Source organism: Chlamydotis macqueenii, chromosome 1 (genome assembly GCF_036417535.1).
Source record: "Chlamydotis macqueenii isolate bChlMac1 chromosome 1, bChlMac1.mat, whole genome shotgun sequence".
NCBI lineage: Eukaryota > Metazoa > Chordata > Aves > Otidiformes > Otididae > Chlamydotis > Chlamydotis macqueenii.
The window spans coordinates 22,610,799-23,187,514 of record NC_141556.1 but is presented as its reverse complement, the minus strand read 5'-3'; the positions used below and the strand labels follow the sequence as shown (position 1 = coordinate 23,187,514).

At 37.9% G+C, this 576,716-nt stretch overlaps 2 protein-coding genes and 1 long non-coding RNA gene across 5 annotated transcripts; all 3 read right to left on the bottom strand.

Annotated features, from left to right (window-relative positions):
* Positions 1-108,510: 108,510 nt before the first annotated feature.
* GRM8 (glutamate metabotropic receptor 8) lies at positions 108,511-451,615 on the bottom strand. 3 transcript variants are annotated; one of them, XM_086739982.1, is made up of 10 exons: positions 450,883-451,615; positions 387,900-388,116; positions 301,611-301,746; positions 300,992-301,146; positions 299,634-299,771; positions 238,529-238,729; positions 179,489-179,625; positions 158,343-159,278; positions 115,104-115,405; positions 108,511-109,963 (listed from the first exon to the last, which is right to left on the bottom strand). In XM_086739982.1, the coding sequence occupies exons 1-9, from the start codon at positions 451,390-451,392 to the stop codon at positions 115,109-115,111; spliced, it is 2,727 nt and encodes a 908-aa protein (XP_086596108.1). In that variant the 5' UTR covers positions 451,393-451,615; the 3' UTR covers positions 108,511-109,963; positions 115,104-115,108. The 3 variants fall into 3 exon arrangements, with proteins under 3 accessions (XP_086596108.1, XP_086596107.1, XP_086596109.1); XM_086739981.1 differs by having other exon boundaries at positions 115,159-115,405; XM_086739983.1 differs by having other exon boundaries at positions 115,104-115,299; positions 158,735-159,278.
* Positions 451,616-492,896: 41,281 nt separating this feature from the next.
* ZNF800 (zinc finger protein 800) lies at positions 492,897-507,576 on the bottom strand. Its single transcript, XM_010121678.2, has 4 exons — positions 507,499-507,576; positions 505,157-505,252; positions 501,374-501,517; positions 492,897-498,548 (listed from the first exon to the last, which is right to left on the bottom strand). The coding sequence occupies exons 1-4, from the start codon at positions 507,557-507,559 to the stop codon at positions 496,783-496,785; spliced, it is 2,067 nt and encodes a 688-aa protein (XP_010119980.1). The 5' UTR covers positions 507,560-507,576; the 3' UTR covers positions 492,897-496,782.
* Positions 507,577-539,995: 32,419 nt separating this feature from the next.
* On the bottom strand, positions 539,996-576,335 carry LOC147601986 (uncharacterized). The gene is made up of 3 exons (XR_015257556.1): positions 576,179-576,335; positions 561,582-561,745; positions 539,996-540,792 (listed from the first exon to the last, which is right to left on the bottom strand). It is a non-coding gene; the product is annotated as an uncharacterized LOC147601986 (long non-coding RNA).
* Between the last annotated feature and the right edge of the window lie 381 nt (positions 576,336-576,716).

Here is a 576,716-nt window from a genome sequence, read left to right as displayed (position 1 = left end):
ATTTGTACAAATTGACTCTGTTTTATACTTAGACCTCTGCTTTCTGCTTTGCCATCTGGCCTTTTTCCAGGATGAATGCTGGACCCAAGCCAAGATGAGTGTGAGAGGAGGCAGAAGGTCAGTGATGCCCTTTCACATTACTTGGTTTCTAGATTGAGGTATGTGGTCAGTCAGGAAATATAGTTTGGATTGTAAGTTCATCTTCAGTAAAAATTAATTAGTCTTCTCAATTCCAATAAAAAACTGAAAATTGGGTTTATCTTACCTATCAATCTACTTAAAAACGTATTTTGCTCTTGTTAAAAAGATTAAATAAGGCAGTTACAGTTTATTAAACTGTAAGAGAACTTAAGCCCTAGATAAGAGATGGGGGTCTTTCTTCTGTCCGTTCTAAATAATGAAAGAATTGTAAAATTATTTAGTTTAACTTAAATGTACATTTGCCAGCAGCTGTTCTAATGGTTCAGCCCAAAACTGGCTCTGTTGTTTTGTAATATTCTTTCAAATTAGTACTCTATTTTTTTTTTTTTTTTTTTTGGTGAGAGTTTATTAAGACTGTAAGTAGTTCTCTCCATTTGTATTTCTCTGTTAACATTATTTATGATGCTAAAGTCAAGGCAACTTTAAGTGAAGAGAAGACTGTGAGACAGAAAGGTTGCAGAGCTTTTCTTTCTAACAGTGTCTTTCAGTCACTGGAATACACAGGGTGATATAATACAACATTTGTGTTGCAAAATACTTTGTAATCCGGGAGTTTTATCAGTTTTAGTTTAGCTTTTGCTAAAGGTCAAGGTATGTTTCTCTGAACAGAATACAACTCGGGATCCTCAGACTGACTCAGCATATTTTTCATAGATCATATTATGGGATCATGCGTACTCCTCTTGCTACCTAAGCTCTGCCAAAGCCTTGAATAAATCTGAACATATCCATTTTTATACATAACATTATAAAAAATGAAAACATACAAAGTTAACAATAATGTTTCAGTAGCTCTCATTTAAGTATTTGCTTATATGAGCCCTCAAGAGCTAACTTGATTCTAAAAATTAAAACATAGACTGGTAGAAGAAGATGGCTTTGTGAAATACCAGCACAAAGAGGTACATTACCATTTCAGTGCTTTGTCTACTTCAAGTAGGAATTACAAATGAGTAAAATAACACAATCTAAACATAAATAATTTTAAATTTGTGCTAGTTTAGCCACATGGGTATGAGAATATGATGTGTGGGAAATATCAAGCACAGGGCAAATCATGCAGAAACTGTAAAACTCAGAGTTGATCGACACTTCTCTGTTGGATGTGGTCACACCTCACAGTCCACAGTCCAGACAGCACATTTTGGGTGGAAGTAGTGTATTTCTAATGAGCGATCTTCTTCAGCTGAGAAAATAACTTAGGCTGGATCTTTAAAGATAATTTGGCAACCAAAGTAGTGGTTGGCAAGCAAAATAGCCTTTGAAGTAGTCAAATGAAGAAGAGGTGTTATAAGCATCAGATTACCCATTTACTGAAACGCAGATTCTGCTCACTCACCATCCTGATCAGGATTGATTCAAAGGCTGGTGACTTCATTTAGATGTTTCACAGTCCAAAAAGAGATGGTGTGTTACCAATTTCTCATACTCAAGATTTTTCTCTCTCATAATTTGGGTATGAAGAAAACAGTTTTGCTGCTGCTTCATGGTTGATGTCCAGTGAATACTGGAAGCAGAAGCTTGTTCTAGTATAAATGCCTTTTCTGTCCTACAGTAAAAGTGTTCCTTCAGGTAACTCTGACTGCTCTGTTAAGTAAAACTTTAACATACTGTCGTAGTTCAGCCCTGATTGGGACCAGACTACGCAGTCTCTCTCTCACTCCCCCCACCCTCCAAGAGAATAGGGGGAGATGATATAAGAAAAATGGCTCGAGGTTTGAGATAAGGACAGGGAGAAAATCCTTAAAGTTACCGTTACAGGCAAAACACACTTGACTTGACAAAAATATTCATTTAGTTCTAAAACTAGCAGGAGAATGAGACAGGGAACAAGATAACTTCCCCCCCACCCCTCCCTCTTCCCTGGCTTAACATTATCTCTACTACCTTGCCCTCCACAAGCGGCACAGGGGGGAAGAGGGTCAGTTCATCACACATTGTTTCATGCCGCTGCTTCATCGTCAGGGGAAGAACTCCTCACATTCCTCCCCTGCTCCGTTGTGGGGTTCCTCCTGCACACCACAGTCCTTTGTGAAACTGCTCCGGCATGGGTCATCTCTTCCACGGGGTGCAGTCCCTCCAGGACAGCTGTCCCAGCGGGCCCTCCACAGGCCACAGCCTCCTTCAGGCATCCACCTGCCCTGGCGTGGGGTCCTCCATGGGCTGCAGGTGGATCTCTGCTCCTCCATGGACCTCCATGGGCTGCAGGGGGACAACCTGCTCCACCATGGTCATCACCACAGACTGCAGGGGAATCTTGGCCAGGAGCCACATTACTCCTCCCCCTCCTTCTGAACTGACCTTGGTGTCTGCAGCCATTCCACTCACGAGAAAAATTCTTCACAACAGGCTGGCAGACGCCTCTCAGGATCCTTTTACATCTCATTCACATCTCATCTCCTCTCCACTTCCTGCAGCTGGGCCAGGCCGGGTTGGGCCCAGTCAGCCGCCCGGCGGGAGGCCAGAGAGTCCGCCCTAGGCCCGGCTGCATCCACTGAACAAAGGGGAGCGACTTCCAGCAGTTTCCTACAGAAGCTACCACCTTAGCCCCCCCCTCACTAAACAAAACCAGAACATGTACTTGTTTGCATTGTTGCCTTCTGCAATATATTGAAATATATTTCAATAACACTTTTCTTTTACTTAATGTTTCATTCCCTTACAAGCGTGTATGTTCATTGCTAACATGAAATACTAAGGAATCAAATTCTCTCATTATTGTTGATCATTACCTTGCATATGTCCACTGTTTTACATAAGCATATAGGTATGTACACATATGTGGGTATGCAGATTGTTTATGGTAGAAGAAAATGTTTATTTGTATTAGAAAATTTATGTCATTATCAAATAGTACCTGCTCATCTTATAAACATAAGAATACCAAATTTATCAAAATATTATCTTGTGCAGTTAAGACACAGTTTAGTGGTGGACTTGTCAGTGTGTCAGGTTAACGATTGGATTTGATGATCTTAAGGGTCTTTTTCAACCTAAATGTTTCTGTGATTCTATGACTCTATGATTCTATGACTCTATGATTCTATGACTCTATTTCAACGTGTTCCTGAGAAGGCAGCTGAGGGAAGTATTACATGCCAAATTTCTCACTGAGAGGATACATGAACATACTTTAGAGTAGCAAAATCTTATACAAGTATTTCATAAGCAGCAAGAGCTATATTTCACAAAGAATGAGTTCCATCAAGTTTGTGGTTTCAGGTTTCAGGTTTTATTATCATCCTGTATTGATTTTTTTTTTTTTGGACATGATAATGATATATATCAAATTAATATGGATGTAGCAAAAGAAATTTCTTATTCATAGGAAATTATTAATCCTTCAAAATGTCTTTAATATTATGAACTTTCAGTGTGTTAGTGATTTGTATTTTCCAGCATTTTTTGTTAGTTTACAAACTTAAAAGAAGGTATGCACTGAGAATTTGTTTAAATATTGAATAAGTAATATTTATAATATTTTCTTATTGATATATGTTGATTATGTCTTTATAATATCTGAGTTTTATATTTTGTCTCCTTGTCTACAGCATTTAATAACTCCCTCTAACTCTATTAAATCAATGAAGATCTGTTCATCATTTACAGAGAATAGGATTCCATTTCAGTAAATAAATATAAAAATATGGGGGAATATCAACCTATCAATCTGTCTAGCTATCTATGGGACAGCTCCCAAATATCTTCTGGTACAGTCCTATGGCATCAATCACTTTGTCATGTGTGAAAACTGGAGCAGAAACCATATACATATATTTTAAAAATTCTTGTTTACTTCGTCCAGTTGTATTGTAAAATATCACGCTACATATAACTACTGTAGCAAGATACAGTGAATGCAAATGAAAAAGCAATGTTCTTTGTTGACCAAAGAGAAAAGAATTGCTGCAGGTAAGTAGTGGCATTGATCAGGCACCACATTCTTAGACCAGGGTCAATGCTAGAGCATTTCCTGTCTGTCTTTTTCATTCCTCCCTCCTTTTTGTAGAGATTGAGACCATCATTTTACTTCCTTGCTATTACTTTTGTTTTGGCAGCATATGTGGGATGATTTACATATGCTGCTTGTATGGTTTTTGTTCTCTTTGTCACACCGTAAACCAGCTCTGTCCAGCTTTCAAGGTTGCATTCCTTTAGTGATGGACTGTTTTTTTTATTTGCAGCTATATCCCCAGAGTCCCTGGTATCATCTGTGCCTGTATTCTCAAAGCTGCTGTTATTATCCTGTGCTCACACACTTAGAACACCATGTTAAAATCTATATAGTATCTATCTTGATAGATAGATAGGTTGTATCCATGTGTGTAAAATCGTAATTACAGTTTTCTTTTGCCAGTGTTAGTCTTGTGTTCTGTCACTACCTGCTGTGCTGTCAGTTTTGTCACAGGTACTTCTGGGCATAAGGTTGAGGCTTGAGCAAATGAAATCATGAAGAGAGAAAGGATTTGGGGGTTTTTGACTGAGCAGAAGAGTGTAGAAGGAGCTGATCTGTAGCATATGTTGAAACCATGATAGAAATGAAAGACTGGATTGTTTGCTAAGGGTGTCTTCAGACTGTGGAGAAGGTATGCAGACTAGCACATCCCCTGGAATACACTGAGGAGCCACCGCCTCTTCCTGCTCATAGTTTTCTCTTGTAGAAGGATTGAATACTGTCATGGAGTCAGTACATGGTAATAATCCATTTTGGGATCTGTGATTGGAAGCCAAGAAATGCTGCCCTGTCTCACTGCATGTACAGAGATTGACTGAGCAGATATCCTGTCCCATATAATGGACTACTTAGTACTCCATTATGGGGCCCTGCAAGGCAGCAACAAGGCTACGAGCGGGGCTGCACGTGCACAGGAAGGCCTGTCCGCAACGATTCGCGTGTTTGCTGGTGCAACGCCTCATGTTAGACGCAGATAGGTACATGGGCATAGGGAGCGGGTGCGTTCGCGTGCGTAGCGGGTGTACAGGTATATATTGCGATGTGACGCAGCAGTAAATTGAGAGCTTGGCATCCGTGTCTGTGTCTCTCTCCCCAGGATGGGATCCCGGTAGGGGGGTCGGTTCGTTGTCACGCGGCGACACTCCATCAGAAAATTAAGATGATTTCATGGTAACTAAAATTGGAAAAAAAATCAGGAGTTGACAAAGCCCTACTTTATTGGAGGTTCTGGAGCTATTTAGCCACGGAGTCATTTTATACAATTCAGGAGAGTGCATCAGCCCCTACTAGTGACTGGACACTGGTGTTGCATTCGTCCTCTCAATCTGCACCTGCAAAATCACCCTTTTTTGGCCATAGGGTGGAAAATGAGCTATTAGAAAAGTAATAACTTGAAATGTGGTTGATTTTCTGAACCTGATATATATATGCCCAGGAAAGACATTCATCTCACTTTGCCTCATTTTCTAATACTTTTCTAAATAATGTTAAACAGCACAGCATCAGGTCCAGAATTATACTATCACTAAAATTCAATTAAAGTTGATATGGAGACGTTAAAAAAAGAGTGCTACAATCCATGTAGAGTTCCAAAAAGGACTTTGGCATTGGTATTCTGAGCATTACAACACATAATTTACTGGCAGGTGGTCCACAGAGCAAGGTTCACAGCTCACAGATGTCCTCGAGAAGTGTCGACTGCATAAATACAGGATAGGAAATAACTGGCTTGGTAGCAGTTCTTCAGAAAATAATTTAGATTATGAGTCAACAGTATCATGATTTTGAGAAATAAAGCAAGCATCACACAGATGAATATGAACAGGAATCCATCCTGAAAAAAAAAAAAAAGGAAGAAAAGAGAGAAAGAGAGACAGAAAAAAAAAAAGAAAGAGAGGAAGGAAAGGAAAGGAAAGAAAAAAAAGGAAGAAATGAAGAAAGAAAAGAAAGAAGGAAGGAAAGGAAAGGAAAAAAAAAAAAAAGAAAGTAAGAAAGAAGGAAAGAATTTCCATTACACATAAACAGAGAGATGACTTCCAGTCCTGAAGATGTTCAGTCTTCAAGAACATAAAAAGGCTTTCAAAAAGTAATCTCTCATGGCAGATGGGAAATAAGAAACAGTTTAAACTGCAGTAAAACAGTTAAAGTCATGCTAATAATAAGCATGGTAACCATTAAACAGACTGCCTGGCAAAGTTGTTGTCTCTGTCACTGGAGCTCCTTAGGAATAGGTTAAGTTAAAATTTGAAAGAAAAATAAAATACAGAAAATATATGGAAAGAGACAGGAAAAGTAGAGATAGGAAGATTTCTAGATTGTATTCATTTGTGAAGGTGAAGTTCTGAGTAGCTCTGTATCTATGATCAGATTAAAGATTTCATAATTTCTAAAATAATATCCTAAGCATAATCATAGAACATCATTCTTTGCCTATTTCTTCTCCATGGTCATATGAATCATTAAATGTGTTTGCTCAAATGTTGAGTCATATGTATGCCCTCTCTTTAGCCCCAAATCTAGTTGTTAGGGCATTCCCATGAAAGACAGAGCTTCCATCTTCTTCCTTCTGGCAGAGAAATATTGGATTTGGTATCCCAGTATCTGAGGTTTTGATGCATACTCTAGATTTTTTTTTTTTTGTGGTATTGAGTTATGTAAGTCCCAGTTCTGTTATATTTATTTCCCCATTGATTTATTCAGTATTACTACTATTTCAAATAAACATTTTAAACACAAAAACATTTTTAACACTAGAACTGCTATGCAAAGTACTGATATTTTTAATGACATTTTCAGACTTTGCATTGAAATAGACAGGTTTGCAACTTTTATTAACACTATCTGAAATTATAGATTTGTAATCCAAAATGTTTTGACATCATTTTGAATAGCTTCTCTTTACAGATGCTCAAAATGAAAATGTAATATTTGTAAAGCAAAAATTTCAATACTAATTTCCATGAAATGTTGATGTTCAAATAGAATGCCATTTCCAAGAATATCTCTCAGCTTGAAAATAAGAAATCTTGCCTATTTTCTGTGACCAATATGAAGAGTTAATGCTTGGGAATTGCTGAGATAAATGCTTATTGATGGCTCAGTTAACATCTTAAAGTGAACAGAGAATAAAACAGATAAAATGTCTTCTCTTTTTTATAACTCAACAAGCAAGGGCATGCCATCATTAAAAAAAAAAAGGAAAAGGAATTAAATAAAACAAATAAAAGACAAACTCTTAGATTGTGGTGTAGACTGTGGACTCCTTACCTGTGCCAGTTTGTGTGACAGTTAAACATAAAAATGGGGAACTTATTTATATAAAACACTCCTAAAGTTTCATGTGCATCTTACATATATGAATGTATATTGCACCTTTGGAAATGCAAGATAAACTATTTCCAGCTAAGGTGAAGACTGCACAATGGCAGTGAACCCTTGCGCCACAGGGCAGACAGCCAGTGCTATGTGCAGCAGCCATCCCTGCCGAGACCGATAGATTGATATCTGCCGTGACCAGTGTGCTGAGCCCTCCCAGTCCTGTTGGGATGTGGGTTATGGAAACTTCCTTCACTTGAATTCAGACTCACAGATACAGTACTTACTAGACCAATGAGAGCAGAGGATGCCCAACTCCACGACAGCCTAACAGCAGCCAGCATTGCAGAGGAATTTCAATTAGTCAGGTGACAATCAGCTGCAATCCCCAAGGAGCTGGCTATGGCCTCTTCTGCACAGTGCGCTTTCACTGCTCCAAAAAGCTTAATTGTGACACCACTTATATAGTCGGGTGTAAAAGTAGCTAGTTGGGGCCACTTTTCATGTCTGCGTGCACTGATTTAAAAAAAATGAGATCTGCTACATTGTGTTTCCCTGAATATGAATCAGTTAGTTTGTAAACAAATAACTGAAAAAGATGAGTTTGCCATGGAGAGACAGCTGAGTCATCCTGTAATCCCCATCCCTTGAATGTAAATGTCTTATTTTACATAATAGCAACTATTTTAGCTTAATGAGCTCTGGGACTTTTGTAGTAAAATAGTTTCTGTAAGCTATTAGTCCAGTCAGTGGCTCCGCTTTAAAATTTTCTATCCAAGTTTCACTTCTTGCACACTATGAAGAAAAACTTAATATATTGTCTCCAGGAGCTTTCTTTTCTCTTTTTGTTTATTTTAATTTTAGCTATTTACTTTAATGAACAGTGTTTGAATTAATTTGAGTACATCTCTATCTTATGAAGATAGTGTTTCTTCATTATGCCATGCCTTCTACATCATTTACAAAGGTGACACTTTCAAATGTTGGTATTAAGTCTCTGGAGTTTTGATTCAGATGGAGAGGTTAGCATGGAAGAAGATTATTTCTAGTTTGGTTTAAACCAGCTACAATTAATACTAGAAAACATTACGGGTCTCAGCAAATATATGCACTGTTGAAAAGAGGGAAACTTTCTCAAAATATGAAATAAAATATCTTTTCCTTCAGCACTATAGCAATGAAAAGACACAATATGAATAAAGCAATAATGTTCCACATAAATTGGTATAATTTCTCTTCTGAGTGACATATTATATTTATTTGCTATATTGTACGTACTATTTGAAATTAAAGGAAAAGTCTGTCTTGTTAGAATATCTTACATAAATAGATTTACTGCTTTTAAAGGCTAAAGAAAGTTTAACATCCTCTAATAAATTCTTTGAAAATAAGTCAGTACTGATTTGGATGTGGATTTCCATTAAGAATTTTATTGCAGGCAAAATGGAAATCCAAATCTGAACATGTTTCCTCTTGTCATCATTAATACTATTGATAGTAGCCACGTAAGACACAGTACCTCAAAACAACTGACAATATTCAGAGAACAGGAGTCTCTAGGGTAATAGGTTACGGCATTAGTCAGCAAACACCATCCTTGGGTCTATAAATAGGAATGTCCAGTATAAAACAGTGATTTTACTGTGTTCACAATCGAGAAGCCCTTAGCATTTCAAATTTGGAGCAATGTAAGTTAAAAGGAACAATTCAACTAAGAAGAGTCCCACGGAGAGCAAGAGGCTTTTGAAGGGTCTGGAAAATCAGATATCAGAAAGCAGATGAAAAGTTTAAGTATGTGTAGACTAAGTAAAGGAAAAGACAGTAGCAGTGTTCGTATATATAATACATAGCTTTCAAGGAGTTTATTCTCTTCTCAGAACTCATTGGAGATCAGACAAGTGAGTTTAAATAATGGAAAGGAAGGTCTATGTTAGAGTGCAAACTGTGAAGTACTGCACCGGTTTGTTGGGAAGCTACGGCAACTCCCTCAGCTCCAGTTCCTGACAGTAGGTTGTAAAGGTGTTTGTTCAGAAAGGACATAGTTATAGCTGACCCAACCTTTGCAAAGGAGCAGGGAGTAGAAACTCTCTTAAAATTTCTTTCATCCTCATTTCCTACTATTTCTGTGATTTTATTTTTCAGATTTATTGTTCAGTTTATTATCCAGATAATAAAATAATGAAGGAATTAATTGGAAGTGTTGTAGTGATGCAAAATTTCTACAAAGACTGAAACACAGACCTATGTCCTGGACATCAGAAGGATATTCTTTAAAAATTATACTGTGTCTTAACAATATTTTCATTTAAATTGTACAGCAGGTATTTTCAGACTGAGCTAATATTTTATCTTCAAATGTTCTACTTTCCCATAATTACTATATTATTACTGTATCCAGTGATTAAGGCTACCACAACATTAGCAAAGTATTTTCTTTACTTGTACACTAGTTTATTTACAAATCATATAATATTAGTATTAAGCACTAATAACAAGATTGATAAATGCAGTTTTATGGTGCTATCTTGTGACAGTAAAGGATTTCCAAATTTCATGCCAATCCAACTAAACACAACAAAATATAGCTGTGAAGTTTTCTTTTGTTTTCTTTTTTTAATCTCCCTAAATATTTCACACTGCTCAATAAGGATAAGACAACTTACAAGTTCATTATAAGAATTATGATGGACTATAGTTATATCTTTATTATTCCCCATTTTCATTATTCTAATTATCCTGACAATAGGCTAATATAATTTTGCCTCATGTTCTCATGACAGTTTACCAGCAAATGCTGTATCAGAATGCTAATGTCTTGTCACATCCACTCTTTGACAGTTAATAGTAAACTTCAATGCTCTCATTTTTCCAGTGTTCAACAGTTTTGTTCAGTGGGCTTGTTTTGCTTTATAGTGGCAGTAACGCACATGGAAGAGTTAAGAATGGACTAGATGTCAAAATATGGAAAAGGTTGAACTCTGCATTTTTAAGTCTGTTAAATATTTAAAAATTTTTCAAATGACACTATAGGGCATCGCCATTCAGGTATATTGTTTAAAGCTATAATGCTGTCGTGGTTTCATCCCAGCTGGCAACTAAGCACCACACAGACACTCTCTCACTCCCCCTGGTGGGATGGGGGAAAGAATAGGAAGAATAAAAATAAGAAAACTTGTAAAAATAGTTTAATAGGTAAATCAAAAGCCATGCACGCAAGCAAAGCAAAACAAGGAATTCATTCACTACTTCTCATCAACAGGTAGGTGTTCAGACATCTCCAGGAGCGCAGGCCTCCATCACACATAATGGTTACTTGGGAAGACAAACATCGTAACTCCAAATATTCCCTCCTTTCTTCTTCATCTCTTAGCTTTGTATGCTGAGTATAACATCATATGATATGGAATATCCCTTTGGTTAGTCGAAGTCAGCTGTCCCAGCTGTGTCCCCTCCCACCTTCTTGCCCATCCCGACCTTACTTGCTAGTGGAGTGGTGTGACAGGAAGAAAAGGCCTTGATTCCGCGTAAGCACTGCCCAGCAATAACAAAAACATCTCAGTATTATTAATGCTGCTTCCAGCACAAATCCAAAACATAACCCCATACCAGCTGCTATGAAGGAAATTAACTCTATCCCAGACAAAACTAGCACAAATGCTAAAGAGAGACTACTCAATTTTTAAAATAAATTGTATCTAGCTATAAGGCAAGAGTTTATATAGAAAATGTATATAAAATCTTTGAGGTGTCGTATATTTTATCTGAAAATTATTCTTTTTCAATATTCAGGCCACCAAACAGTGCATGTGCTCTTAATCAAAATTTATTCCACATCTGTCTTGCAGTGTATTTCCTCAATAATCAAGTAGATTTTCTTTGGTTAAATCCTGTTTAGAAATATGGTATCTTAGGAAAATATAATAGCTTTAGCGAATACTAATATACTCATCTACACAGTCTGTATCAATCAGCATTATTTTACATATCCGTTTCAGCATACATATAACTGAAGCTGGTGAATAATCGTCCTACTCAGTAAAACATAAATATTCATTTGATTTTAAGTTCATTGACTTAGACATTCTAACTTCCTTAAATGTGAAAATAAGTTTAAATGCTACGCAGAGCCCAGAGGATTTAACAAGAGTCATTTACTCAAGGTGAAAGATAAAAATAAGAAGCTTGCTGCTAATCATCTAACCTTAATTACTATCAACCTCCAAATTCCCAAGTTTATGAGGAACAAGCTTAACTTTGGGTAAAGAATGAAATTACTTGCAGTGAATCAAATGTTGGTTCTTTCTCTGGATGAGTATAGATAAATTTATGTGTATGGAGTGGATTATTATCATTAAAAAAACAAAACAAAACAAAACAAACAAAAAAAAAAAACACCAAGAAAGAACCCAAAAACCAAACAACCAAAAAACCAAGGATAAAAACAAGGATTTGTGTTGGATTTTACAAAAATTATTAAAACTATAGAATTGGCAAAAAGAAACAGAATTACCTCTGATATATTATCAGTATCATGCTTCAGGGAGAACTCCAGCATGCTAGAGGATGTTAGCATAAAATAGAGGGATTGCATAGCAATGCTGTGCTGAGGAATTGGAGACAAGATAAGACACTCATCCACTTAATTCAGCTCAAGATACTGAATTTGATGGAGAAAACTCATCTGCCTAGACATTTGATACAAACATTTCATTTTATTAATCTAGTATTATTTGAAGAAAGGATGGAGTTCAGAGAGAAAGGAAAGATATTTACACTATTACAGATACAGGTCATAAACCTATTCTCCTATTTCTTGTTCTAACATCATTTACATTGGAATACAACTTGATAGTACTGCATTCAGCCCATTGAAGCATTTCTGCCTGTTGAATCCTGGATATCAGATGTAGCAGAATTTAATAGGAGTATGAATTAGTCATATTTCTGCAGTCATGATCGCATGAGCCTAGAGCTCTCTGAAACAATACTAGTGAAATAATTCATTTCCTTGATTTCTTTATCAGTTAATTAAAATGTTGATGGACAGTCACAGTTTCTGAGCTCATAGGGTCTTCAGTATACAAAGCTTCATGGTCTAGAACAGCCTAATCTGATTGAGGCTCCAAAACCTTGCAAACAATTTGGGAATTTTTAATAAAAGACATTTCCTAAGTATTGAAATAATTCACAAAACAAAATTTCTATATTTTATAGTCAGTTTGCAGATACATCCATTTTCTTGAAAGGGCAGGTTAAGTCATCTGCCTTCACAAGCCTACAAAAAATCATGCCACTCTCACCTAGGTATTTTAAATGTATATATAAAAAATACTGGACCTCACTGATTATCTTTCACTTTGTTCTATCCTTCATTCTTCCCTGTTTATCATTATGTACATAATAATTGGAGGTAAAATACATACCGAATCAAAATATGCAACGTTTTCTACATTTTATTTCTGCTATATATCTGCCTATACAGATACGACCTCTTTGTATATTCTGAAAATGTGGAAACACCAAGACAGTCACACTATATCGCATAATACATGTGATGCAGCTTTCAGAAAGTTTAAAAGAAATAGAAAAACCTCAGAGTCAGGAAGCATTCATCATCTCTTGCTAAAATTCATTTTTGTAGACCTCAATCACTTTATTGTAAGATCCTGCTTTTAAAATTTGTTTGAGAACTTAGCCTACATTATTCTAGAGTTCGGAATTTTGTATCAAGTTGTCTCAAGCAGTCTTCATAAATATTTTTTCCTGCAGATGCTAAATCTTTATAGGTATTGGGGGAAAAATGCCATGCAAATAGCAACAAGTAAATAATAAATTAAATCTAAAATCTACTTTGATCTAACAGGAAAGGTATAGTTTTCTTCAAAGGCTGGGAAAAAAAAATATTTACTGTAAGCAGCAGAAAAAACCCTGGAGATTGGAGATGGGAGTAAACATGCTTTAAAGCTGAACTGTGAGTAATGTCTGGAATACCTTGTGTGCCACAAATATTTTACTCTCTGTGACCCTTCAAGTCATGTCATAGGGCTTTCTGATCTGTGTTTTGACAAAGCACTGCACCCTACATCACTCAGTAATATCCATTTGGAAATCATTTTGGGTATATTTTATAAGTACAACTGGAAAGGCATGTTCAAATGGGTGCTACTTTCAGGTGACGATCAACTAATGTGTTTGATGAACAATATCATGTAGCATTGCAAATAAAATTATATTCTGTTGATTAAATAATCACTTCAGTAGTGCTGGATTTTCAGTTAAGAGAACTAATGAGTTATTGTTATGTATGGCAATAGCATTAGAAGCAAAAGAAAATGCAAACACTGCTTATTAACAACTTGATTCACTAAAACATGAAAATAAACCAACAATATGAGACAGTTCAAGCAACAGTAACTAAAAGTTACAGCACTAAATGTAGAATCCTGTATCAAAACAGAATAGTTTTGAAAATAGTGATATTTTAATATTTCAATATTTCAGATTAAACTGCAGTGCTGAGTTCTGTCATTTAGACAACCCAGTGTAAATATGATGGGGTTTTTTGTCACAATTTCTAAAGCAAAGAGAAGATAGACACATTATATAGTCCTACTCTGTGACATTTTTTGTCCTTTTATGATGTTTCATTTCACGTTATTCTGCATAATATGCCAAAGACAAAAAAGATATGCCTAGGCTGTTTTTAACTGTGTTCTGTGTTCTGTTAAAGGCAGAGAAACTTTAAAATCCAGATTGCCATGGGGAAGTTTGAACAAACCTGTTATTGAACACTTAGTTAAAAAAAAAAAAAAATTGCTCTCATTCCGCAATGATACAAGTGCTGTGTTCCTCATATATCAAATACTAGATATGTACTTCCAAAGTGAACTTCCTTTGCAAAACTGACACAACTATTTCTGTAATGATCACAATTTTTAAAAATATTTCAGAGTACTTTAATAAAATGGTCAAGATATTCTTACAACCCTACTCCACTCTCTATTTTATTTTATTTAATCCACTAGATGCTTTGGGCCAATTTTATTTAAAAAATTGACAGAAATTCTTCTGCTATGCAGTGAGAGATAAGTGATGCATGTGGGTGTTCTCCTTCCCTTCCAAAATAAGGGAACAATTAATTGTTAACTTCTGCTCCATCTGAATTGTTCTTAAATAACTCATTTTGATCACATTTAAATGTTCATCCTTCCAAGTTGTGAACTGCCATATGATAGGGTATGCATCAGAAAAATACCTGAATGCTCTCTTTAAGGGCCTCTTTTATCAGGTAGTAACATGAATACTTTCTTCTGGGAAAAGAAAAGAATTTTCTTTCTTACTAGACTTCACTTTCATTAATGTATTCTTCCACTAGAATTTTAATTTGGATAATTTTTCTACAAAGCTATCTGTGGCACGATGATACTATATCTTGCCTCTTCACTACACTGACTCCAATTATTAATTGGTATCTTTACCAGTCCATGCATTTTTCTTGTTTATAAAATTGGCTAGAAAACAGTTTACAAAAGCAAGCCTGAAATGCATTGGTAGTCACTGATGACTTCAGTGTGACTAGAAGTTTTGTTTACAATCGGGTTTCTACTTCTAAATTTATATTAAATTTGGTAAAAATTCTTTACCTTGCTTTTTATGACTTGGATCCTATTTGGGTTAGAATAATAATATAATTGCAAAATAACTTTTGGTTTCTGGAATATGTAGTAGACTGCATCAAGAAAAAAATGTTGAACTATGAGCCCCTCAGGAGGGAAAAAAAAAAAAAAAAGTCAGCAAAAGTTGCAATAAAAAAATTTCTTTGGTTAGCGGCAGAAACATCTTCCTTCACAAAAACCAAAAGAGCTCATCACCAGACATTTCTTTATTTTCTTATGCATTACCAGAGAAAGGGAAACCCAAACAAGCTACAGCTCAAATCACTTATTTGTCTCTTCATTTTTATCTTCTCCACCATTAATTCTGATTTTATTTCAAAATTTGTTTTCTGGTAGAGCTTAGTTATAGAGTCATAGAGTAGGACTCTATTTTGCTAGATCTCAGTTATAGAGTAGGACTCTATTTTGCTAGATAGACCTTACAGTATTGCATTAACAAATAGATCCTATCCAAGAAGAGTAAAGCAACAAGGATGTGTTCTTGATGGCAAACAGAACTGAACTATTTAGTTGATGTTTTTTCAAATCTTAATTATACTTTTCTAAAAATTACAGTTTAATATCTTATGGTTGTCATTTGCTAAGCTGTTTGTGTTATGCAAGTAATTGGTATTTTTATTTTTCTGGGAAAAAAAAAAACTTGTACAAATGAATACAAAAATGCTTTGCTTTAGATTGACAGTTTGGACTGTAGCTTTTCTAATTGAAATTGAAAACCTGTATGTTTAATTATGTTTATCATTCTTGCATTCGACACAAACATTCCACTTACACACTTAGTAGAAAAGTGAAAGAGGATTAAAAATAAAGGAGGATGCTCATCTCTTATTGAGTAGCTCTGGTGTCTGGGGATCTTATGACTGTTTTCCAGCTGACCAGTGTTTTTGCCAGTTTTGAGTAAATTTGCAAATACTTTCAGAAGAACCAAGCAGACAGTTTTGGTCATGTTGACTGTATGAGATAAAATTCATACACAAAATTTCTCATATCAAAGAGGTAACTTATTCTTCTATTAAATCCTTCTCTGATTGACCATGTCTACCTCCTTCCATTCAGCTTTTGAGACTGTTCTGCTAGAAGAGAATGAATCCCTAAGAGAATGTAATTCTGGGACCTTTAACGAGATTCACTTCAATATTTTGCTTCTGTTTTGTTTTGAGGAAGGCCTTACTGTCTCAAGCTGGTTTATTGATTTGTTCAGGAAAAATCAATTCCTGATTTAGCTCTGCTGTTGTGAACTTATGATTCAAATGAACACAAACTAGTCACTTTTGTGGCATTTTATTGCTGTTGTTGCTAATGTATTTACCAACTATCAAACAAACTTTACAGTGCTGTCAGGCACAGCACAGGGAGAACACCCCAAAAAAATGACAAGCAAAAACAGTGACTAAGGAAAACATCTTACCAGGTACTCTACTTCCTATTTCAGCTGTTCTTACGACTGGAATAAAGGGAGAAATACTTTGGTTTAGTTTTTAAAACTATTGTGCAGCAAGTCCTCACATGCAAACTCTCTTGTAACCTTGAAGGACTGAGCACATGCATTCTGCTCTTGTCTTCAATATTAGATAGGGGTGGGCAGTAAGAGAGTTGTGACTAGCTGATAAAGGAAAGTTAAGATATCTTAAGTTAAATATTTTCTTCAGAGTTGAAAGGCTTAAGTGCCTCTGATCAGGCACTCTATTTCGTTCCTTACTATGGCTTCAAGTATTTTATCCTTCTCCATACAGATCAACACAAATTTGGCAATACTTGTTGTGTTATCTCCATGTTTGGAGATCTTAAGCCATATATTAAGGAAACAAATCTCTCCTCAGAAAATACTAGAAAGTCTTTTTCTAGATTCAATCAGTAAGAAAAATATAGTTATCAGGAAGAAAAAAAAATACATTCTTTATTGAATTTCAAGTTAACATTTTGGTGGTAAGATCTAATGATAACTTAGGAAGCAGGTAATTACTAATTGAATGACACAGTTGATGGTAATGCAAAACAGTACTGCTCACTGTGCTTCTGTGGGGTGATTCCTCTCTTCCATTCCAGAAGATATATGTTTTACATAAGCGAAAAATTCTACAGTATCTACTAACAGTTTAAATAGGGGCAGTGAGAGGGTGTTATGAGCACTCATCTGTACACAGTAATTGTAGAAAAACAACTAGGTTTTATCCTGATAGCCTGTCTAAAAGCTACTACCTTAGCTGAGAGCCAGTCCTTTGTTGTTTGGAATATCACCACAATCACACTGGATAATGTCAATATAACAAAAAGTCAATTTTCATCACAGTCTCTTTTCATCTGGAGAAATTTACTCAGAAGAGATAACTTAACAAGGTTTTTAATTCTTATAGGGGCAGAGTGCAACCTTGTTTTAATCCTGCTCTTGGTTCTCCTTTGCAAGAGTCTAACACCTAGACTGAATGCTGAGCAGACATAAGTAATGACCATTAGTGCTGCTTGGGTAGCTCAAATAAATTAAGTCACAATTAATTGCCTTTTTTTCAATCACTTGTATATTCCTAGGATAATTTTTTTTTTCAAAATGTCATCTTTCTGTTCTTGCCCTATAATCAATAGAAATCTCTAGCATTTAAACTAGTGTCTGTGATTGATTAATAGCATATTTTCACTATATTATCTTCCTGATTTTTAAAATTTGATTTTGTTCTACTCCTCAACCATAAACATTCATAGAAAACTAGGAAGCTGATTAAAACAAGGTAAGTTAGAAAATGGTATAATGTAAATTACTTGAATTTTTAGATATGCGGTCAAATTACTCCAGTACTTATTATTTCTGGCAATATCTTCAAATAGAATTAGCAAGAAAAAGATGTGTTTGTATACATGTGTCTGTGTAGTGTTTATATAGCTGTATCTGTATAGTATTACCATGAGTATAAATACTGCACCACAGGTATAAACTGAATAAGTTCGACTCTCACATTCACAATTGCTTCAAAGACCATTGACAAACTCCCTGGGTGTACAATTTCCCCATTACGCCCCTCCTGCATGAGATGCAGGTGCTCCAGTTCCAGGGATGCACCATGGAGAGCCAGCCCCTACAATGCCAGGACACCGGTGTGGGTCCCAGCCCACCAGGCGCAGTGGCCCAGGGTGCCCCTGGGGACACAGCACTGCCCAGCCTGTGCAGAGCAAGCAGCACCCACCCGCCTCCTGCACCCTGTTTTCCTCTCAGTATCTCTCCTCCATTAAAAATATTTATACTTCTTTTATATCACTTTTCAAGTTGAACCTTTCTCTTTTTCTAAAGTCTTGTAATTCCCTGGTTAATGTTTAATCCAGTTCATGATCACCTTCCCCTTTTACATGACCAATTTGAGGCAAAAGTGTTTCCAGACAGTTTTGGATGTGCTCTTCTGAACACACTCACATTCCTGTCCTAAGAGTTGGTCATCTTTATCTGAGCAACCTCACAATAACCTTCTCATTTGTATCCTTTCACTGTAAAATCAGTTTTTCGTACATCAAAATTATCTGGCTGGTCAGGTGAATTTTGCTTACCTTTGTAGCGTCAAGTCTTGTCACTCAAAGTCTTGTTTTGTTTAGTAATAAATGTTTAATGAGGAAAATCCTCAAGTCTCCTAGTATAAATATATTGACTTAAAGAGCAGGTCCATGTAGCTATGAGGCACAGACCTATGCTTGTGATGTGTAGACAGTTCCCCTGCAGTGGTGTATGGGAAGCACTAAAAATGTTTTTTTAAAAATCTCCTCTGAGATCTGTCCTGGAGAAAAAAAAAGAAAACAGATGAATAATAGTGAATATTTCATGCTACTACTTTCTTCCTGTGTCCCCATCTAAGGAGAAAATAAAGAGGTAATCCACTTAGTTCCCTCAATAAAAGGTCTATAGTTGTGTCTGCTGTTTTTACAGTACACAAATTCATCCTTTTTTGTTTACAGGAAACAAACAAAAAAAACCAACTCAAAGGTCCAGTTTTGTCAAAATGGGATATGCATTTAAGGCTGGATTTACTTTGTACCTCTCTAATGGCTCCAGTAAGTATTAACTTAGGGCCTTCAATCTCCAGCCAAAAGTAGATAGGAACAGTGATAACAGCCTGCAATAGGAATGAGATTTATTCTTATTTAGCCTGCAATTCTTTCTCTCTACTTGAATTTTTTTTTTTTTTAGTAAAGATTGTTCTGATATTACACTACAGCTTACTTTCTCAAAACTGGACAATGTTGCCATAAAAACAATCAACTTTCCTTAATTATTTTTATAGGTAATAGGCTCATATCTCCATTGCCCTCTTGGAGATAAATCCTAATTAATTACAGAGCTATCACTGAATGTAGACAATGAAATAGGCAAAATTGTTCCAAATTAATTATATAGGCATGAAAGCTCAAATAACTAGTTTTATACCTATGCTGTTACTGAACTTCCTTATCTCCAGATAGAAAGTTGAAAATTTAATTTATATATTTTGGAAGATGTCTTGAAATGCCACCACTGAGTTAGTCAGACACTATAATAAAGAATTGTTGATGCTATGTATATGTAAGTGTTTCATCACCAATTGACCTGTTAAATATTGTCTTAGATCACCCATGGTATAGATGATTATTCTTAATTTGTAGATAGAAGTGCTACAGTACAAAAATGATGTCTTATTCTGTGTTAACCAATCCTTTGGTAGCAGAAGCACTAAGAGAATATATAGGAATTCAGTAAGCTAGTGACACAACATGTTCTTTTCCTATTTTACACATGGTATAGTGGTTTGGAGACTTTTTTTCTGTTAGTGGTATTGCTTATGTTAAACGATTTTGTTTGGTTCAAAAATTCAGTTTAAGAGACAATGTTACTGCACTGCAGTTGCTCTTTTAAGTTTAAATTCATACTATTTAATGTACAGAACTGATCAGGTGTACTGATTTAGACTCATATATTTCATTCACATAAAATTCCATTGCTCAGTTTGAATATATAGCTATAAACTCTGCCTTCAGTTTCCAATTTGAAGAAAGAAAATTTTGTTACCACCATCTGAAGACACATAATACAATAATTATGTGTAAATTCAGCTTTTAAACTCTGATCAAGTAAATGTCTTTATTTTATTTAATAAAAAGCCTAGTTTTTTATTCAATAGAAGTTTCTGTTTAGAGTAATTCCACCAGCAAATAACTACAGCACAGCCCTTCTACTAATTATATACTCACGAACCTTGATTTTCAGGAAGGAGAATTTATCACCCTGAGTCTAATTTACTCTAATTTGTTGCACGTTATTTATTTCTTCTGAAAATAGATGAAACTCTTAATCTGTATTTGCTAGAATACCTAACTGTGCCATTGCCATGCTTTTCAAAGTTGCAAGTAACAGAGTGCTAAACTGAAAAAGAAGAAAAAGAAATGTTGACATCCGTGAGTCACAGTTCACCTAAGAACAAATATTATTGACAGGAAATGAAGTAGCACTTAGATGCTGTGTGAGATGGAACAGATGAATCGTCACCAAAAAAAAAAGAGAGCTTCTGTGCATGTCCGTTCATCAGACTGGATGACTGAATTGATAGAGCTCATGTTGAATATAAGGCAATGATATATGGACCTATATACTGAAAAATGAGCCTTGTAATCAAGGCTTAAAGTTCCCATTGGTGCCATAAAAGAAATGTTATTTAGCTTTCCTGTGTTATCTCCAAGTGTTCTGGCACAAAATCATTTTTTGGAAGATCACCTGCATTTTCAAGTCTTGATTATGAAGAACAATATTATTATTCAGTTATATGTAGCGTATTTTGTATATTTTAATTTTTTTTGTGACATGTAGGTTACCAAAGTACATTTTCCTTGGTAGTTTTGCTCTTATAGAGGCAACTGAGAACCACAGAAATATTTTATTATTTGCTCAGTGTGTAACACAGGTGTTATAATATCAACATTTTCTAGTCACTTGAGAGACTTTCATGAAAAGAAGATGAAAGGCATGTTGACTAAGTAGGAAATGTAAAGCTATAGACTAAGCTCCAAGGAGAAAATGTGGACATTTGTCTTCAGTGATTTACGCTTTGAAAAAGATGGCACATCAAAAATGTATGGATTTATACGAGGACAAATTATACCCAAAATACATGTATGACTGTTTTACAGCAGTTTGTACTCTGTTATAAATTGTTTGCTGGCCAGCTGGAAATATTTGGGATTTAAAAAGAGGGTTTATGTCATTGGTAATCTCAGTTAAAAATAAATTTCATTTTGACAAAAATGGTAAAAAAATATTTCCTTCAAAATAGATGATTGAATATTCTCACTTTAGAAAGGTCTACATTAAAGAATAGAACCATTTGTACTTCTTCCCCATTTTTTGATCCAAACATTAAACAACTCAATGTAGATACTCAAATGGCTTCAGCAAAACCAAGTCTTTGCTTTCTAAAAGACAAAATGGGTAAATATATTTTTTTTTTCAGCATGTTGTAACCGATATGTGTTTGCCTTGCTGTTAAAATGCTTTTACAGTCTAATTTACTGAAGTCCACTGGAAGACCTATACAGAAAAAGATAGTTTGCAAAGAATTAATGAAAAAAAAAAAAGCAATTGAGGAATTCAATAGACCAAGCTTATGAATATAGTAATATTTCTGAGGGAGGGAACCAAATTTATATATCAGGAATGAATTAAGTTTTATTCATTCTTATTAAATGGATTCATTCAGTTATTACTGAATCTTTGAACATATGGTGGGCAAAAATAAATGATGAACACAAGAACATATTCAGCTTTACCCCAGGGTGTAGTATTTTTCTGCTTTTGTTTATCCTCTGAAATGTATTGTTGTCTTGAAATGTTCATTTATTCTCTAGAAAAGCAGAAACACTATGACAAAGCCAATCACTAACACTTAGTCAACTTGTACAATTTGCAAACAGTTCACAGATAACAGACCCTGAAAATAGTTTATCTGGATTATTAAATCAATATACATGAATAGTGAGTGCACTCACCTGGAACATTATGGAATCACATATTTGTAACAATATTCCGTATTGCAGGTCCTAAGAAATCTGTTTAACTGGTTTTACTTTCAAAATTCTTATATAGGCAATTCAGCTTTTATAGTCAACATTAATCCAAAAGACGCTCCACTGATTTTAGCATAGCTATGGTTCTGAGTGATCAAAGTCCACAAAATCTGGTGGAAAAGATTCTTGATTTCCAGGAAAGTCTGAATCAAACTGCATAAAGAAAAAAATATGTGCAGGCATGAGAGAAACTGAAGGTCTTGAAAGTTTGTAAAATTCTTCAAATGCAGATTTGAGGTGTTTTTTCTTTCTCAATTTTATAGTTTTCCAGCAAGAGCTAGTTTTCTAAATGTGTTCTTAGGTGAGGAGCTGTCTGTGTCATACTCGTGATATTTATCATTGGACTGTTTCCAGAGCATCAAGACAACAGAGATATAAAATTTGCCATAATTGAGTTCTTAAGTATAGATAACTTACTCTAATAAACAATCGATCTCCAAGTAAAAAAAAAAAAAAAGGATTCAAATATAAAAATTGAAACCGTGATTTGATTTAGTATTTTTAACATTCTTATATTTGATATTATTTGAATTGTGATTCTTCGTTTCTCCATTAAGATTGTTTGAGTTCTTGTTTGTGTATCTATAAACTACTACTCATAAGCTTGTCGAGATACACTTCTATTGTTAAATCTGATCAAATTATTTTTCATATTCCTGAATGTTATAGCTTGGATGTTACAAACCCAACATTCTAATTTAAATCATATGTGCACTATAATAAAAACACATTTTGTATTAAAAAAAAAAAAAAATCAGTAAAAATGTTTCTAGGTATAAGTTTTTTCTGTACAAGCAAACTTAAGTTTCTTTTTCTAGTTTATTTTTTAAATGGTCTGTGATATGCTCCCTTCAGCTTAACAGGTATTTTCCTGTCTGTTTTCTAAATTTTTTTTTTTTAATTATGTGTCAGGGATGTCAAATCTTTGTCAGAAGTGAGCACCACATATACCCTTTCATTTTGACATATCTCATTAAGGGAGTTAAAAGAGCTTTTGCAGAAACAGTTCTGTCTTTGGAAACTGAAAATAGATTTCCATCATCTTGGAAGCCGAAAATCCAAAGGGTGCCCTTAGGACATATCCTGAGACTATGACTGATGTTAACAGAAAAGGCTACCAGTATATCACAATACAAATCAGTTTAAAGCAAGTAGTAAGACTAATCAGACTGCTATGCTATCTCTTTTAGAATGGTTTGGCATTATAGAAAAGTCCTGCTTTTCTTTCCTAATTATCATGTGAAAAGATAAATTCAAACAGTTTCTCATCTTTAGACATTGTCAGCTAAAAGGATATATGAAGTCAGCCCTTCACAGTGATCATTATTCCACTGCTGGGAAAACATATGGAAATAGGAAATTACAAAGTGTGAGAGAGAGAGAGAAAGAAATTTAAAATGGATAAGATAAAAAAAAGTGAAAAAGATCAAAGCAAAATGATGCACCAATATTACATTATATGATAACTGTAAAAAGAAGTTACATAATCCTGAATTTATCAAAGCATTGGATATTATTTGATTTATGGATTAAATTTAAGTTATTATTCTTGTTAAATTGGTTTTAACATGTGTATTTACAAAGATAGAAAGGTAAGAAATATGACATTATCTACTAGTATGTTTTGCCGATCCAAGAAAAATACTGTAGAGGAAGATAAAAAATTTCTAGAAAGAGACATTTCAAGGAAGTTCCATCTTACAAACAATCAAAATACAGGAACAGTTCTATGATTAAGCTAATTTAAACCCTAACAAATGCAAACCAACATGATCTTCAGTTCCTTCTGGTGTGATAAGAGGATCCTCTTCATGCATTTGCAAATGACAGTTAATTTCTCTATACATCTCCATACATCTACATGCTTTCTTGATATCTTATATTTACTTTGGAAATAAAACAATACAAAATGCAATTGTACAGGCTGGATCCATGGGTCGAGGCCAATTCTATGAGATTCAACAAAGGCTCAGTGCTGGATCCTGCACTTGGGTCAAAACAACCCCATGCAATGCTACAAGCTTGGGGAAGTGTGGCTGGAAAGTTGCAGGGTAGAAAAGGGCCTGGGGGTGTTGGTTGACAGCCAGCTGAATATGAGCCAGCAGTGTGCCCAGGTGTCCAATAAGACCAATAGTGTCCTGGCTTGTATCTGAAACAGCATGGCCAGCAGGAGCAGGGAAGTGATTGTTCCTTTGTACTTGGCACTGGTAAGGCCACCTTGAATACTGTGTTCAATTTTGGGTCCTTCACTATAACAAAGGCACTGAGGTGGTGGAGTGTGTCCAGAGAAGAGCAATGAAGCTGGTGAAGAGTCCAGAGCACAAGTCTTATGAAGAGCAGCTGAGTTGTTTAGTCTGTGGAAAAGGAGATTGAAGGGAGACCTTATTGTTCTTTACAACTACCTGAAAGGAGGTTGTGGTGAGGTGGGTGTCACTCTCTTCTCCCAAGTAACAGGATAAGAGGAAATTACTGCAAGTTGTGCCAGGGGAGGTTTAGATTGGATATTAGGAAAAATTTCTTCACTGAAGGGTTATTAAGTATTGGAACAGACTGCCCAGGGAAGTGGTTGTATCACCATCCCTGGAGGTATTTATATGATGTGTAGATGTCGTGCTTAGGGATATGTCTTACTGGTGAAATTAGCAGTATAAAGTTAATGGTTGCACGTGATAACTTTGAAGATCTTCTTCAATGTAAATGATTCTGCCATTCTATGTTTCTAAAATCTCTTAAATGGGAAACCTGTTTATCATGATTGCCCAGGTGGAGACTAGTGACGAGTGTCAGGTGTCAGTATTGGGCCCAGCCCTGTTCGGCATCTTTATCAAAGACATGGACAGTGGGATAGAGTGCACCCTCAGCAAGTTTGCTGATGACACCAAGCTGTGTGGTGTGGTCAACATGCTGGAAGGGAGGGATGCCATCCAGAGGGACCTTGACAGGCTGGAGAGGTGGGCCTGTGCAAACCTCATGAAGTTCAAAAAGGCCAAGTGCAAGGTCCTGCACATGGGTTGAGGCAATCCCAGGCACAAATGCAGGCTGGGTGGAGAATGGATTGTGAGCAGCCCTGAGGAGAAGGACTTGGAAGTGCTAGTGGATAAGAAGCTCAACGTGAGCCAGCAATGCACACTTGCAGCCCAGAAAACCAATGGTATCCTGGGCTGCATCAAAAGAAGCATGGCCAGCAGGTCAAGGGAGGTGATTCTGCCTCACTACTCTGCTCTCATGAGAACCCACCTGGAGTAGTGCATCCAGCTCTGGAGTCCCCAACATAAGAAGGACACGGACCTGTTGGAGACAGTCCAGAGGAGGGCCATAAAGATGATTAGAGGGCTGGAGCACCTCTTCTATGAGGACAGGCTGAGAGAGTTGGGGCTGTTCAGCCTGGAGAAGAGAAGGCTCCAGGGAGACCTTACAGCAGCCTTCCAATACCTAGAGGGGGCCTACAGGAAAGACAGGGAGAAACTCTTCAGCAGGGCCTGTTGTGAAAAGGTGAGGGGTAATGGTTTTAAAATAGATTTGACATCAGGAAGAAATTTTTTTTACAAGTTGTAGAACACTGGCACAGGTTGCCCAGAGAGGTGGTAGATGCCCCACTCCTGGAAACATTCAAGGCCAGGTTGGAGGGGGCTCTGAGCAACCTGATCTGGCTGGAAATGTCCTTCTCCTTGTAGGGGGGTTGTACCAGATGATCTTTAAACGTCCCTTCCAACCCAAACTATTCTATGATTCTATGATTTTATGATTCTATGATTGTTTTCACAAGGTTATTTTCTTTTTCTGTAACGTTGTAATTATTACAACCATAATTGGACCACTTGAGGATTAAGATATTTTCAAGGGGTTTTGTAACAGTATCTTGTCTTTAATGAGAATATCAAATGTCACCTTGTGGAAACACTTGCTATTATTCTGGTTTAAAAGTTCTTTTTTACACAAAAGCCTTAAGATATTTAAGGCTGAGAGTACTAAAGGGCTTAGATTTTACAATATTAAGCACTGAATTAGGTAGGTAGGATCTTGATACTATGTATACGAAGAATTAGATACCTCCAGTAAGCAGTCACTGACATAAGCAAATTGGGTTTCATACTAAATGTTAAAAATGTTGAAAAGATGAGTAAGTTATAACTCTTATACCTCTAAGAAATGTGCCCGCTGCATTTCAGCCTTTAGGAAAGAGCTAAACATCTGTGCAGATTTACATTCTTTCATACATCCAATGAGTTGGACTGTCTACTGACTAAGTGTTCATCTAAATCCTTCAGAAGGTAGAGAAGTCCTTTCACTTATCACGAGAAAGTTCTTAGAATATGCATGAACTGTCCAAGTCCACAATCTTCTGATAATAATAACTTTTACTCACAAAGTAGCTTTTGATACTGTATTTGGAAGACATCTCAGTAATCACTAGTACTTCTCATGGCAGGAAATATTTAACTAAGGGTTTCTGTGAATAAGACTATCATAGTTTTAAATATTTTAATCTACTTCTCATACTCTAGTTCATAAAAACACTAATTAAAACAGCCTGTTATAGCCCTACTGCATTTACTCTCAGTTTAGCTTCATGCTAGTCCTCACTGTTAATTTTTCTTCACCCATAGAAGCTGGGCTACATACTACACCTGATTCAGGAAGCATTGCATAGAATCAAATAGTATATTTATTCACAAAACTCATAAATGGACTAGAAAATGGTGGAAAATAATGAGTTTATATAGTCTGGTGATGATCATGAGGAGCTGTAAAAAGATCTCCTAAAAATTATCACTAGTAAAATAGCAGATGACATTCAGTGCCAATAAATTGCAAATAAAGCATATGAGGAAAGAGTGCTCTGGAATAGGTATTGCCTCCTTAGGAAAAAAAATGAAAGAAAATTATTATAATTCTTTGGACACAGTTCAAAAATAAATAAAGAAAACAAACAAACATACAAAAAAACCCCTGCGAACACTGAGCAGTTAATAAAACAGGATAGAGAAAAAAATATAAAATGTTATTATACTAGTACTAAATTAATCACAGAGTAAATATTTTGTCCAGTTCTAACAGTTAATCTGTGAAAGTAAGTAATATTATTAGAAAGGTACAACTGTGGAGTGCTTTAACTAGGAGGAGCCAGGATGACTACAGCTATAGAGTGAGTTCCATGCAAACAGAAGTTACACAGATTCTGATTTTTTATCCCTGTCCTGGTTTCAGCAGGGAGTTAATTTTCTTCTCAGTAGCCGGTATGTCTTGGATTTCATGTGTGAAGAATGTTGTTAAAAACACTCTGATGACACGATTTGTTGTTAATGAGACCAAGGACACTGTCTGGCTTTCCAAGTCTCGTTAAAGTCTCGTTAACGTGCAGATGTGGGAAGCTGGGCAAAAGACAGACAGACAGAATAATTGACACAAACTGGCCAAAGAGAGTATTCCATGCCATAAACGTCATGCTCAGTGTATAAGTGGGGCTTGCCCATGGGAGGGGGCATCCATTCCATCCAGGTATCCATTCAGGCACCCTTGGAATCCTTTTCTTCTCTCTTGCTTGCTGGCATCATTCCCTCTACCATGCTAGCTTGCTCTCCCCCCTTTGCTTGCTGCTCGGTGTCATTTCCATGATTGCTGCTCGGACTGCGTCGTTCATTTGGGTGGTAAGAAATCGTACATTGTTCATTTTGTATATTTTGTATATATTAATATCCTTATATTCTGTTATTTTTGTAGTTTTTATTATTTTAGTAAACTGTTTTTATCTCAACCCACAAGTTTTCTTTTCTTCCAATTTCTCTCCCCCATCCCGCTGGGTAGGGGGAGGGTGAGTGAGAAACTGTGTGGTGACTCAGGCTAAACCATCAGAGTTCCTCTTGTTTGTCACAAAATACATGTATTGAAGTCTGAGTTGCACAAAGAAGGTGAAGAGAAATTAATAATTCTTGTTTCTCAAAGAATAAGCAGGAATCAAATCATATATTCCAGTAACAAGTTGAACACGAAAGGTGCACATTCTTCAACTCTGGAATTCATTATGACAAGACATTGTAGGCATGAAAAGTTTACACAGGTTCAAAAACTGATTGGACAAATTAAGGGAGGATGTTCAACAGAAACCTTTTTCTCAAGTGCTTCAGAACAAATTTTACAATAATATACTAGGAGAAGCATAACAGTCTGCTTGCCTTGTCCTGCACTTTTTCCTAGACATCCACTTATGACTATGCATCAAAAAATATCAGGCACACTCTCCAATAGAAGAAAAAAAAATAAAGAATAAACGTTGTGATATCAGAAATATGTTCTGTTTTTATTTATTTAGCTGTGAATCAGCTGCACTGTGCTAACTGTTGAGAATTGACCTCTCAGGCTTTTTTTAGCCACCACCCAGGTTAAATGCTTCTTGATGAAGTATTTTGTTGTTGGAGAGCAGCAAGGGCCAGCAGCTCCACAAGGACTGGGCAACTCCAGGTCACACCGTGCCCTCACCAAGAAGCACAGTCCCATGGGGTCTGGACACAGCAAGCAGCGTCATGTGGTGGTAACAGTGTCCATCAACAGCTCCAAAAATGGCAAGTGATGAGTCAAGTCCAGAGGTTGTCCAGGGAGCTGAGTTGAGAGCAAAAGAAATTAGGTCAGGAACCCAAATGTGAGGTAGTGTGAATCAGTGAACCCGAGTGAAAGAACTACAAGCAATGTAAATTTATCTCCTGGTTCAGATGGGATAGAAGAGAACTCGTTGCACGGGCTCAGCTGTTGACTCTAGATCTCAGCTCAGCCCTTTAGGTTTACGTATTTGTTTCACTGCTTTATGGAGAGTCAATAAAAGAACATGTCGTAGTTCAGCCCCGATCGGGACCAGACTATGCAGTCTCTCTCTCGCTCCCCCCACCCTCCGAGAGAATAGGAGGAGATGATATAAGGAAAAACGGCTCGAGGTTTGAGATAAGGACGGGGAGAAATTCTTAAAGTTACCGTCACGGGCAGAACAGACTCGACTTGGGGAAAAACACTAATTTATTTCTAAAATTAGCAGGAGAATGAGACAGGGAACAAGATAACCTCCCCCCACCCCTCCCTCTTCCCGGGCTTAACATTATCTATACTACCTCCCCTCCCGAGCGGCACAGGGGGGGAAAAGGGAATGGGGGTCGCTGTCAGTTCATCACGCGTTGTTTTACGCCGCTGTATCATCGTCGGGGGAAGAACTCCTCGCATTCCTCCTCTGCTCCAGCGTGGGGTCCCTCCCACGGGCCACAGTCCTTCATGAAACTGCTCCAGCATGGGTCATCTCTTCCACGGGGTGCAGTCCCTCTAGAACAGCTGCCCCAGCAGGCCCTCCACGGGCCACAGCCTCCTTCAGGCCTCCACCTGCTCTGGCGTGGGGTCTTCCACGGGCTGCAGGTGGATCTCTGCTTCTCCGTGGACCTCCATGGGCTGCAGGGGGACAACCTGCTCCACCATGGTCTTCACCACGAGCTGCAGAGGAATCTTGGCCAGGAGCCGCGTTACTCCTCCCCCTCCTTCTTCACTAACCTTGGCGTCTGCAGCTGTTCCTTACAACAGGCTGGCAGACGCCTCTCAGGATCCTTTTTACATCTTGTTCCCTTCTCGTCTCCTCTCCACTTTTTGCAGCCAGGCCGGGCCAAGTTGGGCCCAGTCGGCTGCCCGGTGGGAGGCCAGAGGGTGAGGCCTGCAAGGCCCACAAGGCTCACGCCTCCCCCTCTCTGCCCCCCGCTCAGCTGCTTCACATCTCTCCCCTCTTTTTTTTCTGTTTTCCCCTTCTTAAATACGTTATCGCAGAGGCATTATCACGGGACATTCTGCTACCAATCGGCTCAGCCTTGGCCAGCAGCGGGTCTGCCCTAGGCCCGGCCGAGTCCACTGAACAAAGGGGAGCGACTTCTAGCAGTTTCCTACAGAAGCTACCACCTTAGGCCCTCCCTCACTAACAAAACCAGAACAGAACAAAATGGCTGTTTTTCAGTATTGCAATGTACATGTGTCAAGTATGTATCTTAACATCGTACGAGTACAGATAGATTTGAAATCACAGTAACATTTGGCATTGATATAGGTTTATTCAGGATTTTAAAAATTAGTCAAAAAACATATTTTGCAAATATATGGAAGTGACACTTCAAAGATTACTGACAGCATATATTTAATTTAGCTTCTACAATGTCAAGAATGAGTCAAATTGCATCCAAATAGACTGTAAGAAATTATTCTAAACTTGAAAGAAGTCATATATAATCTTGGCGAGAAGAGGAAATTAAAATCAAATTCTCCATTCGAGTTGAATTGAAACATCTCAGGCAAAGGTGACAGAATAGATAAAATATTTATATTAAAAAAATGCCATGTTGCCTGAGGCTTATTGATAAATGCTGCTTTATTAAGCTTAGCTATTCCTGAAGACACGCGCATACAACTTCCATTTATTTCCTTTGGCTTATGTTTGGATAATCATTCAGAGTACCAGTGCTTCCTGACATTTCATGCTACTGAGTCAAATTTGCCTTACTGAACAGCCATAAAAACTGTAGAACCATTGAATCATTCAGACTGGAAGGGTCCTTGGGAAGTCACCCAGTCCACCTTCTTGCTCAAAAGAGTCAACACTAAATGTCAACACAGGCAAGCGATATCGGGCTTTTTACAGTAAAGCCTTGAAATACTCAAAGAACTCAGCTTCTCAGGGCAATCTATGCAAATGCTTAATCATTCTGATGGTGAAGTAGGGTTTGGTTTTGGTTGGGCTGGGTTTTTGGTTTTTTTTGTTTTTTTTGGTTTTTTTTTCCACAGCTAGGCAGTCAGAAACTCTTCTGTTTCAATTTATGTTCACTGTCTCTCATGCTTTCACTGGATACCTCAGTAGAAAGACTGGCTCCATCTCCAGTTACTTCCTTGTAGATATCAGAAGGCTGCTATTTACTCTCCTCCTAAGCTCCAGCACCCTAAAGGCTAGAGTACCTCTCCTACAAAGACAGGCTGAGAGGGTTGGGGCTGTTCAGCCTGGAGAAGAGAGGGCTCTGGGCAGACCTTATAGTAGCCTTCCAGTACCTAAAGGGGGCTTATAAGAAAGAGGAGGAGAAACTTTTCAGTAGGACCTGTTGTGATAGGCTGAGGGGTAATGGTTTCAAAATAGAAGGAGGTAGATTCACACTGGATATAAGGAAAAATTTTTTTACAATGAGGGTGGTGAAACACTGGAACAGATTGCCCAGAAAGGTGGTAGATGCCCCATCCCTGGAAACATTCAAGACCAGGTTGGCCAGCGCTCTGAGCAACCTGATCTGGTTGGAGATGTCCCTGCTCCTTGCAGGGGCATTGGAATAGACGACCTTTAAAGGTCCCTTCCAACCCACACTATTTGATGATTCTATGAATGATTCTATGATTCTATGATTCCTTCTTCAGACAAAAAACCGAGTCCCTGTGATGGTTTAGCCCGGATCACCACACAGTTTCTTATTCACCCTGCCCCTACCTAGTGGGACAGGGGAGAGAAATGGGAAGAAAGGAAAACTCGTGGGTTGAGATAAAAACAGTTTACTAAAAATACTAAAAACTACAAAGCTAACAGGATATAAGGATATTAATATCTACAAAATATACAATGTACAATTTCTCACCACCCGATGTCCAAATGACCGACGCAGCCCGTCCTGAGCAGCGATCACAGGAACAACACCGAGCAGCAAGCAAAGGGGGAGAGCAAGCTAGCAAGGTAGAGGGAACGATGCCAGCAAGCAAGAGAGAAGAAAAGAATGCCAAGGGTGCCCAAACGGATACCCGACAAGAAAAGGAATAACTGAAAATGATGCCCCCTCCCATGGGCAACCCCCACTTATATACTGAGCATGACGTTTATGGCATGGAATACTCTCTTTGGCCAGTTTGGATCAATTATTCTGTCTGTCTTTTGCCCAGCTTCCCGCATCTGCACGTTAACAAGACTTGGAAAGCCAGACAGTGTCCTTGGTCTCATTCACAACAACTCGTATCATCAGAATGTTTTTGTCAACATTCTTCACACACAAAATCCAAAACACACCAGCTACTGAGAAGAAAATTAACTCCATCCCTGCTGAAACCAGGACAGTCCCAGTAAAGCAAGATTGTATTCCTTCCTTTGACCTACTGACTATCGTCTTACTAACACAGGAGATGTTAGCTGTCTTTGCTGCCAAGGTACCCCTAGCTCATGCTCATCTCACTGCCCATCAGCACACTCAGGTCCTTTTCAGCACAGCAGCTCCCCAGTCAGCCCACCTCAGCCTGTGCTGCTGTTCAGGACACCATACCTGTGGGGAAGGCTGCGGAGAAGGCTGTGACCGCCAACTTACTAGAGGAACTTTCTCTAGCCAGTGATGGGGACTGAGCCTTGTGGTGTAATAGCACTATTTTGATTCTAGAATTTAGAAAATGATTTTTTTTTAATTATTATTTCATCGTTTTCATCATTATCATGCTAGTTTTGGCTGTGATAGAGTTAATTTCTTCACACTAGCTAGTATGGGGCAATGTTTTGGATTTGTGCTGAAAATAGTGTTGATAACACAGGGATGGTTTAGTTACTGCTGAGCAGTGCTTACACAGATGCAAGGCCTTTTCTGGCCTCCACCCTACCAGTGAGTAGGCTGGGAGTGGGCAAGAAGCTGGGAGGGGATACAGCCAGGACAGCTGACCCCAACTGACAAAAGGGATATTCTGTACCATATGACATCATGCTCAACATCAAAGCTGAGGGAAGAACAAGAAGGAAGGGGGAAACATTTGGAGTTACAGCATTTTGTCTTCCCAAGTAACCATTACGTGTGATGGAGCCCTGCTTTCCTGGAGATGTCTGAACACCTGCCTGCCCATGGGAAGTAGTGAATGAATTCCTTATTTTACTTTGCTTGCATGTGTGGCTTTTGCTTTACTTATTAAACTGTCCTTATCTCAAGCCATCAGTTTTCTCACTTTTACTTTTATGAGTCTCTCCCTCATCCCACCAGAGGGGAGTGAGTGAGCAGCCTTGTGGTGCTTAGCTGCCAGCTGAGGTTAAGCCAGAACACTTACTCCTTGTTTTGCCAAACTTAAATCAAACAACACGTGTACACACACACACACACAAATATTTCTTAATTTCACCTTGAAAACCTTAAGAATATGTTTTTAAAGTAGTCTTTAAAATTTTTATGTCATTTAACTAAGTCTAATAAAATGTGTGTCTTCACACAGGAAGAAGTACAGGATCAAGATAGATTGTTGTTTAAAATAATAAGACATTAGGAAGAAAAATCCTCTTGATGAAATGTTCTATCTAGTCAGGAAAACAGCAAAACTGCTATTAACAGAGATTACTGCTCTTTACTGCTATTAATGAGAGTGATGATTCCACTTCATCCCGCCGCATAAATCCTGTGTCAGCTCTTTGGCGCTGTAAAATAGGTTCTTGGGAAGCAGCCAGTAGAGAGTTGTATTCTGCCTAACGCTGATAGGGAAGAACTGGACAATCTAACCTAAAGAGTGTCCTCACATAAAGAGGAGGAGCTGGACCTTATGAAAAGATGGCACTACTTCAAGAGTAGCCTTCCTTAATGCAAAAGTCATGTCCCTGTATCTATCCCGAGTACACCCTCTGACAACAGTAGGAACTAAAATCTCAAGACAAGGATTAAATATTTTCAGTTTAAAAAAAGAAATCAGACTGCCAGGAGATTACACTAGCTTAAGGTCAGAGTTTCCGTATAAAATCCAATTATTTTTGTTGATGTATTTTAAAGTATTTTTACAAATATACTTTATTATTACAGGCTTTAAACATACATTCATATCACATTTTTTATAGGTGATAACATCCACATTAATGCTAGAAGAAAGAAAATATATCAGTCAAGAGAAAATTGAAAAAAAAAAGAACTAAAAACCAATCAGGTAAGAACAAGTTATAAATCAAATGTTTCCTATGATGCTTTACCAGCTAAGAATCAGAAATATAACTTCACTTTCCATTTGGCATCCAAATTTCCTGTTAATTAGCTAGCCACTTTCCCAGAACCTCAGAGGTCCATTGTTCTTCGTAAGCATCCTTTTCTCTTTGTCAGCAGTTGCCTATTGTTACTGCTACAATCTATGTAACTGAAGAGCCTCTGTGATTGCACAGCTGCTGCAGGGAAAGGTGGCTGCAGTGATTATGTTAATGGGATCACTAATTTCTTGTATAAACATAGCTTTAAGCTGTTGTGCTACTTCATGTGTCACTAGTTGGGTCACTGAAAGATCATGAGCAAAGTACAAAAATGTTAATAACTCAGTTGTTATTTGTTTGTATTTCAGTAGTACCTACAAGCCACAATAAGCTGAGACCCTAGTATTTCAGGCAAAAAAAAAATACCCTGTTCCATTGTAAAAGCCTATATAATCACCTCTGTACTGCTCTTCCTCTCTAGTTCACTCTTACGAGACCCCGGGTGCAGTACTGCATCCAGGTCTGAGGTCTCCAGTACAAGAAAGAGATGGACCTGTTAGAGCAGGTCCTCAGGAGGTCCGTGAAAATGATGAGGGGGCTGGAACACCTCTCCTATGAGGACAGATTGAGAAAGTTGGAGTTGTTCAGCCTGGAGAAGAGAAGGCTCCAGGGAGATCTTACTGTGAACTTTCAATATATAAAGGGAGGTTATAAGAAACATGGAGAAAGACTTTTTTTACCAAGGCTTGTAATGACAGGACAAGGGGCAATTGTTTTAAACTGAAAGTGTGTAGATTTAGATTGGATATAAGGAAGAAATTTTTTAAGATAAGGTTGATGAGAGACCGGAACAGGTTGCCCAGAGGACATGTAGCTGCCCCATCATTGAATGTGTTCAATGTCAGGTTGGACTGGGCTTTGAGTAACCTGATCTAGTGAAAGATGTCCCTGCCCATGACAGGGGGATAGGACTAGATAATCTTCAAAGGTCCATTCAAACCCAGATCATTTTATGATTCTGTGGTTCTATGATTCTATGAAAGACAAATAAAAGATCACAAATAAATAGCGAGATAATGAAAATATTTACCTAAAAGAGTAATATACCAATTAAGAGACCATCATTAAAATGTTGGAAGCCTCTCTGCCCCTATATTCATCATATGATAAAGAAAAAAATATTTGTTTCAACATTAACAAAAGGAAAGATGTATTTTAGTATGTAAAGTAGAAAACTTTCTTGACCATACAAGCTTCATTCCTAGGCCCAGGAGATACACACCATCTCTCTCAGAAAGTCAAGAGGCAAGAAGGATCTAGGACTAGTTCATACATGTGCTGACCCTGGGACTTGACAATATGTCCCTGGATATCTTTTTACGTTTCTGCAGATAATGTTAGCGTTTCTGGTTATTTCCTCCCATGAGAAGAACTCCAGTTGCCCACCAGTTCATGGACCACTGCAGACATATACCTGGCCATATGATGTAGCTTCTGCCTCAAAGCTTTTCTTGAATTGTCTACGTAGAGGCATGGATTGCTTATTCTTCTGGTGTATCTTTATTGATGACAAGAGTCTGCCAGAACTTTTGCCACTGAGTATAAATAAAAACTCAACTTGTATAGCTAGTGTGTCTAAACCTAAGTGACACAATATCCATATCTGTCTCTTAACAAGAGAGCATTGTGTTTTCTTATGGGCACATTTGCCTGTTAGCATGTGCCCAAATGCTGTTGTATGCACATTCAAAATACAGAAATCTCAGTCTAAGTCCCTTGGAAGATGGCAGCAGCTACAGTAACAGACTAGGAAACAATCAATCTTGTCTGTAGACTAGACTTCCAAATCTTTAGAGCTTTTGCAGTCATATCCTTTCCAGTTAAGCTTTCCACAAAAACAGGCAGGAATCCAGGATAGATCAGCCATAGTCCACTCTCAGCAAGAGATGTTACTTAGGCAGGCAGCACTCATGAGGTTTGGTTGGGTTTTTTTTGTTTGTTTTTTTTTTTTTTTGCATATTTTGAATATGTAGAGTGTGATGCATTTGCAGAACCCATCACAGAACTTTAGACAGCAAGTGTGACAAGCATGGGTAACCTAAGGCAATGTCCATATCCAAAGATGAGCCCAATGTCCTTGCCAAACCCAGACAGAAAGCTTTATTCTGGCAACTGCAGATCCTTGGATCTCTAAAGTTTTTAATCTTACATTATATAATGTGCAAAAACAAGTATGTATGTAGACATAATGCAAATATTATTGGTACAGCCTCTCTTCTAATAATGATTCTTTTCTACATTCTACCTGCACTTAGAATTTGGCTTTCAAAGGCTTCAGTTTGGCTCTTCAAAGATAAGATGCGATATTTTCATTGTATAGCACCCTGCCAATAAATTTGTGTAACAGCTGGTAGTACCAGTTAAGTGAGGAAGACACATACATGCTGCCTAGTCTCAAAGTAAATATGGAAAAATTGGAAGGAAAGTACCAACGTAGTGTGATCTCAGACAGCTGAAAAAGAAATGTTCTTGTAAAGAAAAAAGAAAAACATAAACAAACAGAATAAGCAAATCAGAAGACTGCAAAGGTCTACACTTTGGGTTATTTTTAAATTAGGTTTTTTAAAGATTGAAGTTGCTCAGAGATACCCTAGGTACCTCTGAATGAAATAGCTGGAGTGCTGAAGAACATCTGTGCTTCATGGCATTTTTCCAAAGTTATTTTACCCCATTTCTCATTGATCTCAATGGGAACACTGCCACATTACAGTATTAGCCAACATCCAAACTAAGTTGTTTAGAGCTAGGTCAGATCGCTCTTTTCAGCTCTGTGCTGACATCCTTCCTTACATATTTCATTTAGCTCTTGGCTAGACTCAGCATTTGCAACCATCAGTGAGCCCCCTAAAATCATATGTTAGTATCTCCATCTATGTTGCACTCATCCTTTGAATTAATCTTAAACTATGTCTCAAAAGGAATTTATGCTGAATTGTTTCCAAGCCCCTTTTAGGCACCGAGTGTGAAAAGGACTAAATTGTATTCATACAATATTAAGAAAACCTCTTCAGTCTTGAGCATTGTTGCGATCTGATTTTACACTGGCTGAGGGTATCTATGCAGCATGCTTGAATATGTAATTCCATTATATTTGGAAAATATATCACATTTTTCTTGTAAAGACAGATATCCTGTTAGAAATAAGAGTTGAATGACACAATTATCCATTGGTAAAGAAGTAACTTTAGTTTATACAATCCTTGCAGTAAATTCACATATGTAATTCCTATATAATCCTATAATGGGGACTCAGAATTCCACAGTCCATATACAAATATATTCTGATGAAATCACACAATTCAAGCTTCCAGAAGCATCTGAAATACAGAAAAAAAAATGTATTATTATTAACTGTAATTATTAATTAACTAAATCATATTTTGTCAGATTTATAAAGACAATGGAATTTAAAAAGTTAAAGATCCCTAACAATATTTTTACATCCAGATTATTGGCTATTTTAGTATGGTTAGTAATTGTTCCAGTTGAGACTTTTCACTGCCTATTGAATGACTGAACATTCAATGGAACTGAGAGAGAGAAGGAGAAACTGCAAACCTGATTGTACAGCTTGTTGGTTGGTGTTCTGTTCTGGGATATGGAAGAGTCAGGCTACAAGTTTCTGCTCCAAAATTCAGTTTAATTATTTATACAAAGAGAAATAGTGTCAATTGTGTACTGAGAGGAGTTCACACTAGGATGTCCAGTAACTTGGTGATTAGGATACTCCTCTGGGATGCTGGGAGACCTCTCTTTCAATTCCTATGCCAGTGAATATTTAATAATTTATACACAGTAAAATTGCTTCAAGAGAAATTCATACCAGACTGTCCAGGACCTCAATGATTAGAACACTTATTTGCAGTTCAAACAGACCTGATTTCAACCCTCTGATCAAATCAGAGCCCCAAATTAGGAAACACTAATATTTGAAAACAGATAAATCTCTCCTAGAGAAGTGCTTTGAACTCTGGACTGCAGAGTAAAATTAGGCAAAACTCTTTATCTGCAGGTTTTGTGGAGCAGAGGATTTGTGAGAAAACTGACCTGAAACTGGATATTTAGTTCCTGAAGAGGATTCTTTATTGAGAATATATAGTACCAAGTGTTAACGGTATCTGTCTCAGAGTGCTTCCATATCTTGGCATTCCCCTCTTGGGTAGCTCATGGTTGTTAGCTTTTGTGAATCCTACTTGTAGGGACCAAATTGTCTATACTATGCATAATAAGTCTAGCCTTCAAATTTGGAACTCGAGGTTATAGTAGACTGCAGTGTTCCTAAGGGTTATAAACGTTAAAATTCAACACCAGCCAACTTCATATTTATGCACGGAAGAAGAGAGAAAACACTCATTTGTATACAAAATGCTTGGACATCTATGTCACGGAAGACATAAGTTTGCTTCAAAATGAGTAGCTGTAGAGATTAGTTCCAATTGGTCCCCAAAAGAATATTTTACTTAAATCTATTGTCTGTGTAATCATATGGAAATGCTTAACAATTAGAAGTATTTGGAAGAGTTTATAAACATAGAAATAAGTGACAGGAAAGCTATGCTTTTTCTAGGGTCTCATTGCTCATTTAATGCTTATTATTTAGCCTTTATAAGGTAGATTCATTTATACAGTACGTTTGATGTATCTACAAGTATTCATTAGTGTATAAGGTAAAAGCACCAATGACCTTGTTAAACACTGGAAAACAAAACTAAGAAAAAAACCTACTTCTTGACTAAGGGGAAATTAATTTCTTTCTCTAGAGAATATTATCTTTTCAAGTGTCAAATTCATAGCATGCACAAGTCAATTAGAGTCAGGTGAGAATATCATACATAAATACGCTTATTCCCCTTTTACATCTATATTACTTAGTTATACATAAGATCTCTAAATTTCTCTGATTATCTGAATGAAGCTATTCAATCAGTGCTCAGAGCACAGGAAAAAGGGAACTTTAAGCACTAGCAGTTTGTAAAAATGACTGAAATTTCATAGAGAAGACCTTGAATTGTACTTTGCATTGCTGATACAGAAAAAAAGAGTCACACAGCAAATTATTATGCTAAATTATCACTATCTCTATTATTGTTATTGTAAATATTAAAAACAATAACACAAAGACAAAATTTGCATCATAATTTTCTTAATTTCTAGTAGGTGTATATGAAACTCCTAAGTGAAACTGTGAGAAGCAACTTCCAATTTTAATATCTCCCCTAAGCAATAAAATTATTCACTCAACAACAATAAAAATTGTAATTTATCACCATGAAACAAAATGTATCATCTACACTGTGCAGGGAAATAATTGTAGTTTTAATAATAGTTATAGGAATAATAATGCTACCACCCATAAAATGTATTTTCCCTTTACAACAACAAAAAAAAATCTCTAAAACTTGTTTACAGGTCAAAAAAGTGCTTTAATTTAACTTTTTTTTTCCCTTTTACATGCCTATTTTGTTATGTCACAGAAAGTATATAGCTATTTTCCTGTCAATTATTCTGTCACACTTTTTTTAAACTGCACGTGTATTACAGGCTTTGGTCATCATAGAGGTTAAAAATGAAACTGAAGTACACGGTAATTAAAGGTGGATATGATTCCAATACACAATATGTTCACATCAATTTTCAAAGTAGGCTATGTCGTAACATGCTTAAAATGATCTCTTTTATAGGTTTTACTCTGTGACCTTGTGACTGTCCAGCAGTTATACATTTTAGTGTCCACTTCCTAGGTAATCACCAATGGAAGTACCTAAAACTTATATTTACACATCTGACTAATGTGTGTCCAGAACAACCAGCAAACAGTTGTCTGAATTGAACACATTCATTGTGAAGCTGGCTAGAACTAACTGATGAGAATGAGTCTAAATACTGACCTTATGACATTTTACTAGTGGACCTAGGTGTCCATGTCCTTTGAATTCTGCATCTAGAGATGTAGAAAAATCTCCTGAAATTGGGTGTTTATGTTTCTTTTAATCATTTGAATACAGCTTAGTGTTAAAATATAGTCAGTAGTCGATACTGCCCTTATTTAAGCCTTTAATCTTCCACAAAACTTCAAGGGAGGTTTATATCAAGTAAATCTAACTATCTATAATTTAGGCATCTACTCAATGCCAGTCAAGTAGGTTACCTTTCCACTGCCCTTCAGATCCTCGGAAGCAAACCCAGCAGGGCAAGGACTTCATGGTATCTTTTGTATGGCCCAAGATTGATACCAGCTATTAGCTTATGGGGAAGAAGGCACTCAACACGCCATTTCTGCCTTAAAAAGAGAGTGGCAAACTGTAGCAAATCCAAGAGTTCAAATACTTGATTAAACACTGACACAAACATAGAACTCCCTTCCTTCTTCCTCCCATTATCCAAGCCCACATCATTCTTCCATGACAACATTCTTTCCACTATGTTTCCACCTACTTAGATGCCTCTCTTCATGGAACTCCTGAAACTCTCTGAGATCTGAGAGCTCAGTGTGCCTGACAGATTTCCTCATGGGTATTTGGCTCAGCTCCTTTAGATTCTTCAAGGGAGCACCCTCAGATACCACAGCTGCTTATTACCTGTATGACTAGCAGCACAGTAGCACAGCTGCAGAAGCTGCCTTTGAAATTCCTTGTTAAATCTATAGCTGACTTAGTTTAGGGGGTAGGATTAAACAGCCATCAAAAGATATGCATAGCCAGATCTCTTTCCTGGCAATGGTACACTATAAAATTATTATGGTGAGCCAAGAGGATAGTTTGTTTTGCTGAGCGTTGTCTATGCTACCCTAACAGGCAGCACAGACAATGAACAAATAAGACATCATGACAAAAATAGAAACATGAATGGAGCTTCAGTGAGTGAGGAATTTTGAATAAAAAATTTAAAAAGACTGTTGCTAACGCTAGAATATTCTCTGTAAAAAGGTTTTGGCATCGGATAGCTAGTTTATACTTAATTTCCTTTTCAATTAAGTTCAGTTTGGAAAAAGAGCTTCATATGGAAACAAAAACATATTTATTTTTTTGTGGCTTGTTATGTAAAGCATGGGAGAAAAGTAGTCCTTTACTTCTGCAGGTTAAGAAAAGGGCAGATCATCATGAAAGACTTGTTTAACTGTGGTTTGAGAGAGGCAGGTTACTAATACTGTTTAACAGCACCAGTCTTGTTAATTCTTTAAATTGTCCAATAGAAAAGGTACTTAACAAGTTGAAGTATAGGAGATGGAAAGTTGTTACTCAATAAGCATTGAAGTCCAATATATAGCTCAAGGAGTGGTTTGAGCTCGACTTTGAGGTTAGGTTGTTTGTTTGTTTTTTTTTTGCTCAGAAGCAAATTTTTCCATCAGTAAGGTGGTGAAGGCGTTAATTTCAAAAGAAAATGAGAGCAGGGGAAACTGTGAATTAAACAAAGAAAGCTTCAGTCTACAGAGGTAAAACTGTGTTTCAAGAAAAAACTTCCAAAATCTGTACCTCTTGGTAAAATTATTGTCCATTTTGGTAAAGATCTTGTATTGTTCCCGTACCTACTGTTACACAACATTGAACAGTCCCCAAGTCTTCATAGCTACATGCAAACTGATTTCTTAAGAAATTGTGGTGGTTTAGCCATAGTCACCACACAACTTCTCACTCACTCTCCCCAGCAGGATGGGGGAGAGAACTGGGAAGAAAGGAAAAATAGTGGGTTGAGGTGAAGACAGTTTACTGGAACAGGAAAGGAAAACTACAATAATAACAGAATATAAGGATATTAATATATACAAAATGAACAACATATGATTTCTCACCACCCAATGTCCAAATGACCGATACAGCCCATCCCAAGCAGTGATCACAGAAATGCAGCCAAGCAGCAAGCAAAAGAGCGAAAGTGAGCCAAAAAGGTAGAGGGAACAATGCCAGCAAGCAAGCAAAAGAGACAAGAAATGCTAGAGATGGAAAAATTGAGAAAATGGATACCACCACCCATAGGCAAACCCCTCTTATATACTGAGCATGACGTTTATGACAAGGAATACTCTCCTTGGCCAGTTTGGGTCAATTACTCTGTCAATTATTCATTTCTCCCAACTTCCTGCATTTGCACATTAGTGAGACATGGAAAGCTGAACAGTGTCCTTGGTCTCATTAACAACAACTCATATCATCAGGGTGTTTATCAACATTCTTCACATACAAAATCCAAAACACACCAGCTACTTAGAGGAAAATTAACTCCATCCCTGCCGAAACAAGGACAGAAATCTAATAATAATTAACAGAAAAAAAAAAATAGTAAACCTTAGATAAAAGTTACAGAAGTCAATAAAAGAGAGCTTGTAGAGTATTTAGGAAAATTGTCTGCTGTTTTAGCTGCTTTCTAAATTATTATCCAAAGTCATTTCTCTAAAAATTATGAAGTTTACATAGCATACTCATGCTATGATATACACACACAGGCTGAAAGTTGCAAAAAATATTGTAATAAAGAACTAAAAAAAAAAAAAAATCTTAAGCTACTAGGATTAATTTCATTATGAAATGATACAGCTAATTGAAATGCACAAGAAGAATACTAAAGTTATTTTCTTTTAACTTCAATGAATTTTAAATTGACTGTTTATATGAAAGTTAAGGAGACATCTTTGTTCCAGGAAAGTCTGCATGAAGCCATACTGAACTATAACTTCAGTAGCAATTTCAGAAGCATTCCTCTCACTGTATGAATCTTTGACTGTTTCAATTGTGCAACCTCTGTAAATAGAGATTAGTGTATGGAATATCCTTCCTTGTGTCTGGAGAGAAGTAGGACCATTGCAGCTCCTAGAATCCTTTATGCTATCATGACAATATTAGCTGGTTTTCATTATGCAAACTTCTTTCACAATGCATGAAAAGGCTGTGTGCCAACCACAACCATGTAAGACCTTAACAATAATTATTTTCACAAGAGCATCATGCACTCACAAGAGCAAACTGCACATTTTATATGGGTGTTTGTACGTGAGTTACAAGTGTGAGGGTAATATTAGCAGAATTCACCCATAAGATCTCCTCGAACTCTTTTTCCGTATATCTGAGACAACTTTGCAAATGAGACATGATCATATTACATCTACCTCGCAGATGGCTAAAGTGTAGACCAGTAAACCGATGTCTAACAGCAGTGCTAGGACTAGAATATATCACATAGCTTTTTAAATTACTGAATACATGTACTATAAGACACCAACCTAAGCCTCCCTTTAGAATCAGTGAAGAAGACAAAGAAACTCGCTCATCCCATCTACTTCAGTTGTCTAATTTACGATATAAATTACCCTGTAAAGCTGCCTTGCTCTCTAGCAACTACGGAGGGAGTCTACACAACTAGGTTAGACTGGGAGTCTACACAACTAGGTTAGACTGGATACTCAGTGTTTAGGCAGATAAAGTTGTTGATGGTTCCTGATTCCTGCTACAGAGGTTTTAAGTTCTTTGATGTAGTACTGAGATACAGTACTAGTTTGGATATTTGTATATTTATATTTACTGACTGAATATTGGATGGAAAACTGTTTAGCAGTTAGGATAAATTAGACTGAAACTATGCATTTGTATTTTATTTGATAATTCATCTTCTGCATCAGTAACACATTCTTTTATTTTAATGATATTATGTAGCTTCATACTAGGTAAATTTCTGTGACCTACTTTCTCATCCTGACCATTTAAGAACCACTATGAAGGACAGTGGGCTATAAAAATAGGTTTTTGTAAGTGTGTTTTCTGTGTTGAATGAAGGCTTTTGGCATGTCTCCTGTGTCCACTATAAGTGTTATTTGTCAATGTAAGAACTGAATCAAAATCAACAGGAAACAGAAAACTTGCAATAAGAAACACTGTCAAGAATAAAGCAAGCCAATAACAATTGACCAGTAGTTAATGAAAATGGATGGAAAAAAGGAGAAGAAAGAATTGACACAAGAAGATTGCTCATACTAAGGATAAAAAATGAAGTGGCATTCTTTATCTTCGTTTGGCTACCTATCTTTTAAGATAAGCCCCAAGGTTGACACTGTAAACAAAGAGAAAATATGAACCCTTTTTTTAAACTTGCTGTGTAGATAACATTGACTTCTGTTGTAGAATCTTCTATTCTCTCTCTTCTTTTTTCTCATTAAATATTTATTTCTTCCATATGTGTCACAGACACCCCCAAAGAAAAAAAAAGTTTTTGTGGGTTTAATTTCTGTAGAGAAAGAGCTATTTAGTTTTTTTTTTAAAAAGTAGTTCAGCTCAATAGTAATTTTGTAAATTTCCTTTTATCTATTCATTTCTTCAAATTTAAATTTCTCACCTCTCTTATCTTTCCAAACTTTGTTGTTATTATAGTTACAGTGAATTATTTAAGGAGGAAAATCACTTAGAAGCAAGCTGTCATTACCTACAGCCAGTTTGTTTATAAGTATAACTATATTAAGGTAAAATTCCCAGTAGTGGCAACCATTAAATCTAAAATCCGTTTGGTTCTAATGCTTCATGTTTCACATGACCTTATTGTTTCCCCAAACTAGTAAAGGAAAAATGTATTTTCCTTTTGTTCTTTACTGAGCATATAGCATTATCTCATTGATCAGTTATTCTGTTACTCTCGGTGTTAAGATCTGAAGAAATATCTGCAATTTTGCTTTTCCTTGTTCTACTATTCTATTGGTGCCAAAAATCAGTAGAAAAGGCAAACGATGAAATCACAGTTTTGTAATTTACCAGCTGCTATAGAATTAATCCAGTAGCTTTTCGTTATTGCTGTGCTCTTACCCACTGTTCTTCCTGATTTTAGTCTATGATCACACAATTTAAGACATAAACCACATCATAAATATGTTACCTATTCCTCAAACATGTATAAGGAATAAAGGTTTATTGTGAACTAATATTCTTGGAGAAAGAAGGTGTCTTCCTTTAGTTACTTATTCTTGCATTGACAGGAAAATGCCACTGCCTAGGATTTACGATCCAGATCCAAAGATCTAATAGGCAGACACACTTCCCTTGATCTCAGTAATTCACATCAGGTGAAGAGTAGGTCCAAAACATGGATTAATCTCAACTTTTTCTCTAAAATCCCTTAGGGTCTTGTCCCTAAAGGACTATAAGCTCAAAAATGAATCAGATGTGTCTTCTAACTGTTTTTTAAGGAGACCATAATAACTGCCACAAAATGCTTCTGCTGAAATACAGAATACATCTCTATTCCCAATGGAAATCTAAAATTATAAAGAAAATTATTTTTGACATACTGAGGATGTATTATTGGATACTATCAAATCCTATTTAGAGTCACTATTAAAAAAAAAAAAAAAAAAAAAAAACAGTGCTTTTTAAAAAATGACCACACTTGAGGTATGATTCATCTCACCTAGATTTTCCTGTTAAAGTTAGGCATTTTTTAAGCCTAATGCTGTAGTTTAAGTTGTTCTATGGTCCCTCAAAAAGCTACCTCCTGAAGATCATTCATCCTACCAAAGACAGTAGTTTAGGACAGTATGAGTCATCCTCTAGAGATGTGTGTGTTACTCTTTCCACTTTGGAAGGAGGCTAGACGAGTAGCTGACACAACAATTAAATGTCTAAAGATATGAGATGAGTGCCATTTCCAGTGACTCTTCTACCTCCACATTAGAATCAGAATCTGAATTGTGTGTTGTATTTCAGGCCATAGACACATATATGGGTCAATCCTTGGTAATTGATCTGTCTTAATTTTAAATTCAACAAGGATTAATCAGGAGTTAATTTACATTTAATTTAATATTTAATGTTAATGCTTACAACTACTGACCTTTCAATACACAGATTACTTCTTTCTCATACTCCAGTGTATGTGCTGATCATTCATGTACAGCTATCAATGACGCAATTTTATTCCAGATTTATGCCTCATGTTTTAGTGTTTCATTCATTTCCTTACAACTTGCATTACTCATGTTTGGTAGCTGCTGCTGAAAATGCTTGCTTGCTTTGTTTTTAAAATTGTAATAATTTAGACAACTTTAACTGGCTTTATTTGAAGAAGATAATACTATTAAAATGGAAAGTGAGAGTCTGCGAACAGTAGTTGAGTGAAAACTGATTTCTAATTTTGTTCCTAAAAGATAATTCCAGGGGTTTTTTTTATGATGATAAACCAAAACTTATCAAGAAATCCAACAGAAGATTGTACTGTAAAAATTTTATTTTATAAAAAGCAGCACAAGTAGTCTGCAGTTTTCCTAAGTCATAAAGTAGTCTTGTGGGTCTATTCTGACCCACTGTATAAAGGCAATAACATCTCACACAGAAATTTCTGTGTTCAGCCACAATCATCTTCTCCTCTTCAGGGCACAGCTTTATGACATCCAACCTGGATTTAACAGCAGCATAAAATGGTCTGACTTAAACCAAAATGAAGAACAGTAAAACCACAAAAGTATTTAAGTGTAGACTGAACTTTAAGGATAAAATCATTAATTCATTAGAATCAATTGGACTTTTGTCACTGATGCCTATCAGATTAGTACCTCTACAGAAAAAATTTCAACATATTTAAAGCCCTGTCAAGCAATTGCTATTTTCTTCCTTTGCATCTGAAGAAGGAAGGGAAGGATTCCACAGAAGTGCTCATAGTCTTGAAATAGGCCATGTCCCAAGTCTAGGAATTAAACTATCAAATACTTACTGTGGAATGAAATTGGTTCAAAGACCAGCTTTCCACTTCCTTCCCCTTTATATAGAATAGACTCACAGAATCAGAGAATGGTTTGGGTTAGAAGGGAACTTAAAGATTACCTAATTCCAATCTACCTGGCATTGACAGGGACACCTTTCACTAGACCAGGTTGCTCATCCAGCTTGGCATTGAATGTTTCCAGCGATGAGGCATCCACAACTTCTTGGGCAACTTGTTCCAGTGCCTCACCATTCTCATTGTGAAGAATTTCTTCCTTGTAACCAATCTAAATCTATACTTTTTCAGTTTAAAGCCATTAACTTTTGTCATATCACTACAGGCCCTTGTCAAAAGTCCCTTTCCAGCTTTCTTGTAGGCCTCTTTGAGGTATTGGAAGGCCGCTATAAGGTCTCCCTGGAGCCTCTTCTCCTCCAGGCTGAACAATACCAACTCTCTCAGCCTGTCCTCACAGAGAGTTGTGCTCCAGTCCTCTGATCATCTTTGTGGCCCTCCTCTGGACCCTTTCCAACAGGTCCATGTCCTTCTTATGTTGAGGGCTCCAGAACTGGATGCAGTACTCCAGGTGGGGTCTCATAAGAGCAGAGTAGAGGGGCAGAATCACCTCCCTTGACCTGCTGGCCACCTTTCTTTTGATACAGCCCAGGATGTAGTTGGCCTTCTGGGCTGCAAGCACACATTGCCAGCTCATATTGAGCTTCTCATCCACCAGTACCCCCAAGTCCTTCTCCTCAGGGCTGCTCACAATCCATCTTCCACCCAGCCTGTATTTGTGGTTGGGATTGCCCTGACCTATGTGCAGGACTTTGCAGTTGGCCTGGTTGAACTTCATGAGGCTTGCACAGGCCCACCTCTCTAGCCTGTCAAGGTCCCCCTCGATGGCATCCCTTCCCTCCAGCACGTCAACCACACCACACAGCTTGGTGTCATTGGCAAACTTGCTGAGGGTGCATTCTATTCCACTGTCCATGCCAAAGACAAAGATGTTAAACAGGGCCAGTCCCAATACCAGCCCCTGTGGAATTCTATTTGTCACTGGTCTCCACTTGGATATCAAGACTGTAATGCTCTGAGTGCAACCATCCAGCCAGTTCCTCATCCACCAAGTGGTCCATTCATCAAGCTGTGCCGCTCGAAGGGGGGAAGGTGGTAGAGCTAATGTTAAGCTTGGGAAGAGGGAGGGGTGGAGGGAGGTTATCTTGTTCTCTGCCTCATTATCCTACTGTTTGTAGTAATAAATGAATAGTTTTCCCCAAGTCGAGTCTGTTTTGCCCATAACGGTAACTTTAAGGATTTTCTCCCTGTCCTTATCTCAAACCTCGAGCCGTTTTTTCTTATATTATCTCCCCCTATTCTCTCGGAGGGTGGGGGGAGTGAGAGAGACACTGCGTAGTCTGGTCCCGATCGGGGCTGAACTATGACACCCAGCTAGCTATTTTAGATGTTACCTTATATATCTATTTCAAACTAGCAACATGGCAAGGACAAGTAGATAGGAAGAGATAGTAAAGCTGATTACTGCTGTAGGAGTTGTCTGAAAAATTTATGTGGTGTTACAGAATCACAACAGCATTTTTTGAAGTCAACGCTGTCATAAAAGCAAATTTTGTCTACTATTTAATGCAGAAAAAAACCACAGAAACTTCTAGAAAGATGGGAATTTCAGAACAAATAAAGATTAAGCCTTAATGCATTCAAAGGTTTTATATATTCACTGTCAAAGCTTAAAACTGATCTGAGAATATGGAAAGCAATCACTATCTAGATTACTGTAATGGTAATTAAAATCAAAGGTTAATAAGTCTGAAAGGCAGCAAAGAAGCTTCACATAGCAATGGAAAGCTCTTGTGTGTTTAAAACTATTCTGTAATTTAATTTTAGTAAACTTCAGAATACTATTTCTCTCAAAAAAAAATTGGATTTGTTTGGTGACCGTGCTCTGAAAAAAAGTTCTTTTTATCATTTGCAGGTCCTGTTTTGTATTTGTAAAAAAAGTTAAAAGAATTAATCATGAAAAGAAAAGTAAATAAAATGTGAGTACCCACTTTATTATAATACCAGTTATTATAATAAATAACAAGTTTATTTTAGCAAAAATTGAAAAAGAAGTGGAGATTGCAGAAGTTAATTATCTTCCTATGCTTTTTGTTTTAATAGAAAAGGAAGAGAGAAATCAAGTTAAAATATCCTTTAGTTTGCTTCTAATACTTTCTTATTTCATTGACTAATATTTAATATTTCTTATTAATTGGCTAATAGATCAGCCCCTACATTATTGACAAAATATAAAAGAAGACTGCGATAGGAAAAGATGAAGGGACGCTCACCCTGGAACGGCTCTCAGGAATAGAGCTTCAAGCAATTTTCTGCGTTGAAACAAGATTATTCTAAACCGTAAAATCATTACAGTTGGAAAAGACTTCTAAGATCATCAAGTCCAACCATCAACCCAACACCACCATGCCTACTAAACTATGTCCCGAAGTGCCAGGTGACTCCACCACTTCCCTGGACAGTCTGTTCAAAAGTTCAACCATTCTTTTAGTAAAGAAATTTTTCCTAATATCCACTATAAACCTCCACTGATGCAACTTGATGCCATGTCCTCTCATCATATCACTAGTTACTTGGCAGAAGAGACCAACACACACCTCACTACAGCCTCCTTTCAGGCAGCTGTAGAGAGTGATGAGGTCTTCTCCTTAGCCTACTCTTCTCTACACTAAACAGTCACAGTTCCCTCAGCCACTCCTTGTAAGACTTGTTCTCCACACTCGTCACCAGCTTTGTTGCCCTGCTCTGGACACACTCCAGCAACTCAACGTTCCTCTTGTACTGAGGGGCCCAAAACTGAACGCAGTATTTGAAGTGCGGCCGCACCAGTGCCAAGTACAGGAGCACAATCACTTCCCTAATCCTGCTGGTCACTTTCTTCCTGATACAATCCAGGATGCTGTTGACCTTCTTGGTCACCTGGCACACTGTAGCACACTGCTGGCTCATGTTCAGCTGACAGCCAACCAGTATCCCCAGGTCCTTTTCTACTGGGCAGCTTTCCAGCCACTCTTCCTCAAGCCTGTAGTGTTGCATGGGGTTGTTGTGACTGAAGTGCAGGACCTGGCACTTGACCTTGTTAAACCTCATGCAATTGACCTCAGCTCATGGATCCAGCCTGTCCAGATCCCTCTGCAGACCCTTCCTAGCCTTGTGCAGATCGGCACTCCCCTCCAATTTGGTGTCATCTGCAAACTTACTGAGGGAGTACTCAGTCCCTTCGTCCAGATCATTCATAAAGATATTAAACAAGACTGGTCCCAAAAGTGAGCCCTGGGGAACACCGCTTGTGACTGGCCACCAACTGGATTTAACACCATTCATCATAACTCTCTGGGCTCAATCATCCAACCAGTTTTTCACTCAGCGAAGAGTACACCTGTGTAAACCATAAGCTGCCAGCTTCTCTAGGAGAATTTTGTAAGAGACAGTGTCAAAGGCTTTACTAAGCTCCCTCTTTCCCGCTCTGGGGGTTGGGCTGGGGTACCCTCTCTCTCCCTGCACTTTGCAGTTTAGCCATGGTTTTACTACTTTAGGAACCATATGTTTTCTAGGACAACATGATTTATAGACTTCTAGAAGAAATTATAAAAATAAGAAAAGGAAGAAGGTGGTGTGGTTTGGCCCTAGCCACCACACAGTTTCTCACACACCCTCCCCCTCCCCAGCAGGATAGGGGAGAGAATTGGGAAGAAAGGAAAACTCGTGGGTTGAGATGAAGACAGTTTACTAGAATAGGAAAGGAAAACTACAATAATAACAGAATATAAGGATACTAAAGTATACAAAATGAACAATGTGTGATTTCTCACCACCCCAATGTCCCAATGACTGATACAGCCCATCCTGAGCAGTGATCATGGAAACGAAACCAAGCAGCAAGCAAAGGAGGGAGTCAGCAAGGTAGAAAAAGCTATGCTAGCAAACGAGAGAGAGAGATGAGATGTCCTCCGAGTGGGCAACCCCCACTTATATACTGAGCATGACGTTTATGGCATGGAATACTCTCTTTGGCCAGTTTGGGTCAATTATTCTGTCTGTCTTTCTCCCAGCTTCCTGCATCTGCACATCAGGAAGACTTGGAAAGCCAGACAACGTCCTTGGTCTCATTAACAACAACTCTTATCATCAGGGTGTTTATCAACACTCTTCACATACAAAATCCAAAACTGAGAGGAAAATTAACTCCACCCCTGCTGAAACGAGGACAGAAGGAAGAAGGAATGAAAACTTAGAAGCTTGTAATACTTTCTTGTTCTTTAGGTCAATACCAGAAACTGCTGGCTGTCTTGCTATGAAGAGCTTTCCTGTGCATTAGGGAGAATATTCTGAAATAAATAGCCATAAGACTCAACCATGAATAGCTGATGTTATTTTTTTAATGAAAAGCAAACTTACACATTTTGTTTATTCATTACAAAATTTACCATCATGTCTATCTGTGAAATATCTGTGAAATCAGGATAAATAATTTGACTCTGTTCTGTTTCCTTAACATTTTTTTTTGTGAAATAATAAGCATCACTTTTATATAGTGTCATTACAGTACATAGACAACATGTTCCTTTTCCATGGTTACACAACATATAAATTATTCTACTGCACATACTTTCTACTTTGATATTCAAAATTCAGATTTCACAAACAATTGCAGCTATTTTAAGCTCACTTTGTGAACATTTTCCAGCAAAACAACTAATTGGAAAATTTGTGAGCAGAAACACAAAGCAGTTTACAAATGATACAACAGAATTAATTTTAAAGTGCAAATTAATATTTGAATTTCTGTAAGTATGTATTTGTTTTATTAAATTTGTATGTGATGCATTTTGAGTTACACAGCAGTTATTAGTAAACTTTGAATCATTTTTTCTTTTTTAGTCTTTTTTTTGTAAATTATAAATTCTTACCTGTGAAGGAAAAACATAGCAGGTTGTTGTTTTTATGTTGGAATAATTTGTTCTTTCAGTAGTGCTCACAAGAATCAAGCACTAGTAACTAATACAAAAAATATTCTCTTAAACAGTGATGAGACCACTTTACTGAAAAGAATATCACTGTTTTAATTTTTTATCTTTTTTGGAGGTGGGGACAAATTTTGCCCTTGTTGTTAGTTTTCTGTTTAATATTTTATTAAATAGGATGCAATGCAAAAAGTTTTCAAACAATGAACCATGGAATTATTTATATTTGACAATACTGAAACTGATGCAAGAAGAAATAAAAGGAAATAGGGTACATTCTCACAGGCTAATAAGACTTCTATATATTTTGTCCACTATAAAACAATATTAAACCATATTTTTTTCCTCTGGATCCCAGTTGTTCTGTTATTTCAAATGAAACTCTGTTAGGTCAGATGCTTTCAGCAATAACCATGGCCTGTTTTAGTGTCAGCAAAGGCTATGCAATTCCTGTGGCCATAGAGGCTTTCCAATATTGTTTTTAACAGGAAAGGTTAACCACAAGGTTTTAACAAGTTTGTTATCTAATGCTGTGTTTGCTGTTATATAGTATTAAATATTGAAGCGCTTTCTACCCAAGGCAATGCTGACTGCTGATTTGGAATGGCAGAAAAATGGCTTAGTAAGAAAGTAACACTGGTCAACATGAGTGACCTATACACCAGGAATTTAAAATTTGTAAGACAAATGTTTTTTGCTTCAGCAGGCATTTGGATTCACTGAAGGACACAATGTAAAGGCTAACATGTGAAACAGAAGTAGATATTTTAGAACTACACTGTTCTGCAGCTCTTACCTAGAAAAATATTCAGCTGTCTATTCCCTTTGTTGAACATATCTGTGAAATTTAATGAGTGAATATTCAGTATTATTTGGGTTATGAAACAGTTATTTTAAGAATTACTGTGTACTTCTATATTAATCAATTCATAAAATCAATCTCCGGTTTAATCCGCATCTGTATTTTAATGATATCTTACCTTATAAAGTGTAAGACTGAAGGTTGCACACTCCTGACATATTCAGTTCGTAGGATCACGCTCCGCATCTTTAACAGCAACAAATGTTAATTGAGAGAATTAATCATTAAGAGCTCTTTAAGAGGGTCAACTGCAACTATGAAACTGGAAATAGAGTATTAGCTTATACTTAGAAGATGTCACATTGCAATCAGTCACTTATTAAAGCATCAGCATTAGGCATTCACAGCAGTGATTGAACAACAGGATTTTGCTGAAGTGTTCACAATTTCTTCTATGCACAGGCTTTCTGACAGATCATTACATTAGAGTTTTGACCCTTGACACATCTCATTTGAAATTGCAGTTTACAAGGAGAATGCAACACATATATTTTTATTATCACTTTCCATTTTTATTTTCAGGTGAAGAAGTCTTTTAGTTTAACCTTTGAGACCTAATATCCCAGTGCCAACTTTTTTATATACAGGCACCTACTTTTTAGCATATGCTCAGAAAAAAAAAAAAAAAAATTAAGACTTTCCAGTTTTTCAGAGTTAAAATTTATATTCACATTAATGAAAGTGGGAAGCCAACAAAAGGAAGAATTAAAGAAGAAAAAACTGAAATTTTGAAAACTAAGCACAAGTAATATTTTCACGTATTTTCCCTCTTTTCCCCTTCATCTTAAGAGAAAGGATGCATAGCAAACAGCTCTGATGTTTTCTTGGTTGTGTGGCAAAGTTAATATAAATAGATTCTGTTTATATTTTCCTTCTGAACTTGTGAGTTCATTGGTCACTCTAATGTCTTGCAGGAGGGCAACATCTGGCAGTAACTCTTTTAAAGGCTGTAATGAAGGGTACAGTGTCACTGATGTGCCTTGGGATGCCCACAAGTGCAAAGGCTCAAATCTGCAAAGTTCTGTGGAAGAAAGGATCTATTTGCACTCAGCACATGCTAAAGAGCACTCAGCACCTTGCTCAGAACAGAAGAGAAGATTAAATAGGATTTAAAAAGGCATTACTAAACCACAGCTCTTCTAGCACACACACTGTCAGTAGCAGTAAGCACTAGCCAGTAGCTATTAAACAGAGCATTTTTCTGTTTCTCAAAAAAAAAAAGAAAATATAGATTATTTTATTCTGGGAACTGTCTGCTCCGTTTCTTTGATAGAAACAAGGCATTTACAGCATAATTCTCCTAACACTAGTAACATTACAACAAATGCAGCAAAGCTACTTCTTTGTTTCGTATTTCTTAATGAGAAAATAATTGAGTCTATTTTTTTTTCCATTATATCCTCTGTCATTTTAAAGATTTTGGCATGAAATAAGCCAGGTAATTATAGACTTAGCTACTAGATGAAAGAATCTGGTGATCTGTTTTGGAGATTCTGGATAACCAGTGGTCAGTTAAATAAAGTTATGCTGTACTCCACTCTGTTCATGGGACACTGCTCTCAAGTTCTGATTTAGATGGTAGTTAGTGAATGTGTTCAATTCTAGTACCTTTGCAGTCCCACGCAGTTTACAGGGATTATTCAGGTACTTAAAATATTATGCTATCTTTAAACTACATGGAGAACGTAAGTTTTATTTACAATACACAAGTGGTTTCTAAGAGAAGGTTTCTGTTTTACGTTATCCGAATAAATAATGCTAACTTTAATCTTTGATTAATCCTGAACATTCAAAAGAGCGAATGATGGACTGCAATGCTGTTAAAATCACTACCCTGAAAAGTAACTCTGTCCAAGATATCAGATTCACTCATCAATCCACTCCTGTTTTATGCTTTTGTCTTTGTAGGTGAGGTTGAGTATTCATAATAATTTTATTTACTCTTGCAGTACCTTCTGTACTTTTCTTTTTTAATTCTTTGGATAAGAGAGCACTAACTGAAGTAGATTTGCAGCGAGGTAGCCTTGGTCTCAAACTGCTTCTTTTATGGCCAAGTAATCAGAATAATTGAGCTTCATGAGTAAAAGGTGTCTGTATCCTTGTCTCCTAAATTCAGGGATGTTCCAGTTAGTAGAACATTATTCCTCTACATCATTGTGAACCTTTGCAGTAATCAATGAATACTTGTTGTCTCCTAAATTCAGGGATGTTCCAGTTAGTAGAACATTATTCCTCTACATCATTGTGAACCTTTGCAGTAATCAATGAATACTTGTTGTTATTCAAATTTATCACTGAGAGAGTGTCTATCTCAAAAAATTCATAGAATAATAAGTAAAGCCATACATGTTTGGAAGGAAAAACAAGTGAAGCATTGGTTTCATACAGAAATGCAGTAGCTCCCTACTAAGGAAAGAGGATTTGTTAAGAAAAAATACTTTTACATTTCTTAGTTATGGAAGAGTGCTTCTTTTAAAAGAACATACTGGAGTGTTAGAGTGATAAGAGAAGTGAAAATGCCTGGGATTAATGAAATTAGTAAAAGATAGTGTAATGATTGTGTGTAATGATATCTGAGGCAATTGGAAATGACCATTAAAATGCTTGAAACAACAGATGTTTAGGCCTGAAAATGATCAATAACATGACTGTGAGACAGCTGGCTTCATTAATTGGAGATATTAGCTAACTGGTTGGGAACCTGCATCTGGTTAGATCAATTTAAAACAACTGATTGAATAGAAGGAGAATTGTGCTTCATTGGTTCAAATAAAATAAGTTTAGTAAAAGATTTAAGAAATCACAGATGTGTGTCTAATTAATAACAAAAACAACAACAAAAATGTTCTGCATGATTAAATGAGGAAAAAAGAGTTTGAGCAAACATAAGGGACCAAGTATATTGAGGCCAGATACCTGAGGACTTTAGGGTAAGGGTTTGGTTAATTGAAATGTATTGGATCAGACAATAGCAGAAGTGAATGTCTGTCTCCTGTACAGCCTTTGGTGTTGCTAGTTCCTCTTCTACTAATTAAAGAAAGTAGGATTTAGGAACATGTGTCACAGTCAAAAGTAATGAAAGGCAAGTTTAAAGCCTCTGCTAGGACACAAAAAGTAGATGTAGACACCAACAGCTTCTAACTAGAAAAATGCAATCTGTAAAACTTCATATCGTGAATTTTCACATACTAGTAACACGACAGTTAAGTAATTGTTTTTACTTTAGTGTGAAAAATGTTTTGAACAACAAAACACAAGCCTGTGTATTCTTAAACTCCAACAAAATTCAAAGATCAAGATCTCTGAGAGACCAAAGTTAAAGGCTTTGCACTGGAAGACAGCTGAGTATCCCTGACCTTGCCAAATCAAAGTAAGATTTTTACTGAAAACAGAAGTGGTGCAATAGGCACTGAAGGCCTATTGCAATCTTCAGAAGGAGCCTTCAGAAGTCAATAGTCATCTTTCTTGGCTGTAGAGGAGACTAAGAAGATGAGGAAGGAAATCGGAATCTCTCTGTGAGCCTGACATATACTGTTCAGTTCTTGCAGCATGTTAGTTGGGCATCTTTCCAGGTAGAGCAAATAGACTCCTGTTCTAGATAAGTTTAGCAGGATATAGACAAATGATCGGAAAGGTATCAGAAGCTACTGAAAGTGCATTCTTCCATGTCCAGGAATTATTATATAATGTCAGACTGCAAAATACCAATATTAATTCCTTAGAATCCTGCACTAACATTCAAAACCACAGTGCACATTGTGCCAGCTCATCAAAAGACAACATGGTGAGTCTTAAGGCTGCAAGCAAACAACTATACATGGTTGGAGGTCATGTTAATTGAGTAGAACACAAGAAACTACTGCACAGAAGAAAATAAATTGCTGAATATGTAAAATAACTCTATATGTGTGCACATGTGCATGTATGTGTCTACTCGAAAAATGTGCTCAGCATCACTACTGTGATGTAGAAGGCCAAGAAGGAGGAAATTCCTAAGTGCTTCTGTCCATCAGATTGGGACTACCCTGTCACTGGACACCACTGAAAAGGGCCTGACTCTGTCTTCTTTGCACCTTCCCTTCAGATATTTATATACATTTAGTCTTCTTTTCTCTAAGCCTCTCTCATCCTTTCCTCATATGAGGTGCTCCAGCCCCTTACTCAACTTGGTTACCATTTACTGAACTCTGTCCAGCAGCTTCATGTTTCTTCTGTACTGGGTATCTCCATAACACTGGTTACTGGCCTCCAAAAGCATTTTGTACCACTGCTCACCACCTTCTGGGTCTGGCTGTTTAGCTGCTTTTCAATTCATCTCTCTGTCCTCTCATCCAGCCCATATTTCATCAGCTTCTCTTCAAGATATTATGGGAAACAATGTCAAAACCCTTACTGAAGCTGAGATAGACAATGTCCACTGGTCTCTTTCCATTTACGTAGCCAGTAACAATTAGCAGTATTAATAAAGAGCAACAGTAGAGTCTGTGCTTCTCTGTTACTGAACTATGTATTCATGGGTCAAAATATTTTACTTATTCAAACAGGAATTGATTTTAAATGTGATCATATGGGAATTTGCCACTACACTTGAGAATCATAAATGAAACTAAATGGGAAAAAATAGGCAAGGATTATTAGATAAATGTTAGCCTATATCATTCAGCTACTCATGCGAGAATTATGCCAATGAGATCCAACATCTATTGATTGATTACTCTTTGTATTCTTAGGCAAGATGGCAGCAGAAATTATCCAAGTATATTTGAATGAGAAAAAGAAGAAAGCTGAAAACAAGAAGTGCACAAGCTATGGTTTTGAGCAGAATAACTAGAAAAAGACTCAGGTAAGACAGAATAGAAGAGAAAAAGCACTCTTGTATAAGCACAGAAAGTAGAAAAAAAAGTTTTATGCTGTTGAAGTTGTACACTCCTTATCCCACGAAGAAAATTTCAGAGGTGTACTGATAACCGTACTGTAATACAAGGATAAGGAATATCCATTGGCTAAATTTACTCTGAGGTACCTTTAAGGGAAAAAGTGAATGTCTGAGTAATTCTCTACAGTTACTAAATGAAGTCTGCTAAATGAACACTGCACCTTTGGTAGCTTGGTAACTTTAGTAGCATAATAATCACTTAGCAGTTAGGTAACATAAAGAAGATTAATTATTAACAATAAATTCCTGCAACTTGGCAAATTTTAAACATCAACAAAGAAAAGATTTAGAAATATTTATGTAGCTGTCTGTTGCCCTTATGAGTAGTTAGTGCTTGTGAGGCATGCAAGTGTTTTCCAGACATTAATTAAATATGTATTTAGAATACACGTAGAATATAGAAAATATATATAATACATGATACTATCTAAAAATATAATATTAGTATATAGAACCAATAAAATTGAAAAAGTGACAGAAATTAATCTGTTAATTAATCTGCTGTAGTTTCTATGTAAACAGATGACTAAAACAAAAAAAAAAACCTTTTGGAGTGTGTATAATGCTCAAATAATTAATTTTCCCTTGATATTTGGGACTATAGAAGGAAAACAAAAGCATATATTTAGTACTCCTCCTAATCCAGAAATAATGATGCTAAATAATCGAACAGTTGTAACATGTTCTTCTGATAGCTCTATAACTAGCTTCCATTCATATTAATTATCCTGGTAATTATCCTTATTATAACAACATGTATTTATAACAGCATTCTAAACACGTATCTCCTAAGGCCACATCACTATAATGAAGGTGAAGTGTTACTGGTTTTACCACAATACAAACACTTGACTTCAGACCCTACAAAAAGCCTTTGTATTCAATTAACCCTAATGATGAGATATCAGACTTATAAAATGCTGCTAGTTCTTACATTAGCTAACACAGCTCATGAGTCCAAATAATCAGCAATAGTAGAGTCTGATTCAGAACTTTCATTGTATATTGAAGCTTAATTCTGATAATTGTTTTTACATGGAATAGTCCTATCATGCTATTCTGTTCAAACTTGACTAGATATGAGAATTGCATTTTAAAATTCTGGTCTTGCAAAAATCATAGAAGCAACAGGGAACATTGGAAAAGTTTTATAACTCTTCCAAGATAAATTCTGCATTTGTACCTGTCAAGTAGGACAATAAGCCCTATGACTCACTTCTAAAACTTTTTAGGGACTACTGAGAATGTTCCATAGCCTTCAGATAACTTCTCCTACAAGAGGTTTGGAGGGAGATCTTCTTGAGGAGGCTAGGAGTGAGTAGGATAATTTTTCTATAGCTCTTCTCCCCACGTGTGTCTGCAAAGCAAGAACAGCAAGAGTCACTTCTACAGGGGGAACATTTATTTCCTTTTTTGAAGGCAAAGGGGAAGAAGGAAGAATTTTTCTTCTGCAGCAGGATCTCTGTGACACCATGTCTTTGGCAACTATTTCTAGAAAAATAGAGTATTCATTCCAGCCATTCCTTATTCCTATGAGAAGTAAAATATAGTATTGATGCCTTTTCAGAAAATATCAGCAGAAAGACAGGGAATTAAATGGAGGGTCTACACTCAGAAACTTGAACCCTGCACCAATTGAGCTCACCAGGAAAAAGTTCTTCCATTCTCTTCAGACAAGCTAGCATTTCACTCCACAGAAGGTATAATTATAAAGTCTAAAAGTACTACCTGTGTAACAGGGAATTTCATCACACAAAGTGAAATCTATTAAACAGTCCAGAGATCCTGCAAACAGGAAAAGAGAATTTATGTGTGTTGAATGTTGCAGCTATACAAAAAGACATACTTTGTAAACAAATACATATTATTGTCAAGGACACTTGGTTTATGTTTTCTACACATCCAGATATTTCTATTTTCTATTTTTCATCTTTGCTTTTATTTGCCTTCTAAAAATAATTTCGATTTTCCTACTGAATTTTCAGATAAGGCACCTAGTGTTTTAATTGGCACAGGCAAAATAATTTTACTATTTAATTTAATTCCTCCTTGTCTTCCATAATGGCTTCTCTGTCCTCCTTCTGTTTCTGTTTTTGAACTCTGAGATTCTTCAAGAGTGGAACAATTTTTTTCCCTAAGTGTGTAACTTTTTTTTCTTATCATAGCCAGGGGCTACTTTGGCTTTTCTAATCCTAAGGGGAATTAATATCTTAAATTTAAATATTAAAAACATTGTCACTTTTGATCTCATCTGTATTACTAGTCACATGTCAAATTTTTATTTTACCTTCAATAACAAAGCATTAGTTACTGGCCTAAAGGTAATTTATTCCCCATGTCCTATCTGTTGTAATATCTTTATTTTAGTTATTTCTCCTCAGACCACTGTGGATAACACTGTGAAATGTAGTTCATTAATTAATACTAAGTATTAACAACTATTGTTCCAACTAAGTTTTGCAAATGCAAACATAAAACAATTTTGTGTCTTAGTTTATGAGACAGGTCAGGTGAGAGATGGAGAACTTTTGGTGCAAAGTATTCTATACAAGGAGTTTCTGTATGAGAATAAGCATATAAAAACTGGAGTACTTAAGAAAGTGAATGACTTTTGAAAAAAAGTCATATATTTATGGCTGTATGATGACATTTTGACACACACACATACAGTTTTAACAAATATACTGAACTGTGTTTCATTACAATATGAATAAAAATTGTATAATCCAGTTTCTAAATATTAGTAAAGATCTATTGGTTCCACAGCATAAGGAGAAATAAATATTCCCTTTCTGAGGCTCAGGTATGTTGTTGATGTAGCAGGTAAAGATGTGGTGGAGGTTGCATAGGGCTCATGCCAAAGATGTCTTTGAAATCTGATTGGGAACAATCACATGTGTCCTGCTTGCATTCTCTGACTTGAAATGAGAAACTTGAAGTTCTCGTAGTAATCAAGTAGTGTATAATTATTGTAAGACACGTGTTTTCATTCTTGCTGTTATATTTTTTTTTTATTACCTCTGCAGTTTGCATGTCTTTTGATTAAGGTTTGGTATCTACCAGTGTATATAGAAACTGAGCTAACCACACTGTTCTTGGTTAATACTGCACATTTTCAAAATTGACATATAACATGAAGTTTCAGTGACACTGCACTCTTCTTGGATCTTCTGAAGCTATATGAGTTATATATGTCTTACATGTTTAAAAGGATACTCATTGGTAACTCCATTTGTCAGTTTAACAGATGTAATCCTTTTATATATTTAAATACAAATAATTTCCACCTTGATACTGGTGATGGTTTTTCTCCAGTTTTCTCCAGTAAATAATGGCAATAGAGAACACAATTTTGATTTCAGCAATCATTTTGGAAAAGTTACTTGTAATACACATCTACCTCCAGTTTTTCTAATACAAACAGTAGCAGCAATTATCCTGGATTCTACATCCCAAATACTAGACCTTTGTTTGAGCTCTCACTGTCAACACAGATGTCCTTGAAAAACAGCAAAGTCCTACAAAAACTTGCAGACACATAACTATACTGGTGGGTTCTGCAGTGCTATGATAAAGGAACCACTGCTTTCTGTCCTTTGCCTGACTCATTGATGATTTATTGCTTAAACATCAGAATTACTTAATTATTGTTCTCTAAGCAGGAAATTTTAGACACGCTAATAGCATTATATTCACTTAGGATAACATTCTTAATTAAGTAAGGCATTGGGAAATGAACCTTGAGGAGATACTTTGGGATTGATTTTCACAGGTATCTCTACCTGCATGGAACTACTTGCATGAAATTCAGTATGTGTGAAAGGATTAATAAGATTATCTGAAAGAGTCAATAGGGAAATGTTTTTAATTAACTCTAAAGCTCTTCAGAAAGGTATTTCTTTCTAACTTTTTCCTTTTTAATTGCTGTGGGTCCTTATAGGACTGATAATGGATATGTCAGCTGGGATTGGTATACAATCTGGAAGAGGATCTAGGTGGGAACACCAAAGAAAGATGCAGATCAAATATCTCTGTTCGTCAGTGCCATGACAGGATATACTAGTTACATAAGGATTTTTCCTTGCTGCAGACATATCTGCATATTAGTTCCTCCTGGTAATGACTGAAACAATCTACATACCTGCCCTAGTATGTCTGACTACGTAACACATTGCTGCTTAGCCTAAACCAACATTCCTTCTTTTGCAGTTCTCCTTTGAAAATCAAAGCAAATTTTATCCCAGTAAGGAAAGCAGAACTGACCTCAAAAATCCTGTAGTCACTTTAATTCTTCAATCTGATTACACTAAAGACAGATTTTGAATGTGCTCTATATATTTAAAATAAAATCAGGAAAGGGGATTAATTTTTATAAAACAGTTAACAATTGAAGCTAACAGCTTCATAGAATGGTATGAAGTTTTTAATTTTTAAATATGGCTTAGATAATAGAATATTAATCTATTCCAAGATTAAAAGGGTAACTAGCTATAAAGATACTCAGTAAAATTTCTTTACAAGTTATGCACACTTAGTTCGAATTAGTGCTTAAGAATTCTTTTTTGACATGGCAGAAACTGTGATTTTGATCGCTTGAAAAATGAATGACACTGATTTGTCATATAATATGAGCTGGGCTCTATGCCACTGCAAAAATATTTATATTTTAATAATAACATATATTTTAAGCTTCTTTTTTTTTTCTTTTTTCTTTCCTCTGACGTACATTTTTATGTACTATTGTACTTTATGTATTATTACAAGCTTTGAAGTCCTTACATGTTTTCATTCAGGTGTTCAAAGAACATGTAGATGTGGCACTCCAGGACATGGCTTAGTAGGCATAGTGGTGTTGGGTTGACAGATGGACTTGATGATCTTGGAGGTCTCTTCCAACTTTAAGATTCTGTGATTCTATGATTCAGGCTTCCCTCAATGCAACAGTCACTGTTAAGGATCTGCTAGTGGGCTTTCTGTCTCTTTCTAGTCCATGTTCTTGAGATACACAAAAGAACTGACACTACCATTAAATATCTGTATCCCACTATTATATTTTAATACACAGAAAGTGGCCAACAAGCATAGAAACAGGACTCAAATTTAGTGCATGCTACTTGACGCTACAGGCTATTTATCACTGCACAGAGACCTGGGCTGGGATAATAATGTGACAGACTTAATCTTCTCCTTACACCATCCTAAAATGCACTAGGCGGTCTGGTTCTAAGTCTTGTTTTCCAAATTGTAGAGGTGAAGACAATTAATGATTTTTATGCTTCCTAATTAAAAAATATTATTTGTATCTCCATAAGCCAGATAGACTATCTGTTAAGATTACATCTCATTAAGTCAAAAATCCCTAATAATTTAGTCAAGAATCATAAGGGAATTACCTTGGGAACTCTTTGCACAACTCAGTTTTAACAAGTCTTAGGAAACTGGAGCAATGCTAAGGAATTAAAACATAGTAACATATGTTTAAACTAATAAAAAGATAAAAAAGGATAAACCAGAGGACAACAGTTTGGTGTTACTCCTGTGTAAAATAACCAATGAGTGTTTTGACATTGTACCAATGAATATTTAGAGGATGAAAATAAAACTAATTGACATCCAGCAGGTTTCATGGAAGGCAAATTTCCTTGAGCAAAGCTACTGTTTTTCTGGTAGAGTTTTTTGACAGAATTACACATTGATAAAACTAGTTCTATTGCTTTGGCACACCTTTTTCTCCAAGGTATTTTAATTCTACATAACATTTTGATTAATAAGATTACATTAAGGAATTAATCAGTTACACATCAGAGGGACTGAAAATGGTCTTGTTGACATATCTCAAAATCTAGTTGTTACAGAGGAGGTGATAATGAGCAAAGACATTTCTGCTGGGGATCCTTAAGGGACTAATTTTTGTTTCTGCACTGTCTAGTACTTCCTGTTATAACATCAAAAAATATAGAAAATCTTAATTGGAAGAGTTTGAAAATTACATACTAACAACAGTATAACAAACGTTGAGAAGGACAAGTTACTAGTGCATACTTGGAGATCATTGTCTTCACTGACATTGGTGGGAATAGTTGGAAAGTAGAAATGTAGTAGCAGCATGTTAGTACTCTTATCCTTCCTCAAGTCATAACTGCGTTCTTGGTGTAGATTTTTATTGCCTCTCACTGAAGTGAATGGAAAGGTATTCCACTGTGAACTATTTAAAACTATTTTTTTTCCCCCAAGAAACAGAAGACTGTAATTTTTAGTTAAAATATTTGTCCAGTATGTGGAATTGGAATTGGTTTTTGTACTCGTGGTAGTCCTTTCTATCATAGGCCTCTGTGAATGGCAGAGTATCACATCCCTCTTAGCACTTCTCTACATGGGCCCCAGGGAGTCTATGATCACCCATGTTGCCAGTGAACTTAAAACAATCCCAGCTCTGCATCTGGACGATGGGTATCATCAAATTTTTGTTTCATGGTTCCAGCTAGCTTCTTGTAGAAGTCAGGATTATTTTTTTCCTTCTTTTCCTGCAGAACTGACTTGAAGTAATCTGTTGTTCTTTCCTTCTTTCTTTCTTTTCTTCTCCCTTTGAAACATTTTAGATTTCAGATGAAATAGACTCTCCTAAAGCTCATAGAGAAAGTAAACAACCGTATCTCAAGCATTTCATTCTGTTCACTGACTCAGTATGTTATGATCACACTGAGATCCAAATCTGGGATTGAAAACAATTTTTCCTTAAATTCAGATTGGCAGAGCAATCACCTCTTCAATGCCAAAGACTTGGATCATTTGCTTGGATTGTTTGGCTGTATCTTATTCCAAATGGTGATTTCATGGTCTCTGATTTTCTCTACCTATGGTGCAATCTAAAAGCTGAGACTTGACAGGCTTTAATTAAGGTAAAACCTGAATCACTTTATAGCCAGTGATATACACGAAATGATGATTAAAATATCCAGGTGTTCTATGCTTTAACTCCATGAAATAGTCAAAAACATTCTTGAAGCCCAAATCTTGTAAATCATCAGTCTTATGTTTAATTGAAGAAATTGTTTTGTTCGAAAGCATTATATTTAAAAAATGGGTTAAAAAATGGTCCATCCTTAATAAATTTTAAATATATGACTAGATTCAATTCTATAGAATATCTAAGATCCCCATTCAATCACTGGAGAGGGAATTATCCTTTTTGCTTGGGATACTTAACTAGAAGCCGCTCTCAATCGGTTATTTTGATGGGTGCACTCGACCCTCTGACCAGACCTGCGGTGGTTTGGTGCAGGCTCCAGAGGAGGTAAAGGCCTGAGCCATAGCAGGGCCAAGAACTCCTCTAGTTTCAATCTGTTCTCTGAAAACCCACAAAGAAGCAGAGTGATACAGTGAGCATCGAGGTATATGATCTTGGAATACCAATCACGTGATTAACACATGAATAGTGGGTGACTTTTCCAAGACTCATTTATCAAGGAACAAAGTAAGTTGTGGGTAAAAGGAGTCTTATGTATACCTTCCCATTGCATGTAATTTGACTATGAGTCAACTACTTTATGCCCAAGTGAGGGTTCTTTGAGCTTTCCTTGCTGGGCAGGGTGACTGCATGGTGGTGATCTCCCCTTGAGCTGAGACACCTCTCAAGTTTGCTCTTCGAGGCAGAGAGATCTTTTACCAACAGCTGCATATTAAAAATACTTTTGCTAACACCTTTGACAGTGGTTCTTCAAGCGATCTAATTCACCCATTCACAATAGTTGTGAAATCTGATTTCTGCCCCTACCTGTGCAATGAAGTTGGCCTGTTAGTAAATAATTAAACTGCTGTCAACTTTACAGCTATACATGGAGTATACAGGCAATGGTATTTATTTGTGAAAACTTTACAAATACAGAAGATAACATGTCCTCACCATCTCCAGCTGATTAAGTAATCAGTAAAACAGAACCAAATCTGAAAGTCCAAGTTAAAGATTTTTCAAATATCACTCTAAAAATTGAATTCAGTAAGCTGCATAAAATGCATGTCAAAGTTAATGGCATGTGTAGTAGAGGATCATAAACCCATATTAGAAAAGATACAGATGCGTTTAATGTTATAGGAGCTTCAGAAGGAATTGGGTCACATCAGTTTCAGGGAAGATGTCAGTTATTCTAACCAAGGACACAGTATCTCTCTGTGTGCTTGTCTGAATAAGCCTCTGGGGTTGAAGGTGGAATCCAAGTTCTCTGGTTGTAAGATTTCCAACGTATTTGGTTTCTTTGTAAAAAGTGGACACTCACTGTCTTCCGGTTTCATAGTGGCAGGATAGGGAGCAACATAACACATCTACGGTCAAGCTCTACAGTCCTTTCATTAGTTAACATGGATACAGAACTCTGAAAATGCAAAGTAAGCCAGCAACATATAGCATCCTTTTAAAGAACTTAAAGCAAATGTTTCTGTTACTTTCTGCAATGCAGAAAAAATGTTTTCTTCAGTGTTGCTTTTGAGCCATTTTGTTATTTGCATTGCTCTCAATGCAGTTTCCTGTGGCAGACCATTCTACTGTTATTTTTTTCTTGTAGACAGTGCTAAATGATGGTAATTAGTTTGCTGTAATACTCTAAAGGAACTAAAAAAGAAAGTAGACATTTTTGAAGTGATACATTTTTCTAAGATATTGAATGTTCATTAAAAAAAATCAGTAAGGGGAAATAACAAACAAATACTACACACACAACCCCCCACCAAAACAAAACAGAAGTCACATCTCCCAGGCTGAATCTATGCTGGATCCATGGATGAGTAATGCGTGTTGTCCTGCTTGACTCTGTGTCCAGCAGGTCACCAGCAGGTCAGCATCTCTGAATTCTAGTTCCCCACTCTTGTCCATACTATGAGACATGTGAGAACGCAACATCTCTCCTTCCTTAATGTCATTCTCAGTTTCCTTTGGAAGAAAACTCGGGGGCTCAGGGGCACAATGTGGTGATGCTCAGGGCACTTTGGTCACACCGTGGACTTGGGATATGCTCAGAGTGCACCAAGATTTCAAGTTTATTCCTGCTGCATATCATAGCCACAGCCACAGTTCTGAACAGTAATCTATAAATATCTCTGCTTTAGGAACCATCTATGCCTATGGCCTTTTAATATTATAGTAATTTCTGATAATTTTTTAAATATTTATATTATATTATTTTTCACAACATTTTTTTTCTTGGACAAGACAGAGGTTAATTCAGCATATTTAACATGGCCTAATCTGGCTGTATTTTTTCTTCACCTCTGCCTAGCTTAACCTTTTTTATTATCTTTTCTTTAAAGTCACACAAGTCAGTATTATATATGTGTCTGAAATATATTCAGAAGTGTGAACTCTTGACCTGTCTGTCTTGTGTTTGAAGTCAGTAACATAACTTTCATAGAATGAATTGAGTGCAAAATTAGGCAGCATAGATGTCACTAACACAGGGCTAGCACAACCAAGAGTTCTTCTGAAGATCCCTTAAACTTTTAAAGTTACCATTAAACTTCAAACTGTATTCACTCCTGGATACTACTTAAAATGACTGGAATATAATATTTTATTTTCCTTGTAACTGTAAGAAGATTTAATTAATGTTTATAGCAAATAATAATCTACTATTTGTCATAAATTAGAGCAATTAGGGGTTTTTTCCTTTGGTTGGTAGGGGTTTCTTTTTTTCTGCTTTTTTTTTTTTCCCCAGAGTGGTCAGTAAATAGCAGAGAACTGTTAATCTCTCACAAGTGACCTCAAACTGTGGTGCAGTGAACTTTCTTTTCTTTTCTACTTCATATATACTGGTCTAATTGTCAGAAAAAATAGACCATGTGGTGACAAGTATCCATACTCTAGCTATACCTCACACAAAAGGACAGCTTTAAAAAAAAAAAAAAGTGTCACCAAGTGATTAGAAGCTAGAATGCCTGCAGCAAAACTTTTTTTTTCTGAACTTGACCCTAGTGAGTCATCCAGCTGCCAGTACTGCAAATCATTTATTGATTTGTTGTATCCAAGGTTTTTCTTTTCTCCTCTTCCACCTGTATCAGAGAGTTCTATGACACAGCAAGTACTATTTTGAATAGCACAATGAAGGTACCTGAAAATATTATTGCACATCAAGTATGTTCATTACAGCATGAAAAAATTAAGTGAAGACTCAGCATTTGGAGGAAATTTTATTTACTTGAAGAAAATAGGTCTCATAAACAGTGAAAAACCCTCAAAACCCAGTAATATCAAAGAGTAAACAAAGCTCTCTATCCTGTTTCAGATGCCTAGTTTCTCAATGGAAATGCTACTTTCTGTTTTACTTTTTATTTTCTGATGCACAGTTACAGATGCACTGCATGTATGAGCAATTATAGATATTGCAGCTTGTTACAGGTGTCATTGCAATAAACTAAATACATGCATCATTTTATTTAGGTAGTTTCCTATAAGTATGCTCACCTCCAAAGAGTATTAAAATTATTTATAGTATTTCTTCTTTACAGATCTGAGTTTTCATATGTTTTAATTTTTATGAAAATGTGCCAGATTTTGCCCAAAGCAACTCTTTTATTTGAAAAAAGGTATGCAGAGAAGATCTATAGCATCACACTTTAATTCTGAAGTATAATGTTCCTTCCATTAGGTATAATATTTTGCACTTATGTTGCCTTTTCTACAAAACATAAAAACAAACCAATTTTATGCAAATACATTTGAAAAGTCTCTATCAGTCTTACGATTCCACATGCAGAAGAAATCTATCATTACATTTCATTGTGTAGTAACCGCAGGCTACTGTTAGTATTCTAATAAAGTTCACAACTGGATGTCATAATACAGAGAGCTATTCTTTTAATATCTCAAATTAAATCTTTACTCTTATTTCTGTGATAGTCTGAGTTTCATGTTGCATGGCTCAAGCCACAAAAAAACCCTACTCTCAGACTATTTAAATGGTTTATTGGCGTATCAGTACTTTTTTATTGATTTTGATACAGTAGACCAGAGACCTATAAATTGGCATTCTTCTTTTTGTTTAATCAAATTTCCAACAGTATGATATTCAACAAATTTAAAATAATACTTCAAGTAGCCAAGTTTTTTTCCTTTTCAATAAGCAAGCTGTAGTAAGCTGTTTTGCATCATGAGATTGAACATATCCATCACTACTTTTCCATTAATGTTTACATTAAAAATGAAGTAATGAAGTACTTCCTGTTCAGTGGTGTAAGTTAATTTTCCCATTCATTCTTGTCATCTGAGTATGTACACTAAAAGACCATCTTCTGTATTTTAAACACAAATGTCTCCAACTTGGCTGGCCTTACTTTCTGCCTTTCAAAAATTAACTTATTATCTAGTTTCAAGCACCAGCCTCACCAAATTCCTCAGTGACAAAGAAAGCAAATGTAATTATTTTGGTTTGCAATGTATTTGGTATAAGTGGCTTCCTCTGTAAAGCAAAAAGACTGTTTTCACTAATGTCAGAATAAGATTCAATTTTGCAAATATGCAACAAGGGACAAAATAATATGGTCACTTTGATGTCCATCTAGACAGATAGATATGGAAACTTTCCTAGCTATTGCTATGGATATATATAATAAAACAGTAGGCATTTACAGTATCTGGTGTAACCAGACACCTTTAAGTCTGTAATAATCCATAGCATGAACCTAATTCAGTATTTTGTCTACCTTTTGCAAATTCTGGCATGGGGTCAGCTTCTGTCCCTCGTAACAGTGGAATCATTTGCAAAATTGACAGAGTAGGTGCTTTGATCAGAAGGTGGCTATTATGCTTATTAACAGACCATCTACCTTTCCGTGGACTTTAAAGTCGCTAAGGGATGCTAAAAGGGCCACCACCTCTGGTGGGCTTGAGGCCCAGGGGGTTCCTCCTGCCCAGCCACTGGTGCCCAACTCAGGGTGTCCCGAGGTCCAGGGTTATCCATTCCAGGACAATGGGCACAGCTGCTACTTTCCTCTTTACAAGTCCAACCAGAAGCAAGGCTGAGCAGGCATTCCAGACATGCACATACAAACACACACAGAGGACACTTGACAAAACTGTCTACGTGACTGTCACAGCCAGGGCACTAGTGGCATTTAGCAAAACCCACATGCACTAGGTGTATGACAGTTACCAGATCTGAGGTAACATATAACCATAGATAACCAAGTCCTGTCCTCCTTCAGCCAGTCGCACCTGAAGTTCACACAAATGCTCCCACTCCCCGTATTTTCACACATACATATTCACAAATACCTTGAGCATCAGCATCCTCTCTCTGACTGCAATATAAAGACCTTTTAGTGAATATTGCACCTGTTATGACATCCTTAGTAGTTACACATAATATGTACAATGTAGCCAGGACTGTAGAATTTACAATTATGAATTTATACCTTCATGTAATTTTGGCATCAGAGAACTTTCCCTAACTACCTTTCTGTAGACGATGCAAATTAATCAATATTTATCTATTTTGCTCTTCTTTTCTGTCAATAACAAAAGTATTTCAGATGCAGTTGGTTTTCTGTATGTATGCCTTTTATAAACACGCGCTCCCTAAAAATCAATTAAAAAAATGCACAGGTGAAAATCTTGATACAAATTTAATGCAGGGACACTTTAGACCACTGCCCTGTGGTGTGTCCATGCCCTTCCTATACATTTAAAAAGAGCATTTCCAAAAGTTCAAAGAATTTAAAAAAGGAAAGGACAGAAATGAGAGCAGTTTGTCAAAGCTCCCAGTTCACACAGCTTTGCTAGCACACAGAAAGAAATTATCATCCCATGTATAATAATGATCTATTGCAAAAATTGTGTCTGTGGGACTGTAGCTTTGCCATACAGTTTGGATCTATTTCTCCCTCTACAATTCTGAAACAAAGACAGCAGCTTGGTTTTTACCAAAGGCGTATTTTTAGTTATAAAAGAACTGCAATAGCAGTGTTTGCTCTGGAATAGTGGAATAAACATTGACTGCATAATATTCAAAATATATATTGAGAAATAAAAAAGTTATTTCTTTTCAGCAATACTAGATTGAACCTATTATTATTTATCATTTAAACTGTAATCCCTTTTCTCTTTTACGTGAGTACTTGGGAGGTCTCTAATCACAGAATCCTGGAAAGAGTTATTACTGTGCTCTTTGAAAGCTTGTGATTATCTTCTGTCAAAGATAGTGTTGTATTTATCCATACTATATTCTGCTAGTTATACATAAAAAATAATATTTCAAAGTGTTGAAGAGAATTTTTTTGTTTGTTTGAAATAAACACACTTTAGTCCTTCATTACTCTATATGGAATACATTTTATTTCTGGCAGAGGAAATAATATGTTACTGTAAATGTTTCAGGCAATATTGAAATAGCACTGATTTAACATTTTAAAATTAAGTAGGAACTATAGACTTTCCTTATTCAAGACTTCTGCTGATTTAGAAATAGCTGAAGACACATGGCATGAATTCAGAGATTTAGGAACCGTCTCTTTGTTCTTAATTTGTGAAATAATATTTCACAAATACACACATTTTATAGGTAAAAAAAATTAATAGGTAACAAACAAGTAAATTTTAGTGTTAAGACTTCTCTGTGTTGTAGAAGATAGCAACATGAAGAATTTCTATGCATTCCAGCTACTACTACTTTTTTAGCATATGCATTATGATGATATTATAAGAGAATTGTGCAGACAATGCTGTGTTCACTTTCACAAGTCGTGAAGTGGGAAAGCAGAATTTCTTGAACATGAAAAGCCTCTAAGAGTTTAAACAGGGGTAAGAGAAATGCTATGTTTGAAGAAGACATTTCCAAGAAAATGAGATGGTAACTGATTTCACTAACTATAATATATTAAACAAAAAAAAACCAAAAGGCTCATCTGAAGCTGTGTAAGGAATGTAAGGGAAAGGAAGAAATTATGGGGTTTTTTTCCAGTTGTCTAGAGATTTAGACCACTGGCTAGCATATCAAAATACAGAACCAGAAAGTGCTAGTATAGATTAATTTAACATTCATAACAGTAGCATATGCTACAGTTACCATCAGACTCAGGAACCATGCAGAATCACGATATCTTTCTTTGTGCCTTACACACCACAGAAGAAATTGCATTGATACTTGCTCTTTAAGGGCATTAGTGGCAGCTTTGCTCTTGTCGTAGGCTGTTGTGCAATTGATGATCAGGTTTTAGTAGCATTTAAAAGCCCAACTCCCAGAGTTTCTGAAGAAAACTAAAATCTAAACTTAGAAAGGAAATGAGACAGGGGGAATAAAAGCAAAATACATAGCCTTGAGCTACATGTTTTATACAATACAGACGAAGAATAAGCTGTTTCAGAAAAAAGATCCAGCAAAGTCAACACGACGAGCAAGGACTGCTGCACATGGGAATGTGCTTTACCAACACAGTCCAGATGATGGCTTTATTTGGAGCCTGACAATCTTTCTGCCAGAATTACTCCACTCTGCCTTCCTGCAGAGACACAAAGGAGGACTGCACTCACTCCCCCAGCAGCTAAATGCCTTATCCTCCTCATCTGCTTTGCTGAGTGGTCAGAACCCTACCGACTCCTGTTGCATATATTTGAAAGGTGAAACTGAGGTCCTGCAACGGCGTTGCAGACTAGCCTTCTTGGCTGATGAGACTGCGTGAATCCTACCCCTCTCAAGGCATCTCAGAGCCTTGCATCTTGGAGTCACTGCACTTCACTCAGCACTTATGACACTCAGGCCTCCAGTGAAGGATACAGCCTAAGTCCTTTCTGACAAAAGCAGAGGTCAAGTGTTTCCTTCAAATCATGGCCAAGTGATTTTAGCCAACAGTTCAGCAGTTATGAGATTTAGATAGACAGTAGTATACCTGCGTCCAAATCCCTTCTATTCCTGACAGGAATTAAATTCATGTCTCTGACTCTCTAAGGTCAGTCTGAAACATTAAGCTCTACTATATTTCTAAAAAGAGATAAAACAGTTGTTCATCTTTGCTTGGAATATTAGAGGATTAACTGGAAGCAGAGGAAGAAAGAATGAGCGTAAGGACAATTGATTCTCTGACCTAGTGATAAAAGCATTTAACTGACAAGAGGACAAACTACATTCTATTTCCCACTCCTAAGAATGACACGTGCTTTTTGTAAGCTCTGCTTCTATTTTTATTGAATAAAAAATGCAGTAACTTTTTATACAAACAAGAGTAATATATACATACTGCAACACAAATTTGCAGTCCTCTTTGTTCCCTTACCAGGCATATTGAGTGAACTCAAGCTGACCCAAAGTCATGAAAAGAATATCTTTTTAACAAAGTGCTGGTTCATTTTATAATTGTAGAAGAGTATCCAAGATTCTTGTATTAATCAGAATCTACGTTAGGTGGAATAATAATCTTTTAAAGGCTTTTGCACTTCTTTATTTTAAGTCATAAACTGTTTTAGTGTCTCCTTTGCAGTATTTCTGTGCCACATATGCTTGATTTCATTATTGGACTAAGCAGATACAGCAGGACTGTTACATCAGTAACTGTTGAGCCAGTTCTGCTAGTACACTGGGGCTTTTAAGTGCCCATATCTGTTGTACTTAGTCCCCTCACCACGGTCAAAATGAGAACAGATGCATGCTCCTAAAATGCAACTGAGCATTCTTTCACTCTTTGCTGGAAATCTGTCAAAATAGCTACTCCAAAACAAGGACTTCCACATTAGCTTTTATTGAAATAATGACAGTAGAATAGATATTTCGATACCATGCCTGATGCAGAAATTCTCAGACTTGTATTAATCTTACATTTTCCTACTCCCTTTTAATTATTTTTGGTCCTTACTCCCACCCACGTCTGTTTCCTCCAAATGTTTTACCAATAGAGGGCTTAATACAATTAACATAATAGAGGCCTACAGACATCTGCAACCTACTCTGAACACAAATAACTTCAGGTTGTTTTGAGATCAGGAGGACCACAGGAGTGCAAAGAATTTAATTAACAAATCTTTTAATACTGCTAGCAGAATAGACTACCTTTAATAAGAATCCATCACTGATAATTATTTTCCAGTGTGAGTAAAAGCTTTGCATGTCATAGAATCATAGAATGTTTAGAGTTGGAAGGGACCTTTAAAGGTCATCTAGTCCAACCCCCCTGCAAGGAGCAGGGACATCCCTGACTAGATCAGGTTGCTCAGAGCCTCATCCAGCCTGACCTTGAATGTTTCCAGAGATGGGGTTTCCACCACCTCTCTGGGCAACCTGTTCCAGTGTTCTACAACTTGCATTGTAAAAAAATTTTTCCTAATATCCAATCTAAATCTACCTCCCTCTATTTTAAAACCATTACCCCTCGTCCTATCACAACAGACGTGTCAGACATGGTGAAACAAGCTTCTTTATCTATTATAATTATAATGTGAAGTAAATATGTTATTTTTGGCAATCAGACTAAGCACTTCTGCATAGTTCAAAATGCAGAATTAAGAAAAAAAAATGTAGGTTTTCATACTGAAGTAATCGAAAGGAAGACTTAACTTTAGCTATCTAGCTGTAAAATAAGTTATAATCTAAAAGATAAGAGAGAAAAACAAAAAGAAAAAAAAAAAAAAACATAACTCAGCCACAGGAACAAAATTTCCCCCAAACTCTTAATTGTATAGAACTAGACGATGCATAGTAAGCAGAGGACCTCTAGGACTCATTATGTTTTCTCAAGTCTCCCAAGATGCAGGGACACATATTCATTAGGCCACCCTTAAAAACAAACATACAAACAAACAAACAAATATGCAAACATGCTTTTTCTGTGCTCTTAATTGGAGCTACTAGCACTTTAAAGACTTTTAAGGTGCTGGCAGCAGCAGAAGTCCTTTGGAATAACTGTCTCAACCATTGGTTTCTCTGTGCTTTGTCTGAGTAAGTTACAGAAAACAATGAAGTAACCTCCTGAAGCCTGTTTTCTCATTTTGGTAGTTTCTCTAGCTACTACTGGACAAGGATTTCTTGAGAATCCAAAATTCATCCGCTCCTTTGAATTCCAGCAATGAAATAGTAGTCTGTGATTTTTTTTTTCCTTTAGGAAGTCTTGCAGTATTTATTTAATAGGCAGTTCTTTTCTTTTTTTTTTTCCCCCTATTTTTTAATTAATTCTGAAGAAAAGAAACGATTTACTGCTTCTGAAGCTGAGAATGTGCTGGGCAGAAAAATATACCTATCTCTTGTCATCTGCATCACCTATCCCTATGATCTAGCTCTTGTAACTTATCTAGTTAGTATTAGTTCTTCATACTGTCCTGAGCTGCTGGACATTCTTCTGAGTTCAAGACACATAGGCTTTTGATGCTTTTCCAGCCTCTTCAGAAAGGAGTTTGGAGCTAGAGGGTAGACTGCAAGAGTGTTAATCTCCCACTCCTATGTTCAATATAATGCAGAAAAGCAGGCAGCCGTGATTTTCTTTTTGCAGTGATGGATTAACCATGTAAACAGCCAGCCCTAAGTAGCAGCATACACATCACCTTGAATTTAATGGAAGTCAAACTGTTGTTTACCATTTTTAAATCAAACTTCCAATCCTTCTAAAGCCTGGACTTTCCCTTCTACCTCCTGTTATTTCTGCACAGCAGCAATTTGTTTTAAATTGCACTTGGACAAACTAAATCCAATATATGCTTGTCTTGAGTGTTTTCTTGCTGTTTGCAGTACCTGTTCCATCTCTGCTGAGATTCTCCCTCTGACCCAAGTGATTGCCTACCTTCATGTCTGAGTGCCAGCTAAGCTCTGAAAGTTAACCACAAGACGTTGTACCCCAGGAACTAGGCAAGTCAGTAGTTTTCTGTTACAATTACTGTGCTTTAGTCATTATTAAAACAGACTTCAGATTCTTTTGTGGGCAAGTATTCTTAGTGATACACCACCAGAAGATGCATGTCTCTAGCAGAGCATCCAAAAGTGGTCCTTCCTCTAAGAACATAAATAAAATGTGCTGGCCTGCCAGTAATGTTTTGGAGCATAGACAGGCAACAGTAAGCATTTTAGCAAGAAAACGAGAGTTAGTGTAACCCAAGTCCTTGGAGACAATGAAGGCTCAAATCTGCTAGAAAAGACAATTTGTATCTAGGGGGTTTACCACAGTAATTAATTTTCCTAGCCAGAAACTAAGTCCCAGCTCTCAAGCTTCCTTCAAAGAAGGGATGAGAGATTATTCTTTGCAGAGCTAATTGAAAAAGTGCCGCATAACTACAACAGCAGGAGAAGCAATGTCAGAAAAAAAGGTGAATGAAGTGCCCTATATTTACAAAATACACCCTTCTCAAGTTCTTTACAGAGACAGGAAAGGCTCCTTTCCAGAAACAGTGTTTTGGACTTTCCTGTTACTCCAGAGTCAAACCTAACTAGCTATGGTTTAAAACCAGCAGAACTGATGGACTTCGCTGTAGAACTGGTTTTCTGGTGCCTAGCACCCTTATAATTTATCCCATTGCTCATGACCATATCCCTACATAACCAGGAGTAATTCACCGTGGAGTTCTTTATACAAACAGAAATGCCAAGTGAAGGATCTCAGCACATGCAAGGAAGTACTTAATCTGCTGTACCAATTTGGGGTGAAAAAAAGAAACACCCAGACTGGGTTTTGTTTTAATGCAAAATACGGCATAAAGTCCTGGAAAAGTCAAAACACAAACTCCAACTTTATGTTTTAGTCTCAGTGAGCTTTTGATCTACTTCTAAGATACCAAATGTGTACACAGCTCTATTTCATTATCATGCTGAGGAGGAAATAACCCCCCTTGGCCCCTTGTGATGACCTCTTTTTTTGTCTCTCTCTAATCCTGCTGCTCAAAAATATGATGAAACACACCATGCTGCCACAGCAATCACAGAGAACACATCTCTGAACTTAAAAATAATCTTAGGGAGTTTAGACACGTTTGGAGTTTTCTGGCTAAATCTGTGGAAAACAAATATGGCAATGTGAGGGACAATCCTTGCAGAGGGCTCTAGGACAGGCTTGTAGACTTGTTTAGGTACAGAAAGAAGAGAGGGATGACACATGGGCCTTCCAGAAATTTCCTGATTTCCACTGATTTAAAGGAAAATTCTCTTTCCAGATTCCTTTGAAGATCTCCTATTTTGTACCTGACTCAAACTGCAGTTAAGCACTTTTGAAAATCCCATTAGATACTAGTTAACCACTTTAGGCATCTAAATTACTTCTGAAATCTTGTTTTACACCTCTTGCAAACTGCAAGGGAAAGGAAGTGGAAAATAACAAAAAAAAAAAAAACCAAACACCAGAAACTCAAAGCTATTTCAAAAGGTTACTTAACATTCATTGTATTCAGAGTCAATGTGCTCCATTGGGTGTTGAAATGGGGATAAGCGTTGACACCACTCAGTTTTGGACATCCAAATTATCCAGTTGCCTAGGCAGCCTCTGTAGGTTGCCTTTATCATCAGCAAGTTGAGGTAGGTTCCTCCAGAGGGTGGTTCAGAGGATCCTAACTGAGCTGCTTTGAACTACTCTGTGGAGAAGTGTTTTCCTTTCCAGTACATGGAGCCTGGCTGGTTATTTTATTTACCTAAAGCAGGTCTTGAAAGTTTGACAAAGTCAACAGACCCTGTAACTTTTATTTTTAACTATTATATAAGAACACGAGACTACTATTGTAACAATAGAAACCATTTGAGAATTTCCAATTGTGGGCAAAGCAACGCAGCATACTATGGTGATTTTTGATATGTGATTTAATTATTAAGGAACACCAGCATTATATTACCCATGAAGATTACTGAAAACACATTTTGAATTCCTCTCAAAGTGAGAAAGCTTGTTTTCAACACCCTGTTTGTACTTTTTGTCCATGTTTAGTTTATTTTAGGTTCTCCTGTGTTAAAATTCGGAGTTTACCGTAGGGATAATGTATTGTGTATGGAATACACAGAACTATGTTGCGTTTCTATGGAAGTAACTATTTTATTTCTTCTTAATCTCAACTATTTCATTACAAATAAATGGAAAATGTGGACAACATTTTAATTAAAAAGTAAAATGAAAAATGAACTGAAAACCTAATCTTGCTTCTACAGCTCTTGGCATGGACTCCTATGCATATCTACAACTTTATTACAGACAGAAGAAGTAAATGGCTTACAATTGATCCTGTGATTGCCCTTACTGAATTCCAGTATGGTTTTTTTTATAGTTACGTCTTGAAAGAGTAACAACTACAACATAAGTAGCGAACTAACTGAAAATTGAAGGAGCATAAGTTAATAATGTGCTATAATGTAGTTAGGATTTTATGTGTAATGCCTATTTTTCCCCTGAGTAAATAAAACATATTGTTGAGCAATGGGAAATCAGAATTTTAGTGAAATACTAGTAATATATAAAAGGGCCCAGCTTCCCAGAGAGATCAGAATGACTATTTAAGTATTACCCATAGATTGACAAAACTCGAAGAGGAGATAATTAAGGGTATTATGTCTCATAATACTCCATTTAGTTTACTTAAATGTAGAGAATGTAAGAAAAGATAGGTTCTGCTGCCTCCTGTATATTAGAGGAAAAACTGATTTGAACTTAGATTCTTCATTTCTGATGAATGGCTTAATTGTCCTTCCTTTTAGAAAATATCGAATTAGGTATATGAGAGATCTCCTGGAGTTTAGAACACAAAAGTAGAAGAGATGAGTTCCAGTACTTACATATTCAAATTATTTACATAGAGCAAAAAAGCAATGCATTTGCAGATCCAACAAAGATGATTAGAGCTACTTACCCAACACTTCCACAGAAAAAGAAGAGGAAGACATGGTGAGATGCACCTGGATGAGGTGGGTAAGGTGGGCTCAAGTATTAAGTAATAACTTAACCCTAGTTTATTCTAAGCTGAGCAAGTGCTCTGCCTTCTGAATTGCTGATTGAGAAGCATGAAATACTACTGCTTCAATCCAAATAACATTGAGACAACCAAAACTCTGTGTTTGATGTGGAATTTTGAGACAAATTAACCGTTCACTAAGGAAAAACAAATCATCCAAATCTACTGTGGCTACCCAGTATCCCAAGAATGCTGATTTGCTATTTTCTAATAGTGCTTAGTTGCCATTTGTCTTGGGATAACTTTCAGTGAGTAGTACAACTGTGAATTATGTAAACACAAATGCAGTTACAAAGCTCTCTTGCTAATGATGATTTTTTCTTAGTAATTGTATGTATCATTCCTGTAATTATGATGTTATTTATTATGTTAATTTAGTACAGTATTCCCATTAATTATTTCTAAATGTAGTTGGACTACTTGCTATTTCTGACACTTGATGCAGTTAGGAATGATGTGGCTCACATTTTAATTAATTTGTTAATGTTACTCTTGTTTGGTATGTTCTGTACTGTGTACTAGTTATTTTACAAGTTTTTTGGTGTTTTTTTCCCTGCCTTTCCTGGTGAAGTGGCTTGTTCTAAAAATGCAGCATAGAACAAAGACTATATTCCAATGCTCACCTCTGTATTTCTACTATTAGATGGAGCCTTAAAAAAATTCTAAAATTATATATATATACACGTTTATCTCTCAGACACCAGATATAAATTTTACAGTAGCACCAGCAGAAAATGACATTCCAGTTCTTAAATGTAAGATATTATTGTTGGGTTTAGAAAGGCTCTCGGGAAAAATACTGGAGGTGTTACTGAGCACTCTATTGGCAGGGTAGGGAGAGTGTTTACATCTTGACTGATTCTCAGGTAACTGGGAAAAGAAGTAAAAAGAAGACACTGCCTCAAGGCATTGCACTTTTCCATGCTTGATCCTGATTTTTCTTCTGGAAGTTATCTGGGCAATGCATTAGAAAATCAAGAAAGAAATCAGCAAGGCTGGACGAGCAAGCATAACTGCAAGAGGTGAATGACAGCTAAAACTAATTTGAATGAGCACAAATGGAACTTTTAACTTAAAGTGTCTTACTAAGCACAAAATATCTCTGGCCTCAAAAGCCCCAGAAGACCATATCCATGGCATGCCAACCTATTTAAACAGAAAGGTCAGATTGTCAAAGAGTCTAAACTGCCTCATGGAGCGGTAGAGCAGATGATGAACTGGGAGGTAATTTAATGAACTCCTCCAACCTCGCATCCTTCAATATTTCACACTTGGAAGTATTTTGGCTCCACAGTTAGCAGCATAACAGATATGAGCTTGCTGAGTTCCAGGCAACAGTAATTATCCTGAAGAAAAGTAAAGGGAAGCAAGCAACCTTTAGCCCCTTTGTGCCATAAAGACAACTCTAGTTTCACAAATAGTTGTCTTCCATAATCTGTTCACCTTTTCAGAACTATCTAGTGTTTCCTTTCAAAACAACGACCTTTGATATTGGAGGATGTCTTTGCTGCTGACACACAGGGAAGAGGAGAGCCACTGAAGGTGGAGCCTTCCAGTTACTCCCCCATCTCATCATTTCCCTGGGACTACATCTGGTCACTCGGTATGATGAACATTGTCACAGGCATTTCCAGATACGGCTCAGAAGTAATCGTGTTTCTAGCTGACTGGATATTCTATTTCCTCATAAGAAACACGCAATGAAAAACATGCAAGCATATTTTTTTTATACAAAAATTGAGGTCAGTGACCAAAAAGCTTCTTTTTACTCTCTGCTGTTAACTCTGATACATCTCATTTCCAGATTTAAAAGTCCCTTCTCATCAAAATTAAAAACAATGAAAGTTCAATTTAAAAGCACATTTTAATATTCTACCCTGCTTTTCGATTCAATGGGTACAAATATACTTGAAAAAATGAAATGTGTGTGTGATTACAACAAATCTTTAATCAATTACTATAATGAAATTAACAATGATTTACAGTATATTGTCTCACATGAACTAAGTATATGCAATGGTTAGCTATTATGGTGAAATAAAAAGCATGTTTAGGAACAAATATTCCAAATAGTCTCAGCTATCTCAGACAATCTTACAACCTCAGTTCCCTGTATCATTTAAAATATTCAAAACTTTTACTGAAATCATTGCAAAATTTTCTGTGTATACTTTGAAACTGACTCTGCACATCCTCTCCTATTTATTGCTTGTTTGCAGTTTTTAGCAACTTTTGCATTTGTTAAGAACTATGAATTTGCAAAGTAAAAATATCATTAGCTCTATCCTTCAACATGTGAATTGGAAAATAAATTGGAAGAACCATAGGATCTATTGTGTTCTGAACCTTCTGACAAGAACAAATCATTCATGCCACAAACATCTTAGTGTCTTACGAAAGGGTAAAAGCTAGTGTTCAGAATTAAGAAGCATGAGAGGTTGAGGCTTTATGTATCCTTCTGCTAAAATACATCCAATTAACAAAATTAATTAAGGAGAAAATAAAGAAAATGTTTGGGTTTTCTTTCATAAAATAGAGCTAGTCAAGATGTAATTAGAGGTGAGCAAAACTAATGAAGGGCAGTATTTTTATTATTTTATGTGTATTAATGTGCATTAGGACCCTGATCATAACTGTATAACAAGGCTCCATGCAGTCACTCATATCAGAGCAATTTGCACTATATAAAAAACATCCAACATCTTCGGGTGCCTTATCAGTTTTCCTGAGATTCTGCTTGTAGATACATAGTCACAAAGAGTCTTTGAAGCATGTCACATTGTTTTACATGTTACCTAATCAGTGGGAAATATTGTTATTCAGACTGTGTTGTAGAATCTGAAACAACCAGGCCACAGGGAAGTCAGACACAGAAGAGAGAAAAACTGACCTTGTGACAAAGACTGTGTTTCATTTAACCCAAGTGATGATATAAAGTACACAGTCGGAATGGGAAGACTGCAAGAAGCAGGGCAAAACAGAAGTAAATGTTAGCTGTCCCAGGTGGACATGATAAAGCCTCTGAATGATGGAAAAATTAGTTTTGCACCTTAAGTGACTGATGTGAGAACAGCAGTAGAAAGGAAAACAGAAGAAAGATGATTCTGACATGTGAACACAAGGAATCTCAAAAGAACTGATTTACCATTTATCAATCTGTATGATCAGATCACACCTAATTGTAAATTCACCTTGGCAGATATAGAGTTAATTTAACATGTTCTGTAGCTGCTGATATGTCACACAGTCAGATGTCAGTCACACTGTAAGTGATGGACAGTACAGTCTGTTGTTCTATTCACTCTATACATTGAAGTGCCAAGTGAAGTGGGAGAAGCTTTTGCTGCCACCGTAGGGCTCCCTTGCTGCCAATGGTCTCTAAGAACACAGTGCTGAGCAGGCAGCACCCTTTCCCTCAGCTGGCTGCTCTGAGCGATGAGCATCTCCAGTGCTGCTCGAGAAGGGAGGGACTTCTCACATGGCTTCCAGCTTTTTAACATCTATAGTGGCTCACTGACATCAGCTCTCTCGCCTTGCTGTTTGATTAGGATAGATTTTAGGATGCAAAATTTTTGCCAGTGTACCTTTTTGACAGAAGCTGAGATTAATTGTTACAAAGAGAGAATGTACAACAGTAAGCCTACTCCCACTATGATAGACATGGTTTATGAGATTTTCTTCCATCTTTTTGTTAGTATCTTCACAGGGTTAATTATCAGGCTCAGTTATATTGTATGTAAGATTAGGTCTGTTTAAGTAGCTAATTTGCCCCAGAAATCTTGCAAAACTATAGATGCTAAAAAATAAAATGCCTCTTAAAAATCAGATTTATTGTAGTATATAAAACAGAAGAAAATTACAGACAACACTCTATTTAGGCTGTAGTAGTAGCAAGAACATTGTTAGACAATGAAGAACATACTTGTTCTCCCACATGAATATGTTTGGTAATTTCTTCTTAATGAGCATGAGAATTGCATTATACACAGACATACAGAGCATGGTCTTAGAAAGGCTTTCAGGAAAAGCAGTTGTAGAATTTTCAGTTCTTTTAAAAATTGCTTTCCTACCATTAATACACTTCATCTACAGTACGGAGTTTGCATAATCAGTAGGCAAGAGTATATAGCCTATAACTGATCACTTTTTAACAACAGCAGTGTCCTCGTCAATTGACAAACAGTAGGTTCCTCCTGCCCGCTCTTCTCCAGGGGCTCTGAAGCATCACTATCCTCATTTCAACAGGTGGAATGGAGGCTTGCTTCCTCTTGTGTTACCTTACTGCTTTGTATTTAAAACACTTGAAAACTGGAATGTGTACTAACCTTTAAGCTACTGTAAAAACACCACCGCTTTCGTTCACCAAGAGCTATGCTTACCCCAAGGAAAGATTTTGCACAGTGACTAGGATGGAGTGAGTCCTGGCTAAGATGCTGAAGCAGAGGAGGTTCTTCCTCAGATCACACCCTGTACCAGTTGTTTCCCTCTGTCTGGGTCTAAGCAGCTCCCTGATCTGCATGCAAGAGCCACGAATCGCCCTGTACAGGCATCTGGCAACATCAGGGAGGACAAGTTACATCTTTCAGCCCCACGGAATCATGCTATGACAGCGAGTGCATGGAGCTGGCTGGGCTTAAGGAGCACAGGTCAGCCAAGGAAGTATGAGAGTTTGGTCTGAATATGGACACAGTGCCTCATACGCCACTCGAGATTCCTTGATGAGATGGATGGTGTCATATTTTGTGCATCCTACCAAAGATGTAGTGAAGTAACAGGGAGCATTGGTCAGTATTTGTATCAATTAACCAACAGAAATCTCTGGAGGGTAGGAAGGACTGTATCATCCTTCAAAGCAAATGTATGTGCCCAGTAAGGGGAAGATGGTGTATGGGGAGCATCAGGCAGAGCAGGAAGCAAAATTGACCCTGGAGTCTAAAAAAAAAAAAAAAAAAAGAGGTTTTGGTAGGTAGCAAAGTTTTGGACAGCCTTTAAAGAGAAAGAAAGACTTTTATTCTAGGAACCTATATATGACTAGGTAAATTTACTAAGCTAGGAACATTGTGAAGAAGACCTCACTCTGCCAAAACACCATGAGTAGACTGGTCTTAAAACCTCTTATTTAAGTAGTCTTACCAAGCAGAGCTGATTTTTTTTTTCTGTTTAAAGAGATGTGTTTTAACAGAGTGATAAGGCAGAGGAAGAAACAGATCCTTTGAGATAGGATTTAATATATATCTACCTGTGAGTCCAGGGAGAACGTTTGGGTACAACATCTGTATTTTTCTGCTATAAAACTCCTGATCAACTCCTCAGGAGGTCAAGTAAGCAAAAAAGCATCCACACTAGATAATACTGAATTAAGAAATTGTGTGTGACCCTCATCTATAGGTATATGTATACCTTAAATAGCACTTACTTAAACAGTAAATTTAAACAAGGGAGAAAGCTTTTAATAAATCACATTGAAGGAAATAATGTATGCAGCATAAGTAGTGCAAGAAGAGAAAAACAAGAATAAAAAATTGGATGAAAATATCCCATTCTTACTATATGAGCATATGAGCTGCCTTTTAGCATATTTTCATCAAAGAGTAGAAGAGCAGACAACTAATGATCTGAAATACCAATACTTTCTAGGCAAGTGTTTGAAACAAGAAAATTTCTTTCAAATATTGAAATCAAATGCTAAACATACATAAAATTATGTATAAAATTATAAAAATGGAGAAATTAATATGAGAAAGAGGAAAATACTTCAAAATATTTATTTTTCAAGCCTTGAGTCAAATAAAACACTATCAGATCACAGTAAATAATTACTAGTAATGGTAAGGGAAGGTAACAGACTAAACTAATCTCATAAAATATTCTATTTCTGCCTTTTATCACCTTTTATTATGCAATAATCTGAAATATATATGTGAAAGATTTCCCTTCTTCAGTAGCTAAAATCTTCTGATGCATCATTACAGGTTGCCCAGAGAGGTGGTGGATGCCCCATCCCTGGAAACATTCAAGGCCAGGCTGGATGGGGCTTTGAGCAATCATATCTAGTTGGAGATGTCCCTGCTCCTTGCAGGGTGGGGGTTGGACTAGAAGACCTTTAAAGGTCCCTTCCAATTTAAACTATTTGATCACTTTCTGATAATTCAACAGTATTACAGTTCCACTGTTCATCTGTGGCAAGGCACAGACAGAGTACAAATAGAAAGAGGACTTGAAGGTACAAGATAGAAAATGGAAACAGAGTGAAAAAGAGAAACTGCAGTTTAATGGTAATTGAACTTGTCATGTGCAACTGTTTGGTCCTATGTTGCCTTCAAATAATGCAAATGACCTATAGAGTAGCACTATAGGAAACAATTAGAATCTGCTGATAATGCAGAAGTCACTGAAATTGAGAGCCCAGTTATTTCAGTAAGCAAAATTAAAAAGAACTAGTAAATAGGCTGATGAGGCAAGTCATACTGAAGTGATTGATAAAAGTGAACAAGTAGACATCAATAATATGTCTAAAACCAAAACCAAACCTCAGGCATGCACTTAGATTGTTGAAAAGGTGAGGGAATAGACAAAAGCTCCCACAGAAGGGGAAAAACACTGCTCTGGAGGACAGCCAGTCGTTATGGAGATAATTTCATTCCATATGAGCAAAATGATGATGTTATTTTATTTGGGACACGTAATTACTGGATTTCTTGCAACCCAAATTCCCACAGCTATAGTAGGGACAAGTTGGTGTCATTTCTGTCTTTCTTTGAGAGACAAGACCTCCTCTGAATTCTTCTCTTTCAATTTGATTGGGTAGGGAGCGGGTAGAAGCTTCATCAGGTAATTATTCTTGTCTTCTATGAAGCTGAATGAAAGGCTACTTTCTGACCACCTTGCCAGTAGAGCTGGGTTACAGCATACCTTGGCATATACTTCAGCTGTTGTCACCTAAGTTAACAGAAAACCCCATATGCGTCAATCCTCAAGTGGAGAGACTATTTTACTGCCATAAAACTAGTATCTAATTTTCTGTGTTTGGTTTCTTTATTTATCATTATAGGGGGATAGAGGACAGGATAACAGGATATGCTATAATATGTTTTTCATTTATGTTCCAAAGAGCACATTCTTTCACCAAAGTGACAGAGCTCATGTCATTTTCTATTTCTTGGGCAATGAGTTGCCCTGTGAAGTGTCACATCAGGTTGTGTTAGTCACATTGCCTTGCTTAATACTGAAATGAATAGATTTCAACTGGAGTAGAAAGTCTGGAAGGGTTTTAAAAACAGCCTTGAGGTAACAATGAACTTCATCTTTACAAATACCTACAGAGAAAAAAATTAGAGGGGCTAATGTTCTTGCAAACAGAAGATGCACCTGTTCCCCATCACCCAAGACAATTTTCACATCAGTCATTATTACAAGCACGATTCTCCAACCATAGCCATTGTGTAGCTTTAGCCCACAAATCTGCAAAGCATACTGCCTCTGAGCCGTTTTGTAAGACGATCTATCAAGAAGCTGGATATAAAGATGTGTGTGTGTGCATGTAAGAACTAAAAGCATTCAAGTATTTTGCATAATATTGTTTTTACCTTATAATGAAAGAGTTACTGGTGTGATGAATTTAGAAATAATATGTGACATAGTGCCCCGTCAAACACTGTGGAAGTAGGTGCTAAATCATTCACTATGAAGCACTTTAATTCTTTACTCACTGTGAGCAGACTCTTAGAGTTCATCGGGAAGGCTGCCTTCTGAACATTCCACCTGTAAATCATCAAACACTAGCTGAATTATTTATTATGCGACCATAGAAAGAGACCTGTGGGTAAAGAAGGGAGAGGGGCATAATGTCTTCTTTTGCTTTGAAACCAAATAATGACCCCAAGTCACTTTTTAAAAGAGCAGTCTTACCCTCAGAGTGGGACTTGCATGATAGCATGAACATATACACTGAAGCTAATCATGTAGTCAAAGAAGACATATACATGTAAGTCATTTAACCCTTTTGGAATATCTTCTTTAAGATGAGATAGATTGGATCAAAATTCCTCTTTCTTTCCTTGTCATGAACTGATAAAGGTCCAGTTGTGAGAGGTGCAAATTTCTCGGTTACAGAATTAAGACACAACAGTGCCAAACACACATGTTGGTTCTTTATTTCATTCACACACAAAGGGTAATGGGGGGAAAGAGAAAGAGAAAGAGAGGAGAGAGAGAAAAAAAGAAAGAGAGGAGAGGAAATACCACCACGGAGAGTCAGAGTCCCGAAAGTCTGTCTTACAGAGTGGGTGCATTGGGTGTCCCAAAAGGGTGAAAATGCCACCACGGAGAATCGGCATCCCAAAGGTCTGTCTGAGTGGGTGGGGTGGGTGTCCACACACAGATTCATGCAGTGATCCTTTTTGTAGTCCTTTGTATCAGCCCCTCCTTCTTGATGTTTTGGGGGCTTTCACGGGTCCTTCCATCTTAGGAGGACAGGTGCTTTCCACCTGTGGTTTAGTTTGTGATTGCTGCATTCTGCTGATCTGTCTTCATGGTGGTGGGTGTTAGCTCCCTGCAAATGCAAAGCCCGCTTGTCCTTTGTAAGCCGTGCGGTTATCTGAAGTATGTTGTTACCTAATGTCCAGTAAGACAGTGTCCACAAAGTCATTTTGCATCCCCCAGAGCTGCCCTTCATTGTGCAGTCACTTGGCAGTGGTGTGCATGCTTGGTATCATCCAGGGTTTGAGCTCATGCACAAGGTCTGGATCTATTCCGGGGGAGGTGTACCAAAACAAGATATCTTGTCTCACAGTTATTGAAGCTTTTAGCAAAAAATAGAGACTTCTTTGGTAAAATTAGACATTTGCAGTTCATCAATGTTTTGTTCAGTTCTTTCCATCGTCATGCACGTGCTGCTGCTCCAGCTACAAAAACAGGGTATCTGTATCACAGTTATTGAAGCTTTTAGCATTGTGGTTCGTCGATGTTTTGTTCGGTTCTTTCCATTGTTTAGTGATGTTGAGACATTAATTAACCTTTTCAGTCTCTGACACTCCTTGACTAACAAAAGGAACCTAGTATGACTAGCACAGAGGTAGATATTCATATAGTAGATAACTGAAGTTAGGTGAGACTGTCCCATCTTTAATTCCTGGAGAGGGCTGCTGTGTGGATTCTAGTTATAGAAAATTCACTATAGTCAAATAAGATAAAATTTCTGGGATATTTAGGGTGTACTTATACTTCATGAAATTCCAAGGGTTCTCCTGTCTTGAATTTTGTAGATCAGAATAATGAGAACTACGTTGGGCATGGACCCCAGGACAGTGATAGCATCATGCAGCAGACAGGGACCTTAAATATATAATGCAGAGCTGTGATTTTTACTTTAAGGGCCAGACATTTACATTGCCCTTTGCCTTTGCTAAATCTTTTCAATTTCCTCTAAAAAACAATCTATATTCAGAGGACTGTCTTGTGCTAAACATAATGCTACATATAATATCTAAGCCCTACTATTGCCTTTGATATCTCAATGAACTACAATAGACTCCTGCAGCCTTGAGTACCTGGAAACTTACCAGAAGACATAACATGACTGAGCTGCTTAGAAGGTTGAAAATGTTTTGCAGAATGACAATCAAATACATCTAGATCTTCTGTGATAAAGGTTAAATAATTTTTATTATATGTTCATAAAATATATCTAGCTCAAGGATTTTGCTCCCCTTCTAGCATGTTCTACCTTTGAATGGAAAGGCTTCAGAATGTGAAATGTGAATGAGGTAGATAGTTTGCAGCTTAGAAATAACATTTGTGCTCATTATTGGGGAAAATGAGCAAAAGTGTAACACAGATGCTCTTCTATTTTAGCTTACTTTAAAACAAACGAGGCCACCACTCTGGGCCCATCTAATTAACAACAGCTGGAAAATGTTCTAGTCCAATTTTCCCATTAGACAAATAGCTGTAGGATTTAACAGAGAACAATGGCTTTCCCAGTATAAGACTGTAAACTGTTCTCTAGGGTGTACTGACAGTATGAGAGATGCTACTTTGGGAAGCAGTAGATATTTTAAACTTCCAGTGGAGCGCTTCTCTAGGCAAATAGACCAACACAGTTCTTGCAGGCATAAGAACTGGCATGGATAATAGTAGATTGGGCATATGTTTTCCTTGTCAAATAACTTATTTCCCTAGGGTCTGATTCCATGATGCATTCTATATTTAATTTAGTTAATTCCTAGTCTCTCATTTGAAGCAAACTAAATGGTTGCTTCTGGATAAAATTTAGATGTAAATCTCTCATTACTTTGCTCCAGGGACTATTCTGTATAGGGAAAAAGGAATGAAACTGCACAGAATTTCACTTCCTTCACTCTGCTTTAGCCTATAAGGCCTACTCTGATTCTTCAGGTTGCCTCACATCCATTTTTCGTCACAGAAAGGAAAATAGATACTTAACGTTATGCTACATACGCTTAATCTGCAAAACAGACACTATGCTACAAAAATATTGGTTTTGAAAGCCTGTGAAACAACCCTCTTTTTCAAGCACCGCAACTTCACCATGGGGCCAAGGGTGTATCACAGGGAATCTAGAAGACACTTTTGTAAAGCACAATGCAGTGTAACAGCAGTCCATTGAGAAGGGTTCATCATCAGTACAGACTCAGAAGCTTCTGCAGCTCTTGGCGTGGAGGCCTGGAATGACTCCCAGGCAGCATGTCTTTAGCAGTGTAAGTGTAGTCTGTGCATTTGTCACTGAGCCAATGACTTCCATGGCTTCTGTCTGTATCTGATGCCTCCATTCAAGTAAGGTGGAGATACTTTGTTCATGGCAGAGTTGCAGAAATGATTAAAAGATTAACTAAAAAGTCACACTGTGAAAGACTACAGAAATTCTACCTCTTTAGCTTAACAAGAAGGAAGTTAAAAGGTAACCTTATTACAGACTATAAGTAGTCACAAGGAGACCAGAGATGTCAGCATGCCATTAAGTCTAAGCAAAAAAAATAGAATATAGATATATTCAGTGAGGAAAAAAAAATATCATAGGTTTTTTTTAATAGTGAAGATATTAACCTTTGGAACATATTACCGAGAAGAGTGGTAGATTCATCATCACTCAGATTTTTTAAATTGAGACAAAATTTTATTTTATTTTTTTCAGATGACTTGTTCTAGTTCAAACAGGAATTAATTTAAGAAAGTTCTTTCCTTTACAGAAGGTCAGACTACATGACCCTGTCTTGATGGGTAATCTATGAATCTATTACTATAACAGAGAAATTTGCTGACGATAGAACTCAACCAGACATTTGTCCTGTTGATAGGATACATCCTCTATAACATTCAGACTTATGTTTATAGAATGTCACTTAATTTTAATCACAAAAATTCTTCATATTGGGCTGACTAGCCATCTCTTTTCATTGCATAACCCACAAAACCAGCAGCATCCTAGTTCTACTGTTCATACACATAAGACATTTATTTCCATATTGTTCCTAAGATTTGTGATATAATTACAAAATTAAATCTGTTTTAAAATTATCTATTTTGATTTACTGTGATTTTTATCTCTACAGATCAGCTTCAGCATACTTCCCAATTTCAGTTCAGGTGTCTGGCCTCAGTATTCTGTTGTACTAGTTGTATTTTCCATTCAATGTGCATCTTTCAATTAATTCTGTGTAGGTCTAATCTACCACACCTAGAATCCATATTTTCTTTTCCCTTCATGTTTTCTTCCCAACTTGATAATTTCAGATTGTCCCTGCAAGGTTCAAAATCATCCCGTCACTGTTGGGGATTAAAATAACTTTACTTATAGAATGTTAGAATTAATTGTGTAATGGCTTAGAGATAAGATAATTAGAATCAAGTGTGTATTTGCTTAAGATTAGGTTGAATTGTAGCTCGCTTATAGCTTAGCATGAGTAGGCCATGTTTAAAATTTAGCGTAAGTGAATTTTAAACAAACTCTGTTCATTAGCACAGATAGCTGCTCAGAGGACATAACAAAGGAGTTCAGGAGATCCTAATTTACAAGATAAGGGGGACCAAACCCATAACTCAAAGGAAAAAAGACCTTCAAAACACACAGCAGGTAATGAACAAGACCTTGGCAGCTTTTACTGAGAGGCCCTAGGAAACTAATGACCAGCTGCAAACTGTTAAGATATTGAGATGGCCTGCCTAGAGACAGGGAGGGGACCCAATAAGGAACGAGAAGACCCCAGCCCTGAAATACCATTGGACTAACTTTTGCATGGATAGCACGTGAAGAGTGCATGGGGGATGTGGACTTAGATTGTGAAGGGTATAATTGCCATGGGGTTTCTTTATTCTGGGTCACTTGTGGTGGGGCCTGAGCTCAAGCTGAAATAAATTGACTCTGTGACAGAATGTAGGATCCAAACTCTTCATCATAGCTGGGGCAAAGTCTGGATCCAGCCATACCTAGGCTCCTCCCTAGGAATGAGTTTAGAAAGTAAAGGGCTTCAGTCTGAATCCTGTGACTCAGCACAAGAATTTTCCCGGACTCTCCTTTAATAATCACATAGAAACAGAAGAATTGATGTCAACATTGGATTGGTACTTAATCTGGCACATTACAATAAACTCTTACTTTGCATGAATATTTATAGTTGTCTTTACCCATAACTTCTCTCATCTTTCTCAGGCAGAAGAGTTAAGGAAGCAGCACGTCTGAGTCTGCAGTAGGAAAAAAAATAAATAGATGAGAAGTTTAGTTTATTTGACTTATAAAGGCATATGTTGAACTGGTACTGAGAAATTGTTATTCTCCAACTTTCTTTCATATAATAACTTCTTGTGACTCCAAAAATTCAGTGTTTCAGAAATCTCTTTGCACAGCTATTTGTTTTCCTCTCCGATGTCTCAAAACACTCTATATGAAGGATATCCTACAGGAATTACCATTCTGCACATGGATTTGCCATTTTCTTGACAAAATAGATCAGCTTTGCCATTTACAAGTATCAGGGAAAACACAAAGAAGCTTTGTCTGGATTATTTGAATACCTCCTTCAGTTTCTGTTATAAATATAGCAATCAGGCTTGATTCTTCAGAAATCAGAATGGAGTGAATAGATTTTGATACTTGCTTCTGCTGCTTCACACTGTTCTACTCAGATAACCACAGCAAGAGGGATCTAAATTTTTGCAGGAATACTACATCAGTGCATATACTTTCCTTGAGTTTCTGATTGGTTTTCAGTCACAGTATTTCTGTCAATTGTTTTGCTATGAAAAAGAAATACAATTTTAAATTCTTTTGGTTTTATGATAGATGACCTTCTTTTTTTTTTCTCTAAGTATATGCATAACGTCATGTCCTATTACCACACCACTCTCAGATTTTCACAGTTATCAGTCTGACACATTGAGATGCACTTTATCTAAGGTGCTGATTAAAAATATGTCTTTTTTTTTATTAATACATCTCTCTATAATCCTGACTACGCATAATCTGCAGGACATGGATATTACATATTTCACAGCCTGACTACCCTTTTCACACTAGAGTAAACCTTTTTTTCTTCATATGCACATCTTCAATATATTTATTTTGTGAGGCAGATGTTCAGATGGTTTGTATTGCATTTCATTGAAGAATGATGCTATCAGTACTACAGACTAGATTCTTTCTTTCCCTTAATACATACTTCTTGTCCGGTATATTTTGGATCAGTGCTATGCCTGGCTTTGCTTCCTATATTCGTTTTGGATTGATGTCGATTAAAAGTGACTGTGACTTGGTCTTAATCTGTGCTCCAATGCTAGTTCTATGAAAAGGAGACAAAAAACTTCTAGTGTTTACTATCCATTGTTGGCATAGAAATAGTACTGAGGGATTGAACTTGTGAACTGAAATGTTAAATATGGTAGGTACTGGGCAATTGTGGAGCAACGATTCTCTATTCCAAAGCACTTAACAAGCTGAATATTAAATAGAAGACAATATGGGATATATTGAGAAAAGATATTTTGAGAGAATATACATTTACACTTTCAAGGTTCCACTGTGTGGAATCACTGGTTTCCATTGTCCATTACTCTGTCTCTGACTTTAGCTAGTAAAGATGTTTAAGGAGTGTTAGAAAAGAGCATGCATTTAATGACACCTCTCTAGAAGAATCCTGGTCAAGTTTTCGCTACACAGCCTTTTGATGAACAAGTGGTGTCTCTGCAGTTAATATTCCTTCATGAATATTTCTTCCATGAGACTATCCAGCTGTTTTTCAAACTATATACAGTTTTAGACATGAGATTGTTTTTAAGTTCAGTTCTTGTACAGATTCACATGTACCTGAACTTGCTACCATTTATTTTAATTTCTGATATTCAATGGCTCATTAGCTGATTCATTAACTTTAAGCTCCTTCAAACTATTTCTGCTGGAAAGTCCTACAATTAAAATTGCAAGGAGTTCTACAATAGAGCAAATGCTAGCTTTCAACTCCTCTTCAGTGCAGACACTGGGCACCATTTGGCCCTGTCCATTTCCTTCCACTCCTCTCCCTGTCTCTGTTATTCAGAATTGATGGACTGGAGAGAAACTGCAGCCCAAGGCTGAGGCTGGGGACAGGGCTCTGAAGCAGAGAATGAGGGATGAAGGCCAGGTGGGAAACATAGGAACACTCACTTTCAAGCCCTTGGTGAATCCATGTGTGCACAGTAATACATATACACATGGAAACAGCATCTGAAAACATCTGTCCTTGAGCTCATCATGTTTTTAGCTGAACTATAATTCTGGAGAAATGTTGCTGGTTTAGCTTCAGTTTGTGTTCAGTGAAGAATTTCAGTCCAGTTCAGGGCTATTTAAAAGCAAGTTGTAGGCTGGTTTGAACTGGGTTTTAATGGATTTTAATTTTCAGCCTGATCCTCTGAGTGCAGCACTGTAACACCTAAATTGCCTTGTGCATTTACCTCAAAGTAACAGCAGCTCCGTAACACTGCTACAGTACCAGGCACTGTGCCCACGTGCACGTCCTTGCCACATTTTTCACCTATTCGTTGTCTGCTCATTTCCCAGTTCCTCAGAAAATATCAGTGCTGGAACTGGATGTGTCAGGCAAGCTGTTGTAACAGCCAGGTTTATTTTTCAGAAGGTGATGGTTTAGTGATCTGGAAATTAGATTCCTCCTATTAAATTTGTAGCCTCCTGGATGTTTCACGGAGAACTAGATGCCCCCAACTCTCAGAACACACCAGTATCTTACAGGAAACCTTGGATTAACTTCACAGTGAGAATAATCTAGTGCTTATTGTTTTTCATAAATGATAGAGTTAGTTGCACTGTGGAAAATACATTTCTCTTTGTTGAAGACTTCTCAGTAAATCATAATCAACAACTGCCATTAGCCACAAATTCTATATAGATAGACACGTACAGGCATTTGCAAATAATGTCATATTGGCTTCTACACTGAACTATGGGCTTATCAGCTTTAAGAATGATTTTGAGCCACATGGTACACGTGAAGTGATGTATATATAGAATCTAAAGTTTCAAATTTTTTGCTTTCTAGAAATGACAGAAAACTAACAAAAAAACAAACTCCAAGCAGATGCCAGGAAGAACTTTTTCACTGAAAAAAAAAATTAGAAGTGTGTGGACCAGCTTAGTGGGCATTATCATTAAAGCAAAATCACTGAAGCCATTCAGAAAACAATTACATTAGATGACTCCCTGGGGGGGAACCAGAGGTCTGAAGGAGAAATAAGTTCCAGTAGGATGAAAAGCCTTCAGTCCTTAAGCTTCATATCTGTTAGAAATCAACTGCATTGAGTACACCTACAGATCTGAGATGCATACTACAGTTAAAAGATATTGATTTACACCGTCAAAGCACTGGCTACTATGACAAAGTCAATTAAAAAATGCCTGCAGCAGATAGATCACCCTGGCCTGACAAGTTTGGGTTGTTCCAAACAAACAGGCAGGCAAACAGACAGACAGGCACATATACACAGAGTGTAGGTCCTTACAGTGATTATCTATTCAACTTCTATTTGCTACTGTAGTGATGAAAGTTTAACAAAGGCAGAACCTATAGCATTATAGTATGGCATCCTATCATGTAGATCTATTGAAAGAAAGCTGTCAAGCAAAGTACATAGACTCATCAGGAATCTGTCACTGTAAAAACTCTTTAGAATACCTTAACAGTGTGGAAATTGCACTACAATTCAATTTCATTAAATTCTGCTAATGGAATATAAACAAAATATTAATATCTTGAAAGGCCACTGTAGTGCTTTTTGGTCCTGCTGGTTAAAGTGACATTAAGAATAATCATGTATTTAGAGGCTGAAATGCTGCTACAAACAGAAATATGATTCCTATTCAGAGGGATCCAGTCCATATACTGGAGTGTCCAGTGCCCCTAATTTGCACTTCAATGCTATGTTATTAGTTAGGAAAACTCCTAACAAAAGTGTCTAAATTTTCTCTCTGACAGTCAGTAGGAAATTATGATGACTTTGTAGTAAGATGATATACCCCTAAGATCACCATACATAAAGATGCTGCCAACACAGAAGAGTCCTATGAGAGGAAGAAACAGAACTAAGCCCATTTTGCCCATAACATAACTTTGTTGAAACTGTGCAGCCATTCAGAGCCTTATCACAAAAACTGACAAGAGGTTACTGTCACCTGAAGCCTGCTAGCCAAATCACTCCCACAATTTCACCTACAAATTTCCACCAAAAAAAAAAAAATTAACAGGCTGCAAGACTTATCATTTTAACTGTTCAAATAACCTGCTAGTTCTGTCTGGGAGACATTAAAGAGAAACCACACAACAAAATTATTTGGCCTGTTCAAGGTACCAACCTTATTTTGGCATATGTAATGTGTGAGAGCATATCAATTCTGCCCTATGGCAGCTTTTGACATTTTCAGTTTTCCATCCCACTGGGGACTTCCAGTCAACATCTTTCAAGTGTTTTCAAAGAAAAAAAACTCTTCAGCTCTAAACCAAGAGCATAGTATTTCACTTGAGAAATTCTTTAGTTCTGGGTTCCCTCATTATTTCTGATCACAGGCAAGCTAAGCAGATAACGCTGTTACAGACTGGAGCTGATGTATGCCAACTATTTCTTTCCTGTTTTCTGTGAATTACACACGCAGGGAGTTTTTCAAACTGAGTGTGTCTCAGTTGCAGGCTAGTGCTTCAACCAGTGGTTTAGAGAACGGAAGAATGTTTTCAAACACAAGTAAAATCCCAGATTATCCTCAAAAATGAATCAAAATTGGCTCATTACAGAAGTGCTGAATAATGATAAATGATCTGAGTGTCTCAATACTTTACCATTATCTGTAAGGGTGACTCACCAGTTGTGCTCCTCTAGATACATATTCTGTAAGGCCAAGTACCTTCTTCAGATACTGCTGATGAAATACAGATTAATATTCTTACACAACTTGCAAATTCTTAAACAGCAATAATTAGAATATGTCATCCTGTTACAGTATTCTATCTCTGAGCACCATGGTAAAAAAAAGATAAATGATGTATTTAAATGTTATGAACAGTGCATGCTGCATTTGATACACCTCTTAAACTTCTCCTTGTAGACTGTATTTTGTAGAACAGATAATATGGATGTATGTTCTTTGATTAGCTTCTGAACATGCAAATGGGAACTTCTTGCCAGAACCAGACCTTTTGAAGTGCTGATGGAGACTCTCATATAGAAAGCAAACACCAGCTTCATATTCCTGAACTCCTCTTTTGTTGTAGGTCTCTGAGGGCTTACTTGCACATGCTAATTTAATTTGATCATTATACAGAATCATAGAACCATGGAATGGTTTGGGTTGGAAGGGACTTTTAAAGGTCATCAGGTGCAACCACCTTGCAAGGAGCAGGGACATCTCCACCAGATCAGGTTGCTCAGAACCCCATCCAACCTGGCCTTGAACATTTCCAGGGATGGGGCATCTACCACCTCTCTGGGCAACCTGTTCCAGTGTTCCAACATCCTTCTTGTTAAAAAAAAAACATAGAGAGCAGTATCTGCCTGAAGTTTGTCAGTTTCACATGGATCCACTTCTGCCCATTTCCTGGGCTTCTGTTAGTGACAGTCAGTATTGCACTAGCTGTCATGAGCTAACAGTTTGTAAATGAGGAGTAGAACTGTAGTGGAAGAAAAAGTGGTTATTTTATTGTGATTAAAATATTCATCCAGTTCAGCAGTATTTTAAAAAAAGTATGGAAATTATCATGTACAAAATGCCAACAACCAGCAGTTCTTTTTAGGATATTCTAATTATTTATTTTCACAGAATGTTGGATAATTAGTTTTATCTTCATGCAGGAGACATTCCACTTTTTTTTGGTGCACAGGTAGTACCTCTGTAGACTCATTTAATTGCTCAGCAAAGACCTGGCTGACTGTACTTTGATCTCTTTACATGTCAGCACATTGCTACTTGCATTTTATATCTAAATAGAAAACAGAAATACCTGGTGTGTCAGTCAACTTCCTTTTTTGTCTTTCTGTCTTTCTTCCTGAGAGTCTGACTCAGTTTGCCCAAAAGCCAATGTAAAATTTGTAATGCTGGCTTTATATTAGATACCTGATTGGTATCAAATTCAGCTTTCAGTGGAAAACAGATATGAGTGAAGACATTGGGGATCCTTGGAAATTACCAGTCCCAGTTCAGTGTCTCCGAGCAACTATGAGTTCATTTATTGTAAAATTAACTTTGTAAACCACTCCATGCGGTTGGAGGGGTTTTATCTATTGGAAATTTCACAATCTAACTAAAAGAAAAACCACAGTCTACCTGTTACTGTCACTTTACTGGATAAACAGCAACATTTACATCCTGGGTCAGAACGTGTTGCAAGTCCCATGTTACACAGATGTTTTCTGGATGAGTTGCATTGCTTCCCCACACCAGAGAGCTGTGAGTCTCATTTACATCAGTAGCACACCAGGCCTTTGGCCCTGGCAGCTGGCAGCTCAACCCCATCATACCAGGCAGGAAAGCTGACATTGCACTTTGGCACTTCAGAAAAGGTCTTGTTTTGATCCCTGACTTCATATCTGTAGGAAATTCACCAAGATGGGAAATAGTTCCAGTGATGTTTTCCTAACGCAAAAAAAAAAAAACATTCTGCTGTTATTAGCGCTGCTTAGGGAAAGCCTGGCTTTCAAGCACAACCTCTTCAAACGTAGGTCAGGAGCTGTGTCAGGTGCCTTGGCGCTGAGAGGTACACAGTAGGAAGCAGTGGTGGAAAATGTGCAAGCATCTGCCTAGGAGAGCATCACATTCCTCAAATGGACACACAGGATTCATTAAAAAGAGACCTTCTACCTATGAATGGCTGATCCTCTTTATTCTTGAAAGCAAAGCATGGTGTGTTTTAAGGAGGCTTATTGCAGGGAATCATGAACATGGTTCGTTCAAAAATAAAAGAAACCTAGAGGAAGTCATAGTACTATACAAGAGATTTTAAATATGCGTAGCACTGCTCTGTACATAGAACAATCAGAAAGCCTGCTGTGATTACTTTTTGTGACTGTATTACCTGTACTGTCTCATTTCTGTTTTCTTGGCAAAGCAATATACATAACTAAAAAAAAATGCACTGAATTAATCAGACTTCCTGAGAAAACAAATTATTCCTTTCTTTTGCCTGTAGTATTTATTTTGTTGTTACTGGTCCTGTTGTTTCTCTCTTTTCTGGTTTTATATGTGGTATGTTTCTTGAAGTAACAGTTCATTTTTCTTAAGTGAAGAAATAGGTTCTGAAACATCATCATTTGAAACTATCTCTAGAACACACTTTCAAGGCACCTGTCCTAAACTTTCAGTGCTGTAGGCAATAATTTATAAAGTACCGTCAGTCTGGCATTTGAAATAATCACATTTTTGTTATTTTATCTTGCAAATTGTGCACTTCATAGCTGTCATCCAGTGAAAAATACCCAGAATTTCATATAAAACTAATCTTTCTGTCATTCCTTGTTCAGTGTCACGCTGGAGACTGTGGCAAAAGATGAAAATTCTCACAAGAAATGATAACTTCTGTATATCAAAATGATTGCAACTTGTTCTGCATTTTCAGATAAGTGTATGAACTATAGAAATGAAAAATATACAGCATATTGTTTATAGAAATGTCTATCACTTGTGATGAAATACTGTAGTGAGCCGGGGCAGAATATATGGACACAGTTATATTTACAGCTCTGTATCTTGTCTAAATTATGCACACAGTAAGAACTGCACATCTGAGTTAAACAGAGCAGGTGAGTAATATTGAGGTTTACTCTTTACAGTCTGCAATATGTAAGACATGGAAAAAAAACATAGAATGGTTTGGATTGGAAGGGACTGTTAAAGGTCATCTAGTCCAACCCCCCTGCAAGGAGCAGGGACATCTCCAACCAGATCAGGTTGCTCAGAGCCCCGTCCAACCTGACCTTGAACATCGCCAGGGATGGGGCATCCACCACCTCTCTGGGCAACCTGTTTCATTGTTCCACCACCCTTATTGTAAACATTTTTTTCCCTGATGTCTAGTCTAAATCTCTAAATCTAAACTCTTTTACTTTAAAAACATTACCCCTTGTCCTATCACTACAGGCCCTGCCAAAAAGTTTGTCCCTATCTTTCTTATAGGTGTCCTTCAGGTACTGAAAGGCTGCTATAAGGTGTCACCAGAGCCTTCTCTTCTCCAGGCTGGACAGCCCCAACTCTCTCAGTCTGTCCTCATAGGAAAGGTGCTCCAGCCCTTTTATCATCTTTGTGGCCCTCCTCTGGACTTGCTCCAACAGGTCCACATCCTTCTTATGCTGGGGGCTCCAGAGCTGGACACAGTACTGCAGGTGGGGTCTCATAAGAGTGGAGCAGAGGGTGAGAATCACCTCCCTCCACCTGCTGCCACACCAAAATCATCAAAGAAAATGTATAGCAGCCTTCCAGTACCTAAAGGGGGCTTAGAAGAAAGATGAGGAGAAACTCTTTAGCTAGACCTGTTGTGGTATGACAAGGAATAATGGTTTTAAAATAGAAGAAGGTAGGTTCAGACTTGATATAAGGAAAAAAATTTTTACACTGAGGATGGTGGAACACTGGAGCAGGTTGCCCAGAGAGGTGGTAGATGCCCCATCCCTGAGACATTTAGGGCCAGGTTGGATGGGGCTCTGAGGAACCTGATCTGGTTGGAGATGTCCCTGCTCCTTGCAGGGGGGTTGGACTAGATGACCTTTAAAGATCCCTTCCAACCCACACTATTCTATGATTCTATGATACCCCAGCCAGTACTTAAATAAAATGCTCTAAAGGGAGTACAAGAGAAATACTAGAAGCTGTATTGAAGAAAAAAACTAATCAGTCATAAATTAAAACATATCAGTTGGAAATGTCTAATCAGACTAGGAAAAAGAAAATTTGTAAATGAAATAAAAGTAGTTTATTTTCCAGAAGGTCATACTTATTTAATATTGACCGTCAATGATCACAAAGACAGTAAGGACACTGCAGTGAACTTGGGAAGTAGAGCAGGCTCCCAGAAACAGTATATGCTGTATCAGGTAAACAGGAAGAAAATAATACTTTGAAACTAGCATTGCATATAGCGATTCTTAATGACATCAGTCTTGCAGAAAAATTTTGCTGAATACTAAACTTTGGCTTGTCATTTGTTCGAAGAGCCTCCAAGAGCCTCCATTTGCATTATACAGCAACTGATACTGGCAATGCAATTTAGGTTTTGCTTCTTTTAGGATCAGTATGAAGTTGGGGTACTTGCAATGTTGTAGATAATAGACAACACCATGAAACTAGACAGCTTGTATTGTCCTTTGTGTGTGTTTGTAGGTGTATGTTTCTTCTACATCTACTCAATAAAGAAAAAAATCAACACCTTCTAACAGATAGTAATTAAAGTTATCAGACATACTCAGTAGAATAAGTTTAATATACTGATAAGCTGGAAATTTAGAGTTATTTTTGTTAAATATAGCATGTTCTAGAAAATAACAATTTTAAGTGAGAAAATTCAAATTTAACAGGGAATTTTTCCCTTTATTTTGGAAAATAATTTCCAGTTCCTTCTCAGACTAGCATATGATGGGCCAGGAAGGCTCCAGAGATTTTCTGAAATCCCAGCACTAAATTAGTCATTGACAAAAGAGAATGAGCTAATTCATTTGCAGAAAGACAGGTGGCTTATTAAAGGATATGTTGCAACTTTTGATGCCAGACTACATCTTGCAAATCAAATGTTAAAATATTTGTATTTGCACATCTTTGTAGAAGTTGTGCACATAATTTGGACATCATCATAATACTTTCTTGAATTTCAAAGAAAAATGAGTCTATATTATTTTTCGCTACCTCATCCAACATTAGCTCTGATGGCTCATATCAACTTTTTTGTCATGTTTGTTCACTGCAGTTCTATGGAGTATGTAAGATGAACACACACTCTATGGATAGCATGTGCCCTTGACAGAGGTCAACGTGGACTCTTTGGAGCTGTCATGGCATAATCCCAGCCAGCAACTAAGCACCATGCAGCTGCTTGCTCACTTCTCCCCTCTCCCCAGTGGAACAGGGAGGAGAATTGGAAAAAAAGTAAAACTCATGGATTGAGATAAAGACAGTTTAACACAACAGCAAAGGAAGATATAATAATAACAACAACAACAACAACAGTAATAATAATAATAATACATACTAGTGATGCACAGTGAAATTCCTTACCATCCACTAACCAATACTCTGACCCCAAGCACCGATTCCCTCCCAGTCAATTCCCCCCAGTTTATATGCTGCATATGACACCATATGGTACGGAATATCCCTTTGTCCACTTTGTGGTAGCTGCCCTGGCTCTTCACCTTCCCAGCTTCTTGTGCACCTCCAGTTTTCTTGCTGGCAGGGCATGAGAAGCTGAAAAGTCCTTGGCTTAATGTAAGCACTACTTAGTAACAACTAAAACATCTGTGTGTTATCAACATTATTCTCACCCTAAATCCAAAGCACAGAACTATACTAGCTACTAGGAAGAAAAGTAACTCTATCCTAGCCAAAACTAGGACAGGAGTTGACATAGTTCTTTGACAGAGCAACTTTCCAACATTTTCTGCTACTTCCAGTAGGGTTTTAGGTACTGTGATTCTGTCACTACTCTTTTTTTTTTCTTTCTTTCGTGTCCAGACTCCTCTGTACATCATATTGCTCCACTTCTACTGACAGACAAGTCATTTGTGTAATACAAACAAAAGCTTTGTTTGCCATTCAGGATATTGTGCATGTTACTGTACTTCTAACTTTGTTTTAGCTCTGGGGGACACGGCTGTTTTCTCTTCTCTTCCCCGCTGCTATGCCACTGAAAATAGTAAGTTCCTGGGAGCTAACCACCTGCTGTCATACTATAATGCCAAATGAGAAAAACTACTGCTCTTCATTAGTTTAGTGTTTCAATGTGATGGAAGAATTTATAGAGTTATCAACATTCATGAAATGTAGAAAGAATTCTACAGTGACCTTTTATAGAAAAACTTTGAAAATCTTCATAAGACTTTCCCTAAAACAAGTTTACCACACTCCTAATTTGTAGTTCATTTCCTGATTAAAAAAAAAAAATAGACTTATTATCAAGGTTTCCAATTTCCTTTAAGTTATCATAGCAAAAATGTTTGCAGATGAATATGTCTTTCACATCAGCCAGCTTATTTGCATTGCTGAGATGCAACAGATTATTTCTGCTGAACATATTTTGCAGTTCTCATGACCTTACTGGTAAACTTAAGGCAATTAAGAAGCTAAAATTTAAGCCAAATAAGAAGCTAAAACAAGACAATACAACTTACATATATTCAGAAGTATAGGATTCAGTCCTTCTTTTCCAGAGATAAGATCTATTCCTTCTTGAATTTGCTGTATCCCATTAATTGCAATCATTTACTTTCCCAGGAAACATAATAAGGATTAGTGACACATATATTTTGCTCTCCTATTAGCTACTCAAATTTCAGGAGAAAGTCAGAAACAAATTACTTCTTTCTGAGAAAAAGACCATTTCACAATTAGATTGCAGGAGGTAATCATCCACAGCAAATGAAACATGCATGTAAAATATGAAATGGTGTTTTCCGGATGCAAACAATTGCAGTACTACAAGTGCTAAAGGTACCATTAGATTAGATACCACTGAAACTGGGAAAGATAATACTTACCTCTTCTGTCACTGAATTTTACTCTTTAAAATTCAGCCAGAATATGTAGATCCATGCGTAATTTCTTAATTATACCACATCATTACACAGAAACTATTTGAAAGTGTAATGATAAGCTATCATTTTATTTAATGGCTGATGTGATGGTGAAATATGTTGGATCATTCATGTACATTTTCAGACTAAAGCATTATCAAAAAAATGCTGCAAGAGAGACATTTTCTCTTTATCCATCCACAATGCCGCGTCTTTGTCTTCTGCTTTCACATTTTGCCTTGAAGTGGACACATAAATGAGTCAGCAATGGTGATAACGCCTCTATCATAATGTATTATATAAGGGGAAAACAAAACAGAAGTGCAGGCAGAGAGGGGGAGGCGTGGCCCAACCCAGCCTGACCCAACTTAAGAGGCAAGGTGAGGAGAGGTGAGGCAGAGAGAGGGAAAGAGAGAGAGACGAGACGAGATGAGACGAGACGAGACGAGACGAGAGAAGAGACGAGAGAAGAGAAGAGAAGAGAAGAGAAGAGAAGAGAAGAGAAGAGAAGAGAAGAGAAGAGAAGAGAAGAGAAGAGAAGAGAAGAGAAGAGAAGAGAAGAGAAGAGAAGAGAAGAGAAGAGAAGAGAAGAGAAGAGAAGAGAAGAGAAGAGATCTGCCTCAGTCCAATTGTGAGAAATTTCTTGTGAGAGGAACAGCTGTGGATGCAAAGGTCAGTGAAAAAGGAGGAGGAAGTGCTCCAGGCACTGGAGCAGAGATTCCCCTGCAGCCCATGGTGGAGCCCATGGTGAGGCCAGCTGTCCCCCTGCAGTCCATGGAGGCCCATGGAGGAGCAGAGATCCACCTGCAGCCTGTGGATGACCCTATGCTGGAGCACGCAGATGCCCAAAGGAGGCTGTGGCCCATGGAGGGCCTGCATTAGGGCAGCCTTTTCCTGAGAGATTGCACCCCATGGAAAAGGACCCATACTGGAGCAGTTAATGAAGGACTGCAGCCCATGGGAGGAACACCACGCTGGAGCAGGGGAGGAATGTGAGGAGTTTCTGAGGAGAAAGGAGTGGCAGAAGCAATGTGTGATGAACTGGCTGCAACCCCCATTCCCTATTCCCCCTGTGACACTCAGGGTAGGGAAGTGTGGTAGTCCGGAATGAAATTAAACCTGGGACGAGGGGAGGGGTGAGAGGAAGGTGTTCTTAAGATCTGATTTTCTCTTTCATTATCCTATATTTTATTTTATATATCCTACATTTTATTTTTAATAACTTGAATTAGTTTTCCCCAAGTTGAGTCTGTTTTGCCCATAATGGTAACTTGAATGATCTCTCCCTGTCCTTATCTCGACCCTTGAGCCTTTTGTGATATTATCTCTCCCCAGTTCTCTTGAGGGGTGGTGAGGGTGAATGAGAGACTGCGTAGCTCCTGGTCCTGAGTGAGGCTAAACTATGACAGTTAGGAATGCTTTTCTTCATTTCTTTCCGTGGTTAGTAATAAAGATTATCTATTCTTTGGAACAGAGCTAATACTATTAGTTAAAAACCCTACTGTGGAAATTGCTATTTAGACATTTCTTGAAAAGGGGATTTTTGATAAAGAGGCTCATTACTTTTTCAATAGAACAGTTAAAGTATTGTCTATAAATTCTGTTTAATTTCTGGTTCATTGACCTGATACATAGAGCAATTCTGATCTCATTGTATCTATCCTGCAATCACAAAACAACATTAAAGACTTGTTCCTGATATCAGTAAAAGAAAGTTCTGTCTCCTGATGGAGCTGCTTCAGTGTACTCACACAAAAATGACCAGTTACAGCAATTTTAAAACTGTAGTCTACTCTGTGATCAGAACTAAACTCTAAGTTTGTACATTAAAGACTTTTTATAATTTTAGATGAAAAAGATGTTACTGTCCCTACAGAAAAGTTTTGTTATTAAACTTCAATATCTCAGTTACCAAATTACTGTGAAATCCGAGTGGATTGAAATTACTTGAGACAAACTCCTTGTTTAACTAAACTTTGATAATCACATTTTCAGACACTGTCTCACTAACGTGCATAAGCCATACCCTTCAGATTTTCATTGGTATAGTACTTCAGTCACTGTGCTTTCGGTATACATCTTTTGGTCTTGCCACTGGGACCTCATTCATAACAATGGTAGTTTCTTCTGGATAAAAATTAGGTTGGAATTTATTTTGGCATTGTGTATTGCCCATCTGATTTAGAAGTCATTAGATGGTTTCAGGTTACAGTCTGGACTAGAAATAAGTAGAATTATCCAGTCCCTCTCGGCAGTTCTGAATAAGTAAGTCTACTAAAAGACTCCTGTGAATTTCACTTGGCTTTTGACCAAATCTTTAGCATATGGTATATCTTTGGGGTCTGTTGAAGGGTATGGTTGACAGAAGAGAGTAAATCTTGTTAATGTATACTAAAACTAGTATGCACTAGATTTATATGATGAGACAGCTTCTCTATTAGAAGAAAGTGCCACTGACAGGGGACCTCACCCTGTCACCTGTCTTCAAGCTAGAGGCACCAATTCAGGCTTTGATTTGTATGCATTTTAATTTTACTACAATGAGCTGCTCACATTTGTGAAGTGAGACAATGAAAGTTTGTGTAACTAAGATTGCAGGTCAGTTCAAGATCTTCATTTATTCCTTGTTCATAAATGGAAATCTCCAAGATCGAGATCCTTTTAGGTATCAAGGTGTTTAACTTCAATCAGTCCTAAATAGAATTATCTATCATAGTCTATATTTCTCCAATGATTTCACAGTTTGGTTCTTTCCCCCTCAACAATCATGGTTTTACATCAGATTAACGTTATCCTCTGTAGCTCTAGTTGGTGCACACTTTCAGATACCAGGGAAGATTAGGTGATTTAAGAGTACTCAGTGTCTCAAAGTCAAGCCAATAGAAGATCTAGTTTAGCAGTCCCATAATATAATTTCATTCATAAAATCTGATTTGCACAGATCTTTTAGGAACACATGAGTGATTTATATACTAGAGTTACTCGTATGCATAAAGTATTTAAAGGATTATAATTATCAATTAAAAATAGTTTAAAATTGATGTGCAAGTCATGTAGCTTTCAGTGACAGCCATTTATTCAAAGCTAATAGTTTTAAAATGTTATAGTTTAATTTAATGATAAATCGTCTGATGCCTGATCTCAAACCCACTAAATTAAATGTAAGATCTTAAATAACTTGAATGTTTCTTACACTGGGGCCACAGGCCCTCAAAATATACTTTGAATGGAAGATATGTGAAAATGGATATTGAAAATTTGTATTTTCATATGAGTCTTTCTTATATTTTTTCCTTTAGTTTTTCTAATTGTATTGTACATAACTAGAACATGTTGTATTATGATCACTGTCTAATTTTTAAATTGTTATGATTTCCTGATTACATGTGCCTCGGGACTTTATTTTGATTATAAGCTTTTAATTTTAACCTACCTAAATAATTATATTTTTCCATTTACATTCTTTTGCATATACACTAAGACAATACATGCCAAGTTTCAACCTTCAGAATCTTTGTCTGTGTTAGATAATATAATTCATAATGGAAACATTGGTAATAGTTTAACTGTAGCTTCATGAATGTCAATGCTGTAAGATAAAGAGTAGAACAAGGTAGAAACAGAGGTCGTGAAAAAACAAAACAACTAAAAAGAACACCACAAACAGTGAGTTTTCTGTATAGAAAGATTAAGTGATGGCTATTTCAAAGACAGAGAAGAAAAATGCAGCAGCTGTATGAGTATTTAAAGGCACAATAACAACAGATTCTGCAGGGATTTCTCTTCTTGTTGCTGACTGAATTCTCCCAATCTTCTCATAAAAGTGGACCTTGCAATATAAAAACTAAAGAACAGTGGAAGCAATTTTTCTAAAGTTCATCCTTTTATATATTCCTGTTGCAAAATTATAGCAATTTCTCCTTCCTTTGTATTTTACAATTCCCTGGTTCATTCTTTATAGTAATTTATTTTTTAGGAGGTTGTTTTATATTATAATAGCTAAACTGGAGACAAAGCCCAATAATCTGAAAAAAAAAAAAGATGATTCAAACTAATTAGAATAGATAATTGAAAAATATTTAACACTTTCATCTGAACTCTTTGTGTTCAGTGGTGGTGCTAGAAAAGGTACATCTGTCTTGGTTAGAGGCTGTAGACTGCAGTCTCTTATTCAATAATCCCCCAAGTAGATCTCCAGTGGAGTCACAAAATTTAGGTCAGCTAACCTAGAAGTTAGGACTTGTAGAGCTGATGCACAATCTGTTGCACAAATGGGACTTAAAGTCACCTGAAGACACAGTCTTGGAAGCAGAACTCACAAATCAGGTTGCCAGAAAACAATCTTTGGAACTGCTACTGTCTGTACAGGAAAAAGTCTCCTAATCTGAAGAGAATGAAGTCGTCATTTCATTCAAACATACAAATGCATTTTTCTTCCGTAGTCCTCAAGGGATACAACAGAAGAATGTACTTTCGATCACAGTTAGAGGAGGCAGATATGCACCATTCTATGCAAATGCATAAACTGCACATAACTACTCTATAGAAGTGAAACCTGTAGACCAGTGCCGTTCTGTTGTGTTTTGAAAAGCTCAATTCATTACATAATTCATATTGTGTGCTCATTTATCTGATGAGTTATATTAATACCAGTGAGACTCATAAGCTTAATATATTCCATGTTTCAAAGAGAATGACACAGAAAATGCATAGAATAATTTGCATTTCATTTTTATCCTACTGTTCAACAAAAAAAAAAAGTGTATATTTGTCTCAATAAATCTGTTCTGAATAACTTTTTCTTTAGACTACTGTGACACTGGAAGATATTCATATATCATATACTAATCTTTATATGTATAAAAAATATGTTTGTGTGTATATGAAATGTATAAAGGCAATTCCTATGCACTGCTTTTTCAAATGCACGTCATTATGCTTATGTTATTATGTATAGACATTACAGACAAAATATTTGAAATTTCTTTTGTCATGGATTAAAAACTAAACTTTTCAAAGGTTTCTTGAAAATAAACTTCCAAAACATTGGTTTTCAGATAAAACAGACTCTCTCTCTCTTTCTTTCTTAGGAAATCTATTCTAGACATGGAAGTCTGTCTTGTTAAAACATTGATCCAATCAATCCATTTTCACAAAAACCCTTCAATTTTATAAGATGTTAGCTAATGAAACAGAACTAAAACTGTTTTTACAAAATTTTTTTACAGGTGTCTGTATTAGCTGCATTACTTGTGTGCTTAAAATGAAGCACGTATTAGTTTATGGGTTTGAGACTGATGTGCTTGTGGCATAGTCAAAAAAGGAATTTTCACACAATATATCACACATACCAAGCACACAATACCACACTATACCAAAGCAATCATCGGTTAATAATTCAGGCATTTAAATGCTTGGAAAAAAAATAACTATGTTTTGTCAAATATTTTGAAAATGGAAATTCACTGTCATGGATTTTGCTGACTGCTGGAGTTTAGATGTTGACGTTGTAATAGAAAGAGATTCAGTTTCAGATACTTCAGCTTTCATTCATGTAATTAGGACCCACCACAACTTCTTTAAGACATGTTGTAAGATACATTCTCCTTCGTGGAAAAAAGCACAAGGAGCCATCCAGGCTAATTCAGGAGAAATAACATTTAATAACCCATTGATTGTGAAGACCCATTAACTTGACGAATGGTAAGAAGTGTATGGAGTGGAAAAATCTTAAAGAACTTCACAGATACAGTAACAAAGTGGAAAGTCCCTAGCTGTCTTTTTAAAACTTCTTTGGAGGGGTTTATTAACATGACAGATATCTATATAAATTTCTCTTTCTCTTTGCATGATCATTTCTAACGCACACACAATCATTTGACATGGGAGTTAGAAGATGTGAAGATTGTAGATGGACACCTATTTCTTTGATTTTAAAGTGTTAATAAGGCAATAGTATCCACTAGGTTACTGTCAAATTCTCCATTGATTTCTCTCCTGTTATTTCAAAGTCACCTTTATTGAGATAAGCATCTGCTACATCCCTCTGTCAGAGACAGGATAGTATGCTGAATAGACTTTCAGCTTAAGCCAGTCTAGTTGTCATAAAGTCTTACAAACTGTAAGTTCCAGAAATGAAAAGGATAAAATTATTAGTGGAGGTTCAAAAATATAACACGATCATACAAAATAATTACTGCTAGGATTCCTTCACTTTACAAACATATAAAATGCACTTTGAGAGTGAGAAGGGGGAAAAATCCTTCCATTGGAAAATATAGTCACTAAGCTTTGAACAAATAAATTCACACACTGCAGAGCACACACATACACACGCATGCAGGCATGCACACACATACACGCACACGTGCACACGCACACACACACACACACATGCTTAGAGTTTACACTGCATTCTTCTGATGCCACGATTATTATTTTATTTGTACACTCACCTTTACTGCACATTCTAAACAAACAATAGACAACAGTGTAAGGACTTTTTTTTTCCTTAAAACTGCAACAAAACAAGTCTCAACATTTTCAAAACATTCCTTTATTATTAGAAATAAATTATTTTGTATAAAAATCAGCATGCGTTGACCATTGCATTTATTTTAGCATAACCCAGGACTTAATTCAGTCAGCCGTCACAAGAAACAAACTCATCTTCTTTTACGAGTTGAACAATGTAGGACAGGAAAGGAAATTGTCACAATCACAAAAAAAGTACTTACAAATATAACATCAGACATGATTTATTTCAACAGCATTTTTTTCACAAGCTAACATTTGTTTCCCTTTTGTGATTTGCTTCCTTTTGTGAACAGTTCAGAAGACTGACACTGTCTCTATGTTATAAAACTGGACTTTTCCTTCCCCTGTCTCTTTTGCCTTTTGCCTCTTGTTTAATCCTTGTCCTTTAGGAGACTGACTATTGATTTGAATGCAGTCTATTGATATTTCCAAGACTGAATTCCAGTGGTGGTAAAGTCTATGTCTGCAAGACTCCATTATGCAGGTCTTCGAGTGAATTTCATCCTTGCTCAGTTTGCCTGATTGCTGTAACTGACATAGGTCGTCTTGGTAGAAGAGGCTGTAAATAAAAAAAAAACAAAAACAAAAACAAACAACAACAAAAACCAAAGTTCAGGATTTTTAGAATCAAGAGAGGAGAAAAAAAAACCCAAACATATTTAGCATTTGAAGTCAGACAGTGTCTAACTATTTCCAAATAAATGGCCCTTGTTCATGGAATAAAATAAGAAAGTTTCAGCACATATATAAGCGGTAAGTTGGTTCTCAGGTTCTGTGTTCTTGATGATAACTTATTTTGTTTATGACTTGGGGATGCAGAGGTCAAAAGAGAGGAACAATGATGAATAGTTTTAGCATACCCGTAACAGAATTTTAACATACTATTTGTCTAGTATTACTTTGGCTGATTTCTGTATAGACTTTTTTTTTTAAATTTAGAACTTGGATTTTTCTCTCTCTTCTACTAGTTGAAGATGACTTTGCAGCTAGTGGTGGGCTGTCCATCTAGGAGGTGGCTTATGCTCCCTAAAAGGAGCAAAACCTAACACAGGAAACATCTTTCCAAGTTAGAAAAACTGAGTAGCTAGTGCCTACAGCACATATTCTCTGGAGAGCCTTCAGATACAAATCATCTGCATATAAGTGGGCCAGTAGAAATGCTTATCAGTGCCTAGGTTGTATTTTAGAGCTGCCAGCTATTATGGACTCCTTATGTTGATGGCCAGCTGATCGTGTCTTCCTTTGAGCAAAGCTGATTCCCCTGGATCAGAATGAGGCAATATGTTGAGAAAGATAAACATATTTACTATTGTAAAAGAGAACAACTGTCAATCTTATGTGGAAGTAGTCTGTGTCAGCTTCTAGCCCTTATATCTTACCCATTTGTTGTAAAAAATATGGCCCAAGTCTCCACTGTTGTGTTAATGTAGTGGTGGGAAGAGGGAAGTGGTGACATCAGGTCTCACAGGCAGTTTTAAACCAGTTGGGTACATGGCAAATCAGACTGCTGGGAGATTGAGTCTCTTTTTTATCTCTATAGTAAGGTTTATGTCACACTGCATAGAGAGGAATTTGACTTTCCAAATATATTTTATATTCTGTCTGCTACAGACATGTTCTACTTATGGCAGTGAAGACTGTAGCTGGCAGAATGAAAATAATTTGATGTCACAAAAGTTGTCTGGTCTATAGATTCAAAGATCTTAATTTATCTCCCATACCTTCCTTCCTTCACTTTCTTTTTTCTCAGCTGTGGGAACAGCTGAGAGGGATAGGAAAATATTTCTTCATGGTAACTCCTAAATCCAGCCCAACAATCAAATAGTTTGAGAACAAACTACAGAAACCAAGAAATGACAGTTTCTCTCTCCTGCGCCAAAGATTAAACTAAATCAAAGATCACTAAAATTTCTGCAAAATAATTCTAGCTAGTATAAATAACTGAGTTTGCTGCTTGCTTTTTCTTCATGTTTTCTTTGGGTTTCTAAGCAATTTTATTCTAATATTGCATTTGTCATTTTGTAAGATACGGCAGAACCAGACCATTATAATTCACATATCACTATAATTTTTGTCCCCTAACAATGTATATATAAGAATGACTAATCAAAAGGAAGCTGCAAAATGTAATATTTCTTATTTCCCCTTGCACAGATAGCTCCAGTACTTTGTGTCTGGACGAGCTAATTCATGACAGGATTATTTTTGGCATATTAATTAAGTCTTTCACATAATTGATCACAGTATTTGAGTATAAACATGAAATAGATTTATTTGCATGTATTGGGACACTTGGAGCAAATATATCCTCATTTACATCTTTCAGATCTTTGAGATGTGATGTTCTGCTCCCATCTGAACTCTCCGATGGTCCCACAGCTGGATTTCTGAGAGCATTCTATTTTTCCTTTGGCCCATTAAGTTCCTTCTGAAAATAATGCAGGACTGCTGAAATGGTACCAAGTTCCTTAGAGCATAAAAGGATTTTGTGCCCAGCTAAGAAATAACAAATAAATGCACATCTGCAAACTCTGTACATTTGGGAACAAAAGGACAGAAGGAGAAGAGCTTATTCTTTTTCCCTCGCCTTGAAAATAGGCTCAGATACGTGATTAGGTTAAGCTAGCTTACCACATTACCCTGTATCAGCTGAGCTCTATGATAACTTTCCATGTGTATGTTTTTAGCCCACAGCGATGTAACGTAATCGGATTTATCAAAACTCAGTAAGCTGAATTATGTGAGGACATTTGCAAGAAGCTCAAAATACAAAAATAGTTAGTTACTATACCTCAGCTGATTTAGAGTAACTTGTTAATTTGCTGTAACTTCCTTGCATATCTGAGACTTAAATAGTTTTGACAGAATTAATCTAGGACTAATCAAGAAACAAAAATTATCCTATTAAGTTCTGAGTGTTCTTACTTTAAAAAATGATAGCACAGGAAACTAGTGTAGATAGTAGTTTGAAATGTATTAAATCTAATCTCATCTTCAAACAATGGTTTTTGACTTGATAAATATTGCAAGTGTCTTTATAGTTAACTGTAATAAGCCTACAGTTTCTGTTTGGTGATGTGAAAGCTTCAACAGCTGGTGTCCTGCTCTTTAAGACTGTTAGCATTTCATAGTAATAACATGAACCACATTTGGCAAACAGAGATGGCCAGAAAAAGTAACAGACTTGGCTCAAAATGTTTCTGGGAATGAACACTCTTTTCTAGATCCAGTTACTACATTGCTGTTGGAATGAGACAAGAAGAAAAATAATAAAATAAAAGAGGATCTAAAGCAATTTAGAATTATTATTGTGATCTGACCTATGTGCATTTAAAGTACTTGTCATTGTTATGCCTTCTGTAATTGCATCCGGATATTTTTTTTTCATCCTCTTTCCCAGATACAATTTGTTTTGCACTGAATATGAATGTCTTTCCACAAAAAAAAAAAATATTACTATATCCACACAGGGGATAGCATGGAATAAAGTCTGCTACATGGAACAGGACAAACCAGATAGAGCAGAGTTGTCTCTGGGTGGGAAGCAAAAGGAATTACTTGACTGCCTCATCTTATTTCTTACCTAGTTATGACCATTGTTGTCACTACCAGTATTTGTGCTTGGGAAATGGTGGGAAACACTTATTACTCATTTCTGGCATACTAGGAATAGCCTGGTTTTTTTGTGATCAGCTTTGTATACTATCACTGAAAAGAAAGATCTACAATGGAGTCAGTGCAAGACGAAATTTTGCAATGTTGAGAGGTTGTTACTATTGACCTAGCAAAATAGACTTATATGGCATTGTGCACTGATGATTCACAGGAACCTCCAAAAGTTTTGACAATAACTATTTTGGCAGAAAAGAGGGAAGCTCATCAAAGCCAAATGGTACAGAACAATTTTAGGGAAGAGAGAACCCTATCTTGAGGCCAAGAGCTCAGTTATACAGGGACAGCTCTCTGGAGTGCAAATGAGTTGACTCTGAATTTTTGCCTATGAAGCATTACGATGTCTGGATCAAAGCCTAATCAGGACGTACTCCTAGTGAGCTCAGAATTACATAGATGTACTACTGTTAAAATCATGGTTAGAGCACAGTAAATAAGCATTACCATGCATATATCACACTACTGGGGAAGCAGACTTGCTTCCAATAGCAGCTGTTTCCATGAATTATGCATAATCATAGTTTAAGGAATACCAGGCACAGCATTTCCTAATTAGGTACAGTAGATAAACATCAGATACCCAAGACTTTCTTATTAACACTCTCTCACCCTACTGTGGAATCCCTCCTTTGACCTTTCCTCAGCAATGTATAATTTTCCAAACTCAGCAAAATCCACCTCTCCCTTCAGAATTTTCTTTTGGTGACTTTGAAGGTCCCTTCCAACCCTAACCATTCTATGATTCTATGATTCTATGACTTCTGAAGATTTGAGAAATTACGGAGTTCTTCATATTTCCATGTTATTATTTGATCCACAAGGAATTTCATTGCTTTTTCTCCTTTTGTCATTTGTTATACCTGAAGCTGTATAAACCCATAGCTCAATCCAGCAGATTTGCACATTTCAAAGGGTCGTGAGTTTTTAAAGTTAATTGGTTTGCACTCAGTATCCTCCATGCATCAGTAATTATAGTATGGTAAACTTATGGACTATTTTTATGTAGTTTTCAATCTGGCAAACTCTGTAGCATTCAGTGGGGGGTTCCACTTTCTGAAGTAAGTACAATATTTTTCTGCTAACTTGGTATTGACTTGTTTGAATGTATTCAAGAAAAATAATACTATTCAATCTCCTGTCAACATCATAAAAAAATAAAATAAAAAGCCCTCACTTGCAGTAAAATAACTGAAAAATTGTCTTTAACAGTAACAGCTACTGTCCATCCCATATGACCTCTAACTCTTCCATAGCAACCAGTTCTCCATTACTACTAAGCTTATATTTGATTATTACTATTGTGAAGTCCAGTTTATAAGACTGTGGTGGAAATGGAAGCTATAACCTCTGTTTTCTTCTATACCAAAACAATTTAGAGATGTGGCAAGATTCAAGAACTTTTCTGACATGGGAAAGAACTTTTTTTCCGTTACTAACCCATGACATATCAGACCATGTAATTATTAAGCTGTATATGAATTATCAGGATTTTATACCAAGATGAGTAAGACCACAATGAAAACCTGGATGGGAAGTGTTATTCTAGGAAGTGTTAGTACTTACGAGTTGTGATAAATGAACAAGTCAACAAATACTAAGTTAAGGTGGAAAGGTAAAAAAAAACATTATTTTCACTTTCATATCTAACTGTAAAATAAAAATAACTTTAATTGTTTTCACTATATTTTTTTCAACAATTTCTGAGTTTTGAATATACAATGATGACCATAAATAGACCTTATGAACTGTCAGGACATATCACGACTGGCACAGCAATGCACAACACATCAAATTAGCATTAGCTAAACCAGATAATTTTAAAAAGATGTGGCTTTCCAAAATCTGTTTGTGCTTTCTTTTTTTTTTTTTAAACTAGCCTCCTGGGAAAAACAATTTGTTTGAAACAAATCTAGGCATTCCTGCATTCAGCAGTACATGAATTCTGTCACATCTCTGGATTCATGCAGAACAAGGAACAAAAAGAATAAAGTTTATTATTAATAGAAAGTGCATTCTTGTGAACGTACATCTATTAGGAAGTGCTGCCACTCTTGACCATGGGAAAGTCTACAGATGACTTACTGTTGGTTTCAAGACTTTCACACAGTTCGGTTTTGACCTCTCCATTTGGTCTGTCATTTCCTTTTTGGGTCAGTTTGCTTTGCATTGTGGCAGCTGTCACTACAGCCTTGAAGCTCCGCTTCCGTTTTTGAACATTCTGCTCTGGATGAAAAATTATAATATAAACCTTGGGCATGTAGAGCATGCCCAGAGACACAGAAGCGCTTAAACTCATGGAGACAGTAAGTGTTGTTGTCTGGATGTACATCTAAAGAAGGAAAGAAACAACAGAAAAATCTTTGTTATACTGATTTAATACAGGAAAGAAAATAAAGTAATTCACTTAAAAATATTAGGTGGAAAAGGAACCAATAACACTTTTCCTTTTCTGTACATACATCAGAAGGACCCTTGACTTTGGTTCCCTTTAGTTTTAGTCAAGTATGGCCATTTCATTTCTTTTTAATCGTAAGAGTAGGTGGTAGAAAAAACATAATATTTATTAAACTTCATTCTCATAAAAGTAATCAAGATGTTGTAGCAACTACATTTTCTGGACAGGAAAAGAGGAGTGACAATAGGTTTCCCCTTGTGTCATCTACTTTAACACACAGAAGTGTCTACAACAATATGCCACGTGGTGATTCAGTAGTGTCTGCAGCATGGTTCAACCGGCAGCAAGCATAATACAGAATCTAATCTTTGATATATTCTTTGAGTTTCAAGCTTGAAAGAAAAAATAGTTTCTCCATAGTGAAGCTTGAATATTCTTGAGTTTATTGTAGCGGTTTTTGTTTCTCTTTAACATTTCCACCTTACTGTTGATTTCTAGTCACAATGCTTTGTTGGCACACAATAAACATATTAATAAGTTACAGTCCTAACAAAGAAATTGGAAAATCAGGGAACTATGAAATCATAACAAAAAGGACCTCAGTCCCCTACAGATACAAAGGAAAAGTCTGACATTTCTGAGTGAGTCTATCTAGTGTTTATTAGGACCTATAAAAAGAAATCAACTCTCGTCTTCCACAGTCCCATAAAAGAAAATTATAATGATCACTCCTTAAGAACAGCAAAGAAAAATTTCTATTTGGAGAACTATTCAGATAGTAAATAAGAAATACTAATGGTAGTTCTGCTCAACATTTATTTTTCCTTCTAAAATTATATTTCATTAGACATTTTATGAAACAACAATTTTACTTTACAGTTCTGTGTGGTTTCCTCAACTAAGTAGGAAATCTCTCAGTAATCATGTTATACCGAAAAAGATACTGAAGCAAAACCTGCTCATTGCCTTGGCAGAGGATTCACTGACATTGTTGTCAGGCATGATTTTAAGCACTGGCCAATACTATCACATTAAGTCAGAGATAAGGTAGTAAGTCTGTCTGCACTGTCAGCTTCTGATCATCTGTTTTTATTAAGTGCCCTTGGGTAACTTGGCCCTTGGCAGAAAAGTAAAGATATAATAGACTGGTGTGCAGGCACTATTATAGTTGAACATTTTTTAATGTCTTTCAGCTTAGAAAGTTTTTTTCCATTAGATACTTTCTCCTTAGAGATCACAAATAAACTGTGCTCTCACTTAAAGCAACGTTAGGTAGGAAATGTGACAAATGTATTTTGGAAATGTGGACTCCTGCTCTGAGCCAGCTTGCAAAGTATCTGTATAATTTTACAGAAAACTGGCACATATTACCATAAAATGAGGGACAGCCCAATCTACTCGTTAAGAAAAGACTGACAATGCTCCAAAATTTCTAAGAAACTGAACTTGTTTTCAGAGACACCACTAGACTGAAAAGACAATTAAAATTGTCCTCCTATTGTTCTGAGGACAGTTATAGGACCAACACCTCCCTTCATTTCAATAATACCTCAAGACGATACAGCAGGAAATATACACAATTCTCACACCAGTGAAGTAAGTCCACTCCTTTCAAGCTCCAAAACGACAGTGGTGTGCCTGAAAGCAGAGCTTGACCTACACTGTGCATGAACACCTCTAATGACAACCTCACACAGTTACATTGATGAGCAGGTTTTTCCAGATTTCTGTGGAATGACCTCTGTGCAGATGCATGTTCACATGGAAACAACACCAAAGACATATCCATTTATCTCTGAACCAAATTGGTTGATCTCAAATTAAATTGGCACAGCAGTGGCTTTTACGGTTAAGCATTGCATTAAGTGGTGTCCAAAAGAAAAAGTACCTTGGTTCCTAAAGATGCATATATTTCCTAATGGGATTTTCAAACCTTAAATCAATGGAAATAATACCTTTAACAAACTGTATTGCATATGAAAATTCCATTAAACATGAAAAAAATTCTTTTTTGAAGCCTTAACATTTTTAAAAATACAAGTCATGGCAGTTAAGTAGCTGAATCTGTAACAATGCCTGGCATTTAAATACGTATTTTTAAAATCCCTATCAAATACCCAAGCTGTTAGGTTCATCTTTCTCTCATTGTTCAGTATAAGAGTCAGACAATAAAAAAGGATAAAGAACCTCTGGATGTTATAGGGTAAAATCCATATATTTGTGTAATAGTACTAGTCATATTAGCAACAAATATGTGCATTATGGTAGATTTCAATGATTTTTTTTTTCAATGAGAAGTCTCACAGTGCCACGCTGTTATGAATACTAAAGAGAAACAATGTCGGCCTGAAGGTTTACATTCAAGTAAGCTTCATAAGTGAATAAACTCTAAATCTGATCATGCATTCACTAAGATAATAAAAGCCCAAGGATTTCAATGTACGTAGTGTCAGTATTTTGCATGAGCTATATCATTACATCTAATGTATTTTCTGTGGATTTAATTGAAATAACCAGCACAACAGCCTATTTAAAAAAATCCAAATCACAGATAGTTTCACATTGCAGATTACAGTTCATATGTAGTGAGATATATTTCTGCTGATTGTTGTGTTTTTGAACCAGCCACTATAATTACTGAAACATTAAACGATAGCAAATTGGGAATTTTTTGACAGAGCAGTTTTCTAATAGTGAATATAGTCTTTAGAGAGCTCAGCCTCAGGTATCCTGTTTTCCATGGATCACCCTTAATAGTTACTCTTTAATGAAGCTAATGAGAAAGAAGGGCTTCAGGAAACTTTCTAGACCTTGAGAGGAAGGCTTTGAACATATACTTACATGTACGCTGTGTGTGGCATGTACATGAGTCTTACTCCATACGCTAATGCAATTGTATACTTAGCTGCAGACTAGTTGTCAATGACAGCCTGGGCCTCATTCCTTTTCCTATTAGAATCACAGAATCATAGATCAGTTTGGATTGGAAGGGACCTTTAAAGGTCATCTAGTCCAACCCCCCTGCAAGGGGCAGGGACATCTCCAGCCAGATCAGGTTGCTCAGAGCCCCATCCAGCATGGCCTTGAATGTTTCCAGGGATGGGGCATCCACCACCTCTCTGGGCAACCTGTGCCAGTATTCCACCACCGTCACTGTAAAAGTTTTCTTCCTTAAATCTAGTCTGAATCTACCTTTTTCTAATTTAAAACCATGATCCCTTGTCCTATTGCAACAGGCCCTGCTTCCTTTCAAGTGGTCACTTGCAATCTGCGAGTCTGATTACAGGATAGAAACATCCCCTGCATCTAATCCTTCCCATCTTTGTAATCTCCCTTCTTGTAGCCTGATGAAGCACAAGTCTAGCAAACAGGTTGCCACAAACTTGGTTTGACTTTTGTCTGACTTTTTTATCCCTGACAAAAGGACAGTGATGTTTTATGGCTGTGCATTCTGGGTACTTTTATTATTCTGGGAACATAACTACCTGTAACTTTTACAGAATTAGCTGCTCTAAAAATCAAGAAGCTACAAAAGTAGTACAATTTAATAAGATGTGAGGTCTGAATAATTTTTCATGTGTCTCACAGTGGTAGCTCACTTTAAGTTACAGGAGAATAAAGGTCCCTTTCTCACAAAGATTCATAGTTACCCACAAATGAATTTCAGCACTACTCACACTAAAAACCCTTCTGAACTACAAACTTTTTTTCCAATAATGCCTTTCACAGATGTAACAAAGACTGTTATACCTATGCTCCTTGTTCTTGACTGTCAGAAGATATGAGACAGAAAACTAAAATCATGGTAACACAAGAAAAAGAAAAATTATACTATAGGAAAAACTTGAGGCCTAAATACCCTCCTATCTCTATCCCCCACCCCAAACCCACACCAGAACTGATATAGGTCTTCTTATGTACAGTTTTCCACTTCCACAACTGACAAAGGATCCCACGCAACAGACTGTGTCTCATGTAAATGATCTAGACCCCCACTCAGACACATGCTCTGTCTGTCTCACAAATGGGAAAGAAAGGGTTCAGGTCATTTGTGAGACAGACACCACAATTTGCCCTTTAGAAGTGCCTTTCTCCTCAGGCTAAAGAAACAGCCTCAGAATCAAATACTGGAGTCTGAACTATCCTGCTGAGACAGATACACCCAGATAGGCACTCCTGAATGTGTCCCACACTGCCAGTAACAGAGCAGAAGATTGAATTATGATTTAATTTTTCCCTTTTCCTTGTTCCCAAATACTTTATGTCTCTTATGAGAATCTTCTCAGCTCCTTCAGTCAGTTTCAATTTTTAAGGCCAGAACTGCAGCCAGCTTTGTTTCCCACAAGGGATTTTTGCTCTCATTCCCTCTCGCCACTCTTGTCTTCACTCTCAGCTGTTGGAAGCCTTTACCAGATCATTTATCGCCAGAAGATAAATGATATATCATAAAATAAAGATACATGCCATCTATCCACAGGCATCCCACAGACTGAGAAAGACAGCAAAACAGTCCCTCTCCATTTGTCGTAGAGAGAGCACAAGTCTTTTTAGTCTCAGAAAAACTCTGAAAGCGTTCACAGCCATCCTCGCTCTGCTGCAGAATCTAGAGGAGTTAGAAAAAGACAGTCCCTTTCTTCTTTTAAAGTCATGCACATGCCATAACACTATAATTGCTATTGCATGTGTTGCTGCTTGCTAAAAAGTTGACTGGATGACAACACTCACGTTTCACAGTTGTGCTCACAAATCAGAAAGAATTGCCATGCAATGGATTCCACACCAAAAAATCAGCATCAAAAAGGCTGGCTGCAGGCAAATATATTTAAACCAGGAGAGTACAAACAGGGCGGTAACAAGGCTGACAAGGTGCCAATAATTAACAAAAGGGCTTTGAGAGGAAAAGTCAAAGCTTTCTCACAAACATGAAAGTACAACATTCGTTAGGTTATTATCTCAAACAGGAAACTGAGGCTGAACTCTGTACATTGCAGAGAAAACTGAGAAAACAAATCTTCTTTATTTTTATCTGTACATTTCAGTTGCTTTCAGAAACTTAAAGAGAAATGAAAGATCCAATAACTGATTTCAAATGAAATATGTGCTAGATTTAAAAAGTGTGAACTTTCATTAAAGCTTGGATGAGAGAGGAGCTATATAAACTTGTAGCCTTGGTGGAATGTGTATATAGGTGCATTTCAGAAACTGAATTATGGTAACTATTTCACTGTTCAGATTTTCCACTTGTCTAACTCTGACCTCTCCTGCAATATTTATAAGTATTCCCCTTCTACTCATGAATTATTTTATGCAAAGAAAGGAATGGTTTAAATAGGTCTTTTTTTTAAGCATTGTATTTGTTATTTTAAGAGAAGCAGATACAGAGAACTCAGAGTTGTCAACTGCTCTTTGGAAAATGGCATGTTCCACAACTGCACATTGTAAAATTTGCATTGCATAGTTTTCCCTCCAAAGTGTTATTTCACCACATGCGCAAAATTAATCTTAATTCATCCAAAAATTTTCCAGTGACTTCTCCATACTTGATTTTACTATGGAGGTAGAATAGGACAGGTGTATCCCAAACAAAGACAACTCCTGAAACTCAGATAATGGGAATTTGAAGACAGTCACTTCAGAAAGATTTGCTAATTTGTCCTGACATTTGGGAACAACTTCTCCTTCAACCAGAAATGGTTGTCCAACTCTGTGTGTCTCTTCATTTAATTTCCTAACTATTTCCTAATTATTCCTTTGTCACACAGAGGGTACCAGGATATCATTGCAATGTATCAAATAAAAAAAATAGTTGATGTCTTGGGCTGGGAAATAACTAATATAATACTCTACCACTGTGTCTATATGGTAAACAATGAAAAAATGCTACAGTATAGGCCTGGGAACTAGGATTTTACTGCCTGCACTGTTAAACTGTTAGAGTGCTCCTGGCATGAGTGGGGCTGGGCCCAGACCAACTCACACTCTCCCAAACCATTCCCAGGAATTTGCCCAGTTTGGGGTGATGCCCACTATATAATGTTGATATAATCACACTGTTCTTGCTGAGAGATTAAGAGATTTTAATATATAAACCTAATGATGCTATAATAACGGGCTTCATGGCTTGTGAATATTCTTGACAATGTACGGTTACTATTTTAGAGTCTAATAGGACAACACAGGAGACATGCAGACCCATTGAAGAACTGATTGAGAGCAGACCTGCAGAGAAGGATTTGGGGATACTAGTGGATGGAAAATTGGATAGAAGTCAGCAATGTGTGCCTGCAGCCCAGAAAGTCAATCATATAATGGACTGGGCTGCATAAAAAGAAGCGTGGTCAGCATGTCTACTCCGCTCTAGTGAGACCCCACCTAGAGTACCGCGTCCGGCTCTGGAGTCTCCAGTACAAGAAAGACATAGACCTTTAAAGGTGGTTTCAGAGGAGGGCCACGAAAGTAATTAGAGGGCTGGAGCACCTCTCCTATGGAGAGAGACTGAAAGTGTCGAGATTGTTCAGCCTGGAGAAAAGAAGGCTTATAGCAGCCTTTAAATGTATAAAAGGGGCTCATAAGAAAGTACAGAGAGAGATTTTTTTACCAAGGCCCACAGTGACAGGACAAGGTGTAATGATTTTAAACTGAAAGAGGGCAGAATTAGATGAGACATAAGGAAGAAATTATTTTTTGTGAAGGTGATGAGGCAGTGGAACAGGTTGCCCAGAGAATCTGTGGATGCCCCATCCCTGGAAACATTCAAGGTCAGGTTGGATGAAGCTTTGAGCAACCTGATCTGGTTGGAGATGTCCCTGGTTTTTGCAGGGAGATTGGACTAGATGACCTTTAAAGGTTTCTTCCAACTCAAACCATTCTATGATTCTTGGATTCTGTGATTCATAGTAACATGGTACTTTCTCAACATGGTAGACATTAATGCCAGTTGTCATTTCTATTGGCAAATGTCACCTTTAACCATAAAACTATAGAAAATTGGTGCTTTTTTGCCTATTTTAATTCCTTGGGTTCATTTCTTCCTCTTCCCTTTGTTTGTTTCAGTATACCGTTTCAGATGCTTTAGCTCTTCTGTAATTGCAACATTTGAAAAAGCTTTTTGTTGATGCGTAACCCCTGTGGACATAGTCTGTGGTTTTACAGGTAACATCACAGAACATTGGCATCAGAAATTATGTTGTTTTGTGGCAAATGATGGAGAGATTAGACTGAAACAAATGTTGCATTATCAAATATTCTGCTTATTGGGAATGAGCAACATTTTTTAACGGAAAAAAAATGTTCAGCTTTACTTCATCTGCCACACTTATTACAATGTTTTATTAAGAATAGTAATAGACTAAAGTCTGCTTCTTTAATTTGGTCCATCATGAGGACATACGTCTCATGGAAAATGCTAAGCACTACCTTGCAGACCTTCAAAATAATTTAAAATACCGGTAGGTAATTTGATTCTTTTTTCTTCTTATAAGTTAGGTTAGAAATCTCACTATCACACAGCTTACATATACCACAGCACACCATTTATTGCAGTATTAAGGTTTTTAAAGGGCCATGTGATCCATTCATCTCATCAACCTTAGTATAAATAAAGCCACAGTAGTCAATCACTGAGCAATCTCTACTGTTTGTAATGTGTATGTCAGTCCCGAAATTCAGGAGTACTGAACTCCAAAAGCTGAACTAGAAAGTAGATACTCACAGTTTGTAAAACTAAGCTAATAAATCTCAAAATATCAGTAAGAAAAAGTCATTATTAAATAAGCATATTGGAAAAAGTCTGTGCTGCATGGAAAAACTGAAGAAGGAGATTATTTAAAAGTAGTTCTTATAGTATACATTAATTGAACCTTCAACAAAATGCAGAAGTAGGACTTCTATGGTATATTGTGTTACACTTAAGATTTTCTTACAGGCAAAATGCCAACCAAAGTATTTATTGTTAGTCTAATTAAAGTCTTTACAGCCTAATCAAAACTATAGCAAATATTATTATTAATCCCGTTACAATGATAGTAGCTTTTACTATTCAAGTTTTTTAATTATTACAGGAAAATCTCATTAATAATGTAGCTAAATCTGTTATACATGAACAATCCCTTTCCTCTGGTGATACACACCCTGTCCATGCTTCTCTGGTTCTTAAGGACAACAGATTCAGCCCTCTGCAAGCAGAACACAGGGAAGGGGAGGTTATGTTGCACTGACAGCATCCCAAGTCCTTCACCAGTAGGAGACGCATGATGTTGATGACCCCCCCCCCCTTAGTCTTGGGTCTAGCTGAGGTTACTTTTACACATTTTGTAAGAGTGTGTGCTTATTTGCCCTTTTAAAGAATGTGTTCCCATTTACAATCAGTCTATCTCCACCCATTAACTCCTTATTAATTGAAATTAAGTCCCAGTTGCTTTGTTAATGAGTGGCTTCAGAAGTTTGTTAGATCTTTACCATATACAGTATTCAGAGAGCTAAGATGAAACAAGCCAGGCAGTAGTCTGTCAACTGCTGTAAAATTGTTTTCACAACTAACACAAGCTCAGGACACAAGCCAAAATATATCCTGAAACCCACATTGACAGAACAATACAAAGCCCGTAGCCTTTTCTAGCAACAAAAAATCGTATTTATTGGCCTACAGCTGGATATTCTGTACAGCGGTTCATTTCAACCTTATTTCCAATTTTATTTAATTAAAAAAAAAATGCTTTTATTATAAGATTTCAAAAAATTTTCTACCAGAGTTATAGTCCAGTCTTCAAAACACTTTCATACACCTTCCAAATACTTAGAAAATTAAAACTCTCTTTGGTCAAATGCATTCTGATTTGCACAAATTAGATCAATTCATTTAGATAAGATGCAGCACAATTTAAAGAATCATTTTATTTTTGTGCTTTGGTAACTTTTAGCAAAACTTACTTTATATAGGTTGTTTATTATTAATCAGTCTTCAGTTATCTACTTTGAACGCAGATTGTATTGACCCTAAGGCTAAATCAACTAGAAAATCTGGCAGGTGGACAACTGTTCAAAATAAATTAATGTAGATTGGCACATCTTCAACTAGAATCCATTTGAAAATATGGGAGCTGACATTTTGGAACACTTAAAACTCAAGGAGCCAGTTGGCAACCCCAAAATTGTAACTTTCACATGCATATTCATCTAGTGATGAAAAAGGGAGAGAAAGTAAGCTGCCTTATAGAGAACTAAGGGAAGACGTTACCAGGAAAACAGAAAAAAAAAAAAAAAGTATGGCTTGGCAGTAATTCATACTCCAGGTTTAAATTTAAAACTACATGGTTTGCTATAACAAAGAGAGACCATTGTTGTTGAATGACACCATCTTATAACTAGAATATATTGCTGAGTAGAAAGCAATCTTTTTTCTGATCCAGATTTGAAATGTATAGAGTATTACAATCTCGTCTTTTAAAGATGACCAATGCTGCCTGAAGATCTATTTCCTATATTCACGAAACATACAAGAAGGTCAACCTTACTTGCTGGTTTATTATGCTATTAACCGCTTATTAGTTTCTGTTTTCAAAGTCTTTTAAATACGCATTATACCTGAGCTAAAGAGATAACTGTGCTCTTGAAATACTATAAAACAACCTCTAACTCTGTAATATTCAACTTGCTACCTGGTTTAGTTTTAACATGTGTTTATTTATTTAGTGCACGTGGCTTAAGTGTCAGAGTTCAAATACCTGATAGAGACAAATATTAGGCAAAGTACACTTGTTCGGAAGATAATTTTATTTAGCATCTTCAAGCAGGGCATAATTAAGTTACCCTGTCATACAAAATGATGGAGGCTTAAATAAGTAACAGCTGGTTACCCCAATGGCTGTACAACTGCAGGGCAGCCGTTGGCAGGAAGAGCTGTGTAAACACAACCAATACATTATGCTAATGGGAACAATGTAATGAGCAAGGAAGCAGCTAAAATGGAGTGACAAAAAGAAAAACAAACAATCAAACAAGTCCCTTCAGCCCTTAGCATGCATTTCACTTGCAATTTGTGAACAGAAATCTTACAATGGCTGTACTCAAGTATCAGCCTTATCTAGAAATGTTTGCTCAGTCCATTCCTTACGTCAGAATAAGTTCAATGGCAGCAGGATGAATCCACTGATTATTACTCCCTTAACTTCAATTAATTTACATTGAATTGCTCCAAGTGAATTGACCAAAACATATAAACTACTAAAAATAATTTTTCATTAATTGTCTCTCTGATCTTTTAGAAAAAGAAATTAACTAAACTGCAGTATAAGTGGACAGAATTAGACTGAATAATATGTACATTATAAAACTATTTCCTTCATGTTACGACAAATCTCTCAAGATTTTACTTGAGTGTTTACTTGCTTGGTGTCACTCTGATTTCTTTTTTGTTCTATAATTCATTGTGACACTGCTCCAGTAGTGTTTTTCTGTCAGATTTAATTCTCTGCAGAAAGGCCATTGTGAATTCCCTACCTAGCTCTGAAGCAGGATGAAACCCCCACTAATCTGAACTAGATTTTAGAACCAAGCACCAGGTTCCTAGCTGCAGTGCAGAGGGTATGTGGCATGTTGCACAGGATACATTCTGTGCTGCATCTAACCCCAGACCTCTCAAAGTCCACTCCAAAGAGACTTTCAAAATAGGACTTTTCAAAATAAGACTTTTCAAAGAAGACTTTTTAAGGAGCCTACACTGCTTTATAATCTAGCTCAAAAATCATAATTTAGATTACCCAAAACAGAAGCAGAGGACAGGAATTTCCAGGGGTGGAGACAACAACCTGGAAAAGTTTAAGGAGAGAGCAGAAACTAGGGGAGGAGAAACACCTTAAAAGTAGTTACCTTCTAAACTGTTGGAAGCAGCAGGAATACAGACAGGAGTCTCTAACACACATTTTTCCCTTGTATTTTTCACATGTAAGTACAACCAACAGTAGTGCTGAAATGCTGGTGACCCACCAAGCACACACAAAGGAACATGGTGCATATTGAAAATTATCACTTTAGGCAAAAGTCTAATTTGAACAGTAACAAAATAAAAAAAAATCTTAGGCAATATATTCACACCATCTATATCAGGAAGTGCACAAACACAGAACACAGAGCACTGCCCCAGCTCCACAGACTTTGTTATCTAATTTTACATAAGGAATATCAAAAATATGTCAAATGTTAGAAGACACTGATTTGGTAGAAACTATGAGAGTACAAGCAATTCAGCAAGCAGAACTTTGCTTTGGAACATTTCATGTTCCTCTGAGATGGCACATGATTGCTGTATAAACCTGACCGGATTCATTTACACTGGTTCCCAAAAATGTTTTTATTGGTTTCTAGTTAATTGGCTTTGCATGCTCTAAATTTCACTTTGACAGTCTTTCTCTGAGATCAGATTAATGAATATATGCAAAATCTCATCAGTTTTCACTCACTGTCTGTGCATCTATCATCTCACATGACCTGAGTCCACCAATTCAGAAGAGAAATGGACGAACTACCACCTCTTTTAGGCTATGTTAAAGTTAATCTGGTTTCTATAAGCATTGTTAGTATGGACTCCCTATGTTCTTCCTAGAGAGCAGAACTGGTGAAAACTCACCATTATTTCATGTGTCTGTCCAGGTGCAGATTTACCAAGGGGAAAAAACGTACACCAGGGCAAACATATAGTCATTTCTCCTATTGAATTACCTCAATAGCAGAGCCTTGTGAAGTGTCATGACTTTAGTTTGCCCTTTTGCCTGCCTATAAATCATAGTTTGACACATTTTCATCACAGTACCAGTATTTTCTTGGTCAATAGCTCCATCTCTCAGATACAGCAGAGCTTTACCTCCAGCAAAGAGCTGCATCTATCAAATAAGGGTCATGCATGGAAAGAGATAGGGGCATATTCTTAACCTGAAGAAAGTTCTGCATCAGGGCATCTGTTTAGTGCCATAGGACTAGTGCCAACCCACACACACAGTTGTTCCTGCAGGCACACGTAGGACTCTTTTATGATGCCATATGCATCCTCTGCCAAGTATAACAGTTTGTCATGTGACAAAGCACATCATCAGTTATATAATTTCAAGATAACCATAATTCTTCTCAAGCCCAATCCTGCCATTCTGCTACATGGTTCAACCCAGCTGTACCTACCATGACACAAATTGCCTCATTTGCTTCAGATGCATGTATCCTTATTTTATCTAAAACGTCATATGATGGCATAGAGTCCTGATGCTTCATCATCTGAAGCAATATCTGTTCAGAGTCCTACAGCTCCCATCTGAAGTATACACCTGGATTTTCTCTGTATGGAAACCTTCCTGGTGAGGCATGAAATGGGAAAATTGCAAACACAAAAACATTGGCAGAAAATCTCTGACTTGGCACCTGCCAGGGGTCCAAGTACCTGGATAGGTATCATATCACAATGCTTCTCAACCTCCAAGACAGTGACATCAATTTGATTACCAAGGTGTTTACTTACACCAGAATTCAGTAAGAAAATCAGAGTGGTTTTAATGTAGCTTAGCTAACTATTCTGCAAACTCCTAATTTGTCTTTGAAGTTTCTCTATGACCTACAGACTCTTCTTGGTTTCTTCAGCAGGTAACCACATATTTATGTGACAGATCTGACATAAACACTATTTTTACGTGAGAACTTGGATAGGCTTTAAATTTAATCTTTGTCTACCTGGATGATTCTCATGGAAAGGCAAGATTTTGCTGACTCCCACAGAAAATGCAGTATGAGGATATCTTAGGGGACCATCTCTGAGGTACCTCAGGAGGGGTTCTCAGAAGACCAACAAGGTAGAGCGGTGATGTCATATGTATCTCCTCCCCTTCCAATCCCCTCCACATACACATACAAACCCTCCTTCTACCTTTCACCTTCTTTTTGTTCTTTCCCCGTTCAGGGTATATCTCACTTCTTTGAACTATTCTGCCCCATTATATCTATATATATATATATATGTGTTGTTTGTTTTTTTTTTTTTAATTCAAGTGCAGCCCTCTCTAGTGAGGTTGCAATTACTTTCTCCTGGATAGTAATATATTGTGTAGTCCTGTAACAATTTTTATACATCATTATTGACAACTATTTCTGTATTTACACCCTCACCAGCTACAGTGTCATCCATATTTTTACTAGATTCAGCATTAGAATTGCTCTGATGTCAGTATCTGACCTCTGCTTTCCCCTTTGTCATTCCTAACTTTCAACAATTTTAATCCTGAAATAAAACCTATCATTTTAACTTTTCTGCAAGCAATACCAAAAGGTAGGAATTTATGTGCAGAAGGCATGCAGCAGTAGATGTGTCCACCACAAGATGATGTGACTGATTCAGGGCTGACCCTAGTATGCCTTGGCTGATAATACCCAGGGGAACTACGAGTGACCCAAACATTTATGTTATTCTCCCAAATACAGTTAATCTCATACAAGGTGAGTCTGGCACACTGGGATGTTCACATATCCGTCTGCTCTTGCTATGGTAACACTATACAGAGAAGACAAGCCAGTTCACTTCCCTTTAACAATCTGGGATATTTCCTGTATAGTCACTGTTATTATCTGCCACAAGAGGCAAGATTTGTTGTCAACCTGAATAGATAATGTCTTCAAGGTCAGACTAGATCTAGATTCAAGTAGAAAGTGAGGCATAGCTACTGAGATATTTCAGTTTCCTACTGTTCAAATTTGAACTCTAAACTTGTGAATATGTTGGCCTGAGCCATGAAAAGACGATGTAAACGCATCTCTTAACTTTTAAACAGCTGCAGTACTCTTTGATCTACTGTGTTATACAATGGTGTCAGCATTAGTGCTGAGAGGGAAATGGCTTGTCCCTTGTGTGAGCATTCTCAGTGTGAAAAAGAGTTTTTGTCCCAGATCAAAAACTGATTTTTTTTTCTCAAGCTGAAAATCCACAAGCACATACAAAAATCTGAATCAGTTCAACTGAATAATTTTGTTTCATTTATAAGTATAGTTAGTTCAGGTTGGAAGGGACCTCAGGTCTCTAGCCCAATATTCTCCTGAAAACAGGGTCAGCTGTGCAGTCAAACCAGGTATCTCAGTTCTTTATCCAGTCAGTCAGGTCTTGGAAAACCCCAAGGATGAAGAGAGACTGCATAGCCTCTCTGGGTAGTCAAACTTGACTTGCCCTCAGAGGGAAAAAATGTTTTCCTTTCATCCAGTTTGAATTACTTTTGTTCCAATTTATGCCCATGGTATCCTGCTCTCCTACCATGACCCACTGTGAAGGTTCTGGCTCCACTCTCTCAGTGACCTCCATGTAGGCACTAGGGGCTACTGTTCACTATGTCCAAAGCTATCTCTGCTCCAGGCTGAACAGGCCCAGCTTCATCAGTCTCCCCTCATAGAACAAGTGCTCCTGTCACCAGCCATCATGGTGGTCTTGTGCTGAACTTGATCCAGTTTATTGATGTGTGTCTTGTAGTAGGAGGCCAGTATTTCATATGTGGTCTAATGAGACCTAGGTAAAGAGGCATAATCCCTTCCCTCAGTCTATCTATCTGCTTCTGTTAATACACTCTAGAAGACTGTTGGCCCTGTTTGCGACTGTGGGACTCTTAGCTCATGCTCAGTTTGCTGTCTGCAAGGCCTCTGTGGCATTTTCCACAGAGTTGCTCCTCAGCCAGTCAGTTTATAGGCTGTTCCATTGCAAGGGCTCTGCCCTTCCATTTGCCAAACTTTACATTTGTCCTTGTTGAATTTTATGAGGTTCCCACTGGCCTATTTCTCCATCTTGTCTAGGTGCCTCTGGATGACAGTCCTTTCCTTTAGCATATCAACAATTTACCTCCAATTTGGTACCATCTACAAACTTCATGAAAGTGCATGCCATTACCTTCTACCGGTCATTGATAAAGATGCTAAACAAAACAGGACCCAGAACAAACCCCTTGTTACTGGTCTTCAGGTAGCGTATGACCTATATCCACGACTCTCTAAGCCCTGTCATCCAAACTGACTCTTACCTATTTGGTTGTACACTCACCCAAACTACAACATCCTAACGTGTACCAAAATATTGTGGGACACAGTGCCAAAACTTTACTACAATCAAGGTAAATTATGTCCCCAGCTCTCCCCTCGTCTCCCCTTGGCCACAAACCCAGATGTCCTATCACAGAAGGCAATCAGGTCGGCCAAGCATGTTGACTCTTCCTGGTAACCTTCTTCTTCATGTGCCCAGAAATGTGTTCCAAGAAGGGTTGCTCCATGATTTTCCCAGGGATCAAAGTGAGATGGACCGGCCTTCACATATACCTACATTTTTTTTCAGCTTTTACAGTTGTTCTTAAAATTGAGTACTACCAAATTACTTACAGGAAAATGGGGGAAGAGAAGGTGTCATCCAAGACATATAATAGTACTAGTGATAATTAGGAAATGTTACATTACAAGTCCTAAAATAGTAGTAGAAGTGTTGCTGAACTATCTGTAGTAAAAAAATGAGAAGTGTTGCTGAACTATCTAATGATTTTATTAATATTTTTTCTTTCTTTGTCTCTGTGGTATACTCTTGACATCTTGACCTTGTTCTGTATTCTTGAACTAAATAAAGAAGACTGAGACAGGGACCATATTTTAATTTGTTTTAATTTGCTTTAATGTGCTCCAATTTGCACACTATGGATATTTAAATAACCTAAGTAATAATAATATCAATAACAAATTAGTAATCAAAGTGAAATTATAAAATATGGTGAATTGTGTGTAAAGTACATGGGACTCAGGTCAGCTCAATTAATAGTTGTATTTTATATGGTATATTTTAGTTGACTACTTTATACAAATTAAGGCGTTCCATTCCTCAAGATATTTTATAAATGTTAATGATTAATACAAAGGAAAGCCTTTTCTTTAGTACTGTGTTTCCAGTGCTCAAAACCAACCCAGAATTCAACAGATTGCATGTTTTTAAGATGTTGCCAATGTTTTAAACAGAAAATCCCTTTGGTTTACATTCCCATATATTCAGATTGTTTTTGCACATCTGCTGTAATGATTAAATAGGACATTCCATCTCTGGAGGAAAATCAACTCAATTAAGTGAGATAACTAAAAGGTATTTTTTCCTTTCCTTTCTTAAAAATAAATTTTAAAAGTCACTTCTGTTTTTTCTACTTTGTAACTAATACCTGTCATTGTATAACAAAATGAAGAGAGCAGTTGCATGACAAAAGAAACATGACAATGCAATTACTAGTTACTAAATACTGACTCCTTGTCATTAAAAAAAAAAAAAAAGAATCATCACTAGATTTGTAAGTTATAGTAGCAAAGCATCTAAATAAAGGGACCAACACTCCTTGTTCTTGTAAACCAATGAGATAATATATTTGCTTCCCTTTCAGCGAACGTGATTCAATGTTCTGGAATACAGTCTGCAGCCTGCAAAATGGTAGCCAGACAAAAGAGCCAGCTTCATTGATTCCTTTAACTGCTTTCTTGGGCTATTCCAAATTAAATGCTTTATCTTGCCAGATCACCCAGTTTTTCAATGCAAAATGCAATGCTTGTCTAAACTAAAAAGCCTCTGCCACTAGCCAATCTGCTGGGGCCATGCTGTCAAAGCCCCTTGATGTATGCCAAGAAGAGATGCTCTCCTGCCAGCACAGTTACATCACCTCACTGAATGGCAGATGCAAAACTAACATTAGCTTTCCTCTACTGGCATAACCACACATTGGAGTTTTGCCAGTGTAACTATGTTAGTCAGCTTCAGTGTGTAAGTGTGGGTTGTTTTTTTTTTTTTAATTTCCACTCTTCCAGCTTTGTTGGCAAGTCTTTGCAGACATGGCCTAAGAATGTTACTATTAATTATCAAAACGTCAGCTGACAATGACTTCCATTTGTAAGGTATTTAACTTACTAAAATGTAACTGAACATTTAAAAAGTACCCTTGAGGACCATAGGCGTCTATTTTATTTGATTAGAAACAAACAGCTCATTGGAAATGTTTCTTCTAGCTGTTTGACCAGAGACTCCAAGAAGTAACAGTCTTTATCTGAAGTATTTCCTGTGTTGGAATATTCAGTGATTTATCCTGCAAAGGAGGGATTATATCTTACAGTATTTTATAAGGTGTAGTTCACACTCAGCTTGTTCCTCTCTTCTTTAGCTGTCCTACCTCCAGTTCTACATAAAAATTGTCTGAAACTGAATGCCAAACTATTATTTTCTTTTAATTTATGGTGGAATTAAGATGACTAGGGCCAGTCATAAGTAAATTCTAAGTACTTTTGATATACAGCTGTGTATACTGCCTATACTTTATTCTGTCCAACAGAACCTCACCAATCCCCATGCTAGCCTGGTAGATTTTACTGTATTTCTTTCAATTATTCCTATAAACCTGGAGAACTCAGTTGTTGTTGCTGTTGTTTTATCAGTGGTTAGTAAATCGGGCCTATATTGCAGATATGTACAACATTCATTTTCTGAAAGGAAGGGGATGTTTGTTTCATGATTTGCAAATCAGCATGAAGAGCAAACAAAGAATAAACATGATGCAATAAGATATATTTTCTTATTTTATTTATTATTTAGCTTTATAACTGTATAAATAATCTGGCCTGAAGTGGGAGCAGTCCAGTCAAATTTAGCACACCATTGTTTTTATGCAGTAGTGGTTTGTGTAAATTGTGTTTGTGACAGGTTATAATATTATGAGGAAATATTTTCAATGGAAATAACAGATGACCCATGACAACTCTAACTAAAATATATTATTGGCGTAACACATCTAATAAACCCATCATATTCCATCTATTGAGCTTCACTAAGAGGAAAAATAATATCTAGTGCATGACAAAACAAATATGAAAAGGCAAGGCCTTTTATTTACCAGCTACACAAATCCTCTAATAGCAAAAAGTGATCCTAACCACCGTCTCCCTGGTGAGCCTTTTAGAATAAACCCTTAGCTCACTTCCTTTGTTTCCCTGTATTCTACCTGGTAACCTCTTTTGCCTTGTGAGTGTAAGAACACTTTTAGATTTTTATTGTCTGACAGGTCGCCTACATCACTGACATAGTATTCTGCCTTAACTGCCTTCCCTGACTGGATGACCTAATTTTTGCCAGCAGAAGTACTGAATGAAATAATTATTAATGCCCTGAGAGTATTCATGTGAAGACTAAGAATACTTTAGAACAAGGGATATAATAGGAGAGAGTAAGTATAGTAACATTTAGGACATTAAAAATTATTTCCCGTCCTTTCCCACAGCCTCTCCCCTCACCCCTCCAACAACATTTTTTGCTTTTTGTGTGAGGTTTACTTTTGACTGTAAATATGAACGCTAGATTTTACGCTAGCTATGTTCCTCCCTCCCAAAAGCAAAAAGGGAGAGTGAAATATAAATCAGACACAATGTTTAGCAAATTTTGCAGACCCTTTCTCTTGCCATTTTCTTACCAATTAGTTGCTATTTCTGCCACCATTCTCAACCTTCCTTTACAAGTGCTGCTCACCCTGATGACTGGCAGCCCCTGACTTTCACTCCTTGGATATGTTCAAGGCACATTTGAGGGCTATGAAAAGCTTCCATGGGGCATTTGCCCTCAAATGATGAGCTCTTGTACCATACTGTTGAGGAAAGAGGTGATATACAATCTTGCTCTTCACAAGTAATTCTTCTATTGCTCAAACATATATGACCTTGTTTTTCCTCATTTAATGTTGTGTTGTATATATTTTCCTTGACAAATGCAGACATTTTGCAGTAATCTCTTTTGCTTACCCATATTACTGATAGCTTTTCTCCACTTCCATGAAAATGCAAAATCTACAAAAATGTAGGTATGCCAAAGAGGGATTGAAAGCCCATTTAGTCTTCATGTATATGCTCCACGCCAAACTACGTTTTTTTCTGGATGTAACAGAATTGTAAGGAAACAGGGAGAAGCTCTTACTGAATCACAAGTCAAATCGCATAAACAGAATCATAAATATATTATTCCACTGTTTACTCAGCTCTAAACTTGACACTTAACAAGAAACGTTTAGCCACATGAGACAGGAAATTGCATCTTCTCACTTATCCACATTCACGCTCTGTCTCTTGCATTTGATTTGTGCCACATTAGCAGAACAGAGTGAGGGATGAGGCTAAATTGTTCCTTCCTGTGCAGAGGGAATGCAGAGGTCTCCCAACAGCAAGTGGCTTTCCTCGCCATATGTGCTTCTTCATCTTGGCCCAGCAGGACAGGAAAATGAATTTGAGGATTTTCGACATGACACACATTATGTAAGCACTAGCTGCAGTGCTTTGCTCCATTTTTTCTTTCAGAGGCTTATTCACATACATTTCACAGAGAGTGGCTAAGCCCAAAAGTTAGAAAATATTTAGTATGTGTGGCAAGATCTATGGAACTCAAGTTAAAATTGTTACATGAGGGTGAAATTCAGGTTAGTACTTTACATATAATTGTGATGTAGCTCAGTAAGCAGGGCTGTGTTTTTTGTGCATTCAGCACACTTAGTCATCAGTTCCCAAGGCAGTCCAAAATCAGCCTTGCTATTCTCAGTGCTGATAAAACAATGGACTAATTTGAGACAATAGACTCACTTGAGACACAGTGACTGACTGAATAACAATGCATTTGGCTAATTGTTACAGAAGTTCTCTAGGTAGGGATTTTGGAAAACACAGGAGATTCTCTGAGCCGGTCCTGCCACCACAGGGCAATAGGCACCATTTGTATGTTGTTCCTATAGAAGCAGAAAGAGTAATGCAGGATAGTCTTTTGCAAATAAAGATAGTTAGAGGATGCTTTGTACATATTTCAAGATAATAATAGGAAAAGTTCATTCATTTGCCAGAGAGGTGAACTCAACGGAAAAAAAAAAGCTCAGGAAGTCTCATCCAAACCAGTTGAAAATGCCATTGCAAGGACCCAGACAGTGACAGATCATTCTGTTTGAGAGATGCAGTTCTCCACATGAGCATTACCCTATGCAAAATCTTTCCGTAAATTAGGGGATAATTTTCACATGCATTCTCTCTGTCAATGTTTGCAAAACATGAACCATACAGCCCTGAAGGACATTTTCTTTAATGATAGATTATCACGTTGTAATATCTTTTGCCAAAATACGACCTCCTCTCAAGAAATAGCATTTCGAATGCAGCATTTAAAGTTGTTTCTTTAAATGTTGGATGTTCAATGGGGGGAGGGGAGGTTATCTTGTTTTCTGTCTCATTATCCTGCTTTGGTTTTAGTAATAAATAAATGAATAGTTTTCCCCAAGTTGAGTCTGTTTTGCCTGTAACAGTAACTTTAAGGATCTCTCCCTGTCCTTATCTCACACCTTGAGCCTTTTTTGTTATATTATTTCTCCCTATTCCTTTGGAGGGTAGGGGAAGTGACAGAGAGACTGCATAGCTTGGTCCCGAGCGGGGCTATACTACGACAACATGTCTATACTGTTTCCATGAGGCTGCATGATGGCCAGCTTCCAATTAAGCACTGGTGAAGACATGACCATCCTTCTTTCCTGCCTTCATCGTATTGATTAGCGTTATCCATTACAAGGGTATATATAGTATTGCTACCAAAATGGATGAGATGAGGAAATCCCTGTAGTTTTGCCACCAGTTGTGAAGTCAATACATTTCAACCAGTGCCCTTGAAATTAGGTGATGTGCACTGCCTTCTGGAAAAAAAAAATGAACTGCTGGTCAGACAGTGTGATGCATTTTAGCCTTATATCCTGATCCAAGCAAAATCAAGCTGCACCATTAGCAGATACTGAAGCCCGTACAGCTTACCTCTGCAATCATGAGTAAAAAATATACTCCTTATTACTATTTTTATGAGTGTGTAAACAGAGTTTCTCAGAACAGAAGAGATCTAAGGGAATCTAGTTTAAAATGTTGTCCATAGGTACTTCTATGCTAATATATCTCTGTGTTACTCCATTCTTAAAAAGCAAAATGTAGTTTGTAAGTGGATGAAAAGACCTTTCTTTCATATTTTATTGACCCAATTTATACATCAATCAAATGTTTGGAAAGGTCTTTGTTACTAAGCTACTGACAGTTGATTTAGATATTTCATATCTACGTAATAGATTTAAGGCCTTCTTCCAAAGGCCTTAAGACTCTGACTTCTATCATATTATATCAGATGATCTTTATAACTTATAAACAGACCCAGAAAAAAAATTATTCACTGGTGTCCAGAGTAAAGGAATGCACCCTTTATATTTGTGAGTTTATGTTTTAGGTTGCTAATACTTTATAACTTATCCAACAAACAATGCCCCAGCCCCCCATAAAAAAAAAAATACTCTATGGTCACTCTTATTTTCACTGCTATACAAAAAAAAAAAAAAACAAACCTAAAAATCAAATGAATAGAAGTACAAAACAAGGCTAAGCTAACTACATATGCCTACATAACTACTAACCTAAATACATATGTCCCTTTATTTAAGGATTAGAAAGTTATATATGAACATTCTGAAATTTATTATTTGTAATTGTGGAAAACAGTAAATATTTCGGTGACACTGATTACCTGACTGAAGGAAGTGTGAATATAAAAGTTTTGATTTGCACCAATTAACTGAACATTGAAATAAATTTAAACAAAGCAATAAAGACAAAGTCTATCTCAGGAACATTTCGAATCTCAAAGTTACAACAGAAGAGTGACGCTATGCTAACAAAAAACTCTTTAAAGTCTCAACTGTAGATCTCAGTGCACTTCAAAATCACAACTCTCTCCTTTCTTCTCAATGAAAACCTTTCAAGTTAGCAATCATTTGAAGTTTTTCTTTTCCTATGAATATCACCCTGTGAGGGTTTTCTGCCAATGCCTTTTGGGAGGTGAAAAGTATCATAATTGTCATTCCTTAAAAAAAAAAAGTGACTCTGCAGCAATCAGGCTTTTCTGAACGCACGGGTAACCAAACCAGGAATTTACCTCCACGCTTCCCTTCTGCCAGCAAAGTACCCTTCTAGTATTCTCCCAAAGCTTGCTCATATTTCTGCCACCACAGTTCTTCCACCATTTTCATACATTATTCATTTTCCTTTCCTGTCAATACTAAAAAGTCAAAGATAACTCACAGCTCCAGACTATCAGAAGTTACAGGTTGTTAAAGGATCTGCTAATAAAAACAGGATTTTAAAGGCACAGATTATATGTGTGAAAATACGATTGACTGAAACTGTGTGTGGCATAAACTACTAAAAAAACTTATCATAGCAAAGTAATATAGAATATCAGAGACATGCAAAGACATTATATCTTCTGGAAGTCATATCAAATCATACACCTTCTGACAATCAAAAAGAGGAAAAAGTTGAAATGCTTCTTAATGCTAATTCTTTCAAGTAAAATGCATTCCATTTCCTCTGAGATAGAATCCATGAACCACAGTTGCATTCCCTGTAAAAAGTAGAAACTACAGAGTTGATGCTTATGGCTAGCACAAGTTGAAAAATTTACATAGCTAAGACATTTAGTAAAATTATTGTATGATAGAGTTAACTGTTTGCTTGTTTAGAAGTCACCATTACAGATCAATGAAGTGCTATGAGTGTAAGGACTCAATTTATTTTTTAAAATTCCTAGGTAATTACTATGTATTAGCCATTTTAGTCCATATATGACTAGCTTCTGTGCTACAGAAATATTCATTTTTCTATTTGAACACTCCCATATATCATATGTTCAGAGACACAACGTTTGATAAATACTGTGCTTGTAAAAGTGAAAAGATGACAAACAAGTCATTGACAGGTGGACACTGACATTTCTATGATCATTCTAAACATAGTTTCTAGTAAGACCATGGGTTTGGGATTCAGCATACTGACTAGAGGCCTAGGATGACTAGATTCACATATACTACATGTCTGCATACTGTCAAATAAATTCAAATAAATCCCAACTTAACTGTCTGGAAAGCAAATATTGACATAAGGAAACTGAATTGTCCAGCTCCCATGCATTGAGATCACTATATATATATATAAGAATATAATGTATTCTTTTATTTATTGTGCTCTGTCCACCAACTCCATACAAATACCCATGTGAACAGTCAGCAGATTTTTTTTTAACATCATTTACCTTCTTTGTTGAAATATACTGCAAACTGGTTTTGTTACAGTAATCATACATTTTAAATTTTTTTTAAAGAGCTTGTCAGCTTACAAGAATTTAAGTGGAAATGTTCTACAAAGTAAATTTAAAAGTGCTTCAGCCGTGAGAGAACTCCATCCAGAAACACAACTGTTTAAATGTGTAAAACATGTAACTGCAGAGTTTTAATCGATCAGTCAACACGGCAATACAATCTATTCCTACTACATCTGAGTGCCCATAAATTACACTACAAAATAAGCCCTAGTTTGCTCCAAAACATTATGCTGTTTGGTTAGTCTTCGATGCACATATTATGTTCTGCTTGTGGTTTGACTGCAGATTCTCCATGTGATGTGCACTCAGGCCATCCTGATATAGTGCCAGGATGCCATCAGATGCTATGAGACAGACATGTCCAGAAGAAAGGACATGTGAGGGGGGCCATTTGTCCCCATGTTACTTCCAAAGCAGTAACTAAGCAGGCTGTCCACAAGCCACGTAGTACTTTCCCATCAGAAAAGGCACCTTGTAGATTAGGAGCCTCCTCCAAAAGAAGAGGTACTTATAAAACTGTTGGTGCCACAACAGTTACATCAGATTAGGAAATTTCATCAGCTGCATAAAACCTAAAAGCTTCCACTAGAATGAAAAAGTCATACATTATGTATTTGAAAGGTATTAAACGCTGTGGTTTGCATTATCAGATGAAAGCATCTTGGAGTAATCACAAATAATTGAGTGACACAAACACTTGCCGTCTCCACTTAAAAAGTAGACTGTTGCTATGCAAGTGGAAAATCACAGCATGTTTACAGATGCACATTTTATTAGCTGCAGAGAATACAAATTCCAAACTTTCCAGGATGAAGACATGAAGAAATGAAGACGTGATTCTAATGAAGGAATGTTCTTCATTTCATAACCATAGCTACCCAAAGGTGGGGCGTGGAGGGTGTTTGTTCTTATGATCTTGCATGTAATGACTGACCATATCTCTCACATAAAGCAGAGTTGAAAAAAAACAGATAAGGAACAAAATTCAAAAGCCTGGACATCACAAAAGACTTGCAGAAGCTCAGAAATGCTAACAAAATTGCCATATTAAAGTAAACTAATAAGAGGAGAAAACTGGAAACAGTTCTAGACATTATACTATTTTACTTTTAAAAAGATATAATATAAATGAAAAATACTTTGTTTTCAAAACATTCAAGAATGTAGAAGTTACCAGATTAGATTAAAAATGTGATCCATGTGGTCAAATATTCTGTCTTAGTGTGGCCAAAGCAAGGTGCTTTAAAGGAAGGTATAAAAGAGACCTAGTTGCATGAAAATCTACTGTCACAAAGTTCTTATCTTAATCATTAATCATTAGAGACTGTATTAAACCCTTAAGTATGATATTTTGTCCCCTTACAAAAAAAAAATTCTACCACAGTAGAAACCCTACAAAGTTCCCTAAAGCTGAGGACCCAATCTGTATTTTTATATTCAGGTACATCTGGACTTTTGATCATGAAGCTATATCTAACTGTTTGGGAATTCAGGCATATAACAGCTTGCAACCATCAGGCAGAGTTGTGGGCCAACAAGCAGCCGCCTTGTCAGCGTATTTGGGGAGGACTGCACTGATTTCTGCATGGAATCACCAATTAAAAAAGATTATTGTCATACTTTTAATGTCACTAACAGATCCAAGGACAATAATAATTTCAGTGGAGATATCCTGAGATGTTCTTTATCTCCTGGGAAAGGAGCTGTGCATTTTTTCTATTCTAGTCATCAGTTTGCATTTACAAGTGATTGTAGCTGAAGGCCATGTTTCCCCTAAGGCTACTGCAGAATATTGTGTACAGCACCACCATGAAATAAGGACATAAGATAGTGAGGTCGAATCAATTATATACTTTTTTCCTCTGGTTTGGCAAATAAGCCATCATTTAAAAATTGGTTGGGATTGCACCAAACGCTATTTTTGCTTTGCTCACAAAAAAAAAACCCAAACAACAAAACAAAACAAAACAAAAACCAACAACGTTAATAATGTACACCATTTTTTATTAATGAATATTTTATTTATCACTGGATCATATATATTTATCATATTTTTCAGGCCCTTGAAAGAACAGTAAATTAAATCAAATAGAGATATCAGAGATAGAACAGATGGTGGCATCCTTTTACTTCTTAACTGCTGTTAGATATTGTTTTACCTTTTAACCATTCTTGAGGATGAAGGGACTTTGGCTCGTATTTCCCAGAACTGTAGCTTCATAACCTTGCTACAGAGAATCCTGGAGTTATATTTTGTGATACCTTCATATGGAACTTTGCTATATGAATGAACAATTAAAGATTCACTGAAACTAGAATCCTAGTTTTTCTCTTTCTAATTGGTCTTTCTTGCTGGTAGATTCCTTGGCACAATTAGCTCCTTTACAGAGTAGAATTCTCAGAGACAATGCTCAGGAGTAGTTCAGTGATAAAACTAACAATAATTTCAAAGGGCAGTATAGACAAAGCTTTGACAAATGTGCCTCTCTCCATTTCATACAATTACCATCCCAGCAGGAAATGAATTCACAAGTTCTACAAGTTTTCATGGTAAAGGACCCATATTACAGGGTGAGATTTCTGTTACAACAAGTTATCTCATATGCTGTATGCTCTCAAATTATTTCAGTCACTTTGAACTGAAAAAAATGCACAAAAAAAAAAGGTAGCAATTATTTCTCAGGTCCACAGATGCACCACATGGGACCCAGAAGAGATATATTTTTAAGTGCCCTGTTGTACGGATCTAGCCATTGTGGTTTCTATTCCTGATTTGTTCAGTCCTAAAGACGTAGCAAATAAGTCTTGTATACTGGAGATCTTCCTTGATTTTTTTTAAATTTATTTTTTTTGTTGATGATTTTTCCCTTTTTTTTATAAAGAATATTTAATTTCTCTGCAAAGATTTTGCACCAATAATTGGACAATGTCTTATACAATGTTCAGCTATCTAACCCAAGTGATCAACACCATGCCATTTCAGAGTACTCTGCATCCCACAGGACACACTATTCCCCAGAAAGTCTGTTCACCACCTTCGAGTCCTACTGTGGACAGTTTTATACTGATCTTAAAAAGGCATGGTAGGACTTAGACCTGCTATGCTCACTAATTTAGATTTGCTTTTCTACATTACCAGTGGTGGGAGATCTGTAGTTCATCTTCAGACAACCATATTTCTGTAAAAAGTAGCCCAAACTCAGAAAATTAAATTCCACCTGATGTTGAAGTAAGCAATACAGCTGTATGAAGGCTTCATAACGGTTCTGCAACTGCAGAAACACATGGCAGCGACTGACCATGCTGTAGGGACATGGTGAGATTCACACTCAGAAGTAATGTCTCCGGGTCTTTTCCTTGAATGCTGCTCTGAAAGGTACTTCAAGCTGCTCAAAGTGCTGTATAGAAGCAGCTCCTCTGGTCAGCTTAGGAGTCATATGTTCTACCTTGTTTTGCAAATAGTCATACATGTCTTCTGAGTTCACTGGAACATGGCAACCTCCTACAGCACAGGATAATCTTTTCTCTTATGAAAAAGGATCACCCAAAGCCATAATAAGCTTATCAGATGTTTCTGTCATCAGCGTGTCATAAGAGATCATGCACGCATTACGCACTCCCTTCAGAATTTATGGTATATGATCTCTCTATGCAGCTAGGCAATCCTTTTGCTTCTCCTATTCTGCTCTATTTTGGGTTTTTTCATACCCAAAATGTCAACTTGAATAGCATGTACACTCAAGAAAGGACACAAACTGATATTTTCTACTCTTTCTGTTGCACTCTTTGGCACAACTGAAAAGAAGAGGAAGCTACTTCAGGAGCTACAGAATCTGTGTGTCCCAGAGTGACAAAATTACAGTTGCACAAAGGCTTAAATTATGAAAATACCACATTTACAGACAGTTTTCTTTTGTATCTTTGTCAACTTGCATAGATTTTATTCTGAGGAAAATTGAAATTGAAATTAATTTGCTATAAAAATTAACTGAAAGCAGAAATGGGAAAATTAGACAAAGCATCTGATGTGGCTTCATCAAATAATTCAGTACAGTAGATGTGGCTCTTTGACTACTTTGAAATGTCCTGTGTGATATGAAATAGTACATAATCACTCCACACTTATTGCTAATAAATAAAATCTTTTTAGTTGATATGCTGACCTGTTCCATTGGACTTCACAGGACCAGAACAATTAACAGTATCTTGCTGACTCTCCAGAACTGTACGTTTGAACTTGGCCCTGAAGCAGTCAGGCAGATGGAATAAATGACCATTGTAGGGCCTTTCCAACTGAAATATTCTCCCCTCTCCCTCTCCCTCTCCGTCTCCTCTCCTCTCCTCTCCTCTATTATAGTAGAATACTCTATTACTCTCCCGTATATTACAGCAGAATATCTTGGACATATTGAAATTTTAAACTTCTAGCCCTTCCAAACCAGCAGATCCTTTTCTTAAGCTTCTTTCCAGTCTGCTCTCAAGAACCGGTCCAGAAACACAATCAAACCACAGTTTGTTAAAACATTTCCTCATCATTTGTTCTGTATCTGTGAAATACCTACAACTCCTTGTAGACAGTTGTTTATTCATCTGAAATAAACAGATATGATCTCTGAAACTGCAGACAAGTGGATTTTTAATAGACTGCAACAAGGGGTGACTCGTGTAAGCGAAGATACAGGACAACAAGACCTGTCTTTGAAAATCACATCTACTGTAGTTCCCTTAATCTTTTTCGACAAATCTAGCTACTTCAGGCTTTTAGGAAGCAACAGAGGCTTTTATTTTCTTTTTCTCTTTCTTTTTAACACAGATATTACTCACACACTTTAATTAGATTGTGAGTAAAATGCAGTCATCATCTAAAGAAGAAAACACGTACGCTCAAACCTCTTTAAGGAAAGAGCGTGTGATTCTTCAAAATAAGCAACAGAGGCCTTGGTTAAGGAAAAAAATAAATAGATAGAGAGACAGATGAATTGTGTATATACTGAAAAAGTTATTTCAATGAGCAGTCACTAAGGCATAGAGTGTGGGGGCTCTGCAAAATATCCTTCACCCAAGTGGATGGCTTTGTAGGAGGAAGAGAGTATTTTTTACCAGAGCTGAAAAGCTAGAACAAAAAAAAAAGAAAAAAATCACAGAGGAAATAACCACACTGGTGCTCTGAAATATATCACTGCTGGCTAACCTGACAGGTTATATCTAAGTTACTTGCTTATACTCTGTCATTCTAAACAGCATGGTACTGCTAACTGCAGTAAAAATAGGTCTTGGCATTGACTCTGAGGCATTACGTGTGTTGGAGAGGTGCCTGTGGTTTCATTTTGCAACCATAGGGGTCTGGTCTTCTGTCAATATGTGTGCACAACAACTTTAACATTAAGAGGAATATGTGTGTTCATCCATGGGCAAAGAGGCCCAAAGAGCTTGTGTTAGTATTTGGATGACACAATTAAAATCAGGCTTAATCCTTCTCATTCTGTAGATAAAAAATCCAGTATAATTTTACAAAAGCTTTTATTTCAGTCATGTATAGGAGACAGAAATTATTAATTAGGCTTAGAGTCAAACATTGTTCTGCAAGGTACTAGTATATTCTGTAAGATGAAACTGACAGCACTTAAAAATCTCTTTGTTGCAACTGAATGTCTGCTTACAGCCCAGAAAGCCAACCACATTCTGGGTTGCATTAAAAGAAGCGTGGCCAGCAGGTTGAGGGAGGTGATTCTGTCCCTCTATTCCGCTCTCGTGAGACCCCACCTGCAGTACTGCGTCCAGCTCTGGAGCCTCCAACATAAGAAGGATGTGGACCTGTTTAAGCAAGTCCAGAGGAGGGCCACAAAGATGATCAGAGGGCTGGAGCACCTCTTCTATGAGAACAGACTGAGAGTTGGGGCTGTTGAGCCTGGAGAAGAGAAGGCTCCGGGGAGACTGTATACCAGCCTTCCAGTATCTCAAGGGGGCCTACAGGAAAGATTGGGAGATACTCTTTTGCAGGACCTCTTGTGACACGATAATGGGTAATGGTTTTAAAACAGAAGGAAACAGATTCAGACTTGACATAAGGAAGACATTTTTTACAATGAGGGTGGTAGAACACTGGAGCAGGTTTCCCAGAGAGGTAGTTGATGCTCCATCCCTGGAAACATTCAAGGCCAGGTTGGATTGGGCTCTGAGCAACCTGATCTAGTTGGAGATGTCCCTGCTCCTTGCAGGGGGGTTGGACTAGATGACCTTTAAAAGTCCCTTCCAACCCAAACTATTCTATGATTCTAAAAAATTCTTTCCAGAGTAGATCTTCAGTCTACTGTCATTGTTTTGAAATACAAAGTACTTTTTCCAGCAGACAGGTGTAGAAATCACATACATCACACAGAACAGACCTGTTCAACTGCACTTTTGCCATTTCCTTGTATATTCTGATGACCTTGGGAGAAAATGGATATAGTCAAATACTAAAATGCCTTGCTCTGAACCATCTTCTCCAAGCAAGCATAGCTGGAGCAGTGCCAGCTGATAGTGCTTCCCTCTAGCCTACAATTTAGCAGGAAACCTGCCTGAGTACCATATCGAGCTACATGGGTACAAAGAAAAAGGCCAAAAAAGGAAACAAACAGCCGACGAGATCTGCATGTTACATCCCTGCTTAGGAGACAGGAGCAAGCACACTACATATTTCTCTTTCTTACGTCTATGCCTCCTTCATGCTTACAAATTTCGAGTGTAGCAGTAAAGCAATGTATGACACTGTTTAAGGACATAATGTATTTAGCACTTTTCCTGTTTTGGATGTTTAGAAAACCAGACCTGCCTGCAGTGTATTTTTGTACCATTCTCCTGGTGCGCACGAAAATTAAGAGACACATAGGGCTGTCTATTGAAATTATATGAAAGTACAAGATAGCTCAAGATAAAGCCAAGTCATACAGGACTTTTATTTTAGATAAACAATCAAAAATGCAGTGTCAAGTTCCCCAACTATATCCTTGTACAACACAGATGCACAAAATTCTGACTTACACAGGTCTCTTCAGAAGAGCTTCTAGCAGCTTGGAAAATAGATGGGATGCATACAGAGGAAGGACTAATAGAAGAGTTAACAGCAGTTGGGGCAGTGACATCAAAGGTTTCTTGACACCACTAGGCAAAACTCCCGCTCACTTGAACTGGGCTGTGGCTTTACTTGAACCTTTAAGAAACTGCGCACTAAACAAAAGAACTAAAACTTGGATAGATTTGAGAATACTGGATGTAGCCACATGGAAACAAAGAAAGTAAGCTTTGTATACAAGAGTGAGAACAAATTTTTGCTAAATTTAAGACTGAAAGTATCAAACACCAATAACAAAAAGCTAACATCAATGTGAGTGAGGGAGAGGAGGAAGAGACACAGGGATAAGTGCAAGGTACTAAGTCACAGAAATGAACTAAGATTTTGGATATCATGGAAGAAAAGTGACACTTGCTAGAATGACGGTTCTATCTTGGACAAATTATAAAGCAAGCAAACAGGAAAACAAGAGAGGAGAATACAAACAGCAAAAAAATGAAGGTTGATAAGGACAAAGGTTATGGCTTTAGTGGTGGTTGGAAACAAAGAAATTACAAGCCTCATTGACACGGCAAATTGTGCAGAGTGAATAGCAGAGAAATTTCCAACTTGGAAATCTGGAAGCCTTGATGGAGATATGAGATCTTTGTAGGTCAATAAAATTTCATGCAGTGTGATGGCTCAAAGGGACAGAAGGTGATGTGTTCTGGAGGAAGCAGCTTCAGACTGCTGAAGCATTGTATGTGTAGGACTTCTTCTAAAGCACAATTTCAGTAGATCAGCTTTTAAGGAAAACATATGGTGCAAACAATTCCCTTACAGAGACTGTTTGAAAAGCAGTTTTGGGCTTTGGGACCAATTTCTGTATCACGCCACATTGGTTTGCTTGTGTCTTTTTGATGACTAGATTAGGAGATAGATGCTTTGCCTGCTGTGAGCTCTTCTGCTATACCTCACACAATTACAACTGCTAGTTTACTAGAAGAGACACTTGCAAAATGTCATGTGTTCCTCAGCTTCAAAACTAAAATTCTTTTCCTACATTTGCTATCAAACACTGTCTTTATAGTAGTTTCCCGCTTCTCATCTAATCTCCTTCTGACCTTGCTGTTTTGTGATTGGGAAATGTTGTGCAGTACCTGTTTGAATGGTATTCACAATACCTGTGAATACCTACTGTTATTCCATCTGAGTTCAGTGAAGATAAAAAAAAAGGACAATGGGTCTTTCTTCTTGTGCAAAATATTTGTCACTGTCCCACATGACATCCTTCTCTCTAAACTGGAGACACATCGATTCGATGAACAGACCACTCTGCGGATAAGGAATTGGCTGGATGGTCACACTCAAAGACTTGTGGTCAACGGCTCATTGTCCAAGTGGAGACTGGCGATGAGTGGCGTTCCTCAAGGGTTGGTATTGGGCCCGGCCCTGTTTAACATATGTAGCTGGTTCGTAGGATTCCTATGCACAAAGTTTACCCAACATATGATACTGAAAAGCACAATAGTATTTATTGCTTTGTTATAGCCTTGCATAAGTGGTTAGTTACAGTTCCTAGCATAAGCAGTTACCAGCGTATTGTTTTCCCTTTACGAGAGTCTTACCAACCCAACTATGCCAGAGACACCACCGAACAGGAGGATGATGATCAGCGGGGTCAGAGCAGAGAAGGGAGGTAGGCACAGCACCTTCAGGGAGTCCCCTGTTGTTTGTAGAGTGTGCTCTGTGTCCTTTCTCTCTCCTCCACTCTGAGCCACCTCTGTTTATACCCTCAGCAGATTCAGTGGAAGAGTACTGACCAGGTGTTGATGCACACATGGCCAGCACATGCAACAAGGCCTGCCAAGTACGTGCCCTGCTGGCTAACAGTGGTTCCCAGATAGCAGCAACATACTGCTCAATAACAACCCTCCTAGCTCCCCTCTCCAAGGTCGCTTTCTCACAGCTGCGTGCAGCTTGTAATTTCCCACAGTGGCCCTACACGGACAATTACTGAAATCCTTCACACAACATCTTTGTCAGTGACACGGACAGTGGGATACAGTGCACCCTCAGCAAGTTTGCTGATGACACCAAGCTGTGTGGTGCCATCGACATGCTGGAAGGGAGGGATGCCATCCAGAGGGACCTTGACAGGCTGGAGAGGTGGGCCCGTGAGAACCTCATGAAGTTCAACAAGGCCAAGTGCAAGGTCCTGCACATGGGTCAGGGCAATCCCAAGCACAAATACAGGCTGAGCAGAGAAAGCAGTCGTGAGGAGAAGGATTTGGGAGTGCTTGTGGACGAGAAGCTCAACATGAGCTGGCAATGTGCACCCACAGCCCAGAAAGCCAACCGCATCCTGGGCTGCCTCAAAAGAAGCGAGGCCAGCTGGTTGAGGGAGGTGATTCTGTCCCTCTACTCCGCTCTGGTGAGACCCCACCTGGAGTACTGTGTCCAGCTCTGGAGCCCCCAACATAAGAAGGAAATGGACATGTTGGAGAAGGTCCAGAGGAGGGCCATGAAGATGATAAAAGGGCTGGAGCACCTCTCATCTAAGGACAAACTGAGAGTTGAAGCTGTTCAGTCTGAAAAAGGGAAGGCTCCGGGGAGACCGCATACCAGCCTTCCAGTACCTCAAGGGGGCCTACAGGAAAGGTTGGGAGATACTCTTTTGCAGGACCTCTTGTGACACGATAATGGGTAATGGTTTTAAAATAGAGGGAGGTAGATTCAGACTGGACATCAGGAAGACATTTTTTAAAATGAGGGTGGTGAAGCACTGGAGCAGGTTGCCCCAGAGAGGTGGTAGATGCCCCATCCCTGGAAACATTCAAGGCCAGGTTGGATGGGGCTCTGAGCAACCTGATCTGGTTGGAGATGTCCCTGGTCCTTGCAGGGGGGTTGGACTAGTCGACCTTTAAAGGTCCCTTCCAACCTTAACCATTCTACGATTCTATGATTCCATTCATTGTTCAGCTATTCTTATTATACTGTGGTACAGAGGAGCATGTTTTCTGAAAAAAAAAACAACCCAGATTTATGCAGATGCTGTGCCATCAGTTCTGTCAATGAGCCTGGTAACATCACTATAATCCCATCCACACATTTCACAGTATGAAGTAAATATGACTCTGATAATCACCGTGAAAACAATAATTTGACCATTCTACTAAGGTCATGTTTCTGGTATACTGACTGACTATGAAAGCACTCTCAAGTGTAGAAAGCACTATTCTAGGAAAAGAAAAATTCAAACTTTATGTACATAGTGAAAATGCATGTCTAAAGTTAAGAAGATATTTCATAATTAATAAATTTTTAGCTGGATTACTAGGAAAATAGATAACATTCTGGCCCTTTTGGCTTAGATCATACAGATTTCGCTATTATCATTTTATTCCTTGTTAAGAGCTTCACTGTAAATTGAAAGAAAAATAGTCTTTCAAAAAAATAAATGTATATAACCAATTGACATCTTTCTTTCGTAGAATGTAGCCATGTATGTATTAAAATTATTGCTTTTACTGGGTCTTTTAAACGATCGTTGTTCTGGTTTCAGGCAGGAAAGAGCTCACACTTATGTACAGAGAAATACTTGTACACACACATAGATATTCAGTGTTAACAATGTAATTAAAAATTTATTGCCATAATAGACTTAGGTTTGCTTTTTAAGAGTAGGCATAAAGCTCCATCTTTATGACTTATGAATTTAACATTCACTGTCGCCTACATGAAATTTTAGAATTTTATTGTACTTATAAGTTCTGTTACAAATTTTACTGGGTTTATATATAATTAATTTTTTTATCTGGATCTTGTATTTTATTTGCTATCCAACTTATTGACATATTCTCGGCTACACAAACTATGACAATTCTTAAACAACAGAACGGTCACAAGGGGCTGAAACACACATCAAGTTACTGTGCTTTACATAACTAACACTTCAGTTGAGTCACCATAATCTTCCTTGAAAATGTTATTAGTCTAAAGGAAATATACGGCAATGTGGCTTTGATTAAATGCTGGTCGTGAGTCAAGTTCTAGATACGGTATGTGATGAGCTTGTACATGTGTTGTTATTAAGGCTCAGCCTATGTATGGCAATTTACTAGTCCAAAGCATTTTATCATATTTGTAAGATCAAAATCTAGATAGTGTTATGAAACCTATGCAAAATTGGAATTATTGTAGTAGGAGATAAGAAAGACAAGCAGCTTAATATCTATTTAAAGCTAAGCTAAAAGCCTGTTTAATTTGTTTCTTCTGTCTTTCATACATATGTTTACTTGTTTTCAGTAAGGTAAAAGCACTGTTAAAGCTACAACAAAGGCTATTTTTGTACTGCTTCCAACTTGGCAGGAGCTAACAAGTACAAGAAGTCTCACAAGATCATCCCAGAAAGAGTTCCAAGCCAATTTCTAAATAGTGTTCTATTTAAAGATTTTCTATTTTTCATAACAAGGGTAAATGTGTAAAAGATAGTTGCAATTAATTTCTTACTCATAGATTTTTTTTTTCCCAGTAGATGGGTTTATCATATCATTTTAACTGAAAAAATCCCTTTTCCTGTATATTTACAACATATTCAATACGCTTTTCAGTAAGTGATAAATTTTGATATTTTCTATACAGATATTTTTTATATAGCTTGTGTTATCACTAGTTTTGCTTTATCCAAATTAAACCAGCCCTTCCAGTGCCCCGAGAACTGAAGAATTTATAAAGGGCAAGTCACTTGTTTTGAGGTGATGGCTAAAAGACAGGGTCCTGTCAGGCCACAGGGCAGCATTGGAGCTACTCACTGAGAGATTAATTGGTCAGTAACACATTGGCCTGCCCTGGTCTCAGTCTGAGACCAGGTTTCAGTTTGAAATGTACCTCTCAGTTACACTTGTAGGTGAAGCACAATTGTGAAAGTTTATAGCATCTTAATAACAAAGAGCAATCTCTTTTTTGCTATGCAAAGATCATTTAATACAACAGGAAGGATTTACCTTTAACTGCACTTCTTGAAGACAACTAAATTTTTGGCACTGAACAAATAAAAGCCAAAAGATCAACGTTTTTGTGAGTTGAATCTGATTTCTAGAAATACAGTAGATAAGGCATATTTTTTTTCCTGATTATATCTGTGAAGCCTTTGTGGTCTTTCACAAACTGCCCTTTGTGATTACTGATTATTCTTTGCTAAAGTAGATGAAGATGGCAGAGGTGTTTTGCTATCCATGCTTCACAAAATTGTTTCTGCTTCTCCGTTAGAATTAGTTACTTATCACAGAAGCCAGCAAGGAGCCAAAAAGGTCTATTTAAATTTCTCTAGCACTCCTTCCTTCTTCATACACCTCTTACCAACTCTCTGTCATTCCCCAGGATGAGGTAGGAAGCAGATCACAGGCAACTTTAATTTTTCTGGCAGGTCTTTCCTGTCTTTGGGAAAGAAGCTATCATTCATCATGAGGCCAGAAGCAAACATGTCAGACAAGAAAAGCGCCGCTGTTTACCATTATGTGACAGGTGCACATCTCTTCAGTGTACACAACTAGGTACGCCAGTCCAATGCTCATACTGGAACAGACATGCAACCATGCAGAACAGAACAGGGTATACAACCTTCAGGTGTGCACATGATCTTTTCACTGAACTGGAAAAAAAAAAAAAAAGGCTTTGTATTTTATTAACTAATCCACTTCCTTCTTAGAGAAGCTGACACTTTCTCTCTTCCTGACACCTTCTAATAAACTTATAATTAAAATCAGTGCTCAGTGATACTTAAAATGCTAGTGGCTTAATTAATATAAAAGTAAACAGAGAAATGAAATTACAAACTAAAGACTGTAGGCATATCTTAAAACAACAAAGTTGAGTCATTAAAATTATGTATGCGTTAGCTTTGCTCGAAGTCTTTCATTCAGCAAAGACACTTAGTGAAACTTGGATACACACTATGCTGAATAACAAAAAAAAAAATCTAAACAGGGACGACCATTTTAAAAAGTAGCTGCATTCCAGCCTCCACAAGATTCCGTTGAGTGGGCAGCACAGTCTGAAAGAACTCTTCCCCCTAGCTTTCATGCACTTTAAGCAGTCAGGTCACACCTACACGTCATAAGCAGGCAGAAGCAGAGCCTCTTCACTCTGAGAGGTTTTCAACAAATGTTTGCAGATGCATCTGACCTCAAAACAACTTGAAAGAACTTGGGAGACTTGCCTGTTTTTCCTCTAATCATTCTGGAGCAAAGCAGCTAAACAAGGGAGTAGACGACTACCTCACAAAGAATGCTATGATCTTAAATTATCAAAACGAGCCTGAACAGTATCTAAGTGAACAGAGCTCAAGATACCTTTTTGCACAGGAGACTGACTTGCTTGACTACAGTAATCCCTCCTGATTTCTTAGTTAATCTAAGGCAGTTCAGATAATTACACTATAGTACAGTTTAATTTCTAAGCAAGTCAGCACTTGGCCTGAAAGCTGGTCAGAAATGTTTTGACAAACATGATTTTAAATGCAAGCCTGGTGTCACAGTTAACAATCAGTTCAGACTTTTTTTTCAGATTAAGAAAGTAGGAACAGTTTAAAAGTCGTGAAACTATCATCTTGCAATATCAAAACCACTCTGCTTCCAAAATTCAATTTAAACTTGAAAACTGATGAGACACTTGTCTCATTTATTAGCTAGTAATCTCTTTTCATAATTTTCACTTGTGATTCTTGTGGTAACAGGGAAGCTCTTTCTAAGAGAATTCTTTTGGAATGAATTCCCACAAAGTAACTTTTGAAAGTAAAGAGGATCTCTATATTTAACTGGTTTCTCATTAGTGTACCTTTTGCAGGTTATGCAGCCACACTGGAGAAGTATGACTACTCCTTTGTCCTCTTGCACCAGCTCATGGAAGGCTGGGGAGGGACGAACAGATTTGTGGGGCTGCTGCAACCATTATCTGTTCAGCCAAGGACCCAGCAATGTCCATGACCTGCACTGCACTGAATATCTTCGCCAGCTGGAGGGAAACATGTCTCAGGGTTATACAAGGAGCAAGGAATTTCTCTCACAGAGGAAATGGGAGCAGAAGTTTGGGTAATAAATTGCAATTCAGTTGTATTCTTGTTCATGTCTTCTTTCCCACTCTGCTTCTACAGCAGAACAACAGTCTTAATTTCTGCTCAGGATTTTGTCACAAATCCTAGTAAATTATCAACATTAGAAATAATTGAGCTTATGAAATAATTATATTCAGAAAAACATGAACTGAGAAAACATTACAAAAAGCTTCTCCTTTCTTAAAATACAATTTCCAGGGATGTTTCTATCAGATAATCTGGTGAATTGTATCTAATTTTCTATATTCCAAAACATGTAAAAAAATCAAGTGTTGATGGTTTTGTTATAATACTGCAGGTCCTCCCATATTTAAAGATTCTGAAAAAATCAGCAATAGCACAGAAATTGAGTTTTGGACAATGATAAACTGCTGAGTGTGGAAAGCATCGCTTCAGCAGCCTGCTAACTTTGAATCCTGTAATAATTAAAATTAGAAACTGTTCCAAATATCCCTCAGATTAATCCTCATGCTATGCACAGTGTTGGCACTAGAGATTCTAGTTTAATCAAACCAAACATTATTTATAAAATGGAAGAAATACTAACATGATAAGTTGCCTTTCTGGACTTTTTCCTATGATGTGTACTGCATGGACTACCTGCAGAGCTAGATCTCTGAATATGATTAAAAGAGAATGCTTTGAGGTGAAGAAAAAGCTCAGTGTAGTCTGCTCCATTAACACAGTCCGAGACGTCATTAAGATATTTTGTTTTCCTACAGTCACATTTAGCCATTTAGCCAAAACTAAGGTATATTTAGCCAAGAATTCATAACATAAACACACCAAAACAAAGTGATTGTATAATTTTTGTAGAAATGTGGGGGAAGTAAGGGGTTTCTACGTGATTTGTCATTAGTAGTTGGAATTTTTTTTAAGCTAAAGAACGTATCTTATTAGACTGATGGAATTTCCTCTCCCTCCCATTGAGAGCTTAGTGTCTTCCTCTTGACATCTACATCAGTAGTTTACAGGTCAAATTAATACTGGTATATTCTTAGAATTGTTTCTACCTTCTTTTAATGTCACTAGTGAACAGCTGGATATAAGCATAGGATCCACATGATCAGTAAATCCAGGATTAAAACAGCTGGAACAATAAGATCATAATTATAATAATTTATGGGAAGATTTCTACCATGCATTACAACTTGTTTTGCCTTTATTGCAGTTATGAAAAGAGAGATCAAACTTGTCAGAATAATTTGAAGTACATTAAAATGTATTTGCCTTTCTAGATTACATCTTGTAATTCCTTACGGTGGAAGGAGAAAGAAGAAATCATTCAGCATTTTCTATGGTCCTCTTTCCTCAGCAGAAAGTGCAACCTATTTTCTTTCACAGTACAGGAAACAAATATTCATCTTCTCACTCAAAACAGAGTATTTCCAGGTTAATATAATAAGTGATATCTTTATTATCTGTGAATGAACATGATTCATCCAGCTGTCAAAACAGGTAAAAGGAAGGGAATTTCAAAAGTTCAGTTTATCAAATAGTGATGTACTTTCGACAGTTATCTACCCTCAGCTGGTTTTTATGCAGTCTGCCATGGTAACTTAATTTTATCCAGAGGTTCATCAAACATCTGTTTTAATCACTCAGCTAAATGCAATCATTTTTTCTGTGGCATTCCAGTCATCATGACCTTTCAGATATTTCTATTCCAGATGATCCCAGTACTTCTAGTGTTTTGCCATGTACGTGCGCATGACACAGATGAAGGCTATATTCACAGAATGCTTTCTCACAGAATTTCACTGCTTTGCCTCTAAAGCACCTCACTGACATTTGTGCAAGTGTCAGAAAATTAGTGGTTTATGTCTTAGGGATACATTTTTTCATTCAGTGAAGCACTGGAATAACTTAACTATTTGTAGTGGATTCCTTTCACAAAGCAGTAGCTGTCAGAACAGGCTTGATCATGAATGGACAAAATCATGAATTAGACAAGAAAAATCATACTGGACTTAAAGTCAATGCTCTTACTGTTCTCTGCAGAACATCTGTAGAAAAGACAATCTAAAAATGGTGTGTTTAATAGCACAGGGGTTTTATGTTCTGCTGCCTGATATTAAGGACAAACAATAAACACAGAGTTCCATAAAAGCCACCAAGTTTGGGTTAATCAAGGTTATTTTAGATTGGTGTTTTAACCTTTTGTTAATTGACCATAGGTATATATGATTTTTAGTTTATTGAATAGTATATATTAGTTTTCTCAATTTCGTATTAGTTTTAAACTTACACATAAATTGAGTATATGAGTAGAAACAGCATCTGTTAAAAAGGACTGTTAAAAATGTTACAAGACTATAAATCAACATAGATACCCCATCCCTGGAAACACTGGGCTGGATGAGGCTCTGAGCAACCTGATCTAGTTAGATATGTCCCTTCTCCTTGCAGGAGGCTTTGGACTAGATGACCTTTAAAGATCCCTTCCAACTCTAACTATTCTATGATTCTATGATTCTATATTCCCACTGAGTCTTGTCAAGTTACCTCAACTTTTACCATATTTTCTGTTATGGATGTGTCACACCATGAAAATTCAGGCATTCAACTCCACTGTATTAACCAGCAAGAGACTGAAGGTTCCTAATATGCACAGTGGAGAGAGAGAGAGAGAGAGAGAGTTTCCCATCCTGTGCTTCACAGCAAGAACACATCAGTAAGATTCACAGTTTGTCTGCAGAAAAGTACTTATGCTTATTTACATACCCTTCATCACACATATTTGAAGCTTGATGGACACCAATACTCAGTTTATGGACTTGTGCTGCCTGTACAGGCTTGTACTCCTCTTGGTTCTATCCAGAATCTCTTAGCAAATTTACAATTTTAAGAATTGATCCCAAGGCCACTAAAGGTAAACCTGGCCTTTGCATGATGATCCATGAGTTTTGGATCTAGACACCTGTTTTTAACATTAAAGGTCCTTTTTTGTTTTGTTTATAATTGGAAATATTTTGACAGTGAAATAAAAATAAAAGCTTCTCCATACACTTTCTACTTAATCTGTGTTCATGGAATACTTAATTAAGTAAATATAACCTCTCTTTCAAAAAACACATAATAACTTCTGCTATTGTTGTAAACAACTTCTGTATTGTTGGCCTAAACTAATGTTTAGGAAAACAGAAGTTCTTCCAAAAATTTTGGAAAAGTTTAACTACTCTTTATTCAAACAGAAGTGTGTCTAAAGCTAGTAGTTCAATGACTTCTAGTTGGAAATACATCTGGCTTGTAATGAATGCTATGGTAAATTCTATCACTGTCAACATTTAAAAAAAAAAAAAGGAACCATTCCTTTTAAATAGTACTTTAAGTTCCCTAGCTAATTGCTCCATTCTTTCTGAACAAACTAAAGCTATAAAAAACTAATTTCAGGATTCTAAAATCAACCACAAAGTGAGTAAGCATCTAAAAAAAAAGCCTATTTTATCTTTTATTTCTTTAATCCCCCAAAAATACCATAATACCAAATTTTAAATAAGATATTCTATAATGTATTAGTTTGTTTTAAGATGCCTCTTCTGGTGTTATTGATTAACTGAGAAATCTACAAGCAACTTTGAGTTTATTCAGACAATGTATCTATGTGTTCACAAAGATACAACATTTTTGTCCTACTGAGACAAGCGATTTAATTGTATGAATACATGAACTATTATGATGATATCCATAAGACTCTGTGTGGAAACATGTTTTTACTTACAGCAAAAAGTAGAAGCACTGTTGAAAGAATTATTTGAATTACAGAGCTACTGTATTAGCATATTAATTTGTGGGGTTTTTTTCTCCTGAAAGTTGTTATCTAAAGAATAAGAAATCATTTAGATAAAAAGGCAACTAACAAGTGAAATTTAGAGTTAGAAGCTGTGCAATTTAGTACAATTTGTGTGTTGAGTCTTGGGTTTCATAAAAGAAATGCAAAAGAGGTGTTCATTAATCTTGTCTTTGAGGTCAAAAGCAAATAATCCTTTACTACAAGCTAAGGTGAACCAATGGTGTAAATCAAAATTCACTGCATGGTCACCAGCCAAGTAATATTTTCTGTATTTCAATACTCAGAAATACATTTCTTTTGTTGTGGGTACTTGCTATAAAACTGAATGACTGCTAAAATAAAAAGTACCACATATTTATGCAACAAAGTTTTTTTCTAAGTTAGGCCTACACATACAAAAAAGTCAGAATTTAAATACAATTCACCTAAATATGTTTTCCTATATTAAACAGGATTTTTTAAAATCTTTACTTACTGTATCTATGATATGCCATTACCTTAGTACTAACTTCCCCTGACTTAATCCAAAAGGCATGGAAATCAAGCCTGATCCAATTCAGCAAGCCTGCTTACTTCAATTTGCAGTAAGGAAAATATTTTTCTTTCACAATCTCTCCCTCATACAATTCCTCTTCTTGAATTAGCAGGTATTTTATCAAGCTATACAGACCTGCTCTTTAATTCTGCAGGCAAGAGTGCCCTCTAAACCAGAAATAAGTCAAACCTGTGCACAATTATAAGTGGACACATGTTGACTCTTCCATTAAATTAAAACGTATATTTTAAAACATTTTTAAAAACACCTGCTAGAAGAAAAGAGGAAAGATTTTGTGTACAAGACCGATTACTTTAGTTTCTTATTTTTGAGATTTTCCAAATCTCACAGATTTGCAATTTTGAAGATTGATGCCAGTATTATTGCTCTTTCCTGCATAACTTGTCATTTTCACCACAATCAGCTGGATAAAAACTCACACAGTTGACATTTACCTCTGCCTTCCCATTAGAACTGAGAGAAGGACAGTTAAATATCTGACGTGTTTTGTATTGCTGACCATGACAGCAGGAAAGATCCATGCCAGTTAAAAAAGGAATAACAGATATCCAAGTATGCAACATATATTTTCTCATTAAAAGATCAGGAAAATGTTTTCATTTTGCTCTAAAATAATTAGTGAATTAGCTTTATATTATTTTCAATACACTCCATTCACTCGTTCTACTCTTTTTTTTTTTTTTTTAAAGTTATAATGTGTCAACCAGAGAGAAAAATAATTCTTTTCATTCTGCCCAGGCATTCTTCTTCATTATTTTTGACAAATGTAAGTTGATCTTCTCAGACTTTTGAAATGCAACCATTTCTATCAAATCTGTGGATGATAACAAAGATTTATAGTGTTTCATGTAACAGGCTAGAGCATCACTAAACGGTAATAATAAACATTAGAAGAAACAGTCATTAAGGATATATTGAGAAAATCTCAATATTATTATGACAGCCACACCACAACCACATTCAGTTTCTTGTGTTAAAATATAGGAAACCTACCTTTTGAATCACATATTTTACTATCTGTGAATTCCAACAGTTTGTTTGCAATTTTCATTCAGAATTACTTGTTTGTAAGAGAGAAAATACTGTAGTGCTCGAAGTATTGCAAGATAAAACCAGAAAAACTATAGTATTTGATTTGTAAACTTATCATCACTTACCTTCTCTGCTGACTGTGCCGTACCAAAAAAGATTGGAATAAAAGCTAACCAAATTATGCAGGTTGTGTACATAGTAAATCCAATAGGTTTTGCTTCGTTGAAGGTCTCTGGAACCCCTCTTGTTTTAATAGCATAAACAGTGCATGTGACCATCAAGAGAATACTGTATCCAAGGGAACAAATGAGAGAAAGATCTGAAATGTCACATTTGAGAACTCCCCTGGCATTTTCTGGTTCAAGTGTCCTCTGCTCTCCATAGTCTACAATGATATGTGGTGGATCAATAGCAAACCAGATGAAGACTCCAATAAGCTGCATGGATATGAGGCTGAAAGTGATCACCAGCTGGGAAGCCGGACTAATAAATTTAGGAGCTGTAACAGATTTTTTACCTTGTTCAAATATTCTGTGAATCCTGTTTGTTTTGGTAAGCAAGGCAGCATAGCTGAAACACATGCCAAGTCCTAAAAAGATCCTTCGAAATGAGCAGACCACTGTATCGGGAGTCGCAATCATTAAAAAAGTAATGGAGTAACAGAGAAAAATGCCAGTCAAGAGGACGTAACTGAGCTCCCGTCCAGAAGCCCTGACGATCGGTGTGTCGTTGTACCGGACAAATGTCACAATGACAAAGGTGGTGGCAATTATACCGAGAATAGCTATAAAGACAGGCACGATGGCCCAAGGAGAATGCCACTCCAGTTTGATTATAGGGATAAGCTGGCAGTCCGTACGGTTGGTGTTTGGTCTCTTATTAATGGGGCACAGTTCACAGTTGAATTCATCCAGCTGGTAATGGTACCCCTCACAGCGCTCGCAGTGCCAGCAGCAGGGCACTCCCTTCACCGTTTTCTTTCTTTCCCCGGCTTTACAGGGCAGGCTGCAGACAGATGCTGGATGAGTGTGTTCTCTATTAGCCCACTGCATGTCTTCTACCTGTGGGTATAAAAAATTAATGAGCCTTCTATTTTCCCCCATTTATAATATCCTAATCCTGGCCACAGGTTTGTCATAAATCACTGCATGCTGACAGTACAAATACAGTTTACTGTAATAAGAAACCTGTTTCTTTCCCTTGTATTGACTTTATAAAGGTGTTAAATGATTGTGTCTAATAACTCATTCATGCCACAGGCTTGATGAGTGTCATTAGTTTCTATTTACCTCTTTACTGCTGACCAAATTGATGTCTGTAAAGATATTTATTCACTCTGGGCTAGTTTAAAAGCAAAAAGCCCTGTACACAGTGCTTTAAAAGTTAATCACATGCAAATATAAATACCAGTAGTTCTCAGACATTTAATTACAAAATAAGGCTATGTGAGTTTCAGATAAGTTTCTGGTACAGTAAAGAAATAGATTACAATCTCCTTGCATCAGTTCTGGCAGAACAAAGAGTGCCAGAAAAAAAAAAAAGATCCGTGATGCCACCTCTTCCATGAATGTGGATATTTTATAATTTTCCACTTTCTAAGTCTTGAAATGCAAAAGAGTGTTCTGTTTACATTTCTAGGAGATAAAAATGAGTATATACTGCTTTCTGAATAATAATGGAAAAAGATGTCATGGCTTCTACTTTAGTCCTCCTCATTTAAAAAGTCCAAGGATCTTTTTGTAGTACAGAATAGATGCACACAGTGCAGCCTTGTTTTGTAAACCTCAGATTTCTCCACAGCAGTGCATTAACAAAATAGGTTTTTTTCATCCATTTATCTATTCTTCCTGCAAGTCCTCCAAATAAAAGCTGAATAGGAAACTCAAGGATTTAAAACATCTCCTGCTTAAAATTATCACTCAGTTTGGTCTCAGGTCTCCTTAGCCCACCCTCAGTAAACTCATCCTCTGCCAGAAGTTACGCTGAGTGAACCAGAGCAGTGTGGTGCTAAGAGCTACTTGTAGGTACCAGCATCACTGTGTTGCTTCCATGCTCCACCTTTCGTTCCTTTGTTAGATGGTAAGCAGTCAAGGACAAAGGACTTGCCTTGTTCTTGCCTATTAAGTACTTAGCACTTTTGATTCGTTTGGAGGCTTTATTTAGAAATGAAACAGCAGTAACAAAACCTCACCCCTCAGGAAGGTTTTCATTTCCTTCTGGAGGAGGACAGAATGAGGACAGCTTATCAAGGGAGGTAATTTTGACCTTAACAGTTTATTTTTCTAGCAATTTTTCAACAAATTTGAGAGAAAATCACAATTGCTGGCCTCATTTGCCTTCCTCAGAGAGCCGGAGCACTTGTTACAGCACAACACAGGGCAAAGAGAGCAGCAACAAGCAGCCAGGCTCTTTGTCTCCTGGGTCCGCTCCTCTGCACAGCCCAGGACTTTGCTGTTATTTGCCACTCAGAGGGGGAAACAAGGGACCACGCAGTAACAAGGAGACAAGAAACTCGCTCGTACAACCAGCTCTGTGAATCCCCACTCGCTTGAGGACGCGTTTGGATCCGTCCTGGACTTACAGAAGTTAACCATATTTTATATCAAGGACTGTGATAATTACACAAAATGCAGCATCTGGTGACTAACTAAAAGGAAATCGTTTAAGTAATTAGCTTCCTAAAAAACATAGCAATAACCCAATTGCATGAAACAGCTTTGATAGGGCCCTAGCCGAGCACTTGACACTCTAAGAAAATATTCACCTCTGTTACAATCCCCTGGTTTTAATCACTGAAATTCTCAAAGCCTGCATAACCTCTACTGTTTCATCTACTAGACAAGAGAGAAAACATGTTATGATGGAATCAGTGTGATAGCAAAGACATATTCTCCTTCACAGTGTTGTTAGGAGAATAAATACATCAAAGCTTGTGATTTAGTCAGATACTGTGGTAACGGGGACAACGGGAGGCCGTGGTCATTAATCCAGATCTGTGGATAAGTTCAGAATGACTCAAAAAAGAACAGTAAAGTATATTTACCAGATTATAGCACACAATACAGAATCAACAGGAGAGTACACAACACCTGATCCAGCATAGACTTAGAATGGCATGGACAGGCAACACCTAATCTGGCAGAAAGCCTGACAGAATAAAGCTAAAGTGTCTAGTTTTTTAAATACATTTGAACTAGTAAAGTGAGTTTGTACCAGATGAGCATTTAATATCATGAAGCTACAGTGCTTATTTTCTGTCATTAAGCATCCTAAAGTCACATTTACTGTATTGTGAATCCACAGCTTAGGTAGAGAGATTTCCTTTGTGCATTTCAGAGTTTCTACCAGAAAAAAAAAAAAAAGAAAAAAAAAAAAAGATGTTATTGTACAGCTACTTATGATTTCATATACTTTTGTCTTGATGGTGTTTTAATTGACTAAAAACATGCTTAAGAACTTTTCCTGGTTGGCAACACATTGTGCCTAAGGTTACATATCCCAATGGCAACAACTGATAATAAATTCCTATTTCTGAAGGTCACTAGTAAAGATTCATATTATGTTTTTCATTCTAATACATCTGATTCAAAATATAATTTCCAGTATGGCACTATAAGGTTATGAATGTTGGAAAACTCACTGTCTAAATAAACTTGAATCTTTTCTTTTTTAAAAAAAAATAATTATGAATATAAGCACCATTACCTGTTAGTGATGGAATGATTCAAACAAGAATGGAGTCTTAAAGCATAAAAAAAATTCTGAATCAATGTAGAGAGCAACTAGAATGAACGGCTGGTGCAAGTGCATTTCACAAGGTATACAAGTTATATCTTAAAATCTCTCTTGTCTGGACTACTTTTTTTTTTAGGCAAAACACACAGTTATATTTAGGTTGACTGACATTTCTAAAAAAGGTCTTAACAAAAATGCTATGAGTTCTTGCTCATAAGTTTTTTTTTTTATTTCATTTTCTATCTAACAAGAAAGAGAAGATATATTCCCGAGAAATGTTGGCCAGTATTTGAAATTGGAGATCCCCTTTAGGATATTTGCAGATCTGAGAAAATTCTGGCATTGTAGGATTTTTAATTCTGGAAGTGGGTGCAAAGATTACATTCTCCCACGAACCCAACCACCCTGACAACTCAGTTTACAGCTACATTAACAAGCAACATGGCATAGTAAGAGGCGGTCTGTGGAGCAAAGGTGTTGGCTCTGGAGACTTGATGTTCACATCAGTCAGTACTTGAAATTAGAATCTGGGAAGGAAGGCTATATTGAACTAATTTTGACTGAACATAATGATGAAAGAAGATTAGATGTCCTTCTGGATAATGATGAAAGAAGATTAGATGTCCTTCTGGAAAGTGTCTTCAGTTTTCATTTAAGCCAAAAGCAATCCAGTTCTCATAGCCTGAGACCCACTCCACAATGAGCAAGTGCGCTAAGTGGGAATAATTAGGAGCTTAATTTCAAAAGCAGACTCTTGACTGAAACTAAAATGCTAATGTGTGTACACCCTCAAACTGCTACATAGACACTACTGTAATAGAGGCAGAGCAAAGGGCAGGGGAAACTGTGTCTGAGAGCAAGCACTGCTTGCTTTTATTATATCTGAACAGGTCTGCTAAGGGTTTCTGTACGTGCAGCAATTAAAGACTGAAAAGCCATGCTGGTCATCTGGTTCATTCACAGGTATCCATAACCTGCAGCAGTCTTGGCCTGTAATGTATTTTTGAGTTATTATTTTGCATAAAATAAATGTAATAAGGAAATCCAATACAAGAGATAATTACATCAATGGTCTTAAAGCTCTATCAGTTTTCTCAATCACTGGATACCAAAAGACTTGGCTTCTCAAACCTGTGAAGAAGATTCACCCATGTCATTATTTTTCTATCCTTAGGTTATAGTGCTATTGATCTCACTTCTTCTCTGAGATTAACTTTAGACAATAAGTGATAGTAGAAACTGTTAAGAAACAAGAAAGTGAAGGAGGATCATTTGGGAATATAGACCCAGGGACATTGTATAATTTTTAGAACTGCTGAAAACCTGTAATAGTCATAAACTTTAAAGGGAGTTGCTGGATGCTCAGCCTCTTTTGAAAATTATATTTTTTATGTAGAAATAAACACTTAGCAGTGGAACTTTTAAAAGTGCCGAGGGAACTTCTTCAATTCAACTAATTAATTTAAATGGGAGCTAAGAGCCTTATCTGTTTAGGTGCTTTTGAAAATCCCCCTGTGCTTCCATCTGCAGTTTTCACAATCTAAACACTTCGGAGAACCTGCCTCAAAGTGATCTAGAAGTTCAAATGTTACAAAACTAACTTCAAGGGAGCTTAACTTGAGGCAAACATTTTTAAACAAAATTATCATGGGGGAAAGGAACTGACAAAGAAGCCAAAGCCTGACAAAAGAAAGATGGAAAAGAAGGGGGTTTTGACATTGAAAAAGAATGAAAAAGTTCTGCATCTCTTCAGTCGTTACTGATCAAAATATCTGTGTCTGCAGCACACTTTACACTGCTCAGAACCTGCTAAGGCTGGGTGAGTCTCAGATTATTAAGTAGCCTTAGGCAAACATAGTTTCTAGAAGACCTATTTTGTCACCTTCATTTTCATGCGACATCTAGCTGCTGTTCCCTACAGTATGATATATAAGGCAAAGTTCATTGTTAAATGTATCTGAATTCATCATCTAGGTCAGATGGACTGCAATAGCCTCACTCTGTGTCTATTATTAATAATAGTTTAAACATTATTATTGTATTTTTGTAGTAGCTTCTCTGTATTTAGAAAGTGTCTGATAGATTGATGTGCTATCATGAAGTACCTCACATTCCCCTAAGACAAGATTCCATTTTCTACTATTCCAGTACTTACTAGAGTGAAAACATCATAAAGAGTATGACAGCACGTCTGTAAGACATGCACTCATTTTGTATGAAATGCATCATGATACAAAAAGAGAATGGCTTCATTGCTATTTAAATAGACATAAAAATCATATCTATATCAGATATCTGCCTGACGGAGCTGCAATTTGCTTTAATTTGCTGCAATAAGATTCACAGTTCACTAAACCATTAAAATACAGACAAAATGCCATTTCATATCAAAACCAAGTAAACACCTCTATCCTTCATGAACATTACAAATGCAATTTCCTCTAATATCTAATAATAAAGCTAAAAATTAATGATGTGAGAACTGGGCTAAAATAAATGAGATTTACATGACACAGTACAACACATTCACATTCCCGGCACCTATGTTCTTGCAATAATCAAGCAACTCATCCATTTAGCAATGCCCTCAGCAAACAGAGGAGAGTGATCAAAAATGCTGTTAACAGGTCACATATCATTTCTGAACAATTTATGTGTACAAAACCACTCTGTTTCCCATTCTTAATGATCATGGAAAGATGTATCACTTACTCACATAGTTCAGCAACCAGTGACAATGTAAAGGCAGTTGGACAGCCTTCAGAGAGTTTATATCAAGGGCATTGGTGGACAATATTTTAATGTTTCTGATTATGTTCTATTATCACTTGCAGGAATTTTCACTTTTTAAATCTTACCTCAGAGCTAGATATTTATTAGAAGTAATGAAAAATACGTGTTTAAGCGTATTGTTGTAATGAATGAAATTATTCAAGATCTGGACAGAGGAATGCAAGTACTGCATGCTACCAGAGTTGTGGGAGCAGGAAAACGTCTTATTTGTAATCAGTCAATACTTTCATAAGCATCAAGGCTTTCACATATCAATTTATATGGCTTTTAATAGATATTCAGATTCTTAGTTATAGAAATGACAAAGAACAGAAGTATCACCTCCAGCTGTCACTGAGAGTTGTTCTTATTTTTGTCTTGAGTTCCTGGAATTATTTCTCTTCTGACAAAAAGGTTCATCAGAGGAGCATAGCAAGTGTGTGAATTAAGGCAATTTAGTCTAATATTTAGCTTTTTAAAATAATCTAATGCATCTATTCTCACAGTAAAGGTTCAAGTCTCTGATGTACCTTGTCCAATCAAGTCATCTGAACCATCAAAAACCAAAATTAAACTGAAACTGTTTCAACTAAAGTGAGTTGATTATGAGCCTAAATATAACAATCATTGCATTCAGTCTGCCAGACAGATTTTATCCCTCTAGAGAAAAGCTGGGTATACTTACAGACTAAACGTAAAAATATTTAAGCAGGCATATGCTGAAGGGAAATAAGTCAAGGACAAAAAACCACAAGTTTAAATTAAAACAAAACAAAACCAAACCCAGAATGAATCTAGATTGTCAATGACAGTATAAAATCACTATCATTACCAAATTTGCCATAATTACTGTAAGTGATTTACCTCATTCACCCCATACAGATGTTTTTCTAACCACTGAGATGTCATTTTGTGGAATTTCAGGCACAGACATTCCTAGGGATTTGCAAAGAATAGGGGATTATATCTTTGGTTTTACCACATAACAGTTGAAAATTAATGCAGTCGAATACCAGTTTGAAGAAGAGTCTGATCAGATGCAATGACCATTAAAGGATTAGTCTGAAATACTGCAAGGAAAATAATTCATTCTCTTTGTCTTTAGAAACAGAAGCAAAGGTTGTTGTTATGATCCAAATGGAAGCTGATTTCTCCTAACTGTGACTCCACCTGCACAAAGTTCCTCCTAGGCACACCACTTACCATCTCTATCTCACAGCTTCCCTAAAGGAAAAACAAAGACAGTGAAATTTACTGTTATTAAATTTGAATACCCATTTACATGCATGTATGTATAACTTAAAATGTCCTGGACTACAGGAAGGAAGGTGATACTGACATTATTTGAAAGCAGTTCTATCGACCGGTTAAACAACTTTGGTCTCTAAGCTTAGAGTTAGCATATATGGCTCTAACACAGTCTGACTTTCTCAGTGACATTGGGCAAATTATTTAACCTTCTTGAATCTCAACTTTGCAATTAGCTGGAGGGAAGCTGTCATGCAAACAGGAGCAGTGGAGACATTTAAATAAGTCTAAAATGTGGCTTTATGTAGGGATATAACTGATCTCCATCTCTCAGGTCTGGAAGGGGTTTTTTTTTTGCCCAGCAAGTACTTATATTCTAGAAAGCTTGATTAAAACAATTTTTCTTTTAAAACTGAGTAATATTTTTTCAAAGAGTTAGTACCAGAAACATCATAACAATTCTGTGCCTCCTCAGCATGTCAAAATATTTCTTGTCATCTCCAGTTTCCCAGAACTGCAAGATCTCCAATCTCTGGAATTACTAAAGCTAAGAGAATGTATTTTTAGTGTTCTGGCCATATTAACAAGTCATTCTCAGCTAGGGCAAAATAATTAAAGGGAAGGATGCTCTAAGGTAATATAAGTAAACAGAAAAGAATGGTGTAAACAAATACAAAGTTTCTACTGCTCATAAACAGAAAAGGTTAAATACTAGCCTTGCTTTGTCACCAGAAGTATGTTATTTAGCATGCTGAGACTGCGATTTTACCTCAAAGAAACCGACCTCACTACTTAAGTCATATAATTTATGACTGCTGAATAATTACATAGAGGAGCATACTGTGGAAACCTTAAACAAGGAATAATCATACCACTGTATCATAATCTACAGAGTGTTTATTAGTGCTATGTAGACCTTAAACCTCAATCTTAGAATGCTAGCCTTCGAATGGTTTGAGATCTGTTTATTTTACGTCTACTACTTTTTTCTGCATGTGGTTTAGTTGGTACTGATGGGCTACAGAAGTGTTGACCCTACAGACTCTTGGTACAAGGGTAAGAGGAGCTGCAATATATTCCTTTCTTCAATTTGCCAAACAATAAATCTATTAACATGCATGGAATACCTGGAAAAAAGCATTTTATTCTCAGATGCCTTGGGGAGTAAACTAGCACAAAGTGCAGTGATTAGTAGGTCATTAAATAAACAGTTACTGTTACTGCACTGTGTAACCATCAGATGGAATTTTACAGCAATCTAGTAGGCACTTCTATTCAATATAAGAAAGATTTTTTTTTTTTAATTCTTGGAAGCATGAATCACAATTAATTTTTAAGCACCTGTTTCTGGAGATAAGTTTCTTTATTTACAAATGAGAGAAAAAAAAAAACAACAAAAAAATAAACAACCCCCCTCACACACCATTATTTCCTTAATAGTTTTATGACACAGAAAGATAAGTTCAGTATGAAAAAAAAATACATTGATGGTTTTGTTTTAGCTTTAATCCTGCCCCATTATTTTTAAATTGTTTAATCTAGTTCCTATTTCTTGATCAGTGCAAAAGATGCTGTCCATATGAAACTGAAGAAGGAATGCCTCTAAATTCCAATCTGGACAACATTTCCTACAAAATAATACCAACACACAAATAGTATATTCTTTTTATTCCCACACTGCTCACAGACCAAGACCTCAATTGCACTGAGGGCTATACAAATCTGCAAGAAAAAAAAGTGATGGTCTCAATCTTAAAGAATCCATAGTCAAAACATAAGATAAAGGAGAGCAGAGTATCAGCAGAATACAGAAAAGGAAATCCTAAAAACAATAAGGCAACACTGATCAGCATGATAGACAGCAGCTGTAGCATACCTCCAAGCAGATGCTTTTTGAGGAAGTTGTAGCAAAAAAAATTTTAATGAAAGAATTGAAAGAAGAGAGCAGGGCAATTTTGCATCTATTTCCTGAGCTTTCCATTGAAGCATAAGTGGCAGCAAGACAAATTGCACAAATGCAATAACTCCATCCCTGACCTCTCAAAGAATAACAGAGCTGGAATATCCTGTGATCCTGTGCTTTTCAGTTTCTAAACAGTGTTCCAGCAAAGTGAAACACTTGACATTTTGAGCAAAGTTGCCCTCACCTCAGTAGCCTTGTACCTTAATTGACTGTGACACAGGAACAGACAAGCTCACTTGAAATGCCAGGATCCAGTTTTTTTTCCCGTCTCAAGAAAAGAGGCACTATACCTAAATCATTCCTGACATAGTTGTCCAACTTGTTTTTAGGAAAAAAAAGTTGCTAATATGCGTAGTACATTCCCCCCTGAAGCACTGCAAAATCCTAAACACTGAGATGTACATTTTGACATTACTTTAAGGTGGTTTTCTCCTGTAATAGCTCCTATGTTCTTTGCCAGCTCCTCTTAATGAACAGACAGATCTTTCCACGATAATAATTTTGAATATTCAGCACTACATAAACAAAAGAAAATCACACCAGCCCTTTAAACACAGTTCCAGCCAGCTAACAAAATCACATATAAAAAGTCTGAGAGTCTGAACTAGTTCAGAACTGGCAGAAAACAGACTGTGTTTTATACTGAGATTTTCAGCAGCAGGAGAAGAGCGCTCTCTGCCAAGTCTGTGCTGCTGCTCAGAATGAAGAGTCAATAATTAAATTGAAAGTTCTGCAGACAGACTTAGTGATCTAACAGGCACAAAACTAGTATGTTGAAGAAGTTCAAGCTAGTGAAAATACCACACAGAGTATTCAGTCAGAAACAAAAAAAAAAAGGGGGGGGGGGAATTCTTGTTACTAAGGAAAGAAAGATGAACATGTTAAAAATGAGAGTACTTCAGGAAGCCAGGGGTTTTCATATGGACTGAACATACTGAGATTTGTTCTACAACGTTTAAAGAACAGACTGAGGAGATAGAAGGCTTTTGAGACTTTATGGGGAAGTATGGAGAACTTGCAAATTGGAAACCTAATGCTTATGCTCAGAAAAGGACGTGAAAGAAGCAGCCAGGGAATTATCAATCATTCAGTTTGATTTCAATTCCCAGAAAAATCCTGAAAGAAATAAACAAACACATTTCAAAAACATGGAGAAAACAAACAAGACAAATAACAGCCAAAAGGGATCTGTCAACAATGAGCTGTCACACTTCCTTCAGTGAGAGGGGAACAGACATCATGGATGAGAGGCAAGCAGCTAGGCGTCATTTATCTTAATACTAGAAAGATTTTTGACACCATTTCAAATTATACTCTTAGTCATAAGCAACCTATTGAAACAGATCTAGCCCCTATCGGCTAGGTGCAAATTATATCAGAAAGCTGTGGGAAGGTAAAATTTGTCATTAATTCACTGTCAGAATGGAAGGAATGGTACAGGGTGGGGCCTGGAAAGGTCTATTCTTAGTCCTCTATTATTCAGTACTTGTAATAACCACTCTATGAATCTGGATGATAAAATAGAGTATATGGTGACCAAATTTGGGCAATAACACTGGAAAAGGGGGAAGCTACACTGAAGGTCAGGACACTTATTCCAAATGATACCGCAGAGAGTCTGAAAAAGAGGAGTGTGGAGTTTAACAGGGACAACTAAGAAGTAGCACATTATGGGTCAGGAAGGACAGAGAGAGAGCAGCTCTTCAGAAAAAAAAAAAAAAAAAAAGAGATCTCAGGGCTTTAGTGGATTTCAGTATCTTGAACCAATGTCATGCTGTTGCAAAAGGGGCAAATGCTATCCTGAGAAACGCAGACAGATAAAGTAATCTTTCCCCTCTACTCTGCACTTATGAATACATGAAATTATGTTTCTCCTGTACTCTGCGCTACTGAGACTTCAACCAGAGCACTTTGTGAAGGCTGGATCGTTGTGTTTCAGTTTGAAGGAGAATCAAATGAGGAGTCCAGAGGAAATCAGTAAAGATCAGAAGTGTGCCTAGAAAACATGATCTGTGTGATTAAATTGAACAAATTCAGGTTGTATAGCCTGAAGAAATATCTAGAGGGTAAAACAACAGTCTTCAAATACATGAAAAGGACGAGAATGTGTTCAATGTATACTGAATCAAATAAGAAGCAACGGGCTTAAATTATAGCAATGAGGAGTGAAGTCAGATACTTATAAGATACTTCAAAGTGATATGGGTAGTTAAAAAGCAGACGAGAATGCCTTCAGAGGTTGTGAAGTCTTAATCCTTGGAGTAACATAAGTATAGAAGATGCTAACTTCATGCAAGGACTAGATAGCCTCTTGAGATCCCTTTAGCTGTCTCTTATTAGTGGTAGGGCAGATTTCAGGTACTAAATATTTTGAGTATAAATAAAAGCCAAGATCATAATTGGACTAGGTAAATAGAAAAATTTCAAAATATTCTCCTGACAGCTAAATTCTTTAGACTGCCTTTTGCAGTTTTACAGAATACTTATTTAAGAAACTTTTTAATATATATTTTTATATGTTGATTATAATTAATGATGCATTTTAAATATTGTTATGGGTAGAGCTTCTGTATTGCTTTTGGTTACAGGGAAAATGTTTCTCTGAGAAATAGTAGGGAAAGAAGGTCTAAGTAAAAGAAATCACCACTGTCATAATAGTAAACTGTTTTCCACATAGACATAAAGGAACATAAATCAGTTTGGGAAGTATTAAGAAGTTCTCATGTAAAAAAAGTCCAATCTAGAGTCCTATATATGAACTGAAAACTCTCCAATAATTTATAAAAAAGCTGTCTTTACCTACTAATGTGATGCACTATCTGAAGCAAAAGTAACCAAGTTCATAAACTAATAAATCTGTCATGGCATTCTTCCAGAGCTCTTGCTAAAGACATTCACTCAGCAAACATAGAGTGTAGGAGTCCAGTATCCCTCCCCATATTTGCTCAAGGCACATAGAAAATCTACCTTTGAGGGGATTACTAGCAAATAAAACAAAACAAACTAACAAAAGCCAGAAAATTTAATAAATGATGGCTGAAGGAGATCTCAGGTGTACTCCTCCGGCCCCATGTCTGAACCAACTACGGAAAACCAGTCTGTACAGCTCACCTGCTCCAACCAGCCCATAGCACTGGAGATTGCCCAGCATCCCAGGAAACGCAGCCCAGTACTTAATTATCCTCATCATTAGACTCTTCTAGCATGTCTGCATTAAATGTCTCTTACTGTAATTCAAATCCACTACTTCTCCTAATAGTAAAATTCGCTATGACTAACAGTTTGTTCTTTTCCTGAATAATCTTTTCTGTATCAAAGGAGATTAACATAACTCCCCTCAGTTCAGTCTTCTCCAGACAAAACAATCCTCATTTGCTCAACCACTCCCTACAGGCACACTTTTAGGTGCCTGAATATTATCATTGCTTGCAGGTGGACTCTCTCCAGCTGCTCTACTTAGAATCATAGAATAGTTAGGGTTAGAAGGGACCTTTAAAGGTCATATAGTCCAACCCCCCTGCAAGGAGCAGGGACATCCCCAACCAGATCAGGTTTCTCAGAGCCCTGTCCAACCTGGCCTTGAAGTGAAGTCAGAGTTCTGCTAAGGAGGTCATAGCACTGGGGAAAAGAATGGATGGAGTTCACTGATGCAATGGCCTCCGGCAATGCAAATCTCAGTTAACCATTCCAAAGCCTTTGCTTAGCTTTATGCCTATGCTTTCCAGAACGGGGGTTTCATTTCAATTCATGGAGTTACTGGCAGCATTACTGCAATCCTCCCTATTTAATCCAGTCATTCGAGGCACATCCTATTGTCCCACTCAACAGTAAATCTGTTTACTGTGAGCTGAAGTTACAATGAGATTAGCTATGCATTCTTCGTTCCCTGCCTGAAGCTATACTATCACAATATCACGACTAAAAACAGTGATACAATTTTGGAAATGCGGAAAATAATTCACTCCCTATGCTTAAATAATTTTAAAATTTAAAAAATGTTTGGGGATTTATCAGGATGAAAAGTCCTGGATAAATATTAGATAACTATCCTAAAGGGATTAAATTGGAAGTTGAAGAGAAATTGCAGTAAAGCAAACAGAAAAAATAATCATAATATTCTGCTAACTGCTGGTTATTCTCTTTCATCATATCGTAACCACTGAACGTCTCCTTCATTTTCCACTTAATTATTTTCAATTTAGTAGTAGACTTCCATTATATAACACAAATGAACAATAATTAAAGTCATTTAATGCACCACTTTTACTTTTAAGCATGAACATTTTGCTTCTAGGTTTAAAGGGCAGCTCAATCTTCAAATTATAATACATATATAAAATTCTCTGGGGGAGAGGAGAAAGACAGAAGAGACTGGGGAAGAAACATGCTGCTAATCTGTGTTTCACACTAGTACCTCACAAAGCAATTCACTGCAGACTTCCTGCCAGCCATGCACAATCCAAACTACCTGCTATGCCCAGTAGCTGTTTGTCTATGCTAAAAGTCACAACATTAGTTGGTACCAGGGGAGCAGATAACCCTGCTCTGAAGTCCCATATATGAAGGCAGAACTCTCCAGGAATACATATAAAATCTCTTGATTTTTCATTGTTCTGTCACTGCGCACTTGTTTTTATTGTGAAAGAGAAAAGAAAATTTTGAAACACAAGTTATTTATTTGTCATGCATGGCAAAGCCTCCTTTCTGGTTTTTTTAATAAAGAAGAATACTCCATGGTCCTGTTGGCTATGGCTATTTAAAGAACAGTTCATTCTAATTATAACACTTCTTACAAAGTATGATCATAAAAACCTATACAATATCTTCCATCCATTCAAGAATCCTGTGACAAATTCACAGCCAAGTGTGCAACTGCAACCCCATGCTTCATTTGAGAAACCTAACTTTCACTCACCCTGACAAGGTGGGAAAAAATCCCTATTCATCCTAACTCTCAAGCAGAGGCTGTTTCATTGGCAATCTGGTATCATTCTAATGAAGAACAAATGGTTATCTAAGTTCAGAATACTTTCTTAACAGCTCTCTTTTTTCCTTTTTTTTTTTTCTCTAGAGAATCAGTGAAGATGTCTGTTTCATTGAGGAAAAAAAATACTATTAGAACCAACAAAGTAAGAAAGCTTCAGAAGGAAGACAAGTTGTTATTCTTCTTGGGTTCTTGTAAGGTCATTTGTTCTTGAATTCAAGTTCTGTTCTGATTGTCACTCATGTCTGAAATAGCATCTGTTCTACTACAGGCACATCTCAAAATCATTTAGTGCTTTTTCAACATTTGTATTCAGCTTATTCCCCCCCGTATCAAAGTAAGTAAGTTTTTTATGAATGATACAATCCTTTCAAAATCATAAAATCCCAGGTTTATTCCACATTTTGTGTATTTTGTTGGCTTGTCTACAATTTGCACCTACTGTAGCCTACTGTTGTTTTATCTCTTCAGTCTAGCATTGGTCCTTAGTGACTACACATCTTATCTTGACCTCAGCCTCTGACTGTAAAGAAGAATAAATCCCGAATCATACTTATTGACCAATGCTAAGACAGGACTAACTTCGTAAAATCTAAGTTGTCTTCTAAAAACCATAATAGTTGCTTTCTGCTTTTAGCCCTGTGTAAAATAACAGAAGTTAGCAGTATAATATTGAGAAGAAGAATAGAAGAACCTACAATATTTTTGCTTGTCTCATTGAGTTTTATTTTTAACCCAGCATCAACAATTTTCAGGCAGATAACATGGATGGAGTGTAAGTTTGAACTCTACTGCCCTGTTACATATGGGCAGAAGAACACCCTGCAGGCAGTGTGATTGTCATATTTTGTTTATAGATATAATCACATACAGCACTAAGTGCTCCTGTTGTGTATTTCACTGTAGTGTGTTCTTTCGTTAAACACAGGGTTTAGGTTCAGGAATTTGATAAAATCTATCAATTATATAATAGCTACCACAGGAAAAAGAAAAAAAGAGGCTCTCTGGCTTCTTTAATGAAATATAGTAGCCTACAGCAAAGCTTCAAACTTATTTGCTGCAGTTAGAGAAAACATCAGAAGCTTCTTGAATTATTTTCTTTTACCATGTCACAAGAAAGGGAACTAATGCATTGTGAATCTGTTACTTCCAAAAAGTATTTACTAATGTCAGTGTTGATAGTTTCCTTCAGGATTACACACATAATTTACAAGAGTCCTAGAAAAGAAGAGAAATCAAATACTGATTCAAATCTTTTTGTGATATGGCTGCCTGAAGGGAAGCTCGTTGTCAATGTGGGGTTCCCAATTTTTACTAGTTCACCAAACACTGTGCTTAAGGCTGCTGATGATTATAGCTGTCTCTCTGATAGTTCATCACATGGGTGTAATTTTAATGTATGGTTTTCTTAGTCATAAATCAAGACCATTACAGAAAAATGGATGCCTCGAGTAATTTATATCCTTAGCACATACACTCCATAAATCTGAAAGTTTATACATCCTGTTATTTCTAAGAGAATGTAAAAAATTTGTTATTGTAAAATTTCTCCTGCCTTTCTCTTGTGCTGTGGTGAAAAAAAAAAAAAAAAAAAAAGAAATCTAACACATATTAATTCCATCTTAAAAATTTCACCTTTTTTCACTTGGAACATATGGTGTTTTGATATGCTTTGGCGTTTTTTTTTTAAATAATATCACATAAATGGATATCCACTTAAGCTTTTTAATTGCATCAGCTAAATATCTGATTCCAAAATTACCAATAAGTCCCATCAATTTTTTGATTGAAGTCTCATCAATCAAAAATACTACCTTGGGAGAATATGGGTTTGGATCTACATATTTTTTCAGATTAGGATCTGTAAACCAAAACAATGTATAAGCTTGAAATGAAATCTGAGAATGGTTTAAACTATATTAAAGAGGGGGGGTTTTAAGTTTAGGTTTTAAAATTATTAAATATTTCAACTTTTATTTTTCCAACTGACTTTTTGGTTTCAAAATAGAACATTTTTAAAGAGAGGAAAAAATTCCCTCAGAAATGAACCAGAACAAACTGAATGAGTTCCTAAGGTAAGGAAACTGAGAAATTTATTATTAAAACTTTAGGACTGGGACTATTTCCATTTACTGCCGTGGACAAAAGCCATCAGTCAACATCTTGATGTAGCCCTTATTACAACATGTGCAATACAGAACACAGTTTCTAAGAGGGAAGTCATTATTAATCATAAAAAGAAGTTGATTTCAAATAATAAGTGCCAGGAAAAGCAGACTTGTTTTTAACAACTTTCCTCCTACAGAGATTACATGGTTGAGAGCTCAAATTTGCTAAACCCACACATTTGTAGGGAACTTTTACGTGTGACCTGGTATGCAAAATGCTGTTGCAATATGAATAAAACATGACTTTTATAGAAACAGCTACCTTTTCCTGGATTTTTATTCATTATGAAAACCAGAATACTTTTTGGAAGTAAGGATTTTAACTATCAGAGTTTCCTGAAGAATAAGTTATCTTCTTCAACTGATAAAAAGAAAATGAGGGAAGCAAACAACAGAAACCCCTGACAGTTAACATGTAGTCAGTGATCACAAGTTCTAAGGCAATTATTTTTTTTTCCTTCAAAGTGATAGTAACAATTTATAGGGTCTGATTGTTTCCAGTACATTAAGATTCTTTAAAGCCAGGCAACCTTAGAGAGTAAAAGGACTTTAAAAGGGGTGTAAGTTTACATTGTCAGAATCATTTAAAGTGATAATTGTATAAAAGGCAATCAGGTTCTTTGAGATTATAGTTTGATGTTTCTAAATATCTGCTTTCAGAGTTTCCTTGCATCTGTCAGTGACTGAGATACCTTATTCAAACTTAAGAATCACAAATAATTTAAATTTGGAAGATCATAACACTTTTTAAATTTAACTTCTATACTGTATCTCGCAGTATTGTCACGCACACATCTGTTTTGTAAGAATTGCAAGGATAGTACTGATCAGTAATTATGAACTTCCCATATCTGGAAGCTATAGCTGCTTCAGAGAAAATCTGAAAGGTCAGTCTGCCTGAAGGAGAGAATTAATGTTACTGAGGACTACAGGGAGAAACCAGCATCGCAGCTAGAAGGATCTCTGCAGCTGGTGAAGCCTGCTGACAGACAGCCCCTTGGGGAGCATGATACAGAGTCTTTATCTAGCCAAAGTCAGCACTTTCTGCCCAAAGAGAAAGCCAGCACTGCACCAGAAAAGGAATAAGGCTGAAGCTTGACCACAAGGACCCTGCAGAGTCAGTGAAAACTTTGAGGAACCAGAGACACCAGCAGAGGAATCCTGAATCCTGAGGGTCAGGGTCAGAGACAGGAGCAGGGCTGGGCACTGGGTGAGAAGCCATAGCCCACACATCTGTTGGCCCACAAAGAGACCCACGGCAAAAAATCAACAGGAAAAACATCAAAGAGCATCCTAAGGAAAAGGAAAATAAAAATGAAGGGAAAAAAAAAAAGATCAGAAGAAAAAAGGAAACCCTTTGATTCAATTATTTAGATGCAAGGCGTGTTCTAATCTTAGTTACATTAATTGCTCCAAAGGCTGAACTGTACTGCAAACCTGGTACTTTTGTGATTTATTTTTCTGTCAAATAAATAGATGAATAAAAGTGATACATTTTCTGAAGCACAATACTAACTGTAAAGATGAACACAATCATGAACACATCATAGATACAACAAGTTGCCACACAACCTGAGGAAGAAATATCTGTAAAAACAGGAGTAGAAGTATCTATAAAGGATATCTAGCTGACAGAGATACATTAAAATCATAGTTATATGTGTTTTCATTAAGAGGAAAATGCAGGAGAAAGAAAGATACAGTAGGAAAAGTATTATATTTTAAAAGTATCTCCCTTACAGAACAGCAGGGTAAAAAGTGCTCTGTCATCTTAATACTGCTTTGCCTTCAATAAATATAGATGTTTTCACTGAAACCAATGAAAACATCCCCTATGTTCTCATCAACAATCAAAGGCACTACCTAATTTCCAATATGGTGATTTGGAGTATTGGCAATCATTCACAGATTACTTGGTTTTAGTACATTTTGTCTAATGAAAGGAAGCAACAGCTTTGCTAGAGCAGATCATCATGTGGCATAACTACTGTCAGCACGTGCTAAGTTTAGTCAGTATAAAAACAGATGGAAACAAACTGTACCACCCCTATTACGACTTCTTTCTTCATTGTTATCGTACCAGCGCCTGCAGATGCTGATGGAGACCAGCATCCAGCATCTCAAGCCCTGACAAACTTTAAGAAATAAAGCCCAGTCATTCCTTTCGAAATCTTCCAGGCTTTAGATAAAGATGATGAGAAACAGGAGTGAAAGCTAGGGAGAGAAATATTTCCTTGCTGAGTCAATCCAGTTGCAGCGTGCACAGGCGGACTGAGCCCTGTGCGCTTGCTCGCACCCTGGGCCATCTGAGTAGGGCTTGTGCAGCAAAGCAGAGGGTGGTGGGACAAAAGTGAGTCCCTGGCATGAGGCTGGGAGCAGAAACAGCAAAGCAGTGTGCTGGCCCCTTCTCTCCACGACTCCACACGCTAGACGGACTCATCCACAAATGTGAACAACAAGTTGCGTCTGGCATGTGAGCTCATGGAGGTTAAAAAAAAAGCAATGCAAAAAAAAAAAAAAAAAAGCCAAAGAACAGGCTAACACATCTATTCTTAATCAGAGTTAACAAATCCTTCCCTGTTAGCTTTGTGGTCACTGTGGTTAGCATGGTGTGGTTTCAGTAGCCTGAGTAGCAGCTAATCTAATCATATTTCAGAGGACTCCCTGGAGTACACATACATCAGGCAGAAATAATGGGACTGAAAAGCTTAATGAAAAATTCAGCAGTTTAGGGGAGAATAGAAAAAAATGTAGATTGGAATGGAATTAAAATTGAAGCAAATTCTGTGATAGCTTTTAGCTACTTACTATGTAACTGCTATGTAAGTATAAACACTTGTGCAAAATGTGTGTGTTGTTTTTTCAACTCACATAATAATCACTATTTTTTCAGAAAACTGTAGCAATTATGAAGATCTGGAATGTATGCCATAACAGTTATGGTAAGGGTCTGACTAATGTTTCCCAGAAATTACTATTTAGTATTAATCTTTAAACTTGTTTAGTCTTTTTTTTTTTTTTCCTTTCGACAGGCAGGTATCAGGTTAGTGGAGGGAGATAACACTGCCACACATTCTGCCACACACAGTTTCTGTTGGTAGGGTTTTTCTATTTGGACAGAAGATTTAAATAAATGTGTCCTTGCCAAGTAGTTATAGATACTAAACAGTAGATATGGCAAAGTGGTTTAACAACTGTGGCTGAAAATCAGGAGCTATCATATGTGTTACTCTGTGTAGCACTCATACAATCATTGCTAAGTAGTCTCAGCAGGAGAATCATTTGTAAATATTTACTACACTGTCTTTGTTACTTTTCTTCAGGAACCTCTCACATGGAAAACCAGAGATGTCTGAAACCTGCTTTTTGTGGTTTGATTAAAGTGACTGAATAAACTCCCTTCAGTGAATCTAGTCATCAATTTACACTGTTGCCCTTCTCATCAGCCCTTAGCAAAACAACACTTTATATTTCACATTTACAGAGCTACTCAAATGGTTTGAGGTATGGCTAACACAGCTCAAGTGAACCCTGTAAATATTGCACAGCTGACAAGGAAACAGGTTAACTTCATTTTGCTTTTCTCATGACTGTAACTTTCCTCTTACAGAGCCATCTTCTGACAGAAAGAAGTGCCTTGGACCCCACAATTTCTCAAGTTGCAGCTGTGGCTTGATGCTTAGCTGTCATACAAATATTGCATATTATATTATCTGAATCTTATTGGGATTATGATTTTCAAAACAAATATAATTCCAGATGAGGATTAACTACCACAAACTTGCAGAATATATTAAGACAGCAATTACAAACGCTTCCTAAGGATGGGTAAGTCACTGTCTTTTGTTTCTTCTGCTATTAAGTAGTAAGGGACTATACTAATCCTAGTTAACTGTATAGTAAAACACCAAATTCTCCATTTCTATTCAAGAAATATTTTTATTGCAGTAGTTAATCATCTCAGTGTTTCCAGTAAATCAGAAGTGGTTAGAGTCCAAAATTCTGTTTTAGTAAGTACATTTCCATCCACTTACATTATTTGAAATACCTGGGCCATATATATATATACTCATAATTTTGTCTGACACCATGTTTTGAAGAATGAGTTACTATTTCCCTGCCTAACTTCATAAACAGTCTGAGGAATGCCAGATGCATAATGATTCTAGAATATAATTTAAAGGAGCAGGTAAATACACAACTCAACCTACTTTAAAATATAAAGAATTTGGTTCAGGTTATTGTGCTATCTTTTACTGTCTTCTCAATAAAAGAATGGAAGAGCTTTCTTCTGCCAATCGACAGAGAAGAAATCATCAACAATTCTGAAGTGTTCTGAAATTATGTAATACTCAAATGAGTATTCTCCAATGTCAGTATCATAATCAAACTAGTACTTACATTTAAATGAAGTTGGTTAGTCCACTGACCAATTACTTTGTATTCTGTACTCTTGTTGGTGATTTGATACTGAAAAATATCATAGCGTCCAGGAGCATCTCCATTTTCATTGAAGATAACAGGTGTTCCAGCACTCCCTGAAAAAAAAAATTAAAAAACCAGCAATTAGGATAAATACATTTAAAGCAATTTTCCAGAAAGTCTATTTTGGAGGAAAAATACTAATTAGAGATTGAACAGGTTCTTTGTAACGCAAGGCTAGTGTGGTAACAAAACTAAAAACCTCACAAAGAGAAAATGTGTGTTATTATCATCATCACAAAACGTACCCTATCTATGAGTTAATTAAAACAATTTTAAAAGACCATTTTTTGCAATTTCTTTGGTTGCTTGGTCAGTTGGTTTTTGTGTGTGTGCATTACAGAACGTTAGGAAGTTCTATGATAAAAGAGAAATGGAGAAACTCCTTTTGACTTGCAGAAGGACACAATTTCACTTTAGGATGTGAATACTGTGCAGTAGGCACAAAATAGCAATTTTGTAATGAACTTCATAAAGAAGTTCCTGTTAAGTATGCAAATAAAATGAATATCATAAACTTAGGAGCCAATGCTCATAAAAGACCTTGAGATGCCAATGGCTAAATCTGATCACAGTTAATGTGATAAGTTTCTAGCACTGACCACCTGTGTAAAAGTGTTTTATCAAAATAAATTAAGGAGAGCAGCCGTGCTTGTTATTCTCTCCTCTATACATGACACTGCCTGACAGAAAGGGCCATTCCTGAAGCTGTCAAAAGTTATAAATCGACACTATGTACTTACTTTGATCAACAAAATGTTCAAAGATTGAAAACTACACGTCTACCTTGGCAACCAGACCAGCCAAATTATAACATGTTTTGATGAATTCCCTCAAGGAGACATCAAGGATCTGCACTCCTACAGAGACTTTTCAAAAACTGCACAAGGAATGTCATTTTCACCCATCCCCCAAATTCAAATGTATAGGTGAATCATATTTATAGTCGAGGTCCATTGAAGACAAATTCAGGTATGTTACAGTTCTATTTCCATGACTAGAGAATGAAATCTATGAAACCAAACCACCACAAAACCAACTCCCCAATGTTTTCACATTTCTCCATATGAATAACCAAGAAAAGGAGAATAACCAGCTCATAGTAAATTCTTACAGTATGAGACTTAAGGTAGCACTTAGAGGTACTAAGTCCACTCTAAGTGGTTTCCAGAGAATGCCAAAAAGATCTTGAAATTCTGGCATACAGCAAGCAGAAACTAGCCAGTAGAACTGGAGACAGCAATCTACATACCCCAGAATTTTAGCATAAAACTTGTATATCCGTCTGTCTCCCACAAAGCGTTTTATTCTCATTTTGTATAGCAGCTTTCATACAAAACTGAAATCCAGTGAAATAAATAATGCTTTGAGAGTGACAAGTGGCACATTATCTACTGTGCCAATTTCACAGTTGTGCCAGCAAAATTCTGGCTGCAAAAATTAGATGTGAGCAACCATGGAAGAAGAGTATCAAAAAATTATGTGTGATAAAGACTTAAGACCCCATGAAGATACAAGAGACTAAACCTAACATTTCAGAAAGCTCTTCTTGCTTTACTCTGTCAATTCCTTGACAGAATGGAGGGCAAGAAAAATGCCAGTCTACAGTCTTCCAAATAATGAAATTATTCTTCACTGCTCAAACAGCAGGTTGATCCAATAAATTTCTTCCACCCAATAAACACATACTCAACTGTTGTTGGTATGGAGGTAATCTTCAAATTATTACTCTCAGGTAGTGATAGAATTAATCTTTCCACTCAGCAGCATTTAAAGAACTCATGGAAAGAACAGATGTCTTTTACCAACAGATATAAAATGTCCTTTGTATCCCTTAAGACCTATTGGAATTTCAGACACTCTTATGCTCAGCAATAACAGCATGAGCTTATAATCTATTGCTGGTTTTAGAAATATCATGTACAAAGAGATAGACTGTAGCACAGGTCAGAACCATCTTTCTCTTTGATATAGTGATGTTCTCAGCTAGAGTGTAACAGCATCTCATGCTATGCACCTCAGTTGACAGAGATGCAGCACCCTCCAAACACTGAAAAGAATGTATTATCCCTCTGTTGAAGATCAGATTTTTAGAACATACAATAACAGTCACAGTGTTTGTTTTAAAGTAAATTTGATAATATACTAGCAATGCTGCCATAACTAGTAGATACTGTGAGCAAGAAGTACCAGACAATTATTTTTATCTATATCTTATTATTTATATATGTCTTTCAGTTCATTGCTGCTTTGTGGAATGAAACATTTAATGGACCTAAAACAAGGAAGTATGCATGACTTGATTGTGTTAATAAGCCATTAGCTACATAATCAGGAAAGTAAACCTCAAAGGCATTTGAAGAAAAACTGGGGATTTTAGCAAGGATTCCCAAAATTATGAATGAAATATTCACAATTTTGAATGAAAGATTCAAGGCACAAGCCTTGAAAGTCTAAGGACAGAATGAAACTAGAGGCCTCAAGTACAAAAACAAATCACCAGTGGTTAATTAGTGTTCTTAAAATAATGTTGATCTCGTCTGAAGAAAAATATACCCTGAAGGATCATCCAGATGAACAGTTCGTCTGAGAATGGATAGTCCACAAAATTAAAAGGTTTTATATGAAAATATACTTTGTTGGGTAATCTATCAAAATAAAGCAAATACTTCTGTGGAAAAACTGATTAACACTGTATGGAGACCAGATAATCAAACCACGTGGAGAAACATCATACCTGACCATAACTAATAGCATAGGTGGACACATGTCTATATTCAGTATATAGCACTGTGACAAATTAAACTGAGTTGTACAAATGTCTCTTTTTCTGACCAGATAGGATGAATTGAGCAGTCTTGATATCTTGTACTGTACTGCCACATATGCTTATACTGTACCATTATCATTACAGGGAATTGCATCTTAATACTAGTTTTAGACATAGAGTGTTTAATAGCTCCTTTCAGTAATTGATGACTGGCTGCTAAACCTAAATGAGACATACTGTGGAGATAAAGTAATATAGAATATACCACTGACCTGATGTGCTGAGCCCAGCTTATATAAATTTCATCTTAGATAAAATTAATTTGGGAAACCACACTGAATAGTTCTTGGACAGGACAGTTATCTTAGTGAATGAACTTGGGTATCCTCATCCGAGAACCACATTTATGAGGCACCATCATAGGAAAAATGTTCCTATAATGCTAGCATAGACCACCTCAGAGAATACAAAGCAGTTCATGTTTTTTAAACCAATTTCACTAATTTCATAATCTTTTTATTTTCATAATTTGTCAGCAATCATTTAACAAAGTAGTTAAAGGGCAGTGAGTGAACTGTGCCTTTGGGCCTTTTCACGTTTTATTATCTGTGGTTATGTTGCAATGCATAATTTTAACCCCCAATTGTCTCAGATAATTGTATTCAATTCTGTCACGATCTTAAGTGAATTTTTAATATATCCTGGATGCCTAAAACAGAATTATGTGGTAGAATTTCAAGAATACATATAATAAGCTTGGTTAATTATTGAAAATCATATGTGAATCTTCATCATCTTAATCTTTTTTAAAAATACATGAACATAGTTACTAACTTATTTTGAGATCTGTTTGTGAAGTCTCTCTTTGCTGAGCAATTCAAGAATACTTTTAGAAAGTCTTTTTTTTTTTCCCCTGATGTATAAATGTAGACTGATACAGTGAAAGGAAATTTTCAAATTTCATAATGAAGCATTGTTCAAAAGGTTTACAGACTTCTTTTGAAATCACACTCTTTTGCAGTTAAAAAGGTAAAACAAGAGGAAAATGCAGCTCATTTAATGTCCTCAGTCTGTAAAGGAAAGACTCATAGTTCAGTCTCATGGTTAGCGTAGTGTGACAGTGTTCATTTCCCTCTACAGGAACTATTTAACCAAAAGGGACAAAAGGGATGATATACAGTGGGAAACATGTGGAGACAGAGCTCCATCCTTTCTTCTGCTCTTAAGATATCACAGCACAAAGCGATTACACTGTCCTGACAGCAGAGCTGTGGCTACATCCAATGGTGTGATTCAAAAAACAAACAGAAAAATATTGGGTTGTGCACTTGAACTGATGTCATGAGTTTTTCAAGTCATAAACAGAAATATTTGTCTATTACTGGACATCCTTTTAACAGCCACAACAATACTGTAAGTGTGATGTCATCTTCAAAAAGCTTTGAAGTCTTTGCTGTATTGCATACCAAGTCCTCTAGATTTTTTGAAACACTAAATGGCTGATAAATAGATCTTGCTTCAAAATCACTCCAAAATCAGACTAGATAAATAATCTTCTATAAACCCGAAGGATGCTTTGTAGAATAGTTCTGTTATCATTCATTTGAAGAAAATCCATATCCATGGCATAAAATCATAAGCTACGTTTTTATTAAGCCTAAGGACACATTTACTTATTGTAGATATAAAGTAATAATCTGGTACCGAAAGAAATTCTCCCTCCTTCTCCCCAGTTTACAGCCAGCAGTATTAAACAACCCTGGGTGTTAAACTCGCACATTAACTAAACATTACTGAAGCAACGTGTCTGTGACCTCAGCTGTTTATGAGCCTTTCAAAATGCAACATAAACTAGCCAGAAACATTATTTAGAGAAGAAAAAAAAAAATAATGAGGGTTTCAATTCAGAATCAAGGATGTAACGGATCCTTTTGAATTTTTAATACCTTACACTGGTGTCAAGGAGGATTCTTTCGGATAAACAACTGTTTATGACAGGTCCTTTGTGCACTGAGCTTGAAAATTCACATTCTTCTGAAGAAATCCTTAAACATGTACCTTGATATTCTCAAGATACTGCTCAGCAACTACCTTATCCTGCATGTGCCTACTTTATCAAGTTACACGTCACATGAATCTAAAACATCCCCGCTCCTAATGCAAACTGTAATCTTAGTTCCCGGTGAGCTTACAGACTACAGTTGCCCGGCTGCCTTCCAGTAAAGTTGTTCTCTTTACATCACAAGTAGTGGAAAAGAAATGGAATGACTGGAAAACCACAAGTTCAGGTGTAGTAATGTCCAACTGCATATTAAAGTGATTAATCTGTAATGTACCCTTAATTAAGAACAGTGGTGAGCCTTATTTAAAAAAAAAAATCTGTTAAATCAACAGTCTTGGATTTTTCCAATATAAAAACATTTAATAAAAATGTACTTATTATGAGGCACTGCTACTTGACAAAGGTGTAGAAAAGAGGTTGTGCTGATAAGTCTCACAACTGCCATTTACAGAAAATTCCAGCTGTAGTGGAGTTGATTTCATTATAAAGCTTGATATCAGATACAAATCTGGTATTTCATCAGATTTCAGTGGCTCGGTATCAATTTCATTTTTTAAACCGAAATGAAAATTACTTAAGCTAGGTCTTTATCCTTTAAGCTGCTCCACATAGCCTGTTTTGTCTGTTATGAATCCTAATGCAGTCAGCACAGATTCGAGGGTATGTTTAGGTGAATGGAAGTCAAGTAGTTTATTGTAAACTATAATACAGTTAACTGTTATGTATTAAAAACTTCAGAATGCACCATCTGTTAGAATTTGGCTTTACTGGAAGACTCTTTAGATTTATAAGATCAGCCCTTATTTCATTAATTTATACAATTAGTTTCAAGTGCTAGAGTTGGGGATTCTGGGTTTTTTTTTTTTTTTTTTTTTTTAAATTAGCATTTCATTTTAATTAGCTGTTAAAAGGAAAAAGTACTACAGAGATGTAAATGAATTAAATTGTTCCCAGTAAAGTAGAAAGAGGGAGAGTAACCATTTGAACTTTCAGTACTGAGAGTTCTCAGAGAGGAATGCATCTGTAAAATTAATCAAGAAATTTGTCACTGATAAGTACTGCAGTGAGATAAATTAAATAGAAGGTTGAAATTGAATCAATGGAAAGAGTAAATACAAGCTGTTAAAACATTTAATACTTGGGGGAAAAAAAAAACCACCAGAGAATTATAAACAACTAATCACAAATAACAAAAGTTAATTTGTGACTATTAGGCTGGCAGTCAGAGGAGGAATACACACTGTATCAAACTATGTAAGGTTCGTGCTAAATTAAGCCATTATCTGCTCAATCTCTGTACAGTAGACATTTTCAAACAATGTGCAATGTGGTTACTGAAATAACAAATCGTGATTGTCTTACACCTATTCAAAATCTGAAAAGACTTCCCTTTATGCTTATCCTAAATGTCTCAGTTCAAGACTGGGACAACAGAATAGGATTGCATCCAGTTGCTGTACACATAGGCGCTTACTGACATTTTAAATATCCTAAGATACTGGAGACATTCACACAGATATGCAGAATATGCATATGACAGAGAACCTGTGCCTTTCTGAGGCAGCAGCTGGAGGCCAGATGGATACCCTGGGGTGTCTGAAATGGCATTTGATGCCCATGTTTAGGCAATTTATCTTACTTATTATGGGGCAGATTCTGGCTGTTCATGTATGAATGCACAAAACAGAACCAAAGGGAAACTGAGATTGCTACAGGAAATGAATTATGTACATATTTAGGGTGTATGTGACATAAATTACAGTGGTACACACTACAAGGCTTATAAAGTAAAGAATTTGGCATTACAATAAACTGATATAAATCAATTCCAGGTCAGGCAGTACAACTTCATATTATTGAAGCTGATGGAAAAGAACTTTAGTTGTGATTCTGCAAAGGTGGGTATAATTTATTTGATGTCCTGATCCTCAGCACAGTGTATTATTAGAAATGTGTACTATTGTGAAAGGAACAGCTCATTCCACCGCTGCATGAACATCAGTCAGGGCGAGTATCATCAGCACGTAGTATTTAAAATAACAAATAACAAGTAGTACTTTTTTCTTCCAGAACGTATTAAAACTTCTTGCCACAGCAAACACAGAGACACGATGTCTCATAAAACTTACCCTAAAATTAATAAAATTTGAAGATGAGACTGAGTTCTTGTAGCCAACAGTATAGGTATCTTAAAAAAAACCAATTTTCTCCATCATTTCTTTGTATGTCCATCAGTGCTTATTAAAAGCAGTGATCTAGATGCAACTCTGGTTCATGCAGTCCTTCAGCTACTAATTGCAAGAAGAATATATAGGAGAAAAATTTGGCTATATTTTCCTTGTTTCCTACGTTCTCTCCTCAAGCATCTGCTATTGGCCACTCATAGCAAACATACTACGCTGGTGAAATTTTTGTTCATATCCTCTAACAAGTAATACTTGCTCCAGGATATAAAAGGACAGAATTCTAGCTCCTCTTCTTACAGCACCTTGAATCTACTAAGAGATTATAAGTATGCCTATAATGTAGCAGCATTAAACTTCATATTTTGTCAGATAAATAACTAAAATTTCTAGACACTAGTCCTGCTATGGTGACATAGTATTGTGAAGGCAGTTTTATATCTCCCAGCCTGGGCTGATTGTGTTCTTCTCTGTACAGTGAGTTATGCCTCTACCTTCACCTCTCCTCCCAGAAGAGGTGGGGCAATGCTATGTGAATGACTTTCCCTACTCCAGGGCTAACTGGGAGGGGTAGGAGACATAAGTGAGCTTCTTCATAGGTAGGCTAAAGCAAGGCAGGTATTACCACTGTGGCATTGGCAGAAACATCTGTCAGTCCTAGGCAAGAAGTGTGAAGAAGGAGGTTCTGATGGGGTAGGAGCTACTGAGGAACAGAAAACAAGCCCCTTTGGACCTCCCATGCCACCTTAGCTTCATTCCTATCACCTCTGGAAAAGGGACAGCCCTGTCCAGATGATGACACCATAGCAGAATGGGAGGGGGATACGGAGGGATGACAGGAGGCAGACAGTGAGAGAAAAAACTTGCCATTTCCTACACATAGTCAAAAAGCTCAGCGCTACCAGCATACTTGGAAGAATCCAGCCTGCTTTTATTCTGTACTCAGAAAATTCGTAGAGACAATTTTCATCTTAAAATCTACAGCATACATTGTGTGCCAGAGAAGATTGGTTCAGTTCTGCAGCTGAAGAACCCAGTAAGTCAAGAAAAGCCGATAGGCTCTGGGAATGGATATTGTATGCAATGGGGAACCAGAACTCAGTCCCTTAAGAATCAATATATGACATAAAATTCAACTGCAGGGTAAATGTTACACTAGTAACATACTAAAATAGTAGCAAAGTGGTATGACATTATTTAGTAAGCGCTTACAGCTTATACTAGAAGAGGAAGTTGTAAGAGGGTGGTTAGGTTTTGGAGGTAACAACTATACAAATGTGTAAATAAATGCATAAAGTTTTGTTCGCATGATATTATAGACTGGATAGTATGAAATATTCTTGGGTGAAAATGTTAATTTTAATGTTATCAAGTGTATGCTGATATTTTTTTTAAATGTTATTGTTGGGTATTTTTCTTTTTATATGTATTTTGCAGCACCAGTAATAGCAATCACATTTCTTGTAATCCTTCTGAGAAGAGTTCATGGTTATGATTTTCGACAAGAAAAAAAAAGAAAATAAGGTAACTTAAAGTGAAAATGTGAGGAAACTTTACCATAAATACAACTGCAAGTCATTTGTTTCAGTATTGCCAAAACGAATACACTTCAAGTAGATCTGCAGAATCACAGTCACCTCTGGTCCCTAGCAACACAACCACACAATACAGACCCAGCTTAAAAGGGTCTTCATATAATTTATTTCCATTCTCATTATTTTACAGGCAAAAGAACTCTTCCAAGAAGCTGTAGCTATACAGTGCCATTGGAAGAGATCAGAAGAGACTGCGGATATCCAGGGGTGCCCAAGAACTTCTGCATTAGTAGTTTTTTGTTACCTAAAACTCTAATTAACATGTTCCTAGGAAGCACAGAACAATTTGCACCTGACCATAAATCTGTCCATCAGCTTATCTCAGGGTATATAAGGACACGCCAAGACATATGTGAGAACACACATATGTGAGAACGTCACAAAGAGCTTGGGTGCACACTGCCTGCATCTGTCTTCAGCAGTAGCCAGTCTCCAGTGCTTCATGAGATACTGATGATCCTCCTTATTCTACCTTTTCCGTTTTTCCTGCTTTGTGACATTATTTAGGGAGGGTGTTATGGTGCTACATTCCACCCCACCCCTTTTTATTGTTGTTTCTGTTTTACTAGTCCCAGATGTACTTATTTCAGCACCACCAACCTCTGTCGCTGAACACACAGTACTTCCACTGGGTTCCCCTGCCATATTCACCAGGTCCTATCTAGGTGGGTCCTACCTAGGAACAGTGCATTATATAAGAAAGAAAAAAAAGTTCCCTTCCTGGATTAATGTTCATATATCATTCTACAGTGGTCCTATTACAACAGATACAAATACACTCTTCCCCCTCCCCCCTTATTATTTTGATCTTTCAAAGAGTTCTATCCAAAGTTTTGTGTACAGTTCTGGTTTTATAAGACTCTTTTTTTTTTTTTTCTTTGGTAATCAGCTTATTTCCTCTGGAATAAGCAGTTCTGCTCAGTTCTGCTAAAAGATATGCTTGCAGCATAGTTTCTTCTCTGCATGTCACTTTTGGCGCTCTGAAACATTTCAGGTAAGAGAGCATCAAGCTGACAACTGACAGAGTGTCTTTCAGATGGTACCAGACTTTTCTCATCAGTTGCTCTTACTGAATATGGGAAGGCAGAGATGAGTTACAGCTCTCCCATTTCAGACTCCAGTCTGAGCATTACTTCAGGCCACGATGAAAATGCGCCAAGCAGACACATACACACCTCTGTGGACTTCAGAAGTCAAAAGACACTAAGAAAAAGTTTTTCAGATAAAGAAGCAACTTTAGTGAATATCAGTAACTTGCAAGTGCCTGTACAGTCTCAGATTTCTTCCCTTTCCACTCCAGAACAATACCTCTGTCTCCAGGCTCTTCTCTTGAATTCTTCACCTGATGAGCTCTCTGTTTAGCAAAGCAGGGCTTTACATGGAGTTCCTCTGCACTACGGTCACCACATCTACTGAAGCTGGTGGCTGGGCTTTGACACACCTTCTGTCATCAGCTTCTTTTTCACCATGATGATATTTTTAAATATAAAGTTTGGAATCAGAGGCAAAGGGTAATAGGCATTCCCTTAGCTAACCGTGGTCACAGTTCTCAAATACCAAGATGTGATTCATCATCTTAATACTGACACTTATGGTGGTATTTCATGTCTAAGCTTTCATTCTTTTTCCAGAAATTATATATTGCTAGAATAAAACTGAACAGAAAACAAAAAAAACATTGTCACATAATCATAGTTGAAATAATGGATTACAAAGAAAATGAAGGAACTAAACAATTTCTCATCAAAGGCTTATACAAAGTGTAGCTGCTTTACAAAGAAAAAAAAGGCCCAACATACAAACCCACAACCAAAAGCCATGAACTATGAGGATATTCTGAAAGCATACAGATAATTTAAAATTTTTCAAACAAGACACATCTGCATCCTTAATTCTGTTTCATTGTGACTGTCATTATGACACAGGCATCAGATGATTACCATTTAGTTAGCAGACACCTGAAACATAAACGCCATTTTCTTCTCTGTCTAATCCAACTCCACTTAACACTTTCCTTCACGTGCAGCTTAGTATGACCAATGTTGGATCAGTCATCCGTAAAGCTAGTTCATCTTGCTGAACAAGAAACTATTTGATATCAAGCTATTTCCTCTTGTTTCCTGAGTGAAGTAAGCTGTGTGACAATTAAAATAATTAAGCAGGTTAAAAGTATATCAGGAAATTTCCTAATATTGATTTCTATCTGTTGACAGAGGTCACAGAAGGCCTTCAGCTGGGGCTTAATCTCTAGTGTTTAGAGAGGACACAGCTCCAAAGAGGATCTGTTAAATATCCATAACCCATTTTGTAGCTAGATTTCTTTTGTAGAGTCTACACAGAAAACAAATTAACTCATGCAACCATGCACACATGCATGCACACAGAGCTCAGGTCACGCTTCAATTATCACAAAAAATTTGGAAAAGCATCAAGCAGAGACATCCCTGTCTGAATCACAGCTTTAGATTTTCCAGTTTCCAATGTAATGTTATTTCAGCTTCATGACCTTCTAATGTCTTATTGCTTGATATTTCTAGAATGCAAAACTGTCTGATACAATTCACAACAAATACTACGTTACTCATTAAAGTATTATCTTGTGCCAAAAAGAGGGGGCAGAGTACAGAGCAGTTACTGAGAAGTCTGATTTGCTGCAGCAAGGCAGAAATGCCTGAAATTCCTTAGTCTTTCAACTCTGCATGGCAATAATTAATGTATTAAAGTCAAAGGACAACAAATAATTACAGCAACCATTAGTGAGTAACTGGTGCTCATTGAAAATTTACTCTGTTGCCATGGTTATTTCAGGTAACTGTAGAGCTATTAATCTCCAAAGACATAAAACAATATTAATGCTATACCTATAAAACATTTAAGAAGAAATTTTAATTTACAGTGTTTTACAATCTGTTTATGGGTCACAGCCTTATGGAAGAATTGACTTAAGTTTGGAAATGAATTCATTTAATGCACCTATAACCTGTTTGCTCACTCCCACGCTTCCAACTTTTTAAAGAAACTACTTTAGAGATCATACTGACCTTCCCGGAGGTCAGTCCATGGAATCTTGCAGTAGTAACTTATCAGGAACTTGTATAGCAATGTATACTAATTTTGTATACTAATTTTATACCTTTATGGTTGTTGTGAAAAAGTATACCTGAATTTTTCTTTTCATTTATTCCCTAGGATAAAAGATTACCTGCTTACATGCAGCATATTAGAAGTTGTTGATATCCGGGGAAGTAATTTACTTTTATTGAAGACAATTAGAACTTTTTTTTAACAGCATAATAAATTTGTATGAGAGGAACAATGTATTCTCTGAATGGCTAATCTCTCTATTCAAGGAGACTGATGATGAGTATACTTCATTAATACATTTTTACAGGTACAGCTTTGTATTAACATTAGTGAATAACGTAGGCCATATTGCTAACGTAGTAAAGCCTGACACTGTACATCTCAATCTTGCCTACTGCTATAAGAAATTCACATTCCAAAAATTACAAGTAGAAATGCTGACCACTAACATTTTTAGTGTTACTGAAATTTTATTGCTAATCTTACAAAACTTCTTTTTGGATCCCAGATACTAGGTTCATGAAAATGTGGGAGAATCTTTTTAGCTTTCTTTAAAAAGTTGTGGACCCAAAGAGCCACAGAGAAAAGCTTTCATATGCAGCCAAACTGCTATTCAAAAACCAGATGGTGCAAAAGAATTGCTCCAAGAGTATTTTTAATCTTCAAATTTAAAGGCTTCTTTGGGGGCCTAACTCAAGACATCTGAGCTCATAGTATTGGAATACTTAGTTATACTAAGTGATATAATGAAAAATGCTAACATTAGACATCCTTCAAATCTTGGCATTATCTTCCCTACATAACTAAAATACATAATGACTAAAAGACATATTCATCAAAAAAGTCTTTCAGTATCATAAGAAAGACATAAAATCTGTTTAACTAGTTACTTAAATCAAGTTTGCAACTGATTTGAATTGTGGGAACAAGAAAAGTTTTTTTTAAATTGCAAAAAACAAGAATAAGGTTTTATAAATATGTTTGGCTTAAAATTACTAAAATCAATCTTTATAGTTTATTGCTGTACAATGAGAATCACATAAAAACATAAATCCACATTTTTTTCTTTTGCCACAATTATGAAGGCTTTTAACATTCAATATGCTGATTTGATTTTAAATCCTAAAAAATATACTATTTTCACAGTTGCGCAACCAAAACAGATACCATTCTTCTCTTAACTGATACTCAATCATAGTAATGACACTCTCCTGATTACCTGCTTATCAAAAAGGGTATTTTTCATCTTCTTTAAATGTCAGTAGGCCTATAGGAAGCTCACGGAGTGCAGAGACCTGTTGAATTGCCTAGATTTGAAGTCATACATCTTGAGTTGGCAAAAGGCTTACCTGGCAAGAGGAATAAACCCAGCAACACTGGGTTGGAAAAAAAGACACATAAACACCAAAAAAAAAAAAAACACCACCAACCATCATCCCTAAAATAAGACCATCTTGCTCCTGGTGCTATTCAGCATGTGTGAAAATAAGTTTTTAGGACTGACTTGGAGAAAGTGTTGATCGAGTTATCAAACTCATCTGGTTATGCCCAGGTATCCAAAATCTAAGATTATAACATTTAAAAATAATTCATAATGGAAAGTTTGGTACCTAGAATCAATGCAGTAACTGGAATTCATACAGCCATGGGTTATCTCAGGTATTTAACATAAACAGTCTTCCTAATTGTTTGAAGCCTTGTGAAGGCTCTAATAATAGCCACAGATTACAGCATTTTGTGCTTACTTATCATCATGCCTAAGTCTGGTTTTTTTAATATGTCAGTAAATCCAGTGTTTTCACTGATAACTATGATGCAATATGAAGATTGAACAGCTACCATGAAGTATTTCAGAGACCACATTTAAAAAACCTAACTTGCCAATTGTAGCTCTACCTCCTTAAAATAATTTGATCATTTTTGCAGGTGGTTAGAGGAAATGCTGTATTATTTTGTTATTGCACTAGATGCATGCAACGGATACCTGCCAGATATAAACTGGAAAAGGTCTTGTATAGATTCACATTGCCTTTTGCTGTTTCCCTGTAAAAAAGTTGGACTTCTGTACTCTGCAAGGGTAAAAATCAATATTTGCCTCTGCAGCCTTCACAGCAGACCAAATCTCCTTACAAAAAAAAAAAAAAAAGCAAAATTTTTGGTCTAAATTTAGGTGTGATTTAAAAGACACTAAAACCAAAGTGTGATAGGGTGCATCTGTGCTCACTTCAGTAAGTGCAATGGGCTACAGCCTGTACTAATTATTACAACTTTCACAAGCTTCAGTCACAGTTGCATCCCTGTATCTATAGGTTGTGTTAAGTCTAAAGAGGTGAAGATTTAGGATTTGTTGACGCCTTTGTGTAAACTTCAGCTAACACTATACAGTGCCAGCATTTGAGGCTTTTAATCACATTGACCGATTTCACAAAAAGATGATTTACGGCCTAATTCCCTCCCAAATCTTTATGAGGACAAGATTCTAGATGTTGATCTTGCAGGAACTGTCAGAGAGTGCAAAAAACTGCTTCAAGGAAGGATCCTACCCCAGAGAAAGAATACTGTGTTCTTACCACAGCCTGTCAGATTTCAGCTGCTTTCTCTTACAGGAAAAAATCCATCAGTTCAGCCTACTTTCCATGCTCATATCACATACCCTTATACAATGGTTTTATCACCCATTAAAATCCCAATAAAATAAGAGAAACAAAAAGGTGATTTCCTATTCAGGAAAATATTGCAAAGCCTTTTCAGATTCTTAAAATAATACTACCTCTGCAGTTACCTGGAGCCCTTTCAGATTTGTTCCGTTTAAGGATACACTTGATTATATGAAACATGTAGTTGCAATCTTAGTAAGTTAAATAAATAAGTAACGCAGATAAAATCCTGTTTTCTGGAAACACATCTGGCCTTTTTGCTATTTCTACAGCCCAAGGAAGTCATAAGTCACATTTATAATTGTTGTAGTAGTTCAGCCCCGCTTGGGACCAAGCTATGCAGTCTCTCACTCACTCCTCCCATCCTCCAAGGGAATAAGGAGAGATAATATAACAAAAAGGCTCAAGATTTGAGATAAGGACAGGGAGAGATCCTTAAAGTTACCGTTACGGGCAAAACAGACTCTACTTGGGGAAAACTATTTATTTATTATTATTAATAAAAAGCAGGCTAATGAGAAAGAAAACAAAACCACTTCCCCCCACCCCTCCCTCTTCCCAAGCTTAACTTTTTGTTCAAAAGAAACAGGCTCCCTACAGCTACAATAAGCTCTATATAAGAAGATCCTAATTTGCTCCACTCAAGCTATGGATAGGAGCTAAAATCCATCTGTACACAGAAGCAGCACAGAGGGGGAGAGGGAATAGGGGTTATGGTCAGTTCATCACACGTCGCTTTACGCCGCTCCTTCCTCCTCAGGGGAAGGACTCCTTGCATTCCTCCTCTGCTCCAGTGTGGGGTCCCTCCCATGGGCTACAGTCCTTCATGAACTGCTCCAGTATGGGTCCTTTTCCACAGGGTGCAGTCCCTCCAGAACGACTGCCCCAGCAGGCCCTTCATGGGCCACAGCCTCCTTCAGGCCTCCACCTGCTCCGGCGTGGGGTCCTCCACAGGCTGCAGGTGGATCTCTGCTCCTGCGGGGGCCTCCATGGGCTGCAGGGGCACAGCCGGCCTCACCAAGGGCTGCACCACGGGCTGCAGGGGAATCTCTGCCAGGAGCAGCATTACTCCTCCCCTTCCCTCTTCACTAACCTTGGCGTCTGCAGCCATTCCTCTCACAAGAAATTCTTCACAATTGGCTGAGGCAGATGCCTCTCAGGTTCTCTTCACATCTCCTCTCCATTTCTCGCAGCTGGGCTGGGCTGAGTTGGCCCATATAACCCAGCTGGTGAGGGTCGTAAGGCCCAGAAGGCTCACCTCTCCCTCTCTCTACTCCCCGCTTCTGCTTCTTCACATCTTGTTCTTTTTTTTTTTTAATTCTTTTTCCCTTTCTTAAATACGTTATCACAGAGGCATTATTATTGAACATTCCATCACCAATTGGCTTGGCCCTGGCCAGCAGCAGGTCCACACTAGACCTGGCCGACTCCACTGGACAAAGGGGAAACTTCCTGCAGCTTCTCCCTCCCCACTCCCACAACACTGAAAAAAACCAAAACAATACCTGATTGTCCCAACACATCTAGGCAGGAAAGATTGCAGGAAGGTATGCCCTGAGCTACTTCAGAGAACCCAGGACACCCACATAGTATAGTGCATTGTAGCTTAGTGGCACAGCCTCCACAAGCAGCACAGCTTTGTTAGTACCATGCTGGGTCAGGTTCAGCAAGCCCCATGTTGCAGCACTGGCATAGTTCTGGGGCTCGAAGCAGTCACAGTGAACCGAAACATCCTCCCATCACTGCTTTCCACTGTACAGCTTGTGCTACCTTCTTACAGCCTTTTCCCTTTCTTTACCAACCACTTACACAACTCCCCTCTCCACCTCATGAAACCTGAGTGTGCGAACCAGGACATTTACCATAACACTGTGTATCACCTGATCCACTGTGGCTCATTACTTGGAACTGTGTCTCAGGATTTACAGAAATTTCACTCTTTAAAGGGGCTTTACTGACATTTATATTTGTTGAAGAAGATAAAGGTCCAGTAAAATAGTTTTAACTTGTTCTTCACTGACTGATCTGATTGAAAACATCTTCTAATAACACTCCATGCTATTATAAAAGCTGCCGACATCTTTTCTCCTCTCACATCCCTGGCTGAAAATATACTCATTAACTGAGTATCTCTCATTAACTGAATTTTCTGTAGAAAAGCAAAGGCAAAATGAAATAAAAGACTGTATATATGTATATTTTATATACATATATTTTTTTTTTCCCAAAAAAAGTCAGATATGCAATCTCTTCACTATTTCTCCAGCTCAAAATCAAGTACTTGAACCTAGGTGGGAAAGGAAGGGAGACTTAACTCCTAAAAAGGATTCTTTTGCAAAGTTGTGTCTACAAGGCTTTTTTTTTTTTTTTTCAAAAAGGATGTCTGGGAGTCCTGACAGGCCTCTCCAGCACAGGAGTTATCCTCAGCAGAGCAGCACATGACACCTCGCTTGTTGTTAATGACTGCCTTTTCACTTAGATTTTAAAGATGTTGCAACTTGTAAGTAAGGATTAAAATTTCCAAGTAAAATACTGTTTGGTTGGTCACAGCTGTGCACTGTCCTGCTTTGATATTCTACTGGTGGTTTGCAGTACATATAGCATAGCGGAAGAGGAGAAGCTGGTTCCCTTCCTTCTCATGGCTTACTCTGTGTGTGTGCGGCTTGTTCCCAGCACTGTTACTATCACGCCGTCCTTAACCACCCTTGACCCTGGGCCTGCTAAAATTTCCTGTTTGGATACCTGAAAGACTTTAAAGTAGTTGGGCCCTTGCTAGCTCTGTCAAATTCTTACAATACAGCTCTAAGGCAAAGATTTAATCATCCAGTGAGACCTCTGGTTATATTACCATGATCATAATTACTCCCACTTAGTTAACAAAAACTGGTGCCTGTTGCTGCTAAGGAAAGGTATTCTGTGCACTCCACACAAAGTAACCAGTTAGTTAGTCTTTCTGCTCTTGTAACTGATAATATCACAGGTATTCCTACATCACTCCCAATTATCTGCCAGCTTGTATTCAACAAAATTCTAAAGCTCGTGGTGCATTCTCACCTGCACTCTGATATCTGAAAGCATTATATGCAGTTCTGCAGGGTTCACAGGTTTTCTTGCAACCAGTGTGAATTCTCCAGGTGTACAGGTGCCAGACTGAGAATTTTCACCTCTCTTCTTGCAAAGTATATGCATTCACATGCCAAGGTTCAGCTGGAGTGGTCTCACCTAATTATGCAAGATTGTCTGTCATACTTGTTAGATGACATTTCACGTTTTGCCTTCTGTTGCTCTTTTTTCACTTACTTTCTCACTGTGACATTTTGTATCTTAAGATTACAAAATCTTGTTCAGATCATTGCATTCCTGTTATGCTCTGCCTTAATTTCTTGTTGGTTTTTTCTTTAGGATGGCTCTCTATTAGAAGGCCAAAATCACATCATAGGGTAGAGTTCAGCTTCAGAAACAGTTCTTGAATAAATACAGGTATAAATATAGGTAATCACCAAAAAATATAGGTAATCACCAAAATCATGAGTTGGTTTCTTGAGAAATGTTCTCCTGAAATTGGTGCACCTAGACTGATTTCCACTAGCTGATAATCTGATGGACTCATTTAAATGAATGAAGAATAGTGTTTCATTGAGCAAAGCAAACCTACTAATTTCTGATAGATCACTCATGAACCTTACAAAAATCTGTCCAGAAAATAGTATATTCACAGTATCATATTTACAATTTCTGTCCAGATGTTAAGCTGTTAAAGCAAAGTTAAAAAAAAAATCAAAACTCCTCTTCTTATTTTTGGCAACAAAAGACTTAGATCATTGAGAAGATTTTCTTTAGAGATATAACCCACCATATGAAAAAGTCTTTAGACCTTTTTGTACAGGCTCCCTACAGCTATAATAAGCTCTGTAAAAGAAGATCCTACTTTGCTCCAGTCAAGCTCTGCATAGGAGCTAAAATCCACCTGTACACCATCCGTTCCAGGACTGAGAATGTGAAGTAATGAACCACGTTTAGAAGAGCAGGATAATGATTCAAAACACCACAAAGAGAGCATCAGGCATCAGCATCAGTGTCTATGTCTCTAATGATCATTTCCTAATACAGTGACCTAAATCTAATCAGTGATGCATGGTAATATATGAAAACACAATCTCTACCACCTGCAGCAATACATCTCACCTGTGATATGTTGCAGGCATTAGACTCCAAGTCCTGTATAATTAATCACATTCTGCCTATCTAAATATTCCCCCAGTGTTCACATAGACTGTTTCTTTCTTCTAGGTCAAAAACTGACAACTAATGAATTTTAGTAATTTACTTCTGCTAAACAAATTTCACCCTTTTTCTTTAAATTGTCATGAAATGTACGTGTTAATGTTCTTCTTCAGAACTGCTCAATATCACGGTGAGAAAATAATAATCTTTAGCAATATATTTTAACTATAAAGTTCTCTGAGTCTGATAGCACAATATAAATAATGTAACCAGATTTGAACTTAAGAGATACTATTGCTAAATTCATGTATTCTAATATTTCTCTTTTTTGAAAAAAAAAAAACTCCTTAAAAATATTTTTAAAGATAATGAAATCCTATCAGATGACTCTTCATACCAGAACTTAAAAACAGAGTTAAGCAAAACATTCTTACTATGAAAGCTATCAACAAAAAATCTTTTAAAATTAAAATATTTTTTGTGTCTTTTCATTGAAAATTTTCATAGATCTTTTCATTGAAAATCTTAAAGGCTTCTGAATTAAAAATAAATGTGTTATAGTAAGGTAATATCAATTAATATAAAACTGTATGCATTTAAAGACCAAGAAATCAAGTTGAGTTAAGGATGGATGCACTACATAAAAAAAAAAAAAAAGAACTAAAAAACAGTGCTAACTATCCATGCTACCACAGCAAGAGATTTCACTGTAAAGCTTTTTTTCACAATAAAGAAGAATTGTTCAAAACCTCAGGAAAAAAAAAAAAAGCAAACAAACCAGATCCACACTTACTCTCTAGATTTCTAGACCAAACCACAGTGTAAAAAGTTGAGCTGACCTTGGAGCAAGCAGAATAAATTTTGGAAGTTTTCTTGAACTACGCACAGTATCTAAACCTTCCGCTCTTTAATTATTACCAATTTTAGCACCATTAGGCACTTTGTGTGAAATTTTATCAGAACATTAGTATACACCTTTGGTGTATACTAATGGCATAAAACTCCATTTATCTGACCTCCTAACTGCCCCCAAGGCATGTATTAATGAACTGTTAAAGCTGCTTGTTATGACCTGTTACATTAACCCACTTCATATTAATAAGTATGTCACATGCACCATATTTCTTTAAGAAATAAAAAGAAATTAAGCAATTTTTACTTTCCTGGTGTTGTGCAAGATATTAGAAGTGCCTCAAACAAATCCTGTTTCAGCTTAAGAAAACCATAAATTTATAAATTTTTTCTTCATTGAGAAACCCAAGGGTCTGGTTTACCAAGTCCGAGTGTCTGGTATTTTAGTGTCTGGTTTATATGCGGTGAAATATCAAATGCAGAAAATATGTAATCAACAAAATACAAAAACACAAGACATGTTTATCACTTTTGGATATGATTTTTTAAATACAGCAAAAAAAAATCCTCTTGTATCTTTTAATATCAGCATATTCTGATATCTTTTAGTGTCAGCATATTTAATACTAAATTGCAGAAATAGGCACACAAAAATCTGTGTAATAGTCACATAAAGGCCAATCAAATAAATCCTAGTTAGATAGGCTTCAGAATTCAAACTGATGATGGTTTGTTAAATCTTACTGCCTATTTCCTTTTTCCAAAGGGATTGTGCAAGCATAGCAGTACAAAGACATCCTTTTGGTTATTGCGTACAGTTTCAAAGACATCCTGTGGACTTTCTCTGTGGGTGTAATAAGGGACACACTGACATTCCTTAGACTGTGCTTTCTAGAGCTTACCAAATAAGCTAATGATTTTTTCTTGTACTGTCAATAGCTGGGGAAAGAACAAACACGCTTGCCTGGAGCTTTAAAAGACAAAGAGCTTTATACTGAGACTAGGATGCACTTCAGTTTCAATGCAGAGAAGCAGGTGGTGAATCCACATAGACATACACATGGAAATGATTAAGACTTATGTGAAGTCTGTACCATGCTGACTACCATCCCTGTGCGTTGATCTGCACATATTTTGACAGATAAGATTGCTCTACACCACAGCTGAACTGAATGCATTGACAACAATAATACAAGGACTGGACAAACTACCAAAAATTTATTTTACTATGATACAACATATACTGCAGATTTTTGAATAGTAGTAATTTCATAATAATTATTGTAATGGATAAACGAAACAGATCAGCCATTATCTTCCATTACAAGTTTGTCTGAATACAGAAATTGGGATAAATTGGTTTCTAAAAAGGAACTTTTGCTCATTTGGCAGTGTAGACTCTATCACAGAATGGCAAAATATGATTGTTGTACACCAACTCCAAACTGTGGACAGTCAACAGTTCACTGAAACATGAAAATCAAATATAGTTATATTTCACATCTAGCAGTCCGTATCAAACCTGCCATCAGAAGAAGCTTATCTAGGTAAAAAGCTTGTTCCCTTTGTTAGCAGCTTTTTTTTTTTCTCTAGGAACAGTCAAATAACTACAATTTAAAAATGAAAGCCATGATTTTTGGTGAGCATTTTTTGCATGCTTCCAGGGGAACGGAAAGAAACAAATATTTGCTACAGATTGAATAACAACAAGTTAATAAACTCTGTCTGCTGTACCATAAAATTTTAAGTAACTGTAAAAGGAAGGATAAGCAGAATGGTAGAAAATTTCACTATGCAACTAGGGTAATAATAATTCCTAGAAAAAAAAAAAGGCTTAGAAACCAAATACTTCCTATTATACTGGACACCTCCACATTTTTTGTAGTCATTTTGGATTCACATTGACTTTTGTCCCACACAAACCAATTATCCCAGTTCTTAAACAGAAAGTGGCAGAAAGGAAGACAGAATAATCTAACATCTTTTTCCATTCTTAATGCCTTCTGTAAAGTATTTATGTTGTAAATGACAAATCATGGAGTTAAAGCCAAAAGACTTTGAGTGAGAGAGAAGAGAGAAGAGAAAGTGTCGTAGTTCAGCCCCAACGGGGACCAGACTACGCAGTCTCTCTCTCTCACTCCCCCCACTCTCCAAGAGAATAGGAGGAGATTTGACAAACAAAAGAAAACCAGGAAAAAAACCAAACACGTGGGTTGAGATTGAACAAAAAGTAAATTTAACAGTAATGACAGAAGAAAACAAGACAGTGATGGAACACAAATACAGTACAATAGCTCACAACAGATCTCCACATCCAGTCTCTTCCAAGCGGCAGGAAACCTCCCTTCAGCGCCCTCCTCACTTATATACTGAGCATGATGTCAGATGGAATGGAATAGCCCTTTGGCTAATTTGGGTAAATTAACCCCAGCTGTTAGCTAATTAGTTAACTATCCCAGCCATAGGGGCTACCAGCTTCAGTTCTCCACCCAGCTCAGGTAAATATTAACTCTATCCTGGCCAGAACCAGGACAGAAAGCTACTGTAAGGAATATTGCCAAGAAAATTATTCTGGTAGTCTTTTAAAGTCCTTTATTATTTTATTTTCTCTCTCATCTTAAATTTTAGCCTGTTGTCTGAATGCTTACACCTCTATAGTATCAAAATTCTTACATCAGTGTAGTTAATTCATGGCTTTGTTTTTCAATTATTTTTTTTTCTTCCGGAAATAAAAAAGTTATTAGTTCATCACTACATAAAAATATGCAGAAGTTACAATTTTTTAACAAGAGATTTAAAATACTAAGTTATATATAATGAAAAATTGAGAAGATTTATTCAAATATTCTCTCTCGTACATAAGATTAGCTAAACTGTTTAAAATTTAGCTAATATATCAAAACAATTCTTCTACATATTGAACAGACAGAAGATGCAGTTGTTCATGAAGGACTCTTGTTCAATATCAGGTAGTTCAGGATGACAAGTGTCATTTTATTTTTATTTATAAACTCTAAAACTCATGACATTTTAAAATTAAGGAATGCCTTTAAATCCCATTTCTCATCTGTATCCACAATGCATATTCATCACATGAATAATTTTATTAACCTAAAGCGCTTTTAATAATCTTGAAGTCAACACAACCTAAATTCCTTTCTATTTATCATGACTATATTTTAGACACAGTCAACTATCTTGGCCATAAATAAATTATACATTTAGAACAAAGTATAATCTGCTGTACAACACTGTTGTTGACATAATTCAAAGTACACATCAGACACTAACGTGACAAATCCCTAACATACAAAATGTTAACTAATAAATTCATTTTAAGCCTTCCTCCTGTTAATCCCCCAAAAGGAATATCCGTTGTTTGGGGGTTTTCTTGCTGATGCTTTCCCCCTACTTTCTTTTCTGTTCATATGGTAAGGATTATAATTTCAAAAGTAAAATAAATTTAACTTTAAAATATTACTGCAAATTATTTTTTTCCCCAGAAAACACCTGTAAATCATGCAGAGAGAAAGTAGCAGGAGAGATGCTAACATAAACTTTCCCTTGTTCTTGCTGAACATGTCTATCTGTATATCTCAGCCATATAATGGAGAGAGATATCATTTTATGTATTGTATTGTATTGTATTAAAACAGGTGACCCACAAGTTTCACCATGAAAAATGCAAGTTTTTAACATAGCTAGATTTCTACTCGAGGAAGTCACCCACTTCCCACATTTCTCTCATCCCTCTGGCCATGCTGCAGGTACAGAACCTATGCCATAAAAAAAAAAAAAGTAACATTAAAGGATTACACTTATTATCTCGGGTTGAATGTTTCTGAGTCTGAAATATCATTTTCAGAAAGGATTCAGGTGACAAAATGTAAGCCCACTGAAAGAAGGGATTTGGTCTGCCTAATATTTCAAACACTACAGACTCCTTGAATTACACTCTCTGGTATCTCAAGGCAAGATGCAACAAAATAGTTCATTGTACTCACAGTTTTGCTACAAGGAGGTAACTTACAAGCTCAAACTTTGATTTGCCTTTGTTTGCCTTAGAAAAACAAATGGGTCTGAAGAACAAATGAGTAAGATGGTAATGCATTTATCTTAGACACAGCAAACTTCCTGTGGACTTATGTCAACTGCTGATGAATGGAAATGAGCAAATGGATGGCTAAACCTTTCTTAATCTGCTTATAATTGAGTTAATCTAGTTAAGTTAATTCACTTTTGATGTATAAAAATGGAAGCATATTTTTCTGGGATGCATCTATTGAAATGATCTACCGAGCCTGAGATGTAATGTCACAGGATGCACTACATTCTTCTCTTTTAGCTACAGTTATCCTGCCAAAAACATGTCTAAAAACAAAAGCAATGAAATCCTACCGATTTAAAATATCATTGTCTCCCACTAGAGCAACTTTCTGCTGAAAGTATAGGCCACTGGGCAATGTTCTGTAAGCATGTGAAGTTAAAATTCCTTAAGAAATGCATAACAACATAGAATGTAGTAAGAGCTATAAGCATCCATTCAACATATTAACGTAGTGCAGGAAACTCCTATATTCTGGAAGTGCCTCTGGGAATACCAAGTATGAAAATAATGGTGATGTCCTGTCTGAAAAATAGGAGCATATTTGATCATGTGACTCCTGCCTCAAATCTATAGAAGATCAGGTAGAAGCCTGATCTTGCTTAAGGAATTCAAGTGATGGGGAATTGCACTGGTTCTCACAGGCTTGTCCAACCAAGCACAGATATATAATAATATATAATATATAAAAATATATAATAATATATAATCTCTCCCATTGAACAGGCAAGTCCTTTGCAGTCAACCTATCCTGTCTCCAAGTGTCTTATTTACCTGTTTCTGCAAATTCTGTTGATGTCTCCTGAAGATCAGCTCCTGTACACATTTGCTTACCTGCAGACAGTCTCTGCTTTTTCTGTTCTTTCAGCCTTGACAGGTTTGAGGAGTGGACACATGTGAATCCCATGAGGGTCAAATGCAAGGTCCTGCACATGAATCAGGGAAATCCCCAGTATCAGTAGAAACAGGGGAATGAATGGATTGAGAACAGACCTGTAGAGAAGGACTTGGAGATACTGGTGGGTGGAAAATTGGATATGAGCCAGCAATGTGCACTCGCAGCCTGTAAGGCCAACCATACCCTGAGGTGCATCAAAAGAAGCATAGCCAGCAGGTTGAGGGAGGTGATTCTCCTCATCTACTCCACTCTCATGATATCCCACCTGAAGTACTGTGTCCACCTCTAAGCACCCAGCATAAGAAGAACATGAACCTTAGAGTATGCCCAGAGGAAGGCCACGAAGATGATCAGAGGCATCAAACACCTCTGCTATGAAGACAGTTGTTTGAGAGAGTTGGAGTTGTTCAGCCTGGAGAAGTGAAGGCTCTGGGGAGACCTTATTGTGGTCTATAAATATATATATACACACATGTGTAAATATATATATATATAAATATAAAGAGGGCTTATAAGAAAGAAAGAGAAAGACTTTTTGCCAAGGTTTGTAGTGACAGAACAAGGGGCAACACATTTAAATTGAAAGAGGGTAGATTTGGATATAAGGGAGAAAAATTTACAATGAGGGTGGTGAGACACTGGAACAGGTTGCGCAGAGAAGTTGGATGCTCCATCACTGCAAGTATTCAAGGTGAGGCTGGATGGAGTTTTGAGCCACCTGAGTGAAAGATGTCCCTGCCCATAGCAGGGAGGGTTGGATGAGATGACCTTTAAAGGTCCCTTCCAACCCACACCATTCTATGATTCCCTGAAGATCACATTTTCAGCTTCTATCTGATTGCTTTCCAAGTTAAGTACTTTCTTGCCATTAGGGACATATAAGCAAACTCACACTCTAAAAATATTACAGCATTTTTAGTTTCAGTTTGTCTAGCTTCAGCTTTTAAAACATGTCATGGTTGCAAAATTAAAATTAAAAAAAAAATCTCCTTTATTAGAGTATATTCCTTCATGACACAAGAAAGAAATCAAAAGATCTCTTAACTTTTCATTAGGTAAAGGTTCTCAAGTTTCTCATTGCAAAAAAAAAATGCTTGCTAAAAATCTTGTAACCCTTTTTTTAGTCTCTTTGCAACATGCAAAATCCACCATTTTTAAACAATGAATACTAGAAATAGATAATGACTTCCAGCGATAATACCACAAATGCCAAAGACAGTAATTTTAATTACACTTTTCATTGTGCTATTTATACACTCAGAATCACATTTGTTTCCTTAACAAAATTCTCCTCATGAACTGAGGTTCAGCTGAATAACCTACCTGTAGTCCTAAATTATTTTCTCGGTCCCCACTCATTAGGACAATTCAATGTCCATTAAGTGCATGATTTTTTCTTTTTGTTTAAAAAAAATCATAATTTATGTAGGGTCCAGAATATAAGTTCACAGACTAAAACACCAATGGATTTGCAGTAATTATCTTAGTTTTTGAAATTTTTTTCTTGGGCCTACAAAAGATGATAAATCATTAAGCAATGTTAGCAGTTAAGTAAAATTACTAATTAATTAATGCCCTGGTAAAGTAGAGGAAAATAGGGCTCTTAATACCAAAAGATGTAGAAGAAACATACACAAAAATGTTGATAGAGTCATTAGTTTGCTTGCTTGAGAAGTACTATTAACGATACTAACATGCAGTGTAATGATTCTACTGATGCATAATATAAAGGCAACAACTGAAAGGGAGCAAATATAGATATGCCTGTTCAATGCCCTAAGTGACTGCTTAGACACTTTTGATTCTGTTTGTTAGAGCATAACCAAAAATTCCCTCAAGCATGATTAGACTTGCCCTCATTTATGGATTTGCCTGTGAAATACAAATTAACTTTGCTTTACATGCTTTATCTGTACTTGCAATAGGGAAGTGTAAATATAATAAAACATTTTCTTTAACCAGATAATATAATGTTTGTATCAATCAAAGTCACATTTTAGATTGTTAAATATATAGTGTACCATAAACCTCTATTATTAGGCTATTAGTATATCATGACAAGTTCAGAAGTCAGCTCATTAAAAAGTTTTGTAGGTTTCCAAGCTTAGGGCAAGTTTAATTAAAGTCAGTGAAGAATTTTAAATTGAAAGAAAATTAAGGTAGTAGGAAACACAAAATGTAATCTACTGATTCATTTGGAAGTTTTCCAGAAAAAGTGAACAGGATCAGGTGTTAATAATCATTGATTAAAAGGGTGACATACCTTACAGTCTAGGTTAGAAATAGCAAAGAAAAGCCCACTTTGAAGAAATCTGCCTCACATATGTGTCTGTTGGGCTGTAGAAGAGGCATTTTTAATTGTATGATATGTGGTGAATTAGTTAAGAGAGCATGGACTCAGTCAGCATGGGTAGGATTCATTGCAGTTCACTTAGATGTTTTAAATTATTATATGATAAATGGAAAGAGATAGAAAGCTTAATTAATCTTATTCTAAAGTTGGTTTTAAATATGAGTGAATCACCCCTCTGAAGATTCCTAGATTTTTTTATAAACTAGAGAAGGAGCCTAAGTGGCTACATTAAACTAAATGCCTGGTTTTGCATGCTTAAAGTTAGCGGAAAAAGAACTGGTGCCTTAAATGTTTAGAGTATGTAACGAAAAGTTTATCATGGCTATTTTTCTCTAGACAAAACAAACTAACTGAAAATTATAAAAGTTAATCATAATGTACTTTTGGAATAAACAGCTAATTTGAATTATTCAAATTCATTTTCTTTTGTGTAGATGAAGAAAATATCTTCCATTCAGGAAGATACGGTTCAAATGTATTATAATATCTTCTGATTTCTTTTCTAGAGGATTTAATTTCAAAAGAGTATTTTTGAACTGAACAAATGTACTGATTTTCCTTATCAGTTAAAGACTTTCCTTCATCATCTATAGCAACAGTCACTAGAGTGTGAAAAATTCAGGTCTTGGTAATCATTAATGGAAAATCCCAATGTCATGGTTCCTACCCATTTTCTTTTTTCAGTTTAGTGAACTCCCTCAGATATTTATTTTGCCTCTGGAAACTGAAGCTCTTTTTCAACGTAGGAAGGGACACTTGGGGCCCAAGAACATATTTTTGTATCAAAAGGTAAACTTTCTTGACAACAAAGCTGATTGATAGTAACAAAAAATGTTTGGTGCTGTATTATTCAGTATGAATATACAAAAGTTGAAGATGCAAAAAGGAAAAGGGACAGGCTATTCAAATGAATGTAGCGCTGCATGTCCAGACTTTCTTATGTTATTTCATCTTGTATGGGAGATATATTATCAGGGCAATGTAGCCCTGCCCACAAATTGCCAGCCAGTTGTTATTGCCAATATAATTGACAGTTGAAGTTATCTCCAACAGCAGCTGCTTCACTCAGCTTTCTTAGGTTGTTCACCCAACTGGACCAGTGTTCATAGGTGTATTTTTCAGTGCCCATGTATTTCTACTGCACACATCTGTAGATTAAAATCAAGTTTCACTTTGAGATGATTGTATATATGTGCAACTAATTAAAACGCCAAGTAGCACTTCACTTTTTTTTTTTCCTATGGTGTTTCTTACTGTTTTAAGAGTGATCGCTTTTCTGGATAAAAAGCAGTAATCAATATAAAAGTCAAACCCATTGAACATGAAAGGCAGGACTAGGGTACTGCTCTAATGGAGTCTCACTATATCTGCTTTCTCCAGATGGACTGAAAATGTCTTCTGTAAGAAGGCAATAACTTAAACACTTTTAGTAACTTATTAAGAAGGCACAGCATCCTAATTCCTTTAGGATCCAAGCAAAGGTTAGTTCCCAGGCTGCTTTTAAGCAAGCTTACATCACAGTATTTCAGAAGTGCATGTTTTCTGATCTGTTTTAAGAGCAAATAGCTATCCCAACCTCAGACCTGCCAGTCAGCAGACTGCCTGGATATTTTTTCCTTGCTGCATATCTAAGAAAAAAGATCTGGGTAATATTCTCACAAAATTTCAGAACTTTTAAAAATAATCTAAAGGTAAGAATTTCAAGGCTAGTGTAATGGGATTCGGCTTCCCAGTCTGTGCAAGAAATGAAAGAAAATTATTTGCTACAGCTTTGAAACCACAAACTGGTGAACTATCATATTTATATATATATATATATGTATAATAAATTACTATAAATATATGTGTTTATAAAATATGCTAGGTGAGTGTGTACAAACACAAAGAAATTGGTTGGAAACATAGGCTAAGCACAAGACAAGAATGTTCCATTAATTGCTGTAAGAGATATTACACCATGCATCTCAGTGCATTTCAAAGTCATGTTGCATTGAGTTATGTAAGAAGATTAATCTAGACTTCCCAAAGTTAAGTTAAAAATTTATTTCATTTGTCAGTTCTTGATTCTTCCTTAAACTTCTTTCTTCCCCTTTTTGCTCATTCTGATTAGTACTTTTATATTTAAACATTTCTCATATTTTCTCTGCTTAGGGTAATGGGAAACTAATTCTGGCTCAAGAAAAATTTTCCATGCGAAAGCAAATTTTCAAGGCTCTGTCTTAAGCACGCCTCTAACATGCTTCTCCTGGTTGGCAGTGATCAAAGGTTTGACATCCAAATGAGAGTAATGCCACAGTAGGGTTGTGAAACAAGGGGAAAACGTTAAAAATTCAATAATAGAATATTGCCAGAGTTTTCAGGGAAAGTAATTTAAATATGTTTATCAAAAGACATAACCTAATTCTGGCCATAGTAATACCTGTGTTTCAGGTATTAGTTCATCTGACTTGAGTAGTACAAGGTTGTAAAGGTATGCAGAAAAAAGAGAGGGATGGTTTATAAACATGTTGTGATGTTAGTTAGTTAAAAAATTAACTGCTTGGAAAAGATTGTGGAATTCACAGATTTTTAAACAGATTTCCCCCGCCCAGTAATAGAAGAATGCACTAAACAACCTTGTGAGGATTCGCCTCACTCTCTTTTCTGACACCAGTATTTGAACGTGATAAAGGAAAAAGTCATTCATAATACAACAGACATTATCCAGAAGTTTACTTTTTCAATTTTATTTCACCTTTAGTTCATACAGGCAAACAGCCACTGCTTAGATATACTATCCATATACTGATTTGTTTTCATAACACTCAAAATTTCAGTGCTCTGTGTCTGATACTGCCTTGGATAGCAGTAGATGAATGAGCCAAAGCCGAATGGCAACCCATAAAGAAATTGTATCACAACTGCCAGTGTAAATACTGTCTGTATTAATCTTCCTATCTTTAAAATTTCCCAGGATGTCTTATTTTCAACATTTAGGAAAGCAGAGTAGCCCAAAGTACACATTAGTTTATTAGTGGGAGATAAAATTAAGATAAAGATATCATTACCTTAGGAAGAAAACACAACTGCAAGTATTGATCCTGATTATAATGTAATTTCAGGTATTGTTTGGGCAAGGAAGCACCTTTCAGAAAACAGGACTCTATTAGGAGTCAGGAGGAAACAGGAGAACAAAAATAAGAGGACTTTGTCCTCTTATTGCCATAGTTTGAAGATACTGTGATGCCCAAAGAAGTATATCAAACCTTACATTCTCAGAGGAAGTGTCGTAACTTCGAAAGAACTACGTATGGTTTGTAAGTAATTTTCCATATCGTCACTGACTCAACAAAACAGTGAAAAAAAAAAAAAACTTATGGAAACTACTTTTTCCAAAGGAATTCCAGAATGTAAACCACTATAAATTCTTTCAGTTGGTGCCCAAAATATGATCTTAGGTCATTAAAATGGTGATAACTATGAGAGAAAAAAATGCATCTATCAAAACTGTCATTAATTTGCATATCAGAGACCACAGCCAGTTTACAGTGATTGCATAACAATTTGAACATTTCTGTATCCAAGCTGCTCATTAGTATGAAAAAAAATATTTATCCACTTCTCTTGTGAGCTTTCTTAACATCACATAGATGAGGGAAGTAAATTAATTCTCATAACACCTTTCTCCATAGAAGAGAAAGGTGTATCTTGGAGACCTTGGCAGTCTTTAATAAAATGTAATCACATAAACAGTATATAAATAGATCAGGCAGAAAGCTAGTAAATTAGGTCTGTGCAGACATCATTCTCACTGAAATCACAGGAAGAAATAGGACAAGGTCAGGTCTTACAATCCTGTAACAAGCAACAACACTGACAATATGTTGGTATAACCATATTGATTTCAATAACTATATTTTTGATTTATGCTGGTGTCAGCTCAGAAGCAAGTCTACACACATTTTCATGTCCGTCTCAGTTTAAACAAAGCCCATTGACAGACTTGTCTGCACCAGCAGCTATTTCACACCTCTGCTGTGGAGTGCTCACTGCAAAAGTGACCTCACTAAGCCACCAGCAAGACTTTGTACTAACATACTATCATACCAACATATGTTAATAAAAAGTGGGTGTAACTTTTCAACAAGCAGCTGCTGAGATAAAAGACAGTCTCATATCTGAGAGAAAAAAAATCAAGTAAAATATGCAATGGCTGAGTTTTCTTCAGAGATTTCGAATTTGGAGAATTTAAAATTCAGTCTCAGATGGTGAATCATTCATAAAATTATCTTCATTGACATCCTTAACATCAGTTTATCATAATATTCCTTTCTTCATTACTTATGAAATCTATGCAATCAATGGCTATTACAGCTTTCAGTTTGGTTTTTAAAACACTTAGTAATTACTCTAGTGACATCCCCTTTCCTATCTGTGACACTGGGCTTTTACTTTCTGTGTAGTGAATTAATGACATTAATTAGCTCTATGCCTTGACAACACATAATTTCTGCCCAAGGGCTTCCTCAAACAAGAAGGAGAATAAGTGCAATCAATTTAATGTCTCTTGAAGACAAATGGTCAGATGTAATATATATGGCATCCCGAAGACCTAGACCCCACTCCCGAGTCAAAAAATTTCACTTCAAGTTTAGGCTCACATGATCAGAATTAGACCAGTTATATGGGTTTCAGCACCAGGGCAAAATTTGGGTGAAATGTACGTCTGGAAATAGATCAATTAAATGAATAATAAAAACTTCATTTCTTCACTACTGACTCTACTAATCCTCATAATTTATGATGACTATAGGGAAAATCTCTTGATTTTCCACTTAGAAGTACAGTTTCTCATCTGTTGCTAAATGCCTCTAAAGACAAAGGGTTGCTCAAAAACTAGTCTCTATGTTTAAGAACATAGATCTTGTGGGATGTACATATACAAATATAAAGTATTTGCAAGCACCTGCAAACTTGAGTGTGTGTTGTTCCCCTTGAGCAACACACATCAATTCTCAAGTGTGAATTCTGCAAATGCAAAAAATCAGGTATGCATTTGTCATGGTTTTGTTAGTGAGGGGGGGCATTTCTGAGCAAGAAGAGACAGTTTTAGAGAAACAAAGTAAAGAAACAGCCCATGAAAATTAAGCCCAAAAGACCATGCAACACAAGAAATATTTTTATAAATTACTACCAAAGTTGGATTTTCTGAGAAGAAGATTTTTGCTTCCAAATATTAATATCATCGCACAAATGAAGATTTCTAGTATGCAAATAGTGCACAAATGCACAACCCTGTGTGGACGGATGAGAATTTGGATTTAAATGTTCAAAGAGACAACAGAAGAAATTATAAATATGTTATGAGAAGTGTAGATTTATGATAGCATAACATCAGTCACATATAAGCATTAAAATGTTAATGGAGTGCTTGGGCAATCCACATACCTCATATAAAAGCAGTGAAGCTGCTTTCTAAGTAGATGCAAAATAATTGATTCCCCTCACCCCAAGATTATTTTAGACATTTCTTGTCATGCTGAATTTCTGAACTGAAGACAATGATGATATCAATTTATATCACTGTCATTCTTTTATGCAGTGTGGCATAAATTATATGAGGCATCTCAACAAGATACAGCAGGCTAGGAAACTGTACAAGGGGCTTCGCATGAACTCAGTCTCAACTCCCCATCACAAAATACATCTTGTGATTTCCTTCAAAATTTGTATGCAATGAAGAAGAAATACACTATTGTTTCTGTTCCCCAAACACAATTAAGTGTAGTATATCTTTAGTAATTAATACTTAATTATAATCTGTTTTGCTGTAAAACTCAGAAGGTAAACAACTGCATTCTCCATTTACTAATTCAGATTGGACAGGGTGTGGTGAGGTAAGATTTACCACACCAATGTGACCATTACCACTGTTCAAACTGCATGTAGAGCTTTGAACACCTTCAAAATCATACTAGGATTTCTATTATAATATTAATGCAGTGTCACGGTATTTTGAGGTGTAAAAAGGGTTGTTGTTTTGGTCATTGCTGTTGCACAGTACATCTTTCTGTCCAATACTATGTACATGGCTAATTAAATTGAGGTTGTTCTGATGCTGCACTGACCTGAGCACAGTCTTTACTATAGCATTGAGCACCTCTGACAGCAGGCTTGGCCAAAACGAGATAAGTTTTATGAAAGTATTTTAGATTCCAGCATTGTATCAATGACAAAATGGAAACAATTTTAAGGGGTTGTGGATTTTTAGAAAAAAACAAGCCAGACAGCCCAAATGTTAGGGGACCACAATACATAGACAGTTCAAGTCCTTTCCCTGAACCAGTCTCACACATTCCAGTCAAAAAGTTACTGTTTATCTGTTCATCATGGGTTTTCCCCCCCTCCCCCACCCCCATTTCTCTTATTTTTATCCACCTCCATTCCTTGGAAATGTTCACATGAAGGCTTGATAATGAATGTGTGGTCAAAACAGCTGCACTTCTGCAAGAGTTTTAGTTTCTAGAAATTAGCATTTTGAAGTTGAAAAGGGTTTTCTCAGTGTACTCTCAGAGTCCCTTATATATCCTGCTTCAGAACCATGACGATCCCAAATCATCCTGGGGAAATTTAACTTATCTTTTCATAGTAAGGTTAGGCAAGAGCTGCTATTGCATCCCTAGAACTGAAAGGTCTTGTAAAAGGAAGAAAAACCCTGTTTTAAGACAGAGGCATTAGAGTTCTTAATCATGTCTGTCTATTTGAGATCCTGTATTGAACCAGTCAAATCTAATTAATGGGTTGTTTTTAAAAGATGTAAACTACAATGATAGCTTAATACCCTAACGGCTTTGTTTTCTATAAGCCCACTGCATCTCATTATTCTCAGGATAATAGTAAAGCTAGCACAGACTGGAATTTTTTAGGTTGTTTATTCTTCAAGTAAAACACCAGCCAGGAGATAAAGAAGAGGGATCAGCAGAAATGTTGTGTTATCAATATAGCCCGCTTTATGTGGTGCATAATTACTGTATTAGGGTTTTTTTTTTTTTTTTTTTACTCTCAAAAGTTCCAGCTGAATCAGGCAACTCTTAAGCCATTCAAAGGACAGGCTTGTTTTGACTAGCCAGAAAGAAAGAAACAAGAGACAATACTGTTTTGGTGAAGAAGCATAAGGCAGATCAGAAAACTTATTGAGAAGTTTTCATGGCAATGAAAGAACAAGACTTACTTACATATTGGTGTGAAAAGAATGAAATTGCCTTTTAAAAACAGGTCTGATAATGACTCAGTGTTGAGGGCGCTCTTTTTCTATGCTTACATTTGCAAGAGCCTGCTATTTAGGTAGAAAAAAAGGGCTTTCAGTCCATGGCTGGCAAGGGTTAGTCTGACAGTGGCCGCAGTGGAATTAGGAACGTGCTGCACTGGAGTCTCAACAATGCTCAAACATATATTGATGCTAATCCCTCCTTGCCTGCAGCAGGCTGGCAATAGTGTTCATATTAGTATGCAAAGCCATTTGTTTTTGGAAAAATAGGTTTATTCCTCCACTTGAAAGTATGGATGCATTCACTCTTATTTGGTAGCTTGAGCAGAAAGTGAATTTGTTTTTTATTGCTGTTTTTAAACCTTTAGGGAGATTAAGTCCCGGTGTACGTACTGACCACATGCTCCTAATCCCCACAAAACATCTTTTTTTCTGCAGACCACTTTTATATGTGGCATGTAGAAAGAACTCAAATAGAATTTAAACCATTAGTAGTAAAGGATTCGTTTTTATTACTGTAACACGTGTAAGACTCTAGTAGGCCTACCTCTCACCTCTGCAATTTTTGTGATGAGTAAAGGGATATACTAAAAACTTGAATTTTAATTTTTGCTTGAGACTCAAGACTTAAAAATCTTATCTATGTATATTTTCAGCAAATTAGCATTTTTAGGAGAGCAGTAAATCCTGTGAAAATGCACAGCATAAAAAGGCAGTTAAGAAAATTATTAATGGTGATAGCAGCCCAACAGTAAAAGCATATCTGTTCTAAAGTGCTTCCTACGGAAATCCAATATGTTACCCTACTTTAATAAGTTCTGCCAAAAAAAAAGTCTGAATATATACAAGCAAACTCTCTTAAAATGTCCACCTAAGAATAATTTGCTGCTCAAAAAACTATCAGAAGCAATTTTCAGCCCTAGAATTAAACCACGTTTCATTTCCTTTTTGTTTTCTTTTTAATCCTCCCTTTGCAGAGATAGAGGGCTTATAACTTTTAGAGAAAAATGTCAGGATAAAAATGAGATACAGAACTACAGAGTCTTTAAAGACAATCTATTGCAGATTTCAATGGTCCTGAATTGTAGTTGCCAGTGCATCAGTAATATCAGGGTGACAGTTTAGCAAACTTTCCACGTGGATGGTTTCACAAAGAACTCAGTCATCATCATTCACATTGCAAACTCTCCAAAAGCTCAGATGTTATGTGCTCACAGGAAATGCTAGTCAAACATAAGCTAGATAGATAGAAATGTCACAATGAACAGAATCATTCACCTCTCTTCAGTTATCATGAATTTTGTTAAAAAAGATGGATTAATGTCACTTCACTTTCTCCCCTCCCTTGCCCCTCTTTCTCACACATGAACATGCACATTTAGAGTTTGGTCTTCTGTGCTAAAATTCCCATGCCAGAAAAGTTACATAACATAAAGTAGGTTTGACAAGAGTATTGGCTTTAATGATTTTAATCTCACCAACAGATGATAACAGTTAATATAATCATCCTTTTTTTTTTCTCATTTCCCATTCCATTTTCTCTTTCCCAAGCATATGAAACATAAAAAAAAAAAAAGTATGAGATATTTCCAATTACCAAATAGGATTTACAAAAAATGAAAAGCAACCAATAAGGAAATGCATTCATATCATCATGTAGCATTATCAATTTACCTCAAAATATGAGCCAGCATTACAGTTGAAAAGGAGTCATCCATACCATTCAATACCAGCAAGGCTTTAACTGGAATATCATATCAGATTTTGAGAATAGCATTTTAGGAAGGATATGGAACAGCAAGAGAAGCTTCAGAGGAGAGATTAAGAAAACAAAACCTACAATAAGTGTTAACGGAATCATATCTGTTTAGTCCAGAGAAGAAAAGACTGAGGGACAATAAGATAATATGAAATATGTAAAAAGGTTGGAATAATAAGAAAGCAAAAAGCGCTTATTTTTGTCCACTGTGGATGTGAGCTTAAAATAAGCTGAAAATTTAAGATCATTATTCCAAGACATGGAATAACAACTTTCATTTATAAGAATGAAGACTTAAGTTAAACCTAAAGAAAAACTCTGTAGCAGAAGGCAGTGAAGCAATGGATTGCCTGCAAGGGCTGTGAAATCTCTAGCAGATTTTTTTCAAGAACAGGCTGGACAAGCATCTGTCAGCAGTGACAACAGTACAGTTAATCCTGGCTTTGGCAGTAGGATAGATAACTCTTCAAAATCACTTCCAAATTTATTTTATACTATTTTTATGATCCTATACTGATTGCTAATTATCTGTCACTACACAAGTAGAAGCTTATGGACTATGTCACACTGTACAATATATAGTAACATACTTTTAAGAACTATCTGTAAATCTAACACATATGCTTGACTTATGCTGAAACTTGACCAGAGCATTTACTCAAAGTCTGAAACTATGAAAATCATGAAATAAGTACTTGAGTTTTAAATATAGACATGAGGGGTAGCAATGTGAATCTAAAACCATATATAACAGGTTTCTACTAAAGAATAAAACTGATGGGCAGTTTTATTCTTCTTCCTTAGACTCACATTCACACATTAGAGCTTAATGTACTGTAATACTGATTCCATTAAAAACAGACAAAACCCCCCCAAAGTCAAAACACAAACCCCCAAACCAGTCAATGAACGAACCAACCAAATAAACAAAAAAAAAAAAAAAAACAAAAACCACACCACCACCAACTAACTAAAATAGAAACCTTTTTTTATTCAGTTTTAAATATCTAGAGACTCATAACATTATGCATCCAGAATGGAAACAGAAATGTTCCACTTTTCACATCACAACCTGCAGAAACCTATCTGACAAGTTTTAAAAGTGATTCTGAATCAGATTTCAGTCCTAACCACACTGCTAACTCAAGCACCTCTATGCCTGAGGTGAGCCCAGGGGAAATAAGTAAGTCCGTACAGGTAGTGATTTAGTTTTGCATTAGAACTTAAGGCTAAAAAGCATACATCTGAGATCAATAGGAATTTTGAATTAAATTACGTCCTTTTTTTTCTTTATCTTTCTCTTTTTTTAATGGGTTTTAAATGACTTCTCCATTAACATTGTTATTAAGTATTATATAACCAGAGCAAATATTGAGCATTATGGAGAAGATACCAGTTTTATGTTCTCCCTTCCAACAACAGAGCACACGTCTTTCTCTTTCAGAACATGAACTCCTCAGGCCTCCAGATAACAGTGACTGACAAGATATCCAAGGACTTCTGAAACTGTCACATCTTCACCGCGCTACTAGTGCCGAATTTGCAGTAGTTAAGGAGCTGTAAGGAGGGCTACTCAAAGCAAAGCAGTGATTTACAGCTGCTGTTATTCTCCTCCCTTCTTTCACTGAGGTCTCAACTCATGTCCCATCCTTTCGATGGTTCTGACTACAGAAACCTCGTTTTTCTTTAACAGGAAATGAGTACAATTCCATTTAGTGATCAGCACCTGTCATTTCAGAACCCCATTTCTTCAAGCACATATATAAAAGGGCATAATTAGCTCCATATAAAGTCTTTCAGTTGTAAATATGGAGCAGATGATAACATCTTTTTTTTTTAAAAAGACTACTTTATATGTTTGTCAACTGAAATCATACCATGATCTCTTGCACTTGTATCTCATCTCTGTTGTTTACACATACATCTTATTTTACTTAAATTTTCCTGAAAGAAAAGATATTCGGATCATTACTTCCAGGAAGCTTCTCATATGGTCAAAATTATTTCTATTTGTTTGCAAGAGTAATTATTATGCTTAAAATGCATCTTTATTACATTTCTGCCAGCTGAGTGCTACTTACAATTCCATTAAAGTGACTACTAACAAAGCAGTAAGGCACATGCACAACTTTACATGGACAGTGTCACCAAATTCAGCGAGTCAATAGATGTCTTGCTTGTTAACTGCAATTTTATGCTTTAAAGAGATTTCTAAGTGCTTGCCTAAATGAAAGGTTATAACCTTGATTTTTAAATCTGCCTTAATATTATTTGATCTTCCATAAGAAAAGCTTGAAATTCATTTTCCTCCAAGACTACTAAAAGATCTATCAGGTGAAATAAATTATTATGATAACATTGTAACACTCAAGAACAATAATACTGTATACCAGCATCACTGTGTCTCAACATTTCATTAGGAACATATCATAAGTAAAAATCTGAATATGTTTACATATATTACCTAATTGTTCCTGTAGAATAAGACCTCTAGCCTCGTCAACAAAGGTCGTACTGATCGTGGAGAAGAATTAACTGGTTTGGGTCCATGTAAATAAAAGCCCATTTATCAATATCCTGCAATTTCTAAGGTAGTAATTACCAGATCATTTTCATATGCATGCAAAACTCTAATAAGTATTGCAGAAATACAGAAGAACCTTAAGCCAGATACAAATAGGAAGGTAGATTCCTTTTCTTGCATCTGTTCTTGGAGAAGAAAAAGGTCAAAGGAACAGGAATGTCAGGGCAGAACAGAGCTAGTGGAGGCAGGCAGCAGACACAGAAACTTCCTCAGTGATTTTTTTTTGAGTTCTGCTCATAGATCTTCTGTGAACTCTGGGATGGCTGGGGACTCCTGGGAACTCCTCAGGAACATCAGGGTGCCTGCTGCACTGGGGAAAGGCAGCTGCAGGGGGCTGTGACTTCCAGCTGCTTCTAACGAAGCCCTTCCTGATCAAAGGGTGCTTTGAGCTTCAAGCTGACTCTGAGCAGCGAGAGTCAAACACCCGTTCAACAGGTGCTGGGAGAGGTTGCACCAACTCAGAGTGCGGTTCCCAGAGAAGCTGTTTCTGCAGAGGGTGCACAAAAGCCAACTAGAAACTCTCCAGCTGAGGGAAATGTTCATGTGCTCAGCAGCAGTGATGTGCTACAGAGTGCGTCCCCAGCACACACCTGAGCAAATACCCCAGCACATCAGAGGCTCAGACCAGGCTCCTAAGGGACAATCCACCTCTGCAGGCCTCTTACTGAGGCTGGGGCCAGGGGATGATGGGCTCCATGCCTGCAGGAGGTGTGTGCTGGGGAGCATTTACATCACCAAGTAGAGCAGCTGTGCTGAAGGAGGGGCAGGAAGAGTCTGTGCTTATTGGGTTCCGAAATGGGGACTCCCAGGATGATGAAGCCTCAAACTTATGATTGCAGGAGGAAAGCTTCTTCTCTGACTGGCAACTACAGAACAGGGTCAATGTGCTGGCAGCAGATGAGGTTCTGAGTCTGAGCAGGAGGTTGAGGGGGTGATCCTTCCCCTCTTCAGAGCATTGGTGAGACCACAACCAGAGTGCTGTGTCCAGTTCTGGGCTCCCCAGTAAAAGAGAGACATGGACATACAAGAGTGAATCCAGCAAAGGGCCACAAAGATGATTAACAGCTTGGAGTATCTGTCATACAAGGTGAAGCTGGAAGAGCTGGGATTTTTCAGCTTGGAGAAGGGAAGGCGAGAGAGAAGGATCTTATCAGAGTGTATAAATATCTTGTGGGTGGAAGTAAAGAAGATGGAGCCAGACTCTTCTCAGTCATGTGCAGTGATAGGACAAGAGGCAATGGGCACATGCCAAATCACAGAAAATTCTGTTTAAGCATAAGAAAAAGCTTTTTTAACATGCAGGCAGCCAAATAGTAGAATAAGTTGCTGTGAGAGGTTGTGGAGTCTCCATCCCTGGAGATACTCAACATTCAACCGGATGTAGACCTGAGCAAGCTGGTGTTGTAGCTCTGTCTACCCTGAGCAGAGGGCATTGGACTAGACATCTCCAGAGGCCCAGCCTCAACCACTCTATGACTTTGTGAGCAGTAACTCTGTTTCTAAGCTCTATTGATCCCAGACTTTCAGAAAGTTGCAATCGATCAATGACAATGACGTGCCTATTTACAGCTATTTGGCTGCACCACCAAGCCAGGAGAGGTGTAAAACAGCTACAGAGAGCCATCCTTGCTGCCTTATTTCCCTAAATACCAAATGAGGAACATCTGAAAAATCAACCTCATGTATTCAATGAGCCTCATCTCTAAATGCAAAGGGATATTATAATTCTATGCGTGTATTGTCTGTGTGAATCTATGCAATGCAGACTACACAGTCCTGAATGAGAAAGGAAGATGACCCATGAAACACCCACACTATTAATTGTTGTCAGCACAGTGGAAAGGCTTCAGGGGCTCAGCTCTCAATAGCTTTGTGTTGGAGGAGCTAATGAGGGCTCAGGCATTTAAGAAATTATACTTGTAGTCAAATATGTATGATTCTTATGTTTATTCTGGCATGGAAATGTATAAGTAAGACTGAATAATAAACTAAATAGCTGAACATATGTGTATATAGAAACAAATATTTTATCTCTCTGTAACAATGCAGCTCCAGATTATAATTAGAAACTAGTAGGTAATTTTCTTTTAATTTTTAAAGCATACAAAAGGTAGATATTACCACAGCCAAATGAAGTTTACAATATGGCTTGCAATTTCACCCAAGGCAACAGAAAAAGAAGCAGACAATACGACATACGTAACAGATCCAATGAAATGATGAAAAAAATGCATATCACACGGGGAGAGTAAAAACCTTTGTTGAAATTCCACAGATCTTGTCTGTTATAGATAATTTCTGATAATGCACTGAATATTCTCAGAAATTATTATGAGTAATTTTAATTAAAAATAGACAATTTTTTTAAGTGATACTTTTTAGAAGACCTGCTTGCAGGCATGACAGTGGAGATGTCAGTAAAGAAAATTGCACACAAAATGACGTAACCTTAGAACATACACATTGCAATGCACTGTACAACTCTTCTGTTACAGTCATTTTTTTTCAGTCTTGTGAATTGCTCTTTTAGGATCCATTTAGCAATTAATTGCAGTCCTCACTAGATGAAAACGTTACAACAGAAATCTACAGAATAAATTATGCCAGTGCAAAAGAGGCAGTGATTGGCAGGCCTTTCTTAATTACGGCATTAGGTTTAGCACTTGTGTTAATCTGAAATTCATTAACGTGTCTCCAGATACCACTAGTTAAATCCAGTTTGCCAACAGGCAGAGTCAGCTCTGAAATCAGTGCTTCAGGAAACCTTGTTTACTGCCTGCTGTCCTCCGAAAAAAATATCCACTGAAGTCAGGTTTCCTGACACATTGTTTGACTGGATTCTCCAGAAAATTCTGATATTCTCGAGGAGCATCTCTGGACACAGAAAAGCTAGAATTAGGTTTGTTTCAGAATCACTTGCCTACAAGTAAGTCTCTTATTTCTTTAAAGAGATACTTAATTCTCTTTTTATACTTTATTGATATAGTCTTTCATGCTGCATTTTCATGATCGCTAGTTACTCTTGCCATATAGAAATCTCTACATCTCATACAGACAGAAATGCAAATGAGAATAAAAGTTATTGTTTGGGTTTTGGTTTTTTTTTTTTCCAGAAATGGATCATGCCAATGATCTGGGTGTCTTTATTTGACAGATAAACTGTTTACTTTACAAGGAAAGCATGACAGATATAATCTCTCTGGATTTCACAATTTTGTACCACGGGAAATGACTTATTGAAACTGAAGACGGGGATCAGAAGCTGAACTGTAAAGTGGATAAGGCACTGATCAAAAAGGTGATCAAACAGGTTGTGCTGAAAGTGTCTGGGTATTGCTGGGTTCCCTGTGCAGTTCTTCACATCTTTGTGTTTTCATCAGTAACTATGCCCCAAAAAGGTCAAAAAAATACACTTTGGGGGTATAGAATGCGGTAATGAAATGTATCAATGGTGTGAAGAATGGATACATCAGTAATATGAGACGAGAACAAACATCACATGGAAGAATGTGGGTAACCTTACAAACTGAGGCAGTAAAAAATAAGATTATAGGTATATTCTGATGCATTTACAGGATAATAACAGGAACTTTGCTAAGAGTACAGAGTACATGTGTTTCCAGCTACAAGAGGAGAGAAAGTGTGTAACACTTTAGATAAATCTCACACTAGGTTCCTGTCTTTCTCTTCAGTCTCTTTCTTTTGGCACATTAAAAATGTATTCTCTACCTTCATAATGGTGAAAAATTATTTTTACTTCATATTTTGATCTCTAATATAATTACACTGGGATTCTTTATATTATCCAAACTTATTTGGAATCTTATTTTGTAGATCTTCCTTATTATAATCTCAGAGCAGTAAATCTTGCAAGGATTTGATGTAGATCTCAGATTCCTAAACAGGCCCTCATATGAAGTAATGAAAGACAATTTGTTATTAAACTTTCAAATTAATCTCTTCCAGCTTTCTGTCTACATTTTCATTCTTATTTCTTTTTCACTCACATATCAAATGATTTTACATACATTTTTTACAATATACTGTCTTCTTTCTTGGAAATGCTTGGTGATTTTGCACTGGACAGACAGATGCCATAATGATGGACTGGGTGAATGCTACCAAACAAGGAATTATGTATCTCTTTTCCTCATCTTATTTCTATAGTCATGATTGCCAAAATTCCTCCCTTTCTTAGCAGAGTGTTGACAAAATACACCTGAAAAATAGCATTATCTCATTGGCTCCCCAAAGTCTCCAGAATTAAATAGAATACTTTTCTACCACACCTAATTCTTTTTCCCAGGTTACTTCTCCAGTCTGCTTGAGTTTCAAATAACCTTGTAAGTACTGTTGCTTCCTCCCATGCGCATTCTTTTATTGTTTAATGTTCAGTTCCCCAGCCTTGTCAAGCCCTGTCACTTATTGTCAGAATTACTTGTCTAACTGTTGTACAGACATACAATATGTTATATTCTGCATTTATATGTTTCTATCCATGAATTTTTCCTACTGTTTTGAGACCAATTTTATTTTTATTTTTCCTTAGCTTCTTCCTTACTGGTATTTCCTCCCTTCTTCCTTTCCCCTTGTCAGCTTTAAAACCTGAAGCTTTTATTTTTTTTCAGATCTGAAGTTTTTTTTCATATTAGTGTAATTTAAAATATTGTTTGACAAGATGTATTTTAACTATCTTCTTCAATGTTAATAGTTTTATCTGTAAGGAGACTTTATCATTTGGATGTGTCTTAAGTAGTCTATACAATCTCTGTATGGATTACTTCTCCTTTTACTGGTTTTAAAGCAGACACAAAATAGTAGTTTGATTTTATTATTAAATAATGTATCATTCTTTTTACTGGTATTGTTACTGGTAATTAGATTAACATCCTTCTGCAAAGTGGTGTTATCATATGGCTTTCGTACCTACTCTAAGGTGCCATTTCTTCTTTCATTTGGTAGAAAACTTTAAATTGATTCACAGTAACAACTGTTATCGCTTCATTCCTAGCTTCTCTCTTCTTCTCTCTTCAAGCTCATTTTTTCCCCAGAAACCAGAGTAATATTGCAACCATCTCACCTGTTTTTTTAAAAATCTTCAGCACAGACATCTAAAGCTGATATAGTTTTATAGATTGGCTCTGATGTCAGCATAGGCACCTCTACAACACAGTTCATCGGCTTATTTTAGACAAGCAAATGATGAGGTGAACCATGCCCCCTAAGTGACTTTCTCTCCATTCACTATAAAAGCAGTGTAATCAACTAGTTCATGTGTTGAAATCTGCACTGTACATACCTAATGTGAAAGAAATTGAATTTCATTCCTGTACGTTTGGCCTTAGGAATAACTAAAGTGTCTGTATTATTCCATTTTTATATTTGTCTCTTCTTCCACTTTATCTAGTTACAGGAAACGCACAAAATAACGTGAACCTATCAGAGCATAGTAATTTTGCTACTACCTTTTACAATGCTAGGAAAAACTGCATCTTTTATCACCTACATCATCATGTGTTTGTATTGTTTGCTGTTATTTCTCATGGGGAAAAAAAGAAAAAAAAAAAAGCAATACCATTATAAATAGCCTTTGTCTCTAATCTGTCTACTGTTCAATATTTGTAGCATGTCAATCTGCTGAAGTTATAAACCCTTCTCTTTTTCTGTGCCTAACCTTATTACTTTCCATTTCCTGGCAACAAATTATACGGCTCAGACACTGGCTTGTGACCCTGTTCTATGGGAGTCTTGTTCATTTTTCTCACCCTCAGTGCTTTGTCCACAGTTTTCTATTATTGTTCGGTTTCATTATCCTTCTACATTTCCCTACTCAGAACCCCTCTTGTTACATATCTGTCTGGCAATTGATATCAAGGTCTGTGCTCATTCTTGTTAAACACTCCATTAGAAATCATTAGCAAGTCAGGACCATGAAGATGAAAGATTTACACTTTCTGAAGTATTCTTCCATTGATCTGGATGTTATTGATTCTGGCAGAGGGACCTTTGAGTGAGGACAAAGAAGCAATTGTAGCAGTAGGAAGGGAGAAAATCTAAGAATATTTATAATAAACTTTACAACATTTTAGGAGTAACAGATGGGCATATCAAACCAAAAATAAAGGTGAAAGTTTATAACAATAGATCTATATTCATTTATCATATACAAGCCTCAATAAAAGATCTATATGCAATCTCTGAAGATACTGAACCCTATGAGAATTATTCCCTTTCTTGAGCACTTACCATTTAACCACAACACGTGTATTTACAAGGTCTGTGTTATCACAGAGACCAAGGACTTCACAATCTGAAAATTACCCATATGGAACAGGAAGATCTTTTTCTAATAAAAGGACTGAGACGAAGGACAAGATTTCAACTGCCTATTTTGGCGACTAAGACTCGAGTTGAATTTAGTTATCTAAGAACTGTCTAAGTGGCACTGATTTGCACCTCCAAGTTTGTGAAAGACCAGCATTTACACTCCCATTTTCATAAGGCCCTCAGTCCAATCAGTGAGGTACATAGCTGCTGCTTCACCCTCCTTGCAGCTCAGACCCAAGAGGGAGAGCCACTCCTTTTTTTTTTTTGCCTATGTCTCTGGTCTAAGTTGTCCCCTCTGGACAGAATTCAAGAGAAATGCAGCTACAAACTCACAGGGATCCTAGCTGCTGAGGGAAGCAACTCTTAGCTCTGCTGACATGCCACTACCTCAGTACGAGGGAGCCCTGCCCAAATTTCAGATGGGTTTATCCGGAAGCTTATCAATACTGGAAGCTAACTGACTCCATTCCTGGATCCAATTTTCCACACTCTTTCACTCAAGGACCAGAGCCACAAAAAGAGTTTCTTGCAATTGCTCAATGAAGTCAGCATCTTTGTCAGGAATGCCAATTGCTGGTTTTCATTAGTGACTGAACTGATAGGAACATCACTCAGCAGTACAGCTGTAGGGCCTGGAGAGACTCTGATTCTTCATAAAATTAATTTTAGTTGACTTCAGATCAAAATCAAATAATGAAACAATTAGGCAGAAGAAAAAAAAAATCTTTCAAATCAAAACCCCGTGTGTTGTTTTGTTTTTTTTTCCCCAGGAAATAAAGGATAAATAAATTTCTCTATAAAAGCTTTGTAATACTGTTTCAAACTAGTGTAAGAATTAAATTATTTTGTAAGATTTTTGGTTTTGTGGGTCTGTTTTAGCATTTGATGACTTCAGAATTAAAATATACTATGCTATTCCATGAACTACTGAAAAAACATACATTGGGAAAAGATTTTTAGGTGTTTGGTCCTGGAAAGTCTGACTTCAGTGCACTTATTAGGACCACAGAATAACCTCTTGGCTGCACAGACTCCTCGACATCTGTCCACATGACATGGTATGCACTTGGGTGGTTATTAGTCTCTGGCCATGGAGCTCACATGATGTGCGTTTATGGGTGTTAGTGGGCTACTTCTGTAAAAACAAATTGCCACCTCTTCTCCACACACGGAAAAACCTGTCTGTACTTCTCAAGTGACACTGGTGTTTTTCACTGTTTGGCAAGTATAGGCAGTGTCTATTCTCAGCTTATCTTCCTAGGAAATCTTTAATCTGATTATACATGAATATAGAAGACACAAAAATCTCCTTGTGTGTATTTGGAGGATTCAAACAGAGGATGAGTTTCTCAGCTGCCATTTGCTACCTTCTTTCTCACCTTACACCTTTTCAGCAGCTACAACCTCTCATCTCCATAGAAGAGATGCTATTTAAACCAAAATAAGTTAGCTTAAATCACCTCTGAACACAAGTTTAGAGTGTTTATTTAAAGAGAATGGTTCACGCCCTTATTTCAAAAATTTAGTAGACAGAGATAACAGCCAGTTATGTCTGCTCCATACCATGCAAAAATTCAGAAAAACACTGTAGCTAAAACACACCCACACATATGACTTCACTTTTGTTGTGCTGATTGCCATAAGCATTAAGAACTTGAATCCGTAAATAATAACAGAGGTTGTAGATGCATACTGCAGATGGGTATGTCTGCTACAGGATAGCTGGGAGAAGACATATCTTCGCTCTGACCGTTCACATCTTGCAACAATGAACTTTAGCAGACCTGACAATTCCGTTCCCAGCACTTGTGGACTTACGAAACTTACTGGCTAAAAAAACATCTACATTGTTTAAAAATGCATTGAAAAGCTAAAGTGCTGTCCCAGGACTACTTAAACAAAGAAACAAGACAACAAATAAACAAAATAACGGTTGTAGGTGTTTTTTTTGTGTAGTAATGCAATAACACTGAGTCACCAGGTGTCAGGCAAACAGCAAAGTAACATGAGGAATCTTCAAAAGGTCCAATCAGGCCTATGGTAAATCAGCTGAAATAAGGAGCAACCTCAACATTCAGCCATAACTGAAATTAAAAATCAATGACTTTCTTAGGTTTGGGAAAATCTACTTGAACATTACTTTCTTTTTATTTTACATATGCCTCAGAACTTTCTGACTCACCATACAGGGCTCAGGACATCTTGTTTAGCAGAATAAGAACAATACCATGTGCATTTTGTGATCAGGTAAGCAAGAAATCCTGCTTAAGCACTTTGTACATGAACAATATCCCTTGCTGGTAAGAAACGGTGAAAGTGGAAAACAGAGGAAAAATTATCAGTGTTTGAGTCAGACTTAGTCTGTGCATAAGGGAAGATCAATACAACAATTTGTAACTATCAAGAGCTGGAGCCTTCAAACGCCAGCTGGCTTAGCAAAAACCTTTCCACTGTGGCTGTATGTCAATATAAGGGTTATTTCCAAGCACCTTTAGTTGTTTTTCTCCAACATGATAAGGAGTGGACTCTAATATCCTGAGGCTTTCTCTTCAGACCTCTGGGTAGGAACTTGGAAGAACCACGGCAGAGACTGCACTAAGCCAGCCTTTCAAGTTTGCGCAGCCTGGCATGTGCTGAGGAGTCTGGCTGCCCTGTACCTGCATGTCCCCCACACAGATGATGACTTGAGTTTCCACATATCATTTTCACTTTCCTTTAAAAAAATACATGATAATTACCTCCAAAAAGTGGGACACAGTTACCACAAATGGCCATATTATGAGTTATGACTTAGTGCTATCTAGGGATATATTTATAAAATATGATTATGTGTGGCACGGGAACAGTGCCAATACATTTTTGTCTCTCGACTTGGGATCACGCAATATGGGAGCAAAGCCAGGGTAGTCCTAGAGTGGCTGCAGGACCAAACATGACAATCAAACATTGATCCAGATGGAGCTCAGAGTAAGCAATAATGTTTCTTCTGTGATTATATTTGCTTGCTTAACCTTAAAGTCAAAGGAAAGCAATTTACTATTGAAGTCTCCATGTTACTATTCCATAATATACAGCATACAGAATTGCGAATTTCTTGTTATTCTAAAGACTTTGATGAGTATATATATATATATATGGTAAACCTTGAAAGAAAAGAAATTGTGAGGAGGCAGCAGGCTGCAGTGCATGGGTGAGCTATAGCTACTTGCTTTCCACTGAGTTTGTACAAACTGCCACCTTTGCCTGCCACAAGAAAACACAAACTCCCTCGCCTTTCCACTGGAAAACATATAGCTCCAAGGAGAATATTCATTTAGTGAATGTCAAGGACTGTCTCTCACTGTGCTGTTCTTCTACTCCTGCAGATAAACATATGTGACAGAGAGCACATCTGTAAACTCTGGATGTTCTGAATTCCCCAGACAGGTCAGGTAACCACTATGTTACTGTGATGGTGTTAGGAACTGTTGTCCTGTACAGAGCAAGCACACCACCTAAACTTGAAGCCACATCTAAGTGACCAGATGATACTAATAATAAAAATAAGGAATTGTAGTTGCAAATGTTTTTTCTACCTGTTTGATTGCCAATTGTTTTTTTTTTTAGTAATTCTTTAGAATTGTTAGGGTGACTACTTTTTTATAGTTAGTTTCCAGTAGGGTTGATTAACACCTGTATTACAGGCCAAATAAAATAAATAGTAAATTTTGTATTGACTACACAACAGCTGGAACTTTATAAATCTAGTGTTGCCAAACATAATATTTCTGTATTTTCCTAGTGAGCTGATGAATTTTCCTTTTTTAACTAATGAACAGGTAATATTTATTACCTACTTTTCAATAAATATTTCAGCTGACCAAATGACATTCTTCCATTTCAAAATGTGAAATAAAAAGGGTAAGCTAATTTAACAAATTAGTTAAATACTCATAATCTCAGAGCATTCAGGTTGACTCCGTGGTTTTTAATGGCACTGGCAACATCTAGACAGTAATAATCAATACTAATTTCTATCTATTGTGATACTTGCATGTTATTGTACTTCCAGTACAAAATCACAGATTAAAGATGAAAAATTTATTGCAGTCATCTTTCAAGAGCTTTTTTTCCTTAATTAATTAAACACTTGAATAGATCAGAATTTCTTCTTCTTTATTACTGGTTATATTGGTAAATTCCAATTACAAAGGTCTTTAGCAATTTTGAATTCTGATTAGTCTTAAGTTAAAACATGTGGGAAAAGTTACAGGGAGATATGTAGATAGCATAGCCCTGGCATTGCAAATTGCAAAAAAGTACTGTAGGAACAGAGACATAGTGAAACCATTGCTTGAACTGCAGAAGTTTGGGGTTTTGCAAGAATGGACTTAACTAGTCACTCCCACTTCTGTGAAAATTCTTTTAATCAGAGTCCTACCTAATCAAGCGGTATTTCACACACTGCAAGGATGTTATAAGAAACCTGAAAGCTATTCATTTTGTGATAGCATAACATCTAACTTTTCATTGCTCACTGAAAGAAAATAAAAGTGATTGATGGAATAATCAACCATCATTATTACATGAAAACTCTTGGTTTTGCATAAGTCTAAATTTTCTTCTTTGTATTAAAACTATGGTAACATATTGATAGCTTCTTTCTCTAAACAAAGTTGCTTGGTTTTGATTTGTCTTGTTTTGCTTTCTTATTGGATAATAACAAAAAATGTTTATCAGAAAAAAAATAGTGTTTAAAAACCATACTAGCTTCTCTTACACTTCAGAGATAATATAAATACATTTCTTTACTCTCAAGGGGTAATTTGTCATTTATTTCCTACAAACCAGAAAAATTTAATCTGAATGAGCATGAAAAATAATCCAGATGTTGATGACAGATCTTTTTTTCATGTGTATGGTGCACAATAAAGAAACCCTCCAACAAATGCATAAGATTTATCTTGTAAAGCACTAAGATTTCTTGTTTCCATGCTGGCTGTGTAGAAATATGGAGTCATGTGCTTCGATTCTGCTTTCACTAGAATAAAAATACAATAAAACCTATGACTTTATAGAAACTAATAGCCACTTAGTGCCACTAAGGTAGGATATTGGGAGTCTGTTTGGATAGGACTTCTAGGAAGTCTTGAATTCTTAGCGAACCGAATTCTTAGTGAACCGAATGCAAAAAGACTAAAGAATATCCTCCCAGTAATGCCCTGTACTTGTTTCGGCTTTCTTCTGGGCCATGGCTTCAGACTCCTTTGGATTAAAGGCTTGGAAGTCAATCACTTTATTTCTTTAGTGAATATCTGAATCCAGACTAATATGAAAAGTTTAGGGGAAGGACCAAGTTCCAGTGCTTCTACCATCTTCATCTCAAAGCAGTGTTAGCACTGCTGTATTAAATATTTCTAGTTCCCTTCTGGAACTGTTCAGAGGCATAAACTTCTTCCCCTTGACTTAATATAGAATGGTTCTACCACACCCTTTTACCCTCCAGCTGAACTAAAATTTAGGCAAGTCAGCATCAAAGTTAATCATACTGGATAATAAACCTCACTCATTGGTGGATCTCAGGAGGAAGCTATGATTGGTGTGTGAATTTTCATCCAGTATTTAAAAACACATCCAAATTTTCATACTCTGAAATGTCACTGAGAATCCTCTGATAATCTTACCTTTACAGAAATAGCTCAAATACCAGCAAATAAAACTATTCAAGTAGAATACCAGTCAAGCTGATAATTTGTTAATAGTGCTGTAAGTAATAGGGAGAAGCACCTTTTTCAAATCCATCTGGCTGTGTAGGCTCCTATGGCTTGGCTTAAAAGAGTTTAGGCTTCCAAGTGTAACTAATAATAAAGAGTATTCTGTATTTCCTATATTCCAAATTATTTTTTTATTAAATGTTAATGTAATTATAAAAGTTAATAACCTTAAGTAATTGGCACAAATTGAAAAATGTTAATATGGAAACCTCAGTAATACATCATCACTTCAAAAGTGTACTGTGCAGAGAATACACAGAATTGCAACTCAAATATTTTCTGCAAATTATTTTACCTTTAATTATCAAATGTTCACTTTGATAATAAAGATAACAGGAGAATTGAGAGAAACATTCTCTCTATTTAAAATAGAATGCCTGAGGAATTTGTGCATCAAATTGTTTTTATTTCAGGCTTACAAGGGAGAGATTTGGCTAAGACTATAGGGAGCAACATTTTGGGTCCAATCTGTTCAGCATAAAACATAACCTGCTGTGTGGCCAAAACAATTGGATACCTTAATCCTCAGGAAGAACAGCAAATTCTTCCTCCACTGGAGCAAATTAGAGAAGCTTCTAAGATAAACTATCTTCCACGTATTTAATATTTCATACTATTAGAAATGCTTTAACCAGCCTTTGAGAAAATCTCTCTGACTCATAGCTGCTTGCAGAAAAACATACAGAAGTGTATGAGTTGCTATGGTGCCTAAATGCTAATGGACAGATTCAGTTTCTGTTAGCCTTTAGAGGTATCAGCCTTTCCCATCAGCTATATGGAGAACTAGACACTTACTGTAGGCTTCACCAGCTACTGAAATTGAATAGACTAGACTAGAATCTTTAAGGTTGGAAAAGACCTCTAAGATCATCAAGTCCAACCACCAACCCAACATCACTATGCCTACTAAACCATGTCCCAAAATGCCACATCTACACATTTTTTTAACACATCCAGGGATGATGACTCCACCACTTCCCTTGGAAGCCTGTTCCAATGCTTGACCACTCTTTCAGTAAAGAATTTTTTTCCTAATATCCAATCTAAATCTCCTCTGATGCAACTTGAGTCCATTTCCTTTTGTCCTATCACTAGTTACTTAGGAGAAGAGACCAACACCCACCTCACTACAACCTCCTTGCAGGTAGTTGTAGAGAGCAATAAGGTCTCCCCTCAGCTGAGGGAAACCTATTTGCCTGTGAGGGATGAACTGAATTCCATCACTTTCCTCTTGGATTTCTTGTTTAGTTCGCTCAGATTCTCTCTGGTTTTGCTTAAGATTACATTTGATAACAAGGTCTAACATCTCTAACTTGCTTTTGAATCCAGTACTCCTTTGACTATAGATCTGAACTTGGTTGATTGCTGCTGAATATATAATCTCTCTAGAATAGAAAAACTAAGTAGCGCTGTCTGATCGTGTCAGCAATGTCTGTTAATTATAAATTTATTCTCTCCTCACTGAAATTCCTGCCCTACAGTATTAAGTCTACCTAATTTCATTGTCATTCCCTTTAACACAGAGAAATGGTTATTTTCCTCCTTATATGAGAATCTAAGATTTGTCAAGATTATTTCACTGACAGTGACCTCCCTAAAGAATTGCTCAATTTTTGGAGTTTGTCACTTATCAGCCATTATCAGTCAGATTACTTTTTACATGAATGAACTGTAAATGTGGTTTATTTATACTACCAAATACCCTTAATAAAACCCTTGTTGCTTTTTTTTCCTTGATACTGTCTCTAATATGTCTCATTTTGTAAGTAAAAGTTGTTGTAGGAAAATGAAAAAGGGTCATATTATTCTGTTACAGAGGTACTAAAAAAGCATTTCATTTCCCATCATGACTGTCCTACTGGCTTGTAAAACTGTTGTCTTACCAAACAAGTCATAAATCGACATATGGTAAAATTAATAACTTGTACAAACATTCTTACTTGATTTGATAAATTTAAGAGGAGATTTTAAATTTGAACATTTAAGTTAGGAAGCTTGCAAAGGTATTCTTTTCCTCAAAACATGTGGAATGCCTTATTCCTGTTAATAAAGGTAATAAGCATACCTGAAGGGCTTAATAACACCGCAGAACTGCAGCTGTGATGTTTCTTACACTTACTGAAAGGTGTAAAAACACATGCATTATCAATACAGTTTCTCTCACGTTTTTAAGTTCATTATATTAGAAAACTGTACTCTAACGTATCTGAATATCCTTAACTGTCAGGAGATGCAAATCAGTTTTCATTGGGTAATGAGGGTAAATTCTTTATCACCTTCCTTTACATATAAATTATTACAATACCTTACGAATTAGACCTTGTTCCTCAAAACAGAGAATTGACCTCTGTCATGTTCTACACCATGAATTTTGAATATGGAGCATATATATTGCTCAATTAATCAGTACTTAAGATCTGTACATAAGCAAAAGCACAGCTATAAACTGCACTTACTTTTAGGTTCTACCTTCTAATTTCACATCCAGTATTTTCATAACATCTGACTTTAATCACATGAGTTTGTGAGGTACCTAAGAATCACAGCAGCTCCAAGCTTTGCGTGCTGCGCGTGTTTACACTATAATCACACATTACTTGATCCCATTAAGAGTGATTCAGACCACTGTGCAATTTTAGTTTCTTGTATAGCCACCTGGATTAATTCCACTATAATAATTAGTATGTCAAAGCAGAACTTATTTGAAATCACTCCCTTCTCATCACCAATAATAAATTAATAGAGGTGACAACTCCTTTCTTAAATTCATGTAAGGGCACAGGATTCTTTATTACAAATGATGTCCCATAGCCTCAGTGCATTCACAAGCCAAATTAGACACCTTAGAAAATGTGACAAAAGCACATGAAATAATTAATGAACTATTTTAAACTCTGGGATTTCTATCAGTTCAGGTCTGTGTTATTTTAAGCTTTAGCCATGTTTTCAAACATTCCTCTGTACCACCAAGATTTTTTTTTTAAATTATACAGAATTGTGTCATGTGATTAACTTATGACAGAACAAACATCATAGATCTTAATAAAATGGTAGCAGATATTCCCCCTTCCATTCCCATTTCTACAGCTGAAAGCAGTATCTTTATTTCTTCAGCAGAGTATAGATTAGTGAAACCAGAGTTGCTACCACAGTGAATCCTAGCAAGGTCAGCAGAGCTCAGCCCTTCCCAACTAACTGTTAATCTTGTTTGTCCCTATCTGATCACTCATCTGCTATTATCTCCCATTATACGTAGATAGCTTTTAATCCTATCAGAATATGGTACCAATGGCATCGTATGATGCTAAGCACTTCTGACAGTACAAACCCCTAAATTTTGAACTGACAATAAGAACTCATAACTTTAAAAATCACAGATGTGCCCAGCTTCAACTATTTTAAAAAGGGTTTTTTTTCTCTATTGGTAGTTGTAGACTTGAGAATTGGATTTTTAAATATGTGAGTTAGGAGCATAGCTCCAGCACATTTTAAGTGGGACATTTAGTTCTAGTTTGCTTAATGCCTTAAAAAAATGTCAAAACTTATCAGCCTCAAAGGGCATTATTTGAAAGCTTCTGTTTTAATGGTAAATAATGATTTGAGAATGCAAATTTTGTACTCAGTGACAGAATAGAAAGGTGTCAGCTTTTTTCAAGAAAACATTTAAAACAGTCTGAGCAGAATATTAAGTCAGAAGAGTTTTGTACAGATTGATGTGTTAGCAGCTTCAAAAGATAGCAGGAGAAGATGAATTTTGTAAATGGCTGATTCCACAATAATGATTCTCTGGAGAGTTCAAAGTTTTCCATGAGAAACCCCATTATTCTTTTTTTTTTAAAAAAAAAATGTCCCCTATAGATACTGCTTTCTCAGAAAAAAAAATATTACAACGTAGAGTGGTCATTAATTTTTAGTTAACAAGTGTTGACACCTTATTTTCAGTTTGCCTGCTAGTTTCTGTTCTTATGTTTTCATTCTCTAGTATGATTCTGCCCTTTTAGGTAGAAATTTTGCATCTTCAGTTTTTAAATGGAGCTGATGCTGCATGTCTATGTGTCTGTGCATGTAGCCAAAATTAATCTTTTCTTAAAGGCATTTAATTAACGTGTCTAAAAACCAAATAACAGTAGGGCTTACAAGTCCACTCGGATTATGAAATTAGTTCCAGAAGAATAGAGTAAAGGTAACAGACATTAATTTAATATTGTAAAGCAAGGGTAAGTGATTTACTTTCAAGTCCAGCAAGGGCCATGGAATCACAGCATGGCTGAGGTGGGAAGGGACCTCTGGAGATCACCTACTCCAACCCCTCTGCTTAGAGCAGGCTCAGCTAGAGCAGGGTGCCCATGTCCAGCTGAGTTTTGAAAATCTCCAAGGATGGAGACTCCACAACCTTTCCAGGCAACCAGTTCCAGTGTTATTGTAGATTTGTCACAAAATCCCAGCAAGAAACATAGTTGCTTTAATTTATCCCAGAGAAGACCAGAGAAAAGGTTGCACAGTCAGACTCAGAATTTGTTTCCTGACTCTCCTCTTCAGCAGGAAGGGGAAGTGATGTTGCAGTGACCTCTGTCAGAAGAAGACAACATTTATCGAAGCATTGACTGCAAAGGGGAGTAAATGCTTCCACCTATTCTCTGCTCCCTTCTCGCTTATCCCCACTCACCTAAAAAGATGCCAAGTAGCAAGTATCTCTATTCACCTGCAGGATAAGGAGCCCATCAAAGCAAATAAGATGTCTGTTTGCACATATGAGAGTACAGGTTCTGCCCTTACCTTTAAGATTAAGTGAAAGACTCATCACCTCTGTAAATACATTGTGTTCTAGTATGTGATGTTTCCTCAATATTCAACCCTGGGACTACTGCAGTGTGTAAATGTAAATATAAATACAACTACATTACTAAAGGTAGGCAAAAAACCAGCTACCCTATACTAGCCATAAATCTATATATAAATTAATTATTAAATTGTCCATTGTCAATGAAAAGCAATTGGTTTTAGACACTATACTTTGCTATCTGTCCTGAGAAAACACAGGCAATAGAAAAACAGCAGCCTACACTCCACAGTAATTCAAATCTCATGTACAAATAATTTTCTTTACTCCTATTACAAATGAAGAAGTTCTGTCCTCTTAAAAATCATGCAGAACTGCAGTTAGCATACAATTGGTAGAAGAATATCTAGGCAGAAACAAATGTCGTATCAATTCCATCAGTCCACTGTGCACTGGTGCTTATGATCACCCTTCAGTCATGAAGGTGTCATGTAATATTACACAGATGAATCCTTGAGGGGAACAAATCTTCTTCATATTTTGTAAATAAAAATAAACAGAGTAAACAAAAATAAACACATTTCAAGGTGATTACTTGCAATCAAAAGCAAAACAGTTACTCCAATAAACAGAAATATGTATGTTTTCTTCCCCTTGCAAATACCCTCCATAAGGCAGCCAGGTGTTCTTCATAATGCGGGTCATACTTTGTGAGGTGAAACCTATGAAGTTGAGTGTGACAGCATATTAAGTGGATTTGCATCCACTCATACTATCTTAGTTTAGAGGGATATACTGCATTAAGAGAGGTGAGAAGTTGGTTTAATATGCATAAGAGTAGAATCGTGTGGGGAAATTGAATAAAAAGAAAAAATGCTTGTCTCAAAAATACCAGTTGCTTCTTAATACTAGAAATTATTATAATCTTGAAGAGCAGAGGCTTAATTCTAAAACACAGGAAAAGTTTTTTAAGCATAGAAAAAAATATTTTACTGTGAAGATGATAAAATATTGGAACTGATTGCTCAGAGAGAATTTTGGAGGATTTTTTCACCCTTGTATATATTTAAAACCTGGCCAGACATGGTCCTAAGTAACCTGATTTAGTTGATCCTGATCTGAGCAAGGAGTTGGAGTAGGTGATCTCCATAGGTCCGTGCCAACTTCAGCAGTGCTGTGATCCTGTGATTGTTAGGATAGAAAAATGCTACCTTGAATGGCTGTGAAAGCCAGGGATTTCCTTTCATGTATCAGTTCACTTTTAATATGCTGCATTATTAATGACTGAACCGAGGATGCACGTGAAAATTGACACACAGCACTTCTGTCAACTCCCAGCACAGGAGGTCTGGCAGTCTGTGTAAATAGTGACCTCTGTAAACCAATTCAGACACAACGGCAGTGCTGTCCTGAGGAACAGGAATTTGGGATTAATAGGAAAAGGCAAAGAGTTAAAGTGTTCTCTACTTATGCCTCCCAACACATGACCAAAAATAAAGAAATATTTGGGCATATAGCACACCCAAAAAATTGTTACACCGGTACATAATGTGGAGTAGCCTAGTTGTCCTGGATTCAGCTGGGATAGAGTTCATTTTCTTCCTAGTAGCTGCTATAGTGCTGTGTTTTGAATTTAGTATGAGAATAATGTTGATAACACACTGATGTTTTAGTTGTTGCTAAGTAGTGCTTCTACTAAGCGAAGGACTTTTTGGCTTCTCGTGTCCTGTCAGCAAGAAGGTTGGTGGTACACAAGACTCTGGGACAGCTGACTCAAACTGGCCAAAGGGATATTCCATACCATATGGTGTCATGCTCAGCATATAAACTGGGGGAACTTGGCTGGGAGTTGTCAATCGCTGCTCAGGGATGGACAGGGCATTGGTCTGTGGGTGGTGAGCAATTGCATTGTACATCACTTGTTTTACATATTCTTTTATTATTCTTATAATTATTCTCTCTTTCTTTGCTGTCCTATTAAACTGTCTTTATCTCAGCCCACAAGGTTGGTGGGGTTTTTTTTTTCCATTCTGCTCCCCATCCCGCAGGATGGGGGAGAGGAATGTGAGTGGGGGGCTGTGTGGTGCATAGCTACTAGTTGGGGTTAAATCATGACACTAGTACAGGGAACAGTTAACATATCCCATGAGACAGAAAGTTAACCTCAGAGAATTTTTTTCCTTTTTTTTTTCTCTCTCAGTAAATCACTAGTTTGAAAACAGATACTTTTTCATTAGTGTCCAGAATGCTCTATCCCACTTTTTCATCTCCCCTTATTGCAATACTTAGAGTCAGCCAGAGAAATCATGACAGGTATTGATGAAATATAACAATCTAGGAAGAGAAAGGTTTCATATAAAATATACAGCTTATCTTTTTATGCTAAACTTTCATGCTCACCAAATGAAAATAGATGACTCTCCTTGTGCTTTAACAACACAGATCCAGAAGGATCTCTACCAGAAATGTAGATAATTATCACTGCAAATCTTACAATATGCTACCTACCTTTGATAACATTTCCCATTTGCCAGCAACATATTTTGCTCCAGGTTTTCTTTAAAATCACTAAAGAGTCATTTAAACCCCTTCTATCTTTATATTCCTTGAGTCAGGGATTCCCTTTTCATTAAAATTGCATAGGAATAAAAAAAGTTTAGAAGAGGGAAAAAACTGAACTACAGCCAATATTATTGTCAACCAAAGGGTCTGGTATATTACCTAAAGCAAAAAAAAAAGCTTCCACTTGGAAGCTAAATTCAAAATGACCTTGTGCTTTTTTCAAAAACATTGGCAGTTCAGGTCATTGGAATAAATTGTGATAGACAGTGCTTCTCTCTGTACAGTTAGAAGGCATGTCTAGTGTGTGAATTGCCACCAAGTAGGGAAAAAAAAAAACAACAACAAACAAAACGCAGCAAGAACATTGATCAATTTCTTTGTAAAATAATGGTAAATATCGTCTACAATAATCATGAATGTCATGAACTAATGCAAGTTTCCAGGAACTTTATTTCACCACCAAGTATGTCCTACCCTATTCAATTCTACATTCATAAATTAATCCCGTTCTTTATTAGCCTCTAGTGTTAACAGCGTAAGCATTTGTAACTATATTTCCCTCGCAAGCAGATCCCAGCTGCACAGAATAGTATGTAGTGTTGTTTAAAAATATATATTGTAGTCGTGATAAAGATCACTAAATCACTGAGTCAGAAACATAGATAAGAAACCAGAACTGCTAGTGAGTATTTTAATTGAGATTTAAATATGCAAATTGAAAGCAAACTCCTCACTGTTCACTTCTGTAAGGAAATCGTTAACAGTAATTTCAGAAGAAGGCAATTTTCAAAAGGGCGTTTTTTTCAATTCATTCTCTTGCGAACACATAAGCAACCTCTGTCAAAGGATTTTAATCTGCCAATACCACTGCATGAGTTCTCAACTTGTTTCTATAATAGCAGCTTTTCACCGGCCTATTTTGATCGACAGATCCTTATTTTTAACATCTACCTCTTTTGGGAGTAGCTTAATGTTAAGACAAAAAATACACTTGGGGTTTCAAAGCAGGTGGAAAAACTCACAGTTCTGATTAAATGAGAACTGCTTCTAATCCTGTTTTCCACAGTGCCTTAAAGCATCCTATATAAAGAAGAAAACACATCTTGTCACTTCTGAAACATTTAAAGAAGAAAAAGTGGGGGGGAAAGGAGTACATGTAACTTACCATTGAAGTTTACTGCCCGGATATAACTGAGTAGTTCTTTACCATCAATTGTGCTCATCCTCGGACATAGGCCAATATATCCAGGACAGAGATCTTTATGCATGTTGTGTAGTGCATAGGCCATGGAATATACTGCATCGATTACAAACTGAACTTTTCCTTCTTGCTCATAGGCTGAATCTCTTGCAATTCTTTCCAAGCCTAAGGAAGAACGAGAAAGAGTCAGTTTACTTCTATTCATGTGTCTGTGCAAGTGCATGAGTGTTTGCATGCAAAAACTCACAATAGAACATAAATAGTTACAGTCAGATTGATAGGTACAGTTAGGACTCATCTATCCATCACCTAAATAAACAAGACAAGGAAAAATATGGCCATCTGGTTTTGCCTCTAATCATTGTATGCTGTGCCAGGTATATAAACAGTATGTTGAATTCTGGGCTGGGAAAGAGGATAGAACATTTCATTACAAGAAAAAGAAATATAGATATATGTATTTCTACAATCCAGTAGAAAAAGTCTCTTTCCACCTTATTGACTTTCATTCAACAGCTGTTTATTGTTATTTATAGGACACTTCTACAGCAGCCTGCCATTCTGGTTTAGATAAATTTTAGGCTACCTTGATTTTTATCCCTGTCTATTGTTTGATAAACATTATTTAAACATGTCAGGGAAAAAAAAAGCTGAATGCTTGCCAAGTGATGTGGCCATCTGTCACCATATCGAAAAGTGCTTATTCTGAGTCTTGTTTCCTGTATTTACTAGTGAATTATGCTTCACATTGAGAAACGTGTACTGCCTGCTATTTCCTACACTGGGATCTTTCCTTCAGAGGGAATACAGAGCAAATCAATTCATTATGAAAGTTTGATTCTGTGGGAATTGCCCACATTAATCATCTATGTCCAAATCCAGAGAACCTTTTGCATTCATAGATGATAGTACTAAGTGGAAAAGGTAAAAAATGAAGTTCAAGAAATTTATATTTTAAGTAGACAACCAACATGAAATTCCATGTCCTGTTTAGGAATTCAGCCACTGATTTCAAAGGCTCAGAATCTTAAATTACAAGGGGAAACAGTACTATGCAGATCTTGATGTGAAATCTGCCCTGCTGAAATCTGCAGTCAAGTTCCCATTTACTCAGTGAATACAAGGTTAAATATTGAGGTTATCTACTAGAATAACAACTCATTCAGTTTGAAAATAATCCATTCACATTATTTAAAACTATGTAGAAGTGAACCAGAAGTTTATGCACCGTTTTTTTTTTTATTTTAACATTCTATATAGGTTTTTTTTAATGTTTCTTTTTTATCTTTAAACATGGGCTTTTATCAGTTCAAGATATCAATTTTGTTGTATCTAAGTTTTTTAAAATGCATTGTTTATGTCTGAAAATACACTGTACACAAGATTTTTCTTTAGACGAAGTATACATGTCCATGAAAAAAAAAAGCCATGGAGTCTACACAGATGCCTTTCTTCTGTTTGCCTGCTGCCCTTCAGTGCTGCTATCTCACATTACAACGATAACATATAAACTAATTTGTAATCTGACAATCAGTAGTGTTTTGTGCTTTAAATGTCCCTGAGCACTGGGTGCAACAGACAGCTTCATAAACACATGATGTGCTTTTATATATCCTCAGGGATTAGTGAAAAAAAAAACCCACTACCTCTTGAAAAGGTATTAACCATTTGGAGAAGAAAGCATATAACTCATTTTGGTGATCTGTTACAAGGAACTTCATAGGCACTTTTCAAGACCTGCTATCTAATGATTGGCAAATAATTAGTAAATAGTGTGACTCTACTGCAAATAAACAGAAAAAGGTTTCCTTGCACATGCTGAAAATTACGGTCAGTTGCAATGCCTTGCCCAGACACAGAAGGTATAAAGGATGGAAAAGACGTGGCTTAATTAAATTGCAACTTCATTAACTTATTTCACTTATAACTGGCTTCCAACAGCAAGTGATGGGTAGAACTCATGATCCCCACCTTAATTGTTCCTGCCTTATTAAGGACTGCCAGACAAGTGAAGGAGAGGGTTTGCAAAACTGCTGCAGACACACAGCAGTCAATAACCTGTATGTACTCCCAAGAACTTCCTCCTTCTCTAAACAGGATGGTCAGGACAGGAGGAGTTTGAAGGGGATATATCCACTTTAATTGCCGAGCTAAATATAATTCCCCTCACATATCAGATGGATGGATGTGTATGCTGAATGGTGGGGGACTGGTGAAAGACAGAGGGAATAATTTTCTATAACAAATGCTAAGTGACAAAGTTGCAAATACTTACACAAGCATCTTGTACTAAGTGACTCAGACTTTTAAAGGTAAAAAAACAAAACAGTATTACTTTCCCCTATGTTGCACTGTAGTTTAAACACACATAGAATTCGCATAAATTTCTTCCACAGCCTAACAGTTTACCTTTACTCTTCACAGATATATGATCATAAACTAATTTATCATATAAATTACAGAGAAAATAAAAATAATTTATTAGGACTGAGCATAGAATCATGGAATCATAGAATAGTTTGGATTGGAATGGACAACCTGTTCCTGTGTTCCACCACCCTAATAGTAAAAAATTTTTTCCTAATGTCTAATCTGAATCTACCTCCTTCTATTTTTAAAATATATTTCCTTACATACAAAGGAGTGACAAACACCACAGAGTTATCAGTTTTAAACCTGTCAAACCCAAAAAGCAATAGACAAGAAAAGCCTCTGTGCTTTGCATAACTAAAAAACTGAACAAATTGGATTATGTGCTCTTTCGTTTTGATGTTCCTCTTCATCTTCTCTTTCTAGAATTCTCAAACATCTAAAACTTTACTTTATAAAGACGACAAGAACTCATCAACTTAAACTACATTACACTGCCCTAAATAAATGTTAATGTATAGCAGTAAAATGATACATATTATCTAAGCCATAAATATGGTCAGCTACTACAGACATAATATTACACACTTGGAAGACATGATTATAGTTTTTCTTCAGACTTGTATATCAAGTAATAACAGTTTCATTTATAGCTTGACTCTGAGCTCTACAAGGCGTGTTTCTATCCATAGTGGTGACTTGAAAGGATATAACAATTTGTATCTCATAATAGAAATGTTTTAATGCTTTCTTAATATTCATTTCAATTTCTTATTCTACAGTTTTTCCTCTGGAAAAATTGATTAGGCTGCGTCTTTATCAAAAAGAATGAGATGTTTCCAGCCCTTGAACCCAGGCACTTGATAGTCTGACAGTGTATCAAGAACTGAGACGAGAACAAGGCTCACATCATCCCTCCCTATTCTGATCTCCAAACAAAGGAAATCCAGGGAAATATGCAATGGTGCTTTCCAGCAAGTCTTCCAATCCAGCTGTTGAGAAGTGCAAGTTTGTGGGGAATTTCAGCAAGATGACAAGACTTTCCCTGACCAATGGAGGAAATACATAGACACATGTACTAATTTTATTATCTTGGGTTAGAGAAGAGCTAGGAGAGGTGTAACACTAGTCCAGGAAAAGTGACAACTCCTCCTTCCATTTGAAATCTCTTTGGGCAACCCTACAGTGCACACAGGAATGATCCTTCAACACTACATGTTGAAGAGCTGCTTCAAGAGTTGCTTGTATTTCCTGAGCAAGAGTGACAAACTGGACTGCTGCAGGAGGTATTCCCTCCATACCTTGCAATCATTTCTCCCTTTGTTCCTGTAGTTCTGATGCTGCAGGAATAACTGTGCTTCCTGCTCAGCTATGACAGGGCAAGATAAGGAGCATAACAGTAGGAAGGTGAGATGTGGATTAGATGGATAAGAGGATGTGGCTGGCGCTACTAGTCTGAGGGGGACAGCAAAGCAGGTAACATTCTCAGTTCCTCAGGTATGAATTGGGAATCAAGAGATTTCAAGGAACAGACTCAAGAGAAATGAGGCCTTTACAACAGTAAATTAAAATATATCCTAATTAAAACCTTAATAAGAGCATACAGTAAGTAAATAAAGATTAGTGTAATATAGCTAAGATAATGAATTCATACATGGGGGATGATATCACCTGTGGGATACAAACAACTATCTTAAACAATCAAAACTTAAGTTGCTGATCTCACCAACAGGGGACCAATCTGCAAGGTGATAAATGTTGCATAATTCATCTAAGTTTTAGAAACCATGTTCTTAAAGCGTATGTAGAAGTAACGTCTGCGCACATGTAAGTCGATGGCAATAGGAAAACTTCAGAGAAGAGTTCCTAGTTATTATTCTCTTAAGAATACAAAAAATTCTAAATAAGACAAATGGATACGGCTGTTTTGTAACTTGTAATACAGAGAGGGGAAAAAAAAAATTTATTTATTTCGTTGCTCTCTTTCTGGAAATTGCCTGTTCACCTTACATTTCTGAGCAATCCCATTCCTGCTGTCTTGCAAATCTTTCTGTTTCCATTTAGCATTATTGAAAGCAATTTATGTAAATGTGCAGCCTACATTATTTCTCAAGATTATGAAACTCTTTATCAGGGCCTGTTGTGGTAGGATAAGGGGAAATGTTTTTAAAATAGAGGGTGGCAGATTCAGACTGGATATAAGGAAAAAATTTTTTACAATGAGGGTGGTAGAACACTGGAACAGATTGCCCGGAGAGGTGGTGGATGCCCCATCCCTGGAAATGTTCAAGGCCAGGTTGGATGATGCTCTGAGCAACCTCATGTAGTTGAAGATGTCCCTGGTCCTTGCAGGGGGCTTGGACTAGATGACCCTTAAATGTCCCTTCCAACTCAAACTATTCTGTGATTCTATGATTATTTCTCTAGTTTCAAGAATCCATCCTATATATCTAATTAAAATCTTAATTTAATGCTACTTGAAGATCAAAGATGGAAGTTAAGGACCTTCCATACAACAGCTGGTTAGCGCTTCAGATTGGAATTGTGTAGTGAGGGCTTGAGAAAGGCTTTGGGCACTGGACAGCTTTGGGAGATAGGAATCCATAGTTTAGAGGAAAAGAGATATCTGGTGTGAGGATGCAGTGTGCATGGGAACAGGATCCTGATTTTGACACAATAATCATCATAAGCTCAAGTTCCAAACTCAGAAAAATAGTGCAGCCAGAGACAATAAAGAGGAACACATAACTAGAGCTCCGTATATGATGCTTCAAGGAGTCATCTTAATTTTCTAACGTGTAGTCAATGGCTTTTTTTTTTTTTCCATGTCAATCTCCTTTATTATCTTTTTTTTTTCTTGGGTTTTGTCTAGGACTGATTGGGACACAACTGGCCAGATCCTTTTTATTCTTGAGTTCCAATATTGGCTCGATGTAAGACTTCTTCCATTGTTTTGGAGTTCTAATTGACAGAAGCTTATCCAAATCAAAGTTAACAACATTGAAAGCTTTCAACTTTCCTTTCTGAAAACTCTCACATGGAAATAATAGAAATGTTCTCTTTAAAAACTCTCACCTTTAGCTGTTGCAATGTGTCATAGTCTTTCACTCAGTTAAAATGGAATTTTAGATTGAATTATTTCTTATTACCCTACTCTGACTTGATTGGTAGAAAATTAAATTAATTTCCTGACTTGAGTCTCTTTTGCCTATGACTGTAATTGCTGAGTGATCTCCCTGTCCTTATCTCGACCCATAAGTCTTTCATTATATTTTCTCTCCCCTGTCCGGGTGAGTAAGGGAAGCAATAGAGCGGCTTCAGTGGGCACCTGGAGTCCAGCCTGGGTTAGCCCATCACAATCTATCAACGGACTCACATTCTACATCTGCTTGAAAAATTCAACTGCCAAATACAGATTTGCATTTATACTATTTTAAGCCACTTATTTCTATGTTTGCTATTGCAGTTGGTAATTTTGGTCAGAATCAGTATTTATTGGGGAAAAAAAAAAAAAAACTAGCCTAGGAAAAAAAGCCACAAGACTTGCACATGTTGTTCTTCAGTTGGGGAACAGCAATGTGAGCAGTTGGCTTAGCAATGACAGAGGTCCTACTGCAGGAAGGCCAAGAATCTCCTAACTGTGGATTTGTCAGCAGCAAGGCAAGATCCCATTCTGAGAGCCTGTATTTCTCCCTCCTTTCCACATTCTCACCCACTCTTCTGTCTCTCTGTCCCCTCTCACATGTGCTGAGTGACAAATCAGCTCTTTTATGGACTGTGCTTTCAGTAAGGGGAGAAAACTTTCTAGGGTAATTTGGGGAGGATAAATAATGTGGAGGGGGGACAAAAATGACAATAAAAATCATTTGTGATAATGGTAACAGGCAAAATCATTACTCATTAACAGCTTTTATTCTATTTGCTTCCCTTTACCTGCTTTTTTATATATATACTTGTGCATAATTAATGCTTAAAGGTGCCTCTGTGCAACTTCGATTTTTTTTCCAAACTTCTGTGTTGACAAGTCTGGATCTTTGATACTTAGTAACATTTTCTCAGTTCACAGTTACAAATAACATTTTTTTAACTCACAGCTAAATTATTCATGTCCAGTACTTGGCTCACAAACTAGTTTTACTTGACCTGTGCTTGGAAGCAAAGAATTCAAAGATAAATATTATTGTGTTGAGATGAATCTTTTTGTGCGTGCCAATCACGATTACAACTAAATCACAATAATTTACAAGCAGGCTCCCACTACTCTTCAGTGCAGGCGTGATAGTCCTCTATTTGTCGGAATCTGATAGAACTTCCCATCTTTGCAGCAACGGTTTCTTCCTCAGAAAGCTGGCATCTGTAACTGTAAGCCACTTCAGCAGGCTCAGCAGGACACACCAACAGCATATGTTGCTCCCATTTAAGCCTTCCCGATTATTCAGCCGTTTTCCTCACACATTATACAGCTTGCTGTCTCTGAACAAATAATGCAGTAGAGATCATCATCTTCTGTTACTCAAACTTAAAGGGATGATATACTTTTATGGTGGGGGAGTTGAGTTTTCTAAGAGCTGCATGATGACTGAAATGCTTGTTTTGTGCATGAGTTAGCTCACAGAGAGCATCACAAAAACCGTGGCTCCTCTGTAATAGTATGGTGTCAGTTTAGGAAGCAATTCAGAGAGGAAGTTAAGGATTATATCAATTTTCGCAGCCATTTCAAAAAGAAAATTGAGAATGTAGAAGCAAAGATAGTGAAATGGTAGTGAAATGAAGCAGTTTGACTGTCTGCTGTTCTCAAACAACTGACAGATGTGGTTTTGTGGTTTAATGAACAGACACTTGATATAATTTTTCTGGGGTTATGCCTCTTTACACCAACTCATAAAAAAAAAAAAAAGAAAAAGAAAAACAAGACAGCAAGACCAATTAGTAAAAGTCTGAGAAGGAAACAGTTTTTCAATCCCTAGAATAATTTGGAGTATTTTAAAATACTTTCTACCCAGAACTGATCTGAAATTTCACATTTGTAAAACACTTTTCCAACAGAAAATAGCAAAAAGAACATTTCATATAAGTGAACACATTTCAGTAATTTTCACTTAAACATCATCATAAATGAGAACCTAGCGTTTTTGTTTGTCTGGTTCTTTAAACGAAGTACCTTAAAAATTCTACCCCTGCCCATAAACATTTTTCATTGGAAATACCATAACATTTTTCCTGACCTTCACAATAAATCAGAAATTTGTTTCAGCAAAAGGCTTCTAACATGCACAATAGTAAATATCAAAGTGGAATGAAATCATTATTGTAGTCATATCGGATTTTTGTTCCTACTACTATATGTGACATTTACTAGAGTGTTTTCATTCAGAAAAACAAACTGAAGTTGCATTGCTAACACAAAATTATTTTTTTCTCTCATTCCTATGCTTTGAGAGAGTTCCTAAGAACAGTTTGAATGTTGTTATCAGAGTGAAAAACTTTCCCTTTCCTAGTTAATGGCTTCACATTGCTTAATTATAGCTCCTTGAAACAGTGTATAGAGCTGGAGAACACAGGCATTCAGAACGCTCAAACATTTAAAAACTGAGTCTACTACACCTAACAGCAGCAGTATTGTGTAAAATTCCATCTTGCTGAGCTAACATTTGCTGTGCTGTATGTAGGGCTAAACAGTAATGACTGCATTCAGATAATGAGGAGAAAACGTTGAATATGGTTTCTACCAACCACACTAAGAACCACATCATCCCTTTAAAAGAAAATATGTATCAAAAATACAGCAGGATAAGCAATATTTCTTTCAAGCACGTCACTAGTCAGTGTCAATAGAATTGCCCGTGTAGGAATATATTACTTAGTTTGGACAAAACTCAAAGCTGGGTATAACATTTTTAAAAGTTGTATGATGTTGTTTTCACAGATTGTAGCTTTAAAATTGCAGGCAGAGAATTACTAATGCCAGAAGATTCTTCTCCCAAGCAACTAGTGATAGGACAAGAGGAAATGGCCTCAAGTTGTGACAGGGGAGGTTTAGGTTGGATATTAGGAAACACTTATTTACTGAAAGAGTGATCAGGCACTGGAACAGGCTGCCCAAGGAAGTGGTGGAGTCAACATCCCTGGAGGTGTTCAAAGAATGTGTAGATGTGCCACTCCAGGACATTATTTAGTAGGCATGATGGTGTTGGGTTGACAGTTGGAATTTATAATCTTAGAGGTCTTTTCCAACCTTAATGATTCTATTCTATTCTATTCTTGCATTCCAAAAATGCTGCTCTAGCAGAGATTTGTTCACCTGTACTGGTTCATTTTCTAGCTACAAGACATCTCACAACCTGAGAGCACATACCCACTCCACAAATATCTGCAGAAAACAGAAAGACACTGTATAACTTTAAATAAAAGGGAGAGAGACTATTGCAGTACTAAGCAAGGATCCATAGCAATTAATAAATCTGACACCACAATAGGTTTTGTAAGATTCCAGGTTTTTTGTCAGAGGGTAAACTATTGTCAGATTTTGCAAAGCTTTCTTTATAATTCATTCCATGCATTTTGTAGGTTTCCTAAATATTTACATAGTCATTTAAATATCACTCAAGTCTCCTCTGGCTTCTTCTGGTTTTTTTTTAGAAAAGGCACTGAAGTCAGAGATTCACATCTCTGTTTTGCTTGAGTCTTTTACTTCTGCAAATTTTGTACTGTATATCATTCAGAAGTGTTAGTGATCCACTGTTTCTTTCATTCCGCTGATTTTCTAGTTTTAGCAGATATTAAAATAATGCAGTTGAATTGATTCTGTCTTACTATGGTACTGCATTTTTAACCTTTTAATTATATATATTCTGCTTTTCTTATAAAAATAAAAATCTAATGCAAAATAAGTTATATTTTTATATTTTTCAGATTTAAGATTTTATTTTACATATAATAGTATATTGCAACAAACAAAATTCAGTTTCAGATCTAAAACTATGAGTTTTGCCATTAATTACCACTCTCCAAAAGGGACTTTCAGCCTCAAAAGTTGTCAGTTTGATTTGTGAATGAGGAATGTTATTTCACTGATTTTTAATCAAATCAAAATGGTACAGGAAAAAAAATGTTTTAATTATGTTCTAAAAAGAGGTGTGTTTGTCATAATTAAACCATGTCAAAGGTTTTATTTGAGCTTTCTGAACAAAATAACACAAAGATAAATGAGAAAACTTGCTTACTATTTGTTAACACAGAGATCTAAGGACTATTTGATCAAAGACATTTAAAATGTTGTTCGAACTTCAACTCTCAAAGTTAGGTCAACCTTTTTGACTCTATCTTGAATTTCTGTACCCATAAATACAAATGTTTTCATTAATAATAGCAGATAAAAGAATGTAATAACATGGAAGCATTTGTCAGTCCCCATCCTACTTCAACTTTTGTAAAGTCTGTGAAAATTTGCCACTGCGGTGTGTCCTCTTCATTTCATAACTGGGATCCAAAAACATGCTAAGCAATTCATTCCTGCACCCTGGTAGCCTAGCACACTCCTTTAAGTATGTATCATAAGCAAGAACACAACATTTTAGAGAAATCCCACATTTCTTTATCTCTCAGAATAGTGTCGGGATATAGATGAGTGTTAGTACAAATAGACAACCAAATATTTTGCTGACTTTCTCAAGTTTTAAAAAACAAACAAAGAGGCATCTTTTCAGATCTCGAGGTGAGTATGCAGACAGAACCTACATTTTCTAACACAGACTACCCATGAGTATTTCTAACTATAGGAAGAAATTGCTAGTATTTTAGTCCAGGCACATAGGTGGAAATAACTGGTGTCACTCTAAAACCCCACAGGCTGCAAGAACTTCTAATGCAGACTTCAGTGTTTAACTACAAAGCCTATAGCAATGGTTATCAGCAAAAGAAAAGATTCAGTGCAAGCAACTGAATTTATTCATTGTCTGTTAGCATTTAATCTCAGAAGACCATCAGCGCATAGCAACAGTATGTACAAAAAATCCTTTTCTCTGCTTTTTGACCATGAGAGCTTTTACGTTTAAGCTTCAGACCAGAAACTCTAGGAACTGTTGTCCTCAGGAGTATTATTTTTTAGTTACAAACTTGATTGAGATCCTGCTTAAGAAAGGCCTTTCTTGCAATTGGAAAGGATTTGCTGGAAGTATAAACAGACATAGAGGTATCCAAGAACACAACTTTCTTAAGTATTTGTGGCCACTATTTGATATGAGTCTGTCTGGAAACTAAAGAGTTAAGCTACAGCAAGACTTCACCAAAAAATATTGCAACATCCAATTTTGTCATATTAATGACTACTGACCAGAGGTTTAAGCATTTTCGTTGAGTTTGATGAGAAGCTCCACAAAAGCAGACAAATTTAGGCTGTGGAGAGTTCATAGTCAGCTATTTACCAAAGAAAAGACAAGTATCAGTTTGAGATGTTATTATGACCCTTTCACCACCCATAGATATTTGTTACTAATCCTTCTGTAGGAACTTAAGGCCTCTTCAGCTGAGCTGATGGAAAGAACTTTAAGTAGGAGGCCTTTTCCAATTGTCAGTGATCTGGGCTGAATTATCTGGTCCTGCATCAAATGAGGACCATGTATGATGGATATCTGCTCTGTCTTGACTTGAAGTCTGCAAGCTAAGGGACAGCAACATCCTGTAAGGGCTATTTCTGCAATGAATATTTGATAGCTTTTGATAGGATTTAAATATAGACTTGGAATGTACTGTGAATTCCCAGTCAAACTAAGTGTTTTGACATCATGATTTCACGTCAAGTATTGATTAACTTTGGTTGCTCCCGAAAGGCAGCTTTCATCAGCTTGTGGCATTTCCTTGCAGTTAGTTGCTTAGAGTAGGATGCATCTCATGCAGCTTTAGGGATCTAACAGTTAATTGTCTAACCTAAGGAAAGCTTTTTTTTGTCTCCAAGGAAAACAAGTAGGAATCCCCAGAGTATAACTTGCTTACTCTTTCTGAAATTAAGCATTTAAGAAATGACTTGCTTGTGTGACTAACTTAGACTACCTATCTAATTCCTGAGAACTAGTATTATGCAAGATAAATCCCAACTGGAAAAAAAAAGATGTGTCTTTCGCTAATCTTGAATTTAAACAGAGTTCAATGAACAGCACATGCCTTTTGTCAAGCCTTGGATAAACTCACTGTGGTGCCCAGTATTTCCACTGGAGAATAGTTTCTGCTTCACTGTTTAGCTTCTCTGTCCATACGTACTCCGCTCACTCCCAGGTGTCACTCCCTTAACCCAAGACCTCAGATTCCCTCAGCCGCAAACCCACTCATCCCATTCCTCTTGCTCATCCTTGGTGGCCTGCATTATTTTCCTTTGCTTACTCTGTCGTCATCCCAGTGCTCTTTAATTACATTTTGCTACAGGTCTGTGTGACAATTTTGCAGTCCTCAGATGAAGCCTATTGCTAGTATAAAACAGTATCTCACATACTATCTACTGTTTAGTCAGCCACTATGGGGACAGAGACTCAGATCCAGCAGAATAAAAATTCAGTTGTTATGTTTTCTTACAGTTGTTGCAAGGACTGACTATAGCCTTGAGAATATGTGGCATATTTGGATTAATTTATAGGGCTGTATGTTACTGCTAAGGAGACAATTATGAAAAAAAAGATTTTCCAGACAAATAAAATTAAAACCAATGTAAAATGAAAATGAATGCAAAATAAAAATAAATGTAATAATAAATCTTAAAATTATTTCACTGTGAGTTACTACTGGGTCTGTTTTCACAGTATCAAACTTTCAAGAGGAAATTTTTGGAGCTGGACAAGATAGAAGTAGTCATGACAGAATTCATATGTGGAAATAGCGTAGGTTTTTTCAGGAAAAAACAGTGGGAGGTTTTTTTTCAACTGCAAATGAAAAGGAAGGGGAAGAAAGAATGCTTTTCACGGCAGAAGGATGACTACCAATTTAAGCACTTAAAAAAATCCAATAGTAACTTTTTACAATATTAAAAGCTGAAGAAAATGTTGCCTTAACTTTTCCATTTGCCCTATCCACTGTCTCTTCCTGCTGTGTCCCATTTTAATGGTCCCATTGCGCTGCAAGTAGTAGGGCATGATGAGGAAAAGAAATAGCTGTTTTCACTTAGTGTAGACAGTAGGAAAAAAATGCTACAATGTCATAGAAAAGTAAATACTTTTTTGATTCTATTTTTCACTTTTCTGTAAGACAAAAGGCAATTTTTGATGGTCAGAATAGAAAACATGGGTTCAAGAGCTTTGGATTGCTGTAAGCTATAATTTTATCATTTATTACTGTCAAATTAAACTTACGTGATTTTCTGGAGGTGGTGAAATATCACTTTGTTCTACAAGCTGTGTAGACAACAGCTGAAACACAAGATTTTCAGCAGGGGAATATCTGTAATTACCCCACTATTCTAATTAAAGGTGTTTCTTCAGGACTCAATAAAAATAAGAGCACCACAAATTAGAACTAAGCAGCTAGTTAATGGAGTGCTTGATGCCATGAACAGGACATGGACAATTGGCTTTTGGAAGGGGATTTCAATCTAAAACAGGAAGACAGTTTACCCACAAACACTACTCCCACAACCTAGAAGACAGCTAGTTCTTTAATCACAAACTAATTAGAACCAATTGGCTTCATTGCTAAATTAGGGACATTACAGGGGTTTGCTCCTTTAGCAAGTTTGCTGCACACACTTCACTGGCAGCACTCTTACAGCTGCACATGCCCCATCCTCACCAGGGCCAAACGGTGACAATCATAATACTGAAGAAAAGTTCCCTCATTGACATCTGTCCATTTCAGATACAGAGAATTAATTTGCTCTACTTGCTCCCTCTGCATGTATCAGGACAATTATCTACAAAGAGTGAAGCACAGAGGAGGAAGAGACTTGCCTGGAGATGGTATTTTGGAAGTGAGGGGTAGAAGATATGCTGTCAGAGCTTTTGCAGCAAATTGGAGAATTATCTTGGCTGAGACATGCTAAATTAGTGCTGAACAAGATGCTTGTGACTAAGCAACAAACAACACCCAGGAAAGTATAAAAGGTCCCTACAGTATAATTTAGGCATCTAATATTAAAAAGTAGTCAAAAATATCCTTAACTGTGTAAACACCTTAAAATCTCAAAACTTTACCAAAGTATCTGAAGTTCTGTTATTTCACACAGCTAAAAACAGAGCCATCTTGAGGATGTGAAGGCCTTTCCCCTCTGCCAAGGGCAATCTAGAATTCACAATACAAACAAGTCTAATTCCTCACAAGGGATGAATTTGACAAATACATCTGCATACACCAAATTTACACTGAGTTTAGCACAAAGTATAAACATCTGATACTCATATTTTCTGTAACAGTTTTAGTGATTAAGCACTTTCCCAGGAATCAAATCTGTCCTTCAGGTGCCAGAACACTAGTGATAATAACATAATAAATATGCAAAGTACTGGTAAAGCACAGGCTTTCTCTTGATAGGATGTACTCACATTGTCATATTTTGCATACTGGTATCAGCAAAGCCCCTAGCATGAATTGTTACGAGCCCAGTGAGGCTTCAGACTTGCAATTCGCTGTACCATCTTATAACAGTATTCTGAGCCTGAAGTGTTTTCATCTGTGGTTTCTATGGGCAAAATGTACCCCAAAGAAGCAAATCTGGAGTGGTTTGCATGTATCACTGTAACATTGAGATGGTGAGCGCTTGCCCGGCTATTCTTATACACTCTGAAATCCAACGAAGATGGACATGACTCTTTAGATCTTCTGATTCTTGCATTGAAAGAAAAGACCACCTGTGATAACCACTGTATTATCATAAGCCTATTACAGCAACCTAAGGCTGGTCAAAAGTAATTTTTCACCTGAACTTGAACAAAATTGAAGTGTTCCCATCTGCTTTCTTACAAACATTTTACAATTATAGATACACTTCTGGAGAAATCAAAACTCCTCTGCAGAACGCCACAATCTTGCACAGTTCATGTTCCAATTTATCAAGTGCAGTTTGATTTCATTTTACCAAGGCTGTTTCATTTCTCCTTATTCTTATAACTTGTATCATAACCTTTAGGATACAGACTGGTGGGAAAAGCCTCAAAATCATTCAAGTGTTTGACCAGTACATTGGATGTGTAAATGTGTTTTAAGCCGCTCTATATAAGAAATATATCAATAAAGTGGAGCAAATTCAGCAGACAGACACCAAGACTTTCAGGGGGCTGGAGTACACACTCTGTGAGGACCGGCTGAGGGAGATGGGTTTCTTCAGGCTTGAGAAGAAACAGCTTTGTGGTAAAGTCCCCTAAACAGCAAACACCAATGCCTACAGGGGGATGGATCCAGGCTCTTCACAAATGGTGCACAGTGCAAGGACAGGACATAATGGCCATAACTTGAAACAAGAGGTTTAGATTGGTAAAAGCTTTTTTACAATGAGGATGCTCAGGCAGCAGAACAGGCTGCCCAGAGAAGATATGCAGTCCCTCTCCATCCTTGTTTTAAAAATCTGACTGGATAAAGTCCTGAGTTACCCAAATCCAACTTCACACTGACCCTGTTTTGAGCAGCAGGTTGGACTGGAGGCCTCCTGAGGTCCTTTCCAATCTGAAATATCCTATGTCCCAATATTCAGATGTCACTGCACCAAAAATTTATTATGCTACTGAAGAATCTCAAGTGCCTATGTACATATGCATATGTATAGGCACATGTGCTCATGCAGAAGAGGATGTTGAAACCCACAGCAGTCTAGATTGAGCTCATTTGGCAGAGGGCTCTTGGAGCATTCAGCTGAAGAATTACCTCTCTCTCACCTTGTCTCCAGACCCAAAACGCAGGTTTGGATAACAAGAGTTCTGACACTGGGGCCTTTTGTTGATTTCTCTCTCAGTCCTCAGGTGACTAAGAGTTCAAGTTAAAGAAAAAACCAGGTAGATTTGCACAAAAATATTACTAGATTTGACCTCATCATTTGCATCTTTAAGCACATGCTATATAAACAGGAGTACAATACATTTGGAGTAGTCAGGTTGGATAATTTATATTGCAAATACTGTATCATTTATTGCAAGAATTGTGTAACTAAGACTTCTTCCCTAATTCCCATGAAGTTGGAGTTCTGTGACAGTAGGAAGAGAAAAAAATACTCATGGAAAGTGGTGGCGAGAACCTTGGTTCTTTTTAAAATATGTTTCAAATGTTTTAATCAGCAGAGAACTCACTCACTATGACAGTGGATATGAAATTTTTAAAAAACAGAAAGAAAAGACAAAATGTACTTAAGCCAGCCTAATGATCTGCAAGTGACCTGTTTCGTGACTGAGAGCTTTTAGAGCTCTCAGCACCAACCTCTTCTGCTGGCCTAAATTAGCTCAGTTCCAATGGAAGTCAGTTGAGTAAGGGTCATTTACAGCCCCTACAATTTTGTCTCAAAATCTGGTGTAATATTAGAATGCCAGAGGGGTAAGGACAAGATTTTTTTTTTTTTAACACAAATTGCACTATTTAATTTTACAGTAGACTAATTGCTTCCTTACAGTAGACTGATTCTGACATTCTCTATTTTAATTTAATCAAAGAGATGGGAATTTTATTATATGAAGGGATAGAAACTCAAACACAACCTGGTCATGTTAGCTCAGGAAAGCTGTGGTCAGCCTTTCATTTTAACATTCTCCAGTCTCATGGGTACATGCACTTACCTACAGTGAGTTAATTAATTAGTAATATATAATAGCTGATATGTAATACGCAAGATGACCATAATTGTAAACAAAATTAAAACCTCAAATAGATCTGATAACTTTCAGAAAGAGCAAAAGAAAGGAATGTGAGTGAAACAGAGTAAGACAGTAATTACTATTCAGAATTGAGAATAACAGAGAAATTTTTTTCTAGCTGTAATCAGCTTGTAATTATGGCCTCACAAACAAGGCAACACATAAAGAAACAGCTAGAAACTAGCGCCTTGCTGTGGTCTCTTCAAGCTTTTTATCTTCACCGCCCTTACAGACAATTGAAAATCTGTATTTTTTAGGCTGCAGCTCTCTTCACCAGTAGCACCATCCAGAGGTACATGTTAGTCCTCTGGAGAAGCCAGTTTACTAAAAAAAGCACCATGGAGAATGACAAATGCAAACATACATTTATTTATTTTAAATAAGGCAAGGCATGAGGACAAAGTCATACCATTTTGTGCATGAGAAATAATTCAATAGCAAACCAAAAATAAATTATTTTTTCATAAAATTAAATAACAAACATACATCACAGCTTCTTAACATGAAAAAGACATTCAGTTGTCATCTGTTATAATTTCAACCTCTTAATGCCTTGACTTCAAGAAAGCAGGAACAGGAACTGTATCAACAAGTCCTTCAGACCGAAAGAATATTTTCAGAATTCTATTTTCTCCATTGGTTTATACCTATTATTTGGTTAGGACACTGAAGGAAAACAAGTTAAATCTTAGTGAAATCCAAGTGATGTCATTCCACATTGACCAGGGGAAGATTCAGCCAATAACAGTTGTGGAAAGAGGTGATAGCTAAAAGATTATTTGCTTCTTTTGGTGAACAAACCTATTAATTTATCCTTATTATTTATCATCATTATTCAATGTAAAACTAAAAAGCAAACAAAATATGTTCTACATAAAGAGTATTAAAACTGAATATTTTGGTGATTGGTTAAACAGGATGAAGTTGGCTTTATTACACCTTTTTTCCATTGTTTTAAAATATTCTATTCTTAGAAATGCAAAGATATAAAGATATAAACGGCACTGTCATCTATGGTAGACTGTTTCCTTCTCGAATGTGATCTCAAAATACAAGAATTAATTGTACATGATACATATACATACACAGAGTGAAACATTTGATTCACTGAGTGAATTATTTGTTGACTTTTTTTTCTCTTTTTCTTGTCTGGGAGGAATATACAGTTTATTAAAGCTTCAGAGTCCATGGCCAATACGTTTACTAGGTATTTTTTGGTAGGAATTATTTTATAAAACAGATTATCCCATAGTAAATCTCTTACAAATCAATGAAGCACGTTTGCATAAGGAGTAATGACAGAATCTGACCTCTATTTATTTTAGATTATTTGTCCTAGAGCTTTCTGGAAACAATTCTTGATATGTTATTGGGTCATAAGAAATGTAAGTGCAGCTAGTTGTGAGAAGAAACATTACAAGAATTGTCAGTAAGGAAGGGTCAGTTCCTACTCCAAATACACATCTGCCAGCATGACATGGAAAATGTATGTGAGTGTCAGGCTGTGCACTAAGTATATAATTACCATTACAAAGTGACTAAACAGGTTCCGAAGTGTACTGAAGAAGCGGGTTGCAGTTAATCACTGCAATCTAGGAGACCAGACAGGCACAACTGAATGTTTGCTACATTTGAAGAAAAATCTTTGAATAGCTGTGCTAGGACCTGTGACCTGTCGGTGTAAAAAACTAGCTCAAGATGGCTAGCCAGGAGAAACCAAAGTACTCTTGCCTACCGTGTGAGCAAAAATGAATTTTTGCTGCCCCAGGATGGGCCACTTTTGCCGCAGAAAGAGAAGTCAGAAAGACAGGAATCTTGTAGAGCTCTGAAACACTAGGCTTGCTCTTAACACTGTCACCAAAAGATTAAAAGGATGAAAGTAGCATTTGCCACAACCACAGGTGACTTCACCGATTTGTAAGTTGAAGCTCCCGTTTCTTGTAACTCTCAGGGGAGCTGACAGCAACCAGCTTGTCTCTCCAGGCTGCTGGGTAAAGGAGTCATGCCAAAGCCTCCAAACAGCAGCTGATTTTGCCTGGGTCGAATTTGGTTCTATCTTGCCCTTGCTTCATTTAGAGAGTTTTCAGGCAGAAAAGCACAAAATCATCTAAGGCAGGCAGTTAAATAGAAACAATGGGAGCACTGTGGTTTAAATCCCTCTGTTTAAAATATTTTCCCACTATGATCTGGAATAACTGGAACTGAACTTGTAAAATTGGTCTGTTTTCAGTGAAACAGTAACAAAGCTCTTATAAAGTGACACACAAAATTAATCTTATGCAAGGACTTGTACTTAGGTAAAACTCTCCCTGAGTACTATCAATAAATATACCTTGCTAATCCTTTTTCAAGATTTGACGTCCAGAATTGTTTTCTGAGCACCTGATGTGCAGAAAGCTCATTCTATTTCTCCCCAAAGTGAAAAACAAAGGCTAAATGTGAACAACATGCCAGCAAAGGAGAGCCATGGCTGAGGAGGCTTTATTTGAAACACAGATTTGGTGTAGAGATGAGAGCTCTGACAAGATTAATGACACTTCTTAATAGTCCCATCAGTCCACTCACGCTCCTATTAGTATATAACCGCTTTAGTGTACTCATTGGCATCACTTCTGCCTTCATTGGACTGAGATAAGGCTAATTTTTTTTTTTTTTATCCAGGCCAGAGTTCTCAATTGTTAACCCTAAATCAATTACATTTGCTAGTAGAAGGACCTGACGGTCCTGATGTCACCAGAATATTGGTAGCATTTAATTTCTACACCACTCAGAACCTCCTTTGGTAGCATGACACACAGTGAATAAAATGAACGACAAGATTCATCTCTTTTTTAAGACTCCAAAACTGACAGCTGTTGCTGAGACAACTCAATATTTAAGAGAGAGGATATGATCAGGGCTAGAGTTTTTTTAATTCTTGTGTCTCTATTACTATTTTATTTCTCTTTGTTATAGACTCTTCTTAAAGAAAAACTGTAGTCTTTCCGTAAGGAGCTTAACCTTTCCTGCTTTTATGTGAAATTTTGTTCCAATTTAAAACAACAGATTCATCTTGGCATACAACCACAATTAAAAAAAAAGCTGCTGTGGATATCATTATTAGCACTGATAATAATATAAATTGTAAGTTTGCTGTGTATTGTCCCACTGATGCTAGGAAAGCAGCACATTAAGCAAAGTTACCATTTCTGCTACCAGGAGACACAAACACTTCACCAGGGAAGAGTTTCAGAACATCCCTCAGCTCTACTGCTGTTTAACTGCATTAAGTTCACAGGCAAGCACTGTTTTGATTTGAGCCCTTATAATTCATCAGAGCACAGACTCTCAAAAGAGAAAGTCTGTTTAGTCTATCTCTATCATCATAATGACAGTAGAAACACAAAATAGCCTATGGCTCCGCGTGAGTTAATTACGTACTTTTTTTTTCCTAGGACACTGTCTTGAAACGGTAACACATTAACCTTGCAGACTGTTCTCTTAGACCTTCTGCACAGCATGAGATTACTACTAGTCTCAACCGGTTAGTGTCAAGTTCCCTGCTCTTCAGGGTTACTCAGGTCACTCCTCATTGCCTGGAAGATTAATTTCCCTCTTAGGGACAGGGTAAGTTTAAGAGTACAAACCCTTAAATTAAGTGACGAGACATATTCTAGATAGAGAAAAACCAAGTGAAACAAATCTACTCTGTGCCCTGATGAAACAGAAGGAATATCAGCAAACAGGATCTTTTTTTTCACTTAAATATTTATTCATACTTATTCTAAAAGTATATCCAAAATATCTATTTTAATGAAAAGGACTAGGATTCTCCAACAATGCACTTTAGTTTGCCCACACCGTGAATGTCATAAACGTTAATTTATATATAAATAGAATATATTTATATTTATATACAATACAAGGAGTGCATCTTCATCCACTGTAAGTATTCAGATTTCCTTGCAATCCATTATATAACTATCCTTCTTGTAGGATAATGATTCACCAAGCTGTATCAAATGCAAATACAGCAAATATTTAGCAGAATATTTTAAGCATGATACAAAGATTCAAAAACTAAATGTGTAATTTCCCAGCTCTGACTACCTGTTTTCATTTAAGCTTTTACTTTTTACTTTTCACTGACTTTGGATAATGGAAATGGATTCATCAAATTTACATTTTGATTCTTGGCATAAACACTATGCTACGGAAAGAAATACTGGTTCATTTAACTGTTTGGAAGCGTTCACTAGAAATAGCACATCTGTTTTTATTCTTTCAATTCTGAAGGATTCCTTGGGTTTGTCTTTTAGTAGACATTTGCTGATAATTCCCTTGTTAATTAAATTGTGATAGCACTCTAGTTAATTACATTGTAACTTCTGTAAGACAGATACAATGTATTACAGTCATAAAATGAGTATCTTTTCTGAGCAGGACAGAGAGAGCTTGGATTCAGCTTCATTTCAGATTCTTCACCTTTTTGAATCTAAAAGCCTGTTTATTGATACCAATGTGGAAATCACTGATAACTGATGACCACGTGAGCCAAAAGTTTTTAGATCACTATGCAGTCTACAGAATACTGTCCTTCATCAGAAGCCATCATCTTTGTCAACCTGTCACAGAAAAATTTCTTCAAGACATCTGACCTTAAGACTCAAAAGAAGAAAGTGATAAACTACCAAAAGATACAGACAGTGGCTTACATTATGCCCTAATAAATATGTCTTTGCAAATTTTAGAGATTATGCTTCCAAGCTTTCACAGTACATATCTGTCACAGTTTCTTGGAAATACAATAAAACTAGTTTCACCTTTCAGTAAAAATGTCTGGTTATGAATAGCCACATAAGGCCACATTATCTTATAAAGCTGCCTGAAAATTTGATCCCAAAGTAGTCTAGCTTTGGAATGAGCAAAATCTGATCTTTACTAGGAGGAATTTGTGAAAAAAAAATTATGCAAGTCTCAGTCATATCTAAGTACTGTATGGCGTCTACAGTGACCTAAAATAAACTCTATCAAGATCACAGCCAAGCTAGTATAGTTATTCTGTAATGATTTAGGTAACATAGTTGGAAATGCCACAGAAACACATAAGATACACAAAAAGGTACTCACTAACCATTTACTTCAAGTAATCACTGTGTGCAATAGAATTATCAGCTTTTAAGGAGCATTCTAATAAAATTATTTACTTCCCAAGATGCTCATATTATTTCTTTAGGTGAGTTTCTTCTCACTTTTGTTCAGACATTTCACAACTCTTAGTATCCAACTTAATGCTGCTTTTAGGAAGAGGCCAATTCAATTATGTCCTTCTAGTCTTAAGCAGAATTGAACAGTTTAGCTGGTAAAACCAAATCATCCACTTTATTGTACCTAGCTCCGTAACCCTAATGCCTTGATAATACATTCGTCAAATTTGAATACATGCATTGGATTGCCGTTACAGTGTACAGAAGGCTAAGATGTCTGAGTTGCTAGAGTAAGTTTACAGATCTGTATCTTTGCAGCTGGACAGACGGTTCCATAGACATGCACTCACACACAAAACTAGCGTTTCAAGACAGTGGATGAATTTCATTTATTTGAAGTAACTTAAAAAATATATATTTTTAAGTGATATCTGAATGTTCTCGAAAGGGTTTCTTGATGGAAAATCGTATTTATCTGAGGTGTTCCTTAAATAACCCAATGATCAATGCTAATTAAAAATTTCATCTGAAGGAATGAATTCAACACTTAAGAACTGTGCTGGATTTTTCTTGTCTGCAAAGACATAGTTAGGATCTTTAATTTCTCTGTACAGGATTCCAGGCTCAGATCTTAATTTCAATTGCAAACATCTTGAATTTAAAACAATATTATTAAAACAGGTTTCTTTTGGCTCTGTTGGCCACATTTATATCACTAAATGAAACAAGGCTTGTTTTCTAGCCTAAGTATTTCAATAGTATTAAATTTTAAGCCTGGGCTAATAATGCCTGGTCCTGCGAGGTACCATGTCCTGTTGGAATGCACCCACCCTCTTTTGGGAGGGTAAGAAAGTTAAGCTGTATTGATGTAAGTCACCTTACAGCGGCATCTTGACCTGTTGGCAGTCTGCTTTATCTGTTCATAACAGCTGCTGTCAGGACCTGAGCAGCATCCCCTGGGTCTCACCCATCCCACTGCCGTGGCCCAGAAGCCCCATATTGGCTCAGCTCCCAGCCTCACCAATGCTGTAGAGGTGCCTGGAGCACGTTTGGTAAATGCACTACCAGGATCAATCTCAGACAGGACATGTGTGCCTGATTATCAATGGCTGGATGGAACCTGCTGCTGCAAACCCTTGGCTCTGCTTGTCCTGCCCGGGGGCTGTGGGATGGCGGCAGCATCAGAGCTGCTCCTCAGCAGACGATCCTAGATGTGTCCCTAGTAGTTTTCTGAAAAAAATACAATTCTCATCTACAGGTGGCACAGAAAGAAAAAGTTACTTTCATGATACTTGGTTTACAGCTTCTCAACAACTCTTAGTAGAAACTGACTTTCAGAAACTGAGCAGTGATATGATTTCACTTCTCAAGTCTGCCCATTCTGAAAGACTTAATTTTAACAGTACATTTTAGAAAAGTTTACTGCATCAGTACTAGAATTCCTGAGTTTAGTTGACTTACTAGCTGTACTTCAGCTATCCTTTGTATGACACACTTCTCTTCTAACAACCTCAGTAAAATAAGCAGCAGGCTCAGCCATTTACACGCCTTATGGTCAATAATACATTCAATCAACAAGTAGTGAAGATATTCTTGAATCATTGCCGAAATTTCTTCAGCTTTAATTCCTACAAATTTCTTTATAATATTTTGGGGAAATATTATTTCTCTAGTCCAAAATGAAAAAGATAAAAGGAAGGTGAAATGTTTCTCTTAGAGAAATTTCTAATTGTTAAGTGTTAAGAGTAGCATTATTAAAATACATTCACAGGACTCTGTCATCCTTCACTCAGTTCTAAAGTAAAAATTTGCACTCTATAAAACTCAGGAAGCACCCTATTAGATCCTCTAAGTCAACCTATTGGTCATAAAATAAGTTGAGTTTAAAAATAATGAACTACTGATGTAAGATTAATGCTTGATTATCTTTGTGAAGTTGATAATAGTGACTCTTACACAGACTTGCGAGAATTAATGGGCCATAAGGAAGTGACATGGAAAGGGCAGCCATTGCTCAATTATTTTCAGTAGAACTTCTTTATTTAATGATGGAATGTAATGTGAAGCATGCTATGCTTCACTTCCTCTTGAGATTTGGAAAACATGACTGTCAAAACCAAAGTATCATGGTTCTTTCTCATTTATACAACAATATAAGCTTGTTTTGTCTTGTTTAATGTAATGCATATTTGAGAGATTGTGATGGGTACAGGGAAGCAAAAGAATTTGGAATTAAGAGTTAAAACTGAAACAAAAATACAAACTGTACACAGCAATATAAATTTATCTGTATTTCCTTCTGAATTGATAGTGAATCAAAGTTACAACATAAATAAACCAGTGCTTGGTTTTGTAAGACCAGAATGACCCAAAAATGCATGATAGATGTCAGTGATCTAGGCCTAACCATATCTACTCTATCCAATCAGGAGACATACGCAGGCTGTTCCCCAGGTGTGAGTGCTTTAAATTCACCCATCTTTACTCAACATGGCTATTACACTCATTATCAGTTTTGATTTATCTCAACTTTACAGTCAAGAGAAGGCACTTAAGGAAAGTAATCATACTCTCCCTATTTCAATACCTCATAGACTTAGATAGACTTTAAGGTAGCATGAAAGAGCACTGAAGTGAAGACCAGAAAAAAACAAGTGTTTTGAGTTGCAGTTGTAGCAGTTATAATAAACTCTCCATGGTATCTGACATATCCTCAAAATAGCCCACCTCCCTTCCTCAGTAATAAGATTTCTTTCAGATTCAGTGGTCTGATTAATTCAGCCATGGTATTCTGAAGGCTGTAATAAATATACAAATATATAAATATATATTTTTAATATATATATTTGAATTCTGTTTCCCTCTGAACTCTCCTAGAGGAAGTAGGACATTAACCTGCCTTTTTACAACAGGATTTTGCATAAAGGTTTCAGCCCTGTAGAAGCCACTGTAGTTGTAACAGACAGAAATAAGGTGAGTGCTAAGTGCATGGCTTTTTAGTGCATTGAAGCGCTGAATTTTTTTTATTCCTTCCCTCCCTATATCATATTCACATTCTGCATAACTTATTCAGACTGACATATGCTATGACAGAAAGAAGGCAATTAAAAAAAAACAAGCCTTAGATCCCCAGTAGCTGAGGTACTCTCATAAACCCCTATGGCTGCCCCTGCCTTCCAGAAGCACTGGTCTGGTGCAATTAAGAAGTTCCTATTTTTTTCCTGATGTTTTGGTACTCAGAGAATCAGCAGTAATCCAGATACACTTGCTCTTCCTCAAGTGTTCCTCCCAAGCAACGTACTGTTAGCACAGTAGCATCCTAAGGATTCTGTAGGATTAACACATAAGCAGCCAGTCAAGCTGAATTTATGGCTGCTCTCTGTTGCAGAGCAGTGATGGAGCCTGAGGCAGAAAAAAAGTTCTTGCAAAAATCTGTAGTGCCATCTATTTAGCTGTGATAGAGGAAGAAAGATGCTCAGCCACACTTAACTAAATTACACTCAACACTGATATGTGAATATGGTGTCAAAGTTAAATGAAGTGCTATGCAGAGATAATATTCTCAATCAAAACAATTAACTAAGCTATTAACCATACCAAGCATACTGACTAGTATTGTTTATTACTCTTCCCAAAAGAATTTCTCACTTTTATGTGATGATGGAAGAAGGAAATACATTATCTTAAGTGTGGCAAGTGAAAACTGTTATGATCCTAGAACCTTCTCTGAAGAGTGTGTAGGAGAGCTAATAGTAAAGGAATTAGAGAGAGTAGACATGTTGGTACCAAATGTGTCAGCCTTACACTATTCATGGGGGTGGGCTGTAGAGAAGCTGTAGAATTAGTCCCTTACAACATAAAATAATGCATTTTTTCACCCTACTTCTTCAGTAAAATGCTAAGAAAAAGTATTTTTCTCACTTATATTCTGTCATTGATTAATAGACAGCAAATACAATGGGGTAGCTCTTGTCCTCACTCACTCTAAGCAGCTCAGTTAGAGGACCTTATTTGTACCAAATAGCATTGATTATCATAGATTACTTATTCAGTAAAGTTCTGTATGAACCTTCAAATTCTTTAATAAACATGCAGCAATCAAGTTTTGTAAATTACAGACCCATCAGGATATCAAGAATTTTATTTTAAATTGATCTTCAGCATATGCACGATTTGGTGACACTGTATGGAGTTTGGCTTCTGTGTCATCTGAACAGAAAAAGACAGAAGTAGTCAGCTTGTTCGCATCTCTGCCAAAACAGAGTGTCAGGACTGCACCTGACACTAGTATCTGAAGAGGAGGCTCTTTTCATGCTTATTATTTATCTTTTCTTGATCTAATGCAAGACTGGCTTTTTAAGCAAGTATTTCTCCTTAAGGGAGGATTCAATTTCTTTTTTTTTTTATTACTATCATTGCGATACAATGCTGTAACATGACCTTGTGCTGATTGAAAAGCTGAAGTTATTTTGGGCACAAAATGCTATATAATGAAAAAGATTTTTGCAACGTATCAAGGTAATTCTAGGCACCTTGTGAGTAGCCCCAAGTTAACAGCTCCAGTCCTCTAAACCTTTTCTTGTCTTTTTTTAAATCAGAGAATGTAAACACCAAAGGAAGATGTCTCAGAAACCAAACTGACACACAATCCTTCTCCATCAATCACCTCACTAAACTGTCCAAAGCTATGGATTAAAGGAAAAGTGTGAAATCAGCCCCACAGTGATGTCTTTCTGTTCAAGAACCATCAACCTACTCTGAGACTTCAGCATGATAGCTGAGTTTTCTCACTCATATCCACTGGTATCTGTAAAACTACAGGTAGTTGTGCAGAAGCCTCGTGACCGGTCGTTCTGTTGGGAACTGGATATTCAGATCGCAAAGACAGCTCCAAAAAAATTCAGCCATCATCTCCAGAGCTATCAAGATTTCAAATGTATCTGTTCTGCCTTCACAAAGAATGGAAATTGTAGGTTCTGCAAGAATGGATGGAAATAAATGTTGAAAAGACTGAGTCACAACAAAGAAGCTGAATTACTAGGTATATTTTTTTTCATATAAATATGACAAAAGGAAAGGAATCTTGATAACTTCCACCATAAATCTAGCCTGCTCCTCCGAGCATTAGTCTCTATTTGTCATTTCAGTGATAGAGACACCTTCATATTAGTATGTAAGATCATAAGTTCAATCATCAAAGTAAAAAGGAACAAAGATAAAAATGAAAAAAAAAAAATCCAAGGTCCAGGAAATTATGGTAATTTGCAGGGAAAAAAAAAAAAAGGCTAAAGAAAAAGATGGCTTTAGTTAAATCCTAGAAGTTGCAGTATGTGAAGGTCAAACCAGTAGTGCTGTCACAGATACCCTCGGCAATGGGTAACAGTAGTACTGATACCAGCTTACTTTACATTTAGGAAAGCAAAATGAGAAGACCCAAACTTTCAGAAAAAAAAAAAAAAAGAAACAGTGAGCTCTTTCTGCATCACTGAGTGTGCTGTAACTTTCTGTATAATGCGAAGCTCTATGCCCAAAAAAGTGTGACAGTTTCAAAAACTTCTGGAGGAAAAAAAAAGGGTAAGCATCATCAGATCAGGTCCAGAAGGCATTCTGTTAATATTTAAGACTATCTCAGTGAAACTGGCAGATTCGTGACAATCCTTTGCCTTTTCCACACTCTAGTCTACACAAAACATAAAATGAAATGGTATTTTTTTTTTGTACAGATTATACATTGGCACCCAGCATACAGTACTTGAGAACATACTGATGAGAGCTGGCTGTGCAGAATAGATCAGGCTGGAGCATTCAGGGTAAAAACCTGCCAGTCAGTTCATCAGTAGAGAGTCTACTGAAATGAAGCAAGGCATTTTCAGGATGCTGAAAAGGGGAAGAGAAAAGGAAAAAAGAGGGTGGTGAGACAGACTGCAGCAAAAGTAGTGGAAGAAGGAAGAAGAAATGGAACTGTACTATGAGACTGAAGAGCAGACAGAATAGCAGCAAAGGTAAAGCTGACAGTGGAATAAACTCTTGAGTACCATGGTTCCTCAGATGTTGTTTTGTATTTCTCTGCTACTTAATTATTTGAAATTATGGTATAAATCTGCATCAGAGTTCAAATTACATGAATGTTGCCATTCTGATTCACAAGCCTCCTTCACAATGTCCTCTATTAAAATTGACTTTTCACATCTTAAAACCTTATTTCTACTGTTGATTGTTATCTTTCAGATTACAATATTGTTTTGAAGTTCCAAATAACACCAGAAATTAAAACCAGCCCAAAATACTTAAAGTAACCTAAAACAAAAAAAAAAAAAAAAAGACTTAGGAATCTCAGAAAATGAGATATCCCTTGGCAAAACCTTAGGTGCCCAGCAGAACACTGAGCCTCCCTTATGTGCCCACGTTCATGTCTAGAAAGAGGAATCCATGTGATCTTAAGCCTTTAAAAACAATTCATTTACAAATCCACAGCGGCTATAAACAGTCAGCTGCCAGCAGCACCAGTAGCCGATTAAGAAAGGCTGAGTGCAGAAATGAACCAGAGCTGCCCGTTGGCATCCTCTTCCATTTTGGCGCATTCTAGCTCCATCCTCAAGGTTCACTCTTCTAAAACTGTTCTTTTCTTTCAACACCTGCTGGTGGTGCTGTTGCTCCTTTCTATACAGTAGCTTAATCTTTCCAGGTCTCACCTGTGATGTGAACAACCTCGAGTTTATTTACGACCTAGCACACAGTGCGACAGCAGCGTTGCTACACTCTCCCAGCTTCTCTGTGGGCTGTTCAATCAGGTGTCCCTGCACTTCATAGGTTTGTACGGAACACTTTAAAAATCCACTGGAAAAGGACAATCCCAGTTTTATAAAAGAATACAGCTTAAACAAGGGAAAAAAAAGACAGTAGGATGGGAGCTGAAAGACAGTAAATTGACCAGAAGTGTTGGAGTTGGAAAAAGAAAGCAAACCTCCTGGATTTGGGGCAGTGTCACATCTACTTGTTCAGGCATTTTTTCAGAGAGAAGAATTTGACTCACTATTGCTATTTAGTTCAGTGGACTAAACTTCCTCATTTAAGTGACTGTAGAGATCATAAAAACGTAGACCTGTAAACATCCCTCAACCTGCTGTGCAAGTGTTTAGAAACAGGAATTATCATTGAGAAGACAAGCGGTTGCTAAATCTGAAAGACTCTTGCCAGAGATAAGGACAGCACAGTTTCTGTGTAACTTTACTAATCAGATTTTCCAGCATTTTATAACACAACCAAATTGTAAGGGAAGAAGTCTATTCCTTTGATTTATTCTTTATAACTAGTATCAGGTACACATCACAGTAGATGAAAAGCTTGCTTCAAATGTAAAAATAAATGGTGCAGGCTGAAAAAAAATCAAGCCATAGCAACATGAAAATTTAAAATGAAAAAAACAGCAGAGCTATGTAAATTTGTCAAAATCCTGCTAATTATTTATTCTTATTTAAAAAACAAAACAAAGAAGACTCAAACAAAACCAACAACAAAGCTCTGGTAAGAGAATTCTCATTTAAAAGTTATAATATCTATGAGCTGAAGGGTAGATAATTAAAATGTATGAACAAAAATGAGTTAAGCACCAGCAAGGGCTTTTTCATGATTTGCAAATCATCTAAATGTCAAAATAGAGCTATCCCATTAAAGAAAAAAAAAAAAAAAACACAAAACAAACACAAAAGACAAAAACATGACTAAATCAAGCAGGACCAGATTAACACTTATGCACTAAAGGTCTGAGATTAGGGCACCAGCTTTTGGAATAACATAATGAGATCAGAATCCCAACTTTCATTTAAAAAGTATGTTTCTCATCCCTGCAGTGAGCAGGAGAAAGGAACAGAGAAAGGAGAGAGCTTAAAAATAGAAATGAGAGGTAATTAATGTCCATGTCTGCAGATAAGTCAAAAGGATTTAAACCATGGCACTGAAAGAAGTCATCACAGAAAGAGCAGAATCACACTCCAGACAAGGAAAGTAAGCAAAGATGAAGATAAGTTTTGGTGTTGTCCTATATTATCTAACTCCCTGGATTCTGTTCTTCGATTGTCACTGACTCAGGTACCATACATACTGCACATTCCATCTCCCTTCTTTCTGTTTCTGAATAACAAATGTACTTAGAAATGCTATACTGAGTGATCTCACTTTTGAAGCACATGCCCCCACCACCCCACCCCTTCTCTCTTTCTTTGCTGGTGCACATTTACTGTCTTCACAACATAGACAGTCCTTAGGCTTCAATAAAGTTAGGAAAAAAAACAAAGTTCAGGCAAGGTGAAGGAAAAATAAAAAATGGGGAGGAGGGACAAAAAAAAAAAAAAAAAGCCCATGCAGCTAAAGGAAATAAAATCAGAATAATATTGACTAGTAAGAAGAGAAAATTGTACTTATCATAATTTTCAAAACATTCAATGTTGAGAGAAAAAAGCAAGCAGCAAATGCGGGAGTAGCATCATGAGCAGGGATAGACACAGCAGTGATGTGAATGGAACGGCTATGCATCTGCACAACTGCATCTACATCACCTCAGCACAAGTTTAATCTTTGGATGTGGCAGTGTTAATCTGAAAAAAAGGAACAGCATCCTTCTCTATTAGTCACACTCAAGTCCATGCTTGTGCAGTGACATCCTTCCTTGTTCTGAACATCAAGCACAGAAAAACATTTCACCTGTCATCCCAGCAACTGTACATCTAAGTCAAGGCAATCCTTTCCTAAACTGAACTGGACTAAGACATTCCTTCTCTGCTATTGCAATTGCAAAATTTGCACTATCATTTTATGATCTTTTTTTTTCTTTTTCACCTAGATAAAGTGCATAAAAAAGAATAAGAAAATTTAAATAGAAATTTAATAGTCATCGATGCCCTTTCCAAGCACTTTCTCATTTGTCACCAAAATAAACATTGCATCTATAATGCCAGAAAACTCACAGGCAATCTGCTCCTGAATTTCAGACAAATGAAAAAAAAGAAATTAGCATTGTCCATTCCTAAAGTTTCAGATTCTTTTGATTTCACTCACCTGGATGTGATTGTTACAGTACAGTTCACCTCCAGATGCAGGTATCTAAATGTCTTGAATGTAGATGTATCCATGTGCATGAGATTTCTTACTCCTCTTGAGGTCATGGGAGACCCCATCAATCAAGTCAATACAGTCTAATAAGCTTCACAGATGACCCTTAAAAAAGGACATCTGCATTTGGTGAGCTAAATAAACCTCCAGACTTTTGAGTAGCGCTGTTGATTATAAAGAACATCTAAATTTAGGTGTCTGAATCTAGAACTGAATTCCACTTATGGGGCTCAACTCAGTTGTCCCTACAAATGAATAGTGTCTACAGCTGCCACTCCAGAAGGGCACGTCACTCCATCCAGCCACATATAGACTTGTTGGATACCAAGCATCTAAAATGACCTGTGTGTGAATAACTTAATCGATTTACTGAAGTGCCAAAACCAGATGCTTGTTCTGGATTTGGCTCCATAAGTTTATTTAGACATTCATCCTGGGCTTTATTCAGGTTGTTGGATAAATATAAATCTTCATCTCACTAAACTCATCCTGATATCACTTGAAAAGTTACGCAGGGTTTTCAGATAAACTCTCTCTGCGACTTATGTGGGATGCAAAGAAACCACTATGTGAATGTATTTCTCACAGTCTTCCTAACTGGCCTTTTACTGTCTGGAGAGTTGTGAATTGTAGGGATTATTCAACTTTCTATGAGAAATACTTCAGCTGAAACTTTCTAGGATTGCATTTGCCTTTTTCAAAGCCAGATCACATTAATTTACAACCATTCTTTGATGGAATACTAAATCTAGCCTTCTGTCTCTGTTTCTTCCATGTGACGAATTCTCACTCTACAGTAGTAGGGCCACAAAGATGATAAAAGGGCTGGAGCACCTCTCTTATGAGGACAGGCTGAGAGAGTTGGGGCTGTTCAGCCTGCAGAAGAGGAGGCTCCGGGGAGACCTGATAGCGGTCTTCCAGTACCTCAAGGGGGCCTACAAGAAAGATGGGGAAAGGCTGTTTAGTAGGGCCTGTTGCGATAGGACGAGGGGTAATGGTTTTAAAATAGCAGGGGGTAGATTTAGATTGGAAATTAGGAAAAAATTTTTTACGATGCGAGTTATAGAACACTGGAACAGGTTGCCCAGAAAGGTGGTGGATGCCCCATCCCTGGAAACGTTCAAGGCCAGGCTGGATGAGGCTCTGAGCAACCTGATCTGGTTGGGGATGTCCCTGCTCCTTGCAGGGGGGTTGGACTAGATGACCTTTGAAGGTCCCTTCCAACTCTAACTATTCTATGATTCTATGATTCTATATTCTTTTTAGCTTTTTATTAACAGTCCCTATTAACACTCCTGCCACCTCTATTTCTCCATTCCTCAGAAACTTTTATTTTTTAGTATCAGTGCCAATCTTCCTACAGATCAGTAATGTGTCAGAGTTGTGCTTCACTAGATTATTTCCTTGACAAAAATCTTCATTTCTGTGCCCTGGCCATTGATAAAATAGGATGGGTCATAGGGCAAATGGTTGAGAAATCCTACCTACGCTTTCCTTTGAATATAACAATGCCTTCTGGTGTTTACCTAGATTGGCTAGGTCTGTCCAAAGAACATATTTTAAAGGTGTTAAAACATCTTAAAATAATCTCTGAAATACTGTATATAGATCCAGGCCACTGGTGCCATGCTAAGAGATTAAAAGGAAGTCACATAACAGAGGAGACTAGAAATTTATGTGTTTCTGCTTTTAGAATTTTGGTTGAATTTAACCAACTGGCAAACATTTCACAGACTGTCTTGATACTTTTTTTCTTGTTCAACTAGCATTATCTCAAATCTTTGAAGTTAATGATATGGCAATGATATTTGTCCTTTAAATTATTAGTATTAAGATAAGAAGTGATATATTAAGCAAATTAGTATTATTAGAAATTTTCTCAAGTTTCATACTCAAAGTTTTGCACCTTTCTTTTTCCCATCTCCTAGGGTCACAATACAAAAAGTAGAACTCAAGAAGGAAAAAACCTTTTAGAAGTTAGTGTGCAAAAATAGAAGACTGGTGAATCCTGAAGTGACTGAAGAAAAATCAACTCTTTTTGGATGACATTTCTGCTAATTTCTAGTTTTAAGCATCAGAGAAAGAAACAGAAAATGCAATTTTGAAGGATAGCTGCTTTGGTTTTTTGCAGAGCTGTCTTTTGGAGAAAACATACTTTAATCTATCAGGCTGGTTCTTCTGCAAAGTATTCCTCAGAAAATTCAAACTAAAGAATGAAATTATGTTACATAGGACTAAACTAAAGTGATGACACAACTACAGGAAAAGTCCAAAGGGGAAGTAACCTTTAAGCTGTTTTCAAATAAGGTGTTATGATTACGATCGTATTCATCTTTCAGGATTTAATTCACAGAGGCGAAGTCATGTTTGACCGACCTGATAACCTTCTGTGATGAAATGACAGACTTGGTAGACAAGGGGAGAACAGCAGTGGCTATCATCTACCTTGGCTTCAGTAAGGCTTTCAGGACTGTCTACCATGAGATCCTGCTAGAGAAGCTGTTGATGTATGGGCTGGATGAGCAGACAGTGATGTGGACGGAAAATTGCCTGAACAACTGAGCTCAGAAGGTGGTAATCAGTGGTATGAAATCTAGTTCAGTCCAGTAACTAGTGGTGTACCCCAGAGGTGAATACTGCAACCCACACTGTTCAATATCTTCATTAATGATCTGGATGATAGGGCAGAGCATACCCTCAGCAAGTTTGCTGGTAATGCTGAACTGGGAGGAGTGGCCGATAGAACCAGAGGCTCATGCTGCCACCCACAGGGACCTTGACAGGCTGTGGAAATGGGCTAGCAGGAACGCCATGAGGTTCAACAAAGGGAAGTGCAAAGTCCTGCACCTGAGGAGGAACACTCCCGTGCAGCAGAGGGTGCGTGAGCCATGAGTAAAATAAAATTGAAAAAATGGTTTTCTTTGTCCAGGGGAGCTGAGTTTGAATCATTCCAAAATCCCCTTCCTCCAAATTAGGCAAAACAGAGTGATAGAGACAACTTTCTAGTTGAAAATGAAGCATCACATTTATAAATTAGATACTGTGATCTAAGAGCCTGCATTTACAAGGAACTTAAATCAGTCACCCATGAGATCTCTTCTAAAGCTTTTCTCTTACGTAGATACTTTGTTGATTGTTATGAGTAATTGAGGACTGCTGCCATATCATCAAACAGGAACTACCACAATGTAATGTCACTGCCTTTGACATATATTTTTATACTTCTACAGAGTAAAAACATCATGGGTTTTGTGAAGACAGAAATTGTGATGAAAAATACGTTTGTGGTAATTATCCATAAAGCTTCCAACTTATAAAAAGTTCAACATCAGACCTCAATGCACAAGAAAGTACATGGAACAGCCTATTTTAATGTATAATTTTCTATCAGTGTGCTTTTCCAATTCTTCTGTTTTAGATAGGCCTGCCAAACCTTTCCAATAAAACAAAATTGTTTGCATGGATTATTCACTGTGTGAAATCAGTGTCTGCTTTCCAAAGAAAATGATGAACAATGTCAGGCAAAAGTAGCAAGACACTCATATTTTATATTTTGATTAAGGTACATCAACAGAATTTCAGTTAAATTACCTCATTCTCTTGTAATCATGTATGAGCTGAATTCTGTAGTCTACTTCTCTGTCCTATGATGTACTGTGACCATAAAATTGACACGATATGCGGACTCCACTTATTCAGTTAAGAAGATTATGATAGTGTCCCACTAGGAACCATATCAGTCTTGGTATTGAGTAAGAGCCACTGTTCCATTGGTAGAAAAACACGGAAGCAAGAGATAACTAGAAATGCATTCCCCTAGGGAAGTGTGACAGCAACCACAAAGGAAAATATTTCTGGATTTTAATATAATATCATCCTTTCCTCACACACTCCTGTCTGAAGCCACCCTGGATATTTCGTTGATTGGAACAACACTAATCTACAGCACCCACTCACCTCTGCCTGCCCCCTCCCTCTACAGGCAGGAACTAGCCAGAACTGAGACCCTGCTCACAAGCAGAACTGGGAGCTGGCAGCAGACTGCTGTAGTGTCTGGAGTCAGGAAAATACTCCCAGTTGCAATCGCTGTTTACAAATCATAGAATCATAGCATAGTTTGGGTTGGAAAGGACCTTTAAAGGTCATCTAATCCACCCCCCCACCCCTCCCCCCGCAAGGAGCAGGGACATCTTCAACTAAATGGAGACACAGAGATCATTCATGTGGCCCAGGGAACATGCACATAATGGTTTGGGAAACCTCTTATCTAGAAAAATGAAAGTCTTAAGGAGACTCTAACAAGCATCTCACAGCACTCATTCACAGTGTTGGATTTACTCCTTCAAACATAGGATTTTGGTGAAATGCTAAGCATCTATTTTCCTGCTGACCCAATAAGGAAGAACAAGTTTCCCACACAAGCATTGATAAGATATGAGGGATTCCTCAAAGTATTATGATGACAGGCACATGTTTAAATCCTTACCAAACAACAAATTCAGACATTGAAAGTAACTCACAAGAGCTGAAGAACAGACCTCTGACTCCTCAACAGGGCCGAAGCTGCAGAAATCAGCAGCATTCGTCACAAAGTCATCCACAATGGAGCCAGGTATTTTTTCACAGAACACTTCGCTACATGAAGGTTAGATCTGCCCCTTCCAGTATGAGTTGCCATTCTGGCTACTGTCAACTCTTCCATCAGAAAAGGCAAATGATCTCACTTTACCAAAGACAATTATTTCAAATTTGTTGCTAAATGATTTCTGGTAAAACCCAGGTGATGAACTATTGGTCACTATTAGCTGTCATCCAGCCTGACATTTCCATCTTTCAAGCAGTATTGCAGAAAATCAAAGACACACAGGGCTGCACTTCCAAAACTGCAGAGGCAGCCATACTATCTTAAAGAAAAGGGACCATGAAGGCTATTGCTAATGGCATGTGGAAGATTACAGCAACTCCTAAGCAGATAAAAAGTGTTTGAAAATGATTACTTCATGTGCCATTTAGATACACAGTTTCAAAAGGAACTAACATTAATAAAACATAATAACACAATAACAGAACTTAATAACAGAGTAAGAACATTGTATTCTGGAGATAGAATAAGAAAAAAAATCTTGGCACAAACGACTAGCATTATACTGTGGCACTTTCTAAAATCATCCAATGTAAATATTGCACTCTATATCCAGTGAAAGACAGTTACAATGTATATAGGTAGGTGAAAGTAAATAGGTAGGTGAAAGTAAAAGAGTGCTTATTAACTGAACACCTTTATGGCAAAATCCTCATAACAGTACATATGCAAAAGGAATAATCACTGTTCTATAAAGCATTCTACATGTTATGTTACAATTATTCATTAATTACTGTTTGCTCTCTCTACTTTAGTCTTTAAGCCATCTGATACTTGAATCATCTTCTGTAAGGTCTTACTAACTGGACCCCTAGCTGAGGTACTGTTTCTAAAAACTGAAGACAGTTTTCTGTTGTTTCTCCTACCCTTTCAGTTGAACAAACTAAATACAGAGAAATCTTTGGTTTTTTCATTTTCTATTATTATTTGTTGCTTTAAAGACTTCTCTCTCCTCTACACTCTCACTTTTTATTCATGGATTTTAAAATGAATACTTCCTTGGCCTATTTAGAAAACACAAAAATCTACTCTAAAATGCCCTAAAATCTACACGTTCTTTAAAACTTTTACAGTTTTCTTACAGAACACCTGATTAAGTGTTAAATGCAGCTATTGCTTCCAGTCATCCTGTCTACCTCAGCTCTTTTGAAGTCCAATTGCCATCTATATGTGACACGACAGGGATGACACAAGTATCAATTTATTGAAAGAAATGCATGATGTCTGTCATTTACTGCCTGGACCAGAAATTGTATGTGTGTGCTGTTTATACCGATTCACTCAGGGCAATTCCTCTCCATTGGCATTATTAGACTTCAAACTGACTCCCAGAGCTTTGTGAGAAAACAATCCCCAGATCCTGAGACTCCTCAGAAACCATGTCTAGAGCAAACTTGAATGCTGCCGCACTCAGAAACTTGGGCTGTTCCTTGAGTAGCAAAGTGCTCAGTGTTAAAGATCATTTCTGTAAGTAGCTATGGCTAAGCTTTCATTCAGCAAAGTAAAATGTCAGATACTTGATGAAGAATAGGAAAGCACATTTTTAAAATAGTAAATATAAAATACTTAAACTATTCTCAGTTCAGTCAGATGACTCAGTTTTGCTCCTAGTTATTAACTGACTCTACCACCTACTCCTGAAATTCCACTTTCCTGAGCTAAACTCCTTCTTTGACCGCTCTACAACTTTAGTGTCTTATTGAGGAAGCTAAACCTGCCGCCTTCAGCCCAGCTCTGCTCTGAACAGACCCTTTTCCAAGCAAATAATCCTTTGTCAGAGCCACTCTCTCTGTCTTTCAACCCTCTTGATTTGTCTATCAGCAGAACCAGCAGTCAAGATACATATATATCATAGAATCATAGAATCATAGAATGGTTAGGGTTGGAATGGACCTTCAAAGGTCATCTAGTCCAACCCCCCTGCAAGAAGCAGGGACATCCCCAACCAGATCAGGTTGCTCAGAGCCTCATCCAACCTGGCCTTGAACGTTTCCAGGAATGGGGTTTCCACCACCTCTCTGGGCAACCTGTTCCAGTGTTCTACAACACTCATTGTAAAAAATTTTTTCCTAATATCTAATCTAAATCTACCCCCCTCTATTTTAAAACCATTACTCCTTGTCCTATCGCAACAGGCCCTACTGAACAGCCTCTCCCCATCTTTCTTGTAGGCCCCCTTGAGGTACTGGAAGACCGCTATCAGGTCTCCCCGGAGCCTCCTCTTCTGCAGGCTGAACAGCCCCAACTCTCTCAGCCTGTCCTCATAAGAGAGGTGCTCCAGCCCTTTTATCATCTTCGTGGCCCTCCTCTGGACCTTCTCCAACTGGTCCATGTCCTTCTTATGTTGGGGGCTCCAGAACTGGACACAGTAATCCTCAGTCGTCAAGGCAACAGCTTCGGAGTCTGCATGATCCGCAGTGGCGTGGCACAGCACAGCGCAGCCAGAGGATTCCCGAAGCAGGGAAGCTCAGGGGGGAGCAGAGCGAGGCGCCAAGAGCCCGCAGCTCACAAGAGAGCGGCTGACGAGATGTGGGCGGAGCCAGGGGGCACCGGCGGGAGATTTAAACGCGGTGCAACGGGATCCAGTTCTCAGTCGCCGAGGCAACAGCTTCGGAGTCGGCACGAACTCACGATATTTGGGAGGAACAAGGCTCAGTGAAATCTTAGTCTACACTGAGTACCTAACTGCTGCCTTCAGCTTCTGTGAATCAGCCCTCCTACAACTGGCATCTAAGCTGATTGATGCTCGGCTGAGCATGAGCCAACAGTGTGCCCAGGTGGCCAAGAAGGCCAACAGCATCCTGGCTTGCATCAAAAACAGTGTTACTAGCAGGAACAGGGAGGTAATTGTCCCCCTGTACTCGGCACTGGTGAGGCCGCATCTCGAGTACTGTGTTCAGTTTTGGGCCCCTCACTGCAAGAAAGACATTGAGGCCCTGCAACGCGTTCAGAGGAGGGCTACGAAGCTGGTGAGGGGTCTGGAGCACAGGCCTTATGATGAGCAGCTGAGGGAGCTGGGATTGTTCAGTCTGGAGAAGAGGAGGCTCAGGGGAGACCTTAGAGCTCTCTATAACTTCCTGAAGGGAGGTTGTAGTGAGCTAGGGGTCGGCCTTTTCTCTTGTGTAGACAGTGATAGAACTAGAGGCAATGGTTTCAAGCTGCGCCAGGGGAGATTCAGGCTGGACGTTAGGAAATATTACTTCTCGGAAAGGGTAGTCAGGCACTGGAATGCACTGCCCAGGAAGGTGGTGGAGTCACCGACCATGAGGGTGTTCAAGAAACGTTTGGATGTTGTGTTGAGGGATATGATTTAGCTGAGAAGTATTGGTGATGGTTGGACTGGATGATCTTTTAGGTCTTTTCCAATCTTGATAATTCTGTGATTCTGTGATTCTGTAAGCTGCTTAGACTCTGCAATGGAAATTCCAGGATCTCAGGTATAAGAACTGCTTGTTAAGTTTAGGCATCTAAGTTATAATCATAGCATCTTCAAATGCAAATACCCTTGTCATTAAAAGAATAAAGAACTTTGGCATTTATTTAAAGAGGACTAATTTGCTATGCACTTAATATTTCAATACAGTTAACTGCATATATTAAGCAGTAATAGTTCTAATCTCAATTTCTCTCCTTCCATTTGGCAATGAATTACAAAAATGCTGATTCAATAAACACAACATTCCTCTCGCTTGCCCTGTGGATGAGGTTTATGCTTCCTTTTTGTAAACAACTTCAAATTTATCTATCTGCTACATAAGTTTGAAGATAGTGCCTGTTTCAGACTTTGTAAGAAGAATCATTTTCAGTATAGTGGGACCAAGTGACATGCTTGTTATTAGTTTCATGTATTTGAATTCACTGTGATGTCTTCAAAGAGGTGCACATGAAACACTAGCAGCACAAATGACAGATTTGGGACCCAACATTTTCTTCTCTTCCTCAAATTTTGTGAGCATTGTAGGTCTTGGACTGAGATTTCAGGAGCTGATAAGATGTTTTGGTTTTTTTTTTTTCTTATTCTAAAGTAATTTACTTTTTAATGTCATCATTGCTGATAGATCTGTGATCGAAACCGCATTTGTAGGTTTTTCACAGGGATGACAGGTCAGTGATTTCCTCTGGCACTAAAAGGTGGCCGTTATCTTTTACAGTTTGTTCATTTTCAAGATTCAGAGTCTGCATTCATCTAATTCAAAGAACAGGCACATATCAATGAGAACGTCTGAAAGGTTCTGCATTCCTGCTAAGATCTCTTTATGTGACTTAGCATACAGTTAAGTTTATTCCTATCCATATAAAAGCCTGATGGTTATATTTCTGCACAGTAAAACCCAAATAAATACTGAGAGTCATAAAGAGTTCCTTTATTTCTTTAGGCAGTGTACTAAAGCAGTGCAGGAGAGGATAATAGGTTCTGCAAAGCCATTGCTTTTTGCCCTTGTGCAAGTGAACAGAACAGGATAGAGAGTGACTGAAAAATTATTGTGACAGGCTCTCAGCTGGCCATAACTCTGAAGCTGGAACCGCTACACTCTTCCCTTAAAAGTGACCAGACTAAAGACACTGAAATCACTTGCAGCATCAGTGGTTTATTAAAACACACACTAAAGCAAGTGACTTTTACATATCCATTTAAGTGTAATATGGTGAGACAGAGTAAAATAAAAGGGTTTGCAAACAAATCTTCCCCTTAATCTCTGTACCTTGCAGAGTAGGTCCTTCCAGTCTTGTTTTCCAGGTCAGTAATTTTTAGTAGCTTCCTGGACTCCAAAAAATTCACTGCAGTCTGCTCAGAATGTCCATCAAGATACCCTTTCCTGTGAGGAGTTTTCTGCAAGCCTCCCTGCAGATTTTCTGCCAGCTCCATGCTCCCCTCAGGAGGCTCCCAGCCTGCACTCATGCAGCAGCATCCCTGCTTGTGGCATTTGTCACTCCCCACCTCTCCTACCTCACACATCAGAATCCTTTCCTCCATAACCATACTCAGTTGTCCCCAGGGAAAAAGCAGTTTCCCCCCTTTCCTGCTGGTATCACAACACCAGCACTGTAGCAGCCTGAGCATTGCCAACAGGCAGCCTTCCTGCCTGCTGCTCAATCATATTCTTATTTTTAGCAATTGGTGCATGTACACATATAATAAAGTGGGTGATATACGGTACAACAGGTGCCACTTATCACAATTATTTCCTGTGACTGATCTGGCCTGTGCAATTAGCAGACAGTTGCATGACAAGCTATCATACTTATAATTTTGAACATCAACAAGTCATTGATTTCTTCAGTGGTGGAGGGAGGAGATGGCCACATTAAGACTGACAACAGGAACCCAGCCACAGCATCACTCTTGTTCAAAGAGCTATCACCTGCTCTTTTAAAGTTTCCAATGACACTGCAGGGCAAAACAGATTGGAAATCCCTGTTTCTCTGCGGCAAGGACATTGTTGTTCAGATGATTTGATCAACACTTTTCTATTGCAAGAGAATGACTATGGGTAGCCTCAGAGCTGGACTCCAGTAGGAACAGAAGCTCCTCTTTGCAAGGACATAAGCATCTCATTCACCTTGTGCAAACAGAAGTGCCTTGTTTTGCAAGCACCAGGAAATGCTCTTTCACAAAGAGGCAAGGTGCTATCAGTCACTGGTATCTTCACTCTCGAAGAAGCAGGGTTTTCTTGGCTCAGAAACACAGGAAGGTACTGGGGGAGATGGGGGTTGTCACTTGAAGCATTGCTTATATCAACACACTGGAGATGCCATGAGAAATTTAAACCAGCAGCAGTTTATGCTTTTGCAAGGCAGCAAAAAGAAAGCAAAAAAGATCATGACCTACAACCCCTCTATCTCTCCCTAAATGCACCAGAACAGTCCCAGAACAAGTCATCCATTATTGCTGGCTACCCTGAAAATGAGGTAAGGGAGACAACTACGCTATTGGAATGTGCTAGGCTGATGAAAAAAAAAATTAGTTGTATTTTTTTTCCTCTTAAACCAAGTTAGATTTTGCGCTGAAGATTATTTTGCTGGATATTATTTTAATGAGCCAATGACTTTTTAAAATTGTTTTGGATTTAAATATTTGGTTTATGATGAGAACTTTTATAATTTAAAAAAAAAAAACAACCTTTACTTGCTTTTTTAAGCCTAGTTGCATTTTTTCCCTTAAGCTGCTTGGCTCTTGTGCTCCTATATAACTGTAAAGAGGAGTATGTTATTATTTTTGGAACTGTTGCTTTTTATATTCTTTCTTTATTACTTACTTACTCTAGTCTCTTAAGCTTTTTTGGATATGTTTGGGTGTTCTATTCATCTGGAGGTTTATTTATTTCTTTCCCTGTACAATATGTTCTGTACTTCCAGACCTGCTAGATACTAATTTTACTTAATTATCTCTCCTTTAAAGTTCACTTCTTAAAATTATCTCTCCTTAAAATTTGCTACTATGTGTTGCAGACTCTGGGCTTTTCACAAAATACATTTAAAATATTCATCACAGCCTCCCTTTCTCTCTCAAAATCAAATTGCCCTTAAAAATAGCAAAATGAAGACTTAATATTTCATTTTTAAATGGAAGGGAATAAAAGGCATTTAATAATGTGCTAATAGAGAGCATATATTTTAAATTAAATAATAATAATGGGAAAAAAGCACAGTATTTTCATATCATAGATGGAATTGCAAATGTTATTTATGTATCAGCTACCAGATTAACTAAGCAATTTTAGAAAAATCTTGACAGTTTAATATAGAAGGTGTATTTCATTTTAGTGAATATTTGTGTATGAGACGAGTGATATCACATGGAAATGAAGCTTTGTGTTTCCAGTCCAGAAACTGTCAATGTAGTCATCATAGGTGAAATATGCACAAGTGGAGATGTCTCACATAAAGGCTCCCATACCTTTTAGCCTTTTCGCTTCTATTAGCTATTTAGCTATTCCCATGGAGCTCCAAAGGTGGTGTCCAAGCACCAGTTTAGCTCTGCAGCCTGATATTTTGGCTGCACCGAGGGGGTCACACTCTGAACACCCAGATGTCTATGACAAGGAGCAGGTATGAGATACAAGAGGTCATAGTATCCTGACCTATTTTAATGAGACAGAAATGAATCTGCAATTCTATCCCTGGTGTCTGTCCTTGCAACAATTTGTTCCATAAATATGGATTACACTGATGTTTTTACTGGGACCCATAAGTTGCATCCGTCCTGAGCATGTATTCCTTGTTTGACAGCTATGTAAAGCATCTCTGGACAATGATTTTTGTTAGATTTCTGGAGGTATTTGTCTGTCTTTATAAGAAAAAAAAGGCTTTCAGACAGCGTGATTCTTCCACCTTGGGCAGATCACTAGCAGTTTCACTTCACTTCAGACCCATTCACACTGTTGTTACGTACATTTTGAGTCACTCAGAGGTCCACCTAAAGATACTGCTTAGGAGGTCTTACTCACAATCCCTAATATTTATTGAATATCCAGATTATTAAAATTCTCCCCCTTCTGCTTATTCACAATTCTCATTATTCCTTACAACTTTTAAAATAAACCTAGAATGAACCATGGACTTTCCAAATACGAAAAAAAAATTAGAGTCTGTATTCCAAAGGCAACACATCTGATTTCTTTAAGGTCTCAAGCCCCAAATATTTCCTGTCAATAGCATTTGGTTTGACCTGGAGTCGACATTATCAGTTCCATTCATGGGTCACAGTCTATAATTATCTTCTCTCTCTCAGATCTTACTCATCAGATAAACCAGCTATAAAAGACTTGACAAAAGGCTTTATTTTGACTGGGTTTGCACATAAATACTGTGTTTGTATTTGCTTCAGATACAAATGGTGCCACCTGCTCCTCTTAGTACCCTGACATTTGGTGCTAATTAGATGGACTTGCATTATCAACAGCAAAGTAATACTGCGCTGCAGCAGGCACGGTTACCATGGATCCTAATGCACTCGGCATTCCACAGGAAATTTAGCAGAGCATAAGAAATATTCCTGGGTGAACCTGTACCAGTTCGGTGACACTGTTAAGGTACATCCTCAAAGTCTGCTAAATCCAAGGTTAAATACCATTATTATTTCTAAACTTTCATTAATGCATTTTACCATTGACTCACCATGTAGGTGAAAAAAAAAACACAAGTGGATTTTAAACACCCTGACGGTGCTAATGGAAGCAAGTCATGCATTAGAGCTGTAAAGGAGAACAAGTCTCAACTGGGGATCAGTTGCCACAAAAAATAAGACTAGTGGCATCTGTAAATGAGAACAGTCAAAACAATTCAGACTTGTAGGACTCTCACACTGAATAGCTGCAGTGAAAACTCACGCTATTCGCTCCTTTTCAAGCCTACCTGAATGTACCTAATTATTATACACCGATTATAAGATCTAACAAACACAGGCTAATCCAAAAGTCGCTTTTACGAGTGATTTGACATAGTTCAATAAACTCTACAGATCAAATTAGATGAGAAGGAGGAGGAATGGATTATGGTGAGAGCGGAAGGTGAGGACAAGAAGCTTGTAGTAGAGAAGTAAGACCATTAAATAAGAAGGCAATATAAAAATAAAATTCTTTCCATTCTCCCTTCCTTACAGTGAAATGCATACAACACTATAATTCTTCCCATCTGTTCTAAGGTCCAACCATTCCATATTTTACAGCTGAGATAAATTAGCATTTTCTGCTTCAGGCACCAGCCTCAGATATTGTTTGAGGTTCCTCCTTTGTTGTCAGAATTATCTGCACATCTTTGTACACATCTTTGAGTGCCATGGAGCCAGACTTCTACGAGGTTTAAGTTTCTTTCAGAGTTGTACCCAACCTCTCACATCTCAGAAAAGGAAAAGTTCAGTGCCTGAGTTATAACCTGAACATCCTGTGTTCTCTGAATAGGCTTTCTTAACAAACTACCAAAGGCAAGTTTGCAACATTAACTCCTTCCCCTTGTGATCAGAATGGTTTGCTGTAAAATGGAGCAATACATTGCAATCAAAAGAAAATCAGGGAGAGGTTCACTCCTCGAAGCTGAAAGCATCACAGCACAACACTAGGAGGGATGGGGTATGATACACAACCTCAGCAGGCTCTGGCTGCTCCCTCCATCCGAGTCCTCCAGGTTTCCTCACGATCAAATTCTAACTAAAATATTTAACTTTTAAAAGATGAAATTCATTTGAGAATCACCTCATAAAGCTCAGTTTATGTAAGTGGCAGCCCAAAGGAAATAGAAAACAGGTTAGACAGAATCTTCAGGCGTAAAAGCTGTTTGAGGGGTAGCACAGAGTTACTGACCAGGCAGTTACTATCAATAAACCATTGCAATAGATAAGTAATCAAACAGGTAGGCAATACATGATTTGGGGCAGGAGAGAAGTAGCATTTCTTCTCTTGCCTCTCCCCCCCACCGCCTTCTTTGCTTTTGTCAGGTAAGAATGAACAATGGCACTAGGTTCTATTCATAAGTAATCACATTAATAATCAAAATCACATTCTAAAATCTCACTAATCTGTCTATATTTGAATTAGCAAACAATAAATCAGGTTTCAGTTTCTAATTGTGGGGAATTTCTGTAACTAAATTATCAATAACTGAAGCAGGAGTGAAAACACAGTGCGTGACTACAACGCACGCTTTTGAAACACGAAATCTCAAAGTTGGCACATGGCCTAACAAAAAGTGAAATATTCACTGGTCTGACTGGGGGCTTTTCTGTGCTTGAAGCCCTTAGGACTGTTCATCCTTCACAGCCTCTAGATGCTTCGCTTCCACCAGAGCCTGCCAGCTAACATAATTTCACAGCTGGGATGAAATCTGTGTCCACATAGCCAAGTGCATTCTTACCTTGGGTGGCTCATGAATAACCAAGAATTTGTCTGTTATACAACATCAATACTGAAGAGGAAAGAAAAAGGTGCTCTAATGCCTGGCCAAGAAGAGTTTATCCATCAGTAAGAGGGGCTTAGTTTTCCTAAATGTCAGAATAATGCAATAGTCCTCACAAATAAGGAAGAACATTAAGGAATCTTCTGAACAAGAAAATCTTGTGTTAAAGGTAAGATTTCCACAGTTAGTAATGTACTTTGAATTAAAAACAAACAAAGAAAACCACAGCTTTCTTGAACAATAACTTGTCATGAACCAAATCTACTTAATTTGTAATGTCATGATACTGCCAAAACTTAGGCTTCCAAAAATGCAGAGTAACATGTTCCTCTGATATATGTGTTCAGTAACTTGTTGAATTTTTCATCCTCATTTTTTTCAGGGCGTCATAGGCCAGGATAAGAGAAGAGACATGAATGCTGCAATTTTTGGAAATAAGTTTAAAATAAGAAAAGCTCTGTAAGAGCATCAGATTCATGTTCTCCAGAGAGCTTCAACCTCTTGTAGTTATTGACATAGCTGGGTTTCAGGAAATACATAAAAGTTAAGTGGTGAGTATACCCAGCTCCCGCCTGACCTTCTACTTTTACACTCATATCTTTGATTTCAAGGAAGAGATGAATTACATAACTTGATTCTCTTTAGAAAAAATAGCCTCATAGAGAGAGAAATTCATTGTCCAGAGACATGGAAAATTACTAGACATCAATGTCAACATTTTTATCTGTGTGATTCATCATAATCAGCATGTCATTTATACATGCTGATTGTCTTCATCAACTATGTGCTAGATAAACATTTGTTTACATATGTACTGTATACAATAAATTATTATACACTGTTCTGATAAAAAAATATTTTTATGGATCCTGAATCATACTTTTTTTTTCCATCTTAAACTACAGACTTATGAGGAGGTTTTATTACAGAGTTACATTTCACTAAAGAATGTGTTTTCATGACAACAAAAATACTTTCTAAAAAACTTATTCATCAACATTTAGGTTTCTAGGGAAAACAACACAGAAAATCAGCACTGTGTTGAAAATATGATTGTTGCATTTTAGAACTGAACCAGTTGAAACTTTTGGTTACAAGCATTTGATTTTTATGTTAAATAACACACTACAGTATTTTCTTTGAGGCAGAATAAGGTTTAATTATCTTTTGCTCTGAATTTTAAAATGATCTGATTTAATTTCAATTCCAAATGTCAAAATCCTTTTTGAAATAGAAGATTGATCTTTTTTCCAGTTCCACTTCTCAGGAGGATTTCCTGAATAATAAATTAAGAATAAAGACTTTGACCCTTATTGTATTTTTTCCTCACTTTCCAAAATAGGTCCTGAATGTGTAACAGCAGCCATTGGAAATGCTCTACTTTCTTGAACAGTTTAAATATATCATCTGATATTAAGAACAAGGGAGAGGGGACTCGGAACAGTTCCCCTGTGTCCTGACAGTGGTTGTCAACACCAAGAGGTTCAAGTCCCAGCTCCCACAGCTGCAGCTCCCTTTCTCCAGGCAGCCTGCTCTGACTCTTAATAACTTCCTCAGCCCTTCTCCACCTCCCGCTTAGAGCTTCTGTGCTGAATTGGAGATCAGTAACACAAAGATTAGAGGGATGGGAAAGGCAAAATATTTTGCTTCAGAAGCATGCTCTGTGGACTTGCATACAGATAGGGATGACAATGGAATTAAGCTAGAGATTATATATAAAAAGGAGATTATATATAGGAGAATAAATGCATACTGAGACATATACATGCTGTACACTCTAGTAATATTCAAAGAATGGAACACCCCAGAGACTAGATCTGTATGGATGTCAAAAAACAAGGAATAGGGTTATATCATCATCCTTTTGATCAGAAAATGAATCACATACAAAGTTGAAGAACAGAAAATATGACCAGTGAAAAGTATTAATAATGCAGTTTTCCAAATAACCACCTACTCTCTAGGGTGGTATCATAACAAGGCAAAGTACAGGCACTTAAAATTACTGTTTCTTTGTAGAGCTGGCTATGGAATATTTTTACACGGGTAGAAAATATATTTAATATGTGCTGCATGTTGTAATAATCATTCTTAAATCCTTTCAGCTGTGAAATGCTACTGAGTTCATTGCAGTCCTGCACAGATGCCTAAGTGGTTCTCATATGGCCTGCCTTGCAGGATTGGAGCTATATTTCTAAATACTGCACAACAAATTGTTTGAAGGCATGATTACACCTGAAATACTTGATCATAATGTAATTAACTTCCTCGCTCTCAAATGAGCACTAATTTCAACTAGCATTCAAAACTTCATTTAAAAAGGAGGAGTTTGGAAAATAAAAAGCCTAGTGAAAAACACATTAATAAAGGAATTAATGTACTGCGCTATAGCAAAATGTACATAGCCTTATAAAAGAGTTCCTAAGGACCTGAACACCATGAATCAAATGTCTAGGAATGACAAATGGCATCACACCAGGTGCAGAATTAGCACTGAATATTAAAGAACAGATGAGGCAAGAAGTTAAATTTTAACCTTATCAACGAATGTCACAGAACTGAAGCGCGATCACAAAGAGTGAAAGGATGATGGTTTTGGCAACTCAGCCACAATGGCATCAAGGGAAATGAAATGCTACAGAAAGTTACAGAGACTGAAGAAGCAGAAGATATGATCATTTGAAATTTCAGATAGTCACATTTCAGGCAGGGAAATATAATAATGAAGCTTCAGCCAAAGATATTGTAAACAAACAACAGGAACAACAAGCAGAGAACCCCAAGAAGAGAAAGGATGTTGGATGTTTTCTGGAAGAGTACATCACACCCAATTCCAGATAGGACTATAAATGAGCTCCTTTGTAACCGTGACCAGAATATGCTCAGATACATCTTTCTAAAAAAGAAGATAAATAAAGAAATTAACTGAGAAAAAAATGAATATAGAGATGTTGATTTTTTTTTTTTTAAAGAAGCACTATAAAAAGGCAAGGAACGTGGTAAAAGCATCATTCAAATTCTAAAAGCACACTTTCTTTTTTTTTAATGTCACATATATAAATGAAAGTAAACATACAGCCCTGATCTTAAAGGCCCTAAAAGCAAAAGCCAACATGATTCAATTTCACAATGAAGGAATGCTGCAAGATTATTTTTTTTTCCAGAAGAGTGATTCATGCTAAAATGAGAAAAACAAAAAGTATAAACTGTGGAAAACAGAACCATGTAACAGCAGACCAAAAGAGATTTCAAGGAGTAATACGCAGTGCAGTTCCCTCCCACATACAATTTTCCTTTCATCGATACTAGAGAATTTTAGAATTTAGTATCGCTGAGGCTTAATTCTTGGTTGGTTACCCTTTTCATAGGATGTTCAAACTTCTTGTTTCTCTTTCAAGGCTCTGTATAACCTGTCTATAAAGTTCTGCTTATTTTCATCCTACTTTTAACATCTAAAACTCTTCTCTTCTGAAATGAAAGGTAGCTTGCCGTCTGATCATTCCTTTAAAGCTTTTCTCATCCTACTCAGCCTTTGATTACTGACCTCCCTGTGATTTCCACACAAAAATCTAGTTATTACTCTCATTTGAGGGGCCCTATCCTCTCAAATCTCATACCTCTTCATGTCAATAAAGCAACACTCACACACAGCATTGGAGATTTAGCCATTATACATCCTTTGTATTTTATTTCTGTGCAACTAAGTTGCACAATCTTTGGTCCCATGTTCCAAACCCTGTTTCCTTTATTATTTTCACAAATTACATGAGAAACAATTTCACAGAGGAATTAGTGAAAACAGTTCAGACAAAAAGGAAAGTGACTTTAATACTCACCCAAAATTCAACCTAAATTTTATGCAGACCTGAAAGACTCATACTACAGCTTGCAAAGGTCAATGAGAGCCTGTCTAAAGGAACAACGTTTAACACAGAGCACCAGGAAAGTTTTACTAGGAAGGCTGATATACAGGCCACAGGTAGTTCTGCTGAAAAAATGCAGAATGTAGATTTATTGGCCCTTTTTCCTACAGGCTGACAGGTACCAATCTTTACATTCCACACTATCTCACTGCACACAGAAACTGCAAATGTAAAAGACCCGGGCATATTCACTTCCAGTTCTGTTAGCTGACAGGAAGATCTCTGCAATCTAATACAGCAAATTAATTCTTCTTCATTGTTTTTTCCTCTCTCCATTTTAAAATACTGCTGCAACTATAGATTTCACCTAAAATCCAGTGGAGAGGTATCAAAAGTTCATAAGCTAATTTTGCAGAAAAGTTAGAATTATATATATCCAGTCTAATTAATAAATAAAAGCAATGAGTTCCAAGAATTGCATCCCTGCCATCTATCTGTAAATAATTGGCAATTTATAAAACAAATTTAGCCCCCTTTTCTCTTCCCAAATTCTGTAAAAGACTTTTGTAATCTTACATGTATTATTTATCTAGAATTACTAACTACAAAGTCAATGGCTAATTTGTGGTCTACACATTTTTCTTTCTAGATTGTTTTTATCTAGAATTTGAGGAATGTTACATACGTTTAAATAGGATGCAGAACATATGACAGCCTTTTTGTCTCATAGTCATACTACTAAATTTTGCAAACTGCTTTGCTCTACTGTAGCCCTTTGGCAGATGCTCACATTTCTGTCCAAAAAGTTAACAAGAAAAATAAATTATTCCAGCAATCTATACACATGGACTGTTTGTTAGATTTTCAGATTTTATGTGTAATATATCTTGCAAAAAGGTTCAGTGAATTGCAGAGCTTATTCTATCACTCTGTGATCCAACACCTACAATGTTCCTAAAACTGCCACTTCTAGAGTCTCAGGCTCTTTTTCAAAATTTAAAAGGAATAAAATTAATTTCTTTCTTATTTTCTGTAGTTCCAAAAGTTACAGGACGAGATAATTTAAAATGTTACCTTTAAGTGCTTCTGGTGCTGGAAATGATTTGTTCATTTCAAGAGGAGAGAATAAATGTTGATCTATCTGAGAGTCTCTGAAGAATTGCTCTTTCAAGGGTATGGCTCAGGAAAAAGTCTACCAACAGTCAGAACAGAACACTGAGCGTGAAAAAGCACCCTTATTTTCTAAGCCAAACAATGCTTATGTGGCACTTCAATTCCACTGGACTCCTCTGAACAGGTTTATGACATGTACAAATGCCAACTCATTTTTCTTCTTCTTTGCTTGAAAGAATAGAACAGGAAAACATTGAAAAAAAAAAAAAGAAATCTGAAGAACAGAATCCCTGGTCCAAAGAGTTTATAGTAGAGCACATGGAGAAGCAGGAAACAGACAGGAAGCAAAGAAAACCTGAACAGCATGGTGGACCATGGCCTCAGCGCATCACCTGCCCCATGACTGCAGAGCTTTTAAAGGCATTTGGGTCAGGTGGAATATATGTAGTACACAGACCTTCCCTTTCACTGTCTTTAGTTTTATCTAAGACAGTAACAAATCAATTAACATCATCCTTGGCTACCAAAACTTCAGTAAATGCTGAAGATACAGTAGAAAAACTTCACAGCATTAATCAGCCATTGTTTACTGATGCAGCTGAAGACACCGCTAATGGAAGCACACCTTATCCCACAGTATCACTTTAATAGATTGAAAGTAACTTATTTTCCACAGGGTATGTAGCATGTGAGATCACACCACCAGCTGCTTTTGTCTCAGTGACAGATCATGTACATTGTGTAGATTCATTAAAGATTTTAAAGCCTTAATTTGTCTGTCTCCTGGGATTATCTCATCACAGAATAAAAGGATCTTGGCCAGAAAAAAAAAAATATTGAATTTTTAACCAAAGCCTAAATATAAACCTGAAATATAAACCTTTGTCAACAAGTCCCTTTAAAATATTTTGCGCAATTCAACAGGTTATTGCATCCTGAAAATCTAGGGTATTACCAATAGGCAAATAGGCACGTACTCAGATCTGAGGAATATTTGCTGGTAACCTACAGGTTACCATTACACAGGACTGCCATGTATTACCTTCCCTTTTGTTTCTATCTGTGAAAGTATCTGTAAGAGTGTTATATTACCTCTAAACATTTAAGTAATACAGTCATAATGAATATAAGCAGATATTAGAGTTATCATCAGGATCTTATATGAACTGGGAAGGCAGATTGCCTTGTTGAGAAAGCAGTGATCTATGCAACCATGGAGTGGGATTCATTTCACTTGACTTGACCAATCTAAAAGTGGGGCACCTCATCCAAATTAGTCACCTAGGTCTATTTGCAGTTCGTAAAGAGAGATGGGCATCCGCACTGGGTAAGTCATATCTGTCTAAGCAGCTTACTAAGACATGTGGAGGTGGCCTGCCAGAAGTTAAAGAATTAAGTATATCCTGTCTCATGAGCTCCACCCAAGGGCAATCCTGCAAGCCCTGAACACACACTAGTCCAGACCTAGCATTTGGGTCAAAATCATTATGCCTAGCCATGCAGTTAAACCAGTGTAAGTTCAATGTAACAAATATTAACTCTCCTCCCCTGTATGCTGATTTTAACACAAATTGGGGACACTTGTGCTTCTACCTGACCTTTTATAAGAATCCTCCATACAAAAACATCTATCTCAAATATTGGATACAAATAATATTCTGGAAATACGGAGCTATAATTGGTACATTTAATGGATACACTTACCCATTAAAAGTCAAATTCTGACCTCCTTTTCTACACTGATTTATACTACAGCCCATTATGTATGCCCCATTGATTCTCACGGGTCTATTTCTGCAATAAGATTCTATTCAGTAGATTCAAAAGCATCTGCATCTCTTTACAGATGACCAACCCGAACTCCCTTCCACAAAAGGTGAGCAAGGACTTATAAATCAGGGGCATTTCACAGGTGAATAATTATTTGATGTACTGAAAATGTTCATGATCTAAAAGCAGTCCACACTCATTGCTGCTTGAAGAAATTATGAAACCACTTATTTTATGTATACTAATTATATTATAAAATTAATACAATTATTAAAAATATAGATCTACTTGGGGTATTGGTGGTACCTAACATCAGAATAATTTGAAACTTTTTAAAATATCAAATATAATTAATAAGAAATATCACAATAGAAAGATCAATTTCCTTTGGTTTACCATTTTCTTTTCCCTTGTGCTCAGATTTGTTTTAACTTACTGATGTTCTGTAAATCAACTATTAACTTGATTAATATCTATTAATCAATATAATAATAATAATTAATTAATATAGAAAAGGCTGCTTTGTGGGAACTTTTGCATTAACAGTTTATGATGTCAGTCACTCTATATTTCAGTATGTGTGTGAGATGACATTTTTCTGCAGCTACAAAACAGGGCAAACAAGCTACTTTTTTTTTTATCTACGCACTGATTTAAATTTAAACATATATCTTGAATCATTACACACTCCAAGTATATTAAAAATAGCTTATAAATATTGAGCTGGTTACTAAATAGACTTTTCCCCACTCACAACAGCTAATCAATGGAACAATGCAGTGTTAGTTTGTAGTTAGCTGTCTTCTGGAAATAAGGGCCAAGAGCGGTGAAATCCTGCTTGTTTGCAAGAATTGAGCACAGGGAGGGTTCTTTATCATTCTGACTTACTCAGAAGAATCAATGTCACCAGCAGCCAATTTCCCTTGTCATACAGACTCTAAAAACACCGGGGTGGGGGTATCCCTCTTTCTTCAGCTTTACCCACTCAGTCCCTTGAGTGCAGCTACACTTATGTTTTATTTGGATAAGGAATGCACTTTTGAAACAAGTCTCCTGACCACCCCCACTTTCGCATGGTGGAGCAGTCTTGTTACGTTCAGCTGTTCAGAGGAAGTCCAACAGTAGCGTGAGTACCAGGGAATACAGGTATGGCCCTCCAGCTCAAAGGACCATACTAACCTGAAGTAAAACCTCTTGAAAGTGTACAGCGAGTACCTCAAAGGCTCATCATTGACTGCAGAGGTGCACTGTCTGATAACATGGACACGGTCTCAGGGCACCTAGACCGCCTGGAGAAGAAGGTACTTCATAAAGGTCACTCTCTCTCTGCCCAATTGGTATCCTGCACCATGCAATAGGCCAGGGAAGAAAATGTATCATGGACCACTGCTTGTGAATATGGAAAAACATTTTCAAACAAATCAACATGCCTGCTGCTGATCTGGGTAACAAAGTTTCACTTCCAAATTTCTCAACCAGATTAGGTCACAGAACAGTGCTAGAGTGGTTGGACAGTGCTCAACAGGTCTGAAGGATGAGTAAACTCCTATGCAGTTACAAAAAGCAAATCAGTGTCTGACCACATCCAAGGACACTGAAAACTATGCAGCTAATGGTAACTTTGGAAAAGTTAAACTATTTTTTTTTTTTTTACTCTACTGCTTTTATTCTAATGAAGCATCTAGTCAGGCATCAAGTATGCCCACCAAATGCGGCTACTTATACAACATTTAAGCACTGTAACCTGAAATTCTTGAATAATGGCACAGATGATGTATATACAAAATTAAAACAATTCTTCCAGTCCTCTCAAGGCAGGATTACAAAAACTTGCTCAGAAGGGAAAACAAGTATCTTTTCTACCTGAAGAAGGATATCTGGGGCTCAGGCGTATACAGAAGGTGTCTTCCCATTCACAGCAAAGGTCTGTTTGTGGTAGGCCAGGAGAGCAAACTGTTGAAGAATGCTATGTAACACTTCGACTATCGACTTTTCTGTTCTACGTCCAAAGTTGTTGGGCTGGTACTGGAAATGACCAAGTCACTTACTATTGTTTCCCAGAAACAAGGATTGTGTACAGATGACATCCTTACATCTTAGATGTGTGACATCTAAGTTACAACGTAAGTAATATTGGTTACAAGTTTTCTGAGGCTACATTTGAGAAGGCACAGTTCCAGAGTTCACACAAAATTGTACTTAACACAACAATTCATTCACTAGGATACGCAATTCTTGCAGAAGCTCTAAGCTAGAATAGGACTTTCTGGATTTATAACTTACTAGAAAACACATCCACACATGTGCACATACATATGCATATTAAGAGTATTCCAATTTGGCAGCAAGTGTATCAAAATTAAAACTGTAAGATACTCTATTATTGTTCAGCGGAATATGACTCATAACATTGTAAAATATTATAAATCTAAAATGTATGTTTTCTGACAGAATACAAGACTTGATTTCCTATTTATGAATAAAAATTATAAAGAAACAAAGACCTCTACAGAGTATATCAACAATTTCTTCTTCATATTAGATTAAGAATCTTTATTAAATGGTACGTTTTGTAAGTGAATTTGAGCTTTGACAACAGGATTGAGAAGTGATATTCCACGGGGTATATTATGAAAACATTTAAAAATGCTAACAACTGCTGAAATAACAACATGGATGAGAGCAAGTGAAATCAAGGAATCAAATCGGTGAATGGGCAGTGTATGTTACGTCCCCTGATTTGACAGCTCTCAGACATATTGAGTAATACTTATGTACATTAACAGTTGCTGGAATTAAATACTATTCAATCTGAATATTCTGAAATCCTGTAGTTTCTGGAACAAGAGCCAGAACTGGCCCTTTGTAAGCCAACTGAATGTTTATATTTTGATCAAATATACCTTAAGCTATGGTCTTCTATTACTTGTCAGTCTATCAGACACTGACAGCAGAGAGACAGCAAGGTTCATTCCTTCCAGTTCTCCACCATCAGAAGAGAATTTGGTCTAAACATTCTACACTCTGGTCTGCTGTATAGCTCAGGAAAGTCCATTTTTCCATCTTGTTAATTTTTGCAGAATGTCACGCACCATTCTCAAACATCAACTTTTTCTTTGTAATTGACTCCTCAGGCTTCTGAAATTGGGAACCAGACAAAATCTGCAAAAATGGTGAATTTATGACCTACGTTATACCACAATAAAGAGATAAAACTTCATTTAGGTTGTTGAAAGAGATCTTGTTTCCACTTGGGACATGATCTATTGTCTTAAAACCAAAAGTAAATGCTCTCTGACTCCGTACATTATTAAATGACACAGGATGCAGTTTGATTTAATGATACATTCAAGGCAGCATGGGATCACTGCTCTGCAGCTAACTGTAATGCACCATTTTCATAGTTCTGAGATGATGTCCGAAGCAGAGTAAGAAACAGCTCAGACTATCACAAATACTCCTCAAAGTCTTTTGTGTCCAATTGATGTGATGGGATAGCAAAGATTCAACAGTCAAGTTGGCTCCTGCTTATCATGCTGCAAGTCTGACTACTGTAATTTTTACATAGAATCACTTTACTAAGATCAACCAGCAACAGACGTTTTATAAACATAAATAAAAAGTCCAAAAACCTTCTGCAATGTGTTTACAAGCTATTCTTCAAGTGGGAATCAAGAAAGTGGCAAAAGACAGCAAAAGAAGAGAAAGAACAAGAATTGCCCTTTCTGCCTCTTATGCCCAAACATACTGGTCACACAAATATACAAGGCGCAGAAAGAGGGAGAGCATGCAGCTTTTTTCGTGTGCTCAAGAACAGTCTCTCCTGAGCCTTGGTGCCTTTTGGGAATTATGTTCCAACTCACCACATGTCTCAACTGTGTCTATGTTCATTTTTTTTTTTTTAACTTTGTATAGGTCTCATCAAGAAAAACAAAAAAAACCCAGCTATTTTAGGAGTGATTTTATGGTAATGGAACCATTACTCAACATAAATAGCAATGCACTGTAACTCTGGAAGACTCATATTCTACTACTGAACTTTTCAATTTGTTCTATAAGCTTTTCAGAATGTGGCTGCATACACATATGAGTAAATCTACTTCTTTCCATTAATACTTTTAGATGTAATTGTATTTTCAAAGAGGTTAGTTAACAGAAAACTATTAAATAATGTATCTGTAAAACTCCTAGGTGTGCATGATGTCTATTATAGTGCACAGTGATTTTTTTTTCAGTGAAACAAACAGTTCAGTTTGATAGAGCAAATTGAGATTAAACTAATTTACATAGGTCTCTATATGCTTTTGGAAACTCTTCCACCTTTATTTTTAGCAGTGCAGTCAGTCATTATAGGCTGTTAAAGGCTGATTAGGTTTGCAGAGTAGTTAAAACGCTAACCATACAAAACAGGGGGAGAGATTACTTCTGTAAGGATGTGCATGAAGGAGCTTCTTTAATTAACTTTTTTGTTGAGGTTTTATTAAAGGGCTGCATTTTGCTGTTCAAAGATTGTAAATACCATGATAAATGCATGCCTTGAAGGGAAATCCAGAACAAATCTCCATGGAACTACATCTTCTTATATCAAATTTGAATTTGAGGCTACCATTGCACATATTAAAACATACAGTAAGCAACTTTACTTCATGTTAGATTTCTATCTGCTTGTGCATGCAAACACAAATATCTACATATTTATCCACATATATATGTAAAGAGGACTTCTTCAGAAATTTTTATTAGAATGAAATAAAATATTAACATTCTGCAATCTTAATGGAAGCAAATCTGAGTACATTTCATTTAATTCTTACCCTTCTCCCTGAACTCTTCATCATTAATGCTGCTTTCTTTTTTCCTGTTACTGTGGTTTTGTCTTCTGAAAGAGTGATGGTGCATATTGTCAGCTCCAGAAATCAATACAATTTTTAAAAGAATACTCTGGGAGATCTTGGTTTCATTTCCAAATCTTTATATTCATATTTTTATACACGTCTTAAGAAACACAAGGTCTAAAATCTGCCTGTAAGGTAGGACTGAAAATTAAGAGCTCAACAACCAAGAGTTGGAGTTAACAACACAACACTAGGGCTAAATCTGTTCAGTCCACAATGTTTCCAAGTAATGCTAAATCTTCAGCTGCCAAAAACTTGGCCCACTAATTGACTCAAGTGGGAAGCTGAGGTTACGTGAAAATTCTCCAGGATATTAAATTTAAAGTAGAGCAAGAGGCATACTCTGCTCTCCTGCAACCATGGTGCAAGTCCACCCTCTCAAAGAATGTAGGTAATCGAAGGAAGTATGTTGTTTCTGTCTTTACAGTTTTCTGATGGGGCACAGGGATGAGTGAAAAGCTTCTCACATCCTCACTTCTCATTCTCAAAAAGAGATGCCAGTGCTAAAGAAAGGCTGTTGAAGACCCTTGAAAGATTCATGTCTCACTGAAGATGTTTTAACTGAATATAGAAAACCTGCACCTTGAATAAATCTGTAAAGTGAGGCTTCTTGTATCCTCTACAGACAGTTCAATCCTGGCAGTGTTGCATTCTTTTCCATTTTGTTGTAAGACAAGCCAGTTTTCTCTGCAAATGCCTTTCCCCTTCCCTGATTCAAAACAAGTTTAAGGGTAGTGCTTGAATTGTTGTTTCATGTTTAATAAGTTAATGGCCCAATTTGACTTTTTCTTTAATTCCAGAAAGTTTGGAACAAAAAAAAAATCTCTATTATTTTTTCAATGAACTACTCTAATCTTGATGATTTGATCAATGTGCACTCACATTCAGAAACACATAAAGCTAGCTGCAAATCAATAGTGGCAAAGCAATTGCTTTATCAAAGTTTAGATGAATCATTGCTTTCTATAAATTGGCAAAAATCAGAAAGCAAAAGATGAGGTAAACTCAAAAGAAACTTATTATTTTATGTGTCTCCAAAGCACAAATTATTTTAGGAATAAGAAGCAACAGCAACCACAAATAAATAGTATTTTTAGACAGTTTTTAAAAGGCAGTTTTCCTTAAATAAAGTGTTTAATCCTTTACAACACTAGACTATAATAATCAGTAATGTATAAGAACAGAGGAGCTAAGGAGGCATATGGCCTTTTGTAATTCTTAATCTTGAACAAGAAGAAGAAAACCATTTCAGGACTTTCAGTGGTAAAACCACTGTTGATTTTACATGGAAAAGAAAAGTGAAATATATGTTTTGCTAGTATTTTAACAGGAAAAAAAAATGCTTGAAAATGGATTAGACTGGTAGCATCCCAACTGCAAACAGTAAAAATCTAAAGCTATAAACAGATAAGTAAATAGACAACAGGGATATCAGTTTGGTTGTTGTTGGGAATTACAAATGACACATGAGAAAAAGATTCAAGTATCTCCTAACTAAGATAAACAGGAAAGCCTAAGAAAACATGTCCCAAGCCTGAGAAAACTTATACCTACCAATTTGCCTTTTAATATCTTTGGAGAGGGAGATTTTCAGATTATGTCTGTATCTCAAGCTTTTGGATTTCTTTCAATCTATCATTGGCCATTGAGATAATATATAAATTGAGCTGGTGGGCAAAAGGGAAAGAGGATCTTATCTGCACTGCTCAGATAAAATATGGGGAAATTAAGATAAATGGTGTTTTTGAGTTCATTCTTCAAGTCCTGAACTAGAGCTGGGAATATATTACTTTAAATAATTGAGCTGAAATTTACATCTGAGAAAGTACATGTAAAGTTGCAGAGAAAACTCACTGGAAGGACATCTGGCAACTGGGATAGGCCAAGGATCAAAGTCTTCATTAAATATAATAGCTCCTATAACCTTATTGAAACCCTAAGGTTCATTCATTCCTTTCCTTTACCACTATTACTTCAGAGCAGACTTAGTGATGAAGTAAAGTCTTTGGCCTTTCATGGGTAAGGTAAATTCATAGGTAGGATATTCTCTTCTGTAATCTTTAGCAGACATAGAAGAACATAGGAAGAACATAGTAGACTGACTTGCCTGCTTTGAGGGTTGTAGTATGAAGAACTAGCCAGGATTTCATTGCTGCCTCTCTTTTGTGCATAGGAGGCCATGACAACTGAACTAGGGTGGGTCAAAATGCCATTTGTGACTCCCTAGGTCTAGACTGGAGGGGTCATTACCCCACTCTCCACGTAGCATTTCTCCTTAAATCGTGGGTTTATTTTGAACTTCCACCCTCATCTCACAATTCAGTTTACTTAAAAGGAACACATTTTGGTCATTTTTGTCATCCACTCCTTTACATTTGAGTTAGATAAGCATAGGGAACATGATGAATCATCAGCTTGTTTTAGGTTTGCTGCTGTCCGAGTGTCTTTTCCATCATAGTAAGTCACCTTTAAGTGGTTTTAGTCATGGGTCCTATCACTTGTAGAAACCCTTACTTGGAGAAAAATTCATAATTTTTTCCCTGCAGGTGAAAATGCATATGCAGCTGTTGTAAGACTGCCCGCATCTTAATCCCATCCCTTGGTACTATCCGTACTTTCTGGGTGCAGAAAATATGTTTTCTTTCTGGTTTTAGGAACAGAAAGCATATCATAATTTTGTTTCATGAAATACATAGATATTAGTTTCAAATTACCAATTACTTTGAATCTATCAAGATATGGCTGAGGCATTTCATACACTGCTTTTTACTTCATAATTCCATTTGACAGATGTGATGCATCTGGGAGAAGTCACACAACCATCTGCAGTAACAATTAGAGCTTCCCAAACTACAGCACATACACCACTTATTCCACCTGAAGAACTTCAAGAAGGCATCTATTCTCCACTTAAAACAGTAAAAACAAAATAATTCCTTCCTAGACATGGGTAACTAGCCAGCTGTGACTTACTGCTATATGAATCAAGAGGAAGGAGTAAAGGATCAGAGTAATGAGCTACCATTTAGCTCAGTAAGGAACTGAATATCTTCCTTTTTTTTTGTGGAGTGTGTGGTAAAATGGAGAAGACAAGGCATTATTGTTGAAATGAGAGAGTGCATGCACAGCTCTCATATTTCTGTGTGAGATATATCTATGTGTTGTGAAGCCCAGTGCAGTAAGTCTTTGAATCAATGGCATAGTACAAACACAACAAATCTGATGGTTCAGAAAGTGCAGGACTAACAGTGCACGTGCTTGAAGACTGCATGGTATTTTTGTCTGGCAAACCCAGAAGAAGTGGGGTGCTGGTGTGCAGCTTTTGTTAGCAGAAAGTTTGGAAGGGCATCCCCATAATAAAAGACTGCATGACATTGTCAACAGAGTTTCTGGCTGCCTAGAATAGCAAGTGATCAAAAATGTTCAAGTTCCATGGGGAAAATATTATTTGGTGAAAGAAAACATTGCCAGGTAAATCAAGGCAAATGGATGACTTATGTATGCAGTACAGAAAATGGAATATTACTGCTGCCACTAGTCACAGAGATGGTGGTCACCACCAATACTGCTGGGGGTGGTGGCTGCAATTAAGTAAATGACACTGGGAGCACTGACATTAGGCAAAAACTATATATACAAAAAGGTAACATAAAAAGTCTACTGTAGTCAAACTAAAGGTAACAACATTGTAGTAAACCATGCAAGAAACAGCAAAAAGCCAATATCTCACAGGTGGAATAAAACTCAGCTACTGACAGGACTGCTATATTAGCTGTCGTGACAATTGTGTCTGAGTATGATGCCTGCGCAAGCAGATTTCAGCACACTAGTGCCAGTTACATAGAGGTTGTTTTTTTTTCCTCAAACCTCATAGACGCTATCGGCTTTACAACAGAATATAAAATCCTGTTCTTTTCACATGAGGACAAGTAATAAGGACATATTGATTTGATTTTTACTTCATCCTCAAACACAGTTTGTAAACTAAATAAGCAGTTCATGACTTGACCTATCATCAAGACCTCAATAGTTTAAATAGAAGACGACTTTTCTCTGTATATACTTCAGGGATAACAATACCAGAATTACCATGATGTGCCTGTTCACTTAAAAAAAATCATATTCACAACTATAGATGGGTTGGGAAAGGAGGTCATTGAAAACATGAATGGAATTGAACCACAGCAATAGGTCTTTAACAAAATCTGTACCATCACTGGATTTGTGCAAATTAACTACTAACTTTCTCAAACATCACCCATGAATTTTTTTCTTCAAATTTGAGAAAACATGTCACACTTACAACACAATAATTTGTATTGGAGAATTGAAGGGAGCAAGAAGAATGATGAAAAGAAAGCAGTTCCTTTCCTGCACTCCAATAAATAACTTACAGATAATGTTTTACTTTTATAGTTACCTGTGCATTTCTTGATGTTGCTATTTCTTTTCCCATGTGATCCTAACTTGCAGCCAAAGTTCTCCTCCCAGAATTCTGCAAACCACACGTTTCTTCGATTGTTAGCAAGTGTTCGGCTCCGAAAATATCTATCAAATCCTACATTTAAGAGAAGTGAAAGAAGCATTAAAAATATTATACAGGATAAAAATAGTCATTTAAAGTCAAGAACAAATTTTGCATAAATATCAGAACAAGAAAAAGCTTTAGTTACAAATGACTACAATAAGACATTATATGAGTATATGAGCATAGTATTATCTAAGGATTAAAAAAAATAGTATATTTGTTATTATCCCATATTTGCTGTAGAACAAGACGTTTAAAAATATCTACAGCAGTTAAAGAATCCCGAAAGCTCCAGCAGAATTCTATAATTAAGAAAATGCAATGCAGATTGTTAGGGAAATAGCTTAATTTTTAATGCACAGGTGACCCAAATAAAGAATTGGATGCCTACAAGAAATTAGACAAACTATAATCACTATTTAGTCAAAGACTGTGATTCAAATAAATTTCATTTCAAAGCCACCTAACGTCACCAGGTACCTTTCCGTTGAACCAGGTGGCTTCCAGGACATCTAAAATTCTGTTTCTATTTATATGTTTAATGATCCTAGTTAAGAAACTAAAGATTCCTGCTCAAACCTGATAAGATTCTGCACCAGCCTTACCCCTACAACTCAGCAGTTGTAATGAAATTGTGACTAACACATACCATCTGGATTAATCTCTTCGCAAATGTTTCCGTGTGGCCAAATTCTCCAAGTAACATCAATAGTGCTCAGTTTTGCTCATCTTTTATCAGTTTAGAGCACTTACCCAGATAGTAAGAGATGTTACTATATCCAGTACCCTCCCAGGAATAAGGTGATTCAAACCAACAACTTCCACTTCATTCACCAAGTCAGAAAGTTTGTTAATATTGTGGCTTCTTAAAGTAAGTTTAGGAGAGGAAAGCAGAGTCTAGACTGATTTCCTCCCAGGCGAATGGGCTGACTTATTATTATCTATCTCATACTCTCCTTTTTGGTCCCATAGAACCACCAGGCCAAGGGTAAGAAGCTCTCCACTACACATACTCTAGTTATTAGACAATTATAAGATTGCCCAATTGCAGATTCAGCATCTCCTCATCTCTACAGAGATATTAAATGAATATCGGCTCAGGCCAACTGGAGTTACTTAGTTGGAAAATTCTTCCTGAATTCCCTGTAATCAAGGACTACATTATTTTAATTTTTTTTTTTTTTAAGGGAGCTAGGGTGCTTGAATATAGTCACAAAAAAAAAGGGGGTTTGTGCCACGTGCATTCCTACCATCTATTGATGTTCTTTTGGGCAGAATGGTTACTGCTCCTTCTGCAATCTCCTCCTGCTGCTGAACTGGTGAAATTTTTGACCCCCAACTATCTGAGCCAATCCAGAGGAAATGTCCAGATTGATTAGCTTTTTTGGCTGCTTCCAGTATTCGCCTGCAAATAAACAACAAATAAGTGATTAAACAAACTGCATTTACAAAAAACTTGAGAATGCCCAGCATCAATTCTGGCTATGCATAAGTAAGCTCACACTAACCAATTAGTCAATAGTTTTCACAGTCTAAAGCACATTCAAGGACAGCTGTAGTGAACTCAAGTTACAGTACTGTACAAGTTAATCTGTTTCCTCTTTAGCCATATTTTTTCTAGCATTCTTATTGGTTTCTTCCCTTTCAGTCACTCAATAACAATCTATTGTAGCTGCACCTTAGGAACTTGGAACAGATTAGATCTTCACAGAATTATAATTACAACTCAATCTCTTATCACCAAATTTCCAAGAATTTTTACATGGGATTGAATCTGAAAAGTTCTGTGTTGCTCTATTCTGCATCAGCCAATAGAATATCTCTGTGAAGAGAGAATATCTTTAACACACAAAATTAGGAAACAGGCACCTAATATCATCTTCGTTTGCAAATAGGATCACCGCTCGAGCATTTGGAGTTTCCAACAAGCGCTTGATGATCTTTTCAAATTCTCCTGGTCTCGGTTCCCGGGGGATTTTGAGTGACTGAGCAATGCAAACACCTCCTGAGAAAAATTAAAAGGAAAAAAATATATAATTTTAACATGTTAAATATCCACACTTCACTTCAGATAATCCTTAGTTAACCAGGCAGGCAAAGAAAACAAAATGCTAATCTGAGGTAAGACAGCAGAGCCAAAAGTTATTTTAACTATGTATTTTGAAACATACACTGTAGAAACTTACAGATTTAATGTTGTATTAAAGAGTTCAACTCAGTTACCTGTTACTTTATTTTTCACATAACATTTAAAACAACATCCTAAGCAAGACTCTCAAGTATCATACTCTAGCTCAGCTGGACTGAGTTCCATGGATCTACCCCAATTTATGTCAGTTGAGAACCCAGCCTTGCCACGGGAATGCATTTCACTGTGAAGCTGTAATTTGGAAGTTATTTTATGTTCATAATGTGGTGGTCGTCCAGTATCATGTACCATTATAAGCCTCTGCTTTTTCATCAGAGAGTATAAGGTTAACAATAAATGCTGTGGTTACAGAATCAAGTAGAGAACTTGGAATGTTCTCTTATGAATGAATATATACAGATTACTTCTAATTGTTATTATGACATTCTTAATTAAGTTGTCTTAATTATTTAAGAGGTTTGGGGTTGTCACTGAATATTCTAAATTACTAATCAGCAAATGAACACAAACTCAGAGATGATATTTTTATCTCTTCCTGACAGAAGGAGGAAAGTGCTAATTGCAGTCTTTACATTTTACCTGTCCTGCAAAAAGGGAAAAATTTCTACAGAAACTCCATGATTTCTAATGCCTTTCACATACTGCTGCAGGGGAATTTCTACTTGCCAGTTACGATACTATTATAGACATTTGAGCAGATGAGGAGAGAAATTCCTTGAGCCTGTTTCATGAAGCACTGAGTCCAGATTGGCACCAAATTCCTATACCATAGATGATCCTTCTGTGATTGTTTGCTGATTTGTTTATTTTCATTATTTTTTCTCTAAGAACTATTGCCTGATTTGCACTAGTACTTCTAACTCCCACCAGTATTTGCTGTTGCCTGATTTTATTCCCAAAATAAGAGCGTCTTGTGGAGAATCTAATCATTAATAAAAACAGAAAATTAAGAAAATGAGAAAATGTTTATTTCTAACAAAAAGTGACATGTTACTAGACAAAGGCAAAGCAAATGGTAATTTTTGCATCTCTGCATCTAAATACTTCTACACTGAAGATTGCCTTCAGTGTGATTAAGAACTAGAATGTGTTTTAAAATAGCTGTTTTATTTTTAATGAATGCCAGTATTTATTTTCTGATGTATAAGATCATTTGGGGCATATACATGTCTACATATTAAAGGCAAGTAGACAACTAAATCGACAGTTAGATGGCTATGTTGTATATGGGGAGGCTTTCCAACTTTCTCAACAGTCTTGTCCTCACTATCAAAATGTCAACCTTATATTTTTCCAAAGTATTTCACAAATTAGGTTGGTACACACTGTCAGTGATAGAATTTAAACAAAAACAGGAGTCCAGCCAGATGCAGCTTGGGATGTAGAGCTACATGAAAAAGTTACAGAGATCTCTTGTGTTAGCTTTCTTAAGCTGAGTGTATTTAATCTTTAAGCAAAACAAACAAACAAAATAAAGGTATTTATGAAGCCTTTTTTATTTCTTTTACTGAAATGTAAAATTTAGAAAATGCTGAGGATTCTTTGTCAGATTTTGTTCTGCCTCTGCAAAGTCTCATTGACCTCAATAGTTCTCTGCACTGGCAGATCCCAAGCTTGAATCAAGTTTAGACATGGCATAAATGAAGCATGGAATTATCAACTGACAGTATAAAAATAACAACTTTCAAATTAAATCAGCCACTTTGAGTCACAGGCAAACATATCACCTTTTTAAGCTGTGTATCCATTTCTTGGGAAGTTACATTATTATTTTACTAGATTGAGAGATGCATATTATCATATAGATTTATCCTGAATTCTTCTCTGCTTTACATGAAATAAATAATATTTGCAAATCAGAATATCTGCCATTTCTAACAAAAATTGTTTGTACACATTTCTTTACTATCTATAAATAATATAAAGATATAAGCCTCCAACAAAAGAACGATGTGGACCTCTTGGAGTGAGTCCAGAGGAGGGCCACAAAGATGATCAGAGGGCTGGAGCACCTCACCTATGAGGACAGGCTGAGAGAGTTGGGGCTGTTCAGCCTGGAGAAGAGAAGGCTCCGAGGAGACCTTATAGCAGCCTTCCAGTACCTAAAGGCGGCCTATAGGAGAGACAAGGGGAAACTCTTTAGCAGGGCCTGTTGTGATAGGACTAGGGGTAACGGTTTTTAAATAGAAAGAGGTACACTCAGATTAGACATCAGGACAAAATTTTTTGCAATGAGAGTAGTGAAGTACTGGAACAGGAGAGGTGGTAGATGCCACCAGAGAGGTGGTAGATGCCCCATCCCTGGAAACATTCATGGCCAGGTTGGACGGGGCTCTGAGCAACCTGATCTGGTTGGAGACGTTCCTGGTCCTCGCAGGAGGGTTGGACTAGGTGACCTTTAAAAGACCCTTCCAACCCTAACTACTCTATGATTCTGTGATTCTATAACATAAATTATTTACTCGTATCTGCTTTAAAATGTGATATAGCACCTTTCTCTGGCAACACATTTCTTCACATTTTTATGAGCAACCTAGCTCCCCATGACCGACAGCTAATTTGCCACTAACAACAGATGAGCCCATATAGTCGGTGACCCTCATATTCACCAGGTATCTTTGACAATCCAGTAATGAAAAGATGGACGCTGTACTATGAAAAGCTTTAGCCAGTTTCCTAAACTGATATTAAGTTATTGTGATAGACACTCAAAAAGTCCTTTACAGTAACCTCTTTCTCAAGTAACAGGTCCGAAATGTAAGAGAAATATTTAGCAGATATCCTGTAAATTTAACAAACAGCAATTCACTGCTGAAAACGAAAAACTGAAAAACAATGCCAAGTTCTCAACTGTCCTCAAAGTCATTCAAGCACAAAAAAATAAAACAGATCCTAAAAAGTGACATAATGGAATAATTTTTACCTCATAAATTTTGAGAGTCCATTTTTCTACCATTTCTATTCACGCAATGGCCCTTAGGAGAAAAAGCACTCTTCCCACATAAAACTCAAATGCAAATATTACAAAATATGTACATATAATACACTATACACAGCCCTCTACAATCTGTGTGGAATGGATATCAAGCAATGAAAAACTGCAGTATCTAAAAAGGCTATTTTCAGTCAAAATGGTGTAGAAGAAACACAATTCCATCATTGCAGCAGCAAGTTCAATCATAACTGTACTGTGCATCTTCGCATCTCTACATTGAAGAATGTTTTAAGTACTAATATGAACAAAATAAAATGCACTTCAGGCTTGTTGCAACATTTATAATGAATTGTGTAAGCTATCTCCAGCACAGAAAACACTTTGTGCACACCCTTATCCATATATTGCATACACAGCTGTTGCTCAAACAAATAAGAGAGTATCAATTTTCAGCTAATAATGAAATGCTAGATCCATAAAAGGTACTTACAGCATTATGGTGTCTAACCCCTCAGCACCCTGCTGCCTTTGAAATCTACAGCCTGGGCTAAGTGCCCAGACACAGAGAGAGATGAGCGTCTAGGAACAGGATTCATAGGAGCCAGCAAACTGAATAAGGGATAATTATTCCTCAAAAATAGCTAGCAGAGGTACTAAAAGGACAGGTTTTAAGGTCAGTAGTTAGGATAATCTTATGAAGTGTGAACAAAAGAGAGATTTCCCCACCAAGAAGAAAAAGAGTTGGAGAACAGATGCCTCGTACGTGATACCAATGGATTTACCATGCGCTGCAGAGGTGCCAAAGGGCAGATGGTTCAGACACCTAATGCCCCTGGAGGATTCATGGCTGTGAATCATAAGAACAAATAGTGTCTACGTGTTTCACTCTGTCAGCATTTCTGACTGATTTGGCATGATGACTCCTGGTCTCTGTTGCTGGTTTCTAAAACATTTTTTATCCTCCATTGTCTGGGGATACACCTAAGAAAATACATTGGTCTAAATTTCTCTTGGCTAAAATTATGGTTAATCTAACATTTGTATGAGGAAATGAGAGCTAACTATCTCCTTACCAAAAAAAAAGATAGTTCAAGTTCATTATGTTCAAATTTGGTCAATTAAAAGGACCTGATCTTGTTGGAGATGTCCCTGGTCCTTGCAGGGGGGTTGGACTAGATGACCTTTAAAGGTCCCTTCCAACCCAAACCATTCTATGATTCTATGACTTATGAAGAGGCTTCAGAGAGGGCTGCACTAAAAGCTGTTACTGAAACCAAGGACGGAGTCAGATAGATTCATTTCAGGTAGCTCAACTAGCAACAGATACTGGTAATGGTACGCACTCCTATTGTACCCATTCCCTAATTCATATATGACACAGGAGATGAAATTAAGGGTTTCATTGGTCACACACTTTAAAGACATTAAGATGGCACTGATGGAAAGCAGTTCTTAGCTACTTTGGGAAAAGAAAAAAAGAGTTTTAGCACCAAACTGTGCTAAGTCTCATTAGTCAGTTCTCAGATCTGTAAAACTAAGGTTGTACTCAGTCATCCCAGAGCTTGATTTGAGGAATAAAACAGTTAATATGAGCTGCCCTTTGTTGCTGATGGTAAGTATCCATTTTTCTTCTGTCTAGTAGCTATCAACTGTGATATCCAGCACCTGGGGCCACGGGACGATGAAGAGGAGAGCAGAGGTGGGAGCTGGAAATAAGGATCACAGGCACTGCCCTGCTCATGATCAGGGGCTCAGTCCAGCTGCTCTGCACCTTGGTTGGCAGCTGGTAACTCAGGTGCTTCTAAAATTGGGACATAGCCAGCCCTCATATACAATAATATGTTTTTGAGTTGTTTTCTCCATTATGGTGAAAGTCACATCTTAAACAAATTGTTCCATGCTTGGCTTGGCTTGCTTACAGGTGCTCTGTATAACACAGCTTGTGGGAAATAGGCTTTCACCAAACAAAAAAACTGGTAGATTTTGAATACATTGTCAGTGAACTGGATCAATGAGCTTTTTCCTTTCTTTTTGTGCTCTCACAACAATGATTCTACCAAAGGAAAAAAAAAAAAAAAAAAAGGAAATGTAGTACCAGCATCATTTTGGTGGTTAAACTTATGGTGATTTTGTAATGATATTCATTTTAGGTCTCAGGGGTTCTGAAGTCACAAGATGGCACGGTAATTTTAAACCATTAAATACTCAAGTATGCGGAGGCGGGTGTCAAAAGAAGTGATGCTGAATGTGTATTTGGAAAATAGCAAGCAGACTTGGTAGAAAACTTGCACTAAAAATTAGTTTCCTGAAGCAAAGACTGAAAGATGAAGCTAAATGTGAATACAAAGGCCATATTCTTTCCTACTCCGGCTAGGATCCAACGCTACATTATGGACCAGCTAAGTAGGATACACAAAAAAGGGCACTATCTTTGTATCAAAAAAAAAAGCTGAAGACAGTTTTCAGTTCAAGTGTTTTTGATGTTGGGACCACAATTGAACTACTAAGAACCAGTTTACCCTCTAAACTATTTTATCTCCCCATCTGTATACCTAGCCCTAGCATTGTAAAAGGGGGAGGGATCAAGCTATGTTCTTGCTGTGACAAGCAATCTATTTCTTAGCATAAGGAGGCATACTTCACCTCACTCAGTATACATCACTACAAATCAACTATTTCATGGCAGCTTCATCACAAATCACATAGTTCCCGAAAAAGCTCAAGACAAATGGCCAGAGCACATCTGGGACCCAGTCCTACCTGGCAGGTCTTTCTCAGTTGCTTTCAAGTATACTTTTTTTTTTAAGATGAATTATATGTGACTGGTCACTAGGCCAAGAAAATTTCAATGCAGGCCTGTGGAGAGCTTCCAAAAGACATTATAGAAATATGTGAAGGCAGAGGAGTTCTTCTTCCAAGTCGGGGAACAGATGTCAGAGACTCAGAAACAGCCTTGGTAAGAAACTCTCCTGTGAGACACACAGGGTGCTTCAGAGGCAGGCACAGCCTCTGTCTGACAGGAGACTGCACACTTCTAACAGTATCACAACATGCAAGAGAACACAAGGAAAACCAGACAATTACATTTCTCTTCCTCTTCCAGTCCTTCCCATGGTTATATTGAAAGTCTAGAAAATCTAGACCTGGTTCTATTGACAGTCTGTTCCAATTGCCAGGAACCTTGTTCAGCATGAAGATTGTTGGAGATACTAAAAGCAGCAAGATGCTCCATGCTTAAATTCTATTGACAAAAACCAGGATAACCTTGTGACTTAGTGAATAGGTTAAGACTTTCTTTTTAAGTAAACAGTTCATCATTTGATAAATGTGGATGCTAAGAAGTCTGAATTGAAAGAAAAATAAAGTAAGTGACAGGTCTGCATCGGACTTGCACTGATGATGATAATCAGGAATTTTTAGGAATTATTATTTAAACCACAACCAACTTGCTGCCATCCTCTTGTGTATCCCTAGATGCCCTTAATAATAATTTTATAGAAGATGAGTCAACAGGGAGTAACACCTAGGAAGATATAATTAAAAGTTGAAGATCAAATTTCATAAGCAATAATTCTTCAACATGTAAATGTTTCCTTAATGCCGAAGTACTGTAGCTGGGAGGTCTGAAGGCAACTGTGCATTCTTTCCAGAGCTACCTTCACTTAACTACCTCAAGAAAGCATATGATCACGAGAGCACACACAAGCTCAAGAAGTGGGCCCACGTGAAACTCATGAGGTTCAATAAGACCAAGTGCAAGGTCCTGCACCTGGGTTGGAACAACCCCTGGTATCAATACAGGCTAGGGGATGATGGGATTGAGTGCAGCCCTGCCGAGAAAGACTTGAGCGTATTGGTGGATGAAAAGCTGAACATGAACTAGCAACATGCACTTTCAGTACTTAAAGGGGGCCTATAAGAAAGATAGAGACAAACTTTTTAGCAGGGCCTGTAGTGATAGGACAAGGGGTAATGGTTTCAAACTAAAAGGAGGTAGATTTAGGCTAGACATAAGGAAGAAATTTTTTACAATGTGAGTGATGAAGCACTGGAACAGGCTTCTCAGAGAGGTGGTGGATGCCCCATCCCTGGAAACATTCAGGGCCAGGTTGGATGGGGCTCTGAGCAACCTGATCTGGTTGGAGATGTCCCTGCCTCTTGCAGGGGGGTTGGACTAGGTGACCTTTAAAGGTTCCTTCCAACCCAAAGCATTCTAATTCTGTGATTCTATGATTCTATGTGGCTATACGGACTTTAGGGTAGCTTAGCTTTACAAATAAGAACCTGAGCCTTCCGCAGCCTCTGCTGCTTCCACTGAAATCCATGCCATGGCATCTTCACTGTTATTCATGTTCAGATCCAGTTAAATAAAATCTCACTCTGCTACATCTCTTTTGTTGCAGTCACCAACTACCTGCAGTATGGAAATATCCTAAACTCTTGTGTCTTTTCATTTCCTCAGAAGCTCACCAAATATCTTAGCAAACAATTCACTTACTCTTGCAAAGAGTGAATTTTTCAGCCAATAGTGGCAATAAATTTTTATGTAAGGTAATAGAAAGAAAAACATTTACATTATACTTTGCTCTGAATGGACAAATGTGGCACTTTGTATCCAATACACTAAAATATAATGGAGAATGAGAGGTTTTGTTCTAATCTTTTAACAGACAAAACCAGTCTGCATTTTGAGTCCATACATTGATGAGATTTTTTCCTTTATTTAAGTGAAAATGCATTTTCTCAAAATCCCTTAATATTTATGACAAAGATGTTTTTAATGCACAAGTAGGTCAATGATGTTTTTTCATTAACGTGTCAGCTATAGTAATGAGCTTTTCTACTTAAAACTAACAGCCTTTAAGAGCTCAAAGTCTCTCTAATTTATTTCAGTGTTTTAGAAAAGACCTTTTAGCAATGTTTTTTGTCTAGTCTTCATTTCATTCATTCTTTTGGGGAAAAACAAAATAAAAATTAAAAGACATATTAAGTAAAACCATGAAAGAACACAAAACATTCTGATAAAAACAATTCATCAATTTCTTTTAAAACTAGATTTTTAGATTCCTATATGTATTCACAGGCATACAGCCATGCATATTTCACAAACACATGAGCTCACACAGATACTTACATCATGGGCAAAGCAGATGTTAATTCTAAAATAGAAAAGGAAGGAAAAAAAAAACCAGCTCTGGCTCCATATGAGACCACTGGCTATTGGCTTCAGTCGCTGGAATCTGTCTCTAAGGTGACATGAAGCAAGACAAATCTGTTGTTTTGTACTTCCATTATGAACAGCAAAAAATTATCTTCTTTTTTTTTTTTCTTCCAGAAGAAATAGTTCTGAATGTACCACTACAGCTTCCATTAACACCAGCATCTGATGGAAAATAACTGCAAGGGATATTCTCGCCATCACCAAACCTACTGATTTTTTTTTCAGTTTTGAAAAAAAAACAAACCACAAATAACACATTTTTCATCCTTTGATTTTTTACTGCTATTTGTGTAAATGAAAGCCAACTTTCACAGTCTTGAAAGTGAGAGCCTAAAAAAAAAATAATCTGTAGTAAAGATGCTTATGAATGGGTAAAAATCACGTACTGAGAAAAAAAAAAAAGCCTAAAAAGAATTAATACTGGAAGGTTGTGAGAGGAATTTTCCTCTTCATAGTGAATCACTGTATAAGTACAGTTCATAAAGGACATGGTATGCCCAGTCAAACTTCAAAACTATTGGTGTCCAAAAGCATGTAACTGAAATTGGTCTCCAGCTACATTTACTGGTCAGCTGCTGCAATGCTTTCACAGCTATGTCTTTTTTTATCATCGCAGTGGGTACGAATATCTCCTTCTGCTGAAAAATGGTTCTTTCTACTTGCAGATTTAGAATTTGCAGAGGCATAACATTAAAAAAGAAACATACTGCTATTTTCCATTTTCTGGCTACATTCTACGTACATCCTTAACGAGGAAGGGAGATCTTTATTTTCATTTGTGTTCTGGTTTTATTTAGTGAGAAGGGGCTATGGTGGTAGCTTCTGTAAGAAGCTGATAGAAGTTGTTCCCCTTTGTTCAGTGGACTCAGCCAGGCCTAGGGCGGACCTGCTGCTGGCCAACGCTGAGCCAATGGGTAGCAGAATGTTCCATGATAACGCCTCTGTGATAACATATTTAAGAAGGGGGAAATAGAAAAAAAAAAGAAAGAACTGAAGATGGGAAGAAGCTGAGTGGGGGCAGAGAGGGGGAGGCGCGAGCCTTGTGGGCCTTGCAGGCCTCACCCACTGGCCTCTCACCAGGCAGCCGACTGGGCCCGACTGGGCCCCGCCTGGCTGCAAGAAGTGGAGAGGAGATGAGAAGCAAATAAGATGTAAAAAAGATCCCGAAAGACATCTGCCAGCCTGTTGTGAGGAATGGCTGCAGATGCCAAGGTCAGGGAAGAAGGAGGGGAAGGAGTAATGTGGCTCCTGGCCAAGATTCCCCTGCAGCCTGTGGTGACGACCATGATGGAGCAAGTTGTCCCCCTGCAGCCCATGGAGGTCCACGGAGGAGCAGAGATCCACTTGGAGCCCGTGAAGGACCCCACATCGGGGGAGGTGGAGGCCTGAAAGAGGCTGTGGCCCATGGAGGGCCCACTGGGGCAGCTGTTCTGGAGGGCCTGCACCCCATGGAAGAGATGACCCACGCCAGAGCAGTTTCAGGAAGCACTGTGGTGCATGGGTGGGACCCCACGAAGGAGCAGGGGAGGAATGTGAGGAGTTCTTCCCCTAACAATGAAGCAGCAGCATAAAATGACATGCAATGAACTGACCATAACCCCCATTCCCTCTTCCCACCCTGTGCCGCTCATGAGGGGAAGGTGGTAGAGATAATGTTAAGCCTGGGAAGAGGGTGGGGTGGTGGGAGGTTATCTTGCTCTCTGTCTCATTATCCTGCTTTGATTTTAGAAATAAATGAATAGTTTTCCCCAAGTCAAGTCTGTTTTGCTTATCACGGTAATTTTAAGGATTTCTCCCTGTCCTTATCTCGAACCTCGAGCCTTTTTTCTTATATTATCTCCCCCTATTCTCTCAGAGGGTGGGGGCAGTGACAGAGAAACTGCGTAGTCTGGTCCCGATCAGGGCTAAACTATGACAACTTGTTTTTTAAAGCTCAGGAAAACATATGTTATTATGAAAGAAATTTCATAAATGCCTAAATTCTAAAAGATTTTCAGTTTATTTTTAAGGTAACATCAGTTCTGATTTATAACAAAGTAATACTACAAACTCAAAATCTGGCCTGTGGTTACCTAACAGATATTTTTCTCTGAAAGTAAATTTGCTTCAATATGACCCTTATTCTCACCTCCATTTCTCCAAAATTCACAGTACCAATTGGTCTGAGTAGCAGTAAAGATATAGATTTGATGTTTTCGGGAGTTTAGATGCAAATGGCTACTTTAAAATATTCTAGAGGTGAGTCAGGCATAAAAATTGCCATCTCACCTCCAAGCACAGTCCCATGGCCACATCCTTCAAAGATCTTTGTTAAAACGTGATGCCTTTTTAACAAACAGATGCAGTTCCAACAGCCTCGTGTAATATACTCCTTGCTCTCTGTCTCCTGGTTGTCACTGCTAGATATAGGATGCCATTTTCTGAGGCCACATTGCTGGAGAGACCTTTCTCTGAAGGCTACTGGCTGAAGTCACAATCAATGATGGGTGTATTCAGCATCACAAAGATGACACCGGAGCTTCTGGCATTCCTTATTACTATATTGAGGCAGGAAAAGAAATTCCACCACAAGAAGGGCTGGATCTTGTAAAAACATTTATTTCTAAATAAATATAACCTTTCTTCTTTTAGGATAATTTGTCCCCTACAGGGATCTTCAGTTTAATATTTTTTTTATTCCACTCCCTGCCTTGTTTATTTTAAATATTTTTTCACTGACATAAAAAACTATTTTCAGTTAAGTTGTCCTGGATTGCCTAATTTTACTGGTAGGCTAATGTCTTGTTTTTCTATTGTATGCTTCTTATTGCTTTTGTGCTGTTCAGAGATTGCCTTCAGTCACCTTCTTTGCACTTAAATGCTGTACATAGGCAGCAGAACCTGACTTTTAATCATGTCTTCTAAGAAAAATAGCAGCAGTGATTAATGTTCTCATTCTGGAACTTTTCGGTCTGCTTTTATAAGTGAAGATATTATTCTTCTTTGTGGTCATAAAATAGCCACAGATTTTTGGTATGCAATGGAATTAAAAAAAAAAAAAAATCCCTTCTGCTTTTTGCTCTCTTCCAGAGTGTTGGTGGCAAAAGCAATTATTTCCATCTTTCTTTATGTATTCCTTTAACCAAACAGTCTAGTATTCTAGTATCAGGAATTATTCTTAAAATTAGGCATATGTTACTTAGCTTAGGTTACGTCCAGCCAAAATAGCTTGCATATAGACTTACTTAACTTTGATGAAGACAAGCCTGAGCTCGACTACTGATGTAATTAGTTACGTAGTCTGCAAGTTATATTTGCAAAATTCATATATGTATTTTCATGTTAGTACCTAACTATATCTATCTCATTTTAAAGTACTTTGAGAGCTAGACACTTGGGTAAGACCATCACTAGAATCTAAAAGTACTAGTGAACTTTATCAGCTGACTTCTTACCATTGAGGGTTATAAAATACAAAGAGAATAAAGCTAATTCTTATATATTGCTTCAGGTATTTATGTTTCTTTACACCAGCTGAAGATATAGTAATATTAAGAAACAGCAATACTTGTTTTATAACACAGCAGTAAAATAAAGGAATGAGTTAGTGGAAGCCTACCTTTAGTTCAAAAATGTAACTGAATTGTAGTTGGCTACATACCCACTGTAGCTTTAACAAAGTCTGTAGCACTGTGTAGTGAGTTTGGATCAGAAGACAAAGATAAAGAGAAGAGCCTTATGTCTCTATGTGTTTAAAACCAACTGGTAAAATATCTCTTGAGAAGAAGTTTAGGAGTGAATGGATCTACTAATTAGTCTTTTTCTTGAAGCATGCTGGGATCAAGGATTAGCTTAATTCATAAAGCCCTAGAGAAAGAAAGGCATGAGGTCAAAAGTGACTAACCAGGAGTTATGCTTCGAGAGCTGCAATTGTCCTGAGAACTTATGGCTGAAGGAAGAAGCAGGAAGACCTATGCACATGACAGAAGAGAGCTTGCAAATTAAACACATTAGTCTGCTTTAAGGCATGAAAAACAATGTAGAAAGACAAGAGCAAAAATGCTGAAACGGTTTTAATTCTGGAGTATAATAAATGCTGAAAATGTACCTTACCTGTTCTTGGATGAAAGGTGCCATCTGTCTACATATAAAATAAATTGCAGAAATACAGCAAAGTTTACTTTTGCTAAATGTCTAATTACTCACATATATATTTTTGTTTGTTTGTTTGAGGACACAAATATCAGATTCATCTTCTGGATTAATTCTATCTTGAAAATGATAGAGCAGGCATACACTTCCACTATATATTGTCAGTCCTTATTCAGTAAGTATACAGGTAGCAACTCTGAAAGTTGATTCACCAAAAATGCTTAGATTTGGACTAAGGATTCCGGATAGCAGGTCCAATAAGTCATCTCTTTCAGACCTATTCCCTATTTCTGTTTCTAGAATGGTGAGAACACACTGCCTTGCCTTGTTGGGAAATGACCAGCGAGTAGGATCAAAGTCTGCTTTTACATAATATATCAGTAGTTGTACTACAGCAGTATTTCACCCTGCCTATACTTTTTTTCAGATAGAAGAAACATGGCTTCACTCTCACTAAGACTCTGAAAGGAACAAAGGCTCTACCTAACATCAAAGAAGAAAAAACATGGGGAGAAAGCTGTTATCCATTCAGGAAGAAAAAGGAGAACCTGGTCTTTCCATCAAAGTGCACAGCTAATGTAAGATCTCCTGTAAAGAATGGCAGCTAATGGGAAGAAGAGCTCTTCCTCTCCTAGGCCAAACAGTAAAAAGGGAAATCTGGATACTTTCACTAATGTAGCTATCAAATGGATGAAAAGCAATGTCTGTAAGTCAAGCAAGGCTTATGATATAGAAGACTGATCAAACATTGCGAAGGTGGTTGGACCACAGTTCAGTCCTTGCCACAGAGCTATACTCTTCTTTGTTCTACCAAAGATGAAATCTTGCAAGTACTCTTCAGGCTTTGTTTCTGCCTAGATTTTAATGTTTTAGAATAAGAAGAATCCAGACCCAGCTTCTTTCATGCAAATAATAGCTGTGCTATAGGAAATCACCATTAGCTGAAAAAGAAATGGAAGGAAGTAGTTGCTTTGTGATAGATTATGTACTGAAGGTGTCTAGTAACTAACAAGAGATGCCTGCAGCTCACTCCCTTCTAACAAAATGCTTGATAGATTCACCATCTTTTGTAGACAATGAAGAAAAAAAAAACAAAAACAATTACACAAAAAACCCTATAATCACTAAGTACAAAATTACTTTTACTGAACATTGCACAGCAGTGGACATCATTAAGCTGTTAATATAAGCTGAAATAAAAGCCTATTTTAATGTGCATCTAGTCTCCATGTAGAACTTTGATCAACAAACTATTTCATCAAGGGCCTGAAGAATTTTTCTGTGTCCATGCTACTCATTTGATCACATGGTTTCAATAATTTGATACAACTCTTCTATCACATATAACATTTTCAAGCATCCTTCATTATGTTTTTCATTTTTCCAAAAGCTATCAAAAACTATACCAGACAAAAATCTATTATCCATGGCGCACTTATGTCTCATTCATTATAAAAGAAAAATGCATAAATACATGTTTTCAAAATTAATTAGTTCTGAAATGTATTGCCCATCAAATCTGTCAAAAGATGTAACAGGGAAGATGAAGGTGCTTCAAATTACTCTGAGTTATATCTTGAATAAAGACATATGATCAGCCCCATGGACTCATGAGAGAGAAACTTCACCTTGCAGTAACAAAACCTCCATCCTATATTACTTGATGAAAGTAACAACTGAGGATAAAAAATGAAGATAACAGAAGACAAAGAGAAGATAACAAAGCAAGTAAGGACTGGAGAGCTGTGCTGCAATCACTCATTGTTCAGTGTAATGCACAAATAGTAGTACTGATCCTAAAACAAAAGCTTCTGCAAATGCCTAGTGTTAACATAATAATATACCTTTGTTTGCAATGCTTTATGATTAATCACTGTCAAGTTTTGAAGTGGAAAAAATATGCAGTAGGAATGAATCTTTTATTCTCCAGACTTCCAAAGAACTTTCTGGCTCTGCTTATTTAAGAAGTTTCATCATACATACACTTCTGCCAAGAGAGAGTAGAGGAACAAACAGCTCTTCCAAACCCTCCATAATGAAGCTACCTTGAGAGTTTGCATTGTAATATTCAAGTCAAACACACATTTTCAAATCCCAGAAGAGCTCAATAAAAGTAACTAGAAATTTTAATGTTGAAATTTTAACTTTTTCAATCTTGATTTCTGACAGCAGCTAAAGTACCACAACTTCCAGACTATGAGAAAGATTGCAATCAGCCAAAGATGTACAAAGTTCCACTGAATTTAATATTTGAAAAGGCAGGTTCATCAGGAGCACCTTTTCCACCATTTAGAAAGTTTCCAGTGATGGAAAGACAGAAAATAAAAACAGAAGGAAATAATTTTCAATAGTAAAAGAAAAGCGACAGCCCTGAAGAGCAGAAACAACTTCTGCCCTCTCTTTTCTTGTGTTTGTTTTCTGTACAGATGGACTGACTTGTTTTAGAACACAGAGTAGTCAAAAAATGAAAATAAGAGTAATACAGAAGAAAAAAAAATAGATGAACTGCAGAATAGCACTAGTAATAGCTTGTCTGAGGATAAATTTAATTCCAATGAAAAAAAACAAAGGGATATTATATATATACAGACGATCTCTTAAGACACCCAAGCCCCTCTGTACAATATCTCTCTACAAGAAGAGAGGATAAGGCACAGTGAGCTTTCTATGCTCATGCATTTCCACTGTGGCATGTCCACATGAGGTCTGCTACATCCCATACCAGATATTTGTGTACAGTTTGCAAGGCATGCTCCAACTTGAGGCTTCAGATCTGGCCTTCCTGGGTCAATACTTAAGGATGTCAGCATCCAAATACAGTTCATCTGAGTTTTTGTAAAATCATAAATTGATTACAAGCCTGGGCTAGCCCTTTTCACAAAGACTACTTTACTTCTTGATAAATAAAGAAACTAATTATTGGCAGGTTTTCCACACAAAGTATGCATTGTGTGCAGAGACATCCTAGTGACCAAAGTTCAGCTATTCTCCACTCATACTTTCACAATCTTTTCCTCCCCTATGAAACTTCTACTCACTTGCTTTAAGATTCATCTCTTGCATGGAAAAAAAAAAACAAACCATGAAGCATGAGATTACAGTTGGTAGGGAGCAGAGGAACAGAAAAGGGAGACTAAGAGTCTTCAGCTTCTCTGCTAGCTTCCTATCATCAAACAAATACATACATTCCCAATTTAGAATTATTCTCTGGAAACTACCTCCAGATGAGAAAACCTACAAAAAATCTACAGCGCTGCACAGAGCCTTTGTCCTTGTCCCATACCACACCCCCCCCATGTCCCATGAGAAGGACACTAACCTACACTGTCACATGTGACAGAACAGGAATGCTTAGTCTCCTCACAATTATCATAGCTGTAGTCAAGCCCAAAATAATTTAATGAAGGAAATACATCTGCCATGCTCTTAAAGAGACTCCAACTGCTGCAATGCTACAGAAATGTTTGGAGTAAAAACCTATATGGAAAAAAGACATAGCAAAAAACTAAGTGCAATAGAATTAGTCATTGATTGGCTTCTCTGAGGCAGCCTGATTATTTACTGGAAAATAATGTACTGATGTCCTAGAAATCACCTTTAACCATCTGTGTGGCTGCTAAATTCAGGTCAGCCCTTTAGAAGCTGAAGGACAATGCTGCCAATGATAAAAGTCCAGAGGCAATTCCACATGGGACTTCCTAAATTGAATTCCTGCTCTCACAGCGTTACTGTGCTTTCCTCCAAGTTGCATGTCTCAGATTGGCATTGCAAGCCAAGCTTGACTTGGACACAGTGAGTGCATAATTTAAAATCAAAGCCAACAGATTCTGTCCATTTTTTAAAAAGGCACAGTGAAAGGATGCTGATGGCACTAGAGAATATATAGTCAGTCTAGGTCCCTCAAACAGAAGCAGTGAAATGAAACAGGCAAGGATCTATCAAAAACAAGCACAGCACAAGGGCATGTACGTAGAATTACCTGCCAGAGTTGTAAATTCTGAGAAACGATCGAGATCATACCTTAACGGATAACTTAGATTTTGTTCTCACAGCTAGCCAGAAAGAAGCCGAGCTTCTCTGAAGTGCTAAATCTAGTGACTAGCAAGGGAGAAGAAAATGTTTTACTTATACCACAGTCCTCTGGTATTTTCCCATTGAGCACAGTCCTCTGGTATTTTCCCATTGAGCACATTCTCACTGTTTTCAGAACATCTGTCAAAATTTCTCTCCAAGTCTCTTCTGTCTATAAAGCCAGGATCATCCTTTCCAAGAACCAGTACAATGGGACTTAAATGACCCACTCAAAATCAGTTTTGACAGAGAGGATCTGACTGAAGAAAAAGCTACTCTGATGTAAGTTTGGGTATGCAGATTTCCACCTAAGAGATAGATAACTCTACTCTGTCAGGAAGGAAACCTGTGTACCTGGACGGTTACAGTGGAGTTTGAACATAAATTCATCCCCTGGCTTATTTTACAGGGAGATGAAAACTCTTACCAGCACTTCTCAGATCAAGTACGAGCAGCAAATACATGTTTGTTGACAATAAATGAAGAAAAATGAGATAAGTTCAAAGAATAAATTATTTGTGACATTTTTATTGTCACTGAAGGGACTAGGAAAAAGCCCAATTATTATTCTGGTTGAAGGTCAAAATGGACAAAATGCTTCCCTTCTAATAAAATTGTATGTATAACAGGAAAGGATTCATTTTGCATCTCCTTAGAAGGACTTAGTTCCATATTTTTAATTGTAATAATTATTTTTTTCTTTTCCTTCACATTTGTGGCTGAAATACCAGCTGTCAGTTTAATTAAATCTTGCTAACAGAGCCCACTGGATTTTGAGTAGTGAGGGAATCTCTACAAAGAATAGCCGTTATAGATCCGACCAAAGGTTCATCCAGTCTGTTTTCTGGCTATGACTCATAATGGAAGAGCACAAGAACAGAGTACACATATGTGCTAGCATGTTGTCCCAGCCTTCAATAAACTCCACCTCAAGGGCTTATTTAGAGAAGGTGTCTTTACGCTCATTAAAAGCCCTTGATAGAATTTTTCTGTTAATACACCTAGTCCACTTGAACACAGGTAAAAGCTACGTTAGATGTCCCAGAGGTACCCTCAACATCACTAAGCCTAAACTTCACTGTATGTAAAGATCACTTTTCCTTCTTCATTCTCTGTGATTACAGTTTTAAGTTCCAAAAATCATATTTTGATCCTAATATCATGACAAAGTCTATCAGTTTTGCATGTACTTTTTGGCATTGCATTCTAGTTAAGCTAGTTGTCCCTTGCATCATATATACACATCACTTTTTTCTCCTTCTTTTATGAACAGATCTGCAAAGTATATTTAGATACATTTCTACGAAGCGTCTTAGAATATTCAAGTATCTCTAAAACTGTAGGCATATTTTTATATTCCCATATGTGCGTCTGCAGAGTTTTTTTCATAGACCCCCAAAAACTGTCCAAGAAAAATAGCATATGCAAGAATCTAAATGTACAGGCATATACACACATCTCTAAAGGCTGCATGAAAGTCTTTTTGAAGTAACAGGTTCTTTAGTTTCTAGGACAACTTAAATCAAGGATCAGATATATTTAAAAAGCAATTTGGTGATCTGGAATCAAGGGAACTGTAATTTTTTATGAATGATTCAAAACACTAATTACATAATAATCCCAGATATCTTTTATTTTTGGCTTATTAACAATGCCCTTACAGTTGATCTTGTACTTACATATTGAACTGCTTCATATTATATATTCAAATATGGTGATTTCCTTCATCTATTTTTGTTTGTAACTATCCAGCAACTTCACTATTTTAAAGTAGAGTTCTCATATGAGATGCTGAAAAAAACTTTCCCCATACATCTAGAATAATTGTATTTATAACAATAAATTGACCAGGTCAAAATTGGTTACTGATTTGAGTTTACCAATTTCATTAAGTTTGCTTCTAGAAGTCCTATTTCATACTGCATAGCTCCCACTGAAGTCACTGAAAGGGTTTCATTTTTCATTGTTTGGAATGTTCATTAGATATTTATATGAAAAATGAGAATGAACTATGCTACAGTAGACAGAACAAAAACAATTTCATAGGGCAGTAAACTCGCATACTCCAGGGCATAACCCAACCAGTAATTTATAGGGTTAGACAGAAGCTTTGCTCACGGACAAGTTATTTCGAAGAGAACACAATTACATATTAAGTACCTTCCTTCAAAGCATCCCTTTAGTTGGAAACTGGACAAAATATGGTATCACTATTTCTTTGCCTGGATTTTTGCGAAACCAACTCACTGCCTCCCATCCTTGCTTGAGTGACTTCCATAGGTCTCTTTCTTAGCCCAGACTGTTCTCAGTATTGTTCACACAGTCAGACATCAATTGGATCTGCTGATTATGTTATTTAGGATATAAAAAGCATTTTCTAGCCATTTTACTTCTTCATTTTACTTTATTTCCTACACCTTGTATTCTTTAAGATATGAAATGGCCATTTTTTTCCAAGTGGGCAAGGCAAATTCTCTGTATATTCCTTACATATTCTACAAACCACCCTGAAATACACTTACATTTGAAAGCATAAATTATCTTCTTCCCTCATTTGCACATGGAATCTTTCGGTTGTAATCCTATACCCAAAGCATAGACATGTGTGATATCTAAAATTGTATTGATCACGTTTATCCAAGGCTTGCATTAAATGAAGATACAGAAAATCCTTTTTAAATGTAGAAAGGTTAAACGTATAAAACACATAGAACTATCTACCTTGTTCTTAATACACTTCAGAAAAAAATATTGGAAGAAGCAAAACCCTTCATCCACTGCAGCCGCTGATCAAAAGGTCTTTACAAAGCACCAGGATTAACTGTTTCAAAGGGGATCATTAGCCTGATTGTCCTTTTAATTCAAAGGTGCTTCTCATGTGCTTCAGTGCAATTTACCGTACATGTACTTTATCATTTAACATCATTACATCTTTGCACCAATTTATCAGTAAATGTATCTTACAAAATTCCTTGTCTACAACTTCCTCCTTGGGTTGTATCTTACTTCTGGTAACAGGCTCAACCTCAAACAAGTGCTCAGATAAACCATCATAGGAAAGGAAGTACAAGGAAGGAAAACAGAAAGTGATTTAAAATTTTCATGAGAATCCAAAGTGACTGCACACAGTAAGATAAGGGCCTTTCACTCAATACAACGCAAAACAGCAATCCAGACCTGGAGTGCAGCACAGTGGACTGGGAAGACTTAGCCATTCCTGTTGTTTCTCCTCATTTCTTAGGGAAGAAACCTAAAATTAGTAAGTTTGTTCCATTTTAAATGTAAAAATTAAGGCAAGGAATTTATTCTTATTGCTCCCTTCCATCCAATAACCATGCGGGGACCACTGCAGCTGACTTTTACAGATGGGCAGGCTGAAGGCAGAAGACACTGCACATGGTACCTGCACTGAAATTAACTGGTATCTGCACCAAAAGGAACCAGTGTCAGCTCCTCCTGAAAAGACAAGCACAAAGTGAACTTCTAGTAAGATCTGGCACAGGGGCAGCCTGAGGTTTCAGGAGTGCAGCCATGCACCAGCCCACTCTCTGCCTTCAGTGAGGTGGGAGGCAGGTACCACAGCCATAGGGGACCTGCCTTGGGACCATCCCAAATCTGCCCAGAGCCAGGAAACCCATCTTGTCCAGGTGGGTCAAGGTCAGAGACTGTGTCTGCAGCCTTCTGTTTCCCTCTGCTACTCCTTTCCCCAAAGCCAAGATTCCTCTGAGAGAAGGGGTAAGAAAAATTAGTTTTAACAAGTCCCACAGCACAAACTGCTCAATAACATAAAACAGGAAGATCTGGGGCAGTTTGCTAAATTTTGCCTGCCTGCTAAGAAAGAATAATTAATTAAGTGCTAGGCAGACACAGAAATGTATATTAAATCAATTGTGATTCTTGCACGGCATTTAAGAGGGCTGTGCTTTCTGAATAAAGCAACATGATTTGATTTCTGCAATACCCTTGTGTTTGAGATTCTCACCTGTTTTATAAGCAACTACTCACTACCTCATGGTGTACAATGTGCAACTATAGCTCTCTGAATTTAGGGCCAAATTCTACCATCTGGACTTCAGTGGAGAAGTCTGTTAAATAATAACAGAAAACATTTGTCACAAAGCTATATTTTAAAGAAAGGAGGTTGAAAGTAAGACCTTCTTCTTACTTCAAGTAAGGTTCTTCTTTAGGTTCACCATATTTTAGAACAACTAACAATAACAGAAAAAAAAAGGAGTGCCCAATGTGACGACAAATTATAAACAAAAAAAAAAGTTATTTGGTTACTTTTTTCCTAAAAATTCAATATTGTCCTGCTGACGCTAAGTGAAAGGGACCTATAAGGACAAGTTTAGACATTTTGTATTTCTGAACCCATCCTTGGGACGGCACACATTCGATATTTTTTTCACATTTACTTAGAGCACGATAAATATATCTTATCCAAGCAACTATATCAACACTAGGAGCTTATTTTATCTAAGATCAGGCGCCTTGTGCTGTTATGTAGGTGGAAAGGCAGATAAGTTTCTCCTTCTTCCTCGAGATGAGTAGGTGTGTGGAAAAATGCCATATGAATCAAATTATCTTTGATTCATCATTATAACACTCACATCATACAAAATGATTTGCATTTAGGAACTCATTTTTTACCCCTGCATTCCTAGGAACTATCTAGTATGTAAAAGAAAAGACCGAAACCCAAGGAGTCCACTGATCGAAGATCCAATTTATCTTTGCATTTGCTCCACAATATTTTTTATTAATATTTTGACAATACTTTGTATCATAATATTTAGCAAATTCCTATTGGAGTCAAATCTTTCTTGTAAATGCCTACTCAAAGCACTTAGAATTCCTTTCCTTGAAATACCTGTGGTTAGAGTAAATCATATCACATACAGCAACTAGCTGAGCTCAGTTCAACTGTGAATGTTCTTTTTTAATCCACCTAGAGCTCCTCTACTTCTCCCCATACATTTTGTGGGCAAGGAAAACCAAAGGTCTTGATTACACAGAATGCCTCACAGTATTTTCTTCTAGAGCATTCAAGCATAAAATTAGGGACACGCTGCACCATTCCTTCAGAAGTCCCCAGTAGTTGTATTATCATAAATCTCAAACTGACTTCCTTATTTGATCTCTTCCCAGCATGTGCAAACGCAGGCACTGGAAGTATCTGTGGGATTCTGAATATATCTGAAGTAATGTGCACATAAGCCTCCTGCTGAATGGGCCTTAAATCTGCAGCATTTGTTGTTCAGGCCACTGCTTCAAGTTGACTTGCAGTGCAAGACGATTCCTGCAGAGGCTTTATTGAAGTCCAAATTCTGCAGTCTAACATAAACAAAATGCAACTTCCCAGCTTGTTACATGCAAAATATGTCTGCTAACAGCACTCTATTTCATTCACTTGACATGCAGAGCCAATTGGGAGAATGATCTGTGGGGGAAGAAATGGTTTTGTAGCCTCATTCCACTCAAAAGATTGAGGATGTGTTTCTAGCTAAGCCATAAGCAACTCTGAAGAATCATAACTTCTCTCTCCGTCTGTAAAAAGTGATATTTCTTATTTCACCTGTAGACAAAGCAGGCTAAGGTTTTCTTCATTTCTGATGCTACAGGAGTAAAAATAAAATTTTTTAAAAAAAAGAAAGAAAAAAGAGCATTCGCAATTTAAAAAAAAATGCTAAAATGGTTTCCTTATTGAATAATAATTAAAAAAAAAAAAATGTTTTCCAAGGCTTATTCCGTCCCACCACAGAAACCACCTGAGCATTTCAAAGTAGTGGGAAGGTAGTGGTGATTTGGGCCTCCAGATTTCAAAGGATTTTTGCTTTCTTATTCATACAGTAAATTCAGCTAAAGGTATTATTAGTTCTCTTTTTCCTCAGTTCATCTAACACGGGTCTTTCTGCTTCTTCAATCAGTGTTATTATTTCTAGGTGTGAATGCCTTTTCTGTCATGTGAAATTTATACCCTGTCTCATTAATGTGCTATTTCTTTTCAGATTTCATTTTCTCTCTTGTCTATAGCTAGTATTCTCTATTTTAGCTTTTGCTCTCTTTGTTTTGCTCTCTTACACTGTACTGTGTTTTGGAATGTAGTTTACATGAAAGATGCTATACAAAAAGCTAAGGATAATCTGTTTTTTTTCTATGAAATAAAACAGCATTCTCTACAGGTAAGAGTTATATCTATTATTGTAATCATTCACAGGGCCTAGATGATTAAAAAGTCAGAATAGCTAGTGAGGGTGTATTCTGCATTATTGCTGTTCTGTAAGGGCAGAGGGAATGCCATGGGAAATACTGTTTTGTTTGCAGTCATTAATTTCTGTGTTGAAAAAAAAAAAAGTAACACTGAGCAGACGCACCTTTTTTTTTTTCCTGAACAGAAGTGTTTCCTCTTCCTAATTAATTGAGGACTTATTCAGAACTGGCTCAGCAATACAAAATTGACCTTTGAAGATCAAAGTGATAAGCCATATGGGGCTAAATCCTGCCTGTCTTATGCATGCAAAACTCTCAGATGTTTCAGATGAGTTTGCATCAGGATTTAGACAAATGATCATCATATACCATGAAAAATAGCCCCTGGGACAGTTTAATCTGTACAACCAGAATTTTCATGTTTCACTTTATATTTTTCCTCCCCTCTCTCCAGTGTTCACCCCTCCCTTTTTCTGAGTTTCTTCAGGGAAAGTTTTACCCCCACCCACGTCTTCCTCTATCATCCTATTTTGCTTTAGCACAGTTGGCAAGCTTCTTGCAATGCACACAAAATCTTGGGAGCGAGAATACTAGCACTGCATAATTTAAGAGAAGCTTCTCATTACACTGCTCTTCATTTCAATTGTTTGAAATTCTTCTGCACCTTAAGGCATATGCAGAATCCAACTAGGATCCAAGTATGCTTACATTGTATTATTATTTCTTGAATGAAACATTTTAATACCAACATCCAGAGGGTTAAACTAATAATTCAGAATCAAGAAAACATTTTTCTTCTGAAATATCTTACAAATTACACTGACTACATAGTTTTTGTATTGCATATTTATAGTTCATAGTGAAAATATTCACAACAATAATACTGTCTCTGCTGCCATAAGGATTGATTTATCAATTTTTCCCCAGAAATACTTCTTAAATTTAAAAGAAGCCTCAATACCACCACCAATAGCCAGAAGCATATTAGAGATTTCTGTTTTCAGTGTATTACACTCCCTTCTCACTACCACAATTGCATTTTATGGTGATTAGCTATTTAGGTACAGAATATAGTCTATAGTCATTCTGGTCATCAAAAAGAAGTCTAAAAAATTCTAGTGCTCTGGTATTGTCATAACAGCCAAATGACACAGGCACAAGATGTTCACAGTGCCCTATGAACTCTTCCAAGCTCGTGATTACTGCACATCAACCACATGCACTGAGGGCTGTACTGCACCAATCTAAGGCAGAGAAGAAGTGGTTTAAGTTTCAGGCAAAGTCCAGCACTGGCATTGTTTAGACAGAATGGGAATATATCTTGGATGGTGTCAGTCAACATAGTTCCTTCATTGTTGATACAGCTATGTTTGATAACACAATTGTAAATATAACATTTTTAGCCTGGCTTCTGATGGAATTAAGAATAATGCATTCTGACTGTATGCCATTTCGTAATTGGCTAGCAGACTGAAAAGGATTCAATAATATTTATTAAGATTTTTAAATTAGGAGACAGGAAGACAAGACAGACAGGTAATTCACCTGTAAAAAAAAACTCCAGGCAGTTCAAATGTGATGATAAGGAGAAACAAAAATCTTTATAAAGGTTCTGCCCAAAAAGCTTTGATAAGATCTTGTGCTTTCACTGATACCAAAGTAAATTAACATAAAGTTGCAAATTCACAATCTTTTTAAGTTCCATTATTTATGGAACTGTGGTGGTTTGTACAGAGAAGAGCTTTTTAGGTGTTCGGTGATCTCAAGTTCTTCTTATTTTAAGCCATCTTTCTGGATGTTGAAAGTGTAGCCAGCTAAAAACCTCTACTCAGACTCTAAATCAGTGACCTTAGAAGGTACCCTGTTATGTTTTTAGGTTACATATCAAAAAAAGCCTACACATTAAAGAAGGCCTCTCAAGGGCGAGATGAACCAATGCTGCAATTGACTGCACTCTATGAAACAGTAAAATCCCTACAAACAAAACAGTGGAGCTGCAAGGATCTCTAAATTACTATTTCTGAAGTACCTCAGATATCTGTGTCTACATAAATTGTGCATAATGGTTCCATAAAAAACACTCAGGATAAAGTTTTACACTGAATTAAACCCCCCAATTTCAGTCCTACTACAGTAGGACTACAGTCCTACTACTTCTCTCAGCAGTGACAGAAAAAATATTGTAAGACAAAAGGGCTATTTAAATAAACCAGAATGTTAACACAGGAAGAAGTGGATAGACATAGACTATTATGTGTTTAGGCTGGAAATTAGAAGCTTCTTAATTAGCTGTGAAATGGAGAATATTATTTCAGTAGGTGTAGAGAGAGCAGTAAAGCCCAGAGGATTTAAGAAGGACTGAAGTCAGTTCATGAATGGGATCATACATCCTGATCACCCTAGTCAGTGTCCAGTATTTTTTCAACCATATACACTTATGGAATTGAAAGACATTCTTGGAGCTTACGTCAGAATTATAAAGGATGACAGGGAGCCACAGTACTTCACTGCGGACCCAGGAGGACATGTGATGCTGCAAGCAAACAAAGGTCACGCTGCTGGCTGGGAGCCTGGGCTGTGACCTGGATTCAGTCTGTTGCTCTGCTATTTGTCTCCCATGTTTCCTCAGGCACATCACCCTCCCAGAAGCTTTTCATCTGTGACAGAAGGAAATACTAAACATCAGAGGTAGTCACAAGGATCAATGATCCTTGTGTAGATCTTTGATACCAAGGTAACAAAGATCATACAACTACCTTTACAGGGTGCTTTTAATCCAAAAATCTGTTTTCATGGGCACGGGCTCCTCAGCTCTGTTAGCACACGTAGCTGGTGTTTGCACGTCAGGCCAGGTGACAGAAGTGCTGCTAAGAGGGCACAGCCCCGAAAGCGAGGCAGCTCGTGGAGAGCAGAAGGCAGCCAGGGACAATGCAGCACCTGTGGTCCTGCCACCTACTGAGACCTGGTTGGAGCCCTGGGCCGCACTGTGGCACTTTGGCCAGGCCTCCTCTGTCATCTCTGATGGAACAAAATCCAGTTTCACCTGCTCTGCTGAGAGGCGCTGAGCTGACGCTGGCTGCTACATCAAACAGTGACTCTGCCATTGTCACTGTCACAGCTGCGTTTTAGTTTGGGGGCTGGCACTCCAACAGGTTACTGTGTATCTGCTGGTTCGGTACTTCCTGCATCCCCAGAAGAAAGCACTGGGATTAATATGCAGCTTATCTGTATTTAACAGTCAGTCAAAATATCAAAAAGCCATGTATAAAGCTGTATTTCTATTGCTATCTAAAGGAGTCTATACTCTTCTGTTTTTCCTATGAAGGCTGGTTTTTCAGTATCTTATTCAATTAGCATTTTTTAATACATATCTTGTAGCTGAAGTCATACATCCAGCTTGTTAGCCTAAAATTCACAGATTGCCTCCAGTGTTAAACTTCCTCTTTTAAGCACACACTCAGATTTCTGTTTATAGAAAGTGAAGTAAAAATATAGCTCCCTGTGGGGCATTTTAGAGGATGACTCTAAATAAGCCACAGGCAGCATATTAAAGACCAGATCTTTATTACGAAAGCTTATAAATTCATGGTAACTGGCAAGAAAGGAAAGCCACAGAAAAGTCAAGAAAATAGACTAAATTCAATAAATATACTTCATTGATGGGTTAGTGGAGAGTAGACAGCACTGCAGAAACAACAGCTCAGAAGACAGATCGCTATCTGGGTGAATAACAGATCACACCCGTATCTGGCTGGAATTCCAATATCCCCATATGGAAACCACAGCTAACTCAAATAATAAATAAAAAAATCAGTGTAGGATTTGGACTCTAAGCCCAAACCTACCAAAAGGTCAAGGGAATGGAAGGGCTCAGCTCTAATCAGTAGTCAGTACCTCACTTACATCCACAGCTTCTGCATGTGCATAACAACAGAAAATGAAGGAAGCAAATTTTTTGCACGCTGACTCACTGGCTTGTTTTCCTTGAAACACATCCTTCCTCAGAGCTTGTTAAAGTAATTCTCACCAAAAGGCCTCCTCGCCTTTATAGAACTGAAGTTCAATTCTATTTAATGCTATGTGATCCCATGGCGTGAGTATTTTAGAAGCCTTTACCCTCATGTTAAATTAATAGTGTTGAGTGAATTCATCACAATGCACAACTGGTCATTTTGGGGGCTTGTATCTGGTGAAGCTTTTGTGGGTTTTATTGTTTTGCTTTGGGTTTTTGAGGGCTTTGGTGGGGTTTTTAGCTTAATCGCTTGGGCCCCATCAATGTTTTCATTTTGCTTAAGTAAGCAATTTCTTTGTGATACAAAATTCTGACTAAATTCTTTAATCGGCTTTTGCTCAGAAACTGTTTATTTCCACCTGCATTACAAATGCAGGATTTAAACAATCTATCAACACAGCATAATGCAGTAAGTGATCTTGTCAGTTTGTCCTTTCCTCTCAGGGATGCAGCTACTGTATTCTGTACTTCTGAAGAAAGGAAATAATAGGATTAGAACAACATTGAGGACAAGGGGATGTCAAACAAAAGAAAAGCATGCTGCAGTTCTAAAGCGCTCTCATCTAGTATTGGGAATTGTAATCCATTTGTGCTAAAGACTTTGCCTCTGCTTATTATACAAGAAAAAACATAAAAGACATATATACTTCGATATTGTAGTTTGGCCTATAGGGAACCATAATTAAAACACATTTGAGTAAATGCAATTTTAGTCATTATTAAGCAACCTAAAGTACTGTCAGCCACATAAATACAGCATTATCTAAGGATTACAATGTGTGCGACAGCCAGCAATCAAATAACCTTAAAGGTCCAGTGCTTACTTAGCGTATCAAAAATTAGTAATATATAATGCCCAACTATTTTAGAAAAATGATTCTATACATCTCTGAAAGAATTGCAAAACTGAGGGCCAAAAATAATAACTAATTTCTGTAAGCACTTGCAGCTATTGTGCAGAAGTTAACTCATTTCATGATTCAAATAAATAGCCGTTGTTACATAGCATAGGACTCCAAGCAAACCCTGTAAATCCAAATACCTAGAACCTTCCTTTGTATCACCATTAGACAGTTTTATCAAAAAAAAAAGAAACACTATTTAAATAAGTCACAGCAGCATCAGATATACAGTATAGTTTTTAAAGAAAGGCTTTATGGTCTATTTGCTTGGTCTTCAGAGACATGAATCAGGTTTTTTCCATGCACTTCTGTATTGCCTCAGCTTCAGGTACCAGGCTAAATAAGCATTCACTTAAGACCTGGTTCTATTGAATTAGGATGATATTGAGAACAGTGACCTTCTCTGCATATTAAAGTTTACATAAGAAAGGTGAAAAAATGTTTGTGACCTTGTAAAAGGCCATGCTTTCCATTTAAACAGAGCAGCAAGCACAGATCACCCTTAAGGGTGTTAGGGGTATATGTTAAATACTCACAAGTCTGTAACTGTGAGTGAATAGCATGAATAGCATGAGTAGCATTTGACTATTGGTCAGGAAATCACACAAAATAGAAGACAAAATCTACCTCTACTGATAATATGTCAACTCTAAAAGCAATACCAAAGCCAGTTTTGAAACTCAACATTAAGGCTTAGGGTGTTTTATCAAGATCAACTAAAAATAGTAAAGACTAAAACAAAACAAACCATACCTCCTCTCTCCCCCATCCCCAAGGAAAAAAAAAATAAAAAAAAAGCAATCACAACTGAAAACAAAAAAAAATGCCAAGCACTTTTTGTTCAGAATAGTTTTTCCTGTACCTGGAATAAGTGAGCTGGAAGTCTCAGAGAAGCGGACTCTTGGGATTCCAAACACAGTAAAAGAGTCCAATGAGACTGTGAGAATCAAGACATTGGTCTCTCTCACATCCAGATCAAGGTAATTCAGATGAGAATCCATTGTTTCAGACATCAGGCAAACTTAAAGCAGAATGGGAGCAATTTGACATTCCTCGTCGCTGCAGTTAGCAAAGCCAACTGATGTTCACAGAAGTTGTACTTATTGTTCTCACAATGCCTTTTCTTGGCCAATTCTTGTGTGCAAACACCATAACAATATAATATAATCACACCAATCTGGTTTAGGCCCCTGTATGCATCGGTGCACATTCAAACAAGGTTTATGCAGTTTTTCCCAGATGCATGTACATCTCTATGTATTGCGGTATGCGGAGAAAAAGCTGAGACCAAAGCCTCCTCTCTCTCAGGTGAAGCGCAGAGCTACAGAGTCATTCTCCCACCCCACTGAGCTTAGTTATTTATGAGGAGGTAGAGGATGTCCATCCTGTCACAAAATACTACTCAAGCAGGATAAAGCTATCAGTGAGTACTTTGGAAAATGCCACTGGAAAGTACCGTAAATGTCCATCTGCTCTCTGCAGAAAGCAGGATGCTGAGATGTGGAGATAACGCAAATGTTCACAGAGAAATACAAGTTACTGAATCTTTCTGACCTACTTGGCTGCTAGTGTATCTATAAGCTAAAACACTAAAAGTAGTCATCAAAAATATGGCTGTCTACCAACTGCAGCAGGATTTGCAGTTGCAAAATGTTGTCATATTGCTACAATCAAATGAAAGATTGATTTAGCAGTAGGATTGTTTTCAGCTGTCCAGCAAGTCGTGAAATCATTGCGTGCCACCTGGTCTTTCACAAGATCTCTTAGTGTGGCATTATTTTGAGTGTCTCTTCCTCACTCTTACATATAATAACAAAAACAATGAAAAGCCCATAAAGCTCTACTTTTCAGCGCCATTCAAGCGTGTGGCAGCTGTAGTTCCACCAACCAGCTCTGTCACAGGTCTGATCGTAGAATCATAGAATGGTTTGGGTTGGAAAGGACCTTTAAAGGTCATCTAGTCCAACCCCCCTGCAAGGAGCAGGGACATCCCCAACTAGATCAGGTTGCTCAGAGCCACATCCAACTTGGCCTTGAACATTTCCAGGGATGGGGCATCCACCACCTCTCTGGGCAACCTGTTCCAGTGTTCCACTACCCTCATTGTAACCAGACTGCTCCCTCCTGTCTTATTTCTAGGGCCCACCTAGCAGCATTTGCCTGAGAACCAGATCCCCTAATCTCCCTGCTTGTGTCCCTGTGTTGACCTTACAGATTGTCCCCTGACTCCACCAGCCAGTCCTCTCCACAGCCTGCATGCCAAAGAGGCAGGAGAGCCACTCCTCAACCTAACCACTTCACAACGAAAGTATTCAATACCTAGAGATTAAAGCAGAAGTGTTCACTACTAAAGCATGAAAAATACATGGTTCTAGACATAGGTATAAGTCTTGAAAACATGCAGAATGTGACATTCTTTTAAGCTGTACCTTAATTGTCTTCATGACATTTCAGTACATCTTCAGAGCTACTTCTGAACCCTGGAGTCTTTTCAGTCCAGGTCCCCTTAGCAAAACCAATAGCTAAGCCACATACACACAGGTTACTCAGTAGCAGAGTTATGCCCATCAATTCCTCTCTTTTTACCTGCTGTGTTTTGTGCCAGGCTTTTCAGGTGATGCTGGGAGTTTATCTGTATATAAAAAATTTGGCCTCTTTATTCTGTGTTTAGTCATTTTCCACTCTCTCCCTTACAGACAGACAAAGTATATTCATTTTCGGCCAAAGCATAGTCATTAAATTTTAAATACTGTCCCAAGGTTAAAGGGTATGTGTTGGAAATCTTGTCAATAAATGCAGATAAACATTTACCAAGAAGTATTCACAATACAGCCTTTTTCATAACTACAGAATAATTCTGTAATATTGGTTGGAATGCACGTGTCATATGCAGGTTCCCCTAATCATCACATGTACCTACTGATGTCTCTTTGAGCTGCTGCAAGGACAGGCAGCATCTGCAGTTGTTGCAAAACGTGCATTTATATAACAATATAAATGTATCTACTCTAATTTTAGCGCCTGCCAGCAGGGGAAAGTGTTTGCAGCTAAAATACGAAGTTTGAATTTTTTCTAAACAAATTATTTGTACTTACTGTACCACCAACCATAGTCACACATTAATAAAACCCAAAAGATTTTTCTTGTTAATTTGTTCAGCATATATTTAGAATTTCATATATGTCCTAGTATAAGTTAGCCAATTTTCTACATTTCTTCTGATTGTTCTGCCCCTGCCCTTTAAATGGTGAGACATCTCTCTGTTGTAGCTGAGGTATAGACTATTTCCTTTCACTATTAATAATCCCATTGAGAAATATGAAGCTGCCTGGAAAGATTAGTTTAAGCTTTATTATTTTCCTAATTTCCCAAAACTGAGTATTTCCCTAGTTACTACACGAATAAATTATATTTACCACTGCTTTTGTCAATTCAAAAATATTTTCACATTCAGAAATATTTGCATGCTATCTGATTTACTACACAGTAGCAGAATAAAGTAGCAGAGGAGGATGGAGATGGACAGTAACTCCTTGCTTTTTTATTCCTTCAGTTTCTATTATGTTTGAGTTGGGGTTTTTTTTGTTTTAACTGGTTGCCATGTGAACTGGTAATACAGCATACAGCCTTCTATACCTGTTAATGTCTTCCCATTTTGAGAAAAGATAGGCGGTTTTTAATGTATCTCTCTGAGAACAGATTGCATTGCAGACTAGACCTCACCCAAAAGAAGAATTCAAAGTATCATAAGCAATTCAGCAAAACTGCAACTCCCACCAGGTAGATCTGCCAATATGCTTTAATTTGTGAACAAAACTACTGACTTTATTACCTCAAATACAAAATGATCACTAACAGGACCAACAGCAAGTGCTAACAATGGAATAGCTCTTGAATATTAGGATTTGGTTATTCACGTGAACTTCCGTAAGAATTGAGCATTTATGAATGAAAAACTTTTACAATTAGTATCCAACCTCTGCACAATCCACATTATCTTGTAACTCAAGAATAAAGTAAAATGCACAGGAGTATAAAAGTGTTTGTGATGGAGACAGAGGAAGGAAAAAACAGAAAATGTTCCTTACAAGAAAACAACACTTAGATTTAATGCCAAAAAATAACAAGATTGCTAAGTATGATGGGAAGGAACTCTTACATTCCAGCCATATGCTGAGACTAATCTCTTCTGGAAAAACTGCATTCAGTACAAGTGTATCTGGAGAAGAGCACTTAGCTGGGTACAAGTCATAGACACTTGTACTCGATTTGTAAGGGGAGGAAATGAAAGAACAAGGAGGAGAGGAAAAGCTATATTAAGAAGTCAAATTGCAGGAGCCCTTTGACTGCTATTACAAACTGAAGGAGGTCTTGAAAACTGAAAACTTGCCATTAATCTCTTATTTACATGGAAAGCACGTGCTTCTTTTTATCTGAAATACTTACAGTAATGACAGGAGCTGGGACTAGACAGATAAACACAATATGTCTGGTTATCAAGAAATTTAGAATTCTTGTCTAAATTTGGGGTTGAAGCTGATATTTGCCTACTGTGAGCAGATAGTGCATCTGCTCAGTGAAACTTAAGTTCCCATCATTTTTACTGCTAATAGCAGTGGTGAAATAACATTTTCATGGGGCTCTATTTTTCAGGAAGCATTCGTTCCTAATGAGGAGGTAGTCCAGTTACTGAAACCTCCCCAAAATTGCAGATTATAAAGCCTGAGAATTTATAATAGTGAAGTCCAACAAGAGGCTAGACACATACCTATAAAATTCACTAAAAAGTTTTTAAACCCAAATTGTTCTGAGTGAAACATTTGAGCTAAACAGGCACTTTGTGATGCAACTGTTCTCAGAAAATTTCCAGGAAGGACTGGTTCTTCCTGCATTTTTAATCAGACTTGGTAAACACAGCAGCTGTATACATCTGCTTCTTTCTATGCATGTCTAATTTGAAAGTGGGTGATTGGGAGTGGCCATATTTATTTATAAGTTTTAGTTAATTTTTTAAGAGCTCTGGAAGCAAGAGTGATTTTTAACAGGAGATCATGTGGTCCTCTGAACATCTGTGCTGTGTAATGGAAAACAGTAAAGTTTGCTTAACCAGCTAAGTTGAAGTCAGGGAAAATAGGAGGACACGACACTACTTATGTGAGGAAGATATAAAGTCATCTCTGGTTTTGTTTTTTTCAGGGCATTCTGTCATGTAATTTATTGGCCTCATTATGGGCTATACCCAACACACATCTCTACTTTGATCACAATATTAATCCTTGTGATTGGCTTGAAGTTCCCTTATGGATATGCCTGCCATCCAATGTAGCACTTTGGAAAGCAAATGCAGAAGGAATGCAAACATAGCAATTCAAGCTTATTCCCATCATTCATTTTAAAAACGACTTTTTTTTTTCTTACTCTGTTACGTGTCCATCTCACTCTCTTTCTTATTTACATAAAACTCCCACTGATTACACAGATGATGGTAATTAAACTAAATCATTCTATGGGAGTGCTGCCAAAGACAGATAAACCCAGGTCCTGCTGTACATGTGTAATATAATGGGGATATCAATTAAAGTGCCTGATATTGAGCACAGACATTATCTTACTTTAACATATGCACATACTCTTACACTTCTGAATCATAAGGCCACAGTTTATCTACTGATCTGCAAGTAGATTCTTTGCTGTGGGATAACATTAAGACTGCTAGAAAAGTGTCTATACATATCTCAAGTTTTTACTCTTTTGTTCTTGTAACAACATTGAGTTGTATGTTAAAAAATACGTGGGCAATGCCAACACCACTTTTGTTATTCTTTGAGCATCATCACATCTCTACTCATAATTCACTAATAAAACATACCAATTCTTGAAATAATCGGAGTTTTACTCCTGATTTTGAGGACTCACTCTTCACAAATAGTTGAACACCACGAGGCCTGTGAAGGTGCAAGTCAGGATCGACAGGAGGACTGAGTGACTACTTACACCTCATATTTGAATGCAAAACTATTCTGCCAGCTGCTTGTGTCATTAAGGTAACATTGCACCTCTGAAACTAGCTGGTTTATATTTTAATGGCACCCTACTGCTTGGCTTCCCATCTCACATTTGCTGAATCAACACTATCGCAGAACAGCAAAGACTGCCAGACACAGTGATGTTTCAGTACACGATGATTCATCGTGACAGGACACTGAAAGCCCTGTGGCATATGCAGAAAAGCTTTAAATAGTACTTAGTTGTTAACTTATTTTAATTTAAAAGGCAAAGGCACAAGAGAGAAGAAAACAATCTTTCTGTATCACATCACTTTTATTTGCTCCACTTACCAGCACAGGATTGTTTTGGTTCCGTTAACAAATTCTATTTTAAAATAATGTTTTCCTCCCTACTTTCATATTTTCCTTTCTTTTCTGCATAGCATATCTAAACGCACACAGCTACTGGCTGCAAATACTACAGAGAATCACTAAATATAGGACAGCATGAAAATATGTTGAATACATTTGTCAGCACTCTATTAAAACAGAGCTGCATACAGAAAGATTCCCACACTGCTAATAGACACTGGCTTTATCACCTTTCCCAAGGTGACAGCACCCACACAGGTATCATGATTAGCAACGTTTTTGCAAATTGGTTCAGGATATTTTATTTATTTTTTCCTCCCTAAAATGTATGCTGAAAATGTGCTAATGAAGGTTACACAACTTTTTAGTATTATATTAGCAGAAAATTATTATTTCATTTGAAACTACAGAGGTCTGAATCTCCCTTGTTTGAAGTGTTGCCAGCACAGCTGCAGAGTGCATCTCAGATTAATGGGAGCCATGACAAACAGAATGAGTTACCCCAGTGCAAACTTTCCATCAAATATGCACAGCAGGTAAACAATTGCAAACTTCAATATTTTCTCTGCACTGTGAAGTCATTGTAGATGACATTATGTTGTAATGTAGCAAGGGACATCAAAGCAGTATGTCACATCAGCAGAAAATCCAGAAATAGCACAAGAAATATTTCCACAAACTATTTTCAGCCTTTTCCAGGAAAACGACTGTGAAGCCACATGGTAGAGCTAAAAAAATTACAGCAGTGTGCAGGCTTACCAATCCATAATATAGAAACAGACCGATGTTCCTTAATGAACAACTTTTCAGCTTCACAACAGCTCTACAGAACAGAAGAAGGGCTGTTGAATTCCCTATCAAAAAAAAAAAAAGGAGTTTTGCTAATGATATGACTCCATCATTGATCTTTTTTTCTTCAAACACATCTGGGAGATGCATGGTGTTACCTGAAAATCTCGTATCTACAGCAGAAGTAGTAGAAACTAACCCTTCCCCAGACTTTAAAATAAACTAGTCACTTTTATTCCTTACAGATTACCGAAGCTCCACTGCGCATGCCAAGTTGTGATGAGAAGTGTTACCAAGTACACTTTAACACCATGACTGCAACTGAAGGCAACTCTTGGAATCCACATTTAATCTGCTCTGTGTTACCAATTGTTGCTTCTTTAAAGCCTCTTCTAGACACTTGTAGGGTTAAATGGCTGCCTTCAACATGTCCTACAGCCTATGAAAAACTGAGGAACAGTTCAGGGAAACCCAGTTACTGGTGCTTTTCAAATTGCTTCTAAGTAGTTTGTACATCACCAGCGCCAAAAATCTCAACTACACTGGCTTTAGAAATGACAAATTTTTCATATTGATTTTGGTAAAAATACTTTTGCCATTAGGAATATATAATGAAGGAGAACTCAGTGGGGGTGGTAGTACAGCAGTTTATCTTTTGAACAACATCTCAACAATAACCAAGTATAGGTGTATTCACTTATTAACAAATGCGGAGATAATGACTGTTTTGTTCCTTTAGCATTGGCTACTTATTGGATCCACATATTTAGTTGTTGTAATAACCACAAAACAAAAAAGAAGTTCAGATTCTGTGTCCCTTGATGACTACACATTTGTACTGATTCTCCCCTGTTCCCAGCAAATTACTTGAGTCAAGTGCAAGATACTCTTAATAGCATTTGTTATCATACAGGCTTCTGGTAGACAGCAGTATCTTAGGCTTCCACTGGCGTTTCTTATCATTAAATAGCTGTGTAAGTCTCCTGGTTTTAGCGGATATCTTGCCTACTGTTCTTTACTTCTCGCATTTAAGTCAATAATCCTCTGTCAAATTAGTCATACTTAAAAAGCTTACACCTATCTGCTAATTCACAAAAATAAGTAACTGAGGAAATGCAATGTTACATGAAATATCTTACACAAAGGACATGGATGTTCTCTATACCCTTGGTATAAAGGACACAAAGTAATGAGATTAAATTGCAGCAAGAAAGATTCAGGTTAGAAACAGGAAAAGCATCCATAGAACCAGGGCAGCTAAAACACTCAAGCAGAGTGCTTGGGGGTGCTGTGTCACATCTGTCATTGGAGGTATCTAAAATTGTAAACAAAAAACTACCTTGAAGTGTTATAGGTCTTGTCAATCTTGCTGTGGGTGAGATGGACTAAATAGCTTCTTGTAGTTTTTTCTGTCCCAATCATTCTAGAATGTGCAGGAAACACAGAAAATACAAAGTTCAAAAATTGGACTAAAAAAAGTTTATGATACCCTCTAAATTAGTATCTGAACTCACCCCTAGAGCCTACTTCATTCTTTCAACACCTATTAACAGAAAGCACACCCCAGGGAACTGATGCTTCTCAAGCAGAGAGTGGGAGAAGGAAGGGGAGCGAAAAAACATTAGATACAACCAACACTACAACTGACAAGAAATTCACCTTCTACTCTTCTTTCCCTATTGGGATTTAGAAACTCATAAAAGTGACACGGCTCAGGTGAAAAGAAGTATGTGTAAAGAAAGTCCCACCAGAAATGCTACATAACACAACATTCCTTAACAATATTGTCATTCATAATAGCAAGGTCTCATTAAAATATTAATGAAAATGACACTGACTTACACCAAAGTGACTTAGACATATCTCTTCTACCCACAGCTTCAATTTCTCTAGTGATTATCTTCATACCATTAGCTACACATTTTGATGTCAAAAAACATTTGAAATGTAGTAAGACAAGAAGAACCTTGAAAGCATGTACTTATCCAGCAGGAGGCAAGTAACCCAAAGAAATCTGAATCTATGTTCCAGCGAGTCAGAAGCACCGCAGCACCACAGCAGCCCACTCCTCTCCAAAGGAGGGGATCACTGTCTGCCGTCACCCCCGAGGGCACACCTCACATGTTCACTGCCTTTTCTGATCTGCCAGTGCAGCTGTTTCTGCAGTGGCACAACAACAACAACCCAATCCAAACACGTCATCCAAGCTACAAAAGCTTTTGCAGTCCTAACTCAGGTAACAGTAAACTACTCTTTACAGAGTAGTGGCAGATGTCCCATCCCTGGAAACATTCAAGACCAGGTTGCACAGTGCTCTGAGCACCCTCATCTGGTTGGAGATGTCCCTGCTCCTTACAGGGGGGTTGGACTAGATGACCTTTAAAGGTCCCTTCCAACCTAAACCATTCTATGATCCTATGATTACTTGCACTAGCCCAGCTCAGTCTGAGTTCACTAAGATCAAGAGCACAATGCCATGAGCAGCTGAGTTTGTTACATGACAGGATGAAGGGGAAGAGTGGCCCTGGTAGCTGGGCTTAATACCCCCCCCCAGCTGTCCCAGCAACAGCTGGAAGAGAACTTGTGTTCAGGCTGCCAAGGAGCAGGGAAAGGTGATTGTGCCCTTTTTTCCCCCTAGTGGAATGCAACTTGGTGTGATACTTCTGGGTTTAACAGCACCTCTGTCTTGCAACATTTTTCTCTGTGCAGATGAAAATAAATGTCTATTCACAAAGAAATCTCCCACAATCCTTTTCTGTTATTGATAATTTAAAATACTTTACTGAGAATTCTTTGGTAAAGAATAATTTCTTCTTGTCACTCCTAACCTCTGCCATTTAAAAGTCTGCAATTATTGAATTCTAGCTCCATTTTCAGGCTACAAAGTCATCCATAAGATTAAAAAGTTAAGAAAAGGCAGCTAATTTTTGCACATAAAGAAGATTCATGGACAAATTGCCTGTTTTATAGAGAAAAGGAAGCTAACAAAAGTTCTCTGATGACAGTTACAAAAGAAGCAGGATTTCCATTCTTCAAAGCCACATAGAAAAGATCAGTACAACGCTCTGGTATTCAATACTTTAATGTAAGTCTCTATAATTAAATGTTAGATTTTCTATTAGAGAAATGATCAGATTAAAGGAGGGTTGATCAAAGATTTAAATTTAATTTGGCTACTTTAGATACTCTAATAAAGATGTTCTGTTGATTCTCAAACCAGTAACACTTAAATTAAGAGCGTTTCAGGGAATGCCTCATCCCATTGTGAACAACAGTATGTTCTTCTGTACTGAGAGCAAAATTCTGTCCTTTTAGGAAAAAAAAAAAAAAGAAAAGAACATGAGAAGATTTTCTGCTGAACTCTGCAGGCTAAAAGGGTAATAAAATTTACACTGTACCCTATCCTTTGAATTTTCTCAGCCTAATTGCTCAGTACGCCCACAGACTCACGTTTATAGAAAATAATATTTTAATAGACTTTAACTCATACCTTTTCAACTGCATTTTTTATTAATTTTTGTGTAGAATGTAGTTCTTAGCAGAGGATCAAACCTATATCAACAATGCAAGCTTAACCCTCTTTTTCACCACGTGTAGTATAGGCCTATGAGGACAACGAGGAAATTCCCTTTTTATGTCAGCTAAAAAAGGGAATCCCTGGGACACCATAATATTTATTTTGCTCTGTAAAAGAGTAAACAAAAAGAAATAACTAAAACACAATAGCTCTCCTGCCTTTTAGTAAAACATCAGTACAATAAGCCATATTCAACACACCTATGAAAGAAGAAACATATCAACAGCATGAAAAATTTAGTTCATAAAAGAGCTAAATGTGTATAGCTTAACTAATTGATAGAAATGGAACTCGACAGTAAGTGAACAGAATGAGCAATTAGTCTACCTACCAGCATTTCAAATACAACATAGACATTCTTTGCTCAACTGTGTAACTAACATAACTCTGAAAAATTACTTTCCATTACATCTACGGCATACTGCACCAAATGTTGGGCAATTTGCTTACTCACATTCTCAAGTCAATAAAACATATAAATCTGCCCATCAGACATCCTTTTACTTCAGTCTTGATTTCTTCAGAAACTATTTTTTTCTTGAAATGATGCAGACTACATGCTCATTTGTTTCCACAGTCTCAAAGACCATCCTGTCTAACTTTAAGTATGTAACGCAGTAGCTGCCTGCACCAAGACCCTTATCACTCTTGTCTGTTCATGGTCTTCATAAAAATTACAGACTGTGTCCACAGGCATCTCAACCCACCCGAAATCTCAACAATTCTCTCTCTCTCATATATAGATAGGTAACGACACCTAAAATGAGGTGGGAAGAATCTGGACCTTAGCTGCAACCATAATCAATACAGATTACATGCTTCTACTTACCAGCTACACTGAAAGACACTAGAATCTGAGTCAAATACAAAACAAAAACTTGAATCTGAATCTTAGACAGGATCCTGCATCTGAATCAGTTTTTAAAACAGCACCATATCTAATCTTCAATTGACTCTGAATCCTCAATTTGGATTCTGAGTGATTTTCTTTAAAAAAGAAAAGAAAAGAAAAGAAAAGAAAAGAAAAGAAAAGAAAAGAAAAGAAAAGAAAAAGAAAAGAAAAGAAAAGAAAAGAAAAGAAAAGAAAAGAAAAGAAAAGAAAAGAAAAGAAAAGAAAAGAAAAGAAAATCATATCTTTTCCAAATATTGGGGTTAAGGTAAATTACTACAAATTCTCTGGTGGCCCTCCTGATGATCACAATGAGTGTGGTTATTTCAGCCCTCTAGAATTACAGAGGGAGGAACTGTAGGCATTATGTTGAATGATCTAACACAGAATTGTAGCAGTAATAGAGTAAGTTGAATGTCAGGCAAGACTGTACGAAAAGAATGTCATAAAGGGCAAAATAGCTTCTTAAGAATAATCACAAACACAGCAAGATGTAGCAACCTAATGTTAGATACACAAAGGCACCTCGTATGGTTGACTAATATACATAATACTTCTGTAAGACCAGTGTTTCTTCATCTACAGTTACGTACATAGAATTATTTGCTCTCATGTATGTGTGACAAGAAAGGTGACAAATGCAGCATGTTTATATTTAAAGCTGAACCTGCAGGTATTAGGGCCAACTTTGACATTTCTCATGCTTAAAATCTTGCTTCTTCTTAACCTCCTTTATCATCTGAATATGGGGAGGGGAGAAATGACAATACACAATGTCTGATAATATGGACGATTTTTAAAACTCTTAATTTCTGAAAATTTTCTTCTGATCAGTAAGACGAGAATTCTAACAGATAATAATGCTTCTTCAGCTCGTGAAAGGATACCTCTTGAATTCTCAAGGCCGGAATATTTGATATCAATATTGCAAGAAAAAATTCTTGAAACAGACCCATAAATTCACATAAAAGAGATTAAGTGCAATCTTGAGAAGGAAAGCACATGCAGGATGACAAAAAGGTAAAAATTAAAAGTATTACTACATATCTGTTGACATTGCAATCTTTGCATGAAACATTCTTCCCCTCTTGATCATTACATCCCAGTGTTCCTTTCACAACGGGTTATTAAATACATTACGATTTGGAAACTTTTTTATTATATATCCTAAGTAATGCTCTGAAACTTTGTTTCTGAACCCATTAAAAAGACTTCTTTACAACAAAAAGAAGATTAAAAATACCTAGGTATACTCCATAAAACATGAAAAATAGTACTGAGGAAAAATATACTCAAGGTAGAATAATGTTATTGTTTTCTGAACAAATAGGAGATATCAAAAGCACAAGTAGCATGAAGAAGAATAGAGACCTCTGAAAGTCTAAAAAAAGATGCAGCCAGGTTGAGCAAGGAAACTGCTGTTTCTCCAATTTCTGCAAAAAATGGCCAGCAGCTCTAGCAGAAGGTAGGTGGTTTCATTTGCAAACATGCACTTTACAGTTAGGAGTCTTTCATTTTTAGTAATTTATAATGCTCAAAAGATATATACCTAATGTTGGGACTTTTTGGGTTTTTTTTTCATCTACTGCTCATCATTCACTTTTGTTGCACTTTGGGGTGTTTTTTTTTACTTCAAAACATCTCTACATGTCAATTATTTTTTAAATTTTTCCATTGCCATTCTGTTTTTGAAATGCTTTTATAACTTCTGTCTTCCCTCTTTCCTCCTTTTTCAACCTCCTTGTTTTCCAGACAACTGTTCTAAGTGTGACCTCTGGGAATGTGAAGAGACATCCCCCCTTCCCACCTCATGAGGCAAAGTCTTGGGTGAATCTATCCAGAATTTCTCTGTATAACAGGGTTACAAAAAAAAAGACTGTAAATCTCTCAGACTCCAAAAGGCCACGATTACTGGAATTTATAACTAACTTTTTTTTAATAGAGAAAATTCAAAGCAATCAGGTAAAGTGGTACAGAAAGAAAGAGTTTTTAACCATTATCCTTCCCCAAACAAGTCTTTGATATCAGGTTTGACTTCAGCCTACTCAGTAGCACAGGAAGGGACAGGGAACTCTGCACAATTCCCACTACTCCCTCAGAAACCTCTCCCCAGCCAACCAAGGGTGGTGTTACTCCTGGCTGCTCTCAGCCTCCCAGCAGCATCTGGATCGTCCCCTCCTTCACCGCTCGGGAGTTGGCAGTAACAGACTGTTGTGATGTGGAGTGAAAGTTGCAGAACATCATAACGATTTCCTTATATCCTGCTCTGAATGTCCCAACCTGTTGTATCAGTAAAAGCTCCTTTCTACACACCTATTGTCAACAATCTCTATTATTACTGATTCACCAATTTGTGTCAATTTGTTTGGTTAAAGTTACTATTACTAATCTATAATTAATTAATCACAAATTTGGAAGCTTCTCTCTAATTTTTAATAAAGTTCTGTGAACGCATTAAACCCAATAAAGTAATTGGAACATTTTCTGATAAATTCAAAATTCATTATATAGTGTGATTTTTTTTCCTGTGCTCAGTGGTTCATAATAAACGAATAAACCAAATTTCAAGATTCTTGCTCAGCAGGAATATCCTGTCACCCAGCCAGTGACCTGTTGCAACATCTATCATTGGATGCACTATTTAATTAGGATACACACTCAGGAGATCTGCTTAATCAGGATGTCTCCCAGTGAACACATTTAAGTTCAGCAACACTCATTGGCAATGACTTTCATAATGGGAACGGTAACTTTCCTTAATTGGGATGCCATAGGGTGAGTTAGTGTGTTCACCCAACATTTTCAGTACTTCTGCCTTCTCTGACAGCAGCTTTCAGATTTTCTTAAGCTATGACAGAAAACACAGGAAATATATATCTACTGCCTCATCCTAGCTCCAACTATGCAATAATATCAGAAATAATAGAGCTAAGGAGTACAGATTTGAACTGCCTTCAAGCCAAGTTAAAAAATTAGTTTTCAGTGAATGTTATAAATCCTGAAGCATAACATCAGGGAAAAATCACATTTAAAATTAATAACTCAATTTTATGGAAAAGCTTTCATATAGACCTCAAAATTAATTTTATGCAAGAGAAAAAAATCTCCCTTTTTACATTGTGAAGTCTTCTGTCAAACATAGCATGTGTTGTTCCATTTGTACTAGAATTCAAGTATCTACTACAGACTTGTAGAAACAACGAGGTTATCTTAACAAGGGGGATAACATTGAAACATCATAAAGAAATAAAATCAATGCTATATCCTCTTCAAATATTCTTCTACACAAGGAGAAAAAAAAAGTTTAGGAAAAAGATTATCCAAATTGCTCAGTTGTAGAAGTGAAAAAAACATAACTAGTAAAAATACAGCCATATGATACATACATCATTTGCGGAGCAGAAGTGGCAAGCAGATGCCCAGCTCTTCAACACTCTTTCAAAGTCCCAATAGAGACACAGTCAATGTCTGCATACAAACTAAATTTTAACAGGCCTATTGGGCCCAACACTTCAATAAACTAATTGTGCCTGGCTGAACCTTTTGTCCAGTGATGTCAATACAAAAAGTGTTACAAAAAGACCAATGTGAACAGTAGTTCAGCTTATAGGGTTTCTGCATCTGAAAATTGGAGTAATTGGGGCTCCATGGTAAAAACTGATATTAGAATTGCAACTCCAATCACAGAGGCTCAATCCTACATGTAATCGATCACTGTCACCTACCAAAGAATATAAAGGTACTGAGAAATTGCTAAACACCCTAGAAATCTGACCCATCTTATAAGAAGGCTTCTTCTTTTATAGTACAAGTCACGCATCATAAACATTAATGATATCCTTTAATTTGTATTTCTTAAAGGACCAGAAATTTGGGAACGTTATTGTAAAATAATGATCATTTGGATAGGATTCCTTCCTTACCTATAAAAGTTTGCTGCAGATATTTCACATCTTTGCTTTTGATTAGATTAATTATATCTTCTATATTATTTATGAATTCTATAACAGCAGTTAGTTGATTCTTATTGCAAAGATGAGGCTAAAAAATTGTCATTTATCAATTTACTTTATTAGCTCTGTCTCAAAGCCAGCGTAATTCAAACCAGAAAATATGAGCTCAGAGCACTTTTTCTTTCCTTACTCAGAGACAATTTTATTGTGAAGTTGTGAAGTTTGCTTGTGAAATATTAATTTGAAATTAGTAGTGACCTTTCTTTCAAGTTTAGCCTTTGCTGCTCATACTCTGTCATTACTCAAAACCTTTCAACACCTCGAAATGCACATTATTTGCATTTCTAGAACGATCCCAGTTCTGCTGGTATTTTGGTATATTCACTTGCCTAAGATCATTTTTGTCAGTTTAAACTGTGCACTGTCAACAGCTTTATATCTGAACAAGACCATCCTAGATCTTGTGCTGTTTATATTAAAAAAAAAAAAAAAAGTAGGCATTTAATGTTGGCAACCCAGTGTAGCAGGTTATCAGGGCACTCATACTAATCGTCATCATTTTTAGGACGGGGTTCTGAGACCCTCTGTTATTTTATTGACCCCTCTTGCCTCTGGAATTAAATTTTTACTCCAGTTCACACTGGAAAATTATGAAATTCCACGGCCATACTGTGTGTATTTGCATCTAACTACAGAGAGAGAAAGGGTGAAAAAAAACCATCTCATTAACTACTCTGCCAACACCTGAGAACATGTATACCATTTTAGAAGAAAGGAAAATACTGAGCGCGACTAATCATCTGATTTTATTAGAGAATTCTTTGTCTTATGTATAAGCATCATAATTCAGAAGGCAGAATATTTCCTTTGCCCTGCCACCCAGTTTTGCTTAACTACTCTAGAAGTAATCTTGGTGTAACTGCATCTGCTGTAGTTCTTCACAGATCCATTTCCTTTCCACTGAAATCCTATTAAAATTATTTGACTAAATTTTCTCATGGAAATGAAGTTCATTAATTACATATTTCATTCAAAGGCAAAACTTTTTCAAAAGTATTTATGCTAAATTTATTACAAAAGAGTTTCACTGTATGTCCACTAATTCTTTTACTATAAGCTTAGACTAAAGAGAAGAGTTTTCCAGTCTCAGCTGAACCCATCATGGTTTTTAACTGTTTCTTAGATCTCAGTCTTTATTGTTCTCTCTAAATTAAATTATCTAAATCCCTTTAAACTGTCTTCTTTTTAAACTGTCTGGCCTAACCTTTACCCGTACTATTCACTCTTCTCTGGTCATCTCAAGTCGATCATTTTGAAATCATTCTGCTTATCTCTTGCTTACTAAAAGGCATAAGTGCATTTTTTTTCAGTTTAGTGTGAGGGAACTTGTTCTGGTTCTGAAAGAGCTATTCAAGAATTAGCTGGTAAGCCAGCCAACAGCCTCATTATTTGCTCTTTGCCTTGCTGCCTGCAAGCTCTGTGTTTTTAGATTTTACCAGAACCCCCCACTGGCAGCAGGTAGTATGCTTTGCTGTCTATCAGGCACAGGCTGATGTCGACCAGTGTAGGCTACACCTAGGCAAATAAACAATACATTCTGCACACATACTGCACTGACAACAAGGCTTGAGAAAAGCATGTGTCAAATAATTTGCTTAAGAAATATGATATCCACCAAAACATAAATACCTAATTTAGCAAATGCCATTTGCTGGCCGCTATACTATCAAGCATATCAAGATTACAATCCACCTTCAGCTAACTCTGAATTAAACTCATGAAGCTACTTACTGTGTCCCACAGCTTCTTTCCTTTCCAGTCCTAAGTAAATCCATATGTTTCAAACTGTTCCCACCATGCTGCAAGGGTCAGAGGGACAGCTCTGTCCTGCTGTTAGGTATCAGACTGCAGCTCATACACTGAGCCTCAGTGCCACTGGTTTTCTAGTTGATACTGGGGAATCTGCTCTGGGCCAACATCTGGTGCATCTCGTTTCTCTCTGAGCCCCCGGTTCAGGCCACAGCCAAGTGTTACGAACCCCTGCAACACAGCCCCGCATCATCTCACTGCTCTAGCCCACTCCCTCCTTCTGTTTTGGACAGGAGGTCAAGTAATAAACAAGCACGAGATATTCTTCTACCTTGCTCCTCCTTGGATGGCTCTGTTTACCTTCATGGATTAGTCTGTTAAACCAGTTCACATACTGTACTGTTATTTGGTTGCCTGCTTATTTTTGTTCATTTATGCCTTTTAAAAACTCCCTTTTTCTGTGTTGAGAACCATCTTGAGGTCACCAGCAAAGCCCAGTCATGATAGCTCCTGCTATCAGAAGATACCCAAGGCTGAAAGCCATAATTTGTCACAAGACATCAGAGTTTAGAGCTGGTTGATAAAAACTACCCTATATCCACATGTCAGAGAAGAAAGCAAGCAGCTGTGTCATGTGCCTTAATTAAACTGCCTCTTTATTCATCACCAATTCTATCAGTCTCAGTTGAGGCTGAACACTACCAACAGGCAATTTTTAAAAAGAAAAAAGAAACAAAATCTGCAGTCTTTATGTGCACATATTCAAGTGCCATCTCCAAGAAGAACATCTATTGAAATAATGAGCTAGAAATACGCTGCTCATTGACAATTCAAGATAACCAGGGGCTTACTGATCTCTCTTCTCCTCCTTCTCCTCCACTAAGAGAAAGAAAGAATGACATAGAGCTACTGTTGAGATAAAATGCACCATATTTAACATTGAGTAGAAGGCGTAAAAATAAGACGTTTAGGATTAGCTGAGTTACCATCAGCACAATATAGTGAATGATTTTTATTTTTGTAGCCCTGCCTTTGCCCCCTTAGCTCTAGAACAGATTGAAAGAAAGCAAAGGTAATCTCAAATATGTCCATCCTGCAAATGTAAAGCTGCACAAAATCTTGTGTGACTGTACAAGCACATCTAAATAAGCCGATGTTGTTACTTGTTCGCTTGAGGTCTGAGCTGGCTGGATAGAAGCTAATTTCAGTCCAAAAATTACAGAACCGTGCTACCTGGTTTATTATTTTAGGATTAGCACTCCAATAACTGGCTGTCCTGGGAGCACAGATGGACAAGGAGCACAACTGTCCAAACCTGTTCACGTAAACATGGCCTGCAAGTCATTGCAGATCTCCATTTGAGGAGAGGGATATACACAATTTATCTGATTCTCCCTTCACTAACATTCGTATAGGAAGTAATGCCACAAAAGACAACAAATTGCACCCGTGATCACAGATATTGAGTGCAATGAGAAACTGGTTTAGCAGCATCTTCAAAGTATATTCATTGTCCCCACTGTTCTAGTGTTCAATTGGTTCCTTTTCCAGGTTCTGGGTTTTTTTCCTTGCATTTTAATACAGCCAAAATGGATTCTGATAATGAAATATGTGTCCAAATGCTATACTTTCATGCTGGATATAATATACTTTCATGCCTGGCAGCATATTAAAGCAGCACTTCATGGTTCCAATTTTCCTGAATATCAATTAAATCACTAAAAAGCAATTATACTACTAATTTCTTGTCAAGTCACATTGATATTTGGTGCAGAGGTTCCCTGTGTTGTGGCCCTATCTGGCAGAGTACTGAGGATGTTGTGGATGGAAACAGCATTCTGAGGTCTTGCTGGTAACTGGGGAGTGGGTTGTAGTTAATCAGCATAAGCAGGAAGAAATCAGCATCTTGGGACATCAAGTAGCTAATTCATTGTCCACCCTAACTGACTGTGTTTACTTCCATAGACATTTGATCAATAAAGCCTACACAAGTACAGAATGAATAAGATGGATACTTTTGATAATGTTTAATGTCTATCTGGCTGAAACTCCAAGAGAAGCAATAGAGTTTTAAAATTATAATATTTTCACCTTTGCCATGTTTTCAACATGACTTAGGCTCTGGTTTTGTGAATGCCCAGACATAATTGCAATGAAAAATTCAAATACAAATGCATCCTCCTTATTCTTAGCTGTGCACCATATCAGTTAATATATGCCTCTTCCCAGGACTTCTTGTAGATTCTTCCATGGATTTCCTAATTCCTATTAAATTTTATACATTCAGAGAGAGAAAAAAAAAATCTATTTTATCATCTGATACATCATGTTCCCGTGGTGTGTTCTCCTACCTCCTAGTGTTTTATCTACTCTAACCATAATGGCAGGATCTAATCTGTATCTTGGTGTCTCAAGTGGAGTTTATTTTTAAATCTAAACAGGGAAGCATGGAGAAAAGAATTACTTTTTTCTTACTTCTGCAAGCACTTCAACTCTACAGATGCCACTGTTAGTGGTGTTACAGTTCCCTGCTGCCTAGAGCCCCACTTCTGCTTATGCCTAGGACTATCTCATCCTCAACAGCTCAGCATCTACATCAAATAAAAGCCTTATTAAAATCAAACCTGAGTTCTAGTTCCCATTAAAGTCCTTCAAGGGGCTCGAACCTTAAGAGCATTTCCAGTCTAACAGAACAGGGTTTTCCACAAAATACAGTTGCAGCTGTCATTTTCAAAGGTGACATGGTTCAGTGAATAGCTTACAATTTTTTCTACAAAATAGACAGAAAGTGAGACACTGATATTCCATAGCTACTTCAACCTTCATCTCCCATCAGGCGGACCAAGGACAGCCTTCCAACCTTCAGCCTGTGAAGCAGAGTGCCCACTCCTGCTAACATTTTAAGAGCAACAATTCTACTCTGCTCTGCTGAAAAGACTAAAAAAAAATCAGTGAGAAGAACTCAAAAAGAAACGAGCCCCAGCAGAAGTTTTCAAAAACTGCTGCCTCACCATTAGTCAAGGAAAACAAAAACCTTAGTAGTGAAGGACTGGTTTGGTTTTTTTTTTTTAAGACCTTTTTCAAGCTGCAGAAAGAAGCCAGGCACTTCTTTTGCTAGGTGTATAATGACCCCAGCTTAAGAGATTATAGAAAAGCTCTGGAAGTGATGATCCACTTGTTGCAACAGAGCTCTGCTTTCATTCAGTGAAGGAGGATTCAGTAAAGGAGCCCTAACAGTGTGTGCTTTATTTAGAAAGCCTACATGATCAGAACATTTTTCTTTCATGTCTGATCACCCTCCTCTTTCAGCAGCCAACGTCAGATGTTTTCTGAAATGAAAAGGTTTATTTTATTCAGTTCCTGTTCTGAGCTGTAATTCATTGATTTTAAAGAATATCTAGAACCTATTACTAATGCCTGGTATTATCTCCTGCACAGTATAACTTACACCACCAAGAAGTTTCTAATTCTTCGCATTGCAGGTCTCTTAAGTCTGGTCTAGTTACATGAAGTAATATGAAAAGACTTGGAAAGAAAGTAAATAAAAATCATCCTAAATAATATTCATCCTTTGATAGTGTACAGACTGATATATATTGGTTATGTAAAAAACTCATGTTGCACATTATAAAACATAAAAACATAACAAAACAAGTCCTTTTCCTCATGTGGACATGAAGATTTTTATTGAGTAACTGCATTTTGGTACAACACACATTGCATTTTTACATTTCAGTTGTGCACCTTGTCACTATTTATCATACATCTTGATGATTTTGCTGTTGTCATTAAAGCAATTTAAATATTTCTACCTTACATTAATAGCATTTCATGTAGCAAAATCCATAAAGACATTTCAGTTTTCATTATCTTTTATCCCTCTTCCCCAGCCCTCATCCATGGAAAGATTTGTTGGGCTGGAGGAATATTGTTCCATTAAGGACATTTGACCAATATCACTCCTTTGGTCTGAAGTGCACAGCCCAGATTGCTATTTCATCCAAATAATTTCTATTATAATCATTTTGCCTCAAGGCTGTAAAGAAAACAAGTTTATATGCAGCTAATGTTCATTTACTATCTTTACTTTAGGCACTAAAATAAAGAAATCAATACCAACTTTCATTCCCTCTAAAGAAAAAGAGGACCAAACATTCAAGACTACACTCACATAGAGATTTTAAGTGTACCTGAGATGCACACCCAGAGAGAGAGAGAGAGAACAATCTGTTTCTCAATGATTCATTCTTTTCTCAGAATACTTCTTCCCTCTTTGATGCTATCCAGATTTTTTGGAGGGCTTTTCCGTAAAACTGATGTTCTTAAGTTGACAATCTTACCTGGCAGGTGAGGTGGGGGGAAAGAGGAAAAGGAAAGAAGTATCTAAATATGAAAAATATTCTGTATAACAAAAACTCCAAATAGCTGTGTCTGAAACAAGTATGTCATCTGGTCTCTGTGCACATGAAATCCTTTTCTTGATTCCTGTCTTTATCACTAAGGCCCTGGTAATGCTGTTACAGCCTCCTCCCCCACAACACATTAGGCTATGACAGATATACTAATACCACTAGGGTGGCCATGTCTAGTCATCCAGAAATGCTTGTTGAAGAATCAGTGAACAATATTCCAGATCAATCACAGGTTAAAAGGCAAGGGCAACTGTAGGTGAGGTGGCTAGCCTCATATTTTCTGTTACTGAGAGCAGGATCCAGACTATCTTACATCATCTTAGAAATATAGAGATTTTAGGCACTTAAGTGCCTCAAGAACTTATACACCAAGTTCTATAAGTGCACAGAGAGCTCAAAACTCCTTCCATATCCACCATTATATCTGTGCATGCTCAGCAGTGGGAGATTCCTGCCACAGGTCTACTTAAGGATCCCCTGGTCACCTTAAAGCAGTAGTGAGTCCACCTTTGAAGTCAGCTTTGGTTGGCATGCTCTGAGCTTACCATAACAGAATCAAGTGAAACAAGAGAGTCATTTAATTCCAGCATTTCTTCCATGTGACAGCTGAGAAGCTAAGATACAGGTTGATGCTCTAAGAAGGTAGGTGGTCTGGAAAGCTGTCTCAGCAGTCATCGAGATCCTCCTTGATTCTTAGACATCCTAGCTAATCTTCTTTGATTCTACATTTCATTCTTTACCTTCCTTACATTTTGCATCTTCATACGATTTTTCTGGATTTCTATCAGAAATAGAGACAATTTCTGTTCTTTAGAGACTTTTTTCCCCATCTTCTTTAAGAACAGAAATTAATAAACAAAACAATATGAAGAAAGTTAAATTATTTTATGTAAATGCTTTCTGTAGAATTCAGTCACACAAAATGGACATCCAGAGCTGTTTTAGGTGCTGCAAGTGCCTCGTCTCCCTGTGGGCCCAGCACCATCTGAGGTACTGACTCTCCCCTAATAGATGTGGCATGGGAGCAACAGAAGCCCTATGCCTTTTGGGAGCCATAGCTGGAGGCAAAATGCCCCCCACCCCCCTAAAGTACTTACACATCACTAAGTGCCTTTCCTTCAGCCACTGAATTCTGCCATTTTTCTGATAGTATAAAATGACTGCACGAAATATAAAATGATAATGTAATGGTAGATACCTTATAATTTTTGTTACTGCAATAATACCATATGTCATAGTTCAGCCTCGATCGGGACCAGACTACGCAGTCTCTCTCTCGCTCCCCCCACCCTCCGAGAGAACAGGGGGAGATGATATAAAAAAAACGGCTCAAGGTTTGATATAAGGACGGGGAGAAATCCTTAAAGTTACCGTCATGGGCAAAACAGACTCGACTTGGGGAAAACTATTCATTTATTTCTAAAATTAGCAGGAGAATGAGACAGGGAACAAGATAACCTCCCCCCACCCCTCCCTCTTCCCGGGCTTAACATTATCTCTACTACCTTCCCCTCCCGAGCGGCACGGGGGGGGAAAAGGGAATGGGGGTCGCGGTCAGTTCATCACACGTTGTTTTACGCTGCTACTTCATTGTCGGGGGAAGAACTCCTCGCATTCCTCCTCTGCTCCAGCATGGGGTCCCTCCCACGGGCCACAGTCCTTCGTGAAACTGCTCCGGCGTGGGTCATCTCTTCCACGGGGTGCAGTCCCTCCAGAACAGTTGTCCCAGCAGGCCCTCCACGGGCCACAGCCTCCTTCAGGCCTCCACCTGCTCTGGCGTGGGGTCCTCCACGGGCTGCAGGTGGATCTCTGCCCCTCCGTGGACCTCCATGAGCTGCAGGGGGACAACCCGCTCCACCATGGTCTTCACCACGAGTTGCAGAGGAATCTTGGCCAGAAGCCACATTACTCCTGCCCCTCCTTCTTCACTGACCTTGGCATCTGCAGCCATTCCTCACAACAGGCTGGCAGACGCCTCTCAGGATCCTTTTTACATCTTATTCACTTCTCATCTCCTCTCCACTTCTTGCAGCCAGGCCGGGCCAAGTTGGGCCCAGTCGGCTGCCTGGCGGGAGGCCAGAGGGTGAGGCCTGCAAGGCCCATGAGGCTCACACCTGCCCCTCTCTGCCCCCAGCTCAGCTGCTTCACATCTTCTCCTTTTTTTTTTCTGTTTTCCCCTTCTTAAATACGTTACCGCAGAGGCGTTATCACGGGACATTCTGCTACCAATTGGCTCGGCCTTGGCCAGCAGTGGGTCCGCCCTAGGCCCGGCCGAGTCCACTAAACAAAGGGGAGCAACTTCTAGCAGTTTCCTACAGAAGCTACCACCTTAGCCCCCCCCTCACTAACAAAACCAGAACACCATATATGTTTCTAAACAAAACTGAAGTATAAAGAAGTAATAAATGGAGAAAAATAAAAATTCCATTTTGATAAAAATAAAAGTTCTGTTATATTGACCATGTTTTCAGTATCTATAAAGCTATGTTTTCCAAGGTAGGAAACAACAATCACCACCACTACCACAAATAAAACACATTCCTATTTTTTCAAGTTGCCTTAACAAAATATAATTTTTAATCTTTATTCTTCCTTCCCAAGGTAGTTGTTTCAGGGTCTTCACCACAGCGGTTACTATCCACGGCACTTTCCTGATTTTTTTTTAGCATCCTTCTAGTTCTGAAGTGCCCAGCACTGTAGCACTTTTTCTAGCTGTAGTGTTAGCAGTTCTCAGAAAGGGGCATTATCACCTTCTGTTGTAGCTGTGATACCTCTAAATATGCTGCAGTTCTAAACTGCTTTGACTTTTTGCTGCCATATTTCACAACAAACTTATATCTAATTGTCTATTATTGCTCATAGGTCTATTTTTCAACGTTATCGATTTCCATGAATCTTCTTCCTGTTGAAGGTGTTTGGGATTATTTTTCCCCAGATATAATCAATCTTCCTTCCTGCTCATTCTTTAAATCTTCTCTAGGAACCTGCCAGTACAGTTCTGTGACACACTATCTCAGTAGCTCTATATGAAAAAGCCCACATGATAAATGCATAATTACTGGTTTTTTTCATTCTTTCCTGGAAACATAAAGATTATTTGTTCTAGCAAGGAACAGAAGGTCATTATTCAAAGTAGTAGAGCAGGATTACAGAGCCATTTGCAGCCAATTACACTTTTCTGAATTTCAACAAAAACAGTGGGATTGCTCCAGTAATTTACCTACCAAGATGAGTTCAGGCTCAGTGTGAATGGAGGAGTTCAGCCCACACTGAGCATGCAATATGACATTGTCCTTCTCACCAGCTCATATCAGGCACAGTACTAAGTTAGCAAGAAGTTAAGAAAGCCACACCAGAGACCCACAGATTTCTGAAGTAACAGCAGGGAATTAGGGGACCAACTGCTGAGGATTTAGAGTCCCTTCATCTCTGGCGTCCGCCTACTTAGAAATTCAGAAGTTATATAGAATTCTATTTAATATCAGTAAATACAGAACACCCTAGCCTTTGCATACTCATTTCATGAAGAACAAATGTAATTGCAGTGTATAATCAGAGTTGCCTTTTTACCGCTGCAAAATAGTTTTGAGCATTCATTTATTCTGGAGCTATGAAAACCTCACATTCTGGAGGCATGCATTAATATAAAATGAGAAAAATGGTCCACAATCAACATAGTTTAAGAACCAGATTTTCCAGTGATTTTTCTTTTTTTTTTTTTAGAGCTATTTCTTGGTGTAGAAGTAGTATTAACCAATGTAATACCTTGACTCTATGGCACAACAATTTTGTTTTACTTCTAGTCTTGCTTTTGTAATTTCTCTGCTAATGCAACTTGAACAAACAGAATAATTCTTTCTCCTTTATTTACTTGTGATTGTTTTTACTGAGCTTGATAACAAGAAATTCTTTTTCAGTAATGAAGTTTTAAACTTTTTAATAGAAAATTTTGTCATATGTCCAATTTTGTCTCATAATGCAGTACAAAATCTATTTGAACTAGAGTTTTTCTGCAGATTTCTACTGCAAGGCCCATGTCATGATTCAGGTCATCCTGAAGCTTCAGTAATGAGTGCAGAATACGTCACCATTGTCACCAGTCAGGTTCTAGTCAAGATAAGGCAGTGAAAGTCTGTATCTTCTGAAAAAAAAAAAAAGAGCATTGTGTATTTTGTAATAAAAATGTCTCAACTCTAGCAAGACATTCAAACTCTGCTGTTCATTCTGAAAAGCCTCCTCTTTGAAGAAATATTTCAGTCAACTTTTAATTATAATTTTTCCTTCTCCACAAGGAAATATATTATCTCTGAAAAATTCATCAGACTTTCTCCCTCTTCCCTTTGGAGGACCTTCTCAATATACACTTTTGTTACAACCCCTGTGAAATAATCTGTTGATTATCAATGCCAATCTGCTCAATAGAAAGGATTATCTAGCTATAAATTAACTAAAATGAAACAACTTAAATGCATGGAGAGTGATTTATCTTCCTCTACATTCATTATCATCATTCACTTTCCTCCAGTCCAGCCATCATTTACAATAATTCACATCTGTTTTCCGTATACTATGAAGTCTTGGGGCAGGGACAATCTCGGTTTATCAATACAGTGAGCAATATGTGAGGGTCCCAAATTTGATTGAAACCTTTGGGCACTATTAAAAGTGAAAGAGAACTAAAACTATCTCATGGAAGTAAGATACAAAAATACAATATTGCAGTCTTATGAAGCAACTCAAGAATACAAGCAGTTTGATTGACTCATGAAGGTTTTAAGAACACAAGCATGAAGATCTTTCTTGGTTTTGGATTAGTTGGAAGTGGCTTAGAACAGACTGGGAGAACAAAACTGGCAAGTTATGATGCACTTCCATTCCCAGATTACATTAACTCTATCTTCTCTCTCTTCTTCATACCAGGATTAACTTTGTTAATACAAAATGTGAGATCCCTGAGCACACTTGCAAACCTAATCCGTAAACAAAGTGCGCATCCCAAATATTCTCCAACAGAATTCAGAAAAACAGCAATAGCATTTGCCATTTTATGCATTTCTAAGATTCTTTCTACCTCACAGTCTGTGCTCACCATTTTTTTGGTGTTATCTATGCTACAGATTCTCACGCCTATGCTATCAGTGCTCCCTAGTAGAGAAGCAGAAGGAGCATGACTGTTTCTCACTTCAAGATGACAACAGTGCCAGGTAAACATTAGAATGCAAATGAAGCCATCATGACACTAAAAGCAAAGGAGTTAGAGCAGTGTGAAAAAAACCAGTCTCACAGTAAAAGTTCAGGCTTGGATTGTACATATCATTTGGTTGTCTATGGAAATGGGACACAGACAAAATACAATCAGATACGCTGGTATGTTAATGTAAAGAATACTTGTCACTGCTCTGCAACAGATATTCACATACGTGCTCCAGAAACAAGTTACATCACATTTACAGCAGTAGCATGCATCCAGGCTGTTATCATAGCATTATAAATGATGTGCTAAATTTATGTCCCCTCATAGTTTGTTCATGTGCCTTTACCTAAAGTGACATCTTCTAAATTATGAAATTACGAAAATGAAGATACTTCCTGGAAAGCATGCAACTCTTCCAGAGGAATATCATCATTCAAGTCTTGAAAAGCATGATTAAGAAACTTGGACAGATTTGAAGGCACAACTGGGAGATTTTAAGCAGTAATCTTAGGAAAGGTTAGCAGGTGTTCTCAGCTTCCAAGTACACTCCAAGAATAATGTCCATCATTCTCGGAAAATGGCTACTGGGTCACAGCAACATCTTGCAGCTTTAAATAGCTGATTACTGATGAAACAGAGTCACTGCTCTGCATCAGAAAAGCAGTCCTGTTATAACTATTTTTCCAAAAAGAAACTAAAAAAAAAAAAAAAAAGTGATGACTGACACATAGAGGACCTCTGCAAACTGATTTCCAGACATCCTTAGTTCTACCACTCCCATAAACTTAATTTGAAAAACCGGGTGCTCAGAAGAACTGAAAATCAGTTCTGCAAACCACATTCAAAGATCACAAACTACTCTAAAAATTCTATGACTAAATTGGAAAAATGGTATTAAGGTACAATCTCCCTTGTTACTAAAAGTGCAGTCTCTTCCTACACCAGAAGAGAGGAAATTTTTGTAACATGATCTTGACAGTTACTCCAGTAAAAAACTGGAATTGATGGGCTTCACCGCTGGCTAAACAGGACAATTCCTCCCACACAGGCATAAATAGTTCAGCATCAACTTACCCCACTTTACACCACTGCTGTGCTGTTTCTATACTTTCTCCAAGATGATTCATTGATCTCTCTTGACACCTCCTGAAACTTGATCAGAACTACACACGACACTTCCTATGGGCCTTTACTAGCCTTTTTGATTCCAGCATGGCCAGATCTAGTCCCCAGACTTGAAACTAAAGATAAATAATTCATGACAGCTCACAATCTGGTAAAAAAGAAATATGAACTATCAGGTTTTATACAGCTGAAGTCCACAAAGCCTTACAGGTATGTGGTTTTGCTTTGCTAAGAAGAGGATAAAATCCACTGGCGAAACACACACTTGAATCCAAGTCTGACTGCCTGTCCAAAATGATGGAGGCATAGGTGGCCTCCAAATCAATTCTGTCTGTCCCACAGGCAATCCTGCCAATAAGATGACTATGTTGTTACTTAGCAATATCTATTTCTTCATGATTCATGCTTTCTAAATATATTTTAAAATCTCTACTTTAACATGCCTACCTTCTGCTCTCTCTAGACTCCATTAGAGGCCATGTTGTGTTTTCCACTATATAGAGACAGGCCTATCATCTTAAGAATACATTGCTCAAGGTAGTGTTTACCTCGAATAAACAGGAACCAATTTCTGCATCAGATGAGATCAGCAGAGCAAAAGCGTTTAGTTTCATGAAGCCATCAAAACCACAATGAGGGGCTCTGACAGACACCCTCTAGCAAATCTTGCTGTCAAAGTTTAAATATTATCATATCCACTACACCAGTGGTCTCCAAGATTTTTTTGATTGTGTACCTCTATCAGTAAAAAATTTTCAAGCACACAATTCAATATATTTTTATTTATAAACTATATACAGGTACTACTGTATTATTAAAAATAATACACTGTTGCTGTTATTATTAATATTGTGTTAATATTATTATAAACCAGAAACAAAAATTCTTAAAGGGTAATATAAAGATGAAATAGACACTACTGTTAAATATTTTTTTTTATATTTTATTAATACTACAAAAGAAAAAAAATTCTTCCTGCACCCCAATGGGGTATGCAAACTCCATTCTGGAGACCGCTGCACTAGACCACCCTGCTTCTCTGCCAGATAGCATGTGTTTGTGCTATGGTTACACCAATACAGAGATGAAATATGAGTACAATGCATATTTATCAGAAGTTTATCAATATGACATGATTGTGCCCTAGAGGTAACTGAGACCCAGAAACACAAACCTTTCTGCTACCCTTATTATAGGTACTCTGTTATATAGCAGTGGGTTTGGGCAGACAGCTGCAGAAAGCAGGGGAGTGTATCCTAAGCAAATCAAAATCAGAGTCACTACTGAACATCTGTTAGCGCCAAAAGGCACTCAGTTGATTGTTCCACGTAGACCTCATTGCCTTTATTTTCACTGTGCTGTGAAGCAGCCTGCGTGGAGCGAGACCGTATAGGGAGAAAAAACAAACTGTCAAAATGTTCCACTAGCCCTAGGCCTGAATATTTTGTCTGTTCTCCAAAATGCGCATATAAATCAGGTAATCACAAATGACAACAGTATCACCTAAATTTCAGTGTCTAAAAGTTAGATAATAGAACACAAGGTACTCATCCAGGCTGTGCTTATCGTCACTGGGGAGAGACCAGCTCTACCAGAGTGCTGCTCATCTCATCCCGTCGCAAATATTTAAGATAAATCAAACAAATTGGCTTCTGAAGCTTCCCTCATCTATCTATGAGGCAGCTTATGATAACTAACGCCCTCACAAATACATGGTGTTTCAACTCTTAAAGTAGGGCAGGTGAATCATACAATCATAGAATGGTTAGGGTTGAAAGGTTCCTTCAAAGGTCATCTAATCCAACCCCCCTGCAAGAAGCAGAGACACCTCCAACCAGATCAGGCTGCTCAGAGCCCCGTCCAACCTGGCCTCAAATATTTCCAGGGATGGGGCATCTACCACCTCTCTGGGCAACCTGTTCCAGTGTTCTACCACCTTCAGCGTAAAAAAATTTTTCCTAATATCGAATCTAAATCTCTCTCCCTCTATTTTGAAACCATTTTTTTTAATACCACCCTGAATGCCTATCTGTTCCACTGCATATGCCACAGACATGGACTTATACTTGGAAATGCTTGAGATAGTTTCCCCCACTATATACAACCAGCTTCATTTCTCAACCTACATTCTTCTGATATGAACACCAACGAGACAACAAAGACTACCGCAATAACCGTGTTGCTGTCATCCTGTTTTCAGATGGTTTCTTATTATAGCTCTTATTTCATGTGTGGCTGTGGCATTTCAAATACCTTGTACACCAACAATATCAGTATCCAGAGAGATGCCTTGTGCATTCGCAATGAATCACAGCTTTCTGATCTTTAGATAACAAGAAATAGAGGGATAATTATTCATGTGATTATTTACATTTTGGTAACATCTACAGGGCTGTATCATTTTACCATATACTTTGGACATGCTATTTGCCCTGTCAACCCTTGATTCAAAAAAAGATCAAAACAAAAACCATGGAGAACATATACAGCATACAAAAGAGCTACTGGCATAACAACAGCCTTTGGTGTGTCAGTCAGGAGGAAAGGGAAAAGTTAGGAGGAGAAAGTTAAAGAAAAGGGAAGGAGGAGACCAAGGGAAGGGAAAGAGTGGGAGGAAGAAGGTACAGGCAGTGAGAATAACAGGACAAGATGGCCCATGACAATAAATACACAGGCTGCCAGATGAAAATAGCCATTTCCACTGATGCTCCAGGGCATCTGGAGAAGCCTGTGACCAGCAGTGAACTGAGCACTTGGTGGGCTGACACGGTGGGTTTCTCTCTATGACACAACAAGGAATTTTAGCTATGGGCAAGAAAATTTCTGGTGCTTCCAGGTATCAGGCCTGCTTCAGGAAGATATGCAACAGACCTTTTCTTTACCCTCCCTAGCAGACAGCAAGGTCTTGGTCTACTACTCCCGCTACTCCCAAGTACTGTCTAAATGTCAGGATGACCATGGGTACGGCATACACCACTGTAACAAACCAGATACCCAGTTGCAAAATATGTGCCTTGGGAAACAGAGCTGTTTACTATACATGTTACCTAACGCATGTTTTCCTATTACTGCGATGGAAAAAAAATGCATTTAACTGACACAGACATTCCCAATACCCACAGCAACACATTTCTCATTTCACTGCTGCAGTTTCTCCTCTTTTTTGGGGGCAACGAAAAGCTTTATAGTACTATGAACACAGTGAAACCGGAAAAAAAAATCTATTCCATGAACAAAACACCCAAATATTAAAGAATACAGAAACATTTTGTCCTTCTTTCCTTTCTTACGTTTTGATAGGTCTAGAACTCTGCTGCTAGTTCACTGACGTGAAAATTGTATTAATGCAGTAGCCACGTGCCTAGAAGATCAGGATGCCCAGTTACGTTAGACCTTTAATGACCAGTTTCCTCTTATGCTGATGTTTTTATTTAAAATCTCTCTAAACCTCAGAAATATCACTGTATACCCTCTTTCAACACATAGGTCTCATTTTATACATCACTTTTGACATATGCTATAAAGCTACGCTATCAGGTGGTCTATTTAACAAGTACTTGGGACAAATTTTGCTACAGCTCCTCTCTCATTGCTTCAGGAATTTTCTTTTCCATCCCAAGAGAACATGTTATCTTTTTGTCCTAAGTCCTTGTTTTAGGTGTTGTAAACTATAAAAATGTGGCAGGTTCCAATCCTGAAGTGTTTGCATTCTACTAATGTAGAAATTAGTTATCTCACAGACATATTTCTGCAACTTTAAAAGTATTTTAAAACTTTCTGTAGGCAGGCAGCCCTACATATGTTCATGAAACAGATAATAAATTGTAATACTTCAGAAAACATTTAAAGGTTTCCTTATGAAGATAGGATAATCTTAAAACAGATTATCAGTTGTTCTTGCCTCAGAGAATTTAAAAGCACTGTCTGTGTTAAATTTTCTTGTGTCACTTAACACTTTTAGGACATACAGCCAGATGTAACAGAAGGCATCCGGAATGGTAAAAACATCCACTTGAACATTATGTTTAGAGAGCCTCAAATTTGTCACTTGATGAAACCATTTATAATTCACTTTTCATGTTTTTTAGTAATCCACATCTTTGTAGTTTCTTGTAATATACTACAACAGGTATTAAAAACTGAAATAACAAATCTCTTAAGTTTAGGGGTATATTTTTTCTGTGAGATCCAATATTTGTAGCTGTTATGCACAGTCCAGCTGCCTGCCTTAATAGTTCTCTTGTTTAAAATAATCATGGTGATAACAAAAAGAAACAAAAAAAATCACTAAAATATATCATGGGAATTGTGGCGTTTGTATTCTCAAACATATTTTAAGAAAGCAAGCAAATTTTTAAAAAGACTATTGAATTTAACAAATTACAAAAGTTATTTTAGGCTTTCACGAAGACCACTATATGAAGATACTGTATTTAGTGAAGTCTTCAGTACATACTTGACCTCTGCAATTCTCATGACATTTCAGTCTGCATCTTCAAGAAATTTGGTTTTGGAAAGGCTATCTTCAAAAGAACACTTACCCTACTAACAGGTGGTACAGCATAAGAACACACATATGGTCTGGTCTTCAGAAAATCTGAGATGTTTTCTTGCAAATGTAAGGGATTTCACTAGTATTTAAATTTTACCGCTTAGAAGTTCCCATTTTCAATAACTGTAAGTTTGCTTTACTTTGATTTATAGTCTTTTTTGATTCCTCAAAGAAAGAGCATCTGTTCAGTATTCTCAAAACTTTACAGTATTTAATGTACAGGCTGAAACCCTTGCTTTTGCTTCATATTTTGGGAAAAACTCAAGCAACTATAATAGACAAAATTTATCTCTGATTAGTTGCCGTTTCTAAAAGCTTCATACAAACACAAATATCAGAAAAAAAACACTATTTTCTACACACAGGAGGGTTGTATCTTTTTGCCTTGCTATTCCCCATTGTAACCAGTAAGAATATAAACAATTTCAGCAGACCAAAGAATAGATAGCTTCATTTCATCATCAGCCAAGAAAAGAGATAGAGATGCAAAGTCAAGATGGTCAGGTGTCTTCTCCCAGTCCTACTCAGAGGGCTCCAGATTGACTGCCTCCTTAGTCTCAATGCTGTCTGACCAATCATGTGCCCAGTAATCCAGAAGGAACTCTTTTAAACAATAGAAAAAGGTGAAGGTGTTGGTGGGATGGTCCACTTAATACCCACAGACCAGTAATCATCACAGGAAGATCTTCTGAATTCGGAAAGAAGGCACAAAGTTACCTATCATTACCTTTTAACTCTTCTGATTTATGCAAGTAACAGATCAACGGAATCTCCCAGTCATTCAAGAGAGGAGAAGAAAAGAATATGCTTTATGTACTGCTTTCTCTTTGTTGAAAGGCATTCTTCAAATTTAGTAGGTGGAGTGTTTGGCTCAGTAATCAACAAACTGAAAAAAGAGAACTTTAAGATCACACTGTATAGGACTTACTGTTACTGTTATGTCATGACAACCCCTAAATACATCGCTTACCAGAACTTCAGAATTTCAGATACATTTATAGGCCACTGTGATGGTTTATATATTGTCAGTGTTTAAAAATCAGCATCTTAATGTTAACTATGTCAAATTTCCATATGTTCAGATTCCAGAGCAAGATTTCCCTCCACATATAACATCAAAACATATGTCACTTTACTGGGGCTCAGATAAGCCTTTGGGCTATCACTGTGCTGTATGGTGATGCCAGTGGGCCAGACAGATGGACACCTTGACTGATTTCTGCAGTCATGTAGATATGGCCTCAGTTTTATACAGTCCAACAGTCTTCATATCTCTTGAAATTCACTCCCATGAAGACTTGTAGCTCTTTAACTACACCATCTTCTCCCATATTGTTTTTACAGTTTATTTTAGCTGTCTCAAAAAAGTTTTTATACAATGCCTCCATTTGTTCTTTATATCTAAACTGTATAATTTAATACAAAGAATAGAATTTTAAATGTAGAAAAAAACAGCTATTTCCACTACAGTCCATAACAGAAACAGTTCTACTTCTTTACTGAAATTTTCTAGGGGCTGCCATAACAGATTATAAAGCTGTAAATCATCTGTATAGAATACATTCAGGAAGCAATTTCAGTTCAAATTAAAATTTGCACATTTCTATCACCAGATACCAACAGGTGCACTATTCCTTTGGCTGCCAGAAAGGGTCCAAATTCATCACAGTCTGTATTTTCCCAGATTCTCAGCTCCACATTTTCTTTAGTTGCAGTTCATATTCTACAGTCGAAGGAAAATTTGTTCCCAACTATATTGTGTGACAGCTGCTACACATGGCATCAGTGCATGCACTGACTGTTGTAATCACCACCAACAAAATTTAATGCTAGAGTGGTACAAAGTCGTAGTGCATGTAGTTGTTCATTTTGTTAAAATGATAGTAACATTGAACTCATTGAAATATTGGAATTTGCCATGTTTTAGTTCTGTAACCTTGCACTCCTAATCATGGAAGGGTCTTGAACCCACTTCACATGAATGCAGACGCCTCAAGAGCAGAAGCTTTATTAATCGCATGAATATTTCAATTAATCACAAAATTGTAAATAAATTAATCTCTACAAAGCCACCAATAATGTTCCAATAATGCTATTTAAAAAACAAAACTATATGAATGTTTTGTAATGTTGGATCGTATGGGATAAAACCCTAGTATCCCATAATTCTGCCACATCCACAAAAAAAAAATAGCATGTTCATCTACATTGCATTGGTCCTGAAGGCATGAACTGCTCATAGAATTGCAGAAATGTCTCAAGATGGAGGTTGGAAAAACAGGTAGGTATATTAGAAGAAACTAAGTTAGGTTGTGTAAGGTAAAAGAGATTATTTATTTTAGAGAGTAGCTTGAAAAAACAGTCTAATAACAAACTTCTCACAAATAAGATATTTCTTTTATGTTGCTGCTGATGACTGCACCTAATATTCATGCAATCATCAGGAACACATTCTTTTTTATTAGATGATCTTTGGGCAAGGTTTGCACATGCCTATCATACTCTGAGCACTTGTGAAATGGCAGTAATTAATGATGAATCATTTATTCCTTGAATTCTGTCTCTTCTTATGCTTGAATACTGACACAATTAGTCTGCAGTTCTTAGACTCATGTTTCAAAACTGGTGTATCCGATTATTTTCCCTGAATATTTCTTAATAGGCAGCTTGCAGACGAGCTGTTTTTACTGAAAATATCAGAGCATCAGGGTTTCAATAGGCAGATGGAACACATTATATTCAACAAGTTTTGAAGGAAAATATTTCCACTGTGGGCCGTTTCATTATTTCAGATACCCTAAGCTCTCGTGTCGAGTTAGGTCATTCTTGCTGTCACATCAAGAGGTCACATTCCCACAAGAAAGCAATGGGGGATTCTGCATGTTATAGCATGTGCCTTAGCAGGAAGGAAAATGAGTGTCATATGCCCATTCTTCTGTGGTTGTCAAGTTGGAGGATGTCCGAATTAACATTTGACACATTGCCTCTGAGAGGCAGTTACAGGATGTGCCTTCTACCTCAATGCTATGCTTGGAACCCATCAGGACAAGCTGAGAAAGTTTTTTTAATATCTGTGTTCTCCTTTCATTTCAATAAGGCTCAAAAGCCCTTTTCCTCACCCACACTGCTTTTCTACACAGTAACAATTAGAGGTGCTCGTATGTGGTTTGGAGCAGCACAAGAGTATGTGATGTCTCTTGTTCTCCATACAACCAAAATAACCCAGCCATAGCCATAGCTGAGCATCAAAAACTATTCTTAATTGAACTATAAAGCAGACTACCTACATTTCTACTGTGGCTCTGGTTTCTACTAGCTTCTGAAAAGCAGGATATACTTGGTGGCCTGCAAATAGAGTTGAGATAGACACATCCAAGCTATCCAGATAATTTGTTCAGTGCTCTCAAGGCCTGGGATCTTAATGCAGTCAACAGCAAGTAAAACTTGCAATGCCTATTCAAAAATGCATTGCAGACAGTCTATCTACAAGCCAGAATCCAATTGTAACCCAAAGAATACCTTAATATTACTTCTGAATTGTTTATTCTGCCTCCATCTGTCACCTTACAGTGATCATCAGCCTGTTTTCTTCATAACTTCTATGCATTTTAATAAAAAGAGCTACTTCCTAAAGCATCATTTCCATAATTGAACATGAGCACCTAAGACAACAAAGCAATGTGCGGAAAGTCACTGGGGCAGAATTATAATGGATATAAACAGAATCCAGCTTTTCCCCTTCTCCTAGGTTGTAAAGAATTAAAGATGTTCTTTTCTTTCTAGAACAAAATATTATGCTATGAGACTAACCCAAGCATTTATTTTTGTCCATTTCCAGATTTCAGCATATTTTTTCCCTGCAGTCAGATGATGTATAGTGCAATTAGGTGCTCTGGAAACAGAGTAATAATATCATTTAAATGTTATGAAAAATCACTTAAAACACTAACTCGAGAATATGGCCAACATAATCAATATTCCTCTAGTCACCTGCAGCAGAGAAGTTCTAACAAAGCTGGAAAATCTCTGCTTGCCTTGAAAAGAACATCTTTGCTCTACCTTTCAGTCATTCAGAGGACACTATGCTCGGGTGCACAGGAACATGGGATTAGATGGAACTGGATAGGTCCCCCATTCCATTCCCAGTGACAGCAAACAGTCTGGCAGTAGATTTACTGAACATCACTCTAGGACTCCATTCAATAACAACCAGAAGTTTAAGGCCTATCTCCAAACACTGTCCAAAAAACAGCAAGCTGCAGAAATAACAGCCAAGAGTTACTGCAATCCACATAATGCAACAGAAGAACATAAAAAGCCTGCAGCACAATCTTGCCCCTGGGATGAACACATAAAAGCCATTGACAGGGGTTGAGAGCTTACAAGGAAATTTTTTCAGCAGCTGAGTTGCAAATTTGCTTTCTAAGGCATTTTTGTGCTAAGGTTAGGTCTGGATTTACATCCAGAGCTATCCTGCAGCTCTCAGTCACAGAATTGGAAGGCATAGGCAGAGAGAGAAACACCCTTGAGGGAGAAGACCCCGCTCTTTCTCCCTGTGTTGTGTCACAGCAAGGAACAAACACAACCTAAAAACACTCGTGGACCAACTCTCAATACTTCGGTGTCTGCCTTTGGAGGAGCTGAGGCGAAGGACACATGTACTAGCTGTTAATGCAGGAAAACCAGACAGCACATCTCAGGCTAACATGAGGGAGAAGAGGGTTAAACCCTCTTTAGCCCCTCAGTAAATCTTCGCATCAGACAAAATCAGTCCAGAGGAGAACCATTACACTCCCAGTGCTGGAGAATTAAGGAAAGGTGAGAAAGGAGGGCTGTAAAAAGGACTTGGGTAAAAGAGTATTTTTTCTTCTAATCTATGGTGCCAGAGGAAGGAGATAACATTGAACTGCTGCAACTTCACCTCAAGTGCAACTCCACAATGGGTGCATCTCGGTCATTAATAACCACAATGGTAGAACTGACATGGAAGTTTGTGCTTAGCACATCGCTGAGACCTTTTACCTGCCCCAGTACAAACTGGCCTGTTCCTCAGGCAGATTCATGCTATGTAAATCTTTGCAAAAAATGCCCACAAAAGTCAGAACCATAAGGGACTGAGTCAGACCTGCATAGTAAGAACTAAATTCTGTTCACAGTTGAAGAAAACACTCTTAAACCAGCTGAGAATAGCACAGGGAGTTAAATTATTTTATTATTTGTTTCCAGCTGCAGTCTTTGACAATGGCCTCTTTATTTATATTCTGCAAAGGTTAGGCAGCATCTAAGCAAAAAGCACATTACAGCACTGACAATTTATTTAACTGTGGTGATATGAAATTGCTGTGAATGTGGGAGGGACACTATCACAGAAACACATTTCAGCTCTTCTTTTCCGTTTTCTCAGGTTCTGGTTTTTACATCCTAAAGCTACATACTAACAACCTCACCCATAGAGCAGAATCAGATAAACTATGTTGATGAATCCCTTCATCACATAACTTCCTGGGGAGATGCTCATTACATGCTTCTTCCAAACCAGCAATAAGAAGCCTATGGCTTAGTAGGTGCAATTAAAATCTTGACATTTACCACACACAGTACTTACAGTTACTGTGATATTTACAGTATGCCACACTGAGTTCTGAATGCCACAAATACTATAGGGAAGGTAAATATTGCCATGCATGAAAGATGCAGGCACTGACAGTTTTCTGCGTCTTATAAACAATGTATAAATCATCAATAAATATAATCCTTCATTTGATTCCTTTATTTTCTCTTTTAGGGTGAGATAATTTTGGAAAGAGATTTTTTCTGCCCTTTCTATCTCCAGTAATTACTTTCTAAGAGGAAAAAAATCCCAGTACCTACTGTAACAGCTTTCATTTCAGGGGGTAAATAAGAGGACCTTCATTTAAAACTCCAAATACAGTTTTGACCACATTATTGGCATGCTTTGCACATTCCAGATATTTTTTTGTTTGTTTCCTATAGAAACTGAGCTTATGTAATCACACGTATCCTGTGTGGATGGATGTAGCCTTTTCCTGGCATATTGCATGAGGTCTACCAGCTTTTTGCACAGGTTTGCCAAATTTGGCAGAGAGATAGAGGTCTAAAAGCTTATTAAGTACATTCATCTTTTGTGAAAGCACAAGGGTGATTAGAGACGAGTGATCCAGTTAGTGGTCTCACTGAGGGAAAGACTAATCTCAGCTTTTGCTAGACACTATAGCATCCACACCGGACAGAGCCATTTCAAATGCCCCAACAACAGATAAAACTTTAATCAGAGTTTTCAACCTATTCAACCATGAAATACCAAGTTAACGAGACTACATTATGCCCCTGCTCACAGAAGGTCTTGTTTCTTTAATGTTTAGAACCAGACATATCAGCGGTTTAGAAAATCCCAAAGCCTTTTATCTGCTCTCAGGCTTCTACAAAAATTGAATAAATTCAGGGAGCACAGATTGATCAAATGGCTATCAAATAAAATGGTCCAGCTACGCTCCATGGTCTAGGAAATCCTAGTGAAGTACTTTGCATATACACCCTGTTCCTTAGATTTTTTTTCTGCAAAATTCCTTTGCCAGAGACAGAGACCTGAGCTATCTGGACCTTTGATTAGACCCCATTCAGCTGCATTAAGGCTCTTATGTTTTGCGAATTCTGGATAATTACTTTAATCATAATTAAATTTCACTGACCTCTCTTCCAAGAAAAGTTCAGACATTTACTATCCTTTCCCTTAAATTAAATGGTGTCTGCATTATATAATATTCAATAACTGATTGATCAAAATTCCCTGATACCTTTCCTACAAGAGTTCTCCTATTGGCACAGAATACACATGGGATGAAATACAATCCTGCTAATGAGATTATTAAATTAGGCACAGTCTGACTGAAATTTTAAATGTTGGGCCCAAATGGGGACTTCTCGGTCCACTTAAATTGACTCTCTAGAGAGTTTAGATAGCAAAGAGAAAAATGCAGAGGAAGATCTTGTTCTCCTACTACACCTCCCTCCTTCTGCAGCAGAGCACTAAGCCCCTTTGAGTTAACATATGTAAATCTAAAAACACTTCATTAGAATCAATGTCAGTTTTTCATATTAATATGAGGTCTGTTCATAGCAAAAGACAGACAGAAATGGAAAAAAAAAAGAAGAAAAAAAATAAAGGAAAGCATGCAGATCTAAACCCGACACCAGGGACCTTGATTCCATTCACTGCAAAAATTAAGGACAGGTCTAATTCCCCGTGCTTTACTCATACAAGAAAGCAAAGGTCTCGCTCACACCCTCTCACACTTTCTTTCTCTTTTCCTGAGAAAAGTCTTTCTCAAAGACTTCTATCTTTAGTTAGTTGTCTTTTCCATAATTTTCTTTAAATCATAATTGGATGATCTTCCAGATTCTGAGGGACTCCTTTGTCACAGGAATTCCTGGGAATATAATCCCTATTTGATGAAACTAAGAGCTGCTAAATTAACAAAGGACTGACTACAGATATGATTCTTTGTTCATAGTAGAAATCCTGTTTCAACAGTAACTATTTTTAAGGAATGCTATAGGAAAATAGGTAAGTTTGTACATTGATGTTCTTGTGTTTTATTTTCTGCCAAATAAGACTCTGAACTTACTAACATTGTTTTTTCTCTGTGTGTGTCTCTGAGAATATGATTATTAGCCTGCATACCTGTCACCCTCAACCTTACAGATCCCAAATATATAGACACCACTTGAACTAATTTCCACATAACATCTTTTTTTTTGCACTCTTTCTGAGTGTGCACATGGCTTATCATCACATGCAAAAGCCCTACAGGTAACAGCACCCTCCCAGTCAGGTGGGCTCTGGCTGCAGCCCACCTGGACAGGGTATTCAAACATCTCCAAAAATTGCCGTCTACTGGTGCTAGAGTGACCCCATGCTCTAGTGCAAGAGCGAGATGGCCATGCTCACCATGGCATCAGGTGAAGTAAATCAGCCTCCTGATGACAGCTGGTGTTTCAGGCTTCTCTGAGGACTTCAGCAGAGTTGAGGACGTGGCCTGCTTACAGCCAGAAGCCTCCAGCAGGAGCTTTCAAGGGAAAGAATTTGGGTGCCTAAGAGTTAAGTTGTCTGAGAAAAGACGACAGCTGGAAGGCCATCTGGGGCTCCAACAGGATGGATGGGATACAGCTCATGGCATCTTACACTACAGAATTCATTCTCTATCCTTCATCCTCAATTCCTCTCTATCATCAACAGTTTGCATCTCGTCTTCCTTTTTTTCCCCCTTTTTTGTTCTGAAAGACTGTCATGAGCAAGTACATGAGAAATTAAAGCTTTTTTTTTCCACCACAAAGATCTTGTAGTAGCATATAGCATCTGTAATGCTTTCATTTCACCTAGTAATTTGCCATCAGCTTTAGGACTCCAGTCTCTGTCTCTGCTTTCACAGAAGAGCCATTCGGCTCCCCACCACCATCACAAGCATGTATACATACACATCTTAAGTTCAGCAACTCAACACAATGAATCAAAAACCCTATAAAAGTAGGAATGACTCAGTTTTTGGAGAATATAGCACAGGACGTTGCTTATAAAACTAAATCAAAAGTAACTAACTCTGCAGCAAAAACTTCTGGCAACTACTTTAAGTTATGAAAATGGTGCAAGTCCATAAGATACCTTTACTTGCTTTCTTTTCATAAGTCTGCCATGAATGAACAAACATCAGATTTTTTCTGCCTTCCAAAAGTTCCTTTACTTTGATAACTGTGTTCCCCTTGCTAGATGCCAGCAATCAAAAACCAAGTAGTTAAACCTGATATTCATTTCTGAAGTGAACCTACATTAAATGCAAAATACAGCTGAATATATGCTATTTTAGCATTTTTGTTGCATCTATTAACTCAGCCATACAGGACTTCAGAGAAAGATTCAGTGATATTAGGATTACTTTAATACACAAATTATAACTTCTTGCCCTTCATCCCCTCACACTGCCTCTCCAATGGAATGATTGCTTTCTTCTCCATTTGATGAGCAGTGAACACTAATTTCAGTAAGAACAAAAAGTTGATTGGGCAAATTAATCAGGAAAAGGTTGAGGCTAATCTTGATATCTCATCATGATGGCTGTTAGCGGCATCAGTCTTATTTGTATTCCTTCACTGTCTAAAATCTATTTATTCACATATGTGAAAAGGAATGAATTGGAACGGTGGGAGATTCAGTGCTTGTAGAAGTGGAGAATTAATAATGTTGGGTAAGCAAAAGCAACAGTGCTATGTAAACTCATCATGCTCTCAACTGCACATGGCATAGATTACTAAAATGGTGAATTGTGAAGATCTCATAATATTGGAATACCTCCTGATAGGAATTTTGGACAGAACAAAGGCTCTTGCAAGGTGAATGTTTGGTATTATATAAACTTATTTATTGTTTATGTCTTATTTTTTCAGTTAATTAACCAAAAGTCCACAAAAGCAATCACCAAGATGAAAGCTGGTTTGCCCTGTAGTCCACAAAACTACAATTGTTTCAACAGGAAACTTTTCTCATTGAAAAAGTGACTTAGTACAGAATACATTCTCCAAGTTAGAAGATCCACATTCTTAGTTGCATTTGAAAATCATATCCCGTAACTAGAGTGAACAAACAATATTTGTGAATGTATTTCATTTCTGTTAGTTAAGAGAAAGTGAGCTAGAATATAAGGATTTTTTGCATCACCAAAAGGAACATTTACTAAAGATTTGCAATTTCATTTTAATAAATCCATTTAAGATGGAATAAAATTACAGAGTCATCAATCAGAATACCATCTGAAAGAAGTGGGAAATTCATGGCTTGAACAAAAAAAAAAGATTATTTGATAGGGCATATGGAAGCCAAGATCAACTCTCAAGCTTGGAGCCTGCACAACCATTCCGTCCCCAGAGCCTGAGCAAAGCCTAAGAACAACGCAGCATGTGAAGGGATCATCTGGGTTTCTGAGTCTGATCCCACACTGTCTCAAACAAACAAATTGAAAAGTCCCTTTTAGAAAGTGATCAAGGTTCTTTCTTGAAACTTGTTTTGTTTTCCTTCCCATAAATAAACTAAATTAAACTGGGCAGAAATCAGAGGCTTACTCCTATGTTCAGCAAAACATTAAGCTGCCTGGAGTATCACTCTCTAAGAAAACATAACTATAATTTGTTAAGTACTTTATTAAGCTGAACATAATGTAAACTAAAGGCTGATAATAGATAACAGAAGAAATCCAGTTAGTATTTTTCCTCTTTGTTTACAGTCTTTCTGTCCCTTCTTCCATTTCTCATTTCCCCTGTTTTCTTCTGTGTAGACTCTGTAGTTGGACTAAGGAAAAAAAAGTATTTGGACAGGAGGTATTTTACCTTTTAAGGTTGTACATAATCTCTCTCTTGCAGAAGTTTTTCTATGTCTGTATAGCAACAGAAATAACAAATGAGCAAAAAGAGTTATTTAGAAGGAAACAGAAGGCGGCTCTCTACCCACTACAGAAGTCCTTGAACGCCTTTCACCACTCCTCCTGAGAGGCACCTGAGGTACAGGTAGCCCAGAGGGGCTTGTCACAAGCTTGTAATGCCCGTAGCAAGTGCATATATGGGAACTGATGCTCTTCCATCACTAACACATTTTCTGAATATATCCAAATGTCCTTCTTTCAAAAAAAAATTGTCTCCTTTGTAATTGCTTATCATTGAAAGACAAAGAAAGCTAAGACAACTCCAGTAAAACTAACCTTAGTTAACGAACCTTATAATTTCATGGACATTACTGTGGAAAACTGGCCATTACCATTACTCTCTAATTAAGAAGTTATTTCTACATCTGAATTGAACACTCAGCATCACTTGAAATCCTTCCCCAACACCCACTGTACTCAGACTCTACCAAGGTCCACATGGGCAGGAAATAATCTTCAGAGTCCCATGACTTTAACAGCCTCTGTATAGACATCACTGTCAATTCATGTACGTCTGATTAACTAAAATATCAAAAAAAAAGAAGGGATTTAATAATGAAATGCCCCTTAACATCAATAAGAAGTTCATAACTAAGTCTGTAAAAACTTATGCCACCAATAACATTCTGTAGGTTATTTTTTTTTTATTTTTAAACAAAATTCTTTGTACTTAACCGGAGGAAAAGGGGGGAAAGTCACATATTTTGTATGTGTTTTAGCAACAGAAAGAATTTCTTCAGGTTGGCTTAATCATCTCAGTTCTGTGAAAGCGACATTATACTTTGCAAAACAAATTATTCTGAAAAAAAATTAAAACATTAGCCAATTAAACTAATTTAACTGAAAATAAATAATATTTCTACCTCCTGAATAAGCTCTGAAAGGATTTAATCCATAAAATACTACAATATAATGGAAGTAATTATGAGGTTTTACAATTTTTATAAATTGAGCAGTGCGATTATCTGCACTTCATTAAGTGCATTAACATGTTGGGTAAAATACTTATAATCATATCACTCAATTTACTGGCCTTAGTAAATGTTGTAATGCATGTCACAGCAAATCCAATATGCTAGCAAAATATATTGCAACACACCTGCTAGAGCATACATAAAAGTACTGCCCTCTTCTGGCTAGTATCTGAATATAATAGTGAATAAGGTCTCTGGCTGATGGATTTGTGCTTTACTCCCATCATCCATGGGAAATCCTAAAAAGTTACTATATGAAACAGGGACAGCACTGAAGACTTAGGCATGCTCTGTTCAGTTATATGGCCTCTCATTCTACCATGAAAGCAGGATGTCATGGTACTCATGCCAAACTTCAGCCTAAACTTTAATAAAATGAAGTTTATTTCCTGGGACAGCACAATGCCATGCTCTCTCATCCTCCTAGGGCCTTTCTAGGAAAGCTGCCACTGTGGGTTTCTCTGCATCCCAGGTAGCACCGGTGAAGTTTAACAAGATGTAATTCTCTCAAAGGTTATAGACTCTCTTAGATGTTCTGGGATGTGCATGTTGTTTTAAAGGGAGTAGGCCATGCAAAAGATAAATACAAAGACATCCCTCCACCCTGAAAATAAAGGAAAAGAATTATAGAGGAACATAGGAATGTCTGCAAAAATAAAGAGCTTCTTCACCAATTTAGCTCAGACTTTTTGTTCCCACTTTTGAAAGAAAGCAGATCTTGACCTGGTACTCCTGAAAACAGGCATGGTTGTTCTTAATTTAGAGAGTATTTACACCCATGAGATTAATGACAGCCTGTAAATGTCAGGGATCATTTAATGGTAATTAAACAGTACTAGCATAAATGTTTGCAGGAATCATTGAGGTGTTGGAGTAGTTTTGTTTTTCTTATCCCCTCCCTCTCCAAACATTTAAAAATTCCAGAGATGCATGCACTTCAATGGATTCAGTTCTCAATTTGGAAATCTACAACTGCCTTGTTCTTGTGTTTGCAGGGGTTTTGAAATTTTGTTCCTCCTTCTATGACCAATCACAGCACTTTGGCAAGCAGCCTAAGGAGAAACTGACTTATGAAGGCATAGGAAGGGTATTCCGCATTTCTGCACACTGCTGTATGGTATGCTCAGTATGTACGTGGCAGGAAGTTTTCTGGATGCTTACAGCCACAGCAGCACGTAGGGATTTATCCGCATGACACCTCTGCTACTCAAGGGTATTGTTTTGTAACTCATTCTCTTGATTAATTGTCTAGTCAAAATATCCTGCTTTAATTAACAATGTTAAAGAGACCAGCATTTTTGTTACAATCTCTGCACATAAAACAATTAGTTCCATTTCAGTTTTTTCTAAAAAGTGATGAAAAGACACTGACCATTCTATATGGAAGAAATGCTAAAAAGCAGAGAAACAAGGAACACTATTTCCATCATAGGAAGTCCTTGAGAGGACAGAGTTTTGACCTAAGAAACAGCTTGTTTTCTAGTAAGAGAAAAATATATATTTCATAATCTCTAAGGTTTCACAAAATGCATATTTCTGCCATCCCAGTTTAAAGTAGTGGTATCACAGCTTGTAATTTGCATAAAAATCATGTATTTCTAACAGAAAAAAAAATCAGTGTAGGAGTCTTTCCAACGATTAGTGAAGCATACATATCTCTTTTTTTCTGAAATGAGTAATAGTAATTCTTTGAAATATTAAATTTGAATATAATTCTTAGGAGTTCTTTCAGCAGTTCATTAGGTAACAGAACTGAAGGAATGACTTGTAGCTGACTAAAAGGGTCACCCCAGTTTGAACGTATGCAGACTCATGCAAGCATCCAAGAGAAAGCTGTACTGCTAAGCCACCCCACTGCAAGTTTAATGGCAAATGTGTGCTTATCGTGACTCAGAGCACAATATGCCCCTCTGCCCTTCCACACAAGAAAATAAATAAAATGAAGGCAAGAAAGTCGCTTTGACATTTCCAAACAGACATTCTTAGCTTGTAATCTTGCAATAATATTGTCAGCATTGTAACATTCAACTCATTCAACTCTTCTACATCATGCAGAGGAGCAAAGCTCAAGTGTCTTGTATTAGCACAGCATATTAAAAATAGCAGTCAGTGACAACGGCAAACCGTTGCTTGTCATGCAGGCTCTGGATACTTCTGTACTGGGGCGGAGCAGGGAAGGAAAGATTAGAACAAGTAGGGAAAGCCATAAAGAAATAAAATGGGAAGTGAAGGTCCTACTGGCAAGGCGCAGAACACATTGTAATTTACCATAATATAAAGGAGGAATGATAGTTTTATTTACACTATCCTTTTTTATCCCTTAGACTCCCCTCAAAAAAATCCCAGAAGATCAATTGTAATGCTAAGTTGGGTAATTTCTAATAAGTTTTTTTCTGTCTGAAAACATCTGCCATGAAGCTGTAACAGACTGAGGAGACTTTACTATGTGGTCCCTTCCAACCCTAACCATTCTATGATTCTATGATTCTATATGTCCCAGCACAGTACATAACATAATGTGCACAAAGTCACATATCATGTTAGGCAAACATACAGAACGATAAATAGTCATTTTCTTGCTTTACATTCTCTTCAAACAGAAAAAAAACAACACACTGTCTGCTTTAACAGCTTCCTAGATCTCAGTAGAATTGCCCAGGAAAGCAGATCATATATCATGTACATACACTATTTATTAACAGAATTTGGCCTAAGGAAGGAAGGAAAGATGATTCTTGGGTAGCATTAATCTTTATAATTATTTTATTGTGATAGATATTACCATTTAGCCAAAACTGATTAAAATCTTGAAAACAAAGTTTCAGCTGTATTTGTTCATTTTTCCTTTTTAATATCAGAAGACATCATTACAAAGCCATCAGATGAAACACTCACTTTCTGTTCCATTTTACAACTTTCTAAAAATAAAATTATACTGAAATCTGAACAAAACATGCTTCAGCTGAACTGTAGTGCAGAAGTTTGTACAAAAAAAAAAAAAAAAGTGATGCAATTTCCCTCTGTCTCAATTAGTAATGAAATTACCAGTTGTCAAAAGTTCCAAAGAAAAAGAAATTCCAAGTTTCATTTAGGGCTAATCTAATACTTGAAAGACTTTCCTTCCCTGTTACATGGGCTTTCTATGTGCTGAGTCAGTGGTTTCACGTACAGTTGCATGATAATGATAATTCAATTTAGCACGTATTGAAAATTCCTAACTTTCACCCTCAAACTGCCAGCACTTTTGGCTAATAGTAACAGATAGTATGATCCTACATAACAGCGAGATGTATGAGTTTAAAGCACCTTGATAACAAATGCATTCAGGAGGGCCATGTAGTTACATAAGATACATTTATGAGGTATGTTCAAATCTCTCTGCATTCTGTTATTATTACTTACATAGAAAGTAACAGCAGTCACTACCAAAACAGATATATCAGCCTTGCAGATAGAACATTAAAGTTCATAACAGAGTTTTTAGAAAAAGACTTAAGGAACTTGGGATCAATAAGCAGAAATTGAGGACTGGGGAGAGGGAAGGGACCCCAAGGGTCAAAAACAATGAATAGAAAGAAACAGTCAAAATTCGGCACTGGAAAAGGCTAACAAACATGTGGCCTAGAACTGCCTTCTAGGGCTTGGTTTGTACAATATAATGGCCTTCAAAAAAAGGAAGCAGGAGAGTACTGAGTAGAAAGATTGGAAAATTTGAAGACAGTACAAAATTATTTGAAAAAAACAATAGCAGAGAGAGGAGATAGACTACTTACAAAGACAGATAAATAAGTATATAATAGAAAAATATTGACTATTGACAAATGCAAGGGAGTGCACACTGGCAGGAATACCTCGAATTTCACACACATCATTGAGTTCTAAATCAGCTGTAGCCATTTGTTAATAAACCTTGAGTGTCAGAACAGATAGTTTTTGAAAACAATTTGCATGATATCCAGCAGCCAACATGAAAAGCTTACAATCTGACAGGTTGTGTAAAGAATAGGGGTGAGAATAAAAATGAGATTACAATGACACTATATAAATCAGTAGTAAGGCTTTACTTGGAGTGTTCAGTAACGGCTACACAGCTTAACAAAGACATAAATGAAATAAGGGATCTAGAAACTGACAACAAAAACTATTAAACTGCAATTAATTCATATCTTCTAACCCAGAATTAAGATAAGTAAGAAGGCGCACTATGAAGGAGGTTAACAGAATTCTCCTGCATATCATTCATAGCATCAAAACAAGAGAACAATTAATGAGTGAAGTTAAAACAATAACAAGAAGAAATTACAATGGATATAAAATTTCATGCTTCAGGAAATCTAAGCATCAGCCACTAAATACCTGGGTTTACAGAACAGCCCTTGGATAAGTAATTATGCCAGTGACGGTTAAGTAAGATTTTGGTATCTGTCTCTTCCATGTAATCAAGGCCACCACTGGAGACAAGATATTGACTGGCAATGTCTGACTCAGTCTGACAGTTCCAGTGCTTCATTGTTTAAACTGCAGCCACAGATAATGAAAAAGCTGATATGGAGAGCATATCGCCAATATTCAGTCACGAGGCATTTCTCACATGCGACTTTTAAGAGGTGTAGTTCTCCAGGTAGAAAGCAAAGCTGTGAAAATGCTAAACATTTAAAACTACTAGAAATCATTTGAAAACAGATATATAGACAGAAAAATGCAATTTTCTCAGAAAACTCAAGAGCCAGGAACTTCTCTACCAAGTGTAACTTCTTAATGTGCATGAGACTACTGACTAGAGCAGTGAAGCAAAACCAAGATTGCAATTCAAATACTATGAACTCCTTGACATGTTAACAAAAAAAGAACATGTATACACAGCCCAAACTCATGTCACCATGCTCCTTCCTGTCACCTTTGCTCGGGTAGTGCCCTTAAATACAGGCTTTTCTTACAAAAGTCTGTGCATGCTGGGAAAGCAAAACTGTTAAATGTTAAGTTGGCAAAGTTCACTCACACAGACTCTGATCAAGGCTATGCTGTGGTCTGCATGTTCGATCCCTGATTCAAGCTGGACTCAGAAAAGTGATTCACACCACTGCAATACAAAAGGTGCCATGCTGAATCCCATGTGAAAACAAGCTTTCTGCAGAAGTTACAATAACAGAATTTATTAGCAAAAAAAATAAAATAAATAAAGGACAAAGGAGCTCTTAGTCAGTTCTTGATAAAGCAGAAAATAGTTCTCTTCTCTCTTGCACCACAGCAAAATCTTAATGTAAGAACCAAACATGGGCAGCTTTATTCAGGCTGCAAATCATATTGTGTGTCCTTGATGCTTTCCCTTCTGGTATCCCCTTCACAAATACTTTCACTTACAACAAGAATATCCACTGGGATCAACTTTGTTAAAATCCATTGGGATTGTGCAAAATTTGGTCATATACAACTAGAATGGCTACATTTTGATTCAGACATTTCCTAAATTTGCTTTCATGGGATTTCTTTCTGTATGTGTGGATTATTTGCTCTGGGACTGCTAACAAGAGAGACATAGAATCGAAGAGAAGCTACAGGCTCAACAATAATACATACTAATACACAGAACAGCAGCACTCGAGAAATTTAATTTCTGTCATCACAATGATCTGATGATATGATAATACCTACATATTTATCCTACCTTTTATTTCAGAAATTTTAATAACAGCTGATACGTCCAGAAAACACCTTTATAATCATAGAAATCTCAAGCATAGTACAGACTAAAGTTTAAGCAGCTATTTCTAAATTTGGCTCAACATTTTGTGCTGAACTTCCTTTTAGAAAGATTTCTCTTGATCATTTAAACCCAAATAAATACACCAGTATCCCTTATTATTTTTTAAATGCTTATCCACATCTAATATCAAAAAGTACACATTACATCTTTTTTGAAATGGTGTCATAGTTCAGCCCTGATCAGGAGCAGACTATGCAGTCTCTCTCTCACTCCCCTCAGTCTCTGAGAGAATAGGGGGAGATAATATAAGGAAAAAACAGCTCGAGGTTTGAGATAAGGACAGGGAGAAATCCTTAAAGTTACCATCACGGGCAAAACAGACTCGACTTGGGGAAAACTATTCATTTATTACTAAAACTATCAGGATAATGAGACAGAGAACAAGATAACCTCCCCCCCCCCCACCCCTCCCTCTTCCCGGGCTTAACATTATCTCTACTACCTTCCCCCCGAGCGGCACAGGGGGGAAGAGGGAATGGGGACTGCGGTCAGTTCATCACATGTTGTTTTATGCCGCTGCTTCATCGTCGGGGGAAGAACTCCTCACATTCCTCCCCTGCTCCGTTGTGGGGTCCCACCCATACACCACAGTCCTTCGTGAAACTGCTCCAGCGTGGGTCATCTCTTCCATGGGGTGCAGTCCCTCTAGAACAGCTGTCCCAGCGGGCCCTCCACGGGCCACAGCCTCCTTCAGGCATCCACCTCCCCCGGCGTGGGGTCCTTCACGGGCTCCAAGTGGATCTCTGCTTCTCCGTGGACCTCCATGGGCTGCAGGGGGACAACCTGCTCCACCATGGTCGTCACCACAGGCTACAGGGGAATCTTGGCCAGAAGCCGCATTACTCCTCCCCCTCCTTCTTCACTGACCTTGGCATCTGCAGCTGTTTCTCTCACAAGAAAAGTTCTTCACAACAGGCTGGCAGACACGTCTCAGAATCTCTTCACATCATCCAGCTCATCTCCTCTCCACTTCTTGCAGCCACGCCAGGCCGAGTTGGGCTCAGTTGGCTGCCTGGTGAGAGGCCAGACGGTGAGGCCTGCAAGGCCCATGAGGCCCACGCCTCCCCCTCTCCACCTCTGCCCCCGCTCAGCTTCTTCACATCTTCTCTTCCCTTTTTTTTTCCTGTTTTCTCCTTCTTAAATATGTTATCGCAGAGGCGTTATCACGGAACATTCTGCTACAAATTGGCTCAGCCTTGGCCAGCAGCAGGTCCGCCCTAGGCCTGGCCGACTCCACTGAACAAAGGGGAGCAACTTCTAGCAGTTTCCTACAGAAGCTACCACCTTAGGCCCCCCACCTCACTAAACAAAACCACAACAAACAGTTTCCCTTGAACTACTGACTTCCGTTCATAGACACTGAAACTTGCAATCCCCAAACACTGCTGCAAAGAGCTCCACATTTGAAAAAGCATTTCATGAAAATGTATATTCATTATTAACGAAACACACTATATTTCAACAAAAGTATGCTTTTAATCTAATAAGATACTTTCTTGAAATTAGCACCAACATATTTATGATCTTGTTTGCTTTTTTACATTTAAAAATCTTGAACTAGGAATCACAACTAAGTTAAAAGGTTCTATAAACAGGTCATTGCATTAAAAGCACTGCCAAAATAAAACTTTATTTCCTGGACATTTTTAATATTCTCTGAATTTGCACTCACAACCAATGAAAATATCTGGTGTTTACATGAAGTAAAAAGAAAAAAAAAAGTCATAGAATCCAATGGCTTCTATAGTACTTACAGGAGTAAGTTAAATATGTGAGTATACACATAAAGGTGCAGAAGTCCTCCATATTATAATGAGCCTTTAATATTGATTTTTCAGAGTTTTCTAAATGTTCTGAATTCACTACAGTAGTCTTCCTAATTCTGAGCCTTGCGTGCAGCCTCAAAAAAAAATCTTCCTGTGCACTTCATCCTTTGTTAAACCCCATGAGATCGAGGGAAGTATTCACTGACTTCTTTCCATTTCAAAAACATACAGAAGTCTCTATTTCTTGCCCAAAACTTCTTTCCAGAATCAAATTGCAAATTGTCTCCTATGGAATAAAAATAATTTGTACAAGTAGGGGAACAAGATGAAGTGTTTAGTGTACAAGAATATCCCTTGTAGCTCCAGGATGGTGTTTATCCCTCGCTCCAGACTAAAGCCTCTGTGGGGCCCACTTTGTCAACTCTCGTAACTACTTAGTTCACTCCATAAATATTGAAGTATAATGCGGTTTCAAATACGTGACGACATTGCTTAGACAATCCATGAAAAAATCTTATTGTCTCTAAATTACTTACGTGTCTTCATAACTGTTTCTGGCATTTTTTTATCACAGTACCTTAAAAGCACCCCTATGAGAGATATTATTGCTTGAATTGGCCACAAGAATAAGAAATCTGAACAGAATACAACTCTTCCAAGCTTATCACTGAATCTATGCTGGTTAAGGGAACAAGACTGGCTATGTAACTTTTGTCAATAGTCCACTCTACGGTACATACAAAATGCAATTCTACAGAAGCATTCAGACTTTTTCTTTTTCCTCCATCCACTGCAGCTAGTGAGCTTTCTACAGGAGGTTTAAAAAGTACCTCAACTAATTGACTGAAGACCTCAAGAGTTATTAGAGATAAAGAAGTCCCTCTTCCAACAATCACTGGAGGGTCAGAGAGCATACCAGGAAAGCATTCTTACTGCTCTGAGATATCTCCCTAAAACTACAGAGAAAAAAAAAAGATATAATTACAGCTGAAGAATATAATGTTGATTAGCACCACTGAGAGAAATGAAAATGGTTCTTTATTTTAAATCCCTAAAAATTACACTGTTCTTTATAACGTACTAATTGGTACAAATATTAAAAACTGCTGGAATTATTTTCAACCTTTTGCGATATTAATACACCTACCATCTGATTTTGTAATTTTTTAAAGACTACTTTGAAGCTCCTGTAGCCAATTATATAGTGTTATTATTAATTACAGCTTGCAGCTTGAAATACAGGGTTATCAATAGAGTTCAGCTACATAAATATAAAAGTAAAACTTAAAACTGAATTAAACCATTTCCCCTTTGTGAAGGTATGTTAGAATATTATTAGTTGTGAAAATTAATTTGTTAAGCTTGAAAGCAGTCTTTAAAGCAGAAATATCTCTGGGAAAAAGGTTACATTTCTTGTATTGTATTTCTTCAGTCTTCATGTAAGATTTTTTAATCTTCTATTCAATAACATCTTGGGGGGGAGCAAAAAAAAGAAAGTTTATTCATTAGCTTACTTAACAAAATATAAAAAGCTTTAGCTTTATATCAAAGGTATACAAAGATTACTGCAGGAAATGTGAATTAATCCTAAATTATCAATAAATAATCTAGGTGGAGAGGAAAGGTTACATGCCCTTAAGTTTTATTTTCTTGCTCAACTCTTCCTCCCCACTTCCTACTAAACTTTCACTGTATCCATTGAAAGCTTTAGAAGTCTAAAAGATATTAAAGGTAAGAAGTAATCCAATAACTTGGAGAAAAGCAGAGATACAACGCAGAACTGTAGACACACCAAAAAAAAATGACAAGAGACAAAGATGACCTAAGAACTATGAAGAAACGTCATAGACCATTCTCTATGCAAACAAAATATTGCTAGCTATATTGAAGTCTGAAACAATTTAAATAAAGCTACTGTAGCATTCATTCAGCATATCTATTCATTATAATTGGGTATATGGTTATCTACATGACTGTAATAGTAAAATATTATGAAGGATCATAAAGTAACTGTGGTTCCCTCTCAGAAAAATGCTATTAACTGCAGTATACCAGGACAAAGGGAATAGGTAAAACTACAAAACTCTGTTCCTAAAAACAAGCCTTCGAGGGTACACACTGATATTAAGTATACTGTTCTCTTCTGGGGTAAAGCTGCTTCCAAGTTATGTCATTCTGGCTCAGTCAAAGATCTGGTCCTAAATCCTCTTTGCTGTCTTCTTTATACCTCTGGCAAGACAGGCAAAATCGACTTGCAAGGAAAAAAGGGGCAAGCAATGCTAAAGTTTCTCACCTGTTCTTAATGATCAGCTACAGTTCCCTGCCTTTATCATTTTTACCTCCTCTTCTGATAGTTTCATAAGTGTTTCACTGCCAGTACCCATCAGTATTTGTGTCAATTTTTCATTGACCACTAGTGGGGATAAAATCTGCCACGTAGCATTTCATACACCATTTGTAGATTTGTTACATTTCCCAGTGCAAACGTTGCACTAACTGAGCAAGTACTCTGACCCCAAGGAGATTTTTCTGAAGCAAAGGTTTTTGTATTCTGTGAAAAAGTTTAAAGGATCCCATGATTTTCCCTCTGATGTTAAATTCATTTGGTATCAGACAGCAGGGGGAATGAACCATTAAAAGAAGTCTGATTAGAGACTTTCCAACATTTATTTTGTCAAACATCATTAACAGTAAAGTAAATAGAAGAGCAATATTCAGCATGACAGTTTGATGAAGACTTGGTAAAATATGCTTGCTTCTTTTCCCTTTTTTAGTTTCTCTTGGTGAGTCAAGTTTCTCTCACTTTAAGCCTTAAACTCTTAAGCATTATCATTTCATATTAATTCATTCCTCTGACCAATATACCAAAATGATTCAATCATGACACCAAAAATGATTGTAGTGGTATCATTAATTAACTTTGTAATGGGAGTAGAAAATATTATAAATTTAATCACTGTCTTCAAACAATAATGCATGAAAGAATGCATTGGAATAAGTACCATTTCCTAGTCTCCTCATAATTATTGTAATGTAAAATATTTAATTTCCAGCTATGCTTTGTCCCAGACAGGATCTTTGTCATTAAAAACGAGAGCAGATTGTGACATGTAATATATTCTATGACATGTCAGGGTGGCACCACTTTGACCTTTTCAGTACCCCACATTTCGTTCAGGAGTCTCTTCTTTCCTTTCTGCTTCTGTTAGTGATCAATAAATAGAAGTTGAACAAAGGGCCAATCAAACTGGAAATCATAGGCAAAGGGTCAAGCTCATGACAAATAAGTACCTGAAATTATAAGTACATGAAATTAATCTCTATTTTAAAAATATTTAAAACCCTATCCGTTCTTAATTCTTAAGTGACTGGAGAAAACCCTAAAAAAAAATCAAAAAACAAAACAAAACAAAACCCCAAGCTTTCCTGTTTATATTTTCAAAACTGCTATCTCACATGTCCTCTGAGGCACTGAACTTTTTTCAGAAATTAATATATCCATTTCTTTCATATTCTTTCCTCAAATTTATTGCTTTCCATTATGCTTATCTTCACATTCATTTTGCTTCCAGTTGTTGGTTACTTATCTTAAACAGGATGTAAAGTACTCAGAAAGGAGTTGAGCTGTCCCATGCATTTGTATGCCAGCAGCACAGGGAGAACCTGATTAAGTTCTCTTAACACACAGTTTATTAACACAGAGCTGGTAAGTTTTGCTGGTTTATGTGCAATCTTAAACCATGTGATGATTTTTATAAACCTACCTAGATTCTATCATCTCAGACCTCATAATTAGATGCTATTCGACCTTTCCACTTTAAAAGCATTTCCAGTCCTACGGTTCAGGTGAAAAGTCTGAGGACAGTGGATAACAGAATCAGGCTAGAAAGGACATTAAGAAATCATCCGATCCACCTCCCTGCCCCAAGGAAGAACTAAGTACACTTATATAATCCCTGGGCAGGTGTCTAATGCATTCTCCTCTGCATTGGAGGCTCAAAAATGTCCCAAAGCAAGCTGGTCTAATGCTTTCATGTCTTAACCATTAAAAGGGGCTTTCTTCAAATCTAAATGGAATCATGCTAGAGATTAATTCCATTACTTCTGTTTACATACACTGTATTTGGATGAACAAGTGGTCCTCTGCCTTTTGGTAAAAGCCATTTTGTCTATTTGAAAACATATTTTCCATCACATTCCCTTATTAGTCAACCCTTCTTCAGGCTAACTAACCACCTCGCTCAGTCATTCCTCACAGACCATCTTTTCAAGATTTGTGATTGTCTTTGTTCTTGCTTGCAGAGTCTCTCACTTTTTGTGAAGCAAGGTTCAAAATCTGTACTGTGTTAAAATGAGGTTTTGCAACTGCCAGGCAAATTGAAGGATTAGTCAAATTGCTTTACAGATGGTATGCCCATCTGCATGTTCCAGTAAAACATGAGGAATAAAGGCAGGTTATAATTTACTATCATGCCTAGATCATTGTTTCAGATGGTATTTTCTGACCAGTCTTGCTGTACTCCTCATTGCACAGATCCTTCTTGCTGAAGCACAATGCCTTGCATTTGTCTCTGAAATTGCAAACTATTTTTTTAGACCATATCTTCAGTTTTGGACTCCAGGAATCTCTTCTAATACACTCCTAGTCCTCCCCAGCTTGAAGTCATCTCCAGATTTTACAGGCATATCCTTCATTCCCAGTCCATCTGTACTAAACGTGAAAATAATGGCTAGTACGGGGTTCAGCATAAACCCCTGCTGAATACCACACAACACATTCTTCCTTTTAAACAGAAATCATTGGTAATTACTCTCTGTGTAAAGTATTCTAAATAGGTCTGCATCCAACCTATGATATTTTCACCTAAATCACAATTCCTAAATTTGCTCAGAAGAATACTGTATGTGGCAGTTGAGATAACACTACTACATTCAAGAGATATGACATCAAGTGCTGCTTCTCCAGCTACAAAGCTGTTATCCTGTCAAAGAAAATTATTCGATGGCATTGATACTATTTGTTCTTGACAATTCTGCACTGGCTATTGATCATGTCCCTGCAGTTACCCATAATTTACCTGATTATTTATTTCAACTTTTTTCTAGGAATTAAAAATTACTTGTCTGGTTTATAATTTCCTGCCTTTCCTCTGCTTTCCTTCTTCAGAACCATTTGAGTCTCTGGTACCCACAATAGTGGGTAAGTTGCTATAAGTACGGAGGTTGCCAAAATCAAGTGCTCTAGTAGAGAACAAAAGTCATAAGGAAAAAAAACCAACCAAACAACAAACAAACATTATTTTTTATGTTTCTTGGTATTACACAGATCTTGTAATGCTTAGGACACTCATTCATTACTTTAACTGCTTTGGATTGATATTTCTTTAATTAATCCTATTAATACTAATTATTTAATGAATAACTATGCTCTTTATTCTAGGGCTGATTAAGATCCAACCGACACAAACTCAAGTCATTATGATTATAATGAAATCACTGCTGTTGTTATTGCACCCATCTGAAGAACTCATGTTTCTGGAAACGGGAAATGGGAAATAAGTCCTGAGCGCTTCATTTATCTGCTTTCAGGACTCAGCAGAACACACTGGGCTGCAGATGGTTTCAAGAAAAAGTTATTTTCAGCCAATGAACTACTCAGTGAATGTCTAGAGCAGTCAATCTATTCACTGCTGTATTTAACACATTAGACAAACCGTCTCTTTTAGATATGTGGAAGGATTATCCATGCCTTTACTAACTCCAGATCAAACCATTGTATTGCAGTCAGCCTTAGCTCTCCCATGAAGACATCTAGGATCTGACAGCGTTGATTAGAAGCTAGAAGCAGAATATTTATTAGTTAACCAGTTGAGCGTGTTATATACACCAGTTCCCTAATAGCATGAATCGCTGCATTTTCGTCTTACTGCAAATTGTGTATAAGTAATCATATAAGTAACCTTTATGGTTCAAGCATAAGTACCTTAAACACACATGTGTCTTCCTATATGATTGAGAGGGTCTCTATATTTACGTGTGGTTATTGAAAATGGAAGATATTATCATATTTTCTCACCCAAGCTGATGTGAAAGAAGCAGAGTTCGTATGTATATGCCCTGAAAGTCAAATCCAGTAGATTAATCCAGGCTTTCTGAGGAAGGATATGGAGGCTGTTTGCAATTTTTTTAAGGATATTATTTTGTGTCATTTAACACTGTACTTAGTGGAAGACCAATTCCACTTTCAAACCACCTGCTACTAACCATCTTATTCCTTGGTGTACAAAACTTACTGCTCCTGAGAAATAGCCATTTTTTCAGTGCTAGCGTGACCATGGTAGTGTGACAAAAAAAAAGATCAAAGGGACTTAAGTATACTTGTTGTAATAATACTTGTGTTTATATAGCACACTTCACTCTGAAGGAAAAACAAGAGTATGTCTTTGTACTTCACAGATTTTGTTGTTTTTCAAATTTATCAAAATTAAAAACTCTACATTTATCAGTGCTGGGACAAGGAAAATGAGGTCTCATTGGATTATGATTTTCCTAAGCTAAATCAATTGCATCTCCTTGAATCTGGGTGTAATTCAGCTGGTGGTTGCTTTTTGCCCCTGACTCACCAAGAAGCTCCCACTTTCCAAAACGTGCAAGAGACATACATCTTTTGCTGCTCCCAAGAGCTCTTCTGAAATTACTGCCAGAACTGTCATCTTGGCAAACACGCGAACAGCAAAATCATCCATAACCTCCTCCACTTGAGTCTAGGTAACACACCCGCAGGTGTTCTCATCACTCTGCATAGACCTAGGCAGAGCTCAGCGATGCTCTGTAACCTGGCAGCTATAAATACAAAACCTGATAAAGGTACACTCACCAATTTCTCTGGAGATCTGGGTGAATGCCTCCACACCGCTCTCTCCATAGTTGCCTTCAGAAGCCAATGTCGACACGTAGTTCCACCCAAGTGCTGTCACAATGTCAACCATGGCCTGTGCTTGGTAAGAGTCCGGTGGGACCACTCGAGAGAAGAAGTCATACCTGGTATTATCGCTCAATTCTGGAGCTGTAGATGCATAGCTGATTTGAGGTATCTGCAAATAGAATGACAAGTCATTCAAGCCAATCTAATATCATTTTACACTATATACTTGTATGTTTCAAATGCTTAAAATAGATTATGCACAGGCACTGTGCAGAACTGAATATCTTGCTTTAATTAAATCAAGTGATCAGAAAGCATCTCTGATTTTGTAAAATGTCAGTCAACTCTTGTTGTGTAACACTCTCACCAAGAAATAATGCATTCTGCTTTTCTCCAGATGTCATGATTCTTGACATGTAAGTGTAACAACTTCTTTTTTTGATCTGGCTCTGATAGGAACAGGTGAAGAAAAAAAAAAAGAAAAAAAAAGGAAGAATTCTTACTATTACTGCAGAAGACGAAAAGGTCAGTTTTGATGACTGCGATCCTTAAAAATGCTCAACTTAAATTTGATGAGTAAAATGTAGATTATTTCCATGTCATTGTTTTGTTTGTTTATGTTCATGCAAATGTGCTTTCCCATTTTATTCCTATTTTTCAAGCTTTCACTGTTATAGATTTTTTTATATTCCAGTTTTAATACAATATTGTGCATGATTTAAGAATATGGAGACTATGTAGTTAATACTAAAATCTATCTCATGAAAAAAATACCAAAAAAAAAAATCTGTATGCAGTATACATATAGAGAAGGAGAAAAGTTACAAGGATGGTAATCTTCGTAGAAAACATCATAATATACTTGGTAGAAACAAATAAATAAAAAACCTCACAAAAAACTGATATGCATTTTTAAAATAATTACTATTTACATACAAAAAAAAAATCTAGGGGGATTTTCTATTAACTTTTATCTTAAATAAATTGTTTGGCAATGTCAAGGAGAAGCTGTCTGTAAAAAATATTCAATTATTCTAAACGGTATTTTGGTGCAAGAAAGTTTAATTAACATTTATGCTAACTTAAAAGGGGAATTATTTTCCCTGATTAAATAGACACTAGGTTGAAATGAAAGATACTCCAAATATTTAATTGCATTTGTAATCTATATTAATAACAGGTGCTTAATTCACAACTTACAAAACATAAAATAGTCTTCAAGAAAGCAATCTGAACAGAGTTCCTAAATTGAGTCTCTTGAGAGTCAAATTTAGCAGTCCCAGATAACAGGTGATCTGATAAATGCTTACAGTCATATCAGATGCTATAGTAGAAGGTTTCAGTGCAACCCTTATGTCCTGTACAGTGCTTCCTCATCAGCACAAACTAAAAAAGGGATTTGAGGCAAATATAAGGGACTCAACGAGTCCGGTTATTAACCATACCTGCAAAGACAGCATAGACTCTAACAGCCTGAAATAATCAGCTTATAGCCTAAGGGATGGTAAAGTCATTTCTCAGTCAGAAGCAAACAAAATAAACTCTTATGTATCTTGGCTATATTCTTCTTTAAGAAATCTTCTACTCATGGAAACACCTCAGAATAAATAATCTGAAATGTTGTAATAATAACAATCTGAGAGAACAGAAGAAAAGGAAAGGGAGGATCACAGAAAAAGTAAGCTGAAGGTTACATCTCATGGAAATCGGCATTCCTAACATAGCAAAGATCCACCAAGTAAAAATAAAGGATAAATTGTCCTTACAAAACTTGCCTTGTATAAATTCTCTTTCTTTCAGAAAATGTTTGAAACATCTTTATCTCTTTACAGTCAAGAGATTTTGGCCTGTAATAACACAATTATGCACATTTAGAGTACATATCATTACCCTTCTAAATTTGCTCTATTACTCTCTAAACTAGTCATCTTTTTCCAGACAGAAAAAAAGTAACAACCTCAGTGATTTTACTCATTTTGCTTCTCATAAATACTATGGTATTGTTGCTTTGCTGAAAGTTATTTCACCAATAACGTTCATAAAATCAACACCACTAAGAGATCTTTTCGACAGACGCTTCGTCATTGAAAACCTTGAGGCCTAGACCACAAAGTTATATCCATTAACTTTCTCAGTTCCTGCTTCTCTTCAGGCATGAGATGAATAACAAATCCTAGATATGTGTCTGTAGGAGAGCCGTTGGTTCAACACAGAAATGAGATGTTTCAGATCAATATCACTTATCTGGGGCCTTGGCAAATGCAGAGAAGAGATGCTACGTTCCTACCTTCCAGCTCTTTGTAGTTTGGCTTCTTCCCTAGAGTTATTTCTAATTACAGTGGAAGAAAACATAAGGTAAATACAGTCCAAACCCAATACCCTGAAATCATTTGGCACACCTAGCAGGCTTAAGTCACCACTGTTTTATAACTTTTGCCAACTTCTCAATAGCATGAAAGAAAAATATGCCATGTAAAAGTAGGGAGAAAGACACTCTCTAAATCGCAAGCCATCCCTAAGTTTTGAGAAAAAAAAATGGTTCATGCAACAGGATATGTAGTTATTTTCATTATTTCTCTTTGTATACATCCCTCACGTTCACATTCAAGAATTTTCTCCCCAAAAATGCAGATCTCGCACACAGAAATATCTCACAGATTTCTTTCTGTGAAAGTATTTTACATGAAAATAGACAAATCTCTTTCCTTGCCTGCTTTTAAATGTACATTTGTATACAGGAGAGCACTGAAAAAGGGCTTTAAAATTTGAGGATTTGGGGTATGTTCCAACAGTTACACAGTTACTGAAAAGACTGGGAACAACATTCTAATAAATTGTTTGGCATGAGGACAAATTGTTAGGATTTAGTGGTTCAATAATCCATGAATGAAAAATATATGCATTAAAATATAACAACTCTAGTCATGGACTGTAGGTTTAATAAACCATTTTACATGTCCCCAAGTACATTTTACAAGATAGAGCATAATGCTGTCTAAGCAAGGGAACTGTTATGCTCTATCAATTTGGTAATATGTGTTTTGAAAACTCCCTAAATACACACCGTATTTATACATGAAGATCCACTGGCCCCCTGAGACATTTTGGAAGAGACCTGTAAAGGGATTTTATATTTATCACTTGTGTTGGGTTTGCATGGCAAGGTTTTGGTAGCAGTGGGGTTACAGGGGTGGCTTCTGTGAGAAGCTGCCAGAAGTTTCCTCAATGTCCAAGAGAGCCCATTCCAGCTGGCTCCAAGACAGATCCACCATCAGCCAAGGTCAAGCCCATCAGTGACCATGGTAGTGCCTCTGGGATAGCATATTTAAGATGGGGGGGGGGGGGGGTGGAAACCTGCTGTGCAACAACAGAGAGAGCAGTGAGAGTATGTGAGAGCAACAACTCTGCAGATGCCAAAGTCAGTGCAGAAGGAGGAGGAGGAGTAATGCTGCTCGTGGCAGAGACTCCCCTGCACCCTGCGGTGCAGCCCATGATGAGGCCGGCTGTGCCCCTGCAGCCCATGGAGGTCCATGGAGGAGCAGAGATCCACTTGGAGCCCGTGAAGGACCCCATACCGGGGGAGGCAGATGCCTGAAGGAGGCTGTGGCCCCATGAGAAGCCTATGCTTGGGCAGGGTCCTGGCAGGGCCTGTGGCCCCTTGGAGAGAGGAGCTCACGCTGGAGCACGTTTGCTGGCAGGACTTGTGACCCCATGGGGGGCCCTCGCTGGAGCAGTCTGTTCCTGAGGGACTGCACTCTGTGGAAGGGACTGACTACAACCTCCATTCCCCTGCGCCACTCGAGATGGGGAGGGACAATTTGGGAGTCAAGTTAAGCGTGGCGAAAAAGGGAGGGGTGGGGGGGAGAGTGTTTTAACTTTTATTTTTATTTCTCATTATTCTACTCTGATTTGATTGATAATAAATTAATTTCCCCAAGTCGAGACTGTTTTTCCAGCGACGGTAATTGATGAGTGATGTCCCTGTCCTTATCTGACCCACAAGCCTTCCATTGTTTCTTCTCTCCCCTGTCCACTTGAAGAGGTGAAGTAACAAAGAAGCTTTGGTGGGCACCTGGTATCCAGCCAGGGTCAACCCACCACATAATTCTAGATTTCCCAATCTAAATTTTCAAAATTAAATACAATATGTATAACATTTACATTGTATTTAAGTGCTATATAGCACTGTTAATCGCGTACTTCCTTTTCTTTGGGGGGAAAAAAGGAAAAAAAATGGATTATATAACTATGTTTGAATCAGTTGTCACACAACAGCTGTCACATTCACTGATAATGGCTAAAAGCACTCATGTGTGAATGTTCATTGATATATTTTTTTCTATTCTTTCCTACCCTGGGTTTGGCCACTGTCTCCCTTTAACTTATAATCTGCTGATAAACTCTTGACTTCTAGTGGGAACTATCAACAATCCCTCCGTCCTTTAATCTAAGTCAGCGGTTGCTTCATCTCATTCTATTATCCAGTCACTGGCATCGAAAAATGATTCTGCATGCTTAAAAAAATAAAACAATTGGGGAAAAAAAAATGAAAACAATTGCTAAGAACTAAGTAGAAAAACTAAGCCTTCATGATACATTCAAGTCAAAATCAGCAGTCAAGAATAGTCCCTGGTTTTTTCTGGATCTTTTTGTATACATTTCCAAGCTGATTTAAAATTATCTCTAAAGATCTCCCCTTCCCAGAGGATTAGAGAAGATGGAGCAGTTAGTTTCAGAACTAACTGTCCACAAAGTGTGACTGTGGCAGCACTTCAAAGGGGGAACAACAAGATACAAGACACTCACTAAGCATTACTACAGAACAGACTTCTGCTCCCTGATGGAGAAGGGGTGGACAACTTCAAAAGTGCCAAAAGCAGCTAATGTAACTTTTCATTTATTTCAGTGAAGTGGTGAACCACTGTCTGTCCCCCCAACACTGAAAGTAAAAGCCATCCATCTTCCGAATCCAGGATTATTCACAGGGAAGGATGAGGCTCTGAGCAACCTGATCTAGTCAAAGATGTCCCTGCTCCTTGCAGGGAGATTGGACTAGATGACCTTTGAAGGTCTCTTCCAACTCTAACCATTCTCTGATTCTATGATTACCCTGGATCTGTCTGGTGGGTCTAGTGCAGGGATCCAAACCCCAAAACACAGAGGTGTTTTACTGAGGACAGGAAAGGAAACTACATGACCTAGGTTTGCCCTACCAGTAAAGTGTCTTCACCACATCTTGCAGCTCTTAATTAGCCTTTTCTTCAATGACATGCTGCCCAAGTTTTGGACAGAAGTTCACTGGAACCCTTTTTATTAAGCTTTCAAATACATTTGCATGCTACATTTGTCAATGTAAAGTATCAGATGGCCATTTCAAATGCTGTCTTCCTTTATACAGCCTTTCAGCTGAAAGCATGATTTGGGAGCAGAGTAGCAGACAGTTTTCTTATGAGCTTAGTTCATTTCAAAGATCTGAGAAAGGAACCACCAGTAATTTTGAACGTTACTGATTATGAGTTACAGCAGTAACTCTACTGCACAGTCACCCAGAATAATGGGCTTAAATCACTCGTGTCTTCAGTTTCACTACCTACTCAGTCCTATCACTACTAACTTTAACATATCAACTAGCATTTTATTTCCCTTTTCAATTCTCTCATGACTGAACAGTCTTTTTTTTTTTGAGGCATATTACCAATAGCACATTAAAAATAGTAATAATTGTAGCTAACAAATTAAAGTCAATAAACTTTAAGTTAGTGATTGCTCAATATCAACTGGCATTTTACCATCAACTAATAAAGGCTGCAAAGGAGTAAAAGTGCTTGAAATAAAATTTGACTGTGGAAACACATTTTCAACTTGGTGATTTTTTTTTAATTTTAAATGTCTATCATTAATCATTAATGGCTCTGTCTTTTCAAGATTTTTATTTCCTCTTCCATATAGTAAGAAAGAGTTCTTTCTGAATACAAAAAACTCACAGCGGTGAAATGAATCCTGAGGGCCTAGATACTGAACAGGTGCTGGATGAGAGCTGAGGTCACTATGTTTTATCTATTAGTCACATTTATAAATTGTCATCAGCCAGAGCTTCGTCTCAGCCTGCTTTCACTTCTGAAAAACATGTCAGCTTGCCGTACAGTAATGCTAAGTCATTCAGGGTAGGCATTCAAGATTCAAAAGAGAGTTTGATGAGGCTTAATAACATCTTACACTATACCAAACAAAATTTTAAATGTTCTTTTTTGCTACTAACTGTAGGAGGGGATGAAATGCACCCTGAAACTGCCCATTACTCTCCACTGACCATAAAGGGAGCCTGGCAGATGAATTCAACTGTTATACACACACTATGTAGAACAATACTGTAAATAGCTACGTCTTCTGCTGAATCTCACAATCCCACTCGTTTTGACTACAGATGACCATTAAGATATCTGTGCACAGCTAATGATCAATTTCCTTCTGCGATGTCTTCATCTTTCTATCTATGACAAGAACTGAATATGTCACCCATGCCATCATTAGGGACTTCATATCATTCATTTTCTGAATAAACCAACATTAAATCGTCCTGGGAAGATATAACACATTAGGACTCAGCAATGCCATTGGAGATGTGAGACGCCCCGTTCAAAGCTCAGAGTGGCTGAGCAAGGTGACACCTTGCTGACTCCTCCAGCTACAAACAATCCCTGCTAGAGCTGATGTTGTGGAAATGTTTCAGCATATGAAACATTTCTGATTCAGCCTCTTTCCATGGATTTTATAATGAGGAGGAGCAATCTGTGACAATATATTTTCCCAGTAGGTTTATATATGTATTCACTTATAAATGTGTAATTCTAAACTATACTTATTTAGATGTATACACTTGACGGTCTCTCTGTATATTAAGGACACTCAACCATAGTATTTACCGTGTGTCCAGCAATGAATCTTGTTTAGGAATCATCACAGATTTCTATCCCCCTCAAAAAACAGTATGTTCATACCAGCTAGAGTAAAAGCAAGAAAAAACAGGTATACTTTTCACCTAGATTAATACAATTTAAAATGCATTTAGTTGAAAAAAAGTTTAGTAGAATTTAAAAGCTTTGGAAAGAGAAAGAACAAAAGTATAATCTGAAAGCTGCCATTAGCTGATCTTACTTGGAAGGCAGGAATTTTTTAAAAATCCATTTGAATTATTCCAAGTCATTCTATTTGCAGTAAATATCATAGCAATTCCTGTCAAGGGTGCTTGCAATTCATGCACCTAACGACGAGGAGCTAATGATAAGGTAGTTTCAAATCTTTTGAAAGTTCCCTATACGCTTGTATGGGTTTTGTGCAAAGATATGGTCTTTGAGATAAAATGCAACATAGCTATCGTTATTTTTCCCCCAAACACAGGGACAGAAGTGATTCATCACACCTAAATGTTTCTGAGCTGGGATGGGTAAATTATTTTACTCTTTCTTTTCACTTCCTATTACTCTTTCACCAGCTTTACTTTACTTCTGTTGCCATCAGTTACCTTCTGAAGACATATTCCTTAGCAGAATATATCTTCAATGAGCTGCACTGATCTTTTCTTGAGAAAAAGACTAGCTGCGAATCAATGCAGTATGGTTTGTTGCCAACAAAACCATTTCTGCAACTATCATAGATTGGTCTGGTATGTGAAAAATTACAGAGGCAGAAGGAATCCCTAGCCCAGTGAAAACAGGGGGATAAAATCAAACATGCAAATCCTTTTCCATTAGTAATTTTATCTTTTTTTTCTCCAACTACAAATGCATTAATTATCTACCACACATATTTCTGAGGTTATCTCTGGTGGTCAAATGGACTAGCAACTACAGTATTCTGAATAAACTGAATTACCCTAGAGAAAGTGATTTCTTATAGTTGATACATGTAATAGTTTAGTATCATATTATGGGATGAAAAAGTATTAAAGCTCCACTGAATTGCATTCTGTCTCCACCAGTGAGAAAATATCTTCCATAAAGTCTAACCAGATGTGCTAGAGCAAGCGTATTTCAGTTTGTGACCTGCTGTGCTGCCCTGGTAGTACAGGATGCGACAAAGGAGGAATGTGTGTAATATAAAGTGTTTGAATTTGAGAAGTAGTTTCCCTCCCGTGGGCTGAAGTAGGTCAGGGACTCATTAGAAGTTATTACTTTTAATTACACACAAGGGATACTATAGAAGAAAATAATAATAATAATAATAGTAATATGATAGCATAATCTCAAATCCTATAATAAATGCGGCATCTACAAAACAAATTCACCACTGCAGAAAGTATGGGTCTCTGTGCCATGTGATGCACTTTAGGGCAAGAACATTAAAAGGATATTTATGCATTATGAACATTTTTACAGCTGAACCACATCTTGTCACACTGTGCATTGCTATGTAACTCCAGGAGGATGAGAATCCATCTAAGGACAGCTTGAACTGTCATCAATGTTCTGTACAAGAGTCTATTGATAAATGTTTAACAATGGCATTTTCTCAGTACGGGAGCTCTATTCTGGTATTTCCACATAATTTTAAATCCTGGGGTTTGCTTCTCTGAAAACCAGCTACGTTAAGCTGTTGCACATTAAATTATCCACCATCTGTAGGCAGCCTCTTTCTAAACAATTTAAACCCAGCTGAGGTCCAAGCACTGAATGATAAACTGAAGAAGCAGCAGATCAAATGAGTAATATTCACACTGAGATCAAATCCCAAGGAGAGGGGGTGGGGGACCTTGAGCTTGGGAATGGCTGTTAGCTCTTCCGTCACAGTTTTTCATGTTCTCCAATCATCAGATCAAACGAGAGGCCAAAGATGGTCAGATAGCTTTAGGGAATTCTTAAACTATTAAAATTCCTTTTCTTCTTGTTGGGGAAACCCACACTTAATTATGTGTATCAATATGTTAGACTTGTGTCAATCTCTGCTGAGCAGAGTGTGAACTCTGATATTTCAAAGCTTTTTTAGCCCTGCTTTCCTCATTAGAGCTTGTCATGTCAGTGTCTGGAACTGTAATCTCTTTTGATGAGTTTCAGAAAAATATACAAAAATGTGCATTACTTTTGGTCTGAACTAACAAAGCCAACTTTTATTATCATTCAGCAGTAATAAATTTACCTGGTAGCTCATAAAGTATTCCTCTGTCCTAATTGAGTTTCCTTTACATCCATTTACTAATGAGTACCCTAGAGAGCACAGCAGGCAACTTCAGAGACTCACACGAGGACATGCAGTTGTCCACAGGAATTTTTCTCATTACAGAGACCATCACTAGAAGAGGCTGCTCTCAAGCAGGATCCAAGATGGGTGCTCTGCTTAATGGACAATTCTGATCTTTGCATTCACTTTTTAATGCTGCAAGGCCACTTCAGCTTACACCACCGGCTTCAGCAGTAGTACTATCCTTTTCCTACCCATGTTGCCAGCTTAACCTCATGAGATCCAAGTAACTGAAAAATATGAGGAGGAAAAGAAAACTTTGTATTGTTCACAGCTCTCTCCACTGTTGTGGACAAGTGAAGATATGTAAACAGGGCTCAGCTAGCCGGACACGTATACCCAGTGCTTTAGTGGATGCTTTCACATGTTCTAGGGTATGCCACCTGTGCTTCGGCTATGGTCCCAGACAGGCCAGCTTTGCTGTAATCTGTCTGCCCCACGCTAATGAATTGGATACATCCTATCAGAGTGCATTAAGGGAATCCCTATGATTCACCATAGTTAGGGATTCCTTCTGCAGCACTGGCAGTTCATATGAGATTAAAAGCATCATTCTAAATCCATACATTACAGACTTGGAAGAAGATAAATGAAAGGTGTCTCCTTTTTTGTGTGTTCAGATGATTTTTCTTCATTTCTTAAAATGATCAGACTTGGCAGTTAAACAATCTTACCTTGAGTTTTTAACCTTAAAAGTTACAAGAAGAAAACATCAGCCAGTTTCAAGCCATTTCCAAGAAGTCAAAAGTTTCATGTATTACCACAGTGAGATGCTAAGTCTACTTGTTACTGGTAGAAAATTTGAAGAAAAAAGCAAAGCTTTTCCAATCAAAAGATTGGAAGTTATCTATGAATCAAGCTCTGAGGCCCATGAGAGTGATATCCAAGCCTTCCTTTCTATTCAAAATGTACTTTATTTTAAAAATAGTACACTAGCAGTGGAAAAAAGGCATCCTCCTCCGCATGGTTCCTGAACACCATATGGCAATGTCTCTTCTTTTCCATCATTACCAGATTTCCATTCTGATTTCTGACTTAAACACTACTGTTTATCACTGCATTGATCTATGAATTATCTTACCAAAAGCATCACGGCAAGCAGAGAGATGGAAATCTAAGCAACCTAAGTGAGAGCACAACGGCATGTATACAAAGTAGGACTACATTGCCCCTGGTCTGAAGACTCTCTACAAGAGCTCCTATAGAATTTCGGAAATTTGTGAAAACCTAGATATTTAAAATCCATGAAATAGAAATGAAAAATTCACTGGTGGGGGGAGGAAGGGAAAAAACTAAATCAAAACAAAAATACAGATTAGATTATGTGATAGAATTGATTTCAAATAAAAGGAATAATCTAGTGGTTTTCTTCCCTGTGTCTAACAATGTCAGTCTGGAACCCTGAAAAGTACAACCTGGCTGCCAATGGGCTAATCTTACTCAGCCTTTTTGAAAATCCCAGCTTTGCAACATAAAAAAAAAAAGCAGATGTAAGTGCATTATCTACTATTTGGGGATTGTTCACAAGAATAGTCATCACAATCTCAGGCCAGAAAATAGAAACCTGGTAATATGGGCTCAAAAGTGCACTGTACAAAGTACAAAAGTATACCTTGTCCCCTCCCTTCACCAAAAAACTTATATTGAAACCTGCATGGCCAAGCACATGCAGCAACTTAGTACCCACCATTTCCACCAAGGCAGACAGTCTTTGAGGCCTTCAAGAAGTACATGGTGCTTTGGAGACTGCTCCACAGCCAAAAAAGTCAGAACAGACAAACAGTCCTCGGTCTTTCTAAGTGGATAGTAAGACCAAAGAACACTGAAAATTAGAGCTTAAGAGGAAAAAAAAATAGCACTTTAAAAGACTCATAATAATACATGGTACTAAACAGAAAGGAAAACAATCAGCTTTCACAAATAACTGTGTTTCATAAATGTTGTCATTCAAATAGGACAGGTACAGCATTACAAACCATACTCAACACACAGAAACAAACCCCAACACAAGGAGGTTGTGCCCATGGTCAGGCGTATCAGAGATGCCCTTGAAGTCTAAACTCATCCATCGCTTGTTTTGACCCTGCCAGAAGTCATGAGTAAAGTTTCCAAAAAGGAATACGATTGCCCTGAAAGTCAGGAATTACAAAAGAAAATATTCTGTTCCTATATAAAAATATGTGTGTGTGTGTTTGTATAAATTATGTACACATGCACGCATATATTTCATATGTTGGGCCCTCTTTCATTCCTTTCTGACGGTTTATACTTCCCCACTGGGGACACTACTCAAATTTTGTTTCTAAGCTGATATCGCTACTGACTCAAATTAAATGAGAAGATGAACTCTAAGAAAAGCATAGCTTGAAGAGAATAAGATCATTTGAAGAAACAGAGAAATCTTGCAGAGGTTTCCTACTTGTCCAGCAGTATTATCTTAGCTTTGCCATTTAGTTGAGAAAATTAGAATATTGGGGAAAGCTTTCTAAAAATAGTTCAATGCTATTTCTTACTGAACTGTTCCCTATTTCCTATACATAGGTACTTTTTCCCTGACATTTTTCCCCTTTGTTCCTATAGCCCATACCTACTTTTTCCCTCAGACATTTCAACTTATAGTTCCCTCCTGCTATGTTCTTGATGTTTTTTTCTCTTTCCTCTATGTGAACATCTCCTTTTTCCCAGATATCCCTTTTCCTTCACAGTTGGTTTCCCTACATCTTCTCACTCCCTTCTCAACCACAACTTGACTAAGTGAGAAGAGTGGACAGTGATTAGTTTCTAAAGAGCTGATTTAGTATTCTCAGTTCCAGCTCTGCTTCTCCACTTTTGCAGTCTATGGTTCAGAGATACTAAGTGTTTCCACTTGGACCAGTAGAAAGGGCAAAGGGGAACCCCTCTTCTGTCAAGTAAACCTGGACAGGGTCACTCCTCACTCTTGCCTACTGAGTAAGTCTTCCTTCTCCATAACAGGCATTTTTGCTCTCTGCATTGGGAACACATCCACAAAGTCAGCAAAAGCAATATTTGATGTAGGGAAAAAGCTTATATTGGATGAATATTTCACATCATTTCTGCAAATTCTCCTTCTCCCTATTTTTATTCATTGCAATTTAAGTATAAATCAGTTTACTGTTATCACCACCATACAGCCTTGTTTGAGTGCTAGACTTAGCCTTCCTGGCTAGGGCGATGGAGATTTCCTCCCTAGCTGTGACTCTCCAATATCTCTAAGTCCAAATACAGATGATATATAAGTCCTTTTGAAGGTTCTTAAAAGTCCTCCTCAGTTAGCTTGATCCTGTAAGGCTGGTCCCACCATGAACGCCCTACTTCAGCAGCTCAGTAGGATGCTGAAAGAAGAGGGTTTGAGGAGCTTTCAATAAGCTCAAAAAGCTCCACCACTCATTTTTACCCATTTCAGCAAACCCAGTAACACACCATATTTCTGACAGGATGTCAATAGTCAGAAGCAGGGCTTACTGACAACCACTTTACGTTGCCCTGTGAAGCAGAACCCCTGTCTGCCTTCACACTTACAGTTATGAGCACACCTTTGCCACGCAGCATAGCCAGGTAGTGCTTCAGCAGGCAGCCAAGGGTACCTTGGGCCCAGGGCTCCATACAAACCTTCACTTTCACCTAAAGAACGTGAAAATGCTCATATCAGCCCACGACATATTTCACGGAATTCAGTGTCTTTATTTGGGTAGAACAAGAAACCAATTGGTCTTGTTCTGACCAAATATTGGGAACCTTTATATGCTTACACTACTGAAAATATTTCCTTTGACTGATGCAAAACACCTGTTTTTCATCTTGAATATAGATCTTTTTAACATAACCCCACATTTACCAGACAGTGTTTCAGTCTGCAGCTACTGTATGCAGCACACTGGTGTACTTATCAGCAGTCTTTGGAAATCTCCTTTTGTACACTGTGCACAAATAATTTGTATTAGGAACTGGAGTACCACTGTACCACTTCTGAACACTATAGCAGCTTTTGATGAGTGAACATCTTTTATTTTGAAATTGTCCTCCCTCAGTCTGTTGCTGCATATGTTAAAAGACCCCATCAAAAGCAAAATTACACTAAACTAGATTTAAAAGTGTCAAGTGCATTGAATAAACATTGGAGACATCAAAAGCCTGAGTGGATGCTCCTGATGACAAGTGGTGTGGGAATGCCAGCCTGTGCTGAGCCCAATACAATTCCATTTCTATCTACTTATTGAAAATGCTTCACAACTCTGTTTCTGCATATCAGTGTCACCCATCCACTTCCAGGCATTGGAAGAGTTGGTTTTAAATTGCCTTCTAAAAGAAATCACCATATTTTTCCATGGAATATCAATGTCATCTAAATCTCTTTCAAAAAAAAAAAAAACCCAACCCACACAAATTTGAAGCATTTGTTTTTGACATCTTTAGTCTGTCTTCTCTTTCACAGCTTGTATATCTTACTTTTTAATCATAAAGGCAACAAGACACCAAGGTTTATTGGAACAGAATTTGCGGGCTCCATCTGGCACATGGGTTGCCTATGTAACATATGGTGAAGTTAAGCACCTTGGAAGGGGATTCACATGATACTTCCTGAGCTAGCCAGTAGGAAATACCAAGGAAGAGAGGTGTTCAAGATCACATTTCTTTGGTGTAGGTGGAATCAAGACTGCAGTTAATAGCCCAAAGCCACCTTCCACACATAAAACTGGATCACACTAGTTCTAAAATGTGTCTGGAGAAAAGGACAATGTTGCCATCTGTATTTTTTAAAGAAAAGCTAGTTGCCACAGAGCCCACGTTTATCCACTTGCATCATCACTCTTAGCTGGGAGCCCTTCTTTTGTGTAGGGCTGATGACATCCCTCAAGTCCCTTTCCTCTAGGTTAGAAACCAATATGAAAAGGGTTATAGCAGAAGCCAAAGTATGAAAAATGGCTCTTATGTCACCTTCAGCAGGCACACAGCCTGAACCAGATCTCCCTAGCACCAGTCAGACTGAGATAAAGAGGACCCTCTCACCTTCCCATGGCAGCAGGACCCTGAGTGGATGAGTTGCATAAAGCTGGAGAACAAACAAGTGCAGGAGACGTAATTGCACAGATCTGCAATGTACCTGAGCCAGGGCAGGTCCCAGAATCTGTTCTCCACTTCTTGAGGTACCTTTGACACTCAATAAAATATTAATTGCCAAACTAACTGCCAAGGTGGCAACACTCATGGGGAAATGCAGTCACAGAACTGTAAATGCCAAGAGAACTTTACTGGCCCAAATTAGACACCAGAAGTTTCACAGATCCAAGAACATCTTCACAGATCACAGACTGAGTGCCACTTTAGGCACACAAGAGATTTATGTGAGGTATTACTTATTTTGTCTGTGCTAGGTAGTCCAAATATAACTCTTCAGATTTATGAAAAAAAATTAAGGGGTCCAGTTGAATCATGTGGTTTCCAAGCAAGTCTACAAATCTTCCATGTCAGATTTCTAAAGAATTGCAATTTCACTCTCCATTAGGATAAGAGAAATTTCTGCCTGACAGAATTCCCCATACAATTGAATGAAGTTATTTTCTATACATTTGTACATCAATCAGTGTCTTTACTATTTCTGAGCATTTTTTCCTGCACACTTTATAATATATATCCTTTCCACTCACTCAATTGGGCTGAGCCAGCAATTAACAATATTTGAGTCAAGAGACATAAAAATTTTGGCTTTATATACACAAATGTCACAACAGTCAGACTCTAACAAAAAGAATGAATGGTTTCAAATACATTTCTCCATGTAGAGAGGAGAGTTTTGCACAGAATATGTAAGAATAAAACCAGAGCTACCACCAGCAGTTTTGCTGGTGTCCAATAGCCCCAGATTCCCTCTACCACCAAGGGTGTCAAAGCGAAGGGCACCTTCAGAGGCCAGCTCACTCTTTGCACTGCCTGATGGACACCAGCCTCAGGGCTGGAGTCTCTGGAGCCCGTTCTGTCCTACAGAGGAAAACCTGCTTTTCAGATGGGCAGCTGCCTGCAGAAACCCAGGCGCTCATATTGAGGGCTTTGCCTCACTAGCCAACATGGAAGGAACCGCAGGTGAGAACAGACCATGGTTCCTCGCCCCAGTGCAGCCTCATGGAAGGAAGAGCACAGCTGTAGAGCCATGGTGGGCAAGAGCAGAACAGCTCACCCGTTATAGCAGAGGGAAAGGCTTTACATTTCTCTTAGTACCCCAAGAAAGACATCCTCCTCTGAGCTTCTATAACTCAGGTGGGGTGCCAGCACTGCTGCCTCTCCATTCAGTCCTGTGGAATCAGAGCCAGGGGCTGCACATGCAGAGAGAGAACCACGGTACCGCACTACGCTGTGCCAGAACCCACGGAGCACCTCACAACTGCATCAACAGAAAGAAAATAGTATTTCTGGGACACTTCATTTACTTCCCTTCTAGTCAGGGATACATCATGAGAACGAGACACTTCAGTGCACAGGTAGTACCATCACTTTAAGTCCTACAGGTTAAGTTATAGGGGCACAAAAAGGCTCAGCAAATACTGGTAGCTGGCTAGACAGGATATCATTTAAATCTTTGCACAAGAGCTTGGCCAGCCACATTATACCATCACTTTTTCCTCATGGCAATTTTTATTTTCCCCCTCCCACAGCAGGACTGCTCACTTCAAGCCACAAACTGCCAGTATTATTAGTGGTATTTTCTCAAATAGTCCTAAAAGCAAAGAAACAAACAGAAAAACTCTCTTCAGACCTCTGTTTCATAGATTGGATGCGTACATGTCACACAAAATGGAAAGCGCTACCAAGAAGCCTTTCTGCATGGAAATTACTAGGTTGTCTCCATGCTACCATTTCACCATAGACTTTGGAAACCTCAGCTCTACAGAAGAAACTTCCAGAAAGATAATTAACAATCAGGCTATCATATGATGTCAGCATCAGCATCTCCTTACAGTAATTCTTGAAGCTATAAAATAAAACTAATGTATATTTCCTTTGCTCCCTAAATTGACTACTCAGAAAATATGAGGCTTAGGTCCTAGATTCTCTAAGTTCACTATCCACGTGCTTATTAGGGTCAAGGAAACTTTTCACAGACATGGAATTTCACCTGAAAGCAGCAGTTGAAGAATCAGAATCAAACAGATGATCAGAAATGTGATCTTCTCACATATTTCTTTTTTAAAGCTTCTATATACACGCCTACATATTCTCAAGAAATAAGAAGCACTTGAGATTCTTCTCACTCTGCATCAATTTCCACATCTTATCTCACTTCAGCTCATACCTGCTGCAGAAACGAGATTTAAGAAAAAAAGAATTAATATGCTTAAACCTACAAGTTAAAAATAAATTCCTGGTGTACAGTCAGAATGGGTTAATTTGGTTTTTTCTGTTTAGAATGCAAAAAGCAGCAAGTTAAATACTGAACTCTCTCTCAGAATGTGAAAAATATATTATCCTTTTTATTGACTGTAAACATTCAATCTAAAGAACAGTTGGAAGGTAGAGTTTGGAATACCTGCTTTGATTAGTCAACAGATGCTCTACAGAGTCAAAACTTACTTACTCCCTGAGTTTTTACTTTTATTGTTAACTCAAACAATAACAAAAGAGAAACCTAAGCTTTTTGTCCTCAACTGTCTACATCAGCAACAGCTCTCTAAAAACTATCTCTGCTCTAATACTTGATTATATCTGCTTCAGGGAAAGCTTCCTATATCTCAGATAATTTCCACCTGCTTGTGTGAGTCACCTGTTAGTACAGCTGCCTAATGTAGTGCCTTGCAGCTGAGATAAGAGTGAATTCAACAACTGAAGATCAAGAGGTGATTTGATAGTCTAACACATCAGTTTCCTTCAGTGAGAGAAAACTTATTTCCTTGATCGTGACATCATCCAGTAGACAAAACAAAGAAAGTAAAAAATTAAAACTAGAAATAAGACAGAGATATTTAATGGTGAAAGTAACAAGTAACTGGAAAACTGAGCTGGGCTCTACTTCTTGGTATCTAGTGCAAGATAGTGGAGTACAAAGCCTGGAGTTCAGATCAGCAGATTTCAACTTATTCAGGAAACTGCGGGATGTGAGCTTACGGCAGCTCCGAAAAGTCGTGGAGTTCAGGGAAGTTGCTGAGTCTTTCAGACAGCATCCTGCAAGTGCAAGAGCAGTTCTTCCCAGTATTCAGGAAGACCAGCAGACATCAAAAAATCTACATGACTAAGCAGGAAACTTATGGTGTAGAGTCATTAAAAGGCAATATGCATGGGGAGGATGCAGGGACCAGCTACAATAATTTAAAAACATTGCTTTGGCAGGCAGACATGGTATCAGAAAAGCCAAAGCTCACCTACAGTAGAAGGGACATCAAAAGCAGCAAAAAGAGCTTCAACCAATACATTCCTAGCAAAGTGCTGAACAAGGACACTGTGGGCTCATGGCTGAATGGGGTTGGTGATTTACTAACAGCAGGCACAGATAAGGCAGAGATACCTAATGCCTTCTTTTCTTCAGTCTTCCCCAACAAGGCTTCTCACGCCTCTCTGCTTAGTGAAAGGGTTCACAAAGGAAAAGAATCTGCAGTGGATGACAATCAAGTCAGCAATTACTTGAGATAAATCATCCTGTGCACACCCATGGACCCTGTTGGGCTGCAGTCATAGGTTCTGAGAGAACTGGCCAATATCCATGTGAGATCACTCTCTATCACCTTTGAAAGGTCATGGAGACTGGGAGAGGTGCTCCATGACAGGAAGAAAGCAAATGTTGCACTCCAGTTCAAAAAAGGTGAAAAGGAGAACTAGATCCAGATCGGCCTCACCTCAGTCCCTGAAAAAATCATAGAGCGAATCTCCTTGGAGTACATTTCTGGGTGCATGAAAAAGATGACTGGGAGCAGTCAGCATGAATTTACCGAGGGCAAATCATGCCTAACCACCGTGATTGCTCTCTACAATATAGTGACTGGGTCTGTGGTCAAGACCAGGGGATGCCATTTACCTTAACTATCTTTCAACACTGTCTCCCACAGTATTCTTCTATCTAGGTTACAGCTTTACAGTCTGGTGGTGAACAGCTGGACAGGTAAAAATCCAATTGGATGATCAGGAGATGGTCATGATTAAGAGGCCATACCCCACCTGGAAGCTAGTAACAAGATTACTACCACAGGGATCCATCCTAGGATGCGTCCCATTTAACATTTTTCCAGTGACCTGCAGGTCATTGAGATGATGCAGTGCACTGTCATCAAATTTGCAGATTACACCAAACTGGGGGAAACAGTGGATATGCTGCAGGGCAGGGCTGTCATATAAAGGGACCAAGACAGGCTTGAGGAAGAAGCCAACAGGATCTTCCTGGAATTCAGCAAGGACAAACACAAATCCCCGCACCTAGGAAGGAAGAGCTCCTTGCAATGAAACAGGCTAGGAACTGATGAATGGAGAGCAGCTTTGCAGAAAAGGCTCCGGGGCTCTGGAAGACAGCAGCATGAGCCAGCAGTACCCTGGCCACAAAGAGGACCAGCAGCATCCTGGTCTGTAGTAACAGGAGCAATAAATCCAAGGGAGGGATTATCACCCACCACTCCTTACCTCTTAGACCACATTTGGAATACTGTGCGAAGTTTTGGGTCCCCCAGTACAAGACAGATATGGATAAACCAGACTAAGTTCAGCAAAGGGCTGCCATGATGGCTGGGAGCTGAAGATCTTGCCCTGTGAGAAGAGGCTGAGGGAACTGGGATTGTTTAACTTGGAGCAAAGTTGGCTTAAGGGGAATTTAACAACAGCACTCCAGCATCAGAAGATGCAGCCAAACTCCACAGCCACAACGCGATGGCCGAGTGAAAGACAACAGGCAAAAGTTGAAACAAGGAAGGTTCAGACTGATATAAGAAGAAACATTTTCACCGTAAGGACAGTGCAACAGGCTGCCCAGAGAGTCCTCTTCATCCTTTAAGGTTTTCACAACCTAACTGGATAAAGACTTGAACAACTGTTCTGATCTCATAGCTGACCTTGCTTTGAGCAGGAGGCTGGTTCATCTTACCTTTCTAGTGACAGGACTGAGCTTTGAGTTCAGCTGTCCTCAGTGCTCTCTGTAGTTCATGAAGAGAGACAGGAACCTCCACTGGCTAATTCACATCTAAATAGACTGATAAACCTCTACTGGAGACCTGCTTGTCACCAGTGACTGCAGAGAGAGCTTAGATTAAAGTCACAGCCTCAATAACATTCAGATATCTTTCTGTGTACCAAAGAACCAGCAAATATTTATCTCTATTCTTGTTTAAATTTAGAATTTAAATGGAAGTAGGCATTATCTAACCTAATTTTAGTCCTTTCTATGTAAGTACAAAGTAAAAAAAAATTTACTTTCATTCTATGAAAGTAAATACAACACAGTCATTGCAAACATGCAAGATCCTAAACCTGTATATATTTTGGTGCTATCTTAGGAATTGCAGCTGCACAGTCAGGTGTTGAGGTTACTTTCTCTAAGACTTCCTGTGGGGAAAAGAAGGCATATTAAATTTCATTCAGTAAATAATGAACATTGTAAAGGAGATTTACAAAATATTGCTGAAACTTAAAAATCAAATAGACATGAAAGATTTTATGGTAAGTAAAGAGACTTCGAACTGTATGAGCAAGAATACTATGCTACAACAGCACAAAAAGAGGAATTTGCATTGAACCAAGAAATAAATTCCCATAATTTCTTAAGATCTGCACATATGCATGTGTACAGAGTGTAGGAATAGACCGCAGCAAGAACTGAAGTCTAGTTCTTGTCAGTAAGAGAATCTACTGCACTCTGTAGCAGCCCCAGTGGCACCTCTCACTAGCAAAATGTTAAGGAATTTCTTGGCTCCTCATGCATCCTGATTTTGATTGCATAATATGGGCAGTAAATGAGGCAAGGCATGGGTACACCTCTCTGCTAAGGTCCAGTTTCCAGAGGTACGTGGTGTTCTCACATGACAGGCACCACTAGCCCTAAAGACCACTAGGAAAGTGAAGGATGTCTTTCAAGTCTTCCTTTTCTTTTTCATACACAGAAGCAGTGCCTTATGGAGAATGAGTCTTCACCATCTAGAAAACTCAACATATTATAGCAAATGCTGTTTATGTATTTAAAAAAAAAAAAAATTGAAAAAATTTGAAGCACACATCAGTTCCATCAACCAGCTAAAAAGGTCAATTTCATGTCAGCACAGAGATTAAAACCTTATCTGCATTTCTGCTCTTTCCACATCATTTTGAAGATGTTCTTTGTGAAAAATGTCTATCTCATCTAATCAATTTCTTTTTATTAAATACTGTTACATTAAACAACTCTTGGAACATTTTATTAATTTTTATGAGCATTTTCCTCTTCCTCCAGAATACAAAGTTTCAGATTTCTTTTTATTTACAACCTCAGCCTTTACAACTACTGTTCCAGCACAAGTGACACTTCAGTTCTCACCTCCCCACCACGATGAGCCTTTGCTTGTGCTGTGTGACCCAGACCACAATAAAAGCTCTGTGGCTACATTGTGAATATAAATAAGGGGACTGGTTGCTGAATCTTTCTAAGGTAAAACCAAGCATTTACTTGTTATCATGCTTACCATCTATAAAGCAAAAATAATATTTGCCCATTACCCATCTTCCAAGAATGATAAAACACAACATTAACACAATGGTCTTAATTTTGTGAAAGGTAAAAACATTTTGAAATAAATACTGCAAGAAATCCCCAGTCTTTGTAATTAGAAATAACATTTGTGTAATTTCTTTAATAAAGCAACATATTAAGCATGCTACAAATAAATCAAATAAATCACCATTTTTAATTAGGCATAACAAATAATTAAACAGATGACATTTAAAATTAATTTTCTCTACTGGAGGGAACATGATTTAAATCGATGCTGAGGCCGGCACTCTCCTTGTGGATGTTCCTTCAAATGCAGTGACATTCAAAACCATCACAACATTTTCAGAGACAAGTCTATTTCAATTTTTCAGTATTTCAGGTTTCACTTTTAAGCCAGGTTTTTTTCAATTACCGAACTTCCCTAGAAATGCTTCATGTCTTAAAGTTTCCGCTCAGTTCCTTAGTATGTAATTGCTGAACAGCTGCACAGTCATACCAACCACTGATAAAAAGGCATTACAAACTTCTAAGCAAATCATATTTATAATGCATAATATTCAAGGCCAAAGAAAATCAGTAGTACTTCAAGGCAAACTTCTGAAAATAGGGCAAGAGCATCTTGGGAAAGATGATGGTAAATACTGCGTAGCAATGAAAAGATGCAGCTGTCTTAAACATAACTCCATACAGCCCACTGAAAAGAGAATTACCTTACTTTTGACTGCGCTTTGTCTCACAAATTAAAGCATTATCTACAGCTAACTGCTTCAGGAACTGGAGTAAAAACTCTTAGGAGTCCAGTCCAGCAAAGAGCAGGCGCCTTTAGGAGGTACCGAATCCTGAGCACACAGGTTGTCTCCCTGACTTCATACATTAAAATACCTCAAATATTTGCACCTGTGAGATATTTCAGATGGCCCAGAAGCCACAAAGGAAATGCTCTATTTCCTACTCTGAAAGCTTTTCCTTAATTCTTCGTTTGTAATGGTGTAAGTGAAGAGTGAGTCTGTAAAAATCAGGGCAGTAAGGTGTTGTAAACCCAGCCAGAAAGGAAATCTGGGAGGTGCACATTTCACTTGCAAGCTTTACTTAGTAATTGTCATCACATATGTATGCATATTTTCTGCAAAGCATCAAATGCTAAAAACAAAGTAAAAACATTTCATATTCACTAAAAGGTGACAGACGAGTTTTTAGAGACTGCGGAATATAATCGAACATTTCACCCAAAAGATCATTTTCAAGAAAAACAGAAAGCCTAAAATGAGAATATGAATTTAATTTTTGTTCTGCTACCTGAGAGAACTAAATGTAGAATAGTATCTTCCTGCTTGGACTGTATGTGTGATTGCCATCAGCAGAAATGAGTGTATTGAGGGCAGAATAATTCTGGGTCTGTATATGCAATCTGGAGTGTGAGAAGGTAGCAGCAGGTTTGCTCTAAATGAAAGAATTGGGAAGCTGAAGTGGCCATTTTTGTAGCTAGCACATCGCTAGAGATCTTAAATTGAAGTGGTAGTTGGAGAAACCTATTTGTGACATATGTTACGTCGGTCAGTTTAAGATTATAGCTAGTCTGTTTTGTATATATGTATATAAATATATGTATCAAATAAATCATACAAAAAAAAAAAGAATAATTTTTTTAAACATTAGAATTATGGCAAAAATAAGTCTCTGTCTTGGGGAAAATCCTCAGGGGAACATTTCTGCAGACAAGCCCCTGCAAGGAAGATGCTTCCAGGGAATGCCTCCCTTGACAAATCTCCTGCTAAGCAGAATGCCTCTGGCAAAATGCTTTTGGTAAAATGCTTCTGAAAGATGATAACTCTCTTGACAAAACCTGTGCACTCTCTCTCTGAGAGTGCCCAAGCCAGGCTTTCATCGCTGCGAGGAACAACCCGTCAGTGGGAAGAGCCCTGCTCCTCACTCTCTCTAACCAATAAAAATAAAAACTGGAACCAATTGCTGTCTGTATCCCAATGATTACAAAGCTGCAGATTTTCATAATCACAGTTGTTATAAATATTTGTGCTTTGATGAGGTAATAGTGACAAATAGCTGTCAGAAGTAAGGGATTTATTTGTGATAGTGTTACTGAGAAATAATCATACTGTAGTTACGCAAATCAGTCATCATCAACCAATCTGACTGCAAGGATTTGCATATGTGATTACAAATATGTAGTTATGCATATGTAACTTTGGGCTCTGGCTGCCTGAGAGGCTGTTTCTCCTGTAGAGTACTTAGTTATCTGAAAAATCCTGAAGTTACACTGCTACTGAAACTTTGTCTTGGTTTGAACATTCCTTGAATTATCTGGTACAAGTGTATCTGTTAAGATATTCTTGTGCTAAAGAAATCTTAAATCATATACTCACAACAAACAAGATTACTGTAGTTTCTCTGTTCCTCACTAATCTATTTATTCTCTCACTGCCCTCTTGCTGCAACTATATCCCTTGAGAGAAGTTTTTTCAGTCCCTATGGACACTATGTAAGAATGAAAAAGCAGAAAGTAGGAAGTCACCATATTTACTATTCTACAGAATAAGGAGATCAGAGCAGACAGACAAATAAGCTGTTTATCTTCCTGTAAGAAGCTGCTAGAAGTTGTTTCCCCTTTGTTCAGTGGACTCGGCCGGGCGTAGGGCGGACCCACTGCTGGCCAAGGCCGGGGCAATTGGTAGCAGAATGTTCTGTGATAACGCCTCTGCGATAACATATTTCAGAAGGGGAAAAACAAACAAAAAAAAAAAAGAAAAAAAATATATTCAGAAGATGTCATGGTTTAATTAGATCAATCATATTTCAGGCATACTGCTATCACTAAAAAAAAGATAGCCATGCTTTTTGCATAAAACCATTTAGAGTTAGAAAACAAATAGCAGTCTTCCAGCTATAGTATCCATTTCCACTAGTTTGGATTCCTTACCTCTTCGGGTTACTACGGTATAAAAAGTCTTACAACAACATTAATGCTAGCTTTTTGGGATTGCAGAAAAAAAGATGGGGGTGAAGGAAGGAGTATAAATTTACAAGAGATTAAATATTTTTAATACTTTTCTACCTAAAGTTACTCTATTTCAGTTTACTGCTCAATCTAAATATATTAGATACATCTAATTTTCTGCACGTAAGTTTGAAAATGTTGATACAGGCTGCTAGCCTGGAATATCTGGTCACATCACAGTTTAGACTGTAGGCCAGATCCTGTTCTAAATCTTGCCTGAGCCAGAAGGTAAGCGTACAAATTTCCCTTACACCTCCAACAGCAATCCAGCCCTCCTGTGTGCATGACCCTTTAAATACATCCCTGCTTGGCCTAAAAGTTCTTTTGGTGTCTAAAGTGTGTCTCCCATAAAAACATTATCTATGATGAAATGCATTGTTAGCATTTCTAATGACTTTGTTTGGGAAGACTGCATTTATTTTCATAACGCAAGGAACTTCGATTTGTATCACCACCTCTTACAACATCCATATTTCCTGATACAACTACAAAGTATGTTGTTCTTACATGGGCCATTTCTTATTTGCTTTTCTGTATATATTGTGCTGTTCTTTTCTGTTGTCAGTGCATGAATGCAAGGAAGAAATTATATGCACAGAAATCTTTGCAAATAGAAATATCATTGATGACACTTGAAGATAATTACAAAAACCCTAAAGAAAACTCTTTTCAGTACTGAAGAAAATGAATACACCATTTTCAGACACATGCTTATTCAAATGGTTTACAAGTAGGTGCTGTCAGAGCTGGATGGGAAAATGTTTCTCTACCCCAACAACAATTTCAAGATTTCAAAATATTTTCTGTTCTGCATGAGGATGGAAATGAGACCTGCCCAATTTTTCCACCAACAAAAAAAAGCGAATCAATGGTTTATCATATGAGCTGTTTCTAAGAGGTTTAAAATGTCTAACTAGGAACTGAAAAGTGATACACTGATATTTCAGCTGGGATGGGGGGCTATCTGGAAGCTACATGTGCTTATAAGCTCAGAGACGCCTTAATGGATCTGGTAAACTTTCCATGATCAGGGTTTTAATAAAATTATACACTTCCATTAGAAAGTTTGATTCAGTAAGTCATCATTTTCAAACAAAAAAAAAAGCCAATATTCATCACAAAATTCCAGACAAGCAATAGTTGCTGGTATCCAAATGTTGATACAGTACTCATTTTATTTTTATGGGGGTTTTTTATTATTATTCTACAGCAAATTAATCATTTGTCAATCAACATAAAATTACAGTCAATTTTAGTCTATGGTGCTCACTCAAACCAGATATCTAATTAGACATAGTCAATGTTGTGACTCATAAACTAATGAGATCTCCCCTTTTGATTCTTTGAAAAAGTAATAGGGACTAACTCACTTGAGAAACCATTTTCCCTTTTTGAACATTAGACTATAGTAATCACGAAATTAAAAGCAATCTATTAAAAGAGTGTATTCCTTATGTATTTTATGAACTTAACGCATAATATGCTACTAGGAAATTGTACGTTCTTGTCTAATACTGGAAAAACTATTCTGTCAATCAAAAATGATTGACAGAATTGCTCTTTCATTCATTTATTACATGTAAAAGAAATAAAAATTGCAGTTGTTGCCATGACAAAGGCTGACTTGCAGGCACAGCAAAGTTCTTTCTCACAAGACAGGGCTGAAAAAGTTGTAATCAGTGTGCCTATATACTAAAAAAATAGCGGGGATAATATCAGCGTGCATTGGTTGCTTGATATCACCATGTACTGCAAACAGATTTTTAATTCATTTTTACTGTCATTAAAAAGTGTCAGGAATGCCTGAGGGTTTCTGTGTTGTTTTGATTTTTAGAGAAAAGCTTTAAGCTTTTTAAATTAAGCATCCAGAATGTTAATGCATAGTTAATATTCTGAATCTACTTCTCAACACTGATTTATTTTAATCTCCTCTTTTTTTTTTTTGTTACAGAACGTAAGCCCACCCCCAGAATGACTAATTTAGGCACTGGTATATATATATTTGTGGTGCCTGCTGAACTTTAGTGTAATCAGTGTGACTAGGTTTAAACACATATCATACATCAAGGCAAGTGTCCTCGCCATCCAGCAGCAGGGCACTGGCAGGGAGGAAGAGGTGGTTCCGGATTCCCTGCCTTTCTAGCAGGATACAACCCTGGAAGGTAGATCTTGCTCCTGGAAACCTGGATTCATTTTGCCTGACATTACTGGTGGGGAAAACTACATAAAAACAAGTGCACTGTCATCTAACTAATCTTAATTACCATCAGGTTGCCTTTGAGGTGTAATCCCACCAGGTCCCATCCCCAGGAAAGAGGTTTTTTTCACCTTGTTGTTTGTTATTTAGAGGGTACCACCACAAAGTTAGTTGCAGCTTCACCCATTACTGATTTTGACAGCTTTTCTGGGTCCAAAAGCAGCCTAAACCCAAACAACCATGAAGCTAAGAAGCCTATCTCTCTAGAAAATAATGTTTCTGAGTGCTTATGAGTGACATAAACACTCAGAAGCTCATGTAGACGTGGTGCTTAGGAACCTGGTTTAGTGGTGGACTTGGTCATGTTAGGTTAATGGTTGGACTCGATGATGTTAAGGGTCTTTTCCAATCTAAATTATTCTATGATTCTGTGACATACTTCAGATGGCATAGGAACTTTTAGACAAGCAGGGATGTATTTAAAGGATTATGCATGCAGGTTGGAGGGCTGTTGGAAGTATAAAGGGAATTCATATGCTTGCATTCTCGCACATACACGACTTAGGAGAGCAGGATCTGGCCAACAGTCTAAACTGCAATGTGATAAGATATTCCAGGCTATCAGCCTGTATCAACATTTTCAAACTTACATGCAAAAAATTAGATATATCATATATATTCTTTTTAGCAACTAACAACAGCCTGATTCTCGCAGATATTCTGTTCCCAAAGCCACTGTGAATAAAATAATCGTAAGCCCTCCAACAGTCTCAGTGAGTAGACTTTCAGAAAATGTTATTCCACTGCCTACAAATTCTGGTTTAGTTTTGTTTTTGAAAGAAAATGTTTATCTTTAAGTTGCAACACAGACTGCAAACCAAGCCAGATTTTAAAGCATTTGAGTCAATATTTTTGTTTGAAGGCAAATGCTTCACAAATTAAAGAAAACTTTCAGAGGATTCCACTTTTAAGCTCTCTTCTTCTCTGTGATACTCTCAGAGACTGAGATTTCCTACTGACTCACTGTAATTTTCTGTAGGTTTGGGTAACTCGTAATGAAGGTTGCACATTGTGATGGGGTGTTGTGATGGCCTTAGTCTGTAACAGCATTTTGTGGACCCACTTAAACTAAGCATCTTTTTACCTGGTTCTTTATGGTGTAGGGAACAAGAATCAATTCTGATTGTGTGACAGATCAATTGACCTCTCCAATCTTCTTATTCTACATTGCCAAATACTCATAATTTAAAAACAACTAAGCTGATTCATCCAGGTTTGACTAGTTTTTCAGTGGAGTGAAACAAATTGGGATATTTCACAAATTGATTTGTCGTAACCTCTGCAGGATACATGGAGAATTCAATCAAGCAGTCACTTAGAGTCCTCTCTGTTCTCCATCTGCCTCCTTTGCAGCAGACTCTTACCAGGGCACCGGTACTTACTGCTCCTGCCTTTCCTGGCTTGCTGCACTATGGATGAACGCAAAAGCAGAAAAACAGCTACATTCCTGGAAGAGATTTCCCGGCATTTGGGGATTCTTGTTCAGAATACTTGCAATCAATGCTCATGCTTCCTTCATTAGCTTTCTGCTGCAGGAGCAGAGCTGATCCCAGTGTTGAAAATTTATGAATCACAGTGCACAAAATTAAAACCATGTGCACTGAGGCTGTGCACACAGCCTGGCCAGGGATGACCCAAACAGTTTTATAAGACTTTAGTTTCAGGTAACAAAGAAGGCTCAAGATTTCAAACCCAGCACATGAACTCCAAACTGCCCTGTTTGATAAGTCTGAAGATGCTTACTTTCTTATTTTTTCTAGCAATCTGTTAAGCTTCTCCACAACAAACAGTTTTCCAAACTTCCCTCAGTATTACTGATGTGTTCTTGGAATAATATCTATGGAGGATCTCATGAAGTACATTAGCTGCAATCAGTACTTCCTAAGTGAAAACTTTTATGACTCTGAACATGGGAACAGAAGGCTCATGTGACAGCTCACCTTGATTTGTAATTAATAAATCCACAGGTCACTCAGCAAGAGTTCCTACTGCAAAGAATTGTTCTCTCAAATATTAGGACAAGAGCTGACTCCAGCAAGGTTGAGGCTGTTGGCCAGCTAATTTGGGTTGCACATGATGCTGAGCATCTGCTCCAAAGCAGATGCTAAATCTTCGTTCACTTGCAGACACACTCCTCCCTTCTGTCTGTAGAGGTTCTAGTAGATGGTGCAAATAGAAACAGCAGGGGCATACTGGACAAATCTTGATGATCCTATTTATATCTGTTCTACATAGCTCAAGTTCATAATTTCATCAAAATACTAAGAATCTCTCTCAAAGGACATCCATATGTGTGCTCCACTTCAGACAAGTGGCCTGATTTTCGGGAGCCTGGTCACCACAACGGGACAGCTGACCACTGAGAAACTCTGCAAAACAGGCCAAGATGAACAAACATTGTTCAAGTTGAATCCATTAGTCATGCATGCTTTAAGAGTGCCTTCATCCAAAATACTTTAAAAATCTGAAAAGACTTCAAATCTGCTGACCACAGTTATTCAGTAATATCTCTAGGAGCTTTGTGGCAAGAAAGCCAGCAGCTTTCTGACAGCTTGAAATTTGTTTACAGATGTAGATAATATCCTTCAATAGTTTTTCCCTGAATAGCTCCTAACTCTTTCTACTGAAATTTTAATTTAAAGCTGTGATAATGACTCAAAATCGAGTTGGAAAAAATAACTCAATGGGCAGCATATAATAGGGATAAATCTTTTTCAAATTAAATCACATTCAGATATCACATATGAAAATAATTTTAATATGCTCTTTAGGAAAAATGAAATCTATTCAGTCTAAATGTAGAGAGCTTAGATGTTTGTGTGTAGTTTGACAGACAGATAAATGTAAATGCTAGTGATAAAGGAAACCCGATTAATACACATTTGTAATCCTTGAGTGTTGAAAGGCTACTTTGTCATGTTATATTTTGCCTACTTTTCCCACAAACATTTTAATTTTATCTTAATTGACCTGCCAGAATAGGTGACAACTGTAAGTTCTGTGCTGTGGACATCTGAATCTAAAATAATGAACTGAAAAGACCAAAGTTGCTTCACGTATACCAATTAACTATCAAAAGTCAAGAATTTTGAGTCACTACAGACACCAGCCAGCCAGTCTTGAACTTAGAGGTGAAAGTATCCATACTACAAAGCTCAAAAATATCACGGGGTTACATTAACATCTGACTCTAACTCAAAATAGATTTTATTTTTGAGGAATAGAAGAAATCATTGCCCTCTGGTGGCCAAAATTGTATTTTTTAAGCATTATGGATTCCAATTTTAAGCAGAGTATATAGGGACAATAATCCACTATCACATAAGTTCAATGAAAAATCATAAAGGAGACTATTTTTTATTGATGTAAATGGGAGAGAAATAGGGTCCTGTCTTCTACAGCTTCAAGACACAGTCTCTAATTAAATCCTTAATCCAGATGCAGCTTTCTCCCCCTACAAGAGTTTTCTCCAGTTCAAATTCAGTCTAATTTGTGTGAACACACCCCCATGACACATGGCATGTACTACCTACCTGTATTCAATGTCAGGAGCAAAGCACATTTTCAGCACCTAATCAGCTCTATCAACAGTAGTTTGCATTTAAACATAGTAAGGCTTAATTATACTCATCTCTGAGAATGCTGGTTTTTTCTAGACATCCACCTATGGATGGATGTGAAGAATGAACTCAAGCAATGCAACCAGTCTCGCAATGGTTCTTGTATGGGGAATAGCCAGGCAGAGGTTTCCCCAAATCCAGCCACAGGCAAGGGCATTACATTATTGGTGTCTGGGATGCCACGGTGAGAAAAGGGTTTTGTTGAGGCACACACAGCAACTTTACCCAGCCGAGGACATCTGCACATGCTGTATGTGTACCATATGAGCAGGTTCAGAAAGGACACTGCCTTCTGACGCACAGACTATGCCAGCATGCATGCTCTGCCTCTGTGTTAGCGAAGAGCAATGCTAACAGCACACCATAGCTCACTGCTGACCACCATCTTATACACCAGAAGGCTACAACTGCTAATAATTGCTCCATGATCTTCACCAAGTGTCTGTCGATGTCCTGATCGCTCATCATTTTACAGGCTTTTTAGCAGGACAGACTCTCTATTTGTCTCCTTCCTTAAAAGTCACAACTGCTCTGTAGATGGTGCTGAAAATGCAGTGCAGAATAGGGAATGACGGGAACCTCTCACACTTCTTTGCTCACAGCCCACGTGAACAGGTGGCACTGATTCTGAGTACAGCTCCAGAGGTCAGTGCAGTAGGTGCCTCCTTGTACCACCCGTTTACATCCCTAACTGCTCCAGGCTGGGAGCCAACACTCTCAGACCTAGAAAAGTCCCAGGGAATCTGTATCCAAGAGTTAGTTTATTGACACAAACTTACATTCACTTCATCCATGGGGAATTTAAAGGACTTCTGCTTAGAGGCTGGTTCAGCCCGGTAATTTTCCTGGGAATTAATACCGCCCTTTCATTACTTTTTCTCTTAACTTTATTCCATCACTGTAATTACAGATTCTTATCACTATTTTAAGCAAAGAATAGAAATGACAGGTGAGTAAAAAAATTTTGCAAGTAAAGAAGGGGGGGAAAAAAGGAAAAGAAAAAAGAATCCAAGCCAAGAGACAGTAAACCCAGACAATGGGTCGTCTAGGCCTGTGTTAGAAAGGAGTCAAATTAAACCAAACAGAGTAAAGGTTGTGTTTTTTCCAGACTATCAGGTGGCTTTATTGGGTTCTTAAGGAACATAGAAACAGGATGGAGAACTCCTCCCTGAAAGGAAGGGTAAGATCTCTATCCTCCAGCTTTAATGCTTATTCACATAAGCAGTCACTGATTTATGTCCAAACACACTTTTTGTGCTGCACAACTGGCTTCTCTGTTCACAACAATGTAAACTTTAACTGTTCTTACTACCTATTTAAATATGGCTGCTTTTTTAACTAAAATATTCTTGTTCCAAAACAGGGACATTTTACCTAAGCCCAGTATTAATCTTCATGTACTACACCAATTAAAGACGTGAAGGATTGGCCTGTGGTTTAGTTTTGTTCAGAGTTTTTTTAAAAATGTGAAATCCTTTGATTGGATCTTTGTTTCTCGGAATGTAATTACTTTTTTAAAGAACCATGACAAAGGCTAACAATAAAAAAAAAAAATGACAGATTCGGATAAATTTTATGAATGTTATGTTGCCTGTAACAAATGAATAATATTTTATTTTGAGTATTGGCTGAAATATGACAACTGTCATCTCATAGTCCTATTCATTTCATTAGAGAAGGATAAGCTTATTTCCCTTTGAAAAGGAGTTTCTAATCTTACAGCTGCACAACTTAGATTGTTTTCTTCTGTCTTTCTCAGCAACCAAATATGCTTTATTCCAGCTATGCCAACAAAGTACTGAGTGCAAGCAGTATTCCTATTGATTACAATGCATAAAAATAGTAATCAAGCACTTTAGGATCTGATCCAGTATTTGAGGTTTCTGGAATATTGACACTGGAGTAGATGTTATGGACTGGTCATGAAATCACTAGCGTTTTCACCAAGATCAATGCAGATTTTTAAACTGTTATTATTTCCTTTAATTGTCATGAAATTCAGAAATGAATGAACAATTATTCAAAATTTAAGGGAGCCATGCTTATGTTAATCTTCAAAAAATTAAATCAGTGCCTCTCTATTAAATATTACCCACAGCAGATACATGCAGATCATTTCTGGAAATGCTATCTTTTATCTTTTTGCCCACATATAGTTAATTTAAAATATTTTCTGTATGCTTATAAGTATTTGTAAAAAAATCTTTCTTTTGTGATCTGATCTTGCATGGGCATGCTTCTTACAGTAATACTACTAGGGCTTAAAATACCCATAAAATTATGACTGCAATCCCATCTGCATCATGAAATTTTGCTCTGGAAATTTCTTTGGAAACTGGTGTTAAATCTTTACCTTATGGTAAAAAGTAGTGCATTCTTCTTTAAAACTGTGTGAGATGCTTGTGCTAGGGAACAGTCAGCAGAACAGAACTGCACGCATCAGCAGGACCCTGACCATTTCAACGGGAAAATCTCCCAGGGAAACTAAATTTTGTCTGGAACAGCAGAGGCAAGATGGGGCTTTAATAAGGGGATGTGTGCTGGCATGACGGAGACCGGCCATGGCTGGAGGGCCTGGGGGTGGCACGGCCAAAGCCCTTGCAGCTGCGTCTGTACCGGCGGGCCGAGTTTATCTCAGGTAACCCTCTCTTTCTGAACATATCACAACAAAGGCAGGTTTAGCAGGTTCATAAGGCCAGATGGTTTACCCCTCGGTTTAAATGGATTTTCTTAAATACTGTACATTGCAAACAGATGTTGTTACACTTTAAGCATAACTCATAAGGACTCCTGAGGAGTTCTCATAAGATTGCTTTTGAACTTCAAACGAAGGGCCAATTTTCAGAGCAGTTTGGTACCTTTTAACTGAAAATACTCCTCTAACAGCAGTGCTGAGGTTTAAAGTCACAATGGGGTGTGTAGATAGGGGTGCATAGATACCCTGGTTACATCACACATCACTGCATACACTCTCACAGATAACTGTTACATTATTTAGTGCAGAAGAGGTTCCTGGTGTAGGTTATCTACTTTTGGATGGCATCTCTAAATTTCCAAGTTCACTTACAGGCACCTCAAAATAAGCCACCTCATAGCTGGATCCATAGTGCCTCAGATGAAAACAACCCAGCTGCTTGAGCATGGTTTGCCTACAATGTCAACACTACAGAAAAAGAAAACTATAATATTTGAATTGGGAAAGTTTAAAAGAGCACACTTTGAGGGAGTGATACAGTGAGAATTCAGAATCCAAGGTTCAAATATCATCTCAATAATTCTTTGGAAATGTACTCCTGAGCCAAAAGTTATGTAAATTGCTGGGTAAGATTCGTCAAACAATTGAGATTTAGGATTTCTCCCTTCCTTTCTTGGAATTTGTTGTGATCAATAGAAAGGTTTCTATTCACATCCCTCCTTTTCTTTTAGCTTTTTTTCATTACATGCAGAGTCTACAGTCACTCTGATTAGGGAACTTAAAAAGCTTAGACATTAGCTGCTTAAGAATTAACATCTTAAGATTTAACTTCTTAAGATCATATAAATTTAGATGCTCTCTGCTGTGACATTAGCCTAACAATTCAAGCAAATACATGATCTGACTAGGGAAAAAAAAAAAAAAAGAGGAATTTAATACAATTCATAAGGTAATTATGCATCTGCCAAATAGTCAAAAGTGTGTTTCCTAGTTTTTTTCTTTAATCTTAAGTCTAGAAGACTCATTTGTTTCCAATAAAAGCTTTACTAGCAAGGTGAACAACCTCAGAGCAAAGCTGATCAACTATAAGAGTCTTCCAGATTTCATGTTTCAACCACGTCTCTCTTCTCTGGATCATTAAACCAACAGAAATGCAGAGTCAACGGTCCCTTCCTCCAGTCATGACTCACAATTGTTTTCTCTGAACTACTACTGACATGTATATACCTTCTCTGAGAAATGGATCTGACTCTTCTGGGAGACTGACTGAGCAAAAGCCCAGTGCAGACTTAATGGCTTAAAAATGACAAATAAATTAGCCTATGTCATGCTGTTTAGAACTTTTGTTTTCATTGTAACGCTGATATTTTAGCTCATTGTCATATCCTTTTGAATGCATTTTCATCACTGAAAACAGATTCATAAAACTTTTGCTTTTGGATCTAATGCTTTCAGACTTTAAATCCTTCTGTCCAAGATGAGGAGGACATGTCTGAGTATGACTGAATTTAAACACTCTAAACACCAAGAAGGGTGCCCAAACTGAACAAGAGGAGCAGGATACAATAATGGGAACTAATTCTGTCCTCTGGACTGCCTGTGCAATCTACCATGACTTCAATAGATGTATTATATTGAACTGTAGGACTTGGATAAATTAAAAACAAGAAGAGCTATTATCTGTTATAAGCAGATCATATATCAATAAAAAGTATTATTATAATAATTACCATCCACTCCATCCATCTGTCAGGACAAGATTATCTTTTAAAAGGGCATTTTCTGGCACTTTGCTCAGTCCAGGTTTAGATGTCGCATGAGATATGACATATTCCTTCCTCAGGAGGCCACTTTGTCTCTGAAAATATCGCAGCCATAAAAAACTATAGTCAAGGTCAATGACTATTTACTTCATTTCATTTAATTACTTGTTTTAAACTCTAAGACCACTCTAAATCATTCAGAATTATTTATCTGCAAATACACAGGGCACGAAATCTTATCTTCCATGCTGACAGATCAAGGGGACCAAAATCTCACCCCGTAGCGTGGAGTCTGTAACAGGCCTTCTTGGAAGTACTGCTGCATCCAGACAAATTAAACATAGTCTGAAATTACTGACTTCTTTGAAACCCAGGATTCAAGCCTCTTAACTCTTGTGAAATTTAATTTTAAGTTGATCAGCCTTCTGTTTCTATGATTTCTTCCATTTCCTAACTGTCGCTTCCCTATGTGCGAGTCTCTTGTGAGGACAATGTGCCTGGTACAGCAGGCCGCCTCACTGTTGAAATGGGAGCAGAAAAGGAGCCATTATACTCCACTGAGCTATTTAATGCTGTTCAGTCCCATATTGTACAGGCTACTTTTGCTCTTTTCCTACACTGCAATCACTCAGCAGATTTGCTTTCTGTTCCATCCTTGTGTCTTCCAAGATATTAAATCCTGTCAGTTTTTTTTGCATCACAAAGAATACTGGTACATTTCCCCGAAATATGATAAATTACATTTTAAAAACTAGAGGATGAAGCCTAATTTTCTTCATTTTCTGAGAAAAGTTGGGCAAGCATTTTACTTCTCTTTCTTCTTCCTTGGTTCTGTTTTATTTTTTAATTTCTAATTCCATCCTTGGAATCTCCTTCTACCTTTTCATCTTCTTTCATTCATTCTTTAAATATGTCTTCCATTTCCTCTTCTCCTCTTCCTTACTCTCATCTGTTAATGTCATTGGTTGCTGTCAATCCTCTCTCCCAGATAATTTTGTACAGGAAATGGTTTAATAATAATCTCTCTAGCATCCTGCTAGACAACTTCTCCTAATTTATTACCTAGACATTTATTATTAGTTTTTACTTGTGGTCCAGTTACTAAATTCTCATGTCAAAAGACTATTTGAATTATGATGAAAATTAGGATTTCATGAGACATTGTAAAAAAGCCTTACTAATACCTAGCTTCATTTTCTTAGGTTGTAGTTTGCCAAGATCAACAACTGCCTTTGCGAAGCTGTCATTACAAGACCTCTTAAACTTTACATACCATTAAACAGTTTCTTAGGCGTTTAAGGTGCAAATTTCAGATCTGCTGCACAGTTGAAACACAATGGTCTTCACTGGGAGACTCAGTGAGATGAGATACAAAGATTCTCCCATTTGGGAGTGCATATGGATTTCCCAGCAGCTTCCTGAAGGCTGGGAACATGTGGATCTGTCTGACCTAGCCAGACATAATTTCTTTTCTTTCATTCAGAGACACACACAGTGTCTTTCCTTTTCCTTCCCAAGAGTCAGGCAGTTATGGGACACAAGGGATGCTCAAACACAGTTCAAAACCTGGACTGATATTATGCCAGTTCCTCTTACTTGGAAGTCTTTTTGCAGCTTGTGGAATAAATACAACAAGGCTAGGGACAGACTTATCCTGGCACGCTATCATCTGTATGGTAGAGATGTCAGCAAGTCCTATGGCACAGTTTTAGCTTCTGCAACAGCTACCATCCCAGAATTTGTTCAGACTTAACTTGCAGAATAACCTGGGCAGGTACTGGCCATCCTGGGCAGGAATATAATTTTGCTATACAGGTGTGAGCTTCTGGTACAAAGGGAAAAAATAAAAATTTAAAGGCTGGAAAACAGAGACAAAACAGTCCAAATCAATTTTGTCCATATTTTACAAGGAACAAGATCATGCAGTCTCATTCACCATCAGGTTTTCTTCTCAATATCTGATCTCCAGAGGTCTATGACGTTATTTGCTGGTTAAAATTAGCAAAAAGTTGACAGATTTGACCTACTGAAGGTAGGGATGGACAAGATGTCCTTCTCTGTTGCTCTGCCAGGGTCAAGACTCATAGTAATAATCTTCTGTTATCTAACAAGCTCCTGTAAGGAGATATATCTCTGGTCTTCTTTCACCTCAGTGTTCAGATCTTCCAAAAGTCATTTCTTGTACTTTCCTCTCTAAATAATTGTTTCACTGCTCTACATATTTAGCTCTTTAAATCTTCCCTGACAGTGATTTCTCCAGACCACAATAATTTCTGTTGTTCAGCTTTGAAATGCTGGCCTAATTTGTCAGTATACTAAGAAAAAAAATATGAGTGAAGAATTATACAAAAGTTTCACGTAAATTGCTGTCCCTTTCCTCTGTGTGGTGATCCTTTTGTGAAAGTGTACTGAAATCACACGGTCCTTTTCTGTACCTTTATTACACAGCACACTTAGCTCTAATTTGCCATTCTTACGGGATATAATTGCTGTTATCACTCTTCACTTTTTTCTGTCCTGGAGTGGGGTAAAGTCTTTTGTTTTCTTGACTCTCTGGTGCCATCCCAGCTGCTAGTGGTCTTTGAGAGTGGTTAGATGTTCAGAGAGTTTCAGTGATTAAGCATCATCTGGAATGATTGACTTGTCTCTGTTTACATTTTCCGAGTATTCTGGAATCTGTATTTTATCAATAGCTTTTTTTACACTATCTCAATTGTCTTCTAATTGCCTAGCCTTCCTTTTCTTTCAATTTCTTGCTGAAGGCAGTATTAAAAAAGGACTTAAATCCCCTGGCTATTTTAAAGTCACATTTAATTTTATCTGTTTCTTACTTACATTTTAGCTCTCTTTCTCTCTAATCTAGTTTTCAAGTTACCTTACTTTCTTCCGGAAAGCATTGTCTCTGAGAGTCAAACTGCATAGCTACACCTTCCAATGCTCTACTTTTTCCTCTTGAAATCATTTTTGAGGATCTTATGGATTTGAAAACTGGAAGCAATTATGCTATTTGGGAGGAATATGCTCCTTGCTCTACTTTTCATGTGTGAAGGTCCACCTGCTTATCTTTCAATGCCATCTCCAGCTCAAAGACTTTCCCTTCCCCATCTTGGCAACCACTGCTCCCATCAATATCCTCTTTTTATTTCACCCTTTACTTACGGTTTCTCAGTTCTCTCTGTCTCCAGCACAGGCTTTTGGGCTACTGCCATCACAGACATGTTGGCAAGGGTAAAGGTAATAATGATGCTATTGCAATTTAATGTAGCTCCAAAATAGATGTGAGGGATTTACAGGAATTTAAGTACCACATAGTATTATTCCCTATCCTATTTGTACAATATCTTGACCCAAGCCAAAGAACACTTGCCTTCAGTGGACCTTCCCATTAACTTTGTCTTTGTGTTGATGTCTGTTAGTAAACATATGACTGTCCAAAAAAAAAAAAAAAATCTTTAAGAACAACTTAATTTGAGATTTGCAGACTCAAGGTACATAAACAGTGGAAAATGCAGGAATTTTTCAAATCACATGCAGTCATACAGATGTAAACCAGCCATTTGAGTAAAGTGGAAAGTTTAAGGTAACCAAGCAGTCTTTTATGAGAAAGGATCTCCTGGAGGAGGAATACTTTTTTTCATTTGATTAGGGAAAGAAACATAACTGGTTTATCTGAGTCAGAGACAGACTGGGGAAAAGACCAGCCATTGCATAATGGCTTGTGGAGTCCTGTTGTGCTGCTAGTTCAGACACAAATTCTTGTGACAAGAAGAGGCCCAGACAGTTCAGTGAATAATATTTCTTGATGAAATGATAAACATGTTACAGTAATAACCTCACAGTATCTCTGAATGCTGTGGGATATTGAATCTGCTTTTCTGCTTAGCAGAGATAAATCTATTTTCAGAAACGTACTCTTTAAGGAAAAAAAATTACTTATGTCAAAGCAGTCAGTAACTTTAATTTCTAAGCTATGCCATCTGACTAGCTGAAGGATCACAGTGAAATTCCTTCCACTGATGTTGGGACCATAATATTATCATTTTTATTATTACTATCAGACAGAAGTAAACCAAAAATAATCCTCTAGTTTCTAAGATGTGTGAATTTTAATTTGCTCCCTCTGTCTTTACTATGTCAACATTTCCATCTTCTCTCTCTCCTGCTTATTTCAATCTACCTTTCCCAGAAAATACAGACCAAATCCTTCAGCATAGTCCTGTGACATTCACCCTTGCCTGCCAGCTGGTGCTCAGCAAGAGAGTGGTAACAGCTAGAATTTCAGCATCAGTCTCATCTGATAGTCGAAATCCATACGAATTCCCATACCTCTAAAAGAGACGCAGCATCTTTGGCTTGTGCCTTTTCCTAAGCCATCATATGAACTGTACGGCTGAAAGGAGGTGAAAGCAAGCACTTTCAGACTCCTTGCACACATTCTGAATACCTGAGGCTCCCACACTGTTTCCAGAGCTGCCAGCCCCTTATAGCATAACCATTGGCAATGACAGCATTCCCAGCCACGCCAAATGACCTTACTGAATCAACCCATAAGTGCAATTTTCTAGGGACATTACAGAGCACTGAGATCAGAAGGGATGTTAAAAAGTACCTGAGGATATCAGTGAGGAGCAGCTATTTTCTGGCTGGCTCACAGCTACTAAAGTGTTTGCTTATTAAAAGTCTGGGACTCCAACCCTTTGCCAGTGACAGTCCGCATGAACTGCAGTGTTCCTCAAATGCCATGCATACAAACTCATCTCAAGAGCACAGAAACTACCTCTTCAGAATTACTCATGAGTAAACAAGCACCATTATTTTTATGTCAATAGAGAGGGTCTTCAATTGGTCTGTCTCATTCCCTGCCTGTGGCAAATCTGATTTCATTGCTTCATTCTGCAGTGATTTTGGCACACAGTAATTGTAGGTCAAATGCCCTAAAACTGATATTTTCTGAATTTTTCTAATGTTTTGTGCTAAAGCCTATCGACAGCTTGGCCCAAGCAGTTGTCATCAGATAATAAAGCACTATGGATAGAATATGCCTGAATGAATTGTTTGCAGATACTTAGCAGGTCAGGTAGGCTATCAAATTGGGTAATTCAAAAGCCATTTTTACCTTAATGGATCTGGTTTAAATGTGCACAGCCAAGATCAGCACATTAACATGAATTTCTAATGCTCACGGAAGGAGAAAACATTTTTGGAACTTAACTTTTACCCTAAGACAACAGAAGCAACAATTCATCTTTATTAACTAATACAGGAATATTTGAAAAGATACAAGGATACCCATTTCCCATCTGATCAGGATGCTCAAAGAAAGATTTCATATGTTGTAAGAAAACAACACATATATTAGCTGACAAAGCACAAAGTTTTTCATACTTGGAGTGTGATTCCAGTGATCACCTGGCATGACTCTTTGGATATACACTTTTGTAAATGCCAGTTTCATACCAAACATAAATCACCCACAGAAACTCTTGCAATTCCTCTTACAGTAGCATCCAAGAAAACAACCATGTTGGCTCAAACCAATGGTGTGTCTTTGACAGGGGTCAGTAACAAATGCCCCAGGAAAGAGCACGACAAACAGCAGATCTTCTGCCTTTGCATGTTAAGAGATTTTTCTCAGATTAAGCTATTATGGGAATAAAGGGGTTTTGGCAAGATCCAGGGGACATGCATTTTACTTCACCTCCACTAATGGCTTTAAACACCAGGTCTGAGGACAGGACTTAGTAGAAAAAAAAATTAACAATGTTCACTTTGCCTTCTTGAGACCAAATCCTTATGGAGAGCAAATACACAGGAAAGATCACTACCTAACCTCTACCTAATTGTGCAATAAAAGTTTCCTATCATAAAGCCTTCATCTGTTCTTCTTATATATATTTCAAACAATTATTTATTTGGAATACCGCAACTCTACTGCCTTCGTCACAGAGTGGACATCTACTTGTTTCAATACAATTACTGTAACCAGTAAGTTAATGTAAGCTCATAACAGAGATGCCATCATTACATAGATTTATGAGAAGAGCACTGAACATAAAATTGAGGTAATTGCCTGTGTGCTGCCAGGCTATTTTGCCAGTTAATATAAATAATATCATTCTCAACACAAGCCACCAGAAGGACATAATCCTTAAAACTAATTCCTCACCTGCCACTGTCAGAAATTTTCACTATAAACTTGATGAAGAATGTGTTGCTAAGTGTAACTGACAATCATATATTACCAGGGAAAGGTGGTTACCTCAAGTATCCCAAACAATCTGTTGTTTTGGTATGTTACCACATAAAATTGATTTAATGCTGCAATTTTCCATTTCTCTCTGGAGCACAGGCTGCTAATTTATTAGTCACGTATATTGAAATTTCTCCTTTTTCCATTCATGTATAAATTTCCATAAGCAAACTGAGCAGATAGTATTTTGTTAGGTTTATTTTTAAAACTTGGAGAAATAAATCACACATGAAGTTCTGCCTCTCATGCTATCGAAATGGGTCTTACAACACAAGCAGAAGTTAAAAGTCATACAGATCTGAGATAGGAAATGTTGGTATGCGAAAAAAAGAATTATGTGTTTTCTTGCTTTATACCTGCAAATAAAAAGTTAAACAGAAATACCAAGAAGGATGAAGTAGAAGGGATTTTTTTCTTTTTCTTAGTAAATAATGCAATAGCTGATCCAAATGGCTGCTACAGTATATATTTGAATTTTTATTCAAATTTAATTCCTAAAGTCTGTATTTTTTTGAATTTTCCAACAGAAAAAAAAATGAACTGCATGTCTGAGACAGCATGACTGGAGATTTTTGACCGCCAACACTTGCACAAGAGCAAAAGCAGGTCCCTCAGCCCTCAGGAATGCTCATCTCTGATCAATCTCCTCTTTACCCACCAGGCTCACTGTTTATTAGAGTCCATCAAATCTTACTATAAAGTGTAAACATTGTTGTAACTGAACAAAAGGGATTTAAAAGCCTTTCATACACCAATGCCACTGAGTTTTCTGAGGTACAGGGTGCTGGTCTGAACAGGATCACTGTCGTGCTCTCAGTCATGGCGGGGCCTGTATGGGGCACATACTTTATAAAAGTAGTAAATAATACTGAGGCGTACTGCAGGTATAGCTGAGAAAGATCTCAAAAAGCTGAAAAACTAATGAGTGTGAAGGCAAATTATTCCATGCTTGATTGCTCTGCAGCCAATCCCAGAGTTGTACAAAGCACTTTAAAACCCAACAGCTTTTCGGAGGATAACTAAAGAAAAATGAATAGGTTCCGTTAAAGCTAGAGATTCCCAAAGCAAATATTGTTTGTTCCAATAAAGTTCATGGTACTAGAAAAGGTCTGATATTATTATCTTATAGGGAATGGACCAAGACAGAGACATTAATAATACTCCTTTGCTTGTAAAAGAAAGCTGCAGAGGGACCATGATTTTTGCAAACAATCCTGTCTTCCCATGGCCCTGCACACACCAGAAACCTTCCAGGTGAAATGAATAATAATCGAAGAAGATGTTGATAGCCTTTTCAAGAATAGCACCTATGCTACTCTTGAAGATACCCAGTCAATGTAGAAGATTTCAGGGCAAGTAACTTTCTGAAAACTGTTATATGTGCTCAAGACAGTGGAGCAGATATGATGAAGAAAACATTAAGCATGGGAATTTGTATATCTTGTTATTTCATGCCATCCTTAATAATATTATGGCTTGGTTACAAACAAGCACACTTTCTGTGTATTTGGGGAAATTGAGTGCTTCCAGCCTGAAAAGGCATTTCAAGTGCAAAGAAGCCAAGACTATCTATCTGAAAGTTAAGCAGCAGAGATAGATTTTAGGTAACGAATGCTTCCCAGCCAATTAATCTTTTAAACAGTCCTCTGGCTTAGGACCCTGCAGGCCACAGTACTGCAGTAGTAAGTTACTAATGTTTGTATGAGGGTTCCAGGATGAGAGAGATGTGTCTTCTGTTCTCAGCCTCCTGCTGAAATAGTAGTGATACCAGCATCACCATGCTCTGACAGTTTTGCATTGTATTCAACAATCTTTCAAGAATATATTCTATGACATAGGACTAATTTTCAAATATTCTTCCTAACTATTCTTTCCCAATTCTGTATTTGCAACTGATCATTAGAATCAAAGTACAGAGCAAGCAATAGTCATTCTCCTAACCTCGTGATAAACTATCAAGTTTTTGATCTGACTCCCTACAACACAATTTTAGCAACAATTTCTGGATAAAGTATTTGCTCTTTTTTTGTTGTTGTTGTAGAGCCAGGATTTTATATTGCACCATACAGAATATGAATAATCTTGACCCACTAATCCCATTTCTTTTGGCTCAATGTGCATATCTTGAAACGGCTTGGGTGATGGAGCTAACGGGAAAACAATAAATTTGAATGCTACAACTGGTATCAGCTTGCTAAGCTGGTAGCAAGAATGTAAGACAGCACAACCGAACGCATAGTACAGAGTGGAGAGTGCCTTTGCGTGAATGGTGTGCTGAGCAGAGGACAAGGCAGCTCAGACAGTACGTCTGTAGCTTAACCGCAAGGCTGTCCCCTAAGGCAAGTGCAAAATGCCAGCACGCGGGCCCGCAGAGCCTGCCAATCAGGCAAATGCGCCTGATGCGGGACCGTGTTCTTTCTGAGGCTTAGGGCCAAACAAAGGAAAGAAGTAAAAAGAGAAATGCAATGGAATGTATGAAAAAAACACTCCCATTTCATTATCCTGCTGTTAGGGGATGAAGAAAAACTGTGAATCATCCTGTTATAAAATACAATGTTTATGGGTTTTTTTTCAAATAATGGCACTATAATTGTAAAAAAACCTGAACTTTCGGTGTCTAATTTCTTTATTAAAACTTGAGAAGAGAGAGAAATTGATAAATGAGGCTGCAAACTGCTGTGCATGCGGAAGAGTCAGTTACATAGATGATACGAGATAACAGCTACCACTTCCCACAGTTATTATCGTCCTGAAATGAAATGCTTCAGCTTGGAGCTTCTGTAGATTAGCAATACAACTGACAGATTATACGACCAGAAATACCCAAAAAAAGACACGAGAAACATACTACTCCTCCTCTTCCCTGGGAGACGACTGCAACATTGTGGATCGCTCCTAATGATTTTCAGAGCCTGTCTGTTCGCTGCACTCTCACACAGAAATGAAGCACTTGTTTGTTGAACTCACCAACCTCATTCTCCCAGTTGCTTCGCTAAAGAGACCATGCAAACTTGCTGCAATTTGTCCATAGGTTTCTTTCCCTGACACAGTCTTACTTCCTTGCCTTTCACAGGCGGCTCTCTCGCCCTCCCTCCACGTTGCTCGTCATCGGAGACCTCCTCGCAAATACAGAGATTTCAGCTCCCACCAGCAGACTCTGTTTATGCCTCACAGATACTCCAAGAAAACCTTAGAAACAAACTGGATGGAGACTTAAAAAGGTTCAAGAAAAACTGGCTGCAACTGGCCCCAGTTTCCAACTTGTGAACCTTCCTTCCCATCCCCGAGCAAAAAGCTTATCCAGATAAATCCCAAGCTACCACTAATATTAACGTAAAGAACTGAATTAAAAATATATATATATTTCTTATTAAATAAGGTAAGGTTAAAGCTAACTCAGTATCTCACAGAATGACTTGTGGCACTGAGGTTTACAAAAGTCAATGCTGCTAGCTTTACAACTCAAAATCTTACTAAAAAGAAAATCACATTTATTTGCCAAGACCTATTTTCCACCCCTCCATGTGGGCTGGCATTCCTGATACTATAATTCTACATTAATACTGTTTTATATCAGCTGTTACAATATTTTGCCCCTGGCAGGGACTGTTTGCCAGAATAGATTTTTTTTTTTTTTTTTTTTTCCTTTCCACAATATTGGCTTATTCTGGTTCTCAGATTTCCCTGGCAGTGTTCATGGAGTAAAGCACTGCTTAGCAAGAGCGATAAGGCAGGCACAGAATCTCAGGGGTAATACTGACAACAGGAAATCAAAATCAATTTTTCAATCTACACAATATTAGCAACCCCATTGCCTTCTCTGTACTGCAGTAAGACACAGAGTGTGGAAGAGTTTGGGAGTCTTGAGTGCCCAGCCTGCTCCCCTGCTCACGTCTGCAGCTACGCCAAGCAAGTACGGCACCGACCTGCTAGTCTGTGTCGGGGACAATGCACCTGGCACGCGCAGCCACACTCCTCTTTTTCTGCTCCTCTTCCTAGCAGGATCTCAAGCCAACAAACCAGCAGCTCTCAAGGGCTTAAGCCTTTTTACTCAGTTTTCTAATTCAAACTACAGTGCGTGTTAACACACAGTGTAAACAGATGAAAAGGGCTGTTTTAAGTCCTACATATTAACTTCCTGTGGGACATCAATAATAAAAATAATAAGGGAGCATGATAAACACCTACATAACTACATGTGTAAAATGTAACTGAAAATTGTTAACTGTATGTATGTACCTGATCCTTAGGCCAGTCAGTCTCACCTCTGTGCCTAGCAAGATCATGGAGCAGATCCTCCTGGTAACCGTGCTAAAGGCACATGTAAAATAAGGAGGTGATTGGTGACAGCCAACATGGCTTCACTAAGGGCAAATCATGCCTGACCAATTTGATCGCCTTCTATGACAGAGTTACAGCGTTGGTGGATAAGGGAAGAGCAACGGACATCATCTACTTGGACTTGTACAAAGCATCTGACACTGTCCCACATGACATCCTTGTCTCTAAACTGGAGAGACATGGATTCAATGAACAGATCACTCAGTGGACAAGGAATTGGCTGGATAATTGCACTCAAAAAGTCAACTCAGCTCAATATCCAAGTGGAAACTGGTGACAAGTGGCATCCCTCAGGGGTCGGTATTGGGACCGGCCTTGTTTAACATCTTTGTTGACGACAACAAGGTATGTGGTGCGGTCAACATACTGGAGGTAACGGACTTTGCCATGCCATCTGGAGGGACCTAGATGGGCTGGAGAGGTAGGCCTGTGCAAATCCCATGAAGTTCAACAAGGCCAAGGCACATGGGTCGGGGCAATCCCAGGCACAAATACAGGCTGGGCAGAAAATGGATTGAGAGCAGCCCTGAGGAGAAGGACTTGGGGCTGTTGGTTGATGAGAACCTCAACATGAGCCGGCAATGCGCACTCGCAGCCCCAAAAGGCAAGGGCATCCTAGGCTGCATCAAGAAGTACGGCCAGCAGGTTGAGGGATGTGATGCTGCCCCTCTACTCCATTCTTGTGAGACCCCACCTGGAGTGCTGCATCCAACTCTGTAGCCTCCAACATAAGAAGGATGTGGACCAGTTGGAGAGGGTCCAAAGGAGGGCCACAAAGATGATCAGAGGGCTAGAGCACCTCTCCTATCAGGACAGGCTGAGAGAGTTGGGGCTGTTCAGCCTGGAGAAGAGAAGGCTCCATGGAGACCTTATAGCAGTCTTCCAGTACCTAAAGAGGGCCTACAAGAAAACTGAGGAGGGACTTTTGTCAAGGGCATGTGGTAATACTACAAGGGCTAATGGCTTTAAACTTGAAGAGAGTAGATTTAGATTAGATATAAGGAAGAAATTCTTCACAATGAGGGTGGTCAGGCACTGGAACAGGTTACCCAAAGAAGCTGTGGATGCCTCGTCCCTAAAAGTGTTCAAGGCCAGGTTGGATGGGTCACTTTGAGTGACCTGGTCTAGTGGAAGTTGTCCCTGCCTATGACAAGGGGATTGGAACTAGATGATCTTTAAGGTCCCTTCCAAACCATTCTACGATTCTATGATCCTTTGCTTTCCAAACATGCAAAAATTGGCAAGCATCTGCAGATGTGCCGATAGTGCTACTCAGGTATGTTCTAACTGTCTTAGTGAAAGAAAGCTTTTAATGAAATAAATGTCAAGATGATTTCTTGGATGACTGCTTACACTAGGATTTGATCTCTTGTTTATACTTGCTTAATATCCATAAATTATGGCATATGTTTCAGAAGCGTGTAATTACACTTGTCATTCTGGGTGTTAGATTTGTAAGTACTGCAGACAAACTGTGCAGTGATAGATGGCCAGTTCAGACATCATTTATGGCAAGTTAAATCATTTTCCAAAAAACTCATAGCACTGTAAAATGATCAAAGATATATGGAAGTAATGATACTTCTGGTTTTACAAGTTCTTACCAGCAGCAGTTTTACTAACTTTGCCCTTCTGCTGGTGTCTATTTGATGATCTTTTGCTTAAAAATACTTTACACACTGTTAAGCTTTTCTAGCACGAGTCTATAGCTGCATATTGTAACTTGCAGTATTACTATCAAGATTTGTTTACTTGTTTGTTAAAGAGACTTTTCAAGTCACTCCTATCAGCCGTATCAAAGTGCTACACTGGCCCCTGTGATGAAAAGACCAAAGTATTTCTTTTATTTTTTTTTTCTAAGGTAGAAATAAATACTTCTTAATTTACACCATTCCGGAATGCTTTCCAGCAGTGATCAAATAAAGAGAAAACTTTCACGTGCCATTTGACACTAAATTTCCACTAATCACTATGTGCCCTTAAATCAGCTTCACACATTCTCATTGCTACAGATGGAAATGGAGCCGGTGCCCACAAGCGAACACTTGGCTAGGATACTGAGATCTCCCTCCTGCAAAGCGAGCGTACTGCTGCTGCAGGATTTCCTGGCCCAAAGGGCAACCTGCCACTGTAGGCAGGGTGGATTGTTTTTAACTTGTTGGCTTAGGGTAGGCTGCTCTAGCATATCAAAGGGCACACATGGCCGGTTTTTGTAAACCAAAGCAAAGTCCCTATTTGATACACTGCCAGATAAAATTTGATGCTAATAGCAGCATATGCACAAGCTGGTTTGAGGTGTAGGACAACTCTACTTCTCCAGAGGTATAGCTACTTTGATCTAGTGGTGTTGCATTTTTAATGTCCTCAGGCACCCCGGTGCACGGCCCAGGGGTGGCAGCCAGGGCTGCGGAGCCCTGCCTGCTTACAGGTTTCGGCCTCCTGCCATCATTTTCTGTTCTCCTTGGCATGTGGTACAGCACAGGGAGTGCAGAATTCAGCTCTTACAAAGTGGGAATAAATATTTAAATGATGTTTCTTAAAAACTTCTTTTCAACAGAAGCTTTTAGTAAAATCAGTGAGATTCATACATATTGACATCTCACTCCATAACTCATTTTTTTTCAGTCAGTGGATCTGAAAAGTATTCCAATTAAAGTCATAACTACTGTATTCTTTCATTATGACTTGCAGAAAATGTTGGTTGTATGCTATCCTTGCCTACTGTAGCCCTCCTCATGTCCTGAACCTTCAGTGAAAAAATGCCAGACTTAACTGTTTAGAGAGACTTATATGTTAAGATTCAGGGGGAAAAAAAAAAAGCTTCTGTTATAGTCCAATTATTTTATTTTATTTATCTATTTGACATTATTTTTATGGTTCATTTTCTGTGTGTTTTAATATTTTAATGGTCTTTAGTGTATTATAGGCAGCTGCCTGGAGCACTGCTGCGAATAGGAGCTGTAAAGTAAAATACAATGTTATTTATTATTATACTATCAGTCTGTCTAACTAACTATAGTATCCACAATATTCACAATAGCCTGAAGAAAGAAAGGATGACAAATATCACTGTCAATAGCTGCTGTGGGAATGTCCTCCAATTTTCTATATTCAAAACAAAAATGTCTACAGTCCTCCTGTAAAGCCTTACATGTAAAACAAATCTAAAGTAATTACAAGCTTGTATGTCAAGGACAGAAACCATTGATATTTATGAAACTAAATAAATAAGACAGTTCATGGCAAGGGTTTTGCACTGCAGAGATATCAGCCCTAGATACTGAAGGACCTGCTTGGGATTTAGACAGTTCAGAAGTGAGATGGTCAGTACTGTATCGGAGTAGCTAGTTACAAATTCCTAGTCTTTGAAAGTCACTAGCTCGTCATCTATGACTGATGAACATACACAGGTACTTCCAGGAGGTCACTTGCATTTCAGACTCGTGGGGGATGATTCAGCCATTCATATGAACACAAGGGTCTGCCCTTGAGGCCTACGTTAATATAGGCAGCTGAGGACAGGGCTAAGATGAATCTTGTGTTACCATTCTGGCGAAGACTTTCAAACATCATCTTAAAGATAAAAGCTTGGGAATCCATGGCTAAAGCATCTAAATGAATGTTTCAGTATTCAAATGTGCTTTACTGTTAGGTCTCCCCATGGCATTCAGCAGGACTTCTTTAAAGGTTTTCCATAGTTTCTGGTCTATATCAAAACATTTCTGTCATTTTTTTTTTGTAATTTATTCTCACAATGCAGATGTTCCAAAAGGAAAAATGAGGCTGTAGTAGCTGCCTGTATTATACTTAATAGTCTGGTGGTTAGAGTACTCAGCTGGGAACAACTAACCATTGAGTTATAAGGTTTTTGGACATGAAAGTCTCTCCGGCTGAAGCTGTTCATGTTTTCATAAACAATTAAGCTTCCATTGGGCCCGCCTGAGAGTAATTCACTGTATAGTCCAGTATTCAGCAAGGAACAGGGATAGGTAAGTTCAAATCATTGCTGTAATGAATATTTAATGAATTCTAGCATAGATGAAATAAAATGTTCCCATTGTGAAAGCTTATCAGCAGTGAATAGACAGCATCTGGCAAGAGCAGCGTTAACTTGCGTACAGCTGTTCAGAGGGAGAAGAGCAGGAAGCAGTTTTCAAAGAAGCAGATGCACAATTACAGGTCGGTTTTGACAAAGAGTTGTGAGATTAGAGATCTCCAGGGAAAGTCCTGCACACAGGAGACCAGTGGGATAAGAAATAAAAGTCACGAGGTGGAAATTCAGGAAAGCTAAATTATACAGAGTGCCCCAGTGTCCCTGCTTCTGCAGAGCTCTCTCCCTCTGTGACGAGAACTCTTAATTTTACTACAAAGCAACTTTGTCTGTTGTTGTGGGGCCCGGAGTTGAGCTGTCCCATTTCCTGAACTATATTTGATGACCTGCTCTGAATCCAAGAGGAAGAATTTGATCAAGACCCTTGTGTAAGCCATGAGTAAACAAGCTGTGATAAGAAGAGGGGCACCACCACTACATGAAAGGTACCCAAGATTGGCATTTCAAACCTATCAGTTTTTCTTAAATTATAAGATTTCCAAAATACAAATTAAATATTTTGTTTCACGTGGGATATAAGTTAGCATTTAACACAAACCAAAATGTTTTGGAGAGCTTTCCTCAACAAAATAAAACAAAAAAAACCCAACAAAATAAAAAAGCCCCCAAATCCCAGTTCAACATGATCATTTTGGTTCAGATTAAAATGAATGTTTATTTTCATTTCAGCTGTCAAACTGACTAATTATTTGCACAGCCTTGCTCACAATATTGCATTCATGTTTTGGCTATATTAAAAACAACTGAAAAGGAGAAAATTTAAAAACAGGAATCACCTTTTCTAAAAGGTGTGGAAGGCCCTCTTAGCTCCCGATCCACTGCCAGCAAACAGATGAGGCAGTTATTTGCCACAGACCTGCCAGAAGTTGCACTATTCACAGGGATTTTTACTCAAGCTAGAGCTAAGCAAACAAACTTTTAATGAAATCAGCACGAAAACCAAAACAAAAAAAAAAACAAAAAAAAACCCCAGTTCCTGAGACACCAAGAAATAAACCAGAATAATTGTCAGCTAGCAAGTCTTTTACAAAACTGATTTGACTGTCACTCTTCTCAAGGATTTAAGAACAACAAAAAAAAAAAATCCTCTCAGCTAAGTAGAACATGCATTTGCACGCACCTGTCTTAATTTTCTTTTATCCTACACTACTTAATTTCAGGCTTTGTCATATTAATAGTGGACATTCATTTTTCCCAATCACTCTAATACAGACGGCAGAGATGAGTTTTCACAATTTTGCTTTTACTGAGCAATAATCCAAGCTTTTTTTTGTGACTCTGGGGCTCTCTTTCTGACGGTCATGGTTTCCTAAGGAGGGATGTACAGCCTCTGATTACAGGTGAGGCAGGTTTCATGACTTGCTCCAGAGACTGATGACTTGTATATTTAAATCATACAGAGAGTTGGGTAATCCCCTTTCATAGCAAAACCCAAGGGAGGGAACTGTGTAAGAGGATACAAGGAATCCCTCGTTAAGAACTAGCTATCTGAGGTACTTATATGCCCCCATTCCTCAATGGTATATCTGATTATCGAGAAGCCTTTATATTCACAAATCCCTTCAGGCAGAGAAGTGCTGTAGCCAGGGAAGCAGGAGCAGGGGACCCTGGACGTCAGTCCTCCAGACTCACTTGGGCACCCAGCTCCACGAGCCAGGCTGGGGATTCACTTCTGCGTGACTTGCCCAAGGTCACAGAGAAAATCTGTGGTGAAGCAAGACAAAGGATGTAAGGCTTCAACGGGCACTACCACACAGCGAGGGCAGTCTGTCACACTCAAACAAAGCTTTGCAGCTTGCCTTTGAGCCAAGTGATTATGTGACCCATCCCAAAAATACCCTGTGTTTTCATCAGCTTTTTACATCTTTACTCTCATTCTCTCCTACACGTCAGAATGAAACATTATTTGATGCATATGCAAAGATGCAATAAGTATAACTTGAACTGTGAGTCTTCATTCCTGAAGCACAAGTCCTTTGCTGTTTGGCCTAAAAATAGAAATAAGGAGAGAAAAAAAGAAAAACACAAGCTTTGAAACTTGGCAGGAGTGGCAGGAAATCATACCTTGAGTCACAGGGCACTCTCAGCATCTGTTCCAACTGTAAGCTTTTCACGCTCCCAAATACAGCACAGCTACCCTCCCTTCCCATTCCAGTACCCAAGACTAGCCCTACAGATATTATTCTTTCTCTGCAGTACCTCTTGTCTCAAACACCTTACACATTCAGTTTCCAAAATGCTGTTCAGTCAGTACTGGAGATGGGAACTAGCTCACAGATGATGAGTTTTTGCTGTTCAGAAGATACGTGCTAAAATGGTTCCCAGTGGGCTGAAACGACAGCTTCAACTGCATTTAGGTTTTGCAAGCAAAATTGTTTGTAACATGCAGGAAAAAAAAAAAAGAAACATTGATTAATAAGATAAATGTTTACACTTAAACTTTCAAAGGGCATCATCAAATCCTGTCCAACAAAGAAGGCATAAACACTTTTTTTTCCAGCTCATGTTTCATGCTTTCTAATAGCTTTCACTTTCATTACAAACACTTCACTTCTGCCTGAACTGAGCACAAAGAGAATCAGCCCTTTAATCCTCAGGACAATACATATTTTCTTCACACTTTGAAAAGCAAGTATAGCAGCTGGTAACTTTTAAATCCTGTGCTGTGTTACGCAAAGGATTGCAAACAGAACCATCAAAATTAGGAGTGGAAAACACTGGCTACTTTACCTAGATTATTTTCCCACTGAAACAAAAATGTGTGGTTTTATATTTCTAACCAACATAATTTTCAGAAAGCTAGGAAGTAGGAAATTTGGCATTGCTCCTATCCCACACAACGGGATTGACCTTTAGACAATGTACAATAGGGTACTTCTTGGCTGTATTTTTTTCTAACAGTCAACCTATATTTTCCTCTCCTGAAAAAATATCCTAGCTACACACATCTGTGCTCTACTAACCCCTCTTTATCAGTACAATTTGGTGTTATGTTATGTTTAAAGTTAGTCCATATTATAAAAACTACTCTGCAGAGCCATGCTTGTGGACATCAGATTGCCACCTCCTCCAAGATCAGCATTGTCCCACAGAAACAAATGCTATCTCTCTTCCAGTTTAACATATCCATATCTCTTTGCAGACTGAGATCAATAGAGCATCACCATGGTGATATCTGAAAATGACATGAGGCAATAATTGAGGACCCATAGCCACTTTTCTTACTCACCTGTTGAACTACCATACTGGAAGAGAAAGCCTACTGGCAGTAATACCAATGGGGTGTAATTTTGAATGGGCACAGGACATTATTTCCCTCTGGATAAATCCAGTTTTACAGTGGTATAATTCATTGGCTTCCGTGGAATACATTGCTTTCCCAGGGATTCTTCCTCATTTAAATGAGGCTAAGTCACACAAAAACCAGACTTCACTTCCCTTGTGAATAAGCAGAATTCAACCAGCAGGTCCCATCCAGCTGGCTACAGAAGAATGTAGTCACACTACTTATCTGCTGCTCCTGAACTTAGCACAAGTTGGATATTCCCAGGCCTCCACACTTTCCATTCAGTGTATGACACCAGCATCTGTCTCTTCCTGCAGGACAGGTTTTTGTTTGGTCCCGGACACCACAGCGATGAGCATAGTCTGAATCCCTAGGATTTATTATGCTGCTCCTAAAGAAAAATGAGTTCCTTGTCTCAGCTTACCAAGATACGTTCTTTTCTCTCACAGCACTCTCTTGAAGGGTTGGTTGTACTGAGTAGTCCATAGCCAGTGAATTTATAGTGACATCATAACATAGCAAACATACATGTATAAAAGCACACATACATCCATTATATATTCCCTCCTGTCCATTACTAGCCAGTATGTATTGTCTTGTACAGTACTGCACGTCAACATTTAAGTCCGTGCTCCACTTCACTTAATAATCCTTTAACATATCACTCAACTAGGCAAGTCTTGAAACCTCCTGTGACTTCATCTGCTTTCATATGGCACATGTTCTGGACTGGTGAGTCCTTGTCTGGGTGACAGCCTTCAAGAAAGTCAGCTTTTCGGGAAGGGGACTTTCTGTGTTTCAGCAGTATTGATAAAACCAAAGCAACTCATGGCACCAAAAGAAGAAATAAGAACGGTAAGAAAACGGGCCCTTTCTTCAGCTCTTTTCTTGGGCTTTGTCTCAGAAGTGTCAGGCCTGGAGATCTATTGCAAGACCTAGAGCCTCTTTGAAATGCTTCAGCCTAAGTATAACTGTGGTGATAACTTTCCACTAAGATCTTAGTATTTCAAACGACTTTACAAACAAAAACGAAAGAAAATTCATTTGAATAAGAGTAACAATGACCATGGGGGATTAGTGCTACCACAGTGCAATGGAGTTGCTTGACAAAATTTTATCCAGCCTGGAAGAAGTTTGCAATGGCCTTTTAAACGTGACAAAGTCACTATGAAAGTAAAAAACTAGTGGAAATTGTTAGGAGCTTTTTGTAGAATGATATCCAAAATGGGATATCATCCTTTTGCTACTTTTAAGTTTATACAAGAGCCATGTGCATAAACGTACCAGTGAAGAAGGAATAAAGATCCTGATTTTGCCTCTACAAATCCTGCTGCTACGCAACTAAATGCTGGAGGCACCTTCCATGAAAGAACATAAGCCAAAACTCAAAATATGAATTATTCTCTCTCAGAGAAATCACTTCTGCTCCTGTTCCACAGTCTCAAGCTATAAAAGAAATACAATAAGAAGAGAGCCCTCACAATACCATGGCATATCTCAGCATCGCTATCAGAAATAATTTATTTCAGAGAAGAGTTAGAGCCAGGTATCTATCTGAAGTGCCAGACAACAAAACCTACAGTGAAGTAAAAGGAGAGACATTTGCCCCTTTAGGGCTCAATTTCTCAACAAGAATTTCCTTTATTTCCTGTTATCCCCATAGATAAGTCCTGCTTATAAGGCGTCCAAACTCCAGTTCTTCCTCCTGCTACCTCACTCATCCTCACGACCCACAGAAACTGAGACCCAGTCAGAGCCTTACTTATTCAGCATGTCTGAAAAAAATTTTGTTTGGAGAGTATGGAATGAAATACTTGTTTGAAAAATATCAGGAACAATGGTCAAAAAGTACCTTTTCCTAAGACGACAAGAGAGAGAAATAGAGAAGGGGAGAAATGGAAAAGAAAAGCAGATGAACAAGATTCCTCCCACAGGAAAGTGAGTAAGGAATTAAGAAACCACACCACCCTTCCAGATGTTTAAAATCTTCTTATGAATGTGTACAGAGCCACCTATGACTTGCATGCAAGGTTTTCAAAGCCTTCCAGTGAGAAGAGGTTCTGTCTGGTGAAAGTGCAAGCACAGATCAATCCATCATCATTCTGGAAACACAAAAGATGCATCCACACTCATAGACCTGATCCAGTGCCGCTCCAAAAGCATTTTACTCTCTCCATTGAGGGCACAGGCAGACAAGGGCAAACAGCCTCCTAATTTAAGGCCTCACTTAAATGTTTAATTGTCCTGTCAGAAGGATAAGGGACATAATATGTTGCTTTTCTGATCTGGAAGCATCTGTAGATCCCAGCCCAGAGGAGCATTTTGCTCTTGGCTATTTAGTTCATTCATGTGGAATCAGTGTCCTTCAGTAAGACTTTTATTTGGATGGCTCTTTTTCTCTGATAAATGCTAGCAAACACAAGGATATACATTTAAGTACTCTAAACCAGTCTAATCCTAAAAGCACAATGTGCTTTAGGGAAAATAATAAGGATGGAAATACACAAACCCACAAAATCTACCAGTTGGCTGTAACACACAATACTGCCTGTTTTCTGATGACAGTCAGAACGCAGGACAATTCATATTGCACAGCTGTCACTGTACTGAAGCAATTACCCACCAAGGGAAAGAAAAAGTCCTAATTTAGTTCTCATAGTGGCTACTCAAAGTAGCGTTGCTGTGCTAAAACACAGAAACAGCATCAATGATCCTTGCACTGTCTTGTCTTCCCTTCAGTGTGATGTAGGAGCAGAGGAGCTCTACCTTGAGAAATGGGCAGAGAGGTCTACACTGGTCAATCACATCACTTCAGAGCACACCCCTCACACCAGCTCAGCTACAGACGGTCCGTAGCTCAGCCATGACCTGTGCTAGCCAGCAGTGTCCCAGTTTCCAGACAGCCTTCACAAGTCAACCTGGGCCAGGAACCATTCCCTCCCAGTAATGTGCCTGCAGCCCCAGGATTTAGGGGAATAAAGGAGTTTATGATGTGGATGTGGATTGTGTCAGCTGGCCTGGCTGACAGAGAACTATGCAAGGTACATTTTGTTGAATATCAGAGACATTGAAAGTGCCTCCTATTAACACAAGATCTTAAAAAAAAATCCACAGCAGAGTTTGTGTTTCTAGCTAAGTGAGCCCTTGCTGAACTGCTAGACTCCTCTCACCCTTTTGGTCTTCTGATTTGTAAATTTATGATTGATATCTATATTAATATAGGTACTACTTAACAAATAACCCAGGGGCCTCTGTCATGTACAGGCAATCTTAATACAGTGGCAAGAACTCAGCAAAATTTCAGCCATGAAAGGGTGAAATAATTCTCTCTGCATATGCAGTTTCCCTCATGTGAGGGAAAAATGTATATATATAGTCCCAACTGCCCTTGGGGCAGTAGAGAGAAAATCAGACCATTGGTCTTTAACAGCTACAGTTTCTTTGTAAGGTGCTCACATACTGTGGTTGTGGAATGACATAAAAACCTCAACACTTTAGACAGCTTCAGCTTGCCTACAAAAACAGGGGAGACACCTCAAACCCTTTAACAAACGTTAATCAAGCTTCTAATTGTTCCTGTGAAATGGTTAAATATAGTAAAATCAAAATGACAAAAGAGAAGCACCAAAAGGTCACGAGATGCTGCTCAAGCCTTGTAGCAAACCAATGACAACCAAGGAAAATAATACAGAAAACCAGATTGCCCCTTTGCTCTAACCACTAGTTATAACTCCATCCAGGAATGGGAGAAGACTAAAAATATCAACTCTTTAGAGGAATATTTAAGCAACTAATATATTATAGAACACTAAATGAATGCACCAAGTTGCTTTTGTACTCCCTTGCCTCAAGCAGCTTAGCACAAATAAAATTTGATGCTAATCAATCCTAGCAGTTTTCACAGAATCTGAAAACCTATTATTTCCTCTGGCTGGAACTAAAAATTTCCCAACTCTTTCATTATTGATACTTGCAAAGCATCTATTGTACATATAATTTTATCTTGGTGTTGACCTCGTGTTGCCTCTCTTGACCATAACACATTTAACCTGATACTGACAGAAGAATCATGGCTGAATTTAAAGGAGTTTTTGCATAACTGAGTATCTACTGCCATAGAAATATAAAGAGAAATGAATGTTGTTTCTATGTAAGAGAAGCTGAGTTACGAAAAAAAGAAAACAGAAAAAAATAGAATTATTATAATGGTATTTTCCAGCCAATAACAGGACAAGATGCTCAGGGAGTAAACAGATACGTGCTTGTAATAAGCTACAAAAAAACTGTAAAATTAAATGAGATGTATTGGCAATGGGTTCCTTTTATAATTAAAAATTATTCAGACAGTGAAAATATTATCTAGAGCAAAAGTAAAACAAATCTGTTCATCTTAAGAGCTGGTTTCAAAATGTTGCAATCGTCTTCTCCCTACTAACAACAATTTTTCTTCACACTTCACACAAGATTTTCCACATATGTTTTAACCACCAAAAAAAAAAATCATCCTATTTCAAATTTCAATGCTATGAAGCAGAAAAAGTTATTGAAAAAATGCAGCACGACAGAGTGAACTGAAAATTAATATGTTTTAATCAGTGCAGCATGTTTTTGATTAATGAATGCCAATATGTTGGGTAAAAGTCTTGAGCCTGTTCTTCACTTCTTATAAAGTATAAGATCAAGCTCTTCCATTATGGAAGATATGGACGAGACTGACTCCTGCATCTCTCTAGAGCCTCTGCAGCCAGTAATGCTCACAAGGTGCAAAAGTTTCCACAGATATAGAGTCACAATCAGGATCTGTGTACAGCTCAGGTTCCCTCATGGAAGTATGTATGTGCTCTCCGAAATTATGTGGTAAAATGTTATTACATTTCATTCACATCATATTCCCTTCAGTCACAAGAAGCACTCTATTGCCACAATTAAATGCATAGCTCTGTATTTATGAAGTTCTGTGAGGTTTGGCTCTGTACATTGGCAATGTCCTCATTTTTGGGAGGCCTCTCTGCTGTTTTGTGCAGGTCTGAAACACGTTGGCAGCCCAATGTAAAATGACCCGCAACGGAGCCTAAAAAAGCATCATCAAGGCCCTGGTAGGTCCACAAGGCTACCAGCCAAAGATGTACGCTAAAACCCAAAAAGAGGCAAGGAAACAATCAAAGCAAACAATGCAATCATTTCTAGATTTACTGAAAGAAACTATCCTTTGTGTTTTGGATGGTTGCACATAAAGTGGAAAGAGTAGCTCCATATTGTCATTTGTACTTGTACATCTGAAAAGGTAAATGTATATGAAATGTATAAGGCAAATGTGCATGAAGGGAATATTAGTCCCTCCAGACAGCAGCTATTAAAGTGGATTACAGTGGTGCCGCAAGAAGTAAATGTGACCAAAAAGAGGAAATAAATCATTTAGTCTTGGGAAAAGAGGAGAAAACAGAAGGTAAGGCAAGGCAAAAGGCAAGGCAAGGAAAGGAATAAAACTGTCAGTGAATATTTCAGCTTTATATGCATGTATATAAATACATGGATAAAAGCTTAAGATCACAATTCACCAAGCATACTGTCCACTCGTCTCAATTCACATGCAAACCATGATCCCTAGGCTGCTCCCAGTGTGACATTGGCTAGGAGATGTGTGAAGGTGACAGATGGAGCGTACCAAGGAGTTCAGAAACTGTGAGGTTTTTAGATGGCAGGACACCTGCATAAACAAATGTCTCTCTTTTTCCAGCAGATTTTAACCACTGACATGAGTTATTCAGACATTAAAGAGGAAGCTTTGAAGAGAAGGAACGTAATATATGAAGTGAGCTAAGCTGCAGAGTCTCTTATTTCCTCCAGGCTGGTTTTGAGGGACCAGGAACAGCCCAGATGCTTATGAGCATCACACAGAGCAGCTAAAGGATACCATCTGGCTGTGCCTGAGCACCCTACAGAAAGCCAAAATTTCAGTGAGACAAAGCCAATGAAGGGTGTCAGAGTAAGGCTTTTTCTGATGGAGTCAACAGAAAGGTTGCCTTTGTGCTACTGAGAGCTGGCCAACTGAGACAGCCAGCCCCTCAATAGATCCTACCAGCCAAATAGAAACCAACTAGGCAGCAGGATTTTCAGACTGAAAAAAAAAAAAAAAAAAAGACACCAAACAATGTAATTTTCCCTTATCCAGAGGAAAAAGCAGGTCCTGGTGCACCAGAAGAAAGCAAAAAGGCTGGCCCATGCCTGTCTGTCCTATTTCTATAGTCACTGCCATGGAAAATGCTAAAAAACTGTCAAGGTCTTGAATGCACCAGCAGGCTCTGCAACACCCTCCCTTCCCCAGCCCTGGATTTGGCTCCATGTGTTCAAGAGTGTCATAGTTTAGCCCTGGTCACCACACAGTTTCTCCCTCACCCTCTACCTCCCCAGCAGGATAGGGGAGAGAATTGGGAAGAAAGGAAAAGTCGTGGGTTGAGATGAAGCCAGTTTACTAGAATAGGAAAGGAAAATTACAATAATAACATACTAAAATATATAAAATGAGTGATGTACAGTTTCTCACCATCCAATGTCCCAATGACCGATACAGCCCGTCCCGAGCAGCGATCGCGGAAACGAAACTGAGCAGCAAGCAAAGGAATGAGAGGGAGAGAGAGCAAGTGATGCCAGAGATGCCCCCCGTCTCAGGTAACCCCCACTTATATACTGAGCGTGACGTTTATGGCATGGAATACTCTCGTTGGCCAGTTTGGGTCAACTGTTCTGGCTATATCCCTCCCAGCTTCCTGCACCTGCACATTAGCGAGACCTGGAAAGCTGGACAGTGTCCTTGATCTCTTCAGCAACAACTCATATCACCGGTGTGTTTATCAACATTCTTTATATATGAAATTCAAAACAGACCAGCTACTGAGAGGAAAATTAACTCCATCCCTGCCAAAACCAGGACAAGGGTCATCTCTGATATGGCGCAGATGCATGACCCTGGATCAGCCCAGGAAACCAGCTAAGCTGTGAGGAAGAGCAATAAGAAGCCTCATCAGGACCTCTGTCCACCTTCTTTGCTCAGCAGCTGCATGTCAGCTCTAGCCCTTGCCCTTCGCTCCTGCTCAAGATATGCCGCTGGCCTTGTGCCTTGCTGAGCATGACCTTGCCTTGCTGACACCAACCTTGCTTTGCTGACCTGAATTCCTGGCTGGCCTTGGACCTGTGTCACTACTATGGACTTGCCTGGCAATCACTGAACTGTTGGCTGAACCTGGTTACACAGACAGACCTGTTTTGTTCTTCCCGTTCAGACGAGGCTGTGAGACCACTGCCCTTCTTACCTTCCTCTTCCCCTCAGCTCCTATCTTAGTTTCCTTTGTGAAGCAGCCCCCTCCTGATGTTCTCTGACAAAACCAACTCAAAATGATGAGTCAGCAGCTTCAAGTGGGGACAATCCATCCTAAGATCCATGAAGGACTGTTTAAGTGGTTAGATACCGTGCTACTACCTAGCACAGTCCTTCTGTGCTCGCCTCTGAAGGTCTTCTCCTTCTCCCACTACATTTGCAGCAAGACCACCTCCCAGTTGTGAAAGCTTAATAAGCAATTGTTTCACACAACCTTTTCTGCATCAAGCATCAGAGTAATATAAGGCAAAAAGCAGCCTCCTTACGATAATCAAGGAATAACAGGTCCATTTTGAAACAGTTGATGCCTTGAACAAGCATTTCCTGTTTGTAAAATGCCTCTGAAAGGTCTAAAACCATCAACAGGTGAAATTTAGGCTGTCCAAATTCAGACCTTAATGTTTTGGACCTACTAAGGGTAAGACCTCAGAAAATCACATACTAAATGGTAGCACACCTGGAAATTCACAAAAGGAGAAAGGACAGAGAAGAATTCAAGGTGAGTCATTTGACCAGGAGAAAGGCTACAGATCAAGATCATTTTCTGTGGTGACTTCCCTCCCCAATTCCCATGAAAACACTTAGCTAAAAGGATGCCATCACTTTCAATCAGTTTATGCTATCCACCAGATCATCAGATAGGACTATTGACCTGTATGTTTTATGTTGTAAAATCAATAAAAGAAAGAAAAAAAAGTGGCAAGAAAAAGAAAAATAGCAGCATAAAAATCTGAGCTGCTGAGCATAGTATTTCGCAGGCTATCTTTGTTTGTGTATTCACCTTGAGAGACATAATATCCTTCTCACAATTTCATCACAGATTAAAATTTCACTGGGTAACAATGTTCTCAAAAAATATGTAGTCCTGACATTTAGGAACTTCAGAGCAGATATTAAAGCAACACTGAACTTCAAATTACAGGTTCAACTTGCTGAATAGAACTGTTCGACAGAAGTATGGATGAATCACACTCACCCTGGATATAATGGGAACAGGCATTTGCATGACAGTGATCACTGACTTCAGTGAAAGCATAGGCATTTACAACAGCTGAGTGCCTGGCCTTGACACACACCAAGAGACAGTAAACACAATTTCATACCTGGAGCCTTTGTCAGCATGGACCAAGGTCCTGGTCCTCAGCTGCAGAGCTGTGGAGATGCATCAGCTGAGAGTCCCAGCCCACATCTTTGGTCTGAGTACAACCCAAAGTGGACTATACTTCTTTATTTCTGGCAGACGACCCTTAATTTCCTAATCCTTCTGACTACACCGTTGTGAACGGTTTCTATAGTGCTACTATCTGAGGGCCTTATCCAGCAGCCTTTACTCATGCAGAGATAACAGATCTACTTCTGAGAGGAAAGTGTAAAAAACAGTCTTCAGATGCAGGTCCAGCATCAGACATTAAAGGGTATAATTTGTCATTTTTCACATTATTAAGAATATTTGTGCAGGATCTATAATTAAAACTAAAAGAGATGTCTCCTCCTTTTTGCCAGCAGCTGTGTTACAGCAATTAAATGGGTAAATAAGATCTTTCCCCAGAGGGGATATCACGTGACCCTCTATTGATTAAGACTGCAGTAGAACGTTATTTGCAATCTTATTGCATAATGGAAATCAGGAGGTAGCTGTCATGGTTTCAGAAGACAAATTGCCACTATCTTAGACAATTCATAGGCCTCTTTCCTTCTTGCTGCTCTTAATTCACAGTTAATGCATGTCTTACAAGGCTTAGTTTCTTAAATTGGTCTACAGCACTGTATTCAGCTCAAAACGGTGTAAGTCGCAGTCTACGTGGCCCTGTATTATTACAGGTATTAAAGTGACCATTCCATCTATCATTACTTCAGAACTATACATTATTTAATAGGGTATCACAACTTCAAAAAAAGGATGTGAAATTAAAAATAGACACCTTCCACAACATGAATGATTGTTCCCAGGAAAAACAGGCACCCCCACCAGGCACAGCTCCAGAGGTGTTCTCCATACAGAACGTTCTTAAGACTTAGCTTGGTTTTGGGCACTCAATTTTCACAAGCGAAACATATGGTTGGAACAAATCCACTACTCTCAAGCCTGTGCAGTAAGTGCAGCTAGGGATCAGTTTGAGATTGTAATGAACATCTGACCACAACCCAGCAGACACTTTGCTCCTCCACTGAACTGTAAATCCATCATTATGCCCTCCATGGGAGAACCAGAGGGAAGGACAAAAATCTCCCTTTAAACAACTGAAACACTCTTTACCAATTTGAGGAATCTTCAAAGAAAAAAAATACAATCTTGCCTTACTTCTAATCAATCTCTCAGTTACAACAATTAGAAAACAAGTGCAACTCCTTTCAAAATACGTAACAGCAATATTTAACATGACCAGAATGTTCTCCACAAAAGTCAAAGAAATGGTCTTTAAGCGGTCGTTGGTTGTGGTGAAGTTGTAGGACACAAAGCAAGACTTCTGAACGGAAGGAACAAGTCTGAATAACAGTGGGTGGTAGGACAGTAATAGATTCAGAGAAAAGTTACACTCATTCTGTGTGGAGAAGGAAGTGCTCAAATTGCCGTCATCTGTATGCCATTGCACAGGATTAAAAATCAAATCTCTGCTGCCTGACCTGTTCCAGCTAAGTTGATTGATTAGAATGTGTTCATTTTTCCATCTAACTTAGCAAGTTTAAAAGTGGCGGGTTTACTTTTCCATTATGTGTAACGCCAGAGCTTAATAAAGGACATGGAAGGAAATGCCAGTAGAACTGTTGTCCAAAAGCTCACAAATTGACAACAAAGTCTGGAAAAAAATATCACCTTGTAAAAAATTTGAAGGAGGTTAAGATTTCAAGGAAATCAAAGATATTTCAGTACACTTCATCTGGCTAGACATTCATATCAATAGCACTAGATTATTACTGGCATATCTTGCTACTTAGGGAAATTATCTGGTCCTCCTACAAATGGATTTGCATTTAAATCTTATATTTCATTCTCCTGGAAATTTGGGAAATCAATCTCAACCTAGTCTTGATGAGCATAAACACTCAATATGGAGCAAATGTGAGTAGTAAAAAAATAAGGATGCAAATCCCTAAAGAATTAAAATGTGCTCTGGTTGCTCAGAACTTCAAAAGAGGCATTTAGTACCTTAAATTAGGATTTGAAATCATTGCTCTCTTTTTTTCCCCCTTTGCTTTGAAAGGCCAAACCAGTCATTTCAGATTTCTGAATCTGAAGAAGTCCTTTCTTTTTTGAAGATAACACAAGACAATCACCTCATTGTGCTTAAAATTTAAAATAAAGATAGAAAATGTTCCTTACCTTAAAAAGTCTTAAAATATTTGCAACCATAATGGACACAGAACTTGCTGCAGCACCTATCACACCTGATATCTTGTCTGGCTTAGTGAAAATGGGTGGGTCACCATTAGCACACTTCACGTCTGAACCATCTTTTTCTATCAATGCTTGCACAAATGTTAAGGATTGCTCCAATGCATAAGTGTCCCTGGAACAGGTATCAAGGATCCGGACACCTAAAGTGATATTGGCAAGAAGATCAGGGTCTTTATTAATCTGATCAATTGCATACAGCATTGCCTCTAGTCTGTGGATCCCTTTCTCCTTCTTGAGCTCCCCGCAAGGCACCCCTCTATCCCCTTTTGCATGGACGGGGAACAGTCCTCCCAAGATGATGTCCCCATCCAGTCGGATGGAGTGAGCGTATTCCTGGCCATGAGTTCTTTGCATCAGGGTGAGTATCCAGTAGAATTTGGCTGTTAACAGGAAGAAACAATGGCAGGAAAGTAATCGTTTTCCTTCGTATACCATTTTCTCTGAAGATGTTGTTGCTATCCAGTATCCAGATTTTCTTCTTGCTAAAGGATGAGGCTGACCATTTGAAGCTGCACTTTCTGGAGGCTACCATCAGTGCCCAGTAAGTTATATAGAACCATGTGGTAGGTAGAAAAAGGATCTCGCCAGAAGTACATAAAACGTGTTTTACAAAAGATGTCCACTGATGTCATAGGTTGATCAGCTTTTCTGAGGTGTGATTTTCAATTGCTCTTAATAGATGGTGAAGTGTAGGGTAGTATGTCTGGTCCTGATGCTAAGAGGAGGTCAGTAGATTATGTCCTTGTATTTTGCCTTGCAGTTGAGGTACTTCTGGAAAAAAAAAAAAAAAAAAAAGAAAAGAAAAAAAAAAACAGTGAGAAATACCATTTAGTTCAGCAGTTTTATACCTGTCACACAGTGTGTTTACTTTTGAATACGAGTTACATCGCCTAGGTTTTACTTTCAATATTTTGAAAGGGAGTAATTCTTGGCCTTCTGTGAATTTGAACACCTGGCTGCACAGTGCTACAAGCCAGGAAATTGATGATACCAGCAGACCAAAAGCCGAATCAGGGAAACTAAACTTAGCTTGGTGTTCAGATTCTGACCAGTAACTCATATTTACCTTCTCATTGCATGACAACCAGAAACAGATTTGATCTGTAACACATTGTATTTTCTGTTTTGCTCTATCATTCTGTTCTAACCTATAGAAGTGAAATAACTGCTTACACTCACACGCGCAGAGAGGTTCCATTTATGACAATGGAGTAATCAGGGCTCCTGAATTTAAGTATGCTCTTCAGCCGCTGCAGTACAAGCACATTCAATTCGTTTGGATATTAAACTGATTATTTCTCCAGTGGAATTCACTTTTTTTTCTGGGCTTACTATATATCTAAAATGCCTTCCAGATAATTTCTAACACTGAATTACTTTTATGAAAAGGTGGCCAATTTCTTAAGTAAAAAGAGCACAATGTATTCTGTTAGGAAACCAGCTGAACATCCAGCATTCCCTTTCCGACATTTTACTTCAGCTGAGGTCCAACGTTAACAAGGTGTCCATTCTCTGCTTGCATTTGGACCACATTAAATAGGAACAATGTTGTCCCCCCACCGACATCTGGAGAAGTCCCACTGATTTTAACGAGATCAGTATTTCAGCCTACACATCTAAACACCCGACCAACTGTTATAAATAAATATCTCCAAAATGCCCCCATTTTCATTCTCAAGCGAGTGGCATTTATTTATTTATTTCAATATTTAACAAAATTACACATGCCTGAATAAATTTTTAGACCGCTGAGGAGAAGAAAGATAAAATCAATTTTATCTAATACTAGACAGGCAACTGCATCTCAGCCGGTCTCTCAAGGCACCTGTTACAGGCTATGGAGAGCAGTGGACACTCTAGGGTGCAATTAATCTGATTCTTTTCTTTAAAAAAAGTTTTATTTGTTATGAAATTGATCACATTGAACAAGTGTCTAGCTCACTGCCTATACAGAAAATCCAGGCAACAGGCTCATCTGTAGATATGTACTTTGTCCCTAGTGATCTGACTCGTTCCTACCAAAAATACAATCAAACTAGAAGACAATTATAGACAAAATTAGAGGACAGTTATAGACAAATATACTGTTTTTCAAAGACATTATGAATTATTTTCCACAAGATTTTTATACATTATGCAGCAACAACACTCAAAATGTGTTTTGATAATGCCTTAAATTGATCACCCTCTTATATTTATCTTGTTACACATTTTTTCCCCAAATGATAACACTAAGCTCACAAAAACTGAAGAAGACTTTTTAAATAGTGGCTATTTGGAGACCTGAGAAAAAGATTCACAATGGATAGTCTTCTATTGAATGTAAAGTTATTTCATTGTGATTTGGTAACAGAGCAATGACTTGAAAATGAAACGTGTTTAATGGGTGTGAGTAAAATCACTGCAATTGGGAACAGCAGCACACAAGACTTTCAGTGCCTGTTAATATTTAGTTTGGCTTGAATTTGGCTTAGAGTTGAATCTAAATTAATTTAACTCTGTGATGAAGTTTTACATGACAATCCCATTGTTCTCCTTTGGCTCCCCTTCGGCACATAGTTTACAAATCTCCCCAGGCTTTGGCCCCATGAACCAAACTCAGACTCAGTCACAAATGGAGGAGCTTGACTAATGTCACCGTTTGAGGTGATCCAGCCCCACGGGGTGTTTCTTATACGGCCCACGCTCTAGGTAAGAGATCGTAGTCACTATCAACCAGTCACAACTGTCTGCTGTCTTGATTGCCTTAGCAGAAAAACACAGGGAAGCGTTCAAAATAGTAAATAGTAAAAGTTGTAGCTACACCTAAAATAGACACAGAGGCAATTTCCTTTCTGGTTCCACAATGAACAACTGACTCTGTAGTCTGTGGATGTACCTACAACCCATGCAGGCAGAATTCTCTGAGGCCATGAAAGATAAGACCGCTCTTACTTAACGCTGTACAGAGAACAAGAAAGCACCATTGAAGAAGTGAAAATATTCATGAAGGGAAAAAAGTGCTGCTTTTTCTCTTGCTCAGCCTCAGGTCAATTCCTTACAGCCAAAGAATGTCTAGAAATTAAAGCAACTGTCAGTCTTTGTACAAATAGTGCTGAATTCATCTATGGCAACCCAAATTCCAACAATGGGGAAGCTATGGTGAGCCCAATATCCTCAGCCCAACACCTCGTTTGGAACTGACTGAAAGTCAAATGAATTGATAATAAGCATTTTTCAACTTTATTGTCTACATAAGCATTAATCGCTCTTCCTCAGCGTGCATGTTTTCCTGAAAAAAAAAGGATGTTTCTTTGCTGCAAGTGTCCACAGCTTCTCTATAAAAGAGAAAAAAAATTTTAAATGTTCTTTTTAAAAATTTAAGACATTTCAGTCTTTTTTTTGTGTTACCTAAGAAATAAAAGCTTCTATAACACTGCCTAATTTATTCATGCCACACTGCTTTTCATATATTGATTAATATTAACTTTTACAGAATATTGTAAGCCTGTGTAGCTAAGCAGAAAGCATCTGATCTAAATGAATTCCATTTTTATCAATGAATTTTAGTGAAAAAGCATGGGCCTCTGGGCTATAAAGTCTGAATGAACTTTCCTCATGTGCGGAGATTTCATTCAACATAAAATGCCGTCCTTTTCCAATTGACCATAAAAGTTTGAATTAATGCAAATACGTTCTCGATTTGCCAGACTCTCCCCCCGTAGCAGTTGGTGTTCACTGGAAATATGACTTCAGAGAAGAAATTCACACATTTCCCCAGCACAGTTCAAGCGTAAGTGCACCACAAAGCCTCTCTTCCAGTCACCTTGGAATGCATGCTTCTCTTGGGTTTAATTCATTAAATATATCTGGCGTTATCAGAACATATTGCTATTTTTAAAGTCAGCATTTCAGCACAAACCTCCACTTGTTCTGCTAGAATATATATTTATTTTTAAACCTAAGAAGGCGGGGTACTGCAAGACAGGGGACATGGAAACTTCTGCATGTAGTGTCTGGTTCTGAAATCACTTCCTTCACAAAATCATTCAGCTGTATGAGCTATGTGGTGCCCGACGATGGGTACTTTGATACCACGGTGCCAGAGCCAGTGTACCGGTGTGTGCCTGGACCGCTCCCTATTCCAACCACAGACTCACTGCACAGAGTGAGGTGTGCTTGTTACGGGAGTTCTTTATGTTAATGAACGGATCTAAATAACAAGCTGAGAGCAACAGAATAATAAATACAGGTAATGCCTCTATTTTGGTAACAAGGCTCCTGAAACAGCCATCTTCAGCTGGCACTGAAGTCCTGGCTGAAATCATATAGAAATATTCTGAAATCATACAGAAAGAATTTCTTCACCTGAAAATATTGTTTTTTAAAATTTCACAATTACAGCCACAGGGGCAAGGAGTACTCTCCGCAGCATAGACAGGAAAATATGTTCACTGAACTTCATGGAGTGTTTTTTAATTGATGCTGCCAGTCAGACACACGTAAACACTTTACTGAGGGACCAAAAAAAAGCTATTTAGTGGAGGATTGGGGGAGGGGACGGTGACGACATCTGAGAAAAAAAGTATTTAAAATTTTTTTAATGCCAAAAAATTCATCTATAATTCCATTTGAAGAACATTTGAACTGCACTAAAATAAAATAAACCAAATGTTCTGTGAACTAGAAAAGGAGAAGTTTTAGGGTGAAAACCCGTTTCTACTTTCACAAAACATCACATTGTCCAGTCAACGCAAAACTGATCTGGTTTTACTGAATGAAAACAAAATAACAGCATCTTCTATTACAAAGTTCTAAGGAGAAAAAAAAATGGTAAAACTGCTTATTTTGACTTTCTACTACTGATACGTTACTTCTGAACTATCAAAGAAGAATTATCTTGCTAATGTTCATTTTAGTGTTCATAAAAGTTGCCTCTTTCTCCTGCACAGCATTCGGCAATGCACAAATAACTGAATTTCCACACCGAGCAGGTAAAGAGTTGCCACCTGCATACAGTAACCTGACATATATAGAAATTACTGGGTTTTGGTGACAACCAAAGGGAATTCGGAAAACCTTAGGCCTTGACATCGCAACCCCTAACTTGCAGGAGAAATCTTCACTGGTGTAAAGACTCTTATCTGCCTCAGCTCCTCTGTAATGATTTGCTGTGTCCCTGCTACAGAGGCAACCCTCACACAAGAACCAGGACTTCAAGGCAAGGCACCCTCAGCGTCTCGTTGACAGGAACAATTTCTTCCCAGAGCACCATGAGAGAAATGCCTCCACTCAGTCTCTTTCCAAATACCCCAGAGCACCTGCCTTCGCTTTCTACCCTGCAAACAGCCATTTTCCAAACAAGCTGCCCTGCTAAAAAAAAAAAAAAAAAACAGCACACCTCTTTCTGCCAGGCTGAGACTAACAGGAGCTTACCATTCTTTAGAAGGAAACAGCATCCTATATTTCCCTCTGCCCTTGCCTGCTCTTACAGCTGACTAAACCCCATCAATATGAACACCTCGAGCGTTGGTTTCACCTCTGGTCTGGCGAGTAATGACCAAGGAGATTTTTCCCACGCAGCCCAGGAGAGGCTTTGGCTGCTCTTCCCATTTCACCCTCGTCCCACCAGGCTCCCGCTGCCCCGCCGTCGCAGCCGGGTCCAGGGCAGGTGCCCGGCCGGAGGGGCTCTGCCCCGGGAAACACAGCCGCCCGCCCAAATTGTCCCAGAGCATCCTGCAGGGAAAGCTCACCCCCGCAACCTCCCGCCGTCCCGCCTCTGCGCCCGACCCTGGCGGCGGCCCCTGCCAGCGGCCGCGACCCCCGGGTGCTCAGGTCGCGGCGAGCCCCGCACCGCGCCCCGCGCATCTCACCTCGCGCATCTCACGTCGCGCATCTCACCCATCACTCCGCACTGCACCCCGCGCACTCCGCGCAACACTCCGTACCGCAAGCCGCGCATCCCACCCATCACTCCGCACCGCACCCCGCGCACTGCACCCCGCGCATCCCGCGAATCTCACCCCACGCACCGCATCCAGCACAACACTCCGCACCGCACCCCGCGCATCCCACCCATCACTCCCCACCGCACTCCGCACAACACTCCGCACCGCACCCGCGCTCTGCCTGCTCCCCCCTGCTCTCCCCCCTGCCCGGCCCTGGCGCGCACCTCCCGCAGCAAATCCCCGGCCACGCACCGGTTTTCCGCGCGGCTCCCCCGCTCTCCCCCGGCGCCCCGTCAGCTCCCGGCGCGGCCCGGCCGCTCCCCCGGGCCGAGGCAGGGCCAGTGCAGCCCGCCCGGCCCCGGCCGGCCCCGCCCGCCGGAGGGGCCCGGGGAGCGCCCCCGGGGCTGGGCGCGCCGCCTCTCCCGCGCGGCCCCGCCACCATCGCCGCCTTTCTCCCTCGAAGGGAGCCCCCTATTGTTCTCCACTTTACCCAGCCGAGCGATTTTTTTTTATCCCCCCCCACTTCCCAGGCTCATCCGTACCCCGGCTGGCGTCCGTCGCTGCGGGATTCCAGCACAGCCTCGGCTCGACTCTCCCCGGGGCTTCGCTCCCTCCCGTTACCGGCCCCGCAGCCCGGGCGGTGCGGGGCGGGCGGTGCGGGGCGGGTCTCCCGGTCCCGGCGGGCCGCTCCGAGCCCCGGTCGGGAGCCCGTCACCCCCCCGCCAGCGGCGAGGCGACAACAAGCGTCGCCTTTTATTGACAGCCGCCGGTGGTGCTTCCGTCCACGGGGCAGCGTGGATGTGCTTCTGTCCCCCCTCAGTGAAAACCCGAGTGTCTTTCCACGAATCCCCGGTCCCCGAGGTCAGAAGCTTCCGAACTCCAAAATGTCCACGCCGGATTTGCGTGCGCTTTGGGTCACTGATGGATTTTTATCACTTGAGTTGCCTTGGTTTTTTTTGTTGTTTGGGGGTTTTAAAAAAAAAAAATTAAACCATGTTGTCCATTCACCTGCCGACACTTTGCATTCCCGCAACGAATGAGATGCTGCTCCGCGCCGAGGACAGCTAACCTCGGGAAGGGGGTCGGGGGAAGCCCCCGGAGCCCGGCGGGGATCCCCCTTCCCACCTCACGGACACGAGGGTCTCCCCTGCGCAGCCCAGTTGGCAGCGGTGCGGTGCGGGGGAACCCCTGTGTGCCCCCCCCTTCCTCCTCCTCCTGGGGGTGGGCGAGGAGCCGGCTGGGGAGGGGGTCGCGCTGCTCAGGAGCCGCCGGTGTCCTCCCTTTTCGCTCGCCTCTGTGACGGCACCGCGCCCAGGAGCTCTTTCGTTAGAGCTGACTGGGGGAGGATATCGACAATAAAAATGATAAATAATTAAAGCGAAAAAAAAAAAAAGAAAAAAAAAAGAAAAGAAAAAAAACCAGCCCCCGGCGCCACGAAGCAGGCGGGGAGGATTGCCCAGCCTAAAAACGTTAACTGAGACAAAACTTGCGCTATTTGCGGGCTCCTCTCGCCTTAAAATAACGGCGAAAGGCGCCGCACGCACCCCAATACCTTGATGGAGAAGAGTTGCAGACCCATCTCGCTGTGGAGGTCACTGGGATGAACGCCCGGCGCCGGTCGGGAAGAGCGTGCGGTGGTTTCCGCAGAACCCTCCGGCCACAGGGCTTCCCGCAGCCTCGCGTGCTGGGAAGAGCCCGGGACAGGGGTGCGGGAGAGCAGGATCAGCGGCCGCTGCAGAACACTCGCGGTGAGCCGAGCCGAGCCGGCTCTACTGCCTCCTTCCTTAATTCCTCCTCCCCTCGCCTGAAAAAAAAAAAAAAAAAAACACAACAACTTTTTGGACCGGTGATGGTGCCCACCCTCTGCCGCCTCGCCGCTCAATTGCAGCGGCGGACCCACGCACCGGCCCGGCTGTGCGGTTCCACAGCCAAGTAAAAGAAAACGCCCCCCCCGCCTCCCCCGTCCCCGCCCCGCCGCCCCGTTCCCCCCCCTCCCCGCCGGAGCAGTTCCCGCCCGGAGCCCCGCGGCTCGGTGTCCCCGGGCGCCGGCGGGAGCGGCGCTGCCCGCGCTTACGGCGCCTCCGTTCGGGCGGGAGGGCGCGGTGGGGCACGGCGGGGCGGGGCGGGCGCCGCACTTGTAGCTGTCCTTGGTGCTGAAGGCAGCGGCGCTCCCCGGCTCGGCACGGCTCGACTTTGCTCGGCTCGGCTCGGCTCGGCTCAGCTCCGTGTGAATCCTCAGCCCGCCGCAGTGCCGGAGAAACGTTTGTCTGCGAATTTCTGAGCAAACTGAGCAGAACAAGCCAGTAAGGGCGGATCTGGCCGGGTTGGGGGAGCGGGGGCACGGGCGGGAACAGGAGCTGATTAACGCGGCCTCCTCCGGGATGCGGGTCCTGCATCTCCATCCCGCCTTCCGCGGGCGGCGGAGTCGTGTCCTCCCTCACTGGATCGGTTTCCCCACGCTTTTTATCTCATCCCCGTTTTCGGTTCGCAGCCCTGATGACAGGTGCAGGAGTTCCCGTTTTTCCCCAGGCACCGGGGAGGCTTCGGCAGCCAGGGCCACCCCGAGTGTAAGGGACCCGGTGGGACTTCGCTGGAACGGTCTGGAAGTTTGCTGCTCTCCTCAAAAGACGCTTCCCGCCCCAGGGCCACCACCGCCCGTCTACCTCCCCCCGCCCCCAACCGCCGCAGCCTCGGTGAGACGGTTCCACCTGGAGGGCGCTGCCCGCAACTGCACCCGCGGCGCCGGGTTCGGCCACAGGTCCCCGGAGTTCTCCCGGGAGGAGCGGGATGGGTAACCGTTAACCAGATCTTTCTCGTTTTCCCATCTCAGGTCACTCTGAAGGGTTTTCCTTAACAACAAATCCTCTTTCTCTTTGCTTTGCCGACAGCTGTCTTGCTCGCTATGCACATCATTGCTGGAAGGAGGAAGAATCCCAAGCACACTCAAAGACACCCGACCAATGCGTCCATGATCACTGTTGTCATACAGAACTACTTGGATTGACATGTCAAAGGTCTGCCGCAAGCCACGGGACTCTGACAGTACCTGAGGAGTCTGCTGAGGTTTCTCTTACAGAGATGGTCTTTTGGAAAACGGCACAGGGAAATTGGCCAGGTCTTAGACAGAATACATTAACTCATGTTTGCTTTTATTTTTTCTCAAAACCTTCTGTGAAAGAAGACTGAGGAGCTGTGATTTCACTGATCTGATCATAGAAATCTGGGATATCATCACATAGGTTAAATCCTGATCTTCAACTATGAGCAAAAATTCCATTTTAAAGCAGACATCCTCCTTAACTCCCATCAGGAAAATAAGTCATGCGTGACTTCTTAGCAGTGCTGGACAGACCAATTTCCAATTTCATTTACACTCTGCAGCTCCAGCAGCTCAACCGAAAGCTCAGCAAAGAGAAACCAAAGTGATAGATATTCTGAGGACACTTGAACTTCTGTGTGAATCTTGCAGCTGGCAACACAGGCTGAGTTCAAAAGATTAGGGTAAGGAAACCCTCAGTGCATTTCCAGCTTGACCACCAGCCATCTGCTGCCTTGGTCCATCTCTCCCAGCCACATCTTTTTGAGAGCACAGTTTTGGGGGCATTGGGGCTACATCTGATCGTGTATGTTTACAATGAGAGACTCTTGGTGGGAGTACGATAAATAAATGCATAACCAAAGAGATGTGTGCTCTGTGTTCACTAAATGCAAGCAGAGAAAATAAACTGTAGGGCGGGTGGAGGAGAGAGGGGAGAAAAGGAAAGAATGAGCAGCTTTACGTGAAAATGGTTGTTCAGTGAGGGTAGATGACAGAAAAGAGAGGAAAAATACATCCCCCACTCCTTGAGTAAGATTCGTTCTGATCCGAGCCCAACGGCTGCTAATGTCAGTTTGTACAGAAACCTGGTGTCAGGACTTGTGACAACTACTACCTGCACAACCAGCTTGGGAGGGAAGAAATCCAGTTCTGGAGAGCAAGCTGTCATAAAGGAGCTCTGAAATGACCCTTTTGCGAGGGAGAAACTGATTCTCACAGGAAGCATCTGACACACTGGGAAACTGGCACGGACTAAAGGCCACACTAAAATGTCAGGACCAGAGAGACATGGCCTGAGAGCCTTCAGTTTTAATCACTGCCTAGAACAAATGCTTGCTTTAAACATCTCTTTAAAGCCAAGCAAACCCAAATGCACCAGTCCTTCTCCATGCCTCTATTTCTCCTGCCCAGAAGACGTTGAACCTCCATGTATCCAAGCAGTGATTTCTGCAGAGCAGCTCATGTTCCCATGGCACTGTTCCACAACCACGCTCACCAGTACCATTTTAAATGACATTCACATGGGGCTGATTTTTCGTAACTTTGAAATAGTGCAAAGACATTCTGAGTTCTGGGTGGGTTTTTTTATTGCTATCTATAATGATAGAAATGCGACTTCCGGAGTTAATCAAACACAGGAATTAAACCTACTGAGACAATAAAACCACTTGAATAATCACTTTTAGACAAAGGTCTGCTGATTAATCACCATCAAGGAACACAGAGCCATGAAGTCAGTGATTCCCATAAAAGTGATAGTGGATACTGGGTTCTGAGTTACATTTTGGAATATGAGTGTTGGAATTTTTCAAGAAAACCTGATCACTAAAAAAAAAGAACTTGGCACTTGCATGTTTTGTGTGCACTTCTCCAAGAATACTATTTCTTTACAAAATTTATTGCATGGTGAAAAAAAAAAAAAGGGAGAGAAAAAGTATTTCACAGTAGTAACCATGACAAAAAGGCCATCTGGAGGCCAAAGAAAGTGTGCAACCACCTGTAAAACAGAACTTACCCTTGCACGGCTCCAACTGTGACTTATTTCAAATAAACTTTTCAGCAGTGAACAGGAGATGTCAAAGCTGAAACTGTAAAAAGGAAGATCGCCATCATGTAGGAAAGGTAGCACGGTTTCCAGAGAAGATATTTTCAGAATCAGAATATTTTTAGTATCTAATTTCCCAATGTGTCTAACAAGCTCCAATATGTTAGAAGATTTTAGCAGTTGGAAACCATCCCTCTGCCGGAAGGAGCAGCGCAAAAACACCGCTCTGTAAATTGAGTTTCTCAATCTCTGCTTTCAGGAGTTAGCAGGAGCCAGTTGCGCTGCAAGGGACAGCAAGTGGGCAGGGGCAGTGTCCTCTGCAAGAGACAGAGCAGCCAAATGACGGAGCAGAGCAGGTCTGGTGGCAGCGACCAGGGTCAGTGTGTCGTGGTGAGTGCTAGACAAGGCAAGGCTGAGGTCGAGCCAGGAATTCAAGCCAGAGGATCGGGATCTTCATCAGAGGGATATATGACGAGGCACAGGCAAAACTGCAACAGCTCAGGAAAGGGCAAAGAAGGGGTGCCAGCAGTTAATAAAGCCCCAGGGTGATGATGGGGAGCCCAAATGAGATTTCTTACAGCTTTCTCACAAAGCTGTCTCCTCAGCAGCCTGACTCAGGGTCACACCACTGCACCGCGTCAGAGCTGGCCATGAGCACAGGCTGCCAAACCCATAGGAGCAGGATAGCGCTCTTGGCCCTCACCTGTATGCTGGTCAAAGCCTGTGTCATAATCTCTTACATCTTCTTTTTCTGCACAGAGCTAGAGAATGACAGTGACACATCTGCCCTGAACACTGTCATAAAACTTGATAAATTTTCTCAATACACAGTGCAAGAACACACCTCTCAATGTGATTGAAATCTGAAGGAGACCCATCTGGAAGTCAGAGATTGTGAACTCATACTAAATTGGAGTGAAGGATATCGTATATTTATGAATCAAATACCGTGTTTCCAAAACACAAGTGGATGATGAGCCTGCAAAATCCTCTCCCACACAAGTCGGAATACTGAAGTCAGCAGAGACAGTTGTGAAGCAACATAATATTTGCTAAAGAGAAGAGAGACTCAGTCCTAATTAACTAAAAATTACAACACCCACAAAGGGAGTTATGCATTGTTGTACCTTTATGATGGGGACAGTCTGCACTAGCATGTCCTCTAGCATAACGGCTGTGGGGTTTTATATTTGTATTTAATAAAGTATCTATACAGGTACTAAGTTCTGCAGCTTCTGAAACCCTAGTCTTTCATTTTGTCCTTCACTAAAGGAAAAATGAAAACATGTTTAAGAGTGCCTTTGATTCTAAGCCACTTCACAAAAACTGATAAAAAGCTATATATAGAGATTACTTCACCAGCCTTTGAAATGATGACATCTTTGAGGTGAGATACAAAAAAGGTTTATAAATCAGAAAGTAGAGCCACATTACCTTCTCAACATACGAGCCGTAACGTCTCCTCTTAAACGACAGCAGGTGGACACAGCTATTTTACATGGAAAAAAAAAAATCTTTGCATTTATTTACCCTTCCAAAGAAGATATTTGCATACGATGTCATTTGCCAAATGACAAGTGGAGCTGATCATGCTCTGCCTTGTTCCAGCCACTTTGTAGGCTGTTGCCAAAATCCTCTGAGGTTAGCAGTGTGTGGAAATAGCTAATCTTCAAGTCTGGTGTTTCCATCACTATTTTGGATAGCAGAATTCGTCAGAAGACTGTTTTCTAAACTAAGTGCACAAAATGACCTGCATACTCCCTACATAAAAAATGTACTCAAGGCTTGATATGAGATAAACTCGATTCTACTTTTAATACTGCCAGTTAGACAGCCAGAAAACAAACCATTAATCCATCGTCTAGAGTTCAAGGCACTGCACTGCAAAGCCAAACATTACTTTTCACGGCTTGTTGCAGAAGCAATAGAATTGCAGCTCTAGGAATCATCAAAATCATGAACAAAGACTCACTTGAAGTAATAAAATGCTTTGCTTAAATGCCATTGTAAGTTTAAATGGTGCAAGACCCACCCTCAAACAGCATTGAGCAGGGAGAGCATTTTGAAAAGGCTCTGAGAATTCCCCTAAAACCGTGGCATTCATACAGTATCTGTACAGGCAGCGGGTATATATCCAGCCTCACATTTGGCCCAAAGTTATTCTTTGAGTGGATACATAGACTCATTAAAATGGTGTTAAATAGATTATGGTGTCACCTTATGTGCCCACACCTATAACCTGAGAGTACGCAGGTGAACATGCTCTATTAGCTGTTTCTCCTGAAACTGTTCTTGAAGAAAGATATAAATACATTGCTGGGTTCTTTGTTAGAAGACATTAAAAAATGGAAGTGAATTTTCTTGGGCAAAATACACAGGTCTTCAAGATAGATTCTCAAACATCTGAAATGTAAACTCCTGTATTTAAAATATTCCTCTAGGCTCCCTGTGTAAATGCAAAATATGGAAATGGAAAGAAATAGCTACTTTCCAGGCAGTGAGTCATCTGATATTACCATGGATGTCTAAATAGAACATGCAAATCATGACTGAGAAGTGTCTTTTCCTTTCCATAGACTATAAAAAGAGTCTAGACAACTGGCTCAGATGTAAATGTCTGCATTGTAGATGATCAAAGGTATATCCACCAATGGAGAATGGAAAGATGAAGACAGTAAAGACAGCAATAAAGACAGCAGATCAGGCTCAGGTTCTGAGAGCACACACTATCAGTTCATTACTAGTTTTACTCCTTGTTATGTCTATTCTGGTGGTAGGTCACACTCCGGTACTAATGATTCTCTTCCTTTCCCCTTTCTGTCCTCACAGTATGTTGCTGACAAATACTCGAAATGGTCTTAAGAAGTAGATCAACTATGTGCCAAGTATTTAAGAGTGAAAAAGCCTTAGAAAAAAATATTTTGTATTTATTAAGAAATTATGTATTTAGAAGGAAATAATTCTTCAATTTTTTCCTTAAAAATAGTTTAATTGGTACAAAAATTAAGCAATCATTTTAATTAACAGCCTGTGAGAAAATGAATGGTCATAGTTGGGTTTTTTCCTGCTTGACTTTTACATGAACAACATGTAACTGAGCTGCTGCTCAAGATTCGCATATGATGACTTTTTACATCCATATGGCACTTTGTGGAGGAGTTCAAATTAACATTTCAGCTTGGATCATGAGCACACTTTGGAAGTAAACCTCCTAGTTGTCTCCTCTTACTATGTGCTTTTGGTAACGTAACAGGGCAGTCTTGGGCCTCATGGACTAGATTTCTCTCTAGGGGGAAACTAGAAGCTGAAGTTGCACTCCAGGAGTGTGCCCAAAGTGTTACAACCACTTACAGACCACATGAGAGTTAGTCTGAAGTGATCCACGTGTCCACATGTGGTGTGGACATCAACTCATCAGCACCAAATATTTTTCTCTATAGACCGTGCTGCCCCACGCAACTTGTTAAGATAAATGTAGCCCACATCAGATTGAGGTTACAGTCTTGAAAACTGTCCCAGTATTCCCTTGAGGGCCAGAGCTGAAGGACTGGCCTGAAGTTCAAAGATAGAGAGATTTTGTAACTAATTAAGGGCTGGCATGATGCATGGCATGTTTCACAAGGACATTTCACACTTTATTTAATAGTTACCAGCTGTAAGCAATGTACATTATCCTGTCTTATATGTGTAAAGTGAAGACTAAGCTTTTTTTAATACAGCACATATGTACAACCATATTTACTGTCGGTTCTGTGCTACTGCAACAACAGAGAACTCCCTATCGGTGTTGTTGGGAGGAAGATTAAGTGTACAATGACGCAATGTTCATCCAGTGTTCTGCTCTGCATCTGCAGCTTGGGAATTACCTTCATTTATCAATGATAAAGTGATCTTAATAAATCCCTTCATTGTTTTAACTCTACTTGAAGTACAAAACAATCAGTGACATTATTTTAATAAAGACAGACCAGTTGCAATGTACTCCTATGATAGTGGCATTTTCTTGTCTTAAAAAAGATACCCTAGGATATCTAAAAGCTACTTTGTCATGTCATTGCTATTAAGGTTAATGATTCTTGTTTTCTTGTGCTTCATTGCTTAACTCTGACCTGAAGACTGGTAGTCACTAATGGTATAAATGAGTGTTTTACCAGATAGATACTTACTGAGTGAGGACACTTCTGTGGCAGAAATATTTCCAGTTCTTAAACGCCACCTCATTGGTCTTATTGGGCAACTTTGGGACTGGCAATAGGCATAAAGCTGTTTTGATGTGAAATACAACTACTACAGCACTATGCTATTTATCTGTACATTTTCACTCTTCAACTTGCGTTCAGCAAGGAGACTAAGATACACATAGGTGAGATTTTCATTAGCATGGCCACAAAACCATTGCAAAAAGGACATATGCTCACATGCAGAAAATGAAGTGGGGAAGACTCAGCAGTCTGTCTTCACCTTAAACACTTTGTTGTCTAAACGGTTTCAAGAAGAGTTTAGGAGTTTGAATGCATAAATTCAATGTACTGAAATAATAATATTCATTTTACCATGGATTTATAGAAAACTGAAATAATAATATCCACTTTACCATGGATTTATAAAAAGCATATTACATTGTAAAAGTTGACATAAAATTTTTGTATTCCTTAATGTCTCTAGCTGCTTCTCCGAGATTGCTTCATGTTTCTCCTCAGTATTAACTCTCAATGGCCACAATGGTGCTAATTAAAAAAAAAAATAAGTGTGCCCACTGCCTGGCCAAACAGGTAAAACGGAGCAAAAAGCTTTTGAACTCAAACTAAAGCTCTTTCCCTCAGTAGAACAATTAATTCAAGTATCCAGCCAAGAGTCTTCAAGAAATAAAATATTTCTTTGCGATCATAGTATCTTTATACTTCCATCACTGGGGACCATTTAGTTGAAAAAGTCCACAGGCTAAAACTTATTTGGCAGACTAACTGACAAACATATGAACAAAGAGACCGAGTAATGAAATAACAATGTATATGAATGAAAAAAAAAAAAATTTAGAATACAACAAAAATATTTCTCCTTCATGTTTTAACATTTCTTTTAGTCCCTAAATGCTATTGTATTGTTTTGCTGCTTTTTTTTTTCTTTTCATTTTTATTCAGCACTTTAAAAAATCAAAGGAAATTTGAAAGTGAAGGACTGGCGATATGCAAGAGGAGAAACTGATGGGAGCAAACCCCTTCCTCCAATCTTGTAGTTATGTTATTCATTTGTCATGACAGAAACACAGGCAGGCATCCTCTTTCTGAGTCATTGCAGCCAATGAATGAAACCAGCACTCCCTGACATCAAGAAACTGCCCTAATTTCAAACCTACTTCCGGATGGGTTTTATTGTGTGTGTCTATATTTGCATTTTAGCTTGGATTAGGAGTGCTATTTTGAGGCAAACCTCTTTTTCACTCCTATTTACAGGACTTAGATTATCCCACAGAGCTGTCTTGGACCAAACCAACAGGATCACCCTCTCAGATGAAGCCGAAACGCAAGCTGTGCTCCAGCTTCATCAGGCACCCAGACCTCAGAACCAGACTAGCGCTGGTCCCAGGCGACACCCCCAGACCGGGGACAGCGTGGACACATGGCACTTAGAGCCCACCCCGTTCATCTATTCCTGTTGTGTTAAATGACTTGCTCTACACATCTCTCCCTCTCTTTTCTGCAGTGTTTTCTGCTTGAGATCAAAAAATACCCGCTAGGCCAGAAAGAGTGTTTAAGAATGAGCCCAGGTAGATGCTGACTGGAGGGATCATCTAGCTCAAGCAGCTCAGGAGGCTGTAGTAAAATTGCCCCAATTCCCTGCTGCTTGGGATGTTATCCCTTCAGCAGGCTAGTTGCAGAAATGCTCTATAAGCATTGAGAAAATAATGAAGATTTTCATCAGTTTCAGGCCAGGAGATATATTTTATCTGGAAATGACTATGTATTGAGGTGTCCCAAACACCTCTTTTCATTACTTTTGCTTCACATAAAAATTTAAAAGCTTACAATAATTCTCAAACAGAAAAAAAAAGGATATTTTAAAATACCAGCAATTTGCATAAAAATCAAGTTTCTGCCAGTTCTGTCAGGAACCAGTTTTGCCTAGATAGATCCACATAAGCACTATTGCTAACTGCTGGATGAGAGCCCACGGAAGCAATGGCTGCAAGTCAATAGTCACGTTCCATTCTGCCACTTCTATTTCCTATTAACAGGGGGAAAATCATATAAACACCACATAATGGCTTATAAAAACACTGGCTTGTTGGCCATCAGAAAGAAGCAATATCAATCATATTATTTCAATGACGGATCAATGGATTTACAAGTCAAAGACTTAAAAATCACCTTTCCCTCTGGCAGTTGCACTCCATGCTTGCATAAGTGGAAACTGTGCTCACAAAGGTCTGGGAGCTACACTTCTACAATATTAACATTACAACATGCTATGCTGCATATTCACTTTAAAATGTAAAAGGATTGGATTAAAATAGCATGCTAAGGTATTGCTACTATTTACTAGTTTTTAAATACTAACACAGACTCTTGTTTTAAACTTCAAATACATGAAGCAATGAGCGAAAATAAAATCCAGTAGCTTTAGTGCATACTGAATAAGCTTCTCCATATTATGGAATAATACTGGTTTTACAAGACCTAGCTAGTATGTGTTAGTTAGTTACACCAATGGTTTTCAGGCTCAGGTTTGCAGGTCACAGGGTCCCACAAGAGGGGCAGGGCAGGCATCGGGTCTGCCTCTCCACAGGTGGGCTCTATGTCTCTGGTTACACAGCCACAAATGCCTGCCTCAGCAGGAGCACTTGCCCGACCGAAATCCAGCCTCTCCGCCTGATCCAGACCAAATGTCAGCACAGATGTGTTGGTACTCACACAGCTGAAACAAAGGAGCTCTGCAGCCTCCCGTATCCTGGGGAAAGGACCTACAAGCACACAACATAATTGGGAACAAGGTTTTACCCTGATTCAGCACAGGAGTTTTTCTTCCTGCAGTCCCACAGTCCCACAGGGGAGCATGAAAATCTTTCCCTTTCCACAACATCTTCCAGAGAGGAACCTGAAATTCAAGCGAGATGGTACTAGTGTTCAACACATCCATATTTTCTATAAATCTGCTTTTTGTCTGCAGCTGCAGATTTCCAGAAGGGAGTCCACGTGGGTCCAGGTTTCTCAGTGCAATACAGATCCATCCCACAAATCAGCTATTGTATAAACAGGATTTTAACGCTTAACACTCGTAACTGCAGCCTTGCAGAGAAACATTAGACCTGAACACACCTCATCGGGATTCTGAAATGCTTCTGCTTCTGAACCACAATATTTAAAGTTCTCACATCAATCATGAAAATAGTTTATTTGAAGGAAAGGAAGTTAAGATTAAAACACATACACATTTGCTAAAATAAAAAGTAATTTAATCTGGTATTTGTCAGTTAAAAATACACTTTTACAATTAAATTTAAAATATCTAGAGAAGCTAATTCAGTTAATCTGAATAATTTTTTAAAGGTTTTCCTCACTGGAGACAATTTTAATTTTGTGATTAAATAAACAGCTAATAGAGACATTCACTTTTTTTTCCCCTCATACATTTGATCTTTGCTTAAGGATTTTTTCTTAACAATCATCCGTTCAAAATAGCACTGCCTTCAATGAGTATTTAGAGTACATGTTACTTATTAAAAACTTATTTTAAGTAAGTCCTAGGTTATTACATTTGCATCCATTAACATCCTTGCTTTGAGAAATGGCTTTGCTAAAAAGAGCATGTTTTAATCTGCTGGTACTACCTGCTTGCATAAGGACTAGAGGGTTTTGCCATTTTTTTTTAGAATTTAAAAATCGTGCAGTCCTCAGGAGCTGTTGATGACATACTTGGTACTAACAACACTACTACAAGCTGATGCACTGTATTCAATATCACAGCGCCTGTATGTGCTCCCTATAACACAATTCTTCCTCAGTAGAAAGAAGCATGAAAACAAAATTATGTAAAAAAGTGTGGGAAAAAGAAGGAAATTTGTCTGTGGACTCTGACTCCTTGCAAAATCACCCTGGAATATTCCCTCAGAGTTAATGTGCCTGTTAAGCTTGCAATAAAGCCTCATTTAAAAGTTTTCTAGACAGTAGTTTACCTAGGATTAAGTGACCTGTAATGCCAGGTGAATGAACAATGGATCCATTCGGAATGACCTGAGATCTCTCTCTTGTTTTCAAGCCTGATCCTTCTGAACCCCACACCATCCATTTACCACTTCCCGTGTTCAGGAGACTTTTCTGTAACTCAGGTTCAGTTCTGCAGCTACGATTCAATCAAAAAACCATGTCAGGGCTCAGACTTGTATTAGCTGAAATTAGGAATGTTGGTCATTTGTTACACTTGGAGTCATATTTGTCTTCTGGGTCACAACTTTTCACTGAAGACAAATTCTTGAGGTTTTTATAACAAACAAAGAAAAAATGATTTTTATTTTTTAATGGAAATTTAGTGCATCCCGGTATTTATCCACCTTCCAGGTCTTTACAAATGGTCACATATTTCACAAGACTTATGGCCATAATCACAAAAGCTGTCAGCACTGACATTTACCCATCAACAGTACAGAGTGAACAATTGCAGAGACATGTATGAGGTCATTAGAAGTATAGAACTGTTCAGATATTTATCTTATTTCTTTTGGGTTAGGTCCAGTAAAGGATTTAAAGTCTGCAACACCTAGCAGTTAGGCTGACTGCCAAAATGAAATCCAGAGCCGGATACCTGAGCCCCTTCCAAAACTTGATAGGCCACTCAGCGGGAAGAACTAAGAATCCTGAACAGTGATGAGAACACTGGTCCTCCCAGTTCACCGCATCCTGCCTCTCCACAGCTAAATCCTCACAAAGCTGCTAAGCCTTACTCCCTCCTGGGTTTCACCAGGAGACCTAACGCTGCCCCACAACTGCCGTGCCTTGCTGCAGAGAGGAAATGTGAGCCTGAAGTCCCTCAGGGTGAGGAAAGCATCCTGCCCATGTCCCTGCCTCCTGGGTGAGTGGTCCAGCCACAAGATTAGGCATAACAGGTTCATTAGAAATATCTTACCTGTAATTACTACTTGGGAGGGACACACTTTTCACAGTGTGCAAGGCAACTGCTTCAAAGGATTTTTGCATGCTTCTCTGCCCAGTTTTGGGATCCACTGAGGACTGGGCAAGCAGGTAGCATGGCAGGCTGAGTTGAGGAAGACCTCCAAAGGTGTTTAGAAACTTTCAGGCTTAAGCTGCCACTGGACAGGGATGTTTGGATAAAAGGCACCAAGAGCTCAGTCCAGTTGTCCCACCATAAAAGGTGTCTAGTATCATGTCCTAGAGAGGTGCAACTGGGAGATATGATGCAGGCCATAAAGGGACCTCCACTTTTTTGGAGTGGCAGCAGGAGGCCAGCAGATACCCTATAGCCTCATAAATGGAACTAGATGCCTAAATTTTAGTAACAGAAATAAGCCTATATAATGACCAAATCCCATGTTAGGCATGGCAAACTTATACCTTGCTTCTGGTCTTTAATATAGTGAGAAGATACTGCCAGTAGCAGTAAATACCAACCAATTAGTTAGAGGTGAAAACCAGCTGAAAATATGACTTCTCCTATATATTTTATTATGCTAATAAAATGTTATGGAAAACAATCCATGCCAAAGCACAGACCTAGTTCTGCAGCTACACATTGTGAAGCCTGTGGGAAGTGAGAATACAAGAAAGTGAGATGCAGTTGCCTCCGATTTCCACTCTCCTTTTGAGGTCAGTCAGACCATACTATAGTTTACAGCTACTTGGACAGAGAAATCTATCCATGGGTCTTTCTGAGAAAAAGAATCACTTCTAGACTGAAAGCCCAACTGATGAGCTTTGTAAGAAAAAAAAGGCATCTACACAACACCGGGACTGAGTTCTTACCCCAGCAGGCTGTTTATTTTGGACACGTGATGGAGATGGTTTTTGTCAATTTCTGTTCAGCTTGGCAAATCCCAAAAGTGTAGTCACAGTGAACATACTCCCAAACGGGATGATACACATGGTTCCATAGCTGATACGAAACGGGTAGATGAGGGTTAGAGTACAATATAACCAGTTTAAACATTGTGTGACAGCAACAGCTTTACATACTATTGCCTTCAGTGTATCCAGACAAAAACAGTATCATAAGGATCTCACATTTCTTTCACAAATAATACCAGTAGTGAGGTCAAAGACAAAATGATATCCAATTGTATATACAGAACATTTTATTTTTCCTTTTTTTTCAGACACAAATGTTGATCTTGGACACATTTGCTAGATAAGACTCGCAGCGAAGTCAAACTCAATTATAAAACACAACACAAGACATTATTTTTTAGTGATGGTGAGCAGGAGAAAGGAGATAATATCAACTTGCCAGTTTGAAATCAATAGGATAAGGCTTCTTTTCTGCTGTCTTCAAGGGGATCAGTTTACTAAAATAATCATTTAATCCCATGTGCTTCAGGAATACTGGCTGTTTGAAGATCTGAGCATTTAAATTTGTGGGCATTGTGAAGCTAACACTTTATGCACATTCAGAAGTTCATAACATAGTATTCAATCTTTATGTGGCCAATCATGCGTTTGTCACATGCAAAAAAATGTTGCTATGATCCAATTCAGATAGTTATGTATCCAGATAAAATGGATTCATTTTACTTAACAAACTTTCTTGTTTGGCATATTAGCAAGTCATGAGTTCCAGCTCCCCAGGCCAGAGGAGATTAAGAAACCCGTATACATACAGTTCATAAAAACAGTAAGAAAACTTGAAAATCATTGCGCATTTCTGATGTGTGCTGACCTGGTGCTGTAGCTGCTTGGCTTTTACATATTAACCCATCTACTTTGAAACTACTCAGTTGAGTCCAAGATGGCCATCAGCTAGCTGGTGTCTTTTTAGTGTCATCTTCTTACCAATCTCACTTTGCAGATAAGAGCGACAATACCTTAGCTTGCCACAGCAAAGGTCCTTGCTGCAGTGGGTCAAACCAAATAATCAAACCCAGGGCTGCAAAGCATCCAGAAAGTTATTACAATTCCAGGTAGAGCAAACTCCTCTCCCCTACTGCCCACACAACCTTATCACGAAGGACAATGGTCAGTCAGGTTCTCGAAGCATGCACACGCTTTTTGTGACTGCACGTTTTCCCCCTTTTCCTGCCACAGCAGGTAGGGGAGGCCCAAGCTGTGGCTCACGAGCCTGACCAGATTGAAGAGGCAGATGTACAATTTGTAAATAATATTTTCAGCCGAGCTGTCTGACATCTACCAGGCAAGCATAGATGCTACATTGTGGTTTTCAGATATGGAAGCAGAAAGTTTTCTACCTGCAAGAAAGGTACACAAAGACCCATAGAAAGAGTGTGGCAGGAGTGGGCTGGGACACAGGATATCCCTTGTCTCCTGACTTGAGGCCAGGCTCAGGTACCTACAACACGCTCCTTCCTCAGGCTGCTCTATCCTTCCACCTGGCCGATCATGTGCTGCTGTTGACATGAAAGGAGACTGCGTAACCTCTTACCAAGATCACTTTAAGAAGTTATTGGGGTTACAGCCTGATCCATTTCTCCAAATTAGTCAACTGAGTATAAATTTCACCCGAAACACCTTTCCCCACTGTGTACAACCAGATGTAATACAACTGCTGTTCAAATGGCTTCTCAGCATCTGGTAATGTGACTTGTGTAAGCAACTCATACAGCCTCAGCATCCCCTAGAAACTAGGAGAGCTTTGTCCTTGAGCTTCTTAAAAAACAAGAAAGTTTGGGAGAAGATTGACATTGATTTTTAAGAAATATTGGTATGATGCAGAAAGAACTGCAAAAAGCTAATTAGATATTAAGAAGGTTAAAAAGGATGACCTAAAGGGATAAACTGGTATCGATTGCACACAAAATGATGGAACACTGATAGGGATGCCATTTGCCATGAGAAAGAGTATAGCAGAATAATTAATGTCATTCAGTAAGAATTATGGAGAACAGATCTTGTCACACAAATACCATTACTGGAAGAGATTAGAAGTTTAGTTAATAAAGGTAATTATACTGATATAACAAGGAATTTTATGTCATGCTGCAGGACTTTCTGTTTAAAAACAAGTTTTGTACAAAAAAAAAAAGTAGAGTTATAAGAAAAATAAGATGAAAAAACTTCATAAGATTATCTAGTTCATCATCCAGCTGTAGATGCTTGAATATAAAATGGATTTCATCTGGAAATTGGATTTCTACATTTCTAAACAGAAGGGCTTTAAATGGTGCTGCACAGAGTTTCTATTCTTGGCTTAACAGTATAAAATACCTTTGTTATTGAACCAAATACAAAAGAATTGCTGCAGCTGAAGTACAGACTCTGGCAGCACGCTAAAATACAAGAATGGGTCAGCTCAACACAGAGACTGTGGTGCCAGAAGTGCCAGTTTCGTTCAAACAAAGAATATAGGTCAAACATCCAGATATGGAAAAGCAGTATCCTGTAATTCAATGACTTCGAGAAGAACTCTAGTTCAAGGGAAATAGGAAATGAAAAGTAAGCTCATAATATGACTGTGTGATTACAAGGGCTGGTATGATCTTCAGACACATAAATAAGAATAAATCTTCTAGAAGTAGGACAATTGTATACTGCTCAACTGAGAAGAGCTAATTGGGATTATTTTTTTCTGACATTTTTTAGAAAATTCAACATGCTCACAGGGAGGTAGAATTTAAATAAAACTCTTGAGAAAAAAATGGGGAAAGGTTTTGTTTTTCATGACACTTCCCTTGTATTTTTAAATTTGTTTTTAAATTTAGTGTGTCTTTTATAGCTTAAGTAACACCATATCATATTTTTAAAAAACTTAAAATTCAAACTGTGATGAAATGTTTCATGTTTGTTGGAAGATTACTTTTGATTCTACAACTGTAGAAATTGTTAAGATCTTTTTGTTCTGATTTGGGAGAGGCAATCTCTGAAATCCCAAAATTTCTGTCAGCTGAGATGGTAATTCAAATATTGGAACCAGAGTCCAATGTAAATATTTTAAGAATACAGAAAGCCAAGAAATGTTATAAATGAGATGCAAGAAGGGTCTGAAGTTGGACTTCTTCAAAACACAGTTTGAAAATCAGGGTTTGGCTGTTTTCTTAGATCAACAGAAGATAAGAAGACCCAACATCGGAACCATAAGCCAAAGGAATTCCAATTAAAATTAAGTGAATGTTTATTACCCATTGGAACAACTAAACTTGGATTACCATAAATCAATTCTTTTTGGAGGCTTTAAGGTGACATACTTTCATAAAAGGCATCCTTGTAGCTCAGTTACAAACTCAGGGCTCGATACTGAATTCCTGAGGGGAGGTCCTGCAGCTTGTATTGTGCAGAAGGTCATCACAGCTCCTGGCTTTAAGCCGGTGAATATGGGGAAAGAAGCAAAGCAGCAATCAGGCACTGCTCAGGTCAGGCAGCTGCCTTTGGTAACCAATACATGTTTGCAAGAATGAGCATTATTTGCCAAAGGGTCCCAACAGGATGGAAAGGTGCCAAGGTCTGCAGTGTGAAGCACTCGCAGAAGACAAGAGATGAGCTGCACAGAGGAGGCACCCTGAAACAAGTTCTGGGCAAAGCACTTTTCATCTCCTCAACCTTTCTATGCAAGAACTAAAAAAAAAAAAAAAAAGATCAGCAGACTTTTAAAAAAGTAATGGTAATAAATCCAATTATAAGGGGAGTTGCCTGAACAGGACCCAATGGCCAAAATCATTCCAGTCCACAACTCAGCAATATCTCTGGGGGAGCAGAGAAAGAGCTAAAAACTGAAGCACAGAAAGATAAAAGGAAAAGAGGAAAAAACACACACTGTCCTCCAACACACTGAACATTAGACGTTGTGACAAAGACCCTTTCCCATGCAGATCACCAGCACCTCGCTCTGATTCAGCTTCTCCCCTGCCAATCGGTCTTTCTGCAAGCGTAACTGCAGCCTTAGCTTTTCATAAATATCTCATAGACCTGGTAAATTATCTCTCTTAAATCCATAGCAATAATGCTTTTGTTTTACGGCTTCAGATTAAGATATACATTTTTGCACATTGCTGATCTTTGTATAACACTTGTTTCAGGAAATAGAAAAGACCTATTAATATAGAAAATATTATAAATACAGGTGAAATTGTTAAGCTGTATTAGAGTATAAGAAATGTTTCTTATTTTAGGCTAAAAAGCCCTCTTCTTACACAACAGATCAATCATAAACGAATGTTTCCATTACTATCAGATAAGCAATCATCATCCTGATTTATTAGAAATTCAATAAATACAGCTAATCTGCATCTATTCACCTCTCTCTATCCTTAGACCGCAGGTTCCCATACCAGAGACTGTCTTTTCCTGAATATTTGGAAAAAGTTCAACAAATTGTGGGCACTGGCATAAATAAGTAAGAATACCATAGTCTCTGGGGACTTTTAAGTAAAATTACACTCTACTTTAACTATTAAAGTCCTGTTCCAAAATCCCAGATGAGCAATGATGTTGAGAACTTTGGTTTTCATCTATTTTGTTTCATCAGGAGTTTGCTTCTAGCAAAATACTCCTGTAACCACACATGTCCTTTTCACGCACTCTTTCCCCATGCACCTGCCAACGCTCAAGACAACCCCTCTTTCTCAAATACTGTAGGACAGCTTCTGTTTATTTGCTGCTTCTAAGTTTCTGTTATTTTATTTCGAAAATACAGTGTCAGCCAGAACTTAAGAGTGAAGAACGCCAGTCTTCTTTGAGGAGCTGTTTATTGTGCTTAGGGGATGCTTAAGGCAACAGAGATGTAATGCAGTCATTGCATGGAAAGAGAATTTATCAAGGAGCACTAAGGAGACAGGGAGAACAACAAGAACTTCCCAAGGAAGAGGAAACTGGACAGAGTTTGCTATAACTCAGCAGATCACCGAGTTGGCTAAAGCAAGGACTCATCTGAAAGAGCATGTTTTGTTGGTTTTTTTCATTTCCTTTTTGTCTTTTTTTTAAGAGCTCTAAGTTATCTCAATTTGAAAACTTAATTTTCCAGTTTTTATTCAAATAAAGTTTGCCTTGTCTGAGGTTAAAAAAAACTTCAGACCTTTGAGATAATTTAATACAAGAATATTATATAAAATATTATCTAATATAATGATATAATATAAAAACTTTGTCTGATGCAGAGTCCCATCACACACTACAGGGACAGAAAGAGGACTGCCCTCAGGGCTGGCCCCACCATGGGAGCAAGGATGGAAGCTTTCACACTGGGAGGCTTCACTGCTGTCAGAAGTGGAGCAGTAAGTGTGAAAGAAGGAAAGGAGTGGAAAAACAGGAGATATTTTGAATGATAACAGGCCTCCTCACCTCCCCACACACCAAATGTCCTCCTGCAGGGAGGACAGGTGCAAAAGAGAACAAACAAAAGAGAGAAAGCAAAGGAAAATATCCAAGGAGAACAGTGAAAAGTGAAATGAAGCATAAAGGAAAGCTGGGAATTATGACATTGCTGGCATCTAAAGGTGAAAAACAAAGCAACAGAACTACGCAAGAAGGTCTTTCCTTCCCATTGTCCAGGTAACTCAGTTATCCTAAACTGAGTCAATTAACTTCTTGTGACTGAGTGAGTTCAAGAGCGAGGAGGCAGCTATTGCTCTCATTAAATGATGTGAGATCACCTGAGACAGGTGACAGAAGTTGGAGACAAATGTTCCAGAACAGTTGGAAATGGTATAAAATACACATCATGCACCAAAACAAGTAGTCTATCTTGCAAAACTGTACTTAAAAAAAGGAAAAAAAAACATGGTGCAAATGCTCAACTCCTCCTTAACCCCCAGCACCTGGAAATGAGATGTGCTTTTTAGAAAGTGGTTTCTAATGCCCTCTTATATTCTCTGCCCTGTCCCCCCGCCAAAAAAAAAATATATTGAACGGGCCAATGCTATAATGTAAACATGGATTTTGTTAGTATAGCCTCAATTTTTAATTTTTTTAAAAATTGATAGTTTAAACACAAAAAAAAAACCCTCACAAATGCACTTTACTTTAACCACAAAGCTTGTCTTCATTTAAGTTTGCAGGCCCTGCTGCCAACTGAGATAAACTGTATCTCAAGAGAGACATTAGAGTTGGGCAAGTAGAGCACAGCAGCACAGTTTTCCTTTCCTTTCCTACCAGTGTACAGGCCAATTTGTCCTTTGCAAACAGAACTGAACAATACGCAAGGTTTGCTTTCCTCAGAGGGGAGGAATAAAAGGTGAGATCTATGTTTGAAAGTAGTGATTCTATCTGTGACTAATACTTTTTCAACTTCTGCATCCTTCTAGATGTCACGATTATCTATACTTCCCAAAATTAAGTAGATAGAATTAATTAATGTAGATACATAAAGCCAGAAGAAAGTAAAAATGACAACCCTATGGCCAGAAAATTCTCAAATTGGGAATTTAGGTTCGCATCTACCCCAGAGCTTTGCCCTATATGAGTAAGCATCAGAACAGAAGGATGTGTCACATAGGGTCCTCCAGAGATCTGTCCTGGCTGCAATACATTTCAGTATTTACTCCATGATTCAGAGAATGCATACTAAATTTACAGATGGCAGGAATCTAGAAGGAAATTGAAGTAATGCAAAGGACAAAATAATCTTGAAAAAAAATGGAAATAAGGTCTGGGGAAAAAAAAAAACCAAAACCCAGAATGTACCTCAACAAGGACAAATTTAAGTTATTGTAAAAGAAAATGAACTACACAATACAGAACAGGAACTAGCTGATTAGAAATCAGTTCTGTAGAAAAGGACCTCTAAAGCTATCAAATAGGAGCCAAACATAAGCCATCAAGCTATAGCAGGTTTCTTTAAGTACCAACAAGATTCTGCACCCAAGAGCTGGAATATGGTACACAAAATATGTGGAAAAACCCTTCTACTCTGCACCGCGTGGTACAGCTGTGGTACTGCCTTGTTCTCACAATATAACAATTAAATAAGTAAAAACTCATATGGGCCAACTGGAAGGAACACAGAGGAGAGCTGCAGGAACAGTCCTAGGAAACATGATCCTGAAGGAAAGATGGAGCAGTGAGTTTTTCAATTCAAAGAACATAAGACTAAAACAACTTACTAACAGCTCTCAAGCACGTAAAACACTGCTGCAGGGAGGGATTGAACAGTTAGTGCCCCATGTCTATCTAGGAGAGAGGAAAAAGTAACAGGCTTAAAATTTAACAAGGTTTCCACTTCAAGATAAGGGAATTTTCTCTGTTGGCAAAAATAATGAAACACGGGAATGGATTGCCTGAAGAAGAGGTCAGGTGTTGTGGTTTTGTTTGGTGAGGGGGGGCCTAAGGTGGTAGCTTCTGTAGCTAGAAGTCGCTCCCCTTTGTTCAGTGGACTCAGCCAGGCCTAGAGCAGACCTGCTGCTGGCCAAGGCCGAGCCAATTGGTAGCAGATTGTTCCGTGATAACGCCTCTGTGATAACATATTTAAGAAGGGGAAAACAGGAAAAAAAGAGAGAAGAGAAGATGTGAAGAAGGTGAGCAGGGACAGAGGCACAGAGGGGGAGGCGCAGGCCTCATGGTCCTTGCAGGCCTCACCCTCTGGCCTCTCGCTAGGCAGCCGACTGGGCCCGACTGGGCCCAGCCCAACTGCAAGAAGTGGAGAGGATATGAGAAGTTAATAAGATGTAAAAAGGATCCTGAGAGGCATCTGCCAGCCTGTTGTGAGGAACGGCTGCAGACGCCAAGGTCAGGGAAGAAGGAGGTGGAGGAGTAATGCGGCTCCTGGCCAAGATTCCCCTGCAGCCTGTGGTGACGACCATGGTGGAGCAGGTTGTCCCCCTGCAGCCCATGGAGGTCCACGGAGGAGCAGAGATCCACTTGGAGCCCGTGAAGGACCCCACACCAGGGGAGGTGGATGCCTGAAGGAGGCTGTGGCCCATGGAGGGCCCGCTGGACAGCCGTTCTGGAGGGACTGCACCCTGTGGAAGAGATGACCCATGCCAGAGCAGTTTCATGAAGGACTGTAGCGTATGGGTGGGACCCCACAACAGAGCAGGGGAGGAATGTGAGGAGTTCTTCCTCTGACCATGAAGCAGCAGCGTAAAACAACGTGTGATGAACTGATCACAACCCCCATTCCCTTTTCCCCACTGTGCTGGTGGGGAGGGGGGAAGGTAGTAGAGATAATGTTAAGCTCGGAAAGAGGGAGGGGTCGGGGGGAGGTTATCTTGTTCTCTGTCTCGTTATCCTGCTGTTTGTAGTAATAAATGAATAGTTTTCCCCAAGTCGAGTCTGTTTTGCCAGTGACAGTAACTTTAAGGATTTTCTCCCTGTCCTTATCTCAAACCTCGAGCCATTTTTTCTTACATTATCTCCCCCTATTCTCTCGGAGGGTGGGGGGAGTGAGAGACTGCGTAGTCTGGTCCTGATCAGGGCTGAACTACAACATCAGGCAAACCTTCCTCGAGAAACACAACTGACCCTGCTGTGGAGTAAAGATAAACTCCAAATGTTCCTTGCAGCCCTGTTATTCTCAGCTTGTCTATATAATACTCAAAAAAAAAAAAAAGTTTACATCCTGCATCCTTTAAACGCAGTCTCTTCATCATGACTAGCCAGCCTCTTTCACTGATTAGATAACCATGCCTTGCCGTGTTCTCGTTTCTCGGCCCTCCCAGATCAGCACGTAGGCTTTACTTGGTCCCGAGCCGCTGCCTCTACTCTCTGATTTCTGCTTTCTCTAAGCAATGCTCTACTGAGGATACAGAAGCCTTTATGGATGATTAATAGCTAGCTTTCAAGGCTTAATGATTTGGCTTAGAAACTACATCTTATAGATCAGTCAGCTAATCTAGATCTTGGCCAGCTTCTCTTCTGCTCTTTCCAACAGACAGAGTGAATATTCAGCTCAACATCTCTCATGCTTTCAAGCATTTTTCTCCATTATTAACCACCTATTCAGACGTCTATTCTCAAGTTGTACTACTTTGCTCAACAGACTATCACTAGTGCATTCCCAATGGATAAGCAGAGAAACTTTAAACCTTGATCAAAACAAAATGTCACTAAAGACACAGAAAGAATTCAGGAATTAGCCCAGTTTTCTAGTTCTATGTATTCTGTTTTCCAGTTTTCAGCTCTGCAATGATGAGACTGCATTATATCTAAGGGAGAACGTACCATTTCAGTACACTTTGGGTAATGTATACAATTCCAAATAGCAGAAGTTCTTTCCTTCTGTTAGTGGAAGAAAGATGAATAATAATGTTAAAATTAGTTACAGTCAGTATGTGGTAGATGGACTGTTGCCATATGGTGGTTATGTAAATTAAATGACAAAATAAGGATCTAGCATTTATAAGCAACTTTTGCACACTACAGAAACCCAGTCTGCCTTTGCAATACCTACGAGCCTCCACTTACGGGAAAAGATGACATTAAAAAATTGTTTTTCTCCAAGACTCTGAACAATTATTTCAAGGAAAACACAAACCTCTTATTTGCCTAACATGCAAAGAATATTAAATCCAGTCACCCCTCTTGTGTGTTACACAAAGTAGTCTTGTTCTCCAGTTAACTTAAATGTCTGTTTTCACTTGGTAAAATGATCTCCCAACAATGTGTGGCTGTGCTGCCTGTCTGGAAAAGTGCCTGACCGTATTTTGTGGATGATTTAAATGCCCACACTTAGGACAAAGATGATTTCTATCTCAAGGCCATCAAAGCTATCTACCTTTTTCCTTCATTAGATAGGGAATTTAGGACCAGCTTTAGGAGTCCTGATACTCTACCTGTCACTGAAACATAAAATGAGGGCTTCAGACTGGTGGGTAAGATGTTTCCTCACCACCATTGCTCAGTAAAATTTAAATGTATTCTAGAGGCAGCAGTTCAGACTCCATACGTAGCTATTATGTAGCAAAGTCTAGACGTACTAACCATGTATAATTTAAAATACTTTGGTTTTTTATTCTTTCAGCAGGCAGGGACAACAGGTATGAAGAGAAATAGATAATTGGATCAGAAATCAAGAAACAGTTTCTTCTACAGCTAGGTCACTATATTAAGAGACCAACTCTCATTTCGCAGATTATAATGAAAGCACAGCACCTGCTATGAAAATAAAAGTTGAAATTAATTACAGTATATAACAGCTTCATGAATCCTTGACATACAGCACAGATTAGATTCAGGACTCCTACTGTCCCACCACACAAAACCAAGAATATTTTTTCTCTAACCATATGCACAGAGACTAATTAACACAAAATCCTTTTTCCTTACTGAAAAAGAAGTCTTCAGGCTTTATTAGAAGAACAGAAAAGCAATTAACTAAAGATTAAAGGGGCGCCATCTGCATGAAGCATGATAGAAATTGCCAAAAGGAGCAGGAGACAAGTAACAACAAAAGAGAGGAGGGGAGAGAGAGAACAAGCAACAGGAGGTTAATATTAAAATCACGACTGGAGATATTTCTCAGTAACCTGTTGGAAGTCAGCCAGAGGGGACAGGTCTAATGTAAGCACAAGTGTAGGCAAAAGTCTATGGCCTCTGCTACTCAGGTCAGACTACCTGATCGTAATAGTCCTTTCTGGCCTCATAAATATAAATTACACCTGTATGAAGATGGAAGTGAATACTAAGCATAAAATCGAGGAAAGATGTAAACTGAGTCGAACTAAAAACCTTACATTACCGTGATAGCAGAGGCAGTATGTAAAAGGCATTAACTATTTATTCTTGACGTCTCTATCCGAGTATATGCCCCTCTGTCAGTCATCACAGGAAGCGATATGTCACGTAGGGAGTAGCTGCTTGGCATCTTTCTGAAGAAAGACTACAGGACTACTCTGCCAAAATTACAATCTTCTTTGACCCTTATATCACAGGGTAGCACTGAGTTTATAACATATGATCTCCTGTACAGATTTCTAGCACTGGAACATTATTTAAAAGTCAAAAAAGTTGCACAATCCTGTCTGAGTGGATCTAATGTAGCTATTTTCCAGCACAGCTCAATGGAGGTGAAAGTCCCTACATAGAAGGTGTCTCTTAATGCAACCTGGCCTTTTGCCCTATGACAAATTGCAACACACATTAACTGCCTTACTTCTGGCACCATAAAGTCCATTTTAATGGAAAGATGCAGGCATGAACCACACTGATGAACATGTGGAGTGGGTCCTGCAACACCACGGACAGATGTGGCTGCCTGGAGCTCCACACAAGACCCCTTCCAAAAACGGGTGCTGCCACGCACTGGCACCATGGCTCACACATTGTCAGTGAGCAGGGTGAAAGCTGGCACCACAGGGCCTCTTGGGGCTCATCAAAAGCTGAGCATTCCTTACAGATAGCGACGAGCCCACTGGATCAGCTGGCAATGAAACCATGACAGTGAATTTGGCAGGTGGAGCATCCTGTTAATTCATTTCCCCTGCAGATAAAAATAGTCTGCAGGTTGGATGAACAGCTTCTCCCTAATGACTGTAACTGGCCATCACTGATATAATCAGAAACACCATGATAGCCCCAAAAGAAGAGCTTATTCCCTTAAAGAGTTCAATTCTCTTCTCTCTTGAGACAAAATGGAAGAATTCAATGGAATAGAGCATCTTGTTAGTTAAAAGTTGTGAGGCACTACTTATCTATAAGAAACTACTGAACTTCTGCTGTTTTCCGCTAGAACAGAAAGATCTGCAAATCCCAAGTGAACAGCAAGGGCTAAAAGTTCATGCTGGTACTGGCAGCATTTCACTCACCTTAAAGTATAAACTGCAGTTGGAAAATAATAGTAATCTATTCTAACATTGATGCAACTCATAAACCCCTTCCTATGCTGTCCGATGCCTGTTAAAATCATCTGGTTGTGAGGCATATGCTATAACTGCAACAGCCGTATGGGGACCACGGTGGGATGGATGTGAGCATGAAATGATCCTCCAGCTGAAGCTCTCAAGCACACCCTTCACTCCACAGAGCTGAAGCTTGAGCTACCTGCACATCTCCAAGCTTAGGAGGAGCAACAGATCTAAGCTGGCTGAAAGGGCCGGCTGCAAGCAGAGAGAAGCAGAAGGCCAGAAGAAGAACAGCTTTCTTGGGAACCACAAGCGACATTTCTTCCCTCATTCGCATGAAGGGCTGTGGTGTCGAGGAAGCTGGCAGAGGTATTGCATTAGTCATAGTTGCTGTGGGCAGTGAAGGGCTGGGGTGCAGCAGGGACACCTCAGGGAGCAGCACGAGTGGAGCTGCACTGCAGGGCAGGGTGAGCTGGGAGCTGGTGATACCAGTGATCATGATGCTGGTGAGCAGGGCAGTCTCCTCACTGACTCAACGTGCTCCCACAGTACCCATGCAGCACTAAGTTTTGATGTGCAATTTAAGCATTTAGTACCTTGATTCAAGATTTCTGGATGTTCAGAATTGCAGACATAACTGCTGCAGAGCGCTCATTTGCAGCAAACCCATCATTTTGCATAAGCATTACATTTAAGCAGCGCACTGTGCGGATCCAATAAATCTGACACAAAGTGCTACAGAGTGCTTGCACACGTAAATAGGCCTGCAGACAACTGATTGGCATCCATACATTAAATCCCACATGCCCTGAGGAGGTCTAATTTGACTGTGTAGAAACAGAATAACTGAGCTCACTGCATATGTTTTATACAGGATACATAAACATTTCTTCCCAGGTAGAATTATAAGCTGTGAAAGTGAGGGGCTCTGATTTGGCACTACTGGTTTTAGCCATCAGCTAGGACATAGAACAGTGACCATAGTGTTATACAAACATATACTTGTATATGCTTCATCATAGCTACCAACGTAGTATTGCATTCTCTGCAGTTACTCCTCAGCATATGAGAGATATAGAATTATTTCCTGGGGAAAAAAAAACCAACAAAACAAACCCACAAACAAAACAACAACAACAAAAAACAAAACAAAAAACAACCTGATATACTTCTTTGGAAAATATGTTAATTGTTGGGTTTTTTTTTATTATTGTTTTCACAGAAGCTTTCACAGAAGTCATCTCTACCAAAAGCACAAAGGAGATGGTATCTATGACCCATGTTTCTTTTTCCCAAATGATAAGTCTGAAATATAATAGTATTCAAGATCTGAAAACAACATGTTTAGATTCTAAAGAACGTAAAATGCAGAAATTTCTATTTACGATATCTCTATTGCCATTCCCAAGATAAAGATTCTGCATTTTAAAAGGTGCAGGTAATTTTGCTGTCAGTATTTTGCTTTTTAAATGTAGAAGTTAGTTAAATGAAGCTTGGAGGAGGTAACAGACATTAATAGAGTACAATTCCTCTGCTGATATTCAGTAAGGAATTAAATAACAGCACTGAGCCTAAATGCTATTGAGTAGCATGGGTTCTTGATGTGCTAATTTTGAAAGAGTGTCTGAGCAGATGCCACCTAACACTGTTACAATGCATTGTCTCCAGCTACCTCACACCCTTGGGGACAAAAAATGGATACAATCAAGCAAACTTAAAGTTTTCATCCTTACGAGCATCATTCCAGAAATTCAAGTGCCACAACCTAGCAACTGTTTACGGAAATCACAATAATGACTCATTCCTATGTCACGGACTTGACCAAGGCTGACCTTTCCACAGTCATTTGTCTTCACTTTTAGAACATCCCCCTCTTATTCCAAGGATGTGCTTACAGAAACTGGCTGTACTAAAAATACTTGTGGATTTGTCATCTCCAAAATCCTTGCTGAGCTCTCTTCTCTCACGATAGCAAACTGCGTGCTGCCATCTCCCGGCTGGTCCGGCAAGTCCCACCCCAGGAAACGGTCGCTGCCATTCACCCCTGCAACACCACGGCACTCGGGTGACAGGTTACAGTAAAAGGGAACCTTAGAAATGCCTTTTCTGAAAAGATGCAAACTGAAATAACTGATTTTCATTCGCTTCTCTGAAAGTCAGGTCAGCAGGAGCTCAGAGGATGCAGTTTGACTGCCCACCTTGTCCTTTCCATCCCAGAAAAGGAGCGAGGGGTGCAGGTGGGCTCCAGGCATCACTGGGTTGTCATGCCCCTGGCATTTGGGCTGTCTCCTCAAAAGCCACTGCAGACCTGAAAAGCCTCATTCCTCACCATCTCTGAGCTGCTCTGCCCAGTTTTCTTCACACCCATCCCTCACACCAAGACTTTCTGCTGCTCTCTTTGCAGCCACCGCTCTGAAAGCCAGATGCCTTCCTGGCTCAGGGTCTTGCCACTCCTCTTCCGATGTCTCCCTGGTCCAGAGAAGAGGACGTGGCAGTACAGCAGTGGATAGACGCCACTTAATGATAACCATGGCCCTACTGCCCCTCAGGTCCACACACAAAACACTTGCCCAAAGCCCTTCACTCTTTATTCCAAAGTAAAGTGAAGATAAAATGAGTTTTTAAGATTGTGAATGCCACAGGGCAGGAATTGCCTCGTTCTTCTCACATGTGCTTAATACAAAGCATTTCAAACAAATATACCAGCCTCAAGTCCTTTCATGAGTCTTACCATAATTATCTAGTTACTATGCTGAATTTTATTTATTTATTCATTTATTTTTGTTCCCAAAATAAAAAGAAGGTGCAGCTCCACAGGCAGCAAGTCCATTCAGAGCAGGAGAAACTAGGATTTTTTTGATTATTTGAATTTAGTTACGTTACCATTCACTGGCTCAGAACGACAAGTTAATGAATATGGAGAAAACAATTCAAGAGCATCAAATTTCATCTGAAAAAAAAAAAAACCAAAACAAAACAAAACAAAAAAAAAAACAAGAGAAAAATAAGGACTTCACTTCTGATTCAGGCACACAGAAATAGTGAGGAAAAAAGGGCTGGACAGGGCCTGAAGATCTCAAGTCATTTACTAGGTGCCTACTGCAGGGAGAGAAATAACACTCCTGGCAACTGTTTCTCTAACCTATTTTTAAAGGCATAAATGTAAGAGGATCCACATTGTTCCTGCCTGGATCTCTTCCCGCTCCACCTTGCATTTTTCAAAATCACCTTTTGGGAGACTCCATAACCAAATTTTAAACTCCCAAATCAGTGGTGTTTGTATCACCTCACTCTCCAGAAAAACATCACTGACCCAACACTATCAAATGCCAAGCAGTTTCAAAAAAGCTTTCAAAACAGACCAAAAAAATCGTACTTCAGATAAATCAAGTGTTTAAAGAAGCTAAAATAATACACAGATAAATAATAATTCAGCATTCAACCACAGCCAAATAGTAAAAAGATAAAAATTGGACTGGGAACCACACAGCTGAGTAAGATGACCACCTCACTACTTGATGGAAACAGAAAAATTAAAGCAAGCTTCTTGCACAATGGAAGAGGGTTTTTATGAAAGAATGAGAGAATTGTACTGTAGCTGTGCTACTGTAGCTATCACAGCTACGTAGTTAGTTTTATCCTTTTCTGCTTTAAGAGATCCTTATGCACATATTAAGCCTTGCCTTTCAAAACCTGTTCAAAAAATTATCTTAACAATTCTACTACTTTTAGATTACATCTCCCTGCTTTACGCTGTTGTAGGCACTAGAAACCAATCTACTGAGATGAGAAAATTAGCTCCAAGGCACGAAAATATATTGTTCTGTATTTCAAGATGAGGAATTATCTTAGTCTTTGAAGTCAAGAACAGTAATGCTCTGCCTGCTATTTCCTACCACCATGGGTCCATGGCTGTGCGTGCATTCACAAAGAGTTTCAAAGGTATCCTCCATGCTTCTCAGTACAGGTTTTTCCAAGATGAAATTTCTTTTTGAAGGGAAGTCTCACTCAAAACATAACTGAGTACCTGACTCTGCATTGCTGCAATCAGTTAGTTGCCTTAATACTTACAGAGAGATAAGACAAGGAAAGCAAACATCCTACCATTGCATCCTGATAAGATGACTATAAACTAAAAGACAGCTTACTGAAAACAAAAATTTGAAAACAACTTTTCAAATTGGAACATCTCCAGCATCACCTTGAATAGCAGAAAAACAAATTGTGAAGTTAGAATCATGAAATAATGATAATTGAACTGTAACTCAGAATAGCAAGAGCCAGATGAATTACAGTTTATGAGACTTTTGCATGCTGTTACACTGCAAAAACTATGGCTTGGACAAATGGAACCGATTGCAGCCTGAGCTTCTAGACATTATTGACATTTAAGAAAATAGTCCCTTCAGTCTCTTAAGTGTGGAAGACCATTTTCATGCCTAATTTGTTAGTAGTTCCAAGCATGTTTCCAACGTACTTTCTATACCAGCTGCAAGCATTTTCACTTAGAGGAATCTGCAATATGAAATGGTTGGCTTCAATTTCTAGGAATGGCACTGCAGTCAAAACTCTTTAAGATGTTTGTGCATCTACCTGAGGCATTCAGTGTTTTAAAATCGTTATCTCAATATAGTTTAAATGGATCAATCACCTTAATAGGACACAGACAGATGCTTAGTCAAGGGTAAAGAGAGTTAACCTTTTAATTAAGAAAAAAAACCACACTTTCTACAAAAAAAAAACCCCACCCAAAACCAACAACAACAAAAAAAAACAAAACAAACACCCCACCACCCCATCCAAACACTTAGGATGACCCCAAGATGCCCCCAGTCACAGACTGTAGGCAGAGTATGTTAAATTCTTGAAGACTCAAGTCAGAAGAGCCCACCTTGGCACTACTCTTATGTATGTGATTGGACTAAAGAGACTGTATGCTTACTGTGTTGTCTTGATACCAACACATCGCAAGGAGCGAGGCAGCTCCCTCAGAACTGTATTTACAGGAGTCATAGGCTTATCAGAGGTAATTCTAGCTTTGCACGCCGAGAGGAGAGAGGAGGGTAATCAGTGCATATCACTGAAGATGCCCCTCACAGGCAGGTTTCTGCTTTGCTATCAGTCTCCAAATGGTTCTCCATGATAGCTCCATCCCCAAGCAGTGAGGACATAGGTAAGGTATAGGCTACATTAAAAAAAAAAAAAAAAAAAAAAAAAAAAAGACACTGGGTTACTGTGGGGCAACTGCTGCCACTGCCCTTGGCAAGCAGAATCAAGAAGACACGTTCACTGCTCCTTCCCTAAGGATAACTGGGCATGGTCAGCTGGGAGATGCCTCCAGGCTGCTGGACAAACATGGGAAAGAGGAAACCTGCAATAACACTAGCAGACTTCTAAGAGCAGCAAGAGATTTGCAGCAAAATCAGAATCTACAGGCATGGTGGAAAAGAGTCTTTGACAAACCTCAGGAGAGACAGCAGGCAGCTGGTGCAAACTAGAAAGACACTGGAATTTAGCTCACAGAAGAAAGAATGAAACTCAAAACCTGCAAAGCAGACAGAAGGGAACTCACTTTTCAACATTTTTTTTTTACATTTAAACTGGCAGATTCTGTTCCAATACAAAGTATTATTGCTTTACTTTAAAATTTTGTGTCCTAATAGCATCCATATTTCACAGGCTGGAAGGCTGTTGTTGTAGCCATTTAAAAGAAAATGTGGGACAGTTTCCCCTCAAGGCTCTGATCAACTCAACCCCTTCATCTAAAGACAGATAAATATACCTCCACCTTGCTATCTAAATTCCCCCCAAGTAGCCCATCAACATTCTCTCAACTTTCTAATTTTTTTTGCTGAAGTGCTACACAGGCACAACTCATTTTCAGCATACCAAAAAGACTGTCTCGTGCATCTTTACTTGTATGTCAACACTTGTATTCTTATCCATTTCTAAGTCCCACATATACACAGAAAAATAAAATATTAAGTAGCAGAAAGGAGTCTACCACATATAAATGTTCTTTAAGGAGAAAATGTCCATATTTACCTCCTAAGACTTAATAAAAAAGAACAAAGTCATCCACAATCTGTTCAGTTCTGAGCAAGGTCAAGAGGTGTGCACCTTGTTTTCCTCATTTATACTGATGGGAACAAGTACCCTGAGCCAGCACAGACACCTGATTTTAAACCCTGTGAATGCAGACACCACCTAATCTATTAGCAGTCTGACACCATGCAGAGAAATGTCTCAATGAATTTGGAAAGCTGTTCCCACTTTTATATCTGAGAGAAATTATTGAGCTCCAGTTACTTGCTAATAGCATGAATGTGTTTTTGATGGAAAATGCTGCTTTACACAATTAAAGGATGGAATGTGTCCATCTTGGCTTTTTCATTCTTAGGTAGTTATGTTTCTTCAAAGAGAGAGCGGCCGTTCGGATTGAGATACACTGTTATGAAGGAAATTTATTACTATGTTTTGCACATCCACATCTATTTTAAATCTAAGCTGCAACTGACCTGCCCTGCCACAAGACAGTGACTTTAAACCATCTTACACACCCCTTGGCCTCAGGAAGTCACAAGCTGAGGAGAACTGTAAAACCACAACATCCTGGAGAATAAAACATCTGAGCAAAGGAGAGGAAAAATGTAAGAGCATGTGCAGACCAGATATCCTGCAAACCCTGTACTGTCCTTTTTGGTCTATATTCTGGCCCAGAGTCCACTGAACTCTTTCAGGTAACGCTAACGGCTGTGGGAAGATCATCAAAGCAGATTGGTTTGCCCCTAATGAAGGAGCTGACTCCCAGGCTTAAAGCACATAAGTAATATGAAAAAGCAAATCCAGTTCTGCCAAGAGATCTGAACTAGCTATTATTGTGGAAAGGCTTGTGCTGCAAGGACAGAGCAGGTAAAGCTGAGTTGCCTTAAACTGAAATGGCAGGAAAACAACCACTACCGCAACAGAGAACCACTGGTATTACCAGATGCCAATAAATTTCATGCAGTGGATCATCAACACACAGAATCTCAATCCTATCTACAAATGAGGTAAAAACACTATCAAATCTACTTCTGGAGAACAACCTTAGAACAAGAAAAAAGGCACATCCTCCTCAGTCATCCAGACTTCACAACAACCATGCCAGCACTGCTTCTGGCAACGCAGTAAAACAGTTTGTAGTTTAATCTCTTTTGAAGAAAAATTTATTCGGTCTATGTGCTATGGAAGGCTCAGGCTATCTTAATTTCCCACTAAATCCTCCAAAGTCAATGATACTGTTTCCTCATTTGAGACATTGTTTCAAGTACACAATACTTTTATTAAGATTACCAACATCTTGCCAATCCCCACAAGGATCAATGAAACCAAACAACCCTAACTTCTCAAATTACATTCCACTTTGTCTCTATGAAATTACTACTTTACGATTGTAACTGAGGGATACGGGGAAACAAGCTCTGCAAGCCCCCTGCAAAAGAGAACTAAAACGTATTCCACACCATCCACTTCACCCCCGCTCCCTTTTTCAAGATGGGTGGAGAACCTTTATACCCAGCCAACAGTCCCATTTGAAAGTCTCATTAGTACAAACCCCGTTAATACAAATATTGAGGTTTCGGACCTACTAACTTGAAACCAACATAAATTGGCCCTTCCTCATTATCCTCACAGTTGACTTTATGTTCATCCCCTCCCACTTCCCTTCTCCAAAGTGATCTTCACTCTCAAAATCTGCTTCCAATACACTCAACTCTCCTGGCCTATTAAAGCAGCAGCTGACTACTTGTACAGCCATTACGGTATTAGAAAATATAGAGACAAGTTGTTCACTACTGACTTCTAACACCAAAATGAAAACCCTCATTCATAACAAATTACTGGTTCTGTATCTAAATCTTGCAGCATAAGTATTCCATAGTCATAGAATGGATTGGGTTGGAAAGGACCGTAAAGATCATCTAATTCCAACCACCCTGCCATGGGCAGGGACACCTTCCACTACACCAGGTCACTCAAAGCCCCATCCAACTTGGCCTTGAACAATTCCAGGGATGTGACAGCCATAACTTCTCTGGGCTACCGGTCCCAGTGCCTCACCACCTTCATAGTGAATAATTTCTTCCTTATATCTAATCTAAATCTACTCTCATTAAATTTAAAGCCATTACCCCTTGTCCTATCACTACATGCCTTTGTCAGAAGTCCCTCTCCAGCTTTCTTGTAGGCCCCTTTAGGTACTGGAAGGCTGCTATAAAGTGGCTATCTACCCACAGTTCTTACAGCCATCAATCAAAACTGATCTCATTTTCAAAGTACTTCAGGCACTTGACAAGTCACATAAATCCTTCACACAGTAGCTTTTAAGTTCAGTCCAGCAGAATCCAATTAAAAACCAAACTATTTAATCCACAATTTTCTTGAATTCTCCTATAAAATTGAGGGGACCCAACACTGCAAGGATTTCAAACCCTGGAATCTAACATTCCAGACAGAAAAGACAAGCAAAACATAAAAACAGAAAGCACTCTAAAATTAAACACACCAAAAAAAAAAAAAAAATTAGGAGGACCAGACACTCTCCGTTGAGATACTATTAACTAAAGAGAATGTGGTTTTGAGACAGAAACCAGCACTTCATTAGACTGGAAATTTCAGCAAATTTCATGCCTCCAGTATCAGTGAGTTTTACTTGTTTATGCAAGATTTCACATCAATTTGACATTAAAGCTAGCCCCTCAAAGCCTTTGCATTAGAAGATAGGAACAACTTTTAAAAAAAAAAAAAATAATAATTCTTGGCATTACAAGCAGGCTTCCATACAGAATGCTTAGATCTTCCTCAAAGTTTTACATAAGGTACCTCACATACATTCTGAGTAAAAATCTCTTTAGCAAGACCCAACCTTAATTCTGAAGGCCCACTAAAAGAATTTATGTTTGTCTTTGGCTAGCCCAAGAAAAACAAGCCAAACCAACATGCCTTATCAACAAGGCAAGACTGCATCTTAATTAAAAACTCCTATCCAGACACACTGATGCATAGCCCTACAAATAAGTGCCCAGATGGATCTTGACTACATTCAAATCTTTATCACAAATTTTCAGGATTTGTGGAAAAATATGTATTGTGTGAATTAAGAGCGATAACTAGCAATCCTTCTCCCCTCAATTTTTTGTTTCTTCCCATTCAAGAGGGTTGCATGGAAAGACTAAAAAAAAAAAAAAAAAAAAAAAAAAATCACTAAATTCAACAAGTCCATCATAATCAGTATAATTTATTTTCATTATTGGAAAAGGAGAAAACAAAGCTACTCCACAAGTCAGAAAGGAAAGTAGACTTGTGTTTCAAAAGAGCTGTCCAGTAGATTTAACCTCATAGAAAGATTTAAAAATAAAAAAAAATAGTTGTTGCAATTGGTAAATGTTAAGCCACATCTTCAAGAATATGCTACCCAAAACTTCGAGTAGAACAAAATACTTCTGTAGCTCTGTTTATCTACATGGATGCAGAATTAGAGATTCTTTAGAAGAAAGCTTACCTTTGAAATAGGAGTAACTTCACCTTCACATATTTCAAGATGCAGACTGCGTACTTACCCAGAACAGACAGCCGAAACCACAAGGATTAGTTGAGAAATGAACAGCTATTCTATTACTACGCCTGCATTTTAATTTTCTAATCTTAATCCACAGGCATTCAGGAACATTAGTTAAAATGCACTTACATAAATAGTTTGATGTTCCTTTACAAAAGAATAAACAATTACTATGGCAGGTCTTTTCTCACATTCCAGCTACAAAAAGAAGTAATGTCAGACGGCCACCAACATTATTTGCAATGCAAAACTAGGTAACTCTGTTTTATTATTAAAAAAAAAAACCGTATAGCCTATCTCCTTCAATATCAAAATTCACTTTTGCTTTAAAAGGATAACAAAAACAAGCTTTGCTCATTTACAAGGAACAAAAAGTCAGTATCAACAGTGGTGTTCCAAAAATATAGCAAGGGTCAACCTTCAGTGTGGAGATGTTTTCACTCCACAAGTGCCAAACTTTTAATAACAAAAAAACCACATTTATTACAACAGAACATTACAAACAACTAGTTTCACTGATCAAAGAGTAAAATTTTTACAAAAATGCAAACATTGTAATTTCCGACTGTGGAGTGACAGATATTCCAGGTTTACAACACAACATCTTTTTGCTTATGCACACTTGAAAGTGATTTCCAGTCTGCTTTATTTTCCATCAAATATAGTACATTTATCCAAACAAAAGCATGTACATTCAATATAGAACATTTTGAGCAACAGCTACAGTCCAGTTCCCATTCACAGTATTTTTAGTGCAATGCACTAACAGGGCCAAATATTTCTCTATCCATAAAAGTATTTTTACTCCTGATCTTGTGATCAACATTTTTAGATATATTTTATACAAAAAGTATATATGAACATGAGGCACCTCCCTAAGTAAGGGAGTGAACCTATATAAAAAACACGGTATTTCTTCTGATGTACAATACATTTCAAATTGTAGCAATTTGACACAAATCACTAAACAAAATATTTTCTAAAAAGTAAAAAAACAAAACAAAACAAAACACCCAAACCACTGATGCATGAAACCTGCCAAGAATTTCATAATGGTAGGCATACAACTGTTTTACTACAATCTTAATTAAAAGGTTAAAAAAAAAAAGAGATCTAAAACATTTTCCAAATTATACAAAGTCAAGTGCTACCTATAGTGGTCATTCATGAACTTGAGAGAAAAAATATTTTGAGTTTCTCCCCATACTATCCTCCCTTTTTATTAATATTTAATGGAAATAAGCTAACATTTTAAGTGGTTGTGCACAGATTGTCTGTCTATAATACATCAGCAAATATTCACTACCTTCATCTTAACATTAGTGTGTTGATCTTTCAAAAAATAAACTGAAAAAATAAACCGCAACTATCATTAAAGTGCTTGTGTACAAACTTTTTTTAAAAAAAAAATCAAAGAATAGAGGAATGTGGATATTCTTGTAAACTTCCTAGATTTTTACAAAGTTTTCCTATGAACCACATATGGAAACAAAATAGAGATCTTTGAAGCAACCTCAGTACAGTGAAATTCAGAATGTCCCAGAACTGGGAAATTAGTCAACATGAACAAACTGATGTTATGGCAAATAGAAAAAATTAGTATAATTCAGCCAATAGACACTACATTGTTTGCTCTTATACATTCATTTGTAATAAATTTAAAACAGTACATAACACAACATTTGCCAAAGTAGGATATCACAAAAAAGTTAGAGCAGTTCATCAATTAGCGCTACCAGGGAGGACCAGTATGCATGAGCTCTCTGAAGATTATTTCCTAAATGAGGAACAAAAATCTTCTTCCAAAGCTGCTGTTCATTAACTTGCCTCTTCACTTTTTCAAATTTCACAAAGTTTGTTCTATACTGCGTCAAACCTCAACTGCATAGAGACAGCTGCTAAATTAGAAGCACACGTGCATGTCAACTACTTCAGTGTTTTGGGAGGAGGCACCGTCCTACAAGCAGTCAGAATATTTACTAATTTAGTAAGAAAACAACAGCTTATGAAAATATTTCCTCCTTATAGTACCATTATCAAGATATTAGCTATTCCAACAACAAACTGAAGTCTTTTTAATTCAAATGAACTCCAAAATTTATGAACATCAGTTCAACCTATCTGAGGAGAAATGGCAATAAATACGTTGACTTTACCCACATAATTATGGTTTTAATTACACAACATAAATAATTTAAAAGGCTAAATTTTTAGTTCTTTATCGAAATGCAGAAGTCATTCCTCCTCTTAAAATAAGCATAATTCAGGGTCCAGCTCAGTTCATTTTTCAAGTCCTGTCCCACTTAGCCAGGATTTAGAATCAGAGAGTCATAGTTTTGTTATGAAGTATCAAAAGCACCAGATTACAATTTAACATAGGTGGGTGGCAATTCACTACGAAAGCTGAACTCAAATCAAATTACCTCCTGAGAAACAGCATTTCAGAGTCGAAATATAGAACAAGGCACATACACTCGGTTATCTTTTCACCAAGTATGTTATAAAGAAAATTCTGAATAAGGATGTTAAAAACTCTTATAAGTATCACTACTGTCTCTCTTCATTATAATTTTTTGTACCATCCCCCAACTTTCAGGCATCAGTCATTCTAAATACAAACTGACCCCATACATATGTTATTTCCTTTTTTAAAAGGTCCTTTTAAAAACAGGCCATCTTGAACATGGAAGGCTATGGAAAACTGAGAAACTAGGAATACAATCCCTCCAAGTGTAAAAAAAACTCCCAGAGTACCATATAAGCAGAAGTTTAGAAAATTCTTGGCCAGACTTCTACACGTATCTAGGCTTAAAACAAAAATTCTTGATGAGACCTGAACACTTCAAAAAATAAATTATATGGAAGTGTCCAAACTCATGCTTATACAAATAAGCATTGAAAGTATCAAATCCTAAATCTGATTATTTTAAAGGTGTTTGTAGGCACCTAGCTCATACTGATTTTAGATCAAAGCAACTAAGAATCCAAATTACATTCCAAAAACCTGTTCCATGTCCTTTTGTTGACAGGGCATAGGCAATACACATGAAAATTTAAAAAAAAAATAAAAGCATGAATGATAGTTCCGGTAAGTTCATAGAGATATTTTTCTGTCAACAGCTTTTACTATAGTACTTTGAGTGCTTCTTCAACTGGGTCACAGAGAAGTTAATTAACAAGTTAAGTTATTCAAACCAAACAAAAGTATTGTTAATTTTTAAAAATTACTTTTTAAAAAATGTACGTAATTAGTTTGATTACAATAGATGCCTTAAGACAATTTAAAGAGTTGACTCTGTACAGTTTAATCTATATTCTATTCCAACTTCCGACAATGACAAATTTAGAAATTAAGTCTTTTCCAAAACACTAAGATCAAAATTTAATAAAGAAATTTTACATCTACCTTAGTATTTAACCTGCTAAACCATAAAATCTATGGAAAAATATTTTTTCAGCAATAAATCAACAACAGCAAATGAAAGGCAGTGGTTTTGCTTTGTTTTTTTTTTAAAAAAAAAAAGAGACAAAACACTTTTTTTTATCCCCTCACCAGACAACAGCTTTAGATCTTGTACTTCTGCCTTTGGTTTTATTTTCTTCAGGTGAATGAGATACATTTGCTTTGTGGGTTTTCTTATGATGTTCTAGAAAAGCTTTTCTTGCAAACGCTTTCCCACATTTATTGCATCGGTGCAGAGAAAAGTTTTTTGTTACTTTTACTTCAATGCCAACATCAGCTCCTTCATACTTTTTATTGGGAGAATTAGAGGTGACATCCTGTTTTGAAACAATCTGTTTTGTTTCATCCCTCTGAGGGCCTCTTTTTGTCACCTTATTTAGAACAAGATCAATTGGCTTTTTTATTGCTCGAATTTCTAAACTTGCAGTTATTTTCCCAAGGTAGCGTGGTGACTTTTTATGAACTACAGTTATGTGCCTTATCACATCACGTTTGCGACGTGTTTCATAAGAGCAGAGCGGACACCTGTAGTATTTAACATAAATGTTATTGCCATCTGTGTGTAATTCAATGTGTTTTGTCAAGTTCTGTTTAGAAGTAAATTGGCGTTTACAGAGTTTACAGTAAAGCTGCTTGAAGTCAAAGCCAGCTGAAAGTTTTGGCTTCCTGGTTTTTTGCTGGCCACCTGCAGCAGATGCATTGGTTGATTTAGAGGTTGATTTAGAGGCTGATTTACACGTTGATTTAGTGGTTGATTTAGAAGTAGATTTAGAGTTTTCAAGGTCCTGTTTAACTTTATTTTTCTGTGCTGACGGTGCACTCTTTTTCTCATTTGAATGATTTGTTCCCTTTAATTCATTCTGCGGAGAAAGGGCAATGGAAGGGGGTGAAGGTTCTACAGAATCTGCTGGTTCAACTTTTACTTTTATTTCTGTGCCATTGGCAGTATTGTTGGGTCCTTTCTCTCTTTTAGAGTTCTTCCCAGAAAGAGTTATCTTGTGAACAATTTGCATGTGCCTTTTCAGCATTATTTGTGAACTATATTTTCTCTTGCACAGAAGGCATTTGCATGCAGTTAAATTGTATTCAGCCTTTGAAGACGACTTTTGTTTTCGGGTCTTAAAAGATTTTTTAGCAGAAACTGTATCCAAGAACAAAGGTTGCCCAGGCTTTGTAGCTATATCAGGAGTAATGGAATCTCTTCTTAATCCTCTATGAACTTCATCAAAATGCCTCCTTACGTTGGCTTTTGTAGCAAATGATTTGTAACATACAGGACAACTTCTACCTAATGCTACCAGAACATTCTTATTTCGTCCTTTCGCAGAGCACTGATTTGGTTTCTTTTTTGTTTCTATGTACTTCTTTAGCTCTTCCATCTTTTTTTTGTGCACTTTTCGAATGTGCCGGCGTACACTGCGTCTGGAATGAAATTCTTTCCTACAAAGACAACATATCAACTGGTGGCCAAAATCAGAATTATCTAGAGAGTCCAAGTCAGGATTTACTGCTGGAGGCTGTTCTTCGGGAGGAGGTATCACCTTGTGCGCAACAGGATCAGCAGGAGGTAACTCTACGGTCTCCCCAGCTGGTACTGGGGCTGGGGCTGAAACAGTCTTGGGTTGCTCAGTGCTGGGTTCCTGTATCTGTACTGGAGCTTCATCAGGGGTGCTACTACTTTCTACATTTTCATCTGGGCTATCAGTCCTTGATACATACTGAAATACAGCATTCTGGTTAGTTTCTATAGGCTCCAATTTAATTACATATTCTTGCTTATCTACCCTTGGATAGATTGCTTCCAGGAGATCATTTATGGCTTGACTCTGCTTATCATTTATATCTGGGAGGTCTGTGAAAAGAGGCAAAGGTATTTTTTAATGATTTGGTAACTTCAAATTACTTAAATTTCAAAGTATCTTTTAACCACTATGTCAATCCAGTCACCACATTTGCACAAATCCTGTGTTTGTACTACTCCTCTGACCATTTATACTTAGAGGATTTGAGTAATCACTCTTACCACATCAGTACAAGTGACTTTTTATTAAAAGCCAATGCTGGAAGTACATCCTTCCAGTGTGCTAACGTGAAAGCCACCTAAACTAAAAATTAGTTTGCCTGGAATTAAACTGTTCTTAAAAGTTTATGTCAATTGCAAAAATAACAGTGTACAACTGAGCTTGTTCTGCAGGTAGAACTAAGCCTGAAGTATCATTAGAAACTGGTTTTCCAACTGCTGGAAACAGGAGGCATTCTCAATAAAGGAACCTAATTCTGGAAATAAGCTCTTCGCTGTGAGTTCTGAACAATCCTTAAGAAAGAATGAAATGTCTGTATAACCTGAGCACTGCAGGAAGATATAAGTAGATAAAAGAGAATTTAACTTCTGGGGCAGTGAAAACTTTTAGTAATCCCAAAGTAGTTAACAGGCTCAGTGATATAGTAAGACGGTAAACACGAAGGACAGAAAAATCCTGTACTATGGGGGGGGGGGGCGGAATTCTCAAAAAAAATAAAAAATGAGTCAAGTAAGTTATTTTAAAAAAGAATAACTTCACTGAGGTTCACCAAAGGTTCATCCTGTGTTCTGCCCTGGTAACGTGTTAGAGTAGATTTAAAATGCAAGAAAGGAGGATACACGGATTCTCCTTGTTTGTCTGGTGCCAGTAAACTTCTCAAGCCGAAGCGTGCCTTTGAAGTACTGTGCTAATACACCTAGTTTCCAAAAAGTTTATTCAAATGCTTTTGAAGTATTTACATTCCTGGCTACCATGATGTTAAGCAGTGGTTTTTTGTTTGTTTTACCAAAAATACTGATAATTTTACTGTCTGGTAATTTTGCTGGATACTGCAGTTCTTGTATCATGAAAAAAAAAAAAAAAAAAAAAAGAGAAACAAGTTATTGCTCCCATCAACCTCTGTGCCACTGATGATAGTACAGGCCTCAGTAATACCCTGTTTCTAAATCCAAATTAGTTCAGTGATCTAGTTCCCAGCACAACATGCTAAGCATCTGCACTGACATAACTAAGAAGCCAAGGTGCCAGAGGGAAATGGTGCGGCACTGAGGACATACTGTTCAAAATTATCCACAACTGCCTATATAGTTCTTACGAAGGATAAAAAGTCCCTCCTATTTTATAGCACCTTTTCAGACTATTTAATGGCTGCACGAACAGAATACATCTCAAAGAAGTCATCAGCAAATAGTCTTTGGAATTTTTCACCATGGGGGTGCTGAAGTTTTATTCCTACCTCTTGTTTGGTATCTTTTAATTTATTTATTGTAAAAAAAGCTCCCAATTTATTCAATAATCATACTTTATTTTATATAAGTATTTACATAGTTTTATTCAGAGCACACAGTAGTACTCTCTTCATTCACGCCCCTCCTAGTGAACCGTGAGCTAGGAAAGCTAACCACCCAATGAAAAGAAGGCCAGAATGTCAGGAGTAGGACAGGAAGTCCTTACTCAAGGTATTCTTATTTTGCTTAGAAACTTCTGCACCTAAGTCAGATGCACTTCTAACCTTGCTTTGAAAATACAACTCATCCCTTTTCAAAGCAAAGCTCTGACTCTCTGCCAACTGGCCAAGCACACTCACTTAAGGAAGGTAACAGTACTAGTCTTTCCATCTTCTCCTTCACAACACTAGCTGACACAATGTGGGAAAAGAATCGCCTACATAAATCTCTGTTTGTTCCTAATTTTTGAAATATTGAGGCAGAAAGGCATTAATCAGTAAAGAAAAATCCTCACAGCATCTATGTTTATCTAGTCAAGATATCAAGACAGTTATAAAGCTTTACAAAACACTTTTGAATGCTGGTACATTTCCAAATTATTCAGCTTTACTCAGATCAACCAAAAGTCACAACTGGAATAAAACTTCAATAACTCATTTTTCCACAAGAATATACTTTATTTTTTCCTCGTTATTTAAGTAACTCTGTTTTTATAATAAAGTTTAATTAATTAATTAACTTATTCTATGATTTCTACCAAAAAGGTGGTGGGCTAGGCACAATGACATAGGCTTTCTTAAAGCAGTATATGGCAAAGTGAGGCAGTGGGAAATAGGCAGTATTACTGAAGCAGAGATCCTTAAAGAAAAAGGTGAACTTTTAGTCTGTGTTTCATTACGAGTAAGACTGAAGAAATGTGTTCACGACACTGAGCACTTCCCAAGTAACAGGATAAAATGATGGATATTGATCCAAGTCACTTCACAGGATCTAGCTGAAGTCCATCAGAGCTATGCTGACCTAAAACCTAAAAGCCTTCTTAGATCCACACCTTTCTATGAGATTAATTTCCCGGTCCTTTGGTATACTTTTCAGTATCCTTCACAGTGAAGAGGGAAAGATCGGAAAGAAAAAGGGGTAGAAGGAATAAAAAAATGTTAACAGCGATACTCTTCATTAAAAGGTTGGATGTATAAACTAGCTATCAAGTTATGACATTGACAGAGTTCTCTGTTGTTAACACATATTTAGTCAGTGCTGTAGCTTCTTTACAACCACAAAAGTGATCTACACATGTTACTATTGAAATTTAATTCCACTTCTTTTTTTGCATTTTGTTTCTGGTGTGTTGGTATAAATGGTACAGAAAGATAAGTTTCTACCAACTTCAGATAGCTTGATTAAATATTTCAACCAGTAAGACTTACTATCATCCATCTGGAGACTTGGAGGACAATAAAACTTTTTATGAGTAATTAAATTTGGTAATCCTCTGAAGAGACTCCGACACAATTTACACTCAAAAATGGTGTCCACATCTTTTAACAAGATATGTTTGAGTTGTTTAGTTCCTGTAATAAAAGAAACATTACACTTAAGGAAGGTTTTCTGTTCATCTTTTAATTCACATAATCCCATGAAAGTTAAAACATTTTAAAACATGATAATTTTAACCGCAATTTATCTTGTGCTAATGCTACTTCATTGCACTGTAAGTTTATGATACATGTTCCAAGTTCCACTATAAAAAAAAAAGCCTAGTTTTTTAAAAAATAAAAAGGCAAGGATTACACACAGTACAGCTTACAGGGAAAGCACAATGATTTACGATAAAAACTCAGAGCTAACACTAGGAAGGAGTCCATATTACAGCATCTGGTTGCTGCAATACAATTGCCCAATAGGAAAGAATAAGCACCTAGAGCATTTTAAGAAGCGTGCAGCACTTTTTCTTTAAGCTTATCCAACAATGGTAATAAAGTAAGATATATACAGCTATTTCATGTAAAAACAGCACTCAGTAAAGCAAAAAACTACAGAGCATACAATAGAACAAAGAGAATGACTAACAAGTCAATAAATGTTACTACATCTAGGTATTTGACCCAAGATCAAAAAGATGACGTTTAAGCAAGAAAGTAGAACTGTAGACATATTTTCAGTCTGCTGAAAATAGGTATCATTTAAGTCAGAAACTCTTCTATTAAAACATAGGCGTATGACAAAATGTGCAGGTTTATCCAGACTATTATATATTGTATATTAAAAAAAAAAAAAAAAAAAAAAGCCCACAAAGATATAGTTTGATCTAGCATTGTTGATACCTTTCAGCTCCTGCCTAAATGACTCAGGGTTTTACACTTCAAACCCACTCCTTCATTTCTCACCTTACGTAAACTATGAACGTAATGCTTATAATTAGCAACAGCTTACTGAATGATTAATACTTACCCACTTCAAATTGGAAAGAAACATTAGCTAACCAAATTCAGCTAATATCTCTACCTCGATTTTTTTCTTATAACGGAATAAGTCAAAATGAATCAAAATAAGACCAGCAAGCAAAACATGATGCAACTGAACTAAGAATAAATAATATCAGACAACTATGAAACAGCATCAACATAATCTCAAGCTGAGATTGAAGTTTTCTGTCATCACAGACACTTCTCTTAAAAATTCCTTTTAAAGATCAAATTCAGAGTCACACTGCAGAACTAGTTCCTAAACAAAAAAAATCTTTCAAATATTAATAATTTCATAACAACTAATAGTTCTTTAATTTGAATGGGCCTTACCAAGACAACTTTTTATTTCTTGATGTAATAGTAGTAGTACAAAATTTTTTACAACTGAATTTTAGTAAAGCACGGTGTGTTTTCCTCCTTCAACAATTGCTTAAAAAAGGGACCCAAAGTTGACTGTCTGAGCCTACCATCCAGTTTCTGTCCCCTCCTATGCCTTTTCTGGGCCACAGCCCTAGCCTCTTGTCTTCTCCTCTCACTGCTCTTTCCTGAAACTCACCTTCATCTGACCTGTATTTTTACAAACAGACTACTGGACAGATACTTAGATTTACTGAAAACTCCAGACTTAAAAATTGTACAGCGATCCCCCAAAAGCAAGTTGTTTACTCAGATCTCACCATTTGAGTCTCTGCATATAAAGAAAATGACTGACGAAAACTCAACTGAACAAAACTGAAGATGATCCATGTAGATTAAATCCCAGTAAGTTAACAAACTATAATTCGAACAAATAGGCCTCTGATTTGGTGAGAGCACACAATAAACCAAATTTGGCCATGCTGTTGGTGCACACTTTAGCCACAAAGCCCTCTGAAACAAAAAAAAACAAACCACCTAATTCTCCACTATTTCCAATCAAGGGACACACAAGTCCTTCATTCTCTCTCCTGTTATACTGACAGTTCAGTCTTTTTCCGTTCAGAACTGAAATGTTTTTGTCTAATCCAGGTTATTGTTTTTAAGAACTACTGCGTGAGATTTAAGGATTTATGACATACTGGACATCAGACTAGATGACACTGTAGTCATTCTGGCTTCAAACCTTCCTTATGCAACTATGAAGCTTTTCAGTGGTGGGAATAAAAAAAAAAATTGGTCCTTTTGAATTAAACTGTAGACCTTTAGGGACTTCTGGAAAGAGCAAGCAGATTTAAAACAGTTCCACTGGTTTTGAGGACACAGCAACCAGAGGAAAACATAAGCATGGTCTTACTCTTCACCAACTGCAGTCTGTGGCAAAAAGCAGTCAGTCTTTCGCCAGCATATGCTGCCTCCAGCTTTCTGAAACCTTCTCTATTCTGCAGTTATGCCTAACTGGGGAAGGTGATACTTTGTCAAATTCTGTTAATATTTTTAATTATTGAAGGTAGAATAATGTCATAGTCACAAGACATCAGTACCGAACATTGGTTATTACAAATATTTCTGTGGCAGAAATACCAAAGTTTATGCCTTCAGCAAGCAATTTCCTTTTTAGGAAAAAAAAAAAAAAAACAAACCCAACTAAATTCAAATTCATCTGTTATCCTTAACACTCTGGATGACAGAAGCTTCTACTAAAACCACTTAAGTATTATGGACAATGCTCTCAGTTTCATCTTTATTTTTTTAAACCACAAGATTCAAAATAGTTTCTAAGAAAACATCGCTTGTGTAAAGCTAACCAGTAAAATCTTAGTCTAAGTCTTTTTGCCTTCTGTCCAATTTCCCTGGTAAAATGACTGAAGATGACAAGTTAAGCTATCAGTTTAACACCTGCCAGTGAGGACAATCTGGAAATAGCCCAGAGGCAGCATACTTGCAACTAGTTTGGGCTATTACCAGCAGAGATTCCATTAATGTGCTTCAAGTGAAAGAAGCCTGGCACGCGTATCTGAGGCCTTAGGTAATCTCATCCAAACACACTTATAAAAAAGTTTACTAATGACGACTCTCACATCCAATTCTCCTTCTTGTAGTAATGCAAGTGGAGAACATAAACTGAATATTGTGCCATTCCACAAGACTCGGCCCAGACATGCATCCCGTTACGCAGTAACAATGATTTATACATGAAACATTTAATTTATAAAACAGGTCTATGTGGAAAAATCTAGAAACATGTAGATAGTAGCATTAAAGACATCGCTTTAGTTTTTGTAATAACTGCTGTGTTCTCGCACCAGAGTTATGAAAAGAAAATGTCTGGTTTGCCACATCATAAAAACAGGCAGAAAACAGTAAAGGTTTCAATCATCTCTGGCACACTCATCCAAATGCTCAGTTGTTATTCTTAGGTTCATTGCTATGTATTGCAACTCCAGAAAACAATCAAGGAACAACTTAAAAATCACATGGTAAGCAATTCTAAAAAGTTCAAGGTAAGCACTAAATTTTCTCGTCATCTCAGGAGTTTTAGGATAAACTCATTAATAACAGCAGGAGGGATGATATAAAGCAGATCAACAAACTAATTTCTGATGTTTTTGAAAGATGACTATACAGCAGGAGCTGTGTCTTCACTACTTTATGTGAAAACCCTTATTGAAAGAACCAGCACCTAGAAATAATCAGCACCAAAAACGTAGAAATATTTTGCAAGTACGTAGAAAGTCAGGTGCTGGAGTTTTTTTAATATCCTAAATATACATAGCTCTTCCAAAAAGGTAATAAATTTCTTAAGAGTCAGGCATAGTTTCATACCTGATCGAAAACACTCAATGATTTGTTGAATACCAGACTTTGATGTTTGCAGAGGCTGCTGTAATAATGGAGGATCACCAGGTTCCAACAGATGCACTGAAATACATAAAAGGATAATAAGCCATTAGAGAACACTCAGGTCATTTTTCTTAGTTATGGACATTACTGTGTGCACATTTTCTGTGCATACAGTAAACTAGCTGAAAATAAAGGCCAGAACTACTGCAAAAGTTGTCTTACTCAAAAAATTTAATCTATACTGAATTAAAAAACAGCTGATAACGAATTTTCCAGACTTTATATCTTCTGACAGTTTGATGTCATTTTGATTATTTAAAGAAAATGTATACGTAAAGCTACATGTATCAAACACAAAAACATATAAATATACAAAACCAAGCTGACTCATTAGAAATTTTCACCAATTAAAGAAATTCCCCACAACAATCTGCTTAACTCCCATCATTCAAACTGAAACAGATATACAAAAAAGCATTACCAAATACTGTACTTGACAGCACAGAACATGATTTCAGTATTGTCAGAACACACTTAAGCACTCAATACAACTCTAAAGTAGCAACGATCAGAAAAAAAAACCACAAGTATAACTAAGGAGTATGTACTAAAAAAAGCTATTATAATATTTTTAACCAATAAAACCACACTGAAGAAACACTTCTGGTTCAAGCAAACTGCTGAGGTAATACCTTATTTCTGAAGTTTCATTCCACATCACAATCTTTGTAAAATCTTTTGAAGCTAAAATACTTCTTGATCCGGATGATTATTAGTTATTCCAATATACAGTATTTATGCATATGAAAATTAATAGCATTCCATTGCTGTATATGCGTAAAGCAATTAAGCTTTGTCCAGAGGGAAAATCAAATCTAAATTAATAAGAGCATTTATTCAAAAATGTGTCTGCAAAATCACTATTTAGGTCCTCTCGTTAATTTCTCACTGACAAAATAACTAGTTTTGTAGTTCATAAATCAGCCTTATCCATTTGATTTGATTTTCAACCCCATTGTAAGGTTTCCATTTCTAAATGAAGCACTGAGCATCTCTAAGAAACTTATTTTTAACAAAAAGAAGTAGAGGCATAGTATAAAACTACTTAAGAGATGTTGAGTGCAAATAGATTAAACACATTTTGATAGGAAAGTTGTTCTAGAAGATGTAAGGTTATAAACAAATTCAAGCTGAAGAGAACATCAGCAAGAAAAAGCAGTCTAAGAAAAGAACGATAGAATGAACATTCCACTCAACTACGCTGGCCTCATAACATACTATTCTATATACGAACACATAACAAGCATTACAAATCAGCTAATCGTTTGGGGATCTCCAACACAATGACATATTGTATTCTACTAGCCTATTCCCTATTCTTCAAACTAGAATATTTTGGTTCGTATACTGCTTCTAATATGCATGTGCAACACCCACTGACATCAAGAGGAGTGAGATATGTGAGGCAGACATAACATATCGCTGCTATTTGTAAGGCAGGAAAAGTATTTTAGCTTTTTTTAAGCATTCGAACAACTCAAAACTATTTCATCTTAAACACAAAGAAATGTTTCTACTAGATGAACAATATCTACTGTCACATTTATTTATAGAAGCATTATCAAAGTTGCCACGCTTACACTTTCAACTATGAATTCCCCAAATTGAGCCCCTTCTTTTCAAAGCACAAGTGAAAGCATCCAAATAACAAACTTTACAACAAGGCAACAAGAAAGGAACCAAATTTCTTTTTTAGGCTACCAATTATAACAGTAGGCAGAACATTTACAAAAAAAATAATTTAACAAGTTGGATGAATCTTCAAAGTATTCGTTATACTTTCCACTGATGGCATCTTCCATGTCACACTACAGTGGAATGCAACAGCTGTTTCATGACTTGGGGTTTGTTTTTGTCCTCTGAGAATAAGATCTTCAAGTCCATCAGAGGTCACCAGAGAAGATGCAAAGTGAAAACAAACAGCAAACACAAGAGATTGCCAGAAATGTCATTTGAAAAAAAAAAAAAAAAAAAATCAGAATATTACTACACAACTTCTTGCCTTCCTATGCTCCCTGCATACAATGCCCATGTGGGACTTTAAGGATTATTGCACATCCTGCATGAACTGAGAAATTATCATCCTGAAATAACTTTAATGTGACAGTTCAAGGATATCAAAAAAGCATTTCCAGACAAAATCCAGAAACTTTTTCTGTCTAAAACTGTCACTAACGATGCACATCTGCAACATCACAACGGTTTCTGCAAGCTTTTAATGAAGGAGATGAATAAAACAGTCAAAGCACCACACGCCACAATACCTGGTTCACAGCATCCATGGTGATGGTGGTCAGTCTGACAACACTTGTCCCTTAGAGGCATTTTCCGTGCACGCAACCTACTGTCCTTCTACATCCAGCGGCCCGTTTCTGCCAAAATAAGCAAATTAACTGTCACCCCCGAAGAACAGGCGGCTCAGGAGAGCGCTAACCTCGCACACCCACTTCCTACAACGGAGCAGGCCGGGAGGCAGCGGCACCCTCGGCGCAGGAGAAAGTTTCCATTGTTTACAGCAGGTCTCACAACGGCCTCTGCAACGGCCGCCGCGGCGAGACCCGCCGCCCCGCTCCGCTCCGCTCCCGCCCGGGGCCTCCACACCCAGCGCGGCCCGGCCCGACCCGCCGCCACCTGCGCCCTGGCCGGCGGAGGAGCCCCCGGCCGGCGGAGGAGCCCCCGGCCGCCGCCAGCCTCCCCGCCGAGCCGAGCCGAGCCGCCCGGCCCCGCGCCCACTCAGCGGCCGGCTCCCGCCACGCCGCTCTCCCCCTCGCCGCCCCGCCGTCCCCACCTCCCAGCCGCCGGGAGGGAAAGCTGCCTCCGCCGACAGCCGGCGACCGCAGCCCTCCGGGCGTCCCCCGCGGCGCTGCCGGAGCCGGGCGCGCCCGCCGCCCCGCCACGCGCGAGACCGGGAGGGGAGGGGCGGGGCGGGCGACGGGCAGGTGACAGCGGGCGCCAAATGCCACCGCCGGGAGCGGGAGAGCGCGGCGGACAAGCCGCCGCGAGCCAGCCCCTACCTGGGAGAGGACGGGCACTTTCCCCCTCCCCAGTAACACTTTATCCTCCCCGGTCCCGCCAGAGCGGCGGCCGCTGACCCCGGAGCCGGATGGGCACAGGGGCAGGAAGTGACTGCGTCCCTGGCGGCGAGGGGCCCCGCACTGCGCAGGCGCCTCGCCCGCCGCTCCCCGGGCCCGGGCCGCACAGGTGCCGGGCGGGGCCGGCGCGCGGCGTGGCGGTTGCGGGGGACGCGGCGACCGTTAGTGCTCCGCTTAGTGCACCGCTCTGAGCTGCTTGGGTCGGTGAGAAGGTAATACTGAGTCTCTGAGAAAGGAAAGGATGCGAGGAAGTCTTCCACTTAAGGAGAAGCTTCTATCATTTGAGGAAAACATTTGTGAGGAAGTAGAAGGATTAAGCGCATCGTTACAGAAAAAGTCCTGAGTGGTGGTACTGACACAGAAACGGTCTGCTCATCTTTGGCTGGTTGTAGAATCACTTCCTAGTGGAGGTGGGATTCGTGGTTTCAGACAGAGTTCAAAGTCAAATCTACTGTCCCTGTTAGAGTAAAATGTCTTACTAGGACGGTTTCTCAAATTGGACGTTGAGAGTTTTTACTGTCTCAGGCCATCAACTTCGAGGCAATATAGTCTTTTAAAATATGGACATGGAGTTCACTGATAAGTCTTCCATTCCCGAGGCAACAGGGGGCCACATTCAAACTCCATAAAGTCCGTTTGGATTTTGGTTCATGAACTTGAGGCATCTTAAGTATCAGAGAACACTTTCAACAGCCTAGTGCCAAGTAGCATGTCAGCGCTGAAGTAAAGCAGAAGTCAGTTGAAACCTTCCATGTCAGGCATCCAAACACAGGTCTCTCTGTCTGGAGGCACTCGCATCTTGATGAGCTTAGCTACATCCGGAGCTCTGCTGCGTTTTAGATACAAACAGGAAGAGGCTTAAACTCCACCCAGACATGTAGCTGTGTACAGCCCTTGTATAATGTGTTTGGGTAGAACGGTGAAGCTCACGCATGACGAAGTGTCGGGAACACAGCTATCACCTCTTTTTCTGCACAACAGCCTACTAACCATACCACTTGCCCAAAAAGTAATGGACTTGGAGAATTAGCGTTCGCCACCTCCCAGCAGAGGTGGATATCAGGTTCAAAGTAAGATCATCTTCTATTCATGCTCATGCCTCTGTGCTGCAAATGTCGAAATAGTAGAGTAACAGCAGCTCAATTTTGCATCTTGATCAGTTACCATGAACATTGGCAGCCCCGTTACCGATATCATTTTATTAAGTAATCAGAAAATAAGAAAGAGAAAAGCAGCCTGCATATCAGAAACTCAGCAAATGAAATTCAGAAACTTTTGATTGTATTTCAAGTGACTGAAGAGCTTATAACAACTTTTGTGAGTGTTTGAATGCCACCAGCTAGCACAACAAAGAAGCAAACATAGTCGTCATTCATATCCTGGTAAACTCCTAGCAGAAAGAACTGGAGTAACAGAAGTCTGGTAACCTTTATTGATTTTTTACAATCCCAACCGTCATTCATCATAGTCTCAAAAGGGGGATCTTTTTTTACACGTTTCCAAAATGATCACCCACATGTTCACTCCTGCCTCAGAAAAGTCTTGGTGAGACATGATGTCTTCACAGGTGAGCTATCCAGTAGTAGTTCCTCCACCTCTACCTTGAACTTTACTGATAAAATCCAATAAAATGTCTCAAGATCCAGGAAATTTGTGGGGACAATGCTTACAGATTTAAATAGTGAGAAAAGGAATCCCGAGCACGGAATCAGGAGCTGGAGAGCAAGAGGGCCTGCCTAAATCAGTGGCAATGGTGTTCCTCAATTCAGCACCACAGCGAAGCATTTTTTAGCATGGTGTAGTCCTTTGCTGAGGTCCAGCTCACTGTAGCATATTTTACTGTAGCAGTCATCTCTCAAATACTGAGTTACCGTGATAATCAGCTTATAAATGTCATGTCCCAAGTGCAAGGATCAAAGACAATGGACAAAGTAAAAACTTATTAGCGCTACTTCTGCCAGTTCTATAGCTGCAGTAATTCCTTCTCAGCTTCAGAAAAACCATGATTTCTTACGTATCACGTGCACAATTTTAGACATAGGTTAAACTCCATGTAAAATTATAGAGCAATTTAGGCTGGATGTCAACTCGCCCAGCTTTCTGCTCAGAGCAGGGCTATCTTCAAAGCCAAATCGGGTTGCTCATAACCTTGCCCTATCAAGTCTTGAAAATCTCTAAGACTGGAGATTTCATAACTTCTTTGGGCTGCTGCTTCTCTGTTTAGCCACTGTCACTGTGATTTTTTTTCTCCTATCCAATCGAAGTTTCTCTTTTTGTAGCTTATGGCCATTCCCTCTTCTCCTTTTCCTGTTCACCTCTGAAAAAAAAGTCTGACTCCTCCTGCTTAATAACTCCCCACTCAGTGAAGCATAGAGATTATATCCTGTCTCAATGTTCTCTTCTTCAGGATAAAGAAACTGAATTATTTTGGCCTATGATGTCCTCCTGCCCCTGGAATTATCTTGGTTATCTTCTTCTGGACACTCTTTAGTTTCTGAGTATCTCTTGCATACTTGGGAGCCAAAACTAGACACAGTATTCCAGATGTGGCCTCACAAATGCCAAGTAAAATGCACCAAAACTTTGTCCAGTTAGATAGCCAGTCATGTGCAAAGTCTGTCTGATACAGATAAAAGTTGCCAGCGCAGATCAGGTAATTCCACCTGGCCTAGCAGAAGATGCCTTCAGGAGGGCACTTGCAGAGGGGACTCCTTTCAGCCAGTGACTGACCGTCGTGTATAAGAATTTCAGATCAAAGTGTCAAAGATCCCAGTAAAGCTCACTTCACAGCACACTGCTGCAGTTGTTCACCCAACAGGATAAACTGGAACTACGAGCAAATTTTAGTTTCATTGTGTAAATGAAGAGCAAGCAGATAATATTGCCTGATTTTGAAAAACGGAATATTCCTCCATTAAATATGAATGATAATTGGAATCTGTAAATACCTTATAAAAAACTTACTGAATAAAAACAGTGGGTAAACCTTCTTTTTGTCTTACATAGATAAGAAAAGATTCAATGAAAATAAGAGGTTTTTTTAAACAATAAGAATTAATTCTTCACACAATCCATAATTAGCTTGTATCCAGTGAACATGGAAATTCACAGCTAAACCACATACAGTGTTAAAAAGTGCAGGATGCTTTTCCATATAATAAAGATAAGGATGAAAATCCTTTTGATCCATTTCATGTGAATTCTAGGCATAAAATGTAATATTGGAGGGGTTTTTTCAGTTTAGCTTTTGTTCTCTGGCTAATGTTCTCAACCTAACCAGCAGAGTTTGAAACAGCATCTTTATTTATTCATTGCCTTTTAGATGATATGGAACTGGTGAAATATTTTGAACTGAGACTTCTATTACAACTTAATAATCAAATTTTGTTTTAATAGTTTCTCTGTTGTGGTTAATGGCTTTGAGAAATCCAAAATTCCGAACAATTTCTCTTAGTTACTAGATTGTGCTTCCAAAATGTGTAATGAAGTATTCTAGCAGGGGAGGTATTTTTTGGTAGAGGATATGGAAGCATTATCTCAAATAGTTGGTAATAGTAGGTTCAGTGTCCACTGAGAGGTTTTGTTCTGCCAAAGGGCTGGTAGTAACACCTGCTGAGATGCCTTGCCATCTGTTTGTACATCTAAGAGCTGTAAGACTTGATTAGTAAAACTTTTCCTCATACGCTCTGACCACTGACATTTTTTCTGTGTTTGAGACGCATTTTGGATGAAGCACTTGGCTTCACAGTAGTTTTTCCTAGGAGAAAAGAATTCTAAGTTGGAGTGAATTAATGCTGTGGTGCTGCACTGAGCAAAGTTCGGTTTTGCAGAGATGAAGGTAAAGTTGCGTGAAGTCTGAAGGGCCTCACTTATAATGTCAAAACTGGACAGAAACATAATGTGTGCTAATCAGGCAGTGTCACTGTCATAGAGTGTTTCACTGCAAATACAGGTATTCCAGCATTCCTTAATACAGCACTCTTAGTTTATGTTACTGATTCAATGTGGCTCCATCTAATGTTCTCTCTGAAGGTATCCCGTGCTTAACTGTACATTCATGAACTCCAGATTAAACAAATTTTAGACATAGAAGTCTGAGAGCAATTCAGACTGTTTCAGGCACATTAAGTCTCCTTTGTTAGAGTCTCTGTCCATGACGGCCAGATGGGTAGAACACTCACCAAGGAAGCAGAAGACCTTGATTTCTAAATCCTAAACTACAAGTTAGAGACCCCTTTTGTTAAGCACAAGGCACAGTTCAATCAGGAATGCAAGAGCTGGGGGGCTAAAGAGAGATTAACAAAGACAGGCTGATTCTATTGAGAATGAGATTAATTTGTGAAAAAACAATACTGAGTTCTGGTTGCAATTCCCTGTGCTGTTTATTTATTTATATCCAATGATGCTTAAATGGGAAATGCATAAACAAGTCTTTAGAGTGCAGACATGTTGAGTTTCAGATAAAGGTGGGATCACGCAGACAACTCTAAGTTGTTTTTTCTTGGGTCAGTCACAGTGAAAAAGTACATTAAAAGTTTTGTATGCACTGCAGGTGAAATGGTGTGAACTAGTTCTCCTCATGCCTTTTTATAACCCAATACAACTTGCTTACAATAGTCACAACTTTAAACTGTGTATATTTATATGCCTCGTGGATTTGGTGGAATATTGAAATTAAATTAAGTTATATTTGCATCAAATCTCCATTTGCATAACTGCAATGTTTACACAATCCTTATACCTTAGCCTTGACAGTATCTTACAGAAAATCCCTGGGCTAGAATAATTCTGAATCTTAGTCGATATTCCAGTCTAACAAGCAGCTGCATCTTCATGCTCTGTTCCCCAATTAACACAAAGCTTCATTACCCTTTTGGGATAAAAATAAACTGCCATGTGTATTATCTTGCCCATAATTCATTTATTTACAAAGTTAGTAAAACATAATTAATTAGACTTCTCATGAGGTTTAATTCCCTTCTGTGCTTTCTGGTGCACTACTATACAGTTTAGCAAAGGGAGCAATTTGCAATGCATCTCTCCCCTAGGAGATCACATATTCAACCTATTCTGGTTTTTTCCTTTTATACCCTTCAGCTTTGATTCCTGGCTGCACAGTGAAACAGCTTCACCTGGAGGTAGGAAAAAAATTCTGCCCTAGAAGTATTTAGCTCATGATTACAGCATTTTTGTGGAAATCATTGAGCTGGTGGTTCAGTCTCCAGCAAGGCTGCATGGGGACTGGAATCCAGATTTCCTATTTCAGTGCTGCACCTTCTTCTGACAGCGGTTTCTGGCAGAAGATGTAGATAGCATAGAGAGTAAATGCTTTTCTTAGAAAAAGTGTGTGCAGCTAGAAACAACTGAGGAGAAAAGCTTTGGCAAACTGCAGGTGACAAGAAGTGACCATTGTAATGCACCAAGAAGACATTCTGAATCATGAGATCAGTGTGGTTAGCAACCCTCTCTTACAAGCAATAAGGAAAAAAAGGTCTAAGTGCACTGAAGACCTAGCTTGGGTAGTTTTGAGTGGGACCTGGGCACTTGTGCCATTGGGAACTTAACCTCAACTAGCCAAGAAGTTCCAGTATTCTCATTTCCTCCTCATGGATCACTAGCAAGTACAGCATGATTTGCAACTTAAAAATTATTTTTCTTGCATACCTCTCTTTAAGAAAGGCATCATTCTGTGTAAATATTCTCCCCTTCTTACTTTTTGTTCCCTTTTAGTTTGCTGTTACCTGCCTAACTGGGTAAAAAAGTATGCTGCTCACAGTACGGAGAGTTTATTTAACAAAAGAATGAGTTTAAGCCAGTATATTAGGGAAAACGAAACACTTGCTTACAGTATTATATAATGAATTTGCGTCTTCTTACCACATTCAGTTTTCATCCAGTCCAGTGATTTTTTTCACTGTACAATCTTCCTGTAGAATGAACATAAAGTTAATTTAAATCATGTTCTGATCCCTGATTAACCTGATTAATACAAAATACAAACAGATATGCAACACAATGAGATGCGTGCTTTTAGAAAACATTTAATTGAGGCATGTATTTTTAAGTGTTTAATTGTACTTATGATGTGCACTAGGAAATGGGAGGAAAGTAGCGGAGAAAATTAGTCAGGGGCATATGTTTTTCTGTGTGTGCATAGTATGAATGTGTATGTACACATGCAGTTGTATGGATATAGCACGGAAAGGATGTGAAGCAGTAGAGTATGGGAGGTAGCTTAGAGAAATAGTAGAGGGAGAGAAATATATCTGGGAGGAGTCTCAGAGAAGGAAAGTGAGAATGAAACAGATTCATGAGAGGAGGGGAGAAGGAATTGGGGAAGGCACAGGAAACATTCAGAATGAAAGGATGTAATAAGGTGCAATAGCTGGAAAATAATGCAGGCAAGACTGACAGCAAGAAGTATATGAGAAAAGGGGAGGAAGAAGTAGGAAGTCAAGATAGAAAGAAGAAGCATTACAATTCATTAAGCCAAGTTGCCTGTGGTTTTCTGACTTGTAATGAGGTTATCCTGTTTGCTGACCACTTTCTTAGTATACAAGTATATATAAGTATACTTACACAAGTAAAACAAACACTTCAAGATGTCTGAGGACAAACCATAAAAAACAAAACAAAATAAAAAAGCTGAATTTCAGAAATAATACTGTCAAAAGTCCTAAGAACGAGATGTTCCAGAAATGTGATATATAAATTAGCTAAATACAGCTAACCCAATTAGCACAAAAATACTCTTTGTATAAGGAAGAACTACAAATTATAAATCTCATGATGAACTGAAAGAAAAATGAAATGGTGCATGGCCTAATCCATAGCCATGATAGGTGGCTGACAAGCTAGTTTACATACGTCTAACAGAGAGCATATCCATAAAAATGAGCTGAGGTGCAGCTCTGCCCTCAGTGGGAGACTGGTTGGGTTTCTACACTCTGCCTGGCTTCACTCAGCTTGTGGGAATGTTTTAACACTGAGACCTTGAGCACTCTGTCAAAATTGGTTGACATTTTCAGGAAGGTTCCAAAGCTATTGCACAACTTGGATGACAGAATGTGCAACAGGGTAAATCTTGCTTCCTTAGGAAGTGAAGCTAAAACTGTAGAAAAGCTAAAAGAGAGATTTATTCAGATAGACAGTTGATTTCCACTACATTGAAGCTAAATGCAGTTTGCATTTGCCCTGCAAATTAGATTTGCTTCTTGGATAGCAGTACATGGCATATGTAATATGGAGTACAAGTCCAAAATAAAGGACACTTTCATTAAAATAAAGTCAATGACAATAAACTAAAAGTACAAATTGGGACGTACAAAGCACAATACAAATCTGGACAAAAGAGACTGTACAGCAGATGTGACAGAAAAGATTGACACAAGGCTGTTCTTATTTCATTGTCCAAAAATCCATGAATGCCTAAGATATACAGTAAAAAAATCAGGAAGTAGAAGATTAAGAAGTGTTGACAGAAATAGTATTCAGCAGCAAAAGAAGTGGGCAGTTATGTCAGCAGCAAAAGAAGTGGGCAGTTATGTCAGTAGCAAGATATTTCAGCAGCATCCTTTCAAGCTGAAATTAGACAGCAATGACAAATAGTCTCAAGGAATCAAACCTCAAGCAGAGAATGAATCCCTATAATGAGCAGGACTGATCTGCTCTGATGCTGACCTACCAGGTCTCTCTGTCATATTTTGACACTACCTCTGTGAATGAAATTTATGCTAATGAAACTTAAATGAACTGAGGTTGGCAGAGGATATTTTGACAGAGGATATTTTGTCTGTGAAGGAGTGCATCATGACTCTTGCTCAAACTGTTCCTATCCTACAACTTTTACTAATTTGTTGTTTTTAAAGTGTTGAAGAAAAAGTTGGTGTGCAAATCAGCATTTTTTTCTTTCATCAGCTTGACACACTTTTCTGATATTTCATCAAAAATAACTTATGATGTGTTATTTAATTGGCTACTCAAAATATACTGTCCAAGCACCATGCCAGCTGCCTCTCAGATTCATTAATTCTGTCATTTGCTTGACTTATAATACATCGCCTCAAACTACTGCATAGTTAATAATCATATAGTATTAAGCAGTATAGATATTAGAGAATATTTCTGAAAACCAAGTGAGTTTGGTCTTGTCTCTAGTCTGGTGAACATGTTGTGTCTCCTAGTTTTTACTGTCACATAGAGTATGTAGCGTAGACTGTGTCCCAGAACACTGGTGAATTCAGTCAGTTATGTGGAAAGGAATAAGCTATAGCCCATAGAGGATTGTAGTAGCCCTGGGCATAGCAAAAGAATAATTGGATTCCATCAATTCAGCATTGATGTTAACTCAACCTGTATTATAAGACATAAACATTGGAATAGGGTAAATGCACTATTTGTTTTTAAAGAAGAGGAAAAAGACAAGCCAAGGATTTAACAAACCTGTCAGTCAGTTTACCTTCAGTCCCCCCAGACACTGGAGCAAGTGATAGAAGACACTATCATTAAGTATTTAGAAGAGAAAGGGGATATGTAAAAGCCAACGCATACCTGCCAAGTACAAATCATGACAAGTCATCTAATTTCCTTCTTAATAAGTAATAGGCCTTGAGAAGAAGAGAAGTGGAATCTAGCAGGATTTCAGGAAGGCATTTGATGTTTTCTTATGTGGGGTGCTCATTCATAAGCAACCTAATGGGACTAGAAAACCACACGCAAAGAGAATTTATCAATGGTTTACTGTCAAACTAGAAAATTATATTAAGACTCTATCCTGGTCCAGTATCATTAAATATGTTCATTCATAGCTTTGTATGTTTGTTAAATTTGTAGACAATTTCAGGCTGAAGGATCTACAAGAACAAAAAAGGCCAGCGTGAAAATTTAAAATTATTTTGATAAATTCAAAGAATTATCTACAAAAAGAAAACATATTTCAAGTTTGGAAATGTGAAATTCTGCTCTCAGGTAAGAATAGACACTGTGTGGGTGGCACTCAGGCATTAATAAGTAAAAAAATCATACAGGGGAATAAGGTAAAGATGCTACCAGAGTGTGTGTGTACATGAATCTCTGCAAATTATTTTCCTAAATAGGAGAAGTATAATATTAGAGCTACAGTTTATCAGATTACCAGAATAGTGATAGTTATCAGAAACTGCTGAAGAAATTAACGAGGTAGAAAATTATAATAATGAGAGACTTCAATTATTTGCTCTCATGCAATTAAGATCCCCAGCAATCTGGAAGCAGGTGTCCATAGCCCATCTTGAGATAGTAAAGGTTATGGACAAAATGAGATGAGACTTCTTCAACAGTATCATTCAAATTTTGAGAAGAAAAGGAAAATTTGAAAGAAGGAGATAAAAACAAAATTTGCATTGGATTGGAGACTTTATAAAAGCTTCATGTTATAGGCCAAGAGTCAGTGAGTACCCTCAATTAGGAAGATATCAAAAGCATTTAAAACCAAAACAACACTAGTGTGATTAAACTGCAAAGGAAGATACTAAAATATAGAAATAACTTCAAAAGAAACATAAGCATGTCCAAAAGAGGAAAAAAAAAAAAAAAAACAGAAGGAGAAGCTCTGTGAAGTTAAATGTAAAGTCACAAAAAAGTCCAAAACCACTATTTTGAAGAAGCCCTAGCTAAATATTCAAAGCCATCTTAACCACCTCGAAAAGAAACAGCTCACCAGACCATCAGGGGAACTGATCAGTGATCACAAGCAGCACTCAACAAAAATTAAATAAATGAGAAAAAGCTAAATAAATTCTTTGCATCAGTTTTCACTGAAGAGAAAGTCAGGGCTGTTCTTAATGCCATTCTTGACGAGTGATGAGTCTGATTAACTGTCTCAATTCAAACTACTAATAAAAGAAGTTTTAGAACAAACCAATCAAATTAACCATACTAAATTACAAGGACAAGGTGGTAATAATCCCAGAGTTGTAAATAAGTTCAAACGTTAAATTGCTGAGCAGTAGTACTGCAATACATAACCTGCGGTTTAAATTGGCCTCTTAAGGCCAAGGATCTGGACACTGACAAATATGACACCAAGCTTAAAACAGGCTCCAAGAAAAATTCTGGGTATTACTGACCCATAAATCTGATTTATATTTTCAATCCCTTTTCTTTCTACATAATTAACACCTCTCCTATGAAGACAGGCTGAGAGAGTTGAGGTTGTTCAGCCCAGAGAAGAGAACGCTCTGGGAAGATCTTATTGTGGCCTTTCAGTGCTTAAAGGGGGCCTATAAGAAAGATGGGGACAAACTTTTTAGCAGGGCCTGTTGTGATAGGACAAGGAGTAATGGTTTTAAACTAAAAGTGGGTAGATTCAGACTTGATATAAGGAAGAAATATTTTACAATGAGGGTGGTGGAACACTGGAACAGGTTGCCCAGAGAGGTGGTTGATGCCCCATCCCTGGAAACATTGAAGGCCAGGCTGGATGGGGCTCTGAACAACCTGATCTGGTTGGGGATGTCCCTGCTCCTTGCAGGGGGTTAGACTAGATGACCTTTAAAGGTCCTTTCCAACCCAAACTATTCCATAACTCTATAAATCTATGATTCTGTGAAATATTATACTAGAAGATACATGGATAAATATAATGTACTGACAAAAGAGTCAGCAGAACTTCTGTTGGGGAGTCATGCATAACTAATCCTGGAGATCTCTGAAGGAAATAGTAGGATAAATGTCATCTGATTGATATGTTTTTCATAGATACTCTTATTGCTTAAATAAGTTTCATTGTCATACATGAGATATAAAAATAAGAATAAGATTAAATAATCAGGTTTTACAATGAGAAGAAACTACCAGTGGAGACTCCCTAAGAATTTGAAACAGAATCTTTGATGTGTGAAGCAGTCATAACCATATGAAAAAGGAGTCAATTGTGAAAGGATAGAATTTTGAGATGATGAAGTATTATCCATGCTAGACAAACATAAAACTGACTGAAAAGGAATCCACAGGGATCTCAAAATACTGAAGGACTTTTCTGTAAAAACAATCAAATTAAATCCTGACAAGTACAATACCATGCATGTGAGGGAAAAATACCCTAATTATAAATACATAACAGCTGTCTCAAACTATCGTATCTATTATCTTTCATAGTCTGGAACCACTGGAAGTGGAAAATAACCACTAAAGAGAATGTTAGAAATTACTAGGAACAGGAAGAACGAAACAGAAAATCCCATTATGTCACTATGTCAACTCATCTCTATCCTCCTTTTAAATACTTTATATAGTTCTGATTATATGTTTTCAAAAGAGGTGTTATGGAATTGTTAAAAATACTGCAAAGGAGAGTCAGTCACTGAGATGAACAACAGCTTCTGTACAAGGGAGGAGAAAAAGGACCAAGACTTTCCAAGCTTGGAGAAGAGATGACAAAGAGGGATATGATATGGGTCTATAAAATTGTTAATGGTTTGAATAAGATTAATAGAGAGTGCTTATTAATTATTTCCAACCTCATGAAAACTATCAGACCCTCAATGAAATTATATGGCAGGAAGTTAAACATTAATAAATATTAATATAATATGTAACTAAATTGTGGGCCTCATTGTCACAGAATACTTTGGAAACTAAAAGTACAAATTAGTTCCAAAAGCAATGGATAAATTGATGCAGAAGAGTCCATTTGTAGCTGTAAAACATGATGGCCTTCAGTCCAGGGAGCTGTTAGGCTGAGAAGATAAAGCAGAGGTAGGATCACTGTTATGCTCTTCTTGGAATTTTTGCATACTGGTTTCTGTTGTGAGCATGGTTCTGGGTTATGCTGCCTTTTAGTCATGCATGACAGGCCACAGGTTCTTATGAAATGCTTATGATTTTCTAGACAGAAGTTCTGCAGAAAAGTTTCTTGTGCATATAGTGGATGGCAAGCAGAGAAAGAGTCAGAAATGTCATACTGATCTAGAAAATGGAAAGCATCAAGTGGTGAAGTATAAACATTAATATGAAGGAATATTTCTCTTCAGCTCAACTCTAGTAAATCATTAGCTGGAAAACTGGCCAGATTTTGGCATTGCATTTCAAGAAAAATGATCCAGAAGAAATCAATGAGTATGAAAAATGTCCAAAGAATATGACCTATAAGATATATAAAAAGCATTACAGAGCTTTACACTGAAAAGTTCCAATATGTAAAAGATAGCATCAAATAAGAAAGAAAAATTGTTCACTAGATCATAAGAATAAAGAATACAATATAAGAAGCTTAAACTGTTGCAAAGAAGATTAAGGCTACACCTCAGGGAGGATTTTTTAACAGCAAGATCCCAAGCACTGGTGTAGATTGCCTAGGGAAGTGTCCAATCTCTATCATCCTTGGGCTTTAAGACATCTGTTAGATCTATATCTTCACAGTTTAGGTGGAGATCATCCAGACTTATGGAGGTTAGTGGGCTACATGCATGTTCAAACATCCATTTGAGTCCTATTTTTTTTCTCACATTTGAGGAATGGGTTGTCTGAAATGTGATAAATTCATACTGTTTTGACTGCATGCTGGCATGCAGCTGTTCATGCTGTCTTTGTGTATATTTATTTTCTTTCTCACTCCATCTCTAATCATCTATAATTTTATTTACATGCTCAGCAACTGTTCCTCACAGTCAAATTTCTCTCCATTGGCTTGCCACTCACTGCTTAGTCTTATTCCCTGTATGTTGTCATATTCCCCTAGCTCATTTTTCAAACAGCCAGTGGTGATTTGTTCTTATTTTTATTAGAAGAATTTCAAATTTCTTTTTACTTATTTATTTTTAAATGCACAATATACAACAATTGAGTATGTTATACTAAGATCAATACCATCCCCTTATTCAGTATATTCTCTCAGGAAATACTTATTCCCTTGGTAAAAAACTTAGGTCACATCACCCAAATATTTTGCTTAATCATACTTAGGGGAAAAGTACTTTATGTTTTAAATTTAGTGCAAGCTATTGGCAGCATTTATACGCTAAGGTTAGGCTTGCAAGATGAGGCAAGGAGCAAAGATGACAAAAATTTAAATGTGCTTCTTTATCCCTAGCACTAGCAGCTGCCAGCTGTGGCTGTGCCACAGTGGATCCATGTGTCCAGACTGGAAGAGCAGAGCCTGAACTCCCTGTGGCATGGCATCTCCGCGATGGCACATCTTCTCTAGGAAAAATTCAGCCCACATAGGCAGAGCCTGGGCAGGCACTGAGGTGCTGAATGGGCACCAGCTTTCTTCCTCCAGAAAGCTCTGAAGACTGGCCTGTATCCACACTTAGCCAAATGCTTACTTACCAACAAAATACCAAATTAGCAACGAGATCACAGCAGCCTAGGGTTCATGATGTTCTGGGTACCCACGTCTGCTAACTGGAACAGGTAGGATTTTTTGTAGGTTCTGGATAACTAGAGCAGAGCACACAGATCAGCACGCTCCAGGCAGGTGTACTTCCTATTACTCATACTAGCAGAAGTAATAGTAGAAAAGTCCAGTAGTAGAAGCAAGCCAATGCATCTGAGGAGGAAATGGATCTCCTGCCTTCCTTCACAGCAGAAAACCTAAGAGAACTTTTTCAGAATCTTCACTATCAGCTACTAACTTTGTGTGCAAGATCCTTAAAGGTGATCGGTTTTTCAAAGGTATTTATCCCAGCTTTCTGAAAACCTAGCCCTGAGAGACCAGAAAAATAGGAGTCATCATCCAAAATCATCCATATCTACAACAATCTTTGATTATCATTCAAAGGAACAGATATCCATTCACTCAGAGCTATCTTCAGAAGCAAGATCTGAGCGAGCAATGTCATTTTTACAAACTGTCATTTAAACCAGCAAGGTTATGTTTTTGTGCAGAACTACGTGGTGAGTAACAATTCTGTCTCTGTTATGTTTCAAAGCAATTATTTCTAAAGCCACAAATATTTTTCTTTCCTAATTGGACAAAAGCCTTCAAATGGCTTGGGACAAACTCATCTCCTAGAAGCAAAGGGAAGGAGACACATAATCTGCAAGCCCTTTAAATTGAAGCAGGATTGGGCAGAGATACGTGCCACTTCATCCTTCAATTTAGAGTAAGTCAAGATGTAGCAAATGATGGGAGAATAACCATGAGGGAGATTACTCATGGCTGATGGAGTATACCAGGGGAAATCCAGGCTAACTACATCAGTGTCATAGGTGAGCCATCAAAGTTTGAAACTTTTTATCTTTCCACCTAGAAATCTACTAGAGAATCCGAAGGACTTCTTTTATAGTTGTCCCTCTCAATGTACATAATCCTTTGACATGCTTAATGTTCCTTGATTACATGAGCTGTTTCTCCCTTTTGTTGATTGGCAGTGATATTGTTGTGCCAGAAGAGGTTTAAAGTTTTTGTAATTCACTCCCTTGTTGCAGCCAGCTAAGATCAAGGTCTTTGACTGTCTTCTCTTTGATTCTCGGAAGTTCGGTTTATTTAACCCTATTGTTTTCACTCCTTTTAAAAAAAAATGGTTTTCACTTAGATTTCCTGTAGATGTCTCATATGGTTTTATGGCACTCCTTCCTGTCTGGCTGCACTAGCCAATGCTGCAATCAGTGAAATACAGTATTCCTAAAGAGGTGCCCCAAACAGCTATCCAATTCCCCTCGTATATGCCTGGTAAAAGCATGTGTATACATCTATGCCAAACCAGTGCTTCATGTTGACTCTCAAAGGTGATAAATATTTTAATTGTGTTTTTCCCTGTTAGTCCTGAAAGGTTTTTAACTTCATTTGCTATTGTTTAATTTCACTTGATTTTAACAGACTAATTATATAAATGTCAGTCCTAGCATTGCCTGATTCTGCTGAATACTTATAAAGGATGTGAAAAGGCACCAGACCTTTCCCTGGTTTGCTATTGAAGCTTTGTAAATAAGTATTAGTAAATAAGAAGAGTAAAAGAGTAAGAGAAACAGAACCAAAAATGCTCCTTTGCTCCATGGCTGCTTAATGCTTTCTTACTTATCATAATTCCACTTACTAGTCTCTGTAGTTAAAAGTAAGAAAATTGTCAGAAACTTATTTTTAAGACAAAGAAATACCTTTGGTTTTCTGCATAGATCACAAAATTGTAAAGTATGTATAGAGATAAGAGGAATATCAGAAACTTATTTTACAGTATAAAACAGCATTTTCTATACAGTAAAACAGGTTATGAAATTATGTCCCATAATTTCTACAACCTAAAATTATTCTACAGTTTAAAAATTATATACTAAATATCATCTTCTAGAGCCCCAAGCTTCGTTATTCTAGAAGTACTGCGGACTACTGCTGCAGAGAGTAAACATAAAAACTATGTTAAAAGAACACTGAACTTGCAAAGCTAGTATTCACCCAGTGCCCATAACGCACTGAGCTCCTTTAATGATTGATTCTCCAATAAACTGTTTTCTCCTCATTGTGCGGTGTAGCCTATGCCCTGTTTATAGTACACAATTCAACTCCAGCTCTGAATTATTAATTTTCTTAGATGTTCTTCCATAATACACGTCAGTACAGGAACAAAATACTTCCCGAACATTTTTTTTCGCAGATGAGATCAGAGATACTTCTCTCTTACTGACTATGAAACACACAGAGACACTAAGGTGAAAAGTACTTACTAATTTTGAGTACTCAATTTTTGATTCTTATGCTGTGATTTTTCAGTGTGAGCAAAATAATACTGATTTCATTAAATTCAAAGTGAATAACTTCAGAAGTTGCGATGAGCACTCTCTCAAATGAATCTGCGGTGTTTCAATTCCAGTATCCAAAAAAACAAATACAAAATTTATGATCATGTAAGATACATGATCCCACATCTGATTGCTTATTCTCTACCATTTACTGCAAGAATAGCCAGCCTTTTGGATCCTATGAACTGTACGCCAATAGTGGTTGAGTAACAACACTTGGAGAACTCTAGGATGGCTGACAGGCAAGAGATTATAATAGCTTCCTAAGGATCCCCTCAGTCCTTGCAGAATGGGCCTGAATTAGGTTTCAGCAATGGTTATCCTGGTTTGATTTCTCACCATGCCAAGGAGCTGAAGAAACAAACACCTTCAGTAACAAAACATTCCTACAACTGATGATGTAAGAGCTACACAGACCATAGCATAGAATATATGAAACCCTGAAAGTTTGAAAATCTGTATCTGACTTAAGAATTGTTCGTACAAGTGTGACCTCTTGGTTCTAGGTCCTTCTCTTAGATTTTCTTTTTATCACCTAGTTCTAGTCTGCCTAGAGAACCTGGTGTTCTGTTTTGCTCCATCACTCAGCACAGTCCCAGTTTCCTTTCTTCTTTCACCTCACAAGCCCAACTGGCCTAGTTGTTCCCCTGCACACCAATTGTTTCAGTCTGTTCTCTTCCTGCACCATTTTCCAATTTCTACTTTTGGATCTATCAACACTTGCTTCAATATGTGTTCTCTTCTATGTGGTCCAAGCATAAGTTTTGAGAGTACAAGGGTGAGAGCACGTGACAGTTGACAGTAGCAAACCTTGCTCAAAACCAGTTCACTCCAGTTAGATAGGATGGTACCACTTCAAAAAAGTTCTCAGCTTGGGCCTGAGATGCCCAATGCAGAGTCTTTGGGAACTTTGGCTAAGACTCTTAGGCACATTTCTGGTGATACTGACAGAGTGGCAGTTTTTCAAAGGTCTGTTAAGTTGACCAGCTGTGAGCAGACATAAAGATCAACAGCATAGCAAATTTCAAGAACCCTCCACCAAAAATATTAAAACAGTAGAACTTCTCAAATCATTGTCAGATGCCTTGTTACTAGAGTGAAGATTCTTATTAGTCCATCTTAGGCAGCAAATTTTGAGCCTAAGCAAATAATATTTGCAATGTGATAAAGAAATAAAACCTGGATGTTATAAATGGCAAAATGTCAGACAAAATATTGTAGCAATGGGAAGCACTGCCTTTACTACATCATTACAGAGCCAGGAGCTTCTCTAATCCCATCAGCTTCTATCTTCCTTTCTGCTTCCACCAAGCTGGAAACTTGTTTTTTCCTAGTGCAGTGCTTTAGGCAAGCTCCAGGACCGTGCAAGAACTATGAAATGACCTAATGAGGAACAGAGGAGGAAGGGAGTGTGCAAGGAACAAGGACTGGTTGTCTCTCTCTCATGGTTTCCCTCTGGTACGAACTAGCATGGATAAGTAGACCGTGCCCTTATGGCAGGAACTGGAAGAAAGATGAAGTTCAGTTCCCTCAGTCACATGGAAACTGTCCCAAATGACACTGATGTATTAATTCTTTCCTCTGTTGCAAATATTTCTGTCTCCCACCAGAGAGCTTGGAGTAAGGTTGTTTTACAAAAGTTCAAGCTTCATCACCAGGGACAGAAACAGTAAGCTGCAGAGAAGAAATGTAGGAACAAGGATGAGCTCTTTCAAGCTGTGTTCAGAACCACAGAACAACCAAGCCCATGGATCCCATTCCCCGGTGGTTCCATGGGACTTCACCTACCTTGTGTAGGCAAAAGCAACTCACTTGAATTCAGAGTCAGCATAAGAGATCTAAAAATTGTAATACAAACCCCCAGATTTCTTTAACTTCTTAAGAGACATGAAATCACGTTCCTTATTCTCTCAGCTTTCTTTGCATTTAATTATCTGTGCTCACTCACAATGCCAAGGACCTGTCATCATTTTATTCTGTGTTAACAAATTCCTAAAGGAAGGAGCCAGAGTTGACTTTAGGTCCCCATGTTCTTGGGAGAAATGCTAAAAGTTAGGGTAGTAAATGCTGTAAAAAGAACACAAGTATAGTGTCTTTTACCTTACCTTCAATATAATAGAAAACCCTACCTCATGACTTTTTTTTTTTAATGACCAGCTTAGGTACCCAACTCCAGAAGTAGCCAGGCAACCCTTTCCTATGACCCTGACTTAGGTGCATACTTTCTGGCAAGGCAAGGGTCTCAGGAACCTTCAGTTTAGCTCTTTTGCTCAGCAATCCAGTGCAGCGTTCTGCAGTTCAGCCTGAGGTGCTCATGCTCCTTTGCACTGTTAAGCACACGCTGCATAAATTTTGGAGGAAAGGAAGGCATGTGAAAGTTAGCCATACCAAGGCTGGCTGTAAACAAGATTTCTGTGGAACAGATTCACAAAATTACACAGGAGCACAGATTGCTCCCAAATTAATTGAAATGCATTTAGCGTATAAATACTCTTGAAAATCTTTGCAAAATTGTCAAAGTCCCAAGAAGTCCCAGGCAATATAATAGATGTAGTTTTGTTGCAACATTTTTTTAAATTAAGATGTTATGTCCCGCAAGTTAAGGTTATAGTGTTGTTTCTTAAGGTTCTATTCTGATCTTCATTTTGATTTCTGTAAATTCATGGAAATTTGTGTTGCTTCACACCTTAATTTGTATATCTAATCAACTAAGTTCAATAATTTTCCTTTTTTAAACATCCTTTCACACACATTCCATCAGAAAGAGGGTGTTCTTTATTTCCCTGCTCTTGCTGGTTGGTTGGGGGTTTTTTATTTCCTTTAGAAAGCAGTTTTCCTCCTGAAGAGCAGTTTGTCTTCTGGACCTGAGTTCTAGTGTTATCTCTGATGAAGATTCCTCTACTATCTTGCAGGCAAATCTGTACACTCAGCCTTTGTTCTTCCAGAAGCTATAGCTGGTCAAATATGCACAAGCACCTTCTCTCTCCATCCCATACAAAAAAAAAAAAAATTGCCTTTTTTGCTCCTGGCAGTAGAAGGTGAATGAATGCAACCTCTACTGCTTTCACAGACTGAATGCTGCTGTGGGGTGGGGAGAAGGGCACTACAAAGGTTGCTGCTATCAGCAAGGTAAGGGGAAAAGGGGCAGAGAAGCAGATATCAGGTCTGTTTTGGGCTGGAAATGCAGGAAGGAGTGTTTAAGTGTTTGGAAAGTGTTTGCTACTCAGACAGCCTTTCCCATCCCCTCTGAGAGAGAAGAGCAGACATATGGAAATGTACTGCGTGGTAGATTCAGTTTGTGGGCTATCTGTTGAGTTACATTGATCAGAGACAATAAAGCACTTGTGTATGTTTGATTTGCTGATGTTTGTAAAATGCTTTGAAATCTTGACACACAAGATTTCATGGTTAATATCCACTAGATGCTGGTAAATAATGAATGGATATGAATAAAAGGGTTCTACTGCAACAGCAGGCATAGTAGAAGTAGTAGCTGGTATCTCCAATGTCATGTCACAAATCTTAAATTTAAAGGAATTTGTTTGCATTATATTTTGCAAGTGAATCAATAAGCAATCACTACTTCCTTGTTCTACTGTTTGATTTTTTTTTAAATTCCACTGTGATATTTCTTGGAAGTGTTTCAGATGACAGATGGTGAAAGTTTTTCTGTTCTTTGTTGCACACTTCACAGTCTAGGCCTTTGTCCTTCATTGTAGAACCAGAACAACTATTTTGCGAGAAGAAAAACAGCACCAGAAGTTTTAGCTGCATGATTCAAAGATAGGTAGAACTGTTCAAATACTTGGCATAATTAGGCACTATTATCATTTATTCAGATTTTGGTAGCAGGAGACTTTGGCTTGTATCAACCTGACAAACATCAGTCCCTTCCCAAAAAAAGAGATGAAAAACAAAAGAATCACAAAAAGAGATGGTTGCTGACAGAAATGGGACCAGGAAACAATGAGGCAGTGGTCACAGCAGACCAACCTGACAGTGTCCAATCTTTTACCAGATATTATTCAAAAGAAGAACTTTGAGAAGGGACATGTAGCTATTGAAGTGGTTCCAGATATGCACAAAGATTTCCTTCCCGGATGCAGGCTAGCTATAACATAACAAGTAAGGTGCTTCTCTGAAATCGGAACAAGGGAGTGCTGTAGGCTGCTATCACTCACAAGCAGATGGAGCTACCCGCATTTTGATAGGCAATATGAGAAAAAATGGCTGGAAATTAGCGTTAGCAGCAGTAAGTAGGGTCTGATGGAGGGGGAAACCGTGGAGAATGGTCACATAGTCAATGTGAAAAAAAAAAAGTTATTTTGGAGGAATGTGATCAAGAAAAGGCAGAATCAATATTAGAAAAATAAAACTCAGTATCAGAGAAAAATGTATGCTGTTATATTACACTACAGGTTTAGCTGTGATGCTCACTAGAAGCGGATACACATCAGAGAGAGTCTTAAGAAAAAATATTGCAACTCATATATAGTAGTTTTGTATAGAGAAAGAAGACATCTGATATCAGGTTGTATGCTGTGAGATAAGAAGGTGGTGTTGATTACAGTAGTACAAACAACAGAAGGGAAAGACTTTGAGAGAAAGAGTAAGAATCTTGTTCAATTTGAACAGTCCAGGAAATACTGGAGACATATCCAGTATGCCTTAAAATCTCAACCACTGAAATAATAATGAATGAGCTCCATATTGCAGCTTCCTCTGCTGCACATAATTATTTAAAACCAGTTAAAGAGAGGCATTTCCAAAATACCTAAGATGCTGAGGAGAACTATTGCTGTCAAACTGTCATCTCCTAAGAGCTCTGGAATATCTCCTCTAAGTATTAAAAATAATTGCTAGTCATGAAACAAATGCTGAAGGCTTAATTGTACATGCCTGTTTCAAGCCAAGCTCACAGACATCAGATTGATTAAGTCAGTGGAAAAGTGCCCAATAACATTTTAGTATAATAACTCTTGTTATACAAAGCCAAAATGTGTATTTTAATTGCCTGTTTTAATAATCTTTTAATAAGATGTTTTACTTGAAATTAATGTGATACATAATGTTATATTAGGCTAAATTAGCCAGCATGTTTTAGCTAATGGTTCTGCTGGAAGAGGAGTTCTGAGTACGTGTTCAGCCTCAGTGGTGTAATTCAGACCAGTACCAGAATGGAAATTGAATTAGTTACATGGAATGGTTCCATTGCTGAATGTGTCCTGCAGAGACATGGGAGTCTGCACTCATAAACTGATCTGCAGAGTCAGGACTTAAAACTAGTGCGTGTCAGAGGCCACCTTTGCTAAAGACTGAATGACACCACCTCCTGAATATGCTGGGTTTGTGATTTTAACCATTCACAGTAGAGTGCATTGCTGCTCATAAGAATGATTTTGTAACTCCTCAACTAACGATAGTTGGAAATGCTTTTAGAAATAGATAGTAACAGCTTGCCAGACAATTAGTGAATGACAGGTTCACAATTAATGTGTTGTATTTCTAGAACATCTGAGATCTAATGTTTGTCACCTATGCCTGCTCCAAAGGGAAAGGTAATTTATGTTGACATAAGGAAAAATAGAAAAAAAGGAAAACAAATTATGCAAGAAGGAAAGAAGCTGGGCTACAAGTACCTGCATTTTCCTAGATGGAATTGTACATCACTAAGTGTATTGGGATATTGTAATTTACCAACATACTGAGCCAAACAGAAGCACACTAGAAGTTTGTTGCTTCTATACCTAAATAGATGTAGTAGCTCTATAATGAAAAAAAAAAATCATGCAATAGGCATCTCTTCTTCTCTTTCACACCATTGCTGAAACACTCTGGAGGGATTCTACAAGGACGTTGGAGAGCAAGGACAAATAGCCACCCAGTCCCAAACCTTGGAAAATGTAACTATAGCTGTTTACTACTCTGTGTCTGCATGCAAAGGCTGGATCAACTGCAGGCCTTATGCTTCCCTGATCCACTGAACAGATGTCACCAAGCTGAGTGGTGTGGTTGATGCCCCTGAGGAACAGGATGCCTTTCAGAGGGACTTGGACAAGCTCCTGAAGTGGGCCTATGAGAACCTCATGAGGTTCAATAACGCCAACTGCAAGGTCTTGTTGGGGCAACTCCCAGTATCAATACAAGCTCAGGGATAAAGGGATTGAGAGCAGCCCTGCCAAGAAGGACTTAGTGGTACTGGTGGATGAAAAACTGGACATGAGCGGGCAATTTGTGCTTGCAGCCCAGAAGGCCAACCGCATCCTGAGCTGCATCAAAAGAAGCGTGGCCAGCAGGTCAAGGGAGGTGATTCTTCCTCTCTACTCCACTCTTGTGAGACCCTACCTGGAGTACTGCATCCAGCTCTGGAACCCTCAGTACAAGAAAGACATGGACCTGTTGGAGAGGGTCCAAAGGATCAGAGGGCTGGAGCACCTCTCCTATGAGGACAGGCTGAGAGAGTTAGGGTTGCTCAGCCTGGAGAAGAAGAGTCTCTGGGGAGACCTTGTTACAACCTTCCAATACCTAAAGGGGGCTTATGAGAAAGATGGGGACAGACTTTTTAGCAGGACCTGTTGCAACAGGTCGAGGGGTAATGGTTTTAAACTAAAAGTGGGTAGATTTAGACTAGATATAACAAAAATTTTTTTTTAAATGAGAGTGGTGAAGCACTGGAACAGGTTGCCCAGAGAGGTGGTGGATGTCCCATCCCTGGAAATATTCAAGGCCAGGTTGGACGGGGCTCTGAGCAATCTGATCTGGTTGGAGATGTCCCTGTGCTTTAAAGGTTCCTTCCAACTCTAACTATTCTATGATTCTATGAATGGAGTACTTGTTGGAGATTAGTAATGGCAATGCTCAGAACTCCAAAGGGATGGAGATGCACAGAGTTTGAAATCTTACTTCCTATCCACACCAGTGAGTACAACCAGCTGGCAGAAAGAGGTATCTGCATAGTACAGAAATATGCACTGGAAACAGTAGCAGTGCAGATGAATCTGATTTAGGCTTAGTACTTGTACCAGGGGTGGCTTTCAGAGGGCAGATTTTGAATGGGAAAATCTTTCTTCCCCTCCATCCTCAGTTATGTGACATAGGAGGCTATGCAGCCCCTGCCCATACTGCATCTGCATTTATGCTGTACTAATAGCCACACAGCAGGAACAGCAAAAATCTTAAGGACCGCTGGGAGTAATTGTAACAGAGTAAATATGATGGTGAAAATCTGCACTATTCACATTGCACATCAACGTGTATGGGCTGTAGCACATAACATCTTCACAAATAAAAAGACAGCTGATTGTGTATTTGCAAACTACAGATTTTTTTTCTGCATAAATACATTAACTGACATTTGTGCCAAATATATTACATACTCATGTCAAGAGAATAGAGCCCATCTGTACTGCAGAGATGTAATTAGCATTAATTAATATGTTCACATTGACTGGTGTTCATATATTTTGCCCTGAAGTCATAAATGTGGCATGGCATTTAGTAAGGCAATATTCATGAGCCTTCATCTGAATTCCAAACATTTGGATTTTGTGATACTTTTAATGCCCCTTGTTATTAACTGTTTCTTAGCATTTATGGAAAGGCAGTTTGGTTCATTGCAGTGTTTGAGAATTGCTGTTCTTCGTAAGATATTGTTACAGGAAAACAAATTTGTTCAGCAATTTATACTCTTGCATAAAAGTAGACAGTTACAATTATCTTGTGGCACAGACACAGTAACGAAGAAACTTGTATTTCACAACCATGAAACGATTAACAGCAAGTGTTTGAGTAGGTTATTAACAAGCTAGAATAAAATCTGCTCATCGAAGCCATTTGGTAAACAACATCTTTATATTAATTGAAAGGATATTGCAAGTGATTCAGGAACAAATGCACATCATCTACAGTAGCACAGTTTTTACTACTTCTGGTTCTCAAACCAGTGAACCCACTTGTGTGCCCTACTCATCACCAAAGTGCATTTGTGGAAAAGGTGCTTCTGTTCTTGTCAAAAAACTTTGTAGGCCTGTGAGATCCTCTATTACCACTTTTTTTCTGTCACTGCAAACCTCACTTTTGGTTCTAGTCATTCTGACTATTGGTGCATAAAAGACATGCACAGTACTTTGGACTGAATTTCTTTGGTGAAAGCCCTTCAGGTGAGTATTAATGCTCTTTAACAAGTCATACTGTGTGGAGCCACATGTACTTTCTGCATAATATTCTATAACATTTCCTCTCATCTCTCCATTTCTGAGGGCTTCTTCTCACCTGTTTACTTTTAGCTGTCATCAATTTTTTCCTTTTGTTTGATGCTGCTGCAAATATTAACAATAGCTGAAATTGCTGGATAAGTGTTTAAGTGGATAGCTTTCACAGAATTACTGGCTGATTGCCCAGATAACTGGAAGTATCTGGGATAGCTACCTCAACAGTAGCTTAGTATTTCTACGGTGAATGCAATATCCACAGATCCAGCAGAAGCCGTGGATACATGAATGGGTTAACTAGTATTTTAAGCTGTCCAAGTTTTTAAAAGCCACAAACACGATTCAACCTCTAGAAACAATATGGCCCTGCTCTAGTGGTGACAAATTTACCCTTGGATGAATCAGAGGCAATTTTGTCACATTTTAATTGTATGCTTTTCGATACACAGCCTGTTTATTTCTCATGCTTTCAGATGCACAGCTTACTTTATTGTAAGCAGCTGTCACAAGTGTGATTTGCTCCAGTTTTATACGTCAAGCTATTGTTCATTTGTCCATTAGTGCCATAACCTTGATGGGATTTGGCTGAAGCTTTTGAATGTTCCTAATGCTCATTTAGGGTGTGACCCCATGCACCTTTTTCTTGGCAGCAATGAGGCCTTAAGGAATCATCTTTGCTAGCATTATACGTTTATTTACTGCAGTGTTCGTCATGCTGACCCAATGGTTTGTAAGGCTGTGTGGAAAACTGGACCAGTTCACTGAGGCAACTGAATTACAATTTGGCAAGAAGAATGGCTATTTAATGCACTGGTCTGGTTTACCATAAGAACCCCCAAAAAAGGGTCATAGCACGAGTGAAGAACCAACAGAGGATGGGAAATTGTTACACGGATGTACTGTAGAGGAATAGGTGCATAGGAAGTCCATGCGGATGCATGTACTGAGGTGGTACCAGCAAGGCCTAGTTTAATCCAACTGCTAGGATTTTGAGCTGCTAACCAAATCATTCTTTGGAACTGTATCATCACAAAGTGTGGTTACTAGCATGGCTGGTGTGGGTCACTGCTCTTTAGTCAGAGTAAGTAAGCTGCCTGGAAGAAAGTTACCTCAAATTTATATGAACTGACTGTTTCAGTTAAAGATAAATCCTTCTGAAGCAGGAAGTGCATCACTTGATTTTTCACCTGTCTTTTCATTTGTGATACAATATCTCATTTAGAGAGTAACATGATTTTTTGCAAATTATAAAAAATAGAGGGGAAAGAGACAGAGACAAGTTGTACATTCAATGCAGCCAACACTTTTTTATATTGGAAAAGGAATCTTTACTTCCTCTTAGCAGCAGCTTTTTCAGCATCCTCAGGGTTTAAGCAGGTAAAAGTCCTTCTTAAAAAGGAATAACACTGTATTTTTCTTTGGGCTTGAACAGAGTCCCCATGGGTAGCACATGGACAGGGACAGTTCAAGCCACTGGACTGGGAAAACACCTGTAGTGTAATTTCATTATTGTAACATAGCTAAGAGAAAAGGGATACCTCCTGCATGAACATTGTCAGCCTAGCTGCTCAGACACAATAATAAGCTTATTATTTGCCTGTTTGTTCACAGTTGACTCTGTCTTGCATCAACATGCAGGTATCAGTGTCTGCAGATTCAAAATTTGAAGATATTAGTAGAAAACGACATACTGAGTGTGTGGAGGGTGTTACATGCAGAGCTTGCATACACAGACCTTTAAGTTTTTTGCCATTTCAATTTAAACTTAGTAAACCTCATATTTCTGCTTAGTAATTTTGTTCATGCCAAGTTTGAAGTATTACATTCAACAGATTTCTGAGTTATCCAAGAAGAAATAACAACGGAGCAATTTTCTGAAAGTATGAAAACCACAGGGTTCTCACAATATTCAGATCATTAAAGAAGAACTGAATGCATTTCCTTTTAACTTTGGAGAAATGTTCACATCTGAGTGAACAAGCATAAGAATTTTCAGCTTATATAGTCATATTCTGGAAAAATTAAATTGCTGAAAATGAAAGAGTAAAAATCCAGGACGCCTTTATTTAAAGGTCTGTAACCAGAACACAAACATCGCAATAAATCACATGCAGAAAATGAAATGTTGCATATCAGCTATTTTAAGAAAGCCTGTTTCAGGAAAAGATGTGTAAGCTTGTACATTGCTTGAAGCTTATTATAAGATTCTACTCAAGTTAGAGTACTTACATATGCAAGTGTATATAAGCTACTTTTTTTTAGATGGAGTCATAATTATCTGAAATTATATAAAATAATCACCTCCTAGTTGCATGTCCACTATTGCAAACTAGTTTCTACAGTAAAACAAAGAAATCACTATGTAAACGACAGAAAACATGTAACAAAAATTAAATTTTAAGTACATCTATATGCAGGATGTTTACCAAAATACATTCAAGTTTCTGTCCTGAAAATCAACAAATAGACAAAGATGTTCACAAATGTGATTTCTTTTTGTTTCCCTTACACTGTAGAAGGCTTATACTAGAACTGACATTCAATCTTTACTACTTATCGGTAGTAAAAAATGTCTACTATACAGGAAATTACTTGTTCAAGGAGTTTTCAGAGCTTTTGTTTGATACCTTTAGTGCAGAAACAACAAAAGCCAGCAGTTTCTCTGCCAGTGAGGATGAGTAGTTTTTTGTGCATTCTTTTAACATTATCTCTGAAAACTGAAAGCAATAGGGGTAATATAATAGGCATACACTTCAATATTAGGCACCAGATCTCCTTGAAAAAGACAGTTGAAAAAAAATACTACTATAAAAAAAATTATAAAGGTTTTTGCCTGTAAGTATGCATTTTGGCTCTGCATTTTTATGACATTTTCAGGAAGGAAGCAAAGAGGACATTGTGCTTCCCAAAGGAAAAGCAAAGCTTGACAATTTTCCAGGGTTGTTGGGGTTTTTTTTCATTAAACAGAAAACAGAACTGGTGAGGAAAGCCTATAAGCATCATCTAATTTGAGTGTAAATGTCTACTGCCCCTCTGTGGCTGTTTTTAGAGTCTCTTGAGGTTTTCAAACAAATGTAATTAATAGCTGATTAAATTTACCTGATATAAAGAATTAGCATAATATATATCTACCATTTGAATCCTGCATCATCACTCAAAATTCAGTCTAGATCATAAACAGGTAGTGTTTCAGGACTATTTCAAATGTAAAAGATCCTAGCAGTAATGAGAAGCAGCAAGAAGCAGAAGCAGCAGTTGTGACATCCTAAAGAAAAAAAAAAAATTAGTCTCTAAAGCATAGGGTGAAGTAATGTCCTCTGGTTTTGAAAAAGTGTCTGCACATTTCCAACCAGTTTGTATTTCACATCTAAAGGAGAATTTAAACATCCAAAAGAAAGCTCATCTGTTTTTTCCAGCTATATCAATTGATCTAATGAAAGTTATCTTTTCCTACAACCAGGTCCATTAATATATAACCACACTTTGAGGGATTTAGTTAGACCTTTGCATTTCCTTGGTCAGGGTAGGGATATTACCACAGATCTCTCTGCTAGCCTGATTTGTGCAAGGACAGTGGAGGAACCAAACTGCTAGCAAGGTGTGCAAGGGACAATATGTATGGGTCTGGATGGTCCTGCCAATTGCTCCAATATAGTGAAGAACCTAGAATCCAGACAACCCTTAAGACAAGCAGAAAGAGACAAAGTTAGTCCTAGGACGTACCCAAGAAGTATTCTGCATGTTCATTTGTAATAATGCTTCCATGTTAACTTCAGGTTTATTACTTTCATCTTTAAAAAGTCTCTCCCACTTACTCGTAGTCCACTGTATGAGGTGCTGAGTTCCTTCAATGCTTTCCAAATCTAATGAGAATCAAAAAAAATATTTTCCATTCTGCAAGAAGTGGCCTGGAGTTGGAGACAATCCACTGATTGTTTCTGCCTACAAGCAGCCTCTTTTCCCCTACTGCAATGTGCAATGTGCAGGGCTCAGACAATACTGGACACAACATGACTCCAGGCCAGCTGGCAACATTTTTGTGCATATCCACTGCAGGAGTCAGACTCATTCTGTGGTGGGAGCCAAAAGGACATTTTCCATTAGAGTCCATGAATCAGGACTATGAAGTTAAGCATAATTTGAAATTTATGGAGCATAAACCCTTACACTTGGCATTGCCTGGAAGCAGATCTCGATGTATTCCATGGCTGCTGCTGTCATCTAGGAAAACGCCTTTAGCAGCTCTTAAATTTTATTCTTTGAAGGCTTTTCTTAATACTGTTACACTGAAAAGCTGGTTTATTTACTGATTTTACCTGTGAAAAATCCAAAAGGGCTATCCTTAGCAGTATAGTCTTGAGAGTTACTAGCACCTCACATCTCAAGCTTATCTGTAGATATTCCTGTCTAATTTTTAAGATCAGAATAATATACAAATACTATTCTAAAAAAAAAACCTGCATATGAAAAAAAAAAGAAGCATAGAGAAATATTAGAAAGCTCTGTCCTTTTCTTCTGTGCAAATGGAACAGTATTTTGAAAGACAGATGATATAACAGCTCTCTTCAGGGTCTTTAAAATTATGCAATGTGTTCTTATGCTGAATCCTGGTGGAGTTTATGTTTATTTCTCATATTTAGCTTCCCAGCTGAATTTCAGACAGCCATATGTATAATATCATCATGTATTTTTATGACAGGCACATGCAATTCTTTGAAGACCATTTGCTGCTGTATTTCTGAAAAACATGCAGCTCCTAAAGATGTTTATCATGTGGTGTATTGCAGACAATATAGATTTCACAGTTGGGTTCCTAGTCTAGGATGGCTTGCGATCAACATCCAGATAAGAAAGGTTTCATAAAGCCTTAGGTCTCCCTGTCTCGGATTGTATTATCTTTTAGTTTCTCAAAAATGTCAACATCCTTTTAAAAGCTGCTACTGCAATGGATTTACAGAAGTGAATCCTGCACACTATCCAAATGGCTATCCCATGTCCTGAGTATGAAGATAAATTCCTTTCATTTGTTTAAAGCATATGAGGCATTCCCATCATTAAGTTCCATTTGGTCTTGCATTAGGGAACATATTTTTTAAAAAACAGAGGGAGCTGATGGATTTAGAGAGCACATCTGTAACTGAAGTCACCACAGCTAAGATATTCTGCATCCTGTGGGCTTTAGGAACATAGGCCTGTATGATGCATTCCTGAGTCGAAAACAGAAAAAGGGGTCAATAAGGGAACAGCAGGGACTATTAAATGCCAATGAACATCCTTATTCAGTATGATTACTTTTCAGACACATGCACAGACAGCAACTGTAGCACATACAGCAGTAAACATGTATCTTGTCACCCTAGTTATTTATGCAACACCACAAAAGTCATAGCTACAACCTCAACCTGACCATTTTGAGACAAGCTGTTGGTCTCTTACCTCACTGCTGTTGATAGCAAGAATTACAAACCTAGGGAGTCTGATGCCTTTCAAGAGCCCAACCGGTTTCCCAAACCTGAGTGACCAAAGAGATTCTGTGTTACTATCCAGACCCAGAAAGGTGGGGTAGGAGTTCCTTGATGATTCTCCAAATTCTTCTTCAAGAACAGTGTTTTCAAGACAGCTTTGTTCAACTAAAAATGTGTAGGGTTTAGATATGCTCTCTTCCAAATGATAAGCAATTTTAATTGGGTTTTTTTAGAAATATTTGTTGGCTTAACTGTTTAGGAAGCTTTAAAACCACTTGCAGGAGTAAATCTACCTGTTTTGGTTTGGAAAGTTACAGACTAAGGGCTAGAAACACCATGTGTGCAGTTCAGGCCAGTTTCATTAGCTTCAGTAGGATGAAGTGTTTACAGCAGTTCACCAGAGGTAAGAATTCTTCCTTAAGGTATAGATGGATTCAGTTTAATATGAACAAAGCCAACACTGATGACACAGTAAGGAATTGTCAGGCTGAGTGAAAAAGCTTGCATTATCTGTAAGCTCTTAATTAAGACTCTGTTCCACCTTCTCAACTGGTGAGTGTTTTATCAAACCTTAGCGTTTTTCAAAATCCAGAGGGAATGAAAGATTCAGTAATACTTTGCATTTCAGGCAGTAAGCTTTGCCTCAGCATACTACTAGACAATGAGATCTATAGTAAAGTTTATATTTCTGGATACAAACAATTGTTCATTTATTAAGCAAGTCTTTTGTCAAATATTCTCCAGCCCTTCAATTAATAAACCACACTGAGAAACCAGCATCATTTTAAATTATATCAGCATAAAATGGCCTTGGCGCAAAAGTAAAGAAGTTAGACAGGTAGGATTTTTTTTTTTTAATTAAAGATTCCATATCCAAAAGGACAATAAGGCTTTGAAATAAAAGTTTCAGTGCCAATACTTGCATTTAGTAGACATGGTGGTGGACTTGATGATCTTAGAGGTCTTTTCCAACCTTAAAGATTCTATTATTCTATGATTCTAAGATTATTTATACCTGGCATTATACTACTTATACCAGTGCAATAACAGGTCTGTAAAACTGTGGTTAAAAATCAGTCTTTCAGAGGACTGTACAAAGTTACCTATTTCTAACTGTGGTAGCCCTGTAGCATAATCTTTCTTTTAAAAGTCTATGTAGTTTCATAGAGGTAGGTTTGTCCAGTTCATCAAGCTTTTCACTATATAAAGATAATATCTTATTAATTGTAACTTAGATGGTTTATTTCATATGAGGTTGTTGTGTAAGTACATATTCATCTTGTACATATTTATGTTTCCAGAAGGCTCGAGACTTCTCTTCCTCCCTTCCCAAATATGTCCTTCACAAGGCAGTTCTCCATCTCCTTGCTTTCCCATTCCTTCCTTCTTTACTATAAAAGGTATCTAAAAAGAGAAACAGAAATAGAAATCAAGAATTACAAACATTAAAAAATAAAATTCCATACAGATTAAAAACGGACCACCTACCTCATTAATCAGCCCTACTGCAGTTTTTCTTAAGATAGCCTAGTCTCAGTATTCCGGGTTAAAGGACCTGGTCTCTTGTTCCCGCTTTCTTCTGTGTGCCAGGAAAGTAAATCTTTCTCCACAGTTCTTGCTTTCATTGACAACATGTAGGCATTTTCAACATGGAAATTCTCTTGTGAGTAGAACACACCAAACCCCATGTTGTAACATCCAATGGTGGGGGAAATCATATAGATTTCATAGCGGAAAGGCATTTCCTTGTTTGCCATGTATTTTTTTCTTTGAAGGCAGGACTTCAAATAGCCAGTTGACAGGACCAAGTGAGGAGGGATTCACACAGTAATAATTTTTCAGATGTTCTGGTAACGTGTAATTCTTGCATAAGTGACATTATAAACTTGAAGAAGAAGTCTGATAACTCAAAAGAGAGAATGTGGTGGAAAGTATCTACCTGCTGGGAAACATGGAAGATCCATCCAAACCACACTAGATCGTAGGTGTATGTAGATTTTTTTGTATTTTGTAAATAGGAGTCATAAATTTACTTTCACTGTTACTTAAAGAAAAATGCTTGGTAATTTAAAGCACATTTGACTTCATGAGGTTACATGTGTGGTGGGTCAGCTCTGGCCGGCTGCCAGACACCCAGATGCTCTCACACTCCCCCTCCTCAGCAGGACAAGGGGAAGAAAATAAGGTAGGGAAAATAAAGCCCATTTGTCAAGATAAGGATGGGGAAGTCACTTACCAATTATCACCAAAGGCACAACACACTGGACTTGGGGAAAATTAATTTAGTTTATTGCCAGTTAAAATCTATTTGAACAGTGAGAAACAAAGACAAATTAAAACAACACCTTCCCCCCACCCACACCTTCTTCCTAGGCCCAACTTCACTCCTTCATTCCCGACTCTTCCGCCCGCTCCAACCTTCAAGCGATGCAGGGGCATGGGGAGTCGGGGGCTGTGGTCAGTCCAGAACAGCTCCTCTCTGCCAATCCTGTCCTCTCAAACTTTTCCCCTGCTCCAGTGTGAGTTCTCCATGGGCTGCAGTCCTTCAGGAAATGTCGACCTGTTCCACCATGGTATCCTCCACGGGCTGCAGAGGAGTCTCTGCTCCGGTGCCTGGAGCACCTCCTTTCCTCCTTCTTCTCTCGTCTTGGTGTCCCAGGGCTGTTTCTCCCACATTTTTCCTCACTCCTCACTGCCATGCAGTGTTTTCCTCTTTCTCAAATACACTTTCCCAGGGGCGCTGCCATTTTGGCTGCGGGGCTCAGCCGTGCCCTGCGCTGGGTGGGTTGGAGCTGGCTGGAACCGGCTGTGTCCAGCACGGGGTAGCCCTGGCCTCTCCTCACAGAGGCCACCCCACTGCCCATGACTGCGCACGAACAGCCGGCACAAAGTGTCATATTCAAAAACGTCCAGTTTTGAGAATTAGTAATCTCTTCTGTTGCCAACATGAGTAGCTTCCTTGTATTCTCAAGGGAATACAGCTTTTATTCAGATGGTGGCATGATGAAAACAATTAGAGCATGAAAGGGTACAACTAATGAAAGATGGAAATACAAGGCTTCAGATCATGTTACCTTGAAATTATAAGAAAATTATATGGTTATATGTATTATAAGAAAATTATATGGTTATTTGATCTAAACATTTATCAACCAGAATCAACACCATTGGGGTGAAATATGAAAGCCTGAAGTACAATTCTGATGTGATAGAAACCAGCAGAAACTCCGTCATTTGGAGTTTAAGCAGATTTGTTCCTCCTAGAAGACCTAGAACAACAGGCAGGAGCCACGAATGAAACATCCTACAAGTGGGTCTGTATGGGTGTGAAGTATGCTGCGTATGACATCTGGGACTGAGGGTCTTAAAGAGTGGACTCACCTCTCATACATCACCTGTGAAAAGCACAAGAACTTCCAATATGTCTGCACTAAATATATACCACAATTTTTCTAAAAAGGGGAAATACTGCAAGGAGAAGAACCTTTGTAATCTTTGTAACACCAAGGTGCAAGCTGTAGAGAGGTGTGATAATCTGTCACTGAACACAAAACTGCATCCATGTTCACAGACACAAAAAGCTGTGCAGCAATGGACATCGCAAACACATCTGCATCTCTCCATCCCAGTCATGACACCCTAACCCCAGCCTTTGCTTCAACATTCTGCAGCCATTGGGAGTTGTTAGTAGGAGCTTTATATGAATAAACTTAGCAGGCATCAAATTAGCAGTGATATAATTTGCCAGAGGGAACCTCTGCAGATACCACTGCTATTACAGCTGCACAAATACGTTGTGAATAATTGGACAGATCAAGCATCTATCTGTTCAAGAGTTGTTGAAGAGTAGCTTACAGTTTGCTCAATTATATTTGTTATTCAGAGTCACTCAGTGGAAAATTAGATGAACAAGTTTTGCTCTGAAGGTTGTTGACAAGCAAGCAGTTCATACCGTCTGCAATTTGAAAAGTTTCAGTTAGATTTCATTGCTTATGTGGGTCACATGCTATTGGATCTGACTTCTGCCAGTATGAGTATTGCTCTTAGAATGCAGAATACATGAACATTTACTTACAAGTTCAGAACATAGATTGATCAAATATTCTCCAACATTTTGCACTTCAAAGTTAACATTTTTGTGAACATTCCTGCCTTCACAAAATACTGCAGAAAAATAATCCCAAAGCATCAGCAAAACAAATTTATCTTTCTTTCTTTTTTTTCAGTTTTTAGATTTCAGCTTCACTTTAGATTCATATTTGGGGATTAAATGTGCAATATTTGTTGAGATTAAATGCTAAATTTTAAGTAAAACAAAGCATAAAAATAATTTGAGACTATCTGAGCAATGGTGTATTTTCACTGCACTCATTATCTGCCTGCTGTAGATACAGTTAAACTCTGAAGCACTCAAATGCAGTGCTTTGACAATTAAAATGATATATTTTTTCCCTCCTACACAATTTTTCTGAAGCTGTCAGATGCCATTTTCTTTAAGACTATGTGGTGTACCTTACGTTTTGGAATGGGTAATTTGGAAAAATTCTGAAGGTAGGGAAGTGTGTATTTTTTTGAGGTCATATTATTTTCAGAGGTTAATATCTGAAGTTAAAATCTACAGATCCTTCCTCCTTGATGTGAGTCAGATCTTAGGTCTGCATCGAAGCAAATCAGAAATGTAGATGAAGCCCAAGCAAGGAACCAGATCTGATATTATTATTATTAATATATGATATGGAAAAATCCCTAATCTATGAGGTAATGTAAAATACAGGAGCATTTTTTACTCATTTATCCTTTTCCATGATTCAGAATAATCCATATGTGGTAAGAGCAGAGGTAATATCTAGGATAAAGCCATTAAAAAAGAAAAATAAGAAATTCAGCACCAACTTACCAAGGAGTGAACGGTCAGCCTCTCCAAGGAAACCAAGGATACAAAATGCACAAAAAGTAGATTCTACCTCACTGCTGTATTATTCTCCAGAAAATTTCTGGAAATGTGTTTCAGTTAAATCATGCACCAGCGGCAAGAGCCTTACTAAAATGAAACAGTTGGCAACATCAAAGAAAAGATAAAAACGGTGTTAACACAACTGTGGTGTAATCTCTGTTGCTCCTTATACTCACACCATCTGCCCAGGAAGAATAAACACACAAACAAAAAATCTAAGCCTAGAGAAGAGGATGTCACTTAAGTAAATGAATGTTCAAACTGCTGTAACTTTTATCTTCCCTTACTCAAAAAATATCCTCAGAGGGACTAGGGACAGGAGTTTTATCTCACTGAACTTTCCATTCTTCACCTTCAGTACACAAAAGCTGAGAAAAAAAAAAGTGGAGCTCTCAAACTAACAGACGAGAAGGCTCCAGGGAGACCTTATAGGGGTCTTCCAGTACCTAAAGGGGGCCTACAGGAAAGACAGGGAGAAACTCTTAAGCCGGACCTGTTGCAATAGGACAAGGGGTAATAGTTTTAAATTAAAAGAGGGTAGATTTAGACTAGATGTAAGGAAGAAATTTTTTACAATGTGAGTGATGAAGCACTGGAAGAGGTTGCCCAGCGAGGTGGCAGATGCCCCATCCCTGCAAATATTCAAGGCCAGGTTGGATGGGGCTCTGAGCAACCTGATATGGTTGGAGATGTCCCTGCTCCTTGCAGAGGGGTTGGACTAGATGACCTTTAAAGGTCCCTTCCAATCCAAACTATTCTATGATTCTAAATAATTTCTCACAGTTGTTTAACCTCTTTAAAATCTTGCCTAACTTCTTTAAACTTCCCATCTAAGTCATACTTTAAATCCCTAATACCACAACTACCTTTGGCAAACTCTCAGGCTTTATGTATTCTGACTGCTAGAAAACAATCCTCAGTGTTAAATCCAAATTTCCCTTGCTAGCATTCAAGGCTATTTCTTGTCTAGTCTCCAGTGGATATGGGTATGCTTTATTCCTTTCCTCCTTACCTATTTTATATTTTATCTTTTCCATGCTACAAAATTGATCTCCCTTTGTTCTTTAAGCTAAAGTACATCCCTAATAAAATTAAAGGGAGAATTCCAGGTTCCAGTTCCATCAGGAAAAGAAATGCAAGTCTCAAGAAAAGCTGTGATGACATTTGCAAGCTTTAGCACTTTTCAGCTGGCAAATTGTTATGTCTTGCATCTTGGCTGATTGCTTTCCTCCGTTTGAAAAACATTGGATTAGTTTAGAAAAGAATTTGTTTTATTTCTTCGTAAGTGAAGAACTGTTTTTATTTCTCTGGTGAATTTAATTTGTGTATTATGTGTTTTTAATTAGCAGCTCTCTGCTTCAAAACGTATGTTTCTTCAGATTATTGACATTAATAGACCACAGTATCAAGTTTGTCATGTCACAGTCTGTACCCATGAAAAAAATGTTATTGTATCACTTATGGAGGATTATACACTCTAAAAATAGTCAAGATGAAAAGACTTGTCAAGAAAATTATATTAGCCAAGATACATCGGAAAGAAGGTATCTCAATTATAAATAGGTTTAAAAACCAGTGTTACTGTTACCTTCTTTCAGCAAGAAAAATAATCTTTAAAATATATCTCATCTGATGCAAAGTATGCTAAGGTTGTGACCTATTCAGGTGACAGTTTAATCTATAAAGACTGCATTTAAGCTTAAATAAACCATTTTACTTGCCACTGTAGTAGAATAAGAGGGCATGGTCAGTGAATTATGAAGGGGAGTAACTTACTGGGGAATGAACAGCAATTTCTTGAATTTCATTCACACTACTGCTTGTATTTGTGCAAGTATAATTCTCATTATAGACTGTTCAGAATATGATTCATTCCCTAGCACCTAGAGTTCATGTTTCACATGACTCTTATTCGTATAAACCACACCCTGTGACCTTCTGCATTCTCTCCATTAGTAGGTGGGCTCTGCTTGTTTGGAGAGCTTGCATGTGCAGTATTGCCTTTGGAGGACCACTACTGGCACTGCATTTTTTAGCTGCCTCACTATTAATAACATCCCGATTCAAAGGCGGGAGATACGAGCAGGAGAAAGTTGCTGCTGTTGCTGGAGGCTTTGGGGGCTGGAAATGAGGTAGACTCTGCAACTGATCTACGGTTGACGCACCCAATGCTGCAGTCAGAGCTATACCCTATGCAAATCCCTTCTGGCCCTCACTAGCAACGATTCTGGGTTAAGCAAGCTGTTATCTTGAAAATGTTTTAAAACTGTTCTGGTTTTGTTTAGTGGGGGGGGGGGGGAGCTAAGGTGGTAGCTTCTGTAGGAAACTGCTAGAAGTTGCTCCCCTTTGTTCAGTGGACGCGGCCAGGCCTAGAGCGGACCCGCTGCTGGCCGGCTGAGCCAATTGGTAGCAGAATGTTCCGTGATAACATCTCTGCAATAATGTATTTAAGAAGGGGAAAACAGGAAAAAAAAAAGGGAGAAGATGTGAAGCAGCTCAGCGGGGGCAGAGAGGGGGAGGCGCGAGCCTTGTGGGCCATGCAGGCCTCACCCTCTGGCCTCCTGCCAGGCAGCCGACTGGGCCCAACTCGGCCCGGCCTGGCTGCAAGAAGTGGAGAGGAGATGAGAAATGAATAAGATGTAAAAAGGATCCTGAGAGGCGTCTGCCAGCCTGTTGTGAGGAATGGCTGCAGACGCCAAGGTCAGTGAAGAAGGAGGGGCAGGAGTGATGCGGCTCCTGGCCAAGATTCCCCTGCAGCCTGTGGTGAAGACCATAGTGGAGCATGTTGTCCCCCTGCAGCCCATGGAGGTCCACGGAGGGGCAGAGATTCACCTGCAGCCCATGGAGGACCCCACGCTGAAGCAGGTGGAGGCCTGAAGGAGGCTGTGGCCCGTGGAGGGCCCGCTGGGACAGCTGTTCTGGAGGGACTGAACTCCGTGGAAGAGATGACCCACGCCGGAGCAGTTTCACAAAGGACTGTGGCCCATGGGAGGGACCCCACGCTGGAGCAGAGGAGGAATGCAAGGAATTCTTCCCCCGACGATGATACAGCGGCGTAAAACAACACGTGATGAACTGACCGCAACCCCCATTCCCTCTTCCCCCCTGTGCCGCTCGGGACGGGAGGTAGTAGAGATAATGTTAAGTCCGGGAAGAGGGAGGGGTGGGGGGAGATTATCTTGTTCCCTGTCTCATTCTCCTGCTAGTTTTAGAAATAAATGAATAGTTTTCCCCAAGTCAAGTCTGTTTTGCCCGTAACGGTAACTTTAAGGATTTCTCCCCATCCTTATCTTAAACCTCGAGCTGTTTTTCTTATATCATCTCCCCCTATTCTCTTGGATGGTGGGGGGAGTGAGAGAGAGACTGCGTAGTCTGGTCCCCATTGGGGCTGAACTACGACAAAAACTTAATTTCAGGGTATCACTCTTGGCATTTTAAGTTAATTTATTGCTTTTTCCCTCATATTTCTCAACAGCCAGTTCATATTCATATACCTTTCTCACCTTGATCCTTCATTTAATTTTTACCTGGTAAAGGTAGCTGATTACATCCTTTTTAAGGTAGCATAATCAAAACCAGAATAATCAAATTAGTCCATATTAACAGATTGCTGACCAGAAGCAATGCTGTCACTTGGTACTACCTGGGAGCTTTTCAAACAAAACTGAATGGATGAGACAGATCAGGCTTTCTACTCGATATGATTCAAGGCCAGCACATGGATACAGCAGAGCAGGAGTCAGCAATGTATTGCATTGATCCCAAAGGCAAATACTCACAGAGCCAGCCTAGCTCTGACACCTTGAGGGAGGTATCTGTTGGAGCCCAAAGCTCCCGGCTACCAGTTTCCAGAGAGTTCTGGCTTCGGGAGACACTGCTTTACACAGATGCAGGTTGTTGCCAGCAAGGTGATCCCTGCTTTACAAAGCAGCATCTCTCAGACCAACTTGGCCAAAGTCACGGGCTTGGAATCTACTTTACAACAGGCAAGGGACCATCAGTCAGCAATTTGCCTTTTTGAGAAGCGTCACCTTGTGTCTTCTTGTGACTTTTAATCAATTAATTTAATTGCTAATTTGAGAAAGAAAGTAAAATGTTTTCTAGAATGTAAATTTCTAAAGGGTCAGCTCTTTTCCATAAACCTTCATGCAAGGCAGGGGCGTCCCTCTGCTGTGGAGGAGAAGCAGACAATGGCAGAGTCTCCCAACTGACTGCCAGTGGTCACCTTCTATGGATGTTCTGCTGCTAATTAATGTCATTCTATAGTTATTTTTTTACACAGAAACTTCTCTGTTTAATGCAGCAGATGGGCATACAATGGATCAAAGTAAGTTTTTGTGTGGCAGCTCTAATTATGGCCTTTCATAAGTTTTGTGTAGATGACTTTGTGACCTGAAAAGAAGATGTTTATGTAGTTTCCTTAATTTTTTACCTATTATATACATTTAAAATAAATCATGAAATCCTGTATTCTGTGTTAATTAAAGACACAGAAAAGACATAGAATAGACTATGCAAAAATAAATCAGATAGATCCCACATATTTTCTCACTTGACAGGCCAGAAAATACATTGCTAATAGGAACAAATACAAACAAATCTCCAAAGAGTGGTTCAGCAAATATCTTGGTCATGTGATGACCAAAGAGCAATTTGGCCAAGCTGTTGTGGCCAAGCAGGTTTACAGGCAAGCGACTGGTTTCCTTTTCCATCTAACTTCAGGGGAATTTCTGCTGATACAAAGCCAGTCTTTTACACAGAATCAGGCACAGCCACCACTCCTTGAATGGAGTAATATATTTCCATTTCCAAAGTAGCGCCTGTCCTAAGCTGCCAATATGTTGCTGCATTTCTGAAGCGTCTTACTGTTTACTTCAGTGGTGGGAACCTTTAGGGAGAGGCTGAGGGAACGCTGTCCTGTAGCGTTTGCCTATACATTTTCTATGACTTTACCTTAGAAAGTCATCATTCATACATTTTTGTGTGCACATTTTACAAACTGGTGGTTTATGAATGGTCTTACTTGCATACGAGGTAATATTATGAATAATTGATATTTAGTAATTAAGGATTCATTCAACCTTTTTTAGGTAATTTTAAGTGTTGTCAAGGTAAATTTAAAACTTTTAGAATTTTTGCAATAACTTTTTGTGAGGCTTTTTTTTTTCTTGATATATTAATAACTATATATTTAAGAAAGCTAGAGAGTAACAGGACCCCAAAACAAAAACATCTGTTAATTTGACAAGTGAAAACATGTTGCAGCACTTTTCTTCTGGTTAGTGTAAATAAACAGCTACAAGAATACAACAAAATATGTCATTTGTCTCAAGATAGTGATTATACTCTATAAAATTTTCTACAGCAGACATTCATTTTTTTAAAATGTTTTGTTACTATTTTGTTTCGGCTTACAGGGTAATTTTTTCTTGCTTTTTCATTTGTACAACTTAATGTTTTAATTTAATCTTGAATTTAACATTAGAAAAATATGAAACAAATTTGCATTAATAGAATAAAAACAGTTGAAATAATCAAGTTTTGTACAAAGTAATCAAAGAGGCACATGACTTAAAGAAAATAAAACAATTAAAATCTCTGGCAAATAATGAGCTAAATTTCTCATATTGCATTTACATTTTAGGGTAAGCAATAAAAAGTTAATAAACACTTGCTAGAAGAATTAATGATCCTTGCTTATTTAAATTACAAGCACAATATATTTGAAAGATACTGCAGGGAAAATGACATTACATTTTGCTTTCCTCTTTATTAGAAAACTCTTGCCCTACTTCAGCTATTAAGAAAAATCTAAAAAAAAACCACACAGTTTCCCCTATTTTGAGGAATAAAGGTACTCTGTTTTTCACATACTGTGCTAATTATGGTAAAAATGCAGTGAACATAGAAGGAGGACAAAGGTAGATGCCCTATGGTTTCAGAAATGCTTCAAATTGTAAATGGTTTTAAAGGGTTTACAAGTCTTCAGAGGATCATTTCTTAGGTGCACAATCTGAAGGACCTAGACATAGGGGACAGAAGAAGATGTTCAGGCAGACTGAAGAGAATAGAGCTCTTCAGGTAAGGAAGGAGAGAAAGAATAAACCAGCCTTATTGAGAAAAACAAAACGAATGAACCATGATCTCCTACAGATGTTTTCAGCATCCCTTTACCATCCTGCAGTAACAAACCAAGCTCTTACCTCTACATATTGTTTGCAATATCACTTCCATTGAAGTGCCAGAAGCTCCTCTCTTTCGCTCCTCTGTTTGATGGTGAACCCCAGCTCACTCTTCTCCTGCCATCTGGCCCGGAAGAACTCACCTGCTTCCGATGGCTCCATACTATTGATATGTTGATCATATGGATCAACCTGCATGTCAGCACTGACTGGCCACCTAACAGGCTAAGGAAAGCAGGTAATTACAACTGACCTTTCAATGCTGGATTAATGATATTGCTCTCCTGCCCAGCTCATGATTCTTGTAAGATGTGAACTTAATTATCCCAGAGACCCTACACCCTTGTCAATTGTAACTAAAACTGCCGAATTGTCAACATTATTTGCAAAGTACTGGTAGGCAAGCAGGTACATATGTCTGTTTTCCTTTGGAAACCAGGCTAAGCCAGCTTGAAGTTCCATTTCCATTTGGAGGATGCATTTCAAAACCGTAGGGGAATGTGTATCTGGAAGGCCCAGTGATAACTCTAGGAACTGGGCAAGGCGCTGGTGAGTACTGTGCCACCAGAGAAGCTCTGGCTGGGACAGTCAACTCTAAGAAGGGAAATTCAGTCCCTCACCTTATGTTGGTAATAATATCATATTTCATTTTTCAGCAGATTGATCTAAAAACTAGGCCTATGTAAAATGCTTATGATACCAAAGCTATTTCTGTGTTTACACTCAGCCATGGCATTATAGACAGGCAGCGCATATTCCCCAATAAACTGTGCAAGCATTTAGATAGTATTTGAAACCCTAAAATAAACAAAAAACTCACTGTTAAATTGTAAAATTTATGCTTTATAATATTTTGTATTAATACTAATAATCTATACTAATCATTTATACTACGCCAATCATTTTTATACTGATATAATAAAGCAACTTAGGTACATTTTACTTTTGCTGAGCCTTTGCAATTTTGTATATGTAACTTCTACTGACGTGAGTAAGACTGAGGTTATATACTGCATTTTATTTTCTTTCATACATCAGATAAAAGTGTGGCACATTGCAAGTACTGTTACCGTCCTTTTTTTATTAAAATTGAACCTACGCTCTTGCTCAATTTGCTTCAGCATGTCCTATGGAATTACCATTCTTCAGAAGAAGAGATGTGACATCTGATATTGCAGAAAGGATTCAGATGACTGCAGACAGAATGTCTTGCCACAACAAGCCAGTGTACAATCTTCACTCATTTTCTGTCAGAGAAGAGTGACACATATTGATGAGGACCAAGCCTTTGCTTATCAAGAGCGCTATATTTTTAAGCAGCAGACAGAAAGGGTAGGGGGCAAATTCCTGATGAATTCTTCATGCCCTACACCTTCTATCTTGATGAGCTGTACCAGCTCTGGCTCGGACAGAGTTGTCCTTCTTCATAGCAGCCTGTATGATGCCACATTTTGGGTCTGTGACTAAACCAGTGTTCATCAGACGCAAGTGTTTTGGCCATGGCTGAGCAGTGCTTGCACAGTGTCAAGGCATTCTCTTCCCCTCACGAGTGAGTAGGCTACTGGTAGGCAAGAAACTGGTAGGGGACAAAGCCAGGAGAGGTGACCTGAATTGGCCAAAGGGATATTCCATACCATATGTCGTTGTGCTCAGTGATAAAAGCTCAAGGAAAGGAGGAGGAAGGGGAGATGCTTGTTTATGGCATTTGTCTTCCCAACTAACCATTACGCGTGCTGAGGTCCTACATTCCAGGGAGTGGAAAGTAGTGAATAAATGCCTTATTTTGCTTTCCTTGCATGTGCAGCTTTTGCTTCACCTATTAAACTGTCTTTATCGCAATCCACAAGTCTTTTCACGTTCTTTCCTTTTTCTCCCCATACCAGGGGAAAGGTGAGTGAGCAAGCAGCTGGGTGGGTTCTCAGTTGCTGGCCAGAGTCAACCCACCACATAACCTTTATGATTTTCACCTAAGCCAGAGCAACTCTGATTTTGCTGCATTTAAGTATAAGGTGCTTTTTACTTCCTCATAAGCATTGTATACAGCATCAAGTCAGCACATTGCAGCAATTTTAAGTAGACAACTAAAATCTTACTGTGGTGTGGTTATCCACTTCTGGAAGGAAATAAGGCATCTTTTCTGCTTTGCAGTGTTGTTTTAAGCATGCTTTTCAAAGTGGCTTTAATAGATCAGCAAATATAACCCATTATCTTTTAAATCATGGTTTTAAGACAAGGCTTTGAGAGCTCAGCTTCTAGTTTTTGAACAACTGAAGCTGTCAGTACAGTCCTGCACCACACAACTGCACAATTAAGGAACAATTAAGTGACAAATGCATCATTTCACAGATTATAATATATTTTATCTAAACCTTTTATATGAGTGAGACGCTTTCACATAAAGCTTTCACATTGCCCAGGTTAATAAAAGTATAGTCACACCAAAACATTGTCTTTATGCAGAGTGCCCAATTAGACTTCCCTTTTTTGCCCCCACCTAGGATTTTCCAAAGTCAGTCTTGACTACCTTAAAAGGACCTGCCGTCATGATTTTTTCCAGAATGGTACCCCCAGGGAGTGATAAAACTTGAAAAATGAATAGTATCCTGAGTCATCCACACAGAATGTTGCCTACTACATCATAGCAGATGGGATTAAAAATGGGGAAAAGTCTCCCAATGCAATGTCAAAGGGGAAAATTCTTTTGTCCTTGAAAAGGAAAAAGGAAAAACAGGAATGTGTTTGCTGTTGCATATATGAAATATGTGAAATGGAGATGTCCTTGTATTTTGCTTTATGCCTTTAACTGAATTCAATGATGCCACTGTGGGCTAGATACACTCACATCACCCCTGCCAGGCAGGACTGATTGAGGATTTGGACCTACAGACACCTAATTTGTGAACTTTGAAGGTCTCTGGAGAGGTACAGATGCAGAGCTGTTCTGCTCAGCTAAGATGGGAGTTCCCCTGCTCTTCTCTATTTGAAATGTAAATACCAAACCAGGTTTTTGCTACAAATCATAGATTGCATGAGGCATGTGAAGACGAAAAAAAGCAAATATTTGTGAAGAAGATATGAAGGTTCTTTGTAAATCTGTTTTTATGGGCTTAACTATTAATTTAGATCTTAAGTTTAGACACCACTCTTAAAATATTTTGGCTTTGATGTTTCAAAGTGATCCAGCAAATCTTAGTCCTGTTACATGTATCATATTAATTTGACTTAAAAGTCACTATCAACAGTTGTTTGTTGTTACTATCAATAAAATAAAAAAAAAATTAGATATTTACTTATTGCTGTACAGAAAATAGGGATGAAGTGTTTTTTCCATAAACACATAAAAAGTAACATACTTAATCATTTTCCTTTGAAGCATCAAGCCAATAAACTATAGGCAAGAAGTCCAGCCCTTATTTAAGAAGAGGGTAACTGCCAGTACTGCAAGTTTCCTTGCCATCAGCTAGACTTAAGTGCTTTACATTCTTCCTTCCACTTCCCAGGTACCATTGTCTAATACCGTATCACTAGATGAGCTTTGTTTAATTTAGCAATCTGCAATATGAAATATTCTCCTAATAGCCTTCATTATCATGACAAGCTATGTGTACATCTGTGTGTGTGGTGTGTTACTCATCTGGAGCAAAAGTGTCCAGCAAAGCAGAACAGGAGCAGACCCTGAACAATAAAAATACACTACAAAACTGACACCTGTTGGTACCAAGTGTGCCAAACTATAATGGCATCTTTACAATTCTACATTTTCCAAGAGCTCAACCTAAATTAATATACCCCCATCTCCACAGATAAGTCAGTCACCTGGATATGAGGAACGAAATGCAAGACGAAACCTGAAGACTTGATCCTTAGTCTTTCTGGAAGTAGAGATCCATATCTGCTGACATCCGTGTGCAGCTGAGGTTAGTAACAGTTACAACAGATCAGTGCACACCAATGCGTGTTGCGTGTCTAGAAATTGTTTCAGCATTCCTGACATCAGGATGTCAACCATAGCAAGCAATACATCCAGGAAAGCATTGAAAGAAATATTGTCATTTAGTCACAAAAGTTTTTTGGTTTACATCGCTGTAAGTGTAAGATGGAACCTGGAAATGAAATACCAATCTTCAAGACAACAAGCAAGTTAAATGAAAGCTGTTTAAGAACGAACTAGCAATGTGATATCTTTGTCATTGCTCCCTTCCTGCAAAAAGGTGAGATGAGTTTGACTAGAACAATAAAAGAGTGAAGCTGCACTGTGCCATTCCTCTTATCATAGCAGTGGTCTGTGCATCCACATGAGCTTTTTAATGAGGAATTGCTAAATGAGGAGGTAAGCTCTACAGAAAAACAAGCAAACAAAAAGGCAACTGGATCTGCTTGCTTTTCAGTATAACAAGCTCCTCTGCTCCCCTACTGGCTGTCCTCACAGAAGATAAAGACCTACTGCTGTAATCAGCTACTGTAATTACCCTCCAGAGTAAAGATGTGTGATTTGAAAACCGAGGCTTTCCAAGTTCAGCACCTAATGACAAAGCCAACTCTCATGACCCCGTTCCACAGTGCATTTAGCAATGCAATGTGGTACATTAGTAACAGCCTTCTAAACTCTTGCTGACCTAAAAAGCAATGTTTCAGTATATGCCCTGTGTTTTCTACTGCATGACTCCAATATTTCTGAAAAGAAGCAACATCAGCAACAAATTGAATGCTAAATTGAACTGGCAGCAAATCCTGTAGCCATTCAAGGTCACAGAATAGTCTTGTCTTCACTTGTCTGGTGATTGGTAGCCTCCTTTTCAACAGTTCAATAATTAATTCAGCCTTCAGCACATTAAAAAACAATTCCTCTTCCAAGGTAAATGAGAGTTCAAAAACCCCTCCAGTTCCCAGTCTGTGTCATGTATGGGCTCCAGCACTTTCCCTGTGACCTGTTTGCCCTCCTTCCCTCGGAGGAATGGTCTCTTGACTGAAGGACATTACCACGTCTCCTCAACGCAGCACTAACTCTTAGATGTGCATTATGCGCTGCTGTGATGCAAGCATTTACAGGAAAGGAAGTAAGGGACAGGATCAGCCTAGATATTCAAATCTGCAGGAAGCAAGTTAGACTGGCAGACCATGATTAGTCAAACTGAACTGTGCTCAGAGGAAGACCTAAGTCTGATAATCCTAGAGGGCTGTTCACCCCAGCTGTGTAATGATTTACACAGTGGAAATTGCCTGTGCCAGTCATTTGTATCTGAGATGCAAAGTACGAAATGGATAAGATTCACCCGTTTGCAAAGTAACCAAGACTTCAAACAAGATTTGTTGTGGTTCAGCCTGTTTCACAGTTCTGGAGTATAACATCTGTGAAAGATACCAGACAATGAAAATATTGAACTTTGTTAGACAGAATGGTGAAAGAGAAGTGAGGTAACCACTTTTATTCTTACTTTCTTTACAGTAAATATATTCGCGTTAATACGGATCCAGCATGGTCTGAGTCACAATGGAATGTGGCATTCCTACACTAAATCACGGGAGTCAGTAAACCTGTTACTCTCACCTTGCTCTGCAGGCACAGAATTTTAGCTGTGTCACATCATGGAAAAGTGTAGCATAAAATGTCAGGAGGTAAAGAGGACTCGACAACTGTGTCATGCCCTCCAGATCTGCTGCAAAGACTGCAATAACATATCAGAGCAGTTTCCAAGAGAGTACTTTTCTCCACAAAATCCCCATGGTGCTACACAGACGGACTCTGCCATCTCTGTTTACCCTGAGATCCTGTTTACCCCCATGCAAGACTGTGAGTGAAGGGCCCTTTACATCAGCTTCAACAATGTCTATGAAGAGAGAATTGTTTCCTGGAACTTCATATAGCTCTTGCACTGATACAGGGCTGAGGTGGGAGCTAGGAACAGTCTCATTGCATTTGTTTCAAAGCTGCCTCTTTTTGAGAGGTTAACTTTCTTTCTCACACAGACCAACAAAAGGTTAACAGCAGCCTACACTCTCTCCAAATTGGTCTGTGGCAATTCCATGCTGAGATTGTGACACCGGTCACAAGTGGTCTTCCCCAGGGGTCGGTGCTGGGGCCTGTCCTCTTCAATATCTTTATTGATGATCTGGATGAGGGCATTGAGTGCACCCTCAGTAAGTTCACAGATGACACCAAATTGGCTGGGAGTGTGGATCTGCCTGGGGGTAGCAAGGCCCTACAGAGGGATCTGGACAGGCTGGAGAGCTGGGCTGAAGCCAATGGGATGAGGTTCAACAAGACCAAATGCCGAGTCCTGCACTTCGGCCACAACAACCCCAGGCAGCACTATAGGCTTGGGGAGGAGTGGCTGGAGGACTGTGTGGAGGAAACGGACCCGGGGGTACTGATTGATGCTCGGCTGAGCATGAGCCAACAGTGTGCCCGGGTGGCCAAGAAGGCCAACGGCATCCTGGCTTGCATCAAAAACAGTGTTACTAGCAGGAACAGGGAGGTAATTGTCCCCCTGTACTCGGCACTGGTGAGGCTGCACCTCGAGTACTGTGTTCAGTTTTGGGCCCCTCACTGCAAGAAAGACATTGAGGCCCTGCAACGCGTTCAGAGGAGGGCTACGAAGCTGGTGAGGGGTCTGGAGCACAGGCCTTATGAGGAGCGGCTGAGGGAGCTGGGATTGTTCAGTCTGGAGAAGAGGAGGCTCAGGGGAGACCTTATAGCTCTCTATAACTTCCTGAAGGGAGGTTGTAGTGAGCTAGGGGTCGGCCTTTTCTCTCGTGTAGACAGTGATAGAACTAGAGGCAATGGTTTCAAGCTGCGCCAGGGGAGATTCAGGCTGGACATTAGGAAATATTACTTCTCGGAAAGGGTAGTCAGGCACTGGAATGCACTGCCCAGGAAGGTGGTGGAGTCACCGACCATGGGGGTGTTCAAGAAACGTTTGGATGTTGTGTTGAGGGATATGATTTAGCTGAGAAGTATTGGTGATGGTTGGACTGGATGATCTTTTAGGTCTTTTCCAATCTTGATAATTCTGTGATTCTGTGATTCTGTGATTTTAGATTCTGTGTAGGTGCCTCTGCTTAAGGAACCATTCGTATGTTCCTTTTATTCACAGCAGAATAAACATTTCAAATGAAACTGGGGAAAGAGAAAAAAAAAAAACCAAAACAAACTCCACCCAACTTGTAACATCTCCCAGGAAAAGGACCTGTGGACTGGTTGCTGAGAAAACACACTCAAACACCCCTGTGTTAGCAGATTTTTATGCTCCTCAGTGCAGGGACATGTATTACCACATGTTTGTGAAACAGCTACAATCATAATTTGTCTACAAATCTAATCAGGGAATCTGGACATCAAACCAGAGAAAATATTAAGTCCTAACTCTTCTCCAGTTCCTGCACAGCCTGTCAACTCCCTCTGATATACTACAAACAAATCAATGTTAGTCTTTTGCATAACAGTCCTTACCACATTTTACTGCTGCAAGGTTTTGGGTTTGAGGTTGTTGTTTTTTTTAATAAAGTAATAAATGAATTATGCAAGAACTGTATTAAGGGCAAAATGCACAGTTCATGCTGAACTAAAATAATTGACTTGTGAGTGACAAAATAATTATATATTCTGGGTATTTAGCTATTTTTATATGTTATAATTATTAACTTTGCTGACATAGGAAGAATACAGTGTTCCCAAAGATTAGTAATGTTGGATGAGTCGATACACAAGAATGCAACTTTCTTAAACACACATCCTCCAGAAAATTAAAAAATTTCCTGCCACCAATCAGTAAACTTGTGTTGCCGAGCACTTAGTGGTGTTTTTAACTTTACTTATTTTAAACTTTTGATCAGATGACCAGTCTTCTTCACGATCCATGTCAGTTTTTTGCTACTGATCACTCTAGCTTTTAAGTCAGAATCATTATTTCAGAATATAATATTAAATGTCAATATTGTTTTGTCGTTATTGCTGTAAAGCCACTTATAGCTTCAGTGATGAAGCAAGCTGAAGGTATGTAGGTGTTGCTCGGGGATAACAGATGCATTTTGCACTTACACCTGCTGCATCACGCAATATTAAAAACTAATTTGATGCAAGCACTTACTTTGCACACACTTCGCAGTCATGAATATTGTAGAAATTGGGGCAACAGATTTACAGGAAAAAAAAAAGCAGGAAAAAAAAACATTGAAAAGTGATACTCTGGGATTTATGAGATCAGATTTGCAATCTGAAGAGCAAGGTAAAAGAATATTAACCATTTAACGCAGCTAAAGGCTTGGCTCCAGACACATTCTAAAAGCCATTTAGAAATTTGGCTTATTCCTCATTTTATGAACTCGGGCATCAAAGTATCCTACAAACATTTCACCTTTTTCAGAAAAATCAAATGAGGCACAAAAATATTTTGTGAATGCTCTTATATTAATTAAGCTATCCAGAGCAATGAATATAGTTGGCAGTGTGGATGAAGCAATTACTTGACTTCAAATAGACAAATAATATCTTGAAAACCGCACGATCGTGTCAACCTAAAACACCAGGGTCAGATTTCAATGAACAGATCCCAGCTTCACTATTATTTTATTATATTAGTCTTAATGAATTGAGAAGGACTACATTCCAATAAAAGCAGGTAGACCATAGCCTCTTTTTACAATAAAACAACTGCAACAGTGTGTGGGCAGCTTCTGATCTTCTGCATGAGATACATTATTGATAGAAGGAGCAGTCCTTTCCATTAGAATTGAAAGAGTTTCCTATAATGAGCCAGAGTAGAGAATAGGGAGGACCAGGGGGAGGGTAAGGTTTCCAGAGATTCACTGGTGGACCACAGCTGGTGGATCTATTTGCTTCCAAACATAGCTCTTGCTCCCTCAGTGGCAACAGTAGAAATATCAGCAGCTTCTGTGACACAGTAGTAGTTCCTCTCACCCCTCCCCTGCTGCACTGTAGCCATAATGCTGGATGAAGGTAGAATTACTGCTTCTTGATGGTGCATGTTTCTTTTTCTCTGTCTTTCCCATGGTGTGACATACATACACTGATGCTGTTAAAAACCCTCTTCTAGTTTTAAACTAAATACACCCTAATTTAAGTAACAGCAGTATGTAAAATCTGTCTGTAACACCCTGAATACCCCATGACTTCATCTCCTACATACACCTTGAGAAATTTATCCTTTGCTTTGAGTTTCTGTATATGCATAGTTTGGCACAGATCAAAGTCAAGTGACGTGGCACAAACTGCCGTAACAACCCTTTCCTATAAAAGCCAGAGCCATACCTCCTGTTGTGGGGCAAAACAGCTTAATCCAGAATGTCTCCAAAAAACTGGTGCCAGGTGCTGCTTTCCACGTTCCTGCACCCAGCAGCAGGTGTGCTGGCCAGGAGCCACTACTTCTCAGTGCAGCAAACCACCACCAAGCAGTGGTGTCTTGCTTCTGTAATGGACCCTGCCTACCAAATCACACTTTTCAAGTTGGAGTGAGCTCAGCAGGAGCTGAGAAATTATATTTCTCATCTAGGAAACATGTCTCTATGTTTGGCAGCATGTTCTGGTGAGGTTTTTTTTTATTACTCCCTTATATTTTATTAGTCTCAGTAAGGCTAGATTTACCGGAAGGAGGAAACCTTTTCTCTCCACTTCTGATAACGGCATTCCCCATCCCCTCCTGCTGTTCTTGTAGTGCATTCTGCAGTGCCACGCTATGGCTGGTCTGTACCTCTCCCACAGAATCACTGGACTGTTGTTAATAAATATTTAGAGTATATATAGCAACAGGATCTACCTGCCAAAACGTGAGGGATTGGAGTTTTCTGATTTAGGATTTTGACCAGTTGTCTCACTAGTCAAGTGCATTGGCACCTTATCTTCTCTGGCAAAACTGCAGTTATTTCACTTGGATGAGGACCTAGCCACAGTTAGCTGTGTCTATGCTGTTGCCAAATGGGATTATTACAATAAATTATACATGTGGCTAGTTTTGAAGACCACCTGGAAGTAACAGCTAGAGCAGTATGTGGCTGCCCATGTAACAGCAGTATGTAAAATCTTTCTAGAACATTCTAAATACCCCATGGCTTAATTTCTTATGTACATCTTGAGAAGTTTATCCTTTGGTTTGAGTTTTTATGTCTATATGCATAGCTTGGCTACGATGAACAGTGTCAGCTGAGGCACATAGTGCTTTCCAAATACTGCACTTTCCACCTATTTGCATGTGGCTGTGGTGGAAATGATGCTGCTCTGTGAAGTCCTGCATGAGGCAGCCGCAGGCAGCCTGCCTCTGTCTCACAGGTGGCATTTTAGAGCAACCAAGCTGTGCTAGCTAAGAATCTGAGACTGGGGAGAGCGGGTGTTCTCACTGCAGTTCTCGATAGTACAATGTCCTCACCTATCTGCCAGAGTCCACAGCTGTTGATCAAATGATCAACACAGTGCAATACACATCAATTTTTCTCAAACCTCTGCTGTAACCATTGATTTTTAAGCTTTTTGTACAGAGCAATATGATCCATGTATACAGCTTGGACAGGCTGGTGGAGTGGCATATTGTAATGCCCCTAGCAGCAGCAGTAATGGCTTCATTGTTATGTATTTAAAAATCACACAATATTTAAAGATCAGAGCATGATCTATTATTTTCAAGAATGATTAAAAAATACTAAGCAGCAAACAAGGAAGCATAGCTTGCTCTACATTTTCTTCTATCAGAGATCAAGTAGTTGGGCTTCTTTGGCCCTGCTCCTCATACGTCCCCACCATGCCTTGCACATTATTTTCCCAACATGCCTCATCCCTCATATCACTGATGGATTTATATTCTGCTGAGCTCAATTGAGTACTTAGACAGTCAGAATCTGATCCCATTACATGTGTGTCAGCAGAACTAACTCCAGGGAAGTCAACAGAACCAAGTTAGATTTACAGACTTGGAGCCAAATTTTTAATTCACCACCCAACATCTGTCATAACCTCAAATTTAAACTCTCCATGGACATGACCTACATTCCTAAAGCTTACAGATGGTATTTTAATATTTCTATAAAAAGAAAAATCTTGCATGCCAAAGAAGTGTACTCAGTTCTTCTCATCTAAGATATCTGACATGCACCCTAATTCCTCAAGGAGTGTTTATAAGGGCAGCCAGTTGGAGCTAAGACAAAAGGAAAGGGAAAGAAAATAAGGCAGCTATGTCAACCGAAATGTCAAGGTGCTGGCTAGCCTAAAGCTCAGTTCCAAAACTAATTGGAAAGGGGAACTCAGATATATATTTTTTCCACATTTCCACCAATTCTTGTTTATTAAAACTTTCAGTGACCCTATCAAAACTGCGCTTGTCCTGAAAAGTCTGGAATCATCAATCCTTGCTCAGAACAGCTTTGAAATTATTTTTCATGCAGCTTTTGATGATAGAGTCTAAAATATATGCTGCTTCACAGTTAAACACAGAAAGAGTTCTCATGTTTGGACATACTTTCTCCAGTTAGGCTTTTTCTCTCTGCATTTTACACTGCAAGGAGCATTGATTAATGTGAATGTTTTAGCTGTAGTTGTTGTTTGTGTATAAACTTTTGTTAAAACAAGTACTGCAGAATAAATGACCTTTATACAGACACCTATTAAGGCACTAAAAGGCTTGGCTACATTCATCTGAGACGCGTATACATAACGTTTGGAACAATAAAGGGATCAGCAGCTGCAAGGGGTTTGAATTGAATTCTTTAACAATAGAAAAGTTTTTCAGGCCCAAATACCAGCAAAGAGAATTTTTTGCAGATAATCCAGGAGAAAGAAAATAATAAAAAAAAAATGCTAGCCAACTTTGCAGCAGTTAGCATAAGGGTGCCATCTGAAACATGTCAGCTTAAGAGTGCCCCATAGTACCATTCTTTTACACAACCATAGTATTGAGAACTGTTTCCCCAAATAATCCCAGATGGCATGCCACAAAATTTCAATTCATTTTAAAAGCTTTCTTTGCTGTTATTATGTGATTGAAAGTGCAAAAGCAAGTTGCCATTCTCATGGCACTATTTGCATTGGCTATTATCCCCTAAAATCCCCTTTAAACAGCTACATTGTCAGCCCATAGGCCTCATTTAGAACTACAAAAAAGCCCAGATTAATTCGATCAAAGGGAGAGCCAAGTACAAAATGCACTTTTCAAACTGTATCAGAGTAGGTTCCCTTTACAGATCACTGCATGGCTAGAGCATTGCAAAAAAAAAACCCGCCTGAAATAAAGCCTGAGCGCTAACAGAAATAACTGTGCATGTTTCACATGAAGCTTCTGGGGCTCTTCCAGGGCAAATCTCTCACTGCAAATGATTATAATAAAATATATTTAAATATAAGTCTGTAAATTAACTAGAAGCATCAGTTTTTGCCTGTTTGGCTTTCCGCCTCCTTTTTCAGGAAACACTGATGTATGGCATGGATGTCTTAGCCAGCTATAGACATTTCTGAAGTCTGTGTACATTGCAATTTTTAATTAATTAACTTAACAATGAGCAATGAAACTTCCAAAAGGTACAGATAACTCCCCCCGGAATTATTTTATTGCTATTGCAAAAAATCATCATCATCATCACTGGTGATGCACAAGAAAAAGAAAAAGCTGCTGGTATCATTTCTGAAAAATATTCTGTTTTATAATCTAAGGTGAACACTTTCAAATCAAGCATAACACAGATCCATAGATCTACGGCCAAAAAGTCTCTAGTGGCTTTTCAGTCTCACCTGGTGTTCTGATGAAAGGCAGTAATGCTGATATTTTTGTTTCTCACAGAAGCGCCTTCGGTGTCTCTGCACCGTCTCGCTCTCTCAGTCTCTACTGGTGTTTGCTTAGTGGTGCTGCCATCAGTTGTCTCACCCCCGGTCTGAAGCGGTTTCTTCGGCAGCTGCTTTTGTGTACCGAGAAGAACATTTTACAGAGTAAAGAACTGCAGCACAAAGGTAGAGCAATTGAACATGTGCAGCAATATGTGCCATTGCCTCTTAATGGACACATCAGGCTGAGAGAGACACACTGAAAAACTGAGCAGCTGCAACCAATATTAAAGTCATTTGCTGTAGGATGAAACTGGAGGAATACTTTTGTTAGCCACTTCCAATGGGGCTTAGATTTTTGAACAGTAGCATTTTAATATAGCAGTTGTATTTGTTTATTTACTTTTTGTATTTTATGGTATAAGTGTTTGTGTGGTGTTGGGAATAAATTCTTTGTAGGAAGAAAGTGTTCCTGTGGAGACAGAAATAGCTCCCATAGAGAAAAAGGCCTTGAAAATCTATGTAATAAATGTATATTTGTGAAAACTATTAATGCACTGGCATACAAACTTTGTTTTACTGCTTGCAATTATGAAAACCATTATTCTTATTTGTGATCTGGGGAACAAGAAAAGAGAAAAAGTTAATGTAAAGTTAGTTATGTATTTCAAGGGTGAACATTTTTTTAAAAAGCATCCAGTTACACTGTGAAAGAGTACATACTCAACTAGAGACACAGTTTGAGTTTTTAAAAATCTGTTAGATTTAGATATTTATATGTCATTCCACGTGTTCAATGGAAATAAATGCCAGCACATTTATGTTAGTCATAACAAGGTGCTCAGGTCTTTGTACAGAGCAGTTTACAGAGAAGTGCTTCAAACGAGCTGTTTTCCCCCCACCAAAAAAAAAAAAAAGATAACTTTAATCAGTACTTGTCCTAGACATCTCTTTACCATAAAGCATATGATTAATCATACTACTGCAACGCTTTCAGTACTAAGAAGTAGTTTCAGCCCATAGAAAAATATGAAAATATGATACTTTACAGAATGAGGCCCCAGTCCTGCAAGCATGCATGTTAAATCTCATTAAAACCCATTAGGTTGTAGAAAGGTTTGCAGAATCAGTTGCTCATGGCTAGATCCAAAGACACTTTTAGATGTCCAACTCTCTTTAAAAAGACCTAATTTAAACATAAAGATCTTCCAACACATGCTCAGCTTTTTTTTTGCCTAATCCTGGAAATGCCCAACCACTTACAGATACTTAATTCCCAACAGTGAAGTCCCATAAACTGAATCAGCTTGTAAGCATTCCCAGATTCAGATCATAACATGGAAGCCAATAACAGGGTAAATCCCTCTGGACCCATGAGCACAGAATCCCTGCCATTTAAGTCTGATCAAATAGGCACTCTCTAGCTACAGATATCAGATTACAGTCTGCACAAAGTATAGCCAGATGAGGCAACGCTTCTGCCACGCTCCCCTACTAAATCATTGAATCGTTAGAGCACTCTGCCTGGATGGCAAAGGGATTTGAACCCGCATCATCATCCCCAGGCAAAGGCAAATTGCAGCATGGATTATTCTACAGGGGGCACTCTGAGGATCTTGTGCAGGCTGAATTACCCTTTACATGGAATAATTAATATAGGGAAGGAAAAGACTAGACATAAATAGCACTTTGTAGTCTAGTGTCCGAAATACTCATCTGTCCAACAGCAGTTCATCTCCAAAGAATATGTAATGTAAAACACACATGTTCGTTGATCCTTTTGAGTCAGTCTCAGCAGTGAGCTGTGGAGTGATGTTCTTTCCCCAGCCAATGTATTACTCTATTCAAAGTGGGATACTTTTAATCCAAGGGATACTTGTCCCATCCAATCTATTTTACTTCAGTACTCTGCTATTTTGGATATCTAGGACTGAAATCTTTTAAAAAAAAATCAGGTTCAGATCTCAGAAAGAAGAAGGAATTGAACCTAAATCTCTTACATACAGAGTTGACATCAATGTCTTAGATTCAGCATCCCCTTAAACTATTTAATAAAAACCAAGAAGACAATATCACTAGCACTGTCCCCAGCTACATTTTTAAAAATAATTAAAAAAAAAAACCTACTGAATTGTACAAATTCTCTCATTAACTACCTAACACTACTACACCTTATAAAGGTAGTGACATTCAGCTGACAGCTCTCAGTTAAAATCCAGCAGATGAGATGTTTCCATCTGGCCCACTGCTGTTTCCCTAAAGGAGAGCAAGCAATGAACACTGCTCAAGCAGCCGTACTCTTCCTCCTGCTCTGCTAATTCCTTGCTACACAGATTTGACTGTAGCTGTGGGTGGAAGGAAGATGAGAAGAGGAAAGCTGGGGTACTGCTGTAAGACAAGGGATTTTCTCCAGCTTTATTGCACAGACATCTTTCTCTCCGCAGCAGAAATGCAACCTTCTGGGATGGACCAAGGAGACAGGGGTGACTCCAGAGGGGAAGTGAGTAAGGGAAGTCTGCAGCTGCCCTAGCATTGCAGGAAGAGAGGAGACTGCATTATCTGGTGGCAAAACCCAGCTCTCAGTTGGACTACCTGTAGAGATTATTACCTTAGACAATCTCTAAAAACCCCACACTGTAACATCCAGTGTGGCTATACTGAAATCCAGTTTTGGCTAGCCTTTATGAGCAAACTGATGCACCTCCTTCAGAGCTGCATTTTTCTTGTATATTGAAATTATTTCTATTGTATGAGCTTAGAACAGATTGAAGTTAATCAACACTACTGATGTCAGCATTTTCAAGTTTCTACCTAATTCTTTCTCATTTGTATGAGATACAGACACTTCTAATTAGTTCTTTCTAGGCTAAATCACTGTATTATCAGATTGCATAACAGAATACTGAAGAAAAATAAATAAATAAATAAATAAGGTTGCTGCCAGGAAGCTTTTATAAGACTGGATATTTTCCAAACAGCTGTAGGCTAAGAAGTGATAGGTCATGTTCTAGCTGTACATTACTGCAAATCTGGAATAACTTCATCAAAATCAATGCAGGAAAAGAGGTTCAGACCAATGTTTTAACAGTTGTTTCATACTCTTCCAAGATCCAAAGCTTTGGACCATTAAACTTAATCTGATCTTGAGACACTTGGTTATCTGTTCTAGAGATGCCCTTTATTTCTTTCATTTGCTGTTTTAAGTGTGATAACATTAGATTTCAAGGTTTCTAAGTGCTATTACAGCAAATAATGATCCATGACACTAAGTAGGCACTTGTTTGTGTCTACCCAGAATATCTGGAGAGCCCATTGAGTCTCCATATACAGAAATCTCATCCACATCTGTTGAGAAGTGGATGCAGAATTCCTTCCTGACACATGAGTCAGCATTGAGCCATTCCAGTCAAAGTCTCTGTGCCCATGGTGCTGAGACAATCTGCACAGGCACAGGTCAAGCATGCACTCAGAAGGTCTGGTGTGTCTGCACTGAATACATGTGACTTACCTCTTCATACACATCCAGTACCATTTGCTATATACCAGGGTGTTTTGGGAAAAAGACAACCCAGCTATTGCAAACATACAAAGAAAATCCTGCTTCTCCAGGCTTTCCAATATGGAGTACTGGATTTCATTATGTATGACTGGATGCCACATCTTCTCCCAGCTGCAGATGTGGCTGACAAATCTCAGGCACATAGAAATTATATTCCATGCCTTACCACAGCACCAATATAGTTTCAGGCGCTCCCATTATTTCCTGCTTTTGTCATAGTGTTTCAAAAGTAAACCTAAAGCATGACCTCAAACAGCCTTCAGAAAAGGAGGTGCAGCCCTGGCCCCCCACAGGGTATGTACTCACAGCTGAATTGCCCCTTTAGCAACCAGGTTATGGCTTATACTTAAGCTTTGATTTTTCAGGCTGATTTAAAGCATTGTCTCTCCTCAGGTACATTACAATAAAGCAACATATCGTAACAAAGGTAAAGCTTCTGTGAGAGGGTTCTCATTAAAGAAATTACAATTTCCTAACTAGAGGTCTACAGGGAAGGAAGACTTGTCTGACCACTACTGCTATTTACTTCTTATTAAACCAACGCCTCAGTAAAGCATTTATGGGGCAACAACAACCTACACTTCTCACAGAGGCTGATACCAAGAGGGCACCTCTTGCAACTCTCATGACCTGGTTGCACTTCTTACTTAGTTGAAAGGCTTCCATCACACACATACTCCTTTACACAAAATGGCTGCCATCTCCCTGTACTTCCACGGGGAGCTGAAATCAGAGGAGTTTCGCCCTTTCCTCTCTGTGCCTCCTTCTTAGTCTGGCCAAGAGACTCCCATGAGCAAAGCCAGCGACCGCTGCCTCGGCCTCTGCACTACTCTGTGGTGTAGTGAGGTGGGTGGAGCCCACTGCACCACAAAGCGGTAGCCATCTTGTCGGGGGCCATGGCTTTGACACCGAGCAGCAGCCATCTTGTTGTGGGACTCAGCTTCACTTTCCCTGCACAGCCCACAGCACAGGGGCTGTAAGGAGCTGTGCGCACCCCAGGTAAAGCACATGGGAGACGTGAGGAAGCCAAGGAAATGGTTGCCACAAAGTGGTTTAAAAGTTAGGTGGGGACAGGGGAAACTGCAGTTGACACTGCTAAAAAGCCCACCACCCAAAAGCATGTGGCCAACTGCTGATTGAAGAAAGGGTTGCAAGTATGTTGCTTTATGCCAGCACATTTAAAGTAGCTTTATTTAATCAGTAAAACATTGCAGGTAGTGTTAATAGCTGTTTCTTGTCCAAAATTAAACCCATCAGCAAAGTCAGATGAGTAGCAAATGTGTTACGTGCTCCTCCTCACCCCTGGTAGGTGTCTAGCAGGGCAATCTCTAGTGGGTAGCTGGAGAAAACAGCCACCAGCAAGTTATACATCTGGGGGACATGAAATAGCAGCGCTGATGATGGCACAAGTTTTCCAGCAGTGTAATTTGCAGCGATTTCTGTTTCTGCAGATGGGAGCTGCAGCTCTAACCTGGGGCAAAATATCCCATTTTTCTGAGACTGCATTTCAGCATGAGATGGGGGCAAAGGAGAAAAATCCAATATAACAGAAAGCAAAGGAGAGCTGGAGAAATCTGCTAGGGAGCCTGGGTAGAAGCTAAACCAGGGACAACGGCATGAAAAAACAGAAAACATGAAAGAAACCTTTCACTTCTCACATAATCTTGATGGTTGTGGTTTGTGCATTTGATTATTATGATATTAAACTGCACTTATTGTAATTATTAGATACTATTCATACATCTGTAGGTTTATTTTCATAAGAAGAATCTCAGTCTATTTTGTAGCAATAGAGCTAAACTGAGAAATTATATAGCATGAGGAGAGAAGCACTCCTGCCTCTGTACTTACTTATATCCTTTCATTTAGGTGTATTTATGTAGCTAGAAAATTAAGGAAACTATGCTAGTAAGTTGAGAATGCTTTACTTTTTTTTTTCAGGGTTTTAATTTTTTTTATATCCAGACTCCTTATTTAGATGTATACAATAAATAAAGATTCTACACGCAACGCTGTTAAATTAAAGAAAAATTGTGCTTTAGTTTGGTTTTCTCCAGCAATTGGCAAAATCACCAGTGTGGTTGATGTTGCAAATATTTCAGTACAAATATAAGTCTTTGTAGGACATATAACCCTTTTCTCACAAATAGCTGTAAAACTCAGCACTTACGTAACTGATCTGTGGGGTTTTATTATGAATTACTTTTTTTTTGTCTTCACTCCAAAGCCCTGGTAAGGGAGAGGTTTGAAGGAAAGGTAGAGAGGGGGTCAGGTGGGAACAAGTCAAGCCTGAAAAAAAAGTTTAGTGATGTGAACAGAAAGAAAGTAAATTGGTGCAAATTAGCATTTTATGCTCATTAGCTTTAGACTAAGAAGTAACTTTTATCAAAATCAGATAATAGAAAAGCTGAAAAACTTTATGACTGAAAAAAAAAAAAACCTTGAAAATTAAAAATAAACTTCCTCTCTGGGCAGTATAGTGGATAACAGCATTCAATTAGTAGAGGGTTAATAGGTTCTAGCTGGTGTATCCTACTAGTTTAGGGGTAGATTATAAAAGAAAGGGGAAGCAGGGTTAGAAAGGGTGTGTTCTTTTTCTGCCTGCCCTGGTTGCTCTGTGGTTTTTAGTTTGATTGTGCGGTTCCCTGACTGCCGTGTGGACAATAAAGCATTCTGTGAGGGAAAGTCTCTAAAAGAATTTGGGCTGGAAGTTTACTTTCTTTCTCTGCAGTAATTCACACAGAGGGAGGGCTTCTTAATGCCTTGAAATATCTATTAATGGCTACTACTAGAATTAAATATTGGACTCCAATAAATTAAAGAATCTCCTATGGAAGTTTATTTGTGCTTATAGCAGCAAAGGCCCTGGCAGCTATATGGGGTGTTGCTGCTGGGAATTTATTTCCATTGTGGTGGCTTCTTTTGACAATGTGTGAAAATTTAACTGGCTGCAGTTTAAGATTGAAAGTGTAAACCACACCATTCGCAAGAGTTGTGTTTTACAATACAGACCTACTACACAACACACGCGACTGTAGGAATTGCAGATTAAAACCGATGGGCCGTATAAACTCTGTGTTTGGCTGGGGCAGAAAGAGGTTAAAAGTCTGACCTGCAAACAAATCTGGTGCTAGGTCTACCTCACAACTGCAGCTTTTGGTATGGGAAAACATTTAAGGCAATTTAAATGCTACCTCAAACAAAGGAGCCAGTTTAGTGAATCACAGACTTGCTGACCAAACAGCCTACAGTGTTTCTTAGATTTGCTTGAATTCTGACATATTATGGAGCATAATTTACTCCAAAAGTACACGTGAAGTTAGAAAGGGCCCTTCAGATGAACTTTTGCCATAAGGCCGTCTAACAATGGCCAAGCATCCAACATTCCCAGACTACAAATCCTAATAACGTATTGCCATTGCAAGAAACATAAACATTAACATAAAAATTCTTTCCAGATTTTCCAGTGGCTTGTCACAATCTCATATTATCTCAATTTTATCTGGATTAAGCTTTAGTCTGGCAACCTTAGTCTAGGCCTCATTGTCAATTAGATATTAAATGTGGAAGAGGATAGTCAGACCTGCTCAGGTATCCAGCTCTGGTTAGAGGGAACAGGCTAGCAATTGAACAGTTGGTGAAGTAAACCGATAACCTTTTCTGTGATAGTCATTTACAAAGTAATGATGACTTGAGAAGCTGCTAAAGCAAAATTTGAATTTTTCAATTTTTTTCACTGACAATATTGATTTACTAATTAATCTGGAAAAACTATTTTTATTTTGGGACATTAGAACATTTGGAAAATATGGAGGTTCGTATGAGCTCAGCCTCCTAATCTAATTTTCATGATGACCAATATGACTGGCACAAATCAATATAGCAGCCAGTTCAGATATGATTGGTCAAAGGCTCTACTGCTCTACTCTTAAGTCATAAACATCAGTTTCATCATTTACCTCGCAGTTCATTCATCTTCCCATCTGAATGCCAGGAAACATATTTGGTGTGAGTCATTTTGTTATAAATACATGAGCATATTGAAAACAGTTGATAAACGCAGATACTTGGCAAACATTCATAACTGTTTCATTTCAATACTTGCTTAGTAATCCTTAAGGATGGGAAATAAAAATACATTTTTAAAAAATCAGAAATCATTCAGTGCCTACATTAGTAGTGAAAAGCCATGATTTATGCCAGCTAAGAGTGATTTCACAGGCATTGAAATTGAGTTCTAGTTTTATAGTCCGATCCAATAAACATTGGATGGGTACGTTGACTAAATTCCATATTCAGATAATTGCTTTCCTGTTTGATTACTAATTGCGTTTACAGGTCAAAGTAGACTACCCTGAGATCAATCTGCTGCCAGACAGCACCGGCCAACGAACTAATCCAGAGTCCATGTAAACTCAATGCTCACATGCCTTTGAGTGCAGTTTCTATCGGTCGTTCTAAGTGTATGTAATGCTCCTCCTTGCTACACCTGACAAACCAATATACTGGTGGTAGGCAGAGTTCTGTGTACATATTGCAGAGAACTTGGTTTTAAATAGTATCTTTAGAAATATACTATTGTATTAATAGTTTTTATTCCCAGTCTCTATAAATAAGATTTCAGCTCTCCTCTAAAGCTTGAGGTTCATGCTTTTCCTGTGATGTATGACTTCCTGTACCCTCTCATCACATTTCCTCAGCCTAAGACAGAGTGAGAGCGTATATTTTATAAGATGCTTCAGCGAAGTGATAAGCACGCTAGTTACAGTTAAAATATTTTGGCCAACTTGAGTGCTGATAGGCTGGCACTTAATATTGAACACAGGACCACAGTGAGGTATCTGCCTATGGAGACTTTCTGCCAAGCATCAGCACTTGTCCCTGACTGATGGCCAAATGCCCCACTCTTAACACATTCTCATGGTAGTTTCCTCTAGAAAGGTATCCTCTGAAACATCTCCATGCTCCCAAACACTGTAACATGAGATGTGCTCTGACTTCTCAGGCCATCTTATCTGAAAAATACATGATTAGAGAAGTCCTCTGTGAGAATATGAAAAAGGCTTCTGCATGCACCAGAGCAGACTATCAAATAGCCTTTTTGTCGAACTACTGAACTACATTTCACCTACACAGTGTGGTTAATGAGCCCCATTTTGCTTGCCAGCTGGCAGTCAAGTGCACAGGAAAGAACAAGGACAGAACTTCTCATTTCAGCAGCAGTTTGCATCTAGATTGGCTTAAACTGATGGTGAACTACTCAGCACTGAGAGAGAGCAGAAGCACACAAGATCTAGCATTAGATCCTCTGGGAGGAGATGGAGATCTGTTCAGTGGAAGACAGGGCATCCATAGATGTACAGACACCCATGTGGTACTCTGTGCATGTGCAAACTGGGCTTACAGCACAAGAACATCTAATAGGCATTATTCAAAGCACCAGAGCTGGCTGGTTGGGTACCTGTGTGTTCTGCTTTAAAGCTTTCCTCACCTTTTTCATCACTCAGTGTCCAAAAACCATGAGAGGGTGGTGGTGACTTAGAAAGGTGATGGATCTTGTCATCTGGCATAGCAGACACAGAGAGGAAGCTATTTCCAGTGAGATTTTACAGCAGCTGCAGCTCTCAGGAATGGCGTATTTTTGAGTACCAGCTACCAGTGCACTATGATACCTCAAACACCCAGGCTCCAGGCAGTTGTCCTAGTTTGAAGCCATGTCCAACTGCCTGGGATTGCATGAGTAACATCTCTCACTCACAATAACAGTCACTGTTCATGCGATGTCCAGGGCCACCTTAAAAGAGCCCTGCTAGCATTACAGCTGTCTACCCACTGTGAAAACCAGAAGTTATTTTGTTACAGGGGGCACAACAGGCTGAGGGTATGTCAGTGCCCCAGTGAAAAGGGAAAGCAGCCAAGCTCATTTTAAACTAGCTAACTGACGTTACCTTAGACATCTTAGCTGCTGTAGGATGTTTAGGCTTGCCTGATTTATCCCACTTAGACATTAGTGATAGACTGCAATAACTTCTCATTCTGCCAGGGTGCTCTCCTTATCCAAGCTGCAACCTGTCCAGCCAGAGTATCAAACAGAGAAAGAGAGAAGTTAGGCTAAGGGAAGAAGATCAATATGAAAAGAGAGACCAGGAATAGGATGACCCCATAGCTGCTTTTTACCTTGAACTGTTTTGTGGAGAATCTGAAAAATTTAGTTCACTTTAGAAAGCTGGAAGAAATTGCACAGGTACTTTACTCGTGCTAGGTATGGATTTGTTTAAATGACTTCAGGCTGAGCCTAGATTACATCTGGTTCCACGGGGGTCTGTAGCATATGGGCTGGTCAGTATATGAGTTACTGGGCTACACTAGCCCTGAGCTGAAGGAGCCCTGGGGCTTGCTGCATTCACGCCCACTGTCCTGGCTGCAAAGAGCGAGAGCTGGTGCAGCTTCTCCGGGGCTGCGCTTCCAGGGCCGCTGCACAACACCACCATCAAGTGGTCTCTGCACCACAGTGCAGTAGTGTGCCAAGCCCCGCGTCCCTTTCAAAATGGGAATAGTGTTGCTGAGTTTTCCAAAGATACAAAAATCAAATGTCTCTTCAACATCACATGAGACTTCATCATAAGAGAGCGTTCATGTTTAATGGCTCCTCTCCTATGACATATCCCACGACCGTTGCTCTTTCATCAAACATGCCAGTGAGTTTATTTCTCAGAATATTTGGAAAGAAAGTAAACTACTTGTAATTAAACTAGCTTCACAGAAAACTTTATATTTGGGTTACACCTATTGTAGTTAGACAGATACTTTCTTAAACTATTGTTCTTTTGTGTTTCTCCATTATTTATATCAAATTTCCATACCAAAAATTAAAGTTAAGAAAATATATATGAAACTTAGATAATGCTGTCTCAGGGCATGGCAACCTGCATTTTCACTGCTGACCCTTCCGTGATTGCCTGCAGAGAATTATGGCTTGAACATTTATCAAAGATTTTTCTATAGAAGCCTATCCACTGGTGGCATGTACAGAATTATCCTCTTGTTCTTTGTGTTTGAAGAGGATTTGAATGCACCATTACTGCTGTTTAGTACTGTGATTTTTGATAGCTCCATTTTCCTTTTTACTTGGTCTCCTGTGATACAGCTTTTTTCTCTTTGAAATGTATAATACTGAGCAAAGTCATTCAGAAGATTTCAGATCAGTGCTAAATAAATTCCCAATAGCATGCTGAATTGGAATATGTATTAATGTGACTCCCCTTTCAAAAACTTCCTAGCCTCTGTCTTTCCACAAAGGTAGAACATAAAAGGATCTGTGTAGCGGTTTTGTCAGGCTACTTAAGAGTCAATACATGTCTGTAGGAATCTAGGACTTGGCGTGGTCCCATGTAGCCTAGAAGTTTTTTTGGAAGTTAGCTGGAGTCTGTTACTCAACAGCTCTCAGCCGATGGGAAAGTCACCACCATTTGCAGTGTAGATTACCCACTCATCCTGATGTTTCACTAATTTGACCTTGATGTGCTGGATGAATCTGCAGCACATGCTGAAAACAGATGTATAGGTTACTTAAATGTGTATCTCTAAACTTCTTGAATTGCATCTCCTCCCTTCCCTCTAAGTTTTCTTATATATGAATAACTTATCATTTTGTGCTAATTTAAATTGCTGAATAGTGGATCAAATGGTCTAAAAATTACCGGGAGTTCAGTATGTCCTCACTTAGACGTCACAGAATTACATAAGGGTGAGGGGTTAGAAAGGGTCATTTTAGCCAGATGCTGAACTGAGGAGGGTCAAATACTTACCAGCTATTTGGACAGCTTATCTGAGTCACTCCAGTGGAGATTTCATATCAGTCTTAGGCTCTAGTGCTTTATCATCCCAATTAGGCTGCTGTGCCAACTTCAATACAAGAAAAATGAATTTCTTATTGTTACTGTCATCTTCTCTACTAAAGCTGTTTTACACAGTAGAAGATTAGTATGATGTACTCCATTAGATTTTTCTTCCATATATTTAACTATACCAGTTCCTTCATGTTCAGTTTCTAAACATCCTTATCTTGTTCTTCTTTGGACTCTCTCCATCATGGTTTTGTTTTTCTCAAAGTGAGTACCTATAATGGGGCACTGTCTGTGTTTGAGTTCTGCCCTTTTTAAAGTATCACTGCTGGAGTTGCAACACAGAGTCTGTGTGAGACTGTGAGAACAGGCCTTTGATAAAGAAGAACTGTAAGGCTTTATCCTTATATACATCTATTAATGACCTGCCCATTATCGTGCTGTCCTGAAGGAGTCCTTGTAAGCACAAGATCAACCATTTGAACTGGCCTTTATGAGCAGCAAGGCTCAGCTGATCACCAGTAATTCACTAAGCCACAACATCTCAGCTTTCTCAGCCAGCAGCCTGTGACTGCCTTTAAGGTAGCCTCATGGGAGAGCAGTTGGTTCAAAACTTTCTGAGAATCAAGTCATGTTAGTCTCTAAATCACTAGCTAACTTTGAAAATGGAAGCCAAGGATTATGAGGTTGATCCTTAAAGAACAGAACAGACTTATATGTAAAATGTGAGAATATAAAAATAAGGGGAAATAAATGTTCAGTGCTTACAAATTAGTATCCTCTCACCACATTCCTGGAATTCAGGGACCTACAAAAATGTCTTCATGTTGGAAAAGACAAAAATAATTCTTAATTCAGATATTGCCTGGGTTTTGCTGAAAATTGAAATATTTCTCTTAGCCAATGTATATGACAAGGCAAATAAGCATCTTACTGTTTGGTATGGATTTCTGTTTGTTCAGCATGGTGTTGTGGTAGTATTGAACAGTCATCACAGATCACCTGGTTCACCTTTACTTATTTACACCCTTGAGTATAAAGTGCAACTGTTTTATTTTGGCAGTATTTAAAACCCACTTTCAAGTATGCAAGATGGTATTTTAAAGGAAGAAAGCAAAGACCTGATTGCAATGTTTAATAAGTGTTGTTTTAATGCTTATACTCAAGATGGCAGTATGAAAACAGACAAGAAATGCTTTGGCAGGGAATTCCTGGAGCTACATTGGCTCTTCCTGATTTTTTATTTTATTCGTGTTTAATACGACTGAACAGTTTAAACCACATCAAAATTAAAATTCTGAATGGTCAGCAGTGTGAAACATCAAGAGAAAAAAATTCAAAAAGGAGCAAAAATCCTTAAAACAGCTGTTATTAAAAACAGAGTAATGATTAAGTAATGAACCTTTTAACACAAGTTCACTAACAGAATGTACAATTTCAAAATATCAAATCAGAAAAATATTAACATACAACTAGATCCTGGTGAACTCCTCGCAAAGCTTTAAGATGCAATGAGTGTAATTGTGACGGGCTGCTTCTCCCATCAAAATGACAGCTATGATATTTTAAAATAACGTCTTGATTCTTATTCTGAGTGGCAATACTTTCCTGCATTTAAATATATCCCCCTCCACAGATGTCTCCTTTCTATCCCTTTGCCTCTCTGTCTTGTATGTCCTTCATGCATACAAACACGTACATCTTCCTATCAATGCACATGCATTATCTAATTGGTTTATGTCCCTAATAAATATCTAATGTGTCTAATTACAAACCAAGATAATGTATCCTTCACCTGTAGAGCTGAAAAATATTTAATTTATGACTCATGGAGTTTGATGCCAAAAGCTTTGGTACCATTAAACTCAGATATGTTGAAATGTTCATGTCAGGTATCGTTATGAAGGTATTTTATTGTGTTTTATCATACAGAAGTGATGACTGCATAATAGGTTCTAAACTAAGGTAAAACAGAAACTTTGTAGTAAATCGCTGACCAACATTAGGAAATACTAACAGGACGAGAAGATACAATCCATGTGGAGCCAAATAATTTTTTTATTAAGAACTTCCCAAAAGAAATTCCTGCAAAAACACAGTATTTCCACACAAGTAGAAACTGGGATATGTTAACTTTTCATGGCGTTGTAGCAATATTAGACTAACAATGCTTAAATACTGCAGGCCCCATTTGTATCTCTAAATCTTCACATCGGCATATTTTCATTGACTGCAAACTAAAACAATGTGTGAGAAAGGGAGAAAGATGTCTCATATTACAGGTTATGTTAAATCATCTTTTAGCCCTTCTGTATAATAAAAGGTTTTTCTGTTATGTTTAGAAAAGAGTATGATGACTTAGAGTACGGGCAGCCAATAGTTTTGAGAAATGAAAAAAAAAAAATTGGCTCAAATTTTACTACAAGTTCCTGATACGTGACTGGAAGGAGTTGAATCCTCACCTTGTCTTTGAACAGGGCTGGAAAATACCATGATGGAGTGAATCATCACCATCCTGTAAGTTCTCTTTCTTACCGTAAACAATACAGTGTCTGGAAAAGTACTGTAGAACAAATGTTACAACTCTTTTGTAATTCTGATTTGGGAAAAGATGTTACTAACAAATGGCAAAAGCATTAGTTCTGTTTGCATTTCTATAGCTGGAATAAGCTTTTATACAGAAATTATCTCAAGAGCTAGTCGTTGCTGTCAGAGCTAAGATTTCCAAAAGATGGGTTTGCCTGTATGTTATTTGCCTGCCTGTCATCTGTCAGGTGGTTAGTGCATGTGAGAGTGTGCCTGTCCCCTGAAGAAATGGATGGCTGCTAAGTTGGTCAAAGGGAGAGCTCTTAGAAAGGGAGCAGTTGAAGCAGAGTTTGCTATATTCCTGAAGACAGTGTAATATTTATGAATTTTCATAGCAATTTCAAGTTTAAAACTGTCCCCAGTTTGACAATGTAGGATATATCAAGTAAGTAAACAAATCATCACTGGAAAATGCCTAGACTCTGGGTCAGAGTCTCTTTGTTTTTCCTGAAATGGGAAACTGATCTGCACACCCCCTTAACATCTGCCATTATTTAACAGTGAGGATACAGTATGGTAATCTCCACTCCCTGTTAATAAAAGTTATGGGAAAGAGAGGGAGATGTTTGTAGACTTACTTTGGTTTCTTAGTCCCCGTCTGCAGCAGCACTTCCAAAGAGTCACATGTAGCCATCTGGTTACCATCTGGGTCTTGTCAAACAGCGTGGGACATTTCCAAGTAGTTATGCAACCAAAAACTGAGCATCCACAGCTTGCGTATAAGAGTACCTGAAAGAAATATTCATACTCTATCATGAAAGTCATGCATCCTGAGCATATGATCCTCTCTGGCTCTTCATCTAATACTTTCTTTGATATCTGAGGCCAGATTCATTTTGATGACAGCAACTGCTGTATTTAGTGCAGAATGAGTCTGGCCTTTGCTTTCTGAGCTATAATCATGCTAGCTGAAATGACATCTTCTAGTACCAGTGAAATAAGACTGTACTTTTGTGGTACTTAGTAATTACATGGGACTTACACCTCAGCTGAAGGCAGGTGTACAGACTGAGCATGGCTTCATGGATGTTCTGCTGAAGGAACAATGGACTTTGCAACTCTCCTATGTTTTTGCTCTGTAACAATGCCTACTCCTTGGGCTTCTTTGGAGCCATA

Excerpts from the sequence above, each read along its gene's own strand:
- GRM8 (XM_086739982.1), bottom strand. The coding sequence starts at position 451,392 with ATGGTATACGAAGGAAAACGATTACTTTCCTGCCATTGTTTCTTCCTG. Across the intron at positions 388,117-450,882 it reads ATATTTTAAGACTTTTTAAG|ATACCTCAAATCAGCTATGC; the intron begins GTAAGGAACATT and ends TTCTATTTGCAG. Across the intron at positions 115,406-158,342 it reads CGGCACAGTCAGCAGAGAAG|ATGTACATCCAGACAACAAC; the intron begins GTAAGTGATGAT and ends TTCCTTCTTTAG.
- ZNF800 (XM_010121678.2), bottom strand. The coding sequence starts at position 507,559 with ATGCCTCTAAGGGACAAGTGTTGTCAGACTGACCACCATCACCATGGA. Across the intron at positions 505,253-507,498 it reads CCATGGATGCTGTGAACCAG|TGCATCTGTTGGAACCTGGT; the intron begins GTATTGTGGCGT and ends TATGTATTTCAG. Across the intron at positions 501,518-505,156 it reads CATTGAGTGTTTTCGATCAG|GAACTAAACAACTCAAACAT; the intron begins GTATGAAACTAT and ends CTTTTATTACAG.